At 46.1% G+C, this 576,716-nt stretch overlaps 1 protein-coding gene and 1 long non-coding RNA gene across 8 annotated transcripts; one reads left to right on the forward strand and one right to left on the reverse strand.

The window, feature by feature from the left end:
- Positions 1-8,179: 8,179 nt before the first annotated feature.
- LOC119860611 lies at positions 8,180-18,985 on the forward strand. Its single transcript, XR_005294584.2, has 3 exons — positions 8,180-8,295; positions 12,903-13,021; positions 17,707-18,985. It is a non-coding gene; the product is annotated as an uncharacterized LOC119860611 (long non-coding RNA).
- Positions 18,986-143,798: 124,813 nt separating this feature from the next.
- On the reverse strand, positions 143,799-393,681 carry PBX1 (PBX homeobox 1). Of its 7 annotated transcripts, none has more exons than XM_038412945.2 (10): positions 393,520-393,642; positions 392,503-392,759; positions 389,461-389,534; positions 195,738-195,982; positions 188,069-188,277; positions 187,436-187,571; positions 181,256-181,304; positions 169,719-169,831; positions 168,338-168,427; positions 143,799-150,818 (listed from the first exon to the last, which is right to left on the reverse strand). In XM_038412945.2, exons 1-10 carry the CDS (start codon positions 393,550-393,552, stop codon positions 150,726-150,728), a joined length of 1,299 nt encoding a protein of 432 aa, XP_038268873.2. In that variant the 5' UTR covers positions 393,553-393,642; the 3' UTR covers positions 143,799-150,725. The 7 variants fall into 7 exon arrangements, with proteins under 7 accessions (XP_038268873.2, XP_043376147.1, XP_038268871.1 ...); XM_043520212.1 differs by having other exon boundaries at positions 181,145-181,304; positions 393,520-393,636; XM_038412943.2 differs by having other exon boundaries at positions 181,145-181,304; positions 188,069-188,259; positions 393,520-393,538.
- Between the last annotated feature and the right edge of the window lie 183,035 nt (positions 393,682-576,716).

Consider the following 576,716-nt stretch of genomic DNA (forward strand, 5'->3'; position numbering starts at 1 on the left):
TGACAGTGGTGCTGCAGGTAATTCAACACGTATTCCACGCCCTGCACTGATATGATCTCGATCACAGGTAAAAGGTGTCAGAACTGCCAGCTGCAGCAGGGAGGTTTTAATACTAACAAGGTCACAGAAGGTCTCTCCAGCTGTTCCTATGTCTTTCTTTGCTGCTTGTATGGCTGTCTGAGTGAAAGGCAGCGGAGAGAAAAGCACAGAGGTGGAGGAAGTTGGGGACAGGGATTTCAATTCAGCCCTCTGCAGAAGATTTAAATCGTGCTTAGGACTTATAGTGGGTTAATTTCACCCCTGGTGCTGAAATGAGACACCAAACCCAACAGGGCTGGTGGTGAGGATCAGGGCTGGCTGAACTGACACAGATAAAACAAATCAGCTGCACCCTCATCTCCTAACTAAAAACCCGAAGCCTTTGGAAGTTCAAACTGAAACATCTTCATTTCTTCCCCCCCCATTTTCAGACTGGGAAATCAACGGGAGTTAGATGCCTAATACCTTTGAAAATCTAGGTCTTGCTTCCTAGAAACAACCAAATGTTGCAGACCAAGGAGGCTGGGTTGGTTGGGATATTAGTCCAAGAAGCTGGATATATGCTGGAACCTCCGGACTTCAAGGGGTTCAGTAATCGTGGCTGGAAGGAGTTATGGAACAATGTCCTAATAATAGGATTGCTTAAAGAGGCTGGAATGAAAGGAATCTGGCCTTAGGCAATGATGATCAAAACCTTTCAGATCTCCTCTGAAAAAGACAGGTAAAAGACACCATTAGCTAGAGGCCAAATCTTAGAGACAGCTCTCACTCTGGTAAAACTCCCATGGAAGCCAGCTGGAGTTTTACCTCAGTAAGGGCTTGGGTTGGTGATTTCAAAGGAGGGCATTGAAACCCTACTGAAATTCAGTGTGTGACGGGCACCACCCTCTGTCAGCCTCCTTTGAAAGGGCTTGTGGTAGGCTGGGCCGCTTGGACTGCCAGATCTGGCCATACAAATATAGAAACGTCTGAGGCAGATTGGCTACTGGCCATATCAATGTATTTCAGAGCTTAGTACTTATTGATATTTCTCTGTAAGACAGCGATTTTCCCAGTGGTGTGTAGGACACAGAAAGCCCTGGATTGCAGTGAAAATATGGTTTCTTAAACCTGTCCGCCACCAAAAATGATTTCCAGGCACATGGCATCTCTTTCCTGTGCTTTCTTTAGAGGTAGCTTTACAAAACTGCTGGCTAGACTGCTCCTGATACCCCCAACGGCCCCTGAAATGGCCCTGCTCAATTGGATGATATCTCTTCTGGCCTAATGAGCTCGTTCCTTTTGCCCTGATTGTGGATCTCGGCAAGTCCATAGCCACGGCGGCCCAGATCCACAAAGGTATTTAGGTGCCTATCTCCCACTGAAATCAATGGCAGGATGGCAACTCAGTACCTTTGAGGAGCTGGGCCGTTGTCACTTGTTATGAATCTGCACCCTCCATTTTGCATTGGGTGGCACCCATGAAGGTGCGTAGGCATCTAAGCACCAGACTTAGGTGCCTAAGTCCCAGTTTTGGTTCCACTGTGATCCACAAAACTCCTCCTATAAGTGTCTGTACTCACTGGCTGCCTACGTTTTTCAGAGTCAAAGTGCCCCTATATTCCCTGGAGGCCACGTTCCTGTCTCTGTGCATGCTCACTCTTAGGCGTCTGGCCTCCTAAACCCAGGGTGATTCACAAACCAGGGGAAGTTAGTAGTTCACCAGTCTAAATTATGGGCGGGGCCCGATTTGGCAAGTGGCCTCTGAGCACTCCTACTGGATTGGGTCCCCTTCAAAACGCAGGGGGAAAAGAGCAGGAGGTATGTGTTATAACTCCTAGCCTAGTAGCTAGAGCACTTCCCTGGGGTGTGGGAAACTCAGTGCAGTTCCCCCTCTGCCTGGTAGGGGGGACAGGATTTGAACAAGGCTCTCCCATTTCTCAGGAGAGAGCACTCTAACCCCTGAACTATGGAATGCTCTATACAGGGCTCCCTCAGCCTCTCCTGGTGAAGTTGTAGTATGCTGGATAACTAAGGAATGAGTGATTGGAACAGGGGGACTGGACCCAGAGTCTCCCACCTCCCAGGTGGGTGCCCAAACCACTGGGTAACAGAGTCATTATCTGGCCCACTGTGGATAAATATATAAATAGTCATTCGGCCAGAGAAAGAGAGCAAGGCAGCATGAAGACATTGTAGCCTGGTGGTTTGATCAGCTACCTGGGAAGTGGCAGACCCGGGTCCAGCCCCCCTGCTCCAATCATGCTTTCCTGATTTATCAAGAGGGCAACAGCTTCAACAGGAGAGACTGAGGGACTCTTCTATCAGAATCTACCAAAGCTCACTGGTTAGAGCGGGTTCTGCAGGAGTAATAGACCCCTGTCCAAATCCTTTGCCACCCCACCCCTGAGCCTGATGGAGAATTAAACGTGGCTCTCCCACATCCCAGACGAGTGCTGTCATGACTGGGCTGAAGGTTCTAAGGTGGACACCACCTCCTCCTCCTTTGGCCATTTTGTGAGGCACCAGGTAGGCACCTAATGTGTTCCCTCAAAAAGTGCCTTGGGCACCTAAGTCCCCCGACTTCAGGCAGTTTCTGGATCTCAAAGCAGAGCTAGGTCCCCTCCCTGAAGCCTGGATTTAGGCGCTCAGCTCTGAGGGAGGGGCAGGGCTTAGCACACACCTTTCTTGGTGGCACCTCTCAGGTTGCCCACCTTGCATTCTGGCTTTTGTGGATTGAATTCTAAGGCACCTCTCTCTCCCCATTCATTGTACAGGGAGCCTTGATGCCTAACTCAAGCTTTGTGGGGTGCAGTGTTGTTCTTGTGAAGTTCTAGGCACCCCAAAAATAGGTGTTGAGATGCTGAGCTTCACAGTGCCTAAGTCCCTTTGGGGATCCTACCCCTGTGGCTTCACTAAAAATGCTGCAGCTGAACAGCTGTAGTGTAGACCCTGAGGACTTGTCTACACAGACGCACAGCTGCCCCGCTGCAGTGATTCAGTGTAAGCACTACCTAGAGTGACAGAAGGGGTTCTCCCGTCAGCATAGTTAATCCACCTCCCCAAGGAAGAATTCTTCTGTCAACCTAATGTTGTCTACACCAGGGCTTAGGTCGGCTTAACTGTGTTGCACAGGGTGTGAAATTTTCCACAACCTGGTCTACCCTGGGGGCGGGGATCAATCTAAGATACGCAACTTCAGCCTCGAGAATAGCGTAGCTGAAATCGACGTATCTTAGATCGACTTAGAATCACGTACTTCGCATCCTTGCGGGGCGGGATTGACGGCCGCCACTCCCCCGTCGACTCCACTTCCGCCTCTCGCCCTGGTGGAGTTCCTGAGTCGACAGCAGAGCGATCAGGGATCGATTTATCGCGTCTACACTACACGCGATAAATCGATCCCCGATAGGTCAATCACTACCCGCCGATCCGGCGGGTAGTGTAGACGTGGTGAGTGATGCAATTAAGCCAGACTAATTTGATAGTGTCCCCCAGCCGTTGTGACTTCCCTTTTGATTGTGAAACTGTTCTGAGCCTTCACACTGGTTCTGTCACCTTCTTTAGAGCTGAAAACATCAAGAAGTGTCAGAAGAAATCCTTCCACCTAGCAGAGAGCTAACAATGGGGAACAATCAGGAGTCATTAAATTAGATGATCTTCTGTTTAAAGGGAAACCCATGGAACAATGAGCTGGATGCAGTGTAGAGAAACCAGTTTGCTCAGGTGGGCCATAGCTAAGCAATAGATCACCTGATGAGAGACTTGAAGCCGCTCAGGATGGTCACCTGACAAGGGCCCGGAACTCTATAAAAGGAAGGCACTCTCACTACCCCATTTTAACAGGTTTCAGAGTAGCAGCCATGTTAGTCTGTATTCACAAAAAGAAAAGGAGTACTTGTGGCACCTTAGAGACTAACAAATTTATTTGAGCATAAGCTTTCATGAGCTGTCGTGAGCTGCAAAATAAATTTGTTAGTCTCTGAGGTGCCACAAGTACTCCTTTTCTTTTTACCCCATTTTAGAAGCAGATTAGAACCAGGCAAGGCTGTGCGTAAGGAAGGGTCCTGGGATCCTGAAAGGACATAGCCCAGCTCCCAAAGTGCTTTCATAGTAGTGAGAAAACTGAGGCAGGTTTTTACGTGAGGGTTTTGTTGCATTTCCATAGATTTGCATATCTCCAGTGCTGTCCAAGAGTAATGTGTGTGTTTAGAAATTCTTTTACAGAGTCTCTTTGTTACATGCTTTTACTGTCATCTAGCCCCTGAACAAAGGAACAATAAACCAGATTTGGTGGAACTCTGGGAATGTGCAAAAGCTCCTAGGCAGGCTTGGGAGAGTTGGTGCTACTTTCAGCGCCTAGACAGTTGGACTGTCCTCAGCTCTCAGAAAGGGGTGCTACACAGAGGATCTCCTCCCTGGAGTGGGTGGAGAGGTCCAGGGTCACAAACAATGCTTAGACTGGTTTCAGAGTAGCAGCCGTGTTAGTCTGTATTCGCAAAAAGAAAAGGAGTACTTGTGGCACCTTAGAGACTAACAAATTTATTAGAGCATAAGCTTTCGTGAGCTGTCGTGAGCTGCAAAATAAATTTGTTAGTCTCTGAGGTGCCACAAGTACTCCTTTTCTTTTTACCCCATTTTAGAAGCAGATTAGAACCAGGCAAGGCTGTGCGTAAGGAAGGGTCCTGGGATCCTGAAAGGACATAGCCCAGCTCCCAAAGTGCTTTCATAGTAGTGAGAAAACTGAGGCAGGTTTTTACGTGAGGGTTTTGTTGCATTTCCATAGATTTGCATATCTCCAGTGCTGTCCAAGAGTAATGTGTGTGTTTAGAAATTCTTTTACAGAGTCTCTTTGTTACATGCTTTTACTGTCATCTAGCCCCTGAACAAAGGAACAATAAACCAGATTTGGTGGAACTCTGGGAATGTGCAAAAGCTCCTAGGCAGGCTTGGGAGAGTTGGTGCTACTTTCAGCGCCTAGACAGTTGGACTGTCCTCAGCTCTCAGAAAGGGGTGCTACACAGAGGATCTCCTCCCTGGAGTGGGTGGAGAGGTCCAGGGTCACAAACAATGCTTAGACTGGTTTCAGAGTAGCAGCCGTGTTAGTCTGTATTCGCAAAAAGAAAAGGAGTACTTGTGGCACCTTAGAGACTAACAAATTTATTAGTGCATAAGCTTTCGTGAGCTACAGCTCACTTCATCGGATGCATCCGATGAAGTGAGCTGTAGCTCACGAAAGCTTATGCTCTAATAAATTTGTTAGTCTCTAAGGTGCCACAAGTACTTCTTTTCTTAATGCTTAGACTGTGCCCAGCCCTAGCAAGACCTGAGCATGAAGGATCCAGGGACTTGGGTCCAAACAGGGAAATCCCCTGCACATCCACCAGGGGAGCCCCTCTAGGGGTTTAAGAGGGGCCTATATTTTTGAGTGCCCAACTTGACATTTTTAACATTAAAGGGGTCTGAGTATCAGAGGGCAGGTGCTCAATGCCTTCTGAAAATCAGACCCTGGGATGGTATCTCAAATTGAGCATCCCAAATCACTGGTTTCTTTGGAAAATCTTAACCAGGATTCTTCTAGCTGTCTTTCCTATCCCTATGGCATAGCTCTCTCTTCTAATGTTTCCGGGAGACCAGAGCCCTCTGCTTTCAACAGGGCAGGTTCAGCTGTACCTTGCAATGCACGTTAGGCAAATCCTGATCCTCTGGCCCAGAGGAGGATACGATCCCCTTCATTCTGTGTACATGGACTCTACCCCAAATGCTCAGGTGGGCCATAACTAAGCAACAGATCACCTGATGAGGGGGCTTGAAGCAGCTTAGGGTGGTCATCTGATAGGGCTTTTTCACTGGCTACCTCTCTACTTTGACCCTTGTCCCCTTGTGGCGGGGTGATGGGATTGAGGGACCACCAATCTCCACCCCTCTGCTCTCTGATGTCCCGCTTGGGGTGGTTTTTGGCCTCGATGCAGGCACGCTCCCCAAGTGTGTCTCTATTTCAGAGCCAGCAGTCAGGCCTGTAAGTTGTGGGCCACGGCAGCCCATTGCCCCTATGTCTGTGGCTGGCTCACAGGCTCCACCTCTGGGGGACAGGACAGGGCTGGACGGTTACGTATCAGCTCTGTGGCTCTGTGCAAGTGGGGCGTCTTTTTTGGGACTCCAGTTCTCTTTGAAAACCATCAAGCCTGAACCTATTGCAACACAGGAGTCATGGGTTAGCAGCTGGCCAGTCACATTTTTAATGCCCTTTAGTGGTCATTTATGCATTTCTTAGTGCAGGAAATTCCCTCCTGGGCTTGCTGCAGAATGCTGGCCTGGGAGTTGGATGTGTCTTTGTTGTTAGAGTGGCTACTTGAGCTGCTTGAAATTTTTCATCCCCCCATTTTTCTCATTAAAAAATATTTTAATGACAATGCTTACATTTTGGTAAAAAATAACCTTCCAGCCTTTTCTCTAAAAACAAGATATCAAACATTGCATGGTTGGTTTGTTTTTTTCCAGTACTTTTTCCAGCTTTTAGTGAAATTTTTCACTTTTCAGGTCAGTTTTTTGCATTAAAAAAGCTGGTTTTGGTTTTTCAAAAACCAAACAATTGTACTGAAACAATTTTTTATCAAATTTTTCAGAAACTTTTTTTGGTTTCAGATTATATTGAAAAAAACTGAATACTTGCAGAAATTTTCATTTTAAAAAAATGAAAAGTTCCCAAAATTTCTTGTGGGAGAAATAGTTGGCATTTTTCAACCCCGTCTACTAAGCTATAAAGTGTTGGCAGAACAACTCAAAGGGCCAGATTCTCAGCTGGTGTAAATTAGTGTTGTTCCATTGATTTCAGCAAAGCTAGCAGTTTCTTGGGGTATCATACACATATGGGGTAACTTTTTAACCAGTCAGTAGCACAAGCTGTTTCCTCATGTCTTCCCATGAATGTGTCTTAATTATTCAGCACATGACCTGTGGAAGTTCATAAGGGTATATCTACACTGCAATAAAAGACCTGTGGCACAGTTTGCCTGGGTCGCCTGACTTGGGTTCATGGGGCTACAAATTTCTGTGTAGATGTTTGGGCTTGGGGACCCTCCCTCATTGCAGGGTCCCAGACTTGGGCTGGAGCCCAAATGTCTATGCAGCAATTTTTAGCTCCCTCTCACCCCCAAGCCCGAGTCAGCTGCAGGTATTTAAGTGCTGTGTTGACATATCCTAAGTGGCCAAGGAGCACCATCTGCAATGGCGACCCTTGTCTCCTAAGCAATGAACTGAAGCCCATCATGTCATCTGACCTAGGGGAGCCAGCAGTCAGCATATGACTGAAAACTTTCAGCCCCTGTTGCTATCAGCCACGTCTCAGGTTAAAACTTTGCTATAGCCCACCATTACTGATCTCCTGAGTTGTCCAGTTCACAGGGCAACCTCTCCATGTGATGGGCTCTTTTGTGGTGCTAACTTAACACTTTCAATTCAATTTCGGCTTATCCTGTCCCCTACCCATTTAGTGGCTTGTTTCCTTCTCTGGGTTGGACAAACTACAGCCTGCTGCCACATTGAGAAGGAAAGAAACTGGGGGTTTCTCTGGGAGTCTCCTACAGAAACCAAGTCATTCCTGTTTTACCCAAAGCAAGGACACTGAAGGGGAAGGGACCGGGCTGTGACTTTGGCATCTCAGTGGGAACACTGAATTAACAAAGCCCCCAGTGTTTTCAGAGGCTGCTCCATGGCCAACCAGAGATCAAGGCAGAGATTACCTTTCAGGTGAGGCTACTGATTAGATGATATTGATAGGAAGGAACTAGCTAGCTCTGAATGACTTTATGTTAATTAACTTGCTTCCAGTGATGAGTTTATACAGGAGCTTGGCCAGATGCAGCATGGAATGAAGCTGAAATAGACTCAGCCGAAGTCAGCTGGAGCACGTAAGCTTCTAAGCAGCAAAGGTCCAATGCTGCGCTATCCAGAAGCTTGTAACAATGGGGACAGCAATTCTGTGTCTAGAACAAATACACTCCAAATTACGGGTCAGATCCTCAGATGGCTTAAATCAGCATTGCTCCGTTGAAAACTACAGAGTGATGCTGATTTAGATCAGGTGAGGATGTGGCCCTAAATAGACCTGAGCAGTGGAGAAAAGCAGTGGTTGCTAAGTGGCACGTTCAGGAACCCAGAGGTTAAACTGCAAAGAGGAGAGAGTAGGTAGAAGCTTGCCAGTTCTGGTGGCTGCATGTTGTAGGAGGGGAAGGGAATCAATGCACCTGAAGGAAGCTCATAGCCAGACGTGGGAAAGTGAGTTTATTTGTGTGTGGAGCTGTGTAGGGGAATGTTCCTTTTGCTTTCAGATGGTCTCTTGCCTCTCTCCACCCCGAGGGGTGGGGGGATCTCAGCCCTTGTTCTTGTTCCATTGGGGAAGCTGGGGATAGTGTCTCCCTTTTTCCTCAGGAGGGGAGGGAGAGCTGGAGGCAGAAGACTTTGTCTCTTTCCCCCTCGGGAGAGGAGGGGAGGTAAGTAGGGGACTCCAATGGGGCAGCTCTTCTCCCTACTGGTATGAAAGGTCTAGAGCCTCATGTGCTCTGTAGCCAGGTACCAGCTCTGCCCACTTCTCCCTGTTCAGCTTCCCCCACCTGGTGAGGCCCAGTTTCAGCAGCCAGCAAAAAGGCAGAGTTCCAGGAGAGGAGTTTCCCGAGCCCAAGAGAGCGACAGAAGCGGACGGTGCTGGAGCCACAGTAAGGGCTTAGAATTTTTGCTATGGCAAAACGGTGAGGTTCTCGCTTCCCACATGGCAATGGGGAGTTCCTGTTCTCCACTCTCATGAGGGATCAGGTAACTCACATAACCAGTCCAATACGAGCATGAGCTCCATCTGTGGAGGCGGTTGGTCAAACAGGTGCATTTCTTGTCTCCAGATCAGGATTCAGAAGAGATTCTTAAAGAATTTGAGGACTGGGTTAGTGGACTGGGAAGCATTAAGCAAAATGTCACGAGTAAAGTAAAATCCGGTCTCATGCAGGTGGTACCAGTAGAGATTCCTCAGGGTCTATGGCTACCAAATCCTGCTTGTCTGGCACAATGGTGCCATTGGTATCCAGTCCCTTGTGGTGGATGAATCACCATTTAATCTCTTTTATAGTTTAATTATTTGCCGAGTGTCTTAATGTTTAAACCAAATCAGAGTTTTTAACTCCTGGGTGTATTTTCCAGCACAAAGCACCATCCAATGCTAGAAAACCCTCTACTCCCTTAAAACACTTTGTATCAAGTGCAAGGGATTGAATCAATAGCTTTGAAAACTCTTCAGGTGCAAAAGTGACACTAGGAGCCAGATCCTCTGGTGGTAAAAATGGCACAACTCTGTTGCTTTTGCAAATTTCCATCCATTGAGGGTCTGGCTTTCTATGCACAGTTTCAGCAGGAGGGAAAGTTCACTGCAAAGTTTTTATATGAACCTGTGGCAAGGAAAATGTGCAATGGAAATGCAGACAAAAGGCCAGATTCTCACCTGGTGTAAATGGGCTGAGTGCTCTTGTCAATAGATCTGCAATGGCTGAGGCTAGTTGACAAGCAGTCCCACTGAGTGCTGCTCTTCTCTCAGCAATGGTCACCTAGAGGTGAACTCAGACCTCCTACAGTCGGTGGTTTCCAGGCTGACGTGTATAAGGTCACAGACAGAAGATGAGTGTATCCAACTGATCAAACACCAATGAGCCTTTTAGCAAAGAACCTGGATTCCAGATACCTTTGGTCCCTCTAGGCTGCTGCTTATGAAGATGGGCTCAGATTTCTCCTTTGGTGATCTGCCCGTGAAAGCGAGAGGGATTCTTTTCACAGGGGCACTTGATGAGGCAAATTCTGTACTCGGAGTGGCATATCTCCAGATCGTGACTGCAGTTACTCCAAAGGCATGTTATGTGCAGTCACTGGTAGCAGCTTCTCAGGGAAAGAGCAATGGCCTGCTATTCGTCCTCTGGTTTTATACTGCTGTGACTCCATTAGCTTCAATAGCTCTGCTCCTGACTGACGCGCATGTGAGAGGGACAGACTGCAGTCTCCCTTGGGTGGCCATGCAAAGGCCAGCTGGAAGGACAGGCGTGGGCGAGTGCCCAGCTGCGACCGAGATGTTACCGGCCAGGAGCAGTGCAGCAGAAAGCAGGCATGGAGGGTGGGAAGAGTAGGGTATAGGAGGAGCCGTGGCCTTCCCCACCACAGTAGGCATTGGCCAGCAGGAGAGACCCCCAGATCCCTGTGAAATGGAAACCAGAAAGCGCATGTAAATAGCAACTGCTGCGACCTGTGTCTGTAATGACTGACAATCACTCCCACCCTGAGAGGGTGACGTGGCTGGGCATGGAGCAGTGTGAACAGCAGTACCCTAATGCTGAGCAGAGCCCACCAATGCACCCTGGAACCCAGGTATTCGTGACAACCATCACGAATGGGCTGGTTCAACAGGGCTGCCCAACACCCACAGCTCATGGGGAACAGATCACCTGTGGGAAAATCAAGAATAAGGGGCCTGTGCGTAGGAGGCATGACATGTGTTAGGTCACAGCTGTGACGTGAACCACTGCATCACAAGATGTTGCCCATACACATGCGGGGGACCCAGCTGTCTTTTGCCACCACCACTGAGCCCAAGGCAGTGAGCCGGAATCCAGTTTAGGAATGTAGCTGCAGACTAATGTGGGCGATACCAAAAGCAGGGAAAAGAGCAACAACATTTCTAGGGGGAGCGGGCAGCACCGCCTATTACAGTTGCCAGCTGCTGTCCGTTATAAGACCCAAGTTTCAGGGATTTATAAATTTACCAAACTTTAGCCATTTGGACTAAAATATCCCACGCTGGGTATCTGCCTCAGGGTGAATTTTGTTTTTACGTTTCAGATCAAACAAGTCAGCTGTTTCCGAGACTAAGATTAAGGGGAAAATACATATTTTGCCCATGTTGAAAAATTCTGTTCCATTCAGAAGCTCTAGCGCCCCCTTGCTTTGGAGTGGGGAGTTGGAATGTGTCAGGCGGTCACGGTGGTGTCAGGGATGTGCCTTTTGCCACTGAAAGGTCTCAGTGTGCACATGATCAGCGGAGACGTGTTGGAGCACCCCATCTATAACTGCTGAAGATTTCTTCTGCACTGAGCATGCTCCATCACCTCACAGCTCCTAGAGCTGACCAGATTGCATGCACTGTCCCCACTGAGCTACTGAGCATGCTCCCTCCCGTGGCTGCAGGGCAGAGCAGGACTTCTCTGCTGTTGCTACTTCTGGCTGCTGCAGTGCTGGGCACTGGAACTGATAGCACGGAGAGTGTGTCCTGTGCATTTAGTGCTCCCCCTGCTGGTACCAAGGAGCCAGGAGACAGCAGCCCCACTGCAGTGCAGAAGGGTGAAAAGGAGCGGGCGGGGGGCAGTGGGAGAGGGGGCACAAGGGCCAGGGGATGAGGAGGTAACATAGGGAGAGCAGCAGGAACTGGAGTGGACAGATGGGAGCACACAGGGACAGAGACATGCTATAGCCAAAATAGAGCTGTGAAACCCACTAGCAAAATGTCTCAGCCCTCCTCTAGTCACTGGTCGACATAAAGGATAACAGCCTGCTACTGCTACCAGTTACTCTGTTTTTTAAAACAGGAAATTGCAAACTTAATATTTGTTTAATATAGTTTTTGGATGTAAAGTCACATATTCAAAAGTTAGGAAATGCCAGAGTTAAGGTTGTCCATTTAACCTTAACTTGGCTCCCTTGTTCATATGCATTATGATAGTCACAGAATATTTGTTCACGGGACCCCTCTCTCAGTCAGTGCAGGATGGAAGAGGCTGTTGTCTGCAGGACCCCTTCTTCATTTGTTGCAGAACTGGGAAGGTGTGTCATCAATGAGGCAGGGGATTGTAGGAAGAAAAAGGACAATCTCATGGTTAAGGCAGTTGAATGCTGCCCTGGAGAACTGGTTTCTATCCTTGCTTCTGCCACAGAGTTACTGTGTGATGCTGGAAAGTCATATACACCAAACTTTTCACAGGTGGTCACTGATTACGTGCTCCTTTTTTTTTCTGAGTTCCCAACATGAAACACCTGGGGACAGGTTTGTCAAAGTGCTGAGCACTCACAGCTGCAACTGAAGTTGCCTAGAGTTGTACTTTGAACATATAAAGTGGCACAAAATTGCTAATTTCTCTGAAAACATCAGGCCAGACATGTCTAAATTAACTGGCACGCTTGACAATCTTCGCTTTAATCTCCATGTGCCTCAGTTTCCCATCTGTGCAGTTGGGCTAATGCCCCCTCATTACAGAGGGGTGGGTGAAGCGAAATTAATGTTTGTGAAGCACTCAGATACTGCGGTCAGAGCACCAGAGAAACATCCAGGAGGAAACAAATAATTCTGTGTTCAGTGCAGGGGTTGGGTGGCATACAGTAAATAAGGCACAGGACTGTCACAGTTTCATGGCAACTGCACCTGTATCTCTCCCCTTCGTGGTCCATTCCAGGAATGCCCAGTCAGGTCTCAGGTCTCCAGGCATCCCATGTCTCTGGGTAGGGACTGTGCTATCCCCATGTAGGACAAAGAACATAACAAGTCTGTTTGGCAGACTAGCCCTTGAGAGTCAGAACTCTTTTTGGCATCTGGGCCATCACATCCCTGGTCCATTAGACAAGAATGATGCAATTCATAGGTCTGAGTTTCAGTAATTCTCTTAAATAATATCTTTTGGTGCATTGTGGTTTATTGCATCTTTTTCCTCCTCAGTCATAAAAGTCTGGTCAAGCAGATGCTAGTTGCTTGCTCCTGAAAGCTTTTAAGTGCAAACAAGCTTAGTAAAGAAAATTGAATTATCCCTAAATTAATAATTCCTGCAGTTTAACATCTAATTCTTTGATTACTTTTCTTTCTCTCTCAGAATATCAGCTACCGCACTGTCCATTTCACCTCAGGCCCCTAACACTCAAGGAGCTACCAAATATTTACTGCAGTGTCTCATTTATCTGGAATGAAAGGCTGGACAGACAGATACGTAAGGTGACTATATAGAGAATTCTGAACTCGGCAAGTAAAACATTACCCAATTAAGTACTAATGAGTCTTTATAAATATGTTTTGATCCCAACAGGCTTCACAAAGCCCACTGTGTATTTAGATTGGGGATGAAGAGTCCTGTTTCGCTCCATCAACCCAGGGCCACCCTAGCTTAACCACTATCTGACTGTATGCACTAGGCTGAGCCTGGCTTGATAACATCACTTTGCGTATAGTAGGCACATTGTGTACAGGAAGGAATCTGGTTACCTGGGAACTGCTCAATGGAGGCTGAGTGTAAGGATGACAAGAACTGGGGAATGACTAAGTAAAAAAGGCATTAAAAGAGATTGGTTTTGAAACCCTATCGGATTGTCCTTTAAGGTGCTTCCCAATTCATCAGCCCGATCACTGTTGTTAAACTCTCTTCATGCAGAGGGAATTTAGGGAGTACCTGAGGTTGGTTTGAGGGCTCTTTCTACAGGGGTTTACAGCAGGAGATTTGCCAGTATGCTCGCTACTGCTATGCTACAGTAATAATGGAGCAGACTGAGCATAGCATACCTAGGGTAGAGGAAAGTGTATTTACTGTGCTATAGTATGGCTTCCTTTTCACAGAAGCAATCCCCTATTTGCTGCCAACCTGGTTCCTCTCACTGGTACCTGCAGCAAAACTGGAGCCCCCCATAATCATGTTTCCTTCAAATGTCAGGTAGCAGAAAACCATTTCTCATTCACTTCCCAAACACTAGCCCTGCTGGCTTCTTCTGCTCCGGCCTCCACAAATGGGCCTGGCCCCTGACATGGGACAGCGAAAGTTGGGGAGCTAAAACATCACTCAGTCCTTGATCTCTTTGCTGAGGCACCCAGTGCTGGTGAGGAGTAGGGCCAGTGCCAGTAGACAGGCGTCTAAAAGGACCAAGACTAAGGTCCTAAACTCATTTTGCATTCAGGAGGCCACAGAATAATTAACAGATGGCGACACTCTTCAGCCAGAATCGCCCTAGGCTGGATTGGAAGTGGACTGGTACCAATGGCAAATTTGCTGGTACCAAAGCTCCCCATGTGATCGCGTGAGTAAAGCAGTACTGAAGAGGCTAATGCAATGTACATCGGCATTCACAACATAAAACAAGGGCAATGCTTTGTAACTGTAGTCTCGATAGCACAGATGTTGTAGGACCAGCTCCTTTGTTAATGTGAGTCAGCATAGCTTCATTGAGGATCCTGTGCTTAAGAGGCTAGCTTGGGATTCAGGAGACCCGGTTCAGTTCCTTACTGTGCTACAGACTTCCTGTGTGACCACAGCCAATCACCTACCTCTTCCATGCCTTGGTTTCCCCATCTGTATAATGGGGCTAATGCCACTGCCCTACCTCAGTGGGATTTTGTAAGGAGAGGTACACTAATGGTTAGTAGGTGCTCAGGTAGTAGGGTAATGGCAGCTGTTCATACTCATTTACACTAGCTGAGGATTTGGCCCAATATTTGGAAAAGTGATCAATATTCTTCAATAATTAATACACGCAATGTGTGCTATGCCACTAACCTATTCAGTGCCTTTTGGGGTGGAAAATTTTTCCCTTAAGGATGAATCCTACTGAATTAAGTAACATTGAAATCAAGAGGGTTCTTCAGAAATGACTCAACATCTCTGGATCTGAACAGAGAATGAGGTCCTTCCTGTACAGCTGGTTTGAACTTTCCTTTAGAATTTTACAGCAGAAAGATAATTCTCCATTCAATTCTGTGGGATTGATCACCAGCCTCGCTTAAATTACACAGGATGTTTCCATCAAGGAGTAGTATCCTTTATAAACAGGCAATGGGCTCTGGCAGGTCCATGGAAAAAATAAACTTGAAATGTATAAGTTGCAAAGAAAGGCATGCCAAATGTTAAGAAACATAAGCCAACTATTAAGATGCAGAGGAGTGACCGTCTGAGTTGAGGCTGGTATTCACAATGCTTCGGGGTGTATTTACAAATCGCCAGGGAGAAGACCTCTCAGTTGTTGGTCTTTAAACAAAATCTTCTGTGTAACTTTGCATGTCTCTTCATTGAGGAAAGCTAGGGTATAAAATGCCGCCTGGTGAGTTACAGCCTCTTTATTCCAGGTTTTGTGATTGTTCTTTAACCTGTAATGGCGTGTAACTGGTGTCAATTGGCACTGCTCGCAGCCTGGAGAGCATTGGACAAGGCAGAAAACTGAGTCTGGGAAACATGGGGGCAGGAGGAGATGGAGGAGGTGCCAGGGAAAAATGGGGGTGGGGGCTGGAGGAGATGGAGGGGTTGCTGGATGATGTGGGGGCAGGAGATTGGGGGCAGGACAGGTGATGAATGACTAGAGGAAATTCTGAGTGAAGCTTGTCACAGTAAGTGTGTGGAGGATGCATGCGTGTGCAAGATGAGTGCCTATGGGTACAATGTGAGGACATGGAAGTGGCTGTGTGGATCTGTGGCTGAGCACAAGTGTGTGCAGGTGGGATATGCTATGTGTGTGGGCACAGGCAGGGTGAGGTAGGGCCAGCTTGGTTTGAATGTGTAGCTAACAGGACAGGCAGAAGTGCGGGTGGAGGGCATGTGCTGTGTTTATAGAGATGTCACGGAGTGGGGGAAATCGTTGCTTGAGGACGGGTAAGAAGAAGGTCCTCTTGCCAGAGTGACTCAACTGTTTTTATCTTCTCTCATCTTTGCAAGGATCAGATTTTGCAGGGCAACTTCATGCCTAGAGCTCTCTGCAGCCTGCTGAGATGAGGCGGGGAGGTTGTGTTTTTAATTTCTGCCCAGCAAGCCCAATATGGGGCCATGAGTAGGCAGGGGCAGGGCTACCCATTGTAGAGACTAAGCTGCCTTCCTCAGACTGGCCACACTTATTCACCAGCCGCAAAACACACCTCCACTTCTTCCCTAACCTCCAAATCTCTTCTTAAGGCCAAACTGCTTCTTCAGGGAGTGATTGAGGCTAAGAAAACGACACACCACAAATCAAGATTAAAACAGTGAGGGTGAAACTCACCAGCATGCTGTGTTGAGGGCAGCTTGAGGCCTAGTCCACCACTTAATTCCTCTGAATATGGGGGGCAGGGTAGATCCATGGTCCCATTGCCCTCCACGTCTGTGTGTGGAGGGAGCAGTCTCTGAGCTTAACTGAGGGATGTCAGTTGGGCAGGATGCATAAGGGGACAGGATCTTTGTGTGCACAGAAGTGAAAGGGCCTTTTCCAACCTGGTCCTTATTTAATACCCCTTTGACTTTTTTCAAAGGGAATCAGGCACCCAATTCCCCTTGGCTTTTGGTGGGAATTGGACGCCTAATGGGTTTAGCCTCCTTGAAAATCTCAGACTGTTTATAAGATGCTTACTGATAGGCCTCTAGCTCTGTGCAACTAATAAATATTACACTCCCACTAAATGTGCATTGCTTCCGAGGTGACTGTAATTGTCAGGATGGAGTAGTCAAGCCTACAAGCCTTGGCCTCTTAGTCTGCTAATGGGTGAAAGAAGCACAGCCCTGTTTGAGATGGCATTGGTTACACTAGCGAGTATGTGACAGAGCAATATATTCTAACCCTTTCCAGAAAAGAGCACTTCCACCAGGGTGTGACATCTTTGCTCCTTGCTGATGTTCCCTGGAAATCAGACTTGAGGAGTGACTGGTGATTGCCTTTAACAGATGGCTTCAAGTGGCCATTAGCAAAGATACTGACCTTTCCACGAGCTGCTGCTGCTGTTGTTTATATGATAATGCTAAGTAAGAACAGGGCCCCATGTGCTAGGGGCTGTACAAACACCTCATGAGAGACCATATCTATGCTGAAGAGTACAATCAAAATAGACAAAGATTGGGAGGAGAAACAGAGGCAGAGAAATCATAGAAATGTAGGGTGGAAGGGATCTCAAGAGGTCATCTAATTCATCCCCCCACAAACCAAGGTAGGCATGCCTGGACAATCAACTTGCCTGAGATCACACAGCTGGTCAGTGGCAGAACTGGGAGTAGAGCCCACGTTTCCTGATTTCCAGTCCAGTGTCCTGCCCCATCACGGTGCATTGCCATCATCAAAAGAAAGGAATCAGAGCTGGAAAAAGGCCTGTTGGGTTGTTCAGCGTATCTTCCTCCAACCAGAGCAAGATTGTTCCCCACAGCATGTAATCTGAAGTGCTCTGTCTGATCCAACTGTAAATGATTTATCCTACCCCAATGCAAATGGTTCATTTTCTCTGGTTATGACCCATTGTGTACTATGTTGTCTACATTTAAGGGATTGTGCTTCTCTCTAGCCGAACCGTCCTGGGCTGTTATCTCATTGAACTTAAAAAGTAAGGACCCAGTTGTGCAAGCTTTCCTTGGACACTTAGACAAGTAGCCCCAAACGCTCAGGGATCTGAATGAGATGTGGGGAACTGGGCCTGATGTAGGTTACAGTTTGGTCAGTATTTACATTGAGGACTATAAAGGAAAACCCAGTGGTGTTGGTGGTTGAGTAGCTTCGGCTCGTCACTCAGTCAGCACTGAACCCACTTCCTCAATTTGATGTTTCTATGCTGCTGAAGAGGGAGTCTGAAGATTAGGCGTCTATATCCTTGATGTCATTACCTTTCTCTGTATTGGCTGAGACGTGTTGGACAAATTGTAGCTCAGACATTTACATTCTCCCTCCCCAAAATTCCTTCTGTTTCTATTGCAGCTCTTGCTTCACCCGGGAACTTTTGTGTAGTGTTGCAGATGAAGAATGGATGTCACATGTTCCCCAGAGGTGGCTGCATTTCAGTGGTGGGCAGAATGATCCCTGTACCACAAGACAGAGAGACCATGAAGATGGGCAAGATAAAAAAACATCTATACAGTTTGTGAACTGCTTTGGCACCCAACATAGTTAAAGGCACTTTTGAAATATACTCTAGTTGTTCTGCCAAAAAGCAAATAATATGGTGCATTCTGCCTGATGCCCAATAATTAGTAGAAAGGGGGCTATGCCACAAAGTTAGGGTCCCAATCTAGACTCCTCCAAAGTTCAGTAGTGTGTGGATATGGGGTTTTGGTTCAGGTCGTCTCTGACACAACATGATCCAATGGCTGGAAACAGAAGTCAGCCAAGTTCAAGCTTGAAATTTGTAACAATGAGGATAGTTAACTGATGGAACATGGTGGCTTCTCCATGTGGAATCTTTAAATCAAGATTGGATGTCTTCCTAATAGATATGCTGTAGTTCAACTGCACATAAGGGGACTTGATGAGGTTCTTCGGTGTGTGTTATGCAGGAAATGAGACTAGATTATCATAATGGTCCTGCTTGGCCTTAGAAGTCATGGCTTTTAAGGCCAAAAGGGAGGATTATGGTCTTCTATTGAGACCACCTGCATAACACAAGCTAAATCTAGAAGTCTGGGATGATTAGTTGATAGAACTGCCCAAACCAAAATGATTTACAGAGTATAAAAAAAATTCCCCATCGGAGCTAGGTTATCCAGCTTCTCTCATCGCTGGTGGGTTTCCGACTACTTGAAAATGTAAATTATTCACATTCTTGACTGGGCTCAGGTGAGCACAGGTGTGTTAGTCTGGTCCCCCCATGCATTCCACTCCACCTTCAGGCAGACAGACCCACTATTGTACTGCAGGGAGCAGGGTGTCCAATGCATATTCATCAAATGCATGCAGTGCAGGAGATCAAATGCATATTTGGGGTGGGGGGATTGTGCCACAACTCACTAGAGTCCAGGGAAATAAGGACTGCAAGCCTGTGGACATTGAAACGTGTAATCTGGTTTTATATGAGAAAAGCAATTTACAAGCCAAATCATCTTTTCCCCTGTGACTCTGCAGAGTAAATCAGTTAAATGAAGAAGGAAAATATAACCCTTATTCCAAACTCCCCATCCCCTTTGGCTTTCACACTGATTAGACTCTAGAGCTATTTAACACATTAAACTTCTTATAAGGTTTCTGTCAAGAAGGATTAGCAGGGAGTTGACAGATTTCTATTAGGGCTGCCGTGAACTTTTAATACCCACCAATCAGATCTGTGTGTGTGTGTCTCCCATAGATCCTTATGGGTTCTATTACTTTACATTTCTTCCATAGCTGCCATTACCATATATTCTTGCAAAATCGCACACTTGTATAAGCCCCACCACCTCCCTTTGTCTAAAGTGCCAAAATCAAGAAAAGGATCCCCAGACAGATCCTAATGTTTACCTTCTCCCCAGGGACTTGAAAATGCTTCACGTACATTAATTAGGCTTCCCACCATCCTGCTGAGGAGGGTATTGTTAGGACACAAACTGTGTTATGACAGATGGTTTGGACTAGAGGCACCTCAGGTAGAAAAAGCCTAGGGGCTGGAGGAGGAGAGGGGAATAGAGTGTTCTAAAATGCTCCAGGATCAGGTGATTGGAGACCAAAAGGTGAAAGGAGAGTGAGGGGCTGTTCCTAGGTAGCAGGGCAGTGAGAACTGAACTGAGGTTTCTGCAGCAGGATTACCTGTGTGCATTTTGGTGCACCGCTGCCTGAGAGTATGTCTATATTGCAATCACAGGGTGTGATTACAGCACAAGGAGACACACCTGCACTAGCTTTCATCCTGGTACCTCACAGTCCAGAGCAGTGAAGCCATGGCAGTTCACATGCTTTAGCAGGGGATGTTCAAACCTGCCAGGAACCCTCTTTTTTGTTGTTTTTTTTCCCCTTCAGGGCTCAGCTCAATGACTCTGGGATGAGAGCTAGCTCCATGAAAGCCAGCTCGGGCATGTCAACAGTCACATCCCAGGTGCAGTGTAGACATACCCCAAGATCAACAATGGTGACATACATCGTGTACACAAACACAACATGGTGCCTCATGTAAACAACTAAATTACCCAACATCAGCTGCACCAGCCGGCCAGCCCTTGGAGAAGAGCTGGGCTCAGCCTTGCCTCTGTCTTAGCAGCTAGCCCCCAGCCATCTTGAGGAGCTGGCTAATTAGTGACCCCAGCTGGGTGTGCTGAGGCCTAGTTAGAAAGACTGACCCCAGCTGTGGTGGGGCAGCAGGGTGAGTCCTACTTAAACAGAGCTGGGAAATTAGTAGAGGGGGAGATTCTGGAGGTATTAATAAGGGGAAGTGTCTACTGGAAGAGTCTGAGGAAATCAGGGTGAGTCACCCTTTGGGAGCCCTGAGTTAGGGTCTGTGGCAGGAGAAAGAGACCCACAGGGAGCATAGCAGGCTCTGGGGGGAGCTCTGAGTTAGGGCCTGTGACAGGAGCTGGGAGAGCACCACAATTAAACTCTGGAGTCCCTGGTGAAGGGAAGCAGCCAGGGAATCTTGCTGGGGAAGAAGCAAGATAAGAGGTGCTCTGCCAGGGCTGAGAAGCAGAGGGCATCAATGGGAGAGACAGAAGCACTATTAGTTTGGGCATGTGATTTAGTCTCTAAGTTGGACCTTTGTTACACCAGAAGGGGAGTGAACTGTTGTGTGACTTGCTAGAGCGCTGAGCCTAGAGAGGGAGATGGAAGAAGACATGGGCTGGGACTGGCCATTCTGGCCCAGGAAGTGGCTGTGAAGTAGGGTACAAGAGGCCAAGTCCCCTGCAACCCCTCATTCAGATAGCATGGGAGGCCCCAGAGGTGAGGATGTGCCCTTACAATTGGATGTTGCATCACTGATTTATCTAATAGCACAGATGGATCTGCTGTAAGGCCCCCGAGCTGACCACTGCTTGCATGGGCATTGCTTTAATTCTGAATTTTTTTGCTTTTTTTTTTTTTTTTTTTTGACAAATTTGACTTTCAACCCCTGAAATGTCTCTTTCCCAATGACTAATGTTGTCCCCATGTCATTGCTGGTTTTTGATGAGCTTTAATTGCTCTCTCCATTGTGCAGAGGGGCGCAATGAATCACAGAAGCGATGGACCAAGCGATGCTCACTGTGAGGTGCAGTGACTCATACTAGTAGTCCCATTGATGAAACTGTGTCCACTCATGCATGTAGCTGCTCACCTGTGCCAGTGAGGGGTCCAGAATATGGTCTAAGTGACTTTCACTAGTTCACACAGCACATCAGTGGAGGATCTGGGAATAAAACCAGGAGTCCTGAAGGCAGGTCCTTCCTATAACCATTCCCAAGAGCTGTCTGGTTTAGTATGCCTGAATTTACGCACCAGAGATTGATTTGTGTAGGATAATGTGCCATTACTATATGCTGATACAACATGTTGGGAACAGGGGTATCCTTTCAGGTCTAATGGGGGCTGTCAGGTTTTGGTTCCCAACACTACAGAGAAATATTCATGTTCTGTTAAAGAACTGTTGTCATTGGCTGTTTTTCATGAGACCACTTAGATAATTAGAATCTGTAAGATGTTGAGCTTGTTGGTTTTAAGACCTTCTTAAACGTTGAGCTAGTGCAACAGGGCAGCGTCTCTGACAATCTTGCTTTCATAGCAATTTGCATGCTGTTAGGTCTGGCTTTGACTGAGGGAATACAGTGTTGCTAACTCTCATAATTTTACCATGAGTCTCGCTATATTTGGTGTTTTAAAGCCCTAGCATCTGGACTCATGATTACATGAGAAATTCAGTGTGTTTTTTTATATTTAAAAAAAGAAAAGGTTTCTAGCACAAATGCTTGCAAAGGAAAGCTTGAAAACAAGACCCCAATATACCCCTAAGGCTGAGAAACCAGAAGACACTCCTATCCCCAAATTATGGGGGGGGGGAAATCTCATGATTTTAAAGGGAATATCCTGAGGTTTGGTTTTTGTTTTTTTTGTTTTGGTTTTTTTGAGACCCAGCTCATTATTTTGGAATGATTACAGCTGGCAATAGTAAGTGTATCACCCCTGAAGTACATCTTCATGTCTTCATCATTCTTCACAATTCTCAGTGTTTCATTTACTGGGAAATAGGGATTCCCCACTGGGTAATTCACCCCCTACAAAAATCTCAGAATTGTTGATTAAACAATGCCTGTTGGATCAGGTATCTGCCTTGGGCCTAGAGCAGATGTGGGCAAACTATGGCCCGCAGGCCACATCCGGCCTGCGGGACTGTCCTGCCCAGCCCCTGAGCTCCTGGCCCAGCAGGCTGTCTCCCCTCCCCGCTCCGTGTGGCGCAATAACCTGGGCAGTCTGACCCAGTGCTCTGTGCTACGGCGCAGCTGCCTGTCCTGGTGCAGCTGCGCTGCCAGCCACCGGTGCTCCAGGCAGTGCAGTAAGGAGGCAGGGAGAGGTGGGGGGGTTGGATAGAGGGCATGGGAATTCAGGGAGTGGTCAAGGCAGTCAGAGGGCTGGGAACAGGGGTTGAATGGGGGCAAGTGTCCCGGGGGACAGTCGGGGGGGGGGGGGGGTTGAATGGGGTGGTGGGGGGCAGTTAGGGGCAAGGGGTCTGGTGGCGGTCAGGGAAAAAGGGTGGTTGGATGGGGCGGCGGGGCCAGTTAGGGACGGGGGGGGTCCAGTGGCAGTAACGGGACTGAGAGCAAGGGGGATGGATGGGGCAGGAGTTCCCAGGGGGCCATCAGGGAACGGGAGGGTTGGATGGGGCAGAAGTCCTGGGGAGGGGGCGTCAGGGGGCAAGAAGCGGGGGGGGGTTGGATAGGGGGTGAAGGCCAGGCCATGCCTGGCTGTTTAGGGAGGCACAGCCTCCCCTAACCGACCCTCCAAACAATTTCAGAAACCTGATGCGGCCCTCTGGCCAAAAAGTTTGCCCACCCCTCACCTAGAGGCTTGTGAGCCTGAAACTGGTGCTGGGTGCCTCTATAAATGCCCTCTTTCTGTCTTGTGCAATGTAAAAGGCTTGGCAAAGTCCTTGTCACTTCTCCATTATCTTTATCATTCAGCAAGAGGTTACAGCCGACTCGAGCATCTCAGCAGCTCTTTTCTGCTATTCTGGCCTCTTGCCTGCATGCAGCATGTGGCACCGACTAGGCAATGTGGCTTGTGCGAATGCTATAGCTCTCGGCCTCCAAGCTTCAAAGATATGTGGCTGCAGCCTTTGAAGCTGGGCTGAGGCTACCTGCATGTGATTTCTTGGGCCAGGGGTCTGATCCAAAGCCCAGGCAAGTCACTGGGGCCAAACCTTAAAAGGGATATAGGTGCCTAACTCCCCATTGATTTCAATGGGATTTAAATACCTTTGAGGGTCTGGGCCTGGGAGTTGTCTGATTGACTTCACTGAGTTTTGGATTATGACCGAGATCCAGGCTCTCACAGTGGTATGAAGTAACAGGGAATCTGGAGGAGGAGTCCTACACGAAGGAACTACTATGGCTCTGTTCTCTTCTAGTCTCCAGAACAGGGATTATTTCTTCATTTCCAAGAGCTGTGGGCATGGCCTGCATACGCTGCACCCCGATGAGACCTGAGTCTGCTGTGCCCGCTAGGAGATGGGCAATAAAGTATCTTGCTGCTCCCCTACCCCAATCCCTTGCTGTGCTGAATACAGGGCCCAAGATTGGGACTGAAGGGGTTTGGGAGATTGACTGTGGGGAATAGCGAGTTTAACCACATGTTTGTGGGAGAATTTCCCCCCCCCCCCTTCGTCGAGCTCTTGCTGGCTGACAGAAGCGAGGCCCTGTGCTCAGCTCGACAGCATGTCCCTGTTGTCTGTGACCAATGGGATCATTTTGAAAACTGTGTCCAATCTATTCCAAAATTTCAGGGACCATTCTAGACACCAAAGGGCAGAAGCCTAGTGATCTAGTGAAAATGGGAAAACTTGAAAACCCTTCTGTCGACTAAAATCAGCGCTGGATACAGGGGTTGGGCAGGGACGTCTCAGAGGTCTATGGCAGAGGAGCAGAATCTCTCTGGATACAAGGGTGATGCAGTTACTTTAGGGTCCCTCACCACACTCCAGCCAATCCCCCCTCAGCAAAACCACTTGCCTCCCAACTCCAGCCAGCCCCACCACCTGCCTATCTGCGCCTCTAGCTCCTACTCTGATAGACCCCTTCTACACCTTGATCAGAACACTATTGATTTTAGTGAAAAGCAGCCTGACTTTAGGGGAAATCAGACTATTGATTTCGCAGAAAGAAAAAGGAGTACGTGTGGCACCTTAGAGACTAACAAATTTATTTGAGCATAAGCTTTCGTGAGCTACAGCTCACTTCATCGGATGCATTCCGATGAAGTGAGCTGTAGCTCACGAAAGCTTATGCTCAAATAAATTTGTTAGTCTCTAAGGTGCCACACGTACTCCTTTTCTTTTTGCAAATACAGACTAACATGGCTGCTACTCTGAAACCTATTGATTTTGGTGACATTCAGGAAAACCAGAAGAGTTTAGACTGGAATGGGAGGGGAGGGGAGGGGAGGGCGAGGAGGTTAGCTGTAGTGGGGGTGAGGGTGTACGTTAGGTTTGTGTGATTAGACAGTTGGCAACCCTAATACCCTTGCCCCGCCCCTTCTCCAAGGCCCTGCCCCACTCACTCCATCCCCCCTCCCTCCATCGTTTGCACTCCCCCCCACCTCACTCACTTTCACCAGGCTGGGACAGGGGGTTGGAGTGGAGAAGGGGGTGCAGGGTGCAAGCTCTGGGAGGGAGTCTTGGTGCAGGAGGGGGCTCAGGGTTGGGGCAGGGGGTTGGGGTGTGGGCTCCAGCCAGGCAGCGCTTACCTCGATCGGCGGGAAGTGGCCAGTACATTTCAGCGGCCCCTTGAGGGGGGCCCAAGGGGCTCCATGTTGGCCCTGCCCCCAGGCACCACCCCCGCAGCTCCCATTGGCCACAGTTCCTGGCAGCCACTTCGGGAAGTCGTGCAGAGCCAGGGCAGGTAGGGAGCCTGCCTTAGCGCTGGGTCTCTGCTGTGTCACCAGACTTTTAGCAGCCTAAAATCTCCTGGATTGGCTTCAGTAACCTCTGGGAGATTGAATCCAGTTCCCAGAGACTCCTGGCAAAACCAGGAGGGTTGGCAACCCTAGGTGTACAGCTTGGCCTACGTAAGCAACAATGCATGTGACTCGTTAGCAATAAGTGATGGAAAACCAGAAACAAGTACATCCTGTTTTTGCGTTTTGTACCGGGGATGGGACATGCAGCTCTGTGCTTCCCAGCCTTGCAACAAGACTGGGAGAGTGGTCCTCCAACTTTGAACCCTGGCACGATTAAATTAAAGAGACAGGCAAGAATATTCAACTGCTTCCTTTGTGGTTAGGCACAACATGGGAGGTTGTCTGGTGAATGGTAATGGCTGATGGACCATAGCGACTGGCGTGTTTGATCAATGTAGCAGGTGGGGTGAAATGCAACCTTGTCCTAAAATCCTCCGACAAGGAGCCTGCTATTGAGGATCAAAGACTATCGTATATGATTGTGCTTGTCTCAAATAAGACTGTGAGACGAGCATGGGTGTGGCAATATCTTTTATTGGACTGACTTCTATTGGTGGAAGGGGGACACTTTTGAGCTTCCCAGAGCTCTTCTTTAGACAGATTGAGATGGTGTAGTTTGATATCATTTTGCACTGTGTATTACGGTAGTACTTGAAGGTCTACATCTTTCCCCACACCCCCTCCTGCCAGTGGTCAACTAGTTACATCACAGAGTTGCCAGTTTAGTCATTTTGCAATCCCCCTCCCCCCCATAAATTCAAATGTCCCCTCTAACATCAATTCCAGGGGAAAACACTGCTGGGGCTGTACCTACTGCTAGTGAGAGATGGTCGCCGGTCTGACGAACTTGCAATCTAAATAGATAAAGACGTGCTCCTGCAAGCGTGCCTAGCCATGTATACATCCACATGCAAGCACATGGTCACAGGCAGGTATGCGCCACATGTGAGCAGAAGCACCCATGCTGAGCACCCCCTATTGACTGCACTGGAATCTAGTGCAGGGAAGTAGAGAGGAAGGGCTGTGCGAAAGGGAGAAGAAAGCCCAGCTGCCCTGTGTCAGCCCTGGCCTGGTCGTCTTGGCTCCTGTTGTGAAGCTGTATGACTTGAACTGGGTGAACTTAGCCTGCTGCGCTTAAGAATAGTTGATTTTATTGCACAGCAAAATGCTTTTGAAAAGCTTGGCTATTATTCCCCAACTAGAAAAATCCAACCCCACAAGGCGCCTTTGAAGTGAGCTACCCGAATGAAACCTGTGACATCAGAGAGATGGCCGATAGGCAGCCGAACAAGGCTGTCTTTGAGCACGCCTTGGGGCCATCCAGCACATGCTTTACACCCTACCACTATAAACTGGAGATGAAAGATGTCCCAGGCAGCCGGCTTGACCCCATTGCCTCCTCTATCTCAACTCGATTGCACAGTGTTTTGCTCAGAACAATCCTTCACTGTCTGCCCATGCAGGTGAATCTCCCAGCTTGGCCCAATGTCGGGAATGCCATGCATAGCAGGAGCAGTCGGGGCGGTCTCTTGCCCGCTTGCAGGGAGCTCTTTTTATTGTCCGATGTTTTCTGCACCACGTGAGTGAGGAGCGCTCCATGCATGCAAAGAGAAGAGTAAACTGATAACTATATAGGTGGGGGTGTGGTGAGAAGGAAACAGAGAGAGACAGATGAGGAGGCAGAAAGAGACATGGGGAGGACATGTCGGGGTACTGGGGTCAGGGTAGGGGTAGAGCTCCTGTGTTTGGCATATTTTCTTCTGAACCTGGCAGATGTCCATCAGAGGAGTCATAGGGCCAGGAGTGGCATAAGGAGCATGGGCATTGAATCAGCCATGCTGGAAGTGTCCTGTGGGTAGCAGAGAGAGGCCTCTGATGCCGAGCTACAATTGAAGTTCCAAAAGTTACCCTCCACTCCCATCTCTCTGTGCACTTTGGTCTCCCAGCACGGGAGCATCTGATCACAATGCCATGTGCTTATCCTCACAGCAGCCGGATGCGGGGGTAGGGAAGGATCATAGCCTTCATTTACAGATGGGAAGACTAGGCCCAGATTCAAGGGAGTCCATGGCAGAGCAAGGAATTGAACCTAGATTCCCTAAGAGGCTGTGCAGTGCTTTAATCACAGATTCCTAGCTTCCGAGGTTATATGGGCAGAAGGCCCGCATCTGTGAGGCCGACTCTATAAGGGATGGAATAATGAAACAATCTCACCCATTATAGCCCTGGATCTGAGCTGCTCTGCTCTGGGAGAAAGATTGAAAAGATCATGTTGATGCCTCTCTGACGCTATTTGAAGCATTAAGAGCTCTTTGAACCTCTTCTGCCTATGGAAGACACCCAGAGACAGGTCTCTACTAATGGATGGTCTCCTGGAGATGGAAAAAGGCCAGGTGCTCATGCCCACTGTTATATAAAACCATCAATACTCACTTTTGTTGTTTTTATAATATACCTTATGTTTAGATAGTAGCTCATGCATGTCAAAGGAGATTGTAACCTCTCCAATAAGACTAGCTTTTAAAAAAAGCAAGGTGAGACCACAGTTCAGAGAAGGAAGTTGGGGGATTACTGAGGAGAAGGAAGAAAGGTAGATGAACATTGGTGTTCATTACCGATCCTGTGGCACCTTCCACAAAAGTGGGAGGATTTGTTCCAGTGTCCTGCCTGTTACGGTGGAAGAGGATGAGAACTGATCCCTGGCCCTGACTCCGCAGAACGAATAGGTTGGTTGGTCCTCAGGACCTTAAGCATCTGCTGCTGCCCATGATTGGAAACAGGACACTGGACTAGATGCGTCTGATCCTGTATTGCAATCCCTATGTTACCATGATGTAACAGATTTCAAGAGAGTAGTTCTAAAAGGATACTTGAATTGTTGAAATCTCATAAGACAGTCTCATGACCCCCTGGTGACTTTTAAGGGAAAGGTCAAAGATCCAATTTTTCTATGTTCTCAGCCACCCATATTGGGCAAGTGCTCAAAATTCACAATTCTCACTCGGTGGGAACATGGACATTAATGGTCACTTGGTCACTCATCCCATTACATTATATTAGATCATTAAAACTCGACTTCATTCCTCAACACCACAAACAAAATATGTTCTGTGATGCATAGTTCCTGGGTTGGGGCTAACTATGTGTGTGTTAGAGCACTGGCTGAACCAATACCCCAGATCAGAGAGCTAAGGGAGTGTTCTGATCCAGAGCTGAACTTTACTGCACAAGCCCAAATCAGCCCTAGTTTGCTCACATGGGTTCATTGAAGTAATAATAGAACTATTCACGGATGTAAAGTTAGGCATGGCTGTAAATGTTTGCAAAACTCAGAGGTCTTGCAAAACTCGGAATTCAGAATGGATTCCCCACTCGTTGTTCAGTGCAGATAGGTGAGGTGCTACTTCACAGTTGTTGGCTTTAGATGAACACCTTTAATGTTAATATTAGAAAAGAGACACACAAAAACCCTGAAGAAGCAAACAAAAAATCAGCAAAACAAAGGAAAATGTAGGAAGATTAATTTGAAAAAATAAAAGGAGAAACAGAAGAACAAAGAAATAGCACTAAAGATGTGCCAGTGACATTGAGATTTTAAGTGTGCTGATCCAGAATGGAATGGGCTACTGGAGGTGAGAGAGGGAAGAGTGATTTGGATTTTGTATATTAGTGTTGTGTAGAAGAAGGTTGATTTAATGGGTAAAGTAGCTTCACTTGGGGCCAGATTTTTAAAGGGGAGAACTAGGTCTTTAGGCACTTCTGAAACTCCCACTAGGCACCTACCTGTATCTTCAGGCACCTAAATATCTTTAACAATCTAGCCCTCAGTATCTTCAGTCCTTTACGGTAAACAGAGATGATGATTCTTTTGTCTGTCGTGTCTATTTATATAGCAACCTTTTCATGTCGGGGCTACCTCTCGCTATGTGAACGTACAGAACCTAGCAGAATAGAGTCTTGGTTGGGGTGTATATGCACTGCAGAAATACAAACAATAAACAAGCACCCATATTCTACCTAAGACATAACTAAGACCAGCTTTGGCATGTTATCATAGATGCTTTTTACATGGAGAAATGAATGCATCTATTTCCCCCTGATACTGTAATTGCTAAATTTCTGTGTTATCTTATCGTTAAGATGTGTAGAATGTTTCTGTATGAAATAAGATCTGGTCATCCCCTCTGTTCCAAAAGTCGTCAGCTGGGCTGATTTTTCCTCCCCCTCCTCTGATTCTTGTAGCACAGCCATGACTTTGATGGGACTATTTTACATTTTGCATTCAAAGTCCATGAGAGTCTGGGGTGCTTTTAATCTGTCTTCAGATCTGACCTAGTGTGGTGTTGTCATGACTCTGCATGGCCTCATTGATGGCACACAATCATGGTGTCACTACGTTATGATGCAAACAGAGGAGGACACCCTGTGAAAGGTGATCACTTTGCCAATGTGCCTGCCTAACTAGAGGTCACAGGAAGGCTGATGTGTCATGTACTCTGCCTCCTGGCAATTCTCAAAAGCCAGCTATTGTAACTGGGATACCAGCTGGAGAGTCGTTATTACTCTGTCAATCACCTGTCTCCTATCTTGCCAGCACACAAATACAACTTCATCATTAGCATTCTTTACTGCAACAATACAAGGCTCCTGAAAATAAAGCAGACAGATCTTTAGATTTCTGCAGCAAGGTCCAGGTCTGAGACTTTAGCACAGAGATGGCAGAGCAGAGAATGCCACCTGCTGGAAAGAGGAGGCAAGCTCACCCCAACATCACTTTCACCTGGGTACTCCTCATATCTGAATCTGACCCAAGTGTGCCTGTCACTGGCAATGCAGCCTCTGCATCTTTGTGTCCCTCCTACCACAACTATCAGCTTGCCCCAAACCACATGTTACAGTGTACACCTGAGATGGGTTCAAGCCACAAACCATTGGACCTGAATTTCAAACTCCTCCAAGTTTGAGAATATTTGGAGGAAATGTTTTGGTTTGGAACCATCTTGAGTGGGCCAATGAGCCAAACATCTATGATTAATGGAGGGAGCAGAAAACAACAAGGAATTTTCTTTGTTAGTAGGCTGTCGGTCTATATTCGCTGAATTGAGAAGCCGCAGGCAGCCATCTGGAACTCATTTGGTACATCTGTCAAGCCACTTGGCGATGTAACTAAATTGCTCAGTGCCTCAGTTTCCCATCATATAATGGAGATATAAGTTCATAACTCTGAGCTTCTACAGCACTTCTCTGATCACGCTGTCTAGCAGCTGGGTGGATTTCCGTCCTTTCGCCCCAGCCTACTTACCAAAAGAAGGCCTGTGTCCTACGATGTCTTATCTCTTCTGAGCCACACCCTCTATGCTTAGTGCCGACTCCAAAGGATCTAACCCTCTCGTCAATTTTTGAGCCTCTTATTGATAAAGAAAATAAGATTGTGGTTATTAAGCCAATAGGAGAATTCTCCTTCCTTGTCCACACTAGCCAAAAGCTTGACCTGGCTTCAGTAAGCAGCCCTAAGAACTGTGCTTGGAGTGCATAACAACTACCTCCCACCAGAAGAAAGAACCCCCCCACCCCCCGCCTCTTCACCGTGAGCTGGCTACACAATCTGCAGCCGGTCCGTTTCCAGACCGCACCAAGGAAATACCTATACACGCTTGTGCTCCACACCCTTCACATCCTCACCCTCGCGTCCTGCCCCGACACAAAGTGGCAGGACCTCCTGCCACCTTTAGAGGGTGAGGGGCTCCGGTGGGTCGGCCTATATTCCACCCTGGTCCCAAGGCCCCCCGGGGATATCGGTTGGCGACTCCTTCACGGGGCCATGAGCACAGGCGCCTACTTGGCGCAGTTCACTCCAATCCCGGACACCTGCCCCTATTGCGGCGTGAGGGAAACCCGGCACACGTATACCTGGAGTGCTCCAGGCTGCAGCCCCTATTCCGGCACAAATATTTTAAGATTTTGGTTGCACTTTTCCCCTTATCTACGCGCTCCCTGTCCATGGCCCCACTAAGTCACGGCACTTCCTGGTCAACCTCCTCCTGGCCCTGGCTAAAGTGGCCATCTATAAAACCAGGGTGAGGAGGTTGGCTGATGGAGTCTCCTGTGACTGGAGCCTATTTCCAATCCTCCGTCCGCTCACGCCTCCGGGCAGAGTTCCTCTGGGCAGCGTCCACTGACTCCCGTGATGCCTTCGAGGAGCAGAGGGCGCTGTCCGGGGTTCTCTGCTCCGTGTCCCCATCCGGTTCCCTTCGTTTGACCCTTTGACCGCACTCCTGTCCCTGTTGTTCATTAGTTGTCCCCTGTAATTATTTGGTTTTCTAGGTCCTATGGACCCCCCTCTTGGGCTGGGGGGGATCCTTTAGCAGTGGGTGGGCTTCGCCCGCCCACTTCCTGGATCCCAATAAGACTAGAAGAAAGAGAAACCCCACCAGGAAGAACTAGGTCTTATCAAACAATTAGGTAAACTCAATCAAATCCACAACCTCAGCCTTGCATACAGGTGTTGGAAGGATGGTTTTGGCAATTAAGACAATGGAGTGAGGCGGAGCCATAGTTCCCCACCTGTAAAACAGAGGTAACAGCAGGGTGTTTTTTTCCTCCTACCTGTTACTTATTTGATTGTAAACTCTTTGGCAAAGGGACTGTCTCTTACTATGGGTATAAACTGCACCAAGCATGACTTAACCCTCTAAGGGTGCTACCATCATAATATCCAGTGTCCTAGTCAGTTTAGAGCAGTGGCTCTCAACCTTTCCAGATGACTGTACCCCTTTCAGGAGTCTGATTTGTCTTGTGTTTTGCCCCAAGTTTTGCCCCACTTAAAAACTAGTTGTTTACAAAATCAGGCATAAAATACAAGTGTCACAGCACACTAATACTGACAATTTGCTTCCTTTCTCATTTTTACCATAAATTATCAAATAAATGGAATATAAATATTGTACTTTCATGTCAGTGTGTAGTATATAGAGCAGTATAAACAAGTCATATGAAATTTTAGTTGGTACTGACTTCACTAGTGCTTTTTATGTAGGTGGTTGTAAAAGTAGGCAAATATCCAGGTGAGTTGATATACCCCTGGAAGACCTCTGCATACCCCATGGGTACATGTACCCCGGTTGAGAATGACTGACTGGTTTAGGGCACCCATGATTACAAGGCAGCTCTTTACTACGACTGACCGTGCATGACAGCTTAAACCTTAATGGAGTTTCCCTTTGAGCACATTTTGTAAATGTTCCTCACCATTGTTTTGTTGCCAGATTTTTAATATAGCAGCCCATCCTCATGAGGCCTATTCACATTTCCCCTTTCAGAGATCAGCTGGTTTTGGGGAGTGAAAAAGTTAACATTTTTTAATGTTTGTTTTTGTATTTTTTTTTTTTTTAAATCTTCTCCTAATTTAAAAAGGCTCAAACCTTCTAAAAATGGGAAGAGGTTGTGGTGGTTGTCAAAGACCAAGCCTAGAAAACTTCAGCCCTGATGTTGACTCTCCCAGGAAGTTATGGGCATGTGAAAATGGAAGATTGTCATAGAAAATGTTTTAAATCTTAGCTACAGCACTCTCTGCCAGACACCTACTCTCTATCTAGAATGGGTGTTATGAACTCCAGTCCCATTGAAACTCAGAGTGGTTTCTGCTTGTAACTCCCTTAGGCACTCTTGAAAATCCCTGCCCTAATTTTATCATATAAATGCTGAAATCTTATCAGTGGATAAATGAACATGTTGCTGACCCATCAATGGGATCTTTATGCATCTCTAAATGGCACTGATCAAATGCATTGACTAGATCTCTCTGGAGCTAAATTTTGAAGCCTAGATCTAATATTGATATATGATCAGTTTTAGATACCAGGCAGGCTGGTGATGACAGCAGCCAAATGGGACACTGGAGCTTAAGGTCTCATCAGTCTGTAGGTCCAGATACAGTAGGAGCATAAATACACAAAAGTTCTATGGCACAGATCCACAAAGGTATCTGAGAAGTGAGATCTTCTAGGTTTCCGAGTAAGAAGAAGGGAGGGGCCAGTAAGACTGCTAGCTTGTAGAGCAGCATTGTGATTAGCTTGGAAGAAGGCCAGTCACTGGTGTTCACGTAAACAGGAGAGTGTTCTTCTGAAAAGAAGCCCTGAACATGGAGAAGAGAGAAAATTAGTGGCTCACAGAATGGGCATGTGTTAGGCTCCTGGGCTAGAAAGGCATCCTTCTCAAACAGTAGACCATGCCAGCTGCTTCAGAGAAAGATGTCTAGTCCCCCTAGCACGGAGTTCTTCCTGACCCTAGCTGGTGACAACCTGATGTCTTGAAGAATGGGGATTGGTAACCTATATCCTTTTTATCCTCCATAACCTAGTTATGGATGGAACTTTTATGATGGAGTCACAGGAGTCAATCCATAGTTCAAATTGCAAGATAGATCATGAGTTCAGCCTCCTTGAAAAGGCAGCAAATGGAGAAGCCAAAGGAACTTCAGAGAGCCATTTGCCCAGTCTCAAGAAAGTCCGTGGAGACTTCTGGAACCACCTGGGTGTAGAAGACCTTGGAAAAGATAGTGGATCTCCTGCCATAGCTGCAGCTTTTGCACGTAGATAGTTCTGTGAGGGGGATGATTGTATGTCAGTCATGCCTGTTTAAAAATCAGAGATGATATTGGCTGTAGCATTGTTAGATCTGATCCAAAGATTAGCCTCTGTCTCTTGCAAAGCTCTTGAAAATTATTTAGCCAGTCATACAACCTCTAGAAGGCAGTTAGCCATCCAGACAGCCAGGCTCTATGGGCTGTGAACTGGAGTGTGCAAAATATGCACTTGCAGAGGACATGGATGGAAGCTCCTTGACCTAGACTGAAAAAGGGGCGCATAGAGTAAAATGAAGGCAACAACAAACTGAGAATTCCACGTCCTGCTGAGGGAGGTGAATGTGAAAAAAAGCTGGAGAAATAACTAGCAGTGCCATAAAACCAACCAACCAAAACTCCTGGATGAGTACTGGAGGGATGATGGGGCTAGCTTCATGATTTGAGATGCCCCAACCTACTAGAATGGGGAGAAATCAGGTCATGAGTTGATTTTTCCTGCAGTGCTATGGCCAGGGTAGGTTGAATGCTATGAGTACTTGGTTACTTCTCATTCTTGCCCTGCTGTTGGGAGGAAAACAGATGCCCGTGGGCTGCAGCAGTAGCACTGGATACAGGACCCCCAAGGCAGCAGAACCCCCAAGAAGCTACTTACTTTGTGCTTAAGGCTGAGATGTAGCTAGGTGCAGTTACTAGAGACCAACCAGCCTCCTTTCTATCCTACGTTTTTTCTAGATTCTTTTCCATTCATCTGGTCACTCAGCCCAAGCCTGGGCAGCATCTGCCACCCAAGAGAAACCTTGGAACTGGTGGGAGCAGTTTAGTACATGCACATCCCCCTTTCTTTTTCTTCATTAGGAGTCAATATTTCCCAATAACAAGGAGGCTTCTGTTCCAAAAAATCTGCCAATTAGCCATACTGGCTGGGTATATCCATGGCACATGAACAGATGACAGGCTGGCAGGCAGTCCAGCCCCTCCTCGGGAATAAGCCAAGGATTCCTTTAACACAATGTGACAACTAATCTCTCTCTAGCATCTGACGGAGCAGTTTTAATTAACAACACTCTCCCCTCACCCTCACACAGGGTATAATGCAGGTGTGGTGTGGGCATGTATTGAAATCACACTGCAGTCCTGTTTCCTGAAGTGCATTGTCACCTACAAAAAAGATCCAGCTCTCTCTCATTTCTAAACTGAGCTTCTATAGTTTGCCTCCTTCATGAGAATGAGTCATGACTTCAATCTCTTTCGCCCTCTTGCAAGGCTGTGGATGCAATAAACATAATTGCGCACCAGAGCAAAGGTGTTTTCACAGCCAGGATGGCACTCTGATAAAGGCCCATCTCGGTTAAGACAGTCCTGGGGTGAGGTGAGCGAGGATTATGTGACGGAATTGGAGGAAAGCTGGCGACAGAAGAAAGTAGCTGCGCCACTTCCAAAATGTGCCCTGTCTTGTTCTGCAAATGAGAACATACAGAAAAGTCCATGGGCCAGTTTCTCAGCTGATGTAAATGGGATTTCTATCCCTGATTGATTTCAATGGAGCTTCACACTCATTGGCATCAGCTGATTATCTGGTTTTATGAGAAGGGAGAGCTCAACAAATCTGGGAGACCAATACGTGATTTCTTGCTTGGTACTCTCCAGTAGAATGCGCTGCTGTCTATTTGTGCCTTTAATTCTGTATTGTTAACCGTGCTGATAACTCATGATTCTACTGGTGAGTCTGGGGATATTTGATGGCCGCCTTGTAGCCCCAGCTCCTGCAATTGAGTGATTACGGGAGAATCTCAACTTGCTTTTCTTTTTTAAATGAAAGTTTCTAGCCCTCCGGGTTGGGTTATGTTAAGACTTTCTCCACAAGTGCACCCTAAAGGCTCAAAAAACAGACAGCAAATGAGAAAGATCCAAATATTTGTCAGGCTTAAAAATCCACGAGCTTTTAGCTATCTCATGATTGTTGGGGGAGCTAGATGTATGGCTTCTGAATGCGGGGGGATTGGTGACAAGCAGAATTCAAAGGAGACAGAAGGTCCATATGGATAAGCATTCAGAAGTCTGGGTGCTTATCCCAACCTCTTGAGTCTACAGACCTGAGCTAGGAATCGGAGCTGGCTGGAACAATTTTGACAAAATGGAATCTAATCAAAGCCAAAATGTTTCACAAAGACGTGTCGGCATAGGTGAGGTTTTTCATAGGAGTGGGTGGGTGAGATTCTGTGGCCTGCGCTGTGCAGGAGGTCGGACTAGATGATCAGAATGGTCCCTTCTGACCTTAGTATCTATGAGAGGTGTTCGTAACTCTGTAGCCTGGAAATGAGGGCACTGGGCAGGGAGATGGAAGACTCAGGTTCACGTTGCCTCTCTGGGATTTGAGTGATCTCATCTCTCATGCAGGCAGAATAGGGCCTTGAAGCTGGGTCTCCTACACTGCAGGCAAGGGCACTAACCACCAGGCTGGACCCTCTTTCTCCCCCCCCCCCCCCCAACTAGCTCAAAGCATTTGGTCTGAAAACTGACATTTCAACACCACTTTTTTTGCAAAAGAACATTTGAGGGATTCCATGTTTGTTCCAGTGGGAAATGAAAACAAATCTTCAAAACCTTAGAAGCTACTGTGAAATGGAACTGTTGTCCTCCAGCCAGCTCTGCTAGGAGCCTCGTGAGGAAAGGCCAGATGTGAGAGTGCTGGCAGGGACAGAGGCGACTTTTGGGTCACTGTGGTGTCCAGAAGGAGCAGTGGATCTTAGGCAGTGTTACAGGCTTCAGTGCAAACCCCAAGTAATTCCTGCTGGGAGGTGTCAGGCTGCCTCTCCTGGAAGGAATATCTTGGGCTCACAAGTGGGAGGAAGACAAGAAACTGTGTTTGGATGGAGGAGGGTGGAGAAAGAGACCATCCTGGAAGGAGTACAGGAGCTCAAGTCTCTCTGAGGGTGGGAAGATCCAAACTTTTGGTGGGGATGGTAACCCCTTCATCTGCCTCTCCCAGTACTTTAGTGCTTCTGATCCCAGACAGTATCGGTAAGCCCAGAAGGGCACAAAATATGAAAAATAATTAAGTATGTCCTCGTTAGCCATACATTTTGAACCTTCTGAAACTGCTTGGGGTTTCAAGTGTTTGTGGTGGGGAAATGCAAGGATTCCAGCTGCTCGCATCCCCATTGGGTCACCCTGTCTGTCTCTCCAGAGATAAACACAATACCGAGTGACCATTAGCAAGTCTTTGTTTTATCTCATTAGCGCTAATGCAACCACTGTATCATAAAACGTAGCCTGGAAGGGACCTGGCTGTTAGCTAAGGCTGTAGAGCAAACTCATTTAACTCTCTCTCTGTGGTCTTCATGCCACTAGATGGGACACAACACCACACCCAGAAGGTGTGTGGGTTATCCTAACATCTAACCTAAATCTCCTATGCTGCAGATTGAGCCCATTACTTCTTGTCCCACCTCCAGTGGGCATGGAGAACCATTAATCACTGCCCTGTTTATAACAGCCCTTAACATATTTGAAGATTGTTATCAGGATCTCCTCAGTTGCCTTTTCTCAAGACTAACTTTGCCCAGTTTTTTTAACCTTTCCTCCTAGATCAGGTTTTTGTTGCTCTCTCCAATATGTCCACATCTTTCCATAGTGTGGCATCCAGAATTGGGCACAATACTCAGGCTGAGGTCTCACCAGTGCTGAGCAGGAAGGGCCAGCTACCTCCCATGTCTTGCATGTATCTCACCCCAGAATGGTTTGACCCTGTACAGTGTTTTGAATGTAACATTGCATTGCGCAGTTCTAATCCTTCCATGCACCAGTTCCTGTGTTCTCTGTACTGCTGCATATGCCCTCCACACGACACAGGCGCTAAATGTGGGTGCCAAACATCGCATATAAGTAGAATTTGCTGGCACCAAGAAAAGACTCTAGAGCTAGCAGGGAGCGGGGAAAGCATCACTCAGTTCTTGGTGTCTGCTCACTCAGTCAGCAATGAGGGCTGGCTAATACCAGAGAGAGAGAGAGAGAGAGAATCATGGAGCCAGGAGGAATGGAGGAGACCTGCAGGGCTTGAGCAGAGATGGCTCATGTTCACTTTTCTAAGTGAATTTATTGTGGGTGAGAGGTGACCTCTGCTTATCCGCAGGCTGTGCAGTCCCCACACCGTGCATCGCAGCTCAGTACTGAGGCAGAGAGACCATGGCTAGAGAGGAGCATGTGAATTCAGTCTCTCTGGTCTATTCACTCCTTGGACTTTGCATTGAGACTTGTAACAAGGGGTCCAACCAGCACCAACAGTAGTGCTGATTTTGTAGTGTGCATGCCCATCCACTAGGAACCAGAATCATAGAATCATAGAATATCAGGGTTGGAAGGGACCTCAGGAGGTCATCTAGTCCAACCCCCTGCTCAAAGCAGGACCAATCCCCAATTTTTGCCCCAGAGCCCTAAATGGCCCCCTCAAGGATTGAACTCACAACCCTGGGTTTAGCAGGCCAATACTCAAACCACTGAGCTATCCCTCCCACACCTGCAACCCTTTTCATGCAAGCCAACAAAAGCCACTAGCTGGTGACAATTTTTGGTGGCTTCAAAAATTGAAAGCCATGTCTTAGCAGGTAAAAGTCTTCATTTCTAATTACCAGCCCCTAGCCCTCCAGACCCCAGTGGGTCATGCAATGCAAAGGTTTCTATTAAGTCAAACCGCTTTTTAAGAACTACCTGGGATCCCAAGTCATGAACAGAATGCTGGCATATGGATGGACAGGCGCAAGCCTGACAGCCAAACGCCTATGAACTTTGAGAAAGAAAACCAATCTTGCATGCAGCAGGTGAGGTAAGATCAAACACATTGCTTGTTATCTCAAAAGGGCCTGACTTCACCCATCTGTGTTCACTGCAAGATTTCTGGACGATGGAGCGGTCTTCCAAACGCGCTTCTCCGTGGTAGAGCCTGTCCACCCTAAGCAATAAGGCACGTGCGTCATCTTTGGCTTCAAGTTGCACAGTTTGGTTTGGGTCCACATGGAAACTTTCCTGCCATCGCTGTCTTGTTTCTGGGTCCACAGCTAGCCCTCAATCTAACTGGTTTCAGGAGTACATCTGGGGACATTCTGTCCTATAGTGCCTGGCGATAGACGCATAAACCAGTTACTATTGGTATTTCTGCAGCTTCCCTGCTTCTACCGAGGATTGAGATTTCTTATGCAAACCCCATAACCTTTGCTTCAGGGGTCAGTGGCCATTTCAAATCATGGAGACCTGCCTCTCTGTTGAAGGCTGCTGCATCTGACAAGCTTCTGCTTTATTATTATTTTATACAATGAATGCACCTAAATGCCACAACCAGGTTGGACCTCATGTCAAAAGCACTTTATTAATTTGACTTTTTAAACTGATTGATTCAAGAGCAGGCAATAATTGTGCTATGTATTAAAATGAAGTGTTCATGCAACAATGGTGGCCCAACATGGTATTGAGAGAAATATTACCCCAGAAGAGGGTTTTTAATGGAGAAGTGTAAACCAGGCTAACATGTTTATAGCTGTGCAGGCCAGTCCCGAAAAATGAACTGAAGTGCAGTTTAATGCTGCTGCTTGCTGATGGATCAGCCTGAGACAGGAAGTTCTTGCATGGTTCCCACAGTATCCAGGCCTGCTGCTCGGGGATGAGTAAGGCATGTCAGCTGGAGAAGAGGGGAGGTGGGAATCATTACTATTTCACCTGCTGGCCCTGCTGTGGGAGATGGGGCTGGAGTGAATCAGGGGTCATATGTGGGGCCTGGGAGCAAATGACACAGACATTTTCTTCATCCTTTGTGTCATATATGTCTACATCTCGAACTGCTGTCTTCATGTCCTCTCCTGACCTTTCCTTTCCTCCACTTTTGCTGCTCCTTCTGCCTCCTCCTTACTTCCATCTCTCCTTTCCCCTTCCTCTGGTGGCCTCGAGCCACTCTACACCTTCCAGCACATGAATATCATTGCTGCCCATCAGTTGCCCTGGGTAGTCCAGAAGGACTTTCCCACCCTCCACCTGGCAAGCTATTCCCCTGAGCAAGCTGATACTAGAGCAGGTGGCATTGGCATGCGCTGGGCATAGCACCGCCATCAAGCTGTGGGGCAGGTTGGCTCCTGGTGGGAAGAATCCAATACCTAGTGGGAGTAATTCACTGTGAGCGGGGCACTTGAGGATGGCTCTGCCAGTGCAGTAATGAAAGCATCTTGTGTTCTGGGTAAGGCAGTCAAGGGTCCGCTGGTATAGATTTACACTCAGAATGGTCTGGATTCCTAGGGTGAAATTCTGCCTCTACTCAAGTCAAAGCCAGACTCCCCTGGACTTCAGCCAGCTCAGGATTTCCACAGAGCTGCAGGCCAGGAGGAACCCTTATGACCTATCTAGTCTGACCTCCTGCATGGCACAAGCCATAGAGACTTCAACCCACGCTGACCACACCCAAGCCCAAAACTGACCCAGCAAGGGGCTGATAGAGCCGGGATTGGAACTCGGGAGTTCCTAGCTGCCAGAGCCCTGTGACCTCTCAATGGCAGGTGCTCTCCCACCCTCGGACCAGCCTCACCCTCTCAGCTTGGCCATAGCAGAGAGGCAGCATGTGCAGTTGCTCTCCAGTTCACAATGTCCAGCTCTTCAGCTGGTGGTGTGAGTGCTATGTCCAGCAAAACAAACCACAGCTCTTTAAACTCACCCATGGATTTCAGCTGGGGGCACCCTCTGCAATGCCTCATGCATGGGAGATTGAATCCCACAGAGCTCAGGCTTATAAACTGGTGTTCTCGACAAATGGGCACGTGCCCTGCAGGGTAGTGTGCTGAATACAGGAGGAGGGAAGACTAGCTTTACCGGTTACAGGAGCACAGCTAAGGGCGTCCGTCCAAAGAGCAAAATAATTGTGTGGCTAACTAGTGATAGTTACTAGTGCCAGACTAGATAGCTAGTGGGAGAGCAAGTGATATGAGTCACCTGCTTTTAACTATGGGCATGAAGCATGCTTCTAGCAAAGCGTGCCCTTAACCAGTTAAAGGCCTTGGAGACGGGGCCTGAGGCTCTGAGCCAGGGTAATGCCAGGGCTAGTCCTGATTTAAAATGCAGCAACGAAGGGGCTTCCTCTCTCCGAAATAGCTGCGTGCCAGGGTGGATGGAGGGGCTAGTGCTATAGATGAAGACGCTAAGCACCAGCGAGGCTGTTGCTGCTATGCAGAGTGTATAAACCCATAGCTGTGCTGAGGGCTGGTTTTGTTTGACTGTAGCTCCGCTCCTCTGGAGTCAAGGGGGCAGCCGGCAGGCATTCGACAGACCTGTCTCATCTGCCCGTGTGGCAGCACGGTGGGGAGCTAATGAGATGCAAGGTGTGAACCAGGAGACACGCTAGCAATTACTGGCTTCGCAAACTGCTGACCAAGTGTGGTCGGCAGAAGGGCTGCTGTGCTGGCAGTCTTGGCATCTCCAGGCTAATAATGAGGTTATTACTGTCCCGCTGTGTGACGGTCTGCACCAGCCTCCGTCTTCTCGTTTTCTCAGATCCCATTTGTGGAAAGGCTGGAAGTAGCTATCCTAGAAAGAAAGTTTCACCCTTCCTGAGCTCCCGCATGAGACTTCTTAGAGGGGGAGATGTATTAAGCCAAGCCCATATTTGCTTTGGGAAATCAGGAGATGATGTTAAACTGGTTATTTGTCTGATCTGGGCATATTGTTTCATAAGTCCCTGCAGGAAGAATGAACTATTGGGCCAAATTCTGCCTTAAGGCAAAAGCGCTGGGATCCCACTGGGAAATTTGCAATGGGCCTATGGAGGCAAGACTAGCCATATTTACTTTTTTTTCCCTTTAATCATCAACCCTGTATACTGCATGGGAAAGGAAGTGTGTGTGTGTGTGTGTGTGTGAGAGAGAGAGAGAGAGAGAGAGAGAGAGAGAGAGAGAGAGAGAGAGAGAGAGAGAGAGAGAGAACTATCCATAGTACAACTAACTCACCATACAGCTCTTCAGTTCACATCCACAGCTCAGGTCTGTAGATCTCCAAACCACAGTTCATTGTCACGCACGCCATCTAGACAGAAACGTCAATCTCCGTTTGCTAATCCAATAAAGCTAATCAATTCATATGGACACCAAGCTGCTATTAATATACACCTTTGCAAGCACTTTGAAAGATGAGCTTGTTTGCAAACTTTGATCTAAACCATTGAAAATCTTATTTTTACACACTGAACTCCTGCTTTACTGATTGATCAATCAGACATGGCTCCTGCAGAAAGGCATGTAAAATGGAAGATTGCACTACAATCCTTTTTAGAATGCCTAGCACAGTGGGGTGCTGCTCCGTAACTGAGGCTTCTAGGCGCTACTTGTCACACTGGGGGGGGGTGCAATCCAGACCGGTGGGGGTTGTGTCACCGCCTGCCCCATAACCTTTGGGCTCCCTCACAATGCTTTGCTGTTGTAGCTCCCAACCCGGGCCGCTTGTAATCCACCAAACCATGTGCAGGTCACCCCCTGAGTGTGTTCTAGACAGCCCTGATTCAGCAGTCTGAACAACCTCACTTGTCTACAGCCCCACTCCGGCTTCCACCTGCCTCGGTTGCTGCTTGCACAATGACCCCATGCCCATGATTGTGCGATGTCCAGCCCTCTCCAAGACCGTCAAGATTTTAAGATTCATTGCTTTTGTAAGGAATCAATATTCAACAGTTTATTACTTTTACCTGGAGTTACAAACAGTTCAGTTTAAACACAGCTCTCTACTGGTTTAGATTAAAAATAAAACAAGCGTACTAACAAAAGAAGATAGCTATGAGATGTGGTTACAAGCAAATCAAAGTGAAAACGCCTCTGAAAGTCAAATACTAAATCTAGCAAATTTTGGTTCAAGGCTTTGTTTTTCTCACTCCCAGTCTTCCAGCAAGATAGCGACTGACCCTTTCCTTGGTCATGATCTCTCCCTGAGGACCAAAGGTGCTGGGGCCTTTGTCCTCTTGGGTGAAAGAGAGAATTTGGGGGGTTCTGTTCCTTTCTTTTTATAGTACGATTGAATGTCTGAAGTGGATTCCTCTGAAGGTTACCCCCAAAGCAAAGTTTACCCCAACAGTGAAGGTGACATGGAGTCTGATGGTAAAGGAGGCTCCATGCCCTTTCTTCCCCTATCTGTGTTTGCTACATTGCAAATTGTTCTGTTTCCTGCCATCTCCTCCCCTTGCTGTTTTGAGGACTGAGTTTACTACTTGTGTATAAATTGGGGTAAACACACATTCCTTTACTTGGACATGCCTGTTTAACAGCTTCTGCCCAGGTAGGGCGGTCTGGTTTTGACTGTGTACTAAAAATATCATATGGGGGAATTCAGAACTTTATATGGAAAGTTGCTACATACATTTCACCAGGATATTATTAACAGCAAGTTATTAATTATCAAATAATCCCTCACACGATCTATTTTGTACAACAGTTATTACACTGTATAGGGCATGATTCCAGGGTGCTTTCGGTCCCACTACTGCAATAGAAATTATTAATAATGTCCATATAACGAATCCTGGGGAGCCCAATTCCACATCTGAATGCCCAGACTGGCACATAAGCATCTAAAATAGACATTGTGTGGCTAAATGCTGAGTCTTTGAATGGAGGGCTGAGTGCCCTAATTTGGACATTGGAGTGTTAATTGGTCCTACGGTGTTGGTATGGCAATCCTGAAACCCAGAGCTTTCTTATCAGCCTTTCACTTGCTTGTTTTAACTTTCATCTTAGAGTTGGTAGGAGTCTAACAAGCTAGGCAGAGATGAAAGATATCTTAGAATAGGCCAGGATATATGCTGGCTAAGGCTGCAGTTTAGCAAAGCATTCAAACACTTGTTCACTTGTATGGTTAAAGTTAGGCATGTGCTTAAACACTTTGCTGAATCAGGGCCATCATGCACATTCAGCTTTCAGTTTCCTGATGCAAGGACTGCTAAGAGGACCACAAGTCTGGATAGGCACAAACATCACCTGCAATATGGCATAATCATTTAGATTTGCTGGGGGCGGTTTTTCCTTTGGCCAAGAGTTTTTGTTCCTCATTAGACTTTAAGCCAGATTTTCCAAATTGTTCCAGGCCAAATTTTCAATTGTTCAGCACCCACAAATTGGGCCAAATTTTCAAAATCGCTCAGCTCCCATTTAGACAGCTAAGTAAGTGCTCAGAGTTTCAAAAGAGCTCCATCCCAGCCCTGCCAACTTTCATGATACTCAGTGTTTTTACTTAATGCATCAGCTCCTGGAATCATGTAATTATAGGCTAAGCTCAACTGTCAATTTTTAAAGTCTATTTCTAGCCTTCATGGTTGTAGAGTAAAGCTTGAAAATGTGACCCAAGTGCATCCTAAAGGATCAGAAACCAAAAGGCAAAGAGCAGAATGTTTATTTTCAGATCTCATAATTTTTGGGGGCCTGACTCATTATTTGTGATCGTATGGGGTTGGCACCACTGTGTCTACTGAGTATGTGCACTGTTGAAAAGCTCAACACTTTATGAAGTGGAATTTTCAAAAGAGCCATTGACTTGTGCTCCTAACTCACTTGGGCATGCTTTGAAAATTCCATTCATGAGCCTAAATGGAACCTAAACTTTTTGGATAATCTCCTCTTGGTATTTACCATAGCCATGTATAATTATAACTATATTACTCTGAATACAGGAACAAAGTGGCCTGAGAATAAAATTTTCAGAAGTGTCATTTTTTTAAAAGGGACTTAAGCATAAATCTTTTTTTTTTTTTTTTCAATGAGATTCTTGCGCCAAATCCCATTTTTGAAAATGGGACTTAGGCACTTAATGACTTAAGTTCCTAAATACCTTTGAGAATCCAGGCCTAACTCTAATTCATGTCAATGGGCGATAGGGGCCTAAATACTTCTGTGTATCCTGGGCCTTAGGCACCATTGAAAATTCCACCCCAGGTGTCTTGCAGCAGGGACATAGGTCTTGGGTTCCACACTGGCTCTCTATCTCAGTTTCTTCACATCTCCAATCTGCTCTCAGGCTAGTGCTTACTGCAGGGGAGTGGAAATCAAGAGCTCTGGGTTATAATCTCAGCCTTGCTGCTGGCTTGCCCTGACTTTGAGCAAGTCACTTATTCTCCTAAAGCTCAGGCCTGTAGGAACTGCGCTTTTGGAGCGGGAAGGCTTGTGTTGCTGTGATGTGCGGCATAGCAATGCCTGTGAAGCTCACAGATGGCTATGGAGTTGTGACAACATCGCAGATTTTGCACCAGCTGCTGGGTATAGCAGCATCTCAATCTGACCAGATTAATCAAGCTACAAGGGAATCAGGAATGTTGTGCCCAGGAACTTTAAAATGTCCCCATTGCTCTGACCTGGACTTGGAGGACTGCAGCTATTGCCTGGGCATACTCCCACATTTGGAAGACGCCTGCGTTTTGCCTCTCCCAACAGCTGGCACGTATGTCACAGCCGATTAGATCTGGAAGGAGGTGAGAGGGAAGGGATGACGCTTTGCTTCTTAAGCCCTGCTGTCATGGGGCAGATGTGGAGTCCGACACATGTTCCCCAACACCGCAATGTTGCTAATTAATCACCTCAGCCACAAAGTCATGACAGCCTTTTACCCAACGTGAGACGCACATGAAGGCAGGGTAGCAGACGGCAAAGGAGAGATTTGGACAGGAAAGCAGGATTGGGCTGGGTCTGTCTGTCGCAGCGTTGTCCCCCAGTCTGTCTATGTCAACTTTGATCGGTGTCTGTTTGCCTTCCTTGACTTTGAGCTAGGTTTGTTTAGCTTGCCTTCTCTCAGCTTTGAGCTGGGTTTTCTGTCTCTCTCTGCAAAGCAGCATATGATTGGCTGAACCTTGAGCTATATAGGTTTGTCTATCTCAGCAATGAGCTACATTACTGTCTTGGAAAGTTTCTACTAACACTGCTTTTGGGTCTGTGGAAAAAGAATATGTTCCCTTTTATATTTTTTTAAAGTGATTAAACAAAATGAATGGACCCGTCGCTGTCTTTAAATCGTGATTTGAGGACTTCCATAATTCAGCCAGAAATTAGAGGTCTATTACAGGAGTGGGTGAGTGAAGTTCTGTAGCCTGTGAAGTGCAAGAGGTCAGACTAGATGATCATGATGGGCCCTTCTGGCCTTAAAGTCTGCTGAAAATTATGTACAATAACTTCATAATGTAACTTCTTTATATCTGAACTGGATTTCTTCACCACACCATAGTGCAGATAGCCATCAAAACTTGGATTTTCTGTTTTTGCAGGAAACTTTTAACATTTTGTTTTGCTCTGAAACAAATAATTTCAAGATTTCCTGCAGAGGAGATTTTAAAATTAATCGTTCTGAAAAATTCATTTGGGGAAAATTTCACCTGTATTCCAAAATGTTCTCAAACAAACTTTGTTTTTTAGAAAACATTTGTTTTCATAGGAAATATCACAAAATCAATCTGAGTTTGTGGGGAAAAAAATCAGGTTTTTTTGGTTGAAACATCAATTTTTGGACAATTTTTTTTCAATGAAAAATTTCCAATCAGTTTTAACTGCGGGTGAATTGCCAGGACACAGATTAGGACTCAAGAGCCATAGATTCTAATTCCTCTCTCTGCCACTTACGTATGTAAGGTTGTATCACTTCTGTTTCCTCTTTCCCTTTCTCTGTGTTGTTTAGATTATAAACTCTTTGGGAGAGAGACTCACTCTCTCTCACTATGTGCACCCCGCACATTGGAGCTATTAACAATAGAAAAAACAAATACTGTACTCTAAGGCTGTGGCAAATCTGATGTTACAAAACACATCCAACTTTTAGGTTTCAGAGTAGCAGCCGTGTTAGTCTGTATTCGCAAAAAGAAAAGGATACTTGTGGCACCTTAGAGACTTAACAAACTTATCTGAGCATAAGCTTTCGTGAGCTACAGCTCACTTCATCGGTAGCTCATGAAAGCTTATGCTCAAATAAATTTGTTAGTCTCTAAGGTGCCACAAGTACTCCTTTTCTTTATCCAACTTTTAGTTCCTATGAGTCAAAAACATCTTAATTGACTTTTCTGGTGGACAAGCAGATATTTTTTTTTCATATTCACATTAACTAAAAGTAGCTGCTTAGAAAATAGAATTTCCACCACCCAAGGAAATTGATTTTTTTTCATCATTTTGTTTTTTGTCCTGAAATGGGACATAAAGTCAAAATATCAAAAACATTTCATGGAATGAAACATTCTGAAAAATTTCAGTTCAGAACTTTTAAAATGAAACCTTTTGAAATGTTTTAAGAAAGCTGATTGGAAACTAAACACTGCATTGTACATCAACATTTTCACTTAAAATGATGTTTTGAAGGGGAAACATTTCAGAACCAAGACTTTCTTTTCAATCTTTCTGATGCAAAAATCAACCCTTTTGCCAAAATTGACACTTTCCCCATGGGAAGTTTTGCTTTCAATGAAACCATATTTTTCAGCCAGAAGCTTTTGCTGGAAGCTCTTCCACCAGTAGTTCCTAAAGGACAGATTTCCAAAGGCACAAATAGCAGTCAGGTGCCTAACTCCCATAGACATCCAGTGTGAGTTTGGACAGGAGTGGGGGTGGGCAAAGAAGGGTGTAGAATGTTTTCTAACTGTCCATTGCTGATTACATTTCTGAATAACAGCAACAGACTTTATCATATGGAGGAAAGGGATCGCTTGATGTTTTGGCACAGATTCTGTGCTTTAAGCTAGCTTTGCACCTCCTGGCTGCTCCAGAGCCCAGCATAGCATTGGCATGAGTTAGAGTAGCAACCTTACTCGCAAAGGAGGTGATGAGGCTACTCCAACAGTGTTTGTAAAGTGCTTTGAGCTTCACTGTCAAATCCAGCATAATCTAATGGGCTAATGGCCAGCTGCTTACCCTCTGTGTTCCCTTCTCTATGGGATCTTTTCCCACTCCCCATCTAAACACCCCAAATAGAAAGCATTGTGCTTTCCTCACCTGCAGAGATTCCCGGGTCTACATGCAGAAGCCTCCATCTTGTGGTCAAGTTGCTGAACAGCAGCTCCATGAGGATGGAGAGGAGGTCCAGGGGTACTCACCTGCTTGGAGTGCCAAAGGGAATCCGTTACCTTTGTGCCTGTACAACCCACACAGAATTTCCGACACTGCCTGTCCCATAGTGACTCGCTCACCCCCTCGGGAACCTTTCTCTGCTGTTCTCTTGAGTTCGTGCTGTCACCCCTCCCCGACGATGAGTTTTCCATCCCATTTGTTGGTCATCTATCGGGCTGGGAAAAACAATGGGCTAGACGATCCTGCAACCTGGTTCAGATTGAGGCCTTTTAGTACCCAATAGATGTATCAGCCAGAATCTTCGCCTGTCTGGCGGTCGGGGTGGTGATGGCATGTGTGTGTATATATGTGGGGGGGGGATTGGGGGAAGATCATCAAGGATACAGCAGCACTCAGTGGGCGAGTGGTTATTTATAGAGCTGGATGGGGAATGGTTTTCCTATCCTGTGACGGGAAATTTTCAAGAATTCAAAATTAAATCCTATCCCAAAATGGGGCAAAATGTCAAAATCTCACAAAATGTTATGAACCAATCATCTGAAAAGTATTTCAGAGCAGGTCAACTGACACATTTCGTTTTGAAACATTTTCTCTTCAATTTTGATCTTTTAAAAATGTTAACTAAAATTTTGAAAGAAAAAGTTGCTTCAAATCAGGAGATGAACCTTTTTGTTAAGAAACTGTCAAAATGGATGTTTTAGACCATTTCAAACCTCCCCCGTCCCCACCCCAACCTTTTTTTTTTTTTTTCAATTCAGGAGACTTGTCGAAACTGACCCTTTCTTATGAACCAGTTCTGTTTTGTCACATTGATGTTTTCCGATGGGAAAAAAATTTTCTTGGAAAATCCCCAATTAGCTGTAGTCTATTTATTAACAGAGCTGGGTGAATAGTGAAGACAACTGAGTGCAAAGAGCATTTTGGAGTGAATTGGCTTTGAATGTATTCGCAGCCCTTTTGGGTGTCGGAGGCATTTATGCACTTGTGCCAGTAAAACCCAGATGCTTGCAGAAAGCACATTTAAGTACCAGCCCTTGGACATGGCAGGGGCCGTCCAGATGAGGGTCACAGCTGTTGACAAACAGGGAGAGCGTCTGTCCAAGGGAGCCAGCTTTCCAACATGACATGGAAGTATCTGCCCAAGAAGCCAGATCTTGGTTGCAGGGCAGGATGCCCAGATGCCCATCAGCTCAGGGGCACCAAAGCAAGTAGATGGGTGATTATGCTGGGCTCCTAAATATGGGAAGGGCCACTTGGTGCCAGCTCTAGGGTACAAGAAGTGCTTGGTTGAGAGTGTATAGCAAGAGCATGCTGGGGCTGGTAGGAAGGGCTATTTTTAATGAACTTTCCTTCATGCTGGCAATGTAACCCTATTAATCCCAGGTGTTCCCCTACCCTGGGGCTGTGCACTAGGAGGCTGCTGCAGTGTTGAGCTCCCCTGACAGACCTGGCTGTTGCCCTTGATTTATTTACCATTTGCTTTGCTCCCACAGTACGTAGCCTATCTCCGAAGGTTACAAAGTCTTTTCTAAGCTATATCCAGGCTGACTTTAGGCAACCACAAGACAGTCAGGTGAAATTAGGCAGCATCCACATCTCTCTGCCTGTTGACATCTTTCCCTGGGCTTTGCTGCGCTGAAGGCAACAGATCTGTGTCTGGCCGACAACAGGAGACAGGTCAATTTCAGCAGCGACCAAAGCAACCTTTCGCCATACCTGAGGTTTCAGTTCACTTTTCATTCCATCAGCCTTTTTGTGAGCAGTAGGGCCCGGGACTGACTTCCACACAAATCAGCAACTTTATTTAAAGGTAGGGTCTCATTTGCTTTCATTTGTATTCCTCTTGATTTTTTATGTGAATTTTAAGGGACGGGGCGGGAAGTTGCCACATCGACAGCCCTAGCAAATGAAGCCTTTTAAATCCCCAGTCAGACGCAGCACTGGCAATGGGAGTCCGAGCTTCTCCAGATTTTCCCTTCCAATTGGACTTGACCCTAGGCCACTGCTGTCATAAAATGGTGTATGCCGTGTGGGTAGCAGCCATGTCGGTCCCAGGATATTAGAGAGACAAGGTGGGTGATGGAATATCTTTCATTGGACCAAGTTTTGTTGGGGGGAGAGACAAGCTTTCAGGCTTACACAAAGCTCTTCATCAGGTCTGGGAAACATACTCAGTGTCCCAGCTAAATACCAGATGGAACAGATTGTTTAGCATAACTAGTTAACACTTTTCAGAGTAGCAGCCATGTTAGTCTGTATTCGCAAAAAGAAAAGGAGTACTTGTGGCACCTTAGAGACTCAAAAAGAAAAGGAGTACTTGTGGCACCTTAGAGACTAACAAATTTATTAGAGCATAAGCTTTCGTGAGCTACAGCTCACTTCATCGTGAGCTGTAGCTCACGAAAGCTTATGCTCTAATAAATTTGTTAGTCTCTAAGGTGCCACAAGTACTCCTTTTCTTTTTGCGAATACAGACTAACACGGCTGCTACTCTGAAACCTTAGAGACTCAGTGAATGCATCCGATGAAGTGAGCTGTAGCTCACGAAAGCTTATGCTCAAATAAATTTGTTAGTCTCTAAGGTGCCACAAGTACTCCTTTTTCTTTTTAGTTAACACTTTTATTTCCGGGAACCATTCAAGATGAAGTGGCTAGTTAACACCTCTCCAGTCCTCAGGGGAGGAGTATTAAAGTACCACACAGAGGCAGTATGGTGCACTGAACTAGCAACTGGGAAACCTGGGTTCTAACCTCAGTGCTGATGCCACCTTGTGCATCAGTTTCCCCATCTGTAAATATAGCTAAAGATACTGCTCTGTGACGTGCGAGGAGGCCTCTGGATGAAAAGCACTCTGAAAAGCTAAGCACTAGTATTAAGTGCTGGTAATCATTTCCTGGCTCTAGACACCTAACCTGATGCGCTTGCTCCTTCTCGCTCTTTCGGGCCAAATGGAACCTAACCTGCACCCCAGCAAACTCTCCCCCAGCAAACTTCCCTCAGAAGCATTGTGTTTCACCAGGTCTTGTGTTGAAATCCTCCCTGTGCTCAGGCTGGCTCGCAGTTTGTAGCCTTAGCAAACATGTGAGGAACCTAGTCTGATTCTGACAACACATCACACAAGGTGCATTATGCCCACAGTAGGCTTTCACAGAGCATAGTTTGCGCAGCTCCTTGTTTGTAAATACATTAGAACCTCAGAGTTGCAAACACCCTGGGAATGGAGGTTGTTCGTAACTCTGAACAAAACGTTATGGTGGTTCTTTCAAAAGTTTACAACTGAACATTGACTTAATGCAGCTTTGAAACTTTACTATGAGGAAGAAAAATGCTGCTTTTGACAACCTTAATTTAAATGAAACAAGCAAAGAAACCGTTTCCTTACCTTGTCAAATCATTCTTTTTAAACTTTCCCTTTATTTTTCTAATAGTCTTACGTTTAACACAGTACTGTATCGGATTTGCTATTTTTGTTGTTGTTGTTCTGCTGCTGCCGGATTGTGTACTTCCGGTTCCAAATGAAGCATGTGGTTGACTGGTCAGCTTGTAACTCTGGTGTTCGTAACTCTGAGGTTCTACTGTAACTAATCTATGGTTAACAAAGGCCCCAGCAGCTCCCATAGCCCACCAGGTATCTTTGAACTCAACCCTTCTCAATAATCCAGTTGCCTCAGGAGCACTCCCTCTTTTCCTGCCTGCTCTTCTGTGGCCCCCAAGGCAGTAAGGTTCTTGGGGCTGCAGAGTCACCTTGCCCCAGCAGAGGGAGCTTCTGAGTGGCACGTAGGGTTGCCAGGTGTCCTTTCTTTTCAACTGGAATGGCTGGTTGAAAAGGGACCCTGCTAGCTCCCATTGGCACCACCGAGCGGCCAGCACAGCGGGGGCCGGAGCTAAGGCAGGTGCCCTGGCTCCCGGAAGCGGCCGCCAGGTCCCTGCAGCTCCTAGGTGCATGGGTGGTCAGGGAGGCTCCATGAGCTGTCCCCGCCCCAAGGGCCAGCTCTGCAGTTCCCATTGGCCAGAACCGTGACCAATGGGAACTGCGGGGGCGGCACCTGCAACCACGAAGGCAGCCCGCGGAGCTTCCTGGCCGCCCATGCGCCTAGGGGCCTCAGGGACCTGGCAGCTGCTTCCTGGGAGCTGTGGCAAGTGCCACCAGGATGCCACACCTCGAACCCCTTCCCAGCCCTCTGCCCCAGCCCTGAGTCCCCTCTTGCACCCCAACTCCCTCATCGCTGGAGCCCGCCCCCCTCCCACACTCCGAACCCCTTGGCCCCATCCTGGAGCCCCCTCCTGTACTCTGAGCCCCTCAGCCCTGACCCCATTGCAGAGCCTGCATCTCCAGCTGGAGCCCTTACTCCTGCACCCCAAGCCCCTGCCCCAGCCTGAAGCCCGCACCCCCCCACACACACACACACTCACACCCCAGCCCAGAGCCCCCTCCTGCATTCTGAAACCCTCAGCCCTGATCCCATCGCAGAGCCTGCATCTCCAGCTAGAGCCCTTACCCCCCCTTCTCCCCCCCCCGCTTTACTGCAAGCCCCTGCCCCAGCCTGGTGAAAGGGAGGGAGGAGGGGGGATGCAGCAAGCAGGGGGCAGGGCCTCTGGGCAGGGCAGGGGTGTTCGGTTTTGTGTGATTAGAAAGTTGGCAACCCTAGTGGCACGCCCAATGCACTTGGCCCAGGGTGGCTTTTCGATGGAGTGTCAATTCCCCTTCACAGCGGCGCTCTTTTGGTGAAATGCCCTCTTCTCTGCCAGCAGGCATTGCCACTGGGCTCCTTTGCAGTGGAACACCTCATCCCTCCCCCTCCCCCCCGTGGGCTGGAGGATCTGTCTGTCAGCACGCTGTGATTTGGGCATCCTCAGGCAGTCCCCGATGGAGCGGGCGTCCTCGTGGGGAGTGCCATGCCCCTGACAATGTTCCCGGGCTTCCAGGCGAGTGTCTCTTCTGGTTGCGTAGCTGGGTTGTCAGGCTGGTAGCACAGCAACTTGGGCACTAGCTGAGGACTCAAGGGGACAAATCCCTGCTCTGCAGCAGTCTCCCTGCTTGACCTTGGGCAAGTTTCTCTGTTTCCCATCTGTAAAAATGGGGCTAATAGCACTTCCCTACCTCCCAGGCGTGGCTTGAGATTAATGATTGTGAGGTGCTCCCCTAGTACTTTAATAGGTCATAAGGCCCTTAGACAGACCTGGCTAGTGTAAGGCAGGGAGCAGCCAGGCGTTTGCAGACCATGGAACTGAGCAGCAAGCAGCCCATAAAAAGCTGCGTCACCCTCGACTCCCTCACCACAGCTATTACTCGTCTCTGCTTCCCATTAGCCCTGTTATCCAATTTTCCAGTCGCCTGCCTATGAGACACCAATGATCACTTCGTATCTTGCTCCTCGTACTGTCAGGAGTCTCTTTAGGAAGTGTATCCAGGAAGCTTATGCTTAATCACTGTGCTGATGCTGGATCCTGTGTCATAAAGAAGCAACTCATGAAGGCTTGGCCTTGAGAAAAATAGCCAGGAGACTGCCAGCTACTATCAAAATGCTCACAAAGAGGTGAAGGGGACAGGGAATGAAGATGTTGGCTCGATAACCTCAAGGAAGAGACAGAGAAATCAAGGCAGCTGACAAAATTATTACCAATGCAGTGATCTGACAGCAAGGTACTTCACATGCCGTACAAAGCCTTCCTGAGAAGGTAAGTTTCTCTGCACCACAACCAGGATCTCATTCACCAGGCCAGTGTGAAGAAGATGGGTTTTCTTCTGTCCGCCTCTGGAAGGGACAAGATGGGCTAGGCTCGGGAAGCTGTGTGGGTAGGGGATCTACTGTGGGATGACATGCCAGGAACGCCTGTGTTCTAATCTTGACTCTGCCAGCTTGAGCTAGTTACCTTAACCTTGCTGTGCCTCAGTTTCCCCAATCCTCTTCACTGAGAATTAGTTCTTTAAGGTTTATAAAGCACTTGGAAGGTTTTAAGCTGAGCAAAATTCAGACTTTCCATCCCCAGGGAAATTCTGACACGTTGACATTTATTTTCTTACAATTCGGGACAAAAAAGTGAAATTTCAAAATTTTTGGCAGAATTGAAATTCGAAAAATATTTCAATTAGGAAAAATTGAAATGTTTGGGTTTGACATCTTTGTTTTGAAAGCAAGTATTCTGACATTCCCCAAATCAAAATGTTTCGGTCTGATTTATTGAACTGATCTGACATATTTCCTTTTGTAGTGAACTGGCTTGTATGTATGCATAACACTGCTTTCTACTGCATGATATCTGAGTACTCAGCTATGTGTCCTGGGCCCTATACTGCTAACAGCTACTGGAGTTTCCCCTTAGCTCAGGCGATAGGACAGCAAATCCTTTTCAGTCCCCTCACTAGGGGCATCTGGGACTCTGCTTTGCTTCAAGACTTAGCCTAACAGTTTTGTTTGTTTGTTTGTTTTTTTTAATTCTAGAAACAGCCCCCTGTGACTCTTTGGTAACTGCACATGTCCCCTCTGTGCCCAGTGTGCAGAAGATATTGGCTTGCTACAGCTCAGCTACTTCTGCAGTGGGGAGCCCCACTTAAGTGACAACTGCAATCTTAGCAGATTCCAGGAACCTCCAAAACTAAAAGCCTGAGGCTCTACAGCTTGAGATAAAGGGTGTCACAGACTCAGATCCTCTGGATTGGGCACTGGCTAGCAAGTTGCAATTGCCATGGTCCCCGTCCATTCCACCTCCCACCATGCTCCTTCTTTCCATGACTTGTCTTGTTACTGACCTCTCTCATGTGGGGTTGTTTTTAGTCTTGCTTTCAGGAGAGCCCCTCTACAATGCCATCTTTTATACCAGTGACTTGTTATCTAGGATTGCTATAACACAGTGCTGTAGAGCATCGGGAGAGCCTCTGAGAGTGGGCCGGACTAAATATTTTGGAGGAAGGCACAAAATCCTCTGGTAAAGGTTGATACTTTCTGTGTATTCTTATCCTAGATAAAGTCAATGTGGGTGATATTTCACAGCTGATCTTTTTGCCTCAATAATATCATGTGGCTGTGAGTTCCAGGGGATAATTTTGTATCACGCAAAATGTTTCCTTTATTCAATTTTTGATGTACTTCATTTTCATTTCATTGGGCTCCCCTTTTTCATTTACTGTGAGACAGGGTAGATAGGAACTCCCAGCAGACTTTATTTGTACTATTCATCAGTAGAGCAGGAGTAGAGGCAACTACTATAGTAAAAAATGCACAAACTTTTTTTTTCCTTGTAGCCCTGTTTTGAATTGCTCAGAACTTTCTGAAAATTTTCATCTTGTGGGCTCACAGTTTTTAAGCTTTGGGGCTGCTTGAAGGTAAATATCTTTTTTTGTATTTTATATTCGAAACCAAAACCAGCTATTTTTGAGCAGGACAATGGAAAAATACACCTTCCCCTAAATTTACAAAAAAGAATTGTGTAACTAGTTTTTTTTAACAGAACGACAGTGGAAATGGCTGGGGAAAGGAAGAAGATTTGACCAAACTATAAGACTGAGAAAATTGCACTTATTGTGCATACATAATGCGGTTTGCACTGAGTTTCCTGCTAAGCATGTATAGGGCATAGTTAAGAAACAGTGAGCTATTTGTGAGTGAGTGGCTACCTTTACTGTGTTTAGGAGAGAGGAATGAGTGAGGGGAGACAATGGTGACTATGTAAGGCCCACAGCTGGGAGAAGAATTCTGATGCATCTTAGTAGTTCAACAGCCCATGGAGTTCAGAGAAGACATGGAAGATGGAGGTAGATGTCTTGTGGACATGAGCAGGGCTATGAGGTGCTATGGTAGATCAAATTAATAATACTAATAACAATGTGCAGGGTGCTCTGGCAGTGTCTACTGTCTAGCCTACTAGTTCCAGATTATAGAGTTTGAATGCATTATTGCCAAATTTTTCAAGCTGGCTGGGTTCAGATTCCTATACTGGGCAGATCTTTTGATGGTTTTTCCCTACCTGTGTTCTTAAAAACAAGACAGAACACACAAAACCCCATAGAAATTCCTCTGCAGAAAAAGAAATCTCTAGTAAGAGAAGATTATGGTTGAAGGAAAGCATTGGCTGAAGCAGGACTCCGGTGGGGGGAAAAATTGTGATAATTAAAAATAGTCTCATAATGCATAGGCACAAAGCAGCAGGTTAAAGGCTGCAAAAGCAACCTTAATTCTGGCATTTCCTAACTTCCGAGTGCCTGATTTTGCAGGCTTAATCATGTTCTTGTAACATACTGGTTTGTGTGGAATGCCCTATGTTTTCTTTAAAAACAAAACTGGAAAACCCCCAGAAATTTCATCACATGGAACCTTGTATACATTCCTCAAGGGTTTGAACATAAGTCCTTCAAAGCCACAGTACCTCTCTACTATGTTTACCAAGTGAGCTAAAGGAGCAGCATCAAATTTAGTAGTCTTTTAGCAATGTCCAACTGCTCCAGTGCCAATGAGATTGCATGGGGTGAGAGAGTAGGACTGGGCTTCTAGACTAGGGTATATACAGGAAACACTCCATGAGACCAACCTTATTGGGTCACTCTTAGAGTTGGATTGGTTGCTAATTTTCAGGGTTTAAAGTAATGTGAGCAGCAGAGGGGGTATATTTCCCTCCTCTCCCCCTGGGCTCAGTGCTCCCCTCTTCACTGTCTGGTGAAATGAGGATGTAGCAGGTGGGTGAATCTGAAGTGGGACTGGAGCCCACCTGTCAGTGTGTCTTATGCACACACCCCTTTGTGCCTGATCCACAGAGGAGGAGGCTGCTATGGCTAGGTTTGCTAACTTTTTAATCGCATAAAATGGAACACCTTAGCCCCGCCCCTTCCCCAAGGCCCTGCTCACTACATTTCCCCCTCCCTTTGTGGCTCTCTCCCCCATCCCCACTCATTTTCATGGGCTGGGGCAAGCAGTTGGAGGGGGTGAGGGCTCTAACTGGGGTGTGGACTCTGGGGTGGGGCCAGAAATTAGGGGTTCAGGATGTAGGAGGAGGCTCTGGCTCAGGCAGGGAGTTGGGCTGCCAGAGGAAGTGAGGACACCGGCTGGGGGTGCGGGCTCTGGGGTCAGGCTGGGAATGAGGGATTTGAGGTGCAGGAGGGGGCTCAAGGCTGGGGGGGGTGAGGGTAAGGAATTCGGAGTGCAGGAGGGGGCTGTGGGTTGAGGCAGGGGGTTGGGGTGCAGGAGGGGGTACAGGCTAGGGGTGCAGGCTCTGGGGTGGGGCTGGGGATGAGGGGTTTGAGGTGCAGGAACGGGCTAGGATTTGGAGGGGCTCAGGGCTGAGTCCTGCGGTTGGGATGCAGGCTTACCTTGGGCAGCTCCAGGTTGGTGGTGCTGCAGGGCTAAGGCAGGCTCCCTGCCTCTCCTGGCACCATGCTGCCCACCGGAAGTGGCTAGCAGCAGGTCTGGCTCCTAGGTGGAGGCGTGCAGGCATCTCTGCACACTGCTCTTGCCCGCAGGCACTGCCCGCCCCCAGCTCCCATTAGCCACGGTTCCCGGCCAATAGGAGCGCCAAGTCAGCACTCAAGGCCGTGGCAATGCACAGAGTCCCATGGTGCCCCTGCCTCAGAGCCAGACCTGCTGGCTGCTTCCAGAGCACAGCATGATACCAGCCAGGACAGGTAGGGACTAGTGACTAGCCTGCTTTAGACCCACAGCACCGCTGACCGGACTTCTAATGGACCAGTTGGCAGTGCTGACTGCAGCCACGAGGGTCCCTTTTTGACCAGGTGTTCCGGTTGAAAACAGGACTCCTGGCAATCGTAGCCATGGCCCCAGCTCCAATCTTGAGCTCAAGCTGTAGGAGCTCAGGCTTAGAGCTCTAGAGATCCCTGTGTCAGTCCCTGTTGGCCAAGATGGTGGCCAACATGTGAGCAGCAGAAGGAACTGGTGTCTGGTTGAGGAGTGCATGGGGCACCCAGCCTTTCCAACCCATAGGTGGGACAGGCCTGATGGGACAGAACTGCCCTGGTAGAGGGGGAAAGACCAAGGCCATTGCTTCCATCCATCCCTCCCTTCTATGAGGATGGGGACAGAGACCCTGCCCCCAGCTTCCCCAAGGGAAACAGGATGGCTGTGAGCTCCACCTGGGCCTTCGACAGCAGAGTGTGGATGGGAGGAGGGTGATTGGGGAGCTATTTTGATCTACGCCACGCATTAGTACTGAGCTGGTAACATCACAAAGATCTGTGCTTTGGCGGCAGACTAACAAGCTAGAGGAGCGAAGCCAGTGCATGACCTCAAAGTCCTTAACATCATCCCAGAAAGACAGAAGGGCAAGGCCAGTGAGGTCAGAGAGGCCTGCTTCTTCACAGGCAACCAACCCTTCAAAGGTGGTGAGTAACCTCACAAAAGCCAATGTGTTGACATCGGACTGGCATGCTAGAGCAGGTGACCCATAACCTCCCAGAGGGCCTTGAAATCAGCCAAGGAAGTTGAGGGGTCTTGCCAATGACTGCAAAGAACCCTGGCCTTCACATCAGCCCAATTGCTGAACCTAGGGATCTTGCAGGAATAAACAGACAGGGCGAGTTAGTGAATTCACAGCTGACTGTTCTTTGACATCATCCCTGCAAGCTACAGGTACCAATGCCAACTTTCCCCAGAACAGGGCTGAAATTTTCCAAAAACTACCCAGGATTTCATTTGCTCAACATGAGACCCCTGGAAGGGGTCTGATTTTCAGAAAGTGCTGAACCCTCACCCTCTGAAAATCAAGCCCTTCTATAGTGCTAGGTTGGACACTTCTGAATGCTTCTTTTTCCTTTCTAATCTCTTGGCGCTGAGGTGCAATGGATAACCCAGGCTTTCTAATACCATAATTTAAATGATACATTATCCCATTCTCAGTTAAGCTTTATATCATCTGTGCTAATCAAGCTGGTGTGCATAGACAAGTTGTATAGGTACTGTGTACTTGACTGAATATTTCCAGGTTGTCAATTAGCATAAACAATACCCTAATGCAGCTAATTTGCTTACCCACCATACCTGAGGCCAAAGTGTGAAATGATGCAGTATCTGGAGGTCAAAGTTCTCTATTTTGGTTTCTTCTGGGCATGGAGGAGAGCTGGTTGGGACTTTTTTCCCCATCAAAAAGGAATTTGGATAATAAATGTCTGTGCGTGGGAAAACTAATGTTTTCATGGAAAAATGTTATTTGCAACTACATTTTCCAGTTTTTGTCACCAAAAATAAATAAATAAAAAACCCAAAAGGTAGTAAAATGTTTTCAGGTTTTGAAAATTGAAATGTTAATTTTTTTTTTCAATTTTATCATCAGGAAACAAATAATAAATGTTCACAGGAAATTTAATTCCCCCCTTCCCCTCCCCAAAATTTGCAAAATCTCGTGAAAAATAATAGACATTCTCTGACCAGCTCTAATTATGGGGGTCTGTCTTTACTTTGTAGAGTTTGGGATCAAAATCTTTATAAAAGTGTTGGAGTTTCTCATCAATTCTGAAGAGCATTTCAATTCTTTCTGGAGCTACTTTAGTCTTTCATGGAAACACAATTTGAGGCTCAGGCAATGGAACTTGATTTGTAGAGAAAATCTTCTTAATATCTATTATTATTATTATTTGTATTACTGTCATGAATCTTTAAAACTAATACCTCTTTATTTAAAAAAAGAATGCAGTCCTGGCAGAATCTCTACCAAATTAAGAAACTCATGAGAGGAGTGATTGTTGGCTTTGATTTTTTTCAAAATTCTGACAATTTCAAAATTTGAAAACATTGTGGAAAAATTCAGATGTAACTTTCTGCAATATTTGTTCGCCTGTCTTTCTATATGCCGTATAGAGGCTAAAATTGTTGAATATCAAAATATAAAGTGGGGCTGGGGGGAGATTTCAACACTTTTTTTTTTTTTTTTTTTTTTAATGTTTCCCTCTTTTCCTCCAACCAGCTCTGCTGAAAATGTTGCTAACATGCAGTGCTTCCAGATGTCCAGTGCTTTGTGGAAGTATTCAAAAGTGCTTCTGTGTCTCTATAAAACACTATCCTTGTGTAAGCAGAGTCAGGATGAGCTCTACCCTGATATCTGGTGGTGACTTGAGGCAGGTTGTGAAAAAGAACTTCAGGGGCTGATCTCATTTGCATAGGCACACCCACCCTGCCTAGGTGGTCACTTTTTGGCTGCTGTGGGATCCTCAGTTTCTCTGTTGTTGGGGCAGGAAGAATAAAGTGTTATCCTGATTATGTGAATCAAGGACAGTGGAACTGTACTTGGCTTTTTGTTATGATGGAGGGACTCTCCATCAACTAAGTAGCACTCGCTAGGCAAGGGACATGGGTTCCAAAACTCAGGGAATGAAGAAAGGGTGGGGATAGGTATTTGTATTTTGTGGTATGGGTCCTGTCTGAGGGCCTTAAATGCCAACTGCATCTCCGTATCTCTCTACTGTGTAATAGCAGAGCTAATTGTGATTCTGTTAGGAGTTTAGTTACAGATTGCAGAGCTGACTTCACTTTAGGCTAATAGTGCACCAACACTGGGGGTCCCCTACTATGAGCTAAAAGAAAAGGAGTACTTGTGGCACCTTAGAGACTAACAAATTTATTAGAGCATAAGCTTTCGTGAGCTACAGCTCACTTCATCGGATGCATTTGGTGGAAAAAACAGAGGAGAGATTTATATATACACACACACACAGAGAACATGAAACAATGGGTTTATCATACACACTGTAAGGAGAGTGATCACTTAAGATAAGCCATCACCAGCAGCAGGGGGGGAAAGGAGGAAAACCTTTCATGGTGACAAGCAGGTAGGCTAATTCCAGCAGTTAACAAGAATATCAGAGGAACAGTGGGGGGTGGGGTGGGAGGGAGAAATACCATGGGGAAATAGTTTTATTTTGTGTAATGACTCATCCATTCCCAGTCTCTATTCAAGCCTAAGTTAATTGTATCCAGTTTGCAAATTAATTCCAATTCAGCAGTCTCTCGTTGGAGTCTGTTTTTGAAGCTTTTTTGTTGAAGGATAGCCACTCTTAGGTCTGTGATCGAGTGACCAGAGAGATTGAAGTGTTCTCCAACTGGTTTTTGAATGTTATAATTCTTGACGTCTGATTTGTGTCCATTCATTCTTTTACATAGAGACTGTCCAGTTTGGCCAATGTACATGGCAGAGGGGCATTGCTGGCACATGATGGCATATATCACATTGGTAGATGCGCAGGTGAACGAGCCTCTGATAGTGTGGCTGATGTGATTAGGCTCTATGATGGTGTCCCCTGAATAGATATGTGGACAGAGTTGGCAACGGGCTTTGTTGCAAGGATAGGTTCCTGGGTTAGTGGTTCTGTTGTGTGGTGTGTGGTTGCTGGTGAGTATTTGCTTCAGATTGGGGGGCTGTCTGTAAGCAAGGACTGGTCTGTCTCCCAAGATCTGTGAGAGTGATGCGTCGTCCTTCAGGATGGGTTGTAGATCCTTGATGATGCGTTGGAGAGGTTTTAGTTGGGGGCTGAAGGTGATGGCTAGTGGCGTTCTGTTGTTTTCTTTGTTGGGCCTGTCCTGTAGTAGGTGACTTCTGGGTACTCTTCTGGCTCTGCCAATCTGTTTCTTCACTTCAGCAGGTGGGTATTGTAGTTGTAGGAATGCATGATAGAGATCTTGTAGGTGTTTGTCTCTGTCTGAGGGGTTGGAGCAAATGCGGTTATATCGTAGCGCTTGGCTGTAGACAATGGATCGAGTGGTATGATCTGGATGAAATCTAGAGGCATGTAGGTAGGAATAGCGGTCAGTAGGTTTCCGATATAGGGTGGTGTTTATGTGACCATCGCTTATTAGCACCGTAGTGTCCAGGAAGTGGATCTCTTGTGTGGACTGGTCCAGGCTGAGGTTGATGGTGGGATGGAAATTGTTGAAATCATGGTGGAATTCCTCAAGAGCTTCTTTTCCATGGGTCCAAAAACCAGTTGGAGAACACTTCAATCTCTCTGGTCACTCGATCACAGACCTAAGAGTGGCTATCCTTCAACAAAAAAGCTTCAAAAACAGACTCCAACGAGAGACTGCTGAATTGGAATTAATTTGCAAACTGGATACAATTAACTTGGGCTTGAATAGAGACTGGGAATGGATGAGTCATTACACAAAGTAAAACTATTTCCCCATGGTATTTCTCCCTCCCACCCCACCCCCCACTGTTCCTCTGATATTCTTGTTAACTGCTGGAACTAGCCTACCTTGCTTGTCACCATGAAAGGTTTTCCTCCTTTTCCCCCCCTGCTGCTGGTGATGGCTTATCTTAAGTGATCACTCTCCTTACAGTGTGTATGATAAACCCATTGTTTCATGTTCTCTGTGTGTGTGTGTATATATAAATCTCTCCTCTGTTTTTTCCACCAAATGCATCCGATGAAGTGAGCTGTAGCTCACGAAAGCTTATGCTCTAATAAATTTGTTAGTCTCTAAGGTGCCACAAGTACTCCTTTTCTTTTTGCGAATACAGACTAACATGGCTGCTACTCTGAAACCTACTATGAGCTGGAATTGCTGATTACTGTGTTAAGTAGTAGGGAGCCTGAAGATATACTGGTGAGCAGCTTGCAGGATGGCTACCAGAGAGGAGCAGCTGGCAGAGAGGCTTGCAGGATGGCTACTGGAGAGGAGTAGCTGGCGGAGAGGAGCGGCTAGTGGTGAAAGCTGCAGCAGAAACCCATGGAGAGGTGGGGCAGTCAGCTGTTGGAGCATGTAAGGTGCCCCTTTACCCCCCGCCCCCATTTCTACACAGGCTGGGGGAGGGGTTAGACCTCTGCAGGTGAACTTTTGAACTCTGGACTCACCAAGGACAGAGACTTTTGGGTTGCTGGGCTTTGGGGTTGTTGAATTTTTGGGACTTTGGGTGACATTTGGGTTGCTGGACTCAAGAACCAAAGGGAAAGGACATGGTCCAATTTGCTTGGGGTGGGTTTTTGCTCATGGTTTGTGTTGAGTCTTGGTGGTGGTGGTTCCCCAACATAATGCCACATTGTTTCTCTCTGTTATTAAAAGGCTTTTGCTGCGCTCAGACTCTGTGCTTGCGAGAGGAGAAGTATTGCCTCTTAGAGGTGCCTGGGGGGATGGCATGTATTTGTTCCAGGTCACTGGGTGGGGGCTCCAGCCGGTTTTGCATTATGTTATTGGAATGGAACCCCTAGATACTGAACCTGGCCCTTGTTGCTGCCAACTCTGACACTTGTTTATAAAGGCTGCTTCTATTCTAATCTATTCAGACTCCTATATTGCACCCATTAGCTTGATAGCTGTGCTACAGTGAGCAGAAAAGCCAGTGCATTATAATGGAACTTTCAAACCCTCTGCTGGATGTTGTCAACTCTTGGGGTTTCTGTTAAAGCCACAGCTTCTGGATTCATGTGACTAGGTGAGAAACTCCGCATTCGTTTTAAAAAAAAAAAAAGGCAATTTCTAGCTCTCATGGTTGCAGAGAGAAGCTTGAAACTGTGCATAGATTCACAGATTTTTAAGGCCAGGTGGGGTCATTAGATCATCTAGTCTGACCTGTTGTATACCACAGGCCAGAGATTTTCACCTAACTACTGCTGTACTGAGCTCAATCACGTGTATTTGACTAAAGCATCTCTTCCACAAAGGCAGCCAGTCCTGAGATGAAGGCCGCAAGAGATGGAAACTATACCACTTCCCTTGGTAGTTTGTCCCAGTGGAGAATCGCTCACTCTGTTAAAAAGTTGTGCCTTAAAACATGAATCTCAAATGCTCACAAAGCATAAGGCATTTTTAAAAAATTATTTAAAAAAAAATCTCATGATTTAAACCACTCATGATTTCTTGGGGACTAAGTCATGATTTTTTTGAATGCATGATTTGGCAGTGCTGCTGTTATAGCTCAACAACACATTTAAATTCTCCTGAGGTGTTGGTACCTCTTGCTTGGACTAGAGGTGTGGCTTCTTGGCCTGGCATTGGAACTTAATAATTTACACACGGATTCAGCAAGGCATTTAAGCATCTGCTTTGCTTTAAGCTGGGATGTGTGTGCTTTTCCTCCATAGGGATGGATCTGAATGCATCTTAAAACAAAGTGTGTTTTAAAGCTCAGAGTTGCACCTGATGCATTGAATTCAATGGGAGTCTTTCCACTGACTTCACTGAGCTTTGGATCAGCCCTTCAGCGCATGATTTAAGTCACACCAAAATGAATCGGGGCCTAATAATTTCCGGGGAATGCCTTAGGAACAGGTTGAGGGTTACCAAAATATGGAGTTCCTTTTTAATTTTAAAAAGGAAGAACAGCTACCTTCCACTGATGATCAGGTGATTCTGACCCTCTAGCTGGACCCAAAATCACTATCTATTAACTATTAACTATCACTGCCCAGTGCAGAATGGGACAACATTCTGGAGTCTGCCTTAAAACTTAGAGGCTGGGACAGCCTGACCCATTGCAATATATGAGGCAACAGTATGATGCCAGTTCTGCGCACTGTCCACTAGAGGTAGCCAGAGTTGCACACAAGCAGGTTCTGACACTTGGAAATTCTACATCCCCAACCCTAAATCAGCATCAATATACATGATTATCCTGCCATTAAAGGCACCCATCCAAACACAGAAGGTTATTCATTCACAGCTCTCTTTTATTTATTCTCTCTCGGTATGTATCTGATAGCTGCTTTTCAACACCACGCTAGCTAAGATAGTGAAGGCTGTGTCAGCATTTTCCCATTGTAAACCAGACATTTTGGGGGTTTGTAAGTAGACTCAAAAATTCACTCTGTTGCTGAAATTCATCATGTGTGTTTTCCAGCCTTGGGGACAAATGTATAAAGAATCAGAATGGGGTGGCGGGGAAGAAAAATAACTGTGTTCCAAGAAGGAATGACAAATAACTTACGTAAAGTTAGTGGTTTATGGGGCTTGTTTTCCCCCCTTCTCTTCCCCAAATAAAAGATTTAATTTATAGAAATGACATTTTGCCAGGTTAATCCATAAATATTACTTATGCATGCATAGTGGTATACAATAGAAGAATACTAAAGAATACTAAATCAACCACAGCAATCAGCCCAGAGAGCCTCCAGCTTGAAGGAACAAATGGGAGGATAGTATGACAAAAAAGCACACAGAGTGGTCTTCTGAGTATATTGCTGCATGGTCATTCTGTCTGAAATGCTCCATGCAATGGATGTTTCTTTCAGGAGTGTTTGGAACAAGAAGAAGCAGAGATCTTGTAATGGGTCAATTTCATCTGGGAGTCTTTTGGATAATGTTGGAAAAGTCTGAATCCAATCAAATAGAGTGATCTCATTTCATTAGTTACTTACAAGAAGGGGTGGAAATATTTTCCCCAAAGGAATTTTAGCCCTCACTTGAAAACCAGCAGGAAAACCACTTAGTGCTCACCCACTGCAAAGGGCTTCAGGGGCCACAACCCCTCAGGGAAAGCTTTTTGAAGTCTTGTTTGTTCATCACTTGACAAGGTAGGCTTCACTATGACTGAAAATTAACATCCTGAAGGCTGTTTAGCAATATATCAGAAATGAGTTAGGGGTCTCAGTCTGTTGCTTGTGGTTAGGTGTTCATATCATAACAATCAACATCACTGACATGAACTCAACAGGGTGATCAAGGGTTGAATGCACCATGAAGACCTAATATCTCCTTCACTCCAGAGGGATTGCCTCCAGGTTCAGGGCTAAGGCACTCTGTAGGGGATGTTTCACCCACACTATGTGCTTTTTGGGGGGCTGATCCAAAGCTCACTAGAGCTAATGGGAATCTCCAGAGGGCTTTGGATCAGGCCCAAGATAAAGGACTTCAGACTTGTGAAATGTCACTCTTGCAACGTTTCACCAGAATTAAAGCCAGTAAAGAAAAGGGTGATTTGAAAAAAGTCTAGGGAAAAGAAAGACACCAACTGGGAAGGAATGATTACTTTCTATCAATGTAATGGGTGAATCTAGGTTGTCTTTGAGTAAAATATTACCATAGAAACTTCCCTATGTAATCACTAGGGTGAATTGGGTAACACAGTGATCGTGGAGTTAGAGTTTCTGACATTGACCAAGCATCAGCAGGAAGGTCCTTTGATAAAGATGCTCATACAATTAGAGGCAGTGAGCTGTTCCACATCTAAATCAGGGATGAGCTGCAGAAAGAAAGCCCAACATATTCTGAAATAGTGCCCTCTTCTACTCCAGCCATCCACATCAACTGTCATCACCACACTGCATGATGAAGAATTCTTCTTTGCCACTCTCCAGTAACTTCACTCACTTGAGGAATGGCTGATGATTCAAGAAGGGAGGGTCTTAACCAAACTGGCTTATCACCCATAGCTTCCTTGGTTTTGAAAGCATGGGCCTCAAACATAGATGTTTGATTAATCTGGCTCATACCACCATCATCATCATCACTCTTTGCTGAAAGCATCAGCATGATGGTGAAGGCCAAAAGGATGCTAGCTTGCCTGGAGTCGTCATAGGAAGCCAGCTCTTTCAAATGGGAGGGGTTTGAGTCTGGCTTTCTCAAAGATAGCTCGTCCCTTCTTGGGTACAGATCTCCATACGTGTCAGATCACTGCAAAACCAGCCTCTTCAATCAAATGCTTGAGGCTGTTTTTAAGATGGAGATGTTGCCTTCCACTCTGGCTTGAGCCTCCACCTGGTTCACTGCCTTCCTTGTGTAGCTTTAATTGACTTGGATGTCCTTGGATGCTGCACAGGAAAGATAGACATAGACTGCAATATTTCAAAGCCCAAGCATTCAAAAATCGTGAGTCAGCCTCCCCAATATCATGAGATTCTTTAAAATATTGTGATTTTTCTGATACATATATTTTATTTGCCTAATTTTTTTAAAAATTGCCCTATAGGTTTGGAGCTTTTAAGATTCACATTTTCCAATGTTTCTCAGCAACCAGCAGGGCTAGAAATTTGTTTTATTAAATGAAAGCTGAGATTCTCGCCTGTCTCCAGGAGCTGGGGCTTTAAGAGTAACACCAATATCATGCAGCTTAGGATAAAACTGTGAGAGTCAGCAATGCTGATTGTGGTTCTTAGCAGCTTAGTAAAGGAGGAATAAATTGTTAATAGAACTAGTTTTAAAAAAAAAAAAGTAAAAAAAAAAAAAGATAAAATAGTTTTTGCATTTTTTCAATCAAAATTTCCTAGACACTTCACAAGTAGAAAAATTTCAACCAGTTCAAGTTTTGTAACTATGTTGTGTTGAGCTGTAATATAGAAAAATCTGCACCTATATTCAATTATGGGTTTTGTATCTTAATCCAGTTCTTTTAAAGGGAACAAATAGATTTTTTTTATTTTATTTATTTATTTTGAAGAAGAAGAAGAAGAAAAAAGGCAGTAGAGTTCCTTGCAATGAGAGAATCTCTGGGGAGGCACAAAATAGTATGTGCATAACTCTTGATAGCAATAGCTCCAAGCCGACTTTCCAAGATGAAAACACACACCCCCTATATTACTCTTTTATTCTCCTCTGAATAAAAATTCCATGGCTAATGAAGAAAAAAGCAGCAAACTGTAAGTCAGACCAATCAGATGGTCTGATTTCCTTTAGTGGGGTCACATGGGACTCATTTGGTGTAAACAGTAGAGCTGAGCAAAGATTTTTTTTTTTTGACAAACTTTTTTGCTTTTCAGTGAAAAATGCAGTGTCAGCCACACCAAAATATTTTATGAATTTGTGTCAATATTGCTGACTTGTTTTGGTTGGTGGGGGGGGGGGGGAGAAATAACCACTTAAAAGATCGAAATGTTTTGTTGTGAAGTTTTCTGATTGAGATTTTTTTTATTTGAAACTTTTATTTTGAAATGTCCCTAATTTTTTTTTAAAAAATTGCTCAAAATCAGCACAAAACATTTCATTTGCCACAGTGAATTTCCCACACACACACTTTTTGATTCACCAAAAAATTTCATTTTCAGTTCAACCCACGCAGATTTTCCCCCTTGCCCCCTGCAATTTTTTGTAATTGCCAGTGAATCAAAAAATCTCTATTTTGCACACCTCTAGTAACTGCAGATGACGCGGCTCAGTGGGCACCAATCCCTGTTGCATCAGTCTTCCCCATTAGTGACCAAAGGTTTGGAAGAGGCAGTTGGCAGTTAGCACAGTGCTATCAACTAGGGCAGTCGATTAATCACAGTTAACTCATGTGATTAACTCAAAAAATTAATCACGATTAAAAACATTAATTGTGATTAATCACAGTATTAATCGCACTGTTAAATAGTAGAATACCAATTGAAATTTATTAAATATTTTGGATGTTCTACATTTTCATATATATATTGTATTCTGTGTTGTAATTGAAATCAGTGTAATTTTTATTATAAATATTTGCACTGTAAAAATTATAAACAAGAAATTTTATTTTTCAATTAATCTCATACAATAAAACAATGTAAAACTTCAGAGCCTACAAGTCCACTCAGTCCTACTTCTTGTTCAGCCAATCAGTCAGACAAACAAATTTGTTTACATTTACAGGAGATAATGCCACACTTCTCTTATTTACAATGTCACCAGAAAGTGAGAACAGGTATTTACATGGCACTTTTGTGGCTGGCATTGCAAGGTATTTATATGCCAGATTTGCTAAACATTCATATGCCCCTCCATGCTTCAGCCACCATTCCAGAGAACATGCTTCCATGCTAATGACCCTCATTTAAAAAAAAGTGTTAATTAAATTTGTGATTGAACTCCTTGGGGGAGAATTGTATGTCCCCTGCTTTGTTTTACTCGCATTCTGCCATATATTTCATGTTATAGCAATCAGATGATGACTCAGCACATGTTCATTTTAAGAACACTTTCACTGCGGATTTGATAAAACACAGAGATGGTACCAATGTGAGATTTCTAAAGATATCTACAACACTTGACCCAAGGTTTAGGAATCTGAAGTGCCTTCCAAAATCTGAGTGGCATGAGGTGTGGAGCATGCTCTCAGAAGTCTTAAAAGAGCAACACTCTGAAGTGGAAACTACAGAACCCAAACCACCAAAAAAGAAAGCTGCTTTGGATTGTTATTGAGCAGAACTTGTCATCAGCATGGATGCGTGTCCTCTGAAATGGTGGTTGAAGAATGAAGAGACATATGAATCTTTAACACATCTGGCACGTAAATATTTTGCGATGCTGGCTACAATAGTGCCATGAGAACGCCTGTTCTCACTTTCAGGTAACGTAAACAAGAAGCAAGCAGCATTATCTCCTGCTAGTGTAAACTAACTTGTTGAGCAATTGGCTGAACAAGAAGTAGAACTGAGTGGACTTGCAGGCTGTAAAATTTTACATTTTTTACTTTTGAATGCAGTTATTTTTTGTACATAATTCCACATTTGTAAATTCAACTTTCATGGTAAAGAGACTGCACTATAGTACTTGTATTAGGTGAATTGAAAAATACTGTTTCTTTTGTTTTTTAACATGCAAATATTTGTAATTAAAAATAAATATAAAGTGAGCACTGTACACTTGGTATTCTGTTGTAATTGAAATCAATATATTTGAAAATGGAGAAAACATCTGAAAATATTTAAATAAATGGTATTCTATTATTAACAGTGCGATTAATTGCATTTAATTTTTTTAATCGCTTGACAGCCCTACTATCAACCTGATTCATCCTAACTGAAGAAAGTACTTGAACACATGCTTGGCTTTAAAGGATACTGTGACCCAGAGACCCCTTGTGAAAGGGTCCCCTGTTCTTTACAAACAGTGCTCACCTAAGACTCACCAAACTCACTATACCGTGTCCTTACAGAATATTTTTCCATTTCTCTGTTGCCTACCTATGCCCCAAAACGATCAATGGAAAACCATCAAAGACCATGGCAAACAGTCAGAGCAACTCTGAGGTGAATAGGACCCTTCCAGCAGGCAGGCAGATGATCCTGGCTGGGAATAAAGACAGAGGACCATTTCAGTAGAACAGAGTGAAGGCAAAGGCACTGTGTATCTGTTCAGCCATTCAGTGAGAGAACCTCTTAACAAGAGGGGGGGGAGGATGGTTGATGAACGCTTGGATCCTGGTTCTTGTGAAACTAGCCAGCTTTACAAAGACTGAACTTTGTGTTGTAATCGATTGTTTCCATCATTTTCTCTCACTTCTAGTTCAAGCTTTCTTTTTTATTCGAAGTGCTCAGGAGTGCTGTCTGCTTTGCAGAAGTGGTGGTTTAAGATCTGAGGATTTATCTGGGGTACATTGCACTTATAGATTCAGAGGGCCTGGAATTGCGGTGAGTGTTGGGCTGGATATCACAGGAGAGCGATTCCCAGGGACTCGGGGATTGGGTGCGCTGATTGTTAACCTGCAAGGTGAGGCTAGGGCCAGCATTGCCCTGAGGAGAGCGATGAAGGGCTGTCGTTGTCAGGGAGCTGACCCCCAGCTACCACCAGAAAGACTCCTTCACGCTGGAAGCAGGTGGTAATGAGGTGACTCTCAGTCCTGGGTACCCCAAGAACCATCACAGATATGCCTAGCTTTAAGGAACATGTGAGAACATCCATATACATACCCGCACACCTCTGCAGGAACAAGACATCTGCATTATTTCATTGACAGTGGCCCTTATTCAGCAGAATGCCTCCGCATAGTCTGTCTGTCTAACTTTTCTGGAGTGACTCGCATGCTCACAGTTTAAGTGTGTGCTCAGATACTTACTGAACCTGGGCCACTATCACGTGTAGGGCCTTTATTTTTCTTGTATATTTGTTTGTGGTGGGGGTGAAACCCTTTACAACTAACAACTCTACACCCGCAGTTATATGAAGAAGGGCCCTCATTCACACCCAAACAGGAGGAAAATCTTTTTTCTTCTTCTTCTCGCAGAGGGGGTGAAACCCCCTAACACACAGTACAATACACTGGCACACATGACATTTTACCAGTCTCGCGATCTCTGTAGGAACTCGGAATAGCAGCCATGTTAATCTGTATTCGCAAAAAGAAAAGGAGTACTTGTGGCACCTTAGAGACTAACTAACAAGTTTATTTGAGCATAAGCTTTCGTGAGCTACAGCTCACTTCATCGGATGCATCTAAAACGGGCTCGTCCGCACTGGGTCCTAGGAAAGGCAAAACACAACTGGTGGTTTGCCAAGAATGAAACACGGCCACCCGAGCCCACTACCGGACATTTGTTTTAATGGGATGTGCCTCTGCTTATGCTAGGGCTGAATTTGAATCCTCTGCACCAAAACCACCCTCTCAAATCCCTTCCTACCCTGGCGCATGCCCCCTCCAAACATGACTCGATGGTTATCGCATCCTCTTTCTACTGGCTGGCATGTAGCCATGCTGTTTGTATTTAGTCCTTTTAATTTCTCCTTATGTTAATCCCTCCAGCCTCACAGCACTAGTAGAGACCAGAGAAGAGCATTTCCAGCCGGGAGGGACGGAATGACAGCTCCAGCTCTTGTGGTTGGCGGGCTCTGTGAAGCCCTTCCGGGTTTCTCATGCAACATGGGAGAGTTAAGAGACGCGAGCAGAGGGGACGGGGGGCTGGGAGCCTAGGAGGGGCATTGTTTGCCAATGAAGTCGAGCACTTTTCAGAGAGCGGGACCCTCTGTACCGGCTCCATGCCACCTTGATTCATTTTTTAGCTGGACCTGGGGGGTTGTGTTGGCTTATCCACCTCTCACGCTGGAGAATCATGCAGAGAGGTGGCTCGGTCAGCTCCTCAACTGCAGACAAACAAGCAGCCACAGATGCTTCTGCTTTGACCCCATTTTCAGCCTGGAGGCCGCTTGTCCTGCAATCTTAAGAAGCGCATCCAGTGGGTTTTTATTTCACCTCCAGCCTTCTCCCTTTCCTCCCCCACTACCTCCCTCCTTGTGCAGCTGAGGAAAAAAGGTTTATTTATAATCATTTAGTTGCTTCCCTTTACATAATTGAAATCATTAACCTTCTCATTTAATGAAAAACATGACTCTGGGGCTTTGGCACTGAAAAGGGCCCAGGAGCCCTGGAGGAGAGAGGCTGGTTGACAAAGCCCGCTCCCGGCTGAAGCTGTAGACTGTAAATTTCTACAAGTCAGAACAAACCGCCTGGGCCAGATGAAATGTTATTTGAATTTGGCCACCGGGAGATCGGGCTAAAAATCTAACAACTATGTCTTAGTTTCATGCTCCTCTTTGGGGCAAGGGGTATGGGTTTCTCTGCCCCGCGGGGAGCAACAGGGCGAGCGATGGCATTTCATTTCGACTAAGAAGTCATCCACTCTGACCATCCAGAGGAGTATGCCCGCCAGTCCTGTTTCTCTGACTATATTTAGTCCATTATGAATATGTAATAGCATTGAAAATGATTCGCCCAGACATCCCTCTGTCCAGCCTAATAACGTCAAAGTCATTAACACGAGAGGGAAAGTTTGCCCTGACAGTGGGCCTGGCAGCCGGGGCCTGTCCCTTCTCCTGCCTGTCCTAACGGATCGCCGGTTCACAAGCGAAACCTCACAAGAGCCCCTGCGTGCCGGCGGACGCCTTGCAGTCTGCCACAGCTGTGCTGGTGGAAATGCCTGGCTGGGCAAGGATTCACCAGAATGAAAATAAGAAAATGATCACATAAAGAAAGCGCTTGTGGATCTAAGACAGGTCAGGCAAGTCCTCTGCAGACATTTCCATTTTTTATTGGGAAGCCCTGATCGGCTATGCAGATTTTAAAGCCACCCTCTGAATAATGATACCTAGCCCGTCAGCTGCTCAGCTGGTGAAGATCAGCATGTCTCCATTCCAATCAGTAGCGCCATGGTGATATCTGCCAGCTAGGGTCTAGCCCATCCAGCGCTGTTCAGCTGTGTATCTCAAAGCACTGTAAGTACACAGTATGCGTTGATGGGGAAACAAAATCAGAGGAGTGAAGTGGCCTGCTCTAGTTCACACAGCAAGTCTGTGCTACAGCAATGGGATTGCCAGCTGCTGTAGTACAATGGGATTGCCAGCTGCTACTGGAGTGCTAATAAGAACCTGCAAGTCTTGCTTTGCAAAGGCTCAGTTATAAAGATTCACCACAAGCTGCTAGAGGGCGTGTATGGCACTTTCCCCTCCATTTTTCATACAGATTTTCTGCTGCATTCCTTATCCTTCAGAGCAGGCATTTCTTCTTCGGCTCCCACAGCCCTTCATGCATGTACACCTAGAGCAGAGATTGCAATTTCCATGGACCATCAGTGAGAGAGGCTGGAAAACTTGGATGAAATAAAGTGCTATTTGCAGGACACTGCATCCTCTTTTATTGAATAAATAACCTCTCTGTGTGCTCCAGAGCACACTCTTAACTGAAAGCACAAGGCTAATCCCTGTCCACTTCATTTAAGCACGTGTGCTTTGCAGAATCAGGCTCAAAGTGTTGAACTGTTTGCCAAGCTGAGTCCATATTAACAGCAGCTCTTGCTCCATTTAGGCAAGATATTAATTCTCCTGGCTCAGATGTTGCAAAAGGCAATCCCAGCTTGTGGAGGAGGGTGGGGAAGCTAATGATCACACATCGTTCCATGAGGACCAGAACCACAAGCAGCTTCAAGAAAGAACAGATCAAACTACATGTCACATGTGTGCTTGTGGCACAGATGCCCAAAGTATGCCTTTAAGGCACAGTCCCACATGAAAGATGTTGCAGATCCGCAGAGCTCCCCGCAGCAGCAGCCCCAGGAGGGATTCTCCCCTTCCCTCCGCTCCCGACCATCTTGTAGAAAATTGCCACCTCTGCTCTCCCTTCTGTGGCTGGTCAGCTTGATGAGTTCGCTCAAAGAAAGGGACAAGGGCTATTGCCCTACATCCTCCTTGCCCCTTATCCTGCTGGGGTAAATTTATACTCTTGGGGGGCACATAGATTAAGCTTAATCCATCTGGCAAAGTTCTAGAGAACGTAATAGAATGATGATAACCAGGGTGGCTTACTGCCCCAAATGAAAATTTTCCTGTGAAGAAACACGTTTGGTTGGAAAATTCCCAACCACCAGCCTGTGGTTTCCTCAGTTTGTGGGCAGAAGTCAGACCATGACCACCCTGAGGCGTCGTTCCATGATGCCGAGGGACAGTTAGGTTAAGAAGAGACGTGTTTTTCAGACCGGGGGGGCGGGGGGTAAAGGAATGTTCAGGAGGATACACTTGCGCGGCTGGATGGCTGGAATCTGTGCAGGCTGACTGACAATCCGGTCGGGAGGCCGTGATAGTCCCAGATCGTTCCAGCGCAGTGCAATGTGCCATTTGCAATTTCACTCCAAGTAAATTCCTCCTGCCATAGAATGAAATCATTGTGTTTTTTAAAAATTGGTTCTGTTGGAAGGACTGGATGTCTGGAGGAATTGGCGACGGGTCTGAGTCTTTCACCTCCAAGTTGTTAGCATGACTACAGTCCAGAGAGAGAACTGAAAACTGACGGCTAACGGCTGGTTGGTGGCGTATCGTATGTGAAATGAGTTGGGGAGCATCTCTGGCTACTTTTTATTAGACCAGTGTTCCCATCCTGGAAACCACCATGTCAGCTGGCCCGTTTGTCAGCCATAGCAGTAAGGCTGAGAGCTGAAGAAGACTGGAGTCTGGGCACAGAAGCATTTTCCACCTAGGTCATGGGAAAACACATTGGCAGGAAACTCTGGCAGTGGAAATCTTACACACCTCTGTCTGTGCTGGGCCTGGCCTGTGGACCAAGACAGGACTTCCATCTCCAGGGCTGCTGGTCAAGCACTGCTCACCAACACTGAATTCACACAAGAGGCTTTCCAATGGGTGGTGCTACAACGGGTGTGATGGACAGAGAGCGAGATCTGACCCCAGGCACACGGGTCCATCGGCAGTCTGCAAAGGGTTAAGAATATCTACATTTTGCTTAGCTCTCAGAGGCGACTGTGGAGTAAATATGAGAGAGCACTGAGGTACTGTACCACTGCAGGGCCATCACAACCGCTTAGCATTTCCCTCACTCGAGTGGTCTCTGCCTGTCCTTTTGGCAGGAGATGGGTGATGAGGATTGTCACATTTCAGACGAGGCTCTGGCTGGAGCTGGTGCATCAGTGGCACTTCACAAGTTAGTGCATCGACTTGTCATGATGTGCAGGTACTTCCCAGAGCAGCATGTCCATTTGGTGAGCACAGAGCTGGCCCGGTCTGCATGGAACAAGCCCAGCCATGATGGCTCTAGGGCTCCAAGCCTCGCCACTGTCTGAGCACAGATTTCTTGGACCCCTGACTACACCTAGAGCTGATCTTCTCTCTAAGTATTATCTAGCCCTCATCACATTGCAACAGAGCACCTCACAGTCACTGAAGGCTGTATTTCTCACAACATCCTTGAGAGATTATCCCCATTTTACAGATGGGAAACTGAGGCACTGGGCAGCCTAAGTGACTTTTCCAAGGTCATGCAGGCAGTCTGTGTTTAAACTAGGAACAGAACCCAGGTCTCCTAAGTAGCCCTATCCCTACTTATTAGGCCATCCATCCTAGCCCAAATGGCATTTGAGCTATTCTACCAGTTGGTTTGGAAACAGAATCCAGGTCTCCTGGCTCCTAGTCTAGTGTCCTAACCAATAGCCCATCTTTTCTACCCTTATCTCCTGACCCAAGAGCCTGCTCCATTTATTTTACTCTCCTAAGATCAGAGGCTGGGGTGACTCAGTGGGGTCAGTATAACATCCCCGCCACCAGAGATTACAGCAGCTTTTGGGCATTGTGGAAAAGAGGGAAAACAGCTTTACTCAAGCTGTTAATGAAATGTCATTTGCAATTCACTTCTAAGCACATCACGTGCTGTTGGGGGCTGCAAGCTGGAGGAGGGGTTATTTATTTAATTTGACTGTGTATGAAATCTGGAGGGGGGTTCATTGGAACTGCACCAACTCGTGCTTTGGGGCTAATTATTTGGGTGCCTTTTTGGAAAATACATGAAAGCTTTTTTTAAAAAAAAAACCCAAAGACACAAGATCTCTGGGAATCTTCTCCTTAGGGGCCGCATTTCCTGCAGGTGGTGTCAACGTTTCCTCGGTAACTCAGCCGGAGCGTGTGGCTCTGCAGGGCAGTAAGGTGTTTCGCAGTTTACTGAACAAATTGCCAGGGTTATCCCCCTCCATCATGTGTCCCTCTCTTCTCCCCTCTCCCGCCACACATCTCCACTCATCTCCCAGTCCTTCATCCCCTCCCTGTCTATCCTGCTTGACATCTCAATAATGTAGGCGATATTTGTTGTGTGACTAACATGCTCAGCTCACGCTAGGTTTAACCCTGGCCTGCCTTCCACCACATACTCCGTGCCTTTCCAGTGCCCTTTTTCCTCTCCCCTAATAATTTCCTGCTCCTTTTTCCTCAATTTCAGAATCGGCTGCAGCCACTGAACAAATCTTTTTGTCGGGGGTTCTTTACAGAAATTGAAAACTAATTAATGTTTATCTCAACAGTTAATCACATAAAATCCACTGTGCTCGCATCTCTGGTCTTAAAATAATGACTGCACATGAGCCTGAACAGGGCAGATCCTGATGAAGGCTGACAGTGTGCAAGCTGTGCTGAGACAGAACAAGTAGGCCTCAGCCTCCGCTGATGATGAGACCTGCAGGAGCTATGGAAAGCAGGGGTCTCTCAGCAAACGGGCATCACATCGCAGGTCCAGGCTGCTAATTCAGTTTCTGCCACCTATCTGTCCACTCAGTAACGCTCTTTCCCCTGCCCTTAATGTCCCCACCAGAGTCTGAGAGGAGAGGTTTGTTCAAATACAGCCCAGGAAAATAGGATCTCTCAAACACTGATCCCTCCCGCTTTTGTGCAGTTTTGTTGTTGTCCTGCTCACCAGTTTGCCCCAGAACACAGGCTCTAGTGCTCTAGCTGTGCTCGCATCACTGGATTTATACACTGCGCAAGCAGCTCCTTCTGCAACGTGGGGCCGCTCTTCAGAGATTTCTTGTTGCAAAGCAGGGCCGTGCTGGAATGATAGAGGTCTGTGTCGGCATAATGGAATGAATGACTTGCAAGCAGACATTGTTGCGGGCCCCGTACTGTGGCATGCAGAATCTGAATTCCCCTACATGTATTTCAAACTGTGATCCTAGACTGGCCCGGAAGAACATTAGCTCAAAGGCTCCACCTGGCTTCAGGGGCCTCCCCGCATTCCCTGGGATTGTTATATAGTACATCAGGGGCCCAATCACCTTTGGGGATGCATTATGTGATGCCCATTGATGGCATTAGGTGCACACGTTTCATGGGGTACTTTGGCACCAGAAGTGGGCATAGCCAGCAACCATTACAATGGATGTGAATGAGAGACAGAGAGAGCCCAAATCCTGACCCATGAGCAAAAGACACAAAGGCCTCACCAAGTCAAGATCCCCCCATTCGGAGACTATGGACCTGCTAATGGGATACTGACCCGGCCGCTAGTGGTGTCTGATTTGAATCAGGCCCATATGGTGGTGATAAAAAGCTGTTCCTATCTCATATCTGCCTTGAGGCCTATATGAAAGACGATCCCAGTTTGTCATGATTCCCCCAGCCAGCAGTGAACATCATGTAAGCCACCACCCCGGCCTCCTGGTTACAGTCTCAGCAGAACAACCAAGGAATGAAAGAGCCATAGAGGCATGACGTTCTCTCCCAGGTTCAAGGCACATTGACAGGGCAGTGTGTGGGCGGTAGGGTGAGGACTGTGGCCCTCAAAGCCGTCAGTCTGACATGCCGCTGGATTTACAGACAAAGGAGAGGTGGGAAAGGAAAGCCTAGGGCCAAGGCGATGTCCAGATTTTTGGCACTGGGAGACAAGTTAAGGTGCACTATAAGGATTACAGTCAGAGGCATTGGACTCGGAGGACAGTTTAAGTGCAAGGAGTATTACAGTTCTGGAAGCACTCAGGAGTATAAGCTACAATACAGCCAGAAACTGACAGAGAGTGTGAGTAGATAAGGTAGGGAGATGTAGTATTATAGAGTCATGCACAGAGAAGTGATGGCCAAGATTGAAAAAACTAACAAAATATCCTATAGGGAGACTGTAAATGGAGAAGAGAAGAGGGCAACGGACAGAGCCTTGGAGTGCTCCATCTCCGAGGGGAATGAGGGCGCCGCGATATGATTGCACTACAGCATCATATGCCATAGAATATCAGGGTTGGAAGGGACATCAGGAGGTCATCTAGTCCAACCCCCTGCTCAAAGCAGGACCGATCCCCAACTAAATCATCCCCGCCAGAGCTTTGTCAAGCATAACCTTAAAAACTTCTAAGGAAGAATAGAGGCCACACTATCAGAGGCTCGTTCACCTGCACATCTACCAATGTGATATATGCCATCATATGCCAGCAATGGCGCTCTGCCATGTACATTGGTCAAACTGGACAGTCTCTACGTAAAAGAATAAATGGACACAAATCAGACGTCAAGAATTATAACATTCAAAAACCAGTCGGAGAACACTTCAATCTCTCCGGTCACACGATTACAGACCTGAGAGTGGCTATCCTTCAACAAAAAAACCTTCAAAAACAGACTCCAACGAGAGACTGCTGAATTGGAATTAATTTGCAAACTGGATACAATTAACTTAGGCTTGAATAGAGACTGGGAGTGGATGGGTCATTACACAAAGTAAAACTATTTCCCCATGTTATTTCTCCCCCCCCACCCCACAGCCCACAGTTCCTCAGACATTCTTGTTAACTGCTGGAAATGGCTCACCTTGATTATCACCATAAAAGGTTTTCCTCCTTCCCCCTCGTCCCCCACTGGTAATAGCTCATCTTAAGAGATCACTCTCCTTACAGTGTGTATGATAAAACCCATTGTTTCATGTTCTCTGTGTGTGTATATAAATCTCCCCACTGTATTTTCCACCAAATGCATCCGATGAAGTGAGCTGTAGCTCACGAAAGCTTATGCTCAAATAAATTTGTTCGTCTCTAAGGTGCCACAAGTACTCCCTTTTCTTTTTTTTTCTTTTTTTTTTTTTAAGGAAGGAGATTCCACCACCTCCCTAGGTAACACATTCCAGTGTTTCACTACCCTCCTACTGAAAAAGTTTTTCCTAATATCCAACCTAAACCTCCCCCACTGCAACTTGAGACCATTACTCCTTGTTCTGTCATCTGCTACCACTGAGAACAGTCTAGATCCATCCTCTTTGAACCCCCCTTTCAGGTAGTTGAAAGCAGCTATCAAATCCCCTCTCATTCTTCTCTTCCACAGACTAAACAATCCCAGTTCCTTCAGCCTCTCCTCATAAGTCATGTGTTCCAGTCCCCTAATCATTTTTGTTGCCCTCCGTTGGATGTTTTCCAATTTTTCCACATCCTTCTTGTAGTGTGAGGCCCAAAACTGGACACAGTACTCCAGATGAGGCCTCAGCAATGTCGAATAGAGGGGAACGATCACGTCCCTCGATCTGCTGGCAAAGCCCCTACTTATACATCCCAAAATGCCATTGGCCTTTTTGGCAACAACGGCACACTGTTGACTCATATCCAGCTTCTCATCCACTGTAACCCCCAGGTCCTTTCCTGCAGAACTGCTGCCTAGCCATTTGGTCCCTAGTCTGTAGCGGTGCATGGGATTCTTCCGTCCTAAGTGCAGGACTCTGCACTTGTCCTTGTTGAACCTATTCAGATTTCTTTTGGCCCAAACCTCTAATTTGTCTAGGGCCCTTTGTATCCTATCCCTACCCTCCAGTGTATCTACCACTCCTCCCAGTTTAGTGTCATCTGCAAACTTCCTCCAGATCATTAACGAAGATATTGAACAAAACCGTCCCGAGGACTGACCCTTGGAGCACTCCACTTGATACCGGCTGCAACTAGACATGGAGCCATTGATCACTACCCGTTGAGCCCGACAATCTAGCCAGCTTTCTATCCACTTTATAGTCCATTCAGCTAGCGCATACTTCTTTAACTTACTGGCAAGAATACTATGGGAGACCGTGTCAAAAGCTTTGCCCTGATAGCAAAGGCTCATGATCTTAACACACAGGAAGGAACATGCATGTATTTTTGTTTCATTTACAGGAAAGTCTGCTCTGCCATATTACATACAATGTATCCTGTGTTGTGTATTCCATGCCCCTTTGCTCCTAGATGATAGCCGAGTTTATACCAGTGTCACCGATCTCCAGTGCACAGACTGCACAAGAATAATACATACTGTTTCTTGCTTTTGATAGGAAATTTAGCTGGAAGCTCAACACACCCAACGCTTTCTGAGGGCTTCCCAATGGAAGTCATAGTAGACATACTCCTGTCTGCATCCTTAAGACATATTAGAAAATCGGTTTCCTTCCATCATTAAACGACAATCTGAACTGGGATTAAAGCTCTTTATTGTAATGATATTATTTGGATTATATTGTTCAGCCACTAGATGTCTCTGTGGGCAGTATAGAGTTCGAGACAGGGAGTAATCCCCGGTAAACATAAACAGGTTGGACTAATGGGGTCTCTCTCTGAGTCCCTTTGGCTGCCGAAGGTGCACCGTGCTTTCAGACATGCTCCACTGATGCTTAGTCTTGGTTTCTCATCTAACTGGAAGGGGGCGATGAAATCAAGTATGTGTCTCTCTGAAAAGGCTTTCCAGAGCCCACAAGTCCCTTTATGACATTTGACATCATTACATTCCAGATGTATTGGCACCAGCTTTCTGCTTGTATGTAGCCTGTTATTGGAGTTGGACTTAAGATGTCCTCCACCTCCCCCATTTCTTCTTGATTCGGGCACCAAAGAACTATAAGAACATAAGAACGGCTATACTGGGTCAGATCAAAGGTCCATCTAGCCCAGAATCCTGTCTTCCAACAGTGGCCAATGCCAGGTGCCCCAGATGGAATGAACAGAACAGGTAATCATCAAGTGATCCATCCCCTGAAGCCCATTCCCAACTTCTGGCAAACAGAGGCTAGAGCCACCATCCCTGCCCATCCTGGCTAATAGCCATTGATAGCTTAGACTGCAATGTTTGCATAACACTATCATACCACTGAAATTTCCCTTGGGTCTGGTCTGTTTCATTAACTGGTGGTTATGACTCTTCCCTGCAACTTTACAGTAGATACACAGGCTTTTATTGAGAATTTCTATCTCCTCCTCTCCAGTGTGCAGCAGAACTCCAATGGGATGGGGAGAAGGTTCCCAGCTCACTCTATGAGTAACAATTCTTCTACAGTTATATTGTGCAGTGGGGTCAGTCTGGCACTAAAGCTGTGAATACTAGAGATGTATCTACACCAAAAGCCTAGACCTGCAAGCACCTGAACTTTGGCATAAATCAAGATCCAAACTCTGCTGCACGGGTTCATCTCTGGTGGTTCCGGCATTGCACCTTTCTGTGTGTCTTTCTTAGGAAACAGTGAGATTAAATTCGTGCCCAGCTAGGATTTTCCAAAAGCAAATGAACAAATTTGCATTATTAATAATAAAAATGTACCAACAGGGAAAATTTTTTAAAAAATAGCCCTGGAAGGCTAATAAGTGCATGCATGTGTGTGTTTTAGTGACTTTAGCAAATAATTCAGATTTTTGTGCTGCTCAACTATGTTTAATAATGAAATATTAAGAAATTAGCATAATAAAATGTTATGTTTATTATCTGATATTTTATGTTTATTAGCAAATATTATGATTTTGCTTCTGAAGCTATCCTGAATCTCACCTCCTCAGGTCTTTAAATGTTGAATAAATAATTAGTACTATTAGCTGGATGTGTCACCCAGGGATAGAAGGGTGGGAGCTAGCATGGAACTGAGCTATTCCATTCTATTACCTTCAGCTGAGCGCCCTGGAGTTGTAGCTCCACAGGCAAGGAGGGGACAGTGATACTGGCAAAAACTGGAAATAGACATTCACCACAGTCATGATACATAGAATTACAGGGTTTCTTAAACAAAAGATGGATATTAAAGGGAACAATTACCACTGCATACAAACCCACAGGTTTCCACACAGCTTGAGTTCCAGCTTTGCCTCATTTGATTTGTTGGGGAAGAGTCTACCTGGCTTTTATAAAGGGAAATCATGCCTCACCAATCTATTATAATTCTTTCAGGGAGTCAGCAAGTATGTGGACAAGTGTGATCCAGTGGATATACTGTACTTGGACTTTCAGAAAGTCTTTGACAAGGTCTATCAACAAAGGCTCTTAAGCAAAATAGGCAGTCATAAGAAGGAAGGTCCTCTTATGGATCGGTAACTGGTTAAAAGATAAGAAACAAAAAGGTAGGAATAAATGGTCAGTTTTCAGAATGGAGACAGGTAAAGAGTGGTGTCCCCCCCCCCACGGATCTGTATGGGGACTAGTGCTATTCAACATATTCATCAATGATCTGGAAAAAGGGGTAAACGATGAGGTGGCAAAATTTTCATATGATACAAAATTACTCAAGATAGTTAAGTCCAAAGCAGACTGCAATGAGTTACAAAGGCATCTCACAAAACTGGGTGACTGAGCAACAAAGAGGCAGATGAAATTCAATGTTGATAAATGCAAAGTAATGCACATTGGAAAACATAATCCCAACAATACATATAACATGATGGGGTCTAAATTAGCCGTTAGCACTCAAGAAAGAGATCTTGAAGTTATTGCGGTTAGTTCTCTGAAAACATCCGCTTAATGTGCTGCTGCAGTAAAAAAAAAAAGCGAACAGAATATTTGGAATCATTAGGAAAGGGATTGATAATAAGACAGTAAATATCATAATGCCACTGTATAAATCCATGGTGTGCTTGCTTACCTCCCTTTGATTACCGCAGATACTGTGTGCAGTTCTGGTTGCTCCATCTCAGAAAAAAATCTATTTGAATTGGAAAAAGCACAGAGAAGGACCACAAAAATTATTAGGGGTATGGAAAAACTTCCATATGAGGAGAGATTAAAAAGACTAGGACTTTTCATCTTGGAAAAGAGACAACTAAGGGAGGATGTGATAAAGGTGTGGAGAAAGTGAATCAGAAAGTGTTATTTACCAGGAGTCACCCAATGAAGTTAGATAAGTTCCTGGAGGATAGGTCCATCAGTGGCTATTAGCCAATACAGGCAGGAACACAACCCCATGCTCTGGATGCCCCTGGCCTCTGACTTCCAGAAGCTGTGTGTGGACAACAGGGGGATGGCTCACTAGATGATTACCTGTTCTGTTCATTCCATCTGGGGCACCTGGCATTAGCCACTGTTGAAAAACAGGATACTGGGCTAGCCGAACCATTGGTCTGACTCAGTATGGCCATTCTTATGTTCTTATATTCCTTTGGTTCCTCAATCAAGGAGAAATAAGGGAGGTGGAAGACATCTTAAGTCCCAACTTCAATAACAGGCTACATACGAGGAGAAAGCTGGTGCCAATACATCTGGAATGTAATGATGTCAGGTGTCATAAAGGGACTTGTGGGCTCTGGAAAGCCTTTTCAGAGAGACACGTACTTGATTTCATCGCCCCCTTCCAGTTAGATGAGAAACCAAGTCTAAGCATCAGTGGAGCATGTCTGAAAGCACAGTGCACCTTCAGTAGCCAAAGAGACTCAGAGAGAGACCCCATTAGTCCAACCTGGACCAGCAACAAGTGGAGAAAAGAAACCAAGGTCCCACACTTTAGGTGAAGCGGATGGCAAAGAAGAGGCAGATGCCAAAGCCTGATGTTACTCCCTTGCTGTTTATGATCACAGATCTTACCTCGTGGCCTTTCTGATGTCTATGGACCCATGCCAATTTTCTCAAACTTTGGGAGCACCTAAATAAGTGGCCTGAGTTTCAGAAGCAGAGCACACACTGCTCCCAAATCAATGAGAGTGTTACCAAAGTAAGGACTGTTGTATTAATTTAGATGGCATATCTGGGCCAAAAGTGTTAGCACAACCCAGTAACTGTCCAACATTAAACAGTGTTAAAAAAGGTTTGGGGGTTTGGTCTAGAGAGATCTCAACCTGCTTAGTTAGGACACAAACACCATTACAAATCCTTTTAGCCTTTTATTAAAGACACAGACGAGAAGAAAAAACAGTTAAAGCTTCTGAAATGTAAAGTGTTAAGTCAGGCTTTCATTTTAACCACGTCTTGTTCCCTTTCCCTGTAGCTGGAGAGAGTTTTAGAAGGGAAAAAACCATCCTTGTTTGACAGTCTCTGATATGGTATCAAAGAAAGAAGAGGTAATAACTGTCCTTTTGGGAAAAGAAGAGAAGTTAGTTGAAAGGGGGTGAAACTGTTGTTTAAGTCCAGTCACCTTTCATCTCAGGTGGTGGTTGGGAGCTAGTAGAAGTGGTGATGTTGTCTGGATCCCACTCTGGTCTAGTCAGGACATCTCTCTGGATTAGGATGATGAAGGCCTAGCCACCCAGGAGATGGTGGGGTTTGCAGCCAGGAGGGTGATGCTCGGACCATTAGCCTCCGTTTCTGCTTCCTCTCCATTTTTCTTTTTCTCCATCTATTCTTTCTTTAAGGACCCAAAAGAGAATGGTGGGAGGAATAGTCATCCCCTCTTTTTATTTTGTCCACCAATTAGGCCTAGTTTCTGACATATCAATTTTGGTTCATTAATTTCCAGTTCCATGTCTTCTGTTTTCACAAAGCATGATTTCAACATAGGCCTTGTCTATACTGGCATTTTACAGCGCTGCAACTTTCTCGCTTGGGGGGGGGGGTGAAAAAAAAACAAAGTGCTGCAAGTTTCAGCACTGTAAAGTGGCAGTGTAGACAGTACACCAGCACTGGGAGCTATTCCCCTCATGGAGGTGGGTTTTTTTTATAGCACTGGGAGAGCTCTCTCCCAGCGCTGGTGCCATGACTGCACAACCAAGTTAAAGCGCTGCCACAGAAGACAAGACTATAGTCCTTGAATCTATCAATGTGGTCTTTTCTTTTTAGGCTAATTCAGTCTTTCTCCCATTCGTTCCTTTTCCCGTCAACATGTGTTGTTGCAAGTTATTGTGACATTTTACAAACTTTCACATACATTTTACTGCTGAGCTGCCAATTAGGATAAATTCATAGGACCAATTATCACAACCGGACTTCAGGCTTCAGCCCTGGTGAGCCATAAAAACTGTGATTATTTGGGCTCAACCAAAACCTGGGATCCAAAAGCCCCACACTTTGTGGGAGGGAGGTTTGGAACTTGGCTCCTGATCCAAATTCACTGGTTGCAACTGGCCTCTGTGATCCAGCTGAGACTCTACCTCCGTGATTCTCAACCCGGGTACATGTATCCCTGGAGGTACATAGAGGTCTTCCAGGGGTGCATAAACTCATCTAGATTTTTGCCCCATTTTACAACAGGCTACATAGAAAGCACTAGCCAAGTCAGTACAAATTTCATAATCACTTGTTTATACTGCTCTACATATGATACCCTGAAAGATAAGTACAATATTTACCCCAGTTGGTTTATTTTATAATTATACGGTAAAAATCAGAAAGTAAGCAATTTTTCAGTAATAGTGTTCTTGTGATACTTCTTTTTTTTTTTTTTGTATTTTTATGTCTGATTTTGTAAGCAAGTAGGTTTTAAGTGAGGTGAAACTTCAAGGCACACAAGACAAACCAGACTCCTGAAAGGGGTACAGTAGTCTGGAAAGGTTGAGAACCACTGTTCTATCTCAGGTTCTACAGAGCACGCAGACCCTAACTCAGTGTCCAAAACTCACCCCCTTCTTGGCACATGGTTTTACAACATGATCTAGGGAAAAGGGCTCTGGGAGTCAAGAGAGCTGGGTTCTGTTCCTGGCTCTGCCACTTATCTGCTGAGTCACCTTGGGCAAGTCACTTCCCCTCTCTGTGCATCTGATTCCCTTCTCACCCTTTGTCTTGTGTTAACAGTAATCTGTTTGGGGCAGGGACTGAGTCTCGTTATGTGTATGTGCAGCACGTAGCACAAGGTTCCCTGATCTTCGCTGAGTCTCCAGGTGCTGTTGTTATACAAAAGGATGAGCACCACTTCTGTTCAAAGTAAATACAGCTCAGAGTGAGGGAGACAGGATCTAGTGTTTGCATTTGTGTTTGTTTATCACTGGGTTTTTGTCATGCTGCAGGGAGCCATCTACAAGGCTGAAATTGAAATCGGACAAGCTCTGGTTTCCTATGGTGTTGTAGTTCCTAGAGGGTGGGAACACGAAGACAAAATTAAATCTCCTGTTTTAGTCCCATAAAGGGCTCCCTGATATGGAAGAGACCTGAGAAGAATATAAATATTGGGTGCAGTCAAGTTCCTAGAGCACCCAGGTGTCCGGCCACAATGACAGCATAACCTCCAAGAGGAAGAGAGATCAAGGAAGAGTTATTACCGCAGTCATTGACTGGCTATTGACTCCTAATAAGAGGTACTACAAGCACATTCAATAGCAGAAAGCCAGTGGGAGCAGAAATCCTTGACCTTCCGATAACACGAAGCATGACGGACCAAAGGTCTTGGCAGACTGTATGAGACAAGTACACCTGCAAGTTCTCATCTACCTGTTCAGACACAAAGGTGAATTTCTAGAGAAGCTCCTCTTGAGTCTTAAGGAGGAATCAGCTTCAAATTCTGCTATTTACTGGCCAATCAACTCCAGGCATATTCGTTTCCCAATCACACTGAGCTCTAAAGTTTGTGAAAGGAGAAAAAAATAAGCTGCTGGTAGCCTCATGATGGCTTGTGGGTGTATGCAGTCAGCTGAGCTGTGCAGAGAAGAATGCCCTGGTGTTCTGTTACGGACCATGGCCCAGATTGTCCCATATAATCTAGCTACTTTGTGCCACTCAGGCAGTTGAAATAAGATGACTTCTTGCTGCAAATGGCCAATGGAGAACTCCCTGGCAGAAGGAAACTCTCCATGGTGGGAAGCCAGAGAAGCTAGCTCCTGTGCCAGCCACCTACCCCCACTATGGTGGAGGAGTAGGAGGAGGCATGACTGAGCTACACTAATCTTTCATGGGCATAGGATCATGTAGGCCAGTGGCATGAATTAGAGCAACCCCTAGGCTGATCAAGCTGGGGTCCAGGTTCAGGGAGCTGTAACCAAACCCCTGATATGCTCCTGAAATGAGGGAGACCCACATTCAGCCTCTCTCTCTTACTCTCAAGTTTTTTGTGAAAAATTCCAAAAGGTCTCCATTTTGTTCCAAAGCAGAACAGATACAAATGTTCAAATGCCCAGATTTCTTCTTAAACAGAATGCCTGTTTTCTGGCCAGCCCTGGTATGTAGTAATAGCTCAGCTTGGAGAGGATTTACTTGAGTGAATGAAGAACTTTACAGCCAACATTCCTTTTAAAAAGGTCTAGGTATTAAATGCTCCGTAAGCTTGCCTAGGTATTAAATGTCTGAAGCTATGTAAGGTGAGCGCTTCTAAAGAAGCTCAGCTGGGGGAGTAACATGACTCATTGTAATACATTCCCTCATATGACAGCAATAGGAACTGATGTTTAGGGCAGGTAACAGGTGCCAGGATCCCTAGGTTCTGGATCAGCCTGGGAGGGAAGGCAGACAGAGATTTGACAAGGATTTGGCTCTAAAATGCAGGAGCTGAAGCCCAGATGTCACTAGAGCTATCATAGCTGACGCTGGCTCTCCGTTGGTAACTAATATTCATGATCATACAACCCAGAGCTGACCCTTTCCTTTGTCAAAAAGCAAACAGAAGCTAAAAGCAACAGACTGATGTTAGCATCCCTTTGTCTTGCAGCTAGGGTGACAAGATGTCCAGATTTTATAGGGACAGTCACAAATTTTGTGTCTTTTTCTTATATAGGCTCCTATTACCCCCCACCCCCATCTCAATTTTTCACACTTGCTGTCTGGTCAGCCTACTTGCCGCCGGCTGCAGCATCTGATCCATCCTTAGAGATTTTTAAGGCCCTGGCTGGGATGATTTGGTTGGGGTTGGTCCTGCTTTGAGCAGCGGGTTGGACTAGATGACCTCCTGAGGTCTCTTCCACCCTAATCTTCTATGATTCAATGCCCATTGAAATGAATGAGAAGCCTCCCACAGATCACAATGGCTTTGGATCAGGCTCTTAATGGCAGCTGTATTAATTTCAGACTCGCTCATTGAATTGCCATTTTTTGTCTGTGTTTCTGGAAACATTTTCATGGGATGACTGCGCTTTGGGGTCTGAAACGAGGCCTGTGTCCTGGTGATGGGAGAAAAGATGACTGAGTGTCAGCCTCTGTTATTATCGTTTATTATTTGAATAATCATAGCATAGCCATTGAAAAGGCTCATGTACTTTGTTTGGTACATTGGTTAGCTCTAAAGATGTCAAATCCAGGTCATTTACCGGGCACCTCATTTGTTGATACTACTTACTGAGGAGTCTATTAATCCTTCACCACCAAAGGCTGAGCAGATGGCTCAGGGCAGTGGTTTTCAATCTGGCGTCCGTGGACCCCTGAGGGCATACAGACAATATCTAATATTTATAAAGGGATCCATGCCTCCATTCAAAATGTTTTAGGGGTCCACAGCTTTGAAGAGGAGTTGGGACTGACCAAGGGAGCCTTTCACCTCAAGGCCACTGATGTGAATTGAGGTCAATAGTGACGGAAAGTCATTACCATCTGGTGGGCTGTGTGAAATTAGTTGGTGGCCTCAATACAAATCCTGGAGGCTCAGGCTTCAAATGGCACTAATTAGTCCTTTGACTGACAGTCTCGGAGTGAGGCCAGTGACTGAATGGACCCTAGACACCGAACTCCTCCTTCTCCACTTGTAGCGACGGTCCCTCTCGCTCAGGGCAGAGGTGTGGGGAGGCTTGTTGGGAAAGCTTGCTGTGGATAAATGGACATCTTCAGCCTTCCAGGGTTATGATTCTGGTACCTTTCACCTTCACAAATTCACTTAAGGAAGAAAAAAACCTCACTGATCGCAGTAGCCTTAATGTACGGCCACGCTATAGCAAGCTGGACATGAACAATGGCTGGAGCTAAATTAATGGTGGGATGTCAAAAAAATGTTCAGATTCAAAGCCAATTAAGTTTGTATAATGTGAGTGCAAAAGTGCTGGTTAAATACACGATAACAACTGAACTGTAAATCAATTTATTTAAATGTATTTTTCTTTGATAGCAGAGTATATGCATATCATTAGTGTATAAATGGGTCTAATAAGCCTGTCTTCACTAATATGCCACAAAGAGTCTAATTAACTTTCTTAAGACAGTGAGGATCCATGATCGCATTTTCCTCTCTGTATCTTTCAACTTCAGCAAAGCAGCCCCTGTGCCATCAATAAAAATGCTAGTTTATAATTAGGGCAGCTCGACTTTTGTTGATGTCTCAGTCCACGACTGAGGACTGAGGAGACTGCCTTAGCTCTTTCTATTCCAGAGCTCATTGGTATTACAGACTTTAAAGGCAAGAGAGCACAAACAGCTGTGACACACAGCTTTCTTCCTGTGGAGAAAGGTCGGTAGGAGGAGAGGCAGAGTACTTGCACTTACAAACTACATTTCTAGTCTCTGTTTGCATGTGGGGAAAGCTCCAAGCTCCCAGTGCTATAAGCACTTACTCACGTTTAATTTTACTCTGCATGCTCAGACCCCTGTGAATAATGTCATCCTTGTGTTTAAGTGGATCAGGCCTAAAAGCCTGATCCCCCAAGACTCCTATCCTGCCACTGACATCAGATAGAGTTGAGGGCTCTCAACACTTCCCAGGAATGCTCAGTACTGTGGAGAAGAGAGCTCTGAGGGCCTCACCCAAAGCTTTTGGAGTTCATAGGATTATGGGGCATTCAGGCCCAGATCCCAATGGGAGCTAGACACCCGGACAGCTTTGAGGATCTGGGACCTCAGCATCTTGCAAGATCAAGGTTTACAGCCCCAGTTCAGCAAGGTACTTAAGCACTTGGGCAAATCCATAAAAGCTCTGTGCCTCAGTTTCCCTTTCTGCAAAATGGGAGGTACTAACACTACTGCCCCTCTGCTGACTGATACGAGATTTTTGGAGCCGTGTAGGCTGGAGGAGACATAGCTGATGTGGAGTCTGGGTATTTTCTCAGTGTAAGTGTGTACACCAGTCCTTGAACAGTGGTGGTCAAAGGGCTTACGTTCAGTCTCTTCTTTTTAGAAATCTCCGCCCATATCCCAAACCCTGATTCAGGCAGAAAGCAAACTCCCTTACCATTTGCAGCAACTCACACTGGCACACCACGCAAAAGAACCTGAAAAACTGTTACAGCGCCAGCTAGTAACTCCCACTAGTACTTACTCACTTTTGAATGCCCTTTGAGCGCCTCAAATGAAGGCTGATCTATACATTTGAATTTCATTACTATTAATAATTAAGCTAAAAAGACACAGCTAGTTCCACTATCAACCTATCCTGAAGGACGACCCATCATTCTCACAGATCTTGGGAGACAGGCCAGTCCTTGCTTATAGACAGCCCCCCAACTTGAAGCAAATACTCACCAGCAACCACACACCACACAACAGAACCACTAACCCAGGAAACTATCCTTGCAACAAAGCCCGTTGCCAACTGTGTCAACATATCTATTCAGGGGACACCATCAGAGGGCCTAATCACAACAGCCACACTATCAGAGGCTCGTTCACCTGCACATCTACCAATGTGATATATGCCATCATGTGCCAGCAATGCCCCTCTGCCATGTACATTGGTCAAACTGGACAGTCTCTACATAAAAGAATAAATGGAAACAAATCAGACGTCAAGAATTATAACATTCAAAAACCAGTCGGAGAACACTTCAATCTCTTTGGTCACTCGATTACAGACCTAAAAGTGGCAATTCTTCAACAAAAAGACTTCAAAACCAGACTCCAATGAGAGACTGCTGAATTGGAATTAATTTGCAAACTGGATACAATTAACTGAGGCTTCAATAAAGACTGGGAGTGGCTGCGTCATTACACAAAGTAAAACTATTTCCTCATGTTTATTCCCCCCACCACCACCATTCCTCAGATGTTCTTTTAACTGCTGGAAATGGCCCCCTTGATTTTCACTACAAAAGGCTTCCCCCCGCCCCCGCTCTCCTGCTGGTAATAGCTCACCTTACCTGATCACTCTCATTACAGTGTGTATGGTAACACCCATTGTTTCATGTTCTCTATGTATATAAATCCCCCACTGTATTTTCCACTGAATGCATCTGATGAAGTGAGCAGTAGCTCACAAAAGCTTATGCTCCAATAAATTTGTTACTCTCTAAGGTGCCACAAGTATGCCTTTTCTTTTTGCGAATACAGACTAACACGGCTGCTACCCTGAAACCTATCAACTATCTGTTATAGAACGCAAGAGCTGCCATACTAGCTCATGCCATGGTCCATTTTGCTCACTATCCTATCTTTGTCAGTGGCCCATTTCAGAGTTTCAGGGGAGTGTACAGAACAGGGGCATTATAGAGATCCACCTCCATCTTCTGGTAGTCATAGGCTTAAGGTGGCCCCGAGCATGGGGCTGCATCCCTGACCATCTTGGCTAAAAGCCATTGATGGAACTATCCTCAATTAACTTATCTAGCTCTTTTTGGAACTCAATGATACTTTTAGCCATCACAACATCCCATGGCAATGAGTTCCACAGGTTAGTTGTGCACTGCATGAAAAAGTACTTCCTCTTTTTTTTTGTATTCAACCTGCTGCCTATTAACTTAATCAGGTGACCCCTGTTTTCTGTATTGTGTGAAAGGGTAAATGACACTTCTCTATTCACTTTTCCCATACCACTAATGATCATATGGACCTCTATCATATCACCCCTTGTCATCTCTTTTCTAAACTGAACAGCCCCAATCTTTGTAGTCTTGTTAGTCTCTCCTCATAAGGAAACCATCCCATCATCTTTGTTGCCCTTCTCTGAACCTTTTCCAGTTCCTCTATATCCCTTTTGAGATGCACACAGTATTTAAGGTGTGAATACATCATGGATTTATATAATAGCATTAAGATATTTTCAGTTTGTTTTCTATCTCTTTCCTAATAGTTCCTAATGTTCAGTTAGTCTTTTTTACCATTGCTGCACATTGAGCAGAAGGTTTCAGAGAACTATCCAGGGTGACACTAAGATCTCTTTTTTTGAATGGTAACAGTTTATTTAGAACCCATCATTGTATATGTATAGCTGGGATTATGTTTTTTCCAGTGTGCATTACTCTGCACTTATCAGTGGCAAATTTCAGCTGTCATTTTGTTGCCCAGTTACTCAGTTTTGTGAGATCCCTTTGTAACCCATTGTATTCTGCTTTGGACTTAACTATCTTGAATAATTTTGTACTGTCTGCAAACTTTGCCACTTCACTGTTCACCCCCCTTTCCAGTTACACTGAACAGCACAGGTCTCAGTACAGATCCTTGGGGGACCTCACTGTTCACCTCTCTTCTGTGTGAAATCTGACCATTTATTCCTACCCTTTGTTTTCTATCTTTCAGCTAGATACTGATCCATGATTGGACCTTCCCTCTTATCCCATGGCTATTTAGTTTCCTTAAGGGTCTTTGGTGAGGGACCTTGTCAGAGGCTTTCTGAATGCCCAAGTACTCCATATCAGCTGGATCACCCTTAGCCACCTGTTGGTTAAGGTGGAGATTTTCAAAAGCACCAAAGAGGTGTAGGAACATAAGCCCCATTCTAAATGCTGGCTGAGTATAATAAACATATTGAATGAGCTGGTTAATAAACAGAGAAAGGGAGTTTTTATTTCATCGCTGTCACACTTCAATAAATGCAAGTCAATAGGAGCATGCACTAATAGTCTTTCTAAAACCTCATTCAGGATGTGTTGCTGGAAGGATCAGAGAACTAGTCTGTGTGGTTTGGATGGTGGCATATCACATTTATGCTTTTAACTGATTTGTTGAATGATTGATGTGTTTTTAAGTGCATGGGATGTTTGTTCGCAGCTCGGAATAGGAATTTCAGCACCTTTAAACTTCCCTTGCTACATGTGTAACCAGGGACATCATTAGTTTTGCCAATGTTACCTCGAGCTTCCATCTGGCTGCTTCTCCCTGAAGTGATTCCAACATTTTATCTCAGGACAACCCAATGCATGGGACAAACTCCCCATCAAAAGGTACCACCTTACATGCCATTAAATCCCACCTATGGGGGGAGGTCTATAAACCACTCCTGCATGCTATTGGTTAGGCAACTGACAAGCCATGACTTCTGTATTCCTACTAAACTATCTTTTGTTCCTCCCTCTGCCTACCCAACCTCAACCCCATTTGTCTATTTTGTCCACCTGTTGCATCCTGTCTGACACCCAAACTGCAAGTTGATTGGGGATGGAACTATCTTCTTTGTTACTTGTTTGCAGAGCACCTGCCACAGTGAGGCCCTGCTCCTTGACTGGGGATCCTAAGTGCAATGGTAATACAAATAATCATACATAATAAATACATGCAACATGGGTAGGAATGTACCCATAGCAGCTGTAGCCTCGATACTGTGCATTGACAGTAGCAACTACTACTAGGTAGCTAGCCATAAACTCTGAAGGTTTAGTTCAGCAGAATGTTTATATTGGATCATATTCCATCTCACCTGGACTATGTTTACATAGGGTATCACAGGTTTCAGAGTAGCAGCCGTGTTAATCTGTATTCGCAAAAAGAAAAGGAGTACTTGTGGCACTTGTGGAAATTGTTGAAATCATGGTGGAATTCCAATGTAGCTACTTGCGCTACATTGATGACATCTTCATCATCTGGACCCATGGAAAAGAAGCTCTTGAGGAATTCCACCATGATTTCAACAATTTCCATCCCACCATCAACCTCAGCCTGACCAGTCCACACAAGAGATCCACTTCCTGGACACTACAGTGCTAATAAGCGATGGTCACATAAACACCACCCTATATCGGAAACCTACTGACCGCTATTCCTACCTATATGCCTCTAGCTTTCATCCAGATCATACCACTCGATCCATTGTCTACAGCCAAGCGCTACGATATAACCACATTTGCTCCAACCCCTCAGACAGAGACAAACACCTACAAGATCTCTATCATGCATTCCTACAACTACAATACCCACCTGCTGAAGTGAAGAAACAGATTGACAGAGCCAGAAGAGTACCCAGAAGTCACCTACTACAGGACAGGCCCAACAAAGAAAACAACAGAACGCCACTAGCCATCACCTTCAGCCCCCAACTAAAACCTCTCCAATGCATCATCAAGGATCTACAACCTATCCTGAAGGACAAGCCATCACTCTCACAGATCTTGGGAGACAGACCAGTCCTTGCTTACAGACAGCCCCCCAATCTGAAGCAAATACTCACCAGCAACCACACACCACACAACAGAACCACTAACCCAGGAACCTATCCTTGCAACAAAGCCCGTTGCCAACTCTGTCCACATATCTATTCAGGGGATACCATCATAGGGCCTAATCACATCAGCCACACTATCAGAGGCTCATTCACCTGCGCATCTACCAATGTGATATATGCCATCATGTGCCAGCAATGCCCCTCTGCCATGTACATTGGCCAAACTGGACAGTCTCTACGTAAAAGAATGAATGGACACAAATCAGATGTCAAGAATTATAACATTCAAAAACCAGTTGGAGAACACTTCAATCTCTCTGGTCACTCGATCACAGACCTAAGAGTGGCTATACTTCAACAAAAAAGCTTCAAAAACAGACTCCAACGAGAGACTGCTGAATTGGAATTAATTTGCAAACTGGATACAATTAACTTAGGCTTGAATAGAGACTGGGAATGGATGAGTCATTACACAAAGTAAAACTATTTCCCCATGGTATTTCTCCCTCCCACCCCACCCCCCACTGTTCCTCTGATATTCTTGTTAACTGCTGGAACTAGCCTACCTTGCTTGTCACCATGAAAGGTTTTCCTCCTTCCCCCCCCTGCTGCTGGTGATGGCTTATCTTAAGTGATCACTCTCCTTACAGTGTGTATGATAAACCCATTGTTTCATGTTCTCTGTGTGTGTGTATATAAATCTCTCCTCTGTTTTTTCCACCAAATGCATCCGATGAAGTGAGCTGTAGCTCACGAAAGCTTATGCTCTAATAAATTTGTTAGTCTCTAAGGTGCCACAAGTACTCCTTTTCTTTTTATAGGGTATCACAGGAACTTCCCTGGCACCCCAATATTCACCTCTGTGAAATAATTAGGATATGTTTTGTACAAAGTATGTCTTGTGAGGTATCATGATTCTAAAAATCTTGATCTGCTAGCCAGTAATATCTCATTGGATTGTATGTGCTAGCGTCATATGTGAAGTTATGAAGTTTGGTTATGTATGTGTTACTGAAACATGTTGTGAGGTTGAAAATACCCACAAGCAGCCTTTCAGGTACAATAGTAAAAAGGCCAAACAATGTTAATGGCTTATTAAGGAAATGCACACACGCACAAGGATTACCCCAGGAACTGTGTACAGTAGAAACCTCTCAGAGATAGCTCTACACAATGGGAACTGTTCGACCCAGGTCACAGTGAAAGAGCTTTCCAGTAAGTAGGAAGAAGATATAAAAGGGAAAATGACATCACGATGGTACCTCACTCCCCCTACAACACCATACTTGGAAACACCTGAGGAACAAAGACTAAACTGTGGGACGTGATGGTCCCAGGATTTTTAGCCTGTGTATGAAAACCTGGGAAAGCCAAGGCAGCTTGTGCCTTAAGAATCTGACAGCCTGTTAATCAAGGGTGAGAATTTGCTAATTCATAACCTACCTATCTAATGTGGTAAACTCAGTTTGTGGTTTTGTTAATTTACTAAGGTAATCTGGTTTGATCTGTTTGCTATCACTTATAATCACTTAAAATCTATCTTTTGTAGTTAATAAACTTGTTTTTATTTTGGCTACAATCAGTGTGTGATCATAACTTGGGGTAGAAAACTGTGTATATTTCTCTCCACATTGAGGGAAAGGGGTGAATTTCATGAGCTTACGCTGTACAGTTCTCTGTACAGCGCAAGATTGTGCAATTTTGGGTTTACACTCCAGAAAGAGGTGTGCACTTGGGTACTGGGCAGTTCCTTAGCTGAGCCTTCCCATGCAGAACTGATCTCAGCATCTGTGTGTATAGCTGCAGCTGGGTGTGTCCCTGCCTGCATGTGTGCTGGTAAAATACAGTCTGAAGCCTGAGGGAGGGCTTGGCTGGCTTGCCTCCGAAATACAGTGTAAAGGGAGCCCAGGCTGGTGGGTCAGGCAGGCTCAGCAGTACCCCAGTTCCAAGTGGCACTCTGGGGGGGACCCATCACATTTCCCAACCAGGCCAGCAGGCCTAGCCTCTTCTTTTCCCCATTTGCACAGGAACTCACTGTTGCTAGCTGTGCAAAGTAATGCTGAAGCAGCCTTTCCAATGTTGAGCAGGGCCAGCCGTAAACCAAATGGTGCCCCAAGTGAGGAGCATCTTCGGCTCCACTCTCTCCCCTTCCCCCCCACAATGACACCATAAAACAATGTTCAGAGTATTGGAGCCAGCGTCTCACTTCACTTCATTCTTATATCTCACTGACTGACTGGAGATGCCCTGCCCCTTATATACTCACAAGGGCATGGCTGACAACATTGTAGGAGGTTCAAGGAAAATGTAGTTCTCAGAAAGTCTGGAAGGTTCCACAAGATTCTACAAAGGTCCAGAACATTCTAGAGATTAGTAAAAAATGAATCCGCATACGGAATACCTGAAATATTTTATTTCAAACGTTTTATTTTCTCTTTTGTCACTAACAACAAAAACAGCACCCTGGAGCCCAGTGCCCCCAACGTCTGACACCCCAGGCGGTTGTCTGGGTAGCCTGCCCCTAAATCTGGCCCTGATGTTGAGAATAACAGCTGTTTTCCACAATAGCTGTCCCTTGCCACTTTCAGATGATATGGGAGAATGATAAGCTGAAGCTGATATCTCAGGACTGTTTGTATATTGCAGACTGCTCTCCAGTTCACAGGTTTTTGCTCTTCAAAGAAACCAAGAGAAAGGTTGAACCAATTCCTATGAACTGCTCCGGCAGGCGACACGTGAGAAAACATTTTATTTTCTATCGCCTTGTCCTTCCAAAAGCAAGCACAACATTTTTGGTCATTTTCATCTCTCTTTCCCTATGAAGGGTGAAAACAGGATTTTTGTTGCATGTGGATTCATCTGTTCTAGGCACCTTATTCCCCACTGAAAGTCATACCCTCTGTGTATGACATTGCTGGCTGCCTGTGGCAATGACTGATGTCACAAGCTGAGGACTCCAAAATGAGATCTCAGTTTGTTTAATCTGTCTCATGATGATACAGTTGTGTTATAAGAACCAAGTTCACATTATGTTTTGACACTAGCCAAAAATGGGACTGATCCAAAGCCCACAGAAGTCAATGGGAGTCTTTTTCCCATCGACTTCAGTAGTGTTTGAATAACAGCATCTTGTTATTATTAGACTGGGTCAGAGACATTTTGATGAAACCATATTTCATAGGACTCTGCAGCTCCATCATAACGAAAATGATCGCAAAATCAGGTTGTTATCCCCACAATTTTATTTCAGAACAAAACCAAAAAAAAGTTTTGACAATGTCAGAACACCCATTTTGGCATTTTCAGAAGAAAATATTTTGAGTTGTTGTTTTGAAATACTTTTTTTATTTTGTATTACCTATCACTCTATAATGCAAAGTCAAAAATGTCAAATGAAAATGGAATGTTTCAATCAACCCAAAACACAGCATTTTTCAGAATTTTCCTTTGCAGAAAGTTTTGGTTTTCACTTCATTTTGGAACAAAGCCCAATTTTTAAATCTTGAAATCCTTCATGCAACAGAACGTCTGTCCTCTGCACAGCTCTAGTTATTCCGACCTAGTTATCCCTGTGGAAGGGAGAGTGGATATTTTAGAGAGGCAACTAGCAGTCATTCCTGATCAAAAAGGGCTCTAAAAACTACCATTCCCAGAATGCCCCTGAAGAAGTTCTTCTTCCAAGGGGAAAGGCGGTTATGTGGGGTGGCAAAGGGCGTGTGAGTTATATGTTAAGGGACATCAAAAAACAGTGATGTTGGAAAAAGTCCTTGAGAGTGTCTCCAATTTATCAGGGGTTGGACTTCTACCCTAGCATTATTATATGAAAAAGAGCAGGCCCAATGGCTAAGGGGCCAAGGCTAGTGAAGACGGGAGAGAGAAAGGCAGGGGAGCCTGCTGGAGACATCTGAATCCTCACCTCAGTTTCCAATTTGTGTCCAGATGCTAACACAGTCAAACCCAGTGAGGAGAGGCGGCTGACTATTGTATTCATGCTGGCAGATAGGGGACTTTATGACGAGAGCTCTCAAGAGAAGACAGAAATGTCCCAGTAGGGTATGCAAAGATCAACACGTGGCCCGGACAAGCTCCGCCCAGTTCCCACGGACCAACACAGAGGGAGGAGACCCCTCCTTAGCACACCTGTCTAAGCTACTGCCTCCAGATGAGGCTCAGTGTGAGCCTGTAGTGCATTGCAAGGGGTGGATGGCAAGGGAATGATTTTAGCCTCTCTACTGTCTGGCTGCCAGCCGTGTCATTGACACCGAGTATCAGCAATGATTTAATGATGATGGAAGCCACATGACCAGTAGTGCTGTTGGTAAAGAGAAGATGAGTCAGTGGGTCTCCCCCCACCCAACACCTGCACAAGAGCAGCCAGAAATGTCTCGTAGCTATAGCTATGAGAGGCATATGAAGTTAGAACAGCTCAGTCTCAAGGGCCAGAGAGAAGAACAGCCTAGGAGCTGGGCAGATGGAGAGAGGGGAAACTGTCATTGGTCATGATTTCCAGCCTCTCATATGCATTTCATGGCTAGGGCTGACCCATTCTTTTCATGCTGGCTTTGTAAGTATTCTTCTCCAGGCAGGGTATTCCACTGCTGTAGGAACAGCAGCGGATATGACTTCCAAAGAGCCCGGGGTAGGACATTGACCTGTCACTCAGGATACAAGGACCGGTGGCATAGCAGTTGACAATACATTTTTAACAGGTCACTGGGCAATTTTCCAGTCTGATACTTCCACTCTGTCTGCGTCCTCCAAAGCACACAGTACTGGGAAGCTGGTAGCACAGAAGGCTTTGAAACAGACGCCCACTGCAGGTCACGCGGTGCTGGACGTGCTCCAGCAAACAAGCTGTTTGGTTTATTTGCAAGTCTCTGAGTCCCAGGTTAATTAATTGTGTTGAATAACCTAGAAGCCCACAGACTAGGATGGCAGGTTCACCTTCACTGGACAGCTTTCACCCATACCATTTATTGCTTCCTTAGGACTTTCTGTTGGCATATGGGCCATGTACACAAAAGGCACGGTGGGCGAAAACCTGTCCCAGTCCTCATCCCAGAATAGGATTCTGTGCCTTGGCCAATGCAGTTCAACCCACTGACTTTGTTACCATCTCTGTGAAATGGCTGTGAGACCTTCTGGGTTAGGGTACACAAGCAAGCCCTGCAAGGAACTCACTTTTCTTTCTAGAATACTCATCTGGCAATAGCGTATTAAATGGTGGCAGCTAATGAATATTGGGGCTGGTCCACATGGTTAATGCTCTAGGTAAAGTCTGGATATGGAAATTGTAGGAGCATACGTTCGGCGGCTCAGCTATTTCCCACGCAGCTCTGCTGGGGCACCTTAATACTGACCTACATGGCCCTCTTCTATTCCAGTCCTGGACCCCCTACACACCTCTTTCAAAGCACCTCCTGACATGCAGGAATCTGTGCTATTTAAGCTCTCGGTGCCCACCTAGCTCTGTCAATGCACCTCACTTCTAACTTGCTATACCCCGACTTGAGCACAGTCTGCTATGCTTGTTGAGCATTGACCAGGTCTACAAACCCTTTATGAGCTACCAAACATGAACCCAAATTTCCAGAAGTATAAGGCTTTTCAAAAATTCCAAGGCCAGAAGGGACCATTGTGATTATCTTGTCTCACCTCCTGTATCACACAGGCCAGAGAAGGTCCTCAAAATAATTCCTAGAGCAGAGCTATTAGAAAAACATCCAATCTGGATTTAAAAATGGAGTAATGGAGAATCCACCACACCCCTCAGTAAATTGTTCCATTGGTTAATTATCCTCACTGTTAAAAATGTACATCTCATTTTTTTCTAGTCTGAATTTCTCTAGCTTCAACTGCCAGCCATTGGATCTTGTCATTCTTTTGTCTGCTAGATTGAAGAGCTCATTATTAAATATTTGTTCCCCATGTAGCTTCTTATAGCCTTAACCCACCATACCCCATTTACTCTAAAAGGTTAGACTCCCTGCAGTGACAAAAGCTTACAATGTATCCAATGAAATAAGAAATGAACCACATTCAGATTCCGCAAAAAGTTGGAGATAACAAGCAAATTAGGAAAACTATCTGTCTGCCTTAGGTTTCCATATAGCACCAATTACCCTTTGCAAATTCTGCAGCCCTGGTTCTGTAGCTGTAGTACAGTAAGCTTGCAAGCCTCTCAAGTTTCATGGATTTGTACTGGGGAGAGGGGGCCAACATTTAAAACAAAAATTATTACTGAAAAATGGTCTTTTAAAAAAATTGGACATTTTAATAAAAAATGGTGTTTTTAAATTTTTTTCCATGTTTCCAATGAAACCGAAAAATAAAAATATTTGTCATTTTTATAGTTTCTTCATTTTCCCCTTTTTCAGTGGCAAAATGGTAAAAGGTGAAAAAAGGGAGAAAAAAAAGAAAAAAGGGGGGAAAGGAAAAATTTTAAAAAAAGGAACATGTTCTGTTTTCATAAAAAAAAGAACAAATTTTTTGAATAAACAAAAAATCTTTCCTTTTTATAACATGAAGACTAAAAATAACTTCCAAATTTTCTAAATCCTAAGCAAAAAAACATTCCCAATTTTCAACCAGGTCTAAAAGTGGGGATCTAGCCTGTTGACTTCAATGAAGCTAGGCTGATGTACACCAGCTGAGGACCAGCTGAATTTTTAAAAAGATGAAAGTTGACATTCTGGAGCAACTTGAAATATATTCACAAACAAACATATCTGATAATGTAAATTGCGAGGGTGAAAGAAACAGTAATAAAAGAATCACGGTTAATTACTTTGCTTAACTCCCACATCATTTTTCCAAAGCTTGACCATGCCCAGGGCTTTCTATGGAAGTTTCTATATAAAGTTTGAAGGGTTAGAAAGAAGCCCTTTGTTAGCTAAAGGCACCTGAGAAAATATGAGATTCAAACCTAACATTTTGTTAAAGGGATAATTTAAACTCAGATAGTTTACTTTTAACTCATATTCATAAACACATTTACACAAAGGATATGAATCTGTTACAATACACAGGAAGGGTGGGGTATTTAACTCAAGGCGTAGCCAGTCTAGGATTGCTGGTTCAATCCTACATCAGCCATCACGTTCACCCAAAACAACAATGCTGAATTCTCTTAAGTGAAAAACTGAACCCAGCCTTGACAATGGAATTGCTATTAATGCCTCCAGAATCTGTTTTACAGCATCTGTGGGTATTCCCTGGCAACCCTTGAACACTGCTATGGAAAAGGTCAGTATATTTGTTTTCCTTAACAAGCCAAGCCACACTGGGATGGCTGCCAATGGCAGAAATCTGCCCTAGAGGAGAAAAAGGGCACTGTGAATAGCCTTTACATTTGAGGAGCATACTGCTGCTTCTAGAGAGATTGTCCATTTCTCTTCATTGCTAACACATTACAGCCCCGATCCTGCAAGTCACTCCATGCATGTGGGCATCAATGCGGCTTCACATGGGTGTAGAGATAAATTGGGGTGGGGGGAAATCACAAAAATAAATCTGATTTTCTTTTCAAATTTAGATATATATTTTTTCAAAATTCTAAAAAAGTTTTACGTTCCCCATTCCATAAGTAGTAGTTAAAGGAGGGGACAGGGGATCATGGTTGCTCCTGCACCCAAAGAAGGTTTAAAGCTAGTCAACAGCTTCTGCATTACACCCCAGAGATTGCTGCGCTTAGCAACATCACATCTTATAACACCTAGTTAAGCCTCCTGGCATTAGTCAGATGTGTTCCCATTAAGCGGCATGTTTGTAGTAATACTACCCCAGCTAAGCATTCACATTGGCATTGGGCTAAATCGGTTCTCTGGGCACCATCACAATAGAGTGGCCATTCTAATTAAGGGCATCCCAGTTAAGTGGCGTTTATAGCACTGGTATTAATATAATAATCATAGTAACAATGGGCCCAGGTGAGAAGAGACACCTGCCAAGGTCACAGCCATCTGGGCAGTAGGACACAGGAGTTTGAAGCTGGGTTTTCTACTATGGGGGAAGGAGTTGCTGATGCGCTGCAGCATCTTTCTGAATTGCCTATTAAATACACTCGTTAATCTTCCCTCTCATCTGCTCAACAGGAGGGGCTGGGGACCACACTGGAAGTGCCAACCTGATCACATCTGCCTCTTCAGGGTGCGATATACACAGATGTTTCTGAGCCATAAGAAGAGGTTAAATATTTGAATAAGAATTAGCCACATGTTGAAGGTGAAATGGACTTCTTTTGCCTTTTTTTTTAAATGAAAATATACTGGAAGCTTATTAACAAGATGAAAAGCTGGAGTTTAATTAGCAGCAGGACTAGAAGTCTGATGTAGCTGAATCAGCAAAGTAGCAGGATAATTGCTGGAGCTGGACTTTGGCAGCATCTAAGCATTTTATTAATTGAACGTTCAGAGCATGCATGCCTGACAGCCCCATGCCTAATAATGTACGCTGGGGGAGGGGGGAATATTTTACAGTCATTATGGCCCCAATTCTGCAAAGCGCATGCTTCAATCCCACTGTCTTCAATGGGACTTGCCATGTGTTTTTTAAGTACCTTGCTGAATCCAAGACTAGGTTTTGCAAAAGATTTGCAAAAAAATTAAAACAAATTAAAAGTAGATTTTCTTTTTAAATGCAAACTATTTTTTAACATTCCAATCTTCCGTTGCAGGACTGGGAACCCAAACCCAGCAGTCTTGGCTGAGTGCAGCAGACCCAGGCAGTGAAACGGAGCGTGCTGGCTGCAAACATGCTTTGCCATAAGCACACATCTCCTCAGTTACTTCAGTGGGCCTATTTAGGTAAGCCAATTTAATTCACATAGGCCCAGTGCCCACATACAGAGCTGTCTTCACTGCAGTTCTCACTTGAGTTCTCGACACTCAAGTTAACTCCTCTTGGGTTAGCCTAGGTCCAGTGAGAGTGGCCACACTGGAACTGTGAAGGGGGGTCACGTTAGCAGCTGAGGAGTTGGGCTAACATAAGCTTTAGCCTGTGCCCCCAGATGGGCCAACAAACTGGAGTTAGCAGCACCACCAGTCTCAAGTTAAGGACTTTGTTGTGTGTGAACAGGGCTAGAGTTAGGGCCAACACTCGAATTACAACAACAATTTAATTCTGCAGTGAAGACAAGGCAAGGTCTTAGGCACGTCGGTAACCATATGCATGTAAGTAGGCCCCTTGAAGTCACGTGAGAAAAATTAAGATAGCACATTTATTGGCTCACGCCCAGACTAAGTGTCCCATGAATCCCTTGGGTATATTGTCAGCCCTGGGGATCAAACCTGGGACCTCTGAATCTAAAACCATGAGCTGCAACTGCCTGAGCTCTGTTAACTGAGCTCTTTTTAATCTTCTAGCTCAGGAGTGGGCAAACTTTTTGGGCCGATGGCCACATCTGGGTGGGAAAATTATATGCAGGGCTGGGGCAGGCGGTTGGGGTGCAGGAGGGCGTGCGGGGTATGGTGCGGTGTGCAGGAACAGGCATGGGGCAAGGGATTGGGGCAGAGGAGGGGTGCGGAGTATATGAGGGGGTTCAGGGAAAGGGGTTGGGTGCAAGAGGGGTGCGGACTGAGGGAGGAAGCTCAAGGCTGGGAGTTGGAGTGCAGGAGGGGTGCGAGGTGCAGGCAGGGGGCTTAGTGCAGGTGTTGGGGAGTGGGGTGCAGGAAGGGTTCGAACCCGGCCTGGTGCCACTTACCTAAAGCAGCTCTGAGGTGGCAGCGGCGCGCACTGGGGCCAGGGCAGGCTCCCTGCCTGCCTGCCCTGGCCCCACACCGCGCAGCTCCGGGAAGCAGCCGGCAGCACGTCCCTGCGTGGGTTGGGGTGCAGGAGGCAGTGTGGGGTATGGTGCGGTGTGCAGGAACAGGCACAGGGCAAGGGACTGGGGCAGAGGAGGGGTGTGGGGTGTATGAGGGGGCTCAGGGAAGGGGGTTGGGTGCAAGAGGGGTGCGGACTGAGGGAGGAAGCTCAAGGCTGGGAGTTGGAGTGCAGGAGGGGTGCGAGGTGCAGGCAGGGGGCTTAGTGCAGGTGTTGGGGAGGGGGGTGCAGGAGGGGTTCGAACCCGGCCTGGTGCCGCTTACCTAAAGCAGCTCCAGGGTGGCAGCGGCGCACACTGGGGCCAGGGCAGGCTCCCTGCCTGCCTGCCCTGGCCCCACACCGCGCAGCTCCGGGAAGCAGCCGGCAGCACGTCCCTGCGTGGCCCCTGGGGAGTGGGGGGAAGAGGGCTCTGCGCATTGCCCTTGCCGCATCTCCAAGTACCTCCCCTGAAGCTCCCATTGGCCACATTTCCCCTTTCCTGGCCAATGGGAGCTGCAGGGGCGGTGCCTGGAGGCAAGGGCAATGCACAGAGCCCTCTGTCCCCATCCCGCCCCAGGCCCCAGGGACGTGGTGCTGGTCACTTCTGAGAGTGGTGCGGGGCCTGCGGCACCATGGGGGACAATCCTGCAGGCCAGATCCAAAGCCCTGATGGGCCGGATCTGGCCCGCAGGCTGTAGTTTGCCCACCCTTGTTCTAGCTCAACCACAGGTTATGGGCATGGAGCTAGAATTATTGGGTGAAGTTCTATCTATGGCCTGTGTTATACAGGAGTCCAGACTAGATTGGCACAGTGGTCCCTTTTGGCTATAGAATTGATGAACACCACATGGTTGTGTTTAAGGGGCATGGGATCCATTTCCTTTTCCCAAAAGGAGGCTCTGGTCCCAAAGGGAGACACTTGATCTGAGATGTTGTTAGTAGCACAGGGAAGGATTTTTTTTCATATACTGTTTAGGTTGTCCCTCGAATGCTCTTCCTCATATTTAGCCTTTGCTGTGTAGTAGACCTCACATACAGCATCTGGGACAACGAGAGCTACTGGCTTATTTGGGACTGCAGTCAGGGCTCCATACACAAAAAGGGCTGATATTTGCCTGGCATTTTATTAAGGCAAAACAGAATAGTTTCTCCCCATTAAAAGATGTCTGAACCGCCACTGCAAAGGAAAGCTGATTATTTACTCTCAAGACAATGGTTTTCAGTGGGCCTTTCTTGAGATGGGTAGAGCATTGCATCACCATGTAGGGTCTGGCAGTTCACTTCCCAGTTCCGCTACAGACTCCCTGTGTGACTTGAGGTAAGGCACTTAATCTCTCTCTACCTCAGGTCCCCATCAGTTAAATTTGGATAATAATTCTGTCTTGTTTGTTTAGAGTGTAAACTCTTTGGGGGTGGGGGCTGTCTGTACAGCACCTAGCACATGGATCCCTGAGCTCAGTTGACGCCTCTAGGTGAACACAATAATAATGATCCCTTAAGCGATCACTGAATTTTGAAATTGGTTGAAATACTTACATTTGAAGACATGAGAAGACAAGCTGGGGGGGTTGATCTTTTCCTTTAAGGCTGTGAAGGGCCATCTGACAGCAGGTTTAATGAAAAAAAGATATTTCATTCTGAAAATTAAAACTCCATGAAGACTATTACATTTGGAAGTCAGTAAGCACTTTGGAATGTGCAGCTAACATTTTTTAATAAGGTTATTTTAGGTTTATTGGTCAGACAATGAAAATGAAGAGTTGTAAAAGGCGAGTGATACAATGCAGCATACAAATATATCAATGGGTTTACATTTCTTGGTTTTTGGAAACTGGATTAAACAGTAATCTGGTCAAAAAATACCCCAAAAATTCATGGGGAATTTTTAATATTTTTTTTAATTTCCTACCATTTTTGTTTTGTTTTTTGTTTTTGTTTTTGTTTTTCATTGAAAAATGGAAAACAAAAACCATAACCATTTTTGGTGTTCAAAAATCACTTTTTCAGTACAAAATTTTGGGTTTTGAAAATCATTTTTGGTGAAAATTTTTGGTAAAAATAAATTCACTTTTTGAAAACTAGCCAACATTTCTGAAAACTGAAGTTTCTCACTGAAAACCAAAATGGTTGCTGAAAAGTTTCCGGATTTTTGTGGAAAAACTAAAATTTTTAAGCACAAAAAAATTGTTTTTTGAGAAAAAGGCCATGTTTCATCAACATTTAAAAGAAAATGTGACGAAATCTAATTAAATGTACTCATAATGCACAGGGGAAATGGCTTTTTCAGCAATTAAGACTAAGGCCTGGTCTACACTAAAAAGCTAGATTTGACCTAGCTACATCGCTCAAGGGTGTGAAACACCCACACTTCTGAGCAGCATACATAAGCCCATCTAACCCCTGATGTAGACAGTGCTAAGAATTTTTCCTGTCAACCTAATTACCATCTCTTGGGGAAGTGGATTACCTACTCCAGTGGGTGAACCCCTCCTGTTGGGATAGGTGGTGTCTACATTAAGACCATGTCTATAGTAGAGACCTTACAGCAGCACAGCTGTACTCGTGCAGCAACGCCCCTGTAAGATCTCGTGTGTAGCTGCTCTATGCCGATGAGAGAGAGCTCTCCCGTCAACATAATTAAGCCACCCCCCAATGAGCAGCAGTATCTATGTCAATGGGAGAAGCTTTCCGGCCGACATAGTGCTATGCACACTACTTTTGCTGGCAAAACTTATGTCCCTGCGGAGGGTGTTTTTTCACACCCTGAGTGACATATGTTTTGCCAACATAAGTGGTAGTGTAGACAAGCCCTGAGGCACTACACAGGTGCAGCTGTGCTGCTGTAGCATTTCAAGTGTAGACAAGCCCTAGAGGAGTAACACATCTCTTAATAATGTCACAGTTCACGCTGCATTGCCTCTGTATTCCTACTGTCCTCTCCCTGCATCCTCTCTCTGGCTGGCTTTACTACAGCTTCCCAGCATTCCCATGAGCACAGACCGCCAAAGAATCAAAATGTTCCGCAGCATTTTCACTTCATGGCAACCGAGGGTCAGATTTGCTAAACCCACTGATGGATTTAGCACCTAAGTCCACTGCTGACATTTTGAGAGCCACAGCTCAGGTGCCCCAAGTCCCCTTAGATGCCCAAGTTTCCATCGCGCTGTTGCCACCCCACAGCTAACGAGTCCCAGCTCCAGCCAAAGCCTGAGGCCCTGAAGTGGAATGTTTAAACTGGGCAGGGGAGTGCCAATCTCACCAGCACAGCACAATCCTGTAGGCAAGCTCTGAGTACACCTAAGACCTGGTATGCGTCAGAGTCCACAGCAGGAGAGCCAGAGGCAAACCGCGGAGAGTGGGTCAGGAGCAGCACAGCACTGCACAAAAGACAGCTGGGGGCGCAGGGAAATGAACGGCGAGTGGCAGAGAGATGTCGAGCATGAGCAGGAGATGGAGAGAGAGAGAGGTCCAGCGTTCAGCAGCCGTAAAAAAAGCAAACAATATTGGGAATCATTAAAAAAGGGATAGATAATAGGACAGAAAATATCATATTTCCTCTATATAAATCCATGATATGCCCACATCTTGAATACTGTATGCAGATGTGATTGCCCCATCTCAAAAGAGATATATTGGAATTGGAAAAGGTTCAGAAAAGGGCAACAAAAATGATTAGGGATATGGAACAGATTCCGTAACAGGAGAGATTAATAAGACTGGAATTTTTCAGCTTGGAAAAGAGACAACGAAGGGTGGATATGACAGGGGTCTATAAAATCATGACTGGTGTGGAGAAAATAAATAAGGAAGTGTTATATACTCCTTCTCATAACACAAGAACTAGGGGGGACCAAATGAAATTAATAGGCAGCAGGTTTAAAACAAACAAAAGGAAGTATTACTTCCACACAATGCACAGTCAACCTGTGGAACTCCTTGCCAGAGGAAGTTGTGAAGGCCAAGACTATAACAGGGTTCAAAAAAGAACTAGACAAATTCATGAAGGATAGGTTCATTAATGGCTATTAGCCAGGATGGGCAGGGATGGTGTCCCTAGCCTCTGTTTGCCAGAAGCTGGGAATGGGCGACGGGATGGATCACTCAATGATTACTTGTTCTGTTCGTTTCCTCTGAAGCACCTGGCATTGGCCACTGTCAGAAGACAGGATACTGGGCTAAATGAACCTTTGGTCCGACTCAGTCTGGCCGTTTCTTTTTACGTTCTAATTACTAGGGCATGGGCTACTGAAGGGGCTGATCTGACTGAGGTGCCTAACTCCAGGAGGAGATTTGTGGCTGAGGATCCCGAGCAGAAGGATGCAGCAATGTTTGTCCTGTCTGCCAGGTGCACCAGGTCAGCCATCTAAGCCTCTCTCCTCTTCCCACTCCCCACAAGAGCATTTCAGTGCTGGCTAGCTTAGGGGATTCCCCACTCAGCTGCAGATCCCTTTCATATGTAAGCAGGGGAATAGTCCCGCTATTGCGGGGAACTTTCCTGGCTTCTGCACTACCCCGGTGAAGTGGGCTAGCGAAAGGATCTGAGTCCTCGCTCCCACGTCCTTTACCCAGTGGCCTCCCTGCCCTTGAGGACTCCCATTCCACTCTCCTGTCTGGCAGAGTCCTCGTAACCCCAACAAGCCTGGGCCCAGGATTCCTGGAGGGCTCAACCCCCAACCCTGCTGTGGTCACCTCGGGCAGGGGCTAGGGTGTCCCCACTCCGGGGTACTCTCTCTGCACTGAGCACTTCTCTGACCTACTGACCATTTCATACAATTTAAAGCAAATGCAAGTTATTTAATCAACAATTAATTTTAAAAAGAATAAGGAAAAATGGGAAAGGTAAAAGGAAACACATCAACCCGCTCTGTGGCAGGGAACATCACAAACAGTGTCTCTGGAATGTCAGGGCAGTTCACAGTCTGTTCCTTGCAAGTCCCAGGCCTTCTTCTCAGGCCCTGGCTTTGCTGCAGGGATGCTGTGGGTTGGACACTCGCTCTGGTGGTGGCTCAGGCTCTCAGGCTCTAAGTGGTAGGACCCTTCTTCCCAGTGTCGCCCCCGCCCTGTCGGGGTTACGATCCCAGCCTGGCCTGCAGAGCCCCTTGGCTGAGGCATCTCCCTGTGCTGGGCCTGCTGCCCAGGGTCCCCCTCACTCTCCCCAGCTGCTCACCACACCCAGCTCTGAATTGCTCCACCCCCAGCTGCACCACTCTGTCTCAGCACTGCTGCTGCTGCTCTGCCTCCAGATCCCTGGGCTGCTTCTTGGCTCCTCTGCCTCTGGTTGCTGCAGCTCTGCTCCCAGGACTGGTCTGCTCTGCAGGCTGCTTCTGTGACTCTGCTCCCAGCACTGACCTGCTTCGTGGGCTGCTTTTCTAGACCCTCTGGCTCTGGTTGCTGCAGCTCTGCTCCCAGGGCAAGTCTGCTCTCTCTGGGCTGTGCCTCTGGCTTTGGGAATGCAGCTCTGCTCCCAGGACAGGGTCTGCTCTCTCTGGATCTGGCACAGCTCTGCTCCCCAGCTCAGCTCCGGCCTTTCTCCTTAGCTCGGCCCCACTCTGTCTGACCCAGGCAATTCCAGCTCACACTGGAATTGTGAACCTCCACACTGGAACCTCCCTGGCCTCCTGCCTCCCTGATTAGCCTGTCTGCCCTATCATTCAGTCTGACCTGGAGCATTGGCCTCTCCCCATTGTTCCTGGGGGCTGTCAGACTCAGAGTCCTGATTCCCCATCGACCCTTCTCCCTTTTTAGTACTGGGAGCTAGCAACTAAAGCACCCCCACTGAATGTAAGTAAGGGGGCAACAGTCCCTTTACACATAGGTGCTGAGCTATACCCAGGCCCTCTACAGGGAATCTAGGTGGCAAGGACCCACCTAACCTAGTGGGCCACATAGGAGTTCAGCATTGCTCCACTCCGCTGAGCAACGCCTCAGTCCCTTTCAAAATCTGGCCCCTAGGTGTCTGTCAATGAGACTCAGACTCCGAAGTCACTTTTGAAAACTGGACTTAGGGTATGTCTACACTGCCATTAAACACCCGTGACTGGCCTGTGTCTGATGACTCAGGCTCACGGGGCTGAGGCTGCAGGGCTATAAAATTGCACAGCACATGTTTGGGCTTGGGCTGGAGCCTGAACTCTGATACCCTGAAGGGGCAGGGGGAAGGTCCCAAAGCTTGAACGTCTAAACTGCAATTTCATATCCCCGCAGTCTGAGCCTCACAAGTCCAGCTCACCCGTGCCAGCTACAGGTGTTTAGTTGCAGTGTAGACATACCCTTAGGCTCCTAAATCATTTTAGTGTGTATGAAAATGGACGTAAGTACGTGCTTAATTTTAGGCATTTGAGTAATCTCATCCCTCTTCAGCAAAACACTTAACATGCTGACTAGAACTGGTGCCAATTTTGTGAATAAAAATGACCTTTTTTCAGCAGCTATGTTTTTCATGAACCTTCTTCTCTGATTTTTTGGGTTTTTTTTTTCATGGTTGAAAACCGGGTTTTTTGTGTGAAAATTTGGATATAATTTTTTTTAAATCCCTTCATTTGACTCAGACAGCTAATCAAAAGTTATAAAGTAGCCAAGCAAAAAAAAAAAAGGGGGGGGGAGAAAATAATGAAAAATCTTCCTCATCCCTCACTCTGTACCCCTTTGTTTTTTCTTTTGATTTGCTATTATGTCACTGTGATTGGTCAACTCAGTCACGTGATACATTTTTTTAAAAAATTGCAAAATTTCTTTTTTTAAAATCCTTTAGCAAAAGTAAAACATTTTGATGAAAAAGTTCAAGGAACATTTTCAAAAAGACTCTTCTGAAAACTAAAAATCAAAAATGGTGATGGCCATTTTCTACCCAACTCCACTGCTTAACTTTAAGCAGGTGTAGAACTCGATCGAATGCGCATTGATATCAGTGGAAAGACTTCTTTGGGAATCGGTGGGTTTGGAATATGAACTAGTTTGGATGCTGGGGGTTAATGGGACTACCTCTCATGGAGAGCTGGTAGCAGTGTTATTCCCTTGCTTCTGGGTGCCTGGAAATTCTTCTTGAAATTAAAAGCAGCCACTTTGCCAATGAGTCACTCCTGTAATTTGCACCTTTGGAAAGATTTCACAGGACTTATGACTTGAGCTTTGATCCTTAATTTGCATCTTTAATTAGCATGGATCTCAGTAAGTCTCTGAGCCTTTTTCTCCTATACCTTTTCTTGTAATGGGGGGGGAGGGGCAGTTTGCATTAAAACATCAACTTTTGAGTAAAAATTATTGTCTTGGCTGCAGCTCTGAGAAAAGAAGATATTAGTTTCACACAGAAAAAAGACAGTTCCAAGGAATAAGAAACTCCTTTTTGATTTAAAGGGCAGTACCAACCATTTTCAGGCGTGAAGAGGCCACTGAGGTTTTGAATACAATTTTGGGATTGAAAGGGAGTACTTGTGGCACCTTAGAGACTAGCTTATGCTCTAATAAATTTGTTAGTCTCTAAGGTGCCACAAGTACTCCTTTTCTTTTTGCGAATACAGACTAACACGGCTGCTACTCTGAAACCTGGAATTTTGGGATTATCACTGTACCTATCTTCAGTTCTTCCATTAGTGGACTGAAGAGCTCATGCCAAACTTCTCTTCTGATCTGCTGTTCATAGAGTCCCTGAGCTCCCAAGTTTGGTTTGAGTAAATCCTAAAATTCACAGTGAGTGTCCTTCAAAACCAACCTGGTTCACCCAGTCACAGAAGAGCTGGGAAGTTTTCATTGGTCAATACCTTTCTGTCTAGCTGGTTTCTTATTTGATTTTCCACATTATAGAATCTGACTCTTCTATAATGTTAAATTGCTATCTCTGCCCTTCTTCCCAGCCCTAAGAAGTAAATGGCTTGAATAGTTGACTAGTAGGATTTCACTTTATTTAATAAGTCTGTGCGCGTGCACATGCTCGTGTGCAGAAGCTAAGCCAAAGGAATGTCTTGCATTTGGTTCTGGAATTGACTAGTTCTGTAGTCTTTGTTCTCTCTCACTGGAGTAGTTCTATAGTCTAGGCCCAGTTTCTGAGAAAATTCTGTCTCTTGAGGCTCTCTCTGTTGGTCCATAGTTTTATAGTTCCAGTGGAATGTAATAGCTGTCATAAGAGGTCATGGTTAGTAATATGGTTCTCTATAAAAGGGATATACATATATATAGTAGTTTTTACCTATAGATGGTGCGCAATCTTGTTCGTAGGTTTTGTAGGCCCAGTACACATTGTTGTGCACTGCCAATGGCTTCCAGTATAGAATCACAGAGCTGTAGAGCTGGAAGGGATCTTGAGAGGTCAGCAAGTCCAGCCCGCTGTGCTGTGGCAGGACCAAGTAAACCTAGGCCATCCCTGACAAGAGTTTGTCCAGCCTGATCTTAAAACCCTCCAATGATAGGCTTCCAAGGGAGATTGTGGAACCCCCATTGCAGAATTTAACTTACCTTATAGTTAAAGGTTTCAGAGTAGCAGCCATGTTAGTCTGTATCCACAAAAAGAAAAGGAGGACTTGTGACACCTTAGAGATTAAGAAATGTATTTGAGCATACGTTTTCGTGAGCTACAGCTCACTTCATCGGATGCATCCGATGAAGTGAGCTGTAGCTCATGAAAGCTTATGCTCAAATTCATTTGTTAGTCTCTAAGGTGCCACAAGTACTCCTTTTCTTTATAGTTAAAGTTTTTCCTAATATCTAATCTAAATCTGCCTGCTGCAGATTAAGCCCATGACTTCTTGTCCTACCTTCAGGACATGAACATGCAGCTCTTTGCATCAACTCTTAACAATGGTGGTGGAGGGTGAGGCAAATTCTCAGGCTGGTAGAGTCAATGCCATGGAAGACTCTGAACAGCGGGGGAGAGTCCCTGCGTTACAGCCTGCTTGGGATTTTCCAAGGGTTTGTCAATACTGTGATTTAGTGTGCAGCAAGCTGGAGTGTGACTCTTGAGCACACCAGTTTGCTGCACACACAGCAGGGAACTTTTAGTGTGTGATATCAGGGTCCTAGCTGTGCACTAAATCACCCTGTAGACAAGCTTCAAGACTCCTAAACTAGACAACTCCATGTTTTACTGGTGGCCAGAAGAATTTTCAAAGTGCAATCTAAGCATATTTTAGGCACCTGCCTAACATCACTGTCAGGAATGTCAAAACGCTTCAAAGCAATTTTTTTTTTAAATTTTCTATTCAATGAAAAAAAAAATTTCCCTTTGTTTCAATTCAGGTCCAAAACCAAATTTCTACACTTCAGAATTTTTCACAGGATGGACAGTCCAATTTTCAACCTGCTATTGTTCCTGCCCTAACCCAGCGTCAGGTTAAACCTGTAGATACCTTTTGTGTATTGACTATTTCTAATGTATCTTCTTCTTCTTATTATTATTATTATTTGTATTACTCTAGCTCCTAGATGTCACAGCTGAGATCATGGCCCAACTGTGCTATTCACTCCACACATATATTGTCAGAAACCTGCCCCAGAGAGTCCTAATCTACAATGACAGGACATCTAGAGGAAGAATTATTATCCCCCTGTCCAGAGAGATGCACAGACAGACTACGTGGCAAGGTCACACAGGGACTTGAGCCCAGATTTGACATGCACACCTGGGCCTTAACAAGATCACCTTCATTTTGCTATGAACCCCACCTAAAGGGGATGTAATTGTTACCCTGAGCTTGCTTGATTCTCTCTCCTCACCACTATTAGGTCTTCTAATGAGCAGGATCTGGTCTCTTTCAGGCTCCCAGTTCATTTCCCTATTAACAGACAATTTAGTCTCCCTAGTTAGTGTATTCCTCAAGGGAGGGAGATCAATCTCCATTTCCTAATTTTCCCTTCTCCCCAAGGGCCTGATCCAAAGCTAAGGGCCATCGCTGGGAGCTTTTCCTGTGACCTCCCTGGTCTTCAGAACAGGTTCTAATAGCAGATTCTAAAATTCCACAGCTCTGCCAGCACCATTCCAGCTGTTCCATCACAGCAGCATGAGGCTCCCTATCACATAGAGTCTCTTTATTATGTTCCTTCCAGGAACACATTTCCAACTCTTTTATTTGTTCCACTCCGTGTTTGAAACGAGCAGATCTGCTGCTTTATTATGCTGATTATTTTTAATAAGCGCTCGCGCCCTCTCTGAATCAAGCAGCAAACGTGTAGAAGGGCTCATCAATTTCCATATAAAGCTATTTAAATTCTACCTCATTAGCAATAATTAAAAGGTGCAGCTCGCACTCCCAGTAGATCACACTTCAAATCAGGGTCATTTTTTTTTAAACAAAACCCCAACTAATCCTGCACACCTCAAATGCTGTAAGCAATCAGGCAGTGAGATGGAAAAGACAGAGAGGGGCCTGACAGGGCGATGAAAGGTTTGTCCTTGGAATTTAACATTTGCAGAACGAGAAAAACAGGAGATTTTTAAAAATACGAAGAGTAGGATAATGAGCTTGTTCCTGCTCCTATTTCAGTCAATGGAAAATGTCCCACTGGTCCAGGAGCGGAAAGATGGTTCGGTTGTTACAGCGCTAACCTGGGATTTAGAAGATCTGCATTCAGTTCCCCGCTCTGCTACAGACAGCCTGTGTGACTATGGGCAAGTCACTTAGGGTCCATCTACAAGGCAAAGAGAGATTCACGGCAAACCTCTCAGAGCCTGGGCAAGCTGACCAGGGCTCATGCTCTTGGCTAAAAGAGCAGTGTGGTTTTCCCACTTGGATGGAGTTCTGAGACCCTTTCCCCTCTCTGGGTTTCAGAGCCAGGCTCCAGCCACAGCGGGAACATCTGCACTGCCATTTTTAGCCCTGTAACATGTGCCTAAGTCTGTTGACTTGGGCTCTGATCCACCCCCCAGCTGGTCCTAATACCAAAATTCTGAGTGTTTGCTGGCCCAAATCAGACTGATTAGTGTGGGGGCAGAATGCGAGAAGGGGGTGCCTGGGCTCAAACCTGAGTCAGAGTCCAGGCTTAGTGGATCATAGCACTGCCCTCCCCCACGGGGTTGCTGTGAGGCGCTCAGATACACGGTGGTGGTACTAGAGGCAGACAGGCTCATCAGAGGGGCTATGTTCTTATCTGAAATCTCACTCACCTGTGTCATCTCGACTGGAGAAGATGTCCCTAAATGAATGCTGCGCTGGTCCAGGGGCCCAGTCTGGCTGGCTCCTGCATGGGGGATGGAGCTCTGTAAGGGACCTTCTCACAGAAACAGTTGAGGGCTCCATCTCGCGAGAGGGGAGGAGACACAAAGAAACAGCTGCCGATGAATTACCGGGGCCCAATGAAAAGCCTCCAATAGTGGTTTGACAGACCTGTAGCAAGTTTTATCTTCTGTGTCCACCGAACAAGTAGCATAAGGTCACAAGCTGTACAAACGTACCTGACATGCAGCCATTAAGCCTTAGTTCTAATCAGAAGGGTCTTGGCTCAATGCGGGGGTCCAGGCTTCATGGTCCATTCAGTCCTTATCCTTTCTGCTGAAGGTGTCACCTTGTACAACCCGGCCTGCAGTGCTGTGACAGTGGCTTTCACAATATAAACCCCTGTCCATTAGGAACTGGGTGGAGACCCCAAACCATTTCACTCAAGTTACTAAACAGCACCAGTCACTGGTCGAGACAGGACCTGCCCCAAATCTTGGAATCCCAACGCCTCTGAACTTTGGACCGGATCTCGACGTTTGCCATTTGAGCCCATCACTTCTCACTACCAGCCTGGATCAGAATCAATCTAGCATCAAAGGGTACGTCTATGCTGCAATAAAAAAAAACAAAACATGGTACTGAGTCTCAGCGCATGGGGCTATTGGCTTTCCCCCCTCATGGAGTTTCAGAGCCCAGATTCCAGCCTGAGCCTGAACATCTACACTATTATTTTTAGCCTCACCACCCGAGCCCTGCCAGCCCAAGTCAGCTGACCCGGGCCCAGCCATAGCCGCACTGTGGATCTTTTATGGCTGTGTAGATGTACCCAGAGAAGTGCCAGGACCATGCTTTTCTCCCTTCTACCCTAGTGAAAATCTGAAGCAACAAATTATTTCAGTGGTGCTATTCCACTTTACACTAGTGTGACGGAGCTCAGAATGAAAAGGAGTACTTGTGGCACCTTAGAGACAAATACATTTATTTGAGCATAAGCTTTCGTGAACTACAGCTCATTGCATTGGATGCATTCAGTGGAAAATACAGTGGGGAGAAAGTATATACATAGAGAACATGAAACAATGGGTGTTACCATACACACTGTAAGGAGAGTGATCAGGTAACGTGACCTATTACCAGCAGGACAGTGGGGGGGAAAAAACCTTTTGTAGTGATAATCAAGGTGGGCCATTTCTAGCAGTTGACAAGAACGTCTGAGGAACGGTGTGTGTGGGGGGGGTGGGAATAAACATGGGGAAATAGTTTTACTTTGTGTAATGACCCATCCACTCTCAGTCTTTATTCAAGCCTAAGTTAATTGTATCCAGTTTGCAAATTAATTCCAATTCAGCAGTCTCTTATTTGAGTCTGGTTTTGAAAGGTTTTTTTGGTTGAAGAATTGGAACTTTTAGGTCTGTAATCGAGTGACTAAAGAAATTGAAGTGTTCTCCGACTGGTTTTTGAATGTTATAATTCTTGACGTCTGATTTGTGTCCATTTATTCTTTTATGTAGAGACTGTCAGTTTGACCAATGTACATGGCAGAGGGGCATTGCTGGCACATGATGGCATATATCACATTGGTAGATGTGCAGGTGAACAAGCCTCTGATAGTGTAGCTGATGTGATTAGGTGCTATGATGGTGTCCCCTGAATAGATATGTGGACACAGTTGGCAACGGGCTTTGTTGCAAGGATATTTTCCTGAGTTAGTGATTCTGTTTTGTGGTGTGTGGTTGCTGGTGAGTATTTGCTTCAGGTTGGGGAGCTGTCTGTAAGCAAGGACTGGCCTGTCTCCCAAGATCTGTGAGAGTGATGGGTCGTCCTTCAGGATAGGTTGTAGATCCTTGATGATGCATTGGCCTGTCCCCCACTGTTTCTCAGACGTTCTTGTCAACGGCTGGAAATGGCCCACCTTGATTATCACTACAAAAGATTCCCCCCCGACCCTCCCAGCTCTCCTGCTGGTAATAGCTCACCTTACCTGATCACTCTCGTTACAGTTTGTATGGTAACACCCATTGTTTCATGTTCTCTGTGTATATAAATCTCCCCACTGTATTTTCCACTGAATGCATCCGATGAAGTGAGCTGTAGCTCACGAAAGCTTATGCTCAAATAAATATGTTAGTCTCTAAGGTGCCACAAGTCCTCCTGTTCTTTTTGCGGATACAGACTAACATGGCTGCTACTCTGAAACCTGAGCTCAGAATAAGACCCATGACCAGTCCCACGCAGTCAACAGTTTATGCCCAGTCTAATCTGATGGCAGTGGAGCTATGCTGATTTACACTAGCTGAGGATCTGGCCCTAGGCTTCCTCTCATTTCACCCACACTTCTAACTTTTGTTGGCCGAAAAGAAGGGAAAATGTTTATTTAAAAGGATGTCTGAATTCTGGGCCAGATTGTCCCTAACACATAGCCAGAGAATGGAATCAGCCGGAGGGTCAATTCCCCATCCATGGCTGCGCCTGGGGTGCACAGACAAGCCTTGGTGAAACAACAGGTGACTTTTGCTGGGCTATCACATCCCTGGTCTAAGGAGCCCAGAAATGTAGTCTAGGGAAAGACCTTTCCCAGACCCGAAGAAGAGTTCTGTGTAGCTCGGAAGCTTGTCTCTCTCACAAACAGAAGTTGGTCCAATAAAAGATATTCCCTCCCCCACCTTGTCTCTGTTCTGTGGAAAGGAACTCTTCAAGATTTCCCAGCCATGGCCTTGGGAACATCAACTGCTGCCCACCACATTGCAGTGGACATTATGTACCTTCAGAAAACAAGGCAAAATTAATTTGCAAACTGGATACAATTAACTTAGGCTTGAATAGAGACTGGGAGTAGATGGGTCATTACACAAAGTAAAACTATTTCCCCATGGTATTTCTCCCCCCACCCCACCCCCCACTGTTCCTCAGATGTTCTTGTTAACTGCTGGAAATGGCTCACCTTGATTATCACCATAAAAGGTTTTCCTCCTCCCCCCCGCCTCCTTCCTGCTGGTAATAGCTCATCTTAAGTGATCACTCTCCTTACAGTGTGTATGATAAAACCCATTGTTTCATGTTCTCTGAGTGTGTATATAAATCTCTCCACTGTATTTTCCACCGAATGCATCCGATGAAGTGAGCTGTAGCTCACAAAAGCTTATGCTCAAATAAATTTGTTAGTCTCTAAGGTGCCACAACTACACCTTTTCTTTTTATAAAGATTTCTAGGGCACTTCTGAATCAAAATTCAATTTTAAAACATTTCTGGGAAAATTTCAAAAAAGCCCCCCAAAACGATCCATTTGAACACCACCAAAGAGAAATAACTTTGATTTTTTAAAAAATATTTTGAGATTTTTTTTTCTGACCAACTCTACTAGTCAGTACTACCCTTCCCACAAAAGGAATCAAATCAATGAGTCGTTGGCCTTTTTCCTTTTTTTTTTTTTTCAGTTTTATTTTATTTCCCTTGTGAGGAGGACATGTTTGAAGGTGGCAGGTGAATTTGCTAATTTGTGATACACTGTCATTTGAAAGTGTACATTAAGATTATTGCAATAATGCCTAGTAGTCACAGTCATGACCCCTGACTCCACCATGTTTCCATTGGAACTGACACCAGCAGAACAATGTGCTGGGGCCTTAGCAATTGTACTTATGGTGCTCTCCAATTGACTGAAATAAAATTGTGATGATAAAATTGGCGCCTCCCCTCATCTTCAGTCCAAGCCAAAGGTTTTTATCCTTGCACCATAGCTTGTGAGCTGGAGTAAAATGTCAGCGTCAAAGCCCATCAACTGCTCATTTTAGTTATATCCCCCCTCCCCTCCCCTCCAAACACAAGCCATGGGCATAGCATGATAAGTACAATCCCCATGACTAAGAGGTAAAAGTATCGGGCCAGATTCTCAGCTGGGGCCAGGTGATGAGGCTCCATGGCAGCCCAAAGTGCTTTGACGATGGAAGCCCCCGCCAGGAGAGATCAACCCGATTGCCTATCCCAGCGAGGGTGACCAGATTTTATAGGGACAGTCCCAATATCCAGGGCTTTGTCTTACATAGATGCCTATTACCCTCCACCCCCATCCTGATTTTTCATACTTGCTCTCTGGTCGCCCTAATCCCAACTGAGAGAGTCCTCCTGAAAACAGCAGTGCTTTTGCATGGCCTGCTGGCCTAGCTGTAAGGAACAGCTGTGTAAAAGGAGTCAGTTACTTCAGAGCCCAGCGAGGCGGCAGCTGAGATCTAAGGGGGTATCTGCATGCGGCTGAGGCAAAACAGTGCGAGGCACAGGGCGAACACAGTAAAATATTTTATAACAGAGCAGAATTACTCTGAAGACGGATGGATTCACTCATGAGACCCACTCGCATTTATGGAGGTCGTAAGTTATACACTCCTGGTGAACTGGGGGAAACACAACAATCACCTTTTATGGGTGAAACTTCCTGTGATATATTAAACTCGCCAGGAAACAGTCGCAGGGTTTACTGCAAACGATAACTTTAATGTCTCCAAACCATTCGGTTATTTTGGAGGGATTATTAGGAACTGGGGTACGATTCACAATGCTTCCTGTATGCATGAAATTTTCGCTTTGTTGGCCCAGGTATTAGCCCCAAGCCTGGCTGGAGGACAATCTAGGGGGCTGGAGGAATATGTCTGGGGAAAAGCCTTCAGCATTAGGTGACATGTAATTAAGAGATGATAGCTCACGCTGGGTGAATCTTTAGGCTGCCACGATTAAAGTCGCTCAAAGAGTGAAAGGGAATATGGGAGAGGCAGAGGCATCTGTTACACACTAGAAATTGCTACAAGGAATGTGCCCTTCTTTGTAGCTTCTTTCTTTCGTTTGAAATGTATTTAACAATCAAAGCTCATACTCTGAGGAAGGACACAGTCAAACTGTTTTGCTATGACCGTTTCCCTCATTGTTCATAATGAGATTTGTCGGCTACTGATTGGAATGGGGAAACAATGCACCAGTACTCCTGGGTTCTGCTCCAGGCTTGGTGACTTGAGCAAGTCCCTTAACCTCTCTACACCGTAGTTCCACAAAGTGGATATAGGAAGAGGTGGGTAATGTATTTGATCGCTTCAGCAGAATTATTAGTTAATTATAATTATTATAACCCTCTTTAAACTGAAATATGTTACCTGCAATTGTTTTTTAAAATTATAAAGCCTGTCTGTTCGTTGCTACAGAGGATAGGGATGCATGCACTGGTTTGTTATTGAAGAGTTGCTCATGTACAGTGTTGCACTACTGGATGAAAGCTTATGAGTAACGGGGCAAGCACAGAAAAAAACCCCTCTATAAATATTCAAACAAAATTTGCTTTGTTACCCCTTTTAAACTGAGGTCATTGTCTCAGCCACGTTTGAGAGCAAAATTATATCTCCCACTTATTCCTATGGATTACATTACATCTGTCCACTTTTAATTCTCTACCCATAGTTCACAGCTCCCTATGTGCCCTCGTTGTTACCTCTCTGCCCTTAACAACTCCAAGCTAATCCATCCCTACTGCAAGTTATTGCTAAGGTCAAATTTGGCCCTTCCCAACTTAATATGAAGCCATGTAAACATATTGGACCAAATTCATTCCTGCCATCAATGGATGCCAAAAGAGTTGCCAGAGGGCTGAATCTGGCTCATTATTGTAAGGCAGACCGTGCCCCTTTTGGAATGTTCCTACAGCTCTGCGTGAGCTACAGAAATTGAAGTGACAGCTCCTAGCACGGTGGAAAGGAACGTGCTGTCTCTTCACACAGAAATCCTGCTGAGAAGCATTCGCTTGCCAAGTACGACAGTCACCATCAGAGGTCCTCAGAACTTCACAAACCAAGAGGCTGAGGAAAAGAGAAGCAGGAACAAACTGCTACTGTCTAAGTCGTTGCCATAAGTGCAGCTTGGTCTAGTTGGGTTCCTTAGCTGATGATACTGGGACAGAGGATTTGATCATAACTCTACCTAGGCTAGAGGGATGGCTGATGCTGAGGAGCAGTGAGCCTTTCACAGTTAGGCCACTCATTTGATTCCAGCCCAGGTCTGGGTGGGCATCACCTGTTACCCTCTGATGGCCATCCAGTGGCCTGTCAGCAGCAGGTTAGAGTGCAGGTACCCACGTCATGAAAGAGCCGCCTCTGCCATTGTCCCCCACGTTAGCAGTCTCAGCAGAGAGGTTCAATGCACCATGGAAAGGGCATTCCCTTCCACACCTGTTGAGGTTGAGGGCAGAGGTCAAGAACACTGGTGGAGGGCAAGGCCACCCTGCTGCTTTACCTTTGTTTAGGATTAGCAGGGGCACCCAAGCTGTCATCTCGCACCATTCACTACTATTAAACGTACTCAACATAAAAAGAAGAAAGAAACATGCCTCAGACAAATGACAAGCGAAGAGACAGGATGGGCTGGAAGCATGGATCAGTTGGCCAGCTGATTTGTGCTACATGCAGGTCTGCTCTTTGTGTAATTTAATTTCCCAGCTGCACTGCATGGACAGTGATACTGGGTGAAGCCAGTTTTCTTCCTTGCACTCAGAGTGAGGGATACACCTGCTGAAGCTTTGGCCCTTTAGGTAAACTGCCACAGCTCCACTAACTTCAATTTGAAGCTGACTTGGTAATCTAGTCTATAGAATTTTAGCCATACAAGAACTTTATGCTGTGAGAGCAGCAACTTTCCCATCTCCGTGGGATGGTCAGGGAATGGAGCAGTGCCATCAGTAACAGCTAATGCAGACTCTCAGTTTTACTGCAGGGAAGGTTAGTTCTGGCCGGTAATTTGGACATGGGTAATAAAAGGTAAGGCACTACACCAGGTGTCAAGCTAGGCCATGAGTTCTTGCGGGGCCTTAACTTGTGGCTTTTATTCTTAAGAGACAAAAGACTCTTGATATGAAAAGGTCAAAGAAGAAAATATTAGATCCCATATATTGCCTCATTCTATGCTGAAAAATAACCAGTGTTTCCTGCAAAGGTTGTTCTATGCACATCAACACACTCCTCCATTCCACCACCTCTACACTAAGCCAAGAAGTGTTATTAGCACCTTCCCTGGCAAACCTCAAAAGAGTCTGGGCAGTTCTGATAATGGTCCAGAATTTTGGATACTCAGCAGAACTACTTGTTACAAGAGTTGTATGTTAAAAAAAAAAAGCAGTGTCTGTAGACAGATGTGTGCGCGTGAGTGCAGTTGATACTGATAAAGAGGGCCAGATACTGGCATCTAAGAATAGGGTCTGTAGTACTGTTCCGAAGTTCAATAAAGTTGTTGTTGCAAGATGGCCTCTTGGCTGGGCAGGTCTTCACACTTTCCAAGCCTCTGTCTGCAAAATTGAGTTTAAGAGCTCACCAGAGCAAGTTCTCTTGAAAAAGTCCAGTGGTTCCTGCTTTCACTCAGTCCGGAAAAGACAACCACCCCTGGAACACCCTTCCCTGTGCCATTGTGGTTCTTTTGCTTCTAGTTTTAATGTTAACCAGACTTGCCTAAACCTTAGAAAGAGCCAGGTTTTGGTTAGAGAGATGGAGAACGTTTGGGGTCCGATTTTATTTTCCTGGCACATGTCTGCCTGCCCCACATGGGTATTTTTAATTGTGGGCAACAACAAACATTCTGGAAGGTTCTTTCAATTCAGAAGCACCTATGAGTTTTCAGAGCTGTTGTTAAGTATACAGCAGAATCTGGTGGCCTCTAGATCCTTTCCTCTTCTTGAGGGTCTTGCAAGCCAGCTATATCCACGTGCATGTGGGATGGAACTCATGAACTATGTTTAGTCAGGTTTCAGAGTAGCAGCCGTGTTCATCTGTATTCGCAAAAAGAAAAGGAGTACTTATGGCACCTTAGAGACTAACAAATTTATTTGAGCATAAGCTTTCGTGAGCTACAGCTCACTTCATCAGTTGCATCCGATGAAGTGATCTGTAGCTCACGAAAGTTTATGCTCAAATAAATTTGTTAGTCTCTAAGGTGCCACAAGTACTCCTTTTCTTTTTGTTTAGTCATTGAGCCAACTGGATGCAATGTGTTTCAAATTATTTCTAAGTGCACTTCATGGTAGGAAAGGTTCAATTTTCAAATCTCAGTTTATAAACTTTTCCCTTCTGGCAACTGTAGGAACAGTTTCTTCTTGAGTTTCCACAATCTGCCAGGTCAGCCTTGGGTATCACTGTAAATCTAGAGTTGTTTGGAATTTTCTTCATCAAACATTTTTTTCAATGGAAAATAACTGTGAGCAAAATGAACATTTTCACAGAAACTTTTCATTCTGGTCAATATTTTCCATTTTTAAATTTAAAAAATCACAAAACATTGGGGGTAGGGGTTCCGTGTTTGGAGCTCACTCCTTTCCCTTTTTTCCTTTTGCACCCTTTTTCTGCAGAAAAAAAGGTGAGAAAGGAAAAATGGTAGAGAAAAGATGAAAAAAGTGGGGAAAAAATCACTTTTCATTAAATCAAAGATCTGAAAAATCCTGAAAAGCAAGGTCCAAAGTCATTTATTTTGTTCAAAATTTGTCACTGAAAATACACCACTTTTTTACTCAGTGTATTTGAAACCCCTTTGGTTAAGAAATCTGCCTGTATTCCCATGAGCATAATCTCCCTATCTCCATAGGTTGGTATTCCACTTCCTTTCTTGACTGCAACCAGAAAATTATCCAGACTTTTCCAACTTCTAAAAAAAGCCCTGAGCTTTGGATGAGCTTCTGGGTTGTTCTTATTCCATCAGAATCGCTTGACTCCAATTGATAGGAGACATGCAGCAGGTGGTACAGCACCGCACTGATATCTTGTGAGAACTTGTGTCACAGCTGTTGTACCCCAATGCCCTGGAAGCTGATGACACCTGAAAGTAGGTAGGTGAAACTGACAAACGCAGATGTCTCCCAGAACCAGTTTAGATCAGCAGGTAGATATCATACAGTATCGCACCTCACAGAGGGCAGATACTCTTGCCTGCTGCCCTGAAGGCTACCCATTGTTTCATTTAGTGAATCTTTGCTGCTTTAGCAACGAATCTGCATAACCATGCTGCTTCCTGTTCCTTCCAGTCTGGACATGTCAGATGTAGAGATATATTTGCACTATAATCGTGGTTCCATGTGTTTTGTGATTCTGAGCCCATGTGATCTGGGGCAGAACCCATCTATTGCTGTAGAATTCTGCTCCAGAATCTCTGATCTTGTTTCTTTTTTGTTATATTTCTAACCCTTGTAGTTGTGAAGAAAGGTATTAACATGAACCAAATGTAAACTGATACAGTGCACGCCCCTGAGTCAGCAGTCAGCAGACAGCCTGAAACAACTGTTGTAAGAGAAGTGTTGACAAGCCACTTTCACCCACAGTGAATTGTTAACTCTCAAACCTAATGACGATAAAATATATATCAGCTATTTCACAACTAGGAAGTTTAGTAGGCAAGATGTTTATCTTGCAATCCCAAACCACATCCCACAACAGCCTGGGGGCCAAAAATCCCAACAGGCCTTGTCCAAGCTGTCAACCCCTCCAACTCCACCCTTTAGTCATAAGCCTGGGACAGAGGGGGCTCCCCCAAACAGTGGAGTCAGTTCCAAGCAGGAAGTGGGGAGGAACAGGTTTCCTCTGGACAATGCAAGGAGTGGAGCTCAGACAGCAAGGTCACAAGTTCTCAGCTCCACTCTGCAGCCCCCACATGGCAAAGGGAGCAGAGCCTGGGAGGAAGTCCCCTGCTCAGGATTTTCGGTCATAGAGCTCCTCCAACACCACCTGACATTGGGGCCATTTGAGGGTGAGAAGTGGGGTGTAGAAGGAGTGGCAACTAAGTGATGTGCTCCAGCAATCCCCAGTAGGCAGAGGTTCTTGGGGGCCGTTACCAGCAGGCATGTTACTGGCTGCTCTCACCTGCCCCGTCTCTGGGGCTGAGCCCAGGAAGAGAATCAGAGCCAAAACCAGCACCCAACTCTGCTCTGCCCAGGAGACGCTGGACACAGCACAAAATCTGGCCTTCATTCTAAAACAAAGAGTGCATGGAAAAACGCAGGCGGACTCGAACTGAACGAGTGATGTGAGCCTGCCATGCAATCACCCACACACTAGGAGAGGCCAGCGCTGGGGGCAGCACAATCCACACATCCATCCCTGAGAGAAATAAAGGAGCTAAGAGAAATGTGCAGTCTCAGGGCTCTCCCTTCCCCCTTTCCCAGTCAACCATGCCTGTTCTCCCAGCCAATCCCAAAGAACGCAATCGAGATGTTTCCTGGTGGTGAGCGAACAATTTGGCTGTGGAATAGTCTCCCAAGGGAAGGGTTGGACAACTTGTTGCTTGAAGCATTTCAAACCGGAGGGGATGAAGCACCGGCGGAGAGGCCATAAGGTGCAATATTGCACTGACTCCTACTAGCTGGACTGGAGGGGCTAGTAATTAGCAATGAGCCAAGAAAGCTGGCTATGGGGGGGTTGATGCTATGAAATCCCATCGGCTGGGTTTTGTCTTGCTAAGCTATGATTTACATCCAGGGCCCACCTGAGCTGAACTCCCAGTTTGGACAGGGGAGGAGGGCAGATAGATAGTACAGCTATGGGCCACCTTTATAAAGGCCGCGATTCTCAAAGAAATACGGTTGCTCAGCCCCCAGCTCCTCTGAAATTCAGTGGCCTCCCCAACCCTTTGCACATCTGCTCTGACAGCCAACAAGTAGCTATTATAGTGATGGCTTGTGGGCAGTGGAGACCTTTGTACCCAGCTCTTTGTACACAGGAGACCAAACAGCTTTGAGATACATAATTGTGGTAACTGCTCAGCTAGGCTGGGTTCTGTCATGGAAACTAGAGGTAGTTAAATCCCACAGTGTTAACCACTAACATCCCCTCCCACCTCCAGCCCCAAGCCTCCTCAGTGCCCATTTGAAGTCATGGAAGGAGAAGATGGGCAATCCAAACCAGGGCCAATAATGTGTATTCATGGTCAAGAGCTTCAAAGTCGACTGGTGATTGTGTGTGCTGGGAAATTCAGAGCCCATTAAACTGTCTTGGATTGGGGAACAAAAGCAGAGGTACGCCAAATTACAGGTCACTTTGGAAAACCTTGGCCTAAAGTTACGCAGCTCAATACAGGAGTGAGTGGATTAAATTCTTTGGCCTGTGTTATACAGCAGGTCAGACTAGATGATCATAACAGTTCCATTAGGCCTTAGAATCTATGAAGCTATACAAGGAGCTCCCAGGGAACCCGTCTCCCACCCCAGAGCTGAATGGAAGGCAACGCTTGTCCCAAAGAGATTATGCTGCGATGACAGCTAAATCAGAGCACTGCTGAGGTAGAGAACAGGCACTCACACTGCTCCTTCAACCCGTCCCTAGCTTGCTTGCCCGGCAATACAAGCCTGGTTTCTGGTCAGTGCTGTGTCGCACAAGGATAACAGTAAAAAAAAACCAACACATTTGCATTAGCAGCAAACACTCTCATGTCTGGAAACCATATATACAGCTCTGCAGTCAACGCTGTCTTCCCAACCGGCTGTGAGAGACAGTGGAAAGCAAGTCCTGTCAGCTCATTCCTAGCCAGACAAACAGTGTCATTTGATTTCAGCCATGCCGTTTTGATAGGATCAGCTCCAGGTCCAACTTTGACACCAAATCATTACATGGGATTTTGCTTGACATATACCTGGCTCTGAAAGAGCCAGGGTCCTCAGAGCTATTCTAGCACGCAGGGAGAGTGTGTGTGTGTGGGGGGGGGGGCTGGGATTGCTGACAAGGCACCCCCCTTCTTTGACAACCTTCGTGGCACCCTGCAGATGGACAGAAAAGGAAGATGTCACAACCTGTACTTTGGTAATTGGGATGCAAATAGCCAGTCAGCGCTTGTAAAATGTAGCAGGTTTGAAAGGTCAAAATGCGTGAAGGAATCGGTGTGCGCTACATAAAATCACCCAGCCATCTAAATGACAGACAAGGAAAGATGCCAGCAGACTCCAGAAAACTTAACAACCTTAATGCTGGGCCAAATATGCCATGTGTATATACAGAGTTGGCGTTAAATAAAGAGACGTACTGTTATTAAAAACAAGGACTTCAAGTGATCTAAAATAAAAAGACTCCAGGCTATAGACCCTGAATGCTCTGCAATGCTTGAGCTCAACAAAAAGAGCAATTTTCAGATCAGGAAACTCGACTCCAAACCATGCTTCAAGTTTATTTTCCCATTTGGAGACAAGAGTTCGAATTTTGACTTGGGTTTATGTTATGTTATTAGGAGGCACCAGATGGCGCTGTTGCAAATGATCTTGCAACTTCTGTTTAACTGTGTAAGAAGCAAGATCTTAGGAAAATGCTTATTGTTAGTTGTGGTGCAATTCTTTTTTAGCTGCTGAGCATAGCATCAATAAAATCTGTTCTTTTTCTGATTAGGAGCAGTTCTTAGATGTAGCGACTGGTTATGGCATGTGTATTATGTTGTGTATAACACAGTAACCCATAACCAGCAAATAGGGCAAACCACAACCACCCTACTACTCCAACAAATGTATTAGCTTCTAGATACTAGTGCCCTTCCCAATCTCTTGGTGCTTCCCCCTAACTAGTGGAAGATAAAGCAAACTCCATCAGTTGGATTCTAGTCTATTTGGATCAGCTCACAAGATTCGGACAAACTTTGCAAAGCAAATAGCAAATGTGTGAAAGGAAGCCAAAGAAAGAACATGAGACAGCGGGGAACCAAAAAGGGAAGAAACAGCAGATGGAAAGGACCTGAAACCAGAGATGAGTGAAATGGGATAAAAGTCACATTAATTAAAAGTTTAAAGCAGCCCAAAAAGCTAGGGATTGGTTTCACTGTCAAAGCACTCATTAAACTGGAGGAAATGCCTCTGTCTAATGGGGTGTATACTTACGTGTTTATTAGAGCCAGCCAGACAATTTTTCCTCCTCCCCCAGTGCTGGAAGATTTCAATGAAAATGGGGGGAAATCATTTTCATCAATGTTTTCAGGAGAAAATTTTGACCTTTTAAATCCAAAACACCAACCCTCAAATATTTTTGGCAGAAAACTGCCAAAACCTGAAACATTTTCATCCAAAAAAAAAATTGGTTCTCAGGGTTTTCAAAGGGAAAAGGAGTATTTTCAAGGAAACAGACATTTTAAATAAAAAATGTTTTGTCAAACATCCAATTTCTGTTGGGAAAAAAAAAGTTTTGATGGAAAATGTTTGAGCAGCCCTGCTGTTTATCAAGGGTCTTATATGCTCTCTCTTACCAAAGCATAGCCTCTGACATACACAAATGAATCGGGCCCCATTCAGCTGGGGAATGGCAGCACAGACAGTTTAAGTGATTTGTCCAGGGTCATGTAGGGAGGTCTGTGGCAAAGCCAAAAAATGTAACTCCATCTCCTGAGTTCAAGTCCTTTAATCATAAAGCCAAATTGGTTCTTTATGTGCTCCTGTGGCCATGTTTCGTTGGATATAACTGTGTCTAGACGGACCCTTTTGGTTTTTTCTCTCTCCCTGAATTGTCCTTATCCGTAATGCAACAATAACTAATTCAATTAGATGATCTGAACAGCAGCCAGTTTGATCTAATTTGGTTCCACTGGCTGCTTGCTGGTATGTTGCAAAATTGATAATCATACTTATTCTGAAGGCAATTAGTGTGTGTGGGAGGGGGGAGAGCAAATGATAGCTTTTCAGAGCATCCTCCACCTCTGGGACAAGGTGTCTAATTGGGATCAAATACTGTACATCCAGAATCTGAGTAGGATTTGGTATTGGACCAGCCAGCCTGTGCTATGCAGATGTGTCAGGTGTTTGTTGTCCTGCTTCGGTTTGGTGTTTGTTAAGAGTAATATGTAACCAGGTGTCTCACTTCTGCTAAAAGGGCACCAATGAAGGGGTATTGGGGGTGGGAGTACAGCCACCCTGGCCAACATAGGGCAGGCAGAAACTTTGCAAGGTTCCCATGCACAGCTCTGCCAATGTACCTAACTCCTGATCAGCTCTTCCTGCTCAGGATCCCTTGCATAGTTCAGCCCATGCACCGCAGCCCTGACATACAGTATCCCATGCTAGGCTAGATGGAGAAAGTTTGGGGACCTTGTGCTCTGTGGCTATACTGCAGTTGGATGTCACCTTATGGATGAAGCATTAAACTCAGGACCATGGGACTTTTTGCAAGAACCATGCAGTGGTTCTGACATAGTGGCTTAATTGCAACTCAGATTTTTGCCTCCTGAAAATCCCCCAAAGTTTGCTCACTTCCTGGCCTGAGCAAAGGCACTCTGCACTGTTAGCTGCCACCCTGTGCCCTAGAGGTGGCTGTGTGTCAGTGAAGGATGTGGAGATCTCTCTGCTTGGGTGAAGTGCTTCCGAACTTTGACCCTGGAGAATTCTAAGTTAGTATCATTTCACAGGACAGGCATCCTAGCCTTTCAGTTCTTGGCTCCAGTTTGTAGCATGGTGGAAATGGAATGCAACTAAAGTACACACACGGCCTGTTGGATGCCTGGGTTGGACATGGACTGTCGGACAATTTGGGCTTTTGTGTTTATAGCTAAGTAAATCCCCCAATCTGTTTTAAATATCTCTGTATGTGTGTGGAAAAGGTGCATCAATAAACATACACATACATAAACCATATGCAAAAAATTGGGCTGGATCTTCAGTAGCTGAAAAGTTTACAGAGCTCTATCGAATATCTTGGCGCTACCACACTGAGTTACAGAAGCTGGAGAGCTGGCCCAGGGTTAACAAAGAGCTAAGATTGCAGGAGCATTTCCTTTCAACACCATCAGTAAATATGGAGGAAACCACTGCACAACCTCCCCCACCCCACTCCACACACATCCCAGCCCCAAATAGCAAGAAGGGTTAGAGTTTCATGGTGGGCTGAGACTGGGAGCTCCTGGCTGCACTCTGGAGGCAGCTTCCGCCTCTGGCAAACCTCCTGCGGCTGACCCGTGTTGGACTGAGTCGGCCGCTGGTGCTCTTGATTAGGTCTGCCTGGGGCAGGGAGGTGACTAAAGACCGGTGAGAGGAAGGGGCAGACTGGAGGTCTCCATGAGACGCCCATAGACCAACTGCCCAGCCAGCCTAACAACTACAGAGCTGCTTTATTGCAGAGCTTGCAATGGGGAGCGGGTACAGGGAGCAGACATGGAAGGCCTGGGGTCACAGACTGGCTGGACAGAGGGACCGCACTGGACATCCAATGTGTGCACCAGATTATATCAGACCTGGTGGCGTCTCTTGGCGGACACCAAGCACAACACGACCACCCACTTTTGTTCAGCTCAGTTTAGCTTTCGCAAGCGACCTGCACCCGAGGTGTGGCGCTGGTGCAAAAACACATGATGTTTGGAGAATGCCAGGATTGTGGTTGTGCAGCTGGATTGATTTTAGGTAGGCCTAAAATAATGGTTTCTCCCAAGAAAAGTCAGCAAGCAGGGGAGCCAAAGAACACCTCGAAAATTAATTTCTCCCTTGGCTAGCACTGGGGATGGGCCTGGACACTCAATGGCATTGTTAAAGGGTGAAACACGGGGATCTTACTCCTGCTCCATGAGGGAAGCTCAGCACAGGATGGCATTGCTACAGCCACCTCTGCCAGGTCTGGCCACTGCGCTCCAAGGAGGTTTTAAAATGACACAATAAATAGCCAGCCACAGTGTTTGCCTTCCCCAGCTGACAGGGAACTGCTGGCTGCTTTTACAAGCTGCCCTGTTTACAGGAACAGAAAGCCAGAGCTAGCTGCCTGCAGCTTTTCTTTCCTCCTCCCACCTCTCCCTCACACGATGCACAAGGCCCACCTGAGACCTAACATTTGTCTGTTTGGAGAATAGATGAGTATTTATTAGAATTAAACAGCTGGGAGCTAGATGATATTTAGACTGGTATTAGGAGGAATGGATGGGAGGGAGATAATTCCTGGGGTGTTTTAGAAAACCAGGCAGAGCTCAGGTAGTGAGGGGATTTCTCAAATCTCCTGTGAGAGGCTGATACAGTTAATTTCCTGCCGGTGCTGCCGGCTGTGCCACGCTGATATTGCAGTGTTATTTAGAATAGAAAGGTCAGGCCGGAGATTGAATAATCATTGACAAGAAATCCATAGGGGATGAGTTCCAGGCAGTGACTCAAAGCAAGGCCTGTGTTTTTATCCTGGACACCTGGATCTGGGTTGTTGGGGTCATTTATTTGGTTAATTTATTTTCCCTTCTCTACTGAGGTCTTTGAATGGGACTTAAAACCCACCAACTTCTTGTCTCTAGGGTGGGGGAGTCAGCAGGCAATCCAGGGGAACCTCAGTCTCCCTCTTATGAACAGGATCATGGGCTTATCCCAGAATTCCATCTTAGAATCGGGATCATTTATCAATTGATAGATTCTAAGGCTAGAATGGTCCATGATGCAGGACTTGTGTCTAAACAATCCAAGACAGATGACTATCCACCCTCTTCTTGAAAATCTCCAGCAAAGGAGCTTCCACAACCTCCCGAGGCAGTCTGTTCCATTGTCCTACTGTTCTTACAGTTAGCAAGTTTTTCCTGAGATTTAATCAAAATCTTCTGTGTACCAATATTCATAGAATATCAGAGTTGGAAGGGACCTCAGGAGATCATCTAGTCCAACCCCCTGCTCAAAGCAGGACCAATCCCCAATTTTTTTTTGGCCCAGATCCCTAAATGGCCCCCTCAAGGATTGAGCTCACAACCTTGGGTCAATGCTCAAACCACTGAGCTATCCCTCCTGAACCCGCTGCCTCTTGTCCTGCTCTCCGTGGCAAGAGAGAACAATTTTTCTCCATCTTTTTTATGGCAGCCTTTCAAGTATTTGAAGACCATTGTCATGTCCCTCACTAAATCTCTTCTTTTGCAAACTAACCATACCCGGTTCTTTCAGCCTTTGCTCATATGGCTTGCATTTCATCCCTTTGATCATCTTTGTCACTCACCTCTGGGTCCTTCCAGTTTCTCTACATCCTTTCTATACAGCATTGACCAAAATTGGACACAGTACTCCACCTGAGGCCTAACCAGCAATGGGTAGACCAGTACCATCACCTCCTGTGACTTGCATGCTGTACCTCTGTTGCTTTTTTGCGTTTGCTTTTTTTACAACAGCATCGCATTGCTGACTCATATTGAGGTTGTGATCCACCACAACTCTCAGCAGTGCTGCTGCCAAGCCACTTATCCCCCATTCTGTACTTGTGCATTTGGTTTTTCTTCCCTAAGTGTAGCACCTTGCTATGGCTACACTATGGCTAGGGATACAGGCCCTGAGTCTCCCCTACCACACGTTGAAATCACTTTAATCTATGTGTAGAAAGTGCTACCCTGTTCAGGATGGTAATGTCACACCCACTTGGCACTAGTTCCAATGATGGTGCAGGCCAACAAGGAATCAGGTTCAGTCTTCCAGGTTATGCTTTGTTTTCTTCATGCCCAAGGGAGCCATTTATGGGTAGACATAAGTATGAATGTCAGGCACTGCACGCAGCTCTCCCACCACCCAGAAGCACCATAGGGGATTTTGAAGAGGATCCAAAGTCTACATTACCAACTCACCAAACACCCGTGGGCCCCACTTTATGTCAGTTTTTAATATCAACTAAGCATGGACTGCCATGATATTTTTCTTGGCTTTCCTTCTGTCTGGAGGGAGGAACAGTAAAGGTTTGGGGGTTTTGCTCGTTAGCCAAAAGAAACGACTATCAACCTCTTTTGTTCTCATCCTGCAGTTGCAATAGGCTGTGTTATGACAGTGTCACTAGATGGCAGTGTTGCATAGTCTTACAAGTGCTTAGCATACAAGCAATATTCAGTCTCTTAATGCTGGGTTGTTGTTAGCTTGGAAGCAGTTTCATTTTTGGGTGGGGAGCTGTTGCAAACAGCAAGAGAGGTCACACTCTGCCTCACTCTCCCCAACTAGAGGCAATTCTGAGGATAGAGTTGCTCTCTGGAAACTGGGCATTGGGGTGTGGGCTGATAGTCCTGGAAGAGGCTATAATAATCCTGGAAGAGTCGATGTGCTGTTTGACCATCTCTGTTCTGAGTCTGGGATGTATAGTTGAAATAAAATGAGTTGCACTGAGAATATGCACTTGGCATCATGATTTTCTACGCCAACAACAAGTTGACCTATAGGACCCCAACATGCCAGCCTTCAGCAATGGGGTGACAGCTGGATTTTAGAATTCTGCATGGCTCATTTAGTTGTGTCTTCGGCACTGTATCTGTGTTGGTCCAGGGGCATTCTGGACTTCAACTACAATTCCCAATGAAGTCCTACAATTCTTCAACTACAATTCCCATTGACTTCTGCAGTAGTTGGATCAGGCCCTTGTAATTGAAAATGTTTGATGTTTCTCAGCAGTTGTCCAAGTTTTCAGCCTATTTATCTCACTATGTTAAATTTCAGTTAGAGCATGAAGGCCCAGTGAAAACCCTGTATCTCTCTTTTGTGAATCAACTCTGTTCCTCAACATAAGAATTTGTTAAAGCACTGGACTTTTAAAACCAGAGACAGTGCCTACCAAAAATCTCTTTGAATTTAAGGTTCCAAATCTTCAGTTCCAAAAAAACTTCAGCAGTTTTCGTTTGGGCCTGAAAGTCAAACCAGAAAGGGGCCTGTGTTTTGATTTTTCTGCATTTCAAACCAAAAACTTACAAGAGGAGCCATTCTCATGAGATTTCTACCGTGCTTGCAATATTTCAGCCAAACCTGGTCAGAACTAGTACAATCGCATCCAACTCAACACTCAACCATGGCCCTGATTTGACTAGGCAAGCAAACCCAGAACTTCAGCCCAAATCTATTCCAGATCCAAATACAATCTGTCCCCTTTCTGCTCTCTCTGAGTGCACCCCCTCAACTGTCAGGCCACACGCCTTTACCTCTCCTGGGAGTCTGTGACCAGTGGGAAAAAGGTGACCAGATAGCAGTGCTTAAACCAAAGCATTGTTTAATCTGTTACGGACTAAAGGACTAAACAGGATTTTAAAATAACAGTCTAGATGCAACGCTATCTTATCTAGAGGATTCCCCTGATGGATGCATAGGTAGGTCTAACTTCTTCAGATATCCCAGCAGGTGTGTCTGTGTATCAGACTGAACAGTGTCTCAGCAACAGTTGCCTCCAACAGCTGCCGCCTCCCCGCTAGGGAGAGAGTCACTTTATCCAGTCAGGGTTTGCTCAGTTCCTGGGCTTTTTAGCCCTGCTATTCCAAAACCAGTTTGGTGAGCTCCATGGGTGGGCAAGCCAGCCTCCTGAGGACCAAGGGCTCTCTCATTTGTCCTGTAACAACCCCTGCATGTGTGCTAGTGGGTGACCTACCTAGAGTCATTGTTTTTGTGGGCTATTTGTTTCCTCACAGCCCTCTTGAGTTAGCCCCAGTACAATCATACAGCAAAAATCCCTACAACCTGGTCACTGTGCAGTAATAATAAATTATTACATGGGCGCTCCACAGCTGTCACTCCATCATCTTAAAACCCTCTTTGATTTAAACAGAGGGAGCCAAAATAGAGGGGAAAAGTGTAATACTATTAGGAGTCACCAGAGGTCACTAGAAGTAGCGTAATACATTCTGTTTATCTGAATATTCAGGCGTTAGCACTTGAAGTAAATGCTTATTGTGAGCTGTGGTACATTTCTTTATTGATGCTGGGTGTCAAAGTAATCTAGGTGAAGGGACATGTGCTCCTAAATCACTTTGCCATGTGTGAAAATCCCACCCACTGAGCTTATCATCACGAATGTTTTCTCTGCCTGAATCTGTCTGATTAAGAATAACTCTTAGGTGTTGCTGCTGCCTACATGTTATACACAAGCAAACAAACCATTACATGGTGCCAATGTGCTGGTGCTGGAAGCCGCTCAAGCAAAGAGCAAACTGATCAGGAGTATGGCATTTTCATGAGTCCAAAGGACAGAGAAAGTACGAACTTTCTTGAGGAGTGGAAGAAGCAAAAGCAGCTTGTGATGCTTGTTTTCAAGGGCACCCAGAAATCCAAAGATGAGGAGGAAACATGCTGTTGTCTGCTTAGCTGTGTTGGAGAGAAAAGCAGAGACCTCATAATACTTGAATGTATGTAACAATACCCATTGGATAATCTGGATGCTGACCATGCCATGTGACATGGGTGTAACACTTGGGAACCTTGATCCATAACATACTACAGGAGTACAGGAGCCAGAAAATCAAGAGCAGTCTCTCAGCGGCATTCTTGTGTTTCCATCTCTAGAAGATGGTGTCAGTAGAAAACTCAGTAAGGGACGGTGCACTAGCTCAGGTCATTCTTAAATAGTGTCACTGACATCAGAGATAACTCAACCAATCAGCCATCTTCCTCTGCAGTTAATTTGTATGCTCACTTCTGTTGCTTGCACTGCAGGAATGGAGATGCTTCTAGTTCAGGGGTTCTTGCAACAAATTTTTTGGTGGCCTCAGAGTGCAGCCACCTACTCTTGCTGGTGGCCACCCTACCAATTTTTCCTAAAATACTTAATTAACTTTAGGAAAAACAAAGAAATATGCACATATCCATGTCCAAATCATTATCATTTATTTAAGTAGGGATTTTTTTGTTTTTGTTTTCTTTGCAAACTCAATATTAAAAATAATATACAGTTGTCTCTATTCTTTCCTGGACCTGAACAGAAAAACAAGCTGCTTTACATGTTTTGTTTTTTTTGGGTTTATTTTTTTTAAAGACTTGTTAGCTAGCAAATCTGCTACTGTGAAAAGTGAAATCTGTATATTTGTTAATATCACTTTTCACAGCAGATTTACTCAGCCCCAGCAAGCTGGGGGACAAATTAAGCCCTAGATGGGGAGGTGGGTAGGGAGGCAGAGAGGGCCAGCGGCGTTGGGTGGGTGAGCCAGTGGCTGGAGCCCGAAGCCCTGTGGCTTGGGGATGGAGTCCGCCACCACACGGCCAGAAACTGCCACCCACCACCCCAGAACTGAAGCCCAAAGCCCAAACCCTACCGCCCCCAGAAAGGGGGGAAACTCCCACCAGTTGCCTGCTCCTACAGTGTCTATGGCTCCAGAAGGGGGCAGGGACCCGCCCCTGCTGGTGGCCCTGGGGGAGGGGCGGCTGCTTTGTGCCCTGCCCATCAGCACCCAGGAGGCTGTGGCCACATTTGAGAAACGCTAATTCATCTTCCCCTCCCAGCTCAGTACCCAATTCTCCTGATGTCTGCTCCCTCCATATCCCCACAGGTTACTTATCCCACTGTGCTCCTCACACCCTCATGTTCCCCTCACATTAACCCCATCTACCCATCTACAAACCTGCTCCCTCCACACCCTCGCTGTGGACTGCATTCACAGTATTGTGTTTGCTTACAAGTGGGATGGAATGGGTAGGTTTGTGGAGGGTGGATGTGCCTGAGAAGGTGATGGGAAAGGGAAGGAAGACACAAGACAATTTTAATTAGCCTGGGGAACTCATTTCCACAAGATATAACTGAGGCCAAGAACTTAATAGGATTCCAGAAAGGACTGGTCAATTTATATGGATTAAAAAGAACATCTGGAGTTAGAACAGCAAATACTAAAAAATAAACAAGAGTTTCAAAAGGGATATAAGCCCTCACTTTTAAGGCCAACCTCTAACTATTGGAGTTAGTAGGAGACTTTATCTGGGTCCAGGTTATCCCTTAACAGAGTTTCTTTCTCTGGAACAACTGGTGTTGGCCACTGCTGGAGATAGATGCGGACTTTGTGTCTGGTCTGCAATGTAGCTTTTTGTATTTGGAATAACTCTAAGATTATTAGTAGATGAATTACAGCCCTTCTTCACTTCTGAAAGACAGCAAATCCTAACTAGGCAAGGCGAATTAAGGGGAGTTTAATTCCAAATGAGGATTATTTTTGACATTTTTCTGTGTCGTGGTCTAAAAGTCTCTTGCCTTCCCTTGAACTAGCATTCAGACATTCAAATCCACTTGTAAAGTAAATTTTGTATTAACGAGCAGAGAATCAATTTTAAGTAACCATTAAAGTAATGCGATTTCAAGCTTTAGGCATTGGGTTTGCTACATTCCTGAAAATAAATCTATGTTAGGGAAGTCGAGGGAATGGACCCAGTGGTCCTCGAAGCACAAACTATTTTAATTTCTTAATTTCTTCCATATTATGAGGTGACAGTGATCTCCAAACACAGAGCCAAAACTTCTCTGCCTTTGACTGGAAAATCTGCAGTTTTGAAACTTTGGGAATTTGTCCTTAATGATACATATACTTAACGGGATTTCTCATTTTCCTTACTTTGCAGCATTAGTACAAACTTCTAAGAGGGGATTATCCCAGGCAAAAAAATCTTTGTTACCCTGCAATTAAGATTGAAAGTATCTGTCACTTCAACCTTTCGAAAAGCTTGGAGCTTTTTCCCAAGACAGAAGTTTTAGGAAGCCTACAAATTCAAATCTAGAGTTTCAAATTTCTTTACAAAAGCACAGTAAAGCCACCCAAATAACCTTAATTCTGCCCTCAGCATTTCCCTTGAGAAAAGCGCATTGATCACGTGAACCACCCAGCACGGGTTTTCACAAAAGGTTTCAAACATATTTGTTTCTGATGTCAAGCTGATATTTTTGTCCCCCCCATTAAGTGCTCCTCTTTTCATTGTAAGTGCTGCAGCTTCAGAAAGGCAGCAACATTCAAACTGGTGCCCATTTTTAGTAGTGAGGGTAATTAACCATTGGAACAAATGATTGAAAGGTGTGATAAACTTTTCATCACTTGGAGTCTTTAAAGCTAGATTCGATATTTTTCTAAAAGAGGCATAGTAAGTAGCCCAAACAGACCTTATGGTCTTGACGCTGGAACCAATGGGGGAAATTGTATTGCCCGGGTTCTGCAGAAGGTCAGACTAGATGATTTCTTCTGGCCTTGGAATCTATTAACCACGATGTCAATTGTGGCAATTCTATAGGTGGCTACTTTACCTCATTGTCTAATGAAGTTTTTACTTGGCACCACATGGAACTTCTGTGAGCAGTGAGAGATGGTTCCCTGTCTGCTATTTAAAGTATGTCTTTGACCAGGTATGTCTAAAAAGAAGGCAAGAATCTGTACAAGCAGTGTACAATTAAGAGGGCAAATCAACAGAACTACACTGATTTACAGCAGCCCACAGCTGGCCTGAGGTATTCTACTTTTTGTGGTCACTGAGGAGAGTGGCCTGTGATAAGGACAGGTAAATTTGTTTCAGCATTTCTGGTTCGTCTTATGGTGGTGCAGCAGGGGCAGAGCTAAGGTTGTTTGAGTGGCCTTCCGTATATGTTTACATACTTCTGAGTATTTGTGGGCGTCTTTGGAGTATATTTTATTATTTTATTTGTGAAGTGGAGCCTTACCTTTGAACTTCCAGATTGTCTTAACATTTGCATCTTTCTGAGGATTCTGGAAAGATGGTTTGGGGCTGAAGTGAGCGATTCTTTTGAACTTCTAATGAAGGTTTTTGCCTGAGAATTTCCTTATTTGTTTTTAAATCCACTCAAACATTTGGAAGCATCCCTATGTCGTCACCCTACAGAGCTCCAGAGGTTTTCAAGCTTCCTCCCATCCCAGATCCCTGCTGTGAAGAGTTTAATACAAGGCTAATAAAAAATAGATAGGAAAGCGGGAAGGGCAGGAAAATAACTGCAATCAGAGCACATGGTGGAGGAGAATAACAGGAAGACCAGAACGTTAAGTACTTTAAACATGGGCACAATCTGATGGGCACCAATAATCGGAACAATGTTTTTCTTCTATACATAAGCAACAGTAAAGTGCCTATACAATGCTACAGATCAGAATGCCCGGGATTTCACACCCACTTTGTCCAGGAGTCACTGGCTGCACATGGTGGCAATCTGTGGCAAATCAGGCCCCAAACGGCCAGAAGGAAGACCATCTGGGGGGTTTGTTTACTCATTGCCCCCCCCCCCGCCCCATGTTGTTTTTCAGTGGCACGACAGAACTGATGTTTATAGGTATCATTACATGTGAAAAATCTGTTCCAGGGCTGAGCGGCACTGCTGGGAACGTGCAGCAGATTGCTGTTTAATGAGCTGATTAAAATATGTTTAAAGATACACTAACAAAAACCCACCCTCAGCTTTCAGCCCTACAATTCATCCCACGGCCACCGGAGGTGCTGGTGCCCGGGGCCTATGCCTTGTGACTCTCGCTTCAGGGGCTTGTTAGTGGCTGCCACCGTGGCCGGCCTTCAAGGCAGCATTAGCCTGAGCAGGCTCGTTTAAGGAGCAAAAAAATCCACACAAGGGAGCCCTCCCAAAAGGGTGGTTTCCACCAAGTCACCTGCAGGCCTGGCAGCCTGAGAGCGGAGTCAGGGAACAAGCATTCTAATTCCAGCTGTCGCAGAAATTCACTGTGAGGTTTTGGACAAGCCACTCATTTGTTTTGGTGCTGTAGGTGCCTAGAGGCCGCACTCTGGGTTCAGGTGCTCGATGTGCTAGGCACTATACATCTCTGTATTGAAAAGATGGCCTCTCACCCCATCTAAATAAGAGATGAGAGGAGTCAGGTAGAAACAACTGCTGAAGGTGGCCACAAGGTAACAGTGAGACTGCTGCAACTGGAGCAGTGATCACGCCCCATGGCGAGGAGGGCTTTCTGTGCTTCAGATTCCCCATCTATTGATGCAAGATCATGAATGCTTCCTAACCTCTTATGGACAGGGCTGGTTAGGCTTCCATTCATTAACCTTTAGGCAAGAATATCTGAGCCCCTTAGATGCAATTGCAACATATTATTCCTGCTGGTTGCTTGTTATTTTTACCTTGGGTTGTAAGTCAGGCCTGAAGCCAGACCCCACCTCTTCCCTACAACTGCCCCATCCCCTCCCAATGCTCCAGATACTTTTAGGAAACTCTAATGTCACATCTGAATTCTAAGAGGATAAATACAAAGCTTTGTACCTTGACTGCGTGATTAAGGCCCTTGACTACACCCTGAAGGGCAGGTGTTCATGTCTTGCTTGATTTGCCACTGAAAAGCCACTTCCAGGTGACCAAGGTGCAAAATGGGTGCCCAATCCCTTGGATTATGGCTGTCAAAAGCACTTGGCTGTGACTCTGCCCACTCCCTTGTGTGCCATTTGCCGTGAAACTGGCATGCCTGAAAAAATGGTTACTAACCTTCCGTAACTATTGTGCTTTGAGATGTATGTTCACGTCCATTCCAATGAAGATGTGTGCTCGCCCTGAGCACTGTCACCAGAAAGTTTTTTCCCCTCAATGGTATCCATTGCATTGGCTCTGGTGCCCTCTGGAGTTGCACTCTCATAGAGCCAGTATAAAGGGCCCTGCAAGCACTCAAAGAGGAACAGGTTTGGGGAACTTTGACACCCTGAACTGGGGTTTTTCCAGTGGAGAATGGCATTGGAGAATAGAAGGGTTGAAAGCTCTGAGGTATTCATTCATTCCTTTCCCATCAGAGGATGGGATTTTTGTATTTGGCAAATAATGTTCTTGCACCAGTAGCAAATGTCAAATGCTTATCGTGTGCCAGGGAGTGGTGAGCACTTGGAATGAGTCAGTGGAAAGGGCAGGAGCTCCGTTTAAAGGTAAGCTGGCTCATAGCAAATGTCAGCACTTGACTAGGGGGAGAAGGGCCCAGCCACTGGGAGAACCGTGTCCACACACAGCAACAGAATCTCAAAGCCCTAAGGCCTGCACCGGGCTGGCTGCTTCTTGGAGCCTGCAGGAGTTTTCTAGAGCGCAAATCTAGCTTTGAAATGGACCTTGCAGCTCTAGCAGGAAATGCCCTTTGCTCACAGGTTGCAGTAGGGTCCCTTGCAGTGGGATAGCAGGGATATGCAATTGACAGAGAGGACTGTACTACCGGAGGTATGTGGGACTAGGTGGGCTGAAGGGCCTATGCAGCAGATGAATCATTTAAACAATGACATGAGAAAGTCATGTCATTGCAGCTCCCATGCAAAGATCTCCAAGTGCTTTGCAGGCATCAACCTCCCTGGGCGGTCAAGGCTGTAGTGGTGATACGCCCATTAACGCCAGCTGAGGAGCTAACCAGGACACCCCGTGAAGAAACCAGTTGAACTTTTAGGGACTCACCTGATTTGGTTCAAGTATTTGGAGAGGTCACTTGGAGCTGGAGCCACTTGGGCAATCTCTTCCTTGTGGCTTCAGGGCTTCAGCTTCTTCCTGGCATACTCAAACTTTCTTTAAGCTTGTCACATCTACGGTAGCACTAGCATTCGTGCCACCTAGTATGCTGGGCGGCGGGGCGAGGGGGTCGGAGAATGAGGTTTTCAAAGCTGCAGAAGGTATCTAGACACCAGGTGTTGAACAGCCTGAATAACCAAAGCCAGGTGCAAATGCCAGACTCGGAAGTCATGTCTACACTGGATATGGAGGGGTACTTTCCACCACAGGTCACCATTCCTGCTCTAGTGCTGACTAAGCAGCACTAAAAACAGCAACATTGCCATGGCTGCATGGCACTGGGAAGGACCAGCCACTCTGAGAGCATCCCTAAGGTTTTAGCTGGGCTTGTACAAAGGGCATCTGGCCCCTCTGGCTGCTCAAACCGTCCCATCTACATGGCTCTTTGGAAATGACTCCTTCAACTCCAGTGTAGACATACCCTTAGGTGAACAAAGGTTGCAGCATAAAGCAGTGGAATGTCAGGCCAGCTGAAAAATTAAATGAAAAAAATCCCTGAAAAATTTTGTCTTGCAGGGGTCAAAACTGATTTAATCTGATTTTTTTTTTAATTAAAAGACACAAGGTGGGGAGATAATATCTTTCATTGGACCAACGTCTGTGGGGGAGAGACGAGCCTTCAAGCTCCTCAGAGCTCTTCTTCTGGCCCAGCCCTGAAGAAGAGCTCGGTAGAGCACAAAAACTTGTCTCATTCACCAGCAGACGCTGGTCCACTAAACAGTATTACCTCACGCACCTTGTGTCTCTCTCTCATATCCTGGGACCCGCAGGGCTCCAACGATTCCACAAATAACAATGGAAGCGAGCCACTTTATTTTAATCAAAAATGTTCCTGAAAGAGTTTGTTGCAGCATTTTGACTAGCAAAAAGCAGCCTGCCCCCCCTCCAAACATGGGGTCGGGGAGCAAACCATTTCTAGCGATTCTGAAAAATGTTTACAATAAAAAAGGTGACTACAAAAATGTCACAGAAACATGTTACTGAAGTTGATGGCTTTTCATTGAAAAACAAATTTTGTCCAAAGGCCTTTTTTTTAACAAAAATAATATCAAAAAATACACCTTTTGACCAGCTCAGATGGAAAGGACTTTAGCCCAGACATGCAATATGGTATCAGCTTTGCCCTCCTGCCCCATTGTCACATGGTATTAAGCCGATGGGGTCAAAGTGAATCTGGCACATCGGCTAGTGCACAAGGACTATGTCTCCCTTGCTCACGGCTCTGGCATAACAGAGGTCCTTGCACTCAGGCTCCGCAGGGCCCTCTGCGCAATGGCAGAGCAGTGGTGCCCACCATGGCCCACTCTTTAAGGCTTAACACTGAGGCTGTCCCCCAGGAGGGACTGTTCCTAGACGGGTATGTCTACACAGCAAGTGGAGGTGTGATTGCAGCTCATGTAGCCATGCCTCAGCTAACTTCAAGCTAGCTAGTGTGGGCACCAATAGCAGTGAAGCTGCAGGATACATCTCCAGGCTCCCCTGCAGCCATACACGCCAGTGGCTAGCCTGTGCTGTTGTGGCTTCATGGTATGTGAGGTAGCCAGATCAACGCTAGCTTGGGTATGTCTACATGTGCTGCAATCACTCCTTCAGGTGCAGCGTAGACATACTTCAGGCACTCCTTCTGGGGTTGAATAGCTCACTTCCCTATTCAGGGCTCACTTCCCTCTTCATGATGTTTTTGTAGGTTGTCTGGACTGTTGATAATGCCCAAAGTGAAACTCAGAGTCAGTAGTTTCCCAAACATTAGACACGCTTTCCTTGGAAAGGGAGCACCACTTGTGGAGAAATACGGAGGCCAGAAGTAAGTGTGTGTGTGTGTGTGTGTGTGTGTGTGTGAGAAACATCATAGCTAAGGCTTGTCAGGAAGCACTCCATGCCAAGCACCAAAAGCGTGATTCACCATTATCCTCTGCCACGCCTCAGTAAGGGGATGCCATTGAGCTAAAGCAAGTGTAGGCTGAACACCAGGCAGTGTTGCCTAATGGTGGCAGAGCCCCATTAGTTTCCCAAGAGACATGGTGAAAGCTCCATCTCTGGGGTCATGTGAAACCAGACTGCAAAAACCTGGGAGACGACATGGAAGGGAAGACTCCAGCAGTGGCTGGGGTGGGGAAGATGAAGTAGATACACTAATAAGTCCATTCCCTTTCTAGCTTCTGTAACATCATCTCTTTGCTATCAGCCGACATTCTGTGGGGATGGGGTGACACGTCACGGCAAACAGTGACAGCAGCAATTAATTGCTCTTGGAAAAGTCTCGTCTTTGTACCTGTCCTCCTTTTATGTTCATGACCCTAGCTACCCAGGACGACCTGTAGCTGCGGCAGACCAAGTCAGGAGCTTTCCCAGGGGCCGTGTCTTTTACAGCGCTGCACTGCTGCGGAAGGATGACTGTTGGAAGGCAATTCAGCAAGTAGGTCAGTTACAAGGTGCACTGACAGAGCTGGGTGGAACCCTAGGACTGGGTTAGCATGCAAAACCCAGACTGTGACTCAAGGGACTGATGTGCTATCACTAGGTGGAGTCAAAGGCCACAGTCACCAGAGGCTTGAACAAAGAGACACCAGCAGGTGGATTCAGCGGAGATGGCTTCTTTCAGCGCGGTTTTGTCAGAGAGCTGTGTTAATGAATAAGGGAGCTTACGGGGAGGCAGTGTTCCCTTGCCGAAGAGCATTGGGCTGAGATACAGGCAACCTGGGTTGTATTCCCAGCTCTGCCACTGAACTGCTGGCGGGTAAGTCATGATACTGCCCTGTGCCTCAGTTTCCCCATCTGTAATATAGGCCTAATGATACTGACCTCCTTTGTGAAGCATTCTGAGATCTATGGATGCCCCAGCTCTGTGGTATGACAGTGTTGCAGGTCAGGATTGAGGTGCATTGGCAGAGCTGGGATTGGGGTGAATGTGAGCTGATCAATACACAGTCCTTCAAATTGCCTTTCCAACTAGCTTCCGCTTTGTTTCACACTTATATTTTGCCTTTGAATATAAAATACCATACATGTTCAGCAGTTTGGTTTTGCTTTCAAGAAATACACCAGTGTTTGCAACAAAAGAAACTATTTATTTGGAATATGCATTACCAGTACAAATCAGGAGACTGTAAAACCTACACCTTGTTAGTAACATTATAGAACATAAAAGTTTCAGTTGGGGTCAAAAAGACATAGGCCTTTGTCTTACAGAAGCAGAAAAGCTTAAAGTTTCAAAACCAAGTCACAGCAGAGTCTTTTTAGGTTTTATAATTGGAATCCATTAGAAAAAAAAAGCAAAGCAAAGGAAAAGCAGTTCAGAACAACTGGAACATCTTTACAAGAAGAAAAGGGTTTGCAATGAGAAATTTGTTTTAAAAACCCTGCAATGTCTGATTTATATTTTAATAATTCTAACACTAACGTGAGTGTGAAAGCAAAAGTATTCTAGGAAGCTTCAAGATAAAAAGCAAAAACAACTAGTGATGTGAAAAGTTGAGATTTGTTTTTTTGGACCTCTTTAAAAGAAAAAAATGGTTCAAATTAATGGTTTTATAAACATCTCTCCTTGAACTGGGACCTTTAACTGTATTATTTTCAGGAGGTAACTGGAGTTTTATTTTCCTTTATCATGCTAATTAAGTCTGCCTTCCAAATACTGCCCTCTGGTTCTACAAACGCTTATACACGTGCTTAACTTTCTGCATGGGAGGTGGCCCAGTGAAATCAGTTGCCTCCTCCTGATGCGTGTAAATTTAAGCATATGTGTAAGTGGTCACAGGATCGGAGGCCAAAGGCCTAGCTCTTACTCATCTCCAAACTTCCTGTCCAGTTCATGGACTGGTGAAAGTGTGTTCTACCTTAGCGTCTCATCCAAAGCCCACTGGAGGTACGTGGAATTCTTTTCCTAGGACAGTCATACTGGTCCAGACTCATGATCTGTATAGTCCAGTATCCTGTCTCCAAAAGTGGCAAGCAAGGGATGCTTCAGAGGAAGGTGCAAGAAACTCCACAATAGGCAGATGTGGGGTGACCTCTCACCCCCCGCGCCCATGAAGGGCTCATCCTGAGCCTTAATAGAGATTGGTTTAATCCCTGAAACATACGTTCTTTCTCTCCCTTCCAGTACTCTTTATTAGCATTGTAAGCTAGATATCTTTGTTATCCATATAAATCTTCAATTCCTTTTTGAATCTTGCTATATTCTTGGCCTCAATGACATCCTGTGGCAATGAGTTCCAGAGTCTAATTACAGGTTGTGTGAAAAAGTATTTCCATTGACATCAGTAGACTATGGATGAGGTCCTAATTGAATTTAGATCAGGCGATGAGGAAATGGGGAAGCTTTTCAATACACAATAGAGAGGCAAAAAACTCCATACCAATTCTAACAAGGTGATCAGAATAAGAGGATCCATTTATTCAAAATATTGATGTATTCTATGATAATGGCCAAAGTTCTGGAGTGATATTTTTGTAAACATCAGTGTTTTGGGCCAGTGCTTTCAGACCCGATCTGAAGTTCACTGGAGTCTTGCATTGGCTTTAATGAGGTTTGGATCAAGCCCTAGGAGAAGCAGCAAGTTTTTGCTGGGATCAGTCATGAAAAGGAAAGCAAAACCCTACCATTTGATAGTGCTCAGAATTATAGATGGAAAGAAACTGCCAGCTGCGCTGTGAAAGACTGGACCTGCTACAATTGATGAAGCTGTAGCTCACGAAAGCTTATGCTCAAATAAATTTGTTAGTCTCTAAGGTGCCAAAAGTCCTCCTTTTCTTTTTGCGGATATAGACTAACAAGGCTGCTACTCTGAAATTTGAAAGTGTTAAGCTCAGAGACTAAGTCTTGCATTTCACAGGGGCCCTCATTCAGGAAAGCATTTAAATATAAGTCCATCCCTATTCAGCAAAGCAGTTTAGCCTGGGATTTTCAACAGCACCTAAGACAGAGATGCAATGGGACCTAGGTGCTGAACAACCTTAAATTCCTTTGAAACATCCTAATGTTTAGCAAGTGCTTAACTTTCACCATGTGCTCTGTTGACCCTAACTGCACTTAAGCATAGGCTGAAAAGCTTTGCTAAGTAGGTGTGGTTTGCTGAATTGGGGGCCATAACTAAGTCTTGCCCCTGCACCTAGCAGGATGAGTGTCTTGGCCCACACCATGGCACTTAGGTTCATCTCTACAAAGGTATTTAGGCTCATAACTTCCACTGAACTTGAGCAACTGAGCCCAAGATCAGCAATATTTGAATTTTCAGGGAGGAGGAACAGGGTGAAGTCCTTTCAGAGCCGATCTGATTCCATGAGAAAAATCAAGCCAAAAAAATGGATTTTTGCCAATTAAGCTTTTCACATCACCTTGAATATACATCAAAAGTGGAGGAAGGGACGTTTACAAGGCCATAGTCCTGGACAATTTAAAAATCATCATCATCATCATAATTGCCCCCGAAAGGAAAAAAAAAAAAAGGAAGGCAAACGAAAAGAAAAAGTAATTAACTGGGTCTCAACGTTAATAAACATAAAGTGTTAGAATGTACCTATTATGCTCACTATTCCAACTTTTTTTTTTTTTTTAAGTTTTACAAAATGAATTACTGTCACTTTTTAAACATTGTGTAAGAGGAAATGAGTGTGCACAACTCTACAGTTTTCTAGCATTCTTGAACAAATTCACAAATGCGAGAAAATTAAAAACAAAATAAAATTAAAAAAAAACATGGAAAAAAACCAAACTGAAAGAGAAGATGAATGTAGGTAGTTTGGTGTTATAAACTATACAGGAATGAAGCGCTTTTTGCCACAGAAAGAACTGGAGTGGAAATTCTTCCCCGTTCACTTTTGCGTGCTATGAGGGTCATTTTTAAAATTTTTTTTTTATTATAAACACTATTAAATTCAGACTGCTTTTTTGGTTTTTTTTTCCTTTATCTGAATATACAAGAACATTCATTATCAAATGTTCGTTATCATCAATGCTACAAAGAACAAGACACAAATCGCAAGAAACAATGGAAAATGTTAATAAAGCTGAAAGAATCATCAAGGTGTTTTTTTTAATTTTTATTGTTTTAATTTTTTTTTTTAATTTTCTGCAAGTTTTTTTTGTTTTTTTTTTTGTTGTTTTTTATTTTTGTTTCATTTTGTTTTTGTTTTTTGGTATCGAAGTTAGGATTTTCTGGGCAGAAAAAAGAAAAAAAATTTCAAAGTTTGTGAGAAAAAGGCAACCGACCAGTCAGCAACAACAACAAATGTAAAAGGAACGAAAAAGGAAACCGAAAAACGTGACACGTTAAATACCATAGAGGAGTCAATGTCATGCCATGGTGAATGGGAGAATGACAGGGAGATAACTGCAAGGAGGATAAATGCAGCTCCAGCTAACCGCTTCTGAGGACTGATCCTTGCTGCACTGGAGGTGGATGGCATGCAGTTCAATTCTCAAGGAGACTAGGGATCGCCAGGGGCAGGCTGCTTTATGTTGGCATGGCTTTAAATCTGTTTCTCAAATGATTCATTTTCAAAAGGTACCATCATAGCTGGCTCTGCAGACGGCCCTTGCACCTACATGGAGGCCTCTTCATTTCACTGAGGCACCATGCAGGTAGTGGGAGGGGGGAGGATCCACCTGCCTAGAGCCAGTCACAGGATCTGGACCACAGACCCACTCCAGCAAAGCACTTAAGCACATGTTGAACTGTAAACCCATAAGCACTCCCATTTGTCAACTGAAATCACTGACTTCAATTGGACTGCTCACATGCTTCAAGTTAAGCATGCGTTTAAAGTTCTTGGATAGACCGAGGCCCTAGGCTGTGATGTCGCCAAGACGCCATATTGGGAGAAGAGCTGGGGGGCGATTTGCTGTTTGTGTATCATCATCTAGCTACGAGGCGAGAGAGAATATGTGATGGCGGGATGCAGTATAAAAGCTTTATACACAGGTGTGGGATGGGACACTGCCCAACTGGCAGCGTCATGCGCTATCCCAGTCAGTCCAAGGATGGCATGCTGCCCCATCATGTGTCCTATACATGCCAGGTAGGGATGATCTAGACAATTTTTAAATGCTTAGGACCGAATGGTTCAATTTACTCCCACTGGTGAGTAGCTATAGCTGGTTGAACCAAATGGTTCAATTTACTCCCACTGGTGAGTAGCTATCAATAACCACAATGAACTAGAATGCAGGGACTACTTGTGGGAGTAACTGCTTACCATTGTGGGTAAAGGGGGCTCACATGTTGGACTTTAATTGGGACTATTTTTTGTATCCCTCCACCTCTAAACATGGGTGTCTCAGCACACAGCTGACTGGAAAATTGTCGGGAGAAAGTGAGAGAATTTTTTTGGTCATTTTTTGTACAAGTTTCTAAAAAGCTCTGAATCCAGCTGTACAAGACTCACAGGCGAGGGAGATCTAAGTATCTACATTTTAGAAACCTACACAATCCAGCCAAATTAGCTCATCTATTTAAAAAATAGTCACAAATTTCAAAGCCAATACCTTGGAGCCTCCCAGGGTTATTAGCAAGTGTTGTACATCCTGTTGGTAAGTTGGGATCTTTCCATTTCAACAGAATCATGCTCCCAATTCTAGCTTTTGCAGGGACTCAGTATCTCAAGTCCATAAACTCTTGCAGGACTGTTTATTGCCCATGTCTGGCCTCAAACCAATCTACATTTTTTTCAGTGGAGGGATGGCTATTTTTTGGGCAGAGCTTTGATTTCAAATGGTGGCTACTTGAAGCAGTTCAATAATTGCACTACGCTAATACTGGAATTGGTAGGAAAAAAAAAAGGCCAGTGGAGGTCAGTGGCCAGAGTGCAGGTGATGTGCTCAAAGGTGCATGGATTGATACTGATGATCACATGGCTCTGCAATTTAGCACATGGCGATCAGTATGCATAATTAACCCACACACAGAGATCTTCTGAAGACTTAGACTTTAAGACACTCACACATGCCTATCTTGATGCTTATGAGCAGACCCATTGAGGTCAATGGGACTGCTGCAGGTACGTGTTTTCAGGCTCAGGGCTGTAATTCGTAAAAGAGAAGATTGGGCATATTTTCATATCATCTCTCCCATTAAAGTCAATAATTCCCTCCCATCACACAAGCAGAACTCTGAATGCAGGCTGCCCTCCTTCTGAGGAAGGCTTGCCACCAGAGCTGCCCTGCTTTGTGTTCACCCATTTGAAATACCACCCTCACACCAGAGAGGCCTCCAGCTGAAGACAAAGATTAATCTGTTTTAACTCTGTTGCAAAAGTTAGAGTTGGCTGCATCCTTCCCTTCTTATCTCATTTTGTTTTGTTAGTGTGCAATGGAACGTTCCACCAAGAATAAACCCCACCTCCTTCTTGGCCAGTCAGGAGCCTCTCCTCCCTACAGCTGACCACGCGCTGCGGGAGGAGAACCAACACTGGGAGCAAATCCTCCTGCTGCAAAATGCTGGAAGATCCTGGGTGCCGAATGGCTGGGTGGAATGTCACATGATTTATTTTAGTACTTATCATGTCACGTCTTAGATTCACAAAAAGGTGCGGACTGAAACCAGCACCTTAATTTGAAAGAAATCCCCAAACTAGAAAATTATTTAGTTTATGGGGCATTTTCCCCCCTGACAAAAACAGACCTGGTTTATTAATAGCTACGGAAAGTATCCAGTCCATACAACTTATGTATTGACTGTGTGTGCATCCATCTCTCTCCTCACCCTTCAGTCTTCACTGCTTATCTGCTTAGCTATAAGGAACATTCATGCCTGCTAATTCACAGGATGCTATCTGAACACCTTTTAAGGGCTAAATTGTACCAATGGGTACATGTGCCTGTTTCTCACTGTACCTGCAGAAGGGGCACCCCAGGGCCTATCCAGTTCTCCAGCAGGTAGGCATGCACACCCCCTCAGAACACAACACAAGATAGGCCTGGCTTGCTTTTCAAACCCAGTGCAACGCTCTTGGTGCTAACTAGAAAAGACACTACAGACATAAGCGTTGTGCAAATTGGCCCCATCCCCATCAACTGCTCGTCAGTATTTCTGCAGTGCTATGATCGGGTAAAACTATATGAATGCTAAGTGTTAGCATTACAGATGCCCACTGTTTCTCACTCACTGCTCTCTGCTGTTTCCTTCCTAGAAGTACCATGATGCAAAGACTACAGGCTATTTTTGGTTTTCTCGCACACTGGCAAAGGCTGGGTGTGTTTGCTGCAGAGCTGAATGGCTTGTGTTTGGGGTCTGAGGCAAAGCACGGTGGCAGAGGGAAGGGTTAGTGTTTGATATTTACACCAGTTTGCAAGCACAATGTCCTGGTACCTTTTGAAAGTGAGGAGAGCCTCAGCAGAGGATTTTTGCTCCCTTTTCCTACACGCCCGGCAGCGTGGGAATGCATTTATCTGCCCTGTTTCTGGAAATGCCCTGGGGATGACTCACTGAGGCTTTGGGATCACTTTGGAAAAGGAAAGCGTCCTGCTAGCTCTGTCCCCAGAACCGGAAGAGTGTGAAGCAGCAGCAGAAGAGAGAGCGGATGTGAAGTATTCCTGCTAAGAGGTAGTGTGAGCACAAGAGAAGCTGAAGGAGGTGGGTTGCTTGTTAGCAAAGGAGTGAGGTAAATTTTGGCTCTTCAAAACACCAGCATGGAAATGGACAGATACTTTTGTTGTTGTTGTTGGTTTGTTTGTTCTTCCTCTTTAAATTCTTCTAACTGTTGAAAATATCCTTCAGGGAAAAGGTTGGGGAGGGGATGGTAGTGAGGGGAGAGGTGGCTTCTGCCCAGAAAAGAAAGGGAAAAGAGTATAAAGAAGTGTCCAGATTGGCTGAAAAAAGCATCCCGACGAAGAGAAGAGAAGGTGACTCTTCTTGTGTTTAGCCGGTTAGTTCCACCTCCAGTCTGACTGCTTCAGTGTCAGGAGAGCACCCTCCCCTCCCACCCCAGGCCCCAAGTGGGGCCAGGGTCAGCCAGGGATGCGATTTGCTGGGCGATCAGTTGGAGGTATCAGAGTGGACGCTGCCAGGGCCTTCTGTGGGGGAGGTCACTGAGGAGGGGGTAGTAGCATCTTGCCAACCTCCATTAGCCTGAGGGAAACAAAGAGCTCAATCAGTCGCTTTATATCAACAGGACAGCCAAGCCCAACGTTCCCTTTTCCCCTGCTCTCCGCTGGCTCCTACCATGCTCCAGCCATTTCGCACATGCTGTTGTTGCAAAGCGGCACCATATTACTGGAGTCAGAGGGCCCGGGTCATCTTCGGGCACCTCAGTACCTTTAAAAATCTGACCCTGAGCCCCTTGGTACCTCAGTCCTGCCCCAGGGGGCAACCTGCCCTGAACGCCACCTCACAGACTGACTCCGTCGCCACTATTGGCTTTGCTGACCGGAGGCTGCTTCCACTTGCCCGTATTTGCTCAGTACAGCTCCTCCAAGCACAGCCACAAACTTGTCCCCCAGCCCTGTGCAGCACCTGACGCGAGAGCAGACTTTGAACGACTGTGTGCCACAACCTCGTGCTGCACAGGGCCGGGGGTGGGTGGTGGTGCCCAAATTAGGGCTGTCAATATTTGTCTATCAAAACCAGAAAACTGGGGTTTCGACTAAACCACCGATTTCACGGAAAGCGCTTCCCTCGACGTTTTTTGGTCGAAACCCCGAAAACGTTCAGCCCAAACCTGAAACATTGTCAAATTTTGTGTGAAAAGTTGAAACTTTCCAACCCAAACCGTTTGGGCGTGTCTATGCCGGCAAAATTTGGACATCTGGCCCAGTGCAGCTCAAAGCAGGACGAGACGCTGTATCTCTGTCCTGTTTATACTATTATGATTATTTGTATTAGCCCAGTGCCTAGAAACTCCAGTCCTGGAGCCCTTTTTGCTAGGCTCTGCATACACACAACACAAACACACACACACACACACACACAACACAAACTCAAGAACAGTGCCCAGTGCTGATATGGGTCAGATGCCTGCAGGTATAGACATGCTTTTTGTGACTGCTGGCCATCCAAGCAAATCGCCTTCAACTGGGAGGTTGGCTTTGTCTCTCCTCTGTACCTGAAAGACACCAGGACATCCCATTGGATGCAGAATCTGATGGGATGGGGCTTGGCAGAGGTGGAACGCCCTGAGCCATTGCTTCATGCCATTCCTCCCCCTTATCTGGTTCGGCCCGTTTCATCACTACCTGCCTGGTGGATTGTACTTTCTTTTGTGTGGGTTGCAAAGTTGCCACATACTGCGTGATCTTTCCTATATAGGAGACATTTTTCAGCCGTCAAGTGCCATGGTAAAAACTGTCCCTTCATGCATGCATCCCTGGGTGTGAAACAAAGCCATGCACTGAGTTTAAACTGATGTGGCTTGGAGTGACTCATCGAGCTGGCAGATTCAAGCTGAACTCTAAGGACGGCTCCAGAAAGCTGGAAGTCAAAAAGCAGCATGTTTCAGGGAAGTATGAGATGCTTGCAAGTCTGGGGAGGCTGCATGGTGGCAGCAGCTCTCTCTAGGGACTGCTGAGCTGGCCCTTTTCACCTGCATGAAATTTGCTTTCAAGTTTTTATCATTATTGCAACATCATCTAGATGCCATATTGGGATACAGGGTTAAAAGGACAGATTAAATTCCTGGTTCTGCTAATAAATAGCCTGCTGGCTCCATGGGATACATGTGAAAGGTGATACCTGGCATGGACACACGAACCCTCTGAACATGTAAAGAAAAAAACCCCAAGCATTCCGACATCATTTTGGGGCAGGCACCTCTGCACAGACATGCACTTTCCACTGGGGAGTGAGGGGAGCTGCCGGGCACCACCAAGCAGGATCAGTATAATCTTGAAACTACATTCAAACTACATTTTAAGATCGGGTTAGACAAACACCTGTCAGGGATGGTCTCGATAATACTTAGACCTGCCTCAGTGCAGGGGACTGGACTAGAAGACCTCTTGGGGTCTTTTCCAGGCCTTATGATTTTATGCTGACTCTCCAGTCATACTGAAAGACCATCCCGCATGGAGGGGTTACATGGTGTAGGGAGTCAGGAATGAAATATGGATCTCTTCAGTGGTATCTCCTTGATCATCTAGTTAAATACCACTGAGGCAGGCAGTGACTAAAAGCTGTCACTCTCTGATGGATTTTTGTGGCACCTTAGAGACTAATGCATTTATTTGGGCATAAGCTTTCGTGGGCTATAACTCACTTCATCGGATGGGTTATAGCCCACAAAAACTTATGCCCAAATAAATGTGTTAGTTTCTAATGTGCCACAAGGACTCCTCGTTGTTTTTGCTGATACAGACTAACACGGCTACCCCTCGGAAGCCTGATGGAACTTTTACATCTTTGAGGTTTGGACGCTCACAATCCAGATTCTAATGGTCTAACACGCTTCTCCCCAACAGAGTTTTTCCCCAACAGAAAACCTGTCATGCTTCCCAAGGTGAGGGTCTCATGGGCCCCACGAAAACTCTCCTTGCGCTGCGGACAGGGAGTCACAACCCCAGCTCTCACACCAACTCTCCTGAGCAGCTTTGGGCTCACCTGGCCAGCTGTGAAAGGGGGATAACAAAGCCTGTCTGCCTTGCAGGGATATTGGAGGGATCAGCTAATGCTTCGAAAGATGAAAAGCACTATACTGCTAAGAGTTACGGACTAGCACTGACCAGCCCCCAGCTAACGTCTTCAGCTGAGAAGCCCGAGACTCAAGAAAAGCCATGGAAACAGGGCTCCCCTCTCGCCCACCAGAGTGGCCCTTCCATTTGAAATGTGCTGGCATGGCCACATGGAGAGAATCTGCCTGCACTTGTCCTCTTCTGGGGTTAACCAGAGGACTCGGCCTGTCTGGCCCCTATTGCCCGCACCGAATAGGCTAAGGTGCTTTAATGGAGACCTGCTCCTGGGCTGATGCTCTGCCATGCCAGGACAAAGAGACAGAGAAAGGTAGGATGGCAGAAGGGGGAAGCAGTGCAGCCGGAGGAGCTGGGTGCACATCGGGTACGGTCACTACCACACCCCCGTGGAGGTAACGATGGAAGTCCTCTCTGGCTGGAAGGAGGAGAGCCTGGGTCTTGCTGATGGGCAGCAGGTATAAAAGCAGGGAAAGCTGGAAGGAGAGGGGGCCCTGACAAAGCGGCAGAGAACTCCTTGTGGAGGAAGAGTATTATAGACATGAATTTGCCCAGGTCTTTGGTGCCATTCAAAAGCCAATGGGTTGTGATCTCTATGGTGAGCACGCTCAGGGGTGAGCGCTCCCAATCCAGGCTGGCCTAGGGAGCCTCAGGAAATCCTTTTCCATGCAGGAATCAACTCCAGAAAAGGGGCTCTCATGGCTGAACTGACCCCAGGATCCCAGCCAAACTCTGGCTGCCCCACTGGACGTGAGCTGTGTCTGATGCTGTGGAATTTGAGATGCCTTCCTTCCTTATTGCCATGTCAACACCCAGGGTAATCCCCCGCCTGGCTTTCCTGCAGGTTATTAAGTAAAATAAAAATCACTAACAAGCCACCTCTGAGTGCTCATTTGTCCTAAAGTGCAATTACCGTCTGGGAAAGGACTCTGTGCAATGACCTCCTGGGTTTCTGGATTTATTCCCTCTTAATGACTCCACAACAAATTCACCGTGTTGGCGAGCAGGAAAACCCCATTGTTCTGTGGGCTGGTGCCACAAACGCCACAGTCTCTCTGTTCCTTCCATCAGCAGCCCCAGGGATGCCACAGTCACAGCTTGGCCCACGATCCTGCTGTCTGTTTGCAAAGCAGAGTGGGGCTCTCCCAGCTGTATCCCAGGCTGTGGAGTGTGTGTGTCTCAGGGAGATGATGGATAAAGACGTGGTGCTTTACTAGCGACAGCCACATTGTTAGAGTGGGGAAGAGGGACCTGCTCTCTCCAGCATACTACAGGAGACTATGGTAGGAGGAGAAGGGGAACAGAAGGTTACCAGCCATTCCTTGGTTGCCGCTTCTCTCCCCTAGCTGCCTGGCCCCTTTGGAGAGAAGCAGATGTGCGCACAGCCTCCTTATCTCACTCTGACATTGATTCGATGCTACTTTAATTAAGCCTTCCAATTTCCTGCCAGCGCCCAAGTCAGTGGCAGCCACTGTCCTGTTTTCAATATGCCTGAGCCATCTCTCTTTCGCCTCTCCTTCTCCGCACCTACCTCCGTAGTGCTCCGCTGATGCAGAGAATCCATCACTGCCTGTGACAGCCCAAGCTAGCCTGGTCCTGTACGAAAGTCTCATTTGCAGCCCAGAAATATGATGGGGTGCCGTAAAGTGACTGATGTCAGCACCAAGCATGAATGTCTGCAAACGGGCCATATGCCGTTACCACAGCTACCGTGGGCAGAGGTGGGTGGGGTGTGCCTGATGCCCTGCCTAAATCTCTCCAGCAATGGCACGGCTGGGGAGAAATGATCCTAACAGGAGGAAATGCCATGCAGCCACCAAACACGGGGGATGCATCAGCAGTGTAGTCTACAGAAAGGAGGGAGAAACCCAGCCAGACAAACAGCAGCAACCAAGCTACTCTGTATCAATTGCTACAACAGGCTGTAAGTGAAAGAACAGTTTTGTGCAGAAGCAGAATACACACACACACACACACACACACACACACAGAGCATACAAAGCCCATGTGCTCAGACACACTCAGATGGTATACATGTGCATATGTATGTAGATGCTAGAACCAGGTGAAAAATTTCAGCCAAAACTCCCCCTCACCCCATCCCTAAATATACAGATTCAGGTCGATGGAAACATTTTGTGAATTTGTGTTGAATTTGCTGAATTGTTTGAGTTGCTTCAAAATTCTCAATAAAAACAAAATTTCAGTCTGAATGTTTTCTAAATGAAACAGCTTGATTTTTGGTCTTGAAACTACTTTTTTGTTTCAAATTTTACTTCAGTTTTATTTTAAAAAAGGTTAAACTAAAGAAAGAAACAAAATGTTTACATGCCACTCCAAACAAAACTTTTCCAAATTTTTTGATTCTCTGAAAAATGTTCATTTCAGGTCAACCCAAAATGAATTGTTTCAATTTTATTTTTCAGTTCAAACCAAAAAAAAAAAAATCCCTATTCACACAGCTCTAATAGACACTTCCACGCGCATACACAGCCTATGGCAGACATTCACTTTGTGTACACATACGCATGCACAACGCAGAGGCCTTGTATGCAAACACTTGCAGTCACACTACACATATACGTACATTGACACACACCCTTAGTTTAAGGCAGCTGCTTTTATTCACCCTGTGTACACATTCATATATAGACTCACCTGCGGTCACACTGTATACATATACTACACACACACACACACATATAGACAAATCCACATGCCTACTCTACCTGTGGACGCCCATCCTCACACTGTGCACACACAACACATACACCTATCAACACAAATGCCCAAGGTCAGACAGTAAGCAGGCACCCGTAGTCACTTCTGTCCATACACCACATACTGGGACAGACACACATTGCTGTTGGCTTCACGGAAGAAACAGCATACACCCTTACACATCTCTGACCATTGCAAGAGGCAGCAATTACCACAGATTATCAGCCTGACAATGACAAGCTGTGTAAAGAGAGACACTGAGCCAACTCTGCTGCCCGGAGACTGGCATACTCAAGTACACTTAGGACATGAATAGCAATTTACGTGCCATCACTGAGGCAAAACCACAATGGCTCTTTTGGCAGCCTCTTATTTTGAAGCCTGTTATTTGTTGGCGTTACAAGCTATAATCAGAACAGCAACTTTCAAAACCCTTATCTTCCGTGACGCACCAAATCTATTTCAGAGCCGTAATTGCTATGTCACCAGAGAATTTGCTGCTTAATGCACTCAAATGCCATTTAGTGTTTGCAGGGTCATTACGGCTATCAGAAAGGGGGAGTGGAGGCGGGGTGGCGTTCAGAACAGGCCTGCCGTTCCTACTGTGCCTAACTATTTTAAAGGGGTTTTTTTTTATTCCATCCACTGATTAAACGAGAGAAGAGAGAGAGAGAGAGAAAATTGTTCAGACAACGAATGCAGCGCTTGGCTATTTGGCTGATTGGGAAGCCCCCACTTTACTCATGACTGGTAATGGCCTTTATTTCTTAGAATGAAGAAAGAGCTCTTGCCCCCGGGCAGCTTTACAGAGAAGCCCAGGAAAATGTTGATTCATTGTAAGTGTTGTGGACTTTGGCTACAGCCCGTTTGGTGAGTTATCACCCAGTTGGCTAGCTATGCCCCCCACCCTGATTGGGAAATGCCACAGCATGCTGTTGCTGGTGCCCAGCGACGTCAATGGAAAGATACCTATCGACTTCCATGGAAACCAGATCAAGCCACATGGGATCCAGTGTGCTACAGGTGATGTTTCTCCAGAACTCTGAGCCACTAGCACAGGCAAGTTCGGCTCCAAGGAAGCCCATTATAACAGTACCCATTTCAGTCTCACCTTTCATTTGAAAGGATCTCAAAATGCCTTAGACTAGATGGACGGGGTTCTCCAAAGAGCCCGACACTGGCCGTACTCTGCTCTCATTGACAGCTGCAGTAAAAGCCTCACTGGCTTCGCCGGGAGCAGAGTTAGGCTATTGCTGACTGCTTTTGGGAATCCCATGATGTGTACATACACACACACACACACACACACACATCATGGACTTGGTTGCTCATTGGGTTTTCTCCCAACAACATAAACTCTAAAAAGCGAGAAATCGCAAGTTCAGACAACTGTTACAGCCAAAGGAATATCAGTCTCCAAGCATTAGTCTAGGTGACCAGGCCACATCCCTACCCCATCCTCTACAGTGCATACAGCCCCATAGTCTGTGTCCAGACTCACCCCCTTCCTGGGGGTTGGCTACAGTGGCAATGTCAAAGCATAGCCTAAGCTTCCTCCCTGAATATTTCCCTCCAGACTGTCTATTCTTGCTCTTGCCTCCTTTATTATTATTTACTGCTCACATGCAAAGACACAATCCCCTCCCTGGCAAGCTTACAGTCTAAGGAGACGGGGGGGGGGGTGTAAAATGTGTGTAAAGAGGACGCAACACGCACAAACACTCACACTCTCTCTCTCTCTCTGCTGGTTTCCCCTTATATTTCTGCTGGAGCTGACAAGCCACACTTGCCTTGATGAGCCAGACAGCCAGCCATTCAGCAGCCTTACACTGGGGACCACAGCAATGCCTCACCCTTGTTTTCACCATTCAAGACCCATCTCCCGAAGTCTCATGCTGCTGCCAGGAGACCTGGGCCCTTTGTTATCTGCTGAGTTTCTTGTGTCCTGAGTGAGGTCCATGATCACCCCTTGGGGCCTCAGGGGGCATGAATATACCCCCATCTCTCCCCAATACAACTGATAAGAGCAGTGTGCACCAGCCCTGAGTGGGCCCTCCTGCTCTCTCGTCCGTAAGGGGTTACAGCACAGGGTACATCTGGGAGTTGCCAGGGGAGCAGGTGACTCAAATGGCTCCTGCCAGCTGCAATGACTCAGCTGCAAGGAAGCTCCCCGTACTAGAGTGTGGGCGCACCTCACAGGCACTAGGCAAAGTGCTGCCCCGACATGGCCTTCTATCTGCATGAGCTCTCTACAGCCCTGGTTACCCCAGACCTCATGGCCTCGGATAGCTCATATCTATCCCACAAGCTCCAGCCTCCTACACGACGCACACACTGTGGGAGAGACAAGTGGCTTCCCCTGGTATTTTGGGCAAATGCCTTTTTTTGGCTCTCCCCTTGCAGTGCCCAAGGCCCTTTATTTTCCTCTGTCAGCCTGATTGTCTCTCTGCTTCAGGATGCAGCCATGGCTGGGATGATCTCACCAACGGAATCATCTCTAGATATGTTCCTGGCGGCTGCGCCATTTCCACCAGTCTGGAGGGCAGGGCCTGGTGCTCCCACATCTACATCTTCACAGATACACTATCGAGTCCTATTATTTGGATCGTGGGTTTGGGCCAATGAGCTGCCCACTCCATACGCTCGGCTGCCCTCCGAGCGCAATCGGCTCATCTCAGAGTCGCTGATGGTTATTTTCTTCCAATTGGGCCAAGACCGTAGCTACCTGCCCCTGCAGAGACATCTTGTGCAGAGCTCAGTACACAGCACATGTGCCTCTGCCATCAGAGCCGAAGACTCCTTTCCCAATGGGACGTAGCAGCCATCTTCTGGTCCCAGTGCTTATGCCCAGAGGGGCTGAGTTTGGCTGGTTCCCTGGGCAGTACACGTGGGTTAATAAGTCTCTGAAGTGGCTGTTTCTGGAACTGCTGCTGCGCCGCACCTTCATGAACCACAACAAGAATGGTTGGTTCTCAGCCTGGGCCTCCTACTGGGCTTGTCACTGCAGGGCTGCGATCTGAGCTCACTTTTATTCCTCTGCCATTTCAGTAGGGTCATCATCTTCTTGCTCGCCTTGTGCAGGGGGTGTCCAGCTCCTCACTTGTGGGATCAAATGGGATGGGGCTGAGTCCCTTCCCTGACCTCGACAGGGCCGACAGACCTGGAGTAAGCTTCCAAACTCACTGCTTGCCTGAGGCTGAGCTTGTCTTGATGGCTCAAAAGAAGAAAAAAAAAACCACTACCATGACTGAGCCCTCCACTGAAGCTTTCTCAATTGATCTGGCTGTCTCTTTAAGGCTTTCCTCCAGCACCACCTCTATCCTGGCTTCCTAGCTCCTCCCCGCACAGAGCTGAGTTAGTGAACTGCATGTGGACTCAACAAACAGAGGGTCTAAACCCTGATAACAGGGTGGGTTCACAGACAGGTCCGAGCCTCTCTCAGAAGCACCCAGCATCCAGCCACGCCAGCATTGCCACCCTCCCAATTGCAGTCACACTCCATTCAGCAAATCTCTCCCCTGGAGAACTGAACCTCACCCTAGCCGGCCAACCTTACATTTTAACCTTCCAGTGCCACATTTACTCTCTATTACCATAATCAAATTACAATCTCAGCAACCCCATATACCAGCCACCAGACAGAGAAAGAATCCAAAGTTGATTGGAAGTGAATCAACATTTCCTACCTTATCAAAACCACAAGTTTCTAATTGATATCTACCTCATGGCCTTAAAAACCAATCAGATCAGCTATCAAATACATGCTGCTAAATAAAGTCATACACAAGTATTATTGAAATGTGCGCGCGCGCGCATGCATGCACGCATGCACACACACAGAGTGTCATATATATTCATAACATTATACACAAAAATAAAACAGGTCATGGGTCAGGTTGTACATTGCAGTGTGATTTTCAGTTCTTTGACTTGTGTACTGATGGTGCATGTAGACAGGGTCTTTAGTGTGTTGCTCCGATTGAGTACTGTGATGGTCTTGGGATAATGCTTGGAGACTGGGTATTGTGTAGAGTGTGCATATTGCCCTAACTTAGGATTCCTCTGTTTTTTAGTGTTTGTAGTGCTGTGGTGAAATACACTTGGGCCAACTTAACTCTAAGTTAAAGTTTTTTGTGGGGGAATTTCCTAGGTTTTTTTTTAAAACACAATTAATCTATTTAAGCGTGAGGGGCCAAACCCTGGGCCAGAGACTAGCTGAGGAGCTGGAGAGGTAGAGCAGTGAAGTACATCCCAAATAATCATATCTTCTCTTTTTAAAACTTTGCACAGCCATGCAAAAGCTTTTCTTGGGAAAAGAAGGAACCTGTCATATAATCTTTAGACATCTAGCTGGAGAAACTTTAGCATCAGCTGAAGATGTTGCTATGGGAAGCATAAAGATTTTTAACAGAGCAGATACGACTGTTTCCTTGGCTTTGCAGTTGACTTAGCGCCACTCCTTAGCCAGCTCCACTCCTGACACATCCCCTGCTTTAAATCCTAGGAGGCACCTTATTCCCCCACATCTCCTGTCTCTAGTCCACTGCCCCACATGGTTTTCTTCATGAAGAATTTGCATGCTTAAGATATAAGGGTGGGGTTTTCCAATGTGCTCAGCATTGGCCTAACTCTGCCTCTGTTGAAGTCAGTGAAACATCCCTTGACTTCGTGGGGAGCAGAATCAAGCCAAGCCCGAACACCTTTGAAAATCCCACCTGAAAAGTGCTGGGTTCACAGTTTACCAGTAAAAAATGGGAATGCCAGGGGACAGCAGTGGTCAGCGAACACTGGACTGGGAAGGCCGGGTGACAGAGCGGCATGCGCAAAGGGGCTTTCCGAGGTCATCAAAGGGGCCACAATAGCAGCTCCCTTTTGGCGCAGTTTAGGATGCAGAAAGGAGGCATCTACGCTGAAAAAAAATGGCTCGTGGCTGCAAGTCTCAAAGCCCAGGTCAGCTGACTTGGCCTTGTGCTATGGGGCTAAAAATAGCGCTGCGGATGTTCCTGCTTGGGCTGGGCTCTGAGACCCACTTGCTCGCCAGGATTTAGAGCCTGAGCCAGAATGTCTACACTGCTCTTTTTAGCTCCGTAGCATAAGCCCGGGTCAGTTGACCTGGATCTGAGACTCGTTGCTGCCGGGTTTTACTTTTAGTTTTTGCGGTATAGACATTCCCAGAGAGACCACAGAAGAGCAGCTCTTCTCCCGCCAACTTCCTAATGTCCAGAACTTCAGCTCAGGGAACGAGTCTTTGCCCACAGCTCAATTACTAAAGCACTTATTTGTGGAACTAGCCGAGCCATACGGCGAAGGATGCTTTCCTCGCAATGGACGCATCCTTTGAAGAAGGCTGCTGTCTTTGTCAGCTTCCCAGAACTACCTCCTCCTGCAAAAATGCATCACACAACCTGTGCAGTGCTGAAGGCAGTTTGTCCAAAAATACGCCATGATATTGACCAAAACAACCATAGGACAAACACTGCAGAGTGAATAGACACGGCTGTCAGTAAGAGTGGTTACAAGACAAAAATTTGCACAAGAAGGTACTTTCCAAATAGAAGGCATATTCAATTTTGGAATAATCTATCAGTAAGTCTGTGCAATTTGGTTTACTAGAGGGAGCTGAAAAAAAAAGTGTAGGCTCGCAAATGAAATTTCAAAAGGGGTGGCTTAAAACTCATAGGCTAATTAACCGACTGATTTGTATCCTTGCAGGGAACTCATTCTGAACTGATAGAGTATTTGGGGAACATGGTGTTTAATAAAACACAGCCAATCCTGGCTTTAATTGCAAAAATGTCAACTATGAATCTGCTATAGAACTTTCATAAAACCACACATATCCAGTTCTGTCTTGTGAAATTTCCTATCACGCAAAGTGAATTCCACTGCAGAACAGTTAGTTCCTGCCAAAAAGAAGCTCCTTTATTGCAGGAAAAGTGGCATTTTGAGATGGGATTTTCACAGGAGTCTGTGGGACTTATGCAACCAAGTCTCACTGGAATTCACTGCCATTTGGGCTCCAAAATCCTTCATGTTCCTTTGAAAATCCCAGCCTTGAGACCCCAAGAGTGCATGTATGGATGTTTGTATCCATGCACACATGGGTTATATAGACAGACAGATACCCACTGTCACAGATATGCCACTGAAATGCATCTCTCTCTGGAGTGGAGGGTGACAGCTGTTCAAGGAAGCACAGAAATACTGTGCAACAGTTGTTATGGAAGGGCAGGGAAGAAAGGTGTCTCAAACTGAGCTTGTATCTGGGAACTTGGGGAGACAGAATATAGGTATCCAAGCCAGCGTTTGGCCATAACATGACATTTAACTGGCCTATACTCAGGATCTCCCAGGCCAGAGTTCTAGCCCACATGGGGAGAACGCTCCGGGAGGCATATCAGAAATCTACCCAGCTCGTGTGTGTGTGTGTGTGTGTGTGTGTGTGAGGGGGAGTGCCCACACTGCACCCTCCCTGTGACTGCTGCAGTCTGCTCCGTGTGGCACAGTAGGCCAGCTCCACAGGGTGACTGGCACCCTTGGGGCACATGGAAGAAGCAGCCTCACATTCATGAGTGCAGGGACTGGCACCTTTGCAAGGTGTGGGAAAAGCTCAATGCACCCACCCTCTTGCACTCACAGGCTAAGGACAAAAGACAACCCACCCCTTCGTGGCCACCAGCAGCCAAATTGTGAACATCTCGTGAGTGTCACAGCATCCCCGGCTCAGTACTAAAAGGGGAGCGTGCCATCTGCTGAGTCACCAGGATTCCTGGCTCCCCATGAAGAGGGCATTGTCATTGCTCACAGCCAGCAAGTTGCTCATTGGAATGGTTTAACAGAGAAAAGCTATGCCGGGGCTTTATGGACTAGAGCGTTGGTCTCCCCCGCCACTCAGCTGCTCCTTGGGAATGCCATGGCACCAACCCAAGCATGCTGTGTGTCAGGAGCGCCGGTGACAATGTAGGATCCAGGCCTGTATTTTTGCCTGAGAGAGTATTTTGGGTTTTGTTTGCTTGTTTGATTTTTTGATACACATACATTCTTACTAATATGTGTAAACAAAGGACAAAGACACTGTGTATGTTGCTTCTGCCTAACCAGATGGGTTTATTGGTATAACAGGAACAGATAAGAACAGTTAAAGTGTTACTGGGCATGGTGGGAGTATAATATATGAGCACACACTTTAAGACTGCCTCAACTCCTATCTCAAGGCAAGGTCAAGCAACCAGTCGGGAGGGGCAAAGGCAGATTGGGGGGAAGGTATAAAACACTAAAAGGCCAAAGAAATGCCTGCCCCGACCATAGCACAACCTCACTCCTTACCCTTCCTATGGGGTACAAAAGGGGTGGGACGAAGACCCCAGATCCACAACCCCCCAAAACAGAACATGATCATAAGTTGTAAGGGGTGGGACTGTGGGTGTGCATTTCAGGTATAATTATGCCTGCTGAGGGGGGTAGGGGTGACACTGGGAAACAAGGCTCTGCAGCATCACAGTTATGGTGTACATGCTTGCTGAAAACTAACCCAAATAAACGTCACATTGCCTGCACTTTGGACTTCTGCTTTCTCTCTTCGTGACAAGAACCAGGGGAGAGGGTGAAGGGAAAGCCCTCTAACACTCTGCACTTGCCACGCCAAGATCTCCCCGGAGTGATGAACTCACCCGAGGCAGTCCCCTCCTCTGACAAACGAGCCATGGGAAGCGTGACCAGAAGTGGCCTCAAATGGCTGAGGGCCTCGCTCTGTGGGTGCCTAGTTGGCAGGTAGGACTCTCAGCTGGGATGCGGGAAACCCAAGTTCAAGTGATTCAGAGCAGAGATTTGAGGCTGGGTCTCTCACATCCCAGGGGGAGGGACTGAACCTGATGGCTAGGCTGGGGTCGCACTCGCTCCACCTGTGAAACCTTCCAGAGGGCATGTCCGTCGAACCCGATACGTTCCTGCACAACATTTCGGTTCTGACAAAAAGGCATTTTCTGATGGAAAAAAGTTTTGTGGTGCATTTTTTGACCAGCGTCCCCATTTCAGACCCGCAAAGCCTGGTTTTCACATTCATCAGTTGGAAAAGTGGCTGCTCAGCACCCTGTGAAATTTTGGCCCTGGCCACATTGCCACACCAGTGGCAAAGCCAAGAACAGAACCCAAGAATTCGGATCCCCAGTCTGGAGTCTTTGTCATAAACTCAGCAGTTCCAACCTGAAATGCTGGGTCCCATCTCTAGGCGCGAGAGGGCCATTCACGCTTCATGGGCCATTCAGTTGCTGGCTCCTCTGCTGCGACTGCCAACCAGGGGGCCAGTCCCTATGATTCGTGTGTGTGTCATGGACATGTGGCCACAGCCTGACAAACAACTCACAGCTGGCACTAGTTAACCCACTTGCTGGCATGTAAACACCCCTCCCTCTCAGCCCTAGACATGGCCCTCAGCTCAGGGGAGGCGAGGGGGGACTGGGGGTGGAAGGCTGCCTGGCTGCATGGTTTTCTTACCTGCCTGCTTTTTGACCCAAATTGATCCCGGAACAGAGGCACTCCGGCACTCATAGCCCCCCATCTCTTTGAACAACTCTAGAAGTCCAGCTCCTAGGACCCTAGAATCCTGGGCACTTCTGGGTCCCAACCCTGTGACTCAGGCCTACGTTACCTCTACGTTACTCTAATATTTACATTTTTGTCCTCGCCCTTCCTAGACCATGTCTTACCAGGGTTCAGATTCCCCACCACTTCCTGATCAGTCCCGTTCACTTTATGAGTCAAAAGGTGACTCCTGATTCCAACAGCCAGCGATGCTAACTCCACCTGGGATACGCAAATACAGCTGTTTGCTCTCTGCCTCAGACATCAAACACAGGCAATACAGATTTTACAGTTGGGTTGGAGCTGATAAGGCTGTTGACAATGCACAGGGCAGAAGGGAATCCAGCTATTTTAGCTCTGCAGAACTGAAAGAAGCAAACATTTGGGATTTAGAGTAGCGGCCATGTTAGTCTGTATTTGCAAATAGAAAAGAAGTACTTGTGGCACCTTAGAGACTTATGCTCAAATAAATTTGTTAGTCTCTAAGGTGCCACTAGTCCTCCTTTTCATTTGGGATTTGTCAGTAATGCGGGAACTCTGACTAGAAGACACACTGGATGCCGATCTACAGCATACACAGAGGCCCTTTTGGCTCTGTCTTGACTACAACCATATTTTAAGACTGAGCATCTACTGGGAGACATGATGCCAAGGCAGTGATGGCAGAGGTTGAAAGACCATGGTGGAGAAACTTCCTTAGTTGCATCTGTCACTATGACAATGACAGAGCAATGACAGAGCTGGGAAACACACTTCAGATTATTCAGCCTCAGCACCCAAGATCTCTGCAAGATCAACATAGTCTTGACCCCCTGCCGCAAATGGGATCTTCAGCGGCATGAATTCTATCTGGGTTTTAACGCATGCATCTCAGAGTGCTTCCAGTGATGGTTTAAGCTGTGACCGGCAATGCACGGCAACTTTCCCCTAGACACTCCTGCCCCCAGAGTGGCAGGCTGTGTGCTCTATTCACTCAGCTGCTCTCAGTGTTGTGGGCAGGCTCTTTACTCTGGCAGCTGGGAATTCTGCACCAATGTGAAATGGGTCCAGTCGAGCTCTGCTGGAGTGTGGCTACAAGCCCCAGCCTGGTGGCTCGCTCTGCCTGTAGTCTGAGCTGGACACAGTGTTCTTCTCCACTTCCTGTCTTAAAATTGCTGTGGAGTGGTAAACACCCATCAGAGACCTTTCCAGAGGTGGCTGTATTTCAGTGGTGGGGGGGAAGGGCTTCCTGCAGAGACAGTTTGTCGAGCACTTGGGATCCTCTGGGATGAAAGGAGGTATAGAAATTATGTGATAATGAATGCTACGTATAGCACTGTACTGTCAGGGATGGAAGAGACACGAAGTATTCGGGGGGAAGAGGGGAGCCTCAGACAAAGAGAAAGATGCTTTCTCGACCTGCTGCTTGTTTGCAAATAATCTGTCCCCCACCCCCTAGCTGAGCAATGTCTCAATGCATCCAACCAATGAGCAAGGAGCTTAGTGCCGGTAACACCCGAGAAACACTGCCAGGAACAGCCACCTTTTATGCATTTTTTTAACCATTAGCCAACTTGCCATCCCCACATAACTCCCCTCCCTCCCCCAACCCCTTTGGGACGAATACTCCTCCTCTCCCCTCCAAACCAGCCATCAAGTCCCCTACACCCCTGAACTGAAAGTGGAGATGTATCCCACAGCACCTGTCTGTGTCACCACAGATTCTGACTTTCTAATGCTCTGTCAAGGGTCATTTGGGTCCCCCCAGTTCTGCTGCTGCCCTATAGTACCTGGCTGAACAGAGTGGGGGTGCTCTACTAGGCCCTGGGGCATGTATTTGGCTCTTGAGATTGCTCTCCCTCCTTCTGTCACCCTCCACCCCCCGTTAGTGGCAACTCCCCCTATATTTTGACTTAACCAGAATGCTGCTATTTTCAAATACTTCCCCAGCCGTAACAAGCTCAGCCTCTCCTCGGGGGTATTTTAATTTATACAGAAGTATCATATCTTATCACGATCAGCCTCCGATTCAGTTGCTCTTCAGTATTAAAAATCCAGAAAGGGAATAAATTCAGTGAACGTAGAAATTAATGTGGAACGATGGGATCTTTCATCTGGCATTTCCAAGCACAGTTTTTGCAACGGACTTATGTAATCAGACATAATTATCTGCACATGTTCAGTTGCATTACTTCACAAAGCCGCCTGGCTCTGCCTCGTGACGTCAGGTCTCTGTGCTAAGCCTTAATGTCCCTTTTTCTCAGCACAGCTGAATTAAAAGAAAGGTAAAAGCAATGAGCCAAGCCTTCTGCCACATCTCTCTCCATGCGTGGTGGCGTTCTCTCACTACATCCCTGCATTGGTGAATTTTTAAATTTTTTTTGGCCATCCCAATGCCATGTAGTCTTGATTTGCTGCCTAACGCTTGAAAATCTCTAATTTCAGCCTCCGTAAAAGAAACACAAGGGGGATTGAAGCAAGGGGCTTCCCTTCGTGCGAGCTGGTGGCAGACTGAGAGAATGGAGATGGCTTGATGCCATGTCCCGCCTGAGAGAGAGAGAGAGTGAACGAGTGCAAGGAGGCTGTTTTAATGCTTCCACTCATATCATATCTCATTCCCGGTGACTTTGTTTCAAAATGACATGAACTCACGGCGAATGCCTGGCGGGACCAAGGGTGTCCTGCTCATTCCCCCAGTGAAGGTGGCTAGTTTGGAACAGATCCCCTTGGGTGGGCTGCGTATGGATCCAGAAGGCTCTCTGGAGAGACAGGGAGGGGTCTAAACCCTTCACCTCTCCTCTGCCCCCACCGTCAATGGATTCCTTTTCTCTCCCTCCCTCTCTTCCCAAGTCAGATACACCAAAAACAAAACCAGACTGCAAACACATTTCCCTCTTCTGAGCATCCCCAGCCTGATTCCGTGACCTCTAAAAGGACCAGAGAAAAACAAAACAACCACTCCTCGAGAACAGCCTCCTTTTCCAGGCTGCCCTCTTGTCCCCGCTTGCTGTCACTGCCGCTGAGATGGCGGACGATTGATCTGAGAAATGAAGTTGGATTGCTGTCCCGAATCTACACTCGGTTCTCCTTGTGTCTGTCTGATCGATTTCACTCTGTACGACACAGCTTGTCGCTATGAATTTTCATGCTACTTGGGAGCCGCCAGCGCACCCAAGAACAAGTAGAAGATGTTTTTTTACCGTCTCCCTCTTTTTTATCATCATCATCATCATCATCGTTTTTTGGCTTTAGACGCCAACTAGGGGAAGGGTTATTTTTAGACCCTGGCTCTGTCCATGATGAGCTCTGGCCATTGGCCTCCTTGTGGAGATTTCAAGGCCTGGCTCGTGGTGACATTCCCTACCACTGCTCTATTAGGTGTCACCTGTTTAGCAGCTCCTCTCAGCTGAACGCATGTGGCCGCAGGTGCCTTGCAAACGCTGATCGTGTCTGACAGGCCTAGACGCCAGCTGCCTGCATGAAGCCTGCCCAATCACCACTTTTTGTGGGCAGAACTCTGCCGTTGGCGTGACCGATACAGAAGCAATAAACTAGGTGACCGTAAAGCTAAGACAAGTGCTACTAAGTGGCATTCTGAGCCCTATGGCTTTGAAATAATTGGGACTGAGAGAACAAAAATGAAATACACACAAAAAAAAAGACAAAGAAAAACAAGCCTATTTTTCTTACACTGATGCCCTGCGGACTATACATCTGACTTGCTGCGAGCCCGTCATTGTATCCTCCTGTCTGGCTGATAACATGGCGAAGGGTATCCACCTAAACAGACCAACAACAACAAAAAAGAGAAAATTAGAGACAGAGAGAGATTATTAGGCAAAGCCACTCTGGTTTGTATTTCGGCATGTTATCAAAAACCCAAACACTGTGATCATTTGCAGGGCAACTTTTGGGATGGAAGATAGAAGACGCCCTCCCCCCGCCGGCATTGTCACTCTCGGTTGTCAGTTCTGAGCATTGCAACATAGACAGTGGGGAGGAAAGAAAACTCAAGAGGGGCAGTCAATTCCTTGCTGCAGCTAACTCAGTGATTATGCACAGGAAGGAAACTCTAGCTCCCCTTCCCTCTTTCTGCCCCTCCATGCTTCAACCCATAGGGATGCCCATGTCAACCAAAGAGACACAAAGTCTAGGTGAGCGTCGCTCATGTGACTCCTTTGCTTCTTCCTGGAGGGCACGGAGTGTGTGCACACCGACCATTGCAACAGATCACCATCCCTCCCCCACCTCACCTTGCTGCTCCCCTCCCCCAATTACCATCCCAAGCCCCACGCTGGCTGATCCCCGTCAATGACACCTTGCTCTGCATCCATGGCGACAACAGGGATGGCTTAGAAACTCTCTTTGCCAAGGTGGAAATGTTTGAGTGGGCATTACCTCCCATCAGCTGCAAAGCCCTGACTGCCTACTGGACCCATGGAGTTGTTGGGGATGGATGGGAAGCAAGAAGTCTATAGAAAATGTTATGTGCATCTAAGATAATTAGCAGGCATGACCCTCTGTTGTCCAAAGCTGTTGACGCTCCTGAAATGATGCCCAAAGCCCTTCTCTGTCTCATCTGACTCGAGAGGGGCTGTATGGCTGCCTAAGGCTGTGCTGTTGGTTGTTAATTAGAACAGAGCGTATTTGTACATTTCAGCATTGCTCTCCTTTCAGCAGACACCGAACTTCAGCATCAAACGAACGAGTGGAAGCCTTGCAAATGAAACGCCAGTACGAACATCTGGTCCCGTCCCTTGAAAAATAAAGCAAGCGAGCTAGACCTTGGCTAATTTCATTTGAGCACATGCCTGTTCTTTTAAACCTCTCCTAACACAAACTAACAAGCCAGAGCCAAATGCATTCACAAAGTGTGGGCAAGATTCCCCAAGACAATGGTTTTTTTTTTGGTTTGGTGCGGGTCGGGAGGTTTTTCCTGTTGGTTTGTCTGATTGGTTTGTTTGCACCATTTAAGATTTCTCTTTTGGGACCGGAGTGGGAAATGCCAATACAATCAAGGGCTCTTCCAACACTAACGCATTCACTGGCAGCACATCGGATGGGTCCCTACCTGTGACTGCACGTTGGCTCCAACCTGGGCCCCTTGGTAAGAATCCCCATTGAGTGACTGCACGCTCATGAACAAATCTCCAGAGTTTGACATGTTAAAAGAACTGGAAGAACCTGGAAAGGAAAGAGTGAGGCACCTGAATCATAGAAAGGAAAAGGATCCACCCCACAACTCTCAGCCAAGAGGAAGGAACGACATGCAAAGCAACCCCAAAATGAAAACAAAACACATAGTAGGTTAGTAGTATGAAGAACAGAGCAAGCAAAAAAAAAAGGGTGCAAACTTGAGGTTATACAAAGCCACACATCATTACATCTCAATATAAGGCTTATCCTTTAACAGCTTCCCAACTGGGGAGGGGGGGGACACGATGGATATTTTCAAAACCAGCTTAGGGGACTGGAATGCCCAATTCCCATTCATCTGAGCACATCCAAATCCTTTAGACAGTTTTGAACAGCTTAGCGCATAAAGGGCAGATTATTTACTCGTCCCCGGGACAGAACTCCCACAGATGTTCATAGGAGGTCTGCTGGTGAGACGAGTGTGGAATGTGTTTTCGCGGAGGTGATGTTATAAAAGAAGGTGTGCTGCTCCCTCCACGAAAAATCCATTACTGGACAACTTCATCAGGTGGGGGTAGCAGCCATCCATGAGCTAAGGTTCACAAGGACGGGAAGGCATCATATAGCCTTTTCTTAACCTCCTTTGACATCCCACACTTCCATTCTGGCTTCATTGGTTAGGCATCATAAGCACCCATGATGGACCATCAGAGAATCCCCTACCCCTTTCCATGCCAGCTGCCTAGCAACAGTGAACTCTGCAAGCAAATTGAAGATAAGGGACCCCTCCGCATGCACTAGTCGCCACTGCTAATAATAGAGACAACTGGGTGGGACAGAGAAATGTCTTTGCAGAAACAAGGTTTTCTGCTTCCAGCTCTGAGGTACCTGACCACCTCCCCCGCCCAACAACCAGAGGAAACAAAACCATTGCACAACCGGAACGCGTGGAAAAAAATGGTTTCCGAGGATTATTTTGAAACTCTCGTGCAGCTCAGCGCATTAAGTGTGAGAAAGCTCAACGTGCAAGGTTGGGTTATAAACATGACGTTCACCTGGCAAGGGGGAGACTTCAGGGGCCCAGGTCAGCTCCACTGTACTGATCCAACCCCAAGCTGCTCAAATTACCCTCCCTACCCCTTGCAAACCCAGATCGGCAACCATCGTCTTGGTGGAATTGCCCAGCAATGAGTCATGCGTAAGCTCTGAAACAAATCGATAGCCCAGGTCCCTACTCCTGTCATGGAGAGGGAGTGAATAATCCCACCCAGGAGGCTCTTCTGATGGAACCTGCTTCCAAGAAGGGGACAGGAAGTCAACTGGTGAGAATCTGGCCTGTGCAGGTGTTAGCTCTTGGAGTGTCTCTTCACAAGGGCCTCCCACATGAGACTGTAGAAGGTCTCAAAATTAAGGGGAGCTGGGAAGATCACTCAGCAATAAAAGCCTGACCTAAAGCCCACCGTTACACACAGAAAGACTCTGCTTGACATCAGTGGATCAGACCCTAAATGTGCTTGGAAAGAACACAACCAGTAATGGCTACAGTGGCTGGATTGCTGTGAAACACTGTTCAGTATGTTGCAGAGAATAATCCAAGGAACTATAGGAATAATAAGAACTCAGTAGATAGAAATACTGAAACCTCCACATCTCTTGCTTACCAGGCAAAGAACTTCCATTTCCTTTCTGCACCGGGGTTATTTTTTGAAAGGTAAAAGTATATGATAATAGTATTACTTTGCATTCATATTGCATCTTTCCTCTGAGAATTGTCAAGCACTTTGCCAACCTCAGTGAATTTAGCCCCACAAGCAGTAAGAGAGAATTGTTATTTCCCCTTTAACAGCTGGCACAAAGAGCTGAAATGATGTTTTCAAGGGCACGCAACAAGTAAGTGGCAGAGACGGGAGTAGAACCCAAGATTCCACCGCTGCTCCCTGCACTAACCACAAGACAACACTCCCTCCTCAAGTGGCATGGGATTGTTCTATCTCCACCAGGGAAACTATTTCATTCCACCCTCCCACACTGCTGGTTTAAAATAAATAAATAAATACAAAATACACCTCACTGATATTTGATTGAAAGTTAACAAACCAGACCGTAGAATGGAGAAAAATAAAACAAACAGCCGCAAACTCTAATTCTGAATAGCGGCAGTGTCTTGGCAATCATAAGGGGCACGCAAGAGGCCATTTGGAAGATATACACTGCTACTGGCACAGCATCTTCTTACAGTGGATGTGCCTACATAAATGTTAAAATATGTCTTGCTGCTGATGGAGATGCAACCATAAATATGCGCATACCAATGCGCTGCATGTATGGATGCATTTGCATCAGAGCAGTAATTGCCGAGACAGCCCTTTCCGCTGTCGGTAGTGCTGTTTCAGCATTCTGCTGTCTATGTACAAGCCATGTGTGAAAATGAGGAGGGCCCAAAGTCGTGGAGAAGCAGCTGAGAGGGCCTAATACACTAGTGTGGGAGAGGGGGAAAGAGGTGCCATCAGAATGAAGACTCCAGTGGCATCCATGAGCTTAGGAGGTACTATCTAAATGCACCAATCAGAAGAGGCTCCATCACAGATCTAATATGTCACTCTAAGGGTCCCATGTTACGTGGCTCTAGCTTTTGAAGGGTCACCACAGCCTGACCTAGGACCCCCAAGAGCTGAAATGTAAGAACGGACTTTAGCTTGTAAGTTCTTTGGGGCAGGGTTCTTTGCTTTGATACATGTTCATACAGAGTCTAGCACAAAAAGTCCCCCAGCCTTGCGTGGGATTCTTGGGTGCTATCATAATGCAAACCATAACAATAATTAATTGACAGGAAAAGCACCTGTAGCAGCTGCTGCTGTTTAGCATCTGTGCTTTAGCAGATGATAACCCAAGACCTTTGCACCACTCGTCCCTTAGCTGGCTTCTCATCAGTAACTTCCCAGTTCCATTCTCCTCATTGGCTTCCCATCCATCCTCTCTTCTTCCATCACTTTCACTGGCTTATTGCCCACAATGACTGAAGTGTGTGGTGGGGGATATGGTCACCGTTCACACATCCTTGAAGAGTACCACCTCCAAGGAGGGTGATAAACTGTGATCTGAGGAGGTACCACTAGTTGCAATGGGAGGAAAATAAATATTAAATTTGGGATGAAGGTTGGATAGTGACAGGGCTTCAGCCACACAACAGCCTCCCACAGAAAGTGACAGAAGCTTAGACATTTGGTCCACTTAAAACCAATCAATTAAAGGCACTGGGGAACATGCTGTAGAGGAAAGCCTGTATGGGCCAAGGGGAGATTAACTTCATCATCATGGCAAATCCCAAAGGGATATAGCCTCCTTGTAGATTGTGTGCCACCCAGATCAATCATGCAGGATACCGGAATAGCCCTTTTGCAAGGTTTCATTTAGTTATTTTTGCCTTTTTGGCAGATAAACTCTTGGCCGTTTCAGGTACAAGGACAATTGACCAGGTTGTTGCTGGTGGCAGGTTTCAGCATCAGCTTGAATGCACTGATCCCGGAGGGGAGATTAACTAGACATGTCTAAACAGGTCTTTTCCACCTCTAATTCCGGTGATCTCCACATCCAGTTCCCAATTGCTCCCTAATACTCAAACATCTTCATGACTTGCTCACTGTCAATCCTTCTCCTTCATTTTCACTTGCTTCAACCTCCGTGCTGTCCCACCACTCTATTCCCAACTGCCCCTTGACACTCCTCAATCCCACCTTGAATCCTACATTTCACAGGAACATAAGAATGGCCAGACTGGGTCAGACCAAAGGTCCATCCAGCCCAGTATCCTGTCTTCTGACAGTGGCCAATGCCAGTTACTTCAGAGGGAATCAACAGAATAGGTAATCAAGTGTTGCCCATTCCCAGATTCTGGCAAACAGAGACTAGGGACACTATCCTTGCACATCCTGACTAATAGTCTGACTAATGGACCTATCCTCCATGAACTTATCTGGTTCTTTTTTTAACCATATTATAGTTTTGGCCTTCACAATATCCTCTGGCAAAGAGTTCCACAGGTTGACTAGGTGTTGTGTGAAGAAATACTTCCTTTCCTCTTACTAATCGCTTTCAGTGAAGTGCCTGGTGATGCTGCGTTCAAAGGGCATTACAAAGAAGGGCATGTTATACAAATCATTGCTGTGCCCATTGTAGCGAAAATCAAGTCACAACTTTGTCCACTGCGCCATACCATGAAACACTCCGGACACCAATAACGTGATGGGCTTTTATCACACTGAGTCCTCCTAAGTCATCACTGCCAAGATGAAACCCAGGACCAGTAATTCTGCCTGCAGCCACACACATGTGACCGCTGTTTAAAGTCAACGGGGGCTGCATGCCTCTGTTGATGAGCAGAATTTGGCACCAGACATGCAAAATACTTTTCTCAGTATTTCTACAACCATCTTAAATGATGGAAGAACCCGTCACAGGCTGGTGATTTCAGTGGAACTCTGACACTTGACATCAGCTGAGGATCTTGCCTTAAACATCTCATTTATTTGGCCTCATTGTTTTTTGGCTTCCTTTTTGCATGTCACACTTAACATGGACAGTGAAACTTACAATTATTTACCCAGCGCTGCAAGTGCAAAGGGCACCTGAATGTCCAGTGATACAGCTCCCATCCTGAAGAGCTTATGCTGGATTTCCATCTAATGTGACCAAATGCTACCACAAAAGGACAGAGGAAGGCAGAGGTAATAGAGGCTCAGCAGCTATCAGATAAGGCAGAAGGCTTGTTGGCTTTTCTGGCTTGTTACAGACAAAGCGGGTGTTGGTTTCCCATTGGTGCAGTCCCCTTAAAGAGCAACATAAAAAGGGATTGGGGGCTCTGCAGCTAGTTTTCCTCTGGACACCGCACTGACAAAGGGTGCAGGGTGTTGTTTGTCAGAGGTTTGTCAGCTCCATCTGAGCTGCACTGCTCAGCACTTCTGAGTCTAGAGAGCTCAGCCTGTGTGCCCTGGGAGGGGGCCGGGTGGCTAGGGTGGGGCATAAGCGGATCTCAGGATTGGGGCAGGATAGATGTGATCCTTACCCTCGTCCATGTGTTGCTGAGTTCTTCGACTCAACGGAAGCACCAAGCTCCAGCAATGTGGGCACCCCCAAGGAAAGCAGCGGGAGTAACGTTAAATCACTTCCCATGCCCACTGCTCTATGACGCCCGTCTTTGCTCCGCATTCCCTTCCAATTCCAAAGTCTGGTCCCTCTGCTCAGGGCTCTGCAAAGCTCCATGCCTTCAGTCCATCTCTAGCGGCTCATTTCTCTCCTGCTTGGGCCCTGCCAATTCCATTGCCTCCATGTCTCCTTAGTTCACTCAAAGGGCCCTAGTCCTGGAATATCCAGCCAGCAGACAGCCTCCCTCTTCATCAAATCCCTCCTCTGCACCCCCATTTCCTGTAATCCCTGAAACCTGCCCTCTGAACTGAAAATGTATCAAAAACCCAAAATGTGCCCCTTCGATTCACTGTATGTGCCCCTCCTCCCAGAACTCCCTCCCTCTTTGTCATTGGCCATTTAAATTGGGGGCAGGGACCCTACGGGATCTCCATGTACAGCACCATGTACGCCCATGCCACTGTTCAATAAATGACACCATTAGACAGGCAACATATTAGGCTCTGCCCACATTCATCTCCCAGTCATTTCTCCCCTTGCACCTTTAGTCTGTCGCACTCTGGACTGATATCCATTCATCGCTCACTCTTCTACCATCTGTCTAGCTGCTACAACGATCACCATCAGCTGCTGCTGCCTTGGGGCTCTGCACAATACAGACCTGTCACAGCCAAACTGGCTGCTGTGGTTGCAGGCAGAGGGCTGGGTGTCCAGGAGCCGTAAAGGAAGGTGCTTTTGCAGCAGGTAGGTAAACATTGCCTCTTCCTCGCCCAGCACGGCTGCCCTCCCAGACCCGAACCATGCTGGCTGCAGCTCATGTTGCAAGCTGCCTGGATTGGATGGGCAGACAGGGAGCAGCTACACTAGCCCATTTGGAGCATCCAAAAGGGGTCATCGGGGTCTGTTATGCTTTTTATGGTTCTTGGCACCAAACTCTAACCCTCTAAGGACTGGGCAGGACTCTATATGCCTCTTATCAGCCAAAGGCACCACTCCCTAGTCTGTGATGCTCCCAGACCAGGGAATACCAGCCTGGGCCAAACTGCCAGAATCCCATGTGGGCCCTTTCTTCTTCTGCCCTCCTTCCCCATCTTTTATTCTGTGAGCTCCAGCCATTTGGCCTCCTCTATTCCACTAACCCCTCCTGGCTCCAGCATGGACTTTCACCAAAGGCAGCCCTTCTCCATGGGACTGACAGGAGGTGCCTGCTCCCCCAGGATGGATTGCCTTTGCTTCCCCTCCCCTTTCTTACACTCTGACTTTGTTCTCTCTGCTTCCCTGCTCTCTTCTCCCCCCTGCACTAATTCTACCCCTCCTTGCCCCCAGCTCCTCTGCCAGGATCTGCTTACCTACCCCTGTCTCAGCTCCAGAGGAGTTCTCTTTGACACCTCATCAGCTCCTCTGTGGGGCAACCTCTCCTTGCAATTTACCCTCTCCCTGATACTGGGGAAAGGGGAGCCAGTTCAGCGAGGAGGGTGGAGGTAGGGGAAAGTGGAGTACAGGGGAGCCCTGCAGAGATGGCATTTCTATGGTGATCTCTTCCCAAAACAGAAGACCACGGATGACATACTGGTAGCCTCTTGTGTCCATGAGTACTTGTGAATCTACACAATACAGGGCGGGGGTTGTTGCATACACACAATGCAGTTGGTTGTCATGCCATCCCATCGGCCACTCCCAGTTCTGCTCAGCACTATAATTAATCATCTAACACTAATGCTGCAATAGCATTTGTCTGCCCGACTCGGCATCCCGGCCTCATTGTGCTAGGTACTGTATAATTGTGATCCCCGCCTCTGCTCGCTGACAGAACTTAGAAGACAGTGACATGTCAAGGATGGTGGGAAGTGGGGATACAATGTGGATAGACATTTTCCATTTTGTTTTTGTTATTAGACCAATCAAGGGCCAGCGACGCCCAGAGACCTCTTAGCCTAGCCTCCGTTACCTGGCTGATTTCTGAGAGGCAGAGATGGGTGTGCAAGAAGCCTGTCACGTTAAAACACATGTGCTAATGGGGGGATGAACTGCAAATACAGTAAAGCAGGGCTTCCCTGCCAGAAATTAAACGGGGGGACTGGCGGGCTCATGGAGCACATGACACAGCCTTTGACATCTAGCCACCAGTCCGGACCCAACCCAGATCTGTAGCAGCTCTGCAGTGTGAAATGAATTGGGGGTTGGCCTTGCCACAGTTCCTAGTAGGCAGGCATCCCACAACAGGAAAACCATCCTTGCGTTTGGTCCTAATTAGCCATGGGACTGAACTCGCTTCCCACCTCCAAGTGCAGATTTCTGCAGCTCAGGGTAGAGATGGTTTCCTGGGGTGGTGTCTGGGGGAAGCTTGCACTGCTGTAGCTGTTCTGCACTCACAGAGGATGGCAGTGCACAGAGCAGCTAGACTGGCATCTCCCCCCAGCACATGCTCCCCGTCCAAACATCACAGGCTGAAGGAAAGAAAGCTCGGACATTCCAGAAGGGAAAGGGGAAGCCAGACCCTAAGAGTGCTACCGTGGTGAAACTGACAAAGCCGTCAGTCACGGGGAAGAGATGATAGAGGCCTCTTGGGGAGCACAGAGAGGATCTGGCATGGCAGGAGGATGTTCTTAGCTGAAGAGACAGGGTGATGCTTGGGGGAGGGGAGAGGCTCTGAAACATGGAGCCTAGAGAAATGAGAGGATGGTATTTATCTCAGCAGTGACTCACACAGTCAAATCACCTGGGTTCTGTTCTCCGATTACACACCAGAGATACTGCTCAGCAATCAAAGGCCCATAGTGTCTGATGCACAAGGGCCTCTGCTGGCAATGGGGCAATCACTGGGGCCCAGGAATCACAGCCAGGCGTAGCGCTGCCTCTTGCTGTCTGCCAGTACCCGTGGATCCTGTCAAAGGCCAGGTGTCCCAGAGGGGCTGGGTGTGACTTCTGAGACCATTATCAACAGTCTTCTCAGGAGGAGCTAACAGCGAGAGAGACCAGCGCACACTGCCAAACCTGGGTGATGTTTGAGAAAGGGGTCAGGACTAGGGCATTTTCCCCCCATTGAAAAGGGAAGCAGCAGCTAGGGTCTTTGGCCATAGGACAAAGCACGCCCAACGATCAGTGTGTTGCTAACCCCACTATCACTTCTCATAAGCTGCTGTGAAAAGGCACTGGAAGATAGTGATGTATTTTTATCTGTGAGAGCACCCTCCCCTCAACAGCTAGGTGAACTATGTCCCATGGGGTGTGTTACGGCAAGCCTCGGTGCATACAATAGGTGCAGATAGAAAAGCAACATTACTTTGCATTTCTCCAGCGCCGTCCATCTGTGAAGCTCGCAGCACTTTATCGCTGCTTACCAACCAAGCCTCTCAATCCCCATAGGAAGCATCATTAATCCCATTTTACAGATGGGGAAACTGAGGCTCCTGGAGGGGAGGGGACTTTTCCCAGGTCACTGAGACCTTGCTAAAAGCAGAAGGAATATTTTCGAGGCATGGCACTGAGATCACTCGTGTCCCTCCTACGTTAGCACTTCCTCCAGGGCTAGCACCAGCGTGCAGCAATGTCGGTAGAAGAAGGGTACATGATTTTGGGATGTAGACACACATCTTGAGAGAGTCAGAAACAAGACCCAGGAGTCCAAGTCCTATGCTTTAACCACAGGACTTGAAAATGCAGGATCATGATGGTTTACTGCAGGGTCCGTACAATTTACACCTGTGACACAGCCATGCTCCTGCCTGTGGGAAATGTCACAGGAAGAGCACAGCATTGCACCATTATTCAACTGGGGCAGCCACTGGAGGTGTGGCTGTTATGCTGGATATGGGCCAGATCTAAAGCACATTGAAGTCGATGGAAGACTTTCCCTTGGCTTCCATGGGCTTGGATCAGGCTCAAATTGAGCAAATAGTAGAAAAATGAAAATCACACACCCTGGCTACAAGTTTGTGTGGATTCTGGACTCTGATATTCACAGCCTCCAATTTGAAAAAGATTATTATTAAATATAATACACATACACAGAGCTGAATTTACTCTATGCCTTTAAAAAGGAGAGTTGCCAGTATCAGGAGGCCCAGTCTGTTCAGCTGTTTTTACTTAAGATCCATTTGCAAAGTGATTAAAAGAATGTAGAAGTTTGCAAATTTTTAGAAGTATTTGAAAGAAAAAAGGTGTGGAAGCCATCTAGTACTTCCCTACAACAACAAACCAGTGAGTGCACCCTGATCTTCCTGAGCAACCCTACACTAACAAACCAGTGAGTGCAGCCTGCCCTTTTGAGCAACCCTACACAAACCTGCATGCATGATGGGGAGAGAGCACAGAAGCACAGGAATTGCTGGTCAGACCTGTGGTCCACCTAGTCCAGCGCCCTGCCTCTGACAGTGGCTAGTACTGGAGGCTACAGAGGAAGGTGTGAGAAACAATGTAGTGGGGCAGTTATGGGATAACCTGATCGCCAGGGAAACCTAACCCCCAATAGTTAGAGGCTGTTTTGTGCTCTGAACCATAAATGGTTTATATCCTAAACAATACCATAGTTCACATAGAACCATTTAGAACCCTCCACATGGGTCAGCTTCAGGGTTTGGGTGCAGATCTTTAGATCCACAGCATGGGACATGAACTAAAGGAATAACTGATAAAAATCCAGCAAGGGGATAGATTGGAGTTTCAAGCCCCAGAGGGATTGTTTGGAGAAAGAGTGAGTAGTTTGTTCTTTTTGGAATCATGGTTCCCTCACTATCCAATGTGATGTTATTTTATTTGATTGAACCCTTGTCCTGTTTTCCCTATCATAGAATATCAGGGTTGGAAGGGACCTCACGGGGTCCTCTAGTCCAACCCCCTGCTCAAAGCAGGACCAATCCCCAATTTTTGCCCCAGATCCCTAAATGGCCCCCTCAAGGATTGAACTCACAACCCTAGGTTTAACAGGCCAATGCTCAAACCACTGAGCTATCCCTCCCCCCTATATAGCTTCCTCCCATTTCTACCTTCATGTTCAATGTCTGTCTAATTCAGACTGGGCATTCTCGGGATCAAGACCATGTTTCTTTAGGTCGCCTGAAAATGCCATACCAAGTACTGGCATGATGTTAGGTTTCCTAATAATAGGAAATAGTTTCACTGATACCAAAATACCCATTGCCTGTTTAACATCTCTGCTGGCCCTGCATTCAGAAGCATACCTGAGATCAGCCCACTTCATGCACTGGAGAAAGGGGTACCATAATCAGAGACCAAGTTGAATGATACAGAACCAAATGTATTCACATTTCCCTCCTTTAAGCAAAATAAGCATATATAGATATATAATTTATATATAGAGAGAATTTAAATCACATGGCAGCCATCAAGTTAACCTCTGTTTCTTTTAATTAGGTCTCAAATCTCCCATCACATTGAACAATCGGTACAAAGAACCTAAAAATGTCCCTTTTGGAGTAATGGTGACTCTATCTGGTGGAACTGTGCACACATCACCACTAGAATTAAACAGGGGGCACATCATAGTTCTTTAGCAAAAGAGTTGAAATCTGGGTAAGAGGAACTGATCAAACACACATTTGTCCCTTAAAGCAAATTAAATGAAAACCACAATAAACAGGTAAGGAAGGGGAGAGGTGGGGGATGGACAAACCAACCCCTGGATTTCCTTGAAGATAGAAGATCTCACCCAATACTGATACTAAAGAAAAATAAAATTCACACAGAACACATACTTGCGGGTGATCCAGACATTATGGTGCGAGCAGCCAAAAAATTGAAGTATAAAAGTCCACACAAAACAGACTGAAAATAGCATGATCTGGAACATCCTGTAAGTGTTGGGTCTTTTTTTTTTTTTTTTTTTTTTTTTTAAATCAGGGTCACTCATGCTTTCAGCCCCTGGTGAAGTAAATCAATTGTGCATGGACAATTTTTTTCTCCTGAGGAGCAAGCAACTCAAGCAAATTTTTAATCCATGCAAAACCCCCAACACGTTACCGTCGGTTACACAGCATGATCACATCGCTTTTACAAACGAAAAAACAGAATGGAAAAAAAATGAAAAAAATTAAATCCATATTTGTTGTTGTTGTTGTTGTAAAAATTACATAAAAACCAACCAACCGAAAAAAGAAAACGGAAAAAGAAAAGAAAAGAAAACACAGATATTAAAGGAAAAAACAAACCAAAAAAAAAACCAAAAACGAACAATAACAACCCAAAAAAAAAAAAACTAACCAGCTGAATTGGGAGTTGAGGGTGAGTTAGCTTGGCTTCCATGGGCTGACACATTTGTAGCAGTGACAGCCGTTTTGGCAGCATAAATATTGGCTTCCTCTTGAAATTTACCTATGTTCTTCTTGTACCGGATTCGCTTATTTCCAAACCAGTTTGATACCTAGAGCGAGTTCAAGAAAAGACAAAAAAGTTAACGTTTCACCTTTGACATATTTTGGTGGGGACATGGGGGAGGGTTAGGAATGGGGAATAAAGCAATTTAAAGCATTGCAGTTTTTTCTAAAAGCTTTGCAAGGAAAAGATTCCACCTGCTGACTCCATCCCAACCCCAGTGACCCCCAGAGCAGTATAAAGTCAATAAAACCAATGCAAAGGCGAGCACATGCCTATTCTTTCAACTTCAATTAAAGGCAAACTGTCAAGATAACAATATTGCCAATGCCTAGCATTCCACAATCACGAGACAGGTTCCAAAAATCAAGAGACAGGCTTAAAAATCATGAGATTTAAAATAAATCGGGGTGGGGGGCCTTCATTTCCCTTCTGGGATTTGAGCCTCTAGGGTGCACGCAGGTCATGTTTTAAAGCTTTTCTCTGCCACTATGAGGGCTGTAAGCTTACTTACAAAAGCTGAGATTCTCCCATAATCACAGGACTCCAGGAGCTGTCTTTTAATGGGAGTCTAGCTCCTGCTTGTGACTTTGAAAACTCCCTCGAGACCATTATTAAATGTGTTAGGATTTTAAAAATCTAATTTGCTTTTCATCATTTATCTTGCTGGTTTCCACTCAAGCTTGAGCCAGCCAGGTCAGTTTCACTTCCTGGTTCTGAATGCTGCTGGGTTCGGGGTCCCTGCACTGAAGAGAAAGATTTTCATTTTTTAAATAAAGCGTTTCAACTGAATGATCTAGGTACCCAGGAAACTCTTCTGTTCGGTTTTGATTGTGTAAACTCCAGTCCCTGGCTCCTCTAAACAAAATGAAACCGTGTGCCTAAAACTAAGCAGTGTCCCTTTAATGAGAATGCCAGTCCCATGCACTAGGAAGCTGTGACTCCCTCCCAGACAATACTCATACACACCCTGGTTTAATGCTCTCTCCATCACAGTATCGTGTGCTGCTCTTTGGAGCACGTCCCAAAAGAATTTACAGGTACAGCTGCTGCACTGGTTACTCTGGTCTGGTCTACACACACACAGTTTTACCAATATAACTCAAGGTTTAACATCTTAGCTAAATCAGGGCAAAACCTATGTGGACACTTAATCCAATTTAAACCTGGTTTATACCAATTGAGCTTGCATCAGTTAATAAACTGGTGCAACTTCTGTGTGCAGACCAGGCTTCCAATGGAAGGAGAAAATGGAGATTGTTAGGGGCTTTGCTGTCTGCTTTTTTTGGTTCGGATTTCAATTGGAGCCCCATTTCACAACACTGCCAGATGGTTGCAATCCCAAACTGGCAACTCAGATCATGCATCCCCAACCCAGATGCAGAGGAGGGAAAGTTCGCAAGGGCAGCCATCAGTGGAGGTGTTTCAGCAGAACTTTGCAGAGTCTGCTGCGTGCATGGCGCCTCAACTATCTACAGAATTCCAGAACGAGACAGATTGAACTATAATTTATAAATACAGACTGAATTTCTTCAGAAGTAATTAGGGAAATGGACCAGAGCAGTGGCTGGCATTAATTGGTGGAGTTCCATTGATGTCGACATCAGTTGAGGATCTGGCCATATGCAATGAATCAGTGTGAGAGAGCACCATGGAGAAATATTAACAGCTAGGCTCTAATTGCAATTGCAATTAGTATCCATTGAGAATTTTAAAGAACATAGCTTTGAGTCAATTGCATAAATATTTGTGGTGGGCAACCCCCAAAAGGTCTGGATAAGCACCCGAAAACTTCGAGTCTGGATGTTCATCTGAAATACAAAAAATTCTCGAGTTGGCAAAATCGGGCTGCGTTTCTCACTAAAACAAGCTTTCTGAAAGTTTCTGATAATTTCTAGTGTGCCTCAAACCTGGCACATGCAGTCCCATTTGGAACCACGTAACATTATTAACAATAGTCTCTTCTCCTCACTTACACTGTGGGTTGCACCCATCAATCTCAAAGAACTTTATAAAAGCAGGCAAGTATCATTCTCATTGGACAAATGAGGAAACTGCAGCAGAGAAAGGTGTCATACCACAAGTTAGTAGTAATGCTGGGAACAGTACCCAGATCTCTCGACTTCCATTCTGGTGCCATCTATGAAACCAGCACTAAGGGTAACCACAGGTACGGAACTGAAACGGGCACAGAACTTTTAAAAATATCGGAAAGATTTGGGCTTGAGTTTTGGAAGCAGATTTTGAGTGTCTTCTGGTTTTATCTGGAGTTGTCCCTCTGTTTCTAGAGAAAGACCAGTTATGGCAAAAATCAATAGGTTCCTAAAGGACTGTTCAAAAAAAGGGCTGGAGTGAAACCGGACTGCGTTTCTTGAAGGCTGAAAGTCCATTGAAATGGTGTCTTTGTCATTGGATTTACCACCAATTGCGCTACCAAAAGAGGATGGGGACATAATCAGACATGTCCCCATCCCCTTGTTAAATCAATGGCATTCCCTATTTCCAGATCTTTAATGGATCATTATGGAGGTTGCAGGGTGCAATTCTTGATGTGAATATTGAGACTTATCTGCATAGTTAAAAGATTCAGGAAAAGTTCATGCTAATACCTGCCAGTCACCAGAAGTGAACCACTACCGGTGGCACTTTAGAAACCTCTAACAGATGAGTGGGTTGGATGGGCAAAGTCCTGAAGACCACTCTGCTCTGCTCAGATAAGCTCTACCAAACCTAGACGCTCATCTGAGAAACTTGGGTCTACAACCTTGAGCCGTAACTCTCTGGAAAGCAGGCTCTCTTCTAGAGTTCTGGACTTCCTTTTGGTTCCAATGGCATGCCGTGGAGCTGGGACTCTTGGCATTTTGATGGCTCCATCTGGAAATGGAAGCAAAGAGTGCAGAGGCCGGGGCAGGAATGAATAATGGAGCTTGGGACGGGGGGGAAGTTGGCTGAATTTGTTCTCATCTCAGGAGAGGTTCACGGTTTGGGGTGGAAGGTCTGAGGACAGTGATAGGAGGCTTCTGATTTAATCAATGCTGGGTGTCTTGTCCATTTCAAGTCCCAACAGCAGGGTCAACAGACACAGAGCTGGTAGGATCAGCTGTAAACTCCTCTTTTATGGGAGCTCGTTTCTGGAAGCTCAGTGATCGTGGCCAGTTTTCAACGACCCTCCTCTCAATATGCCCCAAAAATAATCCTTTTCCCTCTGGCCTGGAGCACTCTTCCTGCCGTGTCATATTTGTTGGTGTTGGTGGAGCGCCCCTAGGCTTCCCGGAAACAGAAGTGTTTCAATATGCCAGGCTAGACAGACACAGACAGGCCCCCAAGTGCCTTCTCCTGCACTTGCTCTCATGAATCAGGAATAGTTATGTTTAACTTTGGGATGAACGGGGGTGCAAGTAAGCCACTGTTCAGGAAGTGCTAAGCACCACCCTCTGAAAATCAAGTGCCCTGTGGACCTTCCAGTTGGAAACCCAAAATCATTCATCCCTATTGAACATCTTGGCCTCACTTTTCAAAACCATGCTATCTTATGCAGGATTTCCCCAGACAAATCCATCTGCGTTGGCACCCTGCCTTCTGAATACACCAGTTCAAGCTATTGATCCATCTTGTCAGGAATCCTATTTTATGCTAATCAGATCAGACCTGTGGCTTGTTGAATCGGATATCCTGCCTCTATGCATAAACCCATTACTGGAAAAGTCCAATATTCCATTTACTCTGGTATGTCACCTCCTAGAACAGTTAGCCAGTCTTCTGTAGGCTAGTCCTGTCCCTTAAATTGCTAGCCTGAATTAGGATTCGGGTGATACAGCTGAGACTTTTGTCCCGTTCTAAATGCTGGATATTTTGTCACTGGTAACTGGTCCAGTTAGTGTTTTGCACTCACTGAATAATTGCTGCTTGTTTCACTGCATGGAAAATAGATAAATAATCCCTCCTGAAAGGGATTTTCTACGATGCCTTCCACCTGCAGGGATCCCAAAGTGCTTGACAAACTTTGCACAGAAATCCCTTGGCACACCATTGCGATGAGGACACCTCTGGAGGGGAGGGCAGCAGCTATTTAACAATGCACAGCAACACTGCACTGGAAGGGAAAAACGTATCCAGCTGTGACTGAAGGGTGAATTTCAGGAGGCAGAATGGAACTACTGAGATTGTAAATTGGCCATGAGATAGAAGTTAACAGCCCATCTCTTGCAAAAAGGGTCATACAACCTCCAATTGTAAGGAACGCTTCCACTTCTGAGTCAGAGGGAAGAGAGCCAATGATTGGTTCACTGACACCCTTTTCAGCAAGATCCAGGCTTTCCTTTGAGGCCTGACATTGAAGTAACAGAAATTGGATGTCTTGCTAAAAAAACTCACTCAGAAGATAAGGGCTTGATGCAGAAATCACTGGATGAGGTTCAGCCCGTGCCATGCAGGTGGTCAGACTGGATGATCACAGTGGTCCTTTCTGGTCTTACAATCTATGAACCCAGGAACTAAGATAATTGTGTTTGCTTTGTGAGAGCTGAGAGGAGCACAGCCCAAGACACCATGAACTGAGGCAGTTACAGTGCAGGGAGATTGTCTCTCTTCACATAGTTTTCAAAGGGGAATTCCATTGACCTGGTGCAGATAAGCACTCAACTTATCTGTACTGCTTTGGCCTCAAAAACCATGTGAGAATGGAAATCCTTAGGAGAGCAGCAATGTTTCCTTATTTCAATTTGGTCAGAAAGATCACAAGAACAGTTTTTCTCCTGGAAATTGGCTCTTTCTGCTCCAGGCACTAGGGAGTGCAGAGATGGCATGCGAATTACAAAAAAGTTAATGGAACTTTGTTGGATCCCATAAAAACATCCAGGGTCAATTCAAAGTTTGGGATGAAACACCAGGACAGTGCTTGGTTTCTTTGAACCAATGTGCCCCATTTTCCATGTGTAATCTTGGGATGGACTGATGGTCATTTGGATTTTCTAAGTCGATGACATGGTTGTTGAATGGAGGTCACTACATGAGCATTTAAGGAGCAATTAGCAAGATTCCCTCATGATTACAGATGACTACAGTCTCCAATTTGATGTTCCTTCCAGAGAAACTAAACAGCCACACTGGGTTGAGATGTGGCCCCAGTTACTGTTGTCATCTTCATGTGAATGCGTGACCCAAATGACACCACAAACCTGTCTGCGAACATGAGGGAGCACAAGATGGCTAACTCCCGGAAAGCATGTGGATTGGCTGTGGGCAAGACTACAAGAGGGCATGCTGACTGGTTCCAGACTTCAGCCTCTGGCAGCCAAATACACTAGGAGGAACAGGGGAGGATGGAGGGAAGGAAGGGGCAGAGCATAATTGACACCCAAGAATGTGGCGGTTGCAAATTAGATTCTCAACTGCTCTGCTCAAGCCTTGCATCAGCATGCCTGCTATAGACCCCAGGGGCACAGAGGCTATTCACCTGCTCCTTTAATTACATGGGCATACCTTGGGGTGTAGCTAGTGAATATCCTGTTTCCACACAGAAATTGCATGTCAGCAGATGAGAGAGGCATTGCATTCAGCAAATACAAGAATAATTACCCTCCATGCCTTTAGATGGAAAGAAACAACCCTGCAAATCCACTTCCCACCCCCAGCCATGAGACCCTCATCCCAGAAATCCCACTCTAGCCCCGGCCACCTTCCTGGGCCTTGCTCACACAGCTCCAGCAAGCAAACCCCTGCCAAGCCCCGCATGTGTGTGTTGGTTTTTCTGTAGCTTGTGAGGCCAGGCACTGGCCAAACATAGCACTTGCCCCAGAAATCTCTTGGTCGCCTTGCTCAGCTCCCACTCTGCCACCCCCACCCCCGCAGCATGCCCCCCTCAACCTCTACTACCTAAATTCCACATTGGCTCTACTCTGCAATGTCCCAGCCAGCCCCTGCCCGGTCCATCTCCATCCCTTCCAGGTGACTGTCCTAATACTTCCCCTTCCAATACACCTCTCTTCCTCAATGGGCCTTTTCCCCCATTGTTCCATGCAGCCTCCAATTATTCTCTTGCTACCAATCTAGCACTCACCCCACAATTCACCCACCACAGCTGTGGAGATCAGTAAAGAGAAGCTTGCCTAGTTATTTGTGCCCTGTTGGAGAAACGCAAGGCTGTTATTTTGGTGCTACTCCCTTCACCCATCCCCTTACCTGTGAGACTGTGATGCCGCACTTCTTGGCTAGCTCTTCTTTGGCTTCCTCACTAGGGTAAGGGTTGCTGAGATGGGAATAGAAATACTCATTCAGGATTTCCGTAGCCTGCTTGTTGAAGTTTCGTCTCTTCCGCCTTGGCAAGGAGAAAATGGAACAGAATCAGGGCCAAGTCTCCAGAAAGAGGGAAAGTGTTCCGGGGATGGGAATAATATTTTGCCGTTCCATGGCACCTCTTGCCTCTCCATTGCAAAGTACTTTGCAAACCTCCTCTGCTCAAGCTTTGCAACACCTTGCAAGGAGCGCTCTGGACCCACCTGGCCTCTGACCTGCCTTCCCCCCCCAGCCAGTGCCCTGGTTAGGAGGTTGGCCCTCAGGCGGGCTGGCGAAGGAGATCGCATAGTCAGGTATGTCAGGGTGGGTTGGGGATTTGATCCACTTGCGTCTCAAACCACATTAACCCGTCTGTTCTGGTCCCTTGCCTTCATACTGGATCAGACCATTGGTTGTCCCACCTCTGCCAGACCAGAGCAGATTTTACAGTGTCTGCTCTGCCTAAAGGCCAACATGAGAGATGAGACCCCCTACCCCTGTCAAAGCATTTACTCTCAGGAGGGAGATGGGCAAACTTACCGCGCATCTAGAAATCGGGAGCGCAGGATCATGACAGCTTCGCACGTGCTCTGCTTGAGCTGCATCTGGATGGAGCTGAATTTGCGGTGGATGATGCTGACCATCCGCTCAATCTCCTTTGGCGAGATGGGCCGGGTCCTGCTCTGCTCACGCAGGAGGTTCATCACGTGGGTGGTGAATTCGTTGCACGCCTGGGACGGCAAGAAAAACAAAAGAAACCCCGGGATCGGAGGGTCATTCGGCCATGTTCAAGACTATATGGTGCCAGCAGAGCTAGGTAAGGACACCAGCCCAGGGCCCCAATGGAGATCCAACCACCCAACCGTGACCTGACACCACACCCGTTTCTATAGTGTTGGACCACTTCCCCTTTCCATGGTGGGAATCAAGCTGCCTGCAAGGTGAAACTTCAGCCCTGAGACAGTAGTGAGGGTTTTTAAAGGAAAGAGCCTTAAAATGAGCCAGGGAGGAGATGAAACTGGGCCCAACCCTTCAGAGTATCCTTAGCGGCCAGACAGAGAGGACCTGTTGGGTCATTTAGAGTTTGATTCACAGCCCATTGAGAACTTGAGGGAAAGACTCTCATTGACTTCAATGGGCTTTGGATCAGGCCCCTTGTCCACTCACCGGCTTGTGTGGGATTATTCCTCCCCTCATTTTTTTTTTTTTTTTTTTTTTAGTGTTTTGTCCAGTCTAGGATTTAAAAATGATCCAAGTAGTGGAGCTTCCACCTTAAGAGGACTATAACACAGCCTCTCACCTCTACACCATCTTCCTGCTGCTTAACCTCCATTGTCCTCTGCTTGCTTCCATCCCCAGAACCCTGTGTCCTCCTTGGATCACTCTAACCAAGCCCTCCCCTTCCCGAGTGCTCCCATCCTTCTACCAGTGACAGACAGTTGCAGTAGGGCCTTCCCTTCATCATGACTGCACATGGTCGGCTTTTAACCTTTCTTCAGTTTGGGAGCCCTCCTGCCCCTGCATCTATACGGCTGCCCCTCCTTCAGTTCCCTCCCGTTCCTCTGTATCTCTCTGGTGATGGGCTGCCTGCCAGGGAAACGAATTAAGTGAGAAACAGGACAATAACATCCAGAGATAACCTGCGCAGCCAGCGTCTGAGACAGCGATGGGGAGTCACTGCATAGAATCCAGAACAGAATGGGTGTTTGGGCAGAGGCCTTGGGAATTTTAAGAGGGATCAGAAAGGAAGGATAGTCCAGTGGGTTGGGTTAGTCTGGGACTCTGGAGATCTGGGTTCAAGTCCCTCTTCTGCCACAGGCTCCCTGTGTGGCCTGAGGCAAGTCAGTTAGTTCTCCGTGCTGCAGTTTCCCCATCTGTAACAGAGTTAATAGCACTTCCCTACCTTGCAGGAGTGTTGTGAGGATAAATACAATAGGTGCTCAGACACTATGGTGGTGGGAGGCCATATAATTCATATCTTGCCCAAACCCTTCTCTCTAATTAGCTATGGGCTTTAGAACAGGCCCTGATTAACACCTATTGGTACCTCACTTTGAAGATGCAAAGAGTTCTGTAAATGCTAATTACTATTACTGCTGATCCTCACACCAGGCCTGGAAAGGGGTGTAGGACCGCACACACCTAGGCAGGCAGGCAGGGAAGAGGTTTAAAGCTGCAGCGGGGGAAAGGGGGAAGAACTGTCCCACTCTGAATGACTAAGGAAGGGAAAGGAAGAGTCTTCCATTGGGGGTCATTAGAGCAGAGATACAGGGAATGAGGAGGCCAGGCTAGGCTGCCTCTCCATAGTGAGAGGAAAAAGTTCTCTCTCCTGCCAGGCAGAGAATGGGTTTTCGGAGTAGGCTGCCGAACCCAAACTGAGGAGGAGTTGATGCTGTTTCCTTGCTGCTCGGGGAATGGGAGGAGCTGGGATGCATAAAGCCTTTTGTTTGGGACCAAGGCTGAAAAAAATCCTACCCCCTATTACTTTTGCTTTGGGGTTGGCTGGAGGAGCCAGAAAAAGATAGGATTTGCCTTGTCAGATCAGAACCACCGTCCTTTCAGTCTGGTAGCCATACTGGTCCCTTCATCCCTGACATACTGGATCAGATCAACATCTTGACCAGTCTGGTATCCCACCTCCTTCCATTCGCAGGCAGACCAACAATTTGACTATACTGGCCGGCGATCCTGCCGAAGTACCCAGTGCCTCATGAGATGAGCTCTCCCATAATGCACATGGTCTGTTGTGCAATGGGGTGCCTGGGAGCTGGCAACTCATTCCTGATTTAAACCCACCCAGGATCAGCTGCTGTTCTGATGCACGTGAGGTGGCCTGTCCTAACTCTGTCTGTGCTACAGATGCTACTTATGGTTGGTCCCAGGTCTCGGAGTCCTTGCTCCTCAGGATGGGGAGAGAGGTGCCAAAGGACAGGATGGTGGGAGTTAGCCAGAAGCAAGCGTGGGGAGAAGCGGGTGCTGGTGGCTCAAGTGCACCTTGGGCTACCGATACGGGGAACAGTTAATTCTGCAGGCATGCAAGTCCCAGAGAGAGGGAGTGGAGTCAGAGCCCCCCAAACGACCCACATCAAGTGGCTGCGAGCACGGAAGTGACACAGACCTGCTATAGGTTTCCAGCACACCTGATAACAAGTCAATAATGATAATAATTAAAGCAGCGCAAGACAGGCACCCTGACATGAAAGGGCAAGCAGGTAATCACTGGAATTATTGTGCTGATGGCATAGCACCGCCCCACCCCGCGCACTCCCACCACCTGCGGTCCCCCGCTCCTCTCATTTCCATGGGGGTTTGGATTGGGCAGAGTTTGTTTCTAAAACATTTTCTCCGCCTGCTGCATCAGATGCTGGATGCTGGCAGGTCCGTGCAGCCAGGGGCTGCTGCGCCAGAGGGCAAGCAAACCACTTAGCAACACAGATGACGGCCCAGTGACTTGCAAAGCTGTGTCGAGTCACAGCAACATCAGGTCCCTGAGGTGTAGCCAGACACTGGACCTATCCCAGCCAGATCCTGTGCCCTGGGGCCAGCATCCCGGCCAGTGGGACAGCTGTGACCTGGAGGGGAGGTCTACCCCACACCTTAGGCTCATGAGACCACCCACGTGTGTGATTTCAAGTCAGCGCAAACTGATGCTGTCGGAATGCAATGGTCACAAACCACATTCCGCCATCAAGCAGAGAAATCAAAGCGTCTGGAGCTGAACAGCCACGTAACTAGCCTGGCTAAAGCGCAGCTGCTTCTCCAGGCCCTGTCTGAACAGGGAAACCTCTCAGCGGGCCCCACAAAAGCTCTGGATCCTCTCAACCTCTGGTCTCCTTGGGGAACACCTAGTAGGTCCTCTGAGAGCCCTTCCAGCATCCCCTTGGGGCTTGTCACCTCTCTTCGCACTCTCACAGGGCGTGTAGGGCTCTGCCATTGACAGGCTGCAGATGGATCCAATCACCTGCTGCACCATCTTGAAATGGGCTGAATTCTCTACAGCCACCAGTGCCGGCAGACTGAGGTTCTCTGGAAAGTGCTGCCTGAGCCCTGCCTCTGATCCCGAGCAGGGAACTGGAGAGGGAAAGCTGTTCTGATTCTCTGGCCCAGAGAGATGGCGGCTTGGTGGGACCCAGGACACAGCAGGGAAGATCAAGACAGTCCTGGCCAAGGTGCCTTCTCACCATCCCTTTCTGTGCCATTTCGAGAGCAAAGGTGGAACAATGTCCAGGCTCTTTGCACATGTAAAGTCATGATAGTGACGTTACGGCAGAACCAGTTATCCAGAGGTCTTGGGAGACATTCCAAAAAGGCCAGACAGCCACGGGACCTCTGCCCCGTCTTGGACTCACGGCTCCCGTCGACAGCTGCCTGGGCTCCCCAAAGCCACCTCAGCAGGAGGACAGGAAGCTGCATGGCAGGAATTCACTACCCAAGTCTTTATCCACTGATCAGACTCCAGGACAAAGATTAAAAATCAAAGGTGGGGGGAAACATCTGACCCTGGGAAAGCCACGAACTCCAGCAGAGTAGGACTTGGAAAGGCAAGGGTTATCTGACACATGCTGTCCACTTATACTTCCCACCTTTGCCCACCTACTGCAGTCAGACTACCCTTGCTGCTGGTTTTCCCAGCACAAAGGAGGGCTCAGAAATGCAGCAGAGAGGGACTAGGCAAGAAGTAGCCCTATGCCAGCAGCAGGAGTGCAGCTTGCAAGCTGTCCTCTGGTTAGGAGTACTGTGTTCTGGCTTTGGGCAGAGAGAGACCTCATTTGGTTGAGGGGAGATGGAGAAGGGGGCAATCAAGAGACACACCTTGCTGTCAGTCCAGGAACACAGACAATGGAGTATATCTCTTTTGACAACAAGTCTAATTTCCCCTGAGCCAACAGCTCATTGTCAGTTTTACAGCCAATGGTACGCAAGGGATGTAGCCAGCCTCATGCCTGACTGCTTTTGGCTGCCCTAACATGATGTTGGGTACCCATTTTCCAGCTGGGTTGGCCTATCAGTGTGAGATCGAGCGAGACTCAAACCCACACCCTTCAGGATTACAGTTGAGAGCCTTTACCACTCAGCCACTGCACCTCAGACTACCAAGGGTTAAAAACAGCACCCTCCCCCCCCCCCCAACCAAGGGGACTTGAGCAACTCAGTACACACTTCTACATACAATAGAGCAAGCAGAAACCGCTGCAACAAAAACTTTGCAGCATTAGCAGTCCCAGTCTCCAAATCAGGTGACTTATTTCCTCTCTTTCACCAATACCAAAATGTTTCACAAATTCTTGTCAGTTTCGCCAAATTGCATTGGCTGAAAAAATAAAATCCTGGAAAAAAAATCTGAAAAAAACAGAAATGTTTTGTTTTGGCATTCTCAAGACGAAATGTTGTTTTGATTTTTTTGGTTCTAAATGACTTTTTGTTTCAAAATTATTATAAAAATGTTTGAACATGGTCAAAATTAAAAGGAAACATTTTGGTTTTGTAACTTTTTGTTCAAGCTTTTTTTGTTTACTTTTTGATTGGCTGAAAATTTTGAAAAATGTGGGTTTTAGTTCAACCCCAAATGATTTTTTCCCAATTTTTCAGAACCAAAAAATCTCCCAGCTCTACTCCTGCAGAGCTGTGCCTTATTCAATGAACTGTTACCAGGTTCCTTACTTTTAAAGCCAGAAGGATCCATTGTTGTCTAGTGTGACCTCCTGCATAACACAGGCCATACCATTTCCTGTGTCTCATTCAATCTACATCTTGTTCACCCTGTATAAACTCTCTCACTTAGTGCAACCCCGTTACTCCAGTTAGTGGGTCCCCCTTTCCTCTACTTCCCCCATCTTCCTCAGTGGGACTGCCTGTCCTGCACGCTTCAGGGACTCTACAGCAAAGTAGCTACAGAAACCTTCCTGCACAGTTCAGCAGAGGGGATACTTTGTAGCTGCTCTCTTGAAAAGTACCTCGGCTCTCCATAGCTCCCAAGCACCTTAGGGTATGTCTACACTAAACACAGCCCAAGCCTCTGTTCACACACAAATCAGTCTGAGTCTGGTCAGCAAGCACTCAGGACACAGATCCTAGGATCTTGCTAGGCAGTTGGCTCGAAGCCAGAGTCCCGCTGAGTTTCAGGTCCAAGCCCTGTCATTTTGTAGTGTGGAAGCAGCTCAAGCCATAGACATTTATCAGAAGGTTTGTGTAGCGCAATATGGATGTGTTGGCATGGCCCTGAGACCCGGGTCTAGCTATTGTAAGCCTGGGTTTACAGTGCAGTGTGGACGCTCAAGCAAGGCTTGGAAACACCAAGTCCACAGACCTGGGTTTACAATGCAGTGTAAACACATCCCTATTGGGCAACAAAGGGGGCAGGGCTGGTTCAGTGCCCCTCCTATGCTTGTTTAAAAGTAGCTACTCCACCACTGGTCACCGGCTCTCTGAAGGGTTACAGATTTTACAGGATGTTCCACTTCTTGGCTGAATCAGGCCACCTGTCCTACAGACACCAGTGGCTGAAAGCCTTTATAATCTGGACATTAGAGAGCAGCATGCAACGAAATACAGGTGTTTCGCCTTTCACTCATTTCTCATACCCCTGTGGGTCTGAAGGAGGAGAGGTGTAATGGTCAGTGAGTTACAGGCCTATGCACGATACAACTCAGCTGTCTGTCACTGACAATATAGCTAAATTGTCGTACGCAATGTGCCACCTCTGAGCAGTTCAAACACTCCTCAATTAGCCAATTCTCAAGCAATTTCCACCAGGATATTTAAGGCATTTTCCCTCAGCCAGGGTGATTTCCCACCCAGTTTCAACTCCACCCATTCTGGCGCTCAGGCTGTTCCAAAAAAGCTCCAAACAATTGTTTTTATAATGGAGAATTATGTTCCCACCCCGCCTCACTTCTCTGTATCCTAGGTACTTATATACCCCCATCGCCATAGCATCCAAGCAACTCACAAGCTGTAACATATTTCTCCTCGCAGACACTCCTGTGAGCAATAATCTCCATGTACCAATGGGAAACGGAGGCACGGAGACGAAGGGTATGTCTACACTGAAAAAAACAAACAACAAACCTGGCAGCGAGTCCCACACAGGGGCAGGGCTCAGGCCAGGCTTGCTGTCCCATGGTGTCCCGTTCCGACTTTGGGAAATATGGTCACCCTACCAGTGAGTCATTAGCAGAGCAGGGAATTGAACCTTGACCATTCAGGGGCGGGGGATGCCACCAGGAACCAGGGCTCGGGCAAACGGCGATGCCAGGTGGATCAGGCAAGCCCTGCATGGCCAGGGGAGGGCATAATAAGGCAAGCCCTGTGCACAGGTGTCGTGAGTCATTAGCAGAACGGATAATTGAACCTGGGTCTTCCGAGGCCCAGGTTAAGGACCTAATCACTGGACCAGTGTTCCTAAGAGCACTGAATATTTTTTGGTCAAGCTTAAAAGCCAAATAATCCGCTTTAGGCAGACCCCAAGCCTGTCAGGAGCTGGTTGAGAAGTGGCAGAATGAGTTTGCAGAGTTTGAAATGGCTCAGTTTTGCCTTCTTTGCAAAGTTTTTCAGGGTTGTTTTCACTGAATTTATCAAAATTTTGATCAAAATCCTTAGGTAAAAAGCCAGGTTTTCTTACTGAAAATGGGCTTTTCAGTAAACGAAGCATTTCTTGAACGATTCCGATTCAAATGCTGACACTATTTTGATAACAAAACATGGATTAAAACAATGCATCACGGAAAAGTCTGCAAAACCCAAACCTCAGATTGTTTTTGACATCAACAATTTTTGGTAAATAAATAAATAACGAAGAAGAAGAAGAAGTAGTTTTTTCTTCTGATTAAAAAAAAACCAACAACTTTGTGTGCAAAACTTTTACCAGCTCCCCATGTCGGATTTCAGCCTGAATGGTGGATGTCTCAGGAAGTTCTAAGCTACAGGGGTGTATAGCAGCTACGCTCATGCCGCCTCGACAATAGATGTCACTAGCGCTCCAGCCCATATGAACACAGCCATGCTGGCTTGGCGTACAGAATTGTGTGTAGGTAACATACCGATTCTCTCATCGGTTCCATTTTCTGTTGCATTATCTTCCCTCTGCTGTACAAGCAGATTATCCCTTGAATGGGTTTATTTCCTTGATCAGAGCTTCATTTAAAGCCTGACTTTGCTTTGGCCGGGAGAGGGGAAGCCTCTGCTTAGCCTCCGCGAATGAGCCTGTTACCTGTTCGTATTTCTCCAGCTCCGTGTGGTAGATCTGTCGGATCTGCGAGAGTTTAGCTCTGTAGTCAGAATGCTCCACAGAATTGTCTGAGCCAGCCCCTCCGGATGCTGCAGCTGCGGCCGCAGCCGCCGCTGAGCCTCCTCCTTTCTCAGGCCCTGCCACGCCCTCTGCCAAGAGCATGTTGTCCAGTCGCATCAGCTGGGGGTCTGTGGGCTCTTCTTCCTGGGCTCCCCGGATACTCAGGACTGTGAGAAGAGATGGAGGAGGGAGGAAACGGTTAGCAATGCCCTGAGGATGAACACAAACAATAGCAACAGCTCAGCAGGCAGTGAGGGCCAGATTCTCCGCTGAGGTAACTCGGCACAGCTCGAGCCACGTCGGTGGAGCCGTGCCAATTGACCTTAGCTGGGGACCTGGCCCCCCCGACTTCAATGGAGCAATGCCCTATTGACACCGACCTGGCCCTTGCTTGCAAACCCTTAGTGAGCCTCTAGTTCACCCGTTCAAACCCCACCCTGGCAGGGACTCACACTGCACAATCACCAGCTCACGACTATACTGGCCCTGGCCTGAAGTGAGCCGGGGTCTGGAGCAGTTCCCAGTGGCCAGAGCCCACAGCACAACTGTCGCTGGTCGGCCCCCCTTGTGACAGTCTCAGCCGGGATGGGCCGCGGACTCTGTTCTCACCCGCCGCGGCGCTCGCTCTGGAGTAGGGTGGGGCACTCTGGGAAACGCTGGCACTGGGCACGCTGGGAAACGCTGGCATTGGGCTTGCCACCTTTCTAATGGCTGGTAACTTTACCCCCGAGGCCCAGCCCTCTGCCTTGCCTCTTCCCCCAAGGCCCCACTTCCTCTCCACCTCTTCCACCACGGCCCTGGCCCCAGCCTGCCTCTTCCCAAGAGGCCCTGCCCCCCAGTGCCGCCCAGAGGATTCAGGGGGCCGGGGGCAAAGCAATTTCGGGGGCCCCTTCCAAAAAAAAATTAGTTTTGCCGCCCCAAGCGGTGAAGGGAAAAAAAAAAAAAAAAAAAAAGAAAAACCTAAGTCGTGCCGCCAAAGAAAGAAGAGGACAGGAGGACCCGCCGCCAGATTGCTGCAGAAAACTGAAGCGGAGTGATTGAGCTGGCGCCGAAGTGCCGCCACCGAAATTGCCCCCGCCCTGTCTGCGGGGCCTGGGACAAATTGCCCCACTTGCCTTCTCTCTGGGTGGCCCTGCTGCCCCCACTTCACTTCTTCCCCCCCAAAGCCCCGCCCCTGTTGCTCCTCTGCCCCCTTCCCATGTTGCTCGCTGGATCATCTCAAGGAGCCTGCCTGCAGGTAGTAGGCAGCCTTGGCTGAGCAGGAGCTGGCGTGTGTTAATGAGCTGGTGCCTCCCTCTGCCCCACGGTAACCAGGCTTTTGGTTCGGGTACCATTAAGGGTTGCCAGGTCTCCAAAAACTAGGCACCTGGCAACCCTAAAGGGCACCCGGACACAGAAGCCAAAAAACGGACTATCTGGGTAAAAACCTGGATGGGTGGCAGCCTCAGCTCGCACTGCTACCTCCCACACCGTCCCTTCCTCTGTGGGCAAACAGAGGGCTCCTGTCCACAGGTCTGTCAGCTGGACCCTTTCACCAGCCCTCCTTAGAGTGGGCATGGCAAAGAGACCTCAGCACTGAGGATTGAACCAAGTTGTATGGTACAGGAACCCTGCAGACAGGCCCCACTGGTGGCAGAAGTACCCAGGTGAATGCCCCAATTGAGCCCATCCTTTCCAAGGTTCATGAGCTGCCACCAGCTGGAGACAGAACGGGGAGAGAGCAGTCCCCACCGTGCCCCTCCAGCTGTGGTCAACAGAGAGCTCTCCACTGGTGAGCCGCTGCTGGAGCTTAGAGAGTGGTGGTTAAGGGGCAAGAGGCTGCAGACACATTTCCCACCGACGGTTTTTTGCCAGCACCTGCAGTCCCCATTTCAGGGGAGGGGAAACCTATCGGTGCAATGAGAGTTAACGCTGCAGACATGATGCTTTAATAAATAAATTGCAAGTCCTGTGTATGTCTGGCTGGCCCCGTGGGCTCTTGCCAGTTCTGGTTGTTTCCGCAGCCTTTGCAGGTCACCCCCATGAGGTTGTGACAGGGAAGGTAGATGTGAGGCCGATGTAAGGGGACATTTAGTTATTCGGGGCATTGTGTTCTCCACATGACCAGCTTGGGCTGCAGACTGTTTACACATGCTCCTCAATTACAATGGGAAGAGGAGGAGGTTTCGTTTTTGTCTTTTAAAGGGCATTATATTTTTAAAGGCAAATAAAAAACTAGAAATCATGAGACTAATTAATAACATGGCTTTGTATTTCCAAACAGCTGCACAAATATTAGATCATTCACTGTGGAAATAATCATTCAATGCATATTAACTCTTGGTTACATGTGTTTCTTTTTCTTCCCATGTGAAAATATCTCAGAGGGCTAAAACCAACAGAAATTTTATAGTGAGCTATAAAAGCCTAGAATTCTATAGGTGGGGTCAAGGTGCTCTTCAGAAATGCAAGAACTCTATTATATTCCAATCCATAGGGCTTTTCGTTGGGGTTGATTTCTATATATTGTTGTTCTGTGATCATATCTGACTCCAGAATCTGACCGAATTATTGCTCTGCTCTTTGTTCTCACAAGAAGAAATATTAAGAAGCAAAATCTTGTTCTCAGATCTGCACAGCGGATAAACTAGAGGCACTAACAACAACCGTGCAAACCCAAATAAATACAAACCTGCTTTACCTTGGGTGTTGCACACACAGAGAATACAACAGGGGACAGAATCAGAGCAGGATTCCCAATTCTCTCATTTTTTATGACTGATACAAAGGACACAAGCATTTGATTTCACCAAAATTTGCTGAAATGCATCACAAACAGAAGGCAGATCTGAGAATAAGGCAGAGGGCTGCAAGTCTGGAGGCCTGACTTCTGTTCTCAGATCTCGCACACATTCCCAATGTGATCTTGCATGAGTCATTTCTGGCCTCATCCTACTCCCATCGAAGTCTATGAGAAAACCCACATCAACTTCAGTGGGAGCCAGAAGAAGCCCTCAGCCTTGATCCTGCAACAAGCAGGACCCGTGTGCAGAGCTCATTTCAGGATCAGGGCCTTAAATGACTCATGCCTCAGTTTCCCTGCCTTTAAAAGTGGGTTTTACACGGTTTAACTGATATGTGCTTGGAAAGCCTCTGGTGGAAGACAAAAGGAAAATAAAAAATATTAATAATAAGAGTTTTATTATTTGAAAACAGCTTTTTGTCATTCTTGGGACTTACTTGAACTATATTAAGCCAAGAGAGCAGCAATAACCATATTATCACAAATTACTTGCCAAAGAGAGAATTTTCTAGTATTCTCACAGCTTCAATTCATGCTTTAAACACAAGTAAAATCACTCTCTTGCTTTGAGTGTTTTTCCTAAAATCACTCTCTCAGTTTTTGAAATTAAAAATAAAAATTACAGCAAAAAACAAAAACCAAAAAAACAACACTCCACTGCAACACTCATTTTGCAAAAGTGGATGCCCAGCCCGAGTTTGCAAAACCTGTGTGTGCGTATGCACTCTGCCAATAGGCAGAGCTGGGTGGCAAAATGGTAAATGTGTACCAAGCAGCCTGCCTGAAAACTCCATTGAAGTGGAGGGGAAAATTGGGGGGAGGGGGAGGAGAGGAGGAATGGGCAAACTGGCAATTTAAGATGTTGAATCACTTTTTTTTTTTTAACTGACTGTATTTTAATTTTGTAAGCCTTGCTGGGAAGGGTAAGAAACAGCTGCATTTAGACAGAATCTGGACATGGACATGATTAGGGATGCTAATAACAGATAGGAAGAACCAGTGCACTGAATTTCCTTAGAGATTCTGTGGGCCAATATATACATATTATATGGCATAGCTGTGTGATGATCCATTGATTTTAATGGAGCTCTGCTTTCTTATGTCTAAAATGAATCTGACCCATTATTCCTAGCCCTGTAATCTGCATTGCCAACCATCAGCAAATGGTTTTACTGTCAGTTTAAAAAAATAATCTAAAATTGGCTGCCAATAAAAAGTCATAACAGGCCAGTGAAAATAACAAGAAACATATTTTCCTTAATCTAGAATAAGTTTCTGAATGATACAATTACTATTAATAGGAACCAATTTTAAGTAAAAGGCTCAGCTAAGAATGAACATGAGTAATAGGAGACTTAAAACCCCTCAAATGGCTTTGAAATCTTAATTTTCTGGACACAAATCCTTTCTAGTATTTTTTGGACCTTTTGTGTTTGAAATTTTGTCAGTGAAAAGGATTGAAATATGCAAGTAAATTTGTTAGTAAAATAAAAAAATAAATTACAAACAATTGCTAATTAAGAATTATAATTTACATACTAGAGATGGGTTTCAGAGTAGCAGCCGTGTTAGTCTGTATTCGCAAAAAGAAAAGGAGTACTTGTGGCACCTTAGAGACTAACAAATTTGTTAGTCTCTAAGGTGCCACAAGTACTCCTTTTCTTTATACTAGAGATGGGTTGAAGATGCCAGATTTACATCCGAATCCTAGTTTAAAAGAGACAAAAATTCAGAAGAGTTGAGATTCAGAATTTTGGCCCAGACCCCACCTCTCTTACATAGGTATTACTGTAAAGGTATATAATGCTTTGCTAAAATCAACAGAAAGATTCTATAACTAAGACGCACAAAACAAGCCAACTGACAGACAGGACAAAAACAAAACAAAACAAAACAAAACATCTCCTGAGGTGGAGAGACGGTGGGGAAGGAAATCACAGCAGAAGATGTGGAACACTGTCAATGAAACGTGTGTTGATTTGGGGTTGGTGAGCCTTAATCCTAAACAAGAGAAAAGGCAAACGGCTGAATTTAAAAGGAGGAAAAGGAGGCAGAAGATGGGATGGAGACGAAGATGACATGAATGGTGGACAATAATCTCCTGTTCTTCCGAACAAAACTTAAAAGACAAATTGAAACAAAAATAAAAGGTGAAAACAAATACAAAATAGGGTTTCAAGCCAGACACACTTGTGGTTAGGATTTGAAAAGAGAGATTTTTTTTACATTAATAATAAAAACTCACTGCTTAGTCAGGTGTGCACGTGTGATTAATTAGTTTGTGTGTGTAGAGTCTTTTCAAGAAAAACGCTATGTAAGTGCTTAGTATTATTACTGTATAATGTGAACCACACACACACACATTGTGTTCTATTATATCCACATCTGCATATTTGTGCAAGTAAACATTATATTACTATTACATTATAATTATATATGTTTAATGAGTGGAATCCAAAAATCAGATGGGTGAGAAGGCACTGTGATTTGCAGCAATTGTGCCTGTTTGGCTAGCCAGGTAGAACAACACTATTAAATAAATAAATGAAAAGGCCAATGTGTCTAAGCAGACCTGATGCCACCTAGTTATTGCTTGAAGTCTGCGCTCCGGTGAGTAGAAGACAAAATGATTATTTAAAAGCTCCTTTATCTTCCTGGCAGCATATACGACTCAAATGAACCTTCTGCCAGGACACCCGAGATGTTAACACTCATCCGCCACGATCCAATTCAAGCGGCAGAGCTGTTACCTAATCCAGCAACTATCACATATGATCAAGGCCCTGCTGAGTGGATTGGCTCCCTACTTCTCTCTTGTTCATCCCCTGCTCAGCTGGAAATGGGTTTAAAGGGACAAGGGACCCATTCCTGACAGTCAGAGACACTCCCCAAGCTGGGGCATTGGAGTCTGGATTTCCATACCCAGGAGGTGGGAAAGAGAATTTGGAAATGGGTGAGTGAATTTAGCAGCATTCAATGCAAATCCTTTATAGGGTTTCTATGGGATCAGCTCCCCTCCTGGTGCAGATCAGTGCAGATAACAGTTATGTCAATTTACATCGGCTCAGGATTTGGCCCAGGGCATCTGTGTCGGTGACAAACTCTTTAATGAACATTTAGACAGTTATGAACTCATTTGAACCAAGGGGCTATCAGCCCCAATGCCCTTAACACCAGCGGGGCCACTTTTCCAATGAGTGCTTTGCCACTGATTTTGGTGGAGGCAGGAGCACATCAGACACCACCACCTCGCAGCTGGTACCGACCACATCCCCTATTTGGCTGCCTCATTGGGGGGGCTGTGGAAACCAAGAATGGGGCAAAGGGGGTCAGTGTGTGAGGATGCCGCCTAGGCCGTAGTTCTGTGAATAGTCCAGGAAGGCCTTCATTCTCCCAGGCTGTCAGTTTTCCCGGGAGAAAGGGGAAAACAAAGTGAATATAAAACCAATTTGGCAGAATGGTATTTTCTTCCGCTCTGCCCTCCCACTCCCTCCCCGTTTCTTAGAAGAGAAACCAGACGCTGACATTCCCTAATTTCTCCTCTGTCCTCAGAAGCACCCTTCCCACGGCCCAAGGTGGAGATCCAATAGCCCAGCACACTCAATTTGTTGCTTTTCATGATAGGAAAAAAAAATATAGGCTAAGAACTAGGGAAAAAAAGAATATTTTGTCCTTGGCTGCTCCACTGCCAGCCTGAGAAACCCGCTGGCTCCGCTGACTGCCACTAGAGGATGCTCTTCCTTCACAAAGAACTGGCTTTCGCCCAAATAAATAAAACAAACAAAACAAAAACCACACACCTCCTCCCCATTTGCACTGCTGCAAAATGCCACTGCCACTAATTTTTGAACTCCCAGGCCGAGTGCAATCACGGAGGGGACATTCCTCAGAGTTACAGCATTATCGGGGTCAGGTTACTGGGTGGGACGGCGACATCAGGACCAGGTCCTCACCCACCGGCACACTCCTCCCTAGGTGGTGTTCAAGTAACAAAGCCAGGGTTCGGGTCAGGTCACGGGGGTGACCAACATGCAACCCAGGGGCAAAGCTCACTCCATGACCATCTTCATGGTTAATATGCAGGTCCCACCTCCAGAGACGACAGGTCCAAGCACGCAACGATCTACCTGCAAGTCAGCTGCCGTTGCAGTTAGCAGTCCCAAAAACAATCGGTGAGGCTCATAAAATGCCCATAAGGCCTGCTTGCGCCATGCCAGACCCACTCATGGGAAGAAAGATGACTCCCATTCCCATCACACTGAGCCTTCAAGCCGCTTTCCTGGGGCATGGAGCCATGGGTCTCCGCAGTAACGCACCTCTGTGCAGGCCGCAGCCTTGGCCCATTCCCTCCACCCTTCATTTCCCACCTTCCCCCCCTCTTCTGGCCTGGTATTTCAGAAGTTTTCCTCGGACCTTGAAGGTCTGTCCCAGCCCCAGTTCTGAGCCTCCTGCTCCATAGCTGCAAGGCTGCAGTACGGGCATCTCCTTGCCCCCTTGGCAAGTGCTGACAAGCTTCTAAGGGGACTTTTGGGGATAAGGCACCTATGGCTCGGGACTTGCCCCAGCCTGGAAGGTAGTGTGGTTTACCAGCTAGAGCAGGGAGCTGGAAGCTCAACAGTAGCACCCCTGCCGCTGACTTGCTGTGGGAAAATCCCTTCACCTCTGCCTCTGTTTCCCGAGCTCTAAAATGGGGATAAATGATCACTGCCTGCTGCTCGTAACGCAGCCTGAGGGTCGCTGATGGAGGTGGTAGGAATGCAGATAGCATTATTAGTAACATATCCACAGCTAGGGCTCTACAGGGACCACAGCACGATCTAATCACAGCAGCATCCTCCCACACCCCTTCTCCTTTCGTCCTGCCTTGGGGCCAGTAGGCATCATATCCTCTGCTCATTTCCCACTTTGTCACACAGCAGCTCCTCAGGAGGGCTGGCAGGTGGGACACTCATGTGCTGAGCGGGTACCTCCTTCCACTCTGGAGAGTTGCCTCTGCATGCTGCACCGGGACTGTCTAGTTCAGTGGTTCAGGCTTGTTTTTTCTGCTTTGGCATTGCACATGTATGAGGCTCAGGAAATGTATCCTCCCTCTATCCAGAGCCAGGAGTTATCACCATCACCTGCAAGAGCACATCATCTGGATCCTACATTTGGACCTTCATCCAACACGGCATTAGTAGGCAGTGACATCACATATGCGTAAAGTCATCACGCACATAATGGACATGATGCAGATCCCCATGGAGCAATGCTCCGCGGCAAAGCCTGACCTCAGCCCTAGGGTCTTTCACTGTCCTGCTCAGTGGGGACCTGGGACAGAGGCGTAAGAATTGCAAGGAGTCCCTGAACAGGCAGGCTGTCCTGAAAGTGTTAGGGTTCCAGATTCTCTAAGATGCATCATGAGCAAGTTCTTTCCAACCTGGAGGCTGCATGACTCTCTGCCTCCCCCATTTCGAGAGCAATGGACAAAACACCAGCAAGGGCTCCGATCAAAGAGAAGAGGAGGAGTCTGCTTCTTAGGAGCACTTGAAAAGCACAAGTCAGAGCATTGTCTTTGGACTGCTTCTCATCCCCTCATTCACTCCCTACCATCCTCACAATCCCCAGATCATGGCAGTACAACCCTTGGCTGAGCACTGAATTCCTTTGGGAGCCTCATCAGGAAGAGATCTGTGGAGTGATCCCATCCAGCTGTTGAGTGCTGGCTCTTAAACACTCCTAGGGAACCCCCTCCACCTCCCAAATTTACATCTCTTTCCTTCTCAGATGTTGCTTTTCAGTCCTTAAAGTTATAGGTGTGCGGGGGGATGGGGGGAGAAGAGGATAGCATAATGCAGGGGTCTCAAACACACGGCCCATGGAGTTATTTCCTGTGGTCCACCATAGGCGCCGACTCCCTCACTCTGCACCTCACCCCCTCCCCTCCCTCCTCGTGCCCCCCCAGCGTGCTGTGTCACCACTCCTCCACCTAACTCCCAGCGCTTCCCGCTTAGGATATTCCAGGAGGGAGCGGGGAGGAGCGGGGACACAGCACGCTCAGGGGAGGAGGCAGCGTGGAAGAAGCAGGACCAGGCCAGGGATTTGGGGAAGGAGTTGGAATAGGGGCAGTGTGTGTGTGGGGTGGAAGGAGTTGGAGCGGGGACTTTGGGGAAGGGGTTGGAATGGAGGCAGGGAAGGGGTGGGGCATGCACTGAAGTGTCACTAGAGGCAAATAAACCAGATGGCAGGACAAGCCCAGGCTCCCCTTCTCCCCTCCCCCCCGGCCCAAGTCCCAGGGGCTTCCTCTTCTGCCTGCCCAGCTCCAGGCAGCCAACTTGTGCCAAGCCACGCAAGTGGAGCGGTGGGAGCGCGGGGCAGCACAAGGCTGCCCCCCCCAGCCCCAGCCACACACAAACGTGCAGCGGAGCTAAGCAGAGCCTGGCGCTGTAGAGCCACGAGCAGCAGAAGGGAGGGAGAGCAACAGGCTGGGAAGGGGACCCGCGGGGGCCGCCGAGGCTGTATTATCGCGCTGGGCAGATGGGGGTGGGGATTGTGTTTTTTCTCAGCCAGCCCCTCGCTAGTTTCTTGGGGAAACGCAGAGTTTTCACATTTGATAACAGCCCCCAATTCCTCGCTCCTACCCTGGAAACAAGCACGATTTGCAAACTCGGGGGCTGGGGCGCTTTCCAAGCCGCGTTGTATGAAAAAGGTTTCAGTGATGCGGCCCTCGGGCCAATGTACTAGTCCTCATGTGGCCCTCATGGTGATTTGAGTTTGAGATCCCTGGCATACTGGATCCAGTTAAACCTAGGCAGCGAGCTGGGGTGGTAGTTGACACGCCGAAGACCTTGCATTCAGGAGCATGCTCTGCAGAGAAGGGATGGACAATGAGAGAGACATGGTCCATTATGCAGAAGAAAGGATCGAGTTGCCAAGTTCTTGCCATCTTTCCGACCGGAACACCGATTTCCCTAATCAAATTGAATGCCTAAAGGCAGCAGGGTGCTGTTTGAAAGAGAAGGGATGTTGTTTGCTCACATGTCCTGGGCAGATTCCAATCACAGTAGGATAATTAACCTTGTAGTTTAGATAAACTCTTCTTTGCTTCCTATCCTCAGCTGTTGCACAGTGCTGGTAAAAGAGTTCCCACAATGCACCCCAGAGGCAGCTGCATTTCAGTGAAGTAATTCCTATATGTAGTTGGCAAAGAGTTTTTGGATGTAAACTGGAAGGATGAAGAGCTTGAAATTGGGCTAAGGGAAAAGTAAAGTTGCACATCAGGAAGAATGTTGTTTATTAGCCTGTGTAATAGTCTCCAAAGGGATGTGATGGAACCATTGGAGAAGAAGCTGTAGGGAACCATTGTGGGTTTGCAGGGGGGGAAGATGAACTAGAAGGACCTGGTAGCTCCTTTTTGGCTCTAATTTCAGAGAGCATTTGGGTAAAAATGAGTCCCAGTGGCCGGAATCTTGACCAAACCCACCATGAAACACAGCGAGGTCGTACTTCCGATAACACGGATGCAGAATTCAAATGTCTGCCTAAGCTGAGTGTGCTGCCCTATGTTTTTGTCGAATCGCCTTTCCAAGGGGACCTTTTAAAGGAGGAGGAGATTTCCAGCAAATGATTGCAAGTTATCGAAAATAATGTGCCACTTAGCGTCGGAGGCGAGAATCCTGGCAGGCAGCAATGGGAAGCAGCACTGAGCAGATGGGAGTGATTAGGCTGTGATTTTCAGAAGGGCTTTCTTCCCTGCCTCCACTGTGCTTAAGATATGCTGGAAAAACCCAGGGGCTTGAGAGAAGCTGAGGGCTCTTCTGCTGCAGCCATGGGATCATGATCTACCCCCAAGAATGGCTTTCCCCATGGAATTGGGGATGTCTCCAGTGGACAGCCAAGAGTCCAGGAGTGGAAGAGTATCTCTAGGGAGATCCATGATGCTCGCTATTATCATTCACCAGCCACCCTTCCTGACATATATGCCCACCCATGCACAGTGGGATCTGAATTACTATAGAAAATTCTTTCCTGGGTATCTGGCTGGTGAATCTTGCCCATATGCTCAGGGTTTAGCTGATCACCATATTTGGGGTCGGGAAGGAATTTTCTCCAGGGCAGATTGGAGAGGCCCTGGAGGTTTTTCGCCTTCCTCTGTAGCATGGGGCATGGGTGACTTGAGGGAGGCTTCTCTGCTCCTTGAAGTCTTTAAACCATGATTTGAGGACTTCAATAGCTCAGACATAGGTGAGGTTTTTTGTAGGAGTCGGTGGGTGAGATTCTGTGGCCTGCGTTGTGCAGGAGGTCGGACTAGATGATCAGAATGGTCCCTTCTGACCTTAATATCTATGAATCTATGAGGCAGCATTGCATCTCTATGTGAATGCCAGCGCAGAAACTCCCCTGGAAGTGTTACTCAGCAAGATGTTAAAAGGTCACTGTCAGGCTAAAAATGATCCCTCACATGATTTTATCATGGCCCTCGCAATATTTGGTAGCGTTCTTAAAGCCCCAGCTGCTGGAGTCATGTGATCGCAGGAGAATCGCTCATTTCATTTTAAAAGCATGCAAGTGTTCAGCCCTCATGGTTGCAGTAAAAACTTGCAAACGTGACCCAGAAACCAGGAGGCCAATAAAAAGAACCCCAAATTCTTTTTTTTTTTTTAAATCACATTATTTTTAAACCAGTCTCATGATTTCCTAGCGCCTGAATCCTGTGGCTGGGGTCAGCCATACTGAATCTTAAACAGCTGGATTCCCTCATGCCTTGTGTTAATTGTAGTGCTTTAGACAATTGAAAATGGGAGGGTTTGAAACACTTCACGACCAACTGCTCTTTGTTTATTACCCTTCAGCTTGGCCAAAGCAATTAGGATGATGTGTTTCACCTCCTGGAAGAGAGGTACCACACTGGCTTTGGGTTTGTCCTACGTCACAACCTGGCTTCATTGAATTAAAAAAACCAAGACTCCCTCCCTGCCCCACCCCAGCCCCAAACACATTTCTGGTGACAAAAGTTATTTCAGCTCCTCTTTTTTCAAACAAAGCCAAAGTTACTCACCATTGGCCCAATGTCAAGGTGAGCTAGGAAATTAAAGGGAACTCTTGGGCTTTTTTGTTTATGGGCCCTAGGAGAAGGAAACTCGGCAAAAGTCAGCGGCTTCTGCATAAGAAAGATGGGGGCAGTTTCCCTAGATATATTCTAGGGAATGATTTATGGAGAAGGCCACAGGGCCAGATTCAGTCCTGCTCTGAGTGGGCTCAGCTGGGTGGAAGACAATGGAGCTGGGTTGCGCACAGTAACAAGTTCAGGGCTTAAACAACTTGCAATGGTTTCCTTGCCTCCTCTCCCACTGTAAGAGCAGAGCTGACAACTCTCTGGCCCTTCTTGGATTTGGGAGGGGGTTTTCGTGTCCCAGGGCGGATATATTTGCCTTTCCTTGGGCAAGTCAGTTAGAAACCCCTCCCTCTAGGTTTCCCAAGGACCATTGCTTATCAAACCCAGGACAGTGGTGTGTTTCATTTGCCAGGAGGGCGATGTATGTGAAGGCTGAGGCTGGTGATAACGGACTGGGATTTGGGAGAAGGGAAGGAGGGCATGGGGCAACACAGGGTCTGGATCTGTGTCACAATTTAGGGGGCGAAAGAGAGGATAGATGCTCCACTCAGCAGATGGCACCAATGTCGTTACCCAGATGCCCCAGCGCTTGACAGAGATCAGCCCCTGGATGAAGAGCAGCTGTGGCCAGCTGATCCCAAGCAGACAGAATTGATGATAGGGAGGGGGAAACCATTTGAGCAGCTAGCCAAGACCAGGGACTCTTGCCTCCACCAAAGGCGTCTGCCCTCCCTTGGCCAAGGTGCTACAACGCCTTGAAATCTCAGGATACCCCAGCAGCAGCATTGATGTAATTTGCATTCTCCCTCCTCCAGCACACTAGGAAGCTACCACACTCCTCTCATATGAGAATCCAGCCAGCAAAATTCAGTATCTCCATGCAGGGCTAGTGAAGCTGACAATATCTGGGCAGGTAGAAACACTGTAACCCAGGCGCTCTGGCTTGCCCAGAATGCAGCATCTCCTGGGGAAGAAAAGCCATCAAAAAAACATCACACCCCTCCGCTTTGCTCCAGTGCCAGGCCAGTGCCCCAGCTTCAACTTTAAGGCCCTCAGGACTTTGTGTCCAGACTACTGAGACCGCCTCTCCACCCAGGAACTGCGGAGGGGCAAGGCAGAGGAGCGTGCACAGGATGAAGTCAAGGCACCCCCTTGAAAGTCCCTGCAAGTGGAATGAATGACCGGCTATAGGAGACCAAACTGATGCGTAGTCCCCACACTGAGCACTTGCAGAGCATGGCGCAAGAGAGACCGGCAGAGTGAACGTGTTGCTGAAAACTTGCCATGTCCCTGTTTGATGGATCAAGTCCCAGAGTCCCATCCATTTTACGAAATCCCTTGTGCTCTAAGCCCGGGTACACAGATGCACGCTAGATCTGCTTGAGCGAGCACGCCAAAAAGCGTGGCGTGGATGTTGCAGCAGGGCTGGCAGCCTGGGCTGGCTGCCGGAGGAGAAGCCCACTCCTACCCCAGGGTCTGTACTCAGGTGGCTAGCACAAGCCACTACCCACGCTCTAACAGCAACATGGCTATTTTTCACATGCTAGCTCAAGGCCAGCTAGTGACATGTGTCTGTCTACCTGGGCTGGGGATAACGCCCCTCCCTGCAGAGCAGACCTGTGACCAGTGACCCACCCCTCCATGAAGCCTCACGCCAGCACTCCCACACAGTCAGACCCACAGAGAGTGGGGCAGGAAAAGGTGGATGAGCACTGGCCTCAGCTGCCAATATCCTCTGACTCACCCTGCACTGACCCTCGCTGCTCCCACAGGTGTCCTGGCTTTTGACTTTAAATATCAGGTCACCTCAGTGACCCACATTCAGTGACAACAAAAATATCAGCCCCCCGACAGGAGCTTTGTGCAAACTGGACAATGACCCTCTGATAGACACTCGTATCCCAGTTGGGTGAAATGCTTCCCCACCACCAGTTCAAGGGCCCACGAGACGGACACAGCAAGGTAACCTCAGCTTTCTTGGTAAGTGTGTGTAGACGTCCAATGGACATTAACGGTCAGAACAACAGAGGTGAAACCATTTGCACATAGCTGATACATTCAAATCTTTCTAAAACTAGGTCTATTCACATTTGCAGTGTTTTATTAGCCACAATTCACAAGAAAATCAGTTTACACTCCTAATCTTAGGCTGGGGTTTTCAGGAGAAGTGTAAAGAAGTTGAAAGTCAAAGGGATTTGGGTGACTAACTCTCACACTCCTTTGAAAATCAATTTTTTTTCTACAGACACACAATACATTCTAGAGAGTGTATATATGAGCAAAATGCTTTTTTTTTTTTAAATCTACTTCAAACAGGAAATGTATATTTCCCCCACCTCCTTTCCAAAACTTAAATATGGGTGAACAGATTTTACTCAAACTTTCCAGAAGAAACCATCTCTGTGCTGAGATGAAAGGTGGAAAATTGCAGCCGGCAAAGAGGGAACTTTTTTTCAGAAAGGGAGAACCACTGTGAAACTAAGGGGCAGTTTCCACCACAGATTTCCACAGACTAAAGTAAAAAGAAGCATCTTCTAACTACCAGTGCTGCCAAGTCTGCCTGGATTCAGAGTGCAGCCCTGTTCATTCTTGCTAATGCATTGTCATCTGTAACCAGACCCAAACGAGATCTATTACAGGTGAAGATAAGGTGTGTTTGACTCACCCTATACATCACAGCTGGGACAGGTTTTCTGCTGCTGATGCACTCAGAGAAGGAAACACCACTTAGCTTTCACACCCCAGGGTCACTCCACAGGGTTACCGGAGGAGATCCAGCTTTTTATTTGTACAGGGCCAGATCCTGTGAGCTGCTCACCTCAATGAGAGCTAAGAGAGCTCAGCAGGTTACAAGACTGAACCCAAACTAGTCACATTTGATTGTCAAAAAGAAAAGGAGTACTTGTGGCACCTTAGAGACTAACACATTTATTTGAGCATAAGCTTTTCTTTTTGCGGATACAGACTAACACGGCTGCTACTCTGAAACGTGTCATTTGATTGTCAGTGAGCCTCAGAAACAAAGTGACCCTCAATACCAATTTGAGAGCAGCTTTTCAGGATGGAACTATTCTATCCTTTGCTTTCACTTTTGTTAAAGCGACAGGGCCAGATTGTCAGCTGGTGCAAAGTGGCATAGCTCCATTGAAACCAGAGTGATGTCAGCTGAGAATCTAGCCCAGCATTTCTCAAATGGTGGTCCGTGATGGTACTCCAGGGGGTCCCCGGGCCCTGCTGATCAACTCCTCTCATTCCCTCCCTCAACTCCTCCTCCTCCCTAGTAGCACCTCGTGCACCCCGGGAACAGCTGTTCTCCGATGTGCAGGAGGCACTGGAGGTAGGGGGAGGAATCATGTCTGGGGCCGTTGGCCCCATTAATCAACTTCTCCCCCTTCCTTCCAGTGCCTCCTGCACATCGGGGAATAGCTATTCAGTGGCATGCAGGAGGGACTGGGAGGGAGGGGGAGGAGCAGGGATGAGGTGCGCTTGGGGGAGGGGGTGGAAAGAGGCGGGGAAGAGGAGGGGCGGGGTGGGGCCTTGGGGGAAGGAGTGAAATGGGAGGTGGGGCCTGAGGCTGAGTGGGAGACTTGGGGGTTGACAAAAATTCTTAAATCAGAATGGGGGTCCTCGGGTTGCTAAAGTTTGAAAACCGTTGATCTAGGTCATACAACGTACGTACACAGCACCTGCACACGTATACCCTGATTTTATGTTTGCCTGGACATACCTCCCCAGAAACGGTAATGAATGTAAGACCTACACTGAGCTGCACTGGAGTCATTCCATTGACTTCACAGGGCTTTCAGTCAGACCATGGAAGAACCTAATAGCTTGAAATAAGGCAGAGATGTGTCATAACGGACATCCTCAAGAGTTTTGGATGGGTACAAACTGTAACTCTCCCATTGCGTATCCACTAGCATGTTACCCAGGCCATCCCAATAGATCTCCCTTTTTTCTGCACCACCCTCTGATGGATGTTGTAGGTGTCATGTAAGTTACAGAAAACAGGAATGTTTTAGAGAGTTTTAAAATACTTTGTTTCAGAGTAGCAGCTGTGTTAGTCTGTATTCGCAAAAAGAAAAGGACTACTTGTGGCACCTTAGAGACTAACAAATTTATCGGAGAATAAGCTTTCGTGAGCTGCATCCGATGAAGTGAGCTGTAGCTCACGAAAGCTTATGCTCAAATAAATTTGTTAGTCTCTAAGGTGCCACAAGTATTCCTTTTCTTTTTTTAAAATACTTTATTTGTGCTATTTTTTGTTTGTATCCCTCTCAACTGCAAAGCCAGTTGCCTTAGTAACAAGAATCTGACAGCGCAAGGCTCAAGAGGTGAGAAAAACTAACACATTTGAGAAAAAACTCGGAAAGTGACCTAAAATAACTGTTTCCATAATAACGTATCAATTGTAATAATGTGGGGATTTGAAGGTCTGAATAAAAACTGATTCCGTAGGAATCTGAATCAACCAGGAATAGAACAAGTGCTGGGGATCTCCCCTTTCCAATAGCATAAACCTTCCAGATTTCTAGCTCTGTAGGTTTGCAAGGAACTGGCATGTGAGGCCCATCCTGCACTTCACGGCACAGTATAAGGCTGCAATCTAGCAAAGCACTATGTGTAAAATTTTCCATATTTAAAAAAGTCAATAGAAGGTAGGCTCCTAAAGTCAAGATCCTCTAGTCTAAAGTACCTGAGGCTCCCACTGTAATTGATCTGGGCCAAAGTCACTTGGAAAAAGGGGCTTAAGCGGTTTTAAAGTTTTACCCCCTGGCCCCGATTCAGCAAGTCTTCTCTACTCATCAAAGCACTTAAGCATGTGCTTACCTTTAGGTCTGTGCTTAAAATCCCATTGACTTCAGGGGGACAAATTTATACAAACCTGTGCTTCAGAGCTTTGCTGTATCAGGGCTTAATTACAGGGGGACATTCAGAAATAATTCTCTGGCAATTCATTTTCACAATACAGCAGCTGTCTGAAGCGACGCCCAGGCTGAACTAGGTAGCCATAGTTCAAAACTCCAAAGAGAGATGGATTCGTGGCAGAGCACAGATCAGGGGCGCAAAGGTGCACATTAGGTGCAAGATATCACTCGGCAATGGCCTCTACATGCGATATGGAATACGCTACGCATTGTATCTCACAAATGCACTAGCTTCCTTGGCAGGCCGAAGAAAAGCCACAGTACAAATGGAACTGCAGATCAGCCAGCAGGAGAGGAATCACGGTTTACAGCCATTTGTGGCTTCAAAAATGAGAATGAATCAGCTGGCCTCTTCCCCAACCTTCCCTCTTCTCCCCCAACCCCCCCGAACAATCACACAGATTTTTGGCTCTCTTCCTTGCCTGACAGAAGCTGCTTCAGCTTCACCAGGCTACTGGTCTCTGCTCCACAAAGTACCTGCAGCCCAGGCTTGCTTACTGCTCAATATAACCAAACAAATAAAAAAATTCTGGCAACTTAATTACCCCACGATAGTACTTTGCTGCTGACCTTTGACCCCTCAGCCAAACTCCTCGGGAGGTCAAAACTGTCAGGATTGTATTACCTTATCAGGTTCCTTCCTTGGAAGAACTAAAATAAATATTTAACCACATTCTTATGGGGAGGGAAAGACCTGTAATTAAGGTTCCCTTACCCCTTCTCTTTCTGTCTCCTACCCACCCCATGCCAGGTCAGACATCCCGCCTAACCCTTCAGGACTGCTTGAAACCACTGACCTCAAGGCAAGTTTACCTAAGGTAGCCAAGTGTTGAATCCGATCGGAGTAATTCCACATATCAACAACTCTTACCGGGCCTGAAGTAATCAGCTTATCTAATGAAGCAGTTCTCCTGCCTTGACCAGGAGAAGATTAGCGGAAATGTAATCAATCCTTTATCTACATAAACTACCTCAGGGCTTCCCAAAATCTGTCAGAGCCTGGACCACCCTACACTACTGAGATTGTCTTGCAAACCCATCTCTTTTCCCATTTCCAGTCACCAGCTTATCCAGGAGAAGGTAACATCCCTCTGGCAGCGCCATCAGTTGCTTATATGGAAAAGCAGAGGGTATGCCGTTGGTGTGCAGAGACTGCTGCCCATCAGGCCAACTGGCACTGTCTTATTGTTTACTTGGACTCTCCTGTTGGTCTGTATTCAGCCGTTCTCCTGTCTTACACTTCAATTGCCAGCTCCTGGCCTTTTTGTTCAGCTTTTGTACAGCGCCTAGCGCGATGGGGTCCCTGTCCACAATTGCATTTGCTAGGAGCTATAGAGATTCAAAGAAGAAGTTAGGAAGGCAATGGATTTCCAGCTCCTTTTAATGCAATTTAACAGTTGCGGGAGGGCAAGGCTGCATCCTCTGCCTACCCAGCTCTAGACTCTGCTCAGTCCCCACACGTGTGCTGCAGAGCACCAATGGACCAGCGTCGGACCACAGGCTATATTATAGCTGAGCTGTTATTAGTCAGCTAGTTTCACAGCACCTGACTAAGCCATGCAGAAAATGCCCGCAACTGTAACCACACCTCCACGTTAAAGCAGGGAGGGGAGAGAAATCCACGATTTCCCCCAGCCCCACCCATCCAACGACAGAACTAGATCATCCTTGGCATGGCAAATCCCAAAGAGACGTAAGGCTCCTTGCAGAGAGAGTGCCACGCGGATTGGTCTCTAACTAGGTCCTCAGGACAGCCTGGTTGGATATTCAGTTGTTTCCCTCAGTGGCCACCTTACCACAGAAAATAAATAGCATCATAAATATAAATAATACTCATGAAACAGCTAGAGCTGGATGATGAAGGGCAAATATTTTCCATGAAAAAAATCCATTTGCATAAAAAAATCTGCATTTTAAAAAAAATAAATCTAGACTGGATTTCTTCCCTCCAGTCTGTGACATCCCACCAAGGGAGGGAGAATCTGATTTTAAAAAGAGGCCAGAATTGGGAGGCAGCACATTCTAGTTCTCAGATAGTGGGAACAGCAGTCAGCACTCCTGGGTTCTATATGTCGTTCTGCCTCTGTGACCCCAAGCATGTCACGGCACTACTCCATGCCTCAGTTTCCCCACTTCTCACATTTGCCTTTGTAGAGTTCTTAGCGCTCATTGGCTCAAAGGTGCTAGATCAACACCAGCATTATTGTTACGATTCCAGACTGACAGGGTTGCTGGTAAAATGCTAGCAAAATCCCGCCTCATGGTGAAAGACCCCAAGGCCTCAGTTCTGAATGGCACCTTGGACTGCTGGACTTTGGGATAAAGGGATTTCTCCCGTTTCCTCCACAGAAGAGGAGAAAGCAAATCCTCACTGTGGTGCAAAGCAACCACCAGCCAAGACATAGAATCCAGCACTTCCATTGCACTCCATCCTCACACCTCTTCACAAACAAGAACAAACCAACCCACCAAACGCCCTTGGTGAAGCAGATATTACAAGCCTCATCTTGCCAACGGGAAGCTGAGGCAAAATGGGGATGTGCTTTACCCAAAGATACAGCTGGAGTCACAAAGCTGGGATAAGAATTTGGCAACTACTCCCTTCCACCACACACACGCACACAACCTGACTTTTACTCCTGGCTCTGCCACTGACTGAGTGACCTTGGGCAAGTCATTGCCCCTCTCTGCCTCAGTTTCCCCCTCTATAAAATGGGGCTAATGAAACCTCTTTTGTAAAAACGTTTTGAGATCTGCTGATGAAAAGCACCGATAACAGCTAGGTGTTGTTATTATACATGCACACACTCTTCAATGTGACCACTTAACCTCAAGCATTCGCAGGATCAGAGCCCTAAATTAAAGCTTTGAGCCTTTAAAGCTTAATTCTTAAGTAGCAACAAACAAAAAAAACTAAGAGAGGAAATGATGAAGAGTCTGAGTTTTGTCTCGGTTGTGAGGCCAACCATAAAAGAACCTCTGAGATTAAGAGTGCCCTGCCCGGCTGGGATCCATGCTTCCCACTCCCTCTCTCCTATTCAGTGCTTTGCATATGAATCCTCTCCACTGAAAAGAAACTGGCTTTTGAACCAACTGCATCTGTTGACAAAAATCTGTGGCCTCCGAAGCCTCTCAGAGAGCCAGCGTCCCATTTCAACCTCTCCAGGCCAAGCCATGAAATTATAAACAAACAAAGAAAGACCTCAAACAAACAAAAAAAGGAATTGCCTCTTTTCTAGCCTGTTTAGAGGTCAGCCCCCATGGACACGGATGGCCTCAGGGCTGCTGTTCTACGTACAAAGCATCTAGGATGAGAAATACGTAGGTGACGAAACTGACAGGAGACCAAGATTAAAAGTGGCTTCAAACCCACCACATTTCAGATTCCCTTCCTGTGTTAGTTTGAGACTTTAAATAATAAACCCAGGTAGTCAGACAGCATACGATCGCTACAAACAGCAAAAATACTGATGCTTGTCAGGCACCAATAGTCCACGTGTCCCAAGTTTGCTAAACAAATCAAAAGTGACCCACAAATACTCAAAAAAGCAGGGAGGTCCGCCACTCTTGACTCAGACACTAGCTTTCTGGCTCAGTGATATTTGGGGTTTTCCTGAAAACTCCAGCTCCTGGAGTCACGTGATTGTGTGAGAATCTCAGCTTTTATTTAGAAAAAAGTAAATTTCTAGCCCTATCTGTTGCAGAGAAAATGTGATTCAGCCACACCCTAAAGGCTCAAAAAAACCCAGAAGGACAATTAAAAGAACCCAGCACTTATTATTATTTTTAAATCTCATGATTTTTAAGATAATCTCATGATTTTGAGGGCCAGACTCATGATTATTGAATGCCTTAGGTTGGCACTAATGCTTCTTTATTGTAATAAAAGTTCCAAAAAATTGCAGCCACACTATCAGACATTGTAGGAGGCTGGAAATTACTGTAAAATGAAGGTGGGACCCCAAACCCCTAAATATCAATTGGCAAGGGGGTTACTAGTATGGACATCCTGGTTCACCAAAGAATATCAGCTGAGGTATCAAAGGAAAGCTGATGTCACACTGGGTATGAATATTATTATACTATGTATGTACTGCTATTATGTAAGGAGGGGTGTGTGTGTGTATTTTGTATCAAGTTGCTAATCCCCAGCAGAGGTGAAAAACTGGTTTCCTGCCAGACCAAAGATGTTTACCCATCTACCTGTCGCAATGTAAATTGGGTGTTGTCTTGTTCACAATCACTGGTCTGATCTAAAGTCAGATGAAGGATTGTGAGATTGAACAGGAGGAGAAGAGGAGGAACAGCCGGGGAAGAGCCTCATTTCAGGGAGTGCACTGCAAAAATGTACTGCGCTGCATCTGTGGGACAAGGAAAGCACCCTCTCATCCTGCCCCTAGGAGTAAATGGACAGCATGTTTAATCATAGAAAGGGGATCACAACCAGTGTTGGCTGGAAACGCTGCAAAAGGCTTTGGGTGAGACAAGACGGCTGTAGCCAGGTGGTCAGCCTGGTAAATTTAATCTCTAGAAAGTGTATACTTTTGTTTCACATGTAACCTTCTGTTTCCATTGTCCTTAATCACTCTCTCTTGAATCTTGATCTTGGATAATAAATGTATGGGTGTTCTCACTATAAATATATCTCAGTGCTGTGGTATTGTATCAGGAGCAGATCCTGAGTTGAATCTTTCAAGCTGGTGTGTACACTGCACCCCTGGGGACAGCATATTTGGTATTACTGGTGGATTTTATGGGCTAGATTCTCATCTAGTGCCTATCAGCATCAACACTAATGGAAGTACACTCATTCACACTAGCTGGGATCTGTCTCCATTCGTAAGGGAGCTCATAGGACCCCAGGACCTGGAGATTGAGCATACCCGTCCCATTGCAAGCGCAGGACAAAGACCACCCGGATAGGTGATTAGCACTAGTCTGGACTTGGGGCCAAACCATGTCCGTGAGGCACTGCCCCATGTTAGCAGCAGGGTAGAGCCGCACTGTCTGGGGTGGGGTGGGGTGGATCTCGTGTCTCAGAAGGTGCAATCCCTCAGCAATCTCCCTGGCACACAGGGAAGCACATGCTCCCCACCGTGAAGTGTTGGTGTGATTTATGCCACAGGGGGCACTAGGAGGCAGCATCCCTCAGTCATTCCTGACTTTTATGCCAGGGGTACAAGTAGGGGATAAGGACACCTTGTTATGCCCTCTAGCCCAGCCACACAATCTGGCCAACAGCTGAGCCTGGGCCACCACCATCAGGATTGTGCTCCTTCAGCAAACCTTCTTCTAAGACTGTGTGGTGAGAATGCTCTGGCTAGGAGCTCCCGGAAATAAGCCATTGGAGGAACAGACTAGGTTCCTCCGAAACATGCAGCATCAATCTGGTGGCCTGGGGTCTGCAGCTTTACTCCTCTTCTTTGAAGGCAGTTAAGTAGTCGTATATGTATGTATGTATGATACATGTAGTTATTCATGTGTGTGATGGGCCCCAGATAGTGCAGGGACAGAAGCTTTTGAAATCCCTATAACAGAGATCAACCCTACATCCCAGGGGAGGGTATATTTCATTGTCAAAGTCATCATGCACCAGGGTGTGAATTTCCATCTGTTCAGTGAACTGACATTTCACTGAGCCCATGCTAGAAGCATCTCTCTTTCCATGCAAAGTTGCGTGTTTCAAAGGAGGACAGAATCACAGGGAGATGAAAAAAAGTGAGGAGAAGAAAAAATTGAGATGAAAAAATGTAGTCTAATGACAGAAGATGATGGTGTATATGTGTGTGGGGGGGTGTTCTTTATTATTATTTGTATTGCAGGAACCCTTGTGCTAGGTGCTGTACAAACACAGAACAAAGAACTTGTTTGGAAAGACCCACAGAACTAGGGCTTGTACTACATGGGAAAATTTATAAGGCACATTTAGAGGGAATATTTTTGGTTTGTCCTTCGTCTCTTTGGAAGTGGTTTAAGCAAACCTGATAAAAGCCACTCTAACTCCCCCAAACAAGTGTCCACACACGGGGAGTTCCGCCAACATAGCTATAGTGGGATAATAATACTAGTATAGCTATACTAGGAAAGCACCCTGTTTAGATAAGCCCCAGCTGGTGAATCCCAAGTCCGTCTAGTGCAGTACCCACAAGATTGCCAGCAGTCAGGCACTCCAGCTATAGGCTCTGCTGGGCAGGAGCAATGCAAGGAGACAACCCTCAGTAACAGAATGGACAAGAAATGAAGCAGTAGAGCAAGTCACAATTCAAAACAGCCACAGCACCAATCAGATGGAGCCGTAACATCCAGTCTCCCTTGCCCACTTCTCCCTATAGCCTCGATTACTCCCTATATTGGTCACCCGAAGGTGACAGATCTGGCAATTTCCTGCCATCTCCTTGGGAGACCGTACTAAATTAAGTTTAAGTATCTTTGGAGTCCATTGTGTTAAATGAACAGTGTATGTATTATTGTGGGCTGGGACTGTATATAACCTCTCAACGGGGGGATGTCACAGATGTAAGGCCTGGGGGTTCAAAGGTATTGAACAATGGGCCAGACAAGAATGGAGAATATTTAGGGGGAGGTGAAAGCCAATTCCCCGCTTACAGTTCTGCAAAAACCCAGCCTTTTGAGGCTACGCCCTAAAGGGGGACCATTGTTTGCTGCTCACCTGTTTCATGAGGCCAAGATCAAAGGCACAAGCTGTATAAAGCAAAGACTGAACTATTCCTGGTGGTTCTGGTTCTGAATCTGAGACAGTTAGGAACTTGGAACCATGGGGCAAACCTGGTTGTAGGCTTGGAAGGACTGACACCTCCTGCTGACGCTGGAGTTGGGGTGACCTCTGCTAAGCTTATTGGCAAGTATGCTTGAGGTTATTTTTTGGTTTCAATATGTTTTCTCTGACATGCTTTCACCTTAAGAATAAATGTGATTGCTTAGAAAGAGCCGAGTGGTAATGTATAACTGCAGGCAATTAGAGTTGTTCCTAGCCTCTGAAGAGAAAGCAAACTGGCCTGTTTAGGCTGACTGGTTTGCAGGGGATATCACGGTTTAGGCAGGGAACTGTGCAGCTTGGGAAAACACTCATCAGGAGGAAAAGAGATGCAAGTCTCTGCCCAAGAGTGGTAACAGCTGGGAGCCAGAAGCCTAGAAGCAGTGCCCTTGGTGGACCATGGAGAGAGAATACAGGTGCAGTTGCCTTGAAGTGTGACACTAACATCAGCCTCTGGGCAAACTGGTTGGAACTATAGTACAGAACAGAATTAGCAGACACACAGATGAACATGATTTGTTGGGGAAGAGTCAATATGGATTTTGTAAAGGAAAATCATGCCTCACCAGTCCATTGCAATTCTTTCAGGGGAGTCAAACAAACATGTGGACAAGGGGGATCTAGTGGATATAGTGTACTTGGACTTTCAGAAAGCCTTTGACAAGGTCTCTCACCAAAGGCTCTTAAGTCAAGTAGGCAGTCATGGGATAAGAAGAAAGGTCTTCTCATAGATCAGTAACTGGTTAAAAGACAGAAAAAAAAAGGGTAGGTATAAATGGGCAGTTTTCAGAATGGATTAAGGTAAAATAGGGGGTACTGGGGCCAGTGCTGTTCAACATATTCATAAGTGATCTGGAAAAAGGGGTAAACAGTCAGTTGGCAAAGTTTGCAGATGATACAAAATTATTCAAGATAGTTAAGTCCAAAGCAGACTGTGAAGAGTTACAAAGGGATCTCACAAAACTGGGTGACTGAGCAACAAAATGGCAGATGAAGTTCAATATTGATAAATGAAAAGTAATGCACACTGGAAAACATAATCCCAACTATAAAAACAAAATGATGGGGGTCTAAATTAGCTGTTAGCACCCAAGAAAGAGGTCTCCAAGTCATTGTGGATAGTTCTCTGAAAACATCCACTCAATGTGCAGTGGCAGTCAAAAAAAGCAAACAGAATGTTAGGAACTATTAGGAAAGGGACAGTATAGTATAGTATAGTATACTATTAGGAAAGGGACAGGATAATAAAACAGTAAATATCATAATGCCACTATATTAATCCATGATATGCCTTGCATATTGTGGGCAGTTCTGGTCGCCCCATCCCGCAAAAGATATATTAGAATTGGAAAAGATACAGAGAAGGGCAACAAAAATGATTAGGGGTATGAAACAGCTTCCGCATAAGGAGACATTTAAAAGACTAGGACTTTTCATCTTAGAAAAGAAACGACTAAGGGGGAATATGAGAGAGATCTATGAAATCAGGAATGATGTGGAGAAACTAAGTGTTATTTACCCCTTCACATAACAAGAACCAGGGATCACCTAATGAAATTAATAGGCAGCAGGGTTAAAACAAATAAAAGGAAGTACTTCTTCACACAACACATAGTCAACTTGTGGAACTCATTGCCAGGGGATGTTGTCAAGGGCAAAACTAACTGGGTTAAAAAAGTAATTAGATAAGTTCCTGGAGGATACGTCCATCAATGGCTATTAGCCAAGATGGTCAGGAATGCAACCTCATGTTGTGGGTGCCCCATCCTCCGACTACCAGATAATGGGACTGAACGACAGAGGATGTATCACCCGATGATTGATTTCCCTGTTCTGTTCATTCCCTCTGAAGCATCTGGCATTGAGCACTGACGGAAGACAGGATACTGGGTTAGATGGACCATTGGTCCAATGTTCTTAAGGAACTTGACCAAAACATCACAGCTAACACCCTTCCTTACATGAAAGTTCTTGAGATCTTTAACAACAATGGAGTGGTCTGTAAGGCAGCCTTCTATTTTGCCCTGCAGAAGGCCCACAAAGCACCGGCATTCCCGACATCCCGACATCCTCCAGAATTTAATTCAAGATCTATATGATGACTCAGGGCACCGGTGTGATGGTGGACCCTTAAGTCTGACAGGTTTTACACTAGATCTGGGGTGAAGCAGGGATGCGTCCTGACCCTGAGCCCTATATGGCTGTGCAGTGGATTGACTCCTTGAACAGATCTTAACAAATACCGGTAGAGCTGTCGGCTCAGCTTCTTTTACAGATCTGAATGATGCCATCCTCTTTGGCCAGGACACAAAAGACCTTGAAGAAGCAGTAGAGAGTTTCCAGCATGTGGCAGCTGCCCTGAGGGTAAGGATTTCTTGGGCACAAACAAAAATGCAGAGTGTCAGCACAAAAGTTGTGATACAAGACATCTGTGCTGCCAGACACGCAATGGAAGTAATGGCTGATTTCATTTATCTAGGCCGTAAATTGTCATCTAATGGGCACAGGCAGCCAGACATCATAAGGAGAACTGGTTTAGCAGCCACAAAGGACCTGCACCAGATCTGAATCCAAAAGAAGGTGAAATTATATACAACAGCATGGATCTATCCAACCTGTGCACTCCTGATCCTCTTCTACAGATCTGGAACATGGACATTGCTTGAACAAGACATCAGGAAGCTGGGGCATTTCACATGTATTGGCAGCAGCAACCACTGGGCATAACACAGCTTGATTTGATCAGTCACAGGGATGTATCATGGAGAACTGGCCCCATGAGGACTGGAGTCACCTTTGGTCACTGCCAGCTGGCACTTTTTGGCCATGCAACCTGCCTTCTTGTTACAGTCCCCACACATTGAGCCCTGGAGATCGGACTTTAGGTCAGGCGGGGATATTGCCCAGCCCACGGCCTGGCAGTGGCCATGCAGTCATAACCTGCTGCATCAGATCAGTAATAACCCAGGGGAGTTCAGCAATGCCCAGTATCAAGCCGTACCATATGTCCATGGACACTCGGCACTACAGACCTTCCCTATCTAAGTGCATTGTTGAATGCGCTAGACCTTGGGTCCCATCCTCATTGGCCAAACTGGACAGTCTCTATGCAAAAGAATAAATGGACACAAATCTGACATCAGGAATTACAACATTCAAAAACCAGTAGGAGAACACTTCAACCGCCCTGGTCATTCAATAACAGACGTAAAAGTGGTAATTCTTAAAAAAAAAAAAAAAAAAACCCTTCAAAAACAGACTCCAAAGTGAAGCTGTAGAACTGGAATTAATCTGCAAACTGGATACCATCAGATTAGGCCTGAATAAACACTGGGAGTGGTTGGGTCATTACAAAACCTAAACTTAATTTCCCCAATACTAATTTCTCCCTACTGTTACTCACACCTTCTTGTCAACTGTCTGTAATGGGTCACTCTCTTACCACTTCAAAAAGTTATTTTTCCTCCCTTGGTATCCTGAAATTGATTTATTTCATTAGATGGACCTCACACTTGGTAAAGCAACCCCCATCCTTTCGTGTATTTATGCCTTTCCTGTATTTTCACTCCATACATCTGATGAAGTGGGTTCTAACCCAGGAAAGCTTATGCCCAAATAAATCTGTTAGTCTCTAAGGTGCCACCAGGATTCCTCGTTATTTTTGCTAAGAAATAATGTTTACTGATTGGCTGTCAATGGGCATCACGCCTGCTTCAACAACCCTTGGGAAGTACCTGGGCAGGACTTAATGCCTGCCTTCATAATATGCATGCACACAGCACATCCATGCCAGGGGCTGGGCTTCAGCATCTCACCACCTACCGGGCAAGGCAAAGGGATGTAGAAGAGAAGCTGCTTCAAAACAGCAACCCCAGGCCTCCAGCAAAGATCATTTGCGACCTACAGCTTTTATAGGCTTGAAATTTAAAATTCAAAAAGTTATTTGGCTCATGGAGCTCTGTCTGCAAAAGGAAGTCCCTCCAGGGAAAGGCAAAATGTGATTGGTCAGGGAGGAGGAAGGGCAGGGCATATACAGCTTTCAGCCCCATACAGTTGTAGCCATCAGATACAGTCAGTCACACACACATTGTGTACACCCAGAGCCACATAGTTAAATGTCAGTGACTTCTATTTGTATGATGAACTGCCAAAGTCAACCCACCAAGTGCCTGCCTAATGGGGAGGTTTAATGGTGAGAGCAGTGTGGATGGGTTTCACGCACTATCATACATGCAGTCATTCCCCCCCATACACATACATACATACATACATACATATATACGTGCTCACCCAGCCACATTTCCAATCAGCCCTGACTGTCAAGAATTCCCTCTCCCTGATCACAGATCTTAGCTACGACGAGTCAAACTCCTTCCCTCCAAATGTCCTAGAGATTCAGAAACACAGATGGGCCTCCCAGGTCCTTTGCTAGTTGCCTTTTCTCACAACTCCCCCATGACTGCATACTGCCCGGATATAACTCACCCTAGCTCAGAATAGAGCAACTACAGTTAGTTGCAGCTAGGTGGGTGGGAGTGGGGGGAGGGAAGGGGCGGGGGGCAAGAAAGAATTTAATACACCACACAGCTTTCACCTGCTCAAATTCAACTTTCTGGTCTGTGGCCAAGCCCAGAGTCTAACATCGGCATCTACCCTGAAATTTCCAGGCCCATATTGACTACGTGGGGGCTGCACGTGGGTCTTCAAATAAATTAGTGGCATACAGAACCCCTTTGCATAGTGATGCTGCTGCCTTGAAGACGATGCCGCTTTGCATGAGCATCATGATGTGGTTGAGGCAAGAGTAGGACATGAACAAACTGTCTCAGACTGGCAGCGTTTCCTGTTAAATCCCAGCTTGAAAATTGGTCTGAATGCTCTGTTCCTTCACTTCTGTAAATGATCTGTTTGGGCAGCATCAAGTCCAAGCAGTTGTGAAACAGGATCAGCTGCGTTCTTTTTGGCATGGGGGTGAGGGGTGGGGAGAAAAACAAACCCCAAATTGGATTGTACCAAGTGGAAAAGGACAGAATTGCTTGGGGAAAAAAAACGTACCTCTTCACACTTTTGAAAGGGTGTTAAGACACCAGGGAGATTGGGAAAAATAATTAGAAAGGATATATTAATTACATTTTTAAGTGTCCGTGTGTGTTTAATTATATTTGATACAACACCATCATGCTGACACAAATTTTTAGGCTGCAATGCTGTGTTGTAATGGGTAAGGTTTTGTATATTATTTTTTCTATTACAGAAGTGGCTAGAGGCCAGAGCTGAGATCTGGGCCCCATTGTGCATACACTGTACACACACATCATGAGAGACAGATCCTGCCCTGGAGAGTTTACAGTCTAAATAGAGAAGTCAGACAAAGGGTGGAGGAAAAGAAGTGTCATTATCCTAATTTAACAGATATGTGGAACTGAAGTCCAGAGTCACACATACAGTTTGGATATGATCTGAGATCTCCTAGACAGAGCTGTGTGAATAACCAATTTTTCAGTTTACTGGCAATTCCCCCGAAAAAAAACAAACAAAAAATGAGAAAAAATTTGTTGGGGGTCAATAAAATTGACCAAAAATAAAAAATTTTGAATTTTTCAGCAAATTGAAAAATTTGGAACAAATTTTTTTGGATCAAAATGCAACATATTGATTGACCCAAAATGAAATGTTCCATCCAGATTCTGAGCAGTTGTGTAATGTTTTTAAATAAAATTGAAAGAAATTTCAAGACAAAACTCATGCTGGGCTGAAAAATCAAAAGGTTTTGTTTAGAAAAATGTCAAAACCAAACATTTCGCCCTGCCACACAATCCACCTACAAGAACAATTCAGCAAAACCAACATGAATTTGTGAAAACATTTTGGTGGCATGAAATCTGCATTTTTCACTGAAAAAAAAAAAAGTTCTGGACAAAAGGTTTCCCCAGCTCTAGGTTCAGGGCCTTAACCACAAACGGTCTTCCCTGTTGGGTCTTTTCTAACTGCTCTTGATTGAACCATGCCAAGGCCGATACCATTAAGATAAGAGATTGTTGCATTACCACAAAACCTGGGGTGCTAAACCAACTTCTTTTTTAACCTTACGCTAGCGAGGTCCAGCCAGGAGATAAAAAGGAAGCAAAACCTTTGACAAATTCCTGCTGCATCCTAGATCAAAGTTCATCCCCAGCAAACCATCTGGTCATTACTAATGTAAATCCACAATGAAAAGTATACCAGAGTCCATGGCTTTCTCTTGGTAATATTGCTCTTACCCCTCAGAGTGGAGAGGAGAGGACAGTCACAAGGTGAATCTGTGTAAAATATGGCTAAATCTATGCTACAGCCAGGATTCACACTCTGAGATCGATCCATGGGTGGACGATTTAGCGAGTCTAGTGAAGACACGCCAAATCGACAGCAGATTGCTTTCCAGTCGACCCCTGTACTCTACCCCCGACGAGAAGAATAAGGTAAGTCAACAGGAGAGTTTCTCCTGTCAACCCCGCGCAGTGGAGACCTAAGGTACGTAGCTGGAGTTGCGTAGCGTAGGTCAATTTACTGCGGTAGTGTAGATGTAGCCTATAACTCCTATAGTGGTGAGATCTCGTAGCTAAGGTCTCTTTTACTACAGATTTTCTAAACCCCCTCCCAAAGCAGAAAAAAAATGTTTTTGTTCATTACTGAGGATAAAATGATTGTACAATTATAAACAACTCCAAACATTCCACAGCAGCAATATTGTGCTGGGAACAGGGCTACAGTACACCTCTGTAGCTGAGGACCTCAAAGTTCTTTACGAAGGTCGGTCAGTATTATTATCCTCCATGTACAGGTTTGGAAACTGAGGCACGGTGAGGCAAAGTGATGTGCCCGAGGTGACACAGTGAGTTAGCTCCAGAGCTGTGGAGTCTGGAGTCTCCTGCCAGAAGTGCTAATTCAGGTTGCCTCGCCATCCACGCTGTATTTTAAAACAGCTTTTTCTCTGTTATTGTCTGGCAAAAGGCTAATGGAAAAAAAATAGAAAAAGGAACCGAACTGCACGAGTTGAAAATGAGGGTCTAGAAAAAACAATAAACCACAAGCAAAAATATGACACGTCTGCTTTGAAAGGTAAGTGAACTCCGCCGTGGCAAGGAGACAGCTGCATGGGAAATGCACAAGGCAGCCTGAGGAATTCCTACCCATCAAGCTTTATTGTGTTATTCCAACTAAGCAGAGACAAAAAGACAAATCTCAGCTCCCTACTTTCATTTATAATTGAACCCAGTCCAGAAGGATGGAGCAAGTACCATCTGTAACACAGAGTGCATTAGCAGCCGGCAGAATGAAATATTCAAATTACTGTAGGCTACCTCGCATTTTAATGACAGGGTTACAAAAAACTGACTTGTAAGCGTGGATTGGACTGGAAGAAAAGAAAGTTTGTTTTTCCAGTGCATGAATTAACCTAACAAAATGTTACTTTCAGGGAAAAAAATGTCTGCATGTGTAATTTTACACCAGATCCATGCTAGCTTACAAGAAAAAAGAATTACTCCATTTAGTCATCCTAACTGATCTTCCGTCCTTGGAGGAAAAGTCTAAGAAGAAGAGATGAGTGCAATTTGTCTCCTGCAGAATATCATAAATAAATATACATATGTGTCTGTATACCATGCATACATATATTCTACATGTGCACATGGGCGTCTAAACACACACACACCAGTGTGCTGAATGTAGATCATATACATGTATCAGCTACACCATTTTCATGCCATGCTCTATTTGAATATGCAAATCAGCATTGGATTTTGTGTGTGCGTCTGTGTTGGATCCATTCGTTTTGGTATTGTTAATCAGGGCTGCCGAAATGCCTGACACAGTAAGCGGCTCTAGCCCCTAGCAGTAGTCAAGATGGAGTGACAGGCTCCATTTAAGATGTCACAGCATATAATAAAGTGTAAAACCATACTTAAAATAAATGAGATAGAAACAATAAACTTAACTCAGTGTTTGAACTTTTCGAGAGAGAGACAGAGATGCTGGGTGTATGCGTGTAACTGACTGTCACCAACAGCGGATCTGGAACAGCGGCAGGCCTCTTTGTCCCTGTTCTTCTCCACCATGGCAGGTCTCTTGAGCTGCTCATTCCCTGTGGCTAAGCCAGCCCCTCTTCCTTGGCTGGATGTCAGGCTGGATATGGAGCACCTTCAGCTGGGTGGCAGATCAGAGATGAGCAGTACAGACTAGATCGGGACATTCTTACCCACCATAACCTCCCTGATTTCAAGTACTACCCTACTTGTGTGGCATATCGCAATCTGGCCTTACTCAATCATGGAAACAGGCCTCTCTTCACTGAGCACCGGCGTGCTCCTTACAACGGCAAAATGGTACCAAGGCTGGTGCCTTCCACCGTCTCCCACCCTCTGCTCAGGTAAAGTGTCTTGCTACAGAGACCCTGGTTGCCAGCCAAAGGCATGCCTTGAATGGGGCCAATCAGGGGATGCCGTGCTGTGGTTTTCTAATACGCGGCAGACCCTCAGCTAGTGTAAACCAGCACAGCTCAGCTTACTTCTAGAGAGCTCTTGGGACCCACGTCAGCTTAGGGTCACTGACTTTAAGATCATACTGCCGAGCCTAGAATTTTCCTCTAGCCTTTCAGAGGCGGCCACCTCAGCCCTCCGGCCAGCCGAGCTCCGGAGCCCCTCGACAACGGAAGCCTCCCCACGCAGGAGAATCTTTCATGCACACAGCAACAGGAGCAACAAAGAACCAGCGGTTCTGAGCAACCCTACAATAACAACCCCATGTGTGCGTGGGTGCTGAGGGAGAGGGGAAAGAAACAGCAAGGTAACCGATTGCAGAATGAACCTGGGAACTCTCGCACAGGAAATCCGTTAGGAAAGAGGAAGACATACTTTGAGCTGCTGGTGTTATCTTAAATCGTACTTGGCATGGCTCACTGTCTTGTTGTGGAATTTGGACGCTGCATGGATCGTGACCGTTATGGAGGGAGAAGGCAGCCGAGAGATGCCAGTTTTCATCTGAAAGCCAGCACCGGGAAGTCACCTTCCCCTGTTCTCCGGCAGACATCATTAGGCAGTGACCCTTACTTCATATGCTCTCTAATGTCCTACACGCAAAGTGCAGATCGGTCCACACCATCAGGGCAGAGTGAAACACAGACTCTTCAGAGACTGCCCACAGCTTCCAATGTCACTTCTCACAAAAGCAGACTGCAGTCACTCAGTGCAAGAGTTTCATTAGCCAGAAGCCATGACACTGTGCAATGATCTATTTAAGCAATAATGAACCGCAAGCAGCAGTGACCATGTTTGCAGTAACGTTTTAAAGGAATAACCATAATGGAGAGGGTCTCCTAGAAACTCAAAGCGCTGCTTTCAAGTTCACCGCTCTGTCCACCTGGCTATGGGCTGAAAACCCAGGGACTGCCCCTCCTCAGGACCAACCTGACAGCAACACCACCAAAAGCGAGAGATGGCTCATGAGCCAGAGACAACGCGTGGTCTAATCTAAAGCCAATGAAATGACTTCCAGTGACTTCAATGGGCTTTGAATCAGGCTCTTGTGTGGAATGGCCAGTGCTTATGTGCCACCTGAGAGCAACAAATAGGCAAAAGAACATAAGAAAACGGCTTTACTGGGCCAGGCCAATGGTCTATCTAGCCCAATATCCTGTCTTCTGACAGCGGCTGATGGCAGGTGCTTCAGAGGGAATGCACAGAAGAGGATATCATTGAGTGATCTATCCCCTGTTGTCCAATCCCTGCTTCTGGCAATCAGAGGCTAGGGATACCTGGAGCATGAGGTTGCATCCCTGCCCATCTTGGCTAATAGTCATTGATGGACCTATCATCCATGATATGACCTGGATAACACTACCACCACCAGCACTTAGCACTTAACAAAAGACAGGTCAGCCATTTTTTCTGAACTGGAATTTCCTGGTTATCCCTCCCTTCTCCAGGCTAGACTCCACAAAGGCTCCAGCCGTGATATGAGTGCCTTTCCTGTACACAACCTCGCAACACCCCCGGGAGGCAGGGCAGGGCACCTCTCTCCACTGGACAGTTGGGGAACTGAGATACAGAGAATCTAAGTGACTTGCCCAAGGTCACACATGACCTTGGTCTGTGGCCGAGCAGAAAATGGAACATGGGTCTCCCAAATTCTAGCCTAGTGCCCTAACCACAGCCTTCCTCTGTGCGGGTTGTGCATGGCTGCACACAGGGACACCGATAGAAATGTACAAAAGTGCACACCTCGACAGGAAGAGCAGCTGTTTCCTGCCATCCTAGCTAGTGCCTGGGCGGATTACAGAGATTGGCCATCCTCCATGCGCACTGAGGTTTCCAATAGGTTTCCTTATGAGACCGATCCCCCTTGGGAGCAGGAGATGAGGAGGGACACAGCTCTTACATCCTTCCTATCTGACTTTCTTCTCCTGCAACACACTAATGCTCCTGGCAGCAACCCGTTTAAAACCATCGAATACAACAAACAGCTCCTCCTCACAACTCAACAGCATCATAGCTTTGTCTACATGGGAAAGCTGCACCAGTTTTAACTGGGATGATTCTTTAAACCAATTTAATGAAACCATGCAAACCCCTGTACGGATGCTTGGATTTCAGTTTACGAGCGGATTATTTTGGGTTAGCTTCCACCTGTCCCCAATTGACTCTGCTAACCCCCCCAAACCCCACTCGGTCCAAAGTCAGTGTCCACTTGAGGGCCTGTACTAGTTTAGACTTGCACCTTAGCTTAAACTGATGCAGCTTTCTCATGTAGCCAAGGCCTTTCAGAGCCCTGTGGGTGCTAAGCCTCCATGTGCAACAGAGACCAAGCTGGGTCTTTTCATTAGGAGTTTGCTTAGAGTAGGATTTATGGTAAACGATATCAGATGCTAAGAAGCTTGACATACCCAACAGTTATTGGCTACCACCAAAGAACCACACTGGCAATTTCCCAGGTATCCTGGGCTCTCATCTGAATGATATACAAATTGCAACCCTGATGCTATGGGGATGGACACTTTGGAAAATAATAATCCTCCTCCTCCCCACGTAGGCATTGAGGAAGTGACTTAATTTGAAGAAGAATTGCTCACAATGCACATGTTTGTCTGCACTTGTTATTTTCTTCTCTGGATGCGGGGGCTGGGGAAGTGCTGGGGCATTCGAGTTCACCACTTGGCTCACTATGCTGCACACTAAGGCCAGGCTCTGATTCAGGTTTGAGCCCAAGCCCTGCTTCCATCCATACCCAAATCAGTCAGGACCCAGGTCCTAGGACCCTGCTAGAGGGGTGGGTCAAGGCCCAGATCCTGTGGTGACTCAGGTCCAAGCCCTGCCATTTTGCAATGCGGATGCAGCTCAAGACGCAAACCCAAGTCAGAAAGTCTGCATCATGCAGTGTGGATGTCTTAGCTCGGCTGTGAGACCCAGGTCCAACAATTGTAAACCCAGTGTGGCCGCTCAAGCATAGGCTTGGAAACCGAGTCCACAAGCCCAGGTCCCACAGGCCTGGGTCAGTGTGCAATGTAGACACACTCCCTGGAAATGCAGGGTGAGGAGAAATCAAAGGGTAAGGGACAGATCCACAAAGAGATTCAGGCAATGCAATAGCTTAGGAGGAGGCAGCAGCTCCTCTTATACCCTTTAGCCCTGTGGTTAGGGAACTCACTGCGGACATGGGAGGCCCAGGTTCAAGTCCCCCCTTCCCCTGCTTGATGAGAAGAAGTGATCTGAACAGGTGAGTCCTTATCTTCCCCTGGTATGAGGTTCACACTGGGGCATCAGTGGGAGGTAGGTGCTTCAGGATGAACATGCCCAGAGGCAGAAACTTAAACGCCTCATGGACTTTTACAGCAAAAATTTAGGCTCCGAGAGGGTTTAGGCACCTACATGATCAGGTGGTGGGGATAGTCATAGAGCCTAAATCCCAGATTTCGGCACCTAAGTCTCTTTGTGGATCTGGGCCAAACTGCCAGCAGAACCCCAGGGGCTTCATTAACAACCTACGGCCCAGCAGCTCCCAAACGGAGATCTGTGGACACACTAGCTCGGGAGAGCTGGTTGGCCACATGGCACTGGCTCCTCCTCCCTATTTTCAGCTGCAACATCCCATTAAGGATTCAAAGAGTACATCCAACTGTTTCCTATGTGAGCAACTGCTCCCGTTGCAATGGCCAGTGTGAGAGGACGTGAACAGTCAATCAGGAATGGGAGGGATGATGGGAAGACAATCACTCTAAGATTTGAGTCACACCTGGACCAACTTCGGGAGCCCCTGTTATAGCAACTGCCACCCAATGATCTCAAAGCAGTGTTATTTGATTAAATCTTGCAAGCCCCCTGTGAGATAGGCATCACACGCGTGTCACAAATAGGGAAACTGAGATACGGGAGGGCTCAGGTCAGCCATTTCAAAAGCAGCCACCGATTTGGGTGCCCAACTTGAGATACTTTGAGCTTCACTGCCAGGAAGTGGTGAATACCCACCTCAGACACCAGAGTGGAGGGAGGAAATTCCCTCCTAGAGATGCCTCCACATTGCTACATATCGAACGGGAAGGACAAATTCTCCACCAGCCCTAGAAAGGGCCATGGGGACTGCCCCCAAACCTGAACCACCCTTGGAAGGCCTGGTCCTCTGCCCCGGCTCTGCTCTCCCCTCCTCATCTCCATAGCAGCACGGTTCCCTATGCTACCAGAGCTGCCTCCTGGCCCAGGCTGCCAGAGCATCCCAGGGGGATATCAGCTCTGGGACCTATTATCTTTGTCAGCAGTTTCTGTGCAGCCAGCATGGGGGATAATTTACATTCCCCTAGTCCCATCCCCAGGCCTGCCCAGCCCCTCTCCCAACACAGCATGCCTGGAGACATCCCTGAGGGATTCCAGGGCATGTGGAAACAGAGTCACAAAGCAAGCAAGCTTCAGAGTAAGGAATAGAACCCAGGAGTCCTAAACTCTCAGGGTCCTATGCTAATCATCTGGCCACCCAGCTCACATAGGCTGCCCTGGCAAGATCCCATGTCTTATCCTGGCCTGGATCCTCCACCGAGCTCCACATAGCTGGACTTTCAATGCAGGATCGGGGGACTGTGCTACGCATGTGTTTTCCATTAGAGCCCAACCCTAATTGAGTTACTTTGTTTTAAAACAGGTCACCCCCTTTACGACAGCCAATCCATTAGGACCTTCAGCTGCGTTGAAACCTACGTATAGGATGATGCCAGCTCTCCGTGTTGAAACAAACCAGTCGCTCTTTCTCCTGCTAAGCAGTTAAATTAGAGAGTATTCAATTAATAACAGCTGAATATTCTGTCACATTTAGGAAGATGTATGGTAAGACAAGCAAGTTGTGATGTCTCTGACAGAAATGATAAAAGTTCTCCCGACACAGTCTGGCAGATACTTGGCTCCTGCCACGGCCTGCTCTCATATTCTAAAACATCAGCACAGACACAAGATCCAGTGCTGGCTTCAAAGAAGAAATACTCCAAGTGAATAGGAAAACCTTTGCCAAATGATTTGAAAACAGCTCTCACACAATCTCCCAGCTCAGTCAACACCTCCCCACACACACAAACCCCACAACATAGAATGTCCTGGGGAGCTCTAGCACCTTGACAATAAGAGAGAGCTAACGAGTGAGAGTGTGAGAATCTACACGTGTGTGTTGTGCATGTGAGTGTGCCAGAATCAACCAAATCCCCATTAAATCAGAGATTCAAAATGTTTGCATAAAGGAAATGTTTTATCAAATAAAATAATAAACCTGAACACATCTCCCTTTCCCTCACTTTCTTCCCTTGCCCATCTTCCGTTCCCCAGTTCTTTCCTGCTGCATCTTTTCAGAGTCCATAGCTCTGCCAACCCCATGCGTCGGGCCCCATGAAATAATGAGATTGGCATAAAAACCATGATAGCTCTTCTGGCTCACTCCACAGACTGCTCCAAGAAAAGCTCTACAAGGGGATCTTTTCAGAGGTTCCCCTCCCCATCAAGGGGTATACTTGCAGGAAGGGATCACCTGGCCTCTGGGTATCTAGAGCATGGATTCTGTTTACTCTCCAAATGTGGGCGACACAGTGAATCACAGGGTGTTGCTCTTACAACACCCCACATCCAGCCACCCTAGGCAACATCATCACCTGCACTCCTCACTCCCTCAATCCACAGTGCCACCTCCCCATCCACAAAACCCTAGAGCACTCAGTGGCAGAGTTGAGGCCTACTGCAGGAGAATTGGAAACTGACCAAAAACAGAGTGAAACTGACCAGCCTAGTTCCACTGGCCAAGCTGAAATAAAAGGGCAAAAAAGAACGAGGAGCACTTGTGGCACCTTAGAGACTAACAAATTTATTTGAGCATAAGCTTCCATGGGTTAAGGCCCACTTCATCAGATGCATGCAGTGGAACATACAGTAAGAAGATATAGATATAGATATACATACATACACACACACAGAGAACATGAAAAAATGGGGGTTCCATACCAACTCTTAACGAGACCAATCGATTAAGGTGGGCTATTATCAGCAAGAGAAAAAAAAACATTTGTAGTGATAATCAGGATGGCCCATTTCAAACAGATGACAAGAAGGTGTGAGTAACAGTAGGGGGAAATAGTTTTTAGTTCGTGTAATGACTAAAGGGCAAAAGAGTTACCAGACAGGGCAGGAGGTGACAAGTAGATTAGGGACTGGATTCAGGTTGCACAACAGTGTGACTTCACTTACTCCAGAGGAGCTGCTCTTGGTTTACACCAGTCAGAGTACACAGTCAGGCTGTAGGGGTATAATTTTTCCAGATGTACCCACATCGCTTAGAAGCCCATGGCCCAGTGAAACCTAGGCTCCTAAATCACTCCAGCACGTTTGAAAATTTTACCCTAGACGTTTAAAGTGCTTTCTCTTTTCATAATCCAAGATCTGGTCCTCATTTACACATCGGGTATGTCTACACTGCAGGTACAGGTGTAATTTCCAGCTCAAGTCGATACCTTTGAGTGAAGTAGCACACTAAAACTAGCAGTGTGTAGCCACTTTGGTGCAGGCGGGGGATGGGCTATCCGCTCCGAGCACAACTGTGTCCAAGACCCTAGGCACATACTCTGACAGCTAGCCCTGGCCTCCACCTCCACGGCTATGGTTATCCTGCTATTTTTAGAGCCCGACCGCAACCAAAGTTATTTTATGCACATGAGCTGGGATTATACCTCCAGCTGCTGTATTGACATGCCCTTAGACCCCTTTACACTACTCTGGCGGAACTGGTAAAGGACCCTCAGAGCAGGTGATGATACAAAAAGAGATGTAAAGGGGCCTTAGTGTAAACGTAGAACAGACATCCAAAGTAACACAACTCAAGGAAGGAGATATCATACATAATTTTGAGAAAACTTTAATTTTAGGCCTAGCTAATGGTAAAAGTGGACAATGCACTGAAAACCAAAGTACGCGTCACTCTTTTCTCATTTAAACTCAATTCACTCTCATTTTCACACCGAATGGCCATGTAACCAATTAACAGATATGAATAAAGTTTAATTTATTTTCCATATCAGGCCAGATTTATGTGTAATCACTGCATTTGCTCGTCCCTTTAAAAGGAGGTAAGGACTGAAGTCCTTGGTGGACAGAGCTGTTCTATGGATGTATGTCCTCATTCACACAGGGAAGGTGTTGTAACCATATTAGATGAATCCTGACTGGCTAAACTTATCAGCTGGAATCTCCTCTGGCTCTAAATTGCCCTTTTAATTCTCCCAAGTTCAATCAAAAACAGTAGAACAGACTTTCCTCAACCATTTTATTAGATGATTCGCTATCACACTGTTGGATCAAAATGGGATGTTCCCATGCATACTTCATTCATAGCCTCCAAATAAAGTTTTGGGAACTTCAGCATCATCCTGCATTCATCCTTCCAAAGCCCCTTCCATGCCTGGCCGGCTTGACCCATCACACTGTACGTCCTGATGAAGGTGCTGTCTCCAAATACCACAACTGAAAAAAATGTCAAAGTTTACTCCATTCGGAAAACCTTTCAGTGATGGCTGCCTTGAACATCTGACTTGGCATTAGGAGTCCAAGCAGCAAAATATCTCTCACAAGCAACACCTTAGTAATACAGCATGCACCACAGTTTGGACTAGTGGGTTTATCACCAGACTAAGACTCCAGAGCACCTCGGTTTTAAGCCTGACTCTGTCCCTGAGTCTATATATCTTCAAGCAAGGCACTTAGGGTCAAAAAATTACCTCTCTTTTTAAATCTAGGTTCCCAACTTTCGCTCCCATTGATTTTGATTGGAGCTCACGTTGCTCAGTGCTGCCAAAAATTGAGACCCACGTATCTAAAGTTGGGCATCCAAAAAATCAGAGCCCACTTAACTGCCAAGTGCTTCAGTTTACCCAAGTGTAAAACAAGGCTACAAAACTGACCCACATCTCATGGATGTTTTTCTTTTGAAGGTTAATGATGCTGTACAGTGCTGTACAGTACTGTACAGTGCTTTGATAAGTGCAATACAAAGGCTAGATATTATATTGCCAAACAGGACAACCAAGATCTAGTTTGTTATCACAACATTCCCATGAGGATACACCAGAGAGTTACCAGTTTCATGCTGTTGATGTTATCCTTCTGGGGGGTTGCTTTTGTATGTTCTTGTTTGAGGATACATTTTAGTTGCTAAGGAACTAGTTTCTCAATGTAGACTTAGAGAGAACAACAAAGGAACTGTCAAAATAATGTGTTATTTTGACAATAGCCATATCATAACCATAAATGATACCGTTTCTCTGTACTCTTTTTATATTCACTAAAGTGGTCTAAACACCATAGTCTCATATATAATATATACATACAGAAACACACACACACACACAGAGTAGATCTATACTCACTAAATACACACACACGCACACAACATACACAACAGGAGCTAATGGAGCTGTGGATCTACACTGCCCCCATACCGCACAGGGGTCTGATCACATCGTGTTAACACTGAGAACAAAGCCAAAAGATGTCAGCCCTGGAGAGGACGAGAATCCTCCTGGACAGTGTCCCTCAATTACCTTTTATATTGGGGGACAGTACAAGACTTTTTAATTAGAAAATACATTATCTAATAAAATCACATGCAAAATACACATCTGCCCTCTGGCTAGGTATTTTTGATAAATAAAAAATGAAGGATATGGGGTTAATGTTTTAAGACCCACTGGAAAAAAGACAGACAAAGAGAGAGAGAAACACACACACACATTTAACAGGTAGATTCTAAGAGAGTTCTGACCATCTTACTACATTTAGGGGGAAAGAACATCATTTGAGAAAGCTCAGCCAATGTTTGCTTTCAGTGTAGCGATGACCGCCAATCAAGCCCCCTACATCCCAAACTCCCTTCCCCTTTGAGGAAGTCTGAACCCACTTCCACCTCTCTGGTTCAAACCCTTCAGAGCCATCTTGCTTCTTTCCCACCATGCCCCACTCCTGGAAAGTTGCATTTCATGATGCCAGGTCGCAGCCATGAGACAGAGCCTCTGATGGCATCATGGGTACGAAAGAGGCCACCTTGCAGCTTTGCTGCTTCTGCGCGATCTATATTGCAGTTGGATGGTTAGTTGGGAAGTGGTTGGCAGCAACACCAAAGCTGAGCAGGAGAGGAACAGCCTCCTTCAACCTGTCATTGTCCATCTCAGGCCTGCTCTAAAGTAATAATTCTGTGTATTACACAGGATACATGGTGTTCTGGAAAGGACAGACTGGCATCAGATTGGGTCAGGTGCAGTACTCCTGAGAAAACTATTATGGAGGAAAGTGAGAGATGGGCTATGGAGGTGGTGCTTGGATATGAAGCTTGATTAGAGGTCAGTGGGCTGGAGCTGTGGTTCTGATTCAATGGTACTGGACCTTGGTTTCCAGGCTTTGACTGGGTCTATTTTTAATATCACAGGCACAAACCCAGAGGGAGCAGTGTGTCTAGTGGTAACAGCAAAGGACAAGAGATCAGGAGCCTGGTTCTTCATTGTGCTATACACTGTATAGTCATCGGCACCCAGAAAAGGTAGGTATAAAGTGCTACCATGCTGAATGGTTTTGCACCCTCTTTGCGTTGGTCTTAGTCACTGAACAAGATGGGTGCCGCCCCCTCAACTCCAGTTCAATTCCCACCTCTGCCATTGACTCACTGTGTGGGCTTCACAATTCACATAACCACTCTGTGCCTCAGTTTCCCCCACTGGCTTCTAGATCCCAGAGGATTGCTGTGTAGGGGGCTCACTGCTTATTGTTTGCAAATATCCTGTACAAATTCTGAGCACAGTTTTATTACACGCATACAGGAAACTCATATTTGAAAAGAAAAGACAGGGGAGAGGGGGAGCAGTGGGTGCCTAAAAACAAAGTGTGAGGAGAACCTACTTAACTGGAAAGTCTTGTTTTTCCTGGGCAATGCCCCAAGCGGAGGAGCACTCTGCATTCCCCACTGCACTGCGCCTCTGGAGCAATGGTGTGGAAAAGTCAGGCTTCTGTTAGAAAACTAATGCAAGATCTATGGCTCTCTTTCCACTGCTCGCACTGAGGGCTGGGCCAGGAGGTATTCACTCATGACCCTGCTTGTTTGCCCGTTGCCCTGCAACTATAGATAAAATTCTGCTATGGCCAAGCTGGCCCAGAGACAGAGCCTTGCACCCAATGGAGCTGAAAAGTCATCGCAAACTGTGCCCTTTGAAAAGGAGTCCAGGGCTGCTCTGCTGTGACAGAGGAACTGCCAGGCCCATAACCAAATCAAGCAGCAGCTTAGTGGCAAGGCACGAACTGCAGTGCAAGACAAACTACAGTCACCTCTGCAGCACTAGGAGAACTTCTTCACTTGGTCCTGTGCGTCTACATAAACCACGGAGCCTACTGGCCTGACGCTGCCATTTTATTGGCAGGCTCTGGTGAGATCTCTCCTTTGGCATCCTCCTCCTCACACCCTTCCTCCTTATGGGCCCAGGACTGCCCCATGGTGCACACAAATGCGGATCCTGGTGTTTTTACTGCAGATGCCACCGGGTGGCACGGTTATACATAACCTTCTCTGTTCTTTTTCTCAGTGTGTGAACAAGTTTTTAGCCTTTGAAGAAATGCTGTCTTGTGGTTAGTTTTGTTATGCAAAGTTCTGGGTGCAGAGAGTTGTCTGAGCAGCTGGAGAGTTTACTTTCTGCCTTGGTCTGTCTAGCTGGAGTCTATTCTTGAGGCAGACTTGGTCCCTGGAAACCAACCCCTGGGGTTGTGCTGAGATGCCTGGTTGAGGTTTGTGACCATTGCTGTTACACATACACACACACCCATGTGTCCTGGGTGTGTGTGTGTGTGTGTGTGTGTGTGTGTGTGTGTGTGTGTGTAAAGCAAATGACACTTAGACTATATCTAGACTCTATATCACTAACTTCTCCTCCACTGGGAAATTGATCTACAAGACCCTGACTGTGCTATTGCCCAGCAAAGGGGCGCCTCTGCTGTTAGAAATGGGACACTGGGGGTCAAGAGAAGGGGCAACATTATTTCAATCAGAAATCAGAGTCGCAGGCAGGAAGGAGCAATTCCAAATTGCACAGATCCCTGTATTCTTAACACAGACTGTAGGGTAGAGCAGGAGACTAGGAAGACAAAGACAAACTGGATCCTTAGTCCAGTCCTGCCACATGCTTCCCAGTGGCAAATCACTCTGTCTGGGCATTTTAAAGGGGCTTAAAGGCAGTCAAATGCCCAATTCCTATTTACTTTCAATGGGAGTTGGGTGCCTAACTCTCTCAGGCCCCTTTAAACACCCAGTCTCACTCCTCACCCTACAACGAGATGCACACAAGATTGCTTTGTATTGCGCCTTCCCCCTCTGTACAATGAGGACAAGGATCCTGACCTCCTAACCTGCTGCGCTGATCAATTAACATTGCTGCCTCTTGCCAGGACCCTCGCAGGGCAGGTGTGAGAGAAGAGCAGAGTAAAACTAGGTTAAAGACAAGTCTGGAGCTCCAGACCATCAAGTCAGGATGCCTGAAATGGGTCAATGCCTTTCTGAGTTCCTCCTCCAGGGAAAAACACCTATTACTATAGAATGACATTTGAGTCTCGGCATCACAATGAAACATCAGGTCACACAATGCTCTGATGGCCCCACAGCTTGGTTTTTACAACATGAAAATTCAAAAATTGAAGAAATTCTCCCACACGCACACATTTAGCCTGTGGAACTCTTTGCCACTGTACACAATCAAGATCAAGATCTGGTTATTTATATGGATAACAAGATATCCAGAACCAGAAGAAGGGCTGAAGAAGAGATATAAATCCTTATGCTTCAGGGCATAAGCCAATCTCTTACTAAGGGGGGAAAGGGGTTAAGAAAAGCTTTTCAAGAGCACAAGTTATCCCAGAACTACCCTCTGCAGGGTTTCTAGCACCTTCCTCTGGAGCATCTGCTACTGGCCACTGTCAGAGACACGATATTAGACTAACTGGACCACAAATCTGATGCAGCCTGGTTATTCTTATGTCCTTGTGCTCTGTCTAATGCCTGTTAGATACATATATAAACAGTAACAAATGGTTAATCGACTTGTGAAACAATAGCCAGCAAAACCTATGTGTGTCTTGACTGCGGAAATGCAGAGCCATCAAAAAAAGGCAAAAGGAGCTTTGTAAAAACCTACCAAACCCCACACAACATTTCTCTGCTATAACACAGAGCTTTTGAAATCTATTATCCGCTTTGGCCCAGTCATCCCACGCAGAAACAGCCGCATTCGCCGTGCTAATTATACAGGTTGCTTGGTGCCTCTAGGCATAAATACAAGCTATAAAGTTAGATATCAAGGGGCCGAACTTAAAGAAGTTCTTTGTAAGTCATCAACATGAAAAACAATTTCTCATCTCTTTTCTTTTCTCCCCTCCCCCTCTCCATCCCCAAATTGGGAGTGATTTGGTGCAGGAGCTAAATTCTGCCAGCCTGACCCTGAGAAAAAAAACTTTGCATTTTTGGCCGTGTGGATTATTATAGGTTTCCCCTTGCCTCTCTCTTTCTGGGACTGGAAAGGGGTCTTCTGGGGACCTGGCTGGGCTGACTAAGAGGTAACCAAGCTCACGAGGAATAGTAGGGGAGAGGTGCTTGGAACTATTTAACCAGCAAACTAAGGAACTACTGTCCAAAAAGACACACATGACAGAGAATCCCCTACTGGTGTGTGACTGAGCCCACTTGGACCAGATGAGGAAGGATGAGCCGCTGGCTGGCGTGTTAGCCTGGGTCATGGGAGGCAAGGGTTCAATCCCCTAGTCAACCACAGGCATCCTGTGATCTTGGGAAACTCACTTAGTCTCTCTGGCCCAGATGCTCAAAAGGTATTTAGGGGCCTAACTCCCAATGAGAATTAGGGACCTAATGAGATTTGAGGAGCTATGCTCCAGTTACCCATCTGTACAAGAGCCCTGCCCTACCTCACGGGGGGTTGTGAGTGTGATGTTATTGACATAAACTATGACTGTATAGATCATTGTTGCAACCAAGGTCCTACAGTTGCACCAAATATTGTACAAAGGAGGTCAAGTAAGGTGTCTATGGAAAGGTTTTAATTTGCTAGTTATGATTATGCTGTCTATATGCGTGTATCATTTTTATATTTGAAGTTATGAATATTGGCTATGTACTTGTTTCTCAAAGTGTTTGATTCTAAGTAGCATCAGTGAAGCATTTGGTCAGCTTCTTGAGAAAGGACTCTTCTGAGCAAGTGCCCAATCAAGAAACACTTAACTGATAGTGGACTTTGGGAGACACCAATCCACATCTGAACTTTTCTGGGAACGTTCAAACTAACATGTAAACAATGGCATCAGCCTGCAAAAAGCTGAATTATTCAAGGACATGTGACTTGCCCAGGTAGCTACAAACTCCATCTTGTTGCTATGATTTTGCATAGCACAACAAAGGGGTTTCCACCCACAAGAGAGAGAGAATATAAAAGGCCCTGGAAGTCTCTCCATTTTGTCTTCAGCTGGCTCAAGAGATGGCCTCTCCACCCCAAAGGGATGCCTGAAAGAAACTGGAACAAAGGTCTGTAACTACGGGGGTGTGAGTGATTGCTGGACCTAGGCCATAAGCCACAATGTTGGTCTGAAAAGGATTGGGCCCAGACCAGGAAGGAGTCTAGTCTGTAAAAGCAGCTTATTGGGACATCTCTGAGGGTCAGATTTACCTGTATTCAGTTTCCTACTATTAGGCTTAGACTTGCGTGTTTTGTTTTATTTTGCTTGGTAACTTACTTTGTTCTGTCTGTTATTACTTGAAACCACTTAAATTCTACTTTTTATACTTAATAAAATCACTTTTGTTTATTAATTAACCCAGAGTAATTAATACCTGGTGGAGCAAACAGCTGTGCCTATCTCTCTATCAGTGTTATAGAGGGCAGACAATTTATGAGTTTACCCTGTATAAGCTTTATACAGAGTAAAATGGATTTATTTGGGGTTTGGATCCCATTGGGAACTGGGTACCTGAGTGCTGAAGACAGGAGCACTTCTTAACCTGTTTTCAGTTACGTTTGCAGCTTTGGGGGCGTGGGTCAGACCCTAGGTCTGTGCTGGAGCAGACTAGCATGTCTTGCTCAACAAGGCAGGATTCTGAAGGCCCAAACTCACCGAGAAAATGGGCTCAGAGGTAGTCTCAGCACATCAGGTGACCGCCCCAAGGGGGTCTCTGTAACTGAACCCATTCCAGTGAGGATAAACACGCTGAAGACTGGGAGGTGTTCTGGCGCTACAGCGATGGGCCGTGTTACTCCCTTAAAGCGGTGGGGTGCAATCATAGTCCCTTCAGCACAAAAGGCAAGGAAAGTACCTCACGTGAACACAGCCAAAGACAAAGGGGACTCGTCTCGCCTTGCTGTCCTAAGCTGCGGTGCTGTGCTCTAGGCACACTCCAACCAGCTGCTTACAGAGGTGGGGAGAGTGACAGACAGAGCCTCATCACACTGTGGGATGAAAGGTGTTAGAGGAATTAAATACCTCCGCCCTCAGCAAGGCAGCTTCTCCCAGACAAGCTGGGCACAAGAGTTGGTCACGCAGCCTCCGGGCTCCTGTTCCTTGGCTGGCAGTTGTACAGGGCGTGGGCTCAGCAGGTGGGAAGGTGCCAGTGGGCCACATGGCAGCCAGCTCAGGAAGGCTTATTCTGTCATCAACGCATTTCAACTCAGGTGATCTGGGTTCAAATCCTTCCTCTAGCAGGGATACCTGGGCAAGTCGCTTACTCCCCCTGGGCTCCCTCTATCAAATGGCAATAATGTCACTTCCCTACCTCCCAGGCCTGTTACGCAGGTAAACACATTCGTGTCATGGGTGCTCAGATCCTAGACCAATGTGGGCTGGAGAAGTAGATGGGTGTGAAGTGAGTCAGGCCTGGGGAATCCAGGCTGAGGTCTACCATGATTTAGATGTCTCTTTGCCTCCATCACCATAGCAACCCCCCTGTGAGACAGGGCAGGGCTAATGTCTCCATTGTACAGCCAGGGAACCAAGAAGCAGAGAGGCTACGTGATTTGCCCAAGGTCACACAGGAGTCTGTGTCAAAGCAGGGAACTAAACTAAGGTCTTCCAAGACCCAGACCAGTGTCCTAACCAGGGGGTCATATTTCCTTTCCCATGATGTGGGGCTTTTGAAAGGGAATGGAATAAAGGACAGGATGGGGAGCCATGTCAGAAGCAATCAGGCCTGCTGGGTGATGTTGGTACGGCATGGCCCTGCTCTGTGCCTCAGTTTTCCCACCTGTAAAATGAGGCTATTGCCCTCTCTGTAAAGCACTTTGAGAGCTGCTGAGGAAAAGCGTGGTACAACAGCTATCTGAAGGACTCAGAACTTCCCAGCCCAGGGAAGGGGAGTGGTGGGGAGAAGCGCTGGCGATTCAGGCAGGCCCCACACTGTCAAGGGATCACTGGCAGCAGCAATTCACTTAGCTCTTCTGCACACTTCTCTGTTTCATGCTGCTGGTCACCCTCACGGGTGGGCGGATTGAGTCTTACGATGAAGGGAGTTCATGGACAACCACATGAGACCCAGCCCCACACACTTGCTGCCGGAGAACCACCATGGCTGGGTATCTCGCAGGGTTTGCTCACAGGAGGAGTTTTATTTCTCAGCCTGATTCTCCAAAACGCTCTTTTTTTATTTCCTTCTGCTTTAAAAACAGTCTACAACTGGCCTCTGTTAGAGCAGGGCTTACAACCCTCACTCCATGAACTACAGGTTACATGGCCACACAGTTCATATGGGAGATTCTCCCCCATTCCTCCAGCGGTTAATAAATCTTATGCCTCCCTCTCAGAATACCAGGCATTTCCACCAGAATCACAGCCCAGGTGAAAGCCAGTGGTCTAATGAACACCTTCCCCATTTGACAATGAAGAATAGAGATGGGCTAGCCCTTCAAATCCAACTGGCAGGAACTCTGCTGTGGCTCCTCGAAGTAGCCTAGATGAGCTAGACACCAATTTCACTTCAGGTTATTTTATGCCTTTCATCTGAAAGAAAAGTGAAATGCCCGGGATGAACCCAAAATCTCCAGGGCCCTTTCTATTCCACTCAAGAGCCACTTATTAGCAAACCAAATCTTATTTCCCCTATCACCACTGATTGTCAGGCGACCTATCACCCCACTCCCCCACCTACCCCAGGGGTGCAGAAACAGGGGAGGCCAAAGGGCCATGGTCCCATCACCTATAAGAAAAGGGGAAGAGGCAGCGCAGGGGCAGGGCCTCAAGGGAAGGGGCAGTGCACAGATAGGGGCTTGGTGAGAAGGGCCGGTGCCAGGGCAGGGTCTCAGGGGAAGGGGAGGTGCATGGATGGGGGCTTGGTGAGAAGGGGTGGTGCAGGGCCACCTTTCAGGTGCTGGTAGCCCCCCACACTTTTGGGGAGCTTCTGCTGCTCCTGCTACCAGCACACCCCCAGGGCTGACCTTATTCACCCTACCAAGCGTGCTGCTCTCCCCACCTCTATCTCCCAACCATCCCCTTCCTCTCTCCCTTCATTCTACCCCGGGGCACCCTGGGACTCTCTCAGTAATTAACACAGTTGGCATTTTTAGCACCGCATTCTGCACTGTACCGTAAACCGAGAGAGGAGATGTCGCAGGGCGAGCTCTCTCTCCTCCTCCTTTTCGTTTGTTTCAAAAGACACGCTGCCCGCTTTAAACACCTCGAGTGGACATTCACCAAAGCACCTAGATTTGTCCCGCTCTCCGAAGAACACAAAGATGAGGAGAAGAGAGATCGACTGACCTCTGGCACATTTTGAGCTCACCATGCCTCCTTTGCTCACCATCTCTTTTGCTCCCCTGTAATTTCTCCTTCAGTGCCGAGACCCACACGGATAATCAGCTGTGTAGGAAATGCCCTAGCTTTGGTATTTTTATTTGGGACGAGGGGGTGCTTCTGGCAAATTGAGCTTTGAAGTGCTCACATTGTCCCAAGAAACCCTTGACAGGAGCTTTTTGCTGTATAGCCGGACAGAGGTCTGTCTACACTGGGGATGTTCCCTATCTCTAGCCACCAGTGGGTCCAGCTCCTGCTGAAGCGGGATCAGCGTGACCCCTTAGTATAGACAAGCTCTGCCACTAGTTAGTGGAGCTAACCCCATCCTGAACTAGGGTAAGCACAGATTGCAAATGCCTGTAACAGCAGTTTAGTCTGTCTACACTAGGGGTTTGCGCTGGTGGGGACTGGCTATTGGTGGGTGGAATTAGGGGAGCTCAAAGTGCTGGTGTCAGAGCTGCCATTTTTGAGGTTCATACAGGATAAGAGATGCTGAGTCCTAATCTTATATGTAGAGCAAGCCCCACACCTTGGCAGCTGCCAGGAGAACACCCCAACACAATCACTCTTATTTATAACAGTACAGGAGGGAAAAAAGTACTGATCATCTAAACTTTTCACAATGACAAGTGAAACAATTTGCTGGTCTGCTTTTAGGCCAGGAGAGGCTGACGCGCACCCATGTGCAGACAGTGAGGCAGAAATAAAAGGGCTCTTTCCACCGGGCTGCTGGCATGCAAGATCCCTGGACAGTAAAACTAACAGTAATATCGTCCCACGCGCACCTTCTACTGAAGGATCACTGTCCACGGCGTCCTTGGGGAGGGAGAACACATGGGCTTGAGGCTGCACCTTTCACCGCAGAGAGTGGGAGGAAATGGATGGGCACAGGAGATGGGATTTTTCAATAGAACTTATTGTTGGCCTAGCCTGCTCTGATCAAAATCCATGGGAGTTTTAGCCCTGATTCCAGCATTCAGCCAGAACAGAGTGCTTATGAAAATCACACCCCATGCATAGACATAGGTTAGATTATGTATTTTTTTGGATTGCTACTACAGTGAAGCTTGATGAGACCCTTCCTGGCTGCTTCAAGCAAACATCGCCCAAGTTCTGCTTTTTTAGCTCTTTGGGGCAGGAACTGTCCCTGTTTTTATATGTCCGTACAGTGCCTCACATATTGGTACCCTGCTCCCTGATCAAGGCCCTTAGGTACCACAATCATAAAAATAAATAATAAGAATCAATTTTTTTAGTGGTCAGTTACACAGCTCTGTCCAAGTGTGCCCATCCAGACCTGCAGCGATGAGCACAAAGGGGCCTGGGGCCTCTGCAAACAGAGATGAGCCGTGATGCGGAGTGCTGGGACGGTTTTGCTAAGTGTTGGCATCCTTTGAAAAGAAAAATTCATACAATCATTGGGACTGATCTGGTTCTCAGGAGTCACATCCACACACGTGCATGCTCTCCCTCCCCAAGATTCCAGCCGGTCCCTCTTTTTTGTGTTCCCTCCTGCTATTGCGGGTGCATTCCCTGGCGGGTCTTGCCTTTGTTAGCTGGTGCGTATTTCCTAGAGAATAATACATATGGCCTTGTTCCCAGCACAGGGATTTTCTGTCCTCCCCACCCCACCCCTCCCTTTCCCTTTCTTCGGGGGCAGTGGAGAGTGGCTTTCCTATCAGCGAAGGGAAGGGAGATGAAAGAAAGAATGAGGTTGAGATGGAAGCGCGTGGAACGAGAGAGGAAGGTGTCAATTAAAAAAATGAACCCCACCGCATCCTGCGCCTGACAGTTGGGGTGAGTGGAGATGACAGCCGGCGCATTAGCCAGCTTTGGTGGCTCTCTCTTCTTTCGTGGTCCCCTGTGCTTGGAACCAGCGACCGCCAGGCGAAGGGACACTCACACATTTGGCTTCCTGTTCTTTCGCCACCCCCGCAGCTATTTCTAATAATGGTAATTATAATGATTTGAGGCTTAAGCAGGCCAAAGTGAGCCTGAAGGCAGATTGTAATGAAGCAGTCAGAGCTCGGAGGGAGGTGGGAGGGAAGACAGCCAGACTCCTTTTAAAATAGAAAGAGAGCAAGATTTGCCTATCCCAAGGGGGGATCGCCTGATCTGCATGAAGGAAGTTAGGTAGGTGGGACGCCGGGAAGATCAATCGGATTATGGGTGAAGCGTCTCATTCTTAGATCTACAGTAAGGCTGATGGACAAACCAGCAACCTATATGTGAAACAGTGTCTTTGCAAAGCAGCAATGCCTGTTGCTGCTGTGCATTTGGCCCTTGCTAGCATGAGCAACCCTTTCTCCCTCCCTCCTCCCCCCTTACCTCCAGCCTTCCCCCAAGGACTATAGTCCTAAGAGTGGAATGCTTACACTGGGGCCCCAGGCAGAATCTAATTACTGCTGATATACATCTCCTCTTCAGCTCCAAACCATCCTGTTCCTGGTGAAGGATACAGAGGGACACGGCAAACTTGTCCTGATTGCAGCATTAATGGTCGTGTGGTCCATGTCATCACTGAAATGGCCTTAGGGGAAGACTTGATGGGTCTCTCAAGTCCTCAGTGCTACCCCACCTCATCTCACTGCCCTTATTAAAGCCATTCATTCTGAGAGCTAAATGAATATGGCTCATCTTCAAATGCGGGGAAACAATAGCGAGCAGGCAGAGATTTGGTAGAACAATACCAACCTAATCATTCCTAGTTCTCTCTCTGCACCCTGCTTTCTCAGTATATTATACATACACACACACCATTTCCTAACAGCATGTAGTGTTTATATAGTAATATCCAGTGCCCATAATTTGTGCTTTCTATGTACACGTCTGTTTGTGTACATACACCACATGTCCATGTTCTGACCGTGTGTGCGTGCATACTTGCAGGACATTCTATAAATGCACATATCATACACACATATATACATACCCAATATAGACCTACCACTGGTCATGTGTCACTGAAACAGAGAGCAATCGCTCCAAGCTGCCAAGAGAGAAATCCTCATCAGAAACTACAGTTTCTTCTCTCTCTCCCTTGAATTATTAAAAGGAATTTTGCTGCTTAGCTCTGCACTCCTTTCCCCCCTCCCGTACATGGCAGGAGAGGAAACGGAGGATGATCACTCCACATGTACCATCTACTTTCATATAGAGAAACAACTGGATTTCTCAGTGCCCCTTATGTACTCCATCAGGGTTACATCTTTTATGTATTTCATACTGAGATTTTATGTTACCACGCATGCATAGTTCCTACACACACACACACACACACACACACACACACACACACACACACACACAGAGTAAATACAATACAATATACACACACAGTACATACACGTACACAATTAAGGAAGATGAACGCAGAAAAAACCCTCAAGACTATTAAACTCATACAATATAGATTAATAATCTAATAAGACTAACAGACCATTCAGTCTATCCCCATGCAAGGGCAGGAACCCATACCCCAACAGAGATACACACATCTCACATTCTCTAGCTAGGCCTACACAAGAGGAGATATATGCATATTGCTACTCCATATGTTAATTGTAGGCACACGTCACTTGCTTTCCTGGAGAGCCTGCCCCTTAGCTACACTGCCATATTTTGGTCTGGCTACAATGCTGAAGTGCCTTCTGCATGCATGTAAGGGTTATGTGCGAGAGACAGTTTGGAGAGGTAATAGCCGGTGGTTCTTTTGCAGCTTGCTGTCTGAAGTCAAGATACGCAGGTCAAAAACAAGAAGAGATCAGAAAGCCGTGAGGAGGAGGGTGTGATGAGAGGAAGAGAGAGGTTGCAGCAGGGTGGGCAGAGAGAGACGGGGGACACACACATACACACGAACACCTCCCAAAGATGCCAGAACCAGAGGTTTCTTTTCAAGCATATGCTTGATTAGAGACGCCTGCTCCCCCCATATACATTTGCTTTCCTAACCGGGGGGTGGAAGGCTGCAGTTCCTCAACACCGGGGCTTTGCTTTTAAACAGCTCATCTGCCTGACAGTCCCAAACAGGGAGGTGGGGTTTTTTTCCTTCCCCCAAATCTGGGGTTTACCATACAGATTTTTTTTTTAAATTAAAATACAAACAGCTCCCTCGTTGCCAGCCGTCTGGACTCCTGCCACGGCCACCCTTCTGCCACCCCACTGCACACGGGGGACTGTGGATAGGTGATGCTCTACGAGGGGCGAGGCATTGGCCTCCCCCCTCCCCAGCCCTGCCAACATGAGGCCAGGGCACCGCACAGCCGTCCAGGCGAATAAAGAGACCTGCCATGCCCACCCAGGCTGCTGTGCTTGTGTTCGCTTATGTGGCAGGCTTCATAAGGCTCCGCTCTTTGACTGGCGTTGAGTTTATGTGAAAGTAATTAACAGTAATTAATCCTTAATTACAGTAATTAGCCAAGTCGCAGTAAATTAAACCACATCTGGAGCAGATGAGGGCTTCCGAATGGGAGGCTAACACAGGCGACAATCGGGGAGATGCTGAATTCATCTGACAGCATCTGATTAAGTCTACCTGTTGCTGGCAGCTTCATTTGCATATTGTTTTTGTTTGCATTTCCCTGTAACCCTTTCAACTGTATTCACACCACGGACCTTGGTTCCCCTCCCCTGCCACCCCCCTTAAATACCAGTCAGGCAGCCAAAAGAAGAGAAAATGGCCCCACGAATCCTCGCTTTCCCTCTGACAAGCAAGAATAGGAAGATCAGCGACCTGAGCCGCTGAGAGAGGGAAGCGGAGAACGGCAGTAGAGATATTACAGGCCAGATCCGCAGCTGGTGTGAATCAGTTTATTTCCATTGAAGCCAATGGAGCTGCACCTGTTTACACCAACTGAGGATCTGGTCTTGTGCACCTAGAGCTGCCTGTGTGGTGTGCGTGTGCAGAGTGGTTCTGGTCTCTATTGCTATCTCCAGTCCCTGCTACAGAGCAGATTGTTTGTGTTTTTTTAAATTCCTCTGAACCAAACAAAGTCTACACCTAAGAGATCACAGGGAAGTCACAGGCTATACTAGAGGATGAACCAACAACTTCTATCTTCCAGCTAAGGCCAGAGGTGATACAAACAGAGCAGCAAAACAACACAACCAGCTGGGCTTGCTCCTTATCTTCTCTACATTCAGCTTTATAATGACAAATAAAAAACAACTCTGATTGAAAACACTTCTAAAGAGGCACTCAAGCAGGTGGTTATTAATAAAATTTAGCATTTACATAGCACTTTGAAACCTCTGAGAGCTTTACAGGCATTAATTCAGCCTCACAGCTTCCCCGGCAAGGTAGGCCTCCTTATCCCTTTTTAAACAAATGGGGAAACTGAGTCACAGAGGTGCGAGAGAAGTAGCTCAAGACCAGTTTAGGTCTCATGTTTAAAAAAGGGGTCTGCACAAAAAAAATTCAATGGAATTTTTTTTTTTTTAAAGTTCCACATAACCAGATTATTTTAAGGACTTCCACGCAGCCGAACCCCCAACCTCCTCTCTCTCAGCAATGGTTCAGATACAGTGGCTTTCTTGGTACAGATATATCATTAGGATGGCAGACCAATGAATTCCAAAGCACATGTACCAAGGACAGCCGCTACACAGCCGGTGCTCATGTGGTCGCCAAAAGCTTTGGTAGCATGCTAAGATTGCCATTGGCAGACACAGACTAACTATCCAACCAGACCATCTTCAGGACCTCGCTTGGGATCAATCCGCATGGCGCTCAAACTGCAAGGAGACTACATCCATTGGGGATTAGCCCTTAATGATGTTTTTCGCACGACGCTGAGCTTAGCCAAAAGAGTGTTCAAGGATGGCCATAAGAGTGTCTGGTTTTAGTCAGCTTCACTTCCTGGTTCTCCCACACTGCTGCAAGGCAGATGGATTTTGGCTGCCAGCACTGCTGGCAAAGGTTCAAAAAAAGAATGACTAAGGTCTTCAGGGCAGGGCCTGTCCTGCTGTGTGTCTATACTGCATCTACTACAATGTGGCATGATGGAGGCCAGGATTAGAATTCAAAATGACCTTGACAAACTGGAGAATTGGTCTGGATTCAACAAGATGAAATTCAATGAAGACACGTGTGAAGTACTTCACTCAGGAAGGAAAAAATTAAGCACACAGACTAACTGGCTAGGTGGTAGTACTGCTGTAAAGGAGCTCGAGGTTATAATGCAGCACAAACTGAATAGGAGTCAACAATGGGATGCAACTACAAAAAAGGCTAATACCATTCTCGGTTGTATTAACAGGAGTGTCGTATGTGAGACACGGGAGGTAATTATCCCATTTAGCACTGATAAGGCCTCAGCTGGAGTACTGTGTCCAGTTCTGGGTGACAAACTTGAGGAAAGATGTGGACAAACTGGAGAGAGTCCAGAAGAGAGCAACAAAAATGATAAAAGGTTTAGAAAACCAGACCTGCGAGGAAAGGTTAAAAAGAACTGAGCACGTTTAGTCTTGGGAAAAGATGACTGATGAGGGGACCTGATAACAGCCTTCCAATATGTCAAGGGCTGTTATAAAGAGGAAGGTGATCAACTGTTCTTCACGTCCACTGAAGGACAAGAAGTAATGGGCTTAATCTGCAGCAATGGAGATTTAGGTTGGATTCAAGGAAAAACTTTCTAACTAGAAGGGCACTTAAGTCCTGGAACTGGTTACTGAGGGAGGTTGTGGGATATCCATCACTGGAGGTTTCTAAGAACAGGTTGGACGAACAACTATCAGGGATGGTCTAGGTAGACTTAGGTCCTGCCAAACCACAAAAGGCTAGATTAGATGACTTCTCGAGGTCCTTTCCCTACATTTCTATGATTCTGTATCAGTCACAGTTTCTAGGTACTATTGGAACTTAAATAATAAAAATAATATTAAACTCACTGAGAACCAGAATTCTGTGTTTATCAGGTTTTGTAGAAAAGTCAGGGTCAGAATGAGGGAAACCAACAAGCAACCAGTTCCCACACTTCCCATCTTGGGCAGGGACACAAGGACAGCTGTGTGGAGTGCCAGCATCACCCAGTGGAGAGCAGAACTCCAAGAACAGGACTGGGCGGTGGCAAGGCATAATGGATGGAGTAGATTACTCACTCCCCAGCTCACACACACCCCTGTGTGCAAGGAGCAGCCCCAGAAAGGCTGTGCCCCCCAGAGGTGCAATCTTGGAGCTCTTCATTGGGAGGTGCAGGTCTGTACTGACCCGTATATGGGACTATGGCTCAGAAGCCGTAAAAGAGCTTTTAGCTTTCAGAGTCTACTGTAAATGTTTAAACTGCGCAACACAGTCCAATAAACAAAGGACCATCTCCCTCTAAATTGAACCTCCCTAATCATATCAAGGTGTTGCTTAGATAGTGAAGAGAAAACCTTTTCTTCACTTAAATACTTTGTATTCATTGCAATAAAAATGGTATGAAATTGCCCAAGTCAATGGATGTGACAGACCTTTTGAAACTAACAAAAAAAATAGGTTAATGAAACATTAAATGAAGCATATTTGTCCCTATTCCAGAAGAAATCTCAAATAAAGCCTTTTGGATGGCCTGTGCATCATGATCCAAGAGCTGAAGTGTGTTGCTTTTCCCATTTCCATATCGATGTACTCTCGGGAGAGAGTCTGATACAATTCTGGGCTACCAAGGACATAAAAACAACAACAACAAACAAAAACAACGCACTTCATTTCTCATAACTTAGGTGGGGGAGGGAGGTTCACAACTTTATTTTCTCATAGAAATAAGAAGTTCTGCTCCACTGCACTGAAGCTGAATAGAAAAATTAAATGGACCAAGAATAATTAAGAAGACTCAAGTCACAAATCCAAACAGCAAACTACAGTACAGTTTATTTACCTGTATAACACTACCGTATACATCTAAAAATGCAAACTGGGATTATAGTGAGCTAGGTTTCTCTATTGGGTTCTTGCTCACACCATAACCAGCGAACACTTAGAAAGATTTTCTCCGCTAGTTTCAAAGGGAAAGAGCAACTGAAGTTTCCATTTTCTGTGAGGGGCACAGCTGGTATGGCAGTATAGCTAAGTGGCATTGTTTATCCTAGATGGTAAATCAGTACTACAGTTACATGAGGAAGAGGACTTTCAAGAGGAAGGAAAGGAAAACCCTACACACAATGGAAACAGTAACTCTGCTGAGTGAATGCAACATGAATTTAGCTGGGGAACCATGGATGGTATATTGAGTAACAAAAAGACAAAAGAACTTCCCCATCACTATAGTTATCCCAGTGGATCTACATTGTGGGACGATATCATGCTAGGATAATGCTTACACTGTCTATTGTGGAATTTTTATTGATATTTTAATTTATTTATTGACTTTTTTTTTTAGCAAAATCATCAAAATGTTCATGGACCGCAAACTGCATTTTCTTACTAAAATCGGATGTGTGGTTACAACCAATTTCAATATAATTTTTTAAATGATGATTAAAAATGTCTCAAAATTATTGTATGCAGTGTAGTAGCAATGTCGGTCTCAGGATATTAGAGAGATAAGGTGGGTGAGGTAATATCTTTTATTGGACCAACTTCTATTGGTGAGACAGACAAGCTTTTGCACTACACAGAGCTCTTCAGGTCTGGGAAAGGTACTCAGTGTCACACCTACATTCAAGGTCAAACAGATAATTTCACATAAGTAGTTAGCAGACATTCTGAGGGACCATTCAAGGTGAAGTGGCCCATTCATACCCCTGTAGTCACAGCACAAAAGAGGGGTTAGTGGGTTACAGATTGTTGTAACAAGTCATAAATCCAGTGTCTTTATTAAGACCGGATTTTTAGTGTCTAGCAAAATTATGAACTTAAGCTCCCAGGCTCATCTTTTAAAAGTGTTGTGCAGGTATCCTTTGAGGACACGGACTGAGAGGTCTGATATGGAGTGATTGCTTTGTGAAAAGTGTTTGCTCATATATGATATACTGGTTGTTTTTTTTATCGTTTTTCTGTGCGAGTTTATTTGAGAACACAATGATTGTCTGGTTTCACCCACCTAGTTGTTATCGGGGTGTTTAGTGCACTGGATGAGGTTCACTACATGTTGTGAGAGATACATGTAGGTGATCACTCCATATCTGACCTATCAGTCCTCATCCTCAAAGGAAACCCGCACAACACTTTCAAAAGACGACAACCCTGTGAGGCAGGGAAGTGTTAGTAGCCCCGTTTTACATCTGGAGAACCGAGGCCCAGAATAAATTGCCTAAGGTCACACTTAGTGACACTAAGTGGCAGAGCTGGAATCGAACTCATTCTGTAGCCTGTGCTCTGCAGGAGGTCAAACTAGATAAGCACAGATGTCCCTTGTGGCTATGACACGATGAACTATGATCTTCCCCTATCCTAGAGCAGTGCTTTAACCGCAAGGTCATCCTCTGATCGTCAGTCAAGGGTCACCCTGCTCCTCTTCCTCTTCTTTACATTACTTACGAGGAGAGGCTGAGGGAACTGGGCTTATTTAGTCTGCAGAAGAGAAGAGTGAGGGGGGATTTGATAGCAGCCTTCAACTACCTGAAGGGTGGTTCCAAAGAGGATGGAGCTCGGCTGTTCTCAAGAGGTGGCAGATGACAGAAAAAGGAGCAATGGTCTCAAGTTGTAGTGGGGGAGGTCTAGGTTGGATATTAGGAAACACTATTTCATTAGGAGGGTGGCGAAGCAATTGAATGGGTTATCTAGGGAGGTGGTGGAATCTCTGTCCTTAGAGGTTTTTAAGGCCTGGCTTGACAAAGCCCTGGCTGGGATGATTTAGTTGGGGTTGGTCCTTTTTTGAGTAGGAGATTGGACTAGATGACCTCCTGAGGTCTCTTCCAACCCTAATCTTCTATGAGTCTTCCTAATCTGTGCCCTAACCCACTGTTAGTTTTATTGCACTGAGGTAGCCCCTCTCCTTCTCAATGGCATATTTCAGTGGATTGCTGGCACTAAAAATTCTTCCAGAGATTTTAGAATTACTATGCACTTCCGTAAGGGCAGTTCCCAGTCAGTGCTCTAACATCAGGGTCCAGGGGGGCTGCTCCAGAGTCACCGCTTGACTGGAGAACATGATCCATTAGTTTCTAACGGGAAGTGGCTGGCAGCCCATGAGAGTGGAAGGCCCTGGTGCGGAATGTAGAAGGCAGAGATGGCAGTTCTCTCCCAACCAGTAATGTAGTCAAGGGTAAACAGAGATTATCCACTTCCCATTGGAGGAATATGAAGTTCACCCACTCCTATTCGTCTGTGATGAGCAAATCCCAGCTGTATGACCACTACAGCTGAGGTGCATGTTATTTACCGGATGCTCATGCTCAGCCATAGATCAATAGCGGAAATTGTGGCCTGCCAAAATCGGCACCGAGTCATCCAATGCTACTGCATGAGAACATTTCCTGACCATTACAAGCATACATTTATTTTGTACATCTTAACATAAGTTACTAGCCTAAACCCAATTCAAAATAAGGGCATCTCTGTGCACCATTAGCACCTACCACGGCATGGCATGGCACAGCTTGGAACACCAAAAAGGTTAGTTTACCCCCATCCTTTATTTATTTATTTGTTTATTTATTAAGCCACTACACCATTGCTCTCAAGGCTCAGCATCAAGAGCAATTTGTCCTTATCTCTGTCGGGTCAAGGGTAGTGACATATTCTGCTTTCCCTAACTTGTCCGGCAGCCTCTAGAGCTGCAGCATCGAATATGAATCACATTATGATACAACATTAAATTTCAGAAGTATCAGACGATGTCACAAAGATCCATCTGACTTTCTTACAGACCCAGTAGGGCTCCACCAGTCACAAGGTGGAGACTTCTCCTCTCTGGTTATTCCTGTCTACATGGCACAAGAGAACAGATTGGAGGCTAAGGACCATAGCTGTCTGGTTGTAAGCCTGGCTCAGTAGGACATTCCCCCATTACTCAACCCTGATATTTGAAAATGGCATTATCTTTTCAGGGTCAAGCGCTGAGCGTTCCCAATGGTTGGACTCTACCTGCTAAGCAGGGGTGCTAGTCTGGGAGTCTGAATTAATTGCTACCCAACCCAAAGCTTTGGTTACACAAAACCAACTCTGATGGATTCTTCTCCATCCAGCTGCCTCTCGATTTCTCAAAATTAGCATGGGAATTAAAAGACACACACACACACACACTGTGGCTTTTCTGGGGCTCAGTACCTTTTGGACAGGACACAAATCCTGTCCCAATAATTCCTGGAAAACGTATGCAGTTCCATGCTATACTAGTGGAGTGTTGGTTTTCACCATCCCACCATCAGTCAGTTGGTTCCAAGTTGCCTACTGTCAGTTGTACTAGGTGCCAGGATGCATTGAAGATGGCCAACTGGTGCCACAACAGTTCTCATAGCAAGGCCTGACTACACATAGAATGTATGAGGGTCTGGGTCCCCATAACCATGCACATGGGCTGAACAGTTTGAAGGCTCCAGGCCAGATAGCCTTGACCTACAATGAGATAAGAGTAAATTATATTCCATGTAGGGATGTACCCGACAAATATTGAGAGAATCAAGTAACAGGAATTCCTCATGGCTTGACTTTCCAGGGTCTGACAAGAACTTTTCCCCATAAAGGTAACGTAGAGTGAGGTGGACATGAAGAAGTCCCCCCTAACCCCCCTTGGAGGAGGCTGGCAGCTTTCTTTTTTATTGTATAAAGATCCAACTTGGTGTTCCTTAAAATGGAAGACAAACCAACTTGCTGCTTCCTAAACCAAGCACCACTTGTAACGGTCTATCCTTGGGTCGTTCATCAATACATTCACCTCCTGGACACAGTCTGACCCTTGGCCAGGCTGTTACCCACTTCAAAACCATTCTTCTCTGATGACTGGCACAAGTTCTTTTAACGTCATTTTTGGATGGAATTTCCTAGGTGCACCTGTGCTTCAACAACATGGAATTATTTGGCTAGGCGGCATCAGAACACTTTATCCCCCGCACCTCATGAAGTTTGCAGGAGAGCATTCCTCTCCTGGGAATCTCAGAATCTGCGCCTCTCTAGCTTACAAAATGCACAGCAAATGAATCCAGGACTCCTGCAGAGCCCTGCCTCATTCACTGCATGCAACTGGTTATACATGCACCGTCAGAACGTTCCTCACTGTGCAACTACGTTAATTTACATTTTCCAGGTGTGTGCAGTTTTGTCAGCTTTGTGATAGACCTCTCTGTAAAATGTACTCCATGCACCCTGTATGATCTTCTAGGTGTCATAACTCCATCAAAGCAAAAGCAATTCCCCCCAGAATATGCGGAAGACAAAACTTTTGGGGAATTAATGACTGCTGTGGCTAATGATTTTATTTTTTAAATCAGGTCTAGGGGTGGAAAGTTGAGTCACATGTGGACAACATTTTGTTTTCCAGCTCTGCTAACGCAAAATTGTTTTTGCTCAACCTTTAAATAGTTATCAGGAAACCAATCCTGGACATTTCACCCAGAAGGTGAAATCTCAAGGTTCAGAAACTTGCAAGAGGCTGAAAACAGGGGGTTAGAATGGAAATGTTATGAAAGCTTAAGTACAGTTATTTCTGATGCACCCATTTTCTCTCTCTCTCTCTCTCTCACACACACAAGATAGATATAAGCTCCTTTCAGGCTGAAGGCTCGGGTCCTTCTCCTCATCTGCACCGTTCGAATTAATTATACACTTTAATTTCATGAATTATTAATTTGACTCTGACTCGGCAGCTTATGATTACCCAGCGCTACAGACTATACAATTCCAGCTTCATTAAAACATCACCAGCTGCCTTAGAGACAGACATTAAATAGGGGAGAGTAATAATAAAATTAAGCTCTCTGTGCATAGCAACAGAGTCCTCCACGGCCTCCTGCCGCCGAGGGTCTGCTGCTCACTGGGCCAGAATGGTAAATAGATCCTTTGGAGGAGGCTTATTCCATTTCAGAGACCTTGGCTTGGTGCAAGGCAGCCTCGGTTGATACACACTTATTTAACAGGCTCTCCTCACCATGTGCTATTGCCACCCTGTTTTTAACTGCTTGCTGCCTAGTCCCGGCTTCAGTATGTTCGTTCAAACTCCGCACCCCACCGCAACTGCTCAGTGCTATGGGTCTACCTGGACAACATGATCACTGCCATGCTACCATCACACGTGCGCTGGATTCATTCATCCTAACACCACACTGATCCATCCTAACACCCCATCGAATGCTAAGGGAGCTGGCCAGCACTTCAAGGGGAGCCAAGGTCCAGCAGTTAAGGGGTTAAAGAGAAGGCCGCTCTTTATTTCACAGGTTCCAGCCAGGTCCATGAGGTGTGTGTGTGTGTGTGTGTAAGGGCCAGGAAAGGAATCCTTCACACCTCGCCCTTTCACAACCCCGCACCCAGTTCCTCCCCAATGCCAATTTAGGATCCCCAAAAGCCTAGTTCCGGCTGTCACTCCCGCTGACCTCCTTTCCCCATTGCCCCAGCCTCCGGCAGGCAAGATCAGGTTAAAGTCCTCTCCAAAGAAATAAAACCACAGCTCTGCCTCCCAGGCAAAACAATTTATAGAAGGAAAATGTCGGAATTTAGACATTCCATTTAGCTGCTTCAGAAATCTAAGGACCCCAAACCTTGTGGGATTTGAAAAAAAAAATCGATGGAATTAATTAAGGGAGATGTCCAGGGCTCTCCACTAAGTAATCAGCAGGTACAGTAGACCTGAAATTCTATAAAGAAAAATGGAAAGGGATGACATTGAGGGAGGCAGCGGGGATTAAAAAATGAGCATCCGAGCGGCCCAGGCACACACCCATTGATCGCTGCATTAGGGATTAAGGCTTCAATGAGCAGCCAGAAGATTCTGTAGCAGAAAATGGTTACAGAGGATGAGCATGAGCACAGCAGATATATATATATAACCTCTGACAGGCAGGCACGACTGCGACAGAGGACACCTCTCCAGTGAGCCTTAGCGCTGGAAGGTTTTTTTGTGGTGGGAGTGAGGACTTTGAGGAAGCCATTTTGCTCAATCTGGAATCTCCCCCTGTCCCATCACACGTGAATCTCTCAAGTCTTTGTCCTCCCCCTCTGCCACCTATCCCTCACCCCAATATGTTCTGGAGCATGGGCTCTTGCAGGATTGATAGTGGGTACCTAGTGCACGACTCAATGCAATGTGGATGTCAGCGGGGAACGCCGGTGCCAAACCGGGAAGGTCCCCAGCTCCTGAAGTGGGAACACAATACAGCGCATCATATTCTCACGGCAGGAAGGGAGGTCTGGACATACACAGGAGACGGGCAGCGAGGAGCGGACCAGGGTTCAGGGAAGGAGCGACTGAAAGAGAGAGCTCTGGGGATTGACCTGCAGGGGTGCGTTACGCTCCGGGTGCCCAGACAATGGCTCTGGGAAAAGAACCACACCGAGCTCCGCTTTCCCATTGCTGACTGAGTAGAACTAGAGAGGCAAGCAGAGACTTGGGCAACTAAGCAGCAGGATGGTCCAGTGGTTAGAGCACTAGCCGGAGAGGTAGGTTCATCCCTTCTCTGCCACAGGGTCCCTGTATGACCTTGGTAAGTCTCTCTGTGCTTGCCTGACCTCTCGGGGTGGCATTGAGGTAAATATGTAAAGAACTGTGAGGTGCTCAAATACTCTGGTAATGGTGGCTCTAACTGCCTTAGACAGACAGACAGAATGCTGTTAACACAGGTTCAAATCCAGGTAGGTCAATTTATCTTTCCAAGTTAAATAAATGCAGCATACTGTACAATAACCTTTTGGATAAAGACCTTAATAGGCCGGGTTTGGAACATGTGCATGTCCAACCTTCCCCCAATCCCCCTGCACCCCCAGTAATTTTTATTAGTGTATGGGGTCGCCCAACAGTTATGCAGCATCATGGCCACCTGACTGCTGCCCTCCATGCCTACAAGAGCTGCTCTTTTCTTCAATGATCATTCCAGTTTGTCTGGCTGCATATAGAATGTTATTTCTAGGTGGTGCTACCAGCCGGCCCATTTTAAGGTTGTCCAACAGTTCCCATTAAACACCCCTTTTGCAGTTGCTCATAACTTTGCCAAACTTAAATCACTCGGGTGTGAATTTTCCATAGTGGGCACCTTCCTCAGGCTGACTTTTTTAGGGAGAGTTTCGGCCAAAATGGTTCCATCATTTCAGAGAATGAGGGTAAGCGAAAAAAACATCGGTTTTCCTGTATTTTCCTTGGAAAAGTTATAGCATGGTGGGACTTGCAATTTTCCAGGAGGGGGTGACCAGGGATGTGCCTTTTGTTGTCCCTGTGAAAATCCACCCTCATTTGGCCAAGTTTTAAACCACTGAAAAAAATCACAGTTCACACACGTTTCAGAGTAGCAGCCGTGTTAGTCTGTATTTGCAAAAAGAAAAGGAGTACTTGTGGCACCTTAGAGACTAACAAATTTATTTGAGCATAAGCTTTCGTGAGCTACAGCTCACTTCATTGGATGCATTGGGTGGAAAATACAGTGGGGAGATTTATATACACACACAGAGAACATGAAACGACGGGTTTTATCATACACACTGTAAGGAGAGTGATCACTTAAGATGAGCTATTACCAGCAGGAGGTGGCGGGAGGAGGAGGAAAACCTTTTATGGAGCCCTATCAAGGTGGGCCATTTCCAGCAGTTAACAAGAACGTCACAATGGATCGTGTGGTGTGATCTGGATGAAAGCTAGAGGCACCACACAATCCATTGTCTACTGCCAAGCTCTATGATATAACCGCATTTGCTCCAACCCCTCAGACAGAGACAAACACCTACAAGATCTCTATCATGCATTCTTACAACTACAATACCCACCTGCTGAAGTGAAGAAACAGATTGACAGAGCCAGAAGAGTACCCAGAAGTCACCTACTACCAGGACAGGCCCAACAAAGAAAATAACAGAACGCCACTAGCCATCACCTTCAGCCCCCAACTAAAACCTCTCCAACGCATCATCAAGGATCTACAACCTATCCTGAAGGATGACCCATCACTCTCACAGATCTTGGGAGACAGGCCAGTCCTTGCTTACAGACAGCCCCCCAACCTGAAGCAAATACTCACCAGCAACCACACACCACACAACAGAACCACTAACCCAGGAACCTATCCTTGCAACAAAGCTCGTTGCCAACTCTGTCCACATATCTATTCAGGGGACACCATCAGAGGGCCTAATCACATCAGCCACACTATCAGAGGCTCATTCACCTGCACATCTACCAATGTGATATATGCCATCATGTGCCAGCAATGCCCCTCTGCCATATACATTGGTCAAACTGGACAGCCTCTACGTAAAAGAATAAATGGACACAAATCAGACGTCAAGAATTATAACATTCAAAAACCAGTCGGAGAACACTTCAATCTCTCCAGTCACTCGATTACAGACCTGAGAGTGGCTATCCTTCAACAAAAAAACTTCAAAAACAGACTCCAGGGAGAGACTGCTGAATTGGAATTAATTTGCAAACTGGATACAATTAACTTAGGCTTGAATAGAGACTGGGAGTGGTTGGGTCATTACACAAAGTAAAACTATTTCCCCATGTTATTTCTCCCCCCCCCCCACCCCACAGCCCACTGTTCCTCAGACATTCTTGTTAACTGCTGGAAATGGCTCACCTTGATTATCACCATAAAAGGTTTTCCTCCTTCCCCCTCGTCCCCCACTGGTAATAGCTCATCTTAAGTGATCACTCTCCTTACAGTGTGTATGATAAAACCCATTGTTTCATGTTCTCTGTGTGTGTATATAAATCTCCCCACTGTATTTTCCACCCAATGCATCCAATGAAGTGAGCTGTAGCTCACGAAAGCTTATGCTCAAATAAATTTGTTAGTCTCTAAGTTGCCACAAGTACTCCTTTTCTTTTTACTTTTCACACATACTCAGTGGAGACTCCTTGGATTCTAGCAGCTAAATTCCCCATCCACACTAAGCATGCTCCTCCAGCCCAGATCTGATCTGGACTTTCCCTGCAACTGCAGCTCTGGGCTGCTGCCGGCTGTGCTGGGTCCAGGACCAGGCATCTGAACTGAGAGCAGCAAGCCTGTCGGTACTGTGCTGTCAGTGACACCCCAGCTGGGCCGAGGTACTGTGAAGGGAGGAATTGCCTGGTTTGAATGCAGAGAGGACAAGGGCTAGACCTACAAGGTATGAGGGAGTGGACTGCGACAAGGAGCCTGTGCACGCGCGTGTGCATGTGTGGACTGGGACAGAGAGAGAAAGAGAGAGAAGGAACTGGGGCTGGAAGCTCACAGGGAGATGGAGAAGGAAACTGGGACTGAGTTGGTGTGGGGGGATGGTACTGGCTGAGCAAGGAGACTGAGTGGGAACCAGGAAGGGAAATGCTTGTGCACCTTAATTCAACCCCCTTGTGCATATTATTATGATACAGCTCTTAATTGGGCGATCACATGCTGTTTTCTTCACCGCATCACATCTCATGCAATGCACAGGATGGACAGTGCTCACTTAAGGAGCAGCTATTCAACATTTTCTTTTCTCCTCATTGTTCAATGGGTGGCTCCATGCCCCGTTCACTGCCCACTATTCCAACCCTGCTCTGCAGATAGAATTATTAATTGCCTCCTGGGCTTTTTTATGGTGTTGATCACTGTAATTCGTGTTGCATTCTAAAGGCACCCAGTGTCACAACTGTAGCATGCAAAACACATGCTATGCTCTGTTACAGCTGCAGGGAATTAACTCGGGCTCCGGGAACTCAGATAGGGCATGTCTGTAGACTGGTGAAATGGAAGCCATAGACACCAGAAGGGAAGGGGTGGTGAGCGCTCTCTCCTGCCTCAAAGCCAGAAGAAGCTGGTTGGTGAAGCGCTTGCACCAGGAAAACTGCAGATGTAGCCACTACATTGTGCAAACGAGACAAACCCCATGGACAGCACCATCCAGCTCTGAGGCTACTCTGCCTCGCCTTCCCCTGATGTGGAGGGTGGGGGTGTGTGAAGAAGAATAGCAATCGCCGGAACATTTCAGTGAGAAACCTCGAACCCCCCCCTCCCCGGCTGAGCACAGCGCTGGCTGCTAGCTGTAACAGCGCAGTGTCTCTGGAGGTCATAGGGCCAAGCCCAGCGATTCACCGCCAGGCTGCCCGCTCTCCATAAATATGCATGGCTCCAAGTTATTGCAAGCTAAATGTCAGCTGTGCCAGAAGAGCTTTTAAGGCAGCGCACACTCCTGCGATAATGCCTCAGCACGGCTCTGACTGGATGCTCCCTTCATGTGACAAATGCAGGCTCTTCATTGCACCTTATTAAAACAAGCAGATGGAGAATTCCAGATATTGGACTCATTGTTGCTGTAATCCCCCCACCCCCATTTCTTATTTTGTCATGACTTGTGAAAGCCGCCAACCGCCAAGAGGGAGGGTGATATTGAGTGGAGAAAGCTGCTGAGAACTCTGCTACCGACGCACTGGGTGACCTTTGATGAGCCACTTAAACAGGGTACGTCCACGTGGCAAAAATACAAAACTGAACCAGCACTGGCAAGTCTCAGAGTCCGGGGCTACAGACAAAGGCTCACAGTACAGTGCTCAACATAGCTTTGTAGAAGTTCCTGCTTGGGCTCCAGCTTCTAAGACCCAGCCCCCACGCCAGGTTTCAAAGGCCAAGCAGGAACATCTACATGGCAATTTTTAGCATTGTAGTGCAAACTTGAGTCTGTAGACCCGGGCTCTGGAGACTTGCTGCAGTGGGTTTTTTTTTTTTTTTTTTGCAGTGTAGACTTACCCTTAGACCCAAATCCACAAAGTTAATCAGAGGATCTGTGCCTTAGTCATGCCCCTACTGATAACGCTTGCTGGTTTAGCAGTGTGCCATTGGTTCTAACTGGGCTCAGGGAGCTTTCTCCATTCAAGCAGGCAGTGGGGACTGCTAAATCACCAAGTGGAGTGGGGGGAATGGTCCGGTGGAATGAGCACAGGACTGGGAGTCAGGAAGTCCTGAGTTCTAATTCTTGCTCGCTCTGCCATTGACTTACTGTGTGTCCTTGGGAAAGTCCCTTTGTGCCCTTCTGTCCCAATCTTCCCCATCTGTAAAATGGGACTAGTGATACCTACCCTACCATGAGTACTGGGAATTAACATCCATACTGTGATTTGAACACAAAGTGCTATTAAACATGCTAAATACAACAGCCAAAAGTCAAATCCTCCAGGGGTAGAAGTGAGCCACAAAGACTAACCAGCTCATGGACTGAGCAAGTAGAAACCATGCTAAGCTCATCTTGCCTTGACATCACTCTTGGGGGAGTTCACAGGTGTGCGCTGACCCATATGCTTGTGCACGTTTCGTGATACAAAACTATAAAAAAGCCCTCAGAGAAGACTAGACCAAACTCACGGCACTCAACAGCTTTCAGTGCCCTCCCATCTTCCTCCTCCCGCAGCACAGAACCAAATGGAGAGTGACACAGGACCTTTGGACCTTTTGCCTTCCAGTCAACGGTGGCTTTTCTGCATTCAGTGGGATTAACTTCTCAGAAATATACAGTAGCAATAATAATAATAATAATAATAATAAAAATAATAAAACCAAGGAGCATTCTCCCATAGGGCAAGGATTCGTGGTACAACTGGAAATGTTCAACTTGATTATAATCCTTTACGAAAAGGTCACTGTGAGATTTCAGAGCTTTACCTTGAGGATGTTAGTTCTGTTTTCAGGACGAAATGGAAAGAGTCAGTTTGCCCCTGCGTGCCATGTCCGCAACACTCTGATTGCGTTTCATGGGCCTGCAGCAGGCTGCGAGCTTCAGAAAAACACAGACATGCATGCACCCATGTTCATATACAAGCACACACACACAGGAGCGAAACATACCACCATGTGTATCTGTGCCCAACAGTAGATCTGCAGCCAGCACATTAGCATTCATCATTTTTGCCAAAACGGGCCCAGGAATTTTATTTATTTATTTGCTTATTTTTAGCTGCTTGATGCTGCATTTCTGCATCAGAAGTGGCTCTGGGAAGCCAAATGGTAGTGCACAGGTGTGGGGAAAACGGCAGACATTTCTTAGTCTGCATGTGCTACAGAGCAGGGACTGTATCTCCGTGTCTGACTGGAAAGGATGTCGCACATGGTAGGAGTTAGTCTCTTAGCTTACTTACTACTTAAACTGTAAACCCCTTGGGGCAGAGGCTCTCCCTGTGTTTGCACAGCGCGTAGCACAATGGTGTCCTGGGTGCTATTGCAATACAGTAACATATATTGATAATAATCTCAGCCTAGGCATTCCCAAAAAGGAACATTATCACTTCACTAGCCATCCCAGCTGTTAGAAAAGTGCCCCATGATCTTAAATGGCCACAATCAGCACCGCTAGCACCCGTTCACACTATGCTGGGGCATTGCTCAGCACTGACCCAATGACAAGAGTGCCACCTATTGAGCCACTAACTTCGCTTTTCCCAGCACCTTTAGTTTCCTTTCAAGCCCCAAGCAGGGCTGAACTGGCATAGCGCGAGGACGCTGGTGAAATCTCCGCTTCAAGTGAAATGGCTGTGGTGAATGGCCACCCCTGGAGCATGCTTCTGTCTTGTCATGCATCCAGTCCAAACCCTCTACCCTGGACAAAAGCGCAATCATCCTGGATGTTTTCTTTCATATACCGCACCCCAGTGTCATTGCAAGCACAGCGTAATTGAAAGCGACATTGCCCAGGGGGACAGGACCAAAAATTAAGCTCATCATAAGCATCATAAGGCCTTTTTTTTACTTAACATTAAAGACGCTTTCCTGATGTTGATCTTTTGGCTCTTGAAAGGAGGGGCTGCGAGGGATATAAACACTGGCGATGCAAAACCCCAGGGTGAGAGTTTTCGAAGCAGGCTAAGCCTTCGTGCCCCTTCCTGTAAGCAGGTAGCCCACTGAAACCTGCAGGAGCAGCTCAGAAGCCGGGAAAGCCTGCAGCCATACTTCTTCAGGATGAGATCTCACACACTACACGGGGCGGCCGTCCCTTGTCGTTGGCTGAACGAGAGGCTGCCAAGAAAACCGGGAGGGGGCTGAAAAGTAATTATATTGGTGACTCAAGATGGGACCCTCTTTCCTCCAAATCAGTACTGAGCCAATGCCACAGGATGGTGTTAGGGGCACGTGTTCTGCTATCTCTCAGACGACATGTAAGCCAAATCTGAGACCACTTGTGACCAGTAAAGATCAGTGGCACTTTGTATGAAGTGGCTGCAACTGACCGTGGGTAATTAACTGCCTTGCTACATTCTCCCTGCAGCTCCAGCCACTCTCCACCTCCCTTCCCAAACTGTTCTCATGGCACTTTACAAGACAAAAGGGATGAGCATTATTATAAACCCTGTGTTGTTAAACAGCAACTTTGTTCCTCCCAAGAGGTGGCTGCATTGCAGCAGTGGGTTCGTGATGCAGCATGAAGCGCTTTGGGGCTGCAAGATGCTACATAAGTGAAACGATTACTTTCTGATGCCTGCTGGTGAGCCCAGAGCGCCGGGACAGCGTGACGTTCATGCACAAGCTAAAACACAGCTGGTGGGGCCTGTGGCTGCAATAGGCTGTCCTTTCAACTAAAGCTGACTGTAAACACATTCGGCGGAGCGACGCCTGTTTCAAAGCTGGGATGGATGAAATAAACGTCTCGTTTGTTCCTTTGGCTGAGACGGGCCCACAAGGCATGTAGACTGGAGTGTATTTGTTCTAACTTTCTGGAGCGCTCACACACACCTGCCCGTGGAGTTGCGCTGCTGTATTCCCACCACTCCAGCCCTGCTCTGAAGAACTCCCAGCTGCTGCCAAAAGGTATTTTTAGCTGCATTATTTATTTGAACACCTGCCTGCCACTCCGAGGCAGAGCAGAGCTTGGGCACAGAGGGTGCTGCGCTAGGAAATCTGGACATTTTCCACCAGAACATTGGAGAAGCGTGACACACAGGGGTCCTTTCCTTTCACTAGCACAACAAAGCAAAGGAAACCCAGGAACTCCTCTCTCAGCACAGAGCTGAATCCTGCTCGCCCTCCTCACTGAATTAGCCCCATACTGCCACAGATTCAATCAGCCAGACGCTCAGGCTCGTCCCGTGGGTAGAACAGAGGCTGTTACTGGGAGCAAATTCTTAGGGAGGGCCAGTCAACTTTGGAATTCACTCTCCCCTCTACCACCAATGCACGGAAGTAGCTCCATAGTTAGGCGTGAGTTGAGTTTTCCACTCAAAATAGGGACTGAGCCATTGTGTTACACATTTGCTCCCCCAAAATGACAGCACTTGCTCCTTGGGCACTGAATGAATTTTCAGGGAATTTAGAAGTAAATCCGTTCATTGGTTTAGGAGTAAAAATTCATTTTAAAATTGGGTCCTGTCTGAAAGTTAGCTGCTTGTGTCAGAGCACCCTTGAACAATACAGGTTCCGGTATTGTCTAGCACCACCAAAACTGGCAGCCAGATGAATCCTGGGTGGATCTGGTGCAGTGGGTTGTCTTTGCGAGGAAACAGTCAGGGCTAATGATCATTCTCCCCCTCATTCCTCAAAACTCCTGCTTTCTCCTTCAGCAGGCACTGAAGACTAATCTTCTTCTTCTTCAGCTAAACTCATAAGAATCGCCCTCTTTCAAAATGGCTGCAACTTCCTACTATCCTCAGAGAGTTGAAGGCCATAGCAAAGGCAGCCATCCCTTCTCTTCACCTGCGTTCCTCTCTCTCTCTGACTCCCCACAGCCTGGGGGGAGGGATGTCACCATCTTCCCTGAGGGCACCTTGGCTTCCTTCCCATTGGTAAGAATGGGAGGCAGTGGCCATCTTTGCTAATGACAGCCGACAGCCTCACTCCCATTGAGAGCTAAGGGTGCAGGCAAATGTGGAGAGTAGGAGGGAGGTGCAATGGCTGCTCTGGAGGGCTCTGGCAACGCAAAACCGCTATACACCCAGCTTCAGCGACCAATGCTCCGGGCAGGTGTGGGCAGTTCCAGAGTGGCATAAAGCAGACAACGCGCACTACAGTACTTGGCTCCAAACATTAACTTGAAAGAAGAGATCTAAGGCTGATGTGCCATATCATCAAAGGACTGGGAATCTCACACGGGAAGCAAGTCAATGGAGCGCCGTGAGTTTACATCAGAGTGGACCTGGCTATAGTCTTCACACTCAGACAACGCCCCCACCATCCAGGGCTCCGGCTCAACAGTGCGGGTTAGTGTTAAGACGGTACAGAGCAGCTCCTCAGGGAGCCTTCTCCTAGCTAACATGCAGAACAGCTGTTGGATCTTTGTAACCCGCCCGTCTGGAGAGCTCTGGAAAGCTCTTAGAGCAGAGGCTCTAGACCCCCACTTCTCCCCCGCCCCCCAGTTATACAGGGTGACACAGTGCTCTGCAAAGCAATCTGCTTGGAATGATACCTGGAGAAGGGAAACAGGGTGGTGGGAAGAGGAAAAACAGACAAAGAGAGGAGGAGAGCAGAGAAAGGCTAAGGCAGAGAACAAGCAACACTGCAAAAGACAGATAGACTCTGGCTGCTATGTGACTTGGAGGCCCAGTGATGCACAGACCTGCTACAGGGATTGTTCCCACAGGGGCACAGAGATGGACGAGGTGAAATTCACTGAGCAAGGGCCAGTGAGGAGAATGGAAGTTCAGGAAACCAAGTCATTTCCACTCCTTTTACTCCTCTTCTTTATTTATCAATGCCATGTGTGAATGAAACAGCCCCACAACCCCTGTGTTGAATAATCTCTCCTCTTTCAACCCCCCTCCCCCCTCCCACCTGCCAAATCCTTCAGTTCTCACTGAAATCAACCAGGAAAAAGGCATCTAAAAATAAAGACCAGGCCAGAGCATGGTTGGGCTCCTCTGCTCACAGATCTGCTTATTTTGGCCTCTCTCTCCCGAGCGATAAAGCAGCTAACAGCCTGTTATCAGGCAAGTCAGTGAAAATGTGCTCCAGCCTGATTAGGCCTCAGTCTTTGCCAAGGTTATAAACAGCCGTTATCGTTTTCCCAAACAGAATAATCCGGACAGTATCAGTTCAGAAACATATGGGCCACACAGTGAAGATAGCCGCTGATGGACACTTCATTTTAATTGTAACGAGTGGGTAGCAGCAGCCCGCAAACAACAGACACAACTGCCCGATTGGCAGTGGGTCCTCTCCTACCCCCCTTTCCCTTTGCTTAATTTTTCTCCTCTCTGTTTTCAAAAGCACATCCTTCTTTTCTCATCTGGATGCTCCAGCCAACAGGGCTGTGCCCATCCTTTACTGATCACAGAGCTCACCTGTCTGCTAAGGGAATCAGCAGTAGCTCTTTCAGTTTATTTATAAGATGGGGGAGATGTCACATTCCTTCCCCCACCCCTGTCATTTACAAACCCAGATCCAAACTTGACACCCCCAAAATTCCACCTTCGACCAGTCTCAGTCCCCAGTTAGAAAAACAGAACAGCTAATTCGCTGGATGGATACACAGACATCTCTCCTCCCCCACACTTTAAAATCTAAATAAAAACCAAGCAGAAGTTCAAAGTTTACCGCCTAATTTTGACTCGCTGGTTTTCAAAGGCTAAGAAACTGATCCCACCATCAACCTCAGCCTGGACCAGTCCACACAAGAGATCCACTTCCTGGACACTACGGTGCTAATAAGCGATGGTCACATAAACACCACCCTGTATCGGAAACCTACTGACCGCTATTCCTACCTACATGCCTCTAGCTTTCATCCAGATCATACCACTCGATCTATTTTCTACAGCCAAGCGCTACGATATAACCGCATTTGCTCCAACCCCTCAGACAGAGACAAACACCTACAAGATCTCTATCATGCATTCCTACAACTACAATACCCACCTGCTGAAGTGAAGAAACAGATTGACAGAGCCAGAAGAGTACCCAGAAGTCACCTACTACAGGACAGGCCCAACAAAGAAAACAACAGAACGCCACTAGCCATCACCTTCAGCCCCCAACTAAAACCTCTCCAACGCATCATCAAGGATCTACAACCTATCTTGAAGGACGACCCATCACTCTCACAGATCTTGGGAGACAGACCAGTCCTTGCTTACAGACAGCCCCCCAATCTGAAGCAAATACTCACCAGCAACCACACACCACACAACAGAACCACTAACCCAGGAACCTATCCTTGCAACAAAGCCCGTTGCCAACTCTGTCCACATATCTATTCAGGGGATACCATCATAGGGCCTAATCACATCAGCCACACTATCAGAGGCTCGTTCACCTGCGCATCTACCAATGTGATATGCCATCATGTGCCAGCAATGCCCCTCTGCCATGTACATTGGCCAAACTGGACAGTCTCTACATAAAAGAATGAATGGACACAAATCAGACGTCAAGAATTATAACATTCAAAAACCAGTTGGAGAACACTTCAATCTCTCTGGTCACTCGATCACAGACCTAAGAGTGGCTATACTTCAACAAAAAAGCTTCAAAAACAGACTCCAACGAGAGACTGCTGAATTGGAATTAATTTGCAAACTGGATACAATTAACTTAGGCTTGAATAGAGACTGGGAATGGATGAGTCATTACACAAAGTAAAACTATTTCCCCATGGTATTTCTCCCTCCCACCCCACCCCCCACTGTTCCTCTGATATTCTTGTTAACTGCTGGAATTAGCCTACCTTGCTTGTCACCATGAAAGGTTTTCCTCCTTCCCCCCCCCTCCTGCTGGTGATGGCTTATCTTAAGTGATCACTCTCCTTACAGTGTGTATGATAAACCCATTGTTTCATGTTCTCTGTGTGTGTGTGTGTGTGTGTATATAAATCTCTCCTCTGCTTTTTCCACCAAATGCATCCGATGAAGTGAGCTGTAGCTCACGAAAGCTTATGCTCTAATAAATTTGTTAGTCTCTAAGGTGCCACAAGTACTCCTTTTCTTTTTAAGAAACTGATGGGTCATATAAAAATAAAGGATCCGTTCTATAGCCCATACATTATGTGGATCTGAAAAAGTGTTTTATAGACACTGATTAATTAAAGCACCTAGACCCCTCCATATGTAGACAATATTTCTTGCTCCCATTTTACAGATGTGGAAAAGAGAGGCACACAGAGGTGAAAGTCATGTTTTTCAAAAAGCGGCTGCTGATTGGGGTGCTTTCATTTTCAGATGCCCAATCTTAGACACCTAGGGCTTAATTCACAAGAGCACTGAGTTCTCACAATGCCCACAAGCGCTCATCACTTCTGGGTTATCAGGCCAGAGGCATTCATAGTCAGTGGTTGCTTTTGGAACTTTATCAGCAGGTGATTTGGCCCAGGTCCGTGCAGGCATTTAAACCGCGCCTGGCTGCTGCAGTATCTGTTGCAGAGACCACCTCAGAGCAGATCCGAGAGACTGTGGAAGAACTGGCCAATTGCAGGGATTTTGCTGTTACATATCTTTCAGCCACAGCAGCATCAAAAACCAGACTTTCCACTTGCAACGAAAGGTGATGTATCATGATAAAAAATGTCCTATTTTAAAAAAGAGAAAACCATCTCTCCCTCCCCGCCCCATACACACACATCCCATCCCTGTGCTACTACCAGTGCCTTAGTGCCGGCTTAGAACCTGATTCTGCTCTCACTTGCCCCTGTGCATAACCCCTGTGGCTCTCTGTCCCTTTCTAGTGACTAATCCACATACATAGAAGTTTGAGAGTCCGCTAAAGTCTCGAAAAGTTGGTTCTTTGGCTCAGGCAGGAAAAGGTACATGCTTTTAGATCCAGAGGCCTGGGTTCAATCCCAGTGGTCACATTGCAGAAGTCAATGAAGGATGGGGAGGTGGATAAGCTGACACTGGAAAAAAGTAGGTAGGCCTATTGCGGAGCAAGTTTCCAGGCCTGTGCTCACTCTCTTCTCCTCTAGCATGCCCATGCAAAGCAGGGCAGGACTTGACCATACATCAGACAGCCGAAACACAACAGATCCAGTGGGTGGTGTGAGACATGGGTAGGGAGCGATCACGGAGAAGGGAGTACAGCAGTTTGGAGGGAGGGGCTATGAAGGGGGGGCACTGAGCCAAAGCTTGGTAAGTATTAGGATCAGGATGGGACCTGCCTGAAAAGTTCCTTAGTGGGCCTGGACCACCACCCTCCCCTGTGCGGTGTCAGCACCCCTAGGATAATAGGTTTCTTGGGGGTTCTGCACCCCATGCACAAGACATGTGCCTCCAATCCTTGGCCACCAACTGGGCGCAGACCTCTAAGGCAAGGAGAGGATTTGATTTATGCCAGGAGAGGTGGGAGGCAGGAGTGCTATAGGCCAGATTCCCTACACGGCTTCCCTGACTTCAGTGGAGCCCTCACTGTACATATCACACACACAGAAACTTCCCTCTAAACTGTCTAGGAGACATGGAAGTGCTGCCCTTTCTCAGCAGCAGGGGAGTCTACAGGCACCACCCCAACCCCATGCCCTCCGGCTCTCCCTGCCGGCGCCTGCCGGAGTCCAGGTCAGCAGCAATGCAGGATGTCTCATGGAGCAGCAACCCCTCATTTCACATTCTCCAAGTGTCCTTTCTGTGTCTTTCCCTCCCCCACCTTCCCAAAAGGGGTGGCTTAGTTCAGAGATTCTTAAACACATTTGCATTCCCGAGACAAGCGCTTAGGCATAAATTCATCATAGAGCAAGGGTCTCTTCTTTTCCTATTTTCTCCTCTCTCCTTTTCCTTATGAAACCAAAATGAATTCACGGCGAGCCCTTGCGATTCCAACGATGTTGCTCGGCACCATGAGGGATTACAAGGGATTCGCGGCTTGCCTTTTCTTTCACTCACAGAGCGCAGCATCTCTGCCTTGTTTTGTTATTAAAAATACATGGAGATAATGTTCTTAGCCCCATTAGTTGCCATAATGTTCTTGCCACTTCCACCTCCAGACAGTCCCAGCTCCAGCATACACAATGCCCTATCCTCACCTCCCAGCAGGGGTAGCGCTAGATAAACAAAATATGAACACAGGAAGGAATGTTAAAACCTTGGGAAGATTTAACACTGGGTTTCAAGTCACGGATGCTCTGGCACATAATCTGTATTCCAATCTCGGTGTCAGCAGAGTTGTGATCAGAATATCCAAGGTCTCATAAAAAATTCAGGGCTTATTGACTTCCCTACATTTGCTGCTGTTTCATGTTGCTCCTGCTTTCTTCCTTTTGGCCTCAAAAGAGGCCACGGCCCTTTCAAGTTGTCATCACAGACACCAAAGTGGAAGAAATTTCGTTGCTCTGGACTGCTGTACTGACACACAAAAGTGCCGGAGAAGAACCTTTCCTGTTTAACTCAGGGATTCTTCCCCATCCTCTCTCTTTCCCAGCTCGGACTCAGAGGAAAGGCATTTCAAAGGACAATTAGGTCTGATGAAGATTTCCTTTCCATGGTTATTTTTAAACAAAGGTATATTTTCTACACAGAGAGCGAGAGAAGTGTGTGTGTGCGCGTTAGGGTCCTTGTGTATTTCTGTAAGAGGGCATGTGACGGTGTGTTTGAGAACACAAGAGGTCGCACATATGGCTGGTACGCGTGTGAATGTGCAAGGGTGCCCTCGTATCTCATGCAGTCTTCATCCTTCTCAAATTGTGCATGCACATGCCGCATTTATAGGCAGATTATTTTCTCCCCAGCTAAAACCTCACCAAATCTAATAGAAATCCTAATTAAAAAGGCTAACGCAGTAACAGGATGTAAAACAACTAATGGAAGGAGACCAAATTCCATGAGTCAAGTATATTCCACATGTCCCACTGTAGGGGAGATGGACTGGAATGGCTACATTCCAACGCTGCCTGTAGATGTATGTGCACATGCACGCATGCACGCACACACACGCTGTACACGGCACACAAACACGAAGGAGACAAGCAGACCAGCACACACATACAGTGGCACACATGGACATACCCTAACATACCTTGACTCCAGCAGTTGTTATGGTGACACCTCTTCCCCATGCCTTTAACTCTGAAGGGAGCTAGGTGGGGGTCTGGCTGTTAGGAGGTCAAATTCATGGGGTATTTTAGTTCAAGACAAATATTTAATATGAGAATTGTAAGGCCAGTGAGGAAAACCCAAAGCTGGGACCATCAAATGCTAAGACATCTTAGGACTTGGTTCCACACACTGATTTGCTGTAGAGGGAATTCCCCAGGGGCAATCTCGAGCTGCTTTAAGGTCACTTTATGCCGCATTAACGGCACAGAGTGAATTTGGAGGCTCAGGAATTAAGCCCCTTCCAATGTATTTTTATTTAACCACAGTCTTAAAGAGGAGTCACTGAAATCCGCTAAAGATCCATTCCCCTGAAATGTGTAATTATATAATCATTTAGTTACATGGTACTTTATATATACATCCACAAGAGCATGTCTAAATTATATATTTATATATAGTGCAAATTATATGATTTGCAAACCATGCATCATTTACACACTATATTTTATATATATATTTACACACACACACACACACACACACACACACACACACACACAGACACACACACACAAATTATTTGTGCTATTATAACACCTATAACTCCTACTCATGGTCCGGGACCTCCTTTGTGCTAGTTGCTGTACTATGTTATGCAGATAGTGTATATGTATTATTTTATTTGCATGTTCTCACATGCATTGGTACATTGTGTATATATAGGTTACACACACATAAATATTATAGATACACAGTATATCGCACGTATAACCACACACTGTATACACATCTATATATGTGCACATAGCATATATTTATATACACACACAATACCATACATTTTATAAAACATAGTATACTTATATACACAATCACAATATAAAATATTAGTGTGTATCATGTACGCTCACTATATATACACAAACACACAAAGTATATAGTATATTTATATCCACCAACCTATACAACACACTGCACACATTTTTGTACCATGACAGCTCAGACTTTCAGTAATATAATAATATTATTTTTGAGATCAGTTAACGTATAAAATGTGCGGTCTCTCAGTCTTTAATATTAATAAGTCTTGTAACTAGCAGTTTCTCGTAGCTCTGAATTCTTGAGCACAACTAGAAAGGGCACTTATCCTGAAAAATCTAATAAATTTACAGTTTTATATACTTCCTTCAATTGTAAAAGTCTTGTTCAATAAACTTTAAAATGCCACTATAGAGCAATAACACAGACAGTATAAACCCAGCCCTGGGAAAGCTGTGCAACCAGAAATTGTTCCCCTTTCTGCTAGAGCAATAAAGTTTTATATGTTTGAACTGACTGTAAAAAGGTTTGAATGTTGGCAACTGGGGAATAATTTGTCTTCTTTATAGTTATTATCATATTTCCCACAAGACCCCTTGGTCTGTGTCAATCCTTCTCATATCTGACACCTTTGTACTGTCAGCGAAAGCAAGAATACTTTACTTTATTTTTTTTTCTCATAGGTATTGTATCTGTTTTCCTTCAGATTACAGCAAACAGGAATGAATTATTTGTGACGTCTCTATTGCAGTACTTTACCAAATAAAGCTGGTTTGAAGCTGTCCTGCCTTTGCAAAAAAAGGGAAATGATCAGCAAAATATTATAGGTTTTTTTCCTCTTGACTGATGCAGGGAGGTTGAAGACACAAGGAAATGCTAATGAAAAAAGGGGATGTTTCTGAGAGCCACAGCATTCAGTAATGCAACGGTGCTGCGCTGGTGAACACCAGGGATGAGAAAGGATGCTTCATTGACTCCCTGACTTCACTAGAGAGAGCAGCTGCAACCATGCTCCCAGGCAGCTAACACAGGAATTGCTGTCATCTGCTCAGTTCCACAAAAGTCAGCATTCCTGCCTGGGTGCTGACTAGGATAAACCAGGACTGCGACCAGGGCCGGCAAGCAAGCTGGCAAATGAGGGCTCTTGGCTAACTGGTCAGCAGAGTTGAACTGAGTCCCAGCTCCTGGCAGGCTGTCAAAGCTCTTTTATGAGAAGGGACTCTCTGTCAACAGACTTCTGGCAGGCTGTGGTCTTGAAGACCTGCTGTCCGTCTGCCGGCCATGCAAACTACTTTCCACCTGCTTCCCCCGGGTTCTGTCTTAATGAAACAATCGAAAAAATCAGGGAGACCTAAGGAACTAGTGTATGTAATCAGAGATCACTGGGAAGTGGCAGCAGGGTGCAGAGATTCAATTAATGGAGTCAGATCAGTCAGGCTTTCCATGAACAGAAACTTCCAAGGAATTAATTTTTCACAAATGAGAAACAAACAAACAATGAGACAAACTAAAACAGCGCTAGAGGCACGCACACACACATACACACTTCCCGCTATACAGAGGACAGTCAACCATCTATGCTTCGGTGTTAATTTTTGTTGAATAAAATCGTTGCCAACTCTTGCAATTTTGTCAGAAGGAGTTTTGCAATATTTGCTGTTTTTTTCTTAAAGCCCCAGCTTCTGGGGTCATGTGATTACAAGAGTCTTTTTTTAAAAAAGAAGTCAGTTTCTATACATCAGGGTTGAGGAGAAAAGCTTTAAAACATGACCTGAGTGCATTTCCACAGACCAGAAGGCACGTACAGTAATAAGAACCAATTTTTTTAAAAAAAAACTAACCATTTTTAAACCACTCGTGATTTTTAAGCCCCAGCTCATGTTTTTTGAACACTTGGGGCTGGCAGTGCTACAAACTGAAAAGGCAGTAGTAAGCCTGACCCAAGCCATCACAGGAGACCAAGCTCTCAGCATGGAGATTTAAAAACAGAGAGAGACACAAGCCAGAATGCTGTGTTCATAGACATCCTAGTCTCCAAAGGCAGCTGCTGCATCAGGTGCCCTCTGCTGGCCCAGGTTCTGAGGTGCGCAGGGGGAGGCAGGTTGCAGAGAAAGGGAATCAAGCCCTCAGTGGAAGACAAATATTCAAAGTTAATAATCCATCCAGGTGGGGGGTTTTAGGGAGCAAAGACAAGGCATTGACAGAGACTGATATGTTAAAACAGGTGGTGGGGCAGTAAATCGATAAACTGAAGAGCAACCAGGCATCAAGAGCAGATAGGATCTGTCCCAGAGTTCTGAAGGAACATAACAATGAAGGGCTGAGCTGCTAGCAGAAAAATGCATTCGCTTGTCAGCTATTGTATCAGAAAGCTGGAGAGTAGCAAGTGTCATACTCTATGTTTAAAAAAGGCTGGGGAGAGCCACAGAATCACAGGCCACTGGGCCTCACTTCAGTACCAGCTAAACTGGCTGAAACGATCATGAGAGAGAATAATTAAACATCTCTCTGACTGGGATATCACAGGGACTAACCAGCACAGCTACCATCAAGGAAAACCATGCCCCACTAATCTATTAGAACTCTGAGTGTGTCAACCACCTAGAAGGAAAATAGCTGGGGCATCATTTATTTGGATTCTCAAAAAATTTTTGACAAGATCCCTCACAAAAGGCTATTAAAGAAATTTAACTGGCCAGAGAGTGAGTAGTTAAGTGCTGCCATGGATTAGAAAACAGCTAAGAGACAGTGAAAAGTGGGAATAAATGATTAATGTTCAATATGGCAAAGGTTAACAGAGAAGTGGGTGTCCCTAGGTTCTATGCTAGGGCCGGTGGTGTTTAATAGATGTATTCATGATCTGGAAAAGGGGATGAGCAGTGATAAGAATCTGACAAAATTTTGCAGAGAATACAAAATTATTTAGGGTAGTCCAGACCTGAAAAGGCTGAGAGGACCTTCTGACCAAGCAAGGTGAATTGGCAGCATGATAGCAAATGAAATTGAGTGTTGATAAACGCCAGGTAGCACACGCTGGAAGGGATAGTTTGAACTACTCCATACGTATTGCCTGTACCTGAAACCTCTGCTCATAACACAGTAGCAGTCAGAGAAAGCAAACAAAATGCTAGGACATATAAAGGAGAAGGAAAAAAGAGTCCTAGATTTTAAAGCCAGGAAGCACTGATGCACCATCGAATCTGACTTCCTGTCTAACACAGGCCAGCTAATTTCACCTGGTTACCCCTGTATTGCGCCCAATCACTTTTGTTTGACTAACGCATCTCTTCCAGAAGACAGAAAATAATTATAACACCATTACAGAAATCCGCAGGACACATGTACATGGCCCACAAAATCTACCCCCAGGAGGATGGAGCTGGAACAGAGGTGGTTCAGAGAAGGGCAATGACAGCGATTGGAGCTACGGGAAGCCTTCCACATGAGCAGAGGCTGAGGAGACAACCAAGCCTTTAGCAGGATTCAAAAGAGGATAAGATATGTATATAGATGGTGGGAATGCCAACAGTTCCATTTGACAAGATAAAAGCATTAAGAGAGATGCAAACACTCATGCTTCAGGGAATAAACCAGAAGGGTCAGGAATTGACCACTTCCCCTGTGGGTAGGTTATTGTCCACTATGGGGTTTCTTGCAGCAGGTGGTACTGGCGGTTGTTGGAGACACTGAACTAGATAGATCCTAGTCTGACCAGACAATGGCCATTCCCATGTTCCCGTGGAAATTAACTTTCAGACTCACTGGGTAGCTTAAGCACTCAGTTGCTGGCCCTCGCTGCAGTCTTGGGTGTCCTTGGGATTCTGGCCCAACTAGCTCTCCATCCCAGCTCAGCAGGAGCCCCATGCCTCCATCCCCTCCCTTCTCCCTGCCTGCCCTCTTCTGCCAAGGGGAAGACGAAAGTCCCCTCCTCCCACCACCACCTCTTCAAATGAGGGGCGATGCCAAGCTACTGCTGCCTCACTCAGCTACCAGGCTGGCGTCCCTCGTTTGCCCCACCGTGGCTCTTCTCCACTCCCTCTCAGCCGCTGGCCAGCTCACAGTAGCAGCCAGCTGCAGGGGGAAGCAAGTCATACCAGGGGAGGAGAGAGGGAGCTGCCCAAGAGGAGGTGGCTTGTATCAGGTTTGCCGTACTCACCTGACTCAGCCTCACCACACAGCAACCAGAGACCCCTTCTCTTTCCCTGCACAGCACCCTCCTACTGCCACTTCCAAAACCTGGACATAAGTTAGTTCCCACTTCACAGCCCCTTAACGAATGAGTGGATTTCCAAAGGATTACAGCTACCACCCAGACGCACCGAGCGGCCCAGGAGCTAGCAATCACCCCAAGCTGGCAGGCAACACTTGATGTGGCTAATGCAACTGCGGAGATAGCATCCCTCCCTCTCACTGCATGCATAGCCAAGAGATTCAGATTTACAGCCAACCCCCCATGCTGCCACAGAGCACGGCCGGATTGCCTTTGTACTGCTGCAAGGAAGGATCACATCATCATCACCAGTTGCAAGTAGCATCACTAACAGACTCGGAATAAAGTTTTTGGTATGGGAATGGATGTCCTGTCCCACCCACCTTCTGCTGTACTCCATAAGGGGCTTGACTGCCAGGGAAACAAACATGCATGCTTGGGGCTCCAAAGGAGGGCTCCTGATCTTTTTAAAATAAAGCAAACACTCAGATTAAAGGAGCTACCAAAGTAATTTTCAATTAAGTCTCGACATCCTTGGGGAGTAGGTCTTCATTATTATTCCCATTGTGCAGACAGGGAAATTGAGGCAAGAAAGCCGGTGGCAGACCCAGGAATAGAACCCAGGAGTCCTGGCTTCCAATCTCCTTCTCTGCGAACCTATAACATCTTGGCGCTAATATTAACTAAACTAGAGAAGGGTGCTCCAGACTGGGCTACCTAAAACGCAGAGCACTGGCAAGTGTATCCATCAGTCAAGGAGGGAGATCGAGTACAAGCAACACTGTAATGTGCATTCATCACTTTCTGATGGGAAAAATACACCCAGATGAAGTGCATGACTCAGGTTCCTGGGAAGCTGCTAGATCTAGACTCATTCCTGGAACTCCAGTTTCATATCTGCTCTCCTCTACTCTCGTTTTCTGGGAAGCTGGGACTTTGTCTCAGGTTATACCAACACAGAGCTTTATCCTTCTGATACAGTGAGACTGACTGAAATGCCCTCACACCCCACAGACGTACACACCCCTCAGCAATCTCGGAGGTCAGGAAACGTGCACACAAGAAATCACCCAACACGGTCACCTGCCATGCAGTTTGAGCTGTCAGCAGCCATGCCGCTTCCGGATGTCAGATCATCACAGCTAAACTTGTTCACAACAACTTGGATGGGATACACAAGTCTTGGCCACCTCTTGCGGGATTTTTTTATATGAACGGTGCCATTGGCAATAGGTTGGGATATTGATATTGATATCCACTTTTGTTAATTACATCCTGCTCTGTAAACACCCCCTGAAGTTTCCCTTGGATATTGACTGCTTCTTCACTTCCAGCTCAAAAGAGTTGGGTGTAGCGTTGCTGTGCACTGCTGGGTAATTGCTGCCTTACACCCTAGAGGTGGCTGCTTGTCAGAAGAGGGGGAAGCAATTCTCGTGGGTAGGCATAATAGAAAGATGCAGATTTATTAAATAAAAGGGAGGTGGGGGGCATTTGGATTCTAGATCTTGGTTTGGGCCCATCTCTGTGTAAAATGTATCAGTATATAAAACAAGTTTAATTTACCAGATGCACGCATTTGCATGTACACATCATAGACAGAGCGCAAGGCATTAAAACAGGCTATAGACATGCATACTGCTGCTACTGTGACTTCCAAACAAGTCCCTCGGTTCAATAACCAACCACGGCTCAACTCTTTTTGTCACTAAATCAGCAATCACAGTACACTCCTGGCTCTTAGCGCCAGGAGAGCCTGCTTTCACAAGTCTCCAGGCTGCTGGCATAGCGTTATTCAAGAGAAATCCATTCCTCAGTGGCTCACAAGCACGCTCCCAAAAAAACCCAACACAAAACACTCTTCCCACCCACAGCGTGCTGCGGGAAACCAGACCACCGAGGGTTAAGTCCGCCCTGTAATGAGCATCTCTGTTCCAGCGTGTAGCAAGAGCCCATTACCTCCCGCCACATTACCTCATTCATTTCTTATATGCGGCTGGTTTATTTTCCCATGAGCACCCAGGCTCCCAGACATGGCTAGTATAAAGTCCCCTCCCTCTTCTGTATTTCTCTATCCATCACATTTAACACCCTGACAGTAACAGTCTATAATGTTTCTATTCTACAAAACCGCTCTGTCAACTCCGGGCTTCCAGAGCAGCAACCTGAGGAAAATAAATAACATCAACGCCGGGAACGACAGCATCGCAGCTTCCTTTCTGCTGGGGGCTTTATTTTATTATGGGGGGGAGGGGCATGGGGGAGGGAGAGCGGGTTTCCCCTCTCAGGAGAGCGAACGTTAGCCAGACGTCAAGTGATCTGCATGGTGTTCCCGATTCAGACAAAGAGCTGCTGTCCCCCTCCACCACGGCGTCCCTTTTCCCTTCGACCCTGCTCTGTTATTTCATTGACCCAGCGGCCTAGCGGGGGGCAAGAGAAGGGAATTCACTGGACCTTTCACCCGCCATACGAGCCACGGCGCCGACAAAGGTGGCCAAAGCGCTTCTTTTTGGGCTATGGGGTCATTCCAGAAATACAACCACCCCTCCTGCCAAGGGCGGGTGCAGGGGCCAGCCCCCCAGCTGTTGGCAGAGTCCATTGTTCTGACGGGAACCAGAACGAGAGAAGAAAGCCAAGTAGTTACTGCAGGCCTACCTTCCTTGCTCGCTGCTTCTCTGCGGGGCAGGGGTCATTCATACCTCATTCAGCCACTCTGGACTCTTCCTAGTCAAGCCAGGGACTGGTGCCAGCGATGCAGGCTGGGGCTTTAAGCATGCTGCAGTGACAAGGGGAGTTGCTAGTATTTTCTGAAGTCGTGCCTCCCTCCATGGGGAGGTGAGAGGAGCTCAGGTGAGACAAGGAGAGGGATTCTGAAAAGAAGGGGTGCAGCCATCCATGGTGATGGAGCAGCAGCACTGGCTGTTCATCTTGGCTGGAAAGCTGGGGCAGATGCTTTCAAGACATTTAAAGGGGCTCCCTGATAGACTTGGGATTGAAGTCTTGGCTTTCAGACCAGCATCAGCATACAGAGAAGCAGAACTCATTTCATGATGCAAAGCATATTAACCAGCCTGACCTATGGAGCACCATCAGCACGGCCATAAGGGAAAGGGTCAGAGCAGTCAGAGACATAAGAGACCTGTTATGTTATTTAGTCAAACCATGGGCAATGGAGACTTGTTCACTACAGTATGTTCTCCAGGGCTTTGGCTGGTCCAATTGTTTATGGAAGGGACTAGATAACTCCGGATAGTATCGGGATTTAGAGCCTCTCACTTCAACAGCATGCATTTGGGAAGAGGAGATGTGGCCATACTGAGCTGGAGCTGGCAGCGAGCCATGCAGGATGGGATGTCCGGGGGACACAGGCAGGAGGAAGGGCCTTGTGGGGAGCTAGACCTCTGGTGGAGATGTAGATGGGCAACTCCTGAGCGTGTCAGTGAAACCAGAATCGGTGTGACAGGGCGCTTACGCACAACATCCATTACCTTCCCTCCATGAACACCCCTGTCGGCTCAGCACTTGTCAATAATGGCTTGGATTCGAATGGCCCCCACCCCAGGGGAACCCCGGGAGACCCACAATAGCTCTCTATTCTTAGAGCAGTAACCAGTGAGGGTAAAAACAGATCTGCTTTCTATAAGCCCCCTCATCAGAAATCACTAATCCACTTACATAATCCACTCTGCCTAGCATCTTAGGAGCCCCTGGGTCTTTTCTGCCTCCTTTCACTCTTTTTAAAGTCTCAATGCTGAAAACTGGACTTTCCCCTTGAGGGAGCAAATCAGAGCTGTGGCTGGATTCAGCCAGGACTAGATGGGGATTGGGCCCAACCAAATGAGCCCAACACCATCTGCTGGGCTCAGTACTACCCGTGTCACATGGCCGGTCATCATCAGAAGTCAGGGCACAAATGAGAAATGCCCAGGAGACCAGGTGACAGCCCGCTCGCTGCCAAGTCTGCTTTGAATTAATTGAAAGAGGTTTTTTCCATTTAAAACATGACTATAAATATCCAATCACAGCCCAGCCGCAAACTGCAAAATAGATTGCTACTGTAAGGAAAGGCAGTGACTATTTGGGGACTGGACATGGGACCACTCCGTCTAAAAGCATAAGAGCCTTTACTACCTAAGCCAAAGGATTTATGCCCATGATAAGTTAACAAGGGTTAAACACAAACAGACTACAGTGACTAGGGCATAGGAGAAACTGAGCTGGTTGGAAAAAAATAAATAAACCAGAATTTTTACTTGGCCTTTTAAAATGAAAAATCGTATGAAAAACTGTCCAATTTTTAGGCACTATTTGTTTTCCAAACTTTTTTGTGACTTGTATTTGTGACTTTGTAACCTGAATTGGTTAGCAAACTGGTTGTCGAAGTTTTGCATTCACTGAACACCCTCGAGGAGCATTTTCATAACGTGCACCAGAAAAATTCCCATTAAAAAAATTGCACAAAATTCTTGAATCGAGAAAATCGGGTTCCTTTCCAACCCAGCAGAATTGACACGGTTTTGACACCCTAGCCGGGGACTGCTCCAGCTGCCACATATTGGTGGGAGAAAGGCTCCGAGAAACCACTTCTCAAGAACATGCAACAGAGCTCAAAATGACCCAGCAAACGCAGGCTTAGAGGACTTTCTAGGGCACGAGTTCAACTGAGCCCTGGTTAGCAGTAGTTGAAGGCTGGCTGCTTAGTTGGTAATTCAACTCATTCAGGAGTGGGGCAGGTAACCTCCTCATAAAACCCACCATTCACCATTGGCATTAACTGGCCTCCTTTGGAGAAGGTAATATGAGCAGTGGTCCATCTAGGCCAGAGGAAAGATACATTAGTAGGGGACAGCCTGGTGAAAAGCTTGCCCAGCTGCAGCCCATGCTGTGGATCTGTGACAAGTAAACACCTTCCTCCAAATCCTCTCACTAGCAGTGCATTTATTAGAAACTAAATCGCATTAAAAACAATTTAAGGGTGCCCTTTCCCAGCCCAGTAGCAGAACAGTCGTGGTGACCTAGAGATCATAAATACTGCACACGCTTTTAAAATAACATCTGAAAATCAGTTTCTTCTTTGTTTACTTACCTGCCAAGACCTGAGAATCATCTTTCCCCTGCAAGTGTTGACAATTCTAGCATCTGAAGCACTCCCTCAAGCTGAACCCATGCACTCTGGTCTTGGCAGGTAAGTAAAGGAGAAAAAACTAAATCGACAGAACTTTTCATTTAGAAAATAAATTGTATTATAGAAAAGGTCTCTGACTCGAGTGGGATTCTATAGTCGTTTAAGGTTTTCCCTTCTATTGGAGGTACTGTCAGCCCTGATTCAGGTTTGTAAGGTATTTGGAGAGCTTTGCCTGGGAGGGAGGTTGTTTGTTGTAGCCACCTGCTGTCTTTTGTCTTATAGTTATGCTGTCAGCCATTCGGCGGAGAAAAGCCTTTTTGTTCTGTTTGTACAGCACCTGGCACGCTGGGGTCCAGGTCCATGACTGGAGCCCCTAGATGCTACCACAAGCTACAACTAATGGAAGCAGCTTTCCTCACACCGTGGCCTGTGGACCATCCGTGGCATTGCAGCTCTTAGCCATGGTCCACACAGAGCAGGCAGATCACAGGGTACCACCTCCTCATCAGTTGTCACAGGGATATTACACACTCATGGATGGAATGGCAGAGGTATGCACCCTACAGAAGGGAGGGAGGAGCATATCCAAGAGAGAGTCCCTGCTCAGATGTGGCTTTCATTATAAACAGGTTGGCACACTGAAGAGAATAGTAGTAAGAGTCAAGATTCTCTTGGGTGAAATCCTGGCCCCCTTTGCCACAGAATCGCTGTGCTACCTTTGGCAAGCAGCTTGTTTTACTATGCAGCTTCCCTATCTACAAAAGCAGGAATAATGCTGACTAGTCTCCAGGTGTGTGGCCAGAGTTAATGCACGTAAAGCATGGTGCAGGAATGTGCTATGAAAGTGCAAAGGGTGAAACAACAATAAGGGAGAAGAGCAATAACTTAAACTGGCTGTAAATGACAAAGTGATTTCTGAATATTTTCTCAAAAAATAAAAAAAAAGTTAAAAAAAATAGAGCAGAGAGCTTGGTTCTCTCTTACTTCCAGGGTCATATTTATTATTCACACATTCACTGTGTATATGTGAAAAAGGTCATGACATAGATCCCAGCAATTTCACAAATCTTAAGAAAAAAAGATTATTCATCCAAAAATTCACACTGGGAAGGTCATTATTTGTTCTTCATTATTCACCTGTTCAGCCTTTTCCTTCATCCAATCAGAGAGCAGATATAGGACCGTGTGACTTGGGTCAGCAGTGACAACACACAAATCAATAGCAAACAGCTGAAGAGAAAAATTTGCAAACAACCCATACGCTGAAACTCTGTATAAACGATATAACTTTGTATAAATGATTAGGCAAATTCTGCAAGTGAATCCATTCGCTGAAATCAGGATTGGCTGGCAGATAATTCACAGACCAAAAAAAGGGGCTAATTCCATGATTAATGTTATTTACACACTGATCAATTCAACCCACACAAAGTACTATTAATGGTAAATAAACTTTTCCTTTCCCTCTACCAGCCATTAGCATCTAGTTGCAGGCAAACATCTATGAGGTGACTGTCAAATTTTGATCCAAAACAAGTGACAAAATTTGTGTCAACGTTTTCATGAACATTTGGACCCATTTTTCTACTGGCTCTAAAGTTTGGGTGCTTCTTGGAAATAGCCAACTCTCTGATTTCTTCCTTTGAAAATTCAATATGGCAAATTCTATCACAAGATTAGCAAACAGCACTTCTGCCTCTGGGCCTACATGGACTCTAGGGATGTATAGAAATTATAGCCAATAGAAAACTCCAACCTCTTCCAGCTTCCAAACAGACTCCAGGTTTGGTCTGAGTTTTGAGCAAAGGTTCTTTAGGAGTGGAGGAAATTGGGAAGGGAGTGTTCTTATTTTATCTAAGCCAGTCTGCCCAATAGCTAGGGTGTAATTGACCAGTTAGGACTCAACGTTCATATGTGGTGACATATGTAGGATTCTTCAACTCAAAAATCAAAGGCCTTTAGCAGATGAATTGTAGGAGAATCATTCCTAGCTGCAGCAGTTGTAGGACTCAGAACATACTTGACCAGACCTCATAACTGCCACAGTCAGTCACACTCTCTCTCTCTCTCTCTCTCTCTCTCTCTCTCTCTCTCCAGTTGTGTCCAGCTCTCCGACTCTTCATCCCTATCATTAGCTGTGTGTGTCACTTTGTAATGACCGAAAAGAACTGAAAATCCCTCTGAAGCTTCCAACATTTAAAACAAACAAAAGGAAATATTTCTTCACACAATACAGAGTCAACCTTTGGAACTCCTTGCCAGAGGATGTTGTGAAGGCCAAGATAATAACAGGGTTCAAAAAAGAACTAGATAAGTTCCTGGAGGATTAGGTCCATCAATGGCTATTACACAGGGATGGTGTTCCTAGTCTCTGCCAGAAGCTGGGAATGGGTGACAGGGGATGGATCACTTAATGATTACCTGTTCTGTTCATTCCCTCTGGGGCACCTGGCATTGGCCTCTGTTGGAAGACAGGATACTGGGCTAGACGGACCCTTGGTCTGTCCCAGTATGGCCATTCTTACTTTCGTAGGTAACGTGTTTCTCATGTAGCATTTGCTTCATCTTAAAAATCTCCATTCATTTCATTTCCTTAACTCACAAAAGGCTTCATACAATTTCGCACACAAAATCAAAGGCCAAATACGGCATAAACTAAACTCGGCACTTCCTACCGCCTCCTTTGGGGTAGCTCGCTCACCCCAACGTGGGCTGGGGTGCTTTGAAAACATGCCCAAGCGCAGTGAGCCCTAATGGAGCCTCCTCTCACCACAATAAACCATTGCGGGGGAAACGACACAGAGAAGAGCCTGGATGTACAGCAAACGTTCCATGGCGGCAGCGTGACTATTTGGCGCATCGGCGTGGGGGACTTTCCAGTACTGCACAGGAGTCTCTCACTCTTTCAGCCACAGTCTCCAAATCCAGGCACCGCTGATGGGGAAAGGCAAGTACAGAGGTTTTGTTCCCATCTTGCTAGGTCTGCTGGAAAGGAAGAGGACAGAAAAGGTGGCGGCTTCTCATCATTCATTCAGAGCCAAAAACGATGCACAACGCACATTCTCGCTCTCTCTCACGCAGTCTCCTCCTGTCACGCTCCCACCCACAGCCCACCTCTGGCGTGGCAGTGATGATAACCGATAATGAAGCTCGTGGCCTGCAGATAACAGGAGAGCAGGCGCAGCAGCAGCAGCCAGACTGAGGAATGGGTCGGAATGCATGTAATCAGAAGGGTTATCTAATGCTAGTTTCCATTCTAATTGAGTCGGTACCATATGTCACCCTGCAATAACATCGCAAGCAGCATGCAACTGAATACATATTTAATTCACATAATGGGTACAACAGTAGAAGTAATCAAGGCAGTTTGCCATAAGCCATAAAGAAATGTAGCTTGTTCCTATCAAGAAACATTCGGCACTTACAGAGAACCGTATCACTAGAGAGAGAGTGCATGCTGCATTACTGCTAAAGCTTAAAAAAAAACCCCCACCACCACCCCGAAACAGATTAAAACCAGGGCACTGATTCGACACGAATGAAAATCAATGGGAGAATATTGTCGACGGATCGTTAGCCCTCTCAATATACATAACCGTAATGGATCTATTGGCAGAACCGTAATGATTTTAACGTTAAACACCGGGCTGCGCCAGCCAGCCCAGGGAGGGGAGGGTAAAACAACAAAACCAAACCACAGAACAAAACAAAAATTTCAGCTTTCTCCCTCCACGCTCTCCCATTTGGAGTGGCACCTGACACAGACCAGCTCAGCTATCCCCTTCATTTCCTCCTCCGATGAGATGATTAATATGGCCTCAGAACGCTCATCAATATCTTTGGACAGATCAACCGGCATTTTCATTAAACCCATATTAATACTCCAGATACACAGCTGTGGACAGGTTAGCCTCAAAATAACATCAAAATAAGCGAGGGAAGTGAACCGCTCGGTGCCCGCTCCCAGCCTGGAATTAATAGAAACCCAGCCCATTCGCTCATTAAGGCCTACATGTTTTGATGTATATTTCATGAGGATAAACAAACATTCATTTCACTTTGGGAAGGTGTTCTCTGTAATGTATTGTCAGCCTAGCCAGCAATGAGGGGACATTAATTTCAATTCTGGTGTTTAAACACTTTGGAAAGTCCCAATCATTCATTCCTGGCTCAGCACATTTGAAGCCAGTAGAGGAACCATGGCCGGGGCCCATTTCCAACACACGTCAGCCTGTGCTGACACGGGGAGGCGGGGCTTGCCAGTCAAGGTGAGCGGCCGAGGAGACACTGACACCACTCACCTCTGGAGGAGGAGGGAGGAAGGTGTGGACAGAAGGGCCAGCTGTTTCATTTCCTTCCGGGATGTACTAATTGAAACAGACTATTGACGCTCACAGTAACGATCCTTTCCATTTCTACATTGATACAGGGGAAGTACTGGCCTGGGTCTCCAGAGATTTGCAGTCAACTCCCAGCTCTGCCACTAATGCCCTCCGTGACCCCTGGACAAGTCACTTCATCCTTCCATGCCTCGATTTCCCATGTGTACAACTGGGGTAATCCATCCTCTCTCCCTTGTCTGCCTTCTCTGTTTCAATTGTAAGCGACCGTCTCTCAGTGTGTCCGTATAGCACCAAGTCCCATGGGCCTCCGGGAGGTACCATACAACACAAACAAACAATAACTACACACCCTGAAAGATCCCAGAAGACTTCACGGACATGCAGCCAGCTCTGAGGCATGCAGAGTGGCAGCCCAATAGTTGTCTGAGGAAAGGTGGCGAAGTTCTGGCCAATGACCCACAGCGTGCCAGGATACCACTCTCTATACAGGGTAGGCATGGCCTTTGTTTTCAAAGACTAATCTGAAATTAAACTGCTGTCTCTGACCAGACTTGAACCCATGATTCAGAGAGTCTGAGGACCTTGTGACTCGTTTTCCTTCCATGAGGACAATATCTGCATAGGTGTTGCAAGGCTGTGTCAGACTGTCTGCAGACTCAGGCAAGCTTCAGAACAGCAGCTAAACAAACAGCCACATAAATACATCAAGCGTGCCAGACCCAACGCATGGGCCATGTTTCATACCCCTGGCCTAGCTGGTCCCTTGGACTCCTTCTCCCAGAAGCAACTTTTCTCACTCCAAGCTCTATGTCCAACGTATCCTCAGCATGGCCCATAGGGTCAGTGAGATCTCCCTCTCCTCCCATCTCTCAGCCAGCCTTCCACTCCCAACCCTATACCACCTCTCATTCCGCGCTCTGCCCCCCAGTTAAAAAATGAGAACAAGGTGGAAGTACCAAGAAGTGCATGGAACAAACATATCCTGAATCTTACACTGGGGTCACCCTCGCGGATCCCGGGTCCTCTCCCCAGCACTTTGTTCATTGCCATTCCTTGCTTGTTATTTTTTATGGGCTCTAACCAAGGTCAAGGCCCTGATGTGCTAGTTGCTGCACTAAGTAAGAGAAGGTCTCTGCCCTGAAGATTTTATAATCTGTAACAGATAAAAGGTGGAAAAGAAGAAGGATCATTATTACCATGTTAAAGATAAGGAAAGGAAGGATAAAGGCCCAGACTCGCAGAGGTATTTAGGTACCTAACACTCCTGGGTCAAAATGACTTGACCAAGGTCACATGGGGAGTCTGTGGCAGAACCAGGAATGAAACCCAGACCTTGTGATTCTCAGTCCAGGGCCTTAACCCCTTTCTTGCTGGTTTCTGTCTCATTTAAAGTGCAAGCTCCTGAGAACAAAGCCCCGTCCTTTTCATCTGCTCAGCACTACATGCACCTATGGTGTTTTATAAATAAATCAGACTCAGGCAAATCTCAAAAAGCTCAGCCAATATCTTGCCTCTGGCCTCGTCAGAAATATACTGTAAGGGGAGACTGGTTCAGCCTTCCCTGATTAAAACCAGGAACAAGGTGCATGTTTGTTTTTAATTTCCTGTGTCTGGAAGGGTGAATTTGATAAGGAAACACATGTGGAGAGGAGAGATGAGGGAGGGAGGGGATTCAGTCAAGTCCAGGCACGCACTATTTTGTTCCTACCCCCTTAACAGACCCCCTTAGCAGCAGCTGAGTTTAACGAATTACTGCCCTCATCCATTTATAATATAGATACGCTCACTGGTAGGCAATGTTGCCAATCTCTGCAATTTTACTGTGAATCTCTGGATATCTAGTATTTTTCCTAAAGCCCCAGCTCCTGGAGTCCTGTGAATATGGGGAAAATCTCAGCTTTCTTTAAAAAGAAAAGGAAGTTAATAGGCCTTATGGTTGTAGAGAAAAAACCCTGAAAATGGGACTCACATGTTCCCTAAAAGCCTGGGAGACCACGGAGAAAGAAAATAATGGGTTTCACAGAGTCTTATGATTTCAGGATTGTTTTTAATGTCTGGGGTTAGCACTATTGGGGATGGCTAACCCCGATGCCCAGGTAAGCCTGAGAGTTACTGATTAAGATGTGCTTAAAAAACCCACCAGCAGCACCATTACAGACAGAAGGCTAAAATGGTCAGCATTCTCTTCAGTCGAGCTCTGCCCATTTACCCCAGCTGAGAACCTGTCCCAGAGTGACCCCACCCTGACCTGATTCACAGGGGTCAGAGAGAACTCCAGATGCATCCAGAACCCCTCCCTCCCATGTTATCAGCAGAACCCCAACTAACCACACTGTCGCGATGCTCAGTCAATGGGGCACAGATTGGGGTTACAGTGACCATGGGAGGAGACGCAGGGAGACACACAAAAGCATAACGCTACAATCTCTGTTTCAAACAGGGACGGATAGGGTAGATGCTGTGGAAGGACATAAGGGAAGGGCGGTGGAGAATTTGAGGGCAACCTACATTAAAAACCCCATGTTACTAATATGACGCATGCTTCGGAGATCCTACTTCTGTGCTGCCCTCCCTGTTCAGACTGTGGGTTCTTTGTGAGGGGACCACGTTTCCACAGGTGACTGTAAAGGGGACTTGATCCAGACTGGAGTCCTTTGGGTGCTACCATCATAGAAAGAGGAGTGACCAATGTTCTTCTTGCACGTGGGACCTCCACTCTCACCACCTCTGAGCTACACACCCAGCGTGGCAGGGTTGGTTTCCCAGCAGGGCAGGTGTCAGGCAGCAGGGAACACGGTTACCACGGCATGCTAAACAGCATCAACAGCATTAGGCACCGGTGTCCAGATGGTTTATTCTTGAATTCCTCTAAATTCCAGCTGATTCTGTACAGACAAGATCTGGGGCAGACCGTACTGGATCCCCATCAGGTATGGAACAGGCACGCTTTTTGCTGGTGAAATCTGCTGGAATGGCTGCCCATGGAGAAGTGAAGCAACAATACCAACTTCCACCAGGCCTTCCCCTGCTGTGCCTTAATCCGGCCCTACAGAGACCTGGCTGAAGGGCTATGGGATGGAAATATGGGTCCAGCGTCTAGGTTGCCAGCTTGAGACTCCTGAGACCTGTGTTAAAGTTCCGATGTGATTTTGTACAAGTCATTTGGTCTCTCTTTGTCTCCGAGATAATAGCACTTCCCTTCTTTGTAAAGGTGTTGAGAGAATAAATACATTAAAGCTCATGAGATTCTCAGATACCACAGTAATGAGGGCCTTATACACATGTAAAAAGAAGAAGGCTGTTTGGTCTCCTTGCTCAGACAGACTGATTTCCTAGAGAGCACAAATTATTATTTGTATTACAGTAGCATCTAGAGATCCAACCTCAGGGCCCATTTGTGCTGCTCACTTTACAAACAAAATAAGAAACCGGCCCTTCCCCAAAGAGCTAAATAGACAAGATAGGCACAAGTTGGAGGATAGGGATATAACACACAATCAGAGCAAACAGAGTGAGGGTTTGCAAGCATGTATAGTTTCACAATTTTTGACTCAATGGGAGCACTCATGCTTAAAGTTAAGCATGTGCTGAGTGGTGCGCTGAATCAGAAACTAGATAAGATCTTTGAGCAGGACACTTCTTTCTGCTGGCATAGTACAAGGTGGATTTGTGGTATATATACATTTTGTATATTAAGTTCCAAATCTATATTTTTGTGTTAAAAGAGCTATAAATGCTAGCAACACTCAAAACAGGTTTTCTGGGAGGGTTAAGAGGCAGATTTAAACTGCAGCACTGAGAACCCAAAAGCAACAACCTAATGCTAATCCATGAGAAATGGACTATGAAATTGACTATAAAACATAGTAAAACTAATGACTCTAATTTCATTGTCCAAACTGAGGAAAGTGCAAAGAGTAAACAAACTTCATAAATGGTGAGTTAAAAATATTGTAGTGTTAAATTCTTCCAATTTTAACAACCTACAGCGCTGGGGTTTACTTACAAGGCTACTTAAAAAGGACAACAGGACAGAGTGCTGGAATAAATGGGTGCAACCCACTGCTAGTTCAATGGAATTGCACCCAGACCATCCTGGTATGGATTCTCTTGACAGCGTTCCTGAAGTTTTTACTTGTATCATTAGAATTTTGTTTTGCTCTTAAAAAAACACTCATGATACTCTGCTCACAAGGAACAGTGCTGAACTTAAAAAATGACAGATCTGAAGGCCTCTTCTATAGTTCTCAGCCTACCGCTTGCATTTGGGTTTTTTTTAAATATAAAGGCAGGAAATACGATGAAAGTGCTTTGTGCAATGTGGTTTGTGGGAATGCTGTAGACTCAGCAGAACTGTCTCATCTCAATACTTGCTTGTTTTAGAATAAAAAGAATTTTTAAAAAAAAACAAACAAACAATCAATGCCTAGAAAAAGGTTTAAAATAGAACTTATGATACAGCTCAGGGCTACGAATCAACAAAGCACTTAAGTACATGAATAGTCCCATTGACTTCTACAGGGGTATTCTTGTGCTTAAAGTCATGCATGTGGTTAAGTGATTTGCTGAAGCAGGGGCTAACGCCCTCCAGGATTTCAGCCTTGCTTGATTGTTCTGGAGGCATCTGATTTTGTGGCAATCCCAGGTCCTGCAAGCCACAGGGCCCCCAAAATCTTTCAAGGTTGGTAGGAGGTAGTCCCACAGTGGCCATGTTTTGGGGTTGGAGGGTACAACAGCAGAGAAGGACGATGCCAGGTCATAACATATTTTTCATCATGAGTTCATGCTGCAGAACACAGTCATAAAAGGCTGGCGACCCAGAAAAAAACAAAACATACTAAGATGATAGCAACTCACTGGGTAACACCCTTTAGAAACTCAGACCGGCCCCCCTTCCCCAAGCTCTCTCTCTCTCCTCTTCACACACACATTTCCTAGTGCATGATCAGAGACCTCCAGACTCTCCCAACGCTGGTGCAGAAGTCGCTTTCCACTAGGCTATGCTAATGTCCATACCGTACCTCCTGCAGAGAGGAGCAGGCATTCCCATATGTTTTAAATATTTTTTCTCCTTTAACAAAACTGGAAAGGTGATATGGTGAGCCACACGCCTGCTTAGCCCTGATAGAATGCATAGGTTCTCTCTTCCAGTTTGAAGGTCTCCATTACCCTCTGACTCATTAAGGGCTGTGCACTTTCCAGGATGGGAGGAGCTGGATAGGAGATGCCTCCAGATGCAGACCCAGATGTGGTACTTCCAACCATATGCCCTTCCATCCATCTCTATTTGGTTTTGGGGGTAGAACAGAACCTGTTTCTCTTCACAGAGGGAGAAAACAAAAGTAGGAACCATAATCTGTGCGTTTGTGTCCCTCTCTCAATCATTCATTCTGAAAAACAAGCATCCTTCATCAAAAGTACATCTTCATGACTCGTACAATCGGCACCCAAGTGATCAGCACCCAAGCTAGTCCAGCCCAGGTGTGAGCAGCCACATTGCAAAGACACATTGCAAAGACACATGCTGCCTTCCCCAAGTATGTCACTAGGTCTTTTTTTGGGGTGCGGAGGGGATGGGGAAGGAGGCGCGTATTCCATGATTTTTTGTGCTTCAGAAGCTCTAGTGAATTCCCAGTGAACTATGGGAGAACTGGTCTGTCCTTTTGGCCACACATTGGGACACTGCATCCTCACTACAAAGTGGGTGGGTTTCCAGCCCAAGTGAGCTCTAAACCACATCCTGGCCTGGCCAGCTAGCCTGGCTTGACTGCACCACCCAGCTTGGGTGAGAGGATTGTGCATGTGGACAGGGGTGGGGGTAGGGGATAACACCTGGCTAACTCTGCAGTGAAGAGTTATGCACAACTCGTCCAGAGACTAGACTCCAGAACACAGGGGATGTGTAAGCTCTTCAGGGCGAAGACAGTCCCTTCTGTTATGTACAGGTACAGTGCCTCGCAAAAATTATCCCTGATTGGGCCCCCTGTATGTACCACACTATCCCCAGATAGAGCACATTTCTCTTGGACAATGGTATCAAAACACACAGGTGCAGGACACACACACACACACACACACACACACACACGCACGCTGTCCTACACGGGAAAGTCAGCAACCACATGATGGTTGTGGTTATTTTGGGTGTCAAATCGTATTTCAACATTTCAGACCATACAAACAGTTCATCTGTGTTTGCCTAGTTGTGCCGGTCCACCACCTCTGAGCCACCTCCAGACTGGGTTCTTCCACCTCATATTCACTACAAGACAAACCAACTGTGTCTCTTTTCACCACCAGTAGAAAGCACAGAATAAGGGGTCCCCCTAAAATCTCCCCCTTGCTCCCCATCTATGGCCTGTTAAGGAAATTATTCCTCTGGCAAGCTGCGTAACAAACTGCTCTCCCAGGCAGAGGTCCGCACACCATGGAAGTCACGCTAGTTGGTCATCTGGTGGCTAGTTTGGAAACAGAAGGTTACCTGTGAGAGCCACAGATCACAAGCCCTCAAATGGTATAGGACGCATCTAGGGTGGCCCAACAGACCCCAAGGATTTCATTGTAAGAATTTACAACAGTTGGAGAATGAAGTGAGCACTCAGCCTCACAGGTCGAAAGCAAGTGTCTATCAGTGTGAGCGAAGTTACTGACTTTGGGCCCGATACCCCACTGTTCTCTCTTTCAGCCCGTAAGCCAATAATATTTTTAAAACTATTTTTTAACCCAACTGCGAAAAGCATGAGACTGGAATTTTTAAGTCGATACATTTTACTTTGCCCGGTTCAGACCACAGGTTTATCTAATCCAGAGTCCTGTCTCTGACAGCAACCAGCACCAACTGCTTCAGAGGAAGGTACAAGGAAGCCCACAATGGCAGTTATGGGAGAATGCAACCTCAGGGCAAGTTTATTCCTGACCCTCATTATTTAGAGGCTGATTGACCCCTGAAGCATGAGGGTTTGTATCCCTTCAACTCTGAGGTTTCCTTTTTACATCTTTCCTATAACAATTCTGGATATTCTTGCTAGCCATATCAATGTGTCCAGTCCTTTTTTGTTTTTTTTTAAATCTGCTCCAGCCTTTGGCCTCAGTCATACCTTGTGACAATGAGTTCCACAGGCTGTTTGTTGGGTCAAAAAAGTATTGCCTGCTACCAGTTTTAAATGTGCTCACTTTCAGATGGCCCTGCTTCTCTTAGAAGTAAAAGGTTCAGCAACAACCATGCTGGATTCATATACATGAAGGATGTCTATAATCTTCTTCCTCAGACGTACCAGGGTTCTATCTTTATGCTTATAGTGCTACTGGCTGCATCCTTATACGCCCATTCCCCTCCTCCAGTCTACACAGACAAGACAAAGAGTAGGAGGAGAAACAGAGGCAGAGAGAGGGTGGAAAGGGATTTGCCAGATGTCACTCCGCCAGGCTAATGACAGATCAAAGAATAGAAACTCGGTCTCCAGATTCCCAGCTTAGTGCCCTATCCCCGGTGCACTCTCCCATTGACTCCAAAGAAACAACCAGCGAAAGGAACCGCTCACCATTGGTGCATGTCTTCAGAGTGTATTGTATTGATACAGATACCCACACACAACATGCTTTGTACATAGAACCTACGCATTCATACGCACACACCTACATCCCCCCTTCAGCAAAGGCCAAATATCCCAGCCGAACTAACCCTTTGATGGCTGACATGTGGCAGTGACAGTAAGTTTCCTTTCTTCTGAAGCCAGGCAAGCAGAGTACAAAGATCCATGGTCGGCTCCATTATCGCAAATCCTAGAGCATTCCCTTCCCATACTCCCTGCTCCCCAGTAATCCTGGGAAACTGAACCTGGGCTGGATTAATCTCCTTCCCCAGACAGACAGCATATTATTTAGGGGGCACTTTGGGATTTTAGGGTTTGGGGAAGAAGGAGGGGTGTCTAGTGATCTTCTCTGGGCTCCTTCCATAAAGGGCTTCAGGGCTCCCCTGCCAGCACACAAGAGTCAGTTCAGTCTCTATTAACATTTCAGTAGTAACTACCTGCTCCTTATGTTAAACAGAGGGGTAGCTTCTGGAGATGGCAGATTCCAGCATACAATGTGCCCATATTGCTCAGATTCTGACAAAGCATTCCACAATGAAACGGTCGTCTCCAGGTGCCACAACTCCACACTTCAGAGGATGGAGGCTGCAGGTCATATTCCCACCATCGCTCATACTTTGGCCATGCATTACTAAAGGCTGCCTTCCTCTTTCTCTTATTATCACCAACCCTACGGCATGGCTCCTTGGTGCAGGAAAAAAGAGTAAAGGGGGAAAAAGTACCTTTAAGCCTTTACCCCGAATATTCCTCAACAATGCCAGCTCTGCAATGCCCCAGGATGACAGAACTCCATCACCATGCAAGAATTTGTTTCCCATTCCTTCTCACCAGGCTGGCAGCACCCTAAATGCTACAGCTAGTTACGAGGCCACAGGCAAGTCTATTTCTTTCTTAACATGGAAATGTTAAAAGTTGTATGACACTTAAATACGTCTGTTTAAAACGCAACTCCAAAAGGAGTGTCTATGTAAAAGTGACACTGCCTAACTGGGCAGATGTTCTTCGCACATGTACTCAGTTGTATCTGTTGACTTCAACAAACTACAGTAAGTTGATAATAATTTATAGTTAGTCCCGCAGAGCTGACAGAGGGAAGAAAGCCAGCTGGATTCTGCATCGACAGGACTCTTTACTAAGCTCCAATTGATCACATTGGTGCAAATGTACTGCGGGCCATAAGTTTGCACAGGTATACGCAAGTCAGATCGGACACTGAAGAAACAACACCTTTAACTAGCAACAATGAAAAAGAAAGAACTCAGCTTGACTCTCAGAGTTCAGGATGTGAGTGCAGAGCTGGTAGCTGGGGAAAACGTCATGCAGTGTTATCAGTTCTCCTAATAAAAAGAACAGGAGTACTTGTGGCACCTTAGAAACGAACAAATTTATTTGAGCATAAGCTTTCGTGGGCTACAGCTCACTTCATCAGATGCATGCAGTGGAAAATACAGTAGGACGATTTTATATACACAGAGAACATGCAACAATGGGTGTTACCATACACACTATAACAAGAGTGATCAGTTAAGGTGAGCTATTACCAGCAGAAGAGAAAAAAAACTTTTGTTGGGATAATCAAGATGGGCCATTTCCAGCAGTTGACAAGAATGTGTGAAGAACAGTGGGGAGGGGGAATAAACATGGGGAAATAGTGTACACAAATTACTTTGTGTAATGACACATCCACTCCCAGTCTTTATTCAAGCCTAATTTAATGGTATCCAGGTTGCAAATTAATTCCAATTCAGTAGTCTCTCATTGGAATCTGGTTTTGAAGTTTTTTTGTTGTAATATTGCGACTTTTAGGTCTGTAATCAAGTAACCAGAGAGATTGAAGTGTTCTCTGACTGGTTTTTGAATGTTATAATTCTTGACATCTGATTTGTGTCCATTTATTCTTTTACATAGAGAGACTGTCCGGTTTGGCCAATGTACATGGCAGAGGGGCATTGCTGGCACATGATGGCATATATCACATTGGTAGATGTGCAGGTGAATGAGCCTCTCCACTCCTCAGGTCAGAGATCCTTCATTCCCCCATGTCCTTTATCAATTGTCATCTTTCAAATCAACCAAATATTTCCCCAAGTGCAGACCTCTTGGAAATAAGCAGAAAAGGCTTGGGTTGACTTGAAAGGCAACTGATTAATATTTCCCATTCTCTTCCCCTCCCCTCCCCCAGAATACTACTTCACCCTCCTCCACACACCCCATGGACCTCAAAGCACATTACAACCATTCACTCAACCACACACCACCCTGTGACATCATTTTACAGATGGGTACTCTGAGGCAGGTGGCTTATAAGGCAGCGTGTGTCTCCTGCAGCAGTGAGGCCGCAGGGAGATAGCAAAATCACTTATCTCGGTCTATCTAGTAATTTTTTTGTAAAATAGGCAAGCGATCCCAGCTTAATAAGGGACAGCTCCATGCCCCTGCCTGGGTGTGGAGAGCCCAAAGTAGCAGAGGGGGTGTCCACCTTACGGCATGTTGCAAGCCTCAGCTCTGTGGCAGGATATAAGAGCAGAGGACTGAGCAGCACAAATCCTCCCCTTTCTCCCCCACATAGGCCACTTCAGAGTCTCCAGGGGTCAGTGGTTGGTGATGGGGAAGTGGACTCCCCCCCAAACTCACACATCTGCCCAATGCCCGCTGTCCATGCCTGCCCTGGGCTGAAAAGCCTGCCCTTAAAACAGGGACATTTGCAAACACAATATCTGAAAATAATTTGGCATCTTATCTACCTGCCAGGGCCCATATTCCTCAGCCTACTGGCGCAGGAGCCTTAGCAAACACTAACCCAGCCTGCTGTTGGTTTCTAAACCATTCTGGCCTGGAGCAGAGGCAAGGCAGAGCCTGACCTCGGGTCTTGGCAGGTATACACAGGGGAGGAGATTTCGAAGAGCGGTGCTTGTTTCCAGTGTCGTTGTTTGCAGTTGGCAAGGGTTTGCATGCTAAAAGGACATGGCGGGATGCAAGACGACCTGGCTGCACCCAGCCGTGCTTCCTGCCTGTTGCAAATGCAAACTGCGAATAAACGGGGATTTGCGCAAATAAGGGAGGGAATTTACCCATCTCACCTCAGCACTTGGGAAAGAAATGCATGCAACTCCTCCTTCCACGACTGCTGCCCCAGCCTACAGGCTGCAATTACAGCTACTGTCCCTGACTGGGGAGACTGGGGATGTGTAGCTATGCATCTAACAGTCCATTGCCTGGCCTGACCCTAGTTCCCACCTCCACTGTGTGCAAGGAATGTGGAAGATCTATAGGTGGTGCACCCTTATCCTAATGCAGAAAGCTGGGCCATGTTTAATCTGTAAGGATTTGGGCCCAGATTTTTAAGGTATTTAGGCTTATGTGCCTAAATCCCTTCTGAAGATAAGGTTTAGGCTCCTAAATCAGTTAGGCATTGCAACGTTGATTATATGAATATAATCTATATTTATACGACATAACAATCCACTGATAGGGTTTGTTACATATAAATCTATGCTATGTACATATGATCCATACCTAGCTTTGCTGTTCAGCTTCTAAGCAGGGCAGATCTGTCTGGTCTACAAAGCGAGACAGAAAGAGAGAGATCCTCTCCGCCCACCCACTTTTAGACATGCGAGAATATAACCAGATGAATTTTATAAGGGCAATTCAGGGGCAACTTGAAAGCTACATGGATGGAAAAAAGAAGTGCAGAGGAAATACAAAAAAAAAAAAAAAAAAAAAAAAAGATTTTCAAAGATGCGGGGCATATGACAAAAGCAGTGGCAGCCCAAGAAGAAAAGGGGGGAAAATTCATCTGGAAATCATTAATACTCCAGGAACCTCCAGGACGAAACCTGAATGCAGACACTTAAGCGCTCAGTGCTGCCATTAAAGCTGGGGCCTAAATTATTGATCTCCTGCCTTTATCAGCATAACAGTCACGTCCCGGTATCGAGATCTAAGTACACTGCGGTCCCTGTGCTGCAGCCACTGAAATAATTAGGAGAAATTCTCATTAAAGGAGAGTGAAAGGTTCAGAGATGGAGACAGAGCAAAGGGTCTGGGAGGGTGTTTAATGTCTTCCACGGGGTCGAAAGATCACGCTGATCAAATCCCTGCACAGGGCGAGGGGGATGACAGTTTATCAAAACGAGAAGTACAAACAGCTCCTATACTGCATATACACACGCAGATATCGAGAGAGAAAGATCTATACCTACATGTAGATGTTCACATATAGAATGAGAGCAAAGGAAAAAAAGGAGAGAGAGGTAGGAGGGGGAAATGCATGAAAAATAAATAAAAAGAAAAATTAATAATGGAAAATCCACTGTGGGCTCCTCTGAGCCTTAATTTATTCATTCTTTGGAAGTACAAGAGGGTCTGGGGAAGAAAGGAAAGGTAAAGGCATATGAGCAAGCAAGTCATTTTGACAAGATCCTTACTGAGCTGGGAATTCAAATCGCGCAAATACTGATCCATCGAAGGAAGGCAGGGCAAAATTTAAATGAAATAAGCCTAACCTGTTTCCAAATGTACAGTCTCTCGCTATTGATCTGGATGCAGATTTCAAAAAAGGAGATACTGAACCACTCCCAGAAATAGTCTGGCCCTAAAATAAAACCACCAATCTAAGGATGGGTTAGCAACATGGAATGGAACATTAAAAAGAATACTACCAAAAAAAAAAAAAAAAAAAAAAAAAAACCCGGCTGACTATCCAAAAGAATTCGCAGGAGATTTCAGCACGATTGGGAAATGGGGGGCGGATGGAAAGATGAAGCAAGTGATGAACGGCAAAGGGAAAGACAAGGATGAATATAAAGCTGATCCCCTTCCCCCACACACAAAGTTTGCCTATATTTAATGTCAACGCACTGTAATTTAAAAGAAAAATTCCATCTCACTCGGCTAATCAGAATGGTTAGAGAGACCATTACTACAAACACTGGGAACATCTGAAATTGATTATTTTTTTTTTTACTTCATTCAGTTAATGAAATCCTCCAGCAACCAAGAACTAGCGAGTGGACGGATTTGGATGTAAAGCTTTGGGGTGGGGGAGTGGGGAGGGTCTGCACTCAATGCAACATCTTTTAAAGAAGGGTGGGGGGCGAAGGGCTCTGCTCCCACCATTTTGTGAGGCTGGAGATATTTAACATGGACATCACATCCCATAAGGAGCACCACATCATTAAATGTCTTGGGCTGGTGCAGCGAGGAAGAGAAATGCAGGATGTCACCAGCTGATAGGGGAGAAGGCACCAGGGTTATTTATTAGGGGACACTTACCACGAACTGCATTTTCCTCCATTTGCATTAGATACACTGCTGCTGGTTAAGTGCAAGGGAAATGCAGAGGGTAGGAATGCGGTAACATCTCCCCCTATATCTCCTTCCCATCCGCCCCCTCCTCCTTTATCCAGTGCCCCCTTCCCCTCACCAACCTTCTATCTCACTCTCCACCCATCTTTCCCCAGTCACAGCCCCCATCCGCCCCTCTCCCTCTTCACATCACCCCAATCCCTCTTCTCCTCTGCTCGGCATCCCACCCGACACCTAACTGACCCGCTTCACCCACCCCGGACCCTTGCTCCCTGCTCCATTTCCTTGCTTGGAGCACCCCATCATCCCCTTCCCATGCCAACCCTCCCCTTTACTCACTGTACCCGCCTCTCTCCCCACCCCAAAAAAAACGCTCACACTCACTTTCTTGGCACAAACAACGAGGAGTCCTGGTGGCACCTGAGAGACTGACTAATTTATTTGGGCATAAGCTTTCGTGGGCTAAAACCCACTTCATCAGATGCATGGAGTGAAAAAATACAGTAAGCAGAGATTAAGCTCCTGGCATCGTGAAGATACTTGACAGAGCCTAAGTCACAGCAGCCACGTCAGGTGGCATGCAAGAGACCCCTTTAGATCAGAGATGGAGAGCACAAACCCCACCCCAAAATGGGAGGGTAGAACTTTACATGGGGGGCATGTCACCACCTGCTGGAGGTTTTGGCTATCACCGGACCCTATTAGTTAAGTGTTATTTACTGACCACTTGCATTCAGCACAAGATATTTCTAAGCCATAAGCCATCACACGGCCCCGAGGGTGTCACTTAAAAACACCAGCCTATTACCATACAGCTTTGGGGTTGCTTTGCATCAACCTATTGAGAATGACAGGGTTGCATTGGTGCTTGGGAGAAGAGGGTTTGCATGGCTACATCGGGTAGGATGAGTCCTGATATTTGGGCTTTGTCTGATGTAGGCACCTATTACCCCCATCCTCTGTCCCAATTTTTCACAATTGCTGTCTGGTCACCCTAACATCGGGATCCACCTAAGCATGGTATGTACATGTGTGCCACATGGAAACAGGGCCAGACATGTGCATGCTGAAAGACTGAGTGGGGATGCATGTTTTTTGAAAAAGTGCATGTGAAGCCAGGTGCATGCTTCTGGGTAATTGTGTAGGGGTGCGTGTGAATATGGATGTGCAGAAGATAGATGTGCACAGATTGGGTGGCACATACACATGGATCGAGCGTTGCAGTTGCATGCATGGCCTTGCATCCAGAGGGGGAGACATGCGTGGCTTTGGAAGGCCGCACGACTACTTCAGTGAGATTCAGGGGTGGGCAATTGTGGGGGGCGAACATGCGTGGAGTCCACAAGGCAGCCAGCTCTTCCCCCTTCACCACTGCCCAAGTTCCCACCCTCCGTCCCACAGCAGTGGCCTCTCCCCCACCTATAGAAAGTGGTCGAGCACAATTATGCAGAAAGCACCACTGGAGCTATATCAATAAGACAGACGTCTGTTGTAGCTTTCTCTCTCAGTAAGGCATTTCTTCTCCCCAATTGCTCATATAGAATCATAGCCTAATAGCATCCCATTAACATAATTGCCAGCACAACTAGTGTTCCGTGTCTCAGAGCCATTTACTTACTTTGCCATAAAGAATACCAAAAACAGCCTGAAAAATGGCAGAGAGGAGGCTCCGGGAAGGGACTAGCCGCCTGCCCCCTTGCTCTTGAGGTTGTTATTGGAGATGCGGCTAGAAGAGGTGCAGCAGTCTCAGCTGCGGGATGGGGGATGCTAAGTGATCAGACCAGACTCCCGAGCAGACGTGTGCTAAGATCTAAACGGATTCTGCCAGGCGAAATGAAATTCCCATTATTTTTAATTAATCCTTAATTAAAATATATTACTCCGCAGATTCCGCAAATCTCTCTTAATATGCAAATGCGGCCCATTCAAGGATATTTACATATCATTAATTAAAACGGCACATTCTTTCAGTCTAACAAGCTGAGGGCTGTGGCTGCTGGTGCAGGAGCCTGGCTTGGCACTGCCATGTCCTTCGGATAACACCAGGGGAAGCATGGGCGAGGGAGGGTGGGCCCTGATGGAGTTAGCTCTTTCATCCCTGGGGCCCTGGGCTCAAATCTGGCCTAGATCACAAGGCCTAGAGCGAGTTTGCTTGTACTTCTTCCCTTAAGCAGGGTTGTGTGTCAACGCGGCTCAACTGGCAGCTTCTGCTCAGGCAAGATGCAGGAGTGGATCTTGCTGCACATCAGGAGTGTTAGCAGCACTGCGTGTGGATCCAGGGCTGGGCCCACAGGGGTACGGCCAGTCAGGAGCTAAGTCCAACAGTCCCCAGAAGACTTGCCTGCACTATACTTCACTTAGCTGGCTGTCTTAGGCCTTCATCTTCATAGGCACCAAATTCAATTACCCCAGCCAGAGGGCCACTCTCATGGGAGGGTTTCTACTCAGTATCTCTTTCAGACTTGACTTCAAAAACACCTACATCTGAGTGGCAATCGCCTTGCTTGAGCGAACGGGTGCAGCCAAGAAATCCACTCTCCATCATCACTATTCCCTCTGGAACCCTTCATGCAGCAGGCCAAACCACCCAGGAAAGGGGTGGGAATGAACATACAATTCATTGCAATTCTTCTCACCCCCTTAACCCACTCCCGGGGAGGGGAAGACTAGCTGCAGTAAGCTGCAATAAGTGGCTGATGTTGCTCAGTGACTCCCCCCTTCCCATCAGTACTGCAAGTCTGGCTCTCCAGCCATGGGTCCTCGAGATTATCCATGTCAGCAGCTAAATGCTCAACACTCAGTGAAGGTCCCCTCACTGTCCCAGCGGATCGGCATCCCAGCAGCAGGACCCAACAGGCTCTGGGCACGACTATGCTGCGAAAAACACAGCAGTGAGTCTCAGAGCCCGGTTCAACTGACTGGGGTTTGCAGTGCTCATGCTACGCCATGAAAAACCAGCAGTGTAGACGTTCCCAAAACGGTGCCACTCAGGCTCGTCTACGCTGCTTTTTTAGCCCCGTAGCGCAGCCCGAGTCAGTTGACCTGTGGGCTCTGAGACTCGCTGCCATGAGGGGTTTTTTTGGCAGTGTAGACATACCTTCGGTCACTGAGCTGGACATCGGGGTCCCTGCTCCTCCAGGCTCCTGAAAGCGAGCCATACACGCAGTGATTGACCATGCACAAGTCAACCAAGGGCACAATACAGCTTGAGGCTGAAGGTTAATCACCACTCCAGCATGTGTCTAATTAACAGGATGGTGAGGGGCTCTGTAATAGCAGGGGTTACACTTGAAGGGGACCGGAGAAATGGAAGGGAACCAGATCTCGTGCTTCAGGACAGCAGATGATCGACCGGGGAGCAAGGGGAGGCAGTAGCGAATCGGAATTCCTTCCCACGCCCTATGCAGCACTGCACAAACAGCTAAGTGCATTATGGGGGATGAGACTCCACTTGCTCTGCAAAGTCTGATATAGTAAGCTATTGCCAGAGCAACAGGCAGGATGCCAAAGGCAACAGCAGCCGTATAGGTGCAGGATGGAGCCAATTGCAGGTGCATGTTTGTGACCCGACTCCTGCTTGGCAACCTGAAGCATTTCCCAGCATGGGAGCTCTGGGCACACGCAGGCAGGAGTGCATGCAAGGAGCTCCATCCTGGCTGGGTTACATAGGAAGGCACTGCCAACCAGCCCTACCTCCAGGCCTTGAGCCGGTGATAGCAGGCAAAATGGACTGTAGCCGTCATGAACGGGTAAGGCTGGGCCTTAGCAAAGGGGCCTGGCATCCAAGGTCAGCCTGCCTCCCACCGCCAAAATCGAATGGTGCGTCTCTCAGGTTGGGCTGTGTTGCGGAGGGGCCAGCGGCACAGATTCCAAAGATGTTTTGTCGAAGCAAAGAGCGCCCGGGCCAAGGGTTTAACAAGAGAGGCAACAGCAGGGCTCCTTGAGCGTTTTGACGAAGTCTTGGAGAAATACACCTGGGCCGCCTGTGATGCCACATCTCCATGGCTGGATGGATTTATGGTAGGGCACGAGAAGCCACTATCTGGATTTCTCAACAGCTGATCAGCCAAGGAAATCTGATATGTTGGCCATCTGGGCTGGGGAGAAGACAGACCATCAGAGAAACACGGGGAACCGGACACCACCCTGGAGTGGAGAATCGCAGCCCAGGGACCATTGTAGCAGGGGATAAACTGGACCCATGAACAGTCATGGGAGGAGAACCTGGACCTGCCAGCTAAGCACATCTGCAGAGCATCCTGAGATGGGCGATGGGAAAGACCTGGGCCTACAGACCAGGCTGGTAGTTACTGGAGCAGGGGAGACCTACAATGACTCCCTGGACTCCATAGAGAAGAAAGTCCCATGGGGAATTTGGGGATGGTGGCCGGAAAAGTGCTTAGTAACCGGCACTAGAGCCTAGTAACCGGCGGGAAGAGTGCCTAGTAACCGGGTCTGAGTCCCGCCTACTCACTCCAACGTTTCCCTTCTTGCTATAATACTTGCATGACTTGGAGTATCATCTATCAGCAGAGCAGAGCCTGGTGCTGCCTTTCATCAGCTCTTCTCGGCCATGTGTGGCTGATGCCCCCATGTGTGGCTGATGCCTCGGCCATGCTCGGCTGATGCCGAGTTACTGTATTCCCTTTCCTGGCTACTCCATTCATCAAATCACGATGCATGGTGGGTATCTCAGGAGACTACGAGCAGGTCGAGAACTGCAGTCATGCATGGGCAAGAGCTCAGCGAACCTTACTTCTGGGTATAGGGAAGATAGAGGCACACAGTCTCATTCATGCCACACGTGAAGCTAAGTGAGCACAGGCCCTTATAACTATACACACTAACCTCAGACACAGAGAGAGCCCTCCTCCGCCTATCTGAATGGCTGTTTACAGGGGGATGGGCGAGTCTGGGTGCAAATTACGGTAACCCATCATCAAGCACCAACCCAGACATAGGCACAATTCCAAAGAGTCTAGAGATCTAGCGCAGTGGTTCTCACACTTTTGTACTGGTGTCCCCTTTTATATAGCAAGCCTCTGAGTGTGACTCTCCCTTATAAATTCAAATATTTTTTTAATATATTTAACACCATGAAAATGTTAGAGGCAAAGTGGGGTTTGGGCTGGAGGCTGACAGCTCACGACACCCATGTAATAACCTCATGACCCCCTGAGGGGTCCCGACCCCCAGTTTGAGAACCCCTCATTTAGTGTGTACAACTGCAGTCATATGCAGTCTCCAACCGTCATACATCAGGCTGCAATGGGGTAATCATGGCCTGAGTTCAGTGGGAGCTGCAGGTGTTCAGCAACTCCTAGAATCAGGCCAGCAAGGATTTATTCTCTTCCTCTGAGACAAGAGAGGATTGGGACCAGTGAGATATTACAGAACTCTCCCCCCACCCAAAAAAAAGTAAAAATTGTCAACGTCAAAGAGGACCATGTCAGATCTGCCAGGGCATCGTGCAATAGTGCTATCCACTGACTGTGGTGACATCTGAAAGTACAGCATGGTCATGCCTTCATGCAAAAGGCCGGGCAAAGATTTCACTGCTCATCATAACTTCAATCCACAGTTTTTACAAAGAAAAACAAGGGAGGAGGAAAAGCCAGCAGAACTGATTTCCATGGGAAATACTATCTTCTCCCCCGACCCATTTTAATCTTGCAGTTATCCGATTACTACCATGAGACAGAAGCATACAGCAGATATGCCCACTTCCTGGATATAGGGACAATAATTACATCAACAACAGTTATTAATACTTTGCCCTTCTACAGCACTTTCTGGCTGAGAATCCCAAAGCAGTTTTCAGACATTAACGAACTTTGCTTCACAATACCCTGGGGAAGTATCATCATCTTCATTGAATGGAAGGGAAAACTATGCAGAGACCTACCCCAGGTTAGGCAAGAAGTCTGCAGCCAGGACGGTTATTGAACCCACCTTCCATGACTCCCAGTCCCGTGCGCTAGCTACAAGACTATCCTTCCTAACATCAAGTCAGTTCTGACAGAGCATTGGGAAGATTAGCACAGCTGCATTCACCGTTTATGAGCCAACTTTTACCACAGTCCTCCTGTATTAATGGAAATAACAGAGACAGCAAGAGACTTATTGGCAGGTGTCCAATAAGATCTCTAGTCTTATGACTTGACACTGTTTAAAAACAAAAAACTCAAATCCAGGAACTTTCTAATGTATTCCTGATATATGACAGCACCATCCTACTGCTCTAACTACACTCCCCAGAGCTGTCTCAAACCCAAGACCCCTACACCACACCCATAATTGGGAGATAGCTTTAAATGCATTTGACATTGGGTCTTCCTAATAAAAGCTCCTGCTGAGACAATAAAAACCCTGGATTTTTACAGTCCTTTTCAAGAAGAGGACAGGGAAGGTTTTAAGACAGTCGTTCTGTCTACAGTAAAGTAAGAGCGCCTAGTATGACCCGTTAAATCAAGACAACTTGGTTGCATTTTGAAACCTATGTTGGTAGCAGAGGAAATATCTTCAAATCACAGATCGATTCTCTCGTGGAGTCCATTTTATATTGCATTTACCCATTTTTGCTGCTCTGAGAGTTGTTCATTCTTTCGACAGGGTTAGTCTTTTATCAAAGATTCCTATCAAAAAAGGGATAGCTTTTTCAATCTGGTGAGGGGGAAAAGGTTATTTGCTGGCTGCCGTCTATCCCTTTCACACGGTTTCCCTCTAGCTCTTAGATGCCACAGCCCTCTATCCACAATGGTGTGCCCAATAGAGCTCACTGGCCGGCCTCCATTTCCCATCCCACACCAGAAGCTCTTGATCCTGCAGCCTTACCACCCCTGGCTATGATCCCAAGAGAAGCAGGGTCAGGCCAGATCAGTACTTAGGTGGGAGACTATGTGCGGGGTTAGGAAACCCCCTTTACCCTGCAGGGCCTGTGCCACTCCCCCACCACAGCTACTGCCACCTGAGTGCCTTGACCTGGAGTATGTTACTCCCTAAACCACTGCTGGGGAAGCACCAAGTTCAGCCCCTCATCCCACACAAACATAACTCCCAGGGGAAGGGACCACTGGAGCCTTGCAGTCAGTAGAGACGTGACCCTGAACCCATCGGTGAGGAAAGGAGCTGCTGGCTACTGGTTCCGGGAACAGGCCCCTATGAAAAGACGCTGGGTGAACCAGGCATAGCCAGAGCCCAGCTTCAGCCTCGGGACGTGAGAAAGGGAAGCAATCAGACTTTTCCTAAGAGCGCGGGCCTAAGATCATCCAGCATGTGTAGAAGACCCCAGGGGCAGCAGAATCTGGGATCCAGCCAATGGAGGATAACAAGGCATATTGAGAGAGAGGAGTCAGATTTTCAGAAACACTTTTCCATTCCAGAGGCTGTGGCTTTCCGGGCCATGGAAACAGGAATACATATCACACGTGGATATTCCCTCCAGCGTAATCCTCTTTCTAGAAAAAGCATCAGGGACGTTTTTAATCCCAGTCTCTATGGTGCAGGAGGGGTTGATCCCAAGCCCAGCAGAAGAATGCACTATGCAGCGAGAGGTGCCAGGCAGCAGGTGAATGATGATAGCTAATACTCCCATGGCATTTTTTGCAATATAGAGGTATTTTAACCTTGGTGTCCTGGCCAAATTCCAACTTAGGTCATTAAATTCTGCCTCTCTCCATTTCCCTTGCAGTGTCAACTGGCCACAGAATTTTCCCTCCCTTCCTCTTCTACCCAGTTGTGCCGGGTTGCTGTGAGGTGTGAAACTGCTTCCGTACCTTGCCCTGGTTGCATTTCTGCGGGAGGCTAAGTGATCCCTATGTATAACTCACAACAAGAGATGACTAGGTTGGGGGTTCCGTCGGGATGAAATGCACTAAACAGAAATGTACCTTTCCATATTATTATTGGTTTAAGAAAGAAGCAGTGCTGATAAGACCCCCTTAGATGAGGAGTGTGTGCAGGGAATTTAGAGCACTTTCCATCCTATCAAGATGGAGGGGGTAGGAAAAAAAAAAACCCTCTACCATGCCCAGTGAGGCAACTAATTGAAAAGCAGCTCTTGACTCCTGCATATTGACACACGTGGAAGTCTTTAAATATTAACACGCCCGTTTTCAGTGGCATCAGGCCCCACCTTCACTTCTCCTGGTAACATAAACAACGGGCAGGGGATTTAGCAGGTGTGGAGAGGGCTGTGTTATTTGCCCCCTCCCCATTTTATTTACCTCAGAATTCAGTGTTCACCCTTGCGCGCAGCTGGAGGGCGAGCAAACTGCTCCATGTTTGACTTTAATGCAAGGCTCCCTGTTCTGTTCCCTCTGCTGGTGGAGGGCACTTGACAGGTCGCACGCTGGCAGCCGAGACACAGGTGTTGCAGCCAGCATGATGGGGAGCGTCTTGACTGGAACCTCGCTTACACATCATGGGGCAGAAGTGCCGCAGAATGGTAGGTGCTCCAGGAGTTGGCTAACCTGGGGACCATCCATCCATCGCCTCATTCCCTCCTCCCCCGGAAGGGAGCTGGTTCATCCAATAAAGCCTCAGCGGCAAGGGAAAGGAAAAGAAAAAAGCAACAGACAAGCCTTTGCTACCGATCTGACCTCTGCCCCGTCAAGGAAGGCTATTGGCTCCCAATAGATGCCCAAGAAAAGCTGAAGAGCCATGGCACTTGAGTTATTTTCGACAAGCAGGGTGAAGCATAGACCCAGGGAATAAGCCTAATCAAGCTGCAAGTGGAGGGATGGACTCGATAGAAATTAGAGACTGAGAGGACCTGTGTCTCAAATAAAAAGGAGGCCGGTTTCTCCTACAATAAATTGCAGAACCAGCAGCATACATGGAACTAAGAGAGCAAGAGCCTTAAGTAAGTGATTCTCTCTAGAATCCATAATTAAAGCAAGGTGGTTTATAAGAGGCAGGAGGCCAGCGACGTTTCCGTGAGGAGTTCCCACAAGCCGAGAGTTGCCTGTAGAAGACTGCTTGGTAGGACTCTGCTCAAACAACCCACTGAAGAGAAATGACCCAAGAGAAAAACCAAACCCGCTGCCACGCAGGAGACGCCTGCACCAAAGAACCATTTAATTTGACACCTTGAGTTTTGGTAACGAGGTGCGGAGTGGAGCAGCCACAGTGGAATTCATTAGCAGCTCTTTAACCTGCTAAATCCATGGTCAGTTCTCAAAGAGCCACCCGAAATGAGGGGGAGTTCTGGATATTGTAGACTCAAACCGCCAGTGTCGGGTGAAATTCCACCGTGCCAGGCATTGTATTAGGTATATTATGGTAGCACCTAGGTACCCCAGTCCTGGAACAGCACCCCACAGTGACAGGCACTGTATATTATGTATGAGGTGTATTACAGTAGCACCTAGGAAACTTGGTGCTGGAGCAGGACCCCAGTGCGCCTGGCCTTCTACAAACACATAACAAAAGAGTGACCTCTTTTTAAATGAAGGGTAAATACCAAAGCTAAACCTGCCTGCAGTGTAGCTCCCAACCCCTAATAGTGGAAAAGAGACACACACAGTGTTGCCTGCTCTCACACTTTCATCACAAGATATTTGGCTCCTGGAGTCATGGGATTAGGGGCAATAGCAGCTTCCATTTGAAAACAATATGCATTTCTAGCCTTTGTTGGTGGTATAAAAAAGGGCTTGAAAACGTACCCAAGTGTAACATAACGGCTCAGAAGGCAAATGAAAAGAACCTCAAAGTTGCTATTTTTAAAAAAGCCTCATGATTTTTAAGTCAATCTCACAATTTTGGGGAGCCCCAACTCCTGTTTTTTGAACACAGGGTCGTCGATACTGAGACAGCGTGGGAGCGGCAGAGAGGAATCCCACCCCACCTGCTTGATTAGCCATGTCAAACCAGTTTTTAAGAGCCACAGAAGTTCTTCGTTCACCATCACCCCCAGTGCTTCTGCAGCCTCATAAACACACGCGGAACTCGCACACTAATTCTAGTGGGCAAAGTCACCACTCTTTAACAAGGCATCCTGCTCCAGCACTTTCTGTATCATAGCCTGCGATCTGCAGGGTGATTACAAGAAATGAACAGCTAAAATAAAGAAATGAAAAGGGGGAAACTGAAAAGCCACCAAACCAGATCTAGACACACTGCTCACAGGATTAGTGAGAGAATAGTTAAAGGGGGTAGTCTGGGCAAACACCACCCCTCATTTGTGGGCGGAGGGCCAGATGGTTTGATGGCGACCTCCCCCACTTTTTCCCCTTTCGTTTTGTTTTGTTTTGTTCTCTCTCCTTTTCCAGGCTGGGTTTAATTTGACACCTTGAGCTTTGGTAACGAGGTGCGGAGCGGAGCAGCCACAGTGGAATTCATTAGGCTCAGCACTGCAGGGCCCGCTCTCTGTGCGTTAATGACATCGGAGGGTAGGGAAACGAGACAGCTACCACGCTAGATGAAATAAACATGAGGACTGTCAGCAGTGACAGCCTAAGCAAAGGGGACAAAGTAAGTCAGGTAGAGACCTTTCCCCATCCGCACAATGCAAAGCGACAGCTCGCAAAGCCCTTTTCCGCTGGTGCCCTGCGCTTGGCACTGACCGGGGGGTGGAGGGGAAATGCAATTAAATTATCATTTTAACATCCAAATTCCATTGATCAGTGTAAGAGGTGGTGGGAACCAAAGCCATCCCTTCTCCTTCCAGGCACTGCATGCGAAAGCAGGACGTACCTGGCTAACACCACCCATGCACCCGCCTGGGTTGGGTTCAAAGGAGGATTGAAAGCTATGATGTTGATGCATCTTATGAGAAACATCCCTTCCTTCCCCATGTGTCTGCATCAGCAAACTGTGTGGGAGGGGAAAATGATAGAACGTGGAAACAGGTGTAGTTTGAAGATACCCACTGCCCCATTTCCTCCCCATTTTACAGTCTGGATTGTCAGCATCATCACGCTGCCGGGGGACTAGAGTGTGTCAGTGAGGACAGAGCAGCCAGTGTAATGCAGAATCTATACCGTGACAGTTGCATCTATGTATACGTACGTACCATGTTCTGTGGGGGGAAGGAGGGGGTCAGATGACTCTGGGTGTGCATGCACACCATGCTGCATGTGCATATATCTTACCCTGGGCTGTGGTGAATGTACACATGTATGTACATCTGCCTTGCAAAATTGTTGTGAAAATTCACCAGCCCAGAGACAAAAAACTACTTATCTGATCTTACCCAGATGCTAATGAATAAGCTAACGATACTTTAAATTTGCTCATTTAAAAAAAAAAAATTACTTGCCCCAGGTAGGTGGAAAAAGAATTATTTTTAATTTATTTATTTTTACACAGCTAGTATATACTCTGTGTACATAACATACATAATTAATATATACTGTGTGTGTAACAATGGTGTGTTGTGCAATTATACACAATACAGTTGTCAGAGGATGTCTTAACGTACTACTACACTGTTATTTTAGCACATACGAAAAGCTACATTAGAGGGAACACCAAGGTTGCAAAATGAAGCACTCAGAAGTCAGAAATGGAGACCGACCAGGTCACTTTAACTCTGCCCTCTTGTTCGGATTCATTACAACAGTCTTTAATTACATGATCACATTCTATTTTTTCTGCAGGTTGGACAATGTGCAGTGAATCCGGCAACTTATCCAGCGTCTGTTTTAATCCTCCCTGTTCAACCAGTACCATCCCAATGGATCCTGCGAGGTGCCAAGCACACTCTACTTCCTCATGGGAATTGGGACACACAGTTAACTAGCAGCAAGATGTCTCTGGTGGAATTTTGCCTGATATCTCTCAGCGACCTCAATCCCACAATGAGATCAGTGCTAGTGGACTCCGGTGGACCATAGGGAATTGACCACACGCATCCTCTTGCAGGATCTGGGCCTGTGAGATCACCGGACAACTTTGAGGGTTACATGCTCACCTGCCACTGGCCAATCATATCGCTTGGCTAGGTGGAACAGGCTGGCGAGGCAGCAATGAAGTGGGAAGGGGAGGTGGCACAAGCAATCTATTTTTAAAAGCTCGAGGGCACCTTACAGGAGTCACCGCTGCCCACAGGGGGACAGCGGGGACACCGACACAGCTCTCGTGTCAGGAGCACCCCCTTGCCGCTGGCAAAAGCAAACATGGAGGGCTTCAGCCCTGGTGCAGAGAAGGTCTCCACCAGACAGGCCACAGTGACCCTGCAGCCATGTCACTACACAGCCTGGGCTCAGCCTAAAAACCCTGCGCCTGCATGCGTAGGAGCTTGGCACAGCAACGGGGCTAAGCATTTAAAACCACAACCCAAAAAATCCTAACACACACGATGAGCGTAGCGGGGCAGTCACCCTGCTCCAGTTAGGAAGGGGTTAAAAGCAGCCAGGGAAGGCTGGTTGGGTAAACAGCCACAGGTGTGGCCACACCCAATTAGGGCACAGCTGGCCTGATAAAAGGGCAGGCTGAGAGAGTGAGAAAAGACTCTTGCTCCAGCTGAGGAGCGGAGAGGACCAGGCTGCTCGGGAGAGCAAGCAGGGTACTTGAGGCAGAGCAGAGCAAGGCTGGGGCAGGCAGAGCTGAGGAGCTCTGGCCTGCGAGTCCCCAGGCTGAGGCCTTGCTAAAGGCCAGGGGAGGTACTAGGGCTGCAGAGAGGCAGCTGGGGCTGGAAAGGCAGCAGGTCCAAACCCCCCTTGCCGATGATGAGTGGCCACTTCAGACTGCAGTTTGCCCCTGAGGGAAGGGGCTAGGTGAGGTGGGTCACTGAGGCCTGGCAGTGGGTCGCTGAGGTGAGGTGGGCTTAGGGGATTCAGGTTCCCCGGGGAGGGGAGACCCAGAGCATGGGGGCACTGCTGTGGGGCACCACCCCAAGGTAAGGGGCACCGGGGGCCGGGAGGGACACGGGGACAGAAGTGCTATAAGTGGTGGAGATCAGAAGGAAGCAGGCACCGGTAGGAAGACACCGGCCAGCAGGAGGTGCTCTGAGGCTCAAACTGTGCTAATTGCCGGACAACCAACAGGAGACACCGTAGCAGTGAGTGCCTGCCCTGCTACAATGGGAGTTCCTTTTATTTGTCTTCAGCCTTGGGCTGGGTTTCAAGCATCTCTCTGCAACCAGCACAGCTGTATAATTTACTAATTATACAGACAGCTGAGCCCCTCTTGTGTTCACCTGACTACAGGAGCTGGGGCTTTGAGAAAAAGCACCAAATACCACAAGGCATGCAATGAAAATCAGAAGAGTTAGCACTTTTCTTCCAAGGCTTGGGGGGAAAATGTTAGCTGCCACCCACCCATCCACACCCCTCCCGTTTGGGCAGAAAGGCCTTAGGGAGGAATCTGCAAGGACCTGGAGGAAGCTTGAGGGTAACAAATGCATCCAGGAGGGAATTCCTAAAGGAGTGGGGGCTGGGGAACCACAGTTTCCCTTACGGACCTCTGAAGGCCTACACAAAGCCCAGCACATGTGCTTTAACCCTATTCCATCTACAAAGGTTAGACTTCAAAACCACCACATCTCACCTGACCTCCTTCCAGCTGAGGGCAGCACAGTGGGCCCTCCAAAGCTCTCCCCTTCCTCCCCTTTGGAGGAGCTATTGTTTAGCAGCACAAAAGGTCTCACCTCCACCCTCCCTGATGTCCCCCAAGAGGGCACAGGCATGCTGCCAGCCCTTGCCGACATGGTTGGGAAGGTGAGGTTAGGGTGCACATGGAGGGGGTTGGGAAAGGTTGGGCTGGTACGTGCGTGCATGCATGAGATCATTGTGTTTTCACTAGTCTCTATGCCACCAAGCCAACTAAGCTGCCCCGGAGACCCCTTAACCAGAGGCAGTTGGATTGTCTGCTGTCCCTACACTGTCCCTGGTGACTGTGCATTTGTCAGCGGGTCCTGGGTCTCTTACGAAACCCTGAGATGGGAGAGGACAGGCCCTCGGTCCTGGTGCCCAGATACCCGGGTAACATGACACAGGGCAGAAGCACAAAGGGACAGCCTAGGCAGCTTGTTGCAGCTGGGTGGGGAGGAGGCCTGCGTTCTAATCCTAGCTTGTCCCAGACTCGCTGTGCATCCTGGATAACACTAACCGGAGGGGAAACTTCATTAAACCTTCGTTAAGTGCTCTTGCGACCCTCTTGTGTGTTGGGCCCTGAGCTCCTCCCCACCCCCAGTTTCCTGCATGGGGCAGTCCCTATGTATCTACCTCACCAGTCCTAAGGAAAGCGATGGGGCAAGCCACCTCTGCAACCCCCCACCCCCTCACCCCAGCCCTAGGAGAGAGCCTTTCGAAGGGTCAAGGATCTATGGCTGAGGAGGGGTCAGGCTGGGGGCTATACCCCCGGGAGCTTTGGGCGGTGTCATGGACCTTCCCAGCAGACACAATACAGTCGGAGGCATCATTAACTGCACCGTAATGGGTTGCTCCTGGATGGAGCCATCCGCAGAGCTGCAATGACAGGGGCAAAGGTCCCAGAGCCAGCAAGGAGGACCTTACGTGCTTTCCTATTCTAGAGCGTATGTGGGTTTGGGGGTAGAACCACTGGCCCCTCCCCTGCCCCACCGGTGAAACTCCCACGACAAGGTCTTTTCCCAGCACGGGAGGGTCAGACCCAGGCCAAGGGCTAAATTGCCAGGCTGAGAATTCCAAGTCAGGGAGAGCAGCGGCTCCTGCTCACCCAAAGGGGAAGCACGGCCGGTGAAGTCAGCCACAGGTCCCTGTCCCATGGACTCTACACAGCGATGCTCCTGTGCCCAGTGGCTACTAAAGCCAACTCTGCTCAGATGGCCCTCGTGCAGCAGCTGCAATTGCGAGCTCTCACAGGTTGCTCTTGCCTCGTTTTACCTCTTCCATCTTTAAAAACAAAGAGGTGCCCACACACGACAAAGGAGGCCTGCTGTTCCCAGGAGGCAGTGTCTGAAGATGAGCTGTGTTGAAGTTATGTGGCCATCTAGTACATCAAATGGCGAGTCGTATAAAAAAGATTCGCCACAGGCAACGCACAAGCTAGGGGAAGGGGACAGAGTCAATGTACTTAGCATCTTACCCACTCCTGTTTACAATCTTCCCCCCTCCCTGTGAAGCGCTGACCTGAATATTTCTCTACCAACATTTCTTACCCTCCACTGAACAGAGGAATTGCCAGACTAGATCAAACCAGAGGTCCATCTAGTTCAGCGTCCCATCTCCAACAGTAGCCAGTACCTTCAGAGGGAGGGGTAAATACCACTCAGTAAGCAAATGTAGGCCAAACTGCCCCCCAAATTAAATATTCGAGATCAGGGGGAGACAGATGGGCTGAACGCTAAAAACCTATGGTTTAATATCCCTTCCCATTTTTTAATCAGCATTAATTATAATAAAATAAATATCCCTTTTTGAATCTTCCTAAATTCTTGGCCTATGCGCAACTCCCTGTGGCAGTGAGTTCCACAGTCCAATTATATACTTTTTCATGCAACCTTTCCTTTTATCAGTTTTGAATGTGTAACCTTTTCATCACATTGAATGTCCTCTTGTTCTTAGGCTATGAGATAGGGACAACAGAATGTCCCTACTTTATATACTTTTATCACGTCCCCTCTTCTTTCTTTCTTGTCAAAGGTAAAACAATCCCTATCTTTTCAGTCGTCTTTCTTCACAGGATTCATCTTGTGGACCTTCTCTGAATGCCCCTCACATGCTAGTTTGTGATAGGAGAGGCAGGCTTGTTATTGGAGGGTTGCTCAAAAGCACCAGACTGATGCAAGTGTTTCTTGGGAAAATACCATGTACAGTGTATTGGGCGGGGAAAACGACAAGGAAGAATTACATGGCTTTTGCACAGCGAGCTCAGGAGAAGCCAAGGTCACTGGAATGCTGGGTCTCCCGCTTCTAGGTCTGCCTGTTTCCTTTGTAAAGACAAAAATACTGTTCCAGCCCCCCACCTGCACCGCCGCCACCACCACCACCACCACCACACCCAGCTCAATATTTTTCAGATTCACTAGCAGAAAATTTCCTGGCTCTGCAACAAAAGGGGCTCTCTTAACCCTTTCAGGGCTCTGTAAATTGAAACCTTCCCTCCACAAGGGGAGGAATGGGACAGAAGAATTTTTTTTTTTTTTAACAGCCTGTCTGAAGCTTCGTTCTATCCCCAAACTGCCCCAAACCCCTGGATTCAAGTGGCCATGCTAAGCAAAAGGACTGTGGCGGGACACTGACAAATGGAACCATTTCCCTCCAGCAAGCCCCCATTTGGGCATGGGCAGCGGGTATCATAGGCTGGGGGAGGCTGAGCCTCCCCAGACAGCCAAGTGTGGCCCCACCCACGCTCCACCCCCCAGGCCTCCTCCTGCTTCCCGCTCTGCAGCTTAGTCTTCCCCCATGCTGTGACCTGGGCTCAGAGGGGTAGTGGGGGAGACCACGCCAACCCCCCACCCACCACTCTGGGGCTGCGCCATCTGCCCCTCTGGGGCTGCAGCAGGCCAGAGTGAGGGGCCAGTGGCTGGGCGCTAGCCTCCTACAACAGGTAGTTCACAGGCCACCCATGCATCTGGGGAAGGTTTTTTTTGCTGGGATCCATTTCCCGAGGGTTACTTTTCAGTATCTTGACACAGATGCTTTAAATGCTCCTGGTTTTTCCCACGCAAAAGACATTGGTGGGCTGTGCTGGATCTCACCGCCCACCCCAGTATCAGCCCACCTCTCCTCCCAGTGTGGTCAAAGGAGGACCAGCCCAAAGCCAGCCAGAAACTGAAATGGACACCATGTACAGTCCTTTTCCCAATCACAGCGAGAGACTGAGCATGAACTATCAATCAGTTGCTGTGTTAGCCCCTATAACTCCTGTGCTCCTGGCCTTTAACACCGTATAGCTTCCAAGGGTGATAAGCAAATTTCTAGGACTCAGGAGACCCAGGTGCTAGATCTGGCTCTGCCACCACCCACTGAAGTAGCCTTAAACAAGTCACTTCCCTGCTGTGTACCCCAGTTTCCCTATCTGTAAAAAGGGGATGATGCTGCTTATTGGAGAATCCTGGCTCTCACCCCGTGCTTCTCAAGTTCACCACCAAATTCCCATGCATCTCGCCATGACCCTGCACCCCACACACAAACTGTCCTTCACCCAATTTTGAGCCACTATAGCTACCGTCTCGTGCTCCGTGAACCATGCCCCTGGTTCAGAAAATGTCACTGTGTGATTTTAAATGTGCCGTTGACACTTCCAAAGGGCCAATGGATGGCCAGGGACCTCTGCAGACCAAATCCACCTCCCATCATTTTATCTTTTGCTCGCGTTCCTCCACCTCCCCCAATTGCCCCTTGAAAGCAAACGGCAATCGAGTTTGCAAGTCCCTATTCATCAAGGAAATTAATTCCTTATGCATAATTCATTTCTTTTGTGAACTTTTTCCTAATGCTCCCAAGTGCATTAGGAATGGAGGCAGCAATGGGAAAACGGGAACAAGAGATTGGGGGGAGGGAAGGGGAGGATGGCACTCTGTGTGCTGCTCCTGTAGCTAGCATAGGCCCTGAAAGCCTCTGCCACGCTGGCCTCTGGCTCACATGGTCCTGCCCTAGGTTTTTGATGAAGAGGGGTTAATGAAGCTAGGAGCAGTCACTCACCAAAGGTTCTGCAGTGGGGGGTGGCACGCTGAGCCGGAGCTTCCAAAAACCTGCTTCCCAATCCCAGGTTGAGGATTTCTTCCTAGTTGCTGTAACTATGCGCAGCACAAAAATCAGCACGCGATCAGGAGAGGCTGGCAGTTGCCAGCTGGGAGCAGGAAAGCAACGGGTTCTCCAGGCCTAGGATTGAGGTGCTCTGGGAGAGCAGCACGAGGACTCATGACTAAAATAGTTGGAGGTGTTGGAAGTCTAGATGGAGGTTAGGGTAGCCAACCCTCCAGGATTATCCTGGAGTCTCCAGCAGTTAAAGATGAATCTTTTAATTAAAGATTATGTTGTGTGATAAAACCTCCAGTAATATGTCCAATTAAAACTAGCAACCCTAGCAAAGGTGACACGGTCCAACTGTACAGGAGTCCCCAGGACTGAAATAATGCTCTCCCTGAAAGAAAGCACCTGTGACTCTCATTTCAGGTGTATGCTGGGAGATGCACTACAGAAACACACCTGTGGGAACTTTTCCTAACAGACAGACACCACAAACTCTCCTTCTGCTTCCTCCTTCCAAACTGGAGCTCACAGAGCAGCCATGGACATTTGCCCAAGGCTAGGAACAGCATGGCCAAAGTACAACTGAAATTGACATGATCCAATGACCAAACAGACCCCCACACTGGTGTAAAGCATCCCTCAATAAAGTAACCCACCTCCACGGACAGGCAAATAACCTCACAGGCAAGACTAGAAGTGGAGGTTGGATTGCACTGTTTCTGGACTTGGAGTTTCTTAGGCTTTAAAGCCTGACTGTGACCATCTAGTCTGGCCTCTGCTATGCAGGAGGTCAGATATCTCCATCCAGTGATTCCCGCATTGAGCACTGAGTGGCCAGTGAGGGCAGGAACAATTAGGTATTAAAGGAGGAGCTCAAGGAGGATCAAGGACTTCCATGATATATTCCAGCAGCCGATGTGCCGTGGTGCAGTCACCTAAGATCGCAGGTAATCAGGGTCACGCCTCATCCGTCATTTGGCTGGGAAAGCACTACGGTGCTGCAGAAAGTGATGTCTGGTTGTCCATAAGCATCGCTTTTCTCTCTGATACACCCCTGAACCCAAATGCCCCAGGATGGTGTTGGGGGCATTAGGCTGCTCGAGAGGCAGTCTTTCAGGGATCAATGATCAAAACTAGGCCTTGCCCATCCATGGCGCTTTTGAAAAAGAATATTAACCCTGGCGCCCCAGCCAAATTCCAACCAGGTTAATTATATTCTACCTCCTCTAAGTCCTTACCAGGTGTTTTATATTGGCACAGGGTTTTTCCACTGTTGTGAAGTATTTCTCTATGCTGCTGTGTTCCATCCCAGAAGTGGACAAAGCTATGTATGCATATCCTTTGCCTACCGCAGAAGGGAATTGTGAGACTTAATTACAATGCACACAACTAAAATATAGAACTCAGGGACACAGATGGATGTTTGGAAGTTCTAGAGAATTGTGGGGCTCCTGCATGAACCCCTGTCTGAGCTCACAGGAATAGGGTAGAATAAGAGATTAGATTACAGGGGTCAGTTTTCCACTGGTCTATCTAAATTTTTATTCCTATATATCCAGTAAGGTTGTTTTTAGATATGTAGCCAAAATATAGTAACAATCATCCCCACATTGCTAATCTACAAGTACGTGCATACACAGTGATTTGCCCACTCCATGCTGTTTCATATTAGTAAGACTTGGTTACTTTTACCAAATAAACACAGCACTTTAACGAATGCCATTAACCTTTTATCCCAGACAAAAGGGAAATGCATTTATCAAAATAAACTGACCAAGTGCATTTGGAGAAGTGGCTGCTTTGATCGTGGCTTGTTTGCTTATTCAGAAGTCTACACCACAGGGCAGATTGTCAGCTGGTGCTGAAGTCAATGGGGCTATGACAACTAAGGGTCTTGGGACTTACAATAACCCTGAACGAAGGGTTAACTGAAGCCCCTGTTCCTTACCCTTGGCTTCAGAGCCCAATCTATATTCTGCCCTGACCCCCAAATCCAAGAGGCAGCAATTGTACTACTTCCTGTACTAAATTTGGACAGTAAGTAGCATCACCCTGTCATGGGGGTATAGAGAGTGTTTGCAACGCCTCATTTAACTGCACTATACTCCTATCCATGGGCTTCATTAGCATATTTCAGCTGCACTGTGATGGATGAAGATAGATGGGAGAACATCAGCCTTAGTGAAATCACTGTTTTATCAAGGTTAAACCATCCCCGTGCTGTGCCACTTCCCCTTGTTGTGTTTCCTTTCCAGTCACAAAATTAAGGGTGAAATTAACAGACATTTACCCCAGTGGTTAGTGTCCCTTCCCCCGGACGAGGGCAGAGAACAGCTTCCACTCTGCTGTTATCCTGCAGCTGGTCATTTCTACATTGGAGAGAAAGAATGAAAGAGACTTGGCGGAGAAGGAGGGGGGAGAAGATCTAGGTGAATTTCAGGAAATTGACGTCAATACCAAGGGGCCACAAACAGGATTCCTGCAACCTTTCCCCCAGCACGGTTCTGCCAACACACCCTGAGCCTGATCTGCCCCCTCCTACTATTTCAAAGCTACCCACCCACCTCCCCCAACCCACCCTGATCTGCCCCCACCTGCCGCTATTCCAAAGCTACCCCACGCACCTCCCCAACCCACCCTGATCTGTCCCCCTCCTGCTATTCCAAAGCTACCCCTACCCACCTCCCCCAACCCACCCTGATCTACCCCACCTGCCGCTATTCCAAAGCTACCCCTACCCACCTCCCCCAATCCACCCTGATCTGCCCCATCTGCTGCTATTCCAAAGCTACCCCTACCCAGCTCTGCCAATGCACCTCTATCATTTCCTTCACCTTCCCCTCTCCCCCCGCCCCATCCCCACTTGCTATTCAAGTCCTGGGCTTCTCCTGCACTGAGACAGCAAATTGTGCGGTGGCTTCTGTAGTCCAGTAGGAATTAGAATGAGGGAAACAGTTCTCCTAAATGCATTGCACTATCACAGCCAAATGCGTGGACACGCACACGACTCCCCAAGATGTTTCGAATAAAAATGACTGTTGACGTCTTTAAAATTATCCTTTCCCAAACCGTGGCCCTTGGAGAGTCATATAATGCTGCTAGCTCCTCCCCCTGGATCTCGGCTCCCCCTGGCTCCCAGGGAAAAGAGGAGGCTGCCACCAGTAGGGGCTGCTGTACATCAACAGTAACACTCACTAACAGTTGCAAACATTTCTATTTCTACCCCTCGTTCTATATCGAATCTCTGCCTCTATGGGGCCACACCTGCCCACCGTCTGGCCCAATAGCCTCAGATTATTTGAAGGAAGCCACTGGCTTACTTCATGTGCCACTGGGAAAGGAGCCAGGATCAAGGCCCCGTTCCCCATTGAGTATTGGGGAGGTGGGGGGGGGGGAGAGGAAGGGCGCGTATCCAGGATGTTGAGATGCATTGGAAGCAGGATGGATGGATGGTATTGTGGTTAAGGTGTTGGACTGGGACTCAGAAGCTCTAGGTTCAATTCCTGGCTCTATCACTGACTGAATTTCTCTGTGCCTTAGTTTCCCTGTCTATAAAATGGGTGTTGCAAAGATAAGTGCATAGGAGGTGCTTGGCTATGACAGGGCTGGGGCCTCTGCATTAGACTACTCACAGAAGACAGTGACTTGTTAGGAAACCATAGTGGTAAATGGCTCACATGGAGGGAGAGCATTACAGAAGATGCATGTACGAAATATTTGGTGATTCAAAGAAAAGGACGTGAGGCTTTTCATCTCTAGGTCATCGGTTCAAATCCAGCCCAGGCCAAAAGAAAGTGCAAGCTGTTACTATCTGACAGCTGTCCAGTAACCTGTTGTCTGGTCTCTGTGCTGTTCCTAGCAGGCACCTGTCCCCATCACAAGAACCACCGCTCCAGCTGGCCCTTATCCCCAGTGGGCAAGCTTGAGAAAGTAGCCATGCACCCAACAAGACTTTCTCTAAGACAAAGTGGAGCAGCTGGCCCTTTGGATCAGGCCTGACATGCAGCTATTTGCACTCCAGTTACTAGGACTTTAGCTATTCTGTGAGTCAAGGATGTCACACTCCGGGGCTGTGAATCCAGCACTTACAACAACTCTCAATTTCCTTCAAAGTGAAACGTGTCCAGGCTCTTTCCTTATTACTACAGAATGAATCAGCTGCTCCTCACTGCCGCCAAGCGCTTTCCATCAGTAATCTCAACACCACTTTATAAAGGGTGGCAAGTACCACTGTCCCTATTTTACAGAAGGGAAAGACAGAGGCACAAGGCAGAGATAAGTGTCTAGTGTTTCTGGGGGCCCAACTTAAACACTTTAAAAGCCTGATTTTCAGAGAGCGGATGCTCAGCACTTTCTGAAAATCAGGGCTCTTATGGTGTTGAAAATTGGACCGCCCAGAATCACCTAGGGTAACAATTTCCCAAGTGATTTAAGGAGCCCAGGGCTCAGCAAGAGCCAGTAACCCTCAAGTCACTGGGACACTTCTGAAAATTTTAGCCCTAGTGACTTTTGAAAATGCAAGGTCAGATTTTAAAGGTATTTAAGTGAAGATGAAGACAGGCACCTAGATACCTGGGGGAAAAACTCGCTTTAGGCCCTTGGCTTGGGGATGACCCTGATGGGAGCACCCTCTTGTGGCAGAGCATGGCATGACCGGTGCATCCTGGAAACCCAAGGACTCTAGGCCAGGCTCTCTAGCCCCAGTAGTACGCATCACCCCTGCGGGCTGGTTTATTACAGAAATAGTGTAAATGGGTCCCCAAGTCTCATTTTACAATAGGGAAACTGAGACACTTGCCTGGGGTCACACCAGAAGGCAGAAACAGAAGTGAGATCTCCTGCCCCCAAGATCTACACTTTAACTATCTCTCCCCTCCTCACCAGAGGCGGCCTCTATTTCTTTTATAGTAACATTTAACAAAATCTCCACTGAGTTCTGGAACGCTATGGATAGGCTGCAACGTGCTACAGGGCCACACAAGGGTGGGACCAACGAGCCATTGCTGGAGCCGTCCCTCCCCCACCCGCGGTCTTTCTCCTTTGCTTTTTTCACCAGCTGGGAAAAACATCTCTGATATGCAGCTTAGCAGCCAACTGACCCTGGCAACCAGTGACCCGGGGAGAAGGTCGCTTATTGAATCCTGCTGCGATATCTGCTACCTCTGATGTCACTCAGGCCTCAGCTGGGAGGGGAGCCAAGTGAAATGGAGTGGGAAGGGAGAGGGAGAGAGAGGAGGTACTTTTTCCAGGCCCAGCTATCCTGGTACAGGCAGATAGAAAGGGATATGTTAGTTTTACTCTCGTTTCTTTAGAGTGGTTTAATGGTTTCTGGGTTGAATTTCCAATGGGAACACAGGGCCTGCCCTACCAGATCACACCAGTGGTCCATCTACTCCAGTAGCCAGTCTCTGATCAGATCTTTCAGAGGAAGGCACAAGAAACCCTGCAGTAGGCAATTTTGGAATAAGTTGCTCCAGGGGAAGCTTCCTCCTCAGCCTGGTAGTTAAGGGTTGCCTGAAGCACACGGGTGTACAGCCCTTATAAAATATATATTTATATAGCAGCTGGATGGTCTTATAAGGCCAACACTTTCGAACCTGGCTGCAGCCAAAGCTCAGCTTCCCAAGCCATATGCAGGCATCACCAGGAGTGCTGCTTTTCAAAAGGCACCAAGAGGGCCAAAATCCCAAAGGAGTCAAATGAGAATTGCAAGCAATCAGTACCTTGGCAAACCATGCCATTTTTATGAGGTTTCTCTCTCTGGATTAAGGAGTCCCAGACCTAGTTGAGACTACAAAAGATTTGCCGGTACAGCTATATTGGCAAACCGTCCTAATGCAGATACTGTTTATACCAGTTTATAAACTCTCCTGGCAAAAAACACTTTTTGCCGGAATAAGCTGCATCTACACTAGGGCTTCTGCTGGCAAAAAAATTAATTAAAAAAAAAGTCACACTCTGCATTGCCGTTATTATATCAGCAAAAGTTTAAAGAGTATGCCTGACCTAATTTTAGCCATCTAGGTTCGAAAACATTAAATGTCTCACCTTTGAATCCTACCAAGTTTTAGCTTTGATGATGCAAATTCCACATGGTATTGGTTGTGATTTTGTAACCAAGTATTTCCTTATCTCAATTTGAAATTGATTGCCTTGGGATTTCATTGGGTGTCTTTCCTGATTCTTATATTTTGATTGGGTATGGTAGGAGCATCCTACCAAAGACAGTATTTCACAGCCCTCCCCTCTTGGTCATCTTCTCCCTAAACTGAACGGTTTCAGTGTTTTCCATCTCTTCAGATGGAAGCCCCTCCAATTCAGCTGCATCTATTTCAGGCAGGGTCACCAAAACATTGTTCCAGGTACAGGAATCCCACTGGATTTACATCTCATTACTATTATTTTCCATCCCACTTGTTATATTCCCTATAGATTTGCCTTTTTTTTTTGACGAATTCTGCACAATACGAGTTTTCAGTGAGCCGCTCATGACTCCCAGTTCTTTCCATCCCCTCTCGAGCGGTTACCATTAATTTACGACACAATGGCCTACTCATCTTCTTCATTCCAATGTTCATTACCATGCATTGGTCACCAGTGAACCTCACGTGCCGCCAGCAGCCCGTTCTGCCTAGCAGACCACGAGGGATGACCGAGGGAACCGAAGGAATTTGGCGTTGTGCAAATTTGGCCACCTCGCTGTCCATCCCCTTTCCCAGACCATTCGTTAACGTATTTAACACTGCTCCTACTGGGAAACCGTAGGGTGTGCCCCTGTTAACCTCCAGATGTTCTGAAAATGGACCACTCTTGGGTTTCTGTCCCTTAGTCAGTTTCCAATCTATGTCAGTGCTTAGCTCCCTCACCCCATGACCTATTTCCTTAATAGCCTCTTGTGAGAGACTTCGTCAAAGCATTAGTGAAAATCCATCTTAGTGACTCTCACTGCTTCTCCGTTATGCATTGCTTTGTTGTGGTCTCCATTAATTCTAGCCTGGTGGAGAAGCACAGTTTCTCTTTACAGAAGCAGCACTGGCTTATCCCAGAGTCCTAATTAAGGGGTCTATACTTCTATTTTTACATCATCATTTCAACAGATCCTCTTGGTACTGCAGTAAGGTTTAGTGGTCTGGGATTCTCAGGAGTATTCCTAGCTCCTCCTCAAAAAGACAGGTATAACATTTGCTCCAGCCTTGCACCAAAAGAGATCTGGGTTCACATCTTCACTTCTCTCCTCAGTTTGCTGGGTCTCTCGCTCCTCCACAGAGCTTTCCCTCCAGAAAGGCCTGGGAGTCACACAGGAGGGTGTGTTGTAAATCCAGATTTTGGTACATTGGTAGAGTTGGCTATAGTAACGCTGCCTGTGTTACATCCAATTCATCCCTTGCTCCGGGACAGTGGGTTACATAGAAAGATGCCCTGTACCGTGTTACCCAACTCCGGCTGTGTGGGCTGCCCAGCTCTTCCTAAAGAAAGCAACAGCCACATCTTCCCTTCCCAAAAGCCAAAGCCAGCAGCCATGTTGGGGGGCTGGGGGAAGGGGGAGAAGAGAAGATACCTGGCCAAGTGCACCCACCTACCAGGATGCCCACCTCTTCCTGTGTTTCCCCAACAGCCTAACAAAGCTCCAGCCCCTGATCCGATCCAGGCACTCTCCCACCGACATGTCAGCCAGCAGGTGACCTCAAAGAGAAGCCTGTCGTTTGCCAAAGCTCCGAGAAAGGGCACGCCAGTCGGGCTGGGCTGCATTTCTCTCTCCTGGCTGCTTTGTTCCCTCGGCCCCAGCAAACAATCGCCAGTCACGCTTTCCTCCTTTTTCCAGGGACTCCTTGGTGAGCTGCTCCTTTATCTCCATGCACCACACAGGAAGAGCCATGTTGCTCAGCACAGGGGGCACGCACGGGGGCCTGCCTGGCAGGTCCTTTCCCAAGCTTTCATTAAGAGCCCCTTCAGCTAGTTTAACTGCCCCAACAGCCAACTCCATTCGTAGAGACTCTCCCCCACCTCCACCAACGACTGCAGTTTAGTTCGGTTCCAAACAAACAGCTCCTGTTTAAATCAAATCTGAGGGATAAGTCAGACCAGATTCCTTCAGCAGATTGATAAATTCAATTCCACGCTGTACATTGGTGTGTTGGAGACTGCCTTAAAAACTGCTCTGCCATTCAAGATCTCCCCGGCACGTCTCATAAGAGTAAGGTTTGCTCCGGTCCCAAATTACTCTCACCTCCCCTTCCCCAGGTTGTTGAACCAGCTGCTGTCCTTCACCCCAGAAGTGGCTACATTTCAATGGAATGGCAATCTGTGTTCTGTTAAGATGAAAGAACATGTACGGACACATACAAATATCTTTCGCTTCACTAGAGCACAAATCACTCAGATCCTGTCAGACTGCACCATTTGAGATTTGCTCACATCTCGACTTGAGTTCTATGGGACAATTAGAAAAATTCACTTGTTATTTTTATTCTTGGCATGGGTTGGGGGAAAATTAATTTTCCCAATAGTCAACCAGTTGCTATTACAGATGAATTTATAAGAACAGAAGTTTTTCAGACAGAACTCAATGAGCCAGACTTTTTGACAACAGCATTTCTATAGCAGTCTTTCCACATCTTCAAAGTGCTTTATGAATATAATGAGCCGCTATGCACTAATTTTCTCCTTTCTACAATGCTCCATCAAGCGTTGGCATAGTCCTGGAAACTTTACATGGAGACAGCCCACCTTCTAGTCTGCTTGGTACAGGGGCTGCCATCTCACTCCTAGTTAACCGTTTATTGGTTGTGGACTCACTCACTATACTTGTTTTAATTTTGGTTGTGCCTTTTTGGGGGGGGGGGGGGAAGAAGAGGAAAAGAATCTCCAACCCTAAGAGTCTTCACAATTATTCCTGGATAGGGGTTATTAAACACTGCCTCTGATGGCGAAGGGTGTGGAGCTGAAACATCAAATGTTTTTCTTTCTTTCTCTTCCCTAGTTGGAGAATTTCTCCCACCATTAAAATTAACGAGGTCAGTTTCCAGAGACGAGCATGCTACAGAGCCCCTCCTGCTACTGGTGTTTTGTTTTTTAAATTGAACTCCAGTCTTATAAGTGCAAAGTTATACTAAGCATCATTTATTTTACTGCTGAGCAATAAGAAACTTAAATGGAAGCACCAAGCTCTCCTCCAAACACATCATAAACTGCACAGGCACAAACACCGTCTGCAGTTTCATTTATGCTCCGGTCAGGCAGGTATTCCACATGCCAAGAACTACTATCTGGAAAACGGCACTTGTGCTGGAGTGCCCAGATTAATCAAAGCTCAATTCAAACAGAGAAAGGTACCCTCAACTCCTGGGCCTTTGCAGATCCCGGCTTTAAATCGCCACTGGGTCGAGAGTCCAGGCTGGGAAGGAAGGAGCAGCAGGATATGCCTCCTGTCCTGTTTAACCTCCCTCCAGCCTCAGCGACACTTGTTGCAAAGCAAATATTAAAAGGCAAGATGCAAAGTAAATGGGAACACAGGCCTCTTTGTACAACACCTGGCAATGCACCTTTGTCAATCAGCAAGAGCGACCTCGACTCCCTCAGAATCCCGATACTGGGCCTTGTTCTGCTGTCATTCCCCACTGCCTCCTGGAGAGCAGAATCACCGGCAACCCAACACCACAGCCAGGATCTACAAGTTGCATCTTTGAATTAGATCATCCTGGGGATGGGGCACAAATGAGGTCTTGTCCCCACTAGGGATTGCCCCAATTACAGTCATTGGCAAGCAGGAACAAGATGCAAATACCAAGCTTGCCTGTCTACACCAGGGATTTACCTGCATCACCTACAGCTGAAATCAGCAGAAGCGCTGGCAGGCCACCGCCATAAATGTTATCTGCAAAATCTCGACGGAAACCTAGAGACAACAGCATTGGGCTAGTATGGGAGAACCAGACAATGCCACCAGCTCATCTCTCTGATCTCTCTCAAGTACTTGCATGGCCCCCCACCCCATCACCACAGCATCTGAGCAACTCCCAATCTTTACTGCATTTATCCTCACAGAATCCTGTGCCATCATCCCCATACAGAGGTGGCAGTGAAGCACAGGGAGACTAAGGGAATGAGATGAAAAAAGTGGTTTACACACACACACACACACACACACACACACACACACACACACACACACTCTGGGGGAAATAATTGTTTTTTAAAATCCTCTCTCGTTTCAATAATCCAAGGTTCTAAGATCAGGCCGGGGTGGGGGGGAGTTTCAAATGACTCCGGGCTCCACTTGACAGAACCCCGACCTACGGTCCATTTCCAAGAGCTGAAGAGGAAACGAACACAAAAGCTGCAGTTTCTCCCACTGCTTTTTCTTCCCGGTCTCCTTTCTTGCCCAGACGCCTCTGGTTTCCTGTGCAGCCAACCGAACAGCATAGAGCTAGAAGCCAAAGGTAAAGTGCACGTGGAAGGCAAGGGCAGGGCTGTGCCAAATGAGAGCAGAAGCCTGACAAAATGTATTGGCGCCTACCAGGCCATGTTCTTTATCTGAAGCATGCATGTAGCAGGAACTTTTGCTCTTATTCTAAAGAAAATAGCAGCATCCTTCCCTGGCACCTTCCATGCACAGATCTCAAAACACTTTACAGATACTGGTGAATTTAGCCTCCCCAGACGAGGGGGAGGTCAGGGTGCAGTATTACCTCCATTTAACAGATAGGGAACTCCGCCGCCGAGATACAGCAAGATGGAAAGATAGTCTAGTCGGAAAGGCCTGCGTCCAGGACTTGAGACAAGTAGGTTCAATTCCCAGTTGTGCCACAAAACGCATTGAGCCAGTCACTCAATTCCTCATCTGTAAAATGGGGAGAACAGCACTGCCTTTCTTTCTTCCTTGGTCTTGTCTATAGAGATTGCCAGCTCTTGAGTACAGGCCTCTTCCTATGTGTTTGTACAGAGCCCGGTGCAAGGGGACCTGGTGCGCCTGATTCGGATCTAGGCCTGTCAGAATACAACGTAATAAAAACGACCAGTAGTAATAACATCAGCAGCGGGCGATATCGTATAACAAGACTACCACAGGGCTGGGAACAGAATTCAAGATCCCTTTCTGCCAGGAGACCAAGGCCCTCCCTGTCAGCCTCTACAGGAAGCAAAGGCTGCTGTGTGCTCTCCTCCGCTCAGCCTGCAGGGGATGGAGGGAGCGCCCACATGAGAGTCTATTCAAAGCCACATGCTAACCAGCCCTAATAAGTTAATGCAGAAATCCTCCCAAAGAGTCTGGCTATAGGAGACACTGGTCTCCACTGAATCAAGATCTGTTATGTTGTAATATAATAGATGTAAATTAAAACAGAAAATCTATCATGCCTCTAATGTAGCCTGATAGCTGAGCGTGTGGATCCGCACAAGGAGAGGCACATCGAGAAAGGGTGATATATGGCGAAGCTGGATAGAGGGTGAAAAGCGTGGCGAGACGAGCCGGAGAATGGCGGAGCCTGCTCTACGCTCCTCAGACCCAAGGGCAAGAGAGGAATAAATGTTGATTAGTGTTGATTTTGTCCGACGAACGCCTGTCGAGTGACAGTTGGGCTAAGCTGCTCTGAAAGAGAACCATTAATCTTGGTCTGGTTTAAGTAGAGTATATTAATTTGTGTCATTTTTACTAAGTCGCACTGAGAAAGGCCTCTTTCTGCTTTGCATCTGACTGCTTTGGTGGTTTAGCCTACTTTTTTTTTTCCCCTTCTTTTTGCTTTCCCCCTTTTAAATAGATACTGCAGTGGAGGCAACATATTCAAATGACACAGCAGGGGACCAGGGGGCCGAGTGCTCCTCACTTGGATTAAGAAAATAAACTCCCAGGGTGTTGGCATGGCAACCGCATTTCAGATGAACTGCTATATATTCAGTGATTAATAAATTAACATTTTTTTACAGTTCTTCCTCCTTTTCTCTCCCTCCCTCCCATCGCAGGAAGGAGAACGCGCACAGGGAGAGTGAGGTGAAGGCATGCATTGGCATTCTCTCTGCTCACTCCAGCTGCTGAGGCCAGATTTCAGGGGCCGGTCACTTCTCACTAGCCAGGCTGTGACGGGAGTCTCTGGAGATGCTACGGGCAGCTTGACGGAGGTGGGTAACTGGCACAGGGCGGCACTCCCGGTGGTGCTGAGGTTTCAACCACCTACAAGATCAAGTGCTGACCTGAAAACGGAGACATAAGCCCTGCCCCACTCAAGAGAAGTGTTCTCAGTACACTAAGGCATTGCACGTGTAAAGATGGTTTAAAAAAATCTTTTCAGGCAGAAGTGTTCTATTTAAGGTGACAATTCACTATGCAACAAAACTATGAGCCAATTTTAATTCTCTTTTTGTACCTCTTCAAAATTAAAACCAAAGGATTTTAGCCCAAGATGTTATAGCACTACAGAGTGGAGAACTTAGCTCTTTGGGCTTTTTAAATAGAGAGGCCCCAAGTGCAGCCATGATACTTCTGCTAGGATTTGCGTGAGCTAATGCCAGGAACAGCTCTGGGGGAACAGACAATAGGATAGGTAGAAAAAGCGGGATTCTCAAAAGGTACTTAAGCATCTAACTGCCTTTGAATAACTGGGCAGAACTGTGTACAGTTCTCCAACGCAGCTCTGCCCAGCTTCTCCTGCAGTATTCAGTCGTATTCAATACCTGGCCTCCGCTGAATAGAGATTGATCCCCTAGATTGATGGATCTCTCCTCCTCACCAACAAATCAAAACTGTAGCAGAGTAAAAACTGAAATCACAGCCCTAGTGGTCAGGACAATTTTTTAGGAAAAGGCGCTAAGTGATCGTGGAAACAAGAGGAAAAATATATTGGAAGTTCAGGGCAAGAGATTAGACAGTCCCAGCAAACGAGTGCTACTAAAGACAAAGAGTTAATTTTCCATTTCCAGTGCAGGTAACAAGAACTCAGCAGGATCTGTGAGGCCAGGGAGACGTTTTGAAAGAAACTGGGCAATCAACTTCCTCTGGAGCGCCTAGGAACATGAAATCCAATCCTCCCCGAGGAGCTGCTGGTGAGTGACTGACCCATATTTCAAGCACTTTCCTTTCCACTGATTTACCTCTCCCTGCCTGGAACCAGTGAAGTGGCCATTACTACAACTCAGAAGGCCCATGTCTTACTCCTTTGTGCAAGTCATCCCATTATGTGAAAGAAGAGGGAAGAAGTTCAATAATGAAATCATCATCATCAGTAGCTACTCAGACTGAGCCTTGTGGGCAGTTCAGGATCCTGTCATAGGAACATGGGCCTCAGGGAGAGAGCAAGGGAAATAATACGAGTGCTGAGGCCAAAGAGAACAACTCTGTGCAGATCCAAGAGAGTGCGCTGGAGACAGCTGTTTGCAGGCATTTTGTGGCTTGGTATCTTTCAACCACACTAGTGTAAAGGCTATTGCTGACTGGACTCTTCACATGAGTCCAAGTGGCACTGCCAAAATAAGCCACTTTCAAAGAGAGAATTCCAACTTTCCCCCAGCCTTGTGTTCCCAGCTGTGCTTTAAAGCGTATACATAGATCACATTTATACATTGGGGTTGGTACTTTCAGCTCAGCGCCCAAACTAAATTCTCCTCCCACTGAATTCAACAGTAAACAAGGGTCAGTTTCAATGGGAGCAGAGTTAGCCAAGTGCTTCTGAAAATCCAAACCTCAATGTACTTATCATTGATGCTGTTTGCTTCCTTTGTGCCCTTCACCACAATGCTGGGTCCCACTGTCCATCTGCAGTCAGTTCCACTGTTCGTTTCTCATGGGGGTGGGTGGATTTAGGAGCGCAAAACTGCAGACGAAAGTTTTAATACTTAAAGTTTTCACTGAAATGTCAGTTTTTATCAACTCCATTAAAGTTCTGAAGTATCTTTAGTAGACATTACATACACACACACACATCCTCCCTCAATTTTCAAAAGCACCCGAGTAGCTTAGGATTCTAAGTCCCATTTTCAAAAAGTCACTTTTGAAAATGGGACTTAGGAAATTCTGAAATTTTTTTACCCAAGGTGTTTTTTAAAAAGAAAAACAAACCAGCACTCCCTAACTTTACAGTTAAGGGCTGAATGACACAGACTGAACAGTTTAAGGCATTCAGTAAATGGATGAGATTAATGATAATTAGCTCTCAGCGCTTTTTCTCAATAGAACTCAATGTGCTTTACAAAGAGAGATCAGTAGCATTATACCTATTTTACAGATGGGGAAACTGAGGCACAGAATGGTGACGTGACTTGTCCAAGGTCACCCAGCAGGCCAGTGGCAGAGCTGGGATTAGCATCTAGCTCTCCTAAGTCCCAGGCCAGGCCTCTATCCACTAACTTTAAGGAATGTTTTTCCTATCCTCATTCTGCTTAGCGCCTTAGGAGAAAGTCCAGGATCTACAATGCTCCTTCATGTGCCACTTCTGCCCCTACTTGATTGGTGAGAACAAGGTAGGAAGGACTGGATGTGATCACCCCATACCCTCCTTTACCTGAACTGTTGGCCTGTATCTTGTCCTATGTCTCTTGGCCTTATCTGTCTTAGGGCCTGATCTTGAGAAGTGCTAGGCACCTTCAACTCAGGCGCTTGGTTTGTAAGCTCTTTGTAGCAGTGAACATCCGGATGACGGGATGGATTTCACCCTCATCAAGTTCACAGATGACACTAAGATGGGGGGGGGGGAGAAGAGATAGATATGCAGGAGGGTAGGGATTAGTTACCCAGTTACCTAAAAGTTACCTAGTTACCTAAAAATTCAAGGACTGGGCCAAAAGAAATCTAATGAGGTTCAACAAGGACAAATGCAGAGTCCTGCACTTAGGATGGAAGAATCCCAAGCACTGCTACAGGCTGGGGACCGACTGGCTAAGGAGCAGTTCTACAGAAAAGGATCTGGGGATTACAGTGGACGAGAAGCTGGATACGAGTCAACAGTGTGTCCTTGTTGCCAAGAAGGCTAACTTCATATTGGGCTGCATTAGTAGGAGCATTGCCAGCAGATGGAGGGAAGTGATTATTCCCCTCTGTTCGGCACTGGTAAGGCCATATCTAGAGTATTGTGTCCAGTTTTGGGCCCCCCATTACAGAAAGCATGTGGACAAATTGGAGAGTCCAGCGGAGGGCAACAAAAATTATTAGGGGGCTGGGGCACATGACTTACGAGGAAAGACTGAGGGAACTGGGCTTATTTAGTCTGCAGAAGATAAGGGAGGGCTGGGGTTGATAGCAGCCTTCAACTACCTGAAGGGGAGTTTCCAAGATGATGGAGCTCAGCTGTTCCCAGTGGTGACAGATGACAGAACAAGAAGCAGTTGGTCTCAAGTTGCAGTGGGGGAGGTTTAGAGAGGATATTAGGAAAAACTATTTCACTAGGAGGGTGGTGAAGCATTGGAATGGGTTACCTGGGGCAGGTGTGGAATCTTTATCCTTAGAGGTTTTGAAGGCCCGGCTTGACCAGGCCCTTGCTGGAATGATTTAGTTGGGGTTGGTCCTGCTTTGAGCAGTGGGTTGGACTAGATGACCTCCTGAGGTCTCTTCCAACCCTAATTGTTGGGCACTATCTATGTCTGCAATGGACCACTGTAACATAGTACGGGACATTTGTGCTCAATAAATTATTTCTAATAAGCTTTAAGAATTGAAAGTTACTGAGTGGGCTCAGGCAATTCTCTTGAAGGTGATTATCCAATTGTCTATGAGACCACACTGCCTTATCTGCTGTAAATCAATTTCAAGTTAGGGGAGCAACATCAATTTACATGAGCTCAAGATCTAGCCCCTTAACTTTAATTGAGGCTTCTTCCCATCCTCTCCACCATCTTTTCCCAGTCCCTAATGCACAGCCCACCGAGAGGGTGGCCGGATCATGATCTGTGCCAAATCCCAAGATGGACTCTACTCACATCACACACCACTGAACCCTACAACACAGCCTTGGAGAAACGAGCCGTATTTCTCTCAGCAGCATATAACATTGCAAAGTGTTCTGCATTAATGTTCTCTTATTCCCTAATGCGGTCCACAGTGCCTTGAAAACTTCCATCCATGTTATATTGTTTCTTTATAAAACTTTGTCTGATACACCCTGTCTGGTGAACACCAACTTATTTAATCTTTTTATTACTGACCTTGGCACAAAAAGTGGGAGTGCGCTAATAAAGTTTGCAGATGATACAAAGCTGGGAGGTATTGCCAATTCAGAGAAGGATCGGGATATTATACAGGAGGATCTGGATGACCTTGTAAACTGGAATAATAGTAATAGGATGAAATTTAATAGTGAGAAGTGTAAGGTTATGCATTTAGGGATTAATAAGAATTTTAGTTATAAATTGGGGACGCATCAATTAGAAGTAACGGAAGAGGAGAAGGACCTTGGAGTATTGGTTGATCATAGGATGACTATGAGCTGCCAATGTGATATGGCTGTGAAAAAAAGCTAATGCGGTTATGGGATGCATCAGGAGAGGCATTTCCAGTAGGGATAAGGAGGTTTTAGTACCGTTATACAAGGCACTGGTGAGACCTCACCTAGAATACAGTGTGCAGTTCTGGTCTCCCATGTTTAAAAAGGATGAATTCAAACTGGAGCAGGTACAGAGAAGGGCTACTAGGATGATCCGAGGAATGGAAAACTTGTCTTATGAAAGGAGACTTAAAGAGCTTGGCTTGTTTAGCCTAACTAAAAGAAGGTTGAGGGGAGATATGATTGCTCTCTATAAATATATCAGAGGGATAAATACAGGAGCGGGAGAGGAATTATTTAAGCTCAGCACCAATGTGGACACAAGAACAAATGGGTATAAACTGGCCACCAGGAAGTTTAGACTTGAAATTAGATGAAGGTTTCTAACCGTCAGAGGAGTGAAGTTTTGGAATAGCCTTCCAAGGGAAGCAGTGGGGGCAAAAGATCTATCTGGTCTTAAGATTCTACTCGATAAGCTTATGGAGGAGATGATATGATGGGATAATGTGATTTTGGTAAGTAATTGATCTTTAAATATTCAGGGTAAATAGGACTAATCCCCTGAGATGGGATATTAGATGGATGGGATCTGAGTTACCCAGGAAAGAATTTTCTGTAGTATATGGCTGGTGAATCTTGCCCATATGCTCAGGGTTTAGCTGATTTCCATATTTGGGGTCGGGAAGGAATTTTCCTCCAGGGCAGATTGGAGAGGCCCTGGAGGTTTTTCGCCTTCCTCTGTAGCATGGGGCACGGGTCACTTGAGGGAGGCTTCTCTGCTCCTTGAAGTCTTTAAACCACGATTTGAGGACTTCAATAGCTCAGACATAGGTGAGGTTTTTTGTAGGAGTGGGTGGGTGAGATTCTGTGGCCTGCGCTGTGCAGGAGGTCGGACTAGATGATCAGAATGGTCCCTTCTGACCTTAGTATCTATGAATCTATAAACGCAGAGCCATTAACTATATTGCATATAGAAAAACTGGGCTTGCCTACGAGCAGCTAACAGTCTCCTGATCAGAGACTGAAGATGGAAATGGGCTGGCTCTACTTATCTGGGAAATTCAACATCTGATTGACCAAAAAAAAAAATCCAAAATCTGTATGGGGATTTGTACAGAGTCTGCATAGTGCCCTTTCTTTTGATGGCCATCTGTGGATGTACTTACTAAATATACCTACACTGGCACACACTATAAACATGTGGCAGGCAGGTATAAAAGGGAGGATGGGGAAGGAAGAGAATTTTAGGAGCTTCCCCTCTCTCCCCCCCCTCCCAACTTGCAAGCAGCAGGTCAAGATCCTGATCTAGTTGTTAGGAGCAAAGAACTTCAACCAGAGCCTCACAGGAGCATGCTCCTCTAGCAAGATAGTGTGGCTAATTCCTCCTTTGCTAGGTAGCATCTCTGCTGCTGCGTGGCGCACACTAGCAGAGAGGTGTGAAGGGACACTCCTCATTTCTACAAAGAGGAGCAGCAAAAACATAAAACATAGCCCAATACCTTTCCCAGCTTCCATGGAATCCTGCCCACATTCCAAGAGGCACCAGTCAGAGCCACCGTTTCTCCTGCAAATGGGCTATCTAGGGCAGGGATCGGCCCCATGCTTCAGGATGCACTGATACAGAAGTATCTCTCCCATCCAGTGACTAAAGCGGGGCGCAGCACCAGTCAGTTTTAGCCCGGTTGCCCCTCTGGAGATATACACAGAGGGGTGGCAGGGCCAAACCTGAGTGGCGCTGAGACGCTGTGCACCAGGAGCCAAAGCCGCTTGGTTTGGGGGCCTTCTTAAATGGAGTCCCAAGACAAACTGCCCCTCAACCAGAACAGGGGGGTTTGCAGGTCAAAATGGAACAGTCCCTCAAACCCTGGGCTTGTTGGGAGACCTGCCCACAGTCACTCTTCTTTATGGGGTCATGAAAAAAGCACCAACACGTGGCTCTTCTATAGCACTTTCCAGCTTACCTAAACACTTTTTCCCCGCCCCCCCCACATTGTCCCCATTACACACACAGCGAACTTTCCCAAGATCTCAGACTCTGCATCAGTGCCAGGAACTACCTACATTTCACATGTATAAAGGGCAGCAGCATGAAACAAATGGGGTAGGGCTTCTTCTTAAAGGGACGCTGCCCCACAAGGTTTTATTCATCATATAAAATTTACAGAGCATCCGTTGTACCTAAGTGTTATATTAGAAGTTGTTCAAGGTGGAGGCTGGGTCTCTTTCTAGGCTTTGCCTAGCATACTTTAGGCTCTATATTAATACTAGTAATAATATTCTACAGTGATGACTGTTTGGAAATATACTCATTATCTAAAGAGTTCTCAGTGTCTTATGGGATATAGGTACCAGGATTTAAGCAACATATAAAGGACTTCCTATAAAATACAGGAGAAGGGGTCAATCCAGCAAGGAATGAAACCAGGAGACCTTGCAGAAGGGAGGATTGTGCATCATGGAATCCGGCCAGGACAACTTCAGCAATGACATTTTGCCTTTAATTTCCCCAGCAGTTTAAGTTGGATGCTGCGAAGAATCAGTAGTTAGAAATGGAAGGGAGATTTTGGCAATGCAAAATTAAGCCAGACTATACATTTTATCTCAAGCAATGGAGTTTCCATCCCTTTTCCTGGGAGACTTCTTTGTAGCCTCACTCAGAATAGCAGAAAAATCTAAATGTTCCCTTTCTTAAATCCAACCTATGATTTTTAGTTGCAGCATAGCCCTGGATAACACACTAAATAATTCTTCTCCATTCTTTGCTCCCTTTCCTCCTCTGCTCAGCCAATGGGTGACATCATGATCTGGTTCAGGGATGCGCAAGTGTTTGTTATTAAAGAAAGGGCCTCGTAGGGCCACAGTAGAGAGGCATTCACATTAAATATCCTGGTCTGAGCATCCCCAAACAGGGACATCTGGATCTGAATTGGAATTCAGATTTCACAGTCAATCCTTAATGGAAAAAACAAACAAACAAACCAGAGAACCAACCAACCAAGAACTTTGGGTTGCTTTAAATCCAGATTCAAAATTTCAGCTCAGGGTCCATTTCTAAACATATCAGCAGGTATTGGTTCTCTCCCCGTCCCCGCACAGTTTGTTGGCCTCTCAGTAAGCTGTACAGTACACACTTTGCACTTCATTTAATACACACACACACCCTCTCCCCGATTTAAAGGGTCTATAGCAGAAAACGTAGTGAGATCTCACCTTACTAAGACGCCTTTATGTTTACAGAAGACTCTACAAAAAACTCGTAATAGTATTCTAGGAAGCACTGCAATAAATTAAACCGCATTCATCAAAAGGAGCAAAAGTACATCCTACGAGGCAGCACCTATTCTTTGCTTGATCATTTATTGGCTAGATCAGTGGTCTCCAAAGTGGAGTGCACGCACCCCAGGGTGTGTGCAAGACGATCCCTGGGGGTGCGCTGCAGGAGGAGTGCCGCCGGCATGCCAGCAGCAGCTCCTCTACCTTTGATTCTGCGGCGGCAGGAGGAGCGAGCCTGCGGCAGTTCTTCCACATAGTAGCTCTTCCGTGGTTTTTTCACCTGCTGCAGCTCCTCCCCTTTCTTTCCTTCGGTGGTACCCCTGCATCAAATTTTTTTTTCCCCCTGAGGAGTGCGCGATCAAAAAAGTTTGGAGACCACTGGGCTAGATCACAAGCTTCTGTTATTCTCAGTCTAGATATTCCATACCAAATTCTATCACCATAGAGTATCTGAGCACAGTCAATGGGGCTCCCGGTTGACAGGGGGAATTAACGAGGTGCTACAGAACACATTTTAAATTTCTCTCAGTAAATCACCCAACGCCATAACCCCCTTTTGCGGGGGGGGGGGGGGGTCCTCCTTTAAATTCCTTTTATCAATAGGTTTCCATTAGTAAGACTTCCAGAAAAGACCTTAAAAAGAAAAGGAGTACTTGTGGCACCTTAGAGACTAACAAATTTATTAGAGCATAAGCTTTCATGAGCTACAGCTCACTTCATCCAAATGCATCCGACGAAGTGAGCTGTAGCTCACGAAAGCTTATGCTCTAATAAATGTGTTAGTCTCTAAGGTGCCACAAGTACTCCTTTTCTTTTTGCGAATACAGACTAACACGGCTGCTACTCAGAAAAGACCTTAATATTCCTGTTAGAGAGGGACTATGATCTCTCTGCTCCATAGTGCTGCATACATAGCCAAAAATCATATTGGCCTTCTTTGATTGTCAACCCACAGTTCAAATACAAGTCTAATTTACTGTCCGTATCACTCCTCAGGTCTTTTTCAGCAATACTGACGTCCAAGGGCCTTCTTTCCACTGAATTGCTCCGTTTTGGATTATTATTACTTTGTCCACATTGCAGTTCCTCGCTTTCCACCCTCAGTTATCAATGAAGCTGTGGACTGTTAAAGAGGTGCTGTGTTCTACCCCAGAGACAGCTGCATTTCAATGGCTGTTGAGCTAATAATTAAGTTTACATACAAATATGCAAACACATGCATTTATCTCTTTTATACAGAGAGATGCATTGCAGACACAGAGTTTGTACACCACTTAGTGATGAGACATACTGGAGAAATACCAGCTATTATAATGCTAAGTATACGTCATCAGTAATGCACTTCTACCAACCTGGCTCAGGAGCAATAGGTCATGTGTAACAGATGATCAATCGCTTCCATTTTGTGAAGTGTTAAGTGTGACAGGGATCGAATTAAAAGCACAAACTACAATACTGGGGCTATAAGTTATGTTTTTTTAAGAAACAAAACCATAAAATGATACATTTTTCCTTTCCCCACCCCCACCCCCTCAGACTTTTCAATTAGATGAGTGGAAGGACGAAGGCTCCAAGTGCATTTTGCTGAAGTTATAAGTGCCTTTGAAACCCCCTGTCAAGCCGTTTAGTAACACAAGATTTAAGACGCCCAATTAATTTTTCCCCAACAAGCAGCCAAAAGTAGATGCAGGAGGAGGTTAAAAGCTAAGTGTTTAATTAATATTAAATTTATATGATTTTTTATCACTGAAAGCACTGTAAAATTGAAAAAGCAGTTAATTTTATGGTCGCTGTGTATTCCTCTGCTTTGATCTTTGTTCCATGGTATAAAATCACCAAGTGCAAAGATTCTCCTGATTCATTATACCTGTTTAACAGGAGGGAGGGGCAGAGGGAGAAGCTAAGGTTCAGGTGGTCAGGGTTCTCTCCAGCCCCACTGCTAAAAAAAAATGGGTGGAGACATTTGGACACAATGGAGACGTTTAAAATGCCTTCGATACACTGCGTGTGCAAGACATGCGGGTTGGACACCACACAACAGGGGACAGCCATTTTGCACAACAGCACTTTTCAGTAACGGTTTGAAGGCTTAATCCCAGGAGAACATGATTGTTGTGTAAAACAAAAGACAATGGTTTAATAAATAATGCTTTGTCCTCTGATAGCCCACTCTGTCTAAGAATCTCTGGAAGTCAGTGAATTTATCCTCGGAAATGCTTGTGAGGTGGACAGGGACTATCCTCATTTGACAGACCGTGCAACTGAAGCAAAGAAAGGTTACGTGACTGCTTCGGCTCATAAAGGAAGACTGGGGAGGTACAGCGCCTAGCACAATGGGTCCATGACTAATACAATGAACAACAATGCAGAGATAGAACCGAGGTCAATTTCCCGCTCCTATGCCTTAAACCACAAGACCATCACCCACCTGTCACTGTGCAAAACCCCCCAAACCAAGTCCCCATATCAGATACTGACCACATCCTCAAGGCTCATGGGTAGGGCTCTGTCCTCGGAAGGTAACGGAACATGTTTCTACACTGCCAGCAGCGCACAGAACTTCAAAACCCCATTTCCCCACACCCTCCCACAGCCCCCTATTAACGCTGCAGAACTTCAGATTTCTTCCCGAGAACACGGCTGCTTCATTTCCGATGCCTGGCCTCCCCCGTTCTATCTATAAGCGAGACAAAGAGCTATTATGCAGAATGGATTTTACTGAAAAGAAGAAAAAGGGGGGGAAGGAATAAATTTATGTGAAGTTTTTTTTTTAATCCCATTGGGAGTCTCATTATAATTTAGTTATTAGCAGAAAAAACCAAATAAGTGGTGAGAGAGAAAGAATTTCAACTTTTTAAAAAAATATTTAAAAGAAGGAAAAAAAAACCCAGATGATGAAAAGTTCTTTGAGCTTCAAAGCAGCTGCTAATTTCCCCAGCTTCAAACAGTTCAGGGAGCCCCACAGGTCCCAACCAAGGTCTTGTGTTTGTCGCTCCTGCAAGTGAAACAAACTCCTACTTATAATACGCAACAGGAAACCGCATCTGGTGTCAATAATCCTATCACGGTAGCTGGCAAAACAGGGATGGCCTAGTGGTCAGGGTGCTAACCTAGAATACCTGTGTTCAAGTTCCTATCTGCTACAGACTCCCTGGCAAATCACTTAGCTGCTCTGTGCCTCAGTTTCCCATCTGTACAATGGGGTTCATAGCACCGCTCTGCCTCACCAGGGTGTTGTGAAGATAAATCCAATAAAGATTGGCAGACACTCAGATTCTCCAGCAATGAAGGCCACATAAGTGCAATAGAAGAGAAAAGGCCAAATAGGAAAGGGTATCACTAACCATGCCTGGGGATACATATTTGCAGTACCATAGCACTTATGGGTCACAGACCAGGCCCCCCACTATTCTATGCAACAAACTCAGACTTTTTCCCCCCCCGTTCAGGTAATAGAAGCATCTGAGTGTATTTCTTCACACTTTCACCCAAAGTCTACTTTAAGCCACGCTGAAGCATGCTGAATTACAGCCTCAAAATAATTCCGCAGAAAGGTGCTAGCTACGTAGACATCGTGGTGCCTCCTGGATTATTATAAATTATAGTGTTCGTAGTATGGACATGCAGAGGCAAAATGACTGCCACAAAGTCATGTGGCCTTTGAAACAGCTCTTCATTACTGGTTTCAGAGTAGCAGCCGTGTTAGTCTGTATTCGCAAAAAGAAAAGGAGTACTTGTGGCACCTTAGAGACTAACAAATTTATTAGAGCATAAGCTTTCGTGAGCTACAGCTCACTGAAAGCTTATGCTCTAATAAATTTGTTAGTCTCTAAGGTGCCACAAGTACTCCTTTTCTCTTCATTACTGCTCTCCTAGCTGGTAAAAATGGGAGCTAGGCATATCTTTGGGCAACGAACCCAAAACACAGATATTCAGGAGGAAGGAGGAATATGGGAAGCAAGTCATTTAAAAAGACAGGTGATGGTTGTTGCTAAAATTAGAAATTTGCAGGACAACAATGCAATCAGTTTTATCATTTCTGAGGTGCAATTCAGAGGCGTTGGGTTACGGAGCAAGAAGATCACAGCCCACCTTTCTAGGTCTCCAGGGTGGAATTCTGGTTCAGTTAAGCATCTCGTTACCAGACAGATACTGATAAATCAGAGAAAATGCATGACAATAGCAAGAGTTTAAATGTATATAGCTTGGATGAACAATGACTTCAGTGGTGGGCACAGCGGCCAACAAATATCTGGAGAAGTAGAGGATGGTCTACTCTTCCAGATACAGTACCACTAGGAATGAGGGGAAGTAATTAAGGAAGAGAAAAAAATAGGCTCAATATCAGGACAGGCTTCCTGACAATAAGATTTAATAATTACTACTCCTTCATAAGTAATATTTAACAATAATCATTCATTATTACTTATCATTAGCTCCTGTATAACAATGGTTATCAGCAGATCTCAAAGTGCTGTACAAGGGGAAGGAACGTAATTATTCCCAATTGGACCACGCAGAGGTGAAGAGACTTTCCCCAGGTCACACAGCAGATCAGTGGCAGAGATAGAAAGAAAATCCAGGCTCCCAGCCAACCTAAACACTGGCCCCAGAGTTCTCCCCCTTAAGGAGCAAAAGAAGTGGCCACCTGAACTTGGGACATTTAGAACTGGAGAGGACGCAGCGAATATGCCATCTATGCTTCTCAGAGAAGGGGACAGAGGCAGGGAGAGACAGAAGGCAGCTCTTTTGAAGGCGGACCTGAAACACCTGGGGTGTGATTGTCCGAGGTCCGGAGTACCTACATTTGCCTCCAGCTGACACGTCAGAGTGTACACCCAGGTGGCTCCCCGAGGCCAAGTCACTGGCAGCAGAGCCAAGACTAAAAGCCAGATCTCAGAGCACGCAGGCTTGGCCTTTACCTGGGAGACCTTGTTCCATCTCTATTCAGTCACAGTAGTGGCTTATAACACACGACTCTGTCTTAGCCAATTGGAGAGGGCTTGACAGTTCCACATCTCCAACCCTGACAAAGCTAATCTACTCGCAGGCATCTCCTATACGCTCGTTACCCACCCCCACCCCCACCCAATGTGCAATGCTCTAGAGTAGGCCAGGGCAATTTCAGGGAGTGTTCTCCAGCCTCCAACACAATGGAGCAGGGAGCCCAGATCAGATACCCAACGGATCAGTGAGCTGATCCGGTGCAGCCAACACTGCAGACAAACAGACAGTGTTTTATGGGTATGGGGGAAGGTATTGACAGCTGGAGATTGAAAATTACTTTGCACAGAAATTGAAGCTTTGGTCACATCAGTTCATATGGCAGCGTAGGAAATGTAAAACCGAAAAGCAGATACACAGGAACTCACACGTCTTCCCCCCACTACCTCCACATGGTCGCTGCTCATCCATTCTCAGCCACTGTTTGTCTGAGGCCACATACAACGGGATTTGTCAAGCCCCCTTTTAACAACTTGTTGTCACAGTCCATTACCAAATTGCATATAGTTATATATTCCACTAATTAGGCTTCTAAAATATCATTAACATGTCTCTTGATCATTAGCATAATGTATGAGGCGTCCTCGTTAGGCACGACTCGAGTTTGTTAATACACTAATGAAAGGCAGAGGGCTCGTGCTGCCGGAGCTGTGCAGAGATAGGAGGATGGGAACATCAAAAGCAAGGATGCTAAACTGTAGGGGAGGAAAAAAATAAAACAAAATCAGAGAGGCAGGGTCAGAAGCAAACAGCTTTGGAAGGATGACAGTGTGGAATACATGGTCCCATGCAACGTGGTGCTCTTCACTTGACAGAAAACTATGTACATGTCCTGTACCCTGATACAAAACTTCTGTGTTCTACATAAGCTACAGGCTGGCAATGCGCCATGTACCCAGAACCGCTGCCAGTAGGTGTTGGGATGAAATGGAGCCTGGTCTAATCCCTGGAGCAGTCAGAAACAGAATGAGGAGTTTCCCCCAAAGCTCTGAATCCCACCAACTGCAGGAGATGCCAGATTTCCATCCCCTCTCCTTCAGTTATTAAAAGCCACCAATGATTGTGCAGGAGGCAGTCGTGCCTCCCAGCGTAGGCAAAAGTGGGAGACTTTTTGCCCTAACTGAAGCAGTTTAAAGCTCATTTAAGAAACCCCACACAAGGCATGGGGGCAAATTCCCCTTGAAATCTAACTTGGCCCCAAGAATCCCTGTTTCAGTGCAGAAAGGGCCCCATTCACATTACTTAACATAGGCCACTGCAGTAAGAGAGCTATGGTCACTCCTCAAGGCACACAGCTAATCTTGGCATGGATGTAGGGCACTGACCATACAATGCAGGGGCCTGCCCAGCAGTCTGATGTCACTGGCACTGCAACGCAGGATCAAGCTTAGTGTCTGCTCGCCCCAGGAGAAGGCAGCCTGATCAATCCCTCCAGTCGTTCCTCCCAAATTTAGAGATAATAGCCGAAGCATACAATGCTGGACCAGTGCATCAATGGTTCTGGCCAAGAGATGGTGAGAATACCCCACCAGGTCCAAAAGGTTGGACAGTATGTACCCACAGAGGAATCTAGGAATCCAGTGGGGGCCATTCGACTCCAGGAATTGGCCATCAAACCAAACAAGTCAATCCAACTCTCCAGAGCTTGGTGAGATCCTCACCTCGACACAGAGAAGAGAAAGATCTGACCGTAGCAAAGGCATGATCCCTTAACCTCTTAAATCCAATCCAAACACTAAAAGATTAGACCAGAGCATGCTCACCCACAGAAGCTGACTCAGAAAGCACCTGGGATAATCTGATGATCATCATGGAGAGCACCATACACGACGCTCAAAGAAAAGCAGCATTGTCTGCCCAGAGATGGAACATGCTCAGAGCAATACCCCCTGGTGACTCCACTTCCAGGACATATAACTGAGTTTGCCCAGTCAGGAATTGATAGGCAGGGAAGTCTGTACACAACCAGGATCCCTATGTAAATGCCCAGGACACACACACACACACACACACACACACACACACACACACACACACACACACGTGTGTGCGTGTGCTTGCGCGAGCGCAATCTGGTGGTCCTGTCTGGCCTTGAACTCTAGGACTCTGATGCACTTCAGTCTTAGGTACATGTCCTAAACCCAAAGTCAGATGCAACAAATGCAGACCTTCCTCCTTCCTGAGTCCCTGCATCCTCAGAACAAATCGCTCTTCCCCCAGACAAAAACCTCACCAATACAAAGCCCCAAAATTAATCTACCAAGACAGAGCCACAGGATTCATCCAACTGGGCCTCAACAATGTGAAACTGAGCCACTCACCCACAATTAACTCATGGACAAAATCAGCTTCGTTACCAACCAACCTTGCATGACACAGGATAAGCTGAAGGGTGTACGCAGACAAGACTTCTGCCCCATTGAGCCCTACCAGACCAAATATCTGCTACCTGGCCTTCATCGGAATATTGATCTTTTGGCCTATGCAGTTGGACAGAATCCCTATCGGCCAACCATGGTGCCCAGACTGGTAAATCCTCCGCCAATGACAACCCCATGACACACTTTCAGCAGACATCTGCATATTTCAATGCATACCAGTGGGAATACGAATAGCCATGGGTTCAACGGGGACGCATGCCTCCACGTCCAAAGCCGCTCGCATATCAAAGGTTACTACTATTGCTATAAATAAAGCTGGGTTTTTCTCTTCTACTGAAGAACCCAATAAGTCATTGCATGAAAGATATTTTAAATAACTCCAGCAGAGAGCATGTTGGGGCTGCTTCCAATTAGCCTTCACTTACACTCTCCTGCGTTTGCCAAGCTCTCAGTTTGCTGTGCACATGTTGCAGTTGGTGGGATTCGGGGGCTTGGCCTACCCCAGGGAAAGTCCTTCTGATCCATGGCACTATTATTCCAAACTAAAAACCCTGCGTTTATTACACTTAGGTAGTGGGGGGTGGGGGAGAGGAAACAGTGAAAACCTCGTGTGGCATTTGTCTCTATCCCAGTGGTCACGCGAAGTGGGAAGAGGAGAGAATCAAAAGCTTTCCCTTGGCTGCTGAGGGTTAACTGGTTCTGGAGCCACAGTTTGTAACGCTGAAATAACTCGCAACTGTTTAGTAAAAGGATACAAACAAAAGTGCGCTAGACGCGTTAGGTGCACATCAGAGAGGAGGCCACGCTTCAGAGATCTCTCGGTATCAGACAAAAGAAAAAAAGAGGGACTTTTCTATTTTATGTTCCCCCCCAAATTATCCTCTATGACAAATTTTTTGTTTTTAGACTGATTTTTATCCATTCCTAGCCTGAGCGTGTGCGAGGTTGAGAGCTGAAGTCATACTGTACTCATCCCCACCTCCTCACCCCAGCACACTGAGCGCAGCTGTATCCAACTACTGAAGGTCTGGTGGAGAAGTGATACTAGGTTGAAGTGCCTGAAAACATATTGGGCCATTAACCTTTTCATTGTCGTCTCTTCTGCTCAGCTGTGGGGGGCATCACATGCAACCAGAAGAGACCTAATAGGGCTTGATCATCTTTAAACTTTGCAAGCTGTAGCATATCTCAAAAAGGCCATCATGATGCAGCATCCCCCTTCTGGCCTATATCCCAGGCCATTCCAATCCTTCTATATGTTCATAAACAAAGATGCCCTTTCCTACCCCAGTCCCTCTCCAATAAAAGCATAGACATTCCATCAGTATTTGTATTACAGCAGAGCCTATAGGTCCAAGTGAAATCTGAGCCCCAGTCACATATACATAAACGCTTGTCTACATCTGAATGTTAATTCAGATTAAGGGAGGGTGTGACTTTAAAGCACAATAGCTATTCCAGTATGACCCCATGTAGAGTCAAGCAAGAGACAGTCCCAGTCCTGCAGAGTCCAAACAGATCAAGTAGCGTCAAATTCATTTGAAAGGCCGCCATGGAATACTAGTGCATTTAGGACTGGCAATTAACCATATGTCCCATAGCAAAGTGTGGCACCCGTTTATTACACCTTCATGCCTTTTCCTGAGTGTGAAAAGAGCCCATCCATACCTAACCCGCCTGTACCTTGCAGCGCCTAGCACAATGGAATTCTGGCCCAGGACTAAGGCTCCTAGGAGCTACAGGAATTGAAACAACACAAAGCCAAAGCTTTTAATGGTAACATGGACTACTTTCCACTCCGACCCTTTAAGAACAAATCTTGTGGATTTCAACCAAGGGTCTCTATTTTCACCAGTGCCCATTTCTAGCTTGGCATGTGCTGCTGGTTCAGAATGTGATCAGTATGCAGGGCACGCTTCGGGAGAAAGGAGAAACAGAGGCTAGGTGATGTTGCAACTCAGATAGACGGGGTGGAGGAGTTGCGCATGTCCACTCAATCCAAGCTTTCAGCGGAACACAAATGGTGGGGTTCAGAACATTTTTTTGTTGTTGTTGTTTTAATTATTACTACTTATTTAAATGAAAGCTCAGCCAAGCTGGGGATTGGAGGGGAAGGCAGAGAGAGGGGGGAATGCTAGAAAGACAGCCAGGGCTGCATGCTTGCCTCTGAAATGATTAAGCTATAAAAAGGATCGCTCTCTCCAAATAGCCATTCAATAGGAAACAGATGTTGATGGCTGATTAACTGAACACAGGGTATAAAATGGGTTTCCCCAATTGCGCACCACAAATAAAATACATTTAATTAAATCTATAGGTTGAGGCCCAAGAAAGTGGCAAAACCGGGCCAGAGGGGAGATGCCCGCAGGTGCCACCACCTCATGGAGGTTTTGACTTGTCGAAGGATCGGCCAGGGTGCTGGGGGACTGGCCAGAGAGACACCACTCAGCCGGGACTCCAGGCTCGCCGTAAATTTGTGCTGACTTTGGGTGAAATGTTGCCTTGTTTCAGTGCTGCAAAAACAACATGACATCATGTCGCCCATGTGGGGTTTTACAAACACCCTCCCTCCCCCACCCAAGAGAAGGGGCTGTAACCCAACACTATCCCAACGCCAGCAGCCAGCCTGGGAGAAGAAAAGGGGCCATTGTTGTGGGCTGTCAGCTCTAGGTGAAGAAAGAGCTCTGAAAATGTTCTACTGGGAGACATAGGACCTGCTCCGCCTCCCCCCCTTTAACGTGCTGCCCCCAGAATAGAAACTGGCTCCTATCCCTTTCTTAGAACATTCTTGCTTCATCTGGGGGGCCTCTCCTAAGAGGACAGATGGAATTTACACTCAGCTAAGGTCTTTGCTAGCGTGGAGTTGGGCCGCCCCTGGAGCAGCATGACTGAAATCCAAAGCAAGCTCTTAGAGCTCTGGGTGCTGGTCACGCCTCTAAGGAGTCACATGCTCAACTAACTTAAGTCAGCACAGGGCCATTCAAGTCAATGGATCTATGACCAATTCACACCCGCTGGGGGATCTGGCACCATTGACTAAAATGGAGCTATGGCCGGTACACACCCGCTGGGGATCACGCGGCTGCCCTACCTTTCTAAATTGGATCTGATCTTCCCTGGAGAGAATGAACTGCCCGGAGGATGGTGCCTACTCAAAGCAGAGCCAGATCAAAAAAGTTAACCCTGCGCACGATGGAGACAAGAGTTGAAGTGGCTCAAGTGGCAAGAAAACGAAGACAAAGTTAAAGCAATAGCAAAACCAGCACAACAGAGGGGGAAGGACCGGCAATGGAAAGATGAAAATGATATTTGAGAGGAGGCCAGAGACGCAGGGAGAGCGAGGTGAAAGCACTGTGAAGGCAGCACTCCAGAAATAAACAAACACACATCCAACCAGCAAGGAAACGCAGAGCACTGGCAGGTCATGAAAAGAATGGAGGAAGGGAACTGGGATTTATTGCTCAAGCAAGTTAGGAAAATAAAGGGCAAGTGAACGGCAACCCAGCCGAGCTAACTTTGTGTCTCCCCTCTTCCCCGCTCCTTTCAGAAGAGGGAGGGAACATGAAAGTCAAGCAAGAACTGGCACTAGGACAAGTCGGACGCATGCCAAGCAGCCACCATCAGAACAACACACACCAGGAGCCTTTATTACCACGCAGCCTACGGGCAAGCAGCAAGAGAGGGGCCAGGAAAGCTGCTGTGAGCCCCGCAGAGAGCGATGTCCAATGGATTTCCCTCCTCTGCAGAGGAGCAAGTGTTGAAATGTCCTGGACCCGTTGGGAATCTCTGCGCAGAGCAGGGTGGGGTTGATAAGATGGGATGGGGGGGAGGGGCTGATGCATCTCTCCTGGAATTAGCAGGATGCATCTCCCAGGCGCTGCCTTCTGGGTTCACTGTTGCACACTTATTTCAAATCAATATGCCCCAATTAAGAGTCCTCATGTTGCCTTTCAAGCAGAATGGCGAGTGGGCCAAGGCTTCCCGCTCCCTCATTTCCCTTGCCATACTGACCAACCCCCAAAGCCAGGCCTTCTGCTACCTGGTCCCGAGCCGCTCCACTTAGCATGCAAACTCAGCCCTCCACAGCCTCCCCTCAGCGGGGCAGGTTGCTGTTTGCACCAGACCGTGCTGCAGTACGTGTGATGGCTCCTCTGACGCAGCGCACTGTCCACCGGGAAATCAGCAGGGGAGCAGGCTAAGGTGAGCGCACACCAGGGCTGGGTAACCCCAGCTCAGCAACTAACTGCCAGCAATAAATGGCAGGGACGGCGGGGGGCCCAGGGACTGAGACTCCAGCGTCTGAAGCTGCTTTTTTCACAGCGTGGCGGGGACATCGGCAGGGAGGAGGCAGCTGCCCTGTAATAAATGCCCAGCAGTTGCTAACAAAATCTTACATGGAAGACAATTTCCAATTGATGAGTGAATTTGGCCCAGTTTGATCCATGCTCAGCGTGCCGGCATTAAGAGTCCCAGACATAAGGACAGAAGAACAGCCATAGCACCAGCTCACTTCCCAGTGAGCTATAGCCAATTGGCACGTGTCTATTTTAAAATGTAATAGGGCCAAAAGCCCGAATCTCTTGCTCATGTTCGGATTCCTCCTGAGAGCAGACCAGAAAGGGCTCGTCGTCAGCCGAGTCCCCCCAGCAACTGGAGCCCACAGTTATAATGGAGAGAGGTAGCCGCTGACCGCATTCGACCCTTGGGCAGCAAACTGGGCCGCTCTTGGGTCAGGCGGGAAAAAGAACACCCAGCTCGCGTGACGCCTTTGCTTCTAAAATGTATTTGCTCATTAACGTGTAATACAGTTTTATTGTCTAAAACAATGTCTGTTTTAGATCAGTTCCTCTATCCCAGGCGCTGCAGCGCTGAGAGGCCGTAACCAGATGGTTTATATTCCAGGAGTCTTCTTGCTCCCCCTCCTCCCTTCTCTGCCCCCCACCCCACCCCATAATTCCTTACAAATTCTTGGAATGCCTATACTTAACAGAAAATTTGCCACAGGGAAAGAGTAATGAGTCTGCAATGGATGGATTGTGGGTGAAATTGCAATCTCAGTGCCCCCACCCCTGCCCCATCGCCTGAGATCTCTTCTCTTTTCTGCCTACAGACCTCCCACAGAACAGGGCTGTGTCCCTGGGGAGGGGAAGGAGGCCGGATGGAGTTGTCTTCACACCATTCAGTTCCCGAAGATTGAAGCTGTTGTGTTGCACTAGAGCTCGTGCGCTCTCTCTCTCTCTCACACACACACACACACACACACACACACACACTTACTTCTGCCAAGATAGTCTATTCAGTTTGGTGTGGGTAAAGCCACCTTTGAAACCAATTGTCCCTTGACTCAAGCTAAACAGGGCTTAGAAGAGACAGGGAGAAGCCAGGTTGCTTCAGTGGACCCACTACATCACAGGCATGCAGTCTAGTGCAGTAGAAACTAGCTCCCAAACCTCACTCATCAGCTTGTCTCTCCTCAGAATCTAGGTTCCCCTTCCCACCATCCCTTGGTCACCAGCAACCTGTAGCACCCTTTAATTAATTTACTTACACAAGAAAAAAAAAACAAAAAAAAAAAAAACCAATCTATAGCCAAGATATACAGGAAGTTTAGATTTCCACATTGTCTACAGACTTCTTTACCAGGAGAAGGACAAAATCCTTCTGAACTCTCTTGATCCTCATGAGATTCAAAAGTTAACTCCACTTATTGGGTCCTCCACAGGAGGGATTGGTGAATATGCCAGAGAGAGGGAAAGAAATTAATTCTAGCAAAAACAGAGAGGGGAAGAAAGATCTTCTGGTTAAGCAACTGCAGTGGGAAGTCTTGTCTAGTGAGACTGAGCAGAGCTGACAGAATTTGTCAGAAGTTTTCTGTTGGAAAATGCCATTTTGATGAAACTTGAAATTTTTTGCAAAATCGTATCAACTTAACATTCCATTTTAAAAGCAAATTGAAAAAAAAAATGGTTTGAAAACCACCATGTCGACATTTTCCAAACAAACAGTTTGTATTTTTCATTTCAAAATGATATTTTGTTTCTAAATTTACTTTATATATTTTAATTAAAAATTGAAATAAAAATAAAATGGTTTTGATTGACCCAAAACAATTTTTTCTGAAGTTTGTTTTGCAAAAAACATTCGAATTTCACTTTGCTGTCCAGAATAGAGACAAAAAAAAGAAGTGTTTTTGGACTCTCGAATTTTTCCATCCTGCAAAAACAAATGTTTTCCAACATGCTCCAGTTGTAAGTTCATCAGACAGGGACCTTCCGTCACAGACTAATAGAAAGGTAGGGCTAAAAGGGACTCTTCAAGGTCATAATCCATCCCTGCACCCTGAGGCAGGGCAAGTGTATCTAGACCATCCCTGACAGGGGTTTATATTTGGCTAGCACAATACAGTCCTGAACTCAGTGGGGCTCCGAGACACTACAAGAAAAACAACATTACACTCAACTACCATTGGGGCTGATGGGAAGGTGCCCACTATCATCAGTTGACCTTGAGGAGGGAGGAAGAGAGAAGAACTTTATAGGCAACATCTCCTCTTCTGGTCAGCTTCCCCAACTCTTCCATAAGTGAGTTTCTCTTCATCCTCCTGAACAGTTAGGGCCTGATCCAAAGCCCATTGAAATCAGCAGAAAGACTCCCACTGACTCCCATGGGCTTTGGATTCAGGTCCTTATTTTTCCCCAATCTCCCTCTGCCCAGGAAGCAAAGCCTGGCAGGTGACTGAATCCCACTGCCGAGACAAGGTCTGAGGGAGCTGGCAGTGGTCCAATATTTGGTGCTGTCCTCAGTCTGGGAGGGCCCCCCCACACACACACTGCCTTCCCCTCCATCCTTTGAGGGGAGCAAAGGCAGAGCAGACACAGCTGGATGGCAATCCAGTATATGGAGAAGCTCAAGAGCAGAAGCAGGCAGCATCTTGTGGATTTCTACAGCGCAAAGGGATTATGCAATCATCTGTGCAGCTACATAACGGCAGTATGCAGTATATGGGGCCCTCTGCTGCATGGACTCCTAGATTCCAAGGCCAGAAGTGATCCAAGTGATTCCAAGGCATTGCAGGGGGGAGGGATAGCTCAGTGGTTTGAGCACTGGCCTGCTAAACCCAGAGTTGAGAGTTCAATCCTTGAGGGGGCCATTTAGCGATCTGGGGCAAAAATTGGGGATTGGTCCTGCTTTTGAGCAGGGGGTTGGACTAGATGACCTCCTGAGGTCCCTTCCAACCCTGATATTCTATGATTGTGATCATCCGGTCTGACCTCCTTTATCACACAGGCCAGAGAATGTCCCCAAAACAATTCCTAGAGCAGAGCTTTTACATAAACACCTAATATTGATTTACAAATTGTCAGTGATGGAGAAGCCACCTCGACCCTGGGTAGGTTGTTCCAATGGGTAATTTATGCCTTATTTGCACTCTGAATTTGTCTCGCTTCAACTTCCAGCCATTGGATCATGTTAGACTTTTCTCTGCCAGATTGAAGAGCCCATGATTAAATATTTTGTTCCCCATGTAGGTACTAATAGATTGTGATCAAATCACCGCTTAACCTTCTCTTTGTTAAACTAAATACATTGAGCTCCTTGAGTCTATCATTAAAAGGCAGGTTTTTGAATTCTTTAATCATTTTCATGGCTTTTTCCCGAATCCCTTCCAATTTATCACCATCCTTGACACCAGAACTGGACATGGTATTCCAGCCACTGCCAACTACAGAGGTAAAATAATCTCTCAACTCCTACTCAAGATTCCCTTTTTTATGCATTTCAGGATTGCATTAGCCCTTTCGGCCACAGCGTCACACTGGGAGTTCATGTTCAGCTGACTATCCACCATGATCTCCAAATGGTTTTCAGAGTCATTCCTTCCCAGGATAGAGTTCCCCAATATGGCCTGCATTCTTTGCTCCTAGAAGTTTACATTTACATGTAAACATATTACAAGCATCTTGTTTTGCTTGCACCCAGCTTACCAAGTGATCTGAATCGCTCTGTATCTGTTTACTATTTACCACTCTCACAAGTTTTGCATCATCTGCAAACTTTATCAGGGATGATTTTATGTTTTCTTCCAGGTCATTCATAAAAATGTTAAATAGCAGAGGGTCACGAACTGATCCCACCACTGAAATGCAGCCATCTCCAGGATGGAACACAGCAGCTGTTTAACAGCCCATCTGAACATCAGTCAGTAGCTAGAACAAGAAAAGAACACTGTATCCAATGGGAAACAGCAGAGGGACTTTAGGAAGGCAGAAAGTGATGATTCAGGCTGGAATTTGGCCAGGACTCCAGAGTTAACATCTCACACTCGGGAAAAGTGCCACAAGACAGCTGACAACTACAGGTGGCGAAGACCTGAGTTTTACATCCCAGCAGGAAGACAGCAGCTCCAGCAGCAGCCCATCGCCATACAATAGGCCTTGACACTAGGTCAGTGCCAACTTAGAGGGAAAAGCAGAGCTCCCCAAACTCTGCCCCCACAGTGCACCCACTGGTGGGCCACAAAGAGGCACACAGCATTGGCACCTCCTCCCAGTAGCTATGAATATTAAGTATTTCCCTGACCTCAATTTCCCATATAAAAAGATTGCTCTAACTGCAGCAGGGAAACAATGAAACTGTGGCCACAAGGCGAGATGGCAATGCAATGGGCTTGTAACCAGGACGGGAGGTGGACACATTCAAAACAGGCAGGCATCCATGGTTCCCGAGACAAGCAGCAGCAGCACTCAGAGCACAGGAGAGAGAGAGTCTTCCTGCTCTAAATTTCTTTGCTTGGCACCATAGCAGCCAATTGGTGAAGTGAGGAGCAATTGTAGAGAAGATTCATAGAATATCAGGGTTGGAAGGGACCTCAGGAGGTCATCTAGTCCAACCCCCTGCTCAAAGCAGAACCAATCCCCAATTTTTGCCCTGGATCCCTAAATGGCACCCTCAAGGATTGAACTCACAACCCTGTGTTTAGCAGGCCAATGCTCAAGCCACTGAGCTATCCCTCCCCCCAACTCAGCCCAGTCAGCCGTAGACTGGAGCAGAGTCTGCACACAGAATCTTTGGAGAATTTAGCTGCCAGCCCCTAACAAGTCTCCACTGAGCATGTGCAAATGGAGGTTTTTTCCAGAGGGTCATCATATGTCCAAACCTGGATGAATTTTCATGAGGATGTCAAAAGGCACCTCCTTGGCCCGAACATGAATCTGAAGTCCCTGCTTTAAAGCACAGAAGAGCTAAAAGTGTATTTTTCCTAATCTCATTCTTGGAAACAGCTGCACCATTTAAGCAGACAGGTTTTTTTTTGTTTTTTTGGGGTAAAAAGCCTGAGGCAGATGCCCAGCCTAGGAAATTTCATCCCAAAGAGTTAGAGTTGGTCAAAGTTATAAGCAACTGAAAACAAGATCGTATAATGGGCAACTTTAACTATGGACCTACCTGCACCCGCTATAATTTTTTTCCACCACTTTCAGATCCAGAGCTTGTAAGTGCCAAATGGCCAGGAGAAAGTGATACAGTCCAGCATTGCAAGGCCCTGTCCCTTTAAGAAGGGGAAACAGAAGGAGCTCAGCAGTGGAGGGTTTTGGACAGTCAGGACTGGGCTAACAGCAGCGATTGCAGGCCAGAACTGAAGTGAACGAGGAGAGCTATGCTGGAGCCCAGGACTGAAATAGCAGAGGTTTCTGCAGGAGAGTATTTAGGGACATTGAAACAGCTGGGTATGGGGGGAAGCTAGCACAGCACATGCCTCCCTTAAACTAGATTGCAGAGTGTGACAAAGTTAAGGAGAACAAATATAAGGGGAGCAAGGTGGCGCGTCTCACTCAGTAACAGAGTCGAGATCACCTGTCACCTTTGGCATTTTCAATGTTCAGCTCTGGCTCCTTCCAGCAATCCAGCAAGAAAGAGCGCATGGGAAAGAGCCAGCAAGCTGAAACCCGATCTCCTGAAAGGCTGGATTCGGTGTCTGGCTTTTCTTACCGCCTGCGTCGACCTGTACGTGCCAGTTGGGGAACTCATAATGGTTTCACTAACCGAACTTCATTAACTTTGTATACATTCAGCCTCTAATTTATAATCATTAGCAGACAAACAGCCAACAATTACACCGGCAACACACAAAGACAGAGAGAGAGAGAGGGTAGTAAAGAAGCCGGGGTGACAGCACGCCCTGAAATCAAGGGACTTCAGAGGCTACAGACATGGACAACATTCCTGGTTCTGGAATGTGATACATAGAGCTTTTGAGAGTGGGAAAGAGGAGGGTATGAAGGGGGTCATGCTCCTGGAAGATTTACTGGCAAACAATTTTTCAAGCCATAATTAACGCATCAGCCACCAGAATGGTGAGAGGCGCAGGTAGGCACGGGGAGAGCTTGCGTGGACCAAGTCCTCTTGTTAAAAAGGACATGGTAGGGGAAAGGAATCCATTGTGCAGATCACTTCCTTGGCTAGTAAATTGGAAACCTGATTCCTGAAAATTGAGGGGAATGCCACTCGTACCCCAAAAACTAACCGCAAGCCTGGGAAACCTTTCAACCGGTTCGCCAGGTCACATGAACAGGGTGGCTCTTCAGTGGTTTTGTTATTACGGACAGAGCTCCAAGCAGGGGTCAGGAAAGGCAGGTTCTCTCCTCAGTTCTGATGCTATCTTAGCATGTGACCCTGGCAAAGTCGCAGAGGCCAACCCTTGCAAATGCTAATATTGGGCACATACATCCATATTTAGCTACTGAAATTAGAGGCTGGCTTTTCAGACATCCCCCAGGGATGGCGGTCTGAACGCAGGGAGACCAAACATTTTGTGGTCAGACCTCTGAGCCATAGCCCCTAGACGAGGCTCAATGCTGTATTAACAGCGCAGGTGTCGTCTCTCCATTTCTTTTCAAGCGGGTCTCTTTCTCTCTCCCCCCCCTCCCGCAAGGAGCTGTTTGTGGCAGTACCCACCCAGCCCCTTCCAGTGCTTCTCAACTTGCATAAGCCGATAGGATATTTAGTGCTTTCAGTGAGGGATGTAGATGCATATTAACATCTCCATTTTACAGATAGGAGAACAGGGAAGTGACAGGACTCAATCAGGGTCACTCAGCAACTAACTAACTGTCCCACCCAGGAGTCAAATCTAGGTCTTTGGGCTTAGATGCTAAAGCCTAACCTGGTACCCCTGGCAAAGCGCACACCCTTTGAGACTCACGTTTCCTGCAAAATGGGTCTCATAAAAATACTCTGCCCTTGCATCTTCTTCCATCTATCGGCCTCACAACCTCCAGCAAAGATGGGCAAGCAAGCGCACATCACCTCCGTTCTAGGGACGGAACAACTGTTTCAAAAAACTTCACACCAAGCAGCACAGTGGTTTGGCTCAGCAAATCAAGATCCGTATTTGGGTTCCCATTTTCAAAATTGCTCAGCTCCCCATTTACAGTGCAATGGCCAGATTTTCAAAAACATTCCCAGCAGTTCCCACTTCCAACAGCTGCAGCCAAGGAAATCTGTAATCTGAACCATTTGAGTTTCCCCTGTTTGAAGCCAGTCAACACTTAGGGTCTGCAGGAGGACAGCTATACCAGGTGTTTGCCACCACCAGCTCAATCCCAGATGAGGTCTTTGTTACGCATACACACTACTGCCAGCCTTAGTGCACACTGAGTGCATAGGAAAAGTCTGTGCAAAAACACTTTGCACACTGACTGTGTTTGTCCAAAGGCTCCAGTGCCGTCATGCCCAAAGCATTTTCCACTGGGGCATTCAATGGCACTTCAGCAAGAGATATTTTCAATCTTCTGCTCACAACCATTTCTGCTGTAATAGCTTTAAAGGATCTCAAGTGATTGTTTTAAAAACAACCAAAATGCCCAGATATATACTAATGGAGTATTTCACCCCAGCTTACCATCTTAAAACTAAAATACATCTGTGGGTAGAGATCAAAGAAAAACAAATCAGCCCAAAACAAAGAAGTTTCCAATTCTTACAAGCAACTGAAAACAGGCAGTTGGAATGGAAACAGTTATACAAATTTAGCTATAGCTAGCAGGCTGTTACAAGTGCCTTGCTTTATCGTACAATTCCTTGTACAACGCTGAAAAACACAGATGACATCTTGTAATAGCTTTTTCCATTCTTTTAAAAGCTTAGACTAATTTCACTCTCAGTACATCTTTATTGACAGACTTCTTTGTAAGTTCTCTTCTCTCCAAGGTATTTTAATAATTTTAACTGCACCCAACTAAAGTACATGCTCTTTTCATCTAGCAGCACAGCCTTTCGGTGTATGTCAGGAGATCAAACAGATGCCATGAAACTATCTTAGATGCAAATTTGGTCCCCAATTCCACAGCTAAACCTTTGCAGGCTGACCCCAGAGCTCTGTCCTCATGGATACAGTTGCAGGGTTGGATCTTATATGGCCTATATATGACCTGCAAACTTTCACTACTACCCTATGCTGTAACTTTACAAGATGTAACATGCGGTTCAATTTAGTTTTTCTACAAATGCCCTTCATGAAACTGATGTACACGCGGTGCACTGAGATTCTATAACTCATGTATCTAAGAAGATAGGAGAAAAGTTGTACTTTCTGTCATATTGTACTATATTCTTTGGGTAATGCAATGTATGCAATTGAAGACCCAATAGTATGATATGCACAAGTAGGAAGAGTTAAGGGGGCTGATGCAACCTTCACTTTAGCATTTCCTGTCTTTGAGTGCTTCACTTTGCAACATTAACCCTGAACAGTTTTTTTTGTAGAGAGCCTTCCACCCCCCACAACTGCTTTAAGAAAAAGGGGCCGGGGGAAGTGAAAAAGCAACTTCACTTTCCTGGGCTTGGAAGCGCTGTTTGCTTGCAAAATATTTGCAACAGTGCCTGCAGATTCCCAATTCTGGAAAAAAGTTGAACTACACATCATCTGAGCAACAGGCCTCGCAGCCCCTGGGCGCCCTCTTTCAGAACTCCCGCTTCCTGTACACCAGCATGTGGGGAAGGAAATCAATGGGAGTTGAGTGTCCAATCACCTTTGAGGAGCTGGGCCTTCGCTCCAATCTCAGCAGTGGAGCTTTTAAGATGCATCAGGATAAAGCTTTACAAACCACACAGCTGCCTGTCAGAATCCCTTTACGCCAACAAGGCCGCGCATACTGCAGGAACGCCCCGCCATGAAGCAAAGGGTGCTATGAGCCACACGTTGGCAGGGAGGCATTCCAGGCACTTCAGGAGCATGGCACAAAACCTCATGCAGAACGTAGCGCGATGCACAGCCCTGGATTTGCAAAGGGGTACGACTTTCAGATGAAAGCCGTAGTATAACAGAAGGCTCCAAGGTTCATCGAGGAGTACCCCTTTAGGCCAGCAGCTTGCAAAGACTGGAGGATTTTTATTCCTTTAATATGGGGGGGGATTTCTCACCCCATCTTGTACCCCATGCCCCCCCCAAAAGACAAACTACCCCTCATCAAGCACAGGTCACACCTGGCATATTTGAGCCTACAGGTGGCCCAGGAGCCCCTGTGAACACAGAGTTAGAATGGAAACCATTATGCAACCTGAAATATAGCAATTGCTGCATTTCCCATTATAAATAGCAAGACAGCTGCAAAAGAGCCAATGGCTAACCAACATGTGTTGGAAAGGGGGAGGAGCATATAAAGATGTCCTCAACTGTGCTGCATACATTTTTGAGCATGCATATTATCTGGGAACTTCGAGTCCACATGGCCTTCGGGGCCAGTGCAAGGGACCATGCAAGCAAGGTGCTCCTAAACTGCCTTCCAATAGGCCCGCACCCACATTTGTTTTCTCGTATATGCAGCGTTCCAAGTGCTCCCAGTGCAGCTCTCAGGGACCCTGGACTATGTGGCTACAGAATCATGGACTCTAAACTTTAATTAATGGGCAGGGAGAATACATTTCTAGCTTTGTGGGTTTAAGAAACCCTCTCAAACACCTATGAGTATACCCAATACAGTGGTGTCTGCCTGAGCCGGCAGACAGCCCAAAACAACAGCTCAGAGATGTGTCAGCTGCCCCATTCAGCTCAGGGGGGTGATAACTCTGAAGTCCAGCAATGAAGGCTTAAAAATGGTGACTTGTTACCTATTTCACTGCTAAAATAGCTAGCTAGTGCGCTTATCCCACAGACCCATATTGCCTCCCACCCCTGCCTGCGTGTCAAAAGCTTCAGCTGTCCCAACCAAGTCCTCCATTGTGCCAGCTCACCACTTCCACAATACAGTTACCTACAGGATACTGGATAGTACAAACTATGTGGCACTACCAAACTGGATAGCTAATCCCCCGATATACAGGTGTTTTAATGAGCCCCACATGCAAGAGAAAGGCGTATGGGCAGATGTGAGTTCAGGACTGGTACAGCAGATGGTGCTAAAGTCGGGCAACGCTCCTCCAGCCTACCTCCTCCAGCCATCCTTGTTTGGGGCCAACAGTAATAAAGAGACCGGATTAAAAAGTAATAGGGTTTGGTTTGTGTTTAAGAAACACATCCATGTATTTTACATATTAAAAAGGATTATATAGGTGGTAACAGAGCCTGAAAAAAAAATTAAAATCTTGCTTTAGAAGCAAGCTTAGTTCACATTCCTCCCATCTTACACATTAATTTCTATGACACCGGTTTATTATAAAGTCTCGCACAAGGGCTGGGGGTATCCATGTTTAAAATTCAATATTGGAGCACTTTAGTTGGGTTCCTTCCTCGTTTGGGGTTTATTGGCATCTTGCAAAGGAAGAGGGGCATGAGGTGGAAGAGGGAAGAAAAGGGTTCTGGACTTAGCAACCCTCTGCGTCCCGCCTTCAAGAAAACCGTGACCTAGTTCCCCTAAAGCATTCTGCAAAATCTCAGCGACAACAGAAAACACGAGAGAGCAGCGCTAAGGGGCCCATGCAGAGCCTGCGCGAGCTTGCACAATGCCACTGAGTTGGCAAAAGCTGCACCCTCTTCGGCTCTGAGTCTGGCTCAAAGTCTCGGCTGCCTGACTCTATACCAACCACTTCCAAAAACGTTCCCTGAGTGGATTATCTCGATTTCCACCTAGGCCCGCTCCCCCGCCCTACCTCCCTCCCTCCCCACCCCACCCCCACAAACCCGTTCTTGGTCCTGGCCGCCAGAACAATCTCGCTGCAGGCAGCTTTTGTATGCCTCGACCCCCAAAAGAAAAATGATGGGTTTGAACTCTTAACCCCACCCCAGAAAGGGCTGGAATTAAAAGGGTTTATGACCAAGTATGCAGATGGGAATACTGTAATAACAACAGGCTAGATGTTTGCCCAGCACTTCAGGGCTCGTTTGAAGGAAGGGAGAATGGGGATGGATTGGCTTCTGTCGGGGATGACGCCACGAAGCAAGAATTCAGAGACTTGGAGGCAATAGAAATGGTTGATAAATGTGGAGGCAGAGGCAGGGGGTGGGGGAAGCGAAACGCTGCATGCTGACACTTCAGATAAGTTTGCTGAGGCTCAGAGGGTTTCTGGCCCTGACACACAGTTGGATTGAAAAGCCAGTGGCAGGAGGAGGCGAGAAGTTGTGGGAAAAGAAAGAAAGGATCTTGACTCGGGGGCCTACATGGCAACTTCCCCTGGGGAAAAAGCAGCTCCCCGCCAAGTCTCACGCATTGCACGTCACACTCTGAGAACAACCCCCCCACACACAAAATACTCTGTATCCTAGAATGCATCTGATGAAGTGAGCTGTAGCTCACGAAAGCTTATGCTCAAATAAATTTGTTAGTCTCTAAGGTGCCACAAGTACTCCTTTTCTTTTTTCTGTAACCTAGGCAATTGCACACTGACTATAGGCCAGGAGCTTTCACTGATAGCTGTTAATATTTCTGTGCACTTCACAACTATCATTCACCCATTTTACAGATTAGGGGTGAAATTCTCAAGTGTTTAAGGGACTTAGGATTTTAAGTTCCATCAGAAATCAATGGAACTTAAGCTCCTAAGTCATGTAGGGTGCTTCTGAAAGTTTTAACCAAGATAATTGCACAAGGACCAGAAACAGAACCACCAGTCTCTATTACAGCCAACATGTCTCAGCCACCTTGCCTTTCAGAAGGAATGCATCAAATTATGTACTTATGTTGCACACCCGATTACACTGAAGATCTTTGTCTCCCTCTACTGGTTAGATCAGTGATCCTCAGAACTCGGTGGTTCAGCAGTCAAATTAGTGATTAATGTTACCCAAAAGAGCCACAGCAGTGTGAATTCATTAGTTTGTATACTATAGTAATACATATGAATATATAAATCATATGACAGGAAAAATATTAAGTTTTTTATATATTATTCTCACAGCAAAATGACTGACCAAGTATTATTTTATCAAATACAACTGGTTAATAACATAGTAAAAGCATCCTGATTAGTTAATAATTCAATCACACGGTGGTTTAGTATCACATGCTTCGAAAGGAAACACATTAAAGAGCCACTTGTGGCTCGCAAGGCTCAGTCTGAGTATCACTGGGTTAGATCATAGATGGTTTAGAAGTCTGCTACTGCCTCCCTGTTAACAGTTCTAGTGGGAGAGTCTTGTGCTTTTAAGATCAAGAGCTCCTGGGTTCATTCCCTGCAAAAGACCCAAATAGGGACATCAAAAGATCTGGCTCTCTCCAAACAGCAGACGCGCCGCTGCTCCTAGATCCCCAACGTTCCACTGCTGTCTCTCGAACAGGGAATAGCCACACTGTCAAAATGTGTGTCACATCCCCTTCTCTATGTAAGTCTACACAGCAGGCTATCCCCAGGAAAAATATCTATCGTTGAAGTGGAAGAGACCAGTTGTGGGTCCAAGCTCTGTGGATGATCCTTATGGGGGAACTTAATATTAGTTTTTTTAATTGTGTCTTGTGCCATGGGCCAGGCTCACTGCCTGTAGGGTAATATAAATAATAAATTCTAACAATGCGAGGACCTGGGGAGGCTTGAAGTGACTTTCTATTGCAACGCACTGTAGTGAGAAGCAGATTTGAAGGAGAAGGCATTAATATTTGTTCGTACTGTTGTATTTTGGTTCATGGCGCTGTCCTTTTGAGAACCAGGTGGAGCATCTATTGTAGCGTTGGTGTGAGGAAGATGGAAGGGACAGTGTGTGCTGAGAGGGAACGACCCTGCTGTTGTAAGCTCCAGAAATTCAATCAAGACCGGGTCTCACAGATCTTTTCAGGATGCAAGTCTCATTCTCCAAGGTGGAACATTAGCACTTCTCAGGGGATAAAATGCTTCAGGGGACTGCTAATGAGCTGCAGATTCCCAGCTCAGCAGGGATTAATGGATATTCTGTGACTCCTTCCGTGTGATGAGTTTCATGGGCCTCAGGGCCAGCTCATGTCACAAACTCATCACCCCAGTTCAGTAGACCCACCAGAGGGGCCAAGAACTGCAAGGAAAATGGAGGCTGAACTACGTGTTATGTAAGGGAAGTGGCTGCCCACCCTCACCCCATCCCATAACAGAGATATGCCATGGCAACAAGGCAGCGTTAGCTTGCTGTGTCGCTAGACAGGAGACAAATCCCATGCCTTTCACCGCCATCAAACCTCCATAATGCGAGTTATTTGCAAATAAGCTTACTAAAAAATTTGCATACAATGTCACACCTGGAGCAGCTCACATCTTGGTCGCTGTGAACAGGCGAGAGTCATGACAACAATTAATACTCATCTAGGCGTTTCAGCTACACGTGCATCGTTCTCTCACCCCACCCCACCCCCAGTCAATTTAATCTTTTTGTTTGATTAGGGTCCCCCCTTCACTCCCTGGCCCTTGCTCTCATCTGCAGGCAAGTGATAGCCACAGCCACTATGGTAACCTGGCGCAGGCCACTCCAATGCACGAGGGGGCAACGCAACCACATTACAGAGGGGATGCGTGAGCTCGAAGATGACACTCCAGGGTTTACCACCTCCACTCAGATTCTCCCCCAAACCTCTTGAGCATTAGGAAAAGGATGAGAACAGGCTCCCTGGTGAGATCACTTGCGCTTCCAGTGTCTGGCTGGGTCAGAAACACAATCAAAGCAGGGCTCTTTTGGATTATTTCAGCAATTCCACTTGGGCCCCAATCCCGCTGCCATGGAAGTGACTGGAAATTTTGCCAGTGACTTCAATAGGAGCAGGCAAGGCTGTCAAAACCGGCCAGCCAGGGGGAGCAGAGGCAACAGCTAAAATAGATTCACAGAGTATATATTAAAATTATCTCTTCCTGCAAATCCCATGGCGATTTCCTCCCCTGGTGCCCCCACCCTCTTTCAGGGACCTGGGTTCTAGACAGTGACTTTTCCTAAAGATCATGGGTTACTCTTGGTCCCCTTACCAGCATTTGGGACCCAGACAAATCTGTAGGGTACCTTAAACTGTCTTGGATCAACAGATCAGTATCTCTGACTGGCACAAGCTCCAAAATAATTCTGCCTCAACATTGCTGAGGTCACCGTTCAAGTTTGGCATTGGAGGAAACAGACCTGGCCTCCCAGTATCTGCGCTCAGTCTTTGATGAGAGACACAAGTCAGCTCACTTGCAATTGTGTCACCGCTGCAGCTTTTCACAGCTGGGCTCCTGCTTACGATACTGCCCAGATCCGCCTTCCAGATCCCACCCTGCTTTGTTTATGGATACAAAGCAAATAATTCCTGCCAACAAGGCAGATTTAAGGCAGCAGATCTAAAGCAGGGCAAGCTGGATTTTACATTGGTTCCACCCCATCCGCCACACTGCCAGCTGAGGGGCAATTCCTACACCGCGGCTCCTGGCGACGACGCACAGATCAGACAGGAAACAAAGCTGCACATTCTGTTCCTCAGGCAGAGGCTGCCGCAACGCCAGTAGCCAGGGAATCCTTGCATTGCCTTGGAAGCAGAGCAAGCTGGATCTCAAACTCTGTGGGAGCTGCCACCATCACACGGGCCAAGCCGACTGGCTCAAGGTTTAAGGACCTTGCCTAGGTTCAATTACCATTTACTGTGTGACCTTGGCCTTGTCACTTAGTTTTTTCTACGCCTCAATTCCCCATCATTACAATACGGATAACAGCACTGTCCTGTCTCAGAGGATAAATGCATTAAAGATCATGAGGCACTGAGATACCCCATGACGGGGCGGGCCACAGAAGCAAGTACCCACTGAGCAGAGAAAGAAAAGCCAACTCAGGCACGATGTAACTCTTCGGATCAGATCTGAAAGATCCAGGTCCTGTCGGCAGGTGTCTCCCACTCCGACCAGCTCAGCGATCAGCCCTACACACCACACCCCTCTTCTTTGCTGGCAGAGTGCTGCGGAGCACTTAGCCCAGAGACACTCAGTATTCCGGTCACTGAGTCATTCACAAGAGGTGCACATTGGCAGGAGGCATGCTTCACAGTTGAAGGGGAGAAGGGAAAAAAAAAAAGGAGAAGAAGATTACAGAGGTAGATTTATGGGTGGAAAATGACACATTACCACCATATTTTATCCACATTTAAATGAGAGATGTGTTAAGGACCAGGGAATACACAGGGCCCAGATACAAGCAGGCCAGCACAGTCACTCCAGAACATCCAATCTCTTCATCACCATTAGGCCCTGCTTGATTTTTACATGAAAGGAGGAGAAATTACACCCAGGCACTGCTAGTGGATTTTAAATCCAGAACTGTGCAATGCAGAGGCCTGGAACTAACCCTCACCCCAGGCCCAGCAGATCCATGCTTCACTCCACAGCAGGGAGAGGAAGAGTGGCTTGGTTAAGCGACTGCACTGGCACTGCAGAGATCTGGGCTCTGTTTCTGGCCAAGTCACTGCTTTGTGCCTCAGTTTCCCATCTTCTAAGGTCGGGGGGGAACACAATACTTCCTTTGTCTATTTCAACTGCAAGCTCTTTAGGGCAGTGCCTAACCAATTAGGTCCTGATCTCCCGGTGCTAATGTAATACAAACACCTAGCCAGTTTTAAAAAGCATGAAAACACTTCTTTTTTATTTCTCTTTATAATCTCTCTCCATCCATCCTCGTTGATCCTGGTGCCAGTCACGGTGCCTTGTCTACACTAGGGATATTTTCAAAAAACTTCTCACCCTGGCTAAACACCAGGGGGAGCCCAAACTCAGACAAAGCCCCTGCAGCCATCTATAACTCCACATCAATCAAACATCTTCAGCCACATCTAATAGACCGTCTGTTAAAAGGACTATGGATACAGGAGCCATGTCTACACTAGGGATTCCAATGTCACTTAAAAGCCACCCATGGTGTCAGCAATGGGGGAGGGAGAGGGCTTCTTCCCTAGTGTGGAAACAGAGTCAGTGCTTTGCCCTTTCCAGACAACTTGGATCTAGTTCAGAGAGCGCTGGAAGGCTTAAAAACTCAGGCCCCGATTCTGCGCTTGCATCTCCACGTGCAGACACCTGGGCTAATGCAGAGCCTTGAACAGAGGCTCTGGGCAGCCTTCTACTCATGTGGATCCAGTTACAGGAGTAGGGTCAGAAGCTTACAGACGCAGAGAAAACGTGTCATGCCACTCGGCTGAGGTTCCACAGGCACCTATGGCAAGTGGGGGAATAGACCTAGAGCCCATTCCTCTCTCCCAACTCCTCCCCAGCCTACAGACAGCTATTTTAACCTTGAAGGTTCATCGGTTTGAATACCGTTCGCGTAGCGCCCCCTAGAAGGGAGTGGCTATGAGTTATTTTAGGACTGTGCAAACAGTTGAAAACAGCTTTTTCTGACTCTCTCTGATTCGACACACAAGGCAGCAGCTAATTCCTGCCTTCCAGCAGGTACATGGCCTCAGGCACTCAAAGAGACCCATCAACTCAGCACCGCAGACGTGCCCTTCATGGGCTGCGTTGCCATGGGTGAACAGGGCATCTCACAGACCAGCGCAGAAGCCCCTTTCTCATCCTGTATTTGCAAGGGGGAGTGATTGGGGGGCTGCGATTAAAACAAAAAACAAAACAAAAACAAAAAAAGACGAATTAATCAATTTCTGCACCCGTCACCTGCTCATTTGAAGGTAGTGGCAGGGGAAGAGGGATAAACAGTGGCTTGGATTCTAGTTGCGTACAAAGCATCCAATGGGCAAACCATCTCTTCGCTTGCACTTGTACAACTGACTGAAACCATTTGAGCAAATCTTTCTCATTCCCCCCCACCCACTAAATTTCTTTAACACATGTGACCAAGTGCCAGCCTCAAACCATATCATTGGCGGCTTTATGTTAAAAGCTGCAGTGTAAAAAAGCAGCAGCAGCTTGCAGCTATGCAGCCGTGGGGTGCAATTTCACTGGCTCTGAAGCCAAGCAGGATTGTGTTTGCTCAGTACCTGGATGGAAGGCCACGGAAGTAGTGCTGGGAATTCACTAAGCATGATTTTCTCTGAGCCGGTACGGAACAGGGGGCTATCTTTTAGCCGAATAGTAAAACCAACTTTGGGGTCAGCAAAGCTTACGTGGCCTCTTTCAGAAGCTGAGATGTTAATCCAGGGACCCCGGCAGACCAAAATTCAGGTAATAACATTCTCCACTCCTTAGAGACTAAAATTTATTTGAGCATAAGCTTTCGTGAGCTACAGCTCACTTCATCGGATGCGTGAGCTGTAGCTCATGAAAGCTTATGCTCAAATAAATTTGTTAGTCTCTAAGGTGCCACAAGTACTCCTTTTCTTTTTGCGAATACAGACTAACATGGCTGCTACTCTGAAACCATTCTCCACTCCCTCATCTATTTCCCCTGCCTTGGACAGAGTGTTCTGCACTTCCTAGGCAAAGCCACTATTTACAGCTAGCAATAGGTGTCATCTTACATTTCTACAGCACCTCACATCCTCAAGCACTTCAACAAGGTCTCTGAGGCGCGCTCAACTCACCACTGCAATATGGCTGCCTTGAGCCTACCAGCTGTGCCCAGGGGTCACTACACTGGCCACCGGGGTGCCGCATTTACATACGAGAGCGTATAGATCCTAGGGACGGCAGAGACATTTACAGGGGAGGATAGAGTAGAGTTTGAGTTCAGCCTATGCTAAACCACAAACACGCATGTCCTGGAGCAAAACTGTCTGGTGACAGTCCACACTCAAGTGTGATCGTTCACTCGAGTTAAGATAGGACCAAACCCTACTCAAACAAACATAGACCTGCTGCCTTCTGTTTTGTATCCACTCTTTCCTACCCACAGACCTTGGGCTGCCCCAGCCAGCATAAGCCGAGGGTTTGCAGTAAGCCAAATTTAGAGCACAAAACCCCTCTAGCGGGCAGCTGCCATGTGAAAGGGCTTATCACAGAGATCACATCTACACTATGATCGCTTTGCCAGGATAGTTATACCAGTAAAGCGCTCCTAGTGTGGCCACGGCAGGTACCCTCAAAATGTAGCTTTGGACAGTATGGCTTATTCCACACACAGTCCTGAGCGGAACAAGCTACAGAAGTGCAATGGTTTGCTACGTGTACCCCACACACACCAAACATCTCCCTCTGCAGGGTCTCAAAAGAGATTTGCCCAGCACCACATGCCAGTTCTGTGAAAGGGGATCCATTTCTCCTATACGGGGCAGGGACGGAGCTCTGGAAGGGAACCAAACTGCATTCTCCCCCTCTCCAGCCCAGCTCAGCATGAGCCAGTGTGCTCAGTAACACAACACGCCCATGAGGAGCCTGTCCTTTGGGCCCTGTTCTGTCCCGCGTCCCTCATATCTCCACCTCTCCTTTACTGTGTTCAAATCCTCCCATGTGCCATTAAAAATGCTGAACATCCTCTTCCCTTCCAAGGAAAACAAACTCGGCTTTCAGCTTGGGCAGGCGTTCGGGGAGCTGTTTAGACAAGAGTTCCCCCCAGCCTCCCTCTCCCGTCCCCCGGCTAACAGGAATATTTTCACACACACCCCTGCCCGTCCCAGGCGTTTGATTCCTGTCTGTCACTGAGTGATGAGGACAAAGGGTGAGGAGTCAGGAAAAGGTCTGAGCCACTTTGTTCATGGGCTGGATACGAACTTTGGATGAACTCCGCTGGGAGAGAGAGAGCAAAGCAGCGTGCAGTGGAACGCACCAGGCATAGCTCATGCCACACTCCTCCAAAAAAAGCCTGGAACAACGGAAAGAGGGGGGTGGGAGGATGGGGAGAGAGGCACAGCCCCCATCCCCACTGCAGCAACTGGCCTCCAGCTCCCTGCTCTGAGGAGACTCCCTTCCCAGGAGGCAGCGTTTTCTCAAACAAATCTGCTAGCAGCGGGCCAGGGGCCAACCGCAAGGGCTTGCATTTTTAAAGCAACCAAATGGGCCTCATGGGTTGAGCCAGCCTTCGGGGGGGGGGGGCAGGGAGGTAGCCTGCAGCCCCTAGTTAGGGATCACAACAACGTCCAAGCTAATCCGAGCTTTTGATTCCCCACCTTCTGCCCTAAGCCTTGCCTAAGGGGCAAAAATATAAGCCCAGCACGGGGGGGGGGGGGGAGGAGGGGGGGAGACAGGTTTGAGAGCTTATGACCAAAAGGTTTTACCTCTAGTGGTGAAATCAAGGGTGTAATTGACACTGCTTCCCCCCAGCCCCAGACCACCTGCCCAAGGCTGGCCTTTGGGATCTGTCAAGCCCTCAGCGACAAAGTTCCCCCCTCAGTTTTTAAGGGTAAAGGCAAACTCATCTGCAGCTGGAGGGCCCTGCGGTTATATTCTGCCTTGCAGGTATTAATCAATCATTCCCTCTTGTGCTGCCAACAACAGCAGTAGGGCTACCACAAATTTCCTCCCAGCTGAGCAGCTAATGTGGCCTCTAGCCACAAAAGGGGGTGTCTCTTTTCACTTCATAGCCAGAGGCAGGATAGCCACGTCAATGCTGAGCAGGCCTGAGAGCGAAGGAGGCCTGTGTTCGAATCCGGGCTCTGCCCCAGACTCCTTCCAGGGCTGTAGAGGAAAGGCCCTCAGGCAGGACTTTCCGAACGGCACACGTGACCTGCATGACTGTGCATATATCTGCAGCGAATGGACCACAGCATGGTGTGTGGGGCTCTTGTGTCTCATCTTCGTAAGTGATGCAATTATGAAGCTACCTTGGGTGGGGAAGGGGGAAGGTGCCAGATATAAATCTAGACTGTTTAATAAGCCCAGCCTCTTCAAATACAATGGCAAACGCACACCTTTGCACATCTCCTATTCAAGCACAGAGGTCAAAGCTTATGAGCGCACACAGGGGTGTCGGCAATTCCCACACATTTCTGGGCATGCCCATTTGAAAATTGGAACTGATGTAAATCAGCCGTTCTAAAGCCCCGTTCCCCAGAGGATCTCAGTGTTTTACACGTGAGGGGACCAGCCTAGGCACAGAGAGGTTAAGTGACTTAGCCAAGGCCACATTGTGAGTCAGTCGCAGAGTCTGGCCCAGTACCCCAGGACCCCAGTTCCCAGCTGTGTGCTCTTATCGCCACCAGTACTGCACCTCTTCCAGCCTGGGAAGGTCTTCTTATTCCCCCAGCCATAACACAACAAACAAGCCAGGTACTGACATGACGCCTAAGTACTGCCCCACATGCCTGATGCAGAGGCCACTGAAGCCAATGGCCAGACCTCCACTGATCTCGCTGGCAATGAGTTCTGCCCCATGTGCATCGCAGCGAGCATGGAACAGGCTGAATTCCACAGCCAGGGCAGTGACTTCAGTGGCCTTTATGACAGACAGGGAACTTGCAGAGGTGGACGGGTTCCCAAGAGAACTGCTCTCCATTCCCAGCCAAGCTTGGGTGGAGAAGAGGATTCTGGGAGTCCTTGATACATGTTAAAAAAGACCCCGCTCTCCCCTCCGCCTCAAAAAGCCAAACAGAACAACAGCCTCCACTGGAGATAGAAAACCCCTCATCTCCTACAGGATCATCCATCCCAAAGGCAGGTTCCCCATAGCTCCAAACGACTCAGGAATTTGGCTACAGCGCACACACAAGAACCCAGATCTCTCTGAGGTAAGTGCAGAATTGACCCAGCAGCTGGCTATTGCAACAACAGCCCCTCTCCGCTGAGGATCTGGCGCCAGTCACAAACAAGCCCCTAGAGGAACAAACTTGAGGGACAACTCACATCTTACAGAGACACTGAAACAATGATCTACCATATACACCGCCTTTCTTCCCTTCAGGGCCATCTGTAAATCACATGGGGAGTGCGAAAATCTTGGAGACACCTAAAGGATCAGATTAAAAACCGTCTCAGGAGAAGAATTAAAGACTCATCCGCCACCAAAGAACACAAACAGAAACCTACAGGAGTTTGCTCCCAGGCTTGCTGAAAAAGACCGTTGGGGGTATGGGGGACTTCAAAACGCTTCCCTGCCAACACAGACCAGCTAGAAATAGCTTTGGTCAGAGAGCACGGACCGCAGACGGGTAAGCAGACAGTAAGAGAAGGGAAGCGGGCAAGAGGTCAGCTGGGATTGGATGGTAACCTGATTCACGGAAGGGTAGGAGACGCTGTTGCTGTTGGATCCAGAGATGTTTTGAAAACAGTAAATAAAAGGCGAAGAGAGGGAAAAGGGTGAAGGGAGAGGAGCAGGCCAAATTCTGGAAGAAAAAAGAAAAAAAAAAAATCAGCTTTTATTATTGCCTGGAACCCGAGAAGGAGACCAATTAAAGCAATAACTCCCCTCCTCCCTTCTTTCAAAGGGGTTGTCTAGTCTGCTTCCTAAATCTGATTCTCATTTGTCTTTATATGGTTCTCATTTGTTCTTCCTTCAGCTCCCCTCCCCTCTCCCCACAAAATCTAAGATAGCTGCAAAAAGCACTTATTTAAAGAGCAGATGAAGGGAGAGCATTCCGATGGGGCTACATGTTCCCTCTTCCCCAAAATCAGGGCTAAGCTGCAGCCAGGAATCAACAGGGCACACCTCTCTCCAAGAAGGGGCTTTGCCTTAAAGGTGAAATAGGAATTATTTTGAATGCACACACAGTCCCTTATTCAGCTAGGGGACTCGCAGATAAAAAGGTATTAGTAACATGGGAACCAATGTGCATTGACGCTAAAGCCACCCGCCAGTATAGCAGGGCCTTAGGTCAAGTGTTAAAGGTCTTGTAAAATGAGAATCAGTCCCCGAATCTCTGAAGAGGAAAGAAGCACCTAAACGAAAACCCCAGATCCAAGTAACCCTGCCCCTGGAGATTTGACGCCTCTACCTGATTTGCAAGCTTCTGAGCATTCATCTTCTCCCATGAACTCTGATCTGAAACCTGATCTGGACCCGGGATTTTGGTACAGGGCCATCTCTGTTTGTAAGTCAGAGCCATGTTTAATGGCATCCCAGATCCTGGTTCAGGATTCAACATTTCCCCCCTGCTCTAGATGATCTCATCAGGGTAAGGACCACAGCGCCATATGCTGAGTTAGTGATGCCTTTCACTCTGGCACGGGACATGAAGAGTCTCAAACTGGTCTTGGCCAATAAAAACCCAACAGTCCACTTTTATCGTGTGTCTGCTACATGGAGAGCTATACCCAAGTATACCCACACCACGTGTATCACCATAATACCTAGGTACCTTCCAAGACCGCAAGGGGATGAAGAGCAGCAAAGGAGATGAGTAACTTAGAAAGGACAGGATGAATTTAAATAAAAAAGAAAATATAGGGAAAAATTTCATACCAGTCATACCCAGTGATCTACAAGACTGGGGAATAGTCAAGGGAATTGTTGGGAGCCTTGACACTTTAAACATTTGAAGCTGGGAGAGGCAAAGCACTGAAGAGGATATTGTAGGCACAGGGCTGCACTGGCCCCTAGGTAATGGGCCACACAGCATCTCAGAGATGCTCTCAGATTTTATGGCCCTGCCTATTTCTCCACTAGAAAAATGTGACCGGTGAAGACAATCATCATCAGCAATGGGTCCTGAGAACATCATTGCTGCTAATGCAAATGAGACAAAATAGTTCTCAATACTACTATGGAAAGCAGAAGAGAGACTCGGTTGCACATTCTCTTGGTAGCTTTGGGAATGCAAACCTAGATATACAGTGAAAGGGAAAGTGACCCGTCAAGCTTTGCCATCCAAGAGTGAGAGGCACAGAGTTTAAACAAGAAACAGAAGCACTGATGGCCAAACTTAAAAAGATTGTTAAAATTATTTCAGTTTTAATCATCCTACAGCGTTCCAGTTGGACACAAGTAGGGACTGAAAGACAAGCCAGAGACCTCTCCTATTTTCTCAGTTCTCTTATTCCACAGTGCATGCACACGCACACCTACGCACGCACCAGGTCTGAGCAACCTTGTGCACAGACATCTAGAACATGTGTTCCACAGAGCAGTTCTACAGTGTACTCTGCAAAACTCTGCTTTTCAACCACCTAGGAGAGTCATGTGCTAAGGTCTTAGATTAGGAATCAGGAGATCTGAGTTCTAGATGCAGGTTGCCACGGACCTCCAGAAAGACCTTTAGCAAGTCACTTAGCCCATTTCCCCATCTATAAGAAGGCAACAGATTAAGAGGAACTGTCAGATTGGACCAGACCAGAAGTCCCTCTAGCCCAGCATCCCGTTTAGGGCAGTGGCCAGCACCAGATGCTCCAGAGGAAGGTGCAGACCCCCCCCCCCCATAGGCAGATGTGAGGAGAACTGCTCCCTCATTAATGTCTCATCCTAATCCGTACTAGTCATACATTGGTGTAAAACCTGAAGCATAAGGTTTTATATTCCTTTTGATTCTAATTTTTAAATCACTAACTCTGGATAGTCTTGCTATCAATACAAAATGTCCAATCCTTTTTGAAGCTTGCTAGGTTCTTGGCGTTAATGGCATCATTACTACCATACGAGTTCTACCATTTTATGCATTGTCTGGAAAAAAAAAATCTCGTTTTTATCAGTTTTAAATTCGCCACTGTCCAATTTCATTGAACACCCCCTACTGCTTGTGTTAGGAGATCAAGAGCGTCTGTTCTCCCAAGTCTACCTTTTTTATACCCCTCATTTTAGAGATTTCTTCATCTCCTTTCTAATGTAAAAAATCCCAGTCTGGCTTCATTTTTGTCATCTCTGAACTGTCCTCTAAATTCTGCAATATCCTTTTTAGAGGTGGTGATCAGTACTGCACACAATGTTCTAGATAAGGGCATACCACCAATTTATATAAGGACATCTGTATGTTTTCCTTATGCTTCCTAATATCCTGCTGGCTTTTTTGACTGCAGCTGCACACTGAGTAGAAGTCTTCATTGACCTGGCTACAAGGACGCCCAGCTAATGCAGTTTATTTAGAAGCTTGTAAGATATAGGAATAGTTCAAATGTTGCCCTCCAACCTACATCACATTGTAGTGATCGACAGGGAACTTCATCTGCCATCAGGACCCATTCACTTAGCATAAGCCCCTGTGAAGCTCCTAACATAGACTCAGACTTTAAAGTCTGAAGGGACCATCATGATCATCTAGTCTGGCCTCCTGCATGTCACAGGCCACAGAACCTAACCCACCTATTCCTGTATAGACCCCTAACCTCTGGCTGAGTTACTGAAGTCCTCACACCATGGTTTAAAGACTTCAAGTTACAGAGAATCCACCATTTACTCTAGTTCAAACCAGCAAGTAACTCATGTCCCACACTGCAGAGGAAGGCAAAAAACTCCCCCAGTGTCTCTGCCAATCTGACCCAGGGGAAAATTCCTTCCTGACCCCAAATATGGTGATCAGTTAGACCCTGCACATGTGGGTAAGAACCCCCAGCCAGACCCCTGGGAAAGAATTTTCTGTAGTAACTCAGAGCACTCCCCATCTAGTGTCACATCACCTGCCTTTGGAGAGAACAGTCCTCTCTGGATTTGACTAACCTAAATAATTGTGTTATCTGCAAAATTTTGCTCCCTCACTGCTCACCGTCCCCATTCCAAATCATTAATATATTACACATGGGACCCATTATGGGACCTTAAGACGCGCACTGTTAACCTTCTGCCACAATGAAAATCAGCCACTTATTCCCACTCTTTTTCCTATCTCTTACCCAGTTTTTTTGATCCAGGACAATACTTGGCCTCCCACCTCATGACCACTTCGTTTTTTCAGTAGCCTTTAATTGAGGGACTTTGTCACCAAAGGCCCTTTCAAAGTCTAAATACATTAAGCCAGCTGGTTCTCCATTATCCCTGACTTCATTGACACACACAAAGAATTCTAATAGATTAGCAAGACAACTTCCCTAGGCAGAAACTGGGCTGGTGAGACCCCATCAAAGTCTGCATCATTGCAACCAAATGACCAGGTACAGATGTAAGGTTCCCTGGCCTCGAATTCCCCAGCCCACACAAGGTGGAGAAGACAGACCAAAAATCCAGGAGCACACGAATGATGTTCTCTTCTCACAGAAGCAAAGAGTTCTCATCGCTGAAATCCTTCAGGCAGTCCCAGGAACTGTCCACAAGCCAGGGCTTGAGCACAGGACGGTGGGGAAGGCAGCAGTGGACTGAGTTTCCAAATGCAGGGTGTGATTCAGCAAGAGGGTTCCAATAGCTCCAGCTGGGGGTGGATGGTCAGTGTCCCGGACCTAAATCCCTGTCTCTATTCACTGAAAAACTTCCTTGTGGCGCTTCCACCCGGGCAAAGGGATCTGGACATGTCTGAGCCAGTCCGCACGGCTACAGACATGAAGGACTTCAGCAGGACCAATTTCTCTGGGTCAGTGATAAAGGATGATGGCCCAGTTCCCCCATGATGACCCACCACTGCCCTATCATCCCACCAGATGAAGCATCTCAGACACAGCACAAGCCCAGCCACCCTGGCTTCTAGTACACGAAATAAGTTCCCTGGACTGACCTGGAAAAGGAGTGGACACCCCACCTACTAAGGCTGCCATCAGTGGCGGTGGGGTCCCCTTCTGGGGAGTCGGACCCTGTCAGAGAGGATGGCCTGAGGCTGAAAGTCTCCAGACATGCCCTAGAAGGTCAGGAGAATGAGAGAAGGGACGGAGAGGGTCAGCAAGACCAGAGCTCTGGAGTCCTCCATAGGAAGACGTAGCTCCTGATGGGCATCTCTTTAGAGTGCCACCAACTTTTACCTCCTTTCCAGGGCCAGAAAAGGTCTCCCCTTGCTGCGGCTCTCAATCTGTCTCCTCCCCCTTTCTTGGGAGCCCAAACAAGTCTCTAGAGGAGCCGAAGAGGTTGGTGACAGAGGGGATGGGGCCCCTCCAGCTGTTTCTTTGGGGAGAACAAGAAGGGGTCCCTGGGAGGAGGGAGCAACAAGCCTGCGTAGGCCTTGCAGAGCTGAGATCGCCAGGTGCTGGACCTGACCTGTTGCGATCATTTTCCCACCCTATCTGTAGCATGGATCCTTTCCTGGGCAGGCCGCTCCTTGTGCCTCAACCCCAGCAAGCACTGACTTTGCAGATCTGGAGGTAGCCACTGGTCCAGCCGTTCTGCCGCACAGGAGCACACAACGCATGTCCTGCCAGTGGGCTGCGGTCAGTGTGCACAGGCTGGCTCGCAGTGGGCTGGAGCAGAAGAGGCAGAACTTCTGTCTCCTGCATCTGCTCTGGTTGAAGGGAGGTGGAGCAAGCAGAGAAACATCAGCCAGGGGAGGCAGGAGACAGCTGGGAAACACAGCCAGGCCTCACAGACCAGGCATTATAATCCTCTCTATCCAGAATGGCTACCATGTGTGACAGACAGAAGGAACAGCCAGTGTCTGGGAGGATTAGAAGCCACACCCCAGAAATCAGCAATCTTCCTCCTGATCCCTGGTGCCCTACAGCCAAAGATCCATTGCCCAGAGCCTTACAGTCAGGCAATCTAATGACAGGGGCTCAGAAAGGAGCCCAACTTCTTCCACCCAGGAGTAGGACAGGCAGGAGAGAGAGAGCAGAAGGGCATTGCTACAGGGCCTTCTCGCACACACATAGTAAAATTCATTAACCAATTAACCCACCCACCTCTCCAGGGGGAAGCAAGTAAATAACCATGAGCCCCGTTTTACAGATGGGGAAACAGACACAGCGCTTAAGGCCCGGCTCCTCAAAGAAAGTTAGGAGCCCAAATACCTTTGAGGATCTGGTCCTCAGCGTTCAGTGACCCATCGGTGCAGATGCAGAAGGTCTTGAATTCCACTTCCATGCACATTGATCTAGCCCCGTGATGCTCAAACTGAGGCTCGCAAGCTGCGAGTGGCTCTTCAATGCGCCTCCGGCAGCTCTTTGCCGCACGCGATATTAAACCATGGTGTGATTGAATTATTAACCAATCAGGCTGCTTTTACTATGTTCTGAACCAACTGTAGTTAATAAAATAATAATACTTGGTCAGTCATTTTGCTGTGAGAAAATTTTATATATATACGCACATACATATACACACACACACACACACACACACAAATATTTCCTGCCATACTGTTTAAATAGGATTGTACAGTACTATAGTAAATGAACCAATGAAATTCACACTGTTGTGGCTCATTTGGGTAATGCTGATTGCTAATTTGACTCCTGAACCACAGAGGCCTGAGTATCCGTGAGCTAGACCACATTGCCTGAGATGGACAGTCAGCCAGCCTTAGCAAAGGGAAGCAGATTGGACTGCGAGCTCTCAGGGACCATCTTGTTCATAGAATATCAGGGTTGGAAGGGAGCTCAGGAGGTCATCTAGTCCAACCCCCTGCTCAAAGCAGGACCAGTCCCCAATTTTTACCCCAGATCCCTAAATGGTCCCCTCAAGGATTGAACTCACAAACCTGGGTTTAGCAGGCCAATGCTCAAACCCCTGAGCTATCCCTCCCCCGCAAAAAAGAGAGAAAGGGTCAAATGGTGTCTAGGACCCTTAAACAGGGCCCACACCACCAAGTACAAGTACCTGTCCCCACCTTCTTGTCCATACAGCATCTAGTCAAACCCAATGGGGTCCTGATCTTTCCCAGGTGCTACCTCGATGAGCAGTAATAGCAGATAAGCATCCCCCTATTATTAATTCCCAAGGAAAGTCAGAGCCATTGCTTGCCTGCTTGGTTCCCACCCACCAATGAGGAATCAGGGTCACAGAGAGGCAGGATCAGCTGCTCCACATGGCTTTGAAGCTTAAGCCACCCAGGTGAGCAAATGTTATAGAATGGCCCTGCCAGACAGAAAGTAAATTCCAGCCAGCTGGGGAAATGCCACACTGACTCAGGCCACAGGTTCTGCAAATAGCAATAGGAGACCTGGAGGGGGGGAGAGGCCCTGCTCTGTCAGACACTCCAATAGTTCATCCTCCCAGTGAGGCTGCAGTGGAGAGCCCCCACCCCTTGCACCAGTGGAAGGATGTTTGCTCAGGTATTCGCAGAGTGAGGAAATGAAATATTTGCTACTGAGCTCGGAGACCTTTCCAGCCAACCGCAGGTGCAGAATTCCCCCACCACCTTAGCAGCTTCACATGCAATAGACAGCAGCCCCCATATCTGCCCCATTCACAAGCAGAGTAGGTGCCGGCCCCACCATGCAGGGCCCTGTATGCACAGGACACCCTGGCTCAGGGAGATGCACTTATCTTTATGCCTCTTTTGAATCTTTACTCTTGATGTGCTAAAATGGCCCAAGTGTTCCAAGAGCGCCTACGACTTTGTGTGCCCAAATGACACCCCAGTTTTCAGAAGGGGCAGGCCACCTAGCCTCTGCAAATTGGGCCCCCTTCAAAAGGTTTCAAGATAGGCACCCAAGCAACTTATGCATCCAAAATCACCAGCAATTTGAGGCTGAAGCAGGTAAGAGGCTGACTCATATCCAAAGGAATAAATATTCCACAAGGTGCTCTCCATATATAAAGCTTAAGAAACTGCATTACTTCAGTTAACAAGTGTGTAAGTCAAGTCACTGCTCCTCAGATTTTTAAATTTCCCCAAACAGCATCAGCACTTTGGCAACCTCTCCTGACTGGGTTCAACAGCCAGGGATAGCCCATGCATTCGCTGCAAACTCACTTCCCTGTATACTGCAGCTCCCACTCCCTGTGAACTCAGGGGGAGTTTGGCCCCTAACTCCAAAGATTTGAATTTTAAAAGATCTCCAACTGTAGAGGGCTCTTTAATTTAGCAGACAAGAACAGAACATGGATCTCAAGGTTGGAAGATGAAGCTAAACAAATTCAGACTAGAAATAAAGGCCCGATTTCTAAATGGGGGTAATTAACGATTTATGACAACTTACCAAGGAGGTGGTAGATTCTCCATAACTTGAAGTCTTTACCAGGACTCAATGCGTCTCTAACAGAGGTGCTCTAGCCCAACCAGAAGTTATGATCTGATGCAATAATTACTGGGTGAAATTCTATGCCCTGTTTTATACTGGAGATCAGATTCAATGATCAAAATAAACCCCCTTCTGACCTGAAAAATCTAATTTTGTCCAATGACATTCATATCATGATATCCCAAAGTGCAACTTAATGCCCAAAAAAAAAAAAAGGCCACATTAAAAGATCTATAATTCTGCCATCTTAAATGTTTTAAAAAGTCAGGAACTTCATGCTTTAATGCATAACCTTAAGTCTGCCCCTTGTATAGTTCTTGACTGCAGTGAAACTGGTAGATGTCTATCCATGCCATGGCTGGCATGCTTCAACTATTATATCATGTTTAACGCTTCATTGTACTGTCAAATCACTGCAGAATCAGACCAGGAGCCCACATAAACTGAGTGAGTGAGTGTGTGTATATGCGTGCACATACATACACACAAAGAGCTTGCATTTTTCAAAGTTTATTCTGAAAGAACAAAAATAAACGTTTCAGATTATTATAGGCAGACAGTCTCCCTCTAGGTTGCAACCTCACAAAACATTTGATGAGACGGGGACTACTCACAGCAAATAAAATTAAGCACGTGACTATGTCTTTGTAGGATCTGGGACTCAGCCTAGCTACTGGGAATCAGGCAGCAAAGAACAGTGAAGAGACTTAGGAACCAGGTACGGTAGTTTTGAAGGTCACCTTTCATTACTTATTTCTTATTCTGCAGTGATGTTGATTAGTAAAATGTTATCTAACAGGAGAGAAACTAGATTTTATTCTTCTAGGGTCTAAGTCGTGCAGTCAGGTAGTTTAGGGCAAATATTTTGATAGAAGAACCTAGATGTGAAACTGACTAAAAACAGAACTTGAAACTGACCAGTTTAGTTTCACTGCCCATGGTGAGTGGAAAAAAGAAACAAAAATCAAGGCATCCTCAGCAGTGAGGAAATGCAAATTACATTTTTAAAATCTATTCAGTTTTAGCTAATTTTTCCAATGTAGTTGACATGAAATGCTGAAAGTAATTATTTTAAGTATCATAGTTATTAGTAACATGGGTAGGGATTTTTTTTCCCCACTACCTGATTTTTCACCTTCTTAAAAATAGGGGGGGGGAAAATTGCTCCTTTTGTTTAGCATGAGCAAAAGGTTAATTTGGGTAAGCTCTTTTCTACAAATAAAAGATCATTAAGGTTGCATGCATGTTTTAGATACCCTCTCAAAATATACATTGAAGCCTATTATATCCAGCTAGATTGCTTTGGCCTTTTTGCAAAATATACAAGAGCAATGCACAATGTACTGCACTTCTGTGTTGCAGGCACAGGTAGATGGTTTCATCTGGTGGAGACATGGATATACACAGCTCAGTAAAGTAGTGTCCAGCAACAGCGATATCTGTGCAGCTCCCCCATAAAGCTGCCTGATCCTTTTCGAGTCTAATGTTTGCTGTCAGGAAAACCAGAATGTAAAAAAAGAAAGAAAATCTGTGTCAGGTTTTTAAACAATTAAATTGCTGCCGATGGTTTTCCCCTGTCCCTCCAGCTCTATTCACCAGACCAGAAGAAAGCTATTAAGGGGTGGCAAGACAGGCTAGTGACTGCAGATGAGAAAGATGGGAGGGCAGGGAAAAGATGAATATGGAGAAAGATGGGAAGAAGTGATCCAAATTAAAGAGGGGCAGGAATATGGGAACCTCCCACTAAAGAGACTAAAATCCAGGATCTGTTAGTCCCTGCCTCAGAGCACATGGCCAGTCTCTCTGGCAAAAGTATCTGAAGAGTTACACACACACACAAAACTGGGATGTTGCCTACGAGAGATCCCTGTGACAGACAACTCTGACCAAAGAACAGAGCAGAGGATCCAACCAACCAAGGCCAGTAGTAGGCTTTTCCCCCACTCTGCACTCTGATTTAGGCCTAGTCTACACTTAAAATTTAGGATGATGTAGCTCTGGAGTTCAGGAGCATGAAAAACCTACATTCCCCAGTGGCAGAGCTCTGCCAATCTAACCCCTGGTGTAGATGCAGCAAGGTCAATGGAAGAACGCTTCCATCAGCCTAAGACAGTCTACACTCGAAAGTTAAGTTGACCCAGTTACGTTGCTCAGGGGTGTGAAAACTCCACACTGCTGCACAATTGAGTTAAGCTGACCTAGCCCCCGGTATAGACAGCACTAGGTTAGCGGAAAAATTCTTCCTTTGACCTAGCTACCGCCTTGCAGGGAGGAGGATTAACCCCTCCCGTAGCTGTAGCGAGGGTCTACACTCAAGCACTACAGCAACACAGCTGCAGCGGAGCTGCCATAGGGTTTCAAGTGTTGACAAGTCCCTCGCCACCGTCGCTGGGCGCTGACTTGTCGACACTCAAAACCCTACAGTGGCTCCGTTGCAATTGCACCGCTCTTGCACTTCAGCGTAGACACTCACTACAGCAACGGGAGGAGTTCTTCCATTGGTGGTGTAAATCCACCTCGCCTGCTAAAGCCCTGGAAAAACCCGACCGCGGCAAGGCGTAGACATGGCCCTCGTTTAGGGAGCAATCCTTTAACTGAAAATAAACTCTCTCAGCCTGTCACTGCCGAGCAGCATGCGCCACGGGATTCGTTGATTCAGAAAATGGAGATTAGGGTTTCTCTCCCCTCTGCCACCCATCCCCTCCGAACAACTGTATCCCATAATGCATTGCTGAAAGACTAGCTTTCCACTTCCAGTGCACTGGTCACAATAATACTGTTCTAGCTAAAAAGGAGGGAGAAGGGAGTGGTTTACTGGCACAAGGGCAAGTGACTAATTCTTTGGTTAATTTGGGTTTCATTTACAAAAAGTTATTATTCAATAAATAGCCTCCTATGTCTCTCATCAACTCTCTGTTTCAGGAGAAAATGTCTCTGATCTCCCTGTGCCTGTATGCTTCTTAATTCCTCTCCCACTCTGTTATTGGCCAGAGAACTGAATGCTTTAATTTATTCAGCATCTTCACACTACTGCTTTCTGTCATTTATACCTATACTGCCCGCTGTCTCTTGTTATTTAACTTTGCGAAGCAGTTGGGGCCGGAACACCTGCGAGAGAGGCTGCACAGAACACAGCCTGATTGGGCTACTTTTCCAATCATTATTTTCATTTTTAGACAGGGAAGCCTCTGCTCAAAGCCAAAAGGAAAGAATTTACATGGAAACCCAGCGATCCACCGAGTAGCCCTTCTATTGATTGCGGAGGGGAAGTGACTGAAGGCATAGCGTTGTGGCCGTGGCATTTTCAACAGCTAGAGAGTGAGCATGCCCACACACTTGGCTCTTGGCTGGGGCTTTTAGGAACTACTCTAACAAATAACCTACAGTGAAATAGAGTGCTGTACATAATGTTCTTATATTTTACTGTAGCTTATTGAACAGACTGCTATATTATTGTAGCTCCTAAAAGCTCCATTGTGCTAGGCACTGTACATATACATAAGTCAGGCCATGCCTGGGAAGCTTACAATCTAAATAGACACGGGAATATTTTACAGACGAAGGCCCAGAGGTCACAATGGGCAGAGTGGGGCACTCCACCCACTGCAGTGCTTTGACCACAGGACCACCCTTCCTCTGCAAAGGTGAGCAGGCGAGAAATGTAAATCTCGCCCGCAGAGGGCATGGTGCACCCTCTCCAGAGCACAGACTGTGCTGGAGATGGCACCAGGTTTTCAAACACCCCCAGCCTCTACAACGCCAAGGGAAGAAAAAATAATGACGTGAACTTCAGAAACACATCTCAGCAGAGAAGTTGTAAACCACTGACCAACATTCATGAATGCAGCTTCTCAGTAGCTCTGGGAGACAGGGAGGTGGTATGCCTACTTTACAGATCAGGAGAGGTTAAGCAACACGACCAAGGCCACGATTTCCAAACTCCCAGCTTTAGCCACTAGTCCCCCGGATCATTGGGTAGGAGAAGCTGATGATATGATCTGGTAGATCTTTCCTCTCATCCCTCATCATCTCAATGTAACCAAACCTGCAATATTACAAAGGTATAAAAGGAATACCACACGGTTTTCCCTACGAATTGCTGTGTATAATAATGACCTCTAGAGAGGAGGAAAAAGGAATCTAGTTGTGAAATACAGTTCTCTCTATATTTATATCTTACATTTTCACTATTGCTCTATTTTTGTTACTATTCCCTTAAAAAATAGATGTATCTGCAGACTACAAGCCCATTTACAGTCCTAATATTTATATAGCTTCTCCAACATGCTTCAGAAACATTCTCTATTCCTCACAGATGCCCCATGAGGCAGCTAAATATTAGCCCGAATTTACGGGTGGGGAAACTGAGGCAGAGGTTATAACCTACATTATCTAAAGTGACTAGAAATTCTAGATGCCCAAACTGAGATACCTGGAAGGGGCCCAATTTGCAGCAGGCAGATGCTCAGCACTTTTTGAAAACCCTTTTGGTGTCTCAAGTGGGGCACAGTCCCGCGCAAAAAACAACAAAAAAAAAAAAATCACTAGTCACTTTAGAAAATTTGGGCCTAAAAGATTTTCCTCGTGGCCACAGAGGGAGTCAGTGGCAGGAGCTAGGATTAAAGAATGGTTGTTTCCAGCTACCTTATTGAGATCACAAGATGCAAAAAACTATTCCTCTAACGGAAGTCTTCAGAGGAAATGTTTCAGAAACATCAAGAGAGGTTTGGATGAACAGGGCTCAGGGAGCAAGAAAAGGAGTTGAGAAAATACCTCACACCAGGGGGAGGGGAGAAGGAGAATGGAATATATCCAGGTGAGAGGGATCTTTGATCAAATGTTATTCACACACACACACACACACACTCACACACACACACACACACACTTCCTGGAAATATTTTGCCTGAATCAATTAACTGGGCACGAACCACTCAGTCTCCCAGGCATCTAGTCCAGGGGTGATGGCAGGCAGTCTCTGGAATGAATGCTGCCGAGGCAACACCACAAGTTCGGGGAGCTGCAACGGACTAATCCGGCAGGAATCCCACCTCATCCCAACGCATCTTCCGATCCAGCCACCCAACCCGAAGTACCCCAACACCAGCTGGCACGCACAGGAGAGATTTAAGACCAATCAAAGCCTATCCCCGAGTGCGACAGAGCTGGCCAGGGGACTCTCCTCACGTCGGGCCCCCTAGTTAAACAAGGCCGCCAGACTGCACAATTCAGCTCCCTCTGAATAACACAGGGGGGAGCACCTCCATCTCTGCAGCTACCAGCAAGTTTATTTGGCATCACGGACACAAAAAAAAAAATCCGTCACCCCATAGCGCCCCAGTTGTCCCCCTCATTGCCAGGCTGGAGTCAATCGCAGGCCTTCAGTTTCCACCTCCTTTCACATTGCCTCGCCAATTCTGAGGACGCTAATTTTGTCTGCTCTGTTCTAAGCTGGGGGGGGGGGAATCTTTGTACAGACCCCCCACCCTCCCGTCCCCTCCCCTCGACAGTAGAGAAATTACAATTAAAACTAAAGCTTTTGGACATTTCAGCAGCACAGGAGAGACCTGCACCTGAGGGGAGAGCTGCATTTGTCATCCCCACTAGGCAGGTCCCATCAATAGATACCCTATGTCTGTCTTCAGTCCCAGTCTGGGCTGCTGGTTTATGCCCCATCCTCATTCACACCCCAGGCCCTGTCACGTCGCAAACTTTTCCCTTCCAAGGGTGCATGTGGTCTCCAATTAAGTCAACCCCCCCGCCTCGAAAACCCCTTTCCCTCTGTGCAGTTATTTCCTTCATTCCTATTTTTCTTCCTTTCCCTCTAAAGATGCTACGTTTCTGGAACTAATTGAATCAAGAGTCCTGCAAAGGCTTTCGCAGCCAGCATCTGGCAACCTTCAGGGGCCTACGCCAAGCTGCGTTCGTTGGGGCAGAAAAGTCTAAACCTCCCCCACTCTTCCCCTCCCACCCACGCCCTGCCACCGGTTGTATATTCTTAAACCAACCTCGAGGCACATGCCAACTGTGGATCCCACGCAAGGTCGCCAGGAGAACAGTGCACAACTCAAAAGGGCAGTTACAAACATTTGAACAGCAGCCGCTTTTTAAAAAAAAAAAAAGCACATTTCTAAACCCTGCTTTGCTTTGGAGGGCAGCGGGCAGCGCTGGAACCAAGGCTGGGATTTGCAGAGGAGCCTGAAGGAGTTAGGACCCTGATTCCGCTACGGGAAGACAACAGGAGTGGAAGCAGGATCAGGCCCTAAGTACACAACTGCCACTGACATTCTAATGTGGGTGTTTAATGCTCCTTGGGCTCCTCTGCTGACTCCCAGCTTAAGGGAAGAACAGGAAATTGAGGGCAGAGTTTTAAAGTGATGCATAAAGGTCAAAAAGCAGAGCCGAAAAAAAGTTGCCCCATGCTACCGTATCCTATAAAGGGCAGACAGGGCCTTGGTTTGGCCATTCTCTCACTGATAAGATGCACCCCAGGAAACATTCACTTGCATACAACACATGCTTGGCCCTCCTTTTTTCTTCCAGCTTTAAAGAAAGAAATGAAAGGGGGGAGGGAGGGAAAAGAAAAGAAACCCCATAATGTAATTGCTATATTAAAAAGAAATGGCAGGCAAGAATAATAAGGGCGGTGTCAGAAGTGAAATACAGTAGCAGACATTTAAAAAAAAAAGGAGAGAGAGACTACAGTTCTGTGATGGGGGTGTTAATTGAACACGGAGAAAGGCAGAGAGCTAGAGAGAACAAAGGGGTGCTAAGAAAGCAAAAAACAAAAAATAAATAAAATATTCTACCTCCTCCAACAAGCTGATTTGAGTTAACTTTCATGAAGATAATGCATAGGAGAAGGGTAGCTAAGAAGTGCCTTATGTAGCTACAATGTTCAAAATTTAAAAACAAAAACACAAACAAACAAACCAAAACCACTATCAACAACAATTGCACAGCTAATCATTGCTGTCTATAAATATTCCACTTAATAAATTTCATCTGTTGGGGGTGTATTAATTTTCTTTTTATACCTGAATTACTTTGACACATAGAAGGGAAAAAATAATTTAGAAATTTAAAAAAAATAAATAAAAGTCAGGGTCTTTTTAAATAAAACGTGTTTCATATTCCCACGTCCACAAAAGAAGCGAAAAAGTGAATATCCCGTCTCATGTTTAAGGAGAAGCAATTGGATTAAATCATCATAGATCCTGCGTTCACCTTCTCTCTCTTCTCCATTTCCCATCAAACGAGATGGGAGTTGGAAAAGGCTCACAGCTGAAATAGACGCTGCTGCATTTTGACAGCAGATATTTTCCAGTTTGCTATCCAAGGACCGCACGCCTGCGTTTGCCTTGCCTGATTCCTCTACTTAGCAATTCTGCTCAGGCAGAGAATCATCTTTAAAAAAAAAAAAAAACAGAACACCACACACAGGAACCCCCACCCCTTGCAAACTTTTCATAATTGCCAGTGCAATTTTTTTATTTAAAATTTCTATTAACTGGGAAATCAATTGCATTTGAGACAATGATGGCTGCTATTTTTATTATTATTTTATTCCAAAAAGCCAATTAGCCATTTGAAGCTAGTCCTACCAATTAGCCCACAACGAAGCAACCGAAAAAGAAGGAAAAACACTGCAAATTAGCAGAGACTAATCACGTGTACATTTAAGCAACAATTTTTCCTGCATTAACCTCAAATCAAATCTCTCGACTTACTACTTTTTAAAAGACATCACTCTGAAATAGACAAAATAAACTAACGGATTCCAGCAAACAAGTTTATATATATATATAAAAAAGCATGCCTATAAATCCTTTAAAATAATTGAAGAGTCATCTTGCAAAAGGGGACTCCAGCCAGTAAAGACAACCTCCTTTTCTAAACTTCATGGACACTTTGGGTTTGCTCAGACAATGTTAACACTATGAAATATTAGCCGTAATGTTGCGGGAGATGGTGGTAAAGTCTCCATCAGGCTCTGGAGTCACTTAAATCAAGCTGTTTGAAAGCGAATCCCCGTTTCCACACATTGTAACGCTTGAGATGGGATGAATGGAGCACACACCCACACACACACAAACACACACACTCGCCCCACCAGAACCACAAGCCACTTGAGTAGCCAGGATTTTATCCGACAGTGGATTCCACCCTGCTGACTCCACATCAGAACTTCAGACGTGGGGAGGAAATCTAACTTAGCCCTAACTGTCACCTTTGCACACCTGCACCTTGGATTGCACTAGGCCATATGTTCCTTTTGGATGAGGCTCAACTCTGGAAGACCATGGCTACTCAGCTATAGAATTTGGTCCAAGAAAAGAAGAATAAAGATACCACCTGCACTTTTCTTAGTTTCAAGTGTGATGGATTTTTCTTTTATTTTCTTCCCCCCCCACCCATTTATAAAGCAAATTATTATTCTCCATATGCATATAGTGGGGTTGATAAAAATTCATTCCAAATGCCATCCTAATTTACCTCTTTGGGGGGGGTTATTCTGTTTAACACAGCAGCCTGCCGTCTAGCAATCCAGCCAGAATGATTAAAGGGAGACAGTACCCATCCACACCTGCTCTTTGTTTGCACTGTCATCACTTTGACCTAATGTCTCTCTAGATTTTAATTAGGGGATCGGAATTCACACACCCACTCATTATGGACACTCAAATGCTCCCACCTCGCTCCAATTCCCTATAGCCCAACAGCTTCTCCAAATATTAGAGCGGATGGAGATGTGGGTTGTTTTTCCTGCTGTATTTCCAGTTGCTCTAATTCAAAAAGAATCACCCCCTACAACTTCATGACTGCTTTGATTTCAAACCAGGGCAGATATTGATTAGAGACTGGGCCAACCACCAACATTTTATAGACAACATTCTCAACAAAACAAATAAGAGAAAAAGAGGGGGAGAGAGAGAGACAAGTCTTTTTCTTGGCTAATAGAAAATAAAAGGAGAGGAAGAAAAGGCATTTGCAGGATTTCCAAGGCATCTCTGATATTTATATATACAGCATCCATTACATTATAGGAACCATATACAGGTTCCATTCTATTATAGGAAATATATAATGAACGGCGTTTCAATAAGGTCAGGCACTGGCAATACAGCCCTAAGGACTTCAGAGAGTTGAATGCCACTGCTAGGTGCTTTGTCTAGGTTACAAGCTGCTCAAACAACATTTAACAAAGGGCCTCCTTAGTCATATTATATATATTACAAGAGTCAAGTAACCACATTTTCAATCAGCTGCTAACATGATGAGGCTTATATATATTATATATATATATATATATATAATTTTAAAAAAGACAGATTCGGGTTTCCAAAAGCTGCTCTCCCCCACCATGTGTAACTATCAATGTATATCAACTGGGCATGCAATCATATTTATTGTCACTTTCATTCATGTCATGCCCTTGCTTATATAGTTTAGATATGAATTATTGACTGTTACCGTCCTGCTGGTAAAAGGGGAGGGGAAAAAAAAGGCAAGTAGTTCTCAGCGTGCTAAAAAAGAAGCTATTGGATCAGGCTGCCTATATGCAGTTCATTTTTCTGGGAGGCATAAGAAAGGATTTTACCCATTCAGAGGGAGGAAAATAAAATTAAAAATTGCAAAAAATAAAATAAATACATGGCAGCGGATGTTGCTAAATGTCCTTCCCTGAGCATCTGTTGTTTAAGATCACCCTTGATTGATGACTGCTATTTTTTAATTGTTGCTTTTAAAATTTAAATGCCCTCCTGGGATGTGTTATAAGTGTGTTAGTGCACGGTAGGAGGTCTGGAAAAGTGGGAACCAGCAGAATGAGTGTTGTGATGTCATTACCACCCTTACAGGAGAACACCCCCTGCCATAAAACCACAGTACCCTAAAGTAATCAACAATCTAATAGATAGGCTTCCACTAAAGGTATTTGACAACTCTGTTATCTGGCACAAGTGACTGGCAGATACACAGGGATTTTAACTTTATTTAAAATAAAATAAAAAACTTTAGAAGTGTATTTTTATTCTTTTTACCCTTATTTAAGAGAAACTGAAAACACCTTCTTAGGGGGTTGTTTGTTTTTTAAATCTATTTCCAAACAGTTTTCATAGCAGTGCAATATTTTAAAGATGTAACAAGACAGACAATATATTAAAAGCAGCATATGGCCAAAAAAAAAAAAAAAAAAAAAAAAAAAAAAAAAAAAAAAAAAAAAAAGGTTCCATGGGTGAAGATTAATTAATATTTTCTCCTCTTCAACGGATACCCTACTATGCAATGTTAATGCCCGAAATGTAAAATATTCCATTTTTCCCTTTAAAACAATGTTAAAAAATAAGAACTTTTGAGGAGAGGGAAATACCCTTAAAGCGGAAAAACAAAATCGGCACAAAACCCATAGGAACATCAGAATCCCTATTCCTACCTGTTTTTTCTTTGATTTCACACAAGACGTTAAAAAGGGCCGGCTTCATTCTGTGGCAGTTTAAAGCATGTTTCCTGCAAGAAAGAAGCAGGGTTAGGGTGCCATGGCAGCTCAAGACAACTTTCAAAATTGAAATTGGCTAGCATGTGCAAAAGGAGAGGGGAAATACAAATATATCTATAAACAATATACATTTTGACCAAAACTGCACAGGAAGTCACCGTTCAATAACTTTTAGGAATTTAACTGATGATCTTTCATCCTTGAGGGGCTATCCACTAACGCAGATAACATAAATTAGGCCAATTTAGGAATTAGTAGCAAAAGCCATTTTCAAGTAAGTGGCATTCACAATCTAGCAGCCCTAGCCAGGCAATTAACAGCCAAAGCCAGGAACGTGTGGAAGACAATCTTATTGAAATACACAGCACTGAGATCTGTCTCCCTCCCTCTGACCCCATCTCCACACTACCCTCCTTTCTATTTAATACACCCATGTGTTCCAATTCATCCTGCAGATGCCCCTCAAAATTTGAAAGGTGCACCGACTGGAACTGTCAATTTCTAGCATTTCAGGACCCAAGTGAAAGAGAATGGAAATGCACTGCCAGGGGCAAACACACATCTGGGCACAAAAATTCATTTTTTCATGTTTACATTATGCTTCTTGTGTACACACTGCCTGATTGCTGATGTTAAGATTCAATTATTGACAATTAGGACACTACACACATTTAAAAAAAAAAAAACCACCACACCACACACAACCCTCTGCCTGGTGGATTTTTTTAAAGTTTTCTTTTCAGGCAGCAGGGATTAGTTATTGTTTTTGAGGAAGGCAGGAGAGTTGCTTATTTAATGGGCTGGTTGCCTTTAAAACCATCAGGTACCCACTTAAGCAAAGAAACAAATGTCATTTTTTTTTAGCCATATAATCACTTGCAAAGGGCTTGGTTGTATAAAGGGCTGTTCCAATCAGGCATCAATTATGGGAATGCTGTTTACCAACCGAAATTATATATATTATATATAAAAATAAAAAAGGTGGTGGGAACATCTGGCAAACATTCACTATTATTTTCCTCACCACCCTAAGCCCCCCACCCCACCCCACCTTATGGTAAAAGATTGGTATATGAAGTCTCTCAAAGGCGTAACCCAGAAAAGCTACACTGTCACCTTAGCAAAAGAACTCAAATGATCACAGCCATTTGTATATAAACAACACCTATGTGCTTCTCACACACACACACACACACACACACACACACACTTAGCAATTTACATCTTTGAAGGAACTTCATAAAAAACTAATATGGGATGCATACGCAGGATTGAAAACCACGCATCGCTGGAAAATACAGTCGGTTTTGCAGCTGAAGACAAAGTCCTGTAAGGAAGTAGCTGTGGGTAGCCCAGCAAGGCAAAACATGGAGCATCATTCAGGTCTCAAAGTTCTGTTTGTTTTTAATTTGATTGAATGTATATTACCCATGCAGGAAAACACACACACACAATTCCTGTAACTTTCAGGATAAAGATTTTCCTCCTCCCCCAGCTCTGTCTGGGTATTAAGTGGGAAATTTCTTCATCCTAAAAGCAAGCAAGCTCTGCTTCTACAACAATCAGCCAAATAACAAAGTATTCTATGATATTGGGGTTTTAAGGCTAAGAAGACAGAGAGACCAAATATAATAGCATACCCTCACCCCTTTGGAAGTAGATCCAAGCTAGTTTATTGGGATGTGTGTTTTTCCATGAACGATGTACTCTAGCAATCTGTTCCATTGTGGAACATATGTTCCAGTGAGAACTATACCACACCTAGAAGCTTTTCTTCAGATAATAAAATTCTAATGTACATCAGACAATTTTTGGCAACTTTATATTAAAAAAAAATAAATAACTGAGCCTTCATTTTTTTAAGTTTTGCTAGAGCTTCTCAAAGCTGTCTATTGAGCTTGCATGCGATGAAGTCGAATATGTTCCAGTTAGCAGATTTTTACTGCTTTTTTCTTTTTAATATCTCACCATAAAAAAAAAACATCTGCGCACGTCTGTCCCAACCATAAAATGTAGCCTTAGCAGAAAGTGCATTATTTTAAAATGTGTCCAAAGATGATACACCACTTGGTGCATTTTCTATGGAATTCAAAGCAGACTACTGTGTTTTTAAAATTGTCTGCTGTAAAATGAAATATTACAATACAAATGCTGAAGAAGAATCAGCTGCCATCCCCAAATCCTATTCCAAAAATGTACATAATCCACACATGGTTCCAACAACACACAGTAGTGTCAGAGGTGCCTAATGTGGGGAGTGGAGGGGGGAAAAGAGAAAGTGTAGTTTTTGTACACATAACTGGATTAGACAGTAAACCCACAAGAAACTGGCACAAGTTTTTGTTGTTTTTTTTAAATCCCATCACTCCAAACAAGAATTTGAGTACGACTTTTTCAATGAATAAAAGCAAATATCCACTCCCACCCTTCATGAAAAGGCCTGTTTTTTTAAAATCCCATGGAAAAGCTTTTCTAAAAGGGCAGATAACTGGCAACAAAGAAAGTGATTTGTTTTTACACACACACAAAAGAGCAAGGAATCAATTTTTTTAGAAATCCTAGCCGTCCCAAGACAGGGGCAAGAAGGGCAGGATGAAAGGAATGAAAATCAAATAATTTAGCAATAAAGTCTAGCCTGGGACTTTCTCCTCCTGGAATACCACCCAGCAAGATGATGTTCAAAACTTAGCCCTCCTGTCCTGTTCGACTCCAGGCGCCATAGAAGTGAGGAAGGCCGGCTTGAGATCAGAGAGCAGTTTCAGATAGATAGATACAGACAGACAGATATAATGTAACTATATCATATCACCAGATAGATAGATAGATACACACACTTGCGATCAATATTTCTCCTGTGGCTCTGGTTCTTTCCCTTCCCCGACCTAGCTGATATTCAAGCAGAGAAAGCACAATGAAGAAACCAAGCACCATGCAAGAAGGAAGAGAAGATTTCGCCCGCCCCCTCCTTTCCCATCTCACCTGGCTTGTGCCTCATCCAAACTCTGATCTGTGATGGTCATGATCTGCTGTAAAATGTCTCCAATGTCTTGTTTCCTGCCTCCCTCGCCCTCTGTCCCTCCTGCTCCATCCTGCATGTGTTGGGACAGGCCGGGATGTCCTGCCATCCCCACCCCAGCATGGGAATGCATCAACCTGGGTTGATCGTCCATCGCCCAAGCTAGCAGCAGCAGTCCCTTTTCTCCTTCCTTCTCCCTCCTGCTCCTTCGGCGCGCCTCCTAGGGAGAAACCAGGCTTTTTATCCTTCACGCTGGCTCCAAATCCTTCTTCTCGGGAGGAGGAAATTTAAAAAAAAAAAAAGGCAAAACGAGAAAGGGAGGAGGGGGATCCCGTTGCTTCTTGAAGGGAGGGGGGAAGGGGACTCGGGGGGGTGGGGAGGGGGAGGAGAGTGACTCCAAAAAGCAAGAAAAATAAAGCTCCTTGCCACCTGGGGGGGGGGGGGAGGATCAGAGCTGGATTCTGGCTGCTTTCTTAGTCCCGGGCTCCTTTTGCAATCGCAGAAATGAGCTATCAGCCTTTAAATCTGCCTCTTAATCCTTTTGCAAATAGGCATTGATCTGGGGAAGGCAGGGGCGAAGGAGGGTTGCAAGGCAAACTTTCCCCCACCCCCCTCCAGCCACTGCCAGAGCGATCTCAAAGGGGGTGGGCTGGTTTGCTCGCTTTCTTTTTCCCTCTCCCCTTCTTCTTGCAAAAGCCAGAGCTCTTCCCCCACCCCAGCAGCAGCAAAGCAAGCAAAATACCCTCCCTTTTCTCTCTGTCTCTGCAAACTCCAGCAGCCCCCTCTGCCTCCTGCTTTTGTTTAGCTCAGGCTCAGGACTCCTGAAACTGACACAGAAAAAAGCCACAGGAGGAGAGAGCCAAGCTGCCCACCCCTCTGCCTTGATTGGCCATCTGGGAAGGGCCCGAGCTCCTCCCACCCCTTCCTCAGACACATACACTCACATCCCCACCCCACCCCCCCAGCTTCCTGTCAATCACCGGGTTCAGAGGTGGGCTGTGCCCTGCTTCCATCCGAAGTCTCCAGTCCTTAAAGGTGCAAAGGGGTCTTTGCAAAAGAAAGTGCACTTGGCCTGTTCCCCCCCCACCCCCATGTGCTTGCTCTTCGGAGGGGAGGGAAAGGCTTCCAACCCGGCCACCCTGCAGCCCTGCGAAAAGAAACAAAAGGAGGTTTATTGCAAACATGCCAACCTACCACTGGTTTACAAGCCTTGCCTGCATGTCCTTGCGAAAGCATTATTTGTACGCTGGGTAGCAGGGAGGTGCCTGCTGTGATTTAGGAAAAGGGCCTGGTTCGCACAGCAGACCGGGCAGCCCTCCACCTTCAGAATGAGGAGGCAGGCCCCAAGAAACCCTGAGGTTAGGTGAAAAACACCGGAGTTTTTTACAAAACAAAATAAATAAACACCAGGTTATTTCATTCATCTAAAGTTTCTGTGCCTTTAGGTTACAGTTGGGTCACGTTCTCAGCTTTCCTCCACAAACATGAAGGCTAGAAGGTTTTTTTTTTAAATGAACTCCTTGCCTAATCCGCTGACTCCAGGAGTTGGGGCTTTAAGACATACACCAAATACTACAAAAAGAAAAGGAGTACTTGTGGCACCTTAGAGACTAACAAATTTATTAGAGCATAAGCTTTCGTGAGCTACAGCTCACTTCATTGGATGCATTTGGTGGAAACCTTAGAGACTAACAAATTTATTAGAGCATAAGCTTTCGTGAGCTACAGCTCACTTCATCGGATGCATTTGGTGGAAAAAGTTTTTCCACCAAATGCATCCGATGAAGTGAGCTGTAGCTCACGAAAGCTTATGCTCTAATAAATTTGTTAGTCTCTAAGGTGCCACAAGTCCTCCTTTTCTTTTTGCGAATACAGACTAACACAGCTGCTACTCTGAAACACCAAATACTGTAAGAGTTGGCAGTGCTGGCTCTGGGTGACAATTTTGCAATAGGAGAGGCCCTAGAAAGAGTTCAATTAAATGAGTGCTTGCCTTCCTTCCCAAGTGCCAAAGTTCTGTGGAGCGAAGGAAGTTTTGGAATGATTTACAGAGCACCATCAGCACTGGCCCTCCCCTTTACAAATAGAGCTAGATATGGTGCCCGCCCCAAGGAGCTTACAAAGCAGAACCCTGTCTGCTTCAGGAATTCAATCCCTTTAAACAGTCTTTGTGGGATTAAGTGAAGTGAACCTGGGAACTGCCACCTTGAAAATCATTTTATTTTGTCTGGAAATATTACGGTGCTCCTAAGTATAAGTAACTCCTGAATCACAGCTGGCAAGCGTGACGTTTCCCTCAAAGAGACAGTGACTGATTCCCCATCCCCCTGAGCAGTGGTAGGGGTCGGGCATTAAAGCACCTAAATGGAAAGCGGCTAGCATGTCCATCCACTGCCATGAGATCTGTGACTGCCCACACATCAAACACACACTTGTCTGGAGCTACCTACCCAACCTCCTGCATAACAGCAGGAACTGGCAGCAGGCAAAGACAAAGAAGTAGAGGGGCTTAGCAGTGCCTACCCATGGCCAGGCAGAGTCACTACAAGGGGATACCTGCTGGGACCCAGCTGGGGGCCTGAGCATGCAGCTGGTATGAGTGTCACATGAGGCACCTGATGTGGCAGGTGTGCCTAATGTGGGTAAAACTGAAAGAGATTGTCAGGTCTCTGTGCCTGGACTGCAGGGCGGCTGTGCTGCTGACCTACCTGGGGGGTGCACGTCCCCAGTTTTTAAAGAGCTCCATATTGCTGGCATGCATCACACAGGTCAGGGTCCTTGTTCTGCCCAGGGGTTCCTGGCCCTGGCTGGTCAATTGTAATCCCTGTCTCATGCAGTGCTCCAGATACAACTCACATGCAAGCTCTGCCCCAGGGCCCATAGGAGGATGTTCAGCAGTAATACCGCACCAGAGCAGCTGCTGGTTCTGAGTCTGGGGGCATGATGGTGTCATCTATTCCCAGGACCACTGCACAGAGCTTGGGAGGAAGAGGAGCTGGATGGCTGCCAGGGGTACCCCTTTCTGCAGGGAGCCCCCATCAATCTCTGCATCCCTGTATGACTGAGACCAGGGGTAGGAGACAAATGATCCTTGTTCTTACCCTCTCCAGAGCCCTGCACAGACCTGGGGAGTAGGGTTGCCAACTTTCTAATTCCAGAAAATGAACACCCTTGCCCCACCCGCTCCCACCCACTGCCCTGCCCCTTCCCTGAGGCCCCACCCCTGCCTGAGGCTCCCCCGCTCCTTCCCTCCCCCCTCCCTCGCTTACTCTCCCCGACCCTCTTTCACATGCTCATTTTCACTGCAAGACCCAAACAGGCATATTTATTGTTTTGACAGATGTATTATGCTAAGTTCAGGTTTTATTTGTTATAGGACACTAGAGCTGGCAGCAAATAGTCAAAAAGAATAATTTTTAAAAAAATGAAATTTCATAAAGGTTTTCATGATTCTTTCCCTCCCCTCTTCCCATTTTTCATAACCAGCTCCATGGTTTTTGTTCAGAAAAGTTATTGTCATTTTATGTGTGGAATTAGGACCACACGTTATCACAGCGGCAATGGGGCCATTAAAGGCCCACTCCCAAAGCCCAAATACAAATCCACAGAGCACAACCACAGAAATGCACACCTGTCCAGATACCTACATAAATAAATCTGTAGAAACTGACTTCCACAACTACATGCAGATACACACGTGTATTCATGTGTACACATCTAGCACTAACATTATTTCCACATTATTTATTATTACAATTGTTGTTTAGTGCCTAGAGACCCCAGCTAAGATCAGGGCTCCAGGGTGGTAGGTCCTGGACATACACATAAAAAGAGAGGTTTCAGAGTAGCAGCCGTGTTAGTCTGTATTTGCAAAAAGAAAAGGAGTACTTGTGGCACCTTAGAGACTAACAAATTTATTTGAGCATAAGCTTTCGTGAGCTACAGCTCACTTCATAGCTGTAGCTCACGAAAGCTTATGCTCAAATAAATTTGTTAGTCTTTAAGGTACCACAAGTACTCCTTTTCTTTTTACATAAAAAGAGAGAGTCTGGAACAAAAAGTTTATAATGTAGCTTGACAAAGGTGGGGAGAAATGTATGATACATTGGCTCTTCTGCACATACTAGTCAACAACGTTCACTGTTTAAGAAATAATACATTTCTTTTAGAGTTCCCATCTCTTTTAAAAACTTGTTATGAAATGAACAAACACATATTTTGTCATCAATTTTTTTGTGCGCAAGCCAGCAAAAGGAATAAAAGTCAAAGAGTTAGGCTGCAAATTTTATTCACACAGATATACACACATGTGACAATACACACACCTCCCTACACAAAGACACTTACACACAGTCTCTTACACACATACAGTGCATGCATGCACACACTTGCCTACACAGAGACATTTTTTCGTACACTTTTCCAGGGACTGCCTAAATCACCCAGCTGGGAAGGGAGGAGAGTGGACTGGAGGGGTAAAGATGGAGATGGGTGGGGGGGGTGCAGGAGAGAGGATGGGAGGGAAAGAGGCCAAGGATGAGAGCAGGGTGGGGATAAGAGGGGACAGTGAAGGAGAGGGGAGGGGACATGGGGGGATGTGGGGTGGATGGGGATGAAGGGAGAGGCAGAAGGCTACAGGTGAATGAGGATGTGGGTGGCACAGGGGTGTATAGGGACACAATGGGAGTGCAGCAGTGTATGGAGGTGAATGGGGTGCAGGGCTGTGGGGGGGTGGCTCTGGGAGGTAGAGAGGATGGGTGGGAGAGCGCTGTAAGGGGTACAGGGCTGGGATGGGTAGGTGTGGGGGGCAGGATTGAATGGGAAGGGGGAGGGATGCAATGATGGGGGGTGGGTGGTTGGATGGGGAGGGATGCAATGATGCGGGATAGGGATGCAGGGGTGGGACGGGGAAGAATGCAGTGAAGGGGATAGGGGTGCAGGAGAGGTTGAGACTGGGAGGGATGCAGTGATGGGGGATGGAGGTGCGGGGTGGTTGGGACAGGGAGGGATGCATAGACAGGGGGATAGAGGTGCAGGGGGTTGGGAACAGGGAGGGATGCAGTGAGGGGGGGTGGGGAGGGATGCAGTGATGGGAGATGGAGGTGCAGTGGGGTTGGGACAGGGAGGGATGCAGTGACGGGGGGATGGAGGTGCGTGGAGGTTGGGATGGAGAGGGATGCAGTGATGGGGCGGTGGGGGTGCAGCCCCATTCCCAGCACTCGGAGATGGGGATACACGTACCTCCAAGTCCTGGTGCTGGCGATGGAGCGACAGACAGGATTTGCAGCAGGGCAGGCACCGCAGCTCCAGCCCAGCCACATGAGGTGTGTGAAGAGAAGAGGGCTGGGCAGCAGCAGGACAAGTGTGCACCGCATGGCCCCTCTCAACAGCCACCTGTGAGCACTCATGAGTGGTGCTAGTTCCTCCCCTGCCCTGACCCAGCCAATGGGAGCTGCACCTGCAGGTTTGGAGTGGGGGAGCACGTGGCTCTCCCCTGGCAGCTCCTAAGCTTAGGAGCCAGACATGCCAGCTGCTTCTGGACCCGGCAGCCGCGCGGGCCACGGCACAGTGCGAGTAGGGAGCCTGCCAGCTCCCCTGCAGAGCCGCGAACCGGACATTCAACGGCCCGGTCAGCAGTGCTAACCAGAGCTGTCAGGATTCCTTTTCGACGTTGTTTTCCGGTCCAAAATCGGACACCTGGTCACCCGACTGGAGAGGAATGCAGTCGTTGAGGGCAGGGAGAGGAAGGCCAAGCCTCAGTAGCTTGGCATTGCTTGTTTCCACCTGTGTCCACCCACCCTTGCTAAAAAGGCAATTGAAGGGAGAGTTATGGGGACTAACAACTGGATTCTATTAAATTAGCCCCTTGCGAGATGATTTATCTTTCGGCCTGACAAAACAACTCCTAAAATGCACGAGTCTCACCTCCTTTGGAATGTACCAGGTTGCAACAAGTATTGTCAAATCAGTGTCCCTGGGCAGGATACCCTGGATTCCCTTCAAGAAATCTTTACCATTACACAAGCGGAACACAGTGATATAAAGAATAAATATTTCCACCGCACACAGCATGAACGCTGAGTGATGTTGCTTCCCCCACATACCTTGCTTATTAACAAGTGGTTTCGTTTCAATGGTAAATTGGATGGATCAATTCCAAATCCCTCATCCCTGTTCCTTGCAAGTCTCCCTGTCTTTGGTTTATCATAGATTACTGGAGGAAATGTTTGTGGAAGGCTCTTGTTAAAATCTTGGCACCATATCAGTGTAATTCCCACTGTTTATTAAACGTAAACCAAGTGTAAGCCCTCATCCGGTTGGAAATACCAAAGTTAGAAAGAGAAAGAGAAAGAGAAAAAAATTATTTTTGGTCCAAAATCTACATGCCCCAAAACTGAAATGTTTCTGTTCTGAAATGCTGGTGTGGTGCCTCATGGGAGTTGTAGTTCAGATGCTTCATGTGCCCATTTTCTTCCATAGAGTGGGATCCTTGGCTGGACTTCATCTCCCATACTTAGAGCTGCAATTATATCACGCTGGGGAAAGAGTCACAAATCAACGCCACATCTTCCGAACCCCGTCCAGTGCTCTGTCTTCTAAACCACGCTGCCTCTAATATGGCAAGCTTTGTCTTCCATAAAGTATTGCTTATTTAGATAAATTGATGTCTCCCTCTTACAAATGTTGACCCAGCATTTTTCTCTCATGTGTCCTAACCCCAACCTAGCCTAACACAGGTCAAATATTAATTAGTTCTAGAGATGTCAAGTGATTCCAAAAATTAATCGTGATTAATTGTGTGATTAATCATGCTGTTAAACAATAACAGAATACTATTTATAAAAATATTTTGGATGTTTTCCACATTTTCAAATACATTGAGTTCAATTACAACACAGACTACAAAGTGTACAGTGCTCACTTTATATTTATTTTTTATTATAAATATTTGCACTGTAAAAATAAAATCCTATTTTTCAATTCACTTAATACAAGTACTGTAGTGCCATCTCTTTATCATAAAAGTTGAACTTACAAATGTAGAATTATGAACAAAAATAACTGCATTCAAAAATAAAACAATGTAAAACTTTAGAGCCTACAAGTCCACTCAGTCCTATTTCTTGTTCAGCCACTCGCTGAGACAAACAAGTTTGTTTACATTTGCAGGAGATAATGCTGCCCGCTTCTTGTTTACAATGTCACCTGAAAGTGAGATCAGGCATTCTCATGGCACTGTTGTAGCCGGCGTAGCAAGATATTTATGTGCCAGATGCGTTAAAGATTCATATGTCGCGTCATTCTTCAACCACCCTTCCAGGGGACATGCGTCCATGCTGATGACGGGTTCTGCTCAATAATGATTCAACGCAGTGTGGACCGACGCATGTCCATTTTCATCATTTGAGTCAGATGCCACCTGCAGAAGGTTGATTTTCTTTTTTGGTAGTTCAGGTTCTGTAGTTTCCGCATCGGAGTGTAGCTCTTTTAAGACTTCTGAAAGCATGTTCCACACCTCATCCCTCTCAGATTTTGGAAGGCACTTGAGATTCTTAAATCTAGGGTTGAGTGCTGTAGCTATCTTTAGAAATCTCACATTGGTACCTTCTTTGCGTTTTGTCAAATCTGCAGTGAACGTGTTCTTAATATGAACAACATGTGCTGGGCCATCATCCGAGACTGCTATAACATGAAATATATGGCAGAATGTGAGTAAAACACAGAGCAGGGGACATACAATTCTCCCCCAAGGAGTACAGTCACAAATTTAATTAATGCATTATTTCTTTAATGAGCATCATCGGCATGGAAGCATGTCTTCCGGAATGGTGGCCAAAGCATGAAAGGGCATATGAATGTTTAGCATATCTGGCATGTAAATACCTTGCAATGCCAGGTACAAAAGTGCCATGCAAACATCTGTTCTCACTTTCAGGTGACATTGTAAATAAGAAGTGGGTGGCATTATCTCCCATAAATGTAAACAAACTTGCTTCTCTTAGCGATTGGCTGAACAAAAAGAAGGACTGAGTGAACTTGTAGGCTCTAAAGTTTTACATTGTTTTGTTTTTGAGTGCAGTTATGTAACAAAAAAAATCTACATTTATAAGTTGTGCTTTCACAATAAGGAGATTGAACTACAGTATTTGAATGAGGTGAATTGAAAAATACTATTTCTTTTGTTTATCATTTTTACAGTGCAAATATTTGCAAAAAAAAATTAAGTGAGTACTGCACACTTCGTATTCTGTGTTGTAATTGAAATAAATACATTTTAAAATGTAGAAACATCCAAAATATTTGATACATTTCAGTTGGTATTCTATTGCTTGACAATGTGATTAAGACAGCGATTAATATGATTAATTTTTTTTAGTTAATCACATGAGTTAACTGCGATTAATTGACAGCCCTAATTAGCTTCATTGAAGAGTGGATTTACACTAAAATGTGTTGTGCCCAGAATTTGTATTTGTGCATTACTGGTTTGAAAGTAACACATTCTATTTCTATTTTCGCAAGTTAAACTAATATGAAAACTGATTTTTTCATAAGCTGACATAAAAGTGTAAGTGATTTTTCTAAGCATTATATGTATGAAATAAATGATATATTCACAGTGAGTCATACTCTATATTCAGTTGTTACTATCTATTCTTAAAAATTAAATCAACTTAACGACGTTGCTCACGATGAGGAAAGTTTCATACTCTGAGTGCCCTAGTTAGATTATCTTAAACACTCTGTAGACACTGCTAGGTCAACAGAAGAATTCTTCCATTAATCTAGCTACTGCATCTCACAGAGCTGGATTAATGATATCAATGGAAAACCCCCTTCTGTTGATATTGGCAGTGATGAGCTGGAGCCGGTTCGCACAGGTTCGCTGGAACCAGTTTTTAAATTTAGAAGCCCTTTTAGACTGGTTGTCCCGAGACTGTCCCGGGACAACCGGTTCTAAAAGGGACAACTGGTCCTAAAAGGGCTTCTAAATTTAACAACTGGCCAAAAGTGGTGCCTTAGGTGCCGACTCCATGCTCTGGGGCTGGAGCACCCCTGGGGAAAATTTGGTGGGTGCAGAGAACCCACCGGCAGCTCCCCGCCCTGCTCCCAGCCACAGCTCACCTCTGCTCCGCCTTCCTGGGCCTGAACACGCCGCCCCACTCTGCTTCGCCGACCCCGGCTTCCCGCGAATCAGCTGTTCGGGGCGGGCTGAGAAGCAGGCGGTGGCTTCGCGCTCAGGCCCAGGGAGGCAGAAGTGAGCTGGGGCGAGGGGGCATGAGGAGGGCCGCCCGCGCCGCAGCAGGTAACCCGGGGGGGCGCGCAGGGGAACCACTCCTTGCCTCCGCCTCCCTGGGCCTGAGTGCAAAGCCACCACTTGCTTCTCAGCCCTCCCTGGCTTCCACGCGAACAGCTGATTCGCTGGAAGCTGGGGAGTGGGGGGTGGAGAAGCAGGTAGGGCAACGCGTTCAGCGGAGGCGGAGCGGAGGTGAGCTGGGGCCAGGCGTGGGGTGGGGAGCTGCTCTGCACCCACCAAATTTCTCCCCGGGGGGGCTTCAGCCCCAGAGCACTTTTGATGTGATCAGTGGGGGGAGCGGCTGCTTCCCCTGCTCCCCCCCAGCTACACTCCCCCGCCCCTAGGAGCCAGAGGGACCTCCCGGATGCTTCCCGGGAGCTGCCCCAGGTAAGCACCGCCGGGACTCCCGACCTCGCCCCCTGGCAGGTCCCTCTGGCTCTTAGGGGCGGAGCGGGGTGGGCACCCACTACGGTGGCCCATGAGACCCTCCTGTCCGGTTCTGGGGGCAGTCAGGGACAGGGGAGGGGGGTGGATGGGGCAGGGGTCCCGGGGGGGGCGTCAAGGAATGCGGGGGGTTGGATGGGGCAGGAGTCCTGGGGGGTGGGGGAAGGCCATGACCCTCTCGTGGGGTGAGGAGGGAACCAGTTGTTACGATTTTGGCAGCTCATCACTGGATATTGGAAACATCTATACTATGGTGTTAGCCATAGCTATGCCACTGTAATGTAGACATACTCTCAGTTTAAACTCTGTCTTCTTGTACATTACAATGCAGCCTTTAATGATGTGATCGCCTGCTATTTCTGAGAGGTGATGGCAACTTTTAGTATAAAAAGTTTTTTCATTGAAAACTGGCTGCATTTCAAAAATGAGAACTTCTTGCAAAAGTTTGTTAGCACTACCAAAATGTTCCATTTTTGTGACACTTTCTGTGATATATTATCGCATTTGTATCCAAGTCATTTTCAAAATCATAAACATTTCTGGTTTACCCAAAAACTGTGTATTCAGGTAAATGGAAATGTTCTGTAATGATTCTGAAAATGATTCAGATACAAAATTTCAGTAAAAATTTTAACAAAAATGTCACAGAACATTTTAGGTAAAAATGGAAAATGGATCCATTCTGGACTCGATAAAACAAAACCCAATTTTGAAATTATTTCGTGAAATAATTTCCTTGTTTCGAGCAACTCTATTTCTCAAATAATACAATATAATAATAACATCTAGCTCCATCCCTCGATCTCAAAGCGCTTTCCAAAGGAGGTCAGTATCATTATCTCCATAGTACAGGAGGGGAAACTGAGGTACCAAGAAGCAAAGCCCAAGGTAACCCAGTGGAAGAGCCAGGAAGAGAACTCTGATCTCAAACCATTTTTCAACAGACAAAAAACATACATGTGACATGCTGTAATTTAGAAAAACCCTCTCATGTTTTTACACTATTTTCATTCTCATCATGGTCCAGTATATCCTTATTGACTTTCCTTTTTATATAAATTCACGGTTATGTATTTTAATAATGTTGCCCTTTTGTATACCACATATTTCAACAACATTTCCTCCCTTATTGGATGGATACACTTCTAGACAGTGGTTTATTATTGTAGTGTATATCTCACTAGCTGATTCTCAGAAAAATATGCATATTTGAGTTCTCTCTCACCAACAGAAGTTGGTCCAATGAAATATATTAGCTTACCCACCTTGTCTTTAATATCCTGAGACCAACACGGCTACAACACTGCAAACTTATTTGAGTCATATTAACAATGGATATTAATTTGAATGATTTCTTAGTTTGCTGTTGCACTGAGGCAAAGATTTAGTTCATTTGATTTTTTTCCCCATTGCCTATCTAAAGATAATGTTGATAAAGTTCACCTTTGGGGTCGAGGACTCTTGCTTTCTATAGGGCTTCCAGTAGCTGATAAAGGTAGGATCAGGAATTGGTTCAAGCTTCTCCTACAAATATAGTATTAATGGAGGGGTAGACAAGGCAAGCTCCAGTGAAATTCCCTAACCCCAAGCAGTGGGGGTGTGGGGGTGGATAGGTGCCTCTCAAAACTAGGCAGACAAATTAGAGAGAAGTGTCCCATAACCAAGCATCTGCCTACTGGAGAGATGATCACTGATTACTAGGATATATTCTCATCCTCTCTTGCATTTCTCAAGGTGGATTTAATCAATAAATTAGGTTAAGGGTTTACTGTGTTATGGAGCGAGGCCCTGATCTCTCAGGTTGCATGCAGACCAGCATCACAAGCAGCACTGATTCACTGTTAGATTAGATTTCCCCACTACCCCTAATTTCTTCATGCAGTTGCCCACACATGAGCTGCCTCCAGCAGCACTAACTGGGGTTTTGACCCAGTGTCTCTGTAAGGAATGCTATATTTGTCTGTTCCCTTCTCTCAGCAAGAGTCTGGGATTTGGACCATAGCCTTTTATTTCATTTTCATTTGGCTTCTGCCCCAAATTTCTTACATTTAAGCACTTGGCTTATTATCATTCCAGTTCCTCTTGTACTTTACTCAGTTTCATTCTACTAATTGGCTTGAATGTGGGTCTAGTGTTCCCTAAAACAAAAAAATAGATCCTCAGCAGATGCCATTGCCAATGTCCATTTAAAACCCTCTCCAAATTCCCGGAACAGTAATGATACTTTCTTTCTGGAGGTGGCAATGTTCTTGATCCAAAAAGGACTCACCCAAAGCTTTCCCTGATGACATTCATATAAATCAGCACCGGAGCTACCTTGTGCAACATCAATATGTATTACAAACGGCCATGAAAAAAAATCAGGATAACCCATTGTTGTCGAAGAGCCACATACCAATAATAGTACTATTAATTAGCCAAATAGTCAGGTTATTTGTTATCTCTGCATATCTTACAGATCATCCAATCAGCATGACGAAGGCTATTTTGACAGTCCTTGTCACCACTCTCTCCTTGTAGGTCTTGTGCACTCCCTTACCTTAGCTAGCAGTTTATAGAGCAGCTGAGCAAAGTTCAGGGATCCACAGAGTCTAAAGGCCAGAAGGGACAAATCTAATTATCTAGTCCAATGGTTTTCAACCTTTTTTCATTTGCGGACATCTAAAAAATTTCAAATGGAGGTGTGGTCCCCTTTGGAAATCTTAGACAGTCTGCAGGGTCCACAGACCACAGGTTGAAAACCACCGCTCTAGTCTGACCTTCTGCATCACATTGGCCATCGAACTTCTCTCAGTGATTCCTGTCTGAAGGCCACACCTCCTGTTTGATCTAGAGCACACTATGTTCTTGATAATGACGGCAGTGACACAGCAGTCCTTTCAACCTGTGATGGTCACCTACTAGATTAGATGGTTAATTCTTCTAACCCCAAACAGCTAATGAAAACACCAGGACAAAATATGCATTTTGGTTAAACCAACAGAGATTTCAGGTGAGGCCCTGAAGAAACAGGGAAATTCCTTGTTTTCAGGGACACAGCCACCCTAGGAACCCCATCTGGCCAATGTAGCCACTGGGATTTTGATTCAAATGCTGCACCACAAGGTGCCCATCCAGAGCTCTTGATGGGCATCTAAAAAATGCAATAACATGGGAGTTATAAAACAGACATTGCCCAATGCAGCATCAGCATCTCCTTCCTCCCCACACTCCCAGACCACAGCCTGAGCCTACATCCCCGAAGTCAATGGGATCTATTGACTTCAATGGATCACCAGTCTGCAGGGCTATAAAGCTTAATCTCCCACTCACACATTCCCACTAGTAAGAAATCCCTTCCTCGGATACTTCCTTTCAAACAGATGGGCTTTGCAGTGTGTCTGAAAGGCACAGGCTGCTTTGAACCATAGGCGGGAAAGTGTTCCAAAGACCCCTTAACAGGGTGTCTTAGCCATCGGGAAATTTAGACTTGAAATTAGACGAAGGTTTCTAACCATCAGAGAAGTGAAGTTCTGGAATAGCCTTCCAAGAGAAGCAGTGGGGGCAAAAGAACTATCTGGCTTTAAGATTAAACTCGATAAGTTTATGGAGGAAATGGTGTGATGGGATAACATGATTTTGGCAATTAATTAATCTTTAAATCTTCATGGTATATAGGCCCCATGGCCTGTGATGGGATGTTAGATGGGGTGGGATCTGAGTTACTACAGAGAATTCTTTCCTGGGTATCTGGCTGGTGAATCTTGCCCATATGCTCAGGGTTCAGCTGATCACCATATTTGGGATCGGGAAGGAATTTTCCTCCAGGGCAGATTGGAAGAAGCCCTGGGGGTTTTTCACCTTCCTCTGTAGCATGGGGTACGGGTCACTTGCTGGCGGAGTCTCTGCTCCATGAAGTCTTTAAACCATGATTTGAGGACTTCAATAGCTCAGACATAGGTGAGAGGTTTATCGCAGGAATGGGTGGGTGAGATTCTGTGGCCTGCATTGTGCAGGAGGTCAGACTAGATGATCATAATGGTCCCCTCTGACCTTAATATCTATGAATCTATGAATTTAAGGCAGATGTATGATTGAGTATTAGTCTTATTCCTGCAGCAAAGTATGCTGGGATTTGTGGTCCAGAGGGATGGCTGGGAATTAGAAGCTGGCAGGAATGCTGGGTAAGGGAGCTAGGGGATATAAGCAGCTGCCTTTCCTAGCAACAGGGAGAGCTTTGGAGGAAGCAGGTGCTGTTCTCAAAGGAACAGACTAGAAGAAGCAGGCTGTGGGACTCTACTGAGAGACCTGAATACCCCTAGGGAAAAAAAATAAGCGCAGCAGTGAGTCTCAGAGACCAGGACAACTGACTCGGGCTTGCTCTACAGGGCTAAAAGTAGCAGTGTAGGCTTTCCCCCTCAGACTGGCTCCTGGGGTTCTGAGATCCCCTCCCCTGGCTAGATTTCAGAGCCCAGGCTCCAGACAGAGTGGGAGTATCTACACTGCTCTTTTTAGTCCCTTAGCATGAGCCTGTCATTTACTCCGGACTCTAAGATTCACTGCTGTGGGGCTTTGGGTTTTTTTATTTTTTGCAGTGTAGCTGTACCCATGGTTTTCCCATCCTATAAAATCTTGAGATTTTTTTAAATGTTCCCATCTCGAATTGGGACACAAAATCCAAATAGCAAAAATTCTTGTGAATTGAAAATATGAAAAAAATGTGGTTTTGACAGTTTAATTTAAAAACATTTTTACTCTAATTAGCTTAAATTTTGAGGCACAATTCCAGTTCCAGAGGGCAGAATTCATACCCAAAACAGGAAGTGGGAAACCCACCTGTTAAAGCAAAGGCAGATGCATGTCCATGGGTGGTCAGGCAACAGCTGACTGTTGACTTAGAGGAAATTGTGCACACCTACATGACGGGGGGACAACTTACAGCCTTTCAGAACTGCAGTGCACTGAAAGCAGGACCAGAAAATAAAAGGGCAATTGATCTCTCAAGGTAGGACAGCAGCATTACCGGGAATGTTGTCACATAGAAGAGGAATGCCCAGGAAGTGGTCCAATGAAGAAGAAACTGAAAGCTAAAGTGAAGAAGCTGGGAGATGTTGAAAGAGAAGGCAAATCAGGCAGCTGCAGGTTAAAATGAAAGTGCTTGCCCATCAAACTGATGGATTTAGAAAAGAGAAGAGTAGAAAGGTGCTATGGCACGTGGAGACTCGGACTGAGAGATGAGCCAATGACAAAGAGAGACGAAATAAAACTGTTGACAGAGGAACTCTGGATGTGGAGAGTTAAAGCAGGGAAAAAGCAAAGGAAGACAAATTGGCCCTGGCTGTTATTTGTCATTATTGAGACACCAGAGAGGAATATAAGCAAGTTCTTTAAGGAGGAAAATGTTACAAGAAAAAGCAAAGAATCCAGGAAAATGGTTGATGGAGCTGCTCATAAGAAACTCATACCTCCTTCATCCCATTCCAGAGACAAGAGGACAAGCAGCCTTCTGAATGTTCCCATTGTAAGAAGGTGGCAAGAGAAAACGCTTTGGAGGACTGCAATAATGACCATGCTATGTATGAGAACAAAGCTATAGGTTTATGTTTGTTAACCCCTGGGTTTGCAAAGCATTGTGGAAAGGGTCTAATGTGTCTCTTTAAGGCTGCTATAGCAGTGCAACCCTAGGTCCTCATCACTGCTAGAAGCTGGTCTGGGGAAGCTGTTGTCAGAGAGCGGATTACACTGCTCATAAAGAACTTTAGCCTATAGCTCAGAGGTGGGCAAACTGTGGCCTGCGGGCCACATCCGGCCCATGGGACCCTCCTTTCCAGCCCTTGAGCTCCCGGCCGGGAAGGCTAGCCCATGGCCTCTCCCCACTGTTCCCCCTCCCCGCAGCCTCAGCTTGCATGCTGCAAGCACTCTGGGCGATGGGCTGCAAGCTCCTGCCCGGCAGCTTGGTTGCGAGAGCCGCTGGCCTGCCCCGGTGCTCTAGACTGTGAGGCGGCGTGGCTTGCTCCAGCCAGGCGGCACAGCTGCCAGTGAGGGGCAGGGAGCGGGGGGGGGGGTTTGGATAAGGGGCAGGGAGTCCTGGGGGGCAGTCAGGGGACAGGGAGCAAGGGGCGGTTGGATAGGCGAGGGAGTCCCGGGGGGCCTGTCAGGGGGCAGTCAGGGGACAGGGAGCAGGGGGGGTTGGATAAGGGGTGGAGTCCTGGGGGGGTGGTGGTTGGGGTGGGGGGTCCTGGAAGGGGGCGGTCAGGGGACAAGGAGCGGGGGAGGTTGGATGGGTCGGGAGTTCTCAGAGGGGCAATTAGGGGGCGGGAAGTGGGAGGGGGTGGATAGGGGGCAGGGGCCAGGCTGTTTGGGGAGGCACAGCCTTCCCTATCCGGTCCTCCATACAGTTTTGTAACCCTGATGTGGCCCTCAGGCCAAAAAGTTTGCCCACCCCTGCTATAGCTGGTCAGAAAGTACAAATTATTTTTTGTGGAAAATTTCAATGACAAAAATTCTTTTATTTGAAAATTCTCACACACATTATTTCTGATGAAAAAACAAAGCTGAAAAAACAAAAAAGTTCCAGTTCTCCAGAACAATTTTCAGTACTTTTCCTCAGTTTTCAATAAGCATTTCCAAGTTTTGGTAAACTGGAATTTTTAACCAGAATCAGAATTTTTTGCCCAACCCTTTCAATTTTCAGCATATAGCTGAAAAAAAAAATCATTTTCCACCAAAAAAAATTTTTGTAAAAATTTTCAAGCTTGAAAAAAGCCATTTTTTGTATAACTTACTTTTGAACCAGCTCTGCATTTAGCCCTACATTTGTGCGTGGGCCTAGAGTGAGCAGTAGGGGCTCCCTTTTTTTCAGGGCCCCTCAATAGTTTTATTACTTGGGGTTTTATATCTGTGCTCCCATGCCTGGCTGGTGCACAGCCTAGATGGCTGCCATGAAAGTCACTTTCACTCTAGCAACAACCCTTGCTGTTCTGGCTGGTATGACTCACCCCCTCAACATGGGGGGGCTGACATGCCTGTTCCCAGATTAACATAGTGTGATTCTTTGTCCCCCTCTAGTGGCTAGACTGTGGCTAGAGATTTGTGAGGCTCCTACATCCATCTCCACATGGGACCACCATTTGTAATGAGGCCCTGAGTACCTACCCCAGCAACTGGGATGTATCTGCATGTGTGGGAGGGCTGTGCCAGATACACTCTTCTCCTGCCACATACAGAATCACCTCTGCTGAGATGGGGTTAGCAGGGCCCCCCCCAGAGTAGTGAGTCCTGGACTGAACACCCTACTGAGATGTATGGGGCTGTTCACCTCACTGGCCAACTGCAGACTCAGACTGTGTCAGTTGCAACAGACTTCATTTTAAGCTTTTCTTCCAACTACGAGGGTGAGAAATGTACTTTTTTTAAAATGAAAGCTGAGAGTGATGTAAGCACATGACTCCAGGTGCTGGGGCTCCAGGCAAAGATGCATAGTGCCTAAGCTGGCCCTGTTTGCTAGTAAAAAAAAAATCAGACTGAAATGAATTTTCCTAAGGGTTCAATCCTTACTAATACCATCATCTCCATTACTGGGAAGGTTGTTGGTGTCTGCAATTTTATTGGTACATCAGCAGCCTAGACCACAGGAAATATAGGTGCCCATTAGCACACATGGCAAATGCAGAGCTTTTCAAAGATGTTGTAGAGTCTCTATATCTGAGCAAAACTTGGGTTAGGAAAGCTTTGAAAGTTTCTGCCAAGCTTAGTGTTTTATTGACATCTGAGAAACATCATGGCTCAGTGACAGGGCCCTGGACTAGCCTTCAGGAGAGATGGGTTTCCACGTGCAGTTCTTTCCCTGAATGACTTTGGGCAACTCACTTCTCCACGCTGGGCCTGTTTCTGCTCCCAGCCTTTGTCTGTCTTGTCTATTCAGATTGTAAATTCTTTTGGGGGCAGGAGCCATCTCTCTTGCCCTACAGGTGTACACCGCACCTAACCCACTGGGATGCTGATCTGAGTTGGGTGGGGCCTCTCGCTGGTGATGTGATATAGCAACTTCCAAAGTACTTGAATCTGGCTCCCCTTGTGCTGAGCTGCATTCCTTGAGCTAGATTGACTCCAGAAATTGCCCCAGTGCAGCAACCCAGGGCTGGCTGAAATAGGTGCAAACCACCAGGGGAGATGTAATGTGATGATGCTGGCTGGTTTGTCATCTGTGGGGATTGAACCTGGGACCCCTGACCCTAAAAGCATGAAACACTATTGCCAGAACCAGAGGAGCCAATCCACTTAGCTCAGAGACTGCATCAGACTCCGAAATCTCTGCATGTGGTTTAGTCCAAAATGGAAACCAAGTGCCACACTGGGCTTGATTGAGTTACATAGACATGGCCTTACACTACAATTTTCCCTCAAGTAGGCCAAATTCTGTTCCCAGTTGCCCCTGTATCATACACCCCCTCTCCCCTTTGACTTAACAGAAGCTGAACAGGAACCTTCAACAGGATCTGTTGAACATGGCAAACTCTTGCAGGCTACTTTCTGACACCTAGATAGCCCTGTTTTACTTCTATCTGGGGAAATGATGGTTTGCCCATACATAATTCAGGCCATTTTCACAGCCCAACAGAACCATATACTGTAAGGTGAGCTAGTGTAGGAGGCAGCTGTTGGCAGATGGAACCTGATGGCGCTATTGACATACCAGTGCAAACGCTGGGTTTGCCAGAGAGGCAGGTCTTGTGAAAGGATGCTGTTATTCCTGAAAGCACCCTAACATGAGACAGGGTCAGCTGGGGTACTGGAGCTGCCAGATTGGGCAGGATCAGACAGAATCATTTATCTGAAAAGAGACAATGTAGGTGGTAGACATACAAGGTGGGTGAGGTAATATCTTGTATTCTCTTGGTGAGAGAGACAAGCTTTTGAGCCACACAGAGGTCTTCTTCAGGTTTTGGAAGGTACTCAGAGCACCAGAGCTGAATACCAGGTGGAACAGATAATTTAGAACAAGTAATTAACATACATTCTAAGGGACTTCTCAAGTGGGCCGGTAACACCTCTGCAGTAATAGGACAAAAAAAAGGGGGGTTATTGAGGAAACATCTCCTGTACCTCACATACTCCAGAAGAGACCACCTCAGAAAAGAAATCTTCACATTTTCCCACATGCTGAAAGAAAAAAATATCAGGAAGCCTACCCGGAGATCAGGGAAGAAACCCAAAACAACTGAAAAAACCCCCCTGATGACAGCCATCCAATACAAAAACAAGACATGGAGCCAACTACAAGTCCTGCACAATCTACAGAACACCATGCCTGGGAGAAACCATAGCACCAGGATCCACCACATGGACATGACACAACACCCCAAACGTCATCAATTTATCAAAACTGCCTCTAACTTAACTGGAGCTAAATTTTCTGTATTCTCGAAGGGCCTGAACTTCTGCCACACCACAGAACCTGATACCATACTAACATGGGGAGAACTAGAATAATTTTTTCCACCAACTTCACCTCAAAACATTCTTTCAGAACAACAACAACAACATCATCCTGCCCCGCCCCGCCCCCCGATAGTCATAAGAAAAAAAGAATCATCTGACTGGATCCCAACAGTGGATAAAAGCACACACTTGATGATTATTACATTGATTGCTTCAGGCAAAAAAAATTGACAATGAAATCCTTAACAAACCTCACATCCACCATAATCAGTCCACTCTTGAGAGGACAGCTATACAGCCCCTGAAATCCGGCCACCGGACAATGATCAAACCAGCAGACAATAGGACACAGTTGCAGTTCTCAACCGTGATGACTATGTCAATGAGGCCAACTGACAACTTCTGATACCACCTATTGTAAAGAACTCAGAGAAGACCCCACACCAAAATTCACCCAGGAATTTAAGAATATCATCAAATCCTCCCCCAAACAACTGCAAGAGAAACTCTACAACCTCATCTCCCATGAGGCCAGCCAGGGACCTTCTACATGCTTCCCAAGATTCACAAACAAAGGAACCTAGGCAGACCCATCCTATCTGGCCATTGCCTCTTACTGAAGGAATATCAGGACTCATAGAAACCATCCTCAAACCACTCACCATACAAAGAGCCAGCTTCCTCCAGGACACAGCCTGTTTCCTCCAAATATTCCACAACATTAACAACCTCTCTCAGAACACTGTCCTTTCCACTATAGATGTCATCAACTGTACAGCAACATTCCTCACCATTGCTGCCTGCTTCATATAGCTGTAAGATAATGGACAATCCTCAGATATCCACCACAAATAAATCACCAAACTCATCCATTTCATTCTTACCCATAACCATTTTACATTCAACAACAAGCACTTTGTTCAAACCATAGGAACAGCTATGTGTACTAGCATGGCTCCCCAGTATGCCAACCTCTTCACGGGCCACCTTGAGGAAGAATTTCTGGACAAATGCACCACAAAACTCCCTCAGACTTCCACCTTAGCTCAACCACCAACACCCTCCATCAAACTCTCTCTAGAACACTCCCACATCAGCATCAACTTCCTGGACACCAAGACCAGCTTCAACAATGGAACCCTACTGGGTTGTAACTATATACAAAACACCCACAGATCACAACAGCTACCTTCATATATCCAGTAACCATCCCAAACACACCAAGAAATCTATTATCTACAGCCAGGCACTCAGATACCACAGAATATGCTCCAAGGAGAAAGGCCAGGATAAAAACCTTAACACATTTAAAAATGCCTTCACCAAATGAGGGCACTCTACCAGAGAAGTAGATCACATCATGGAATGGCCACCCAAATACCTCAAGAGAAGTCACTTCAATACAGAAACTCCCCTCCCCTTCGACCACACACCTCTAGTTGTCAGCTAACACCCACACTGGACCCCATATGGGGTATCATTAAACAGTTACAACCCATACCCAATGGGCTCCACGCATGTTGAAAGAAATATTTCCTGAACCCCTTCATCTTGCCTTCAAAAAACCCCTCAACCTTACCATGTTCATCATTGGAAGCAAGCTCCCCACAGACCAGGACACATCAACTCAAAGCAGCACTAGACTCTGCCAAAACAGATACAAAACATGCAGACATATCTCCAATGCTTTGATGATCAATACCCCCCACAACACACTTTTCAAGATGATGGCTCCTACAAAAGCCTATCACAATATGTGTTGTCCCTCATCCAGTGCACTAAATGCTCCAACAACAACTATGTAGGTGAAACCAGCAATCTCTGTGCTCTTGAATGAACTCACACAGGAAAAAGATAAAAGACAAAAGCACCACATAACACACGGGCAAACACTTTTCACAGAGCAATCACTCCATATCTGACTAGGGTGACCACCTTTTCAAAAGGCAAAAACAGGACCCCTGGAGGAGTCCCATCTGCCTCTATGCCCTCCCACTCCTCCTCTTCCCCCAGAGGCCCCGCCCCCGTCCAGGCCAGAAGCTGGAGCCAGGCCATGGTAAGAATCTCCCAGGGATCCTGGACCGCTGTGGGGAGCCCCAGACCCTCCCCCAGCACTGGGCAGGTGATCACCCTATATCTGACCTCTCAGTCCTTGTCCTTAAAAAAAAACCTGAAAAACACTTTCAAAAGACAAACCTGGGAGCTTAAATTCATAACTTTGCTAGCAGGGGTGCTGGAACAATTTGTATGATGGGGGTGATGGGAGCCATTGAACCACACTGTAAACCCTGAATAGGATGGAAATCTCTTCAAGCCAGGGGATGAGGCAGCACTCCTAGTTCTAGCACCTATATTTGCTAGACACTACGGTCTTAACAAAGACACTGGATTTATGGCTTATTATAACAGTCTGTAACCCACTAGCCCTCCTGCCCCATCTTTTGTCCTATGATTACAGAGATGTTAATGGGCCACTTCACCTTGAATGGTCTCTTAAAATGTATTTACTTATGCTACACAACCTGTTCCAACTTGTATTTAGCTATGATATTCTGAGTACCTTTCCCAGACCTGAAAGAAGAGTTCTGTGTAATTTGAAACCTTGTCTCTCTCACCAACATAAGTTGGTCCAATAAAAGTTATTACCTCACTCACCTGGTGCCTCTAATATCCTGGGACCAGCATGGCTACAACAACACTGCAAACAATTTAGGTGATACACAGATCTGGTCTTCAGTATTTGTTAAATTCCAAAAAAATCAGTCAGTATAGCCCTTCCTGGGTATGTGTGTCTGCTGCTTTCTATGTGATATACTGTGATGTCTTTTTAGTGTGTTTGAAATAAGATCAGTGGAGAAGACAAATTAATGAATCAATAACAGGCCACAGGCCTAGCCATTCTCATTACGCAAGTTACCAAGGTGTTATGGAATAGGTAGGACTTAAGGAGGGCACAGTAGCGGATATGTTAATAATAAACAATTAATAAATTATTATTAACCCTGATTCATGAAAGCACGTAAGCACATCAACTTAGTTAAGCACATGCTTAAGCGCCTTCCAAAAATTATTCTTTCTGGAGCTGGTGCTAATAAATGATAAAAAATAATAATAAACGAAAAGGGTTAAGGGCAGCATCGTTTTAACTTAGTGAATGAATACTTTAGTGAGGGAGGGCTTGTCTTCACTACTGGGGAGATAGATGCTGCTGCAATTGATGCAGCAGGTATCAATTTAGCGGGTCTAGTGAAGCCCTGCTAAATTGATGGCAAAGCGCTCTCTGGTCGACCGCCGGTACTCCAGCTCCCAGAGAAGAGTAAAGTAAGTTTCCCATCAACGCAGCATAGTGAAGACCCCGGGGTAAGTCAACCTAAGCTACGTCAACTCCTGCTATGTTATTCACGTAGCTGGAGTAGCGTAACTTAGGTCGACTTATCCCCCTAGTGAAGACAAGCCCTAAGTAAACGCATTACTAAAGGGACTGACAGTTCTGACAGAACAGCTTTCTGTTGGAAAATGCTGATTCAACACAATTGAAATGTTTTGCAGAAACATACTGATTATCAAAATGTTCACAACAAATTATTGAAATATTTCATTTTGATTTGATTATTAATATCATATAATAAGGCTTGGGAGGATTAGATTTTTATTTGTAAATTTCAGTAAAAATCGATTTCAGCAAAACACACACACCAATGAATAAATATTTCCATCAATAATAATCACAATGTACAAATCGTCAAAGTAAAAAAACTGCAGCTTGAGAATGTACTAGAGATTGATTTAAGGATAATTACTTTGTATGTTTTGACATGTGGACAATTTGTGTTTTAACAAAAAGCTTTAACTTTTTTAATCTCATCCTCTACTATCATTAAATAATTATCTGACCCTGCTATTGTCTCCCTCCCCACCCCCCCGGGCATAATTTTGTGCAACTGAAAATTTAAAAAAACAGCTAATAAAAACAGGAAAAACATGCTTAAAAAACCAATATTGATATTCTGCATCTAGATGAATAAAGAGTAAAAATTGAATTCTGCCACGCTTCAAAATAATATTATATTACAATATAAAGTCAAGTGATAAAGTCTTCATGAAATGCTGTAAGGTCAAAATGAAATATTTTAGAATATGTCATTTTGCACAAAATTCTAAGATTTTGACTTTTCATCCCAATTTGGTCCAAAAACCAAAACCACATTTTGGAATTTTCCTGCAGGATGAAAATAATAAGCAATTTAGTTAGATCAGGACCCCATTATGCTAGGCACTGAACACATACACAGTAAGAAACAGCTGCTGCCCCAAATCGCTCCTGACATTGGAAGAGTGTTCCACATCCCACGGGCAACCTGGCAGAAGGTGCAAGGGATGGAATGCTAGGTTCAGATACCTGTGCTTTGGGTTGCTGATCTGTTAAACGGCTGCTGCCTTCTCCAAGAGCTAAAAGCCCATCACCGAATGTTTCCAATGGTCCATTTCCTCAGATGAGACAATAAATTCTGCAGCCAAAGTCAACACAGAAACTTGCCAGCAGGTGTCCCTGTAGGGCCTGAAACATGAAAAGTATTAATATGCAAATAGAAGAGAGGAATGCTGGGAATTACTTTGCACATTGGCTTGAGTCTAAAAACAACTTCTTAATGATAAAATGGAAACATTGTTCATCTTTAATATTTTGGCATTTAGAAGGGCTTTGCATCCTGAACTAAAAAATAGGACAGATGCCATAACAGTAATCAGAGACAACTGAAGAGCAAACCATGCTACAAGCAGTCAGTGTAGACCTATGATTCTTCAGGAGTACAATATTGTGGTTGTTTAACTTCTACTGGGTGCTCTGCTCCAAGATGGGAGTCCCTTATGTCTCCCTGATTTTCTCTCTAGGCCAGGGATTTGTTAGGATACCGCAAACTCTCCTTAATGTGGCCTAGCAGATGATGGTATCCAAGGACCTTTCCCCGACTGAGAATTGCTGAAGTGCATTATATAATACAAGTGATCAGTTGGGGGTTTGCAGACATTCTTCTCTGTTTTTGTGGTGCCTGAGCAGTGCAAAGTGGAGCAGAGAATTTGACCCGGAAGGTTTTTGCATATATTCTGATGTATATTTGAAAGTTGAAACGTTTTTATTGTGGCTAAGTGTTTTCTGTCTAATTGATATGAGGGGTAGCAGATGTCAGGGCCTGGCAGGTTGGCTTCCCACTGGAGGAGAAATCAGTGATGCAGAGTCTGGATATATTCTTAGCAAAATTTGGTTTATTTACACTATATACAGCAGTCCTGGAACACAGATAGTTACAAACAGCATGCAGACAATCCCCTCTTGCAGGAATCTCAGCCAAATACCAATGCTCAATTAGCAGGGACCAACTCTTCCCTAAGAACTGACTCGAGTTAAAGATATTAAAGCAAAGAGTTTGCCACAGCTCCCACAAAGAAACTGCAGAAAACCACCACTGCCACAGTAAGGCGCAAATCCTGCAAAGATGTACACATGTGCTAAACTTTACATATGGTGAGTAGCCCCATTGACTTAACTAGTACAATTCCCAGTATGTAAAAGGAAGCATACACACATAAGACCAGTGGTGAGCTGAAGCAGGTTCACACCGGTTCACTGGAACCGGTTGTTAAATTTAGAAGCTCTTTTAGAACCTAACAATTGGCCAAAAGTGGCGCCTTAGGCGCTGACTCCGTGGGTGCTCCGGGGCTGGAGCACCCAAGGGGAAAATTTGGTGGGTGCAGAGCACCGACCGGCAGCTCCCCGCCCCGTGCCCAGCCCCAGCTCACCTCCGCTCCATCTCCCTGGACCTGAACGTGCAGCCCCACTCTGCTTCGCCGCCCCCAGCTTCCCGCGAATCAGCTGTTCGCGGGGGAAGCCGGAGAGGGCTGAGAAGCAGGTGGTGGCTTCGCGCTCAGTCCCAGGGAGGTGGAGCGGAGGTGAGCTGCGGGGAGGGGGTGTGAGGAGGGCTGCCCGCGCCGCAGCAGGTAACCCGAGGGGCACGCAGGGGAACCGCTCCTCGCCTCTGCCTCCCTGGGCCTCAGCGTGAAGGAGCGGGGGGCGCAGAGAAGCATTATTCTCATTTATGTAGTAAAATGTTTTTTCTTCATGTACGCAGCTTTTATACGACAGGGTGGTGGTTCATACTTAATAACTAACGCACTTTGGCATTTGCTTCAAGTTCACCATGTGGTTAAATGCTTTGCTGTATCTGGGCCCCAGGCAATTGATTCGATGAAGGCAGACCCAGCTGGAAAAATACAACCACCACCCTTCCTTCTCCCCACCCCAGGTCTGCCTTGTCTATTTACATTGTATGCTTTACAGGGCACAAACTGTTGCTTGCTATATGTATGTACAGCACCTAGCACAATAGGGCCCTAATCTTAGGGAAGCATGTAACTAACAAGTACACTTTGATAGCAAGGCCTTTATTTCTAATGGGAAAAAAACAAGAAGGGATTTTTTATGAGTTGAGGAAAGACAGGAAATCCCCATGGGGCCATCTTTAAGCAGAAAGCTTGCAAAAAAAAAAAAAGCACAAAGTCAATTACCTTTATTGGTATATCATTTATTTATTGAGCTGTGGTGCTGCTGGCGTGCAGCAACCGATGCCATGGTTGGGAGGAAGCCCCTTCTAGCCCTCTCTCTTCCTGACCCCCCTGCTGAAGTTTCTATGACCTTTATTGGCGCCCCCAGGAGGACATTTGTGACACTTCGCATTCCTAGGCCTTGCAGTTTTTCTTTCATGTAAAAACAAATGTTTGCCTTCAGATTATATTTTATTAAATACTTACCAAATCAAAATAAAGAACACTCCCAACTAGATTAAGTCTGACTTCTTTCTGTAATACCAGTTAATGTCTTATATTTAATATATAAAGAAACAGTAGATTGATTAAAAATAAAGTGTACCAGCCTCATAATATTTAGGACTGGTTAATAAAAAAGGTAGGGGAAAATTCATGAGAAAAAATGAAATTGCCTTTGCTTTCCAGGATTCACACAAGTGACTGTTATAATTTTTTAAAATTCATAGTTTTGAGGGAAATTTTCCACAATAAAAAAAACCATATTTCTTCTCCCTCCTCTCATTTTCAATAATGCAAAATGCAGCCACCCTTCTTCCTTGCAAATCAGGGCTCTTTAGAACTGAATTTGCTAAGCCCATTCCCCTAGGCTGCCTACATGACCGTAGGCCTATTGTTAGCTAATGATGACCACAGTGTCTGCATATATGGCCAACCTATTAAGCGAGGTCTCAGCAGGCATCTGGCTTGGAAACAGATGCAGAGCTTGTGATGTCTCTGACCTCCTAGACAAACTCTGTGAGGGGAGTAAGTCATTTAAGAGTTTTCTAATGACAGCATCTGACCCTACAAATTGGAGACTTTAATTCTGAGTTGGGTGACTGGCCATAAGTCAGCCAGAGAATCTCTGAGCAATACCACTGGAGACAATTCCTGGCAGGCTTCATGCTGAGGAATGGAGGAGGAGGTCTTGGCCGGCCATGTGAAATCCTCAGCTGACTTCACTGGTTGCATGTGGTGCCTATCTCTAGACAACTATTCAGCATAATAGACAGGTGCCCTCACTCTGCGGTGTTCTGGGAATGGTCTACATTAGCGGTGTCCAATAGAAATTCGATGCTAGTTACACTGCTACCAAACTTGTGATTTTGAATTTTTCTTATTAGCCACATTATAAAAAAGCCACATGCATTAGTCACAATTCAATAGCCTATTAGCCACATGTGGCTAGTGGCAAATGTATTGAACACTGCTGGTCTACGTGGACGGATTGACATGAACAGCATGGAAGAGACCTTCATTGTAAAGCAGGCTTCTATTAATGGAGATGAAGACACATGAGTTTTGAATTCAAGTAACTGAATCGAGTATCTGAGTAATTTCTATTGCAGCAGCAGCAATAGTTAGAGTAAGTCGTACCTTTAGACTTCATTTGGCAGATTCCTCTTTTCAGCTACACCAACCTAAACCCAAAGTGAATCCAGTGAAGTTACTCAGGATTTACGCAATGTAAATGAGACCAGAATCGAGCCCGATATTTTTCTGACTGTCCCTTCCCTTTTGGCTTGCCCTGTCTCATACACTTGAACATGTAGGCAGCATAGAATAAATCACACTAAAGAAAACAAATGTGTATTTTATGGTCTTCTTGGCACTCTGCTCTCAGACCTCATGATGAAGGAAATATTTGAAGCAACACACAAGTTATATTAAAAGTCAAATGTTACTTCCGGCTTTCTCCATTCCACCACAGAAGAGAGACTGAGAATTCCTTATGATGCATCAGAGGTGTCCCTTAAAAAAAAATCAGTGGGCCCAATCTTGCAGTCCCAGACAGGAACACTGCTCGTACTGAGGAGTTCAATGGGCCTTTGCCCTAATAAGGATGCAGGATTAGTCCCAGTTGGTTTGTGGATTTACAAGATTTAATCATTGGCTCTAAAAAGAAAATGTCTGCTGGATAGAGAGAAACAACCGTGCAGAATAGAGACATGTACAACTTCTTAATTCCTCCCATTAGATAAGTGATTTCTGGTGTCTTAGCATTCCTCCCCAGCAGCTGTATCATTCCTATATCTCTTTCCTTGGATAAATAGGAGTGAAGGAAAAAAAACTTTCTATATTACACGTGCACATACTTTTAGGTCCGTTACAGGGAATGCTTTCCAAGCTGTGTCATGTGCAAAGTGAAATCACCTGGATGGTGTATCTTTAAAAGCCACGGAAATGCACAGAGCAGCAGTCAATTCCAATTTCCACATCTGGATCAATACCATCTGATGGCTGTGTAGCTATAAAGATTGCTTCACACACATATCAGGAGGTGGGCAGGGACAGGAAAAGTGGAATTGGTTTTAATGATTGCAAGATTCAAAGTGCTTCCCCCCCCTTTTTAGAGAGAATAAATACTGAAAACTCAAATAAATACAGATATGGAAATTGTCTAGTACCATCTCCTCATTCTTTCCCAGTTTGCCACAGGAGCAATTTCTAATTCAATGAACACCACATTGTTTAGTACCTGAGTTCAAAAGCCAAGGCAGTTTGGCTCTCGATCTCAGAGTTTGGGGGTGTAGGCATCTACTCTTTTGGCTTGGAGTCCTAGAGCGAAAGAAAGAGCTGCAGAGTTCAGATCCAGACATTCCCAAAATTATTGTTATTTGTATTTGTAGCACCCGAGACTCCAGCCCCATTGTGCGAGGCACTGTACAGACACATAATAAGAGAGAGAGCATATATGCTCTTCAATGCAAGGACTAAGTAGAAAAATGAGGTATTATGACACCCATTTTAAAGATGAGGTCCAGAGGGACTAAGTCTCTTAGAGGCATTTGCCACCCAAAGTCACACAGGAAGTCTATAGCAGAACTGAGAATAGAAGATTACTCTCCTACTCCCAGTCCCATACCCTAACCACAAAACTATCTCCTGCCTCTCCGGTCTGATTGTGGTTCAGTGATCTTTCTCATGAATGAGAAGGATTACTACATAGGGAAGGTTTCAGAGTAGCAGCCGTGTTAGTCTGTATTCGCAAAAAGAAAAGGAGTACTTGTGGCACCTTAGAGACTAACAAATTTATTAGAGCATAAGCTTGCATCCGATGAAGTGAGCTGTAGCTCACGAAAGCTTATGCTCTAATAAATTTGTTAGTCTCTAAGGTGCCACAAGTACTCCTTTTCTTTTTACATAGGGAAGGATGAGGAGGTAGAGCTGGTTAATGGGGTGAATCAAGAAAGGGAACTGCCTGATGAATATTGAAGAAAAAATAACCCCTCTCTCTTGACAAAGCCTGGCTGGGATGATTTAGTTGGGGTTTGGTCCTGCTTTGAGCAGGGGGTTCGACTAGATGACCTCCTGAGGTCCCTTCCAACCCTGATATTCTATGATTCTATGATTCTATGAATGAAGTATTAGGGTGTCAAAGTATTAAGTGTCCTCTCAAAAGGAAGTGATGGAAAAAGCATCAGAAGATACATTGTAGGAAACAACCGTGTCTGAGTTGGATGTACTAGTTGCCATATTTCTTTGTCCATCTGTAATTTCTATGATTATAGGACTCATCTTATTTTAAGACATAAGCACAGAGCACATGGGTTAGGGACATTTAGCTTGTCTAGGGCAAAAGACATACAAATAACCATATTCAAATGATATGTTGCCTTTCTATTGCACCTCCCATGTGAGGATCGCAAAGAGCTCTTCAATCAATAATGAACACAGGCTTACAAGAGTATGCATTCATGGGTAATGATAGAATGGGTGTCTGATAAGGCAGCACGGTCAAATGGATCACATATTGGACTGGGAGTCAGGAGCCCCAGAGGTTCTAGCCCCAGTTATGTACCCGCCTTCTCTGTGACTTTAGGCAGCCTCTTTCCGCTTTCGCTCTTTGTCTTCTCTTCTCAAACTGCAAGGACTGTCTCTTACTCTGTGTCTGTACAGTGCTGGACTAGACACAGCCCTAATTTCAGATGGGGTCTCAATTGCGACTATAAGACATTATTATGCCTGTTTTACAGATGGGAGAATGGAGGGACAGATTAAAGCTAACGTTTTCATACTTTCATGCCTAATGTTAGGAATTTAAATCCAAATTTAGGCCCTTAAGTAAGTGAACTGATTTTCAAACGAGTTGAGAATTCATCAGTCCCATTGACCTCAGGAGACCTTGTGTGTGCTCAGCTGCTCAGTTAACCAAGTCACGTGTTTAGGTACCAGATGTGGGATTGAGGATGCTAAATTTAAATGATCCAAGTTTGAAAATCTGGGCCCAAGTTACCTACCCAAGGAAGTGTCTGGCAGAGGCAAGGATCTTTGGACTCTTAAACACAAGACCATTCTTCCTCCCTTATCTATTGTAATAGATCATATCAACATATATTAACCCATATATAGTAAGTAAGGCACATATATAGTAAGTAGTAATAGGATATATTTACATAGTGCCTTTCATCATATCAGATCCCAAACTAAATATATATAACATGGATATACACACAGAGAGAATAAAGGAGTCAACCCACCAGCCACTACACTAGTTTCAAGAATAGAGTACCAGCACACAACGGTGTAGGACAGGAAATTAAAAGAGATATCATATCCACCTGAAAGGGCAGAAGGAATATAGGGAGGCAGAACGTAATTAACCAGTTTGGAAACTGGTCAGGACGGTGGGCTTACCCATGAGAATTGTTACATGCAGTCAGGACCTCGGCCTTGTGTTGTACCTGAAATATGGCACCACTAACAGCACTGTGCTCTTCATTGTTCACTGAGGTTTTGGGTCAGTGTTCATCCAGAGCAAAGAGGCTCACATGCTGATTCACAAGCACTACTCCCTGGGTATTCCAACCAGGATTAGCAGAGAGGACCGCAAGCTGCAAAGTCTGGCTCCATACCAAACTTCCCCTTCACTGGGCCAAGATTTCATCCCAGGTCTTTATTCTGCCATATGGGTAAATGAAACAGGAAAGAATGGCAGCTCAGTTGAGTTATCTTAACACAACTAGCCCTAGAGGGGAGGAAGAAATAAAGAAGCTTTTATGAGAATTAAATTCCCACAACTAATAAATGAGAGCGAATAAATTTTTTCTTCTTCAATTAGCACGGGCAGTTTATTCTAACCATGTGGGCAACTGAATTCCTCCATCTCTAATAGATTTTAAGGGAGGAAGGGACCACTATGATCATCACGTCTAACTTCCTGCATCTCACAGACCAAAGACCAGCACCAAATAATCCCTGCATCAAGCCCATAACCTCTGTTTGATCTATAACGTCTCTTTTAGAAAGACTTGCCATAAAGACTGCAAGTGATGGAGAATCTACCATGTCCCTAGGTAAGTTGTTCCTATGGTGAGTTACCCTCACTGTTAAAAATGGTGCTTTGTTTCTAGTCTGAATTTGTCTAGCTTCAGCTTCCAGCTCTCGGGTCTTGTTATGTCTTTGTCTGCTAGGTGAAACTGGTGGTAGGAAATGGAAAGCAAACCAGTTCAAAGGAGCACTTACAATACAAAAATCCCTTAAATGTGCAAATCCATCACATAGGAAATGTGCAAATCCACTCACATCAGCATAGCTACTCTGGAAAAGCACTTGCATGCCTAAAACGAATGGGCAGATCCACTAGCACCCAGGCCTTTTCACATTGTGTCTTCAGGGGGCTAGTTTTTATATTTTTACTGTTGAAGAAGATCCAGCCCCACCGTTCCAATAGCTGCCAGGTCGGCCAACACCAGTGGCTGAGCCGAGAACTTCGACTGTAAGTGTCTACAGCTTGAGCTGAAGAACCAGGTTCTGTAACTAGAGGGCTATAACAAGTCCATATGTGCATTGGATATGTAATATGCACTGGTCCCTCGTCACATAATCCCCTTCTGCACTGGGAAGACAACGGCTCCTTTTTGCTCACGCAGCTCAAGAAGAGCTCCTGAAAAACCACAGAAATATGTCTGGTCGACTAGAGAGAATGAGCCAGATTCAGTTACGCTGGTGTAAATCTGGAGGAATCCTAGTGACTTCAGGAAAAAGAGAAGATCAAGAAGTTAATGCTGCTTGGGGGTGGGGGTAGGGGGGTGTTAGCTCGCATCCAGTGGCTGTCCTCTGCAGAGCCAGGCAGTAACACATGGGAACTGCAGCAGATGCAGAGCTGCTGCTCGCTTCACCATGCACAGCTGAACCAGCATCTACTGAGCTTTTTGGGCCACACCATAGTCCTACCTACAAGGTACTTAGTAATGGGCACCACACTCTAATGGATTTATCCTCACAATACTCTTGTGAGGCAGGGCAGATGGGGAACTGAGGCACAGAGAAGCTAAGTTTGCTGCCCAAAGTCACACAATAAATCTGTGGCAGAGCAGGAAATTCAGCCCAGGTCTCCACTGAGTGAACTGAACCATCCTTCCTGACTATCATATGTCCTGCTGTTATTTTTTCATACCCAAAGAGCAAGTCACATTCTTTCAGGAGGCACGGGAACCTAACAAGAATGAATTGAAGTAAAGTTTCCAGGCGAGAGCAGCATGTCTCTCCTCTGATATACCCTGCAACAATCTGAAAGCTGCAGAGAGCTGACTCCTAGCAATTCAAAGTGTAGTACACAGAAAATAAAATCATATGGAGGTCGTGACTTAGCTCCATCCACCTGGATCGCACAGCATGTAGCCTGCAGAGAGAGTTCGCTTAGACCCTGGCGTTTCAGACTGTTCCTTCCTGCATGCTGTGGGAGCCCATAGCCCTGAATTTATTTAAATTCTTCTGTAGTCTGAGGAGGAGGGAGGTAGAATTGTGGTCAGGGAGTTTTTCCTTGTTTTTGTATTATTTATTATGTAGCAAGACCCTTAAGTGTGTCAGTGTTCTTGATCTGAGAACATCACCACACGCACTGCTCAATTAAAGTGTGTTCTCGAGTCCTGACTCAATGCTATCCCTGAAATGTCTCTGAATCTTTGCATTCAGCTCTGTGGCAAGGCTATTTGTGCTTTGTTGTAAACCATTTATGTAAAGGGAGAGGGCATTCTGTGATTTCACCTATATTGGGGCTTTTGATGGCTTTGAACTTAAGGGGCTATCAAGATTTCTGTGATAGCAAAAGAGGATTGAAAAGAAAAGTGTGAGAGAGTGCAGGGGTGGGTGGGGGGGTTATGTTCTCATCCGATGATTTGATTTAATTTAGCGTATTGTGTGTGTAGACCAAAGATAACATGGAAATGCACAATAGAAGCAGAACTGAAAGCTATCAAAATGACAAGGGAAAACTGCAGCCAGAGATCAGCAAAGATGAAAGCCCTGTGTTCCACATGGAATAGAGAGGCATAAGAGAGGAGAGACCGAGTTGTGCATGTATTTTACACACCAGAAAACTAAATTAAAAGAAAATTATTAAGGTTGCAAAGAGAAGCACTCATAGGCACTGAGTTTCGAATCCTCTGGGGGGTGCTCCTCCCTGGCCCCACCCAAGTCCTGCCCCCACTCCATCCCTTCCTCTAATGCCCCCACCCTGCTTCTTCCCACCCCCGCACCACCACCGCCCCACCCTGTCCCCTCTCCTGAGCCTGCTGCCCCCTCACTCCTTCCCCCTTCCCCACAGCGCCTCCTGATACTGTAAAACAGCTATTTTGCAGTGGGCAGTAGGTGCTGGGAGGGAAAGGGAGGCGCTGATCGGCAGGGCCCACCATGGGCGCAGAAGGCACTGTGGGGAGGAGAGCCATTGATGGGGGGGCTGCCAGTGGGTGCTCAGCACCATAGCCATCCCTAGGGTAGAGCGAATCGGGGTGACCACTCTGGGCCTTTTTGGGGGCCCCACAGAAGGCAGGTGGGGAGGTGAGGCAAGAGGCAGGCGGGCAAGCGAGCAGGGTGAGAAGGTGAACGGGGAGGTGAGCAACAGGCAGGAAGGCGGGCGGGAGGGCGATCAGTGCCTCCCTCTCCCTCCCAGCGCCTACTGGGGATCAGATTTTCACCCGCGGCATCATGAGGTGTTGGGGGGGAGGGGAGAGGAGCATGGGTGCATTGCGCTCAGGGGAGGGGCGGAACTGGGTGGGGAAGAGGTGGGGTGAGAAGAGGCAGGGTGGGGGCAGAGCAGGGTGGGAAGAAGCAGGGTGAGGATGGGGCCTTGGGGAAAGGTGGAGTGGGAGCGGGGCCTGGACGGAGCTTTGGGGAGCATCCCCCTGGCAGATTAGAAACTTGATGACTATGTCCCGGGCCCCGCACTCACCTCCAGATGGCCCTGCTCAGCACGCACCATTTTTTTCCTGTGGGTGCTCCAGCCCCGGAGCACCCATGGAGTCGGTGCCTATGAAAGCACTCAAAAGTGAGGAATGTCAGAATTATGATTTTCTGTGCATCCCCAGAGCAGATCCATCCTGGGCACTGAATGTGGCAGCTTGCCACAAACTAAGTATTCACATAGACAAGCCCAAAGACTGTATCACAATGGATATGCACAAAAAAGCTGAATTAAGGTTACAGAGGCAACCTTAACTCTGGCATTTCCTAACCTGATTGCCTTTTAACCTTTTAATATAGTTTTTAGATGTTTGCTTCTTAAAAAAAACCTAAATGAAATGAAACAACCGCCCCCCCCGCCACTCCGCAAGACAATTCCATCATGTTGACACTGACAAGGATCACCATCACTGTAGGACCCTTTCGATCCATACCGCAGATCTCTGCCGCTGGAGCTAATAGAGTAACTGATAGCTGTAGTAGATTGTCATCCTCTTTGTGAAAAGAAAAGGAGTACTTGTGGCATCGGATGCATTCAGTGGAAAATACAGTGGGGAGATTTATATACACACACAGAGAACATGAAACAATGGGTTTATCGTACACACGGTAAGGAGAGTGATCACTTAAGATGAGCTATTACCAGTAGGTGGGGGGGGGGGAAGGAAGAAAACCTTTTGTGGTGATAATCAAGGTGGGCCATTTCCAGCAGTTGACAAGAACGTCTGAGGAACAGTAGGAGGTGGGGGTGGGGGGTGGGGAATAACATGGGGAAATAGTTTTACTTTGTGTAATGATTCATCCACTCCCAGTCTCTATTCAAGCCTAAGTTAATTGTATCCAGTTTGCAAATTAATTCCAATTTAGCAGTCTCTCATTGGAGTCTGTTTCTGAAGTTTTTTTTGTTGAAGAATAGCCACTCTCAGGTCTGTAATCGAGTGACCAGAGAGATTGAGGTATTCTCCGACTGGTTTTTGAATGTTATAATTCTTGACGTCTGATTTGTGTCCATTTATTCTTTTACGTAGAGACTGTCCAGTTTGACCAATGTACATGGCAGAGGGGCATTGCTGGCACATGATGGCATATATCACATTGGTAGATGCGCAGGTGAACGAGCCTCTGATAGTGTGGCTGATGTGATTAGGCCCTCTGATGGTGTCCCCTGAATAGATATGTGGACAGAGTTGGCAACGGGCTTTGTTGCAAGGATAGGTTCCTGGGTTAGTGGTTCTGTTGTGTGGTGTGTGGTTTCTGGTGAGTATTCGCTTCAGGTTGGGGGGCTGTCTGTAAGCAAGGACTGGCCTGTCTCCCAAGATCTGTGAGAGTGATGGGTCGTCCTTCAGGATAGGTTGTAGATCCTTGATGATGCGTTGGAGAGGTTTTAGTTGGGGGCTGAAGGTGATGGCTAATGGCGTTCTGTTATTTTCTTTGTGGGGCCTGTCCTGTAGTAGGTGACTTCTGGGTACTCTTCTGGCTCTGTCAATCTGTTTCTTCACTTCAGCAGGTGGGTATTGTAGTTGTAAGAATGCTTGATAGAGATCTTGTAGGTGTTTGTCTCTGTCTGAGGGGTTGGAGCAAATGCGCTTGTACCGTAGAGCTTGGCTGTAGACAATAGATCGTGTGGTGTGATCTGGGTGAAAGCTGGAGGCATGTAGGTAGGAATAGCGGTCAGCAGGTTTCCGGTATAGGGTGGTGTTTATGTGACCATCACTTACTAATAATAATCCTCCAGAGCCAGGCAGTAACACATGGGAACTGCAGCAGATGCAGAGTCACAGTTCCTCAGACGTTCTTGTTAACTGCTGGAAATGGCCCACCTTACTTGTCACCATGAAAGGTTTTCCTCCTTCCCCACCTGCTGGTGATGGCTCATCTTAAGTGATCACTCTCCTTACAGTGTGTATGATAAAACCCATTGTTTCATGTTCTCTGTGTGTGTATATAAATCTCCCCACTGTATTTTCCACCAAATGCATCCAATGAAGTGAGCTGTAGCTCACGAAAGCTTATGCTCAAATAAATTTGTTAGTCTCTAAGGTGCCACAAGTACTCCTTTTCTTTTTGCGAATACAGACTAACACGGCTGCTACTCTGAATCCTCTTTGTGGATGCACTAGAGGGGATGGGACACTTGTCACTGGGCTTTACAGATATTTGCTGACAGCAGAGGAATGGATCGTGGATTCCACTGCAGACTCTAGAAGGGAGTGATCCTTAGTGGGCATAGACTCTTCTGCCCATTCCCTCCACAAACATGACCCCTTGTACCCCATACCGTTCTGTCATGCTGCCTGGTATGGCACACAGCTAAGAGAGCTAATCTCATGTCACACTGTCAAAAAACAGGGCATGTACTCCAAACTGATGGCATATTCTATCGTAAGATTTCACCAAGACAGTAACAAATGTGAGCTCTTGTATAACTACACTAGTTCACAGAGAGCCACACAACAGTCCCCTAGGCACTCCAGCCCAGGGGTACCACCCACACAACTGAACTTAATGATGAAAGATTATAAAACCAAAATTCACAACACATTAGGTTCTTCCAGTCCCAAAGGATCAGACACTCACCCCCAGGTTAACATGTACTGTCAGGATCTCACCAAATATTGCGCTGCAGCCAAGCTTTAGTGTAAACATGGTCACTTTTCTTTTATACAGCATCACACTTCCAGCCTGTCTCTTCACCACCCTGGCTCCTCCTCTCATTCTCCTCACTTAGCCAGTTTCCACTCCCCAGGCTTTTCATCCCAGCCCCTGTCTCCTTGCCCACCATGTCCTAGTCAAATCCCCCTTGACTCTGTCTCAGTCCCTTTGCCAAGTCAGTCCCAGTTCTCCAGTCCTGTCTTATCCAGTCTGTTTCCCTCCACCACCCAGATTCTCTTCCCTCAATGTTTCCCTGTCCCAGTTTCCCTCCCTGGACTCTTTGTTCCATCTCAGTCCCGTATCCTGCCTTCAGTTCCTTCTTCCCATCTCTTTATCGAGCCAGTAACAATTCCCCTGTCCTTGTCAGATGTCCCCCATCCCTCTCCGCTTCCTTCTCCCCTGTCCTGATGGTTCTCAGTCCCAATCTCGTTGCCCAGCCCAGTCTTCCCCAGATCTTCATCCAATTTCAATCTTCCCCCAGCCTACTGCCTCCCGGTCCCACCATTCCCTTCTTCCAGTTCCAATCTCCTTACCTAGCCAGTTGTAGTGCCCCGCCAGCTCTCAGTCCCAGTCTCTACCACAGCTTCCACTCTCCCTTTCACCCTCCCTGCCAGTTTCCAAGTCCCAGTTTTCCCTCTCCACCTTGTCTCTGACTATTCCTTCCACAGGTCCAGCTCTCATCCTGTCAGCATTCAAATCAGGGAGTTTTCTCCTTCCAGCTGCCTGGGCCCAGCAAGCAGTAGAGAAAGAGTTCAGGGGAGACAGTCTCCCTGCTCTCAGTTCAGGCACCTGGACCTGTCATGGCCCACAGCAGCCTAGAACTGGAATTGCAGGAAAATTGGAAAATCCTACTTGGTTCAGAGCTGGAGCATATCCCAATGCAGGCAGAATCTTCAGGGAATTTAGCTGCTAAAAATCTAAATCTCTAGTGAGCATGTGCAAACTGTTATTTTTCAAAGGCTTGTAACTTGGTTCAGTGTGGGAAGATTTTCAGAGGCACAGCAAAAGGCACATCCCTGACACACAGGCCACTCCCCAGTCAGATGCCAAGTCCCTGTTCCAAAGCACGGGGGCACTAGAACTTTCCACAGAAAATGCTGCCAGAATTTTTTTTTTAAACAGAAGCAAAACAATGTATTCTCCACTCCTCCCATGCCTCATTCTCAGAAACAACTAAACCATTCTGCCTGCCATTTAAAAAAAAAAAAAAAAGTTCAGCCTGAGGCAGGCAGCCAGAATGGAAAATTTCCACCCAGATGGTTAAAGTTTGACAAAGCACCTGAGAAAGGGTGTTATACTGGGAAGGGTCAAGCAATCTTTACTGATGGTATCATCAGCCCTGACTATAGTATAATTTCTTGCTGATACTATAGAGAGTAATGCTATAAAAATAGCTTATGTACATTGATAGGTAGTGAATGCTTATGAAAGTGATGGTCTAATGGTCAGTCAGCCCAATGAACCTAGAAATTACAGTCCTCTATATAACAAAAGGGAAGGAACAGCAGAGAGAGAACCGGGCCAATTTTCCACATCTTTCTCCATGCTGATCAGCAGCACCCACTTCTAGGAGTTCCATCCCATTTCCCATACAGTTCTTGGCCTCTCTGCTGATACTGCCTCACCAGGGATGCAGATAGGGCCAGTTATAACACCTGTCCAATGGGAACATGATTCATGTAACAAGAGATCCACTGGCTGGAAGCTGAAGCTAGACACATTCAGATTGGAGATAAGGGACACATTTTAAACAGCAACGGTCATTCACCATCAGAACAACTTACCAAGGGCTGTGGTGGATTCTCTGTCACTGGAAGATTTGATTTTATATATGCAGACGCACTTTAGATCAAACAGGAATTATCTGGGGGAAGTTCTGTTGCCTGGGTTATGTAGGTCAGACTACATGATCACACTATCCCTTCTGGCCTTTATAAACTATGAGATCATCAGCGTCACACCACATAGGCAGCCAAAGAGCAGACAGATGGGAGCATCTCTCAGTCAGTCACTCTTGACACATGCAGGATTGGAACCCGCAACCTAACAGCAAAAGGCTCAGGAGCATCTGACCCAGCCCCTTGTTAAAGCACGTAATTTGTCATGATTGAGTAGTTTGGAGCAATCACACGAAAGCTTAGTCCGCTTTACAAAAGATGTTGACCCTGGTTCACATTTCAGAAGACAGATTGTGCCATTCTATGGAGATGAGGGGTGTACTAGCACTAGGATTAAGCTATATGCTTGGTTGTCACAGCCTTGGGGACCACTAATGAGGCCTCTATGAAATTCCATTGTGTCTTTCCCAGGATTACAGCCTGACTGGTCGTCCCAAAGACGATCTTTGTGCACAACAGCAGTGATTAGCTCCATCCATCCTCTGAACCAGAATCTGGGGCTAGGACCTGAGGTCTGAACTTAGCAGTGTGCTCTGGCATGGCTGTTATTTTTGTAGCACCCAGAATCATGATCCATGTGGTAGAACATTTGTCTGTGGTGATTAAGGACATCTGACTTCTACCATTAATTTTTATTGCTAGGATACCTGGACGACATGGTCGAGCGCCATGTAAGTCATACCATTGCTCCCTAACAGTTCTAGAACAGGTTTGTCATTTTGTAACCTTTATGTTGAAGTGTTCCCAATTAATGGGAAGTTGTTAAAAATAAGAGTGCAATAAAAGCCAACTTCATTTTTAGGTTTGAGCCTCTGGGTCAGTTACAAAAAGTTCAGTAGAGGACCACTAGGTGACGCTTTGAATGAAAAACTAAAACTTTATTCAAAAGGAAAATGATTAGTTAAGCAAATAAGCATGCAATTACCTCTTACACAATGCTACAGTTATACTTATGTTCAAAACTCCTCCTTTTATAATAACATTATACTGCCCCTCACCATTATATATCTGCCACCTCCTTATTGGCTCTTTACAATAAAAATTATGTAAACAAACATCTGCACAAACGTCCTTCCCACACTGTCAGTACAGATAGCATTTTAATAAAACATTCACAATTCTTAACACTCATTAAAAACCCTGCTTAAACCAGTTATAACCAAAAAACATAGTCACAAAGCAACCTTGGGCTGTGTCCTTGCTAACTTCATTTTTCCCATCTCTAACTTTCTCACACTAGCAACCTCAATTTCCCCTCCTCCTCTACACTTAGACTAACTTAGTTCAAAGCCTAATTTTTTACTTAACCTAGGCTACAGTTTACACTGGCAGTAAGAGAAATCCTACTAGATCATAGATTCCCCTAGCTGCTAAGATTCATACCCCTGCTTGTTCATGGCTCTTTGCATAGTGCAGACATCCCCCTGGTCATAACTAAGCGATTCTTTATTAGGCTTACAAAAGAGTGTAAACTGTAGCTTTGTTCACTGTACCATATAAGGGAGTTCTGTTCTCCCTCATGGTCAGCATAGTTATACATTGCCAATCGGTGGGTCAGCCAGCAGTTCTGAGAACAGAGAGTACTCAGTACTTATAGTGTGTGACATTCTGCAGATTAGGCCAAATCCTGTTTACTTTATTCACACAGGGTGAAATTCAACGCTGGGCAGAGAGGGCAACACGCAGACTAGGTCTTAAGTGAGGCCTACTCTTTGCACTGGTCTACACAAGGTTGTGCCACTTATGACTAATCCCTCTGAAATCGGTGGGACAGCATAGGTGGGTAAGGGGAGCAGGTTGTGGGCCACTTACTTAAAGAATCTTCCCCCCCCCAAAAAAAAAAACCAAACTCTGGGATGTAGGTAAATTACAAGTAGGCAAAACAACACGTTGATGGTTGCTGCTCAAATCCATCCAAGAAGCCAGGATTAGAGAGCAAGATTTCAAGTGCTGGATTCTCAGTTGTGGCCACTTCTCTGGACAGTAACCAGTTTCCAAAATGGGCTTGATTTCAAACTACCTGGGCTGTGACTGCATCATTAGTGGTCAGACAATCCCCTTGCCAGAGGATGAATGTAAAAGTTTTCATGCACATTGACTTTGTTTAGCCACATTGCTTAATTCTGGCGATCGCTTTTGGCTGTTGCCAATATGTATATAATTAGCGCAAGTAGCTTCAAGGGTCAATTCCAGTGCATAGGATCAGACCACAGGGTTAAAATAATAACAAGAATGGCTCAAGAAAGTGCCTCTTGTCTCAGCATCCATGCATGTTGCTTCCCATGTATAATAGACCATGATCACATCGTTCTTCTCCGCACATCTTTTGAGCAGAGCTATTATACTACAGTCCCTGTGTCTGCAGGTCTGCTTTGCTCCTGGTGTTTGAGAAGGGATCTGGTCCGTGCTGTTGTTGCAGCTCTGGGATGTCTGTCTGTGACTCTAACTCTCTTTGAAAAATAGTTATTTAAACTAAAGCTCTTTTGCTGACAGCCCATGTGACTTACAAGCCTCTATCTACAGAGCAGGCTAGCAGCAATACGCATGTCATATGCATGCTGGCCCATCAGCGAGTCTCACCTTTGTCCTGGAGGTGGTTATTTCTACTAGTAAGTGAAGAGTATGTTCTCTAGGCCTCTCCTCAGAATACCAATAAGGAAATCAGACAGGGTCAGCTATGAGGTGGATGCTTGTCCACTAAGAACTGCATGGTAACAATATCCTGTAGCTACTCATGAAGCCAGTTCATTTTTAGTTCCATACCAGCATGATCGCTCTCTCTTCTCAGCACACGATGGGTCTTTGTGAGCAAAACACTTGACATATTCATTAATTTGTCTTTGCAAGTAAATCTGGAAGTGCCTATTCATCAGCCAGGCACAATGGTGCATCCACTGCTGTATTCTTGGGATTGACTGAGTGCTGTAGTATGCACACACACCACCAGAGCACCCTTGTGTGTCAGGGTGGGACGTTGCAGGGGGTTATATCTCCAGCACCCCCTCCTGGCCATCTGTCTTCATGCACCACTCAGCCCGCTGGCTGGGAAGCAGCAAGTTCTAACCCATAAGTGGGCAAACTGCGGCCCACAGGCCACATCCGGCCCGCGGGACTCTCCTGCCCGGCCCTTGAGCTCCTTTGTCCCCCCTGCAGCCTCAGCCTGCCGTGCCGCCAGCGCTCTCCGAGAGCCGCCAGCCTGTCCTGGTGCTCTAGACTGAGTGGCAGCATGGCTGGCTCCAGCCGGGCGGTGCAGCTGCCAGTCCTGGTGCTCTGAGCGGCATGGTAAGGGGGCGGGGAGCAGGGGGAGGGGGTTGGATAAGGGGCAGGGGGATCCAGGGGGCGGTTAGGGGCGGGGGGCCCTGGGAGGGAGTGGCCAGGGGACAAGGAACAGGGGGAGTTGGATGGGTCGGGGTTCTGAGGGGGGAGATTCAGGGGGTGGGAAGCGGGAGGAAGCGGGGGCCAGGCTGTTTGGGGAGGCACAGCCTTCCCTACCCAGCCCTCCACACAGTTTCAGAACCCTGATGTGGTCTTCAGGCCAAAAAGCTTGCCCATCTCTGTTCTAACCTCTTCTGGGGTAACTAAATGTCCAAAGTAGTCTACAGTCCCAAAGAATCAACCTATCTTCTGGGCCCTGTGCTCAATCCTTTCCTGGAGATTCACTGCCTTTCCCTAGCTCCAGTATGAAGCAGAGTCCTGCCCAGGCTAAGTCTTCCTGAGGTCTCTAGCCTGCAGTCTTTGGCACTTCATCCTTCACAGGACAGAGCAAGCCAGCTCCATCCCATTGAGAAGGAATTAAGGCACAGGACTGGGAGACAGGATTTCTGAGTTCTCATCTCAGCTAGAGCATGGTTTTGCTCTGTGACTTTGAGCTCATTACACAGCGTCATTGTGCCTCAGTTTACTTCCTTGTAAAATGTGGATAATCACCTACCACACACGGTGTCGTACGAATGAGAGTTTGCAAACTGTGTGGAGATTGTTGGCTGAAAAGAACCATTCAGCTGCAAAGTATTATGGCCCATGTATAAAGGCAAGTGGACAGTGCAGGTCCTGGGATGCTGATCCACGTCTGTTACATAATAAACTAACTCAGGAGTTGAAGGAAAATCAGTTTCCGAGAATGAATTATGTACAGTCAAACTGAGCATTTGTTTTTAACTAAGTGGGATGCTGATGACTCCCTGCTTTTAGCGTCCCAGGGCTTTAATTACATTTTGGAGCATTTCACTGTCTTCCTTAAGGCTGAATGGCGAGTTTGTTGATGTGTTCAATACACCATCCATCGGGCAATTAAAGTCCCCTCCAGCAACTGGTCAGATCATTTAACCCTGATGCCTCCTACAGCCTAGTTTTCTATAAAAAGGAGCACTACGTCATGCAAGGAGCAAGGGTGGAGAGGATGTTTCACGTACATTGCTTCTTGTTTTAACACATCTTATATTATGCGGGTGCTTCAGCCTGCAAGAGACCTAAAGAGTTGAGCCTATTTAGCTTATCAAAGAGAAATCTAACTGACAGCTTGATCACCATCTATAGGGCAACTACAAAAGGGGACAATCTCCGACATGTATAGAGAGGTCCCTCCAGCCTGATGCGTTTGGGTGCCAATACACCAGACTCAGGTGCTCTGAACCATTTCTGGGTCTCAGTAGGCTCCAGTACTGTCTTTAGCCCTTGGCCTCTCTGGCACACTTCCTGGGTACAGGCTGTTGGTTACCCCTTCATGGAAATGGCCCCCACTGGACCAGTGCTGACCCACCTCCCCCTCCCCCAGACTGCCCAGTAGCTTACGCACAGTCTTTCCCACAGCTCCAACCCTGTGGGCTCTTGGGGTTTACAGTTCACCTCTTCAGGTACTCCTAAAACCCTATATGCATTTCCCTGCCTCGGTCTCCTCACCACTCTTGAGCATTCTTTGGTCTTAGGACAGAATTCTCCAAAGTTTCCAGGAACCTTCCTCTCCCCACCTGGCTTCTCCAAAACATGGAGTCTCTGGACTCTTCCCTCTCTCTCCTGACACAGCTTCTTGTAAAATGGCTGATGACAGACCTTCTCTTTTATAAACTCCAGCCCCTTTTGTCAGGTGACTCCCGGATCAGCTTTGCCAGGTGATGAAAGTCCCCTACCAATTGATTCATTGCTTAGTTACCTCCCGCTCCAGAGTTCAAACTTGAAAAGCTGGCGTGCCCAGGGTGGCAGCCATCTTTGTCCAAGTCTGCTCCATTTGAATGGATGATCATCAAAGTTTAATGACCATTCATTGTTAGCCCAATGCTACCGCCACCCACTGGAATTTTAGTCCAAGACGGAGGTTAAAAGACAGCAGGAAGGCAAAGTCCAGCCTTACAGTCAAAATGGAGTTTGCCATCTCCATTATCCTCCAATATCAAACAGTTCATAAATTGAATCACCAGATCATCATCTACCTACAGAAGGTGAAGCTATCGGATATTAGGGAAGCCCTTTCATCTAGTAGGCAAAGGCACAAGAAGATGCAATGAAGTTGAAGTTCATAGAGGCCAAAAGGGACCATTATAACGACCTAGTCTGACCTCCTGCGTAACACAGGCCAGAGAACATCATCCAATAATTTCTGCAACAAGCTCATAGCTTTTGTTTGAGCTAGAGCGTCTCTTGATTTAAAAACTTACTGTGATGGACAGTCCACCATATGCCTAGCTTAAAATCTGTGACATCCTGGGACCTAGGTACACTAGTATTATTGCCATCCCAAGTGTTCAGAAATCATGAGTCAGCTCCACTACCCACAAAACAGAACAAGAGATTGGCTTAAAAAGTCATGAGAAAAAAACCCAGAGGTTCTTTTTATTTGCCTTCTGGTTTTTGAGCCTTTAGCTCACACTACAAACACATTTCCAAGCTTTTCTCCGCAACCATGAAGGCTAGAAATGTGAGATTCTCCCATGACTCCAGGAGCTGGGGATTTGAAGAAAGCATCAAATATCACAAGACACGTGGTAAAAACTGTGAGAATTGAGTTGAATCAAATTAAAATAAAATGTAACCTTTTAACAATGAGGGTAAATAACCACTTGATGAGATTACCAGGAGAAATGGTCAATTCCTAATTACCTAGGATCTTTAAATCGAGATGGGGTGTCTTTCTAAAAGAGATGCTTTGATTTGGCTTCAAGTCATTGGGCTTGGTAGTGTTGCTTATATGGCAGGGAAGAATAATTCCCTCCATTACAGGAATTACCAGGAGAAACGCTCTGGCTGCATTATGCAGGTCAGATGAGTTGCTCACAGTGGTCTCAGCTGGCCTTTAAGCCTTGGCAGCTCCCCCACTGCTAGGGCTGTGATAAGTCTGATTCAGTCTCTATTTGTGTACTATGCAGTTATTTGGCAGGTATTTATATTCAGTTGAATAAACCGACTGCCATGCAAACACTCCTCTTCCCCTCCCCCTCCTGAGAAAGCAGGACTTCAAGCCACTAAGGGCACATCTACACTGCAGTCAGGAGGTGTGATTGCAGCACACATAGATGTACCTGAGCTGCTAAAAATGTCAGTATAGCCATGAGCAAGCTCATTTATGCCTTACTATGCTGTAGTCACACCTCCCAACTGGAGTGTAGACATACCCTTAAATGGCTGCTCCCAAATCACACCAGCTACATTAGCTCTGCAGCAGGGCTTGGTCCCTTTCCACTCCTGTTTCCAAACCCAGCCCAGCTCCAAATCTCCCACCATTGAGCCCAGCATCTTCCTTGCTACGTAGAATCCTGCTCCTGCTTGCCTGGCTTACTCCCACTGCTATTTGTACTTGTATTCAATAGTAACTGGGTACCAAGGCTGCCTATTTGATATTCAGCCAAATGCTGAAACTCTGGATTAATCACAGCCCTGCTCCAAATTTGCTGCAGATCCTTTCTCAGTAAGTCAGCCTGGAGCACTAAACAATTCTGTACAGGCTCTTTGGCAATCACTCTGGGAAGAAACCTGGTTGTTGTGTTGCAAGGCCTGGCATGGGGCAATCACAGATTTCCTGTGTGATGATAAGAAAGCCATTTCATGTCTTTGTGCCCAGCTGGAAAACTGGGATCATATTTCTGTCCAGCCTGTTCAGCTTGTGAGCTCTTTGGGGCAGACGTAGGGTGTGTCTACACTGCAATCCTAGCTAGCTCAAACAGTGGCAGTGAAGCTTGGACAGCAGAGGCTGTACAAATCTACCTGGAATCCTGGTATGTACTCCAGCAGCTAGCTCATGCAGTTGCGGCTTCACAGCTATTGTTATTTGAGCTACCTAGATCAAAAATGCAATCACACCTCCCAACTGCAGTGTAAAGATACCTTTAGTGGTTTGGAATCCTGCTTTCTCAGGGGGGTTGTTTGAACGTTGGCTGGTTATTCAGGCACACCTCTTACTGCCGTATAGACATACCCTGTCTCTTACCATATGTTTATGCAGTGCCTAACACAATGCACCTCCATGTGCTGCTGTAATATAAGTTAGCGGATAAAGACTAAGGCTATGTCTACACTGCCGCTGTGCTACTGTAGTGTAGACACTTGCTACAGCAACTGAAGGGTTTCACAGAATCATAGAATATCAGGGTTGGAAGGGACCTCAGGAGGTCGTCTAGTCCAAACCGCTGCTCAAAGCAGGACCAATCCCCAATTTTTGCCCTAGATCCCTAAATAGCCCCCTCAGGGATTAAACTCACAACCCTACGTGTAGCAGGCCAATGCTCAAACCACTGAGCTATCCCTCCCCCCCAAGTTTCTTCCATCTTGGCAGTTAACCCCTCCTCTTTGAGAGACAGCAGCTAGATCAACGGAAGAATTCTTTTTTCCACCTAGCAGTGTCTATACAGAGATGGAGGTTGGCTTACCAACACATATCAAGGCGGGTGAACAATCTTTAGCACATCTGGCATGTAAATATCTTGCAACGCTGGCTACAACCGTGCCATGAGAACACCTGTTCTCAATTTCAGGTAGCACTGTAAACAAGAAGCAGGCAGCATCATCTCCTGCAAATGTAAACAAACTTGTTTGAGCGATTGGCTGAACAAGAAGTAGGACTGAGTGGACTTGCAGGCTGTAAAATTTTACATTGTTTTATTTTTGAATGCAGTTTTTTTTGTACATAATTCTACATTTGTAAATTCAACTTTAATGATAAAGAGATTGCACTACAGTACTTGTATTAGGTAAATTGAAAAATACTATTTCTTTTTTTTTTACCATGCAAATATTTCTAATTAAAAAATACAAAGTGAGCACTGTGCACTTTGTAGTCTGTGTTGTAATTGAAATAAATATATTTGAAAAGGTAGAAAATATCCCAAAATATTTAAATAAATGGTATTCTATTATTGTTTAACAGTGCAATGAATCACGTTTTTTTATTGCGCGATTAATCGTGATTAATTTTTTTAATCGCTTGACCACCCTAGTTTTAACAGCCTGCTGAAGTTGAACGCTACAGCCTTAACTACAGAACAGCTCCCACCATGATTATTATGTATTATTTGTATATCATAGTGCCTAGGAGCCCATGCCATTAACCAGACCCCACTGTGCTAGGCACTGCACACACACAGCACATAATAATACATACAAATAACAAGAGCATTAGGTGATACGAGGCAGAGACCCCCCAAAAAGCCATTTGGGGATTCTGGATTAGAGAGCTATGTTTCAGGGATGCACTGCGAGACCCCTTCCTTTTTTGCAGCCGGTAAATATGGAGGATCTATGGAAGTTTCAGAGGAAGGCATGTGTGTGACACTCAAACTACTTCCCTGAGCCTCACAAATCTAGTCTGGAGTGAATGGGTTGTTTGGAGAGGGCCCTCCATTTGTTTGCCTGCGCACTAGTGATAATAGCTCTAATTTATCTCCCAGCCAGGAAGGCATGTCTAATTCATTGGAGTATTTAGGAGCATTATCTAGGTTTCATTTCGTCAATTGTTTCTTGAAACCCTCTCCCACACACAGCACAGCAAGGTGAATGTGGAGTCGTTCCACTGCTTGCTAAACCAAGAGCTCACACACAGAAGGGACCCCATCAGTCACTCATTGTAGTGATTGCCAACAGCCCAAAGAGAGGGGTAACTGAATTAGCCCAGCTTCAGCACCAGTGGACCAGATCCTCAGCTGGTATAAATCAGTGCAGTTCCATGAGCTGGGGATCTGGCCCATTGACTTCCACGGAGCTATGCTAAAAGAAAAGGAGTACTTGTGGCACCTTAGAGACTAACAAATTTATTAGAGCATAAGCTTTCGTGAGCTACAGCTCACTTCATCGGATGCATTTGGTGGAAAAAACAGAGCTATGCTGTTTTACCCCAACTGAGGATCTGGACCTGTAGGTGCAGTGATATTTAGAAGATAGCCACTCTATGATGATGATGATAACAATAATACTCAAGAGCCCCAACCCAGATCAGGGCCACACTGAGCCACGCAATGGGCGAACCCACACAGAGGTACATCTCTGCCCTGGGGCAGGGCTATCAGTCTATAAGAAACAAATGAAGGATTGTCTCTGCTTTCGCATGAGCCTTTTTTCCAGATCAAAGGGGAAGCAACCAAACAAGGTTGCAATTTCAGTCTGCGGAATTCAGTGTGGGATTTTCGAGAGAGCCTGAAGGGATTCAGGAGCACACATCCCGCTTTAGGAGAAGATTTGCAAAAGCGGCTAAGATTTAGGAGAACAAGCAGGATTTGTGCTACCTAATCACTCGAGGCACTTTTGAAAATCCCACACTGAATTCTGCTGACTGCAACGGCAACTTCCTTTGGTTGCTTTGCAAAGAAATATGTGATAGCGTGGAGAACTCACCACAAACTTTCTGAAGGGATGAAGACAAAATAGACTAATACATTATGGAGAGGCCTTGCCTCTTCACAGTTGGGATGTGTTTGGCACCGACTTGCACTAGTTTGATTAAACTAGATTAGCTGAATGGATGTAACCCTCCATGTGGACACACTTATATACTGGTTAAAACTTGCTTATATATCAGTTTAGCTTGCCCCTCAACGGGGTTTGTCTACACAAGGAAAAGTGGTCTACCTTGTCCTCTCTTTCTCTAGAAGTTCCAATCCAATGCCTGTCTTGTTATGTTGTTGGGGTCTTTCCTCCATGCATCTCCATTTTTGTTCCGTGCTTTTCTGTCCTCTTGGTTTCTGTTTTGTCCTCCTCTAGAGTTCTTTCAGATATTTTTCCAGCCACCTGATACTGATGATTTCTCTAAGGTGACAGTTTATGAGAATTTGGGAGTTTAGATAGTAAACTAGCATATGGACAGATTAACATAATTAACTTTGATTTAGCTGGTTGAGGTCAGAGAACCTATTTTTTAAATCAAGGTAAAAGGTGTTACCCAACATATATGCTAGGGAAAAGGTCGAGGTGAAGTCAAAGTTAGCTACACCAGTGGCTCTCATCCTTTCCAGATTACTGTACTCCTTTCAGGAGTCTGATTTGTCTTGCGTACCCCCAAGTTTCACCTCACTTGTTTACAAAATCAGACATAAAAATATAGAAGTGTCACAGCACACTATTACTGAATAGTTGCTGACTTTCTCATTTTTACCATAAAATTATAAAATAAATCAATTGGAATCTAAATATCTTACATTTCAGTATATAGAATATAGAGCAGTATAAACAAGTATGAAAATTTCTGTATGAAATTTTAGTTTGTATTGACCTCACTAGTGCTTTTTATGTAACCTGTTGTAAAACTAGGCAAATATCTAGATGAGTTGATGTACCCCCTGGAAGACCTCTGTGTACCCCCAGGGATACACGTACCCCTGGCTGAGTACCATTGAGCTACACTGTGTTAACTAACTCAACTGTCAGTTCAGGGCAACTGCACCTGTATTTCCCCTCCCTGGTCCACCAAGGGCCCCAGATCTAGGCTCCCAGATCTTCAGCTGTCACCTTCTTGGGCAGAGACCTGCATCTCTCTTCCTCCTGACTGGGATCTATCCAGGCTACATAGTTCCCTAGAAAGGCTAGCCTCTGTGTTTTGCTTTCTCTCCAGAGGTTATGAACAGCTGTAATTACCCACAATTATAAGTTACCATACAATTCTTTCTAAGCAAGCTCATGTATTCTAAAGGTGAAAGCAAACCAATAAAATAATCTGCATGCATGCTAAAAAACTTACCAGAGCTTCAACCTCAGCCTCTGGGAGGCGTTAGTCCTTCACAATCCACAATCCACAATTGCCGCATGGTTCCAAGTTCCTAACTGTCTCAGATTCAGAACCAGAACCACCAGGAATAATTCAGTCTTTGCTTTATACAACTTGGGTCTTTGATCTTGGCCTCAGGTGATCAGCAGACAATGGCCCCTCCTCAGGGCATAGCCTCAAAAGGCTGGGTTTTCGCACTACCAGAAATGGGGAATTTGCACTCACCTACCCATAGGTATTCCCCAAGAAAACCACTTAACACTTTTTGTTCCAGAAATCCATTGTTATCTGACACATTATTCAACATTGTCCTTTGATCCTCCAGGTCTCACATCTGCCATATCTCCCACCTCGAGAGGTTGCATATAGGGCTCTGTGACTGTCACAGAGGTCGCAGAAGTCACGGATTCCATGACTTTCCGTGATCCCCATGACTTCTGCAGGGGTCAGTATGGCTGACCCCAGGGCCACCCATACAGCTGGCTCTGGAGCAAGCTGCTCAAGTGGACCCCGGGACAGCCACACCAGCCACTGCTGGAATGGCCCAGGAGACAGCCACACCAGCCGCCGGTGCCACTGGCCCCAGGTGCCCCCCCAGCAGCTCCCCCTGAGATACAACCCCCAAGCAGTGGCCCCAGTGCCATCCCCAAGATTGAATCAGAGGTATTTTTAATATAAGTCATGGACAGGTCACGGGGCTGTGAATTTTTGTTCATTGCCCATGACCTGTCCATGACTTTTACTAGAAATACCCATGACTAAATCATAGCCTCATTTATATACAATCCTGGCCCACAATAACATATACACCATTTATTTAATACAATGGACCTCAATGATACTTCAATGTAATCAACCACTTCGAGTGTAACCACACCTTAGTTTATATAGGCAAACTAAACATGGTTTATATTGGTTTAAGTGTCCACTCGCACAGTTGCACCAATTTAACTAAACTGGTTTAAAATCCCACCTTTTGTTAAACTGCTACATCTGTGTGTGTTGACCTGGCTTTAAAGTTGCAATTGGCTTTCCATCATTAACTATTTTTGTAAATGTAAACTAAAAAGAGGGCTTTATTTGAAAAAAGGTTGAAATTAAAACAAACATTTATCAAAATGAAACATTTCAGTCAATCCAAACCAAACAAGTTTCAGTCAGCAGAGAATTTGGCCTGAGAAGCACAAAGGTGTCTTAAGGGTGGCTTTGCCCTTTCCCAAGCCATCCCTAAGTTAAGCACAGGAATGGAGGTATTGAGAATCAAGCCCATCATATCTAAAGAGGAACCCAATAGGAACCCAAAGCTGTTTGAAGCCTGGATATTGAGGTATGGTGTACATATGGATCACTGATACCCTGCCCCCACCCCTGAAATGCAGTCACCTCTGTGGCGGAGCACAGTAACCATTCTGCAGCACTGCACAACAGTGCTTGGAGGAGAAGTGACAAATAAATTCTCCTGCAGAAACTGCAGGACTAGTTTATTGAGACAGAATGTAATTACCTCTTTTGGAATCTGGCCAGGACAGTGAGGTTAACACCGCTACTCTTGAGAAAAATGCTATGTGAGCTTTGCAGGGACCCTACTACATTGTTTTGTAGCCTCAAGTTTAGGTTTTGTAGACAAAGAGCTTTAACAAAACTGAATGAAAGTAAAAATGTTTTCATGGAATTAAAAAGAGACAGAGAGAGAAGTCAGGAGGTGTTTTGGACTTAAACTTTCCCCTGCACCGTGGGCAAAGCAAACACAACTGCCTTGAATATAGAACAGCTACACAGAAAGTGAAAACTCAGCATCCTGATCAGAAATGCCCAGCACATTCTAAGCCCTACTAGAAATACATAAAAGAATAAGGCTCATTCCGCATTCGTTGCCAAAGCTGCGTGACATGCTGTAATTCAACAATCAGAAGTGAAAACTTGCCACGGTTTAAAACATTGGTTCTGTTTTAACAACCTCAACTTTTAGCATTCTGAAAGTCTTTAATTTTAACGGTGTCCCTTTAAGGTTTTTTTCTCATGGTTAACGTTCGGGGTTTTTGTTCAACAGGTGCAGAAATGCAGGATGATCTTGTGGTTTAGATACTGGACCACGATTTAGGGGAATGTGGGTGCCTTTCCTGGCTCTGCTACAGACTTCCTGTGGGATCTTGGGCAAGTCACTTCATCTCCATTCCCCAGTTCTACATTTATGAAATGGAAATACGCCTTTCCACTGTCGTGGTGAGGGAGGTGGGGTTGCTGTGCAGCACCCCCTTCAGGGTCATGCATGGTTCTGCCGGCACTCCCGGGCCTAGCCCCACTTGGGGCAGGGCTGCCTGTGTCATTCGCTTGGCGTCAGTCTCTAATCAATCTAGTACCAACTCAGGACTCAGCTGTCTCTGCCTTTAAACAAAGAAAAAAAACCCTTCACAATGCAGGCACTTAGGGCAAGGCCTTGGCCTGGGTTAGCCCTGAGGAGTGATTCCTGTGTCCCAGTGTCACCCAGCTTTGCCCTTGAGCAAAAGCAGGGAAGCCTTAACTGGCCTGCTGGTTCCGGACTGTTCAGTATTTCCTACTAGGCCTCTGGGAGGATTATCTTGTTGGTAACCCTGTCTGAATGACTTTTCCTTGGGCGGGGAGTGGCAAGGCATTGAGGCCTTCATCAGGAGGCAGAGAAGGCCTGACAGACAACTGTGACAGAGTCTATTTATATTGTAAATGCTTTAAAGCAGGGTCTCTTACTACATGTATGTACAGCACCTAGCACCATGGTGCTTGGATCTCACTGAGGGCCCCTAGGTGCTATTGTTGTTATAAAGACAAACATCTCACAAGTGTGGAGTTCTTAGTTATTCATTTTAAATAAATTGTCCACTGAATTAAGTCCTTTTTTCATTTGTGGATCTTTCACAGACAGACTGATTTTTTTACAGTTGTGTCTGCAAGTAATAATGGTTTGATGGACCATTTATATGAACAAATTTCAGCCTATGGGTTGCTTTGTGATTTGTTATTGGTCACCTAAGTTGCATGGCACTGGTACTGCAACTCATTTAGGGGCCTGATCCAAAGCCCTCTGAGGTCAATGGTAATCTTTCAATGATTCAGTGGGCTTTGAATCAGACCCCCAGATGACTAAGGCCTAGTCTACACTAGAAAAAGTTTGCCGGTGTAGCTGCATCAGCAAACCATCCTGGTATAGATGCAGTTTATATTGATTTTGCCAGTATAGCTCATACCAGTTCCCCAACACAATAAGTCATTCTGGCAAAAGCACTTTATTTACCAGCATAATTTGTCCACATTAGGGCTTTTGCCAGTACCAAAATCTTGTAAATAAATCATACTCGGAATCAGCATTGCTATATCAGCAAAAGTTCTGAGTCTAGTCCTGGCCTAAAACTTCTTAAAGGCCACTAGCAAAGAAATCTTTCAAAAAATCAGATTTCTGCTTTTTATGATGCATAAAAATTCTTTCCCAATCGCCCAACTTTCACCGGTGATGTCAGTTTTCTAATCACCCTAAAGCCTAGACAGGACTTGAATTTCTAGTGTTAAAAAAAACAACCCAAAATAAACCAAGCATCAGAAATTTTTCTCTTTTTAAAGAATCACAACCTTTCAGGCCCTCTTTATTCTCCAGAAAGAAGCAAAAGATGTCATAAGCCCACTTATTTTTTCCATTGTAGGCCAAAAGGTGAATAATGAACAACAAGTAATAACTCTTTTCACTGGCAGATCTCAATGCATTTTACAAAGGAGGTCAGTATCATTACCCTATTTTACAGATGGGGAAACTGAGCCACAGAGCAGTCAAGTGACTTACTCAAGGTCACCCAGCTGGCTAATGGCAGAACCTAGAATAGAACTCAGGTCCCAACTCCAATGTTTGATCTAGGAGGCCACATTGCCTCTGCCATGGGCTATACTGCAATGAATAAGGAAATCTGACTTGTGCATGAGTTCCCTTGTTTGCATAAGAATATGGGGATACTGTAGGCTTAACTGGAATATAAACATTGCATAGGCTTCCTACCTGCTCTCTCCATGGTATGAATGTTACCCTGTATGAATGCCCACATACCCATGTAAATCAGGGTGTAGATGTATGAACAATGGCATTTGTTAGTTTATTCTCTAGTCTCTATTAACTTTTGTTCATAGTTCTGTTGAAAAAAAATTCAATCCTATCTACAGATATAAATAATATTTCAAAACTAAAACATTTAATCTAAAAAATGAGTTAAGGTGACTATGTGGCAGTGTAGTTACCCATCACATCATTTATGAAACCCAAACATTTTGAAAGCAAGGAAATTACTAATTAAGGACATCATAGTTCTTACACTGCCTCCGTAATGAACAAACTCATTTTTCTAATGAAGTAGGAGGATGTGCATATTTCATTACAACACAACAACCTTAACTCTGACCCATACACATGGCCAGTTTACGTGGTTTTATTATCATGATTTCATTATCTAAATGCTTCCCTCTAAAAGTTATTGTTATGTGGAAAGTAGTATCAGTTAACTTAGTTATCACTTGATAGGACATTTTTTGTAAAGTACTTATAAACACAGTTCCTCAAGAACAACATTGTGCATGCAGTTTGATAGAAGAGTTTGTAAGTTACCAACTGTAGTACTGTGGCCACCACACACCTGTAATTCCCATTTATGAAGTTTCCAGTCTCCTTCTCAGTCCAGCATCCTTTGATTCACACTTCATCAAGCTGGCAACAGAGCTTGTCCAAAACAGAATTCAAGAACTCTCAAAACAAACACAATGTCGTTCTTCAGTGCCAGCTCCAGCCAGTCACCGGCCCAGGGTTTCCCTAAGTCACTGCCAAGTCTCCTCCACAACCCTTCCTGCTGCCTTTTATGTTGGACTCTCCAGATTCCCCCTCAGGTGGAGCTCACCTTGTAATCTGGGTTGGCTTAGCTCCAGGGTCTCCAGCCCAGGAGCAAGCTGCCCCATTATACCAATTTATGGTGGAACTATGCATGGATGTGGATTTGTTGCTGAAGCTGGCCAGGATGTTCCACTAGTGTGTATTTAGACCAGGATTTTTTTCAAAATAAGTGCCTTTTCAGATGCATGTATTCCATGCCTCCTCCATGCCTCCTTCCATATTGCAAGATGATACAATATCACTTTGCCATATAACATCAGTACCCGCCTCTTACGCCTCTAGTGCTTCGCCTCACCAAGGCCTGGCCTGTGACATCAGAGCAGCAGGTGAGAGCTGCTTAGCAAGTGATCTCGAGGTACATCTACACAGCCCATGGCAGCCAGCCTCCCAGCCCGGGTTGACAGCTCTCACTAGTGCTCTAAAAATAGCCCTGTAGACAGTGCTTTGAAGTTGCAGCTTGGGCTGGAGCTCAGGTTCTGAAGCCTGGGGTAGTGAGTAGGTTCTTCCACACAGTAGAAGAACTTTTCCAACTTATGCTCTCAGTCCTATTTCAGGACACAACAGAGCATCTAGGAGAAACCGGTGGACATTTCAGCAGCAGCTTTTGAATTGCTGAAGGCACCGTCTGGAGGAGGACACTGACGTGCCAACTGTGATCCTGCTGATGCTTCTCGTGCCAGTTGTCATAGCCAGAGATCCCCCCCCACCCACATACATGTACAGAGACACTTCTGGAGCCTGGCCACAAGCACAGACTAGTGGAATTACATCTTCCTGTGGACAGGGACAACAAACAATGGGTTCAGAACTTTTGCATGAAGAAGATTTTCCTGGAGGTTTGTGATCAGCTTGCTCCTACTCTGTAGTGCTGGGATACCCACATGAGGGAGACCATGCCCATCCAGCAGCAGGTTGCTATAGCCATTTGGAAACTGGCTACCCCACACTGCTGCAGGTCCATGGTTAACTAGTTTGGAGTTGGCAAATCAGCTATGGGGGCTGTTGTGGCAGAAATGTTAAGGCATTCAGTGCTGTAATGTACCCAAAGATAGTGGGCATAAGAAATGTTCTGGAAATAATTGTTGGCTTTCTGAGAATGGGTTTTCCAAATGGTGCTGGGGCTGTGAGGGGACTCATGTGCCTATCATTTGCCCTCCAAATGGAGCACATGTACCGCAAAGGGTACTACACCATTGTACGCAGGCTCTCAATGATCACAGGGATGGACTGGCAGGGGGCATGATGCCAGAGTATTCTGGAGCTTGGGACTTTGCCTTCATGGACAAACTGGGGGCATTATCACCACCAAATGACATGCTTATAAATGGAATCCCTGTTCCCACTGTTATTCTAGGGTACCCCCTATTGTCATTGCTTATGAAACTGTACCCTGATTTCAGAGGACCTAGTAAAGGAAGGTTCAGCTATATACGCAGTTCCTGTAGGGAAGTGGTGGAATGTGTATTTGGAAGATTGAAATCCCGTTGGCGCTCCCTTCAAAACCATTTGGATTCCGGTGTCATCAATGCCGTCTGCCCACTGTGTTCTGCACAATGTCTACGAGGAGAAGGGGGAACCTTTTTGCCAGGAGTAGACTCAAGACACAGTTGGATTTCTGAACCAGTATACACAGCCAGAGAGTGCGCCTGTCATGACTGATGCTGGTTCTGTGTTTCTGGATCCACACACACACACAATGGAAAGCAGGGATGCATTCAGCACCCACATAATGTGTTTGCACAGTTCCCTGAAGGAGTGGGAATGAAATGGTATTTTAGGTTGTTCTGCATAAGGGTGTGGGGCCAGTTGTGGGAAAATTTTTGCAAAGCTGTTGGCATTGTGTATTATGACTTTTGTAAACACGTTCATGAAATGTATGGAGATGTGTTATGCATTTTATCAGAACTGGCCGGGTACTGCGACTCACAGTTTACAGATTAATGTGATGACAGATTTTTATTATGGAAGTTATTGAGAATGGGCATGTGATGACATTCATTAGTTTCAGAGTAGCAGCCGTGTTAGTCTGTATTCGCAAAAAGAGAAGGAGTGCTTGTGGCACCTTAGAGACTAACAAATTTATTAGAGCATAAGCTTTCGTGAGCTACAGCTCACTTCATCAGATGCAAATCTATGTCCACTGAATGCATCCGTCAAAACAGTCAACTGTCCATGTGCCTAAATGACATATTCAACTACTCCTGGGGGTCCCTTGTAGACAGTGCTCTCTCTGGCCTTTCAGGAGCATTTTGTATGTGCAGGCCATGACTGGACTGGAGTGGATGAATGCCTAATGTACTTGTGTCTGTTCCATGTGTTAGTGTTCATTGCCTGTGCCAGGGTCCAGCCCACCCCTGAATTGTCTAAAGGCTGCATTATCTGCAGGACAGAATAGCATGGAGCGGACTCAGGCTACGTGACAGAACCTAAAGATGGCAATGGAGACTGGTAGCCATGAACACAAGTCATCATTTGAACAGCTTCTTCTGCTGTGCTCTGTTTTCCTCCTGTGGTCATGCTTCATGGATCTGTCCACTCAGCTCTCCTTGTGCTCTGCAGATTTGGTTTCTCGTTCCACCCTTCGTGCATTCTTGTCCTTTTGATACTCCCTTTGGTCCTTCTGGAATTCTATCTGACAATTAGTTTTATTTAGTGGCTCTCCCATCATCTCGGACTCTTTCTCTTTACTCACCATAGGTTGGCCTGCACCCGCTTGCCCTGTGGAGGTGGAAGAACCTTGAATGGGGAAACTCAGAGCACAGTCTGAGCATGATAAAAAATTATATTTCCCACTTTGTGAAAAGGGCTGCTTTAATTCCAGGTCAAAAGATGCTACTTTTTATCAATGGGCTGTGTTTTATTCACACTTCAGATGTCCTTTGGAGCAGCAGTGACACCGTCACACATCATAGAAAGACTACCTAAAAAATTTATTTGAAATTATTTCTATATCCCCTTCATTTTTTTTTCTGGAGGTGGCATGGAGAACTTCTAAGTAGAATAGCTACTAGCTATGGTTTCTCTGTCCTGTCAGGGACGGCAACCTCTGGAGAATATTGATATTCTGGAAGTTTATGAGCGTAAGCATGAAATTCTGGTCTAGGCCAGCAGAGGACAGCCATCTGTGTGTGCTAATGAGATATTTAGGCATCTAATGACTGACCAGCACATCTTGGAATGGAGGGGGCCTATGAGCAACAGAGGCAGCTCTAATAAGTATGCCCTGTCTCAGAGCATAACCGACTGGCTGGAGTTCCTACTCTCTGAGAAGTTCGCTTTCTCCACCAGCCAGCTTTCACCAATGGATGGAAATTCTTGGTAAAATCAACAAGATGCTGATTGAGCCTGCAGACGCAGCATAGCATCTTACAAGCATTCCGTGTCCATGTACAAAGCCACCTCACTGATCATGGGGCTGGCTAACACAGACAGACCTCCCCCCCGCCCCGTGATAAGTTGGACTCATGCAGTAAAACCCTCAATGGACCAAATCCATCTGCAGCTGTGATTGGATCAGCTAAGCAGGCCAATGTTTGTGAAGAGCTTGCTGGCCACATAGCTCTGCATCATGTCTATTTCACAAACTTTTCTATGGATTTTTACCATGTCATCTATTAATTACCTAATTACATCTTCTAATTACAGGATTCCTCCAGTATTTATACTCATTAAGTAAATGGTGACAATTACACTAATTAGGTTAATGACACAGGATAACCATCTACAAATTGTTTTAAAGGGACATAACCAAGGCTGGTAGGTCAAGGATTTTCACAGGCAGGTCACATTACTGGTCACAAGCATCCATTCTCCTCAATTCCTGCCTCCCACTCATCCATCCCCCTCTCCATCCATATCTGCCCTACTCTACTGCAGCCTCTACCCAATCAGCAGCAGCACCATCTGCAGCTGTGATTGGATCAGCTAAGCAGGCCTTGTGCTGCTCAAGGCTTGGATTGGAAATCGACAAAGGAAAAACCCAAGATGCTGCGGAAAGCAATGTTGCTGGGTAAGTAGGTGGTGCCCTTTCCTTGTGGCTCCTGCAGAAGCAATAGCCCAGCATAACACTAGCAGCCAGGTTTTGCTGCTACAAGTGCCATCATTGGGGTGAGACATAAAACCAAGATCCTGCTCAATGGTGGTCATAAAAGATTTGGGGCATTTTGCACAAGAGTCGGTTATTTGCTTTGCAGTAGCAGCTAGAGGCCCAGCCTCATTGTGCTAAGCACCGTGCAAACAAAATGAATCTTTTCCCACAAGAGCTTACAATCTAAATAGAAGAGACAAGAGCTGGAGACAACAGATAGATGAGGGAGCACAAGGTAAGAATTAGATGTGACACCAACCAGAAGGCAGAGTAAACCATTGCCGAACCATTGTCAAGGCTGTTGGCATCACAGCAGAGGCGAGTTTGTAAGGAGGGATTTAAAGACAGACAATGCGATGGACAGAGGTGATAACTTCACTCACTGGCCAAATCCCAGTTTGGGTGTTTGTTCTGCTCCCCTAAAATTCCCCATTGTTTCAATTGGACCCAGTATTTTTGCTTCCTCCCTTAAGATCTCATCAATGTTGATGTCTGCTGGGAGACATACCTTAATGAACCTTTCAGCAACTCTGACTGAGCTCCGAGTTTCAAATGAGATACAAGACCAAAGGTGGCTTCAGTTTTCACTGCAAACATTCTGCACGGCTGTAATAATTAGAGCCACTTCTCAGGAAAACGGGAATTAAAAGGCGGTAGACACAGATGTGAAGCAGCTCTAATGATAATGGTTGGGGATATCATCTGAACTCCCAGGGTGAGGAACCTGAGTCACAGTCCCCCTGGCTTGTGTTTTGTGTCGTTTTGGCTATTGCTTATCTCCTCTACCCTCAGCCCTCCCAAACGACTGCATTTTTCATAGATTCCAAGGCCAGAAGGGACCATTGTGATCATCTAATCTGACCTCCTGCAGAACACAGGCCAGAGAACTTCGCTGGAATAATTCCTGGTTGAATTCTAGTGTATATTTTAGAAAAAACACCCAATCTAGATGTAAATATTGTCACTGATGGGCAGTCCACCACGACCGTTGGTAAATTGTTCCACTGGTTAATTATTTCACTGTTAAAAATTTACGCCTTATTTCCAGCCCAAATTTTGTAAGATTCCATCAGCTAGGCCCTGATCCAGCAAAGCACAAAAGCATACACTTTACTTTAAGCACGTGCTTATGTCCCATTGAAGTCAATGACTTAACCATTTGCTGAAGTGGTTTGCTTGGAGATTTGCTATTCCTTGAAGGCAGCCTGGGCCCCCTCTGGGATATAAAATCGTGCTCCATCAAGGTTTCCATGGTGGCTGGTACGGCACCAGTACAAGGGGTGCCTCACAAAGCAGAAGCTGGCAAGCTGTGACTTCAGGGGATCTGAAGAGGAAAGCATAGGTCAGGTTAAAGCAATCTCTTTTGCAAAGTGCTCCTCTGACTCTGGCTATTTGGAACATTCAACACATAATGATGCTGTTCTTCTTGCACTTCTTTCTCTCATCCAAAGCACTTCCCAAACTTTCCTACCTTCTTGTGCACACCATTCGATATCAAGTAATCATTTAGCCACCACTGAAATGCAGCCACCTCTGCAATGGAGCACAGGAGCACACTGCAGAATTTAGAATGGGATGAACAGTCCTTTATCCTCTGGCCACCTATAGAAGAGACTGCAATTAAGTACCCTGGAATTTGGCCAGAATGCAATTCTACAATAATGAAGTTTTGCCCCAAAGTATTTGCAAATCCCCGTTTAAAAGGAAAATGCGGGAGTAAAATCCACAGCTGACCCGATTCCATTGCAGTCAATAGAGATATGCTAATTTACACCAGTTGAGGATATACCCATGATGCATGATACAAGAGAGTTCATTATTTGTAAAGTTAAGGAATACAGAGTTCTGCTACTAAACTGCTGGCTTAGCCCTAAACTATATCCCTGTGTCAGCTGCCCAAAGACATGTGTAACCAGGTCCATTTTCTGAAAGATATACAGCCACGTCTGGCTTTATTGCCCGTTCCAGTAGGACATTGCTAGCACTTCCATTGGCTCACGCTGACCAGCCTCCCCTCTAACAGGCCAGGTCTATGGCTCCAGTGGGAGGCTTGCAGGCGCATATATCGATTGTAAATAATGTCTCAATATTCTATAGTAGGTCATAAATCAAAAAGGTTTTGCAATCTCTTTTCTCTGAGGGACTTTTTTAAAGGAGTCTATTTCTTGTTTAACAGTTTTCTTTTTAGAGTGAGTGCATTGACCTTTCACCTCCCAGTTCTGGTTCAAAATATGCCTGGTGATCCCCATTTGGCCCCCTGGGCCATTCATCCACTTTGCAAAATCCAAGTACACATTTGGGGTAGGATGGTCTCGTTGACAGAACACTTTAACCTCAATCTGGAATTGGTATTTTTAACCTGAACGCAGGTGTGTATTTTTCTTTGCAAGTATCCTGTACAATCAGACTGATGCAGCTGCAGCCATGTTTCCTGAGAGCATGCCATCACAGACTGTGATCATAGGTAGGTCTCATGTGGGAAGCTAAGTAGCATTACCTGCTCAGCCCTAGGATAGGAGACCTCCAAGGAAAAGCAGCGGTGCTGTGGGAAGTGGTCGTCTTCTTCCTGAGTAAGTAGTGGAACCCTGCCTCCGCTGCTGGAGGTACTACTGTCTTCCAGATGGGTTGTAAAATGGAGGTCGTTTCTACTGCACTGTTCTCAAGAGCACACTAAGCAAATTCTAACTGAGGCAATTAAACCTGCCACCCTTAATTAGTGGTATGGTTTTAATTAAAGAGAGCATTCTTCCTTATTTCTTGTCTCTAACTTCTGTACAGTGTTGTGTGCTGTTAAACAGCTGATGTGTCATATCCCAGAGGTGGCTGCATTTCAGTGATTCTGTATCTACAGTTTGTATAGTGTGTCGGGATCCTTGTGGATGGAAGAAGCTATAGAATTAGAGATGCTTGTGAACATCGAAGTTTAGGTCCAGAGTCAAACTTCACCAAATTTCAGAGATGTTTGGACCTAGGTTTTGGTTTGTCCCTTTATAGGGATAGGGGCCAGTTGTGAAGGTTGGTACCAGAGCCAAACTTCCCCATAGATCAAGCATGTTTGGATCCAGGGTTTTTGTTCTGACCCATCTCTAACAGAAATAGCAGGCGTTGCTATTGACAGATACTGGTGGCCTTAGTAGCACTTGAGTGATCCAAGTCTGTCAGCCATTAGGTCACAGGAAGATACACAAATAGGAGGTGATCCAACTTAAACTCTTGTTCCCTGCTCACCATATTGCCATTTCATAGATAGATGTGCCCACAATATGCAGATCAGAGGGACACACATGGGCCCAAAGTCTGTGAAGGTTAGTCACATGGGAGGTCATTTACTTGGAACAATATCTTATTCTTCACTAGCCATGAGTAGAGCATAACTTAACATTGTTTCATTTTGATTTTCACCTTCACTATTCTGGGGCTGACCCCAAAGTCCATCAAAAGCCCTGGGAGCCAAAACCAGCCAGTTTCTCAGGGCTCTCCTTTTCATGCCAAAACCCAACGTGGATTCCTTTCCATTCCCCCTTGGCACTCCTGCCCTTCCCATCCTCAGTATAAAATGATCTCTGTACCCAGGGCAATCCCATGTATGTGCACAACTCGCTAGGCTTTATGCCAAGGTTCCAGAAGAAAGTAATGCATGTGTGTAATAGACTGATTTTTGCACATCGCACCGATCGCTATTTCTTTAGCCCCTTTGATGTGTAAGGATCTAGAAGCACTTTTCAGGTACAGCAATCTTCCAGGGACAAGCTTTTTCCAGGCATGAGTTACTGCCATTCTGGAGATCCGATTCTTCAGAAGATTCTTTTCCCTCTAAGGAACCAGCTGTGAGACTATTTAGAGAGGTTTCCCCTAGCCTTTGTGTAACTGTTCTGGGGACTAACCCTGCTAGGGCAGCCGGGGGAACCGGTAGCCTTAATACTTCTTTACTGAAAACAATTGATCACACATAACACTGCAGGGTTCTGCCAGGCCCATTCATATTCTGAGGCAGTACACTGCCAGCCTTCACATCAGACTGCTGAACTTTCCCCCTTAGAAGCATAACAAACTGACAGCCAGTTAAGCAACAGAGGGTTTCTGAAGATATTTGGAAACAGCCCTACTATGTCATTGTGTACATAATTATTAGATTTTATTTCATACTTTAAACTGCACTTTTATTGCTGTCTCTATAAAGACATTAATTAAATAAGAAAATGCATTTACGGTAATGTAATCTGCTTATATAGCACCATTGTGCCACAGACTACAGTCCCACTGAAATGCAAACACTCCTGGGGTATAGGAAGGCCACTGACAGAAAAACAGCTCTGCAGTGGGAGGAGGGCAAATATTAGGTTGAGATTACAATTTTTTACGTAAAGTGCTATGGGATCTTTTAATCCAATTCTCACACCATACTAGAAGCCCCACATAAAGAGGAAGTCATTTGCAGGGCACAATAACAAGTTTTATTGGTCCTAAAAAACACAGGACAAATGCTACATATTCTTGAGCATCATCTACTGGCACCTTGTCTACTAACTATTTAAACATTAAGCAGAGAATCTATGTTAAAAAAAAACATGATTAACATTGCAAAGTCAAGCACTCAAGAGATAGGAAATGCAAGAATTAAGGGTGCCTGGGTGGGCAACCTTAATTCAGCTCCCTTGTGCATATGCATTAGTCACCCTGTGGGAATGGCGCATGCTGACTCCGGTCAGCGCTAGGAGATGAGAGAGGTTCGAGCATGCTCAGTGAAGACAGAATCTTCAAAGACTGTAGCTGATAAAATTGAAGAAGTCTCTACTGAGCATGTGTGAACTGAGATTTTTCAGTGGCTTCTAACTTTGCCAAACATGGCCAGATTTACTCAAAGATAGCAAAGGGAACATCCCTGACACAAAGGCCACATCCCTGCCAAATTTCAAGTCCTTGCTCCAAAGTATTTGAGCGCTAAAGCATGTCAAAGAAAAGGTCTCAAGAATTTTTTTTTAACATGGGCAAAACAAGGTATTTTTTCCTAACCTTGTTCTAAGAAACGGCCAAACTGTTTTGACACAAATTTCCCAGACAAATTCTGCCTGTGGCTGGCACCTGGCATGGAAAATTTCAGCCCAAAAGGTTAAAGTTTCATAGAGTTTATTGCCAGAAGGGACTGCCAGATCATCTAGTTTTGCAAAGTTATAAGCAACTGAAGAAAGTGCTGGGCAATCCTAATAATAGACAGTTCTACCACCCTGGCCAATAATGTACAGTGTTATTCTTCTATACCTCAGTTATATCCCCACCTTTGACACACCATGAGTAGGCCCTTGGTTTTAAATACCCCAAACTCTGAGTAAACAGCACAGGACTCAATTTCCCTCCCTCAGGCGGCCAAAGGGCTGATTTGAGCTGTGTGTTGCCAAAAGTAGGACACTGAGCCTGATAAGCTCCAAGCTCCTGTTGGGGGGATTCTTTTGCATTTCTTGCAAAACATTACAGAGGCCTCTCTGTGGGGTCAGGGGATGGAGGGAACAAGCAGGGTGTGGAGAAGAGATGACATCCACTGGGGACTGTACACACATGTGTATACATTCATGTGACCACAGGTGGCTCTAACGACTTCCGTTTTACATTTTCTCTGGAAGGCTGCACCTCCAGCAGCAATCCAGAACCTGGAGCAGGGGCTCTCAGGTTATTCCACTGAATGGAGCATATTTGACTAAGGAGGTCATGTCATGGACCCATCTCCCCTCCCATTTGTTATCCACTGGCCACCTCTCCTCTCCCAACCACGTAACATCCCTGTGGATGTGTCTTGGGAAAACAATCTCAGGGAAGCATGTCATGCATTTATAGCTATCTTTGAGGCAGTGTAAACAGCTGGAATCAAGCAGGAGGAGCCAGCATTATGTGATCAGCCAGACGTCCATGGACCATCAATGGTCTGTGCTTCATAGTTGGAGAACCACGAGTCTCTGGTTGGAGATTGCTTCTTTGGCTGGGAGCCCTAGGCTTTGGCTTGGGTACTGGTTCAGCACGGACTCAGAGGGAAGGGCGCCATCTGCAGGGTGCACTCACTCGGAACTAGCCAGCACAATGAAGCATCTGATGAATAGAAGACATAGAGGCCCATTTATGTGGCTGAGCTTTGCATTCCAGCAGGATATGAACACACATCATTTACTAACCATTAATGGGACATTAAATTCCATTAAAGTCCTGCTAATTTACTGTGTGCTCACATCCGAGCAGTACATTGGTGAATCAGTGTATTTATGTTTAACTTTATTTTATAACCACACCCTTGGCCTCAGGAAAGAATGAGGTCAAATGTGGGGTTTGCAGGGAAGAGCCAGGAAAGCAACAGTTGCTGGAAAGATAGGAAGGGAACTGTGTGGGAAGGTGGATTAAAGTGCCAGCCCTTCTGAGCATATCTGGGGATCCTGCACTGACGTCACCTGTGAAATGCATGTTAGGCTCCCATTCAGCAACTGAGCACATCACAAACCACAGCATGACTAGATCCGATTTCCAAAGCTTCCAGCCAGCAGGGAACCAGGACTAGTCAGCAGGGAGTGCTGTACATCAAGACTGAGGAGTATCAGTAGAGCTGGTGGCAGTGGGGGACTCCAGACTGGAATAGCAGGGGGTGCTACAGGTCAGGACTGATCACAGTGACAGATTGGGGGGCAGGGTGGACCATCATGGCTGGCCCTGGCCCTCTTCTATCTGCTCCTCAGAGTGCATGAGTCCCTGCTCAGCTGAGTAGGCTTAATAGAGGAGTTGATTATTAATTTCTCTTCTGCCTCCCAGAGGCCAGTGGAATTGAGAGTGGCCTCTTCTAGGTTTCTTTTTCACAGGAGAATAAGACAAAGATTGTAAGTGCTCGAATCAAGGGACAATACTGCACCGGCCCCTGGCTGCTGGACAAGATAGAGAAGTAAACTTCCTATCTGGCTAATTCCTCTGATCTGGCTTGAAAATCCAAGATGCTTAGTACTTGGCCAACCCAATGCTCACATTTAGAATTGGGGATGTTTTAATTTTATACAAGCATACCATAAAGATGTGTCCTACTCTCTCGTATACAAGCTTTGATCCAGGTCTGGAAGGGCAGCAGGTGGCCAACTAATTCCAGTGGCTTGATGAGATGGCTACATTTTCACTAGACTGGGATCCGCCAAGTCATTTTCAGCCATTATGCAGCCACCAGATAGGACTAACCTTTGAACCTTTTGGGGTGGATTCCAAGTGGACACTGAGCAATGAAAGGCTCCATGTGCTATTTTGCATCCAGTCCCCCTGGGCAACAGAAGGACAGATTTTTCCAAAGAGCCCAGGGCCAGATTTTCAAGAGCTCAGCACCGGCAGCTCCCACTGGGACATGAATCATAGAGGGTACTGAGCTGTTCTGAAAAGCTGGCCAACACAACCGCATTCTTCAGAAGCCCTGAGCACTTGCACTTCCTTTTGATGTCGGCTGGAGGCAGGGGTGCTTAGCACTTTTGAAAACCAGACCTATAACTTCTCAAACTAACTATAACACATTACTGCAGCTGGTCAGTGGCACCTACTAGTTAGGGTTGCTAAACAATTTCAATTCCCCATATATGGAATTTCTCTCTGCCCCCAGATCAGACCATCCTGAAGCCAAGTCAGGAAAGTTTCAGAAATAAAAACCACTATGGCTTTAAAGATTTCTACCTCCTTTCCTTTGCTGCCCTCATTTCTGCCCCCAAGCGGCAACATTTTTAGATTTAGAAAAAGCTATTTTAGGTGAGGTTTGCAGGAGTTTTATTTGTGATTACTTTTAATTTCTCTTGTTCTGAGCCCCATGCAGCGAGACCCCTGGGTGAAAGTTTTCCCAAGTGGCCAGTGATTTCAGGGGTCTCCATTTCTGGGTGTCCAACTGGAAACACCTTTAAATGCCTTGTGTTGAGCACCCCAAAAATCACTGGCTGCTTTCAGAAATTTTGACCCGTGTATCTGAGTCACATCTGCTGACACAGTGGCAGGAGAGGCATCTGGATATTATTCTGCCAGGTACATCATCAGCTAAATCCCAAATGCTGAATCTATTTTTCCCTTCTCTGTCAATTACATATTGGGAGACAGTATTGCCTAGTAGATAGGGGAATGGCCTGGGTGTTAGGAGACCTACATTCTGTTCCTATATCTGCTACTGACTTGCTGTATAATCTTGGGCCAGTCATGTCCTCTCTTTGAGTTCATTTCCCCCCACCCCCCACTGGTCTTGTCTAGTCAGGCTGTAGGCTCTTTGGGGAGGAATCATCTCACTGTGTATGTACAGCGCCATGCACAACAGGTTCCTGATCTCAGTATGTGGCCTCTAGAGCTACAGTAATATAACAACAACTAACAATATGCAAAGGCAGAAAACGTATGGCTGCTTTTCAGAACAGCTCCCCATTAGAACAAATCATCTTTTGACTCGTAAATGGAGTGATCTGGATCGGAATTCACTGAGAGAGAATAACTATGTAAGCCCAGTGGAGTATTTATACAGCATCCCTCTTATGACTGGGGCCCAATGTGAGTATGTCTCCTACCAAGAAAATTGAACTAAGTTGGCGAGCACACCCCAACGTCAGTGTCACCTTTTCCTGGCTCTTACCGCACTTCTATATTGTAATTTTCACATATAGGCAGGACTCCAGCCAGGAATAAAAATGTTTTTAAAAGAGAAAGAGAGGTGAGGATTTGGATTATTTAAAGAGGACAGGTGAAAATGAAGCCAGAAATGGAGTTGGGACAAGTGAAAATTGAGCTAGGATGTAGAGAGATAGAAAAAGACCAGAGAAACAGGGGGGGAAGGCTAGACATGTATTGTCCCACATCTATAATGTGCTATGTAGCCATACAGCTGTTGAGGTGTCTAGGAGCTAGAGCCCTTTTGGTTAATCAAAACAAAGGGCCTGATTCTCAGTTGTCCTAAGATCCCTTTAAGTCACTCTGGCAGCATAAAACGGCCTTAAAAGGAGTAGAAATGGACCCTCAGACTAACTCTGGGTAAGGGGTTACCCTGAGCAGGGTCGAGCTGGGCTAATGCTTCAACACTGGCACTGGTGGCATGTCAGGGCATGGCCAGAGAGCGTCTTACGATGACTCTTCTCTTCTTCCCAACAGGGCCATGGGAAGTGCAACGGAGGCCATCTAACCCCTCATCCCTGCCTATACCTGGCCCAAGCGCAAGGCCTGACAGGCCCACAGGTGTCACCTAGCAGCCAAAGGCACCACATTTAAGATCTGGTTCCTGGCTGAAGGAATTATTCTCACCATCCATAACAAAAACCGTATCACAGCCGGCCTTTATTAGAGCATGTCCTTTTCCATTTGTTGATGTCATCACTACAGAGGAAAGAATGAGGCTCTCAAATGCATTGTAAGCCCTTTGGAACAGTAACTGTTTTCTTGTTAGGGGGCTGTACAGTGCCAGCACAATGGTGCCCCCTCCCTCTTTGTGGCCTTTAAGCGCTACTGCAATCATAATTAGTAAATCAGATTGTACATTTTAGAATTAAATTTTGACCATGTGGCCAATGTCAGAGGGAGACCCACTTGACCGCCTTTGGAGCTAAGAAGTTAGAAACGTTGGGTGGAGAGTGCAAAACATTTCCTTCCTGGGAATCTTCACTCACCTTTGAAAGCAAGTTTTCAGTCACTTTTCCATCATAGGGTCCCCACTCTTCCAGCCAGGGAATGGAAACTATTCCAGATGTGGGCTTGTCTGACCAATCCCAACGAACCACCACTGCTCACAGACTCCCAGAGCCAAGTCTGCAATCAGAGTAGAGAGTTAAACAGCTGACAGCATAACATAGCATTAGCGGAAACAGCAGTCTTCTCAGGAAACCTCCTTTCCATCAGGATAAGGATATTCTCCTTAATCCTGGGAGGTTGCAAGGCATCTCAGACTCTAAAATCACTGCATTATTATGCAAAGAAAGCCAACATTAGGCCATCTGTAGAGGTTTCTTATTAGAATTTCCCTCTCCTTCTAGGTCAGAGGTGGGCAAACTATGGCCCAGGGGCCGCATCTGGCCCTTCAGATGTTTTAATCTGGCCCTCAAGCTCCCACTGGGGAGCGGGGTCCAGGGCTTGCCCCGCTCCACGTGGCTCCCGGAAGCAGCAGCATGTCTGGCTCCTACATGAAGGAGCAGCCAGGGGGCTCCATATGCTGCCCCCGCCCCAAGTGCCACCCCCACAACTCCCATTGGCTGGGAACCATGCCATGGCAGTGCCTGTGGACGGGGCAACACACCGAGCCGCCTGGCTGTGCCTCCATGTAGGAGCTGGAGGGGGAACATGCTGCTGCTTCCGGGAGCTCCTTGAGGTAAGTCCCACCAGGAGCCTGTACCCCTGGCCTCCTCCCATGCCCCCTCCCACACTCCGAATCCCTTGGTCCCAGCCCGGAGCACCCTCTTGCACCCCAACCCCTCATCCCCGGGCCCACCCCAGAGCCTGTATCCCCAGCCAGAGCCCTCACCATTCTCCCGCACCCCAACCCCCTGCCCCAGCCCAGAGCCCCCCCCCACACCCTGAACTCCTCATTTCTGGCCTCACCGCAGAGCCCTCACCCCCTCCCACACCCCAGCCCACAATTTCATGAGCATTCATGGCCCACCATACAATTTCCATATCCAAATGTGGCCCTGGGCCAAAAAGTTTGCCCATCCCAGTTCTAGGCCCTGCACTGGTGGGCTCATAGGACTGACACACTCAGCTTTACAAGGCAGAAAGATAGGGGAAAACCACAGTATTAATTTGTTTTTTTAAAAACTCTCAAAAAATCTGAGCCTAAGTTTCCTGTAATATACATGGTACATGGAAAAGGGCTGGATGGCATAAAGGGTTTATTAGCAGTCGCTGGGGATGGCCAAGGTAACTCGCTTATTTTTGTGCCACTTGTAAGTGACGGGACCACCCCAAACTCATTCTGATCAAACCCTTCAAACCACCTCACCCCATCCTGTCTTCTCTGTCAATCTCCATATATGTCGTCTTGCAGTAAACACCCGGGGGGGGGGGAGGGGGAGGAGATAGGCGATGCTGGTGGAAGTGGGAAGAACTCTATGGGAAACTCAAGGAGGGTCAGGGAGGCAAGGGTGGCCCAGGAGTCTCATGAACACAGTGGGTGTGGCCTCCACACTACAGACGCCGGTGGTCCCCAGCACAAAGAAACACCAGCCCCAAAATGAATCTGCCTCTCTCGGGGACCTGGCTGAATAGTGTCGGCTCGCCCATCAGGACCTCCACAATACCCCCATCCTCTAGTGAGAGGCACAGCCGTGGAGCAGCATTAACACCTGCCTGGGTATCCATCCTTCTGAGCGCCACCCTCTCTGGCCTAGGGCATGCATCTCCTCCCCTGAGTCCTGAAGCCTCTGCCCCACAGCATGGCAGGGTAGAATGCTCTGATAGCTCCCAAGGAAGGGAGAACATGGAGGCGCCATTCCTTTTCTTTCATGCTTTCACCCCCACTGCTATCCAGGTAGGTGAAGGGTAACTGTCATCTTCCCATGGTCCCACTGACTCAACGTCCCAAATTCACTGGGAGTGTGATTGCGCCGCACTGGAAGGTGCTACAGGTTCCTTTGGGCTGGCAGGTGCTCTAGAAACGTGCAATATTATTAAACAATATAGGAGAGAATAAATGGGAAACCTGTGTGAGAGGGAAATAGCATTTACTTGCACAAAATCAACGATGCCAACAATAACTCTGCTCAGTGCAGACTTTGACTAGAGACTTTGGAGAAGGGGGTGGGAAGTGAGATGGGAAATTACCAGGAGCTTTAAAAAAAAAAGGATTAGCATTGACTAATAATTTCCGGGCTGTGAGTAGATGTCATTAATGACCCTTTTTATTCATGCAGAAGTTCCCAAAGAGGAGCGTAATGTTCCATTAGTAATAATTGAGAAAGTCTCTCTTCGGGATTATGTCAAAACCTAGAGATGATGCTGCTGCCAAAACATTTTGGTGACAAACGTGTGAAGCATTTGACAGAAGGCACCACAGCAGGTTGAGGAGGCTTTGCAAGGGGAATCCTAGGAGAAGAGCGGTGAGATGGCAGCGGTGTTAGAGCCAAATGCTGATTCACTCTGGAGAGACCCCAGTGCTACCTTTTATAGAACCCACATTCTCACCCCCTGGGAACCTACAGTCCCACTCCATCTTAGCCCATATTGTACTTGCTAAACTCCCTTCATTTCTAATATGCACAATGATGGGTGATCTGGATGTATACTGTCAAACCTGAAATCAAAACACCTATTGAGTATTTCATGCTCTCTGCATAGGTGAGCTAGGCAAAATTTTTCACTCAAGTTTTTTGGCAAAAAACACACATTCGGCAACACAAACGTTTTGTGAATTTGCGGCGATTTCACCAAATTGTTCATTTCAAACCTTTTTTTTTTTAATTTCAAAAAGTTTGCAACAGCCACTTTGGACATTTTCAAAACAAAACATTTCAATTGTTCAATCTGAAAGAAAATTTTAACACATTGTTTAATTTTAAAGAGTCGTTAAAAAAAGCTAAAATCAAAGCAAAATGTTTTGATTTGGTCAAAACAAAAACATTTTGTTCAGCCTGAAACAATTTTTTTCCCCAAGTTTTCAATTTGCTGAAAATTTTCAATATTGGTCCAAACCAAACTGATTTTCCCCCCCAAAATTTCGAAGTTTCCAATTAACTGGAAAATCCATTTTTCACTCCCACCCCCTCCCATCCATACTACCTAGCTTGCACTGTTAAATGTTCACAGCAAATTTGACATTCTACACAGAAAGCAGAGATTGCAGCTGACTGGTGCAAAAATATACACACGTGCTACACATGTGCATTGCATGTATAGCTAAGTTTTATATCAACCATGGTATATAGTTTAAAATATATAGACATAATCTACACCCCTTACATCTTCCACTGACTTAAAGGTGTTTGGATTAGGCCATATATGTATGTAATATTCCACATAACCCCTTCTCCCATAAAATCCCTGCAACAGAGAAGTTGTGTGGCACCAGCTGACCAAACATAAGAAATGTAAAGTTCAGGTTGATGCTTGGCTTTGGACTATGCTGAAAAAATCAAATAGATTTTGATTGAGCTGATCAAGAGTTTTGGTTGGAATTATTTTTCGAAGGAAAACGGACTTCCCTTTCCATCAAAATTTTCCCTCATACAATTTTGATTTTGCTCAACTGCTTTTATTCCCTCCCCACTCATCATGAAAACCAAAAGGAAATATTCCGGTTTGGGTTAGTTTGATCCAAATTGAAACATTCTGGTTTGTTGAACTGAACCAAATCATTTCGATATTGAGACAGGTGGACAATGAACGACATCTGTCTAAGGTTTCATGGTGCCTCATGGGAGATGTAGTGAAAGTGCCTCACACCTAGAGCTGTGCGAAAAACCGATTCTTTTGGGTCACTGCACTTAAAAAAAATTAGTTCTGGATCAACCCAAAACCAATCTTTTCCTCAAAATTTTTCTCAAATATAAAAGTAAATGTTTTATCTTTAAAAATAACATTGAAAGAATCTTTGAAATAAAGTCATTTGGAATTGAAAAAGTGGGTTTTTTACTAATTTAAGGTTTGGTTGTTTTTTTTAAACATGAATAACTCAGTAAAAGTGACACAAAATCACAAAACATTTCAGCGTTGCCAAAAATTGCATTTTTCACCAAAAAAAATGTTCTGGACAAAAAAATTTGCCCAGCTCTGCTTATGGCCCCAATCTCTGCTATGAGCTAGGCTCTAGAAGGTTGGCCTGAAAACGGGGCTAGCAAGACAGCTAGGGGATTGCACAGGAATCCGGGGGAGACTGATGTCATTTTTGGGGCTCTGGTTCACAGAGGGGAGAAGCACAAGGAAATCTGTCCATTTCTGAGGTTTTGAAGTATATTGCACAGTGCCTGAAATTGCTATTTGTTAAGGAGGGTGGAGCTGTCTACGCTAGTCCAGATACTGTTTGAGGCATGGTTCAGACTGGATTGTGGCTCAAGACAGATTCTAATTGGCTCAGTTTGGATGCTAGAACCCCAATGCTCTAGCCTAAGTATGGACCTAGATTCGAAACATAGCTTCTGAGCACCATCCTCACGTGCTTTGGCTTTGTCCACAAGGGCTACGCAAACGGCGAGATCACTAGAGTGGTTTGGTGGACTATAAGCACAGGAGCAAACAGGCCGATCAAGTGGTGGCAGCAGAAGAACAAAGAGCGATGCAGCATGCTCAGAGTTCAAGTCCAGTAAGAGAGAGAGAGCCCAGACAGGGCAACAATCAGCCTTTTTTTTTGTTCCTCCACATGCACGGTCCTCTCTCACCATGCACTTCCTGAAAGCAGAGTACCAAACTTCTAGATATTACCTTATACATAGAGTCCCCTTATTGGGAAACTATTTATAGAAACACGGGACTCTGGGAGACACAGAGGGAGCTAGGGCTCTTGTTCACGGTATTGCGTCCACCACTGATGTAGTCTGCAACCTTGGCCTAGACTTCAGCCTGTGTGCCTGAGGTTCTTGATCTGCAAAATCGGCAAAAAAAATCTGTAAAACACATCTTCTTCCCAGGGCTGGGGCACTAGCATATATTCACGGTCCCCGGGGCAATGTCCCGCACTCGCACAGTGATATGTTTTCTAACCTCCCTTTAACCATAAGCTGTTTAACCAAGCAGGGCTGATGTCAACTGTCCAGCTGCCCCTGTACCACTTGCTCCCTTGTCTGATGCCGGGACGAAGCAGAAGATGGGCAGCTCGCAGCTGGGAGAGTGGCTGGGAGAGAGGGATTTCATGGCACTCAGCCAGAATGCTGCTGCATGCTAAAGACACAGCCAGGGGCATTGGTAGGGTGAGTGGGGAGCATGAGGTTTCTTTCCCATGTTGGCTGGGTCGCATGCACCTCTACAAGCGCTCGGGAAGAGCATGGAGAGGTAACAGGGAGGGTGCCAGGGGCTGGGGAGTGAGAGGAGTGAGGAAGGAGCCAAGTTTTCTTAGCCTGTCCCTCGTCTTAAAAATCTAAAGAGGAGCATCCGCCACGTGAAGAGGAATGGGCTTGTGCTCAAGGCATTGGAGAGGGGTTTGGGAGATCTGCACTCTTCAGCAATGGTTTGGGAATTCCAGTTTGGGTGAAAAACCAAGAACTTCTCACAATTTCCCATTGATGACAAAAAGACCCCAAACTGCCCATTTTAACCAGTGACAGTAGCAAAGCGTGGAGACCCTCATATGCGCATGAATCACCTTGCCTTGGTAAGTAGGCAGGCAAGAGGGGGGAGGAGGGCTGACGGTGCAGGAGTGAGAGGTTTGTCCCATTTTAATTTTTATGGCTAGTGGTTTGGCCCAAAGTTCTCTGGGCAGTTGCTGCCCCTTGTCCCAGAACAGGCTGCCTTTCAGTGGTGCTCTGTTGGTCTGGGACCTAACCTTGAAGTCCTTATTCAGGCAAAAGTTCTCTTGACGGTTATGGGATTTTTGCCTTTAGGACTTTAAGATTAGACTGGTAATGGGCAAGATGCTCAGCTGGTCCAAATCAGCATAGTTCCACCAATATCAGTAGAGCAATGCTGAGGATCTGGTGTACAGTTTGTGAAGTGGGCCACTCTACAGATCAACGTTCTATTTCTAAAGGGTTTAATAGACGACTGACAGATTTTATACACATCTGTGTTACATGGCTTCAAGGTGTTCTAGATGGTTACAAGCAATCCACTGACCTATTGGACTTTATAACAATCAATTAACCATTTGCTAAAACATCTGCTAATCAAGCATTAACCCTTTACAAAATACTTCTAAATAGACTTTTAAAATGATGGGTGAGTATATCGGGTTTTGGTGCTGCATAAATGTAAATTATTGCCTCGGATATGGGCCCTGTATCAAAGGTTTGCTGAGGTTTGAAAGGTGAACACAGTAATTTCACTGTGCTCCTGGCAGGTTTGCAAAGTTATTAATAAAAGGATTTAACATGACTGCAATTAAGTAAGTCTATGGTAAGAAGGGCTCATGGTAGCTGAATCCAGAGGGAAGGGATGCCACTATTACATTGCTGGGCTTTTTAGTTAATTGCTAATTTCCCCTTTTTAGTATGTTTGGTTTGAAATATTAAGTGCAAAGAATATATATTTCCTCCTTAACCTGTCAGCAAATAAAGTGAAATGTGCTTGTGGTTAACCTGCTGCCCCCCGCCTTCCCTCAGAAATAAGCTGTTTTAATAGTAACTAGATAAAATTGCACAATATTTTACTCAATGGGGAAACATATGGATCTCTATATTTTGTTATCTGCCCTATATTTCCTCTTTGAGTTTATGTTATGACAATAATACGTAAATCAGCTTTGCAAAATTATCAGGAAAGGTTTACCTGCCCAGTCAAACCTTGACTAGTGCAACCCTACTGTAAACAGCAACACACACACACACACACACACACACACATGTACCTGGAATCTCTGCGGCAGATTCCCAGCTGGAGCAAGCTGAAGTCAATGGAGCTATGACATTTTACATCAGCTAAGAACCTAACTCTTTCACACACACCTATGGGCATGGTCTTACACACTGTAAGGCAGGGGTTCTCAAACTTTATTGCACTGCAACCCCCTTCTGATAACAAAAATTACTACATGACCCCAGGAGGGGGTCCAAAGCCAAAGCCCAAGCCTGAATCCCATTGCCTCGGGCAGGGAGGCCAAAGCCAAAGCCCAAGGTCTTCAGCCCCAGGCAGGAGACCTGTAACCTGAGCTCCGCTGCCCAGGGTTGGAGCATTCAGGTTTCAGCTTCGGCCCCGGGCAGTGGAGCTCAGGCTTCAGCTCTGGCCCTGGGCCCCAGCAAGTCTCAACCAGCCCTGGCAACCCCATTAAAATGGGGTCGCGACCCACTTTGGGTTCCCAACCCACAGTTTGAGAACTGCTGTCCTAATGTCTTGTCTCTACTGAGCTTTCACCTAAAAGAGTGTTGCCAATGCTCACAATTTTTTGTATTTTCCTTAAAGGCCAGTATCTGGAGTCAAATGATTTCATCAGCTTTCTTTTTTAAAAAATATAAAATACATTCTGGCCCTCCTGGTGGCAGAGAAAACCTTGAGAGGTCAGGTTTTTAGGGCCTGGTTCATGATTTTTGAACATTTGGGCTGGATTAAAGAACTCTGGGGTCCTGTACACTGTGGCAATTGCCCTCCCCCCCATTATTATCCTTCCTTTCTCCCACCCTTTGACTATTTAGATTGTAACTCAGGGGCAGGACTGTCTCTCACTCAGTTTTCATACAGCACCAAGCACAATACGGCCCTGATCTCAGTTATGAGCCCCAGCGAGTGCTGTAAGGCACATAACAATAATGGCCTCATAAGGAACGCTCGGGGACTGGAGCTATTTCAGCCTAGTCTAAATGAACATTCTCACACAAAGGGCTATGCTGTGTTCCATAGAGCGGCATGAAGAAAGAGCCACCGGTGCTGTCCATCTTCTCCAGCCATGTGGCAGAAGCGTGCACTGCTTCTGCAGCACCATCCACCCTGCGTCCTTGAACCAGCATGTGGACAAGGGCTAAAGAGGACAAGTGAAGCATCCCCCTCCCTGTCCCATATGCCAGCAGCAACATAAGCTCTAGAGGTGGAGCCTCTCTACATTATGCGCACTGTCCATGGCTAACTCTGGGTGACAAGACTGAGCAATGAGTGCTTCTGGGGGCCAACAGAGGGAGCCTGTGCTCCCCTTGGCACCCCAGAGGAAGAAAGAAGGTGGAAGGTGTGACCCAGGGATCCCTCAACTGCCAACAAAGTTTTACAGCGATCTGCATAATAGTCTCTACCACAAGCCAGTCACCCACCGCTCATCATAATCATTGCAAAATGTATGTGTGGATAATATTTAAGGAGATATGTATCTATCCTGAGAATTATGCTCTTAAGGCAGATCAACAGGAGGTGACAAACCTGAACATGTACCTTTCAGTTATGAGCCCCAGCGAGTGCTGTAAGGCACATAACAATAATGGCCTCATAAGGAACGCTCGGGGACTGGAGCTATTTCAGCCTATGTCTGTGATTGGCCATCTGTGTATTGTGTGTGACTCCCATTGCAGGACTATTTGCACACTGAACCAAGTGTAAATTAAGAGGTTGCAAAATCTACAAGGATGAAACAAACAGCAGGGGCGTGTCCTGCTTACGAATAAAGTTAAAGGATTGTTCTGGCATATTTTGGAGTGCAAAGGGACACATTTCAGAGTAGCAGCCATGTTAGTCTGTATTCGCAAAAAGAAAAGGAGTACTTGTGGCACCTTAGAGACTAACAAATTTATTTGAGCATAAGCTTTCGTGAGCTACAGCTCACTTCATTGGATGCATTAGGGGACGAGAGCTGAGGAAGCGTTGTTCTAAGTCAGCCATAAAAATGTTGGCATACTGTGGGGCCATGCGGGTACCCATAGCAGTGCCGCTGTTTTGCAGATATACATTGTCCCCAAATGTGAAATAGTTATGGGTGAGGACAAAGGCACAAAGTTCAGCCACCAGAAATCCTGGACGCCCCTTCATCTCAGGCATTGGCACCCTGACAGCAGGATTGTCTGGCTATGTAGACTCCCTCCTCAGGCCCTACGCTACCAGCACTCCCAGCTATCTTCGAGCCACCACTGACTTCCTGAGGAAACTACAATCCATCGGTGATCTTCCTGAAAACAACATCCTGGCCACTATGGATGTAGAAGCCCTCTACACCAACATTCCATACAAAGATGGACTACAAGCCATCAGGAACGGTATCCCCGATAATGTCATGGCAAACCTGACAGAAACTAACAGCAAAATAAAAATTTAAGTATATCAGAAGCAGAAAGCCTGCTAAACAATCCATGGGGGTTCCAATAGGAGCACTCAAATAAGACAAGGTCATTGCAGAGAGGCTAAATGAATTCTTTGCATCGGTCTTCACTAAAGAGGATATGGGAGAGAGTCCCATACCTGAACCATTCTTGTTAGGTGACAAATTGGAGGAACTATCCCAGATTGAGGTGTCAGAAGAGGAGGTTTTGAAACAAAGTGATCAATTAAAAAGTAATAAGTCACTAGGACCAGATGGTATTCACCCAAGAGTTCTGAAGGAACTCAAATATGAAATTGCAGAATTAACTTATTACTTAAATCAGCTCCTGTACCAGATGACTGGAGGATTGTTAATGTAATGCCAGCTTTCCTAAAAGGCTCCAGAGTTTAGTCTGGCAATTACAGGCTGACTTCAGTACCAGGAGAATTGGCTGAAACTATAGTAAAGAACAGAGTTATCAGACACATAGATGTGTCAGGGAAGAGTCATCATGGCTTTTGTAAACGAAAATCATGCCTCACCAATCTATTAGAATTCTTCAAGTGGGTCAACAAACGTGTGGACAAGGGGGATCCAGTGGATATAGTGTACCTGAACTTCCAGAAAGCCTTTGACAAGGTCCAACACAAAGGCTCTTAAGTGAACTAAGCAGTCATGGGATCAGAAGGAAGGTCGTCTCTTGGATCAGTAACTTATTAAAAGACAGAAAACAAAGGGTAGGAATAAACGGTCAGTTTTCAGAATGGAGAAAGGTAAATAGCAGGGTCCCCTAGGGGTCTGTACAAGGACCAGTGCTGTTCAACATATTCATACATGATCTGGAAAAAGGGGTAAACAGTGAGGTGGGAAAGTTTGCAGATGATACTAAATTCGGTGAGGACAAAGGCACAAAGTTCAGGATGAAGCTCAGCAATCACTTTCCAGGGGAAACCTGGTCTCCAAAATCAAGAGCCCCAACCCTCGCCCATTCTCCCTAAATATGGCCTTCAAATATAGTTCCCACCCAGCGACCCTCCCTCCTTCCAGCACTGCAAGGGAGCTGAACACCACTGACTGTGGTTCTAGGTGTGACTAACCCAGGACTGCCCAGAGAGTGGGAGATGGCCAATTATATGGTGTTGAAGTTCCATGGAGAGAAAGGAGACCGCTTAGTGTCTTCTTTTATTCTCTATAGGTTCTTATACCGTGCTTATACCTGTAGTAACTAAGTGCCTTCCAGCTGTGCCTGACATCTGTCATGTGCCTGCTCTCTCATCCTCTCTCTAAGGAGAGCAGTGTGTGCCATGGAGTGTCTTGTTTTGGTAGGTTAATTTTGAGGGTAAGGGTGGGTGTTTGCCTTTGGGTGGTGGTTTTTAAATATGCCTGTTGCTATGTATTGGCTAGAGAAGTCACGGTCGAAGAAATGTACATGGCATTTGGAGCAGAAGGTGGGGAGGTTTGTGATAGTCCTTAGCTTCTGGGGGAGTTCATTCCACAGGGTGGAGCCAGTCCCTGAGAAAGCTCTGTCTCCTGCACAGATGAGCTCTGTTGAGAGTTCCTTGGGCCAGAAGAGCGGAGTTGTTGACATCCTGGCCTTTTAGCTGTCCTTACCCATGCTGTACTTTTTGGAGGTAGATGTTGCTCATTCAGCTCCACCAGTAGTAGATTTAAGGCAGAGGGCACACCAGTATTCCATACCTACCACTTCTCTTCCAAAACAAACAGCTGATCCTTGCTAGCAATCGGTGACCCCTGCTCCTTAGCTTTCCATCTCATCCCAAAGTCAGCACCTCCTAATGCTCTGGGCAAGAGCATTAATGGATAGAGGGAAGGAACAGATGTGATATCTTAATTTTTATTAAGGCTTTTGACAGCCCCACATGACATCCTCCTAAGCCAACTAGGGAAATGTGGTCGACATGAAATTACTAAAGAGTAGATGCACAACTGGTTGGAAAACCGTACTCAAAGAGTAGTTAGCAATGGCTTGCTGTATCTAGTGGGGTCCAGCAGGGGTAAGTCCTGGGTCTGCTAATAGTCAATATTTTCATTAATGGTTTGGATAATGGAGTGGATTTTACGCTTGTAAAATTTGTGGATGACACCATACTGGGGGAGGAGGGGTGGGTTTACAAGCACTTTGGAGGACAGGATTAGGATTCAAAAGGACCTCGATAAATTGGAAGATTGGTCTGAATTCAACAAGATGAAATTTAATATAGACAAATGCAAAGTACTTAACTTAGGACAGAAAAATCAAATGCGTAGCTACACAATGGTAAACAACTAGCTAGTTGGTAGCACTGTTGAAAAGGGTCTGAAGGGAGAGTGGATCACAAATTGAATATGTCAACTTGTGATGCAGTTGCGAAATAGGCTATCATCATTCTGGGGTATATTAACAGGAGCGTTGCGTGGAAGACATGGGAGGTAATTGTCCTGCTCTACTTGGCACTGGTGAGGTCTCCACTGCAGTACTGTGTCCAGTTCTGGGCGCAGACTTTAGAAAAATGTGCACAAATTAGAAAGAGTCCAGAGGAAAGCAACAAAATGATAAAAGGTTTAGAAAACCTCACCTGTGAAAAAAAGTAAAAAAAAAAAATTGGGTATGTTTAGTCTTGCAGAAAAGAAGACTGGGGGGGACCTCATGAGTCTTCAGATATGTGAAGGGTTGTTATAAAGAGGGCGGAGATCAATTATTCTCCATGCCCACTGAAGATGGGACAAAAAGTAATGGGCTTTATCTGCAGCATGGGAGATTCAGGTTAGATATTAGTAAACCCTTTTGTCAGGGTTCCTTCCCCACTCTGAACTCTAGGGTACAACTGTGGGGACCTGCATGAAAGACCCCCTAAGTTTACTTCTATCATCTTAAATTAAAACCTGGTACGCTGCCGCCACCAAGTGATTTAACAAAGAATCCAGGAAGAGACCACTTGGAGACGGCTTCCCCCAAAATATCCCCCCAAGCCCTTACACACCCCCTTTCCTGTGGAGGCTTGAGAATAAACAAGATGAGCACAAACCAGCCTTGGATTTTTAAAACCCAAAAAACCCTCTCAGATTCTTAAAAAACAGAACTTTTTTAGAAGAACAAAAAAAGATAAGAGAACAACTCTGTAAGATCAGAAAGGAAGATAATCTTACAGGGTAATCAGATTCAAAACATAGAGAATCCCTCTAGGCAAAACCTTAAGTTACAAAAAGACTCCAAAACAGGAATACACATTCCCTCCAACACAGCGAATTTCACAAGCCAAAACAAAGAAAACCTAACGCATTTTATAGATACTAAGGTCAGAAGGGACCATTCTGATCATCTAGTCCGACCTCCTGCACAATGCAGGCCACAGAATCTCACCCACCCACTCCTACGAAAAACCTCACCTGTGTCTGAGCTACTGAAGTCCTCAAATCATGGTTTAAAGACTTCAAAGAGCAGAGAATCCTCCCTCAAGTGACCCGTGCCCTGTGCTACAGAGGAAGGTGAAAAACCTCCAAGGCCTCTTCCAATCTGCCCTGGAGGAAAATTCCTTCCCGACCCCAAATATGGCAATCAGCTAAATCCTGAGCATATGGGCAAGATTCACCAGCCAGATACTACAGAAAATTCTTTCCAGGGTAACTCAGATCCCACCCATCTAATATGACATCTCAGGGATTAGACGTATTTACCCTGAATATTTAAAGATCAATTAATTACCAAAATCACATTATCCCATCATACCATCTCCTCCATAAACGTATCGAGTAGAATCTTAAAGCCAGATAGATCTATTCTAGATGCTAATCGGCGTTGGGTGGGGGACGCTGAGAATCGCACCCCTTGGCCCGAAGCCGATCCAGGTGGGAATCCTAATGACCTTAATGGTCAGGCCCGCCTCTCAGCTGCCTGGAAGGGCTCCTGGAGAGCATCCGTAGGGCGGGTAGTAAGACGGCAAATGGTCAAAAATTAGAGAGTGCCAGCAAGACCTAAACGAGCATCCATCTGCATTTTTAGCCCGCTTGTTTAAGCAGGTTAGAATGTATGGGAGAGGGGTGGAGCCAGAAGCCGAGGTTAGCCGCACGATGATGGTCTCTTACTTTGTTGATCAAGCGGTGCCGGACATAAAGAAGTATTTAACTAAACATGTTCCCGATTGGCCAGGGAAACCCCTAAGCAAAGTAGTTCACCTGGCCACTTTTGTGTTTAATGGTAGGGACGAGGAGAAAGCTAAGGAAAAACGTAAGCAAAAGAAGGAGGAAGTAAGTATGTTGGCAGCCACATTGCAGGTTCCCTTGGGGAATCAGCACTGGCAGGGACACGGGAATACAAGGGGGAGGGGGACGCGGACGCAGGACAGGACGGGGAGGAGGCTGGGGTGGGACAAGGAACGGGAACTGTAATTATTGTAAGCAACCGGGGCACTGGAAGAGGGAATGCCCCCTGCTTCCACGAGGGGCTCCTTGGCAGGATCAGCTGGAGACCAGTTCTTCCTTTCCCCCTAATGCTCTCCAGGACTTCGCTAATCCCCAGTGACTAGAGGCGGAGATTTTGGGAGCCGTGGGAGAGTTGGAATGGGATCTTGGATTGCAGTAGCAAATTTACTTGAAAATTTAACAGTTTGTGGAAACAGTTTGTGCCCTTTTTAGTGGATACTGGAGCCACCCTTTCCACCTTAACTTTTGTTCCGGGCTCTCTTTCTAATACCAAAGTCTGGGTGCAGGGTATTGAGGGCAACCTGTGCCCAGCTCCCCTATCCTGCCCTGTCCCTGTGGAGCTGGGTTCTTTAAAGTTGTCACATAGATTTGTTGTCATGCCAGAAGGCCCCGCTAACCTTCTTGGAAGGGACGTGCTTAGCAGCCCACATATATTGTGCCCCTGAGGGGCTTCGCATGTCCATCCCGGACTCGGCAGTTGCTTCTCTTATGGCCTTGGTTACCTTGATTCCCGATCTCCCCACAGAATTGTCCAGCATTCCATCCAATTTGTGGACCGTGAATTCCACAGACGTGGGCCTCCTTAAATCAGCCACTCCAGTCAGTCTGCAGGTGAGGGATGGGCCGCCTCCCTCCGTAAAACAATATCCCTTGCCGAAGGAGGTGGAGGAAGATATTTCCCTTCTTATCTCTACTTAATCCAGGAGGTCTTGGTTCCGTGCAGTTCTCCTTGTAATACTCCTATCCTTCCTGAGAAAAAGCCAAAACCAGGCCCAGATGGGCGCCCAGTTTATCTGTTCGTTCAAGATCCGCATGTGATAAATAGTTATGTTATAACCCCCCACCCAGTGGTCCCTGATCCAAGTACTATCCTGACACTGATTCCCCAGTCGGCTACTTGTTTCACGGTTGTAGACTTGTGTGCTGCATTTTTCAGTATTCCTTTGCAGCCCAACTCCCAATATCTTTTCTAGCTAGATGACTTACTAACTTTACAGGAATTGGAGGGCTTGCATCCATGATCTGTTCCCAGCAAAGGTATCACACAGACAGCCAAAAGCCTTTTCCGCCCCTCCAGTTTTGAAAGTATCTTGTCCCCGCATTTGTCATTTTGGGTCAGATGCCAGCCAGGTCACCTGAGCTTCTTAACCCTTTACAAGTGAAAGGGTTTTGCCTCTGGCCAGGATGGGTTTTATAGCACTGTATACAGAAAGGTGGTTACCCTTCCCCTTATATTTATGACACCCTTCATTTTCAGTTTAATCCAATTTTTACTGAAAACTTCCCAAGTTTTACAAAAACTATTCATTTTTTTCCAATTTTCACCCTACTTTTGAATCATTCAAATATATAAAAATAACTTGTTTTAGTAGGAAAATACAATACATTGCATGAGATATATGTACTACGATAATACATTGGTCAATGTGTATATGCAAAGCTGCCTGTTGAAGTAAGGTTATGTATCAGTCTAGAAGATTCACACAATAAACACACATGCAAGCTCTGAAGTGTGTGTGCATCTGAACGTACTGATGAATCTCACACCACCACATACACATTTCAAGCTGTTAGCAGATAACGGTTTAAAGATTTGACAGACTAAAATGGGAAGAAAATGAAAATCTGTATCAGAATACATTTCAGAACACAAGGCAGTATTCCAAAGTTTTAAAAAAACAAAAACAGGAGAAAAGGATGAAATTGAGTGTGTGCGCTGCAAACGGTGTGGCCCAATTATTATATGTAAATATTTATAGGCTAATAGTTCTAAGTCTACAACAGCAAACTGTTTATTCAAATGAAAAGTTTTACTGGGGGATTAGAGATATGTTGTTTTCTTAAACTCAGATGTGGCATTGTGTTTTGAGTTGTTTTAGTTCTGCAGCAAACCACACTGATGAACGGAATTCAAAGCTTTAATCTACTGAATACTTTTCCCCCCTATCTTTCTGTCCACCAAAATAAACCCCGATATTTACCCACAAAAATTAAAAAATTTTGAAAAAATTTTAAATTTTAAAAAAATTAAAAAAAAAAAATTAATAGTTTTTTGCACTGATTTTCACCTGTTTTTGTTGTTGTGGTAATAAACACTGATAAATTCCTGGCAAAAATTAAATAAAATAAAAACTGAAAACCAAAGGCCCTAGATATTAGGTACCAGGTTTCTGTCTCAGGGGAGTTAAGCTCTGAAACGGGCTTCCAATGGAGGTTGTGGAATCCCCATTGCGAGAGGTTTTCAAGAGCAGATTGGACAAACACCTGTCAGGGATGGTCTAGGTTTACATGGGCCTGCCTCAGCTCTGAAGGCTGGATCGGATGACTTCTCGATTAACACTACTTCCCCTAGCACCTAAGGGTACGTCTACACTGCAGTTGGGAGTGAGTTTCAGCTTAGCCTGGGTAGACAGACACACACTAGCTTGGCTCAAGCTAGAGCGTTAAACACAGCAGTGTGGACATTGCAGGACAGGCTGGCTGCCTGCCCGAGTACAATCCAGTCCAGCCCTCTGGCTCTGCACTCAGGTCGCTCACCGTGCTGCTGACGCCACACTGCTAGCATGCTACCTTGAGCAGAGCTAGCATATGTGTCTATCCCAAGATGAGGTGTATGTTCCCAGTTGCAGTGTAAACACTGTAAGTGTTCCAGGGAGGCTTCTCTTCTCCCCTGCCCGTAGGCCTGCTGTTGCTTAGTTTGCTAAGTAATGAAATAACAGTCCATTGTTGCAAGTTCAATACACGCACAGCAGTGAGGGGTTCCTTGCTGTGTGATCAGTGGGCTGTCTCCTTCTTTTCCAGCCTGTTCTCTCACATTCAGAGCCTTCTATTGCAAATGTTTGCAATGCAATTGTCACAGAAGTTTTGCTGCTGCAGCTCAGCCTGTGCTCTCATTCCTTTTGGCATGCGCCTCTAATCAAACATTTCCCCCACGTGCTTTTGCCACCGTCTCTGTTTCCAAAGCCAGGCTGGGTTGAGGCAGCTGCAGTCGCTGCTGTCCTCCCTGCAGTTTGTCCAAAATGTAAATACATTTTATTCATAGGTTTGTGCATTTCCTGGGGTTATGGATTCCTTCAGTTCCTCAGGGAGCTGCTATCTAGCCATTAATATTACACTCTGGATTGCTTTGGGCTCTGTTGTGTGGCATTACAACTTTCCCTATTGACATCTGTTTCTAAAAGGGTGGAGGAGCAGCTTCATGCTAAATGGCCCGATAAAAATTGAATTTGCCATGAACCACTCTCTGTTGGTGTGAAAAGCCAGGCAGTGCTAGAACAAAGCATGGAGCATATGCTGAGCAGAATGGTCTCGGGGAATTGACTAGATGGGATCTTTAATGTCTAGAATCTCAAACTACACTAGCGATGGGCAAAGCTGAAAAGGTGCCATCTGGGGCAAGTAAGTACCCCAGATTTGGCTGCTTAGCCAAATGTTTCCTAGACCATCTGAAAGCCCGAATGTGCCAAATTTCCTGCTTGGGGTATCTCACAACAATAGGCTGTCTTAATATTATTTGTTAGAGCTGGTAGGAAAATGGAATTTCCAGCCTGTGTAAAATTTCAACACTTTGAAATCTGTATTTTAACCCAATGTGGGGCAGGGAGACACAATTCTTGAAATATGTAAGAGGGTGACTTGCCCTTGGGTGGGAGAGCCTGCAGTGACCCCAGTGCTGCGAGGAAGCAGAGGATACAAATATAAAAGGCTGCAGGAAGGAGTAGGAGTTGAGAAAAGTGGCTGTGATTTCCAGAGGCAGAAGCTTGGTGGTGAGCTAGGGAAACCCAGAACAGGAGACTGGATGGAGCTGGGACTAATGAAAGACTTTGTGTTTGGTCTGGGACTTTTTTGAGTTGTGTTTTGGACAGGCTCTGTCGCCAGATTGAGGAAGAGTTAATTTGAGGATTTTGAGCTGAGAAGGCATCGGGAAACTTTGTGAGTTCTTCAAGGGGCCCTGGTGAAGGGGAAATAGAAGCAGGTGGTGGCCAGGGCACTACAAAATAGTTTACAGAGTGGAAGCTGTGAAATATTTTGACTTGGAAACACTGAAACAACGTCATTGAAATGTTCCATAATGTGGAATTGTTTCAATTTGATAATGTCCAAACATCATAATATATTTCTGTATAAATATAGTATAATACAATACAATTAAAAGTTTAAAAAATTATATCAAAACAGAGCTATGATTAAGTTGGAATAAAATGTGCCATTTTGACTTCAAATCGTTTTGAGGGATTTTTTTGCCAAACTTAATCAAAATTGACACATTTAGATGAAACAGCATTTACTGATAGAAAACTCTTCCATCAAATTTGTTTGACCTACTCTACTAAAATGCAAATAATAGTGCCTTGAGCCCCCAACCAAGATAAGCACCCTCTTGTCCAAGGTGCTGTACAAACACTCAGAAAGACACAGGGCCAGATCCATGAAGGTACTTTAGGCTCCTAACTTCCATTGCAATCAATGGAGACACCGTTGTGGATGTAAGCCAGAGGCCCTGTTTTGAAGAGTTCCATTGCATGGCTGAGGAACTGATGCCAAGAGAGATGAAACTACTTGCTCATGGACACACAGGAGTCTGTGACAAAGCCAGGAGTGGAACCCAGGTCTCCTTAGTCGCATTCCAGTACCTGTTTCCACAGATAAGTGTAGAGGTAACCATGCTGGTCCCAGGAAATTAGAGACACAAGATGGGTGAGGTAATATCTTATATTGGACCAACTTCTGTTGGTGAGAGAGACAAGCTTTCGAGCCCCATGGTGCTCATCTCTCTCATCAACAGAAGTTGGTCCAATAAAAGAGAATACCCTCACCCACCTTGTCTCTACAGATAAGGGCATTTTCAAGTGCAGTGGAGAACTCACCAAGGATGTAATCCAGCTGCCATTCAAGTCTTTAGGAGTCTTTCTTTGGTTTTCCATTGGTAATTGGATCAGGTCTCAAAAGGATTTTGAACCAGAAGGGATAAGGCAAGTTTCTGGAGCAGAAATTCTTCTTTGGGGGAGACAATCACTCCTTTCCCCTAGCAATATACCAATGGGGAGGAGAGGTTTGGTTTCCTAAGAGAGAAAGCTGAGGCCTTAAGAAGCTCAGGAGCTGGGACAATCCATGGCTGAGTGAAGTTTCTGAGGGTACCGTTGCAATGAAATCCCTGGCAAAGCGAATTTTAGAACTGCTAAACTTGGAAATATGCATAACATTAACATCCTCACAGGCCCTCACTTAGCCCATCAGAAAGAGCTAGTTTGTTGCCCAACGCCTTTGTGATGGAGATATGCAGCTGGTCCTGCAGGCCTTGAGGAAATCAGGAAATGCTGAAATGAAAGATCATAAAGTTCTGCTTGTCCAGGACTGCTCTGCACATGCAATTAATAAGAGCAGTGTTCAGCAAGATATGCAGGAATGCATGAGCACTCATTATACCCAGCAATACCAAGAGTCTTCAAAGCTTAATCAAACTTTTACTGCCAGTGAGGGAGCTAAGAACTACTTGGCAGAGAACAAATCTGCGTGCTCTGTGCATTAAACCCCATAGTACTTGCCTTTTCTAACTATTCAGCCTTAGTGCAACTTTCCTAGGCTCCCAGGGCCGGGGCCTTGCCTCTTGTGTCATGCTTACTGGAGTTCAGGACAATGTGTATGTTAAGAATGTCTCTGTTTCCTTCCCTCTCTGAGATGCTCAAAATGAACGGCATGAAATGCTCTGGCTTGGGTTAGCATGGCATGTGTTTTGCCATGTGTCAGCAAGCTTTGTTTATGAACTCATTCATTACGAAGTCCACGTGAAAGGTTAATAGTTCATGTAGAGTGAGTAGTACTTTTAGCAAACATTGTGGTGCATACGCACCATCGCATCCATGACAATAAACATGTTAAATCAATGCCAGACACAGAATGTGATGGTCAGGATGTGGAGGGCCAAAAAACCTAAGCTCTGACAGAGAGAGAAGTCCATCTCCTCAGCGGCAATAAGTTTGCAGAGCTCTGGTAGCTTCAGTGGAGCTATGCTGGCTTACATCAGTGGGGGATGTGCCTCAGAAGGTTCTGCCTATTAGGCTAGAGCATGAGTGATCTTCATTCAAGATTCCCAAGGAATCAGAAGAACAAGATATACCCTCACAAATAACTGACCCATCAAGGTGGTATCAGTGCCTTCTTCTGCTCCCAGGGAGTAAGGCTGTATCCCCCTAGTGCCTCATGTGCACTGTGGCCCAGCACCATGGAGCTTCATCCATAGTCCTGGTGCTCTATGGTTGCCAGTCATGTGTTAGGGGGCATCCCTTATTTAAATAAAAAGATTCTCTGCCCCATACTAAGTCAGTACAGAGCTCCTGTTAGCCCAGATTTCACCCCGGGGTGTAGTGCTGCCAGTGTCGCTCCAGCACCTGAAAGCCAGGAGTCATGCTCCGGCACTTCACTTTGCAGAGCCCTGCCAGTTGACAACTTCCCTCAATCGCTCGCTGTACCCCACCCTCACTCATTTCACTAGGCTGGGGCAGGGGGTTGCGGTGTAGGAGAGGATGAGGGCTCCAGCTGCAGGTGTGGGCTCTGGGGTGGGGCTGGGGATGAGGAGTTTTGGGGTGAAGGAGAGGGCTCCAGGCTGGGGCCAAGGGGTTTGGAATGCAGGAGTGAGTTCAGATCTGGGGCAGGTGTGTGGGAGGGGGTATGGGCTCTGCCTCAGGATGTGGGCTCTGGGGTAGGGCCAGGGATGAGGGGTTTGGGTGCGGAAGGGGGTTCCGACCTGGGGCAGCGAGTTTGGGATGTGGCCTCTGTCTGGATGGCACTTACTTCAGGCGGCTCCCACTTGGCAGCACAATGGGGCTAAGGCAGGCTCCCTGCCTGCCCTGGCTCTGCGCTGCTCTCAGAAGAGGCCGGCATGTCCGGCCGCTAGGCGGAGGTGCGGCAGGCGACAATACACGGTGCTTCACCGCCCTTGCCTGCAGGCACTGCCCTTGCAGCTCTCATTGGCTCAAGGTGGAGGCAGCGCGTGGAGCGCGCCTCTGCCTAGGGGCCGGACATGCCGTCTGCGTGGTACTTACCTTAGCCCCACTGCGCCCTCAACAAGACTTATCTCAGGTGACTTCTGGTCGTCGGCACAGAGGGGCTAAGGCAGGTTCCCTACCTGCCCTGGCTCCACGCTGCTCCTGGAAGAGGCTGGCAATGCCATCTCCGCTTCTTTCTTGCCATTTCCCTATTTGGGGTCAGTGACTTTTATAACCTTCTTCCAAAACTCATGATTGAACACCTAGCTGTCGTGCAAATTGGTCTGTCTAAGGCCTACTGATATCCAGGCCGTGTATTGAGTCTCCCCCTTGTTCATCTTCCATCCACGATCATTAGAGGTGTCATCCTACCACTAGAACTCTTGGGTATCCATGGGACATGTCCATACTGATGTAGCCTCATCTCCCTCAACTTGTCTTCAATTGGGGCAACCCGCACTAGGCCCAGCACAACTTCACTGCACTTCCTATCCCAGAGCATCCAGCCATTTCATCATCTCAACATCTTCATTTCCCTGGTGGAGAGCATTACTGATTTCCCTTCCTGTGGCTGTCCAAGCTGAAATCAGACTGCATTGTACTAGGAGCTTTATGTACACTTCATGAGACAATCCCTGCCCCAAATAACTTAGGCACCCAAATACTCAAAAGTCTGGCCCTATATCCCTTTGATTTCTATGGGAATTAGCCACCTAACTACCTTTTAAAGTTAGTTCTTAAAGTCTACATAGACAAGAGAAAGAGAGGCATGAAGTGACTTGCCCAGCAGATCAGTAGTAGAGCTCAGAATAGAACCCAGTGCTCCACCCACTAACCCTGCAGATTCTCAGATGCTACCTCTCCCACCACTACCACCTCCAGGAGCGGTGTAAATTCCCTAAAAGTGGGGTGGTGGGGGGAGGCACCAGTGCCCAAACTGTGACCCCGACCCCTGCACCACCCATTCTCCCTGAAGCCCCATGGAAAAAGGAGCGCATCTCCCCTCCCCGATCCCCATCCTTCTAATTTACGAGTGGCACAGGCAGAATGTGCAAAACAAGCAAATTCAATCAGTGTGGTTGATGTTCATGACTAGTAACAGTCTTACAGTTTAAGTGAGCAGCATTCACATAACTTAGTCATTAGACACTTCATTTGGGGGAATCTGTGTGTTAGGGTTTCTAGCTAAAACTAGGCACTCCTTCGTCCAGAGTACATGGAGGAGAGGATGCTCTTGTTTCTGTTTAAAAGCCACTTAGTATGAACCAGTTCCTAACCAATTTAAGCTTAACCCAAATAAGCCTGGTTTAAACTGAAATATGCGTGTGCACACAGCCTTCTGCACCAGCTCAACCAAACCAGTTTGACATCACTCTTTAAATTAGACCAGCGTGACTGTCTGGTGTAGACAAACATTTAGAATCTTCCTCACTACAGATACTCCCAAATCCCAATCCCCGAGCTGTGTTCAGGCCCCTTTGCTGAAAGCACAGTCTCAATGACACTAACCAACCTTTTTCTCAAAAACTGTCAAAGGGCAGGGGAAGACCCTATAGAGCTATTGGGTACAGCTTTCTTCTGGGGGCAGTGCAAAGCCATGCTGCCTCCTGGTGGCTCTGAGAGAGGTTGTGCCACAGAAAGGCATGGTTCTTCTCCAAGAAGTTCAGCAAGCAGGGGAGTATACCCCTGAGACCCCACTGTTAAGATTGTGCAGCATGCTGTTTTTTTTTATGTCAGGCCAGCTGGTGACATAGACCGGTTTCCTCCCTGACTCTGAGTGTCCTGAACTTTCCTAGTTAGTTACTAGTAGACATAGGCGCCGATTTTCTCTCTACCCAGGGGGTGCTCAACCGCCCCTCCATCCCAGGCCCTGCCCACACTCCACCCCTTCCCCACCTGCCCTGCCCTTCCCCACCTCTTCCCTGCCTCTTTCCACCCCTCCCTGGAGCACGCCCTGTCCTCGCTCCTCCCCCTCCCTCCCAGTGCCTCCTGCACACCAAGGACCAGCTGGTCTGCAGCGGGCGGGAGGCACTGGGAGGGAGCGGGAGAAGTTGATCAGCAGGGCTGCCGGCGTGGGGGAGGTGCTGGGGGGAGGGGAAAGCTGGCTGCCAGTGGGTGCTATGCACCCAATAATTTTTTTCTGTGGGTGCTCCAGCCCTGGAGCACCCATGGAGTCAGCACCAATGCTAGTAGAGTCACTCCCATAGCAGTGAAACAAGATTGCTTTCCTTACACCGGCTCCCCGTACTCATTCAAGATCCCATAGTACTTTTTGGAATAGCAATGTTATTTTTTTTTATTATCATTTTGTGATGGAATGCACCCCTGCAATCACACCCTACACACAATTGTAATAATCTTTGCTCAAAATATGCCTTAGGAGATATCATGTGAAACTAATAACTCACTGGTCAATAATATCATGACAACATGCCTGTAGCAACTTTATATGTAAAGTTATGAATTCCCCCTAAGTAATGTTGGTAGCACATGTTCAAACCCATGTACCCCGATTAGGAGGGTCTTAAACAAAGGAATGTGTGTTTACTTCAATTTACATCTAAGCTGTAAACTGGGTCCTCAGACAGGGAGAAGGGGAAGACAAGAGACAAGCAAAATCTGCATTTCAGCAAACAGAAGTGAGAAGTTTCAGAGTAGCAGCCGTGTTAGTCTGTATCCGCAAAAAGAAAAGGAGTACTTGTGGCACCTTAGAGACTAACAAATTTATTTGAGCATAAGCTTTCATTCAAATAAATTTGTTAGTCTCTAAGGTGCCTCAAGTACTCCTTTTCTAGAAGTGAGAAGAAACAACAGGCAACTTCTTTCACCACCAGACACCATGTCGCCTTCTTTACTGTTTAAATTAACTTTAAGTCAGGGTAGCCCTCAGGAAAATACACTTCAAAGGATGACTGAACTGTAAAAGTGAGGGCCAAAAATACCTCAAGTTCTCTCTCCCTATAACTCTCTTTTTCATCTAAGAAAAAAGAAACACCATTTAAACTTTGGGAGTAGATCTTGGCCTGACAGTTTGGTCAGCAATGTTACTGGAAACATGTAGTAAGGGACTTCACTGTGAACCCAGTCTAATTTGTTAAGTTTAGTACTAGGAAGCGTTTTATCTTTATTTTCTCTTGTAACCATTTCTGACTTGAAGGCCTTATACCTGTACTCACTTAAAATCTATCTCTTGGTAGTTAAAATAAACTTGTTTTATTCTTTAATGAAAACTAATCCAGTGTTGTGAATTGTTTGGGTAACTCCAGTTAAGGGAGCAGACTGTTGTATATTGATTTCCCTAGAGGGGCAATGGACCTACTATATCTGGACCATCCAGGAGAGGGCCAGACAGTGTAGAATATGTTCTTTTGGGAAAATCCAGGGCTGAGAGTGCATTTGGGTCACCCTACAAGTAATAACCAAGGCTGCTGGAAGCCAGAACATGGCTGCTGTTTGCTGACAGGCTGCTGGGGTCCAAGTTGCCTGACCAGGGCTGTGGCCATACACAGGCCCTCAGGGGGTGACCTGACTGCCATTTGGCTGTTTGTGAGTGGCCCAGTTTGGGAGCTACAGCAGCAAAGCATTGTGAGGTACCCCAGGTTGAAGGGCAAGTGGTGACAAAACCCCACACTGATCTGGATTGCACTCAACCATGTCATAGTATATTGCAGTAATGCTAAGGCGCTCCAAGTCATGTACCAGGACCACATTTTGCTAGGTGCTGTACAAACACAGAACAGTCCTAGTACTAACAATAATATTAACACCATTATTGTTAGTAGAACAAGTCAACATTTTTCAACCACAATGTTTTTTTCATTAACAACCTGCCATTGTGTTGAAACCAAACTATTTTGTGAGAACAAGTCAATTTTAAGAAAATTATTGATTTTTTAATGAAAATTTCAATTCTAAATTAAACATTTACTTGGAGGTTTTTTTAAGCAAAATGCTTCAAACAAAATGTTTCAAAACAAAATCAGTCAGTTTGAAGCTTTGCATGGATGTACAACTGAATTTGTCATACTGATCTAGTTTTTAGTCCCAGCCTCCTGGCCAAATTTCTTCCTGAGTAGTTATGTTCTGCTCTTCTGAAACTGAATTTTCTGCCAGCTAGGGCTCCTGTGTTAAGTTTGCATGCAGAATTAGTCAACATATTTTGAATTCTCAGTGAAAATTTTTGACTAAGTTTCTAATTTCAATGAAAAAAGTGGGGGAAATGTCTGACATTTTTATGACTTCCCTCCATTTTATGAAACAACTACAGGTTGGAATTTCAGAATGTCAACATTTTATCAATGTTGATATTCCATATTTTGACCAAAATTCAAAATATTTTTATTTTTTTTCCATTTAAAAAAAATCTTTGGCTTGCAAACGGTGTGATGGTTAAACAGCTTTGTCTCAGACTCCACAAATGGCTGCAGTACCTCCTTTAGAGCCTTCACAAAAGTTGTTTGCACTCACTTGTACACCCTGTCTGGTCTCTGTGATATGGGAGTGCTGTACTTACACACCAAAGGTTTCTGCTCACTATTACTACTACCTGACACTCTGGAGCATTGAGCAACCCCACACCTCCAGGGGTTCTGCTCGTGTTGTGCGACCCACAGACGGCTGACATGAGTTGTTTGTGATTCCCTCAGGATAAAGCTTAGTGAAGTGTTCACATAGAGCTCACAACCCACCCCAAATCAGGGAGGCTTCCAGGTTCTGATCTGAATTCAAGGATTAGTCTAGAACAGTCTCACCTCTCACTTACAGAGATCTCTCCAGGACACCAGAGCCCTCCCATGCCCCCCCCCCCCATTTTTGGGGCTCAAGTGCTCTAGACTCTATAGGAAGACATTAGATAGGACAGAAGAGGATCTGGGGGTTATAGTGGATCACTCTTGGTTTACAGGTCACTCTATGTCACCATTCTTACCTATGGTCATGAACTTTGGGTAATGACCGAAAGGATGAGATCACAGGTACAAGGGCAGAAATGAGGTTTCTCCACAGGGTGGCTGGGCTTACTCTATGAGACAGGGTGAAGAGCTCAGCTGTTTGGGAGGGCCTTGGAATAGAGCCACTTCTTCTCCAGATCGAAAGGAGCTAGGTGAGGTGGTTCGGGGCACCTGATAAGGATGCCCCCTGGGACACTTCCGTTGGAACTCTACCAGGCATGTCCCGCTGGACATACTGGAGGGATTATATCTCCCAACTGGCCTGGGAATGCTGCAGCATCCTCCAGGAGGAGCTGGAACCTGCTGCAGAGGAAAAGGAGGTCTTGTCCTCCCTACTCTCCATGCTGCCACAGTGTCCCTCACCAGGAAAAGTGAAAGAAAGAAAGAAAGAAAGAAAGAAGACAAATTGAATACGTGTTGACAATGTGATGTAGTTGAGAAAAAGGCAAGTGTCACTTTGAGATGTATTAGCAGTATCGTATGTAAGACACAAGAGGTAAATGTCCTGCTCTACTTTGCTCTTATAATGCCTCAGCTGGAGTACTGTGTCCAATTCTGGGCACCATTCTTGAGGAAAGAGGTGGAGAAATTGAAGAGGGTCCAGCGGAGAGCAACAAAAATCATAGAAGGTTTAGAAAACCTGGTCTCTGAGGAAAGGTTAAAAAACTCGGCATGTTTAGTCTTGAGAACAGAAGACTGAGGGGGACCTGATAATCTTCAAATATCTGAAGGGCTGTTATAAAGAGGATGCTGATCAATTCTTGTTCATGTCCACCAAGGGAAAGGCAATGAGTAATAGTTTTAATCAGCAGCAAGGGAGATTTAGGTTAGACATTAGGAGGCTTGGAAGGATTCGATTTTTATTTGTAGATGTCGGTAAGTGTCGATTTCACCCCCCCACACACACTCACAGACGAAAAAATATTTCCATTGACAATAACAGAAATTTCCAGATAGGCATGGTAAGAAAAATGCTGCTTGAGAACTTAGAGTTTGATTTAAGGATATCTATTTTGTATATTTTGTGATAGTTTAATTTTTTAAATTTCAGTGTCTACAGTCAAATAATTGTCTGACCCCCCACCCATTGTATGACTCCGCCATAATTTCCCACAACCATGAAAATTTGAATAGATAAAAATAGAAAAAAATGCTTAAAAATAACCACTGATATTATCAGCACAATTATAAAAAAAAATCTAGTTCTGCCAATCCTAGATATTAGGAAAAAAACCTATCCTTATAGTTGGAAAGTTAAGTCCTAAAATAGGTTACTGGGGAGGTTGTGGAATGCCAATCACTGGCGGTTTCTAAGAACGGGTTAGACAAACGTGTCAGGGATGGTCTAGATAGATATATTTATTCCTATCTTAGTGGTTCCCTGGAGGGATGGACACTAGATGACCTCTCGAGGTCCCTTCTAGCTTTACATTTATATGATCTCTCTCTCCTAATGTTGAGCAAGATCACCCAGGGGGTCACGAGGTGGTCTCATTCTCCAAAGGACTGTGGGAGCTGCTGCTGCAACAGCTGTGTTACTGAATACGAATAGGTAGCTCCGCAGAATCCTTTGTGGAACTGTGAACAACCTGGGGTTCCCCAGTAACCACATGCCAGTGATCATTATGGTGACATCCCAATCAATGCATGGTTGCCCTGTGGTCAGTTACACAGCCACTGTAACGGGAAAGCCACTGTCCTAACGGGATCAGGAGAGGCAGTGGCTCTGACTAGCAGCTCCTGAAGTGTTGGCTAACAGGAAGAGAGCAATGCAGAGGATCACTTGGTTACCAGGACATTAAGTTATCTAATAATGATGTGTGTGGTGGGGTCAGAGGCCTGGGAGGACAGAGGTGGTGGGGGAAGTGGCACAGGTCAACAGAGGTTCAAGTTTTAGGTGATCCCAAGTCTCCGTGACAAACAGCCAGGGTCAATCCCTGTGTTATCTGATGGAGTCCATGGGACTGACTCTCTTCTTATACCAGATCTGGGCTAACCTCATTGACGTGAATGGCATTACATCAGAGTTACTTGGTGTAACTGACATCTGAATGAGGCTCGATCTTGCTATTACTGGTAGTCAAGATTGTTTTTTCCTAGAAAAAAATTGAAAATGAGAAGTTTTTTATTTGCACTGACATTTTTCACAAAGAAAAAAGAAAAGAAAGATCCAACCAGTTCTAATAGCCAGATTGAAGTGGCTCTCAACTGTAGTTATACCAGTGTTACTCTGCTATAATTCCACTGAAGTCAATGAAGTGTCATTTTTTGGCGGAAAGTTTGACACAAAAAAAGCTTTTCACTGACAATTTCCGTACATAAAAAAAAATGTATTTTTGTTGAAAACAACCCAGAAAATTAGAGTTTTTCCATTTTAAAATGAAAACTTTGGGTTATAGGATGCTTGAAAATGGAAAACAAAATTTTGAAATTCAATTTTCAAATATTTAAATTGAAAATTAGATCTTCATACAAGTTGTTTGATAAAACACCAATTTTCTATCAAAAATGTCATCTGAAATATTTCAAGCATCTCTACTCTCTCTATATCTTGGGTATTTTGTAAGTGCTTGCAACAGTGCTCTGTTAGCACTGATTCATTTTTGTCAAAAACATAGCTCTTCTACATGGCCTCATTTACAGGTTTCCTATAGTATTCTTTATATTGACGTATAAAGTTAAAAAATTTAGCAGAGCAACATTCCCCAAGATGACTTCAAGAGGGAGGCCTTGCCTATGATCCACATTACGCCATCAAGAATTTTTCCATCAAAAATGTAGGCAAAATAAAATTTTCAAGTTTTCCTCAAAGCTAATTTTAAAAAGTTTTATTTTGAATAGAAAAGAGAATTTTGTAGGGAAAAAAAGAATAGTGGGAAAAACACCTGCCCGACAGAAAACTGAACATTTTTAAATTCAATTAGATTCAAATTGAAAAGAAAATTAAGTTTTGTTTTGATGAAAAAAATGAACATTTCTGGGGTAAATACCATTTTCCCCACCAACCATAGCTCCAACTCTGTTGCTGATAAAAAGCTTTTTCGTGAGACAACAATTGGCTGCCATCTTGGAATTGAAGCATGCAACCCGAGAGCAATCTTTCAAATGAATAAAGCATAGTTTTCCTGGTAACAAGGGTCCAAATCCTCAAAGATACTTTGAAATTAATTGGAGACAGGTGCCCAAGTACCTTTGAGGATCTGGGTCAAGATCCCTAGATCTGCTTAGATCTCACCTCTGTCTCTCTGCAGGATCCCCATTCTCCTCTAGGCCAGGCTACATGAGTCCCAGCAGGGCCGGATTTAGGGGCAGGTGACCCAGGTGACTGCCTGGGGTACCTAGCGTGGGGGCCCACGCTATTATTGTTATTATTATTATTGGGCTATTATTGTTGTTAGTGACAAAAGGGAAAATAGAATGTTTGAAAGTAAAATGTTTCAGGTATTCTGTATGTGGATTCATTTTTCACTAACCTCCTAGAATGTTCTTTGTAGAATCTCGTGGAACCTCCACACTTTCTGAGAACTACATTTTCCTCGAACCATCTAGAATGTTGTCAGCTATGCCCTTGCAGGTATATAAAGAGCAGGGCATCACCAGTCAGTCAGTGAGATATAAGAACTAGCTGAAGTGAAGTGAGAGCCCAGCTGTGATACTGTGAACACTGTTTTATTGTGTAATTGTGAAAGTGTATTTGTGTTTTAAGACTTGAAGAGTGTAAGTAGTGACTAATAAGGGACATATTTAATGAGACAGCTGGCCATTTTATGGCCTATTCCAAATGGATGGAGGTCAAATCCAGGCTCAAGCTAAATAAATGCATCGATGTAGAAAACCAATGCATTTTTAATAGAGAAACCCAACACTGGAGGAATGTGCTCCAGCATCTGATCTCAATTACCCTCTTCCTTGCAAAGAATAATTTGACTTTCCTGGACTCGTTAGATAAGTTGTTCACTGAACATAATGGTAATTTCCTCAGTTCGGTAGAGCTCCTTGGGAAATACAACGATGCTATGTGTGAACACCTACGCTGAATAGTTCGTAAAGAAGCTATGGACCATTACTGCAGCAAAACAATTCAAAAGGAATTGATTGACCTTAAGGCAAAGAAAGTGCTTGATAACATATTGATACGGTTCAGCAAAGCAAAGTACTACACCGTAATAATGGACTGCACTCCCGACATTAGTCATAGTGAAAAGATGTCATTTACAGTAAGATTTGTTGATGAAGGGGATGGCTGTTTCCAAGTAAAGGAACACTTTATCTGCTTCTGGTCTATGGATGACTCTACTGGGAGAGGCCTAATAGAACTGTTCATGAACATTTTGAATGAGAATAAAATAAAATTTCAGGACTGCCACAGTCAAGGCTACCTCAATGGTGTGAACATGAAGGGAAAAAAACAGTAGTGTCCAGGCAAGGATACTTGAACCGAATCCAAAAGCTTTCGTCATGCCTTGTGGTTGCCATTCCCTTTACCTGGTTGTGTCAGACGTAGTGTCATCTTCTTTAGATTCAGTATTTCTCTTTGGAGTACTGCAAAGGATATACATCCTGTTTCAGCATCAGCTATCAGGTGGAAGATCTTCATGGATAATGTTACAAATCTGACGATGAAGCCGCTAAGTGACACTCGCTGGGAGAGCCACACGGACAGCATAAGGCCAGTAAAGTATCAAGTGACTGAGGTTTACAATGCCCTGATGGAACTGGTGCAGTCAAGTAAACCCAAGACTGGAATCTGACATAAGGCACAAAGCCTGGAAAAGCAGATCACTGACTTCAAATTTCTGGTCTCAATTGTGGTTTGGCATTATATCCTGTTCCAAGTAAACGTTGTAAACAAACTCAGTCGATGGACATCATGACTGCTATTACTTTGATGAGAAACTGATTTGATTTCTTTGTGGCCTACAGGAACAATGGATTTGTAGATGCCATCACTGCTGCCAAAGAAATGGAGGAAAACTCAGGAGTTGAGCCTGTCCTCAAGGAAACTCGTATTCAGAAGAAGAGACAGTTTGGTTATGAAGGCAGAGATGAGGTGATGGGAAGCTTGGAAGAAAAATTCAAGAGGGAGTTTTTTTACTCGCTCATTGACACTGCTCGAGTGTCCATTGAAGAAAGGTTCTGACAAATGAAGAATCATGAAAAGACTTGGAGGGCTTTGTATGACCTTAGTAAGCTGCTGGCGGCCAGGAAAACACTCTTGAATAATTGTACGGACCTTCACCATGGTGACACATGGTGAATGTTCAGACGTCAATGATAAAGACCTCTATGTCAAATTGGACAACATCTGTCACATTTTGCAACACGGGAAGCACTCTCCACTCCGAGTTCTGCAGTTCATTCATGGTGCAGAGCTGAAGGACACTTTTCATAATGTGTGGATGCTTTGAGGATTCTGCTCATGCTGCTGGTCACAGTCGCAAGTGGGGAACACAGCTTTTCAAATCTCAGGCTCATTAAAACATATCTTTGATCAACAACGGCTGATGAGAGACTGATATTGCTTACTATTTTATCACTTGAAAATGCCATTGTCCAGTCTTTGGATCTCTCTGACACTGTGCTTCAGTTCAGGAGGGCAGAGGCAAGAAAAGTGACCTTTTGAACTAAAGGACTAGGGTTAACATTCTAAGGCTGTCACTTACTGTAACACTATTTAATACTGGTCCACCCACTGTTGGTGCACAGTTCAGTTTCTTGATGTAAGTACATTTCAGTTATTCTTAAAATTAAAAAGTTTCTATAAGCTTAGAGGAAACATATATTTTTATTTTCTTATATATGGCATGAATAAATACAGGTTTGAAGATCCTAGTGTGCACATTTATTGTTTTATATGACAGGGATAAATCCTGCATGCAAATCGTGTAGGAAATGGGCTACAAATGCAATAAAAAATAAGGTGTTCAAACGTTTAACAAGTGGAGGGGGGCACTGAAGACACACACCCTTGCCTGGAGCACTATTTGGTCTAGGGCTGGCCCTGGGTCCCAGCATGCCTGAACTCTCTTCTCCTCCCAGGTTGGCAGTGGAATGTTCTACCACTTCAATACTGGCCAACCCAATTAGCATCCTAGTAAATGGGGTGGGAGGGATAGCTCAGTGGTTTGAGTATTGGCCTGCTAACCCCAGGGTTGTGAGTTCAATCTTTGAGGGGGCTGTTTAGGGATCTGAGGCAAAAATAAGGGATGGTACTTGGTCCTGCTGTGAAGGCAGGGGATTGGACTCAATGACCTTTCAAGGTCTCTTCCAGTTCTATGAGATAGGTATATTTCCGTATTAAGTTATTGCCTCAGAGAAAACTCTAATCTCAGGACTCAACAGGCAGCTGTGAAGGCAGCCTGTCTGTGTGCTGCTTCTCAAAGCAAAAGGAAGAGAGCTGGAAACATGGAAGGCATGTTTCCTGCCGGGAGATTGTGTTGAGGTGGCAGGGAGGTACAATTAATTCAGGAAGAATTGTAGATTATCTCCATTTTATGCCTCCTGGGTATAAAAATAAATAAGTGATCATTGGTTCTGCTGTTCAAACTTCTATATAAGGCAAGAGATGGCTACACTCTCCACCCAACAGCTGCATTTGAACTTAGAGGTTTTTTAAAAAAGAAAATATTCTCCCTGCAACACAATGCTGCATCTGAATGAAACTGCCTTCTATAGGGTCTCCACAACTCAGTTTTCCATGTGCCAGCATATGCTGGATTTCTACTGCTCTCTTTTCTTCTTTAGCATCTAGCCACCCGAGCTGAGATGGGGTCCCCCTTGTGATAGGTACTGTACAGACACATAGCAAGAGGCAGTCCTTGCTTAAAGAATTTACAAGCAAAATAGCTAAAGGAAGCATCATTATTCCCATGGAGAGGTCACCAAGGGAATCTGCATGAGAATAAGGAATTGAACTCAGCCCGCCTGACAGCCAAGAGTACTTTAACCACAAGGCCATGCTTCACTCTTGGAGGTCTACACACACAGGACCATATCACCTTCCTCTTCAGACACCTCCACTTCCTCATCCCTTCCAGGATCCTGCTAGGAATTTCCCTCCTTGTTTTCAAAGCACATTAAGGACTTTTCCCAGCTATTCTTGCAGGGCTTTGTCCCTGCTCTCAATGTCACTCATTTAGCATCGGCTTTCTCACTGTCCCTTGATGCAGGCTGGTCCTTGTCAGTATGAGAACCGTCTCTGAAGTTTACGGAATAGCATTTCAGTAGCTTCACTCTTATTTCAGTCTCATCTGAAAGCATCTATTTTCTTCCTTGCCTTTAACTCTAAGTTTCTCTTATTATTCTAGGAAGTATTTGGGGGATTCCTATGAAAGAGGTATAGAAAATAAAGTTGCACTGAACACAAACTGCACCCAAAAGCTATGAGCCAATTGCAACTACTGTGAAGAAAGGGGGGCAGAGGTGGTAAAAAGGAGCTCTTTAGCAACGGAGCCAGAAGAAATTCCATTAATGTAAATATTGTACAGCAGTCCTCATTCATTTTATTGCACATTAGCTTCAGGTGAGTATCCAAAAGACTTGGAGGTTTCCCTCTGTTCAAATCAACTTCCAAAAGCGTGTGCATCCATAGGTTAGCCAAACTTTTAATATCTTAGGTCTGCCGAGAATAGGCTATTTCAGGAGATTTTGAGTTTTGGATGGGCCAGAAGAGGAACACAGGAATTGTCATCCTGATTGGGTCAGTAGCCCATTCAGGCTGGTAGCCTGTCTCCAGCCAGGGAGGTTTCCAGGTGGGGAAGTTTCCTTCCAACCTGTATCATCTAGCAGTTGGTTTTTGCCCTGAAGTATGAGGGTAACAGTGTTCTCACTGTGCATGATTCTTCTCTGACCTACTCATGTTTTATACTGAGTTCAGTGCATTTATTCCTCGTTTACATTGGCAATGTGGGAGGCAAATCAGATTAATTATCCTTACAAAAGTCTAGTCCTTGTTTTGAATACTAAGCTCTTGGACCAATGAACTTCACAGGTTCGACATGCATTGTGCAAAAAAAAAAATTCCTTACCCCAGTTTTAAGTATTTTACCTTTTAAACTCTGTTGCAACCCCAGGTTCTTATGTAATGTGAGAGAGAGAGAGAGAGAGTTGGGAGCTCCTGATTTACCTACTCTGTTCCATTCATTAATCTGTGTAGCTCTGTCATGTCCCCTTTCATTCATCTCCACTCTAAATTACACTCTTCTAACCTTTTCAGTCTCTCTTCTTTCCAGGCTTCTAATCATTTTCATTGCCCATCTCTGCACCCTTTCAATTGCTGTTCTATCTCCTGGAGACGATGTGACTAGAAAAGAACACAGTATTCCAGGTGATGCCTTCTCATTGATTTATAGAATGGCATTATAATGTTATTAGGCTTGGAAGGATTAGATTTTTATTGGTAAATGTCAGTAAGCGTTGATTTCACTGTATACATGCACACACACACACACACACAAAGGGACAAAAAAAGATTTCCATTGATAACTGAAATTTACAGACAGGTAAAGTAAGACAAACACTACTTGAGAACTTAGCGTTTGGTTTAAGGATATTTACTTTGTATATTTTACATGTGATATTGACAATGTGTGTTTTAATGCTTATAAAGCTTTAACTTTTTGAAACTCAACAGCTACTGTCTTTAAATAATAATTGTCTGACCCTCTGTATTGTCTGACCCCATTGTAATTTCCTGCAACTGTGAAAATTGTAATAAAAATTTAAAAAAAAAACACTTAAAACAATCAATATTATCCATTACTTATAAAAAAGAGTTGAATTCTACCATGACTAATTATTATACACATCCTAACATTTCCTTAGCTATCTGACCTTCTCTGCATGTTGAGCAGAAGTCTTCACTGAGCCGTCTTCAGTGATGCCCAGGTCTTTTCGCTGAATTATTATAGTTAATTTAGAAACCAGTAAAGGTTTCAAATTATTAGTTCAAATTATTCCTTCCAAAGTTTCATTGGCTGTCCTGCCAGTCAATAGTCTAGTTTTGTTAGGCTCCTTGGACCTTCCTCATCACTTTCCCTAGATCTGACCAATTTAGAATTTAAGTCACTTTACCTCCTTTTTCCAGTTTCCCCCCTACCATCTCATGATCATCTGTTTAACTTTCATTTAATCCAGTTTACTATTATGGGGGGTAAGACCTCTTAGTCTGTAATTTACCAGGATCACCCCCTCGTGTGTCTTTTAATGCTCAGTAAAACATTTGCTCCCTTCCATTCCTCCTGGCCCAACAATCTAGTTCTACCAAATATAAAGGTGGTACAAGATGGTGTGACAGCAGGAGTCTTGAAGAAAGAAACTTTAGAAACATCATCTTCTCCTTACCCCCAGTCAGATTCCCCATTGCCCTGTACCTCAAGGAGTCATTAGCATCAATGGGTGTAAATCAGTACTCAGATTGGAAGCTCTATGGGGATGGCACTGCCTTTGTTACATGTGGCCAGGTCCCCTAGTTGCAATCGCAATACACATAATAGCCATTTTGATTCAGTAGTGTTTTACAGACACTTTACACTGGTGTACAGAACGACACAAAGTTTGGGCGAGTGGTAAATAATGAAGAGGACAGGTTACTGATACCAAGAAATCGGGATTGCTCTGTAAGCTAAGTTGAAGCAAGTGTGTGTTTCAATATGGCCACGTGTAAGGTCATACATCCAAGAACAAAGAATGCAGGCCATACTTACAGGATGGGGGACTCTATCCTGGAAAGTGGTGACTCTGAAAAAGAATTGGGAGTCATGAACACAAGTTTGCAGTGCAATGCTGTGATCATGTGTAAACAGGGGAATATCAGGTAGGAGTAGAGAGGTTATATTACCTCTGTATTCAGCACTGGTGTGACCACTGCTGGAATCCTGTGTCTAGTTCTGCTGCCACAATTCAAGAAAGAGGCTGAAAAATTGGAGAGGATCCAGAGAAGAGCCATAAGAAGGACTGGAAGACGTGCTTTATAGTGAGACTCAAGGAGCTCAATCTATTTAGCTTATCAAAGAGAAGGTTAAGGGATGACTTGATCACAGTCTATAAATACCCAGAAGTTTGATAATAGAGGGCTCATCAATCTAGCATAAGAAGGTACATTGGGCTCTCTCACTTTTTAGTAGCACCCTGGGGAAAGTGGGCGTGGCCTTCCAAATGAGAGGCGTGGTCAGGGCCAAATTCCTTACTTCTGTACTCCTTACCCCAACAATCTTCAGCCAGGAATTGAAATTAGGCAGGGGGTGTTCAGAAAATGACTGAACTGGCAACACTGCAATGTAACTACTTGACCACTAAGGGGTGAATGTGGGGGCAGGGCAGGGAAATCCCTGACAAGGGGCTTGCTGCAGTGTCTTGGCCATCCAGCTAGGTCACGAACAGAAGCTCATCCCTGCCAGAGTATGCAAGTGCAAAGTAAACACAACACAAAAGTTTTGCTCCATTCTCCAACTGGGCCCAACCCCTCCTTCCCAAAGGGTCTGTCTTCTCTCCTCTAATTCTACACACCTGCTGGGCTCTGCTTTCACCCTTCCCAGGCTCCTTTCCATAGCTCCCCTCCCGGCCACCTTTGGGGTGGGTTCCTTGATCTGCCTCAAGCAACTACTCCCCAGCCTTCCTACCTGGAGTCTCCCTGGCCCTCTTTCCATCTTGTGTTTCCTCTGACTCCTCACAGCCTTCTGCTTTCCTTTCCATGGCTGGGCTTCCTTCTTAAATCCAATCCCCAGAACAGGTGTAACATATTGGGGCTAATTGAACAGGGCTGCCTGGCCCTAGGCTGTCTGGCCCTTCAAGGGAAAGGCTGTCTTGTTACAATGATGCATTTCAGGAGCCGTGTAAAAAATGGGATTGGGGAAAGATAGCCATGGACCTGCACCTTTATCGACCTGCACATGGGACTGCAGTGGGTACTGGTGCTGGTGTGGGGTCTTCTGTAGCTTGATTCCCAAAAATGAGGACTGCTAAGGTTTTCAGATTCAGAGCATGCTTACAATATGCATTATTCAACCTGTGGGCACTGGAATGGGGGCTGGTTGGCATTCAGGTATATTGGACTGAGGCATGATCTCTGTTTACATATCAGAATGGGTCAGGTGGCTGGTTACATGCAGTCCTTGCCCTAGTTATTGTGTTGCTGCTTTTTCTTTTTTATCAAGTGCAACCACACACCAATCTCCAACAATGTGAGCATCAGCAAGGAGAGGAGACAGGTCTGCCTGGGTACAGCAGGAATAACAGTGTATGTGCAACAGTAGCAGACATGGTACATTGTAATGCTGTGCACATTCACATGACAGTCAGCTGAGCATTTCTCCTCATACACCTTTCATTTAACTCAGTAACTCTGAGTTATTCAGAACTATGTTCTTGTTATCCACCCATCATTCACTCTTGTACTGTCTGTCTACCTGTGTCTGCGGATGCCAACAGCTGCCTGTGACTGTGCTATGCACAATACAGATCTTTCATCGATGAGATGGTTGCTACGGTCACAGGCAAACTATTGTGTCCTGGGGCAGGAAGCCATAAAGGAAGGTGCTTTTCAGCATATAAGTAAATATTGCCTTTTCCTCACACAGCCCAGCCATCCTCACTGAACCTAAACACACTGGCTGCTACTCAGGTGGCAAATTTGCATGGATCTGCAAGAGGCAGACACACTAGTCTATTTGAGAATAATTTTTATAGCATCGTTTTCTTCTGCATGTTTTTATGGGAAAGAGGGTTATCGGGTCTCTTCATTACTGAAAACATATTTACTATCCCTTGTACTCTCTCTCTCTCTCTCTTCCTCACTAGCCCCTTATTCCCCCTCCCCTTAACTATTCTGTCTTGCGCAAGATATGAGCTCATAAATTTACAATGTACTTGCTGCCTTCAAAGGGGTCGTTCAGTTTCATTCTTATTGGATTTTATGGTAAGTGTGGATTGCACTTTATTTGTCGTATTGCTGCCAGAAGGCCTGAAGTTGCAGGCCTTTCTCAGGCAAAATGCTGGCTCCACTGAGAGTTTTGTCTGAGTATGGACTGCAGGCCTAAACACATATTGTGTAGATTTACATTTGCCAAAAAAGGGACAGACAGTGATGCCCATACTCACACTGAGTAACACATTGTTTTCAATGGGATTTCTCCAGGAGTCAGATACTACATGTGAGTAAAGGGATCGAATTTTTCTGATCCAAAGTTATCACCTAGCTGTATAGGTTATCATCAGAAATAGATAGTGTTACCCCTTTTGACCTGAGTGGTTAGCCACTATTTGGAGTCTTGTGAGCTGTTGGGGGACAAAATTGGTGATGGAATCAGGTATTTCTTAGATGCAATTCTGTTTATTTACACAGAATATACATGAAGTGCTGCTTCCCTGAACACAGCAGGAGACAATATTTTTGCTCACATCCCAAGCCTCTTTCTAGCCAGCACTCTACCCAAAAGTTCTCTCTCTTTGCTTTTTTTCAGGGTCAAACTAGAAGTGCTTCTCTGGGTCTTCCTTGCTGACTTCTCTGTGTGCTTTGGTGGCATTTCAGCTCCTTGTCTCTCACATCCACACAGGTCTCTCAAACAAAACGCTTCCCCCTCCATTTGCGTTCAGACATCAGACAATACCCCTCAGCCCACGTGACTTAACTTCTACTCCAGCCTTGCATAAGGCCTATGTTTTGGGTGGTAACTTCTGTTGTTTCAACTATCTATTGGATGAAGGAGCTTAAGTGCTTTCTACATTTATCCAGAACGAAGGGTGGCTATTCCACCCATCCGCATCAACGAGGTTTTACCCAACCCCTGGCATAAAAATACTGTATCTTATTACAGGATTGCCAGACGCCACATAAAAATAACTCTTAGCCCTGGTCTATACTACAAGTTTAGGTCGAATTCAGCAGCATTAGATCAATTTAATCTTGCACTCGTCCACACAATGAAGCCATTTTTGTCAACTTAATGGGCTCTTAAAATCGATTTCTGTACTCCTCCCTGATGAGGGGATTAGCGCTGAAATCGACATCGCCAGGTCAAATTTGGGGTAGTGTGGATGTAATTTGATGGTATTGGCCTCTGGGAGCTATCCCAGAGGGCTCCATTGTGACCACTCTGGACAGCACTCTCAACTCGGATGCACTGGTGAGGTAGACAGGAAAAGCCCTGCAAACTTTTGAATTTCATTTCCTGTTTGGCCACCATGGCAAGCTGATCAGCACAGGTGACTACGCAGATCTCATCAGTAGAGGTGACCATGCAGTCCCAGAATCGCAAAAGAGCTCCAGCATGGACTGAACGGGAGGTACTGGATCTAATCACTGCATGGGGAGATGAATCCGTGCTATCAGAACTCCATTCCAAAAGACGAAATGCCAAAACATTTGCAAAAATCTCCAAGGACATGAAGAACAGAGGCTATAACAGGGACCCCCAGCAGTGCTGCATGAAACTTAAGGAGCTCAGGCAAGCCTACCAAAAAACCAAAGAGACAAATGCTCACTCGGGGTCAGAGCCCCAGACATGCCACTTCTATGATGAGCTGGATGCAATTCGAGGTGGTGCCCCTACAACTACCCCACACCTGTACATGGACTCCTGCAAGGGAGTCTCATGCAACAGGGATGAGGATTTTGGCGATGAGGAAGATAATGATGAGGGGGAGGTTGAAGATAGCACACACCAGGCAAGCGGAGAAACCATTCTCCCCCACAGCCAGGAACTGTTTATCACCCTGGAGCCAATACCCTCCCAATCCTGGCTCCCAGACCTTGAAGGTGGAGAAGGAACCTCTGGTGAATGTACCTTTGAAAATATAATACACAGTTTAAAAGCAAGCGTGTTTAATGATTAATTTGCCCTGAAGACTTGGGATGCATTCGCAGCCAGTACAGCTACTGGAAAAATCTGTTAACGTGTCTGGAGATGTAACAGAAATCCTCCAGGGGCATCTCAATGAAGCTCTCTTGGAGGTACTCCCAAAGCCTTTGCAAAAGGTTTCTGGGGAGGGCAGCCTTATTGTGTCCTCTATGGTAGGACACTTTACCATGCCAGGCCAGTAGCACGTAATCTGGAATCATTGCATAAGAAAGCATGGCAGCGTGTGGTCCCCATGTTTGCTGGCATTCAAGCAACATCCGTTCTTTATCTCTCTGTGTTATCCTCAGGAGAGTGATATCATTCATGGTCACCTGGCTGAAATAGGGAAATTTTATTAAGGGGACATTCAGAGGTGGCCGTTCCTGCTGGGCTGTTTGCCTGTGGCTGAAAAGAAATCATCCCCACTGTTAGCCATGCAGTGAGGGGAAGGGTGAAGTGATCATCCCAGAGAATTGGGTAGGGAGGGGGTTAGTTGGGTTTGTGCTGCACAGCCCCTCCTTTTAAATGGCCAATGTGTCTTTTTCAATTTTACTCTCCCTTTTTTTACTCCCGCAGCTGCAAATGTTTCACCACTGCCACTAGCATCTCCATCCCAGAGGCTAGCGCAGATAAGAAGGCGAAAAAAAATGCACTCGCGATGAAATGTTCTCTGAGCTAATGCAGTCCTCTCGCAGTGAAAGAGTCCAGCAGAATGCGTGGAGACAGACAATGGCAGAGTCCAGAAAAACACAAAATGAACGCGAGGACAGGAGGGACGCATGAAAGGATAGATAGCTAGAGCAACAGGAAAGGTAGCGGCAGCATGAGGAGAGGAGGCAGGATGCAATGCTGAGGCTACTGGAGGATCAAACTGATATGCCCAGGCGTATGTTTGAGGTGCAGAAAAGGCACAGACCTCCACTGCAGCCCCTGTGTAATCAACCGCCCTCCTCCCCAAGTTCCATAGCCTCCTCACCCAGACGCCCAAGAACGCGGGGGAGGGGGCCCTCCGGGAACCCAACCACTCCACCCCAGAGGTCTGCCCAAGCAACAGAACGCTGGCATTCAATAAGTTTTGAAGTGCAGTGTGGCCTTGTCCTTCCCTCCTCCCCTCCTGGGCTACCTTGGCAGTTATCCCCCTATTTGTGTGATGAATTAATAAAGAATGCATGAATTTGAAACAACAATGACTTTATTGCCTCTGCAAGCGGTGATCAAAAGAGGGAGGGGAGGGCGATTGGCTTACAGGGAAGTAGAGTGAACCAAGGGGGTGGGTTTTCATCAAAGAGAAACAAACGGAACTGTCACACCGTAGCCTGGTCAACCATGAAACTGGTTTTCAAAGCTTCTCTGATGCGCAGGCACCATGCTGTGCTCTTCTAATCGCCCTGGTGTCTGGTTGCACGTAATCAGCTGTCAGGCAATTTGCCTCAACTTCCCACCCCACCATAAACGTCTCCCCCTTACTCTCACAGATATTGTGGAGCACACAGCAAGTAGTAATAACAAGGAGAATATTAGTTTCGCTGAGGTCTAACCGAGTCAATAAACTGCGCCACCGTGCTTTTAAACGTCCAAATGCACATTCTACCACCATTCTGCACTTGCTCAGCCTATAGTTGAACAGCTCCTGATTACTGTCCAGGGTGCCTGTGTATGGCTTCATGAGCCATGGCATTAAGGGGTAGGCTGGATCCCCAAGGATAACTATAGACATATCAACATTCTCAACGGTTATTTTCTGGTCTGGAAAGTAAGTCCTTTGCTGCAGCTGTTCATACAGACCAAAGTTCCTGAAAATGCAAGCATCATGTACCTTTCCCGGCTATCCCACGTTGATGTTGATGACACATCCCTTGTGATCCACCAGTGCTTACAGCACCATTGAAAAGTACCCCTTGTGGTTTATGTACTGGCTGCCTTGGTGCTCCAGTCCCAAGATAGGGATATGCGTTCCATCTACCGCCCCACCACAGTTAGGGAATCCCATTGCAGCAAAGCCATCCACTATGACCTGCACATTTCCCAGAGTCATTACCCTTGATTGCAGCCCCCACAGTAGATTTGCCCACTTGATAGCAGCCCCCACACTACCCTTGATAGCAGTGATTGCGTTGGCTACTTGGATCACAGCAGCCCCCACAATAAATTTGCCCACTCCAAATTGATTCCCGACTGACCGGTAGTTGTCTGGCATTGCAAGCTTCCAGAGGGCTATCACCACTCACTTGTGAACTGTGAGGGCTGCTCTCATCTTAGTATTCTTGTGCTTCAGGGCAGGAGAAAGCAAGTCACAAAGTTCCATGAAAGTGCCCTTACGCATGCGAAAGTTTCGCAGCCCCTAGGAATCATCCCAGACCTGCAACACTATGCGGTCCCACCAGTCTGTGCTTGTTTCCCTGGACCAGAATTGGCATTCCATGGCATAAGCCTGCCCCATTGCCACCAGGATGGCCAAATTGCCAGGGCGTGTGCTTTGAGAGAAGTCTGTGTCCATGTCCTCATCACTCTCGTCACCGTGCTGCTGTTTCCTCCTTGCCTGCTTTTGCAGGTTCTGGATCTGCATATACTGCATGATAATGCGTGAGGTGTTTACACTGCTCATAACTGCTGCGGTGATCTGAGCGGGCTCCATGCTTGCTGCGGTATGGCATCTGCAGGAGAGCAGGAGAGCAGAATTGCTGGGGAAGCAGTGGTTGGATGACCAGTTTTGCAGACCTACTGCACCATCTGCTACCACGGCACAATAGCTGAGCGGGCTGCATGCTTGCCGTGGTATGGCAAGACAAGAGCAGCCAAGCAGAGTGGCAGTGGAAGCGGTGGATGACAACAGTCATATAGAGAACCCATGAGGTGGATTCATAGCACCAGGAGAGCAGAGTGGCAGCAGAAGCGGTCGTTTGATGATGATGGTTTGCAGCCCTACTGCACCGTCTGCTGAAAGTGGTATGGTGCCTGCACAGAAAAAAGGCGCAAAACGATTGTCTGCCGTTGCTTTCACAGAGGGAGGGGCGACTTACGACATGTACCCAAAACCACCTGCGACAATGTTTTTGACCCATCAGGCATTGGGACCTCAATCCAGAATTCCAATGGGTGGCGGAGACTGCGGAAACTGTGGGATAGCTATCCACAGTGCAACGCTCCGAAAGTCGACGCTAGCCTTGGTACTGTGGACGCACTCCACTGACTTAATGCGCTTAGTGGGGACACACACAATCGACTGTATAAAATTTCTTTCTAAAAAATCAACTTCTATAAATTCGACCTAATTTCGTAGTGTTGATATACCCTTAGTGAATCTGCTCTCAGTTACACCAGCATAAATCCACAGTCAATGGAGTTACTCCAGATTTATGCCAGCACAGAGAGCAGAATTTGACCCCTATTAATTAATGATGCCAACACACTAATTGAGGTTTAATACCTATGGCCCCTATTTAGTGCTCATTACTCAGGCAAAATCCCATTGAAAGCAAATAAGCAATGTTGCAGAGAGTCCCCTGTAATAGATAATGAAATGGCCACTTATTGACCATAGAATTGGAAACCTCAGTCAAGATTTTTGTAATCTATTGGTATTTCATTATGATACACCTGTCTTATTAAAACACAACAAATTTATTAACCCAAAACTGGACGATCTCCTGCTGTCTGTTTTTGGGGTGGAATCCAGACCAGTAAGGGGCTGTATCACCCCTGTCCCACAACCTGAGGTGCCTTCTAATGCTTTGTTACTGTAATGCCCACCAGGACCACTAACAAACAGCCTGCCTGCATATAAGCCACACCCCAAGTGTCTGTGTAAGTCCACAGTTCTGGTTCAGCAACTCTGATCCCAGAAGCCTGTCAGCAAATGCCAGCTACGCTCTGGCTCCCACCAGCCTGGGTTATTACTTGCAGGGTGACCCCAACACACTCCCAGTGATGAATTTTGCCCCCAAAATGTGTGTGTTCTGCACTGTGCAGCCTTTTCCTGGACAGTTCAGATTTTAAAGGTCCGTTGTCCCTATAAGGGAACAATATGCAACTTGCCACTGGATTAATTTTGATTAAAGAAGAAAAAACTTTAACTACAGAGAGATAGATTTTGCGTGAGTACAAGTATTAAAGTAAGAAATGGTTACAAGAAAAATAAAGATAAAATGCTTCTTGTATTAAAACTTTACAACCTAGGCTTGGTTCAGATAAAATTTTTACCACACGCTCCAAACATCATTATTGACCAACCTTCAGGTCAGGATCCCTCCCAAAGTCAAAGAGCTGTATTCTTTTGTCTTCTTAAGTTTAAGAGAGATGGATAGGGAGAGATAACGTGGGGTGTTTTTGCCCCTCACTTTTATAATTCAGTCACCCTTTGAAATGCATTTTCCTGAGAGTGACTCCTAAATAAAGTTCTTTCCCCACCCCAGGGTTAGGGTTTCTACGGGGAGGGGACTTGGGGCTGGGGTTAGAGTTCCCATGAGGAGGGAGTCCCACCCTATGGTTAGGGTTCCTAAAGGGAGGGGACTTGGGGCTAGGTTTAGGGTTTCAATGGGGAGGGAGCCCCACCCTAGGGTTAGGGTTCCAATGGGTAGGGGACTTGGGGATAGGGTTACGGTTCCTATGGGAAAGGCACACCACCCTAGTGATACAATGCCCATGGGGTTCCTATGGGGGGGCACCCTTCCCATAGGAACCCTAACCCTAGCCCTGGTTCCCCTCCCCATAGGAATGGTGTGCAGGCTGTGAATTCAGGGGTGCATTCCGTCACTATTTGTTGTGCTGTTTCCATTTGTGTGGGAACCAGTGGACTCTCTCTAGCTCCCACTTTTCCATTTTTTTCAAGCCCAGCAGAGCATGTGCAGTAGAAGTCCAAAAGCTCTTTATATCCATGTCAGCTTGGCAGAGAGTGGTGGAAATGATGAACTTCTGTCATTTAAATCTGAAAAAAAAAGAAGGAAGCCTTTTTTCTGTGTTTATGTGTGTGTGTATGTGTACGTGCGCATGCACACAGCTTTCAAAGGTAGCAGGGAAATGCCATGCAAAGCACTGCAAGGCAACCTAAATGATTTAAGACCCAATGATTTTGCCAGGGAAACGTTAACGACAGAGTCTAATCCTTTAATCTAACCGTGGGCCTTCTAAAAGCTTTAAGCTAGCAGTTGACTCAGCATGTCAGTGCCAAGAAGATCCATTGACCCTGAGTTCAGTCCTGAGAAACTGAGAAATGTTCCTTTTAATGTCTATTCAATAAATACAGCAGCTCCCTCTCCATGGGCTGAGCAATCCTCTTCAAATCCATTATGGCACGTTCTCCCAGACTGACAACTTGTCCTGAGACAACAGTGGCCGTGAGATGAGTTTAACCCTTGTGAAAGGGGTGTAAATCTTGTAGCCATAAGCCTTTTGCTCTCGGAAGTCCTTGAAAATCAGGGGGATATCTGAATTGATGGGAATCTGCTGCCGTGTTTGTTGCATCCCAGACCAAGGTGATTTGCGTCAATAAAAAAAACAACACAAGCCCAGCCAACAGAGTGGGGATTTCCTACAACCTTGACTGGTATGAAAAACATAGTCCTGCTTTATTGGCCTGGGTATTTTGATACTCTCAGGACAGCCTCCATGCATCCTGCGAAATAAGAGGGATCATCCTAATAATTAATAGCATTCTGGAGGCATAATGGATCCGTGCTGGGATGAGCCCACAGTGGAGCTTTGGTTGTTTGGGAAGTCACCACAATTCTCATGATAAGAGTCTGTTTTAGATTGAACCAATAATAAGCTATGAAAGTACTTACCCAAGCTGAGGAGCCTAAGCCAAAATGTAGTGATGTCAATGGGAGTCTTTCCATTGACTCAGGGGGGCGTGGGGTCAGGCCCTACCTCAGAAAGATCCCAGTTTATTATGTATTGATCGTAGCACCTTGAGGTCCCAACCAAGATTGATGGTGGTTGGCTTTGTACACACACATAGCAAGAGACAGTCCGTGCCCCAAAGAACTTAGTCAAAATCATCTGGACTGAAAATGAAGGCTTACGATCCCATGGGGAACTGAGGCACAGAGAGAATAAGGGTACATCTCCATGTCCAGCTAAGAGCATGATCCCCAGCTTGAGGAGACACCCCGCATTAGTTCTCATGAAGGTAGCTTGCTCAAAACAGAATGTAGCTGCGGAGGGAGGGGCAAGCTGCCCCTTGTATGTGCCTGTCAGAGACAATAAGTACATATTCCAGGTGGTGAGCTCCTCACACTGCCCCCGCCTCTGGGGCTGCTGCACCCTATTTTTAGTGCACTAGCGAACCTTGATGACAGCTAGCGTGGGTATGTATCCTCAAGCTGGGAATCCCACCCTCAGCTCCAAGTGTAGATGTTCTCTGAGTGACTTTCCCAAGGCCACCCAGGGAGGCTGTGGCAGGGACAGTAACTTCATCCACCTTGCGTAGGGGCTTGTCTACACAGGAAGTTATACTGGTATAATTAAACTCCTATAGTTATACTGGGATAAGAATGGCTTTTTCTGGTTTAGCTTAAAATGCTTCAAAACAGCATAATGTAAACCAAAAGGCGGCCCTCTTATACTGCAGTAAGTGTCCCCAGAAGGTGCTCTATCAGTATAACTATAGCTGTTTAATTACACCACCATAATTTCCCACGTAGATAAGTCCTGCCTTAACCACAACTACAGGTCATTAATGCAAAGAAGCTACCACACATTTGCCATCAAGCAAAGACTATTACCATTCTCAAGTCGAGCAAGGACCCCCACAATGTGGTAAATTACCACCCAATATCCTTGCTGTGAGTGTGTTTTATGGTGTTTGACCAATTGTTCCTCCAACAAATTGCTCTGGAGTTGAACGATGTCTTGCAGGTTGAGCAGGCAAGCTTAGGAATGGACCTAGCACGTGTGATCAAGTCTTTGCCTTGACCACCTTTATCAAAAATGGTTTTCAACAAAATCTAAAGACAGGTGCCATTTTCCTGGATTTGACCACCGCTTATGACATGGTTTGGCACAGAGGCCTTCTGTGTAAACTCTCTCAAGTTGCCCTACATTGTGTGATCGAAATAATAGAGCTCTTCTTCCAAAATAGGCAGTTCAGAATACACTGGAGTGACCATTGCAGTTCCTGGAAGTGTCAGATTAACGATCTACTCAAGGTTCATTTCTTCCACCAATACTGTTCAATGTGTAGATCAACGACTTGCCAGCAACACTCTCGCACAATTTTGTCTATGCCGACGACATCTGCAACAGCTATCAAGATCAGTCCTTCTCAGAAATTGACACGGTCCTGAATGATGGTATGAAGCTCATGGCAGGCTACTGTAGTTGATGGCACCTGCAGCCAAGCTTTTCCAAAGACTGTTTCTAGCGTATTTCATCTGCATAATGCAAACACACACCACAAGTTAAATATTTTATTAAATGGCCCTCACCTGCAGGACAACCCAAACTAGTTTACCTCAATGTAACATCAGATAGGTCACTGATGTACCACAACCACTTGAAGAAGATAGCAGCCAAAGTCAGCACTTGGAACAATTTGCTCACAAAACTGGCTGGCTCAATGCGGGGTGCGAGCACCCGGACGCTTAGAACATCAGCCATTGCTCTCTGCTATTAAACACCCTTGTACTGTGCTCCTGTCTAGTGTCACTCATCTCACACAAAGCTGGTCCATGTAGAGCTTAACAAAGTTATGCGCATTGTTACTGGGACTTTACGTGCAACTCTGAGGCCATGGTTTCCAATACTTAATAAAATAGCACTGCCCCACATTCACCACAAGGGAACCTCCACCATGCTCCTGGCCAAGATCTGTGGGAACAGCAACTTGCCTCTGTACTCAAACCTCTACAATCACCTCCCAGTTTGCCTATCTTCTAGATACCCTTTATGGTCACTTGTGCCACCACAGGACATGACAGTGAAATCTTCTTGGCATAACAAGTGGCCAGTGACAACAGTCGTTAATCTCTCTCTCGTGACCAATCCAACCATCTGCTCATCAGGTTTTGACCTGCCAAGACATCTGCCATCACCTTCAGCCCACAACTGAAACCTCTCCAATGCATCAGCAAGGATCTACAACCTATCCTGAAGGATGACCCATCACTCTCACAGATCTTGGGAGACAGGCCAGTCCTTGCTTACAGACAGACCCCCAACCTGAAGCAAATATTCACCAGCAACTACACACCACACGAGAAAAACACTAACCCAGGAACCTATCCTTGCAACAAAGCCCGTTGCCAGCTGTGTCCACATATCTATTCAAGGGACACCATCAGAGGGCCTAATCACATCAGCCACACTATCAGAGGCTCATTCACCTGCACATCTACCAATGTGATATATGCCATCATGTGCCAGCAATGCTCCTCTGCCATGTACATTGGTCAAACTGGACAGTCTCTACGTAAAAGAATAAATGGACACAAATCAGACGTCAAGAATTAAAACATTCAAAAACCAGTTGGAGAACACTTCAATCTCTTTGGTCACTCAATTACAGACCTAAAAGTGGCAATTCTTCAACAAAAAAACTTCAAAAACAGACTCCCATGTTATTCCCTCCCCACCCCCCACTGTTCCTCACATGTTCTTGTCAACTGTTGGAAATGGCCCACCTTGATTATCATTACAAAAGGTTTCACACACACACACCCTCCCGCTCTCCGGCTGGTAATAGCTCACCTTACCTGATCATTCTTGTTACAGTCTGTATGGTAACACCCATTGTTTCATGTTCTCTGTGTATATAAAATCTCCCCACTGTATTTTCCACTACATGCATCCAATGAAGTGAGCTGTAGCTCACGAAAGCTTATGCTCAAATAAATTTGTTAGTCTCTAAGGTGCCACAAGTACTCCTTTTCTTTTTGCGGAGACAGACTAACACGGCTGCTACTCTGAAACAAGACATCTGTGATCATCCCTAAACTAGTTTCAAACAGCAAGCAATAAAGGGGACAGCTCATACCCCTTGGAGCTAGTGATTTCATCTGTCTGCGGACTCAAGAAGGTAACACTACATCAATTATATTTGGTTCACATTTTCAAAATTTATTTGCAAATGTAGAAGCTGGAAACATTTTTCTTTTAAATGGAAGATGAGATTCTAGAGCACCATTTTCCAGTGAACAGCAAGTTCTGCAGAAGCTTCACTGCTAAGGAATCTTGGAATATGAAGGATTCTGCCTTAGGCTGATTGTGCAATAATCTCTTCAAATGGGGCTTCTCTAATGACCCACAATGTAGATGCAGTCAGCTTTAGACTATGTCGCATACCCTTGATGAGTGCCTGCTGACTTAATTCAACGGCGGGCTACCGACTCTTTGCCTGGTTGATGACAATGCTATCAAATGGCTGTGCCTACGCTGAGAGACCACAAGACCCTCCTTGCAAAAAGTTGCCTTTTCATAGATTCATAGATTTTAAGGCCAGAAAGGACCACTGTGATCACTAGCCTGACCTACTGTACAACACAGACTATAAAGCTTCCCCAAAATAATTTCTAGAGCAGATCTTTAACAAAAACCATCCAATCTTGGTTTAAAAATTGTCAGTGATGGAGACTCCACCATGTTCCAATGGTTCGTCATCATCTTCTTCTTCTCATGTCCTTGTCACAGACTAGATGTTTTTTTAGAACCGTGCACAAACAATGGCTCTTTCTGTCACTGCCGTGAGGTTAATTATTCTCATTGTTAAAAAATTACACCTTTCATTGGCTTCTGGTTTCCTGGTGTCCTAGTTTCCAAGTTTTTCTGTAGCTTCTAAATCGTGTAGGCCCAGATCCTCAAAGGTTTTGAGTAAGTGCCTACCAAGCATTGATTTTAATGGGAGTTAAGTGCCTAAATACCTTTTTGGTCACGCGGGCAGTTTGGGCATTGTGGGTAAAGTGCATTGTCTGCTAAAGCAAACAGCAGGAAATAGCTAACACTGACAGTGAAGTTGTCATTTTTGATGGAACAATGCAAGCGATAAAGGGGACAGCTCATACCCCTTGGAGCTAGTGATTTTGTCTATCTGCGGATTCAGGAAGGCAACGCTACATCGATTACATTTGGGTCACATTTTCGAAGTTTTCTTAGCAAATGTAGAAGCTGGAAACATTTTTCTTTTAAATGGAAGATGAGATTCTAGAGCACCATTCTCCAGCAAAGAGCAAGTTCTGCAGAAACTTCACTGCTAACGAATTTTGGAATACAGAGGATTCTGCCTTAGCATTACTCTAAACACAAGGGCTTGCTAATTAACTAGATAACTAATACAAACACATGTCTGAAATTAATTAATCAGAAAGTTTTTCCAACTCTTGCAATGTGACTTGCTATATCTGGAGCTTTTCTTAAAGCTCCAGCTGCAGGAATCAAGAGATTGCATGAGAACTGCAGCTTTCTTTCTTTTCTTTTTATTTTAAAGCAAGTTGCTATCCCTTGTAGTTGCTGAAAGAAGCTTGAAAAAGTGAAGCCTGTGCACCCCACAGCTCAGAAAATAAAAAGAATCTAAAATGTATTTTATTTAAAATCTCATGATTTAGTCGACCAGGCTCATGATTTGGGGTTAGCAATAGTTGGACCATCTCCACAGTAAAATGGGGCCTGGTTCTGACTGGAGCAATTGATAACTACTGCAATACTAATTATAAATAGTAATCATAACACAATGATTTAGGCCTGGATCCTTTAAGGTATTTAGGCACCTAACTAAATAGGTAGGTGGCTGTGCCTTCACTGGTGCTGTGCTCCTTCATATGTGTTGCTAGGATTTCTGGCACATTTTGGAGTTCAACCCAGACCAGTAAGGGGTTGAATCATTGCCTGCCATGGAACTCTGAGTGCCTTCAATGCTAAGCTGCTATGGCTCACAGCAGGGGTGCTGGAACAATTTGTATAGTGGGGGTGCTGAGAGCCATTGAAACAAACTGTAAACTCTGTATAGCCAGGGGGTGCAGCAGCACCCCCAGCACCCCTAGTTCCAGCATCTATGGCACCAACAGCTAGCAGACAAGCATGCAGGCCACCCCTGGCTTCCACCACCGAGTTATCTTTGCAGCTTGACTCCAACACCCTCCCAGTCCCAAATTCCCCCCAAACCCTCTCCCTGCAGTGTCCATCCCTCACACTGACCACTTACAGAAGTTATTAAGTTTGTTGCTGCTTTAAAGAGACAATGAGCTGCAGCTCATTAATTTAATGGAGGTTTGACAAACACTCTTATTTCAATCACAGCACTGAGCTGTTATAATAAAAGGAAAACAAGGTTACTAAACCAAAAGCCATAGAGTTAAGTGATACTAAGTATGAGGAGTAAAGAGAGAAAGGGTCACAAGCATCAAGAAGTCAAAATACGTGTCTAAGACTAAAACCTGCTTTAACAAATTAGAGTTCAAAGAAGTATTTCTCACCAAGTCTCTTTTCCAGCCTGGCTGACCAGACCTTCTGGCCAGGACCCAACACACGGAGCTCAAAGCACAGGGTTTCTTTGTCCCCCCAGGTGAAGGATAACTTTTAGGGCTTCACCCCCCCACTCCCACCCCTCTTTATATTCCAGAAAACTTTGGAAACGTATTCTTCTGAAACATAGCCCCAGATAAGTTTCCTTTTCCCTGTCTGGTGTAGACTCCCCAGCTGCTGATTTCTACTATGTAAATTATCTCCTCCTGCAACCCCTGATATAAATGAATTTGGCCACACCTGGTTTGAGGTGTTGGCCTCTTTCCTTTGCTTGGAGAGAACCTGTTTATCAATCCCCTTAACCTGCTCAGTGCAAACACATATGCAGTCACATATTTCTAGCATATATCTATTAAATCCTTTGTGGGTTTGCTTTACATACATCATGAAAGAATATTAATGATCACTGAGTTATTAGTTTTCCAGTGGTATATTACATGCCACCTTTTCGGTAATCATAATGCTGGCACTGGGACGCTCTTAGGGTCATAGCATACCCGGTGGTTCTTTGTGCTGCAGTAACCTGAGCTGACTTGTGGGAGAATTTATGTGTCCTGGGCACCTGGGATGTGTGTGTGTCTGGAGGGGAGATTATGGGAAGGCATTGGAGGACTATTAGCACTCAAGTGATTTAACCTGCATCCTCACTGCAATGTGCATGGGTTACCAGCCCGAGTGAAAGTGGCACCCAACCTCTACCCTAACCCCCAGCTGCACCAGCTAGCTCAGGTTGAAAACACCACAAAACCTAGGTAACAGGGTTTCGTGGGTGGATGGAGGTGAGGGTGGGTTAGAGGCAGCATCGTGGCAAGAGCCTGAGTCCCCTGTTCAATGAAGACACACCCATAGGGTGAAATCCTGGCGTCGCTGACAACAAAGATAAAGCTCCCATTGACTTCAACAGAGCCAGAATTCAATAGACTCCAATTCAGCAAAGTACTATAGCACGTTCTTAACTTGAAACACATACTTAAATCACACTGATTTCCATGAAAGCAAGCACACAGAGTACTAGATCACATCTCGTAAGAACAGTCCTTATTTAAGGGAGTAACCTCATAATGGGGCTAACCAGTCACGGGTAGACTCTGGAAAAACGGTGCCACTTGTTTTTCTTCAAAATGTTGAATTTCAACAGGGGAAATAAAAGATAAAACATTTGTGGCTGCAGTTGGGCAAAACTTTTTAACATCTGACGTTTCAATACAATTGTTCATCAAGATGTTAAATTTCAATTAAAAAATAAACCCAAACAGATTCATGAATGTTTTTGTGCAAACACCACCATTTTTCACCCATCTCTAGCCTGGGCTATTCATCTGAGTGAGGTTCCAGAACCAGGTTTGTTGAGTGCTAATTATTATTAGTAGAGCTGAGCAAATAATTGATTTTTCAGTTTGGTGGCCAAATGGAAAAATAAATTGTTTCAGGTTGACCCAAAATAAAAAAAAATCATTTTTTCTTCCTGGAATTAAAAATGAAAAAAAAAAGTTAATTCAGGGAGAATGAAATGTTTTGTTAAACCTGAAACAATATTTGTTCCAGTTTTTTGCTTTTGTTTAATTTTGGGATAGGTTTTTTAAAAAAAACTTTTTTGTTTGTTTTTATACTAAAGCTAGCCTAATTTCTAAACAAAACAACATTTTAAAATGAAAGTCAAAATGTTTTGTACAGAAAAGGTTGAAAAGAAACATTTAGACCTTTTTTTGACCCAAATTCACAAAAGTGTCAGTTGACCTGAAACTGCATTTTTTATGCAAACTAATCCTCTGAAAAATATCAGCCAGCTGTAATCATGTGTGCTGATGAAGGGTTGCAGTGGTCAGGCACATTCATCTTGGGAGCTGTTTTGGTTCTTTCTAAAGTGAATTGGGTCCTGGTACCAGAGGCCTACCCCCCACCCCCACCCCAGCTGGTAACGGAGAGACATCCCCCTCCTGCCCCGAAAGAGTCCCACCACAAGGCAATAGTGTTTTCCCCCTTGGAAGTGGGGGGGGGGAGAAAAACGAGGCCAACTGATTACATAGGGACAACTGAAAACAGAGGGATGAGGTGGAAGGTCTGGTGAAAAGTACCAGATTGACCAGCCTGCTGAGTGGAGTCCTCTGTTGGTCCATGGAAAAGGGCAATTTCAGCAAGATTCCCAGTTCTGACCTGGAAGCACCAAATCAAAGGTTGAGAAGAAGGTTCATTCTCCATGACCCATTTAAATCTTTAGGCCTGGTCTACACTACAGAGTTAAATTAAAGCAAGGCAGCTTCCATCTACCTAACTGTGGAAGTGTCTACACTTAAATATCTCTCCTGCTAATGTAACTGCCCAGCTATGCCAACTTCATAACTCCACTTCCACCAGTGGCATAGAGTCCAGATCGATGTAGTTAAGTTGCGTTACTATCAGTGTAGACTGTGTTGCTTATGTTGACTGTTACTGGCTTTCCCACAAAGGCTCCACACCGACAATACAATAGATAAAAGTGCTCCTGGAGAGGTCGCAAACCTCCAACACAAGGAACAAAATGTAAATACACGCAAGTGATGTAATTACTGCGGCAGCTGCATGCTGACATAAGTTAGCTTGACTTAATTTTGTAGTGTAGATATGGCCTTAGCCTCTGCTGAGACATCTAGCAAAGGGATTAATTAGTGCCAGGGGCCATACTGGCTTTGGAAATTTTGGGGTGGGGGGATGGCAAGGAATTTGTCTTTTTTTCATTTTCCTGTTGGAGGATTTGCCCTCAGTCTGAAGTCCTGATGCCCCAAGCTGCTGAAATGAATCCTCTTCAGTCTATTTACTTGATATTTACCAATGTCTGAGATCAACAAGAAAACACATCTCAGCAGCTCACTTGGCAAGAGAACGAATTGAGGCAGCACTGCAGCTGTCATATTTATATCAGTGGCAAAGCAGGTCAGGAAAATTGATAAAATTAATCATACAAACTAGCAAACACCAGGAGTGAAAGAGAGAGAGAGAGAGAGAATGAAAGAAAGTGAGCAAATGCCTGCTGCACCTAACTGCACCTGCCTTTATTTCTTGTAATGGATTTTTTTTTTATCATGCAGCTGATAAAACTGGAGCAATGTACATTATTTTATAAGTAGGTCTAGGGATGGGGAGCACGCAGACAGGAAACACATTATCAAGAATCGTGAGCCTCGTCTATCAGTGCTGAGCCCTGTCCATGGCTTTGCAATTAAATGGGAATTCAAGGGCAAAAGTGGCTTTTTAGGAACGTCCCCAGGGCCTGATCCAAAGCCCAACGAAGTCAGCGTAAAGACTCCCACTGACTTTTGGGAGCCCTGACTGCTGCTGTACTTCAAAGGACATTCTCAAGCTTTAACCACTTGGTCAATGGTTCAAATCTAGACCAGGCAGGTAGCAATTTCAAACTGCTACTGTTGGATGCCTGTTACAAACAGCCACATACTGATTACGTGCCTTTTATTTATTTTCAGTATGTAGAACATATTCTGTATTTATATACATGTACACATATATACATTATATACATATATATATATATGTATTTACATCTGTATTTATATATTTATCCTGTATTTCCTTTTCATGTCAAAGTTGCCCCACCTAACTGGTTTTATTTCATACCTTCTGTTATGCAAAGTTTCTCAAACATTCAAAAATGATTCCTCTGCCTCCCCATTTCTGGGAGAGCACTAATTTTCTAAATCTCTAGCCCAATGTTGCTGTGTCTGGGTATCTCCATTGCAGGGGAAAGGTTAGCATGTCGACATACTTAAAAAAAATTTTTTTCGACAAAGCAAGCATGCAACAGAGATCCTTACACGTTTTTGTTTGTTGTTATTACTGCAGGAATTGATGGCCACAGTCCAGCTAGTTCATAGTGGGAGTAACTCCCGTGAAGCCAATGATGTTTCACTAGTGAAAAGTCAGTATATGTGAGGGAAGTCATGCCCTCAGGTATTTCACGAGGAGGGAGAAGGCTAAGGTGTTGTTCTGAGCTGATGAATGGCTCCACACAGGTATCAGCGAATGGGCAAATAAACTGGATGTACCAGTCACTTCATAAATTGCCCAAGGGCATAGCGTGCAGGAGAGCGCTGTTTGCAAACATTAGCTTAACAGCACCATCGCTATGGTCTAGTTTGGGGCATAACGTGAGCTGGATATTAGGGGAATTTGTTAGGGACATGGAGTGATTCATACCAAGCCTTTATTTCTCTGTTTCAGCTGACACAGAGTTCATGCCCCATAAATGTTACAAAGAGGTTCCGGGTTGAAGGAATACCAAAAACTCAAAGTGAAACTTAGCCAAACCTACCACATCTGGCCTAGTTTTAGCCCCAGATCACAAAGTGGACCAGCCTTGCTCAGGATTCAGGCCCTAGCCATGCCTCCCCAGGATCACTGCAAGGACTGTGAACCTCAGCAAACTCAACCCATAGATTGGAGTTGTCATGAAAGCTGAAGCCAAGAGAGTTTCCATCTGGCTGGAGGCTTGGTTACCAAATAATTTCACATCAGGGCTAAGCTCATTATTTAAGGCAAATGTGTAGGTGAACCTGCGCTCTATAGGTGACAATGGACCGTTTGAGCTGGGAGCTCACTCTGAGCCCTCAATGCAAATTCCCCTGAACCTAGAATTGGCTACGATTCCTGAGATGAACTCCTTAACTCTGGTTCAATCCTCCTCCACCTTTTTGCTACACTTCTCACTTTACCCATTGCAATAATGGGTTATCATATCTGTGGGTGAAAGGACAAAAATAGGGACAATATAGGGGCATCATGGGCCCAAAGGGAGAACAACAGAGTGGCTACTCCAGGCGGATTGTGAAGTGCTAGCTACCCTTCTACAATGCAGGGCCTAGTCACACGTGGTTAAATATTGTGTGGAAATATCAGCTAAAGATAATGAGAGTCATGCGGTTGTACCAGGTAGAGAAACAGGCCCTTAGAGGATTTCTTCCCACCCTTTTCTAAATGCTCTATTTCCCCCACTGTTCAATCCGGAATGTAGCTGAGCGCTGGTTGGATGCTGAGTTGATTACATGGGTTGTGCTTTAGCACGTAACCAGGTGAACCCGAGAATGTTGTTAGCACTGCCCCTAAATGCCATAGACATACTGGTATGTCCACCTCACAGGGCGACTGGCTCTTCTAAGGGGAAATCCGGCCAGCTCTGCCTAGGCCATAATTAGCTGCCTTCAGCCTAAGAGGGCAGGACTCATTGCAGTCAGGTGACAGCCTGGTAAACAACCGGGCCTCATAAAAGGGCAGAGGTTGGGGGAGGAAGGAAGCTGCGCTTCTACAGAAGGCCCTGAAATAGGAGAGGGTACCAGGGAAACAGCCTAGGAATATATGCTGTATCCCAGAGCCGAGAGACATAAAGGTGGTGGAGAACTGAACCCAGAAGGCAGGCTAAACGGGAAGAGCCTTGTTGTTTGTTTGGACTTTTGTTACCCCGAAGAGGGGTTGAAGTCCAAGAGTGACCCAGCTGGAAGGCTGAGCCCCGTGAATCCCCAAGAGAGTCAGAAAACCCTGGTGAGGGGAAACAGAGCAACAAGCAGGTGCTTGGGCGACCCACGTACAATCCAGTTCAGAACTTGTTTCTTCTACCTTTGGGGCCTGATCCAAGTCAACAGAAAGACTCACACTTTCTCCAATTCACTTTGGATCAGCTCCAATTCACTTTGGATCAGGCCCTTCCAAAGAACTCAAGGAAAAGCTCTCCGTGCCCTGATTTTCCAGCCGATGGGGTTGCCAATGACTGTAATAGAGGGACTCATCCCACTATTGTTCGATGAGAAGAAGAGAGAGGCAGAGGGAACCGAGAGGAAGCCCTGGATTTGTGTAATTCCCACCAAGCCTTACTTTGGCCATCTCAAGGCAAGAAGAACAAAGACGAGCCAACCTTTTAGTAGGGAGAAAAAATGCAGCAGGAAACTCAAATATTAAAACCAGGGTGGCCATGGAGATCACAAGAGCTAACAAGCATTTTAGAAAAGAAATCCCTGTATAAGATCTTGCTGACAAGCACTATTAAATATTCATTCTTTACACTGTGGAGACATCATTAGACACATATGCTCAGCCTCTGCATACGCATTTGTTTTACAGAGCACTGATGAGCTAACAGGGTCTCACAGGAGCTTGAGCCGTCCCCTTGTTAACAGAACCGGCTTCTGGACCCTTTGGAGGGGAATTGCAGCTTGCTTTTTAATTTTTTTAAAAAAGACCGTTTCTAGCCTTTTACCGTTATTAACAGAACTACTAGGAGGCCTCGTAGTGCTAGGCACTGCGCAAACACACAGCAGGGGACCATCTCTGCCCTGAGGAGTTTACAGTCTCAACAGACAGGGAGTATTATTATCCTCATTACACAGATGGGCAAGTGAGGCATAGAGGGATTAAGTGACTTGCCAAAAGCCATCCAGGGAGGCTGTGTCAGAGGTGAGAGTTGCATTATCTCTAATGGATTATCTTCTGCCGATATCCTGGGAGATGCAATGTGGTGTGACTCCATTGCTAAGGTTGAAAGCAGTTGGGGTCCTGTTTAACAGTGGGAGGCAGAGAGAGACTTCCCCCACTCCCACATTATGTCAATATAGCAGTTAACTTTGAAGCAGCATTTAAAATATGGAGGATGGGGGGACACAGCTGCCCTCCTTTTCCTGTCTTGAGTAGATAGCGTTCCCACAGCACCACGGCTGGCACGGAAATATCACCGCTCTGAGCCCTGGGCTGAGGGGTATTCCAAACAGTCACCTCACTGACCTTTCCCCAAGCTCTAGTCCTGGGAGAATGGGGGATTGTCGGGATCCTGGGTGAAGGCAAGCAGGGCTAGTGGGTGGGAGCTTGGGAGCCAGCCTGGGGTCAGAGCGTCAAGCTGAGGGTGAAGCCAGGGTCAGGAGCCAAGCTGAGGGTCAGAGATGAGCCAGGAATGAGGCCAAGGGACAAGACCAGGTATCCGGGCCCAGGATGGGGTTCGGGGGTCAAATGAGTCAGAATCCAAGGCACAGCGGAGGTCAATACTGGGAGCTCATAAGCAGGGTGGTCATGACAGCTAGCTAGGGACCCACATTGTTGCCTGGACACTTTCTGGTACGCCCCCTGGGTTTATGTAGGATCATGGAGCCAATCAGGGATCCTGAAGACAACTGTCAGTCAGATCACTTCCTGTGGCATGCAACCTCTGTGGATTGTGGGTCGCAGGGAGCTGCCAGGTTGCAGCTGCCGCCCGGTGGCAGTGTGGGTGTGTGTGGTATTCTGTTGGCCCATCTTCCAAGTCCTGCCAATCGTTACAGGGATAGGGACCAGGTATGGCTTGGGCCAGTGATCCAGGGAAACCATGCTGCAGGCTCACCTGGAAATCCTAAGACTACAGCTGCCCTATTAACATCTGCACTAGGCTGAGATCAAGGCCAGGGCTTCCTTCTCCATTGCTGCAGCCACAGAAGCTGCTATGAGTAGAAGCGCCTCTCCTGTATCTCTCAGGTGCTTCCCTTAGTCCCTGCTGGCAGTACTCTGCCTCCTTGGCTGGGCCTTTAGCAGTTGGGATTGAAGTAGGGACTTCTGAGCAGCTATTAGCTGAGCTAAACAACCCAGCAATGCTAGCCCAGGCTGCAGCAAACTCAGCACGCTCTAGATATGGTCCAGGCACCAGTAGGGGGGACAGAACTCCAGCGGGAGTAGCCATGGGTCATGCTGGCTTCTCCAACACTGTGCAGGGAACAGAGGCAAATTGCTGCTGCAGTGAGCGAGAATCCCCCCCAAGCAGCATCCACCTGCTCAGCCCCAGCCTGGGGGTGTCCTGTGCCTCACAACACCAGCCAAGGGAGACCTGACAACCACCACACTAGCCAGGAGGAGCTGCTAGCAATCAAGGGAAACATTCTCCAGCTAGCCCTACCAGCAGATGGAGCCCTGGTTCAAAGGCTGGTTTGGTCATGCTGGCGCCTGCACAGAGATTATTACCCATGTTCCACCCGTGCCCTTGCAAACTCCTTGCGTTTCCCTAGCATCCTCCTTGCCATCTGCTTATCATGGAGGGAGGGCATCGTTCTTTCTGCCAGGACAGGGGAGCCGCTCTCCTCAGCGTCTTGCATTGTGCTGGTGAAATGGAGGGAGGAGGGCGGACGAGTGTTCATCTGCCCCATTTCCAGCTCCCAGACAGTACTCTCTACTCGCCAGGCCCATTGCTGGGTCTCAAGCTGCCATTAGGGGACTCTGGCCTTGAATCAGCCTCCGCTCTTTGGTCCAGAGACACTCCAGAAAAGACACTCCTCCTTCAGCCAGTCCAGCTGCTGGGCTGGGGAGACTGGCCTGGGAGCAGCCTTTCCACTTGGAGTTGCTCCTGGAGCCAGTGCGGGATATGGCTGGGATTTGCCTTCTACTTTCTGGTCTGGCCTGCTGCCAGAAGGCACGCAGACCCATGGTCTACCCCATTGCCAGAGGAGAGGCATTAGGCTGCCCATTGCTGAGCCTCGGCTGGGACCTCACATAGGTGCTTGAGGCTCTCATAGGCCAGCTCCTGCCAAGAGATAAAACATCCATCTCTCACCCTTACCCATTGTACTGCCAAGTGCGTGTCCTAGCCCCCATGTGCCGTATAAAGCCCATTTGCTAGCTGGCTTTTTCCAGCGCCGGCAGGAGGGCAGGCCCGGAGATAGACAGATATTGTTGCATACATTTGCGGTGATAGCATCATTTTTTTGGAAATAAACTGTCCATAAATGTCACCGAAAATCCAGGTCTCTTTTTATTAAAACTGAAAAACGTGAATAAATGTAAATAACAAATGACTTCTACAAGCAGAGGTACCAGAGGGTCGGCCGGCATCACTCGCCTGCCCTCCCTCCTTCTCTCTTGCCTCTGCGTGTAATTTGCATTAATAAAGAGGCTGTTCCTTGTCGGAATGTGTTTCATCCCGTTTAAAATCCCAGGGCGCTCCACCAGGAAGAGCTCTGGGAGAATCCGACTGTCAGAGCCGACAAGACAAATGAATCCCGGTGTCAGGAGCGTGTGGTTCAACGATGACAGATTGAGAAGAACTGCCCCCCTCTAGACAGGCGGGCTTCATTTTCAAATTAATAAATCTGAATAAAATATTTTTCCTTTCATTATGAGCCGAGCCCGTGTGACAGTTTCCATGACAGGCGGGGGGAGTGGTGTTGATGAGAAGAGTTTGCCTGAATTCCACCTGGGCTTCTTCAGCTTTATTTTTACCTGCAATTTCATCCCTATTTACCTCTCTTCCTTCCCCCTCCCATTCTCTCTCTCACTCACTCCCCCTCCTGCTCTCTCTCCCCCTTCCCTCCAATTCTTTCACCCAGTCTTATTTTTCCTCTGTCCCTGTCCCCATTTGCTGCTGCTGCTGCTATTCCCTCCACTCCCTTCCCCATTTTCTTCCATTCTCTCTCTTCACTCACCTGCAGGCAGTTATCCAGAATCAAAGCCTGCAGCATCATTTCTTTAATACACACACACACCATCTCATACCTCGCATTCACACATACATACAGAACATCAGACACACAAAAAAATCTCACACCTCAAACATCTACTCTCTCTCACACACATACCTTATTGTACGACCCTGTTCCCTTGGCTCTGAGCTGCAGGGCTCTGTGTCAGAGCAGCACCCCTGTAACACTGCTAAGCCTCTCAATTTATAATGCCTCATAATAGCAGCAACCAAACAAAAGCCCCCACAAGCCCCTACCTGCATGTTTCACCCCACAAGGCAGATTACTGAGCTCCAGACTCTCTTAGGAATGGGGATACACAAAATCTAACGCACAAGGTGACAGGCTGTGCTTCTCAATAATTGAGATGCTCTTCAGTGGGGACAGAATATGATCCTTTGATTAGGAGACAAATTTGGGGCAAGAGAAGGCGAAACTTCTGCTCTGGCTGGAGTTTAGGCCAAGGGTACAGTCCCTGCTCCATATGCTCCACAGACTCCCATCAGGGACCAGATCTTCAGCTGGTGTGAATCAGTGTGTTTCCACTGAAGCCAACACATCTACTCTGATCTACACCAGCTGAACAATTGGTCTACTGGCCTATAGCAAAATAAGGGTGAACATCCTGGATGTCACCTCTATCCCCACTCTAATGACTCTGGAACCCCTGTGACCCCAATTTCGATCCCTGGTCCCTTGAACGTCTCCCTGCAGCATGTGTCTCCAACTTTGATTTCCAAGCTTCACACACACCCCTTACCAGTGACATCCGCATCATCATACCTGCAGAGCAGACAGGACCTTAGCTCACCCCATACACTGTCAAATGACTTGAATCTCGGAGATCCTGGTACAGGACACAGCTACTTATAGAGGGAGGCACAACAAGCTGTTGGAACAGCAGCTTCGGGTTTAGTCCCTGTTGTGCCATTGACTCCTGGCCTGCTGCGTCCCATGGGCAGCCCCCCTACGTCTTTGCCCCAGCTACTGCATGGAGGCAATACTATGGCCTAGCTCACAGCGACGTCATGAGAATTAACTGTATAGCATTCACCAAGCAATTTGCCCTTGAAAAGCACAAGGAAAGTATTATTTTGCAAGCACATATTGCTTTTCATCCAAGGATCTCCAAACACAATCTAAGTCTCACAACACCCCTATGAAGAAGGTATTAATATCTGTATTATTCAGAGATGAAAACTGAGGCAACGGCTAAAGGCCCTCATTTTCTAGCTCCATGCACAAAAGTGCATCTGCACAACTCATAACCAGCCAGACAGAGATTTGTACATGCACCGATCAAGTCTATTCTATTCAAGTCTATGAAATACGCAGTCCCCATCTTTACAATCTATGGGATTCCACAACATACCTGTAAAGCCGGTTATTAGATGATTCATCTGTAAGGAAATGCATTATTTTGAACAACACTTTGATATCATACAGCCAACACTTTGGGAGGGCTTTACACAGTTCAGCTGCTCCAAAAGCCCTTGGAATGACTAAAGAGGTTATATTTCCTGCCTGAGCCAAGAGGTGACTATCATGGAAGATACTGTCTATTTAGTTTCTTATACCACACCCATTGCCATGGTATCTGAGCACCTATGGAAAATTCTGGCTTTAATACAGATCACTTACATGCACAGACACACACATGCACCAATAACAGAAGAGAAGCAAATAGAAAATTATTGGCAAAGTAGATGGGTTTAAAAAAACACTGTCCTTCCACCCCCATTCTCAGGGGAAGCTCACATCCAGATCTGAATTTGAACTTGATGGCTCACGACGATCCTTCAACTACAGGACAACCCAGATTCAGGTTGAGTTCTTCATCTGATTTTCATGACCTAGGCTTGGAGCTATTGTCACAGAGTGGTTGTCAACAGAGCTGGTTGTTTTAGAGGGTGAAGGGCACAGGTGCACATGTGTGAAATTTGGCCTGCCTCCCCACGTGGAGGCAATGAACAAAGTCACCTGACAAGGAAGCAGATGATTAGGAGCTGGGTGTGCTGGGGGATAAAAGAGCAGGCCTGGGAGAGGAAAGGAGGCTGGCTGGAGAAGAGACACTACATGGCTGTTGAAGGAGGGTGGGGGGAAGGGTGGCGAGTCTCTGGAGAGGAAGAGCCAAGCACAGAGACACTCTATTGAGAGGAACCGTGGTATTGGGTCTCTTCAAAGAGCGGGAGACCAGCCAGGCAGGCTGGGAGAACAGCCCTTGGGAAAGAGAGAGTCCTCTTCTTGGTTAGGCTATTGGAGCAGACTGTCCAACTCATCAGGTTCTCTGTGTCGGGAGCCCATAGAGAAGAACAATTACCCTGTACTGCCACCTGGTGAGATGAAGCAGTGACCCCCTGGTATTAAAGGGAGGAAGAAGAGACTGTTCTGTGCCTGGGACAGGAGGATGGGATTTTCCTCTGGACCTGATTACCCTGGAAGGGGTGGACATTTGGGGCTCAGCTAGAGGGCCAAGCTGCCTCAGCAGCTGACTGTTGTGGGAAGCAAGTAACTTTAGTGACATGACTCTGCTGAAGAACAAGAGAATGCAGTTCACATGTGACTCCCAGGTAGTTTGGCCAGGGGAGCCTTTTTCTGCTTGGAGCAGCCAGGAAGAAAGGCTGAGAGCTGCAGGCAAAAGGCTGGTATTTAAAAAATTAAGGGTGCCCCAAGCCAAGGGCCTGAGACACACTTGAGTGATCATTTGCTGAAAACATCTGGACCAGTGAGAGTTCCACCTGTTCAGCCATCAAACGCAGTGTCACTCTGTGATGGTTTCTGATGTGGGGGAGTTCTTAGTCATGGCCATATGATGTTGTCTCATGTGGTCACATCCTACCATGTATCGGGACATTGCCAGCAGCATCCAATACAAATGGATGTTGAAGTCTGGTGAGATGACAACCCTCCACCACCAAAGACATCCAGAGTTAGAAAGGTGGTTGAGATATTCCAAATGATTTATCCCCCGGTGGTAACGGAAGTGACAGATTTTGCTATCTTACAAGATCAGAACAAATCTATGGCCACTCGTCTTCACTTCTTTCAGCCACTACAGCTGAACCATTAAATTATAACCTTCCAGGTTCAGTGCAACACTTCCTGTCCTAAATCTTTATAAAATTGCTGTGTGCTGTTATATGTGGCTGTGCTCTACCTCAGAGTGGGCTGCATTTCATTCCTGGGTGAATTGCCTCTAAGATCTTTTCCGTACTTTGCAGGATTCACTAATACTTGCAAAGCATGGTGTGATCCTTGGAAGAAAGAGTTAAAAATCTTCATCACTTACTCTAGTCCTCTCCGTAATTATTTGTATTACACCTAGAGGTCCCAACTGAGATAAGGGCTTAGTTGTGCTAGGTGCTGTATATACAGCAAGAAACAGGACATGCCACTAAGAGTTTACAATCTAAATAGACTAGACAAAGAATAAGAGGGAAAATAGAGTCACAGGGCAGGAGGACATGCTCAAAGTCACTCAGCAGAGTTGGGAATAGAAGGCAGGTGTCCTGACTCCTGGATCAGTGCTCTACTCACTAGACCATTTGGCCTCCCAAGTCGGTAACTGTTCAGACAGTGATAGAAACAAACTAAGACCTGAACAGAAATGGATAAAAAACAGGTAGAGAATGGAACAACTTTTCTCTTAAGTGAAACCAGCTTCCCAAACAAGTCCATGACCAATAGCCCTGACTCTCAAAATCCCAGTCACACCAGGGCCTACCACCAAAAAACAAGTGGAAGGACTGGTTGAATAGGCACATAGCCTGTATCCCCCTCCAAAGGGATTAGAAACATTCAAACAGCAATAGCTGGGCCTGACACTAAATTTGATTAACTCACCCGTAGAGTTAATGATATAGAGGACCGTGTGGATTTTGTTGTAAAGAACACTGAAAAGACAGATGAGAAAATGAGAAAACAAGAAAGTAAATTTAAGCAGCTGGAAGCTTTAACAACTGGCATGATAAATCCAGCAGAGCACTGCTCTGTAAACCCCACTACTAGAAAATCAAATGCGGGCCAAGGAGGCAGCGTGTGGATTTGGTTTGGGGCCACGGTGAGGAAGGGCTTGTCTGCACTGATGGTTTGCCTTGCTTACAGCAGCTGGACCAGTATAAGCAAAACAACCCACGATGTTCCCCAAAAGAGCTATGCCCTGCTTGAATCAGGGCTAAGCTGCATGTGAGTAAATAGCAGCATTGCCGTTGTTGTTGAGGCCAAGAATATAGCAAGATTCAAAGAGGGATTGGATGGTTAATATGGATAGCAAGAATATTCCGAGTTGTTATGGGGGGCCCAGCAGTACTACTTATTATTAAGGTAGCCTGATGCTAACAATTATCAGACCCTGTTTTCAGTTGCTTATCACTTTGCTGAACTTCAGTTGTTTGGGTTGAAACATCCTATGCTGACTGAGTGGGAGGTGGGTATGGCTGGGACTCATTGGACAAGGAGACTGGGGCTGTGCAAGCTTAATTTGGCTCCTTTGTGCATATGCATTACGATGCCTTTGATGACATGATCACATTGTTCCCCCCCCCCCCACACACACACACACAGACAGTGTCAAGTGCTGGGGTGCAATCCAAACCGGCGAGGGGCTGTGTCACCGCCTGACCTGTAAACCTGGGCACCTCATATGCTCTGCCGCTATGGTTTACAGTCTGCAGACAAGCCTGCACTGAGCAGCTATGTATTAAGCAGCTCTGATTCCAGCAGCCTGCCTATAATACAACAGCCCCACACTAGTCTCCAGTTACTTTATGCAGGGGTGATGGCAACACCCCTGTCCCAAACCTTCCCCAAACAGTGTGCTCTACAATGGCCAGTCCTCTCCTGGACCATGCGGAGGAATACTAAGGTTCATGTGCTCCTCCAGAGACCAAGTGCTCAGCTCATCACTGGAACTAGAGTTAGCTAGTACTTCAATTTAAACACAGCAGTGCGTGGGTTCAGATGAAAAGTATAACAAGTGTATTAACAAAGGTAGATAGATTTCTAATTCTAGGCATGGTTGTTGTAGCTGTGTCTGTCCCAGGATATTAGAGAGACAAGGTGGGGGAGGTCATATCTTTTTTGGGGCCAACTTCTGTTGATGAGAATGACAAGTTTCTGAGCTTACGCAAAGCTAAAGAAGATATTACCTCACCCATCTTGTTTCTCTAATAGAATTCTAAGTGAGTTCAAGTATGAAGGATAGAATTAAAAATGGTTGCAAGCAAATAATGCTGTCCAGTGGCTAAGACTTAACACAACAAGCGACAGCCTTTGTTCAAGGTAGTTTCCTTACCAATCTACCTTCCAGCAAGATGTCTGACCGCCCTCTGGTCAGGCCCTCCCACAAAGTCCAAAGTGCTCAGTTCCTTTATCGTGGGTGAAAGATAACTTGGGATTCTTTGCCCCTTTCTTCTATAGTCCAGTAAACCTTAGAAATGCAATCTTCTGAAGTGAAGTTCATTTTAGCAGTGAGGAAGGTGACATGGAGTCTCCTGGTGAAGGCAGTTCCATGCTGATCTTTGCTAAAATGCAAATTGATCAGTTCCCGCAATCTCTTCCCCTGCTGTGATTCTGAGCGGTTGTCTCCTCCCCTTGTTGTCCCTGTTTACCTTCTATGTAAATTACGTTCCCATTGGCTCTTACCTTCAAGGTGGTAGAACCACATTTCTTTCCTAGGATGGGGTAACTTTAACCCTGCCTGGTAGTCACACTTTGATAATGTAAATTCCAATACAGTTGCAAGTTTGAGTTTCTCCTCCATGCATACACCATGCACTAATATTAATGATCAGAATGATATTAGCTTTCTATTGATATCTTACATGACACCTTCTAGATACAGGTTATGACATTAGTGAGTTGAGGTACAGTCAGTCAGGCTAGCTGAAACTCACTGCCATATCCCAGTGAGCCCTAGGCCCTCATACATTGGGATGCTGTGAGGGTCAGATACAGGATACTGAGCTAGATGGACCACAGGTCTAATCCAGTATGGCAAGTCCTGTGTAGTTGTATGGGGTTTGTGCCAGAGCAGCTGGAACTGGGGCAAATCCCCAATGCAGGCAAAGCTGGAGTGACATCCCTCACATAGAAGACAGACCCTACAGTCTGCGGAGGACCATCAGAGAGAAACTGCTACTGGCTGTGGGGCTTGCACCTGGGATCCCAATCTTTGCTGCTATTTTGCCATCAAAATCCCCCATTTGACAGCACAATTAATGGAAGGAAAAACCAGCCCAGGAATTCAGCATTCTGCGTCTGCGTCTACTCATTCCTCTCGCATCCCACATCTGTGTCCTTCTATTCCTGACTGCTCAGAAACTGTGACAGTGTTGATTGACTCCCTGTGCTCTTTGTCCCATATTGTGTGCAATTTCACTCAATTCCACCTGCTGTGCTTGTCAGTATTCTCCTCCTTCCTGGAACGGTAGAGGAACAGATCCTGAATGCTGTCCCAGGAGGTAACATTTCTAGTATTTTGCACACACATGCCCACAGTTATTACTGGGTCTCTGTGACATTGCTCTGGACGGAGGAGTTCATATGAACCCTTTCTGTAATTCAGATCCCTTTTAGCTGAACTTCAAGAATTAGAAAAACCTCAAAGTGAAAAATCAAACTGAGCCACCAACTTTTATCTTGAAGTCTATGTAAAGCCATGAGTCACACCTGTGTCTTATTAGAGAGGGACCCAAACCAAATCCAACTGTGAGGTCTGGATTCCAATGTGGAGCCATATCTGAATTTTGTGGCTGGCCCTTAGCTCTCCAATGGGCCACATCAAAATCACCCTCAAACTCTGGGACATTTGGAATCCAGATCTAAACTTTGCAGCTCTGGCCCATCTCTAGTTTTGATAGGAAACGGTACATGGGAACAGGTTTGCTAGAAACATCAGCTGAGAACATTGGACCATGAAGTTCTCCGTTTATTCCTGGTGTGGTGCAAGGGGAAGTTAGGGTAAATGCTGTTAGTGTCACTCACGTTCATCATGTTAAGATGTGATGGTTTTGGAAGTGGATGGATATGTCTGTGAAAGGTATAGAAGGGCAACAGGCTCATTCATTCTGGATTTTGCAAGCAGTGATGCAGCCAGCAGGCATGATTTCTCAACTTGGAAAGAACCATCACTTCACCTCGGATGCAGGCTCCTTGAAACAATCTGTGCTCCTGGACATACTGAGCCATTCAGAAAAAGGACAGACTTCTGGGAGTGATGGGAGAAGATGAGGGTGTTTCCATGTCTGACATTGATTCAGGAAGTAAGTCATAAAAAAACTATTCAAGAGAGACTGGTAAATGGGTCAATTCCATTTCCAATAAACAGCTGACCAGAGACTCTGATACCCAACATTCATGGGGAATCACTGAGCATGTTGCTGGGCACCCATGTGTCCAACTTGGTTATACTGCAGTAATAAATGCCCTACATTTTCATCTAAATAGACTTTCCTAGAAGACAGCAACAGTCCCGGATAATCAGGGCGACCTTTGTGGTGTCTGTCCAATCTGACCTGACGTTAACTGGCACCAAAGCAGAGGGGCAAGCAGGGCTCTCGTTTCTCCTTGTAAGCTCTGTGAACTAAAATGACCTGAGTTATGTCTTGGGGTGTTGGGTGGTACAGGCAGGGCTAGAATTCTTGGGGAGTCTGGTAGGCCAGCACTGAGAGGACCTCTAATGTCTTTACTTCCATTTAACTCTTCAATCTGTTTCCATACCCTCCCTGGTCAGTGCTGCTTGGCATTATGCATTAGGATTTGTATCTTGGTAGTGCTTAACGGCCCCAACTGAGATCAGGGCACTGTTGCGTGAGGTGCTGATCAAGCCCGTAGAAGGAGATATTCCCTGCCCCAAAGAGCTTAGCTGCAATAGACAGGTCAGACAGAGGAAGTGTTACCTTCTATAGATGGAAAACTGAGGGCCAGGAAAATTAAGAGACTCATCCAAGGGCACAAGGGAATCTGTGGAAGAGCTGGAAATTGAATGCAGATTCCTAGTCTAGTGCGGTAGCCACAACCCCCATCAGTAACACCCTTCTGTTAGATTCAGGACAGGTTCCCAAATATGGCCCATCATGAATCAAGGTCCTCCACTAGCCAGTTTTTGTGGGCCTCAAAAGCCACCAGTGGATGACAGGAAGAGCTAAGTAGCCCTTGATAGTCATTCCCTTCTTTCCTGCTGTTTTCCCTGGAAGCTCAGCTGTCTGTGAGAGCCCCCCTTTGGAAACACGCGGTGAGCTCTGATTGAGCCATACAGAAGGAAGGTGAAGCTTTAAGCTGCTAGATTCATAACCGGGATTTTTATACACACATAAAATATGAATCTCAGTTGTATACAAAGCTGAGCCCATCGTGCCAAAAGGATCCCAGTCAAGCAAGCCTGTAAAATGAAATCCTCTTGGACTAATTTAAGGAGACCCGAGTGATATAAATTCTGGCCTGCTCAAATGCAGGAAATAAAAAAAAAAATCTGACTCGAGTACAGGCTTCTCTCTCGCTGCAATAAGCAGCTCCTGTGTCTGAGCAACAAGAACAAAACAACAGGGAAAGAAATTAACTCTCAAGTGGAGGACTCCCCCCTCTTTATACCAGCCTTAGAGGGTCTAATGAAACCCACTTCCATGAGAAATTAATACAGAGAAACTTTCCAATAAATAAGGGGGCCTGTATTTTCTGAATTCTAATGACTTTTTTGGACTGTACAGTCATTGCTATTGAAGTGGTCCGCATGGAGAAAATGCTCATAAAACATGAATTCACATGCCAAACTCTGAGTCTCTGCATTTAACACCTTGCATCTCTTCTGCATCATTCCACTTGTGTCTTACTAAAAGCCCTGTAAGATGTTCATTATCTTCACTACACATACAAGTGCAAATCCGTAGCATTGAATGCACACTCCCTTCCACCCAGCAGGGACTTATTATTGTATAGCAGTAGCATCTGCACGGCCCAATTGGGCTTGATGGTGCCATACACAAAGTCACAGACCAGCTCTGTCCTGAAGGTCTTACCATCTAATAGCCCAGACTAAGTGTGGGAGAGAGGATGTGTTCTTATCTCTATGTTGCAGATGGGGAATGGAGACAAAATGATTAAGTGACTCATTCAGATCACACACAGTCTGTGGCAGAGCTGGGAATGACTTCAGTTCTCCTGAGTTCCAGCCCAGTATCTTAATCATGAGACCATCCTTCCCCTCAAAATAAGACTGCAGGCAAAAGTCTCTGAGCTCACAACAAGGTATGAGGGCACATAAAATATTGCCAATCCAGGTGACTTCTCTTCTGGGACCACCACTGAATCTGCCTGGGATTAGAAACTGGCTCTTTGGAATGAAGCGAACACATCACAACCCAAAGAGGAGCCAGCGGGCCAATCCCCATCAGTCTTATGGAGTGACCCAAAGTAGCCAGATGAAACGTATCATCACCATATGAAGAAGTACATTGTGAAAAGGAAAAGAGGCCCATTGGCCACCAGACAGAAGATTCTGAAGGACACCAGAAAGGGAGAACTCCACTAGCAGCCAGGTCAGAGGAATGGCCAAGTAGATGACCAGCAGTAGAAGACAGACGTTAGTCCCAGTACAGCTCTGTTATCAGACAGTGAGAGATGGTGATGACTGTTACATATAAATGCACATAACAAGAGGCTCATTGTGATACAGCCAAAACTCCCATCAAGGCTGGGGATGTGTATAGGTGTTGGAGAGAAGCTACATGAAGAAAGGGAATATTGGTATGAGAAGGATCCTTGAATGGGATTATGCTTTTGAATTAAAGGGAGAGAGACTGAAAAAGTGATAGGACTTTGTTTGTCTCAACATATGCACTGGGGAGTTAAGACAAGACACGACCACCGTTTGGTGTATAAAGAGCTCTGCAGTGCTATTGTTCATTGCCCTCATACCAGGGAGTGGGCCAGCAGGGGATGATATTTACTTTGGTTTTAACAGGCAGGTCACTACCCTCTCAAGTAATGAAAGCAAAGGACACATGCATCACACACAGACAGCCTGACTTTATTGGGATTCAGCCTTGGTCATTCACCCAGCCTGGAAGATCAGAATACTCCTTTGCTGTTTCAAAAGGTACGTTTGACCTTTTCTTTCTTCTCTGTTTCAGTGATGTGCATCTGCCCTTGTTTTTTCCCCCTTCTTGCTTATTATAGCTTAGATTTACCATTTTTATTCCCCCCCCCCCCGCCCCGTCTGCCTTCACTGCACAAGTGACCTTGTTAGGACCTGAGTAAGCCAGACAGAACTGCACTGCAATTGTGAAGATCTAATCAGGGCTGGGGAGGGATCTGGCAAGCATGTCCTGTCCTGAGATCCCTCTCTCTCTCTCTGTGCATCCCTCTTGCTCTCTTCACTGAGGCTTAGGGGGCCTGAGCCCTTCGTGCTTGATTCACTGCTAGTGGAAGAACCCAGGCTCAAGGTGCAGCACAAGCCACCTGAAAACCCCACCTCTCTTGGAGTGGATGGTACAGCCCAGAAAATGAATGTGGTTGGCTGGGCAGGAGAAGGGCCAGGGTGCCTGGCTGGTGCCCTGAATAAGCCCATCTCCCATGCAGCCTGTGCCCAGCCACAAGCTAAAGCAGCCCTCCCCTGGAGAACATTCTTGGGGTCAGGGTTCAGTGCTGCCTTCCCCAAAAGCCAATGCCCCCTCTCTGCTGCAGCTGCCCCATCAGTGCAGGAGGTGCTATTTGCTATCTGTGGTTGCAGGGGCAAATCAGACCCATTCAGTTGCTCACAACAAGCAGTCTCCTTCCTCATTCCACACCACTCGACCCTAAATACAGCCTAGCAATGGCTTGTGTCTCCCTGTTCTTGGGCAGTCAAGTAGCAAACAGGTCACAGTAGAAGATTAACTGCTGGTAACAAGCAACAAACATGCTCTGGGATTACTGGTTCATTAATATATTTTCTTGTGACATGTGAATGAGAACCGGAGGGATCCTTTATTTCGGCTCTGTCTATACAGCCAGCTGAGAGGAAAACAAAAAAGAATCCTGTAGCACAATGATTTCTAAAGCCAAGTTCTTTGGAGCTATTCCATAGAGCCAAAGTGACATTTCAAGGCAAGGTGTGTTTGTACAGTGCAGGCCCGCCGACAGCAATTCCAGGCCCCAGGGTAGGTGCTGCACCTGCGCTGGCTGGTACCTAGTGAACTTGCTGCCGGCTGCGCTGCTGGGGCCCAGCGAGCTTGCTGCCAGCTGCACTGCTGGGCACGCTCTACTGGCATAGCCAGGGCTTCCACATGCCCTCCCAGCTGCCTTTGCTGTTGCCAGTACCACCCCGCACGCACTAGGAGCCCTGCGGCCCGCCTGGGCAATTTAAAAACTCATGGCAGCTACTGGGGGCCCCCATGCCCTTTTAAATCGCCCGGGACCCTGGGCAATTATCCCCTTTGCCCCCCTCACTACGCCCCCCATCAGTGGGCTTGGTACAGTGTCTGGCACAATGCGGCCCTAGCCCTTTGGTTGCTACCAGAATATAAATATTTACTACTAATAGTAATGATGGGTTGGGACTGAAGTTGAGAATTAAGAGAGAGAGAGAGAGACTTTGCATAGCCATGGTTAAGAATAATGTGTAAAAGGCTTCATCACCTCACTCAAAGCTGGACCTATGGAGAGAAAGAAGAAGCACCTTCTTCTGTTGGAGCTGCTTGCTCTGACTCCTTCTGTTCGCCCTCCCCATTCCCCCAGGCCATGCACAGGGAGTTAGTAGCTCCAGGTCGGCCTCATGAATGAGGAGCACATGACCTCTTCTGGAGGAAGAGGAGAACCTCTCCAGTGAACCCACCTGCTGCCCAGAACACTTGCACAGGCTATCAAGCTGGATCCCTTGTCCTTCATGGGAGGAAGGTTGGTATGAGGCCATCTCTCCTCAGAGGTGCGAGTGCCTGGAAAAAGCGGTGGCATCAGGGATGAGAATGCAGGAGACCAGAGGCCATGTTGAGGATGACATCAACCAAACAATTACAAACATTCCCTTCTTCCCCACCAGTGGCTGAACCTGTCTCACTTCCTCTGGGAATGCCCCAAAGAGTCCCCTTCCTTTTGATTGGCCAGCCTGAGCTGAGATTCACTTTGCCAGCGAAATCAACTCTGTGCTACCCCCTGAGAGTTGGGCTACGGAAAAGTCCTCTCAAAAGCTAGTAACCCATCACCAGCCTTGTGAGTGCCCAGTTGGGCTTTTAATGCAGTAGAGTTGGTAACTACGTTGGAAGAATTGTCGGGGTGTTAAATTATCCAGAGGATAGACTCTCTCAGAACTGTCTCCCCGCTACCCTCTGTGTAAAGCATTGCAGCATGGAGGGTAAAAATAGATGTGTAAAAATAACACATAATCATGTAATTAAAGACTATACCATAATGCAGATGCACAATGGGGCAGAGTTAATGCTGCCTTTTCTTACATTGCATGAATTTGCAGCTTTTATCTTTTCTATCACACTTATTTTGTACGGAATTTCCTAGCTTTTTTCCCCCAAAAGGAAAGGTGGAAAAAGAGAGAGCAACCAAAAGAACTTGATAAGTCATCAGCAGGGTTTGAAACCAGGATCTTTAGAACCCTAGCATAGCACTCTGCCTCTTGAGCTAAGGGCAGCAATAGTTGGCTGTTAACCTCTCATGATTTTTTTGAACACTTGGGGTTGGTAACACTGAGAGGTCAGTTGGGCTGAGGACATACTCTGTGGAGATGCAGGGAGGCCAGTAGGTCTGGAGCATACTCAAGGCAGATAGGATGTTCAGAGATTTTGCAGCAAGCCTATATCTGTGTGACTATGGTAATTTTTCAGAGGCTAAATCTGAATGGATTTTCATGGAGACAGTAAAAAGGCACCTCCATGTCAAAAAGGCCTCTCTCAAAATGTCTGTTTCCTGCTTCAAACCCAGGAGGTACTACAGCTCTTCAAAGAAGTAGTTGGGAACATTATTAACATTGACAAAACTACCTTTTTCCCTTTGCTTCGTTCTCCCAAATGGCTAGACCATTTCTTGAGGAAACCTTCACACACAAATGTCAATCTGAGATAGACACCCAATATGGAAAAATCCAGCCCAAGTAGCTTGGTGTTTTGCTTGGCAAAGTTTATAAGCAACTGAAAACAGGGACTTATCAAGTGTTAGACAACCTTAGCTTTAGGCATCACGATCAGCTCCATCTATAATCTGTACAATGAGGAACTGTCATATATACATAGGAATCGCCAACCTGGATCAGACGAGATCCATCTAATCCAGTGTCCTATCTCTAGCAGTGACCAGGACCAGCTACTTTGGGGTAAGGTGCAAGGAGTCCGGCAGTGGCAGTGATGAGTTAGCGTGTCGCTAAGGCAATCTTCTTTCTGATCCTCACTAGTTAAAGGCTGGTTTGTGCCCTGAAGCCTGAGGGTTTATACCCCTTTCAAAACTCTTGGGGTTTTAATCCTCATTGCTATTCCCAGATAAAACCCATGTTAAACTGGAGATGACACTGAGTACATATCAGTAATTTAAGGGCTAAAACATCACAGGAATATGGTGTTAGACCCCAAAGAAGCATTACAAATAGAGCTGGGTGAATAACTGATTTTTTTGATTCACTGGTCATCCTGAAAAACTTGGGGGGTGGGCTGGTTCGGGTTGCACCAAGTCCAAAAAACTTTGATAAGTGAAAAAAATAATCCATTTTGGCTTGAACAAAACATGTTGTTCAACCCAAAACCTTGTTTCCAGGCACTTTTTTATGGGCTAGATTCACAAAATGGCTGGAGCAGGCGCCCCCTGTGATGGTTCTTGGGGCACTCAGGACTGTGAGTCACCTAATTAGCTCCTGTCTCCAGGAGTCTTTCAGGTGGTAACTGGAGGTCAGCTCCCACCCTGACATCATGAACCCTTCAGCTGCTCCAGCACTTTCCTTGGGGCAATGCCAGCCCTAATTTCACCTTGCAGGTTTACAATCGGTGCACTCCAATCCCCGAGTCCCCAGGAATCACTCCCCTGTGATAGCCAGCCTGACACTCACCAAAATTCCAGGCCCTCTGCACCCAAAGGTGCAATGTACCCCAGATAAATCTGCAGATCTTAAACCATCACTCCTGCAAAGCAGACAGCATTACTGAGCACTTCGGATAAAACAAAAGAAAAGAGAAGAAAGCTTGAAATATAAGTGAGAGAAAGTGATGGAAACAACTGGTTATAATAGAAAACAAAATCCTAACACGCAAACCTGGCTCTACACTGATCAATAAGTACCTGTCCTACCTAATACAGTCCATTTCCCTCCTCCCCCTAAAATTCAGTCTATGTTCATGAAAACCCCTTGCTCCTTAAGAGGTTTCCTGAGTGAATGGCTGAACAAATACACAGTGCCAATGCCTTCACTCTGTTCTTCTGAAATGATATTCTGTCTTTATTCCCAGCCAGGATCATCTCCTGCCTGCTGGAAGGGTCCTGTCCACCTCAAAGTTGCTTTGACCATTTGCAATTGTCTTTCATGGTTTTCCATTGACTGTTCTGGGATGTGGTAAGGGTAAGCAACAGAACCTTGCATTGCCTTGCCAGCTGGCTAGGGTGGGGTGATGACTCCCTCTCGCTTGAATGGGTCATCACTGAGACAATTACCTCCTGGTGACCAGTTCCTACTCCAAGTCAATCAAGCATGCTTTCAGTATAAATACACGCTTCCTTAACTTTTAGCCGTATGTACATCTAGCAATGACTATGAGTCTTGACAAGTTATGAGCTTTCGGTAGATACCACACACATTACTCTTTATGGAGAAATAGCCTGTAAGACAGGTTTTTGGTATAGTGAGTTTGTCATGTCTGAGGTGAGAGTTGTTTGCAAAGTACAGGGGACCCTTTGCCAAGGGGTCTCTGTATCACACACACACCCTTTATAATGTTTAGTGCAGTAGCTGGGACACTCATCTGCAATGTGGAAGCACCAGGTTTGAATCCTAGCTCGGGAGGAAGGATTTGAACACAAGTCTCTCCCTCCCAGGTGATCATCCCAACCACTCGACTAAAGGCACCATCTCCTCTTCCAGCCCCAATAATCCAAAAGTTGATGTTTGCACAACAAGGCTGGTGGCTGGGGCTAAGGGTAGGGGTGGAACTAGTCCTCTCAGCTACACTGAGATAAATTCAGACTTACTCCACATTTACAGTGGTATAGGAGAGAGCAGACTACTGCTACACTGCTCATACTGTAGATATTAAAAGAGCAGTATATATTTAACAGGATCACAGAATCATAGAAATGTAGGGCTGGAAAGAACCTTGAAAGGTCATCTAATCCAGCCCCCTGCACTGAGGCAGGGCCAAGTAAACCTAGACCATCCCTGCCAGGGGTTTGTCCAACCTGCTCTTAAAAACTGCCAGTGATGGGGATTTCACAACCTCCCTTGGAAGCCTGTTCCAGAGCTTAACTACCCTTAGTGTTAGAGAGCTTTTCCTAATATTTAACCTAAGTCTCCCTTGCTGTAGATCAAGCTCATGACTTCATGTCCTACCTTCAGTGGACATGGAGAATAATTGATCCCCGTCCTCTCTCTAACAGCCCTTCACATATGTGAAGACTGGTAACAGGTGCCCCCCTCAGTCGTCTTTTCTCAAGATTAAACATGGCCAGTTTTTAACCTTTCCTCACAGGTCATTGTAGCAGGCTATGCCCTTTGGGGGGAGGGCAGGTGCTGCTCCTGTCTCAGGCTACATCTACACTGCAGTAAAAACCCCACAGCCCTGAGTATCACAGCCCAATTCAATTGACTCAGGCTTGCAGGGCTCCAGCTGCAGAGCTTAAAAGTGCAGTGTAGACATTCGGGCTCAGGCTGGAGCCCAGGCTCTGAGACCCAGTGACAGGGTAGGGAGGACTGGCCCCCACGAGCCTGAGTCAGCTGACCAAGGACAGCTGAGGCCATGCCCCGGGTCTTTTACTCCAGTGTAGACGTACCTTCAGATTCTAGAGCCCAGTCACCCTGAACAGCACAGCCGGAGGTCTGCTCCCTCACACGGAGAGTTCAAGTAGTCCAAAGAGAGAGTCAATATGTTTCCACAGCCTATGAAAAGCAGAGAGCTAGGTCTTCAGGAAGCCAAAGGGAAGAAGTACCAGCCCTTCTCCTTTCTGAAAGGGCCAGGATGAGCATGGCTTTCTAGCCATTTCCCTGGTCAGGAACCCCAGCTTCCCACGGCCAGGGAGCTCTGTACTGAAGTCCTACTCCTTCAGAGTTATCCCCCCTCTCCAGGACCTGTCCATCTTCAGGATTGGCAATTCTCCCCAGAGGCACTCTCTAACTCCTTTCTGGCTGGGGATGGGATTCTAAAACTTTGATCATTTTTGTTGCTCTCCTCTGCACTCTCTCCAATTTGTCCATATCTTTCTTAGAGTGTGGTCCCCCAATATTCCAGCTGAGGCCTCACCAGCGCTGAGCATAGTGGAACAATTACCTCCCGTGTCTTACATATAAGACTTCTGTTAATATACCCCAGAATGATATTGACCTCTTTCACAAATGCATCACATTGTTGACTCGTATTCAATTTGTGATCCACTATCACCTCCAAATCCTTTTCAGTAGTGCTACTGCCTAGCCAGGTTTCAGAGTAGCAGCCGTGTTAGTTACTCTCCATTTTGTAATTGGGCATTTGATTTTTAATTCCTAAGTGCAGTACTTTGTGCTTATCTTTACTAAATTTCATCATGTTGAATTCAGACCAATTTTCCAATTTGTCAAGATCCTGTTGAATTCTAAACTTGTTCTCCAAAGTGCTTATAACCCCTCCCAGCCTGGTGTCATCCAAATTTTACATGCATGCTCCACTCCATTCTCCAAGTCATTAATGAAAATATTGACTAGTACCAGGCCCAGAAGAAATCCCTGCAGTAGAACCACTAGATACGACCCCCAAGTCTGACAGCAAACCATTGATAACTTATTTGTTGAATACAAGCTTCTCAACTGGTTGTGAACCCAGCCTTGAGTAATTTCACCAAGACCACATTTCCCTTAGTTTGCTTGTGAGATGTCATGTGGAACTGTGTCAAAAGCCCTGCTAAAAACAAGAGGATAAACGGTAGTGGTGCCACTGCATAAGTGCACTGCTTGTTGATTTAATATTCCCGGAGGAGCTTTAAAAGTTGCATTTCCTGAATTTTATGCAATTTGATTTTTAACTATAATGTCTCATTCACTGTTTTGGTTTGGTTTGCCTTTTTTTGCCCTATCTCTCTACATCAGATCATAAGCAGCAACTCTATTGGGCCAGATCCTCAGCTGGTGCAAATCACTGAAGTCAGTTGAGTGGCATCAATTTGCACCAACCAAGGATCTGACCCATAATTCATAGCTATGCCAGAGTTTGCTGGAGCGATCTGGGATACCCCAAGGTGCCTGGTGACATGTATATTGCACTGGCCTTTACAAGGTGTAACCTGCAGTGTGGAGAAAGCCAACAGTATCTTTCCATCTCTCTTCTTGCCTTGCAAAACTTTCACTTCCATTACTGGGTGTCAGCCTGAGTGAGGCTGCAGCATGTGATGGGAGCAGGACCTACGTGCTGAGAAGTTAGCTCACCCTCTCCCCATGGAGTTAATCCTGCTCTTTGCAGGTCCGTATGTGCCAGGGCAATGTCAGAAGCTCTCGAATTGGAGAGCTTTGCCTTGCAGACTGACCTTGGGGTATGGTACACACTATCAATACAATGAAAAGGCTAATGGGATCACCTCCTTCCAACGGTATCACAGTGAATGTGAAATTTATAGCAACGTTAAAATACTGACCTCTATCTGTTTTATGCTGATCATTAACTAGGATTATCTCACACCAGAGATTTGCTATACCAAAGAGCATTGACATCACTAACTGCTATTAAGTGTATTATACTTAAACTCCATAAAGGGGAGCAAAATACCATTGTCAGCAACATGGGGAAAAGGCACATTATCGAACTCACTCCAATAAAAGAGAGTGGCTGCCCGCAGCTTTCTGTCTGAGTCTGGTATCTCGTGTTTTCAAATCCTCCACCCATCACAGGCCTAGTTCCCCATCAGTGACTGAAAAGTGTAAGTCATCGCTACTGATTCAGCAGTGCTGAAAGGCCCCAACTGAGATCAGGGCCCCACTGTGCTAGTCACTGTACATAATAAGAAACAGTCCCTGCCCCAGAGATCTTACAAGCTAAGTAGACAAGACAAGGGGTGAGAGGAGAAACAAAGGCAAAAAGAAATGAAGATACTGGCCCAAGGTCATGCAACTGGTCAATGGCAGAGGTAGGAATAGCACCTAGCTCTCCTGAATCCAAGGCCACTGCATTCCACTGGCTTTTTGGGTCAAAACTGCCCTGAGGGAGAACTAAAGGTAGAAGAAGAAGCAGCGGCAGTCTCTGAAGTGGGCAGGTATCTGCGGTGGGCAGGTATCAAGCACATGCCTTGTTATGCATTATGACTGTCATGCTAGCCAAGCGCAGACTGTGAGTGGCTCCTCCCCACTGTTTGTGTGTGGCTGTTCTACACAAGAGCGCAGAGCCCATCACGCCAACCCCAACACGCTGTAGATAATTGATTGAGGATGGCCAGCAAGTGCCACAAATATTGAGTCCGATTCTGACACCTGATATCACCACCCTAGAAAACCAAATAGGACCCAGCCCTCTGATGGTTGCTCATTATGGAGCCCTATACACTGGAGTGCAGCATCCTATGTGTCCTCAAGTTGTACAGGCAGAACTGTCTGCCTGCCTGCTTTGCCCCACCCCACCACCCACACCAGCTTTGTCTTTTCCTCACTTCCCTGTCTTCTTGCCTCCTTTCTCCCAGTCTAAGGGCTGTTACTGAGCAGTGGCATATTTGTTGGCTTGCTCTTTTGGTGACATCTTCTTTTAATAAGGAAATCTGTCTCTCAGCAGCTTCTCGCCTAAGGCTGTGCTTAGTTAAAGTGTAAAATGTCAAACCTCAGGAAGGATGACAATAACCCTGCTGGGTGAAGGAGGGCAAAACCATGGCCACCCCATGGACAGGCTGGGACTATCAAGCCATTCCATCTAGGGAGAGAGTGAAATCTATTTCCACTCCCTCCTCTTCATTCCGGGAAAAGAGGCTTGGGAAGCTCCATTTAAAGCTGCTTTGCACCAGAGGGAATTTATTTGCAGCGGGTCTTACAAACATCCAATGCTTCTGTGCTGATGATCTGCTAAACTGGAAGCTCTTTGGAGCAGGGAGAGTCTCTCACTAAGACTATGTACAGCACCTAGTGCAACTGGGCCCTGATCTTGCTTTGAGACCTCAAGATGCTACTGTAATAGAGCGGATAAGGCTCGTATTTCTCATCTCAATTTATGATCTAACTAGACCTTCAGCAAAGGAGACTTGACAAGAAAATCCCCCACAATCAATAAATTGCTCCAGTCCTGATGGATATAGAGCAGATTTAAAATGAGCAAACTCAGATCCTTGAGTATTCTACAGCATGGGGACAGAGTGGCTCATATCACATCATTCTCCCAAGGGGGAAAGAAGCATAGCTGGGATCTAGCTGTGCCATGAGGGTTATTGGTGGCTCCTCTCCCTACAATGGGCTTTAGTGACCCCAACATTTAGACAGTCTTGTACTTTGGATGGGGGTTCAAAAATCTGGTCCAGAACCTGAATCCAAATTATACAGGCTCAGGTCCATCTCTAATTCTGAGCTGGGAGGAGAAAACCTCAAAGCATTCAGAGATGCTTCTGGGAACTAGCTGGAAATCTCATACGAACAGGGTGTTCCACCACACTCCTTCTTCTGGTTGCACCAGGACCCACTGTGAGATCAAACTCTCTCTTGAAATTTTTGCCACTGACAATCACCACCAGGACCAAAAAGGGCAGGAGGAAACAAATGTAAAGCCATCCAATTAAAAAACTACCCTCATTTTTGGGTGTTGGGTTCTGTATTTTAACCAGGCTTATTTGCTATTCTCTCCTAGTAGAAAGAGTGAAGACTCTTAAACTGCCATTTAGATCAATCGGGAGATGTCCCTATCTGACACTTCCTCCTTCACGGCCTTGGGGAACATTAGCTAAGAGCTGCCAGAAAGGGGGTCTCTAGTCTGCCCATATTCTTGTTGTGCTCCAGGTTGCTGGGAGCCTGGTATTAATCCCCTAAGAATACAGAATTCTACACTGCTGGATCTCAGAGCACTAAAGTGACTTGCCCAAGGGAGTGGCAGGGTGGAGAACAGACCTCAGGATTCTTGCCTGATTTCATGTTTTGTTATAGTCTTAAAACACCAACCTGGCTTGTCAAAGGGCACAAAACCTGGGCTAATTTTTAGCAAAAGTGTCAGATGTATTATTTCAGGTAGAAACCATGCAAAACTCAGTGGTGTCTTCACACCACCAGGCCAACTTGGCACCTTATTGCTGAGCTTGGCTTTGAGCTATGGGCTTCATTCGTAACTGAAACTGAATGTGAAATTGCCAGGGCATGAACTGAAAATGGAAGCATAAGTTTGCAAGAAATTATAAACTTTAGAGAGCTGCCGACAAAGTGCTCTTGGCTCTGACCCATGGCTGTTTGCAGGAACTCCCATGGTTTCCTCAGCATGGCTTCTGTGGCACTTTCCAGAGAATTGCATTCACTGGGAGAGTATCTATGGATGGCATTCCATTCTCAAGCTCTCTCTCTGAAAGTGAGCAATTCTCTCCTTTCTGTAGCAGAGTAGGGATGCAATAACTCATGAGTAGTTGACCAACTGGCTCTTATACAAAGCTCATGCACCTACTTTTCACCCCAACCTTATGAAAAATGACCTCTCTCCTCCAATCCAAGGACACCCCTCCATGTTACGTAACATCTCTAATGAGTGAAGAGGTGTGCGTGCGTGTGTTGTGTTTTCCCAGCTAATGCATGTCAGGATCTGTTTAAGCCTCACTTTGTGCTCAAATGTCACCCTGCCAGAATTCATTACATCCCATTTATTAATTAATTAAAATATATTTATACAGAACAGGCTTCATGAGATGGAGTTAAAAATAACGTTTTGAGAACTGTCCCCTGGACGGAGCAGTTTTTCTCGGATGGCAGCAGTCAGGGCTGTAGCTCCAGCTTTCCTTGTCAGCACGGACTCGTAGGGGAGTTGATGATATGGAAATTCTGTAATTAAGGCTAGAAAAATCACAGGCACACTTTCATGTGGGGGCTGGTTATATTGTTTTTGCTGGATGGCAGCTAAAAAGGCCTGCGGCCTTGGCACCAGGTGGTGTAATCCTGTTGGCTCTTACAAGGTAAATAGGACTGGCCTGAGTCCATGCTCAGCTAGGAGGCCTCCAAAGGAAACATAAAATGCTTTAGATGTGACAAGGCCCTGCCATCTGAGTCAAGGCAGAGCCTCAACATGGTGCTAGGAAGTGCTCATCTCAAATGAGGTGGGATCTGAGCTCCTGGTGGGTCATTGTAGCCTAGATTCCCGGCCACATTCCAGTTTAGGCCATTGCATTCTCATTCCTTAAATTTCACCCACCATTTCCTTTGAATATGGTACCCTCACTCATTTCCTGTCCTGAATGCAGAGCACAGAGACATCTAGTGGCTGAATAATATACTGCAAGTAGATAGAACATTATCCATGCAGGAGGTAGGAAAAGTCCATCAAAAGGCATGGCCTCCAGAAAGGATTGATGCACAAAAACTTAGTGCTGTGATGGGCCCCTGGCACACTGCTATCAGATAGTGGCTGATCAGCTGCTGCACAAAGAACCTGGGTAAGGAGGGAAGGGGAGAGGAATATGCACTTCTGGAGCGGCTGCAGTTTTAACAGCTGTGCCATGTGTTCCCTCTTCCAGGAGCATATGCCCAAACAGGGCATACCCCTCACCACCAAGAAACCCTCCCCCACATCCCAATGCACAAGTTAAAGCAGCTGCAATCCATCCTTAAATGAAATACCAGAGGCTGTAGAAACCTGTTCAAGAGATGGCAATGCCATCAAAAGGGAAGGGAGGCTGGCAAGGTCATAAAATGAGCAGCACAGAAAGGAAGGCATCACTGGATCAGTGGTCAGTGGCTTAATTGGATGTAACAAAACACTGACCCATACTCATGTCCACATCTCCAGTGTAGAGACATCAGTCAGTGGTGCTCTCCTCTCATGCACAGTGTGGATCTATGCCCTCTGAGTTTTCTGTGCTTTGGATCTGACCCATTGTTTAGGTCACAGGCTGGCTTGAATTCACCTGTCCTGTTACAGTTAATGTTCTGCTGGAGATAAATTATTCAGCTTGTTGCTCGTATTCCTGCTGCCCCATGTAGCACTATTGTTATCACCTGTGGGTCATGTGACGCTGACAGACCAGCTCAAATCAAAGCCATAGGCCAGTTCGCTTGTGTGTGAATATCAAAGAAATGTTAAATGGGCTAGTAGGCATAGGCCAATTCACTTGTTAGAATAGAACAAAGGGAAATGTTATCATATTACATTTACATGGCATATGCCCCAGTAATTACATTCACACAACATTTACCTGTTGGTTGTTATTGCCTAACATTATGTATATCCTTGTACTTAACCCTGGATCAAAAGTGTGTTTTACTGAGAATTTACTTCATGAAAACTAATGAAAGATTGTTTAGATTGCTGTAAATAAATGCATTGTGTATGTATCTGTAATTTGACTGCCCATAAAACAGCACCAGAGCCTTGGAACTGTAAATGAAGAAGCATGCTAACTTCAAAGTATGAATGGGAAATCCACAGATCCCGTCTGCGTTTAGTCAACAAAGGAAAGGTCCATCTGAGATGGAAACACTTGCGCAGATAATGATTGCTTTCCGTGCAAGACAGCTATAAGAATGAATCCAGGGAACGATCCTGTATCTCTGAACTGTTTTGGATGCTAGCAGATTACTACAACTCTGCTAACATTTTGGAGTTACAAACTTTGACTCACCTATTAATGTATTTTACCTGCTTTAACTTCTCAATAATTCTCATGTTCTTTTCTTAGCTAATAAACCTTTAGTTAGTTTACCAGAGTAATTGGCTGCCAGCGTTCTTTGGTGGTTTACTCCCTTCCCAAGATGGGTCCCAGGTAAGGGGTATGGAGGACTTGAAAGGTCTCTACCATTTCTTGCAGCTTGTGTCTGGAGCCTCCTGCCCTCACAATGCAGCTCGGGTCCGGAACCAACCAGGTGACTCAGCAGGGTGAGGAGTGGACCGCAGGCAACAGGTAGGTGGTAATTCTGATTGATGCTGGTGATCCTTCTTTCTCCTTCCCTGCGTCATCATGGGTGCAAGTAAGATCCAGATGAGACGGTGGCAGCTAGCAGCACACTCTTGCATGCAAGTGTGTTTAACCATCCCACAACCCTAAGGCACGGTGCTCTGGTTTATGCACCTGAGTAGAACACACTACTGTGATCCAGCACTCTGCCACTCAGATGGCCAGCCCCTTCCTTCTGATGTGCTAACCCTTATATGCCCTGCTGTTACTGGGCAGATCACATGTCACATGGTTGCCTGATTTCCCGCCTTTCGGTACAAAGGGCAGGAAACTATACCTAAGGAGGGGGAAGAAGGGCAGCCAAGAGGGATTCCTAGTTGTTGTTGTCAGGAATTCAAGATGGCGTGTGGGTATTAATGCCAAAACAGAAATACAGAAATTCTTCCCCTACACCATCAGTTTCTGGTTTCTGACAGTCTGCCCAGAGATTGACACTCATAGTTGTGAGCTACTGTAGATAGCTTGACAGGTAGTTACTACAGCAGGGGCGGGCAAACTTTTTGGCCCGAGGGCCACATCGGGGTGTGAAACTGTATGGAGGGCCTGGTAGGGAAGGCTGTGCCTCCCCAAACAGCCTGGCCCCACCCCCTATCTGACCCCTTCCACTTCCCACCCCCTGACTGCCCACCTCAGAACACCCCCTCCCATCCAACCCCCCTGCCCTGCTCCTTGTCCCCTGACCACCCCCCGGGACCCCACCCCCATCTAAACCCCCCCTTGCTCCCTGTCCCCTGCCTCCCTCCAGAACTTCTGCCCCATCCAACCGCCCCCTGCTCCCTGTCTCCTGACTGCCCCCAGGGACCCTCTGCCCCTTATCCAACACCCCGGCCCCGGTCCTCTTACCATGCTGCTCAGAGCAGCATGTCTGGCAGCCGTGCGCTCCTGCAGGGCAGAGCTAGACACGCCACTGCTCTGCCCTGAAGGAGCATACAATCCCGCCGCCCAGAGACTGGCAGTGCGCTGAGGCTGTGGGGGAGGGGGACAGCGGGGCTGAGGAGCCGGGGCTAGCCTCCCTGGCGGGGAGCTCAGGGGCCTGGCAGGACGGTCCCATGGGCTGGATGTGGCCCGCAGGCCGTAGTTTGCCCACCTCTGTGCTACGGCCTCTCACCCGCAGCCATATTCCAACCTCATCACCACATTGGCCATTCTGGGGCCACACGCTATGAAAGCTGTCTTGCCCCTGAAGTGGTTATCTAGTGCAAAGTGGGTGTAAAATGCTGCCAATGGGAGTGAGTGGAGGCTCTAATCTGGTAGCTGTTTATGCCATGCAAGGCAGTGGAGAATCAGGCCCCTTGTGTCCATGCTCAGCTGCTAACTTCTGTAACCAGTGGGAATGCATTTCTGACCCTTTCCCTTGTTCACACACTTTAGTGGATTTCACTGATCTCCCCCTTGGGCCCAATTCTCACTCCACTAGCTTGCTGTATCTCCTAGTAAGTGTACTGGAGAGAGAAGAGGTCCCCCTCCACTGTTCATTCTACCAGGTGAAGGGAAGGATGGAGTACACTGTGCACACCTCCTCTGCATGCTATTTGTGCAGCATTAAGCCCTTTTGAATCCTTAGAAGATCAAGACCCTTCTTTCACACAAGCCAGGCCCTCTGTAGAGATCTATTATACCTGTCTGGCTCTCAGTAACCACAGTATCTGTGCATCTCACAATGTTTAGGGGTGTTGTGGGGATAAATATGCTAAAAGGTAAGGCAGTGCTATTGTCCCCATTGTACAGATGGAGAACAGACACAGAGAGACTAAGGCCCAGATGCACAAAGGTGTTTAGGCTACTAACTTCCATTGCAATCATGCTACAGACATACTTTTGAGGATCTAGGCCTAAGTGACTTGCCAAAGATCACACAGAAAATCGGTGGCAGAGCAAGGAATGGTACCCAGGTCTGAATACAAGACTAGCACGCTAATCACTGCACCATCCTTCCTCAAAAGACAGAGAGAGTGAGAATAGTGGAGGGCCAGATCCTGCTGGTGCAAAGCAGTGTTTGAGAGAGCTACTCTGATTGATACCAGCTGAAGATCTGGTTCAAAGACAGACATTGGAAAAGAGAGATTGTGAGAGACACTAGAAACAGAGCAAGAAAGAACCAGGGGATAATAGTGAGACTGGTTGACTCACATACATACACACACACACACGGATATGCTAATAGACAAGGCTGGGAAATGTCAAGTTTGGCAGCAGGGGAAGCACAGCCTACATGCTTAATGCTCCTCTGGCTCACAGGCTCTGTTCATTCCTCTCTGGTAGCCAATCAGACCCATTACTCACAAGTCAATAACAGAGTCTAATAGCCCAAAGTAGAGAAAATCCAAAACATGTGAAAGACTTCCTACAACATCTCTACATCATGGGGCAGTCAAAGCAGCCCACTAGGTACATGAATAAAGTCAACTAACCATGTACCCTTCCATTCCCGAGCAGAGAGGGGACAGGACCACAGGTAAACAGCGACCTTCCCCAAAAAGCCAAAGGACTGAAAAACGAGCTGAAGTTCAAGGATAAATGGGTTCTGCTTATCCCCTCTTCCCCGTCCTAGACGGTAGACTTCACCTCTGCTGCATGCAGTTTAGCTCTATTATTCTTTTGACAGAATAACAGCGACATTTCTACTTAAAACTCCTTATGACCTTTCCATTTGAGCCGTTTTTGCTTCACTTGTTCTGTCGTTTTCTCTTTTCTCCCCCGAGAGAGTACCTTGCCTTTATACCAGCGAGAGAGAGAGAGAGAGAGAGGTCACGTGACCAAGACACAGCCGCATCCCATCAGTCAGATCCAAAGGACTATAGCTTTTCTGGGCCCATATCAGATCAGGGATGGGGGCTGAAGGGAAGAGGAAGTACCTTGCCAGAGCACATGTTGGTTGGTGGGTTATCAGATGGCAGTGATTATGGGGTTAGGACATACAGGGCCAACCCCTTAGCTCAGGGATTCTCAAACTGGGGGTCGGGACCCCTCAGGGGGTCGTGAGGTTATTACATGGTGGCTCGCGAGCTGTCAACCTCCACCCCAAACCCCGCTTTGCCTCGAGCATTTATAATAATGTTAAATATATTATTTATTTATATATATTTATTTATTATTTATATATATATATTTATATATATAATATATTAAAAAGTGTTTTAAATTTATAAGGGGGGTCGCACTCAGAGGCTTGCTATGTGAAAGGGGTCACCAGTAAAAAAGTTTGAGAGCAACTGCCTTAGCTGGTGTAAATCAGCATACCTGCATGCCTGTCTCACTAGTACCCGCTGAGGGTCTGAGCCCTATGCTCCACTCTATTGATGTGATTACTCTACACAGGTATCTGGGCTTCTCAAACTTTTCCCTGGCATGGTCCACATTTTGGTCCAGAGATGTCTCCTGAACACCTCCTCTCCTATTCAAGATCACATGGGACTTGTCCCCTCCCTGATCATTCAGCACCCTTGGGCAGCTTCAGCAATTCTTGGCTCAGGGAAGTGGTGCCAAGGACATAAGTCTTGTGTGTTTACAGGAGTAGTTATGGTGATGTAACAGTTGGGAACAAGGAGGAGGAGCAGGCACCATGTGAGCAGCCAGTCTCTATGGCTCACCAGCCCACAGTTTGAGCACTGCTGCTATATGTAGGTTGTGAAGTGCTTTGGGACTCTCCAGGATGAAAATGGCTGTCTAGATATATTATTATTTGAAGGAATGCTGCGTACATTTAGGGGGAGTGGGCTGAGGGCCAGGACGCCTGGGTTCTATTCCCTATTTTCTCACCGACTCACTGTATAACCTTGGACAATCACATAGGCCTAGATTGGAATGAGATTAATGCATTGCTGAGTTCTGCATGAATCTGCTACTGATCTAAAAGCCTAGATCTCATTTTCAAAAGAGATTTAGGCATTTAGAACCCAAAATCTCATCGACAGTTAATGGGATTTTGGTTCCTAAGTGTCTAAATCCCTTTTAAAAAGGGGATTTAGGCTCCTAACTCAGATGTTGCAATGCTGAGTGCAGCAGTGTCTAAATACCTTTAAAGACCAGGGCCTTAACCTATTTGCTCTTCTGTTTCCCATTGGTAAAACAGGGACAATAACCTTTCCTTTCCACACAGTGGAGTTGTGAGACTCACTAGACAGAACATAATTTGATATCAGACTCATTATAATTTATGTGCATTTCCCTAGTCCACAGGAGTGCTGGCCCTGGCCACACACCCAAAGCTCCCATTGCTCCATGCATGCGTCTCAGGGCACAGTTTGGATCATAACACCGGCAAAGCACTTTCAGATCCTCAGATCAAGAGTCATGGATTGGGGCGCCACGAAATCTAGGTTCTTTTTCTGCCTCTGCCACTGACCTGCTGTGTATCCATAGGCACATCACTTAACCTCTTTCTGGTTTCAGAGTAGCAGCCGTGTTAGTCTGTATTCGCAAAAAGAAAAGGAGTACTTGTGGCACCTCTTTCTGTACCTCAGTTGCTCAATCTGAGGAAGTCAACATTTCTGTAACTCACAGGGGAGTGGTGGAGAGTCTTATTTAATCTTGCTAAGCACTTTCCCATCCCTGGAGGGGACGCATTATTATAAAGCAGGTTTCAGAGTAGCGGCCGTGTTAGTCTGTATTCGCAAAAAGAAAAGGAGTACTTGTGGCACCTTAAAGACTAACAAATTTATTTGAGCATAAGCTTTCGTGAGCTACAGCACACTTCATTGGATGCATTTGATGAATTTGATGAAAGCTTATGCTCAAATAAATTTGTTAGTCTCTAAGGTGCCACAAGTACTCCTATTATAATAAAGCAGGCTCTCCTGCCCCCATACTCAGGGGTCAATCGTCAGCAGGTGGTCATTTCCAGTTGCCAACTAGCCTAACCGTCTCAGCAGCCTTCCCAGGCTCTGTTCTGTGCAGGTGGAACAGAGAAGAGGTGGCTAAGGGCTGTGGGATTTGCCTGCATCTCATCACACGAGAGCACCATTAGCTAATTAATTATTCCAGGCAAGTCACCAGACTGAGGGATTCCTCTACCTGTCAGAGTGCATTAGCTAAGACTCTTCACCTGGGGACACTGCCATCCCAGACAGCAACAGCAATAGCAGCAGCAGTCATACCACAGCCATTAGAACAAACCTTGCTCTGCATGAGTGGCTGTGCTCAGTCAGCCCTAGCTAGGTGTGTGTCATCGGGGGAGGATTTGGGGCCATGTTACCAAGGGGCCCAAACTCGAAATGCAAACAGCCCTCTAGCAGCAAACGATGTGTCGCAGGGCTCAGTGAGCTCTGATCTCTTTGGGTTCAGCATGTATGTGTTTCAGGGCAGAACTGCGAGTGCAGAACTAAAGCTGGACTCAAAGTGAACCCTGGATCCAAGCACATCTGTGCTGGGGAGGGGGGGCATGGAATTCTGAACTGTATTATCTGTGCTGTGTCAACAGTGCCTATCCTTAGAATGGGACAAATCTTAACTTTATTATTTGTCTTTCTCTGTGGGACCCTGAGATCAGAACCCTGTCGGGCTAGGCACTGTGCATACTCAGAGACACCGCCTGCCCCAAAGAGTTGACAGTATTGTAAGCAGAGTCTGAATGAGCTCTCCCCTGACATCTAGTGGAAAAAGACTTCAGAAGCTGATCTCGTTTGCATGGACACACCCATCCTGCCTAGGTGCTCAGCATGACGGGATTGCTTGCTCAAATGATCACTTGTGACTGGTGTTGGAACTCCAGTCTCCTTGTTATTGGGGTAGGAGTAATAAAGTGTTGTTATCTTTGTTGTGTGAACTGAGGGCAGCAGAAATGTACCTGGCATACCCCAATGGAGGGAGTCACCCTCAATTGAATAGCACTCATTAGGCAGGGGACATGGGTTCCAAAGCCCAGTGAGTTCAGAGATGGTGGGCTTTGTTTTAGGTAGTATTTGACCTGTTTGCTCTCTGTGATATAATGAAAGAGTTAGTTTAGACTCAATTGAGAGTTTTGTTGTGCAGTTGCAGAGCTAAAATCCCTAATCTAAATATTAGATCTACTTTGGGACAAAAGCAATGAGTTGTTCTTGTAGTACCTTAGAGACTAACAAATGTATTTAGGCATTGCAAAAAGACTGTCCAGTGTGTAGCAGCATTGAGGCTCCCCCACTTATAACACTGACAGACCCTGGTCATTGGCAGGTAGGCTTGAACCTGGGACCTTGGGGGTTTAGTGGAGGGTGGCTGGCGGAGAGGTACGGCAAGCAGCCAGCAGAGAAGCTGGGTGGAGAGGGCCAGAGCAGAGCCTTGCAGAATTATGGCAATTGGCCATTGGGGCGATGAGTGAGTGCCCAAGCAGTGTAGCATGTAAGGTGCCTTCTTACTTCCCCTGCCACTGCCTTCCACACAGGGTGGGAGGTGAACTCTGTGGATGAACCCCTGAACTCTGGAGCTGCACTGGCCAAGGACAGCAACTGTGAGTGGGGTACAGAGAAAGGATGGGCATGTTAAAGGGACTTTTGGGTTACTGGATTTAAGACCCTGAGGGGAAAAAGACACTGCCCAACTTATTTGGAGGTGTATCTTTTGCTCATGCTTTGTATTTATGAACCCCAGTTGCGGTGTTTTCCCAAATTAACACTGAGTTAATTCCCTCCTTTTATTAAAAGTTTTTGCTACACTCAGGCTTGGTGCTTGCAAGAGGGGAAGTATTGCCTCTCAGAGGCACCCAGGGGGTGATGTATAATTGTCCCAGGTCACTGGGTGGGGGCTCGAGCCGGTTTTGTGTTGTATTGTTGAAAAGGAACCCCTAGATACTGAACCTTGTTGCTGCTGGCTTCACCTGGCAGAAGGGTTACATTATAAACTGGGGGAAGTCTACACCACAGTGGGCTTGTCTCTGCATCCAACAAGCTGCCTCTGCTTTTACTCGTCTTGTCATGTTTATTGATTTGTTACAGAGTGAAGACGATCATGTCTCTTTAAAAGCTTGGGGGGGGGGGGCTGACTCCCTCTCCTTCCCAACCGGCCAATGAGACAGTGCATTGCTGGTTCCCCCCATATGTCTACCTCCTTTTTAGGTAGATAAGTGCATTTTAGTAGCTCCTTACTGGATATGGACATTAATACCAGGGAAGGGAAAAGCTTCCAAATCCAAATGTGTGGTCGCCCCAGTAGGGAAGAAGGTCAGGTGAGCCTGGAAGAAAATCCCAACTCTGGAATAGGATGCAGCCCCAAAATTGATCTATCTGTGTGGCGTTCATTTATATTGCTCCAATGATTTGAGTTTGTGGGAGAAATGAGCACTCAGAAGCAGTGGTGTCAGGGAGCTGGCAAACTCACACAGCACTCAATCCTGACCTACAGGACCCTTCGCTATTTCACTCCTGTGCCTCTCACACAGCTTTGCTGGTGCCCCTCCATCCTGACCACCGGTATGCCCTGCTCATGCAGTTTTGGATCAGCTCACAGCTCAGCCATTGAACCTCTGCTAGCATCCTGCTATTCCAGACTGTTCAGTGGCAACAAAAACCCAGACTCAGGGTCAAATGTGTCTCGCAGGCCAAATGCAATTGAAGGATTTCTGTAACTGTGTTCTACCTTCACCCCACACACCGAGGTAAGGCCTCTGGGAACTACAGGAGCCAGCATGCAATACCCCCTCTTGATCTTATCAGACAGGCCATGTGGATCAAGTTGGAGCATTGCATGGTGGCATCTGTATTTGGTGTAATTTACTCTATTTAATGCACATTAGGGGCAGCCCTGAGTCTCCCGTTAGCTTTTCAATATGCCCTGGAACAGAACAGAATGTGGTACCCCTGATTCTCAACTCTCAGGTCCTTTTCATTGAGCAGGGATCACTGTAAATCATTTGTCATCTCTCGAGCTGGCAAGGAAACCAGATCTTTCTTGAGTCAAATGAGTCATTTTCTGAAGCGCAAATTTCCTCAATCTGCCCATTCAGTCTTCACAAGGACAGGAGCAGGCCCCACTACATGCATGCTGATGGCAGAGCCCTAGGTTGCCACAGGGCAGATAGAGATTTGAGGGCTGCGGCTGGTCAGCACTGACTGATGTGCAATGGCAGAGGACTGAGAGAACCCTAGCTCCGGAATCATATGGAGTCAGAATTCAAGGCCTATAGGAACCACCAGGTCATCAACTCTGATCTCCTCACGTTGCAGTCTACCAAACCCCACCCTGGTGCCTCGTACTGAGCCCAGTAACCTGGTCAAGGCTGGGGTGCGTTTGGGGAGCTCCAGGTTAGTATAAAAGAGCGTGCTGCAGGTCAGGACTCAGGAGAGCTGTGTGAGAAGAGCTGTGTGACTGGACTAATGGGGGGCAGGGGACAGGACTGCTTGTCACAGGGTAAAATCACTGCTAGGAGTGACTCCTCCTGGCCGCTCAGCGGATTAGCTCCATCCTAGTCTGACGCCCTCTTCTTGTCAGTTGCTCTGCCTGGGCCTCTCTCACTCTCTGCGACTTAGTACGTTCCCTCTTCAGGCTTGGCCCTCCAGCCAGGTCTCTGTGTGTTTTCCCTTTCCAGGGGATATCCAAGTCTCTCCAGATTGACTGGCTGGTCACCTTTCCAGGCCATCCTCTAATTCAAGAACATGCTACTTTCCTCCGTGGCCTGTAGGGGAACCCAGGCCTGCCCACTACTACAGGCTCCAACACAGGAGCCCTCGCCTTAGCAACCAGGGTCTGCCTACTCCCAGACCCCATTGCCATTTCCCCTCTGCTCCTTCCTACTTTCCTCCTCTAGCTCTAGGATGGTAAGGGGCTACTGTGGTGTCACCAATGCAGATCATGGAGCAAAAGGGTTAAACTCCCAGACATTGACTTTGGCCTTGACCCCCTCCTTTCCCCAGCACTCTCACATTTCTAAGATGTCCCCTGTGCTGAATTCTTATTCAACTTCAAACTGACAAACTGTTTTTAATCTTTTCCTTCCATCCAGCTTGGAGATTGGGAAGCAAAAATCAATACTGGCTGGCAGGTGATCAAGCTGCTTGAGACTGGTGTTGGGGGGGGGGAGCACTGGTGGCGGGGGAGGGGGGGGGAGTTTGACTAAGTACCATGAATTACAGGCTTGTGGTTCAGAGGGCTCTGATTCCTGTAGCCTTGAGCAGGGGAGCTTGGGAAAGCCATTAGAACAATCAGGTCATGAGTTCACAGCTGTCCAGGTGCCTTGAGAGAGAGACACAGGAGTATTTCACTGGCACTTAGTGCCTGTTCTCCTGAATAAAGAGGAAATGGAGTTTGGAGGGGATGTAATTAGCACTGAGTATTTGATACATAAAACAACAGAGGGGACTTGATTTAGTGTTTAATAACATTAAAATCATCCTTAGAAATGGATTAGAGGGGGGTGGAAGCTGCCAGATTGACAGCACCTGGAGACTGAGGTCCTCCCCTGATCTGTGGAACAGGTTCAGCCATGGAAAGCTTACGCACAAAGGGCCTTCATTCTGACCTGGACAGCTCATCTGTAGGGGAGTTTCACCTCCACAGCCAATTCAGACCATGGCCTCTCTGCTGAGCCCACCAATGAGGGCCAGTTAGTAATAATTTCTGGCACCTGCCCGCCGAGATCCAGACAGAGATCAGAAGCTCAGTTTACCTAGGCCAATGGTTTTCAATCTGTGGTCCATGGACCCCTGGGGGTCTGCAGACTGTTTAAGGGGTCCACAATAGGTTGTCATTACCATAGAATAGCGGTTTTCAACTTGAGGGTCCACAGACTATGTCTAAGATTTTCAAAGGGGTCTGTGTCTCCATATGAAATTGTTTAGGGGTCCACAAATGAAACAAGGTTGAAAGCCACTGACCTAGGCCTCTGAGCATCTATCGACTAGTATAGTCCTGGGGCCTTCCAGGCCTCCTGAGTGAATTGCATTGAATTCTTGTTAAAAGTCTTGATCCACAGCTACAGAACTATAGTGCAGGCTTTTAGTTCTGAAGGGCCCCAGTTCAATCCCCAGTGTGTCAGCCATGAAGGCAGCCATCACATCCACCTAAGATGTTATCCTGATCTAACTATTTCAGTTTAAATTCACACTTTACCTTATACCAGTATAACTTCCCCATGTAAACAAGCCTTCAGTGTGGCTCGGCTCTCTTGGCTGCCATTCTTATTTATATCCCTCTTTAACACCAAATCCCATATGGACAAAAACTTACCCATTGTGACCATCCTTTTGCCACCTCCAGGTCAAACTACTGTAACTCTCCCTGCCTGAGGCTGAATGCCATCGCCACAAGTAGGCTGAAGTAGATGCACCACACAACAGTAACACAAGCTACCACAACACATCACACTCAGCCTTTGTTAGTTCCCCAAGCTCCTCATTCCTTTCAGAATAGAATTGGAAATATCGGTCCTAATGTAGCCAGCCTTAAAAGAATTGGGTCATAGCTGCTTCACAGAGTGCCTCAAAAGAGTCAGAGCAGTCAGGTATAATGCCAGAACATATAACACAATTGACATTGCATTGATTGTATTCTCTATTTTCATGATTACTTCACTAAAACCCTCCGTTCATGAGCTGGCCTGAATCCGTGGCAGAGCTTCCCACTTTGCCACACCTGCAGGGTGTGGAAACCACAGGACTTCACCAGATTTTTGACTGAGTTTGCTTCTGAGTGTACCTTTGTGAGTGGGTGGGGAAAATGGTTGGCAGAGGGCAGCAGATTAGTAAAGCATAGAGGGACCAAAGACGCCAGATGATTTACTTCTAATATGCCACATAGGGCACAGGGCTTTGATTCTAACAATAACCATGTTCCAAGCTAAAAAATAATCATCCAATAGATTTCTCATACCCCCAGTCTCCATTTTGAGATTGGCAATGCTACCGCTCTGTAGCATCAGCCATCCAACCCCACCACTAGCTGTGCTATTCACTCCCCGGGAGGGACACTATTATATGTCATAGAACAGACTCACCAAATGAACCTGGAAATTTGCTTCCATTCCAAGCAATGGTGCCAACCATTGAACAAGTGGAATATTCTTTTCTCTATAGGAAAACTTCTAGAATGTGCATCCTACTGGTTTCCTTGGCAACTGGTAAGTGCCATCATGACATTCTGTAGCACATGCCCATTAAACCTCACAGAGCACTGACCACTTACCAGAGAATATTTTATTTTGTCCCTCAGACTTTCTTTTCCTCTGCATCTGCCCTCCACTCCCATTGCTTCTGGGCCTCACCAGACACAAGAGCAGGTTGAAAAAAGGAGGGAAAAAATAATTCTGAAAATGTCACCTACGTTTTTGGGGTAGCCTGAAAGCTGCTTCTCAAAAGTCAAAACATTTTGGTGGACATTAGGACTGGTGGAAAAACACCCCCAAATTTAAATGTATTGCAAATCATTTTTAATGAGGATTTCTTTTCGTGGAAATTCAAAATTTCAGCAAAACTTTCAACCAGCTATATCAGCCACACACGATGATTCCCTCACTGTCAAAACCAAAGCAGGGATAATGAGCTTCCTCATCTCCATCCTTTTCCTCCTTCTGGATGCATTTATTATGTCTACAGAGGAGGATCTCTAAGATGAAAAATGACAGGTTTCAGAGTAGCAGCCATGTTAGTCTGTATTCGCAAAAAGAAAAGGAGTACTTCTCTGTGTGTGTATATCAATCTTCCCTCTGTATTTTCCACCAAATGCATCCGATGAAGTGAGCTGTAGCTCACGAAAGCTTATGCTCTAATAAATTTGTTAGTCTCTAAGGTGCCACAAGTACTCCTTTTCTTTTTAAGATGAAAAATAGGTTTGCATGGGCTGGGGGGCAAGACCTTGTGAGGAATGGCTTCTTGTGTATAGCACACGGACTACAAGGGACAAACACAGTGGGCCCTTCAGGAAGCAGTGAAGTTTTTTAGGGCTCTCCACAGGGAGAGGGGAGAGCAGATCAGTAGGAGTAAGGAGTACAGAGCACAGAATGTAGGCTGAATGTCAAGAACTGCTCCCTGGCAGGAAGATATGTTAGTCTGTAAAATAGTCTCCCAAGCCCAATTGCCTGGTTCATTTTACATTCGGCTGGACAAAACCCTGTAGAACAGACCACCGTAGGGAGCAATCCTGCTTAGCCCCCCCCCAGGAAATGGACTAGATGTGACCAAATCGGCCTTTTCCATCTCAGGCTTCTCCGATTCAAATGACTCTCAGCATATTTGTTAGCAATGGGTTTGCTCTGGGAGCCCCCCGAGGACCAAGCTGACATTTGAAAATGATCAGTTTAGGAACTTCCCCCCCACCCTTTCCTTTAAGTCTCTTATTCTATTGTTACCATTCCTCTGAGATTTTATCATCTAACTCAGTAAATCTCCAGGAAATACGGCTGTGTTTGTGTTGTCACTTCTGATCAGGGCAATGCCAGCGGCGGAGCAGGGAGAAGTGACGGTGGTGGTGGAGGAGGCGGGGGGTGGATAAGGGATTGCCCTGGGCCCCACACAGAGCCAGCATGCAAATGAATGCCAGCTCCGTAAAAATAGCCCCAGCAGTCACATTTTATTACAACCAGATTATTGGAATTGGGTTACTGGAAACTGGCAAAAGGGAGAAGGAAAGAGAAAGAGAGAGAGAAAGAGGGACGAGGTCAGGCATAAATTATTCTAACTATTTGAATTTTGAGAATGCCAGTGGGCATACATCCTTCCTTTGATGTATGCACATTGAAGATCTCTATAGATTGCTGGATGCACTCAATATACACTCACTCTCCACCTCTCTGCAGAAGATCATTTTCTTCCTCTCTCCATTTTTAAAAAAACAAACCCTTTCTTTCTTCATGCTTTATGGACAGCTAGAGAGCACTGTGGAAATCTGACAAGTGATTTTTAAAAAAGTGAGATTTGCATTAGTTTTGGGGAGGAAGGGCACACCCACACACGCATGTGCACTTTCCCCCTATGTCAGTGCTGTAGGAGTTGTTTATTTCAAAGAGAGGAACTGCAGAACAAAAAAGATGGCAGCGTGTGTGACCCAATGCTGCGTTTCTATAACCCCTTTTAATCAGAAGTGCTTTGAAAAAAATGTATAGAGAGAACCAGAATACCCAAAGGGGTAATGTGGTGTAAAGGGTTAATGAGTTTGGGATGGTTCCATTATGCACAAGTATGAAGTTACACAGGTCATCCCAAGCAAGAGCTAAGGAAACCTTTGTATCAATCTGGCCCCTCATGTCTCCTGTATGTTACCAAATTGTTTTAGAAATATTTTAGCGCAGTGAAGATATACATGCACACATTTCAGACAGAAACACACACACAGAGATAGACAGAAACACACGCACAATTTTTCTAGTATATATCCCATATAGATATAGATATAGCATAGTTTGCTCAGGGCTCCATCTTTCAGATCAGTCTCTAACTAGCAGGGCTATGGTTACACTTAACATGCTACAGTGGCACGGCACTTCAGTGTAAACTCTCAATACAGCAACAGGGAGGTTCTCCCATTGCTGTAGGAAATTCACCTCCCCGAGAGGCAGGAGCTAGGTCAATGGAAGAATTCTTCTATTGCCCTAACGCTGTCTATACGAGGGGTTAGATCTTCTTAACTATGTCACTCCCAGGTGTGGATTTTTCACACCCTGAGCCACATAGCTGGGTCCACCTAACTTTTCATTGTAGCCCAGCCCTAGTCTGGTAAATTTGAAGCCACTCCTGCTATCCACAACATCTGGGGGCTGGGAAGGGGTTTCTCTGTTAATCTCATCAGCCTCAGAGTTGTGTTTCTGCCCTTCCTGCAAGTTTTTAGCTGTCACCAGGGAGTGTCTCCCCTATTTTACCCATCCTTTGAATCTTCCTAAACTGCAAGACATTCCAATGCCAGCTCAGTTTTCCCAAGGAGCGAAACTGTGAGTGAAACTGAGTTGGTTTTTGTTACTTTCACTGCTGCCTACAGGGTTCTGAACAGAGAGGAGTGAAATTTTGACTAAAATGTTTTTCAGTGAAAAATACTTATTTGGTAACACCAAAACATTTGACAAATTAGTGTCAATTTTACCAAACTGTTTCAATAAGAAACAAAACTTTAAAAATCTGCCTCCCTCCCCACAAAATGGAAATATTTCATCTTGACATTTTCCAAATGATACATTTCAATTTGTTTGGAAATGACTTTTCATTTTGAAATTTCCTTTTAATTTTATTTTAAAAAGTTGAAAAAAATGCTCAAAGCCAAAATGGCTTGTTTCAGGATGAACAAAAAATTTCATTCAACTCCAAATTTTTATTCAACTTTTTAAATCCTGAAAAAAATGAAAAATTATGTTTTCTGATTAACCCCAATTTGTTTTTTTCTCATTTTTTGGAATTACCAGCAAATTGTAAAATCCATTCTATATACAGCTTTAGTTCTGAATAGCAGCAGTTAATCTGACAAGACAAGTCAATTTTCACTCTGCTGCAGCTTGTAAAAGCTCTGAGCATCAGCAGAAGTGCTGGAGCAGTCTACAGGCTCAGGAATACATTGCTGCTTCGGTTTACACTCAGTTCATGAATGGAATGGCAATTTTTGAACCATAGTGGCTAGACATATTTTCAATTGCTCATTAATTTTAAAAAACTTTCCCCATTTTGGCTGAAATTTTCCAGGTGATTTTTTAAAAACATTTGAATAGAAACAGTTCAGCCGTTTTTTAACACAAGGAGAGTGCGGGGAAGAGGCACTTTCTTCATTATAAAAACAAATTCTTGCAACATTTCTTGAACAGATCTGGTGTTAAAACTGGTGAGGGACAAATGGGAAAATTGGCAGAGAACTAGCACTCATTAAGAGAAATGCCTTTGAGTGTTTAAATAAAAACCAGGCCAACATTTTAAAAAATAAGAACCTAAAATTAAGTCTCCTTTGTTCTGATAACTAGCTTCCCTATATGGGGCAGTATAGTATGACAGTAGGCTTATGTACAGGGTAATGCCTAGGATCTTAGAACTCTGCTTTCGGAATGGACATGCTTGATAGGACACCAGACGTGGAAAAAGGAAAAAAAATCCCGATTGTTGCACTGTCTTGTCTCTCTCTCTTTCTACGCTTGAACACTGAACAGCCTCAGACCACATTTAGGTACCTAAATAAGGTGCTTGCTTTTAAAAGTGCCAAGCACCCAACAACTTCCATTGATGCGCTTACTTTTGAACACTAGCTCACTTCCTTGGGAGTCTAAAATGGATTGAGGAGCCTAGCTTCACGCACCCACACACAGAGGAGAAGGACTACATAACCAGGCTGAGACCCATGTTCGATTTCCTTTTCTGCCACAGATATTCTCTTTGATCTTGGGCAGTTCCCCAATAGCCCTGCCTATTCACACAGGGGTGTTAGGAGGACAAATGCAGGAACAATTGAAAAGTGCTCATGTACTACAATAGTGGGGCCCATATAAGAACCTTAGAGATTTCAATACGTTTGCTTTTGATTTGCTGAATTATGAACCTTTGAAAAATGCCTTTCCAGCATTCCCGATACATTTGGCTGGATTTGTTAGTAGTGTTCAGAATGGAGGGGGGCTGTGCTGTGGGACTAACTTAGCTACATCACCCCATCCAAATATTCCTCAGAAACGTTAGGCTTGGTAAAAGGCCAGCTCCTTGCATTGCTGCTATCCAAAGGCCCTTTGTGTACGGCTATGGGCAGAGCATTGCTAGCCATGAGACACTAGGTTCTGTTCCTATCTTTGGATGGTGCAGTGGCCTCACCCATTTCTGCATGAGAGATCTCTTTATGTTTAGGTATACTCTCCAAAGAGAAGGTCTTGGCTTTGGTGCCACCTGTCATACAGGAGTTTCCTCACCTCGAGCAAGCCTCAGAGCTCTACAAAGGAAGGATCCTGATGGAGGTGAAAAGTATTCTAAGGAACCCCATGCCAGCTGGGCCTGGGAGCACTCTGACATCTGTTTGGTAGCATATTCCGTGTACCACTAACTCAGAGGCAAGCCCTGTAGGTGCTCTGAACCCGGGGCTCTACAGATGCCAGCCTATGGTGGGGCGCCATTAGATGCTCACACACATTTCTTTTAAGAACAAGAGTCTTGTTTTCTAGGACTGGCATGGAAAGAAAGGCTGCAAGGACCCTGGGCACAAGTAAGTTTGACCTCTGCATTTGGCACTTGTTTGTCATGTGGCCACCCAGTTATCAACTTCTCAGTAGTTCCTCAGGTGACATTTTTGGCAGATGTGAGCACCTGAAGTGAGCAATTTTGTTCTGCTTTTGCCTCTCTCCCTATGTAATAATAATCCATTTATGCTGACACATCCATCTCAAGATCTTAAGGAGCTTTCACCTACCTGGAAGCCAAGTCAGTATTATTACACTGATTTTATAGGTGAGCAACTCAGGCACAGGGAGGCAACGTGACCTTTCCAGGGACAGGCAGCAAAGCAGTGGCACAGCTGGAAAGGGAACCCAGGAGTCCTGCCTCCCAATCCTGTGTTTTAGCCATAAGACCGTCCTTCTCCTATTTGCCCCTGCTCTGCGTTCTTTCCTCCCTTTGCCTTTCTTGCTATCAAGCTCTCTCCCATCCATTTTCCTTAATAATCCTGTGTCTCTTTGCTCCCTCTTGGTCCTTCCCTCAACCCCTTCTTTTGTCACTGGTCCTTGCAAAGCTCCTGCCTCCTGCTCACGCCTTTCTCTGCCACCCTTTTGGCCCTGTCTCCCTCAGACCATAGCCACCTCCTGGGTGTGGCATGTGCTGCTTCTTCCAGGAAAACAGAGGCACCGGCGCTGGCCACCCCTTCCTCCTCATTGTGATTAGGGTTTCCCGTTTTGGTTGGACATATTCCTGGAGGTTTCATCACATGACCTAATATTTAATTAAAGGTTAATCTTTAATTCCTGAAGACTCCAGAACAATTGTGGAGGGTTGGCAACCCTAACTGTGATGCACAGTCACAGTGGGATGCATAGGTACCGACTCCATGGGTGCTCGGGGGCTGGAGCACTCATCAGCCACCTGCTGGTCAGCTGTTCGGCCACGGGTGGGAGGCACTGGGGGGAGGGGGCAGAGCGGAGGTGGGAAGAGGCAGAGCAAGGGTGGGGCATGCTTGGGGTAGAAAGAGGCAGGGTGGGGGCAGGGCCCCAGGGGTAGGGTAGGGGTGGGGCCCTGGGGCAGGGGCAAAGCAGGGGCATAAAGAGGCAGAGCGAGAGTGGGGCCTTGGGAGAAAGGGCCAAGTGGGGATGGGGCCTCGGGGTGGAGTGGGGGTGGAGCACCCACCCGGAAAGAGGAAAGTCGGCACCTATGGTGGGGGTCAGCAGGAAGAGCAGTGAGAAGGGAAGGAGTAGAAACCCTAGACTGTCCTGCTCCAAACCCCCAGGAGAAACCTCCAGTAGCCTGGATGAGAAGCTGCCGGAGAAACCTTGCCCAAAGCCCCTACGCTGCCTACGAATGACGGTCACTCCTGTGAGTGACACTGAGCAGCAGGGCTGGTCAGTTTATTTTCCTCCCAAACATTGTTTTTTTAAATGAAAAAATGGCATTCTGACCAAAATATTCATTTTAGGGGAAATTTTTAAGTTTTTTTTTGCCAAAACCTAGAAACTCTACAGTACAATTTTTCAGGTTTTGTTAAAAAATAAATTCAGTTTTGGAAAACTATTTTTTTTAAAGAACCCAAATGTTGCCAAATATGTTTTGCCAAAACCAAATATTTTCAGATCTTGGTTTATCACCAAAAAAAACCCCCAAAAATTGCTTGTAGGAAATTTCCAGGGGAAAAAAAAATAAAATTCCCCATGACAAATGATTGGCATTTTTGAACTAGCTGTACTTGGCAGGTACGTGTGACCTTACACAATTCACATCATGTCCTTGTTCAGCCAGCAGTAAAATGGGGACAGAAATGTTAATTTGCCTGTCTATCTACAGAGAAGCTCTATCTAATAGATAGAGCACCTGGGTTCTGCTTCTGGCTCTGCTGGATAACCTTGGGCAAGTCACTTAATCTCTCTGTGCCTTAGTCTCTCTGTCTGTAAAATGGGGATGGCTACTTTGTCAAGTGCGTTGAGATCTACAGATAAAAGGTGCTCTTTAAGATCTAGGTATTATTACTTTATGGAAGGGGAAGAGCAATGATGATTCCTTAACAATATCTTTGAAAAAGCAAAACAGAGGATCATTAGTTACCATTGTTATCCGTCTGCTGCAGCTTTGGGGAACAGAGCTCAATCACTACATCAAATCTGTCCTAAGCTCACCCATTTCCTCACAGCTGAGAGGAGTGTATGGTGTAGGAGATCCTCAGGCTATATAGGAGGATAGAAGGGAAGGAATTGTAGGGGAAGGGAAAAGTTTGGCACAAACACTTTCTGTAGAGAGAGCAGCTGATTTAAATAGAAAATGAAAGAGAAGGTCCCCAGAGTGTGTAAGGAGCTTTCAGCCTAAGCCTTAGGAGATGGCTTAAAACTTCCTGGTTTAAATATTTACTCTTACTGGAGCCTTTGCCTCACAGTGAGGCACAGGCGGCTGGCCTCCTTTGGAAAGAGATCAGGAAACTGAGTGCCCCTGCCGTTTGCGGTATGGAGCCTGCAGAGCAGACCTGGGAACCCAGAGCTCCATTTTCTGTGTGTGCATGTTACAGATGCATGAGCATTTTGTAAAAGCAGGGTTTTTCTAAGGCACTAGGGTACCAGTTTCTTCTGCCAGGGCTGTTGTGTCAAGTCCTGTGCACTGGCCAGCTCCTGCCCTTCACCCAGAAACCAATGCAGATCCACCATGCGCTGTGCATGGCCAAGCCTGTAATACAGCAATCTCCCCTCAGTGCAGGATAGTGTGAACCTGTGTTTGCAGCCCCAGACTAGGGAGTGCCCTCTGATGCTCAGTGTCACAGTTCAGGGCAACTGCCCCTGTATGTCCCCTCAGTGGTCCAGCAAGGGCACCCACTCTAGTCTTCTGGCTCCCTAGCTGTTGCCTCTCTTGGGTGGAGACACATCTCTCCCTTCTGATCAGGATATTTCCAGGCTGCATAGCTCCCTAATTATACTGTGAATTCACCAGCAAAGTCACACTGCCTAAGCAAACCGGCTTGCTTTCTCACCAGAGACTAAGCTCCCACACTGCTCTTTCTAGGAAAGCTTCTTTAGTCTTAGGGTAAAGCATTACAGAGAAAGCATACTAAAAACAAGAAAAGAACCTACAAGCTAATAAGCTTACCAGAGATCACCCCATCTTCAGCAATGGGCTCAGGCAGGTGACTAATCCATCAAACCCATAAATGTTCAGTCCGTCCTTTGCACAGTTCAGGGGCATTAACCTGCTGTTTCCAGGCGCAGGTAATCAGCTGACAATGGGTTTTTCTCCCCAGGATGCAGCTTCAAACTGCCTCCCGAGTACCTCCAAGGAAACCCACCTCACCAGTATTGTCCCAAACAGTTCTTTGGAGTACCTAACATTTCTCCAAGGTTGGTGTTAGCCAGTCTCCTAGAAAAGTTACATACAATCCTACAATAAACAATTGCATTTTAACACAATGAACCCCAAAGGTTTTAATCTTAATTCCATAAGATTTATCCAGGATATTGCAAGGAATTGCCCTCTGTCCCATTCAGAATCACAGTTCCCTCCCTGGTGCTACCTTGCCCCAAGGGGGACATGAGCTGCTAATGGTCTAAATAGCTCTGAGGGGGTGGAGCCAAAACTCTTTCCATTCTCCACCCTGCCTGCCCACTCACAGCACACAGAGTGGTGGGGGAGGGGAAAAAGGGGGACAGTAGCATTCAAACAGGGTTTGCTGTCCCTCTGCTCTGTGACCTATAATGTAGGTCAGCCATGCAAGGAAGAAAGGAGGTAACTTATATCCCCTTACGCCCCTGCACCGGTGCAGGGTGTAAGAGACAATCTTGCCTACCAGGTGCAAAGTGTTTTGGCATGAAAATTGATATATTAATGTCAATTATTATCACAGAATATTGTAGTTCAGTGCAACATTATATGTTGGGGCAGCTATTTTATTGGAACCTGATTTAGACTAATGACAAGTGTTGCTTTAACTGGGACAGCACTGACATAAATTTAGGTGGTGCCAGGTAATCTAAAGATGCTAACAACAGTAGGTGACTGAGTCTAAGTGCAGGTTGACACTTAAAACGCTGCATCGACTCAGGTGCCCCAATGCAGCTGCACTGCTGTAGTGCGTAAGTGAAGATGCTCCTATGCTGATAGGAGAAAGCTCTCCCATAGGCATAGTTAATCCACCTCCCCAAGAGGTGGTAGCTATGTCAACAGGGGAAGTTCTCCCATCACCATAGTGCTGTCTACATGCGGGGGTTAAGGTTGGTATAACTACGTTGCTCAGGGGGGCGGATTTTTTACGCACCTGAGCAACATAGGTCTGTAGTGTAGACCTGGCCTAAACTTACATACACAACTTGCTAAGTAAAGAGCAAGGGATACAATACACAGGGCTTTAATGCAAAAGTTGCCACACAGATATTAAGGTGGCATCTTTGTTTCATTAATCTTGGTAAGAGACAACTGGGTTCTGGTGAGCTTAGTCAAGAATGGCAGTGGTAGGGACCGGTGACCCCAATACTTCTAGATTAAGGGATTTGCATGTCCTATCTGTAGGCTTAGAAGGATTCAACTTTTATCGGTAAATGTCAGCAAACGTCGATTTCATTATACCCATGCAAACCAATGAAAAAAATTTCCATTGATAATAATAACCAAAATTTACAGAAAGACAAAGCAAGAAAACTGCTGCTTGAGAGTTGGATTTAAGGCTAAAATTGTGAGACATGATGCTGGCAATTTGTGTTTTAAAGGTTATAAAGCTTTAATTTTTTGAATCTCAACATCTACTGTCATTAAATAATTATTGTCTGACCCTCCATCATTTCCCAGAACTGTGAACATTTAAAATCCATAAAAATTGAAAAAATGCTTAAAAAGAAACAGTGATATTATCCATCAAAATTGTAAAAGAAAAAAAGTCAAATTCTGCCACACCTATCTCTATGCCATTTTTTGCAAGCAAGCAGACACTAACTCCTTTCGTTGTTGTTGTTGTTTTTTAACCCTAGTTTGCCTCTTTTTTCTTTAAAAAAAAAAACTAGGAAATTCCCACAAAAGCTACATGAAGAGAACATTAAGATTAATTATATAACAGGAGGGAGAATTGGGTAGTGGTAAGAGAAAGGCAAATGTACATGAAGAGTTCTGGGCTCTGTTCCCAGCTCTATTTGTCTGTCTTTCTAGCTCGCCTTCTCTAAAGGTTCCCATCACTTTTGTATTGTAGTGCTAGTCTCTGCCACTCACACAATCTGTGGCTTCCAGTGCCCACATCCCTCCATCTCCACCTATTGTCCTCGGTATGATTGAGGTGTCGTTAGAGGAGGTGTTGGAACAAACTGATATATTAAACAGTAATGTCGCCAGGACCAGATGGTATTGATCCAGGAGTTCTGAAGGAATTCAAATATGAAATTGCAGAACTACTAACTGTGGTACGTAACCTATCACTTAAATCAGCTTCTGTACCAGATGACTGGAGGATAGCTAATGTGACATCAATTTTTTTTAAAGGTTTCAGAGGCAATCTGGGCAATTACAGGCCAGTAAACCTAACTCCATGTACCAGGCAAATTGGTTGAAACTATAGTAAAGAACAGAATTATTAGACACATAGATGAACATGATTTGTTGGGAAGAGTCAACATGGTTTTTGTAAAGGGACATTATGCCTCTCCAGTCCTTTAGAATTCTTTGAGGGAGTAAACAAACACATGGATGTTGTCAAAGGATTTCTAAAAGTCCAGTGTATATAGTTAACTTGGACTTTCAAAAAAGCCTTTGACAAGGTCCCTCACCAAAAGCTCTTAAGCAAAGTAAGCAGACATGGGATAAGAGGGAACGTCCTCTCATAGACCAGTAACTGGTTAAAAGATAGGAAACAAAGGGTAGGAATAAATGGTTAGTTTTCAGAATGGAGAGAGTTATATACCAGTGTCCTCCAGCAATCTGTACTGGGACCAGTGCTGTGCAATATATTGATAAATGATCTGGAAAAAGGGGTAAACAGTGAGGTGGCAAAGTTTGCAGATGATTTTGCTGATACAAAATTACTCAGGATAGTTAAGTCCCAAGCAGACTGTGAAGAGTTACAAAGGGAGTTTACAAAACTGGGTGACTGGGCAACAAAATGGCAGATAAAATTCAATGTTGATAAATGCAAAGTAATGCACATTGGAAAACATAATTCCAACTATACATACAAAATGATGGGGTCTAAACTAGCTGTTACCTCTCAAGAAAGATCTCCGAGTCATTGTGAATAGTTCTCTGAAAACATCCTCTCAATGTGCAGCAGCAGTCAAAAGAGCTAACAGAATGTTAGGAACCATTTGAAAGGGGCTAGATAAGACGGAAAATATCATAATGCCAGTATACCAATGCATGGTACATCTGCACCTTGAATACTCCATCTAGTTCTGGCCGTCGCATTACAAAAATGATATTTTGGAAATGGAAAAGGTAGAGAGAAAGGCAACAAAGATGATTAAGGGTATGGAACAGCTTCCATCTGAGGAGAGATTAAAAAGACTGGGACTGTTCAGTATAGATGACTAAGGGGAGATAGGATAGCATCTATAAAATCATGAATGATGTGGAGAAAGTGAATTAGGAAGTGTTATTTACCCCTTCACATAACACAAGAACCAGGGGTCACTCAATGAAATTAATAGGCAGCAGGTTTAAAACAAACACAAGGAAGTACTTTTTCACACAACGCATAGTCAAGCTGTGGAACACATTGCTGGGGATGTTGTGAAAGCCAGAGCTATAACTGGGGGGAAGGAGAAATAGCTCAGTGGTTTGAGCATTGGCCTGCTAAACCCTGGGTTGCGAGTTCAATCCTTGAGGGGGTCATTTGGGATCTGGGGCAAAAATTGGGGATTGGTCCTGCTTTGAGCAGGGGGTTGGATTAGATGACCTCCTGAGGTCCCTTCCAACCTTGGTATTCTATGATTCTGTGAACTGCATTCAAAAAAGAATTGGAGAAGTTCCTGGAGGTTAGGTCCATCAATGGCTATTAGCCAAGATGGTCATGATGCAACCCCATGCTCTGAGTGGCCCTAAGCTTCTGTCTGCCAGATGCTGGGACTGGACAACAGGGGTGGATCACTTGAGGATTGCTCTTTTCTGTTCATTCCCTTTGAAGCACCTGGCATTGCCCACAGTCAGAAGACAGGACATTCCACTAGATGGACCATTGGTCTGACCCAGTATGGCCATTCCTATGTTCTTAGGACAAGGAGGTGGCTTTTGGGATTTGAACAGGGGTGGGGAGGGTTAATCTCCTGGGCAGAATTCTAATGCCAAAAGGGATCACTGTGACCATCTAAACTGACATCCTCTATAACACAGGCCACACAACTTTCCCAAAATAATTCCTATTTGAATTTTTTAAACAAAACATCCACTCTTGATTTTAAAATGGCCAGTAATGGAGAATCCACAATATCCATTAGTAAGATGTTTCAGGGATTATATGCCCTCATTGTTAAAAATGTACATCTTATTTCTAATGTGAATTTGTCTAGCCTCAACTTCCAGCCATGGGATCTTGTTACACCTTTGGCTGCTAGATTGAACTGCCCATTATCAAATATTTGTTACCCATGTAGGTACTTAGAATGTGATCGTCACCCCTTAACCTTCTCTTTATTAAGCTAAATAGATTGACCTTCTAGAGTCTATCACTATACCGCATGATTTCCAGTCCTTTAATCATTCTTATGGCTCTTTTCTTAATCCTCTCCAATGACTCACCATCCTTCTTGAATTGTAGACACTAGAACTGGAAACAGTATTCCAGCAGCAGCTGCACCAGAGCCAAATACAGAGGTAAAACAACCTCTTCACTCCCACTCAAGATTCCCCTGTTTATGCATCCAAGCGGACATGCCAAATGATAAAGGCAGGTGTCATCAAGGTGATAAAATACTAGCTCTGATAGGTAGGACAGAGCTGAGTGGTGAAGGGCTACAAGAGAGCAGCTCTCTTTTGATGTGGTGGAGGATGGGAACCAGTGGAGTGGACACAAAGACGTGGTCAGATCAGTCAGGCAAGAAGATTACCCTAGCCGTAGCATCTGGATACTCCTCTAGAACTGAGCCTACAGCCTGGACAAGACTGGATCAAATTGTGCTAGGACTTCTTGTGCTCCTCCTCTTCATTGGAGCTTCTATTACTGTCTCCTGTGCTGGACAGCTGTTGGGCTCACTGGGGTTATGCTGGTGGTTTTAAAAAATAAAGTCAGGGTTTAGGAGAAGTTCCTAAATGAATCAGAGACGGAGGAGAGAGGACTTTACTTTTAATGGGAGTGCACACAAGGCAGCGGCATTATGCAGCATAATAGCAGGGGTGTTTGAGTGGCAGCCGGGCCAGCGCTGTGCCCATTTACCGCTCACTTCAGCCAAATGACTGGTATAATTATCTCAGGCCACCGTATCATCATAAAGCGCATTTCTGCTGAAATTATAACATGTCTCCTTTAATTATGTTAATTGTTAATAAGGATTCTAATTTCGGGTTCATCTTTCACCATTTAAAAAAAAAGCCGGCGCTTTTCCGACTTCTCTGGAATTTCTCTCGCAAACAGCTAATTGAAACATTCCTTCAATTTGTGCCACTCTGTTTTGACAGTGGTTTTGCCCCTTGTCATAAAATCAATGGTCTTTCCCCCCCCCCACCCTCCTCACACTGTCTCTTCTCTGACTGTAGGGGCTCCTTTTCCCAGTCGAAGTCTTCCTCAGATCATCGGGGTCAAGTGATCTTTTCATGACGCCCGGTCAGACTGTCAGAAGGCATTGAGTGGCTTTTGAAAATGAGCCATGCTAAGTGGACTTGATAGGGGTTACAACCACCATTATTGCTATCACCACTGTGATAAAATGGAACAGTAATGATGGGGGGTGGTACTTATCACTGTCTTTTTTAGATCACTTAAGATAGTTTGGGTCTGAAGCTTTTTGCCAGAGATAAATGGAACATATACACGATAAATGTTAGCAATGCAGAATCTGTGTGTGCGCGCGTGTGTATGTGTATTGTTTACCTGAAGGTCTAGTGAGAATGGGGTTTATCACAGCGTGCCTGTGAGGCAGCACAAAGTGCCACCTGTTGGCATCAGAGTCAAACAACTTCAAATGAAAAGAGAACATGTTGATCTTTAAAACGAAAGAGAGCCAAGGGAGCACCCTAAGCTTCCCAAGACCTCAGTCTTTTCCAGGAATTATCATTATATGAAAGGGTTCCCTCACCACAGGCGTACCGCCTTGGGTCCAGGTCCCCATTTAGTCCTCCCCCTTCTGGGGTAACACAAAGCCCAACATAAGGCAGTCCAAAGTCCTCACAAGAGGGTCTTTTGCCCCAACTCCAGGACACTGGTCTTCACACCCTTGCCTCAGGGCTTTCCAATGTCCTTGTCATCTTCTCTGGACACATGCCACCTTGCTAGCGGCCGGTAGGGGAATCCGGGCTCACCCACTACACAGGGTTCCAGCCCAGGGTTCCTATAACCAAAAACCAGGGTCTGCACAGTCCTACTCCTTGTTGCTGTTTCCCTGCCTCATGTCTACCCAAACCTTTCTCAGGGCTTCTTCCCTGCAACTTCTCTAGGCTGACCCTTCTTTTAGGGCTAGGATCCCAGGGCTTATTCTCCTCCCTAGGCTTCCTCCTCACCACTGCTCTGTTCCCAGCAAGTGACTGCAGACTCTCTCCCTGAAGCCCCCTTCTGCTGCAAACATCTTCTCTTTAGACTCACCAGCCTGCTCCGGCCAAGCTAGGCTTCATGATCAGTTAAGCCTGGCTCTCCCGCCAGGTGCTGCAGGAGAGTATGATTGGCTTCCATGAGCCTGTGTTGGGCACTCCCCGCATCACACATTATGAATACATGGCTGTACCACAGCAGCATGGACAAACCTTTGCAGAAGTTAAGTTCAGATGTGTATTAATCCTATACCTTCCAGCTCTACAGCAGTAAGGACTGAGCATTGCTCAACTGCTGAGCATTGCTCTGCAAGTACAAGGGAGAGGCGTATGGGCTAGTGCACTGAGACTCAGGAAACCCTGTCTTTTCCTGGCTCTGTCCTTGGCTAATTATTGTCCTTCTCTCTGCTTCTGATTCATTGATTATAAGACCAGAAGGGAGCAATGTGGGTATCTAGTCTGACCTCCCATACAACACAGGATTTCCCTGAATTAATCCCTGTTTGAACTAGAGCAGATGTTTTTAAGGAAAACATCCAATCTTGATTTAAAATTTGCCCGTGATGGAGGATCCATCACAACCCTTGGTAAGTTGTCCCAATGGTTAATGACCCTGACAGTTAAAAATCTGCACCTTATTTACAAACTGAATTTGTGTAGCTTACGCTTCCAGGCATTTTCTGTCTTGTCTGTCTATGGCTGGAGCACCCACAGGAAAAAAATAGTGGGTGCTCATGTAACACCGACAGACCCCAGTTGTCAGGATCAAACCTGGGACCTTTGGAGCTTAGTGCATGAACCCAAAGCTATATAGCCAGTAGCTAAGGCTGCAGAGCAGACTCATTGATCTCTCTCTCTAAGTGGTCTCAGTGCCACTAAATGGGACAGAAGACCATACCCACAAGATGTGTGGGTTACATACTTCCTCTAGCTGAGGAAGTGCATCCTGAGCTTCGGAGACTTCCCAGTTGAAATCCCAGATAAGTCCCCACTTGTAACACTGAGAGACCCCGGTTGTCAGCAGGTGGGATTGAACCTGGGATCTCTGGAGTTTAGTGTGTGAGCAGGCTGTAGAGTAGACCATTAATCTCTCGCTCTAAGTGGTCTTGGTGCCACTAGGTGGGACAGAACACCATACCCAAGAGGTGTGTGGGTTACACTCAGTACCCACCAACAGCCCCCCAATCAGCTCCTTCTCCTACGCCCAGTGCCTCCCGCCCACCAACAACCCTGCCGATCAGCTCCTCCCCCTCCCTCCCTTCCTCTTTACTCCCTCCCAGCACCTCCCAGCACAGCTGTTCAGCGGTGTGCAGGAGGCACTGGGGGGAGGGGGAGGAGTGAGGGTGGGGTGTGCACAGGAGAGGAGATGGAACGGGGTGGGGCAGGGGCAGAGCAGGAGTGGAAAGAAGCAGAGCAACAGTGAGGGTTTGGGGGAAGGGTGGATTGGGGACGGGGCCTGGTGCGCAACAGGAGTCGAGCACCCCTCAGCATCTTTTAAAGATGCTGCCTATGTCCCTCACTATGTGGGTGTACAGCACCAAGCATGCTGGAGTCCTGAAATCAGTTGGAGCTTTGAATTGCTATTGTAATACAACTAATAATAGAACTTCCAGGATTGGCACTGGCTCAAGACTTGATCCATGAGATCAGTAGTGTTGACTCTTACAGCTGTCACCGAAGAAGAAGAGGATTTCTGTTTTGGAACAAAAGTGCCAAGATTTTTCAAAGTAACTAATTCAGTGACAGCATTCCCCATGCTTATATTACACCTCTAGTCATAAGTCAGCAAGCACAGGCCAGTGCTCCAGACCAACCCAATATAACAAACCATGCATGTAGTCCTGTGGTCATAAGCAGACCTGCAAGTTTTTTTTTAAAAAGTGCACTGGATACTTTTAAGAATGTGTTTAAATGCTTTTCCGGTTTGGGGGCCAAGTTATTGCAGAATAGGAGCCTCTTGGGTATAGATTTCAGTTCCACACATCCATGAAGGTAGTACTAGAAAGAAAAGCAAGGGTAAAATTATTTTGTAGTAGTTTTTTTTTTTTCGCATGTACCATAGATGGCCTTTGCATTATAAAGATGGATTGAGCTTTATACTGTGCGGGAAGAAGGGCTGTTACTGACTCATTTTTGCTGCTCCCGCTGCACATCAAGAACCCAATTAATAAACATGAAACATAGTAAATGCTGCAGCTTAAGTCATAAAGTACTTGAATAAGTATCACTAAGTAGAAGGAATGCATCCGATGAAGTGAGCTGTAGCTCACGAAAGCTTATGCTCTAATAAATTTGTTAGTCTCTAAGGTGCCACAAGTACTCCTTTTCTAAGTAGAAGGAATAGTTCTTATTTAATGATGATAATGATAGGCATTGTGCAGACCGATAACAAAGAAAAGAGCTTTGGCCTCAATGGGCTCCCAGTGTCAGAAATGATCTGACAAGTGGCCGAAATAGACATGTAACAAAATTAATCGGAGTTTAGCAGAAGTCACAACCCACCATTTGCCTCGCCCAAATGGGAGTGATTTGCAGGCTTCAAAGCAGAGGTGGGTTTTACGGGGCATTTAAAGGTGATGGCTTGATGAATTGTAATGGAGAGTTTTTCCGTGACATGGGAGAACACACAGAGGTGAGTTCGGGGGCAGGAGAAGGAAAGACAACAGGTGGGCAATTGAGGGTGCCATCACTGGCAGAGCAAAGGTGGGGAATCAATGGATCTGCAAGCTAGCAGATTGATATCTAGGACAGGGCGAAATGGTGAAGGACATAGAGACATGCCGCTTTGTGTCTGGTGTGAGGGGGGTAAGGAATCAGAGAGGGATACAAGGAATGCAGTGATATGGTTGAAATGATCCTAGTAGCAATGCTTGGAATGGCCATTGGAGGTGGAGGGAAGACAATGTGATTAGTGTTAGTCTAAAGAAGAGGAGATTACAATTAGTTCTGTGCAGGAGCCAGATTTTCCATTTTGTGGGAAATTCTGCGATTTTGAATCCCCCCCCCCCATTCTCAAATGGAACAAAACAAAAACAATATCCAAGATTCCCATAAAATGAAATTCAGGGTGGGTGGGTGGGGAATGAATTTGGGATTGATAGAAAGCTTCCTTTTGATATAATTGAAACATTTCATTCTAATTTCAACCTTTTAAAACGTTTTTATGTTTAAAAAGATTTGTTTCAAAATGCAAAATCAAAACATTCCATTCTAAAAATGGCAGAAAGGGACTTTTTGACATAACCAAAAAACCTTCATTTCATTTTTTTCTAGACAAAATGTCATCAATACTGACACTTTTATCAAAAATGGCATTCGCTGAAAACCTGTTTTGGCAAAAAAAAGAATTCTGTCCAGCTCTAATTACAGTAGTCAAGGCATTAGGCCTAAAAAGGAGTCTTGGCAGACAGAAAAGGCTGAATCTTTACAAAATGTTCTATTGGCAGAAGTGGGGAGACGTTGATATGCTCTAGTGGTGTGGGTCAAAGGAATTCCACATTGCAGATAATGCCCACATTCCTGGCCATAGTGACTGGGAAGATGGGGTGTGGTTCACAGTGATGGAGACATGGTGGAGAGGGGAAGATCAAAATCTCAACATGAGCAAAAGGGAGTTTAAATTGCCAGCTGAATGACAAAGAGATGAAAGAGGTGGGACCGAATGGAGGTCTTTAATAGAGAGGAGATTTGGGAGTGGTCTGTGTAAAGATGATATTTGAGGCCAGGCTCATGGATAAGAATGCTTAGAGATAAGGAGTAGAAAGAAGAGCAGGATGCCAAGGCCTGAGCATTGGAGAGAAACCTACTGAAAGAGGGAGGGATTAGAAGGACCCACCAAGTGAAGCACTGTGGTTGAATCCCCCATGTAATCCACTGAAGAAGTCCCCACGCAAAGTCTTCACTGAGCTGCTACATAGATTCTGAAGCCAGAAGAGACCATTATGATCTTCCAGTTACACAGGCCAGAGAATTTCACCCAGTGATTTCTCCATGGTGCCCAACAACCTCTGCGCAGCATAGGGCCTATCTATTAGAAAGTTGTCCAATCATGATTTAAAGCCAGCAATTGATGGAGAATTTACCACTTATATCTGGCACTAGTATAAATAAGAACATAGGAATTGGATCAAACCCAAGCTCTCTCTAGTCCAGTGTCCTGTCTCCAGAAGTGGCCAGCACCAGCGATGTCAGAAATAATGGCAAGAAACCTTATAGTGGTATTTATGGGATAATCTGTCCCCAGGGAAAGTTTCTTCTTGGCCTTCATTAGTAAAAGGTTGCCGCCTTATGCTCTGAAGCATGGGGATTTATATCCCTTCCAAAATGCTTGTTTATTTGAAATCTTATTAATACAACTCTGGATATTATGACTATTTCTTTGAGAGTTGTGCCTAGAAGCTCCAACTGAGATTGGGGCTCCATCACGCTAGGCGCTGTACATACACAGAAAAAGAGACAGTCCCCGTTCCTAAGAGCTAACAGTCTAAATAGATAAGACAAAGGCTGGGAAGAGCAAACAAAGAGAGTTCACAAAGTAGGTCAGTAGAAGAGCCAGGAATAGAAGCGAGGTCTCCTGACTCCAGTGCCCTATCCACTAGACATCACTGCCTCCCTGTTAGCCCTACAAAGGCCTGATCTTGGCCTCAGTTATGTATTGTGGCAATGAGTTCCATTATGCATGGGGGGAGGGGGAAGGTCCAGTTCACCTTGAACACATCTGACTGAACGAACAATTTTGCTACTAAAAAAAGTTTGAAAAGACATAAAAAGAAGTCGTTGTAAAGTACTGAAAGAAAGAAAGAAAGAAAGAAAGAAAGAAAGAAAGAAAGAAAGAAAGAAAGAAAGAAAGAAAGAAAGAAAGAAAGAAATCTGATTCTGGGAATCAGAAAGAGAAAGTGGTCTAGGCAGAAGAATTATCTTTTGGTAGTTGTCACAGCCCCATGCAGTGCTATGGGCTGATCAGAATCCTGATTATTCAGCACTAGTCCATTGTCTGCTTTGACATTTCAGCCATACCCAGGCAAGCAGCTGATCTGCTGCTCCTGAGGTGCATCATTTCTCCATCCCCTCAGCCGGTCCCCCCTTTATTCCCAGGACAGTACCACTGCTGCTGCTGCTGGCAATATTGACAGACTCAAGAATTGCTCATTCCCCACAGTCCCACCAGGTAAATTAAAAAAAGGAAAAGTCAAAGCTATGTCTGGCCGCGCTCGCACTCAGGGAGTCCCAACTCAATACATCTTGGTTACTTGGAAAAGATGCTTATTAATAAGCTAGCAAGGCACAGTTAGTTCAGTGGGCTGTGGGGTCACCCATTTAGGGGATAATTTATTTTGCAAGCCTACCGCTGTATTGAATTCCTGTAACTCTACAAACACCAGACAGCTGGCATCCCCGGTGCCCACTCTGTGGATGGAACAAATGAGAAAGAGACAAGGTTGGGGATTTGCTCTACCTGCAGCCTTTTTGTAATTAATCAGATGTCTAAAAAGAGAAGGGAAGGGGCTGGAGGGACTGAATTAGGGGGAACGCTTATTAAAAGGTACTACATATGTGTCTCCTGTCTAAACGATAATGAAGGGAAGTGTGATGATATCATGACCAGCTACAGGTTTCAAAGGGTGTGAATGCCAAGTGGGGAGAAGAAGTGCGCAAGTGGGGTGCTAGAAGAAATGGGATGAAAATAAGCCAAGGAAAATTCATTCTGAAATTCAGCCTATATTATTTAATCGTGAGGACTGATAGACTGTGTAAGCCCCAGAATACTCCATGCTACCAAGGAATCGTTGTGTGGTCTCAAGTCCAGTCATAAGGTAAAGAGGTAAGCTATACAAAAGAACGGGTTCAGAGGAATATCTCCTGTAGTGTGAGGACAGACACAAAGAGACATGCTTTAAGCAGCAACTAGAGAGCTCCCTAAGCAGGAACTTTCCATCTTCCTATGTTTGTTAACCTCCCTTGGTCCTCTCTGGTAGCTGTGGAGGACCAGGAATTCTATAACCACTTCACATCTCCCTTTCTTAATAAAAGATTAAAACAAATTATAAACCAATGTATATATATACACACACCTCACAACAATTCAAAGTAAGCTATTTCCACTTATATGCCTCCTTATCAATTGTATTTAAATGGTTCTGAGCAGTATTCTAAAGGTCCAGTCTTTGAGATGAGCTGATTTCTCTTCTAGACTGTGTTCTCACTTCTGTTGAATTTGTTCATGGAGTTCCCTGTAGAGACGCCTCAGTTCCTGATAAGAGTACCTGCCGGCCCCAGATCCTCTCTTTGTAGTGCTGGGAAATATTGATAATGAGCCCAACGCCTCCAGAGAAGGCCTTTAGGAATTGCCATTAAGTAGGATCTGAGAATTGTGTGTCAACCTCTGAACAGTTCCAAATGTCTGGTGCTTCTGAGCCAAACTTGGCTCACAGGGTCTGAGTTCAGGTAGTGCTTACCTCTGAAGTTTCGGTCCCGCCACATTTTTATTTCAGCATTGTGTTTTCGAAATTCCTTCAGGTCTGGCCACTTAGGTTGTAGTTGCATCATTTCCACAGGTTCTTTTGGATGCACAAAGACTAGATTGATGCAGGATTCACTAGGTGGCTTCACCCAACTCAATTCCTATCATCCGCCCACCTCAGGCATTTCTCACTGCCTAGTTGTCATTTTAGTGCTTCAACCCTCAGTCCAACAACCAACTGCCAGGAAGC

Source organism: Dermochelys coriacea, chromosome 8 (assembly GCF_009764565.3).
Source record: "Dermochelys coriacea isolate rDerCor1 chromosome 8, rDerCor1.pri.v4, whole genome shotgun sequence".
Classification (NCBI taxonomy): domain Eukaryota; kingdom Metazoa; phylum Chordata; order Testudines; family Dermochelyidae; genus Dermochelys; species Dermochelys coriacea.

Coding starts and splice junctions, on each gene's coding strand:
- PBX1 (XM_043520212.1), bottom strand. CDS start 393,552: ATGGAAGCAGGGCACAGCCCACCTCTGAACCCG. Junction 195,983..389,460: donor TGAAATCAAAGAAAAAACAG/GTAGGAATAGGG, acceptor CTCTTCTCACAG/TCCTGAGTATCCGGGGAGCC. Junction 169,832..181,144: donor CTCAACTCCCAATTCAGCTG/GTTAGTTTTTTT, acceptor TTTCCTTTCCAG/GTTCTTCCAGTTCTTTTAAC.